At 53.8% G+C, this 531284-nt stretch overlaps 187 protein-coding genes across 191 annotated transcripts in view; 98 read left to right on the top strand and 89 right to left on the bottom strand.

Moving 5' to 3' along the window:
* KRP23_8518 (Retrovirus-related Pol polyprotein from transposon 297) overlaps nt 1-550 on the top strand; it is a gene marked incomplete at both ends in the record, with an annotated part of 4074 nt that extends 3524 nt beyond the window's left edge. Inside the window, one exon of the mRNA XM_067893967.1 lies at nt 1-550. This exon is cut by the window's left edge and continues 2529 nt beyond it. Coding sequence (XP_067743447.1) covers nt 1-550 — 550 coding nt within the window.
* A 197-nt stretch (nt 551-747) lies between these two features.
* Nucleotides 748-1254, bottom strand: KRP23_8517 (uncharacterized protein; the record flags this gene model as incomplete). Its single annotated transcript, XM_067893966.1, has 1 exon — nt 748-1254. The coding sequence occupies one exon, from the start codon at nt 1252-1254 to the stop codon at nt 748-750; it is 507 nt and encodes a 168-aa protein (XP_067743446.1).
* A 1688-nt stretch (nt 1255-2942) lies between these two features.
* KRP23_8516 (uncharacterized protein) lies at nt 2943-3350 on the bottom strand (the record flags this gene model as incomplete). The annotated part of the gene is made up of 1 exon (XM_067893965.1): nt 2943-3350. The coding sequence occupies one exon, from the start codon at nt 3348-3350 to the stop codon at nt 2943-2945; it is 408 nt and encodes a 135-aa protein (XP_067743445.1).
* Nucleotides 3351-9371: 6021 nt separating this feature from the next.
* KRP23_8515 (uncharacterized protein) lies at nt 9372-10598 on the bottom strand (the record flags this gene model as incomplete). Its single annotated transcript, XM_067893964.1, has 1 exon — nt 9372-10598. The coding sequence occupies one exon, from the start codon at nt 10596-10598 to the stop codon at nt 9372-9374; it is 1227 nt and encodes a 408-aa protein (XP_067743444.1).
* A 133-nt stretch (nt 10599-10731) lies between these two features.
* KRP23_8514 (Dual specificity protein kinase shkA) lies at nt 10732-13572 on the top strand (the record flags this gene model as incomplete). Its single annotated transcript, XM_067893963.1, has 2 exons — nt 10732-11839; nt 12563-13572. 2 exons carry the CDS (start codon nt 10732-10734, stop codon nt 13570-13572), a joined length of 2118 nt encoding a protein of 705 aa, XP_067743443.1.
* Nucleotides 13573-15210: 1638 nt separating this feature from the next.
* Nucleotides 15211-17176, top strand: KRP23_8513 (uncharacterized protein; the record flags this gene model as incomplete). The annotated part of the gene is made up of 7 exons (XM_067893962.1): nt 15211-15233; nt 15323-15394; nt 15477-15575; nt 15649-15717; nt 15799-15983; nt 16050-16303; nt 16844-17176. 7 exons carry the CDS (start codon nt 15211-15213, stop codon nt 17174-17176), a joined length of 1035 nt encoding a protein of 344 aa, XP_067743442.1.
* Nucleotides 17177-18212: 1036 nt separating this feature from the next.
* Nucleotides 18213-20619, top strand: KRP23_8512 (uncharacterized protein; the record flags this gene model as incomplete). Its single annotated transcript, XM_067893961.1, has 5 exons — nt 18213-18808; nt 18879-18953; nt 19016-19087; nt 19158-19737; nt 20335-20619. The coding sequence occupies 5 exons, from the start codon at nt 18213-18215 to the stop codon at nt 20617-20619; spliced, it is 1608 nt and encodes a 535-aa protein (XP_067743441.1).
* Nucleotides 20620-20809: 190 nt separating this feature from the next.
* On the bottom strand, nt 20810-22957 carry KRP23_8511 (UPF0652 protein C22H10.08; the record flags this gene model as incomplete). Its single annotated transcript, XM_067893959.1, has 3 exons — nt 20810-22272; nt 22372-22432; nt 22553-22957. The coding sequence occupies 3 exons, from the start codon at nt 22955-22957 to the stop codon at nt 20810-20812; spliced, it is 1929 nt and encodes a 642-aa protein (XP_067743440.1).
* Nucleotides 22958-23089: 132 nt separating this feature from the next.
* KRP23_8510 (Centrosomal protein 20) lies at nt 23090-24135 on the top strand (the record flags this gene model as incomplete). Its single annotated transcript, XM_067893958.1, has 8 exons — nt 23090-23144; nt 23203-23291; nt 23363-23471; nt 23539-23598; nt 23681-23752; nt 23832-23917; nt 23979-24018; nt 24095-24135. 8 exons carry the CDS (start codon nt 23090-23092, stop codon nt 24133-24135), a joined length of 552 nt encoding a protein of 183 aa, XP_067743439.1.
* Nucleotides 24136-24250: 115 nt separating this feature from the next.
* On the bottom strand, nt 24251-25980 carry KRP23_8509 (WD40 repeat-containing protein SMU1; the record flags this gene model as incomplete). The annotated part of the gene is made up of 3 exons (XM_067893957.1): nt 24251-25039; nt 25110-25358; nt 25426-25980. The coding sequence occupies 3 exons, from the start codon at nt 25978-25980 to the stop codon at nt 24251-24253; spliced, it is 1593 nt and encodes a 530-aa protein (XP_067743438.1).
* Nucleotides 25981-29372: 3392 nt separating this feature from the next.
* Nucleotides 29373-29744, bottom strand: KRP23_8508 (uncharacterized protein; the record flags this gene model as incomplete). Its single annotated transcript, XM_067893956.1, has 1 exon — nt 29373-29744. The coding sequence occupies one exon, from the start codon at nt 29742-29744 to the stop codon at nt 29373-29375; it is 372 nt and encodes a 123-aa protein (XP_067743437.1).
* A 1254-nt stretch (nt 29745-30998) lies between these two features.
* KRP23_8507 (uncharacterized protein) lies at nt 30999-31244 on the top strand (the record flags this gene model as incomplete). The annotated part of the gene is made up of 1 exon (XM_067893955.1): nt 30999-31244. The coding sequence occupies one exon, from the start codon at nt 30999-31001 to the stop codon at nt 31242-31244; it is 246 nt and encodes an 81-aa protein (XP_067743436.1).
* A 306-nt stretch (nt 31245-31550) lies between these two features.
* Nucleotides 31551-31793, bottom strand: KRP23_8506 (uncharacterized protein; the record flags this gene model as incomplete). Its single annotated transcript, XM_067893954.1, has 1 exon — nt 31551-31793. One exon carries the CDS (start codon nt 31791-31793, stop codon nt 31551-31553), a length of 243 nt encoding a protein of 80 aa, XP_067743435.1.
* A 24525-nt stretch (nt 31794-56318) lies between these two features.
* Nucleotides 56319-59290, top strand: KRP23_8505 (Centromere/kinetochore protein zw10-like protein; the record flags this gene model as incomplete). Its single annotated transcript, XM_067893953.1, has 10 exons — nt 56319-56344; nt 56415-57510; nt 57584-57672; nt 57740-58231; nt 58300-58435; nt 58509-58700; nt 58787-58843; nt 58919-59002; nt 59075-59160; nt 59230-59290. 10 exons carry the CDS (start codon nt 56319-56321, stop codon nt 59288-59290), a joined length of 2319 nt encoding a protein of 772 aa, XP_067743434.1.
* Nucleotides 59291-59522: 232 nt separating this feature from the next.
* On the bottom strand, nt 59523-61250 carry KRP23_8504 (Cobalt/magnesium transport protein CorA; the record flags this gene model as incomplete). The annotated part of the gene is made up of 1 exon (XM_067893952.1): nt 59523-61250. The coding sequence occupies one exon, from the start codon at nt 61248-61250 to the stop codon at nt 59523-59525; it is 1728 nt and encodes a 575-aa protein (XP_067743433.1).
* A 196-nt stretch (nt 61251-61446) lies between these two features.
* Nucleotides 61447-62345, bottom strand: KRP23_8503 (uncharacterized protein; the record flags this gene model as incomplete). Its single annotated transcript, XM_067893951.1, has 2 exons — nt 61447-62254; nt 62317-62345. 2 exons carry the CDS (start codon nt 62343-62345, stop codon nt 61447-61449), a joined length of 837 nt encoding a protein of 278 aa, XP_067743432.1.
* A 410-nt stretch (nt 62346-62755) lies between these two features.
* Nucleotides 62756-64724, top strand: KRP23_8502 (Protein DNA-DAMAGE INDUCIBLE 1; the record flags this gene model as incomplete). The annotated part of the gene is made up of 11 exons (XM_067893950.1): nt 62756-62857; nt 62932-62997; nt 63069-63209; nt 63277-63339; nt 63407-63460; nt 63529-63816; nt 63893-63949; nt 64013-64162; nt 64237-64317; nt 64388-64576; nt 64653-64724. The coding sequence occupies 11 exons, from the start codon at nt 62756-62758 to the stop codon at nt 64722-64724; spliced, it is 1263 nt and encodes a 420-aa protein (XP_067743431.1).
* An 84-nt stretch (nt 64725-64808) lies between these two features.
* KRP23_8501 (DnaJ-like protein subfamily C member 17) lies at nt 64809-65865 on the top strand (the record flags this gene model as incomplete). Its single annotated transcript, XM_067893948.1, has 3 exons — nt 64809-64941; nt 65016-65174; nt 65255-65865. 3 exons carry the CDS (start codon nt 64809-64811, stop codon nt 65863-65865), a joined length of 903 nt encoding a protein of 300 aa, XP_067743430.1.
* A 63-nt stretch (nt 65866-65928) lies between these two features.
* On the bottom strand, nt 65929-66380 carry KRP23_8500 (uncharacterized protein; the record flags this gene model as incomplete). Its single annotated transcript, XM_067893947.1, has 4 exons — nt 65929-66009; nt 66078-66143; nt 66224-66271; nt 66339-66380. The coding sequence occupies 4 exons, from the start codon at nt 66378-66380 to the stop codon at nt 65929-65931; spliced, it is 237 nt and encodes a 78-aa protein (XP_067743429.1).
* Nucleotides 66381-66553: 173 nt separating this feature from the next.
* On the top strand, nt 66554-67186 carry KRP23_8499 (Transmembrane emp24 domain-containing protein 10; the record flags this gene model as incomplete). The annotated part of the gene is made up of 1 exon (XM_067893946.1): nt 66554-67186. The coding sequence occupies one exon, from the start codon at nt 66554-66556 to the stop codon at nt 67184-67186; it is 633 nt and encodes a 210-aa protein (XP_067743428.1).
* A 359-nt stretch (nt 67187-67545) lies between these two features.
* On the top strand, nt 67546-68448 carry KRP23_8498 (uncharacterized protein; the record flags this gene model as incomplete). The annotated part of the gene is made up of 1 exon (XM_067893945.1): nt 67546-68448. One exon carries the CDS (start codon nt 67546-67548, stop codon nt 68446-68448), a length of 903 nt encoding a protein of 300 aa, XP_067743427.1.
* Nucleotides 68449-68685: 237 nt separating this feature from the next.
* KRP23_8497 (uncharacterized protein) lies at nt 68686-72087 on the top strand (the record flags this gene model as incomplete). Its single annotated transcript, XM_067893944.1, has 1 exon — nt 68686-72087. The coding sequence occupies one exon, from the start codon at nt 68686-68688 to the stop codon at nt 72085-72087; it is 3402 nt and encodes a 1133-aa protein (XP_067743426.1).
* Nucleotides 72088-72256: 169 nt separating this feature from the next.
* On the bottom strand, nt 72257-73499 carry KRP23_8496 (Protein mss51; the record flags this gene model as incomplete). Its single annotated transcript, XM_067893943.1, has 3 exons — nt 72257-73026; nt 73083-73197; nt 73263-73499. 3 exons carry the CDS (start codon nt 73497-73499, stop codon nt 72257-72259), a joined length of 1122 nt encoding a protein of 373 aa, XP_067743425.1.
* A 1272-nt stretch (nt 73500-74771) lies between these two features.
* Nucleotides 74772-76783, bottom strand: KRP23_8495 (VPS9 domain-containing protein 1; the record flags this gene model as incomplete). The annotated part of the gene is made up of 2 exons (XM_067893942.1): nt 74772-76370; nt 76451-76783. 2 exons carry the CDS (start codon nt 76781-76783, stop codon nt 74772-74774), a joined length of 1932 nt encoding a protein of 643 aa, XP_067743424.1.
* Nucleotides 76784-78112: 1329 nt separating this feature from the next.
* Nucleotides 78113-83911, top strand: KRP23_8494 (Cilia- and flagella-associated protein 65; the record flags this gene model as incomplete). Its single annotated transcript, XM_067893941.1, has 3 exons — nt 78113-78760; nt 78833-79204; nt 80165-83911. 3 exons carry the CDS (start codon nt 78113-78115, stop codon nt 83909-83911), a joined length of 4767 nt encoding a protein of 1588 aa, XP_067743423.1.
* A 141-nt stretch (nt 83912-84052) lies between these two features.
* KRP23_8493 (putative deoxyhypusine synthase) lies at nt 84053-85195 on the bottom strand (the record flags this gene model as incomplete). Its single annotated transcript, XM_067893940.1, has 1 exon — nt 84053-85195. One exon carries the CDS (start codon nt 85193-85195, stop codon nt 84053-84055), a length of 1143 nt encoding a protein of 380 aa, XP_067743422.1.
* Nucleotides 85196-85340: 145 nt separating this feature from the next.
* Nucleotides 85341-89411, top strand: KRP23_8492 (uncharacterized protein; the record flags this gene model as incomplete). Its single annotated transcript, XM_067893939.1, has 1 exon — nt 85341-89411. The coding sequence occupies one exon, from the start codon at nt 85341-85343 to the stop codon at nt 89409-89411; it is 4071 nt and encodes a 1356-aa protein (XP_067743421.1).
* A 140-nt stretch (nt 89412-89551) lies between these two features.
* KRP23_8491 (AdoMet-dependent rRNA methyltransferase spb1) lies at nt 89552-93463 on the bottom strand (the record flags this gene model as incomplete). Its single annotated transcript, XM_067893937.1, has 5 exons — nt 89552-90625; nt 90884-91315; nt 91782-92015; nt 92288-92472; nt 92746-93463. The coding sequence occupies 5 exons, from the start codon at nt 93461-93463 to the stop codon at nt 89552-89554; spliced, it is 2643 nt and encodes an 880-aa protein (XP_067743420.1).
* Nucleotides 93464-93768: 305 nt separating this feature from the next.
* Nucleotides 93769-97510, bottom strand: KRP23_8490 (uncharacterized protein; the record flags this gene model as incomplete). The annotated part of the gene is made up of 9 exons (XM_067893936.1): nt 93769-94000; nt 94066-94378; nt 94455-94911; nt 94992-95064; nt 95149-96633; nt 96707-96904; nt 96996-97123; nt 97197-97397; nt 97475-97510. The coding sequence occupies 9 exons, from the start codon at nt 97508-97510 to the stop codon at nt 93769-93771; spliced, it is 3123 nt and encodes a 1040-aa protein (XP_067743419.1).
* A 197-nt stretch (nt 97511-97707) lies between these two features.
* KRP23_8489 (Vesicle transport v-SNARE 13) lies at nt 97708-98785 on the top strand (the record flags this gene model as incomplete). The annotated part of the gene is made up of 7 exons (XM_067893935.1): nt 97708-97807; nt 97886-97947; nt 98013-98078; nt 98158-98259; nt 98320-98366; nt 98428-98545; nt 98618-98785. 7 exons carry the CDS (start codon nt 97708-97710, stop codon nt 98783-98785), a joined length of 663 nt encoding a protein of 220 aa, XP_067743418.1.
* Nucleotides 98786-98942: 157 nt separating this feature from the next.
* Nucleotides 98943-102318, top strand: KRP23_8488 (Kinesin-like protein KIN-14R; the record flags this gene model as incomplete). The annotated part of the gene is made up of 2 exons (XM_067893934.1): nt 98943-100937; nt 101026-102318. 2 exons carry the CDS (start codon nt 98943-98945, stop codon nt 102316-102318), a joined length of 3288 nt encoding a protein of 1095 aa, XP_067743417.1.
* Nucleotides 102319-102430: 112 nt separating this feature from the next.
* On the bottom strand, nt 102431-103552 carry KRP23_8487 (uncharacterized protein; the record flags this gene model as incomplete). The annotated part of the gene is made up of 1 exon (XM_067893933.1): nt 102431-103552. One exon carries the CDS (start codon nt 103550-103552, stop codon nt 102431-102433), a length of 1122 nt encoding a protein of 373 aa, XP_067743416.1.
* A 3665-nt stretch (nt 103553-107217) lies between these two features.
* On the top strand, nt 107218-107805 carry KRP23_8486 (uncharacterized protein; the record flags this gene model as incomplete). The annotated part of the gene is made up of 2 exons (XM_067893932.1): nt 107218-107230; nt 107297-107805. The coding sequence occupies 2 exons, from the start codon at nt 107218-107220 to the stop codon at nt 107803-107805; spliced, it is 522 nt and encodes a 173-aa protein (XP_067743415.1).
* A 778-nt stretch (nt 107806-108583) lies between these two features.
* KRP23_8485 (uncharacterized protein) lies at nt 108584-109577 on the top strand (the record flags this gene model as incomplete). Its single annotated transcript, XM_067893931.1, has 2 exons — nt 108584-109390; nt 109470-109577. The coding sequence occupies 2 exons, from the start codon at nt 108584-108586 to the stop codon at nt 109575-109577; spliced, it is 915 nt and encodes a 304-aa protein (XP_067743414.1).
* Nucleotides 109578-109978: 401 nt separating this feature from the next.
* Nucleotides 109979-110815, bottom strand: KRP23_8484 (uncharacterized protein; the record flags this gene model as incomplete). Its single annotated transcript, XM_067893930.1, has 1 exon — nt 109979-110815. One exon carries the CDS (start codon nt 110813-110815, stop codon nt 109979-109981), a length of 837 nt encoding a protein of 278 aa, XP_067743413.1.
* A 659-nt stretch (nt 110816-111474) lies between these two features.
* On the top strand, nt 111475-113706 carry KRP23_8483 (uncharacterized protein; the record flags this gene model as incomplete). The annotated part of the gene is made up of 1 exon (XM_067893929.1): nt 111475-113706. The coding sequence occupies one exon, from the start codon at nt 111475-111477 to the stop codon at nt 113704-113706; it is 2232 nt and encodes a 743-aa protein (XP_067743412.1).
* Nucleotides 113707-114193: 487 nt separating this feature from the next.
* KRP23_8482 (Carbonic anhydrase) lies at nt 114194-115171 on the top strand (the record flags this gene model as incomplete). The annotated part of the gene is made up of 1 exon (XM_067893928.1): nt 114194-115171. One exon carries the CDS (start codon nt 114194-114196, stop codon nt 115169-115171), a length of 978 nt encoding a protein of 325 aa, XP_067743411.1.
* Nucleotides 115172-115542: 371 nt separating this feature from the next.
* KRP23_8481 (Carbonic anhydrase) lies at nt 115543-116508 on the top strand (the record flags this gene model as incomplete). Its single annotated transcript, XM_067893926.1, has 1 exon — nt 115543-116508. One exon carries the CDS (start codon nt 115543-115545, stop codon nt 116506-116508), a length of 966 nt encoding a protein of 321 aa, XP_067743410.1.
* Nucleotides 116509-116620: 112 nt separating this feature from the next.
* Nucleotides 116621-120073, bottom strand: KRP23_8480 (Exocyst complex component 8; the record flags this gene model as incomplete). The annotated part of the gene is made up of 8 exons (XM_067893925.1): nt 116621-117244; nt 117324-117564; nt 117636-118166; nt 118235-118518; nt 118594-118796; nt 118875-119049; nt 119120-119902; nt 120014-120073. 8 exons carry the CDS (start codon nt 120071-120073, stop codon nt 116621-116623), a joined length of 2901 nt encoding a protein of 966 aa, XP_067743409.1.
* A 149-nt stretch (nt 120074-120222) lies between these two features.
* KRP23_8479 (Epidermal growth factor receptor substrate 15-like protein) lies at nt 120223-124097 on the bottom strand (the record flags this gene model as incomplete). Its single annotated transcript, XM_067893924.1, has 3 exons — nt 120223-123234; nt 123305-123739; nt 123825-124097. 3 exons carry the CDS (start codon nt 124095-124097, stop codon nt 120223-120225), a joined length of 3720 nt encoding a protein of 1239 aa, XP_067743408.1.
* A 192-nt stretch (nt 124098-124289) lies between these two features.
* KRP23_8478 (Ultraviolet-B receptor UVR8) lies at nt 124290-126693 on the bottom strand (the record flags this gene model as incomplete). Its single annotated transcript, XM_067893923.1, has 11 exons — nt 124290-124387; nt 124453-124855; nt 124929-125020; nt 125101-125138; nt 125216-125316; nt 125381-125565; nt 125660-125832; nt 125907-125950; nt 126011-126220; nt 126328-126386; nt 126468-126693. 11 exons carry the CDS (start codon nt 126691-126693, stop codon nt 124290-124292), a joined length of 1629 nt encoding a protein of 542 aa, XP_067743407.1.
* A 346-nt stretch (nt 126694-127039) lies between these two features.
* Nucleotides 127040-129654, bottom strand: KRP23_8477 (uncharacterized protein; the record flags this gene model as incomplete). Its single annotated transcript, XM_067893922.1, has 5 exons — nt 127040-127343; nt 127436-127530; nt 127604-128214; nt 129166-129390; nt 129486-129654. The coding sequence occupies 5 exons, from the start codon at nt 129652-129654 to the stop codon at nt 127040-127042; spliced, it is 1404 nt and encodes a 467-aa protein (XP_067743406.1).
* Nucleotides 129655-129974: 320 nt separating this feature from the next.
* KRP23_8476 (GTP-binding protein ypt1) lies at nt 129975-131087 on the top strand (the record flags this gene model as incomplete). Its single annotated transcript, XM_067893921.1, has 7 exons — nt 129975-129988; nt 130064-130136; nt 130221-130268; nt 130360-130407; nt 130485-130580; nt 130664-130942; nt 131034-131087. 7 exons carry the CDS (start codon nt 129975-129977, stop codon nt 131085-131087), a joined length of 612 nt encoding a protein of 203 aa, XP_067743405.1.
* Nucleotides 131088-131382: 295 nt separating this feature from the next.
* KRP23_8475 (Carbonic anhydrase) lies at nt 131383-132431 on the bottom strand (the record flags this gene model as incomplete). The annotated part of the gene is made up of 2 exons (XM_067893920.1): nt 131383-131882; nt 131957-132431. 2 exons carry the CDS (start codon nt 132429-132431, stop codon nt 131383-131385), a joined length of 975 nt encoding a protein of 324 aa, XP_067743404.1.
* Nucleotides 132432-133545: 1114 nt separating this feature from the next.
* KRP23_8474 (uncharacterized protein) lies at nt 133546-136281 on the top strand (the record flags this gene model as incomplete). Its single annotated transcript, XM_067893919.1, has 1 exon — nt 133546-136281. The coding sequence occupies one exon, from the start codon at nt 133546-133548 to the stop codon at nt 136279-136281; it is 2736 nt and encodes a 911-aa protein (XP_067743403.1).
* A 108-nt stretch (nt 136282-136389) lies between these two features.
* Nucleotides 136390-136989, bottom strand: KRP23_8473 (Transcription initiation factor TFIID subunit 12; the record flags this gene model as incomplete). Its single annotated transcript, XM_067893918.1, has 1 exon — nt 136390-136989. The coding sequence occupies one exon, from the start codon at nt 136987-136989 to the stop codon at nt 136390-136392; it is 600 nt and encodes a 199-aa protein (XP_067743402.1).
* Nucleotides 136990-137118: 129 nt separating this feature from the next.
* Nucleotides 137119-137871, top strand: KRP23_8472 (Bifunctional adenosine 5'-phosphosulfate phosphorylase/adenylylsulfatase HINT4; the record flags this gene model as incomplete). The annotated part of the gene is made up of 4 exons (XM_067893917.1): nt 137119-137187; nt 137315-137432; nt 137515-137584; nt 137673-137871. 4 exons carry the CDS (start codon nt 137119-137121, stop codon nt 137869-137871), a joined length of 456 nt encoding a protein of 151 aa, XP_067743401.1.
* A 66-nt stretch (nt 137872-137937) lies between these two features.
* Nucleotides 137938-138542, bottom strand: KRP23_8471 (putative mediator of RNA polymerase II transcription subunit 8; the record flags this gene model as incomplete). Its single annotated transcript, XM_067893915.1, has 2 exons — nt 137938-138334; nt 138415-138542. 2 exons carry the CDS (start codon nt 138540-138542, stop codon nt 137938-137940), a joined length of 525 nt encoding a protein of 174 aa, XP_067743400.1.
* A 97-nt stretch (nt 138543-138639) lies between these two features.
* KRP23_8470 (Tyrosyl-DNA phosphodiesterase 1) lies at nt 138640-140568 on the top strand (the record flags this gene model as incomplete). The annotated part of the gene is made up of 7 exons (XM_067893914.1): nt 138640-138796; nt 138859-139012; nt 139082-139491; nt 139553-139586; nt 139663-139714; nt 139788-139928; nt 140026-140568. The coding sequence occupies 7 exons, from the start codon at nt 138640-138642 to the stop codon at nt 140566-140568; spliced, it is 1491 nt and encodes a 496-aa protein (XP_067743399.1).
* Nucleotides 140569-143227: 2659 nt separating this feature from the next.
* KRP23_8469 (uncharacterized protein) lies at nt 143228-144058 on the bottom strand (the record flags this gene model as incomplete). Its single annotated transcript, XM_067893913.1, has 1 exon — nt 143228-144058. One exon carries the CDS (start codon nt 144056-144058, stop codon nt 143228-143230), a length of 831 nt encoding a protein of 276 aa, XP_067743398.1.
* A 1276-nt stretch (nt 144059-145334) lies between these two features.
* KRP23_8468 (putative ankyrin repeat protein R840) lies at nt 145335-146435 on the bottom strand (the record flags this gene model as incomplete). The annotated part of the gene is made up of 1 exon (XM_067893912.1): nt 145335-146435. The coding sequence occupies one exon, from the start codon at nt 146433-146435 to the stop codon at nt 145335-145337; it is 1101 nt and encodes a 366-aa protein (XP_067743397.1).
* An 846-nt stretch (nt 146436-147281) lies between these two features.
* On the bottom strand, nt 147282-148951 carry KRP23_8467 (uncharacterized protein; the record flags this gene model as incomplete). Its single annotated transcript, XM_067893911.1, has 2 exons — nt 147282-148861; nt 148939-148951. The coding sequence occupies 2 exons, from the start codon at nt 148949-148951 to the stop codon at nt 147282-147284; spliced, it is 1593 nt and encodes a 530-aa protein (XP_067743396.1).
* A 251-nt stretch (nt 148952-149202) lies between these two features.
* On the bottom strand, nt 149203-150962 carry KRP23_8466 (Cytochrome c oxidase assembly protein COX15; the record flags this gene model as incomplete). The annotated part of the gene is made up of 5 exons (XM_067893910.1): nt 149203-149844; nt 149925-150203; nt 150292-150543; nt 150652-150801; nt 150900-150962. The coding sequence occupies 5 exons, from the start codon at nt 150960-150962 to the stop codon at nt 149203-149205; spliced, it is 1386 nt and encodes a 461-aa protein (XP_067743395.1).
* Nucleotides 150963-152183: 1221 nt separating this feature from the next.
* On the bottom strand, nt 152184-153236 carry KRP23_8465 (Solute carrier family 25 member 40; the record flags this gene model as incomplete). Its single annotated transcript, XM_067893909.1, has 1 exon — nt 152184-153236. The coding sequence occupies one exon, from the start codon at nt 153234-153236 to the stop codon at nt 152184-152186; it is 1053 nt and encodes a 350-aa protein (XP_067743394.1).
* A 413-nt stretch (nt 153237-153649) lies between these two features.
* KRP23_8464 (uncharacterized protein) lies at nt 153650-155007 on the bottom strand (the record flags this gene model as incomplete). 2 transcript variants are annotated; one of them, XM_067893907.1, is made up of 7 exons in its annotated part: nt 153650-153884; nt 153950-154164; nt 154247-154315; nt 154380-154514; nt 154577-154681; nt 154749-154895; nt 154963-155007. In XM_067893907.1, 7 exons carry the CDS (start codon nt 155005-155007, stop codon nt 153650-153652), a joined length of 951 nt encoding a protein of 316 aa, XP_067743392.1. The 2 variants fall into 2 exon arrangements, with proteins under 2 accessions (XP_067743392.1, XP_067743393.1); XM_067893908.1 differs by having other exon boundaries at nt 154247-154312.
* Nucleotides 155008-155432: 425 nt separating this feature from the next.
* KRP23_8463 (Bacillopeptidase F) lies at nt 155433-156782 on the top strand (the record flags this gene model as incomplete). The annotated part of the gene is made up of 1 exon (XM_067893906.1): nt 155433-156782. The coding sequence occupies one exon, from the start codon at nt 155433-155435 to the stop codon at nt 156780-156782; it is 1350 nt and encodes a 449-aa protein (XP_067743391.1).
* A 3642-nt stretch (nt 156783-160424) lies between these two features.
* KRP23_8462 (putative 12-oxophytodienoate reductase 2) lies at nt 160425-162150 on the bottom strand (the record flags this gene model as incomplete). Its single annotated transcript, XM_067893905.1, has 2 exons — nt 160425-160428; nt 161387-162150. 2 exons carry the CDS (start codon nt 162148-162150, stop codon nt 160425-160427), a joined length of 768 nt encoding a protein of 255 aa, XP_067743390.1.
* A 400-nt stretch (nt 162151-162550) lies between these two features.
* KRP23_8461 (putative 12-oxophytodienoate reductase 2) lies at nt 162551-163696 on the top strand (the record flags this gene model as incomplete). The annotated part of the gene is made up of 1 exon (XM_067893903.1): nt 162551-163696. One exon carries the CDS (start codon nt 162551-162553, stop codon nt 163694-163696), a length of 1146 nt encoding a protein of 381 aa, XP_067743389.1.
* A 1092-nt stretch (nt 163697-164788) lies between these two features.
* KRP23_8460 (putative proton ATPase 1B) lies at nt 164789-167683 on the top strand (the record flags this gene model as incomplete). Its single annotated transcript, XM_067893902.1, has 1 exon — nt 164789-167683. The coding sequence occupies one exon, from the start codon at nt 164789-164791 to the stop codon at nt 167681-167683; it is 2895 nt and encodes a 964-aa protein (XP_067743388.1).
* A 261-nt stretch (nt 167684-167944) lies between these two features.
* KRP23_8459 (uncharacterized protein) lies at nt 167945-170572 on the bottom strand (the record flags this gene model as incomplete). The annotated part of the gene is made up of 1 exon (XM_067893901.1): nt 167945-170572. One exon carries the CDS (start codon nt 170570-170572, stop codon nt 167945-167947), a length of 2628 nt encoding a protein of 875 aa, XP_067743387.1.
* Nucleotides 170573-171846: 1274 nt separating this feature from the next.
* On the top strand, nt 171847-175158 carry KRP23_8458 (Importin-9; the record flags this gene model as incomplete). The annotated part of the gene is made up of 3 exons (XM_067893900.1): nt 171847-174787; nt 174851-174966; nt 175036-175158. The coding sequence occupies 3 exons, from the start codon at nt 171847-171849 to the stop codon at nt 175156-175158; spliced, it is 3180 nt and encodes a 1059-aa protein (XP_067743386.1).
* An 82-nt stretch (nt 175159-175240) lies between these two features.
* KRP23_8457 (uncharacterized protein) lies at nt 175241-176864 on the bottom strand (the record flags this gene model as incomplete). The annotated part of the gene is made up of 3 exons (XM_067893899.1): nt 175241-175734; nt 175809-176693; nt 176771-176864. The coding sequence occupies 3 exons, from the start codon at nt 176862-176864 to the stop codon at nt 175241-175243; spliced, it is 1473 nt and encodes a 490-aa protein (XP_067743385.1).
* A 307-nt stretch (nt 176865-177171) lies between these two features.
* KRP23_8456 (uncharacterized protein) lies at nt 177172-177633 on the bottom strand (the record flags this gene model as incomplete). The annotated part of the gene is made up of 1 exon (XM_067893898.1): nt 177172-177633. One exon carries the CDS (start codon nt 177631-177633, stop codon nt 177172-177174), a length of 462 nt encoding a protein of 153 aa, XP_067743384.1.
* Nucleotides 177634-178794: 1161 nt separating this feature from the next.
* Nucleotides 178795-179490, top strand: KRP23_8455 (uncharacterized protein; the record flags this gene model as incomplete). Its single annotated transcript, XM_067893897.1, has 1 exon — nt 178795-179490. One exon carries the CDS (start codon nt 178795-178797, stop codon nt 179488-179490), a length of 696 nt encoding a protein of 231 aa, XP_067743383.1.
* A 1365-nt stretch (nt 179491-180855) lies between these two features.
* On the top strand, nt 180856-181694 carry KRP23_8454 (Dynactin subunit 5; the record flags this gene model as incomplete). Its single annotated transcript, XM_067893896.1, has 5 exons — nt 180856-180984; nt 181052-181167; nt 181237-181351; nt 181424-181526; nt 181600-181694. 5 exons carry the CDS (start codon nt 180856-180858, stop codon nt 181692-181694), a joined length of 558 nt encoding a protein of 185 aa, XP_067743382.1.
* A 1766-nt stretch (nt 181695-183460) lies between these two features.
* KRP23_8453 (Manganese-dependent ADP-ribose/CDP-alcohol diphosphatase) lies at nt 183461-184486 on the top strand (the record flags this gene model as incomplete). The annotated part of the gene is made up of 1 exon (XM_067893895.1): nt 183461-184486. One exon carries the CDS (start codon nt 183461-183463, stop codon nt 184484-184486), a length of 1026 nt encoding a protein of 341 aa, XP_067743381.1.
* A 426-nt stretch (nt 184487-184912) lies between these two features.
* On the bottom strand, nt 184913-185312 carry KRP23_8452 (uncharacterized protein; the record flags this gene model as incomplete). The annotated part of the gene is made up of 2 exons (XM_067893894.1): nt 184913-184950; nt 185027-185312. The coding sequence occupies 2 exons, from the start codon at nt 185310-185312 to the stop codon at nt 184913-184915; spliced, it is 324 nt and encodes a 107-aa protein (XP_067743380.1).
* Nucleotides 185313-185444: 132 nt separating this feature from the next.
* On the top strand, nt 185445-186900 carry KRP23_8451 (uncharacterized protein; the record flags this gene model as incomplete). Its single annotated transcript, XM_067893892.1, has 2 exons — nt 185445-185861; nt 186826-186900. 2 exons carry the CDS (start codon nt 185445-185447, stop codon nt 186898-186900), a joined length of 492 nt encoding a protein of 163 aa, XP_067743379.1.
* A 1813-nt stretch (nt 186901-188713) lies between these two features.
* On the top strand, nt 188714-189992 carry KRP23_8450 (putative E3 ubiquitin-protein ligase UBR7; the record flags this gene model as incomplete). The annotated part of the gene is made up of 2 exons (XM_067893891.1): nt 188714-189092; nt 189166-189992. The coding sequence occupies 2 exons, from the start codon at nt 188714-188716 to the stop codon at nt 189990-189992; spliced, it is 1206 nt and encodes a 401-aa protein (XP_067743378.1).
* Nucleotides 189993-190126: 134 nt separating this feature from the next.
* Nucleotides 190127-192429, bottom strand: KRP23_8449 (2,4-dienoyl-CoA reductase [(2E)-enoyl-CoA-producing]; the record flags this gene model as incomplete). Its single annotated transcript, XM_067893890.1, has 4 exons — nt 190127-191121; nt 191184-191384; nt 191450-192225; nt 192290-192429. 4 exons carry the CDS (start codon nt 192427-192429, stop codon nt 190127-190129), a joined length of 2112 nt encoding a protein of 703 aa, XP_067743377.1.
* Nucleotides 192430-192683: 254 nt separating this feature from the next.
* KRP23_8448 (uncharacterized protein) lies at nt 192684-193433 on the top strand (the record flags this gene model as incomplete). The annotated part of the gene is made up of 1 exon (XM_067893889.1): nt 192684-193433. The coding sequence occupies one exon, from the start codon at nt 192684-192686 to the stop codon at nt 193431-193433; it is 750 nt and encodes a 249-aa protein (XP_067743376.1).
* Nucleotides 193434-193587: 154 nt separating this feature from the next.
* On the bottom strand, nt 193588-194919 carry KRP23_8447 (uncharacterized protein; the record flags this gene model as incomplete). The annotated part of the gene is made up of 1 exon (XM_067893888.1): nt 193588-194919. The coding sequence occupies one exon, from the start codon at nt 194917-194919 to the stop codon at nt 193588-193590; it is 1332 nt and encodes a 443-aa protein (XP_067743375.1).
* A 181-nt stretch (nt 194920-195100) lies between these two features.
* KRP23_8446 (GDSL esterase/lipase) lies at nt 195101-195935 on the top strand (the record flags this gene model as incomplete). Its single annotated transcript, XM_067893887.1, has 2 exons — nt 195101-195291; nt 195383-195935. The coding sequence occupies 2 exons, from the start codon at nt 195101-195103 to the stop codon at nt 195933-195935; spliced, it is 744 nt and encodes a 247-aa protein (XP_067743374.1).
* Nucleotides 195936-196134: 199 nt separating this feature from the next.
* On the top strand, nt 196135-197018 carry KRP23_8445 (GDSL esterase/lipase; the record flags this gene model as incomplete). Its single annotated transcript, XM_067893886.1, has 2 exons — nt 196135-196409; nt 196472-197018. 2 exons carry the CDS (start codon nt 196135-196137, stop codon nt 197016-197018), a joined length of 822 nt encoding a protein of 273 aa, XP_067743373.1.
* Nucleotides 197019-197473: 455 nt separating this feature from the next.
* KRP23_8444 (GDSL esterase/lipase) lies at nt 197474-198412 on the top strand (the record flags this gene model as incomplete). The annotated part of the gene is made up of 1 exon (XM_067893885.1): nt 197474-198412. The coding sequence occupies one exon, from the start codon at nt 197474-197476 to the stop codon at nt 198410-198412; it is 939 nt and encodes a 312-aa protein (XP_067743372.1).
* A 267-nt stretch (nt 198413-198679) lies between these two features.
* KRP23_8443 (GDSL esterase/lipase) lies at nt 198680-199649 on the top strand (the record flags this gene model as incomplete). The annotated part of the gene is made up of 2 exons (XM_067893884.1): nt 198680-198957; nt 199025-199649. The coding sequence occupies 2 exons, from the start codon at nt 198680-198682 to the stop codon at nt 199647-199649; spliced, it is 903 nt and encodes a 300-aa protein (XP_067743371.1).
* A 286-nt stretch (nt 199650-199935) lies between these two features.
* Nucleotides 199936-200727, top strand: KRP23_8442 (GDSL esterase/lipase; the record flags this gene model as incomplete). The annotated part of the gene is made up of 1 exon (XM_067893883.1): nt 199936-200727. One exon carries the CDS (start codon nt 199936-199938, stop codon nt 200725-200727), a length of 792 nt encoding a protein of 263 aa, XP_067743370.1.
* A 47-nt stretch (nt 200728-200774) lies between these two features.
* KRP23_8441 (uncharacterized protein) lies at nt 200775-202934 on the bottom strand (the record flags this gene model as incomplete). Its single annotated transcript, XM_067893881.1, has 2 exons — nt 200775-202565; nt 202641-202934. 2 exons carry the CDS (start codon nt 202932-202934, stop codon nt 200775-200777), a joined length of 2085 nt encoding a protein of 694 aa, XP_067743369.1.
* Nucleotides 202935-203283: 349 nt separating this feature from the next.
* Nucleotides 203284-204081, top strand: KRP23_8440 (Thioredoxin; the record flags this gene model as incomplete). Its single annotated transcript, XM_067893880.1, has 1 exon — nt 203284-204081. One exon carries the CDS (start codon nt 203284-203286, stop codon nt 204079-204081), a length of 798 nt encoding a protein of 265 aa, XP_067743368.1.
* Nucleotides 204082-204284: 203 nt separating this feature from the next.
* KRP23_8439 (Secreted RxLR effector protein RXLR-C04) lies at nt 204285-204635 on the bottom strand (the record flags this gene model as incomplete). Its single annotated transcript, XM_067893879.1, has 1 exon — nt 204285-204635. One exon carries the CDS (start codon nt 204633-204635, stop codon nt 204285-204287), a length of 351 nt encoding a protein of 116 aa, XP_067743367.1.
* A 947-nt stretch (nt 204636-205582) lies between these two features.
* On the bottom strand, nt 205583-206417 carry KRP23_8438 (GDSL esterase/lipase; the record flags this gene model as incomplete). Its single annotated transcript, XM_067893878.1, has 2 exons — nt 205583-206135; nt 206227-206417. 2 exons carry the CDS (start codon nt 206415-206417, stop codon nt 205583-205585), a joined length of 744 nt encoding a protein of 247 aa, XP_067743366.1.
* Nucleotides 206418-206598: 181 nt separating this feature from the next.
* On the top strand, nt 206599-206958 carry KRP23_8437 (uncharacterized protein; the record flags this gene model as incomplete). Its single annotated transcript, XM_067893877.1, has 1 exon — nt 206599-206958. The coding sequence occupies one exon, from the start codon at nt 206599-206601 to the stop codon at nt 206956-206958; it is 360 nt and encodes a 119-aa protein (XP_067743365.1).
* A 1014-nt stretch (nt 206959-207972) lies between these two features.
* On the bottom strand, nt 207973-209789 carry KRP23_8436 (putative transporter svop-1; the record flags this gene model as incomplete). The annotated part of the gene is made up of 6 exons (XM_067893876.1): nt 207973-208977; nt 209054-209157; nt 209236-209424; nt 209480-209589; nt 209646-209692; nt 209757-209789. The coding sequence occupies 6 exons, from the start codon at nt 209787-209789 to the stop codon at nt 207973-207975; spliced, it is 1488 nt and encodes a 495-aa protein (XP_067743364.1).
* An 87-nt stretch (nt 209790-209876) lies between these two features.
* On the top strand, nt 209877-211058 carry KRP23_8435 (Ankyrin-1; the record flags this gene model as incomplete). The annotated part of the gene is made up of 1 exon (XM_067893875.1): nt 209877-211058. One exon carries the CDS (start codon nt 209877-209879, stop codon nt 211056-211058), a length of 1182 nt encoding a protein of 393 aa, XP_067743363.1.
* A 654-nt stretch (nt 211059-211712) lies between these two features.
* Nucleotides 211713-212030, top strand: KRP23_8434 (Thioredoxin-1; the record flags this gene model as incomplete). The annotated part of the gene is made up of 1 exon (XM_067893874.1): nt 211713-212030. The coding sequence occupies one exon, from the start codon at nt 211713-211715 to the stop codon at nt 212028-212030; it is 318 nt and encodes a 105-aa protein (XP_067743362.1).
* Nucleotides 212031-213180: 1150 nt separating this feature from the next.
* Nucleotides 213181-213498, bottom strand: KRP23_8433 (Thioredoxin-1; the record flags this gene model as incomplete). The annotated part of the gene is made up of 1 exon (XM_067893873.1): nt 213181-213498. One exon carries the CDS (start codon nt 213496-213498, stop codon nt 213181-213183), a length of 318 nt encoding a protein of 105 aa, XP_067743361.1.
* A 791-nt stretch (nt 213499-214289) lies between these two features.
* Nucleotides 214290-220945, top strand: KRP23_8432 (Myosin-I heavy chain; the record flags this gene model as incomplete). Its single annotated transcript, XM_067893872.1, has 2 exons — nt 214290-214664; nt 214724-220945. 2 exons carry the CDS (start codon nt 214290-214292, stop codon nt 220943-220945), a joined length of 6597 nt encoding a protein of 2198 aa, XP_067743360.1.
* Nucleotides 220946-221118: 173 nt separating this feature from the next.
* Nucleotides 221119-222261, bottom strand: KRP23_8431 (NAD-dependent protein deacetylase SRT1; the record flags this gene model as incomplete). The annotated part of the gene is made up of 1 exon (XM_067893870.1): nt 221119-222261. The coding sequence occupies one exon, from the start codon at nt 222259-222261 to the stop codon at nt 221119-221121; it is 1143 nt and encodes a 380-aa protein (XP_067743359.1).
* Nucleotides 222262-222803: 542 nt separating this feature from the next.
* Nucleotides 222804-224786, bottom strand: KRP23_8430 (Acetyl-coenzyme A synthetase; the record flags this gene model as incomplete). Of its 2 annotated transcripts, XM_067893868.1 has the most annotated exons (2): nt 222949-222956; nt 223007-224786. In XM_067893868.1, 2 exons carry the CDS (start codon nt 224784-224786, stop codon nt 222949-222951), a joined length of 1788 nt encoding a protein of 595 aa, XP_067743357.1. The 2 variants fall into 2 exon arrangements, with proteins under 2 accessions (XP_067743358.1, XP_067743357.1); XM_067893869.1 differs by having other exon boundaries at nt 222804-224786.
* A 1403-nt stretch (nt 224787-226189) lies between these two features.
* Nucleotides 226190-228172, top strand: KRP23_8429 (Acetyl-coenzyme A synthetase; the record flags this gene model as incomplete). The annotated part of the gene is made up of 1 exon (XM_067893867.1): nt 226190-228172. One exon carries the CDS (start codon nt 226190-226192, stop codon nt 228170-228172), a length of 1983 nt encoding a protein of 660 aa, XP_067743356.1.
* A 982-nt stretch (nt 228173-229154) lies between these two features.
* On the top strand, nt 229155-231137 carry KRP23_8428 (Acetyl-coenzyme A synthetase; the record flags this gene model as incomplete). The annotated part of the gene is made up of 1 exon (XM_067893866.1): nt 229155-231137. The coding sequence occupies one exon, from the start codon at nt 229155-229157 to the stop codon at nt 231135-231137; it is 1983 nt and encodes a 660-aa protein (XP_067743355.1).
* Nucleotides 231138-232193: 1056 nt separating this feature from the next.
* Nucleotides 232194-234063, top strand: KRP23_8427 (uncharacterized protein; the record flags this gene model as incomplete). The annotated part of the gene is made up of 2 exons (XM_067893865.1): nt 232194-233823; nt 233942-234063. 2 exons carry the CDS (start codon nt 232194-232196, stop codon nt 234061-234063), a joined length of 1752 nt encoding a protein of 583 aa, XP_067743354.1.
* A 1643-nt stretch (nt 234064-235706) lies between these two features.
* On the top strand, nt 235707-237230 carry KRP23_8426 (uncharacterized protein; the record flags this gene model as incomplete). The annotated part of the gene is made up of 2 exons (XM_067893864.1): nt 235707-237140; nt 237201-237230. 2 exons carry the CDS (start codon nt 235707-235709, stop codon nt 237228-237230), a joined length of 1464 nt encoding a protein of 487 aa, XP_067743353.1.
* A 449-nt stretch (nt 237231-237679) lies between these two features.
* On the top strand, nt 237680-238119 carry KRP23_8425 (uncharacterized protein; the record flags this gene model as incomplete). The annotated part of the gene is made up of 3 exons (XM_067893863.1): nt 237680-237835; nt 237895-237978; nt 238051-238119. The coding sequence occupies 3 exons, from the start codon at nt 237680-237682 to the stop codon at nt 238117-238119; spliced, it is 309 nt and encodes a 102-aa protein (XP_067743352.1).
* A 442-nt stretch (nt 238120-238561) lies between these two features.
* Nucleotides 238562-242594, top strand: KRP23_8424 (N-acetylglucosamine-1-phosphotransferase subunits alpha/beta; the record flags this gene model as incomplete). The annotated part of the gene is made up of 2 exons (XM_067893862.1): nt 238562-239930; nt 240064-242594. 2 exons carry the CDS (start codon nt 238562-238564, stop codon nt 242592-242594), a joined length of 3900 nt encoding a protein of 1299 aa, XP_067743351.1.
* A 489-nt stretch (nt 242595-243083) lies between these two features.
* Nucleotides 243084-243718, bottom strand: KRP23_8423 (uncharacterized protein; the record flags this gene model as incomplete). The annotated part of the gene is made up of 2 exons (XM_067893861.1): nt 243084-243601; nt 243694-243718. 2 exons carry the CDS (start codon nt 243716-243718, stop codon nt 243084-243086), a joined length of 543 nt encoding a protein of 180 aa, XP_067743350.1.
* A 353-nt stretch (nt 243719-244071) lies between these two features.
* KRP23_8422 (Protein argonaute-2) lies at nt 244072-247226 on the bottom strand (the record flags this gene model as incomplete). The annotated part of the gene is made up of 2 exons (XM_067893860.1): nt 244072-246733; nt 246874-247226. The coding sequence occupies 2 exons, from the start codon at nt 247224-247226 to the stop codon at nt 244072-244074; spliced, it is 3015 nt and encodes a 1004-aa protein (XP_067743349.1).
* An 856-nt stretch (nt 247227-248082) lies between these two features.
* KRP23_8421 (putative folate-biopterin transporter 4) lies at nt 248083-249786 on the top strand (the record flags this gene model as incomplete). The annotated part of the gene is made up of 1 exon (XM_067893857.1): nt 248083-249786. The coding sequence occupies one exon, from the start codon at nt 248083-248085 to the stop codon at nt 249784-249786; it is 1704 nt and encodes a 567-aa protein (XP_067743348.1).
* A 294-nt stretch (nt 249787-250080) lies between these two features.
* Nucleotides 250081-254249, bottom strand: KRP23_8420 (Phosphatidylinositol 4-kinase; the record flags this gene model as incomplete). The annotated part of the gene is made up of 3 exons (XM_067893856.1): nt 250081-250651; nt 250725-250835; nt 250903-254249. 3 exons carry the CDS (start codon nt 254247-254249, stop codon nt 250081-250083), a joined length of 4029 nt encoding a protein of 1342 aa, XP_067743347.1.
* Nucleotides 254250-255193: 944 nt separating this feature from the next.
* On the top strand, nt 255194-256300 carry KRP23_8419 (Signal peptide peptidase; the record flags this gene model as incomplete). The annotated part of the gene is made up of 1 exon (XM_067893855.1): nt 255194-256300. One exon carries the CDS (start codon nt 255194-255196, stop codon nt 256298-256300), a length of 1107 nt encoding a protein of 368 aa, XP_067743346.1.
* Nucleotides 256301-256785: 485 nt separating this feature from the next.
* KRP23_8418 (uncharacterized protein) lies at nt 256786-258715 on the top strand (the record flags this gene model as incomplete). Its single annotated transcript, XM_067893854.1, has 2 exons — nt 256786-256802; nt 256861-258715. 2 exons carry the CDS (start codon nt 256786-256788, stop codon nt 258713-258715), a joined length of 1872 nt encoding a protein of 623 aa, XP_067743345.1.
* Nucleotides 258716-258921: 206 nt separating this feature from the next.
* On the bottom strand, nt 258922-260436 carry KRP23_8417 (DUF21 domain-containing protein; the record flags this gene model as incomplete). Its single annotated transcript, XM_067893853.1, has 1 exon — nt 258922-260436. The coding sequence occupies one exon, from the start codon at nt 260434-260436 to the stop codon at nt 258922-258924; it is 1515 nt and encodes a 504-aa protein (XP_067743344.1).
* Nucleotides 260437-260858: 422 nt separating this feature from the next.
* Nucleotides 260859-261665, bottom strand: KRP23_8416 (Secreted RxLR effector protein; the record flags this gene model as incomplete). The annotated part of the gene is made up of 1 exon (XM_067893852.1): nt 260859-261665. One exon carries the CDS (start codon nt 261663-261665, stop codon nt 260859-260861), a length of 807 nt encoding a protein of 268 aa, XP_067743343.1.
* A 1188-nt stretch (nt 261666-262853) lies between these two features.
* KRP23_8415 (Pectinesterase) lies at nt 262854-263885 on the bottom strand (the record flags this gene model as incomplete). The annotated part of the gene is made up of 1 exon (XM_067893851.1): nt 262854-263885. The coding sequence occupies one exon, from the start codon at nt 263883-263885 to the stop codon at nt 262854-262856; it is 1032 nt and encodes a 343-aa protein (XP_067743342.1).
* Nucleotides 263886-265966: 2081 nt separating this feature from the next.
* KRP23_8414 (DUF21 domain-containing protein) lies at nt 265967-267448 on the bottom strand (the record flags this gene model as incomplete). The annotated part of the gene is made up of 1 exon (XM_067893850.1): nt 265967-267448. One exon carries the CDS (start codon nt 267446-267448, stop codon nt 265967-265969), a length of 1482 nt encoding a protein of 493 aa, XP_067743341.1.
* A 389-nt stretch (nt 267449-267837) lies between these two features.
* KRP23_8413 (Charged multivesicular body protein 6) lies at nt 267838-268892 on the bottom strand (the record flags this gene model as incomplete). Its single annotated transcript, XM_067893849.1, has 5 exons — nt 267838-267935; nt 268012-268153; nt 268247-268312; nt 268410-268586; nt 268668-268892. The coding sequence occupies 5 exons, from the start codon at nt 268890-268892 to the stop codon at nt 267838-267840; spliced, it is 708 nt and encodes a 235-aa protein (XP_067743340.1).
* Nucleotides 268893-269058: 166 nt separating this feature from the next.
* Nucleotides 269059-270394, bottom strand: KRP23_8412 (Hydroxymethylglutaryl-CoA lyase, mitochondrial; the record flags this gene model as incomplete). The annotated part of the gene is made up of 6 exons (XM_067893848.1): nt 269059-269310; nt 269393-269508; nt 269578-269714; nt 269774-269937; nt 270013-270093; nt 270155-270394. 6 exons carry the CDS (start codon nt 270392-270394, stop codon nt 269059-269061), a joined length of 990 nt encoding a protein of 329 aa, XP_067743339.1.
* A 276-nt stretch (nt 270395-270670) lies between these two features.
* On the top strand, nt 270671-276952 carry KRP23_8411 (HEAT repeat-containing protein 1; the record flags this gene model as incomplete). Its single annotated transcript, XM_067893844.1, has 1 exon — nt 270671-276952. One exon carries the CDS (start codon nt 270671-270673, stop codon nt 276950-276952), a length of 6282 nt encoding a protein of 2093 aa, XP_067743338.1.
* An 895-nt stretch (nt 276953-277847) lies between these two features.
* On the top strand, nt 277848-278947 carry KRP23_8410 (uncharacterized protein; the record flags this gene model as incomplete). The annotated part of the gene is made up of 2 exons (XM_067893843.1): nt 277848-278494; nt 278626-278947. 2 exons carry the CDS (start codon nt 277848-277850, stop codon nt 278945-278947), a joined length of 969 nt encoding a protein of 322 aa, XP_067743337.1.
* An 836-nt stretch (nt 278948-279783) lies between these two features.
* Nucleotides 279784-280758, bottom strand: KRP23_8409 (Zinc transporter ZupT; the record flags this gene model as incomplete). Its single annotated transcript, XM_067893842.1, has 1 exon — nt 279784-280758. The coding sequence occupies one exon, from the start codon at nt 280756-280758 to the stop codon at nt 279784-279786; it is 975 nt and encodes a 324-aa protein (XP_067743336.1).
* Nucleotides 280759-283415: 2657 nt separating this feature from the next.
* Nucleotides 283416-284720, top strand: KRP23_8408 (uncharacterized protein; the record flags this gene model as incomplete). The annotated part of the gene is made up of 1 exon (XM_067893841.1): nt 283416-284720. One exon carries the CDS (start codon nt 283416-283418, stop codon nt 284718-284720), a length of 1305 nt encoding a protein of 434 aa, XP_067743335.1.
* Nucleotides 284721-307142: 22422 nt separating this feature from the next.
* KRP23_8407 (uncharacterized protein) lies at nt 307143-308444 on the top strand (the record flags this gene model as incomplete). The annotated part of the gene is made up of 1 exon (XM_067893840.1): nt 307143-308444. One exon carries the CDS (start codon nt 307143-307145, stop codon nt 308442-308444), a length of 1302 nt encoding a protein of 433 aa, XP_067743334.1.
* A 2504-nt stretch (nt 308445-310948) lies between these two features.
* KRP23_8406 (uncharacterized protein) lies at nt 310949-311514 on the bottom strand (the record flags this gene model as incomplete). The annotated part of the gene is made up of 3 exons (XM_067893839.1): nt 310949-311255; nt 311334-311425; nt 311500-311514. 3 exons carry the CDS (start codon nt 311512-311514, stop codon nt 310949-310951), a joined length of 414 nt encoding a protein of 137 aa, XP_067743333.1.
* A 337-nt stretch (nt 311515-311851) lies between these two features.
* KRP23_8405 (Glutathione hydrolase-like YwrD proenzyme) lies at nt 311852-313522 on the top strand (the record flags this gene model as incomplete). Its single annotated transcript, XM_067893838.1, has 1 exon — nt 311852-313522. The coding sequence occupies one exon, from the start codon at nt 311852-311854 to the stop codon at nt 313520-313522; it is 1671 nt and encodes a 556-aa protein (XP_067743332.1).
* A 1655-nt stretch (nt 313523-315177) lies between these two features.
* On the top strand, nt 315178-316493 carry KRP23_8404 (uncharacterized protein; the record flags this gene model as incomplete). The annotated part of the gene is made up of 2 exons (XM_067893837.1): nt 315178-316299; nt 316362-316493. The coding sequence occupies 2 exons, from the start codon at nt 315178-315180 to the stop codon at nt 316491-316493; spliced, it is 1254 nt and encodes a 417-aa protein (XP_067743331.1).
* Nucleotides 316494-316989: 496 nt separating this feature from the next.
* Nucleotides 316990-317646, top strand: KRP23_8403 (uncharacterized protein; the record flags this gene model as incomplete). Its single annotated transcript, XM_067895886.1, has 1 exon — nt 316990-317646. One exon carries the CDS (start codon nt 316990-316992, stop codon nt 317644-317646), a length of 657 nt encoding a protein of 218 aa, XP_067743330.1.
* Nucleotides 317647-318236: 590 nt separating this feature from the next.
* Nucleotides 318237-320018, top strand: KRP23_8402 (Crinkler effector protein 8; the record flags this gene model as incomplete). The annotated part of the gene is made up of 1 exon (XM_067895786.1): nt 318237-320018. The coding sequence occupies one exon, from the start codon at nt 318237-318239 to the stop codon at nt 320016-320018; it is 1782 nt and encodes a 593-aa protein (XP_067743329.1).
* Nucleotides 320019-354824: 34806 nt separating this feature from the next.
* Nucleotides 354825-356075, bottom strand: KRP23_8401 (uncharacterized protein; the record flags this gene model as incomplete). Its single annotated transcript, XM_067893836.1, has 1 exon — nt 354825-356075. One exon carries the CDS (start codon nt 356073-356075, stop codon nt 354825-354827), a length of 1251 nt encoding a protein of 416 aa, XP_067743328.1.
* A 229-nt stretch (nt 356076-356304) lies between these two features.
* On the bottom strand, nt 356305-357057 carry KRP23_8400 (uncharacterized protein; the record flags this gene model as incomplete). The annotated part of the gene is made up of 1 exon (XM_067893834.1): nt 356305-357057. One exon carries the CDS (start codon nt 357055-357057, stop codon nt 356305-356307), a length of 753 nt encoding a protein of 250 aa, XP_067743327.1.
* A 5786-nt stretch (nt 357058-362843) lies between these two features.
* Nucleotides 362844-364340, top strand: KRP23_8399 (Carboxypeptidase B2; the record flags this gene model as incomplete). Its single annotated transcript, XM_067893833.1, has 1 exon — nt 362844-364340. The coding sequence occupies one exon, from the start codon at nt 362844-362846 to the stop codon at nt 364338-364340; it is 1497 nt and encodes a 498-aa protein (XP_067743326.1).
* A 2195-nt stretch (nt 364341-366535) lies between these two features.
* On the top strand, nt 366536-367177 carry KRP23_8398 (putative prefoldin subunit 4; the record flags this gene model as incomplete). Its single annotated transcript, XM_067893832.1, has 5 exons — nt 366536-366568; nt 366628-366782; nt 366852-366924; nt 366986-367048; nt 367118-367177. 5 exons carry the CDS (start codon nt 366536-366538, stop codon nt 367175-367177), a joined length of 384 nt encoding a protein of 127 aa, XP_067743325.1.
* A 130-nt stretch (nt 367178-367307) lies between these two features.
* Nucleotides 367308-368750, bottom strand: KRP23_8397 (Protein root UVB sensitive 1, chloroplastic; the record flags this gene model as incomplete). The annotated part of the gene is made up of 1 exon (XM_067893831.1): nt 367308-368750. One exon carries the CDS (start codon nt 368748-368750, stop codon nt 367308-367310), a length of 1443 nt encoding a protein of 480 aa, XP_067743324.1.
* Nucleotides 368751-369525: 775 nt separating this feature from the next.
* KRP23_8396 (CBL-interacting serine/threonine-protein kinase 11) lies at nt 369526-370533 on the top strand (the record flags this gene model as incomplete). The annotated part of the gene is made up of 1 exon (XM_067893830.1): nt 369526-370533. One exon carries the CDS (start codon nt 369526-369528, stop codon nt 370531-370533), a length of 1008 nt encoding a protein of 335 aa, XP_067743323.1.
* Nucleotides 370534-370921: 388 nt separating this feature from the next.
* Nucleotides 370922-371560, bottom strand: KRP23_8395 (uncharacterized protein; the record flags this gene model as incomplete). The annotated part of the gene is made up of 2 exons (XM_067893829.1): nt 370922-371446; nt 371507-371560. The coding sequence occupies 2 exons, from the start codon at nt 371558-371560 to the stop codon at nt 370922-370924; spliced, it is 579 nt and encodes a 192-aa protein (XP_067743322.1).
* Nucleotides 371561-372149: 589 nt separating this feature from the next.
* Nucleotides 372150-373227, top strand: KRP23_8394 (uncharacterized protein; the record flags this gene model as incomplete). The annotated part of the gene is made up of 6 exons (XM_067893828.1): nt 372150-372520; nt 372586-372687; nt 372753-372816; nt 372887-372918; nt 372988-373076; nt 373154-373227. 6 exons carry the CDS (start codon nt 372150-372152, stop codon nt 373225-373227), a joined length of 732 nt encoding a protein of 243 aa, XP_067743321.1.
* A 420-nt stretch (nt 373228-373647) lies between these two features.
* Nucleotides 373648-375862, bottom strand: KRP23_8393 (putative V-type proton ATPase subunit H; the record flags this gene model as incomplete). The annotated part of the gene is made up of 11 exons (XM_067893827.1): nt 373648-373876; nt 373961-374083; nt 374172-374335; nt 374436-374579; nt 374677-374728; nt 374799-374993; nt 375067-375208; nt 375291-375395; nt 375462-375489; nt 375556-375646; nt 375744-375862. The coding sequence occupies 11 exons, from the start codon at nt 375860-375862 to the stop codon at nt 373648-373650; spliced, it is 1392 nt and encodes a 463-aa protein (XP_067743320.1).
* A 148-nt stretch (nt 375863-376010) lies between these two features.
* Nucleotides 376011-376682, top strand: KRP23_8392 (UMP-CMP kinase; the record flags this gene model as incomplete). Its single annotated transcript, XM_067893826.1, has 2 exons — nt 376011-376121; nt 376197-376682. 2 exons carry the CDS (start codon nt 376011-376013, stop codon nt 376680-376682), a joined length of 597 nt encoding a protein of 198 aa, XP_067743319.1.
* A 253-nt stretch (nt 376683-376935) lies between these two features.
* Nucleotides 376936-379031, top strand: KRP23_8391 (Conserved oligomeric Golgi complex subunit 4; the record flags this gene model as incomplete). Its single annotated transcript, XM_067893825.1, has 2 exons — nt 376936-377909; nt 377981-379031. 2 exons carry the CDS (start codon nt 376936-376938, stop codon nt 379029-379031), a joined length of 2025 nt encoding a protein of 674 aa, XP_067743318.1.
* A 1780-nt stretch (nt 379032-380811) lies between these two features.
* On the top strand, nt 380812-382492 carry KRP23_8390 (putative hexose phosphate transport protein; the record flags this gene model as incomplete). The annotated part of the gene is made up of 3 exons (XM_067893823.1): nt 380812-380924; nt 380983-381117; nt 381187-382492. The coding sequence occupies 3 exons, from the start codon at nt 380812-380814 to the stop codon at nt 382490-382492; spliced, it is 1554 nt and encodes a 517-aa protein (XP_067743317.1).
* Nucleotides 382493-382675: 183 nt separating this feature from the next.
* KRP23_8389 (Serine/threonine-protein kinase TNNI3K) lies at nt 382676-386041 on the bottom strand (the record flags this gene model as incomplete). Its single annotated transcript, XM_067893822.1, has 1 exon — nt 382676-386041. One exon carries the CDS (start codon nt 386039-386041, stop codon nt 382676-382678), a length of 3366 nt encoding a protein of 1121 aa, XP_067743316.1.
* Nucleotides 386042-386685: 644 nt separating this feature from the next.
* On the top strand, nt 386686-388392 carry KRP23_8388 (putative hexose phosphate transport protein; the record flags this gene model as incomplete). Its single annotated transcript, XM_067893821.1, has 3 exons — nt 386686-386798; nt 386867-387001; nt 387066-388392. The coding sequence occupies 3 exons, from the start codon at nt 386686-386688 to the stop codon at nt 388390-388392; spliced, it is 1575 nt and encodes a 524-aa protein (XP_067743315.1).
* Nucleotides 388393-388868: 476 nt separating this feature from the next.
* On the top strand, nt 388869-389577 carry KRP23_8387 (uncharacterized protein; the record flags this gene model as incomplete). Its single annotated transcript, XM_067893820.1, has 3 exons — nt 388869-388931; nt 389008-389135; nt 389220-389577. 3 exons carry the CDS (start codon nt 388869-388871, stop codon nt 389575-389577), a joined length of 549 nt encoding a protein of 182 aa, XP_067743314.1.
* A 235-nt stretch (nt 389578-389812) lies between these two features.
* Nucleotides 389813-390484, top strand: KRP23_8386 (uncharacterized protein; the record flags this gene model as incomplete). Its single annotated transcript, XM_067893819.1, has 1 exon — nt 389813-390484. One exon carries the CDS (start codon nt 389813-389815, stop codon nt 390482-390484), a length of 672 nt encoding a protein of 223 aa, XP_067743313.1.
* Nucleotides 390485-390618: 134 nt separating this feature from the next.
* KRP23_8385 (Rieske domain-containing protein) lies at nt 390619-391286 on the top strand (the record flags this gene model as incomplete). The annotated part of the gene is made up of 3 exons (XM_067893818.1): nt 390619-390772; nt 390839-391102; nt 391186-391286. The coding sequence occupies 3 exons, from the start codon at nt 390619-390621 to the stop codon at nt 391284-391286; spliced, it is 519 nt and encodes a 172-aa protein (XP_067743312.1).
* Nucleotides 391287-391394: 108 nt separating this feature from the next.
* KRP23_8384 (uncharacterized protein) lies at nt 391395-394410 on the bottom strand (the record flags this gene model as incomplete). Its single annotated transcript, XM_067893817.1, has 5 exons — nt 391395-392618; nt 392680-393738; nt 393806-393919; nt 393995-394266; nt 394344-394410. 5 exons carry the CDS (start codon nt 394408-394410, stop codon nt 391395-391397), a joined length of 2736 nt encoding a protein of 911 aa, XP_067743311.1.
* Nucleotides 394411-395035: 625 nt separating this feature from the next.
* On the bottom strand, nt 395036-395800 carry KRP23_8383 (uncharacterized protein; the record flags this gene model as incomplete). The annotated part of the gene is made up of 1 exon (XM_067893816.1): nt 395036-395800. The coding sequence occupies one exon, from the start codon at nt 395798-395800 to the stop codon at nt 395036-395038; it is 765 nt and encodes a 254-aa protein (XP_067743310.1).
* Nucleotides 395801-398155: 2355 nt separating this feature from the next.
* On the bottom strand, nt 398156-398950 carry KRP23_8382 (uncharacterized protein; the record flags this gene model as incomplete). Its single annotated transcript, XM_067893815.1, has 1 exon — nt 398156-398950. One exon carries the CDS (start codon nt 398948-398950, stop codon nt 398156-398158), a length of 795 nt encoding a protein of 264 aa, XP_067743309.1.
* Nucleotides 398951-399364: 414 nt separating this feature from the next.
* On the bottom strand, nt 399365-400084 carry KRP23_8381 (uncharacterized protein; the record flags this gene model as incomplete). Its single annotated transcript, XM_067893814.1, has 1 exon — nt 399365-400084. One exon carries the CDS (start codon nt 400082-400084, stop codon nt 399365-399367), a length of 720 nt encoding a protein of 239 aa, XP_067743308.1.
* Nucleotides 400085-401505: 1421 nt separating this feature from the next.
* Nucleotides 401506-402777, top strand: KRP23_8380 (putative protein phosphatase 2C 71; the record flags this gene model as incomplete). The annotated part of the gene is made up of 1 exon (XM_067893812.1): nt 401506-402777. One exon carries the CDS (start codon nt 401506-401508, stop codon nt 402775-402777), a length of 1272 nt encoding a protein of 423 aa, XP_067743307.1.
* A 31-nt stretch (nt 402778-402808) lies between these two features.
* Nucleotides 402809-403685, bottom strand: KRP23_8379 (Peptidyl-prolyl cis-trans isomerase-like 3; the record flags this gene model as incomplete). The annotated part of the gene is made up of 6 exons (XM_067893811.1): nt 402809-402935; nt 403034-403152; nt 403217-403325; nt 403396-403448; nt 403534-403608; nt 403683-403685. The coding sequence occupies 6 exons, from the start codon at nt 403683-403685 to the stop codon at nt 402809-402811; spliced, it is 486 nt and encodes a 161-aa protein (XP_067743306.1).
* A 135-nt stretch (nt 403686-403820) lies between these two features.
* Nucleotides 403821-404323, bottom strand: KRP23_8378 (uncharacterized protein; the record flags this gene model as incomplete). Its single annotated transcript, XM_067893810.1, has 3 exons — nt 403821-403924; nt 403992-404246; nt 404305-404323. 3 exons carry the CDS (start codon nt 404321-404323, stop codon nt 403821-403823), a joined length of 378 nt encoding a protein of 125 aa, XP_067743305.1.
* A 2572-nt stretch (nt 404324-406895) lies between these two features.
* KRP23_8377 (RING finger protein B) lies at nt 406896-409936 on the bottom strand (the record flags this gene model as incomplete). Its single annotated transcript, XM_067893809.1, has 2 exons — nt 406896-409570; nt 409654-409936. 2 exons carry the CDS (start codon nt 409934-409936, stop codon nt 406896-406898), a joined length of 2958 nt encoding a protein of 985 aa, XP_067743304.1.
* Nucleotides 409937-410266: 330 nt separating this feature from the next.
* Nucleotides 410267-414402, top strand: KRP23_8376 (Exportin-1; the record flags this gene model as incomplete). Of its 2 annotated transcripts, none has more annotated exons than XM_067893808.1 (10): nt 410267-410289; nt 410349-410391; nt 410471-410479; nt 410539-410546; nt 410738-410981; nt 411049-411141; nt 411219-411503; nt 411613-413679; nt 413761-414021; nt 414097-414402. In XM_067893808.1, 10 exons carry the CDS (start codon nt 410267-410269, stop codon nt 414400-414402), a joined length of 3339 nt encoding a protein of 1112 aa, XP_067743303.1. The 2 variants fall into 2 exon arrangements, with proteins under 2 accessions (XP_067743303.1, XP_067743302.1); XM_067893807.1 differs by having other exon boundaries at nt 410735-410981.
* A 190-nt stretch (nt 414403-414592) lies between these two features.
* On the top strand, nt 414593-418013 carry KRP23_8375 (uncharacterized protein; the record flags this gene model as incomplete). The annotated part of the gene is made up of 2 exons (XM_067893806.1): nt 414593-417578; nt 417658-418013. The coding sequence occupies 2 exons, from the start codon at nt 414593-414595 to the stop codon at nt 418011-418013; spliced, it is 3342 nt and encodes a 1113-aa protein (XP_067743301.1).
* A 519-nt stretch (nt 418014-418532) lies between these two features.
* On the bottom strand, nt 418533-418913 carry KRP23_8374 (uncharacterized protein; the record flags this gene model as incomplete). The annotated part of the gene is made up of 1 exon (XM_067893805.1): nt 418533-418913. The coding sequence occupies one exon, from the start codon at nt 418911-418913 to the stop codon at nt 418533-418535; it is 381 nt and encodes a 126-aa protein (XP_067743300.1).
* Nucleotides 418914-420928: 2015 nt separating this feature from the next.
* KRP23_8373 (Cilia- and flagella-associated protein 52) lies at nt 420929-423123 on the bottom strand (the record flags this gene model as incomplete). Its single annotated transcript, XM_067893804.1, has 2 exons — nt 420929-423012; nt 423075-423123. The coding sequence occupies 2 exons, from the start codon at nt 423121-423123 to the stop codon at nt 420929-420931; spliced, it is 2133 nt and encodes a 710-aa protein (XP_067743299.1).
* A 148-nt stretch (nt 423124-423271) lies between these two features.
* KRP23_8372 (DEAD-box ATP-dependent RNA helicase 22) lies at nt 423272-424894 on the bottom strand (the record flags this gene model as incomplete). Its single annotated transcript, XM_067893803.1, has 3 exons — nt 423272-423892; nt 423960-424019; nt 424115-424894. 3 exons carry the CDS (start codon nt 424892-424894, stop codon nt 423272-423274), a joined length of 1461 nt encoding a protein of 486 aa, XP_067743298.1.
* A 2578-nt stretch (nt 424895-427472) lies between these two features.
* KRP23_8371 (uncharacterized protein) lies at nt 427473-427922 on the top strand (the record flags this gene model as incomplete). The annotated part of the gene is made up of 1 exon (XM_067893802.1): nt 427473-427922. One exon carries the CDS (start codon nt 427473-427475, stop codon nt 427920-427922), a length of 450 nt encoding a protein of 149 aa, XP_067743297.1.
* Nucleotides 427923-429863: 1941 nt separating this feature from the next.
* On the top strand, nt 429864-430244 carry KRP23_8370 (uncharacterized protein; the record flags this gene model as incomplete). Its single annotated transcript, XM_067893800.1, has 1 exon — nt 429864-430244. One exon carries the CDS (start codon nt 429864-429866, stop codon nt 430242-430244), a length of 381 nt encoding a protein of 126 aa, XP_067743296.1.
* Nucleotides 430245-431571: 1327 nt separating this feature from the next.
* KRP23_8369 (uncharacterized protein) lies at nt 431572-432081 on the top strand (the record flags this gene model as incomplete). Its single annotated transcript, XM_067893799.1, has 1 exon — nt 431572-432081. The coding sequence occupies one exon, from the start codon at nt 431572-431574 to the stop codon at nt 432079-432081; it is 510 nt and encodes a 169-aa protein (XP_067743295.1).
* A 2016-nt stretch (nt 432082-434097) lies between these two features.
* On the top strand, nt 434098-434661 carry KRP23_8368 (uncharacterized protein; the record flags this gene model as incomplete). Its single annotated transcript, XM_067893798.1, has 1 exon — nt 434098-434661. The coding sequence occupies one exon, from the start codon at nt 434098-434100 to the stop codon at nt 434659-434661; it is 564 nt and encodes a 187-aa protein (XP_067743294.1).
* A 1010-nt stretch (nt 434662-435671) lies between these two features.
* Nucleotides 435672-437362, top strand: KRP23_8367 (uncharacterized protein; the record flags this gene model as incomplete). The annotated part of the gene is made up of 8 exons (XM_067893797.1): nt 435672-435704; nt 435768-435901; nt 435964-436162; nt 436239-436668; nt 436735-436814; nt 436886-436963; nt 437030-437170; nt 437234-437362. The coding sequence occupies 8 exons, from the start codon at nt 435672-435674 to the stop codon at nt 437360-437362; spliced, it is 1224 nt and encodes a 407-aa protein (XP_067743293.1).
* A 682-nt stretch (nt 437363-438044) lies between these two features.
* KRP23_8366 (Dynein assembly factor with WDR repeat domains 1) lies at nt 438045-439857 on the bottom strand (the record flags this gene model as incomplete). The annotated part of the gene is made up of 7 exons (XM_067893796.1): nt 438045-438082; nt 438145-438917; nt 438987-439109; nt 439191-439302; nt 439377-439468; nt 439542-439722; nt 439815-439857. The coding sequence occupies 7 exons, from the start codon at nt 439855-439857 to the stop codon at nt 438045-438047; spliced, it is 1362 nt and encodes a 453-aa protein (XP_067743292.1).
* A 431-nt stretch (nt 439858-440288) lies between these two features.
* On the bottom strand, nt 440289-441596 carry KRP23_8365 (uncharacterized protein; the record flags this gene model as incomplete). The annotated part of the gene is made up of 1 exon (XM_067893795.1): nt 440289-441596. The coding sequence occupies one exon, from the start codon at nt 441594-441596 to the stop codon at nt 440289-440291; it is 1308 nt and encodes a 435-aa protein (XP_067743291.1).
* Nucleotides 441597-443735: 2139 nt separating this feature from the next.
* Nucleotides 443736-444716, top strand: KRP23_8364 (Zinc transporter ZupT; the record flags this gene model as incomplete). Its single annotated transcript, XM_067893794.1, has 1 exon — nt 443736-444716. The coding sequence occupies one exon, from the start codon at nt 443736-443738 to the stop codon at nt 444714-444716; it is 981 nt and encodes a 326-aa protein (XP_067743290.1).
* Nucleotides 444717-453645: 8929 nt separating this feature from the next.
* On the top strand, nt 453646-453942 carry KRP23_8363 (uncharacterized protein; the record flags this gene model as incomplete). Its single annotated transcript, XM_067893793.1, has 1 exon — nt 453646-453942. The coding sequence occupies one exon, from the start codon at nt 453646-453648 to the stop codon at nt 453940-453942; it is 297 nt and encodes a 98-aa protein (XP_067743289.1).
* A 1447-nt stretch (nt 453943-455389) lies between these two features.
* Nucleotides 455390-456370, bottom strand: KRP23_8362 (Zinc transporter ZupT; the record flags this gene model as incomplete). The annotated part of the gene is made up of 1 exon (XM_067893792.1): nt 455390-456370. One exon carries the CDS (start codon nt 456368-456370, stop codon nt 455390-455392), a length of 981 nt encoding a protein of 326 aa, XP_067743288.1.
* Nucleotides 456371-458509: 2139 nt separating this feature from the next.
* Nucleotides 458510-459817, top strand: KRP23_8361 (uncharacterized protein; the record flags this gene model as incomplete). The annotated part of the gene is made up of 1 exon (XM_067893791.1): nt 458510-459817. One exon carries the CDS (start codon nt 458510-458512, stop codon nt 459815-459817), a length of 1308 nt encoding a protein of 435 aa, XP_067743287.1.
* Nucleotides 459818-461887: 2070 nt separating this feature from the next.
* KRP23_8360 (uncharacterized protein) lies at nt 461888-463335 on the bottom strand (the record flags this gene model as incomplete). The annotated part of the gene is made up of 3 exons (XM_067893789.1): nt 461888-462310; nt 462375-462680; nt 462754-463335. The coding sequence occupies 3 exons, from the start codon at nt 463333-463335 to the stop codon at nt 461888-461890; spliced, it is 1311 nt and encodes a 436-aa protein (XP_067743286.1).
* Nucleotides 463336-463711: 376 nt separating this feature from the next.
* On the bottom strand, nt 463712-464272 carry KRP23_8359 (uncharacterized protein; the record flags this gene model as incomplete). The annotated part of the gene is made up of 1 exon (XM_067893788.1): nt 463712-464272. One exon carries the CDS (start codon nt 464270-464272, stop codon nt 463712-463714), a length of 561 nt encoding a protein of 186 aa, XP_067743285.1.
* A 350-nt stretch (nt 464273-464622) lies between these two features.
* Nucleotides 464623-466300, top strand: KRP23_8358 (T-complex protein 1 subunit delta; the record flags this gene model as incomplete). The annotated part of the gene is made up of 2 exons (XM_067893787.1): nt 464623-464722; nt 464799-466300. 2 exons carry the CDS (start codon nt 464623-464625, stop codon nt 466298-466300), a joined length of 1602 nt encoding a protein of 533 aa, XP_067743284.1.
* Nucleotides 466301-466504: 204 nt separating this feature from the next.
* Nucleotides 466505-468595, bottom strand: KRP23_8357 (Cellobiose dehydrogenase; the record flags this gene model as incomplete). Its single annotated transcript, XM_067893786.1, has 1 exon — nt 466505-468595. The coding sequence occupies one exon, from the start codon at nt 468593-468595 to the stop codon at nt 466505-466507; it is 2091 nt and encodes a 696-aa protein (XP_067743283.1).
* A 626-nt stretch (nt 468596-469221) lies between these two features.
* On the bottom strand, nt 469222-470042 carry KRP23_8356 (putative phosphatase PhoE; the record flags this gene model as incomplete). The annotated part of the gene is made up of 2 exons (XM_067893785.1): nt 469222-469820; nt 469895-470042. 2 exons carry the CDS (start codon nt 470040-470042, stop codon nt 469222-469224), a joined length of 747 nt encoding a protein of 248 aa, XP_067743282.1.
* Nucleotides 470043-470627: 585 nt separating this feature from the next.
* Nucleotides 470628-471233, bottom strand: KRP23_8355 (uncharacterized protein; the record flags this gene model as incomplete). The annotated part of the gene is made up of 1 exon (XM_067893784.1): nt 470628-471233. One exon carries the CDS (start codon nt 471231-471233, stop codon nt 470628-470630), a length of 606 nt encoding a protein of 201 aa, XP_067743281.1.
* Nucleotides 471234-471427: 194 nt separating this feature from the next.
* On the top strand, nt 471428-472146 carry KRP23_8354 (uncharacterized protein; the record flags this gene model as incomplete). The annotated part of the gene is made up of 3 exons (XM_067893783.1): nt 471428-471891; nt 471989-472030; nt 472095-472146. The coding sequence occupies 3 exons, from the start codon at nt 471428-471430 to the stop codon at nt 472144-472146; spliced, it is 558 nt and encodes a 185-aa protein (XP_067743280.1).
* A 901-nt stretch (nt 472147-473047) lies between these two features.
* Nucleotides 473048-474177, top strand: KRP23_8353 (uncharacterized protein; the record flags this gene model as incomplete). The annotated part of the gene is made up of 4 exons (XM_067893782.1): nt 473048-473674; nt 473750-473759; nt 474086-474094; nt 474170-474177. The coding sequence occupies 4 exons, from the start codon at nt 473048-473050 to the stop codon at nt 474175-474177; spliced, it is 654 nt and encodes a 217-aa protein (XP_067743279.1).
* Nucleotides 474178-478271: 4094 nt separating this feature from the next.
* KRP23_8352 (uncharacterized protein) lies at nt 478272-479960 on the bottom strand (the record flags this gene model as incomplete). The annotated part of the gene is made up of 3 exons (XM_067893781.1): nt 478272-478284; nt 479255-479262; nt 479322-479960. 3 exons carry the CDS (start codon nt 479958-479960, stop codon nt 478272-478274), a joined length of 660 nt encoding a protein of 219 aa, XP_067743278.1.
* A 364-nt stretch (nt 479961-480324) lies between these two features.
* KRP23_8351 (uncharacterized protein) lies at nt 480325-480849 on the bottom strand (the record flags this gene model as incomplete). Its single annotated transcript, XM_067893780.1, has 1 exon — nt 480325-480849. One exon carries the CDS (start codon nt 480847-480849, stop codon nt 480325-480327), a length of 525 nt encoding a protein of 174 aa, XP_067743277.1.
* A 254-nt stretch (nt 480850-481103) lies between these two features.
* On the bottom strand, nt 481104-483731 carry KRP23_8350 (uncharacterized protein; the record flags this gene model as incomplete). Of its 2 annotated transcripts, XM_067893777.1 has the most annotated exons (5): nt 481104-481172; nt 482163-482225; nt 482323-483490; nt 483556-483590; nt 483684-483731. In XM_067893777.1, 5 exons carry the CDS (start codon nt 483729-483731, stop codon nt 481104-481106), a joined length of 1383 nt encoding a protein of 460 aa, XP_067743275.1. The 2 variants fall into 2 exon arrangements, with proteins under 2 accessions (XP_067743275.1, XP_067743276.1); XM_067893778.1 differs by lacking the exon at nt 483684-483731 and having other exon boundaries at nt 482323-483494; nt 483556-483589.
* Nucleotides 483732-483941: 210 nt separating this feature from the next.
* Nucleotides 483942-486554, top strand: KRP23_8349 (Serine/threonine-protein phosphatase 4 regulatory subunit 1; the record flags this gene model as incomplete). Its single annotated transcript, XM_067893776.1, has 3 exons — nt 483942-483956; nt 484078-485562; nt 485649-486554. 3 exons carry the CDS (start codon nt 483942-483944, stop codon nt 486552-486554), a joined length of 2406 nt encoding a protein of 801 aa, XP_067743274.1.
* Nucleotides 486555-486904: 350 nt separating this feature from the next.
* On the bottom strand, nt 486905-487507 carry KRP23_8348 (Protein UPS2, mitochondrial; the record flags this gene model as incomplete). Its single annotated transcript, XM_067893775.1, has 1 exon — nt 486905-487507. The coding sequence occupies one exon, from the start codon at nt 487505-487507 to the stop codon at nt 486905-486907; it is 603 nt and encodes a 200-aa protein (XP_067743273.1).
* Nucleotides 487508-487893: 386 nt separating this feature from the next.
* On the bottom strand, nt 487894-492797 carry KRP23_8347 (CLIP-associated protein; the record flags this gene model as incomplete). Its single annotated transcript, XM_067893774.1, has 12 exons — nt 487894-488289; nt 488359-488571; nt 488640-488681; nt 488802-490577; nt 490662-490770; nt 490853-490954; nt 491024-491718; nt 491794-491925; nt 491996-492091; nt 492147-492221; nt 492289-492659; nt 492764-492797. The coding sequence occupies 12 exons, from the start codon at nt 492795-492797 to the stop codon at nt 487894-487896; spliced, it is 4041 nt and encodes a 1346-aa protein (XP_067743272.1).
* Nucleotides 492798-492950: 153 nt separating this feature from the next.
* On the top strand, nt 492951-494323 carry KRP23_8346 (ELMO domain-containing protein 2; the record flags this gene model as incomplete). The annotated part of the gene is made up of 8 exons (XM_067893773.1): nt 492951-493038; nt 493105-493265; nt 493324-493382; nt 493445-493559; nt 493621-493714; nt 493789-493882; nt 493940-494124; nt 494190-494323. The coding sequence occupies 8 exons, from the start codon at nt 492951-492953 to the stop codon at nt 494321-494323; spliced, it is 930 nt and encodes a 309-aa protein (XP_067743271.1).
* A 135-nt stretch (nt 494324-494458) lies between these two features.
* KRP23_8345 (Zinc finger protein 593-like protein) lies at nt 494459-494917 on the top strand (the record flags this gene model as incomplete). The annotated part of the gene is made up of 2 exons (XM_067893772.1): nt 494459-494637; nt 494704-494917. The coding sequence occupies 2 exons, from the start codon at nt 494459-494461 to the stop codon at nt 494915-494917; spliced, it is 393 nt and encodes a 130-aa protein (XP_067743270.1).
* A 620-nt stretch (nt 494918-495537) lies between these two features.
* On the top strand, nt 495538-496380 carry KRP23_8344 (uncharacterized protein; the record flags this gene model as incomplete). Its single annotated transcript, XM_067893771.1, has 3 exons — nt 495538-495690; nt 495759-495851; nt 495916-496380. 3 exons carry the CDS (start codon nt 495538-495540, stop codon nt 496378-496380), a joined length of 711 nt encoding a protein of 236 aa, XP_067743269.1.
* A 651-nt stretch (nt 496381-497031) lies between these two features.
* On the bottom strand, nt 497032-498360 carry KRP23_8343 (Casein kinase I; the record flags this gene model as incomplete). Its single annotated transcript, XM_067893770.1, has 2 exons — nt 497032-498029; nt 498150-498360. The coding sequence occupies 2 exons, from the start codon at nt 498358-498360 to the stop codon at nt 497032-497034; spliced, it is 1209 nt and encodes a 402-aa protein (XP_067743268.1).
* Nucleotides 498361-499291: 931 nt separating this feature from the next.
* Nucleotides 499292-500276, top strand: KRP23_8342 (uncharacterized protein; the record flags this gene model as incomplete). The annotated part of the gene is made up of 4 exons (XM_067893769.1): nt 499292-499382; nt 499447-499622; nt 499691-499883; nt 499942-500276. 4 exons carry the CDS (start codon nt 499292-499294, stop codon nt 500274-500276), a joined length of 795 nt encoding a protein of 264 aa, XP_067743267.1.
* A 683-nt stretch (nt 500277-500959) lies between these two features.
* On the bottom strand, nt 500960-501829 carry KRP23_8341 (Cyclin-U4-1; the record flags this gene model as incomplete). Its single annotated transcript, XM_067893768.1, has 1 exon — nt 500960-501829. The coding sequence occupies one exon, from the start codon at nt 501827-501829 to the stop codon at nt 500960-500962; it is 870 nt and encodes a 289-aa protein (XP_067743266.1).
* Nucleotides 501830-503146: 1317 nt separating this feature from the next.
* Nucleotides 503147-505204, top strand: KRP23_8340 (Protein kri1; the record flags this gene model as incomplete). The annotated part of the gene is made up of 1 exon (XM_067893766.1): nt 503147-505204. The coding sequence occupies one exon, from the start codon at nt 503147-503149 to the stop codon at nt 505202-505204; it is 2058 nt and encodes a 685-aa protein (XP_067743265.1).
* Nucleotides 505205-505402: 198 nt separating this feature from the next.
* Nucleotides 505403-505877, top strand: KRP23_8339 (uncharacterized protein; the record flags this gene model as incomplete). The annotated part of the gene is made up of 2 exons (XM_067893765.1): nt 505403-505731; nt 505787-505877. The coding sequence occupies 2 exons, from the start codon at nt 505403-505405 to the stop codon at nt 505875-505877; spliced, it is 420 nt and encodes a 139-aa protein (XP_067743264.1).
* An 88-nt stretch (nt 505878-505965) lies between these two features.
* Nucleotides 505966-508189, top strand: KRP23_8338 (cGMP-dependent protein kinase; the record flags this gene model as incomplete). The annotated part of the gene is made up of 9 exons (XM_067893764.1): nt 505966-506070; nt 506139-506246; nt 506330-506527; nt 506598-506664; nt 506726-506775; nt 506846-506952; nt 507014-507173; nt 507255-507776; nt 507851-508189. 9 exons carry the CDS (start codon nt 505966-505968, stop codon nt 508187-508189), a joined length of 1656 nt encoding a protein of 551 aa, XP_067743263.1.
* Nucleotides 508190-508535: 346 nt separating this feature from the next.
* Nucleotides 508536-510530, bottom strand: KRP23_8337 (Protein FREE1; the record flags this gene model as incomplete). The annotated part of the gene is made up of 1 exon (XM_067893763.1): nt 508536-510530. The coding sequence occupies one exon, from the start codon at nt 510528-510530 to the stop codon at nt 508536-508538; it is 1995 nt and encodes a 664-aa protein (XP_067743262.1).
* Nucleotides 510531-512668: 2138 nt separating this feature from the next.
* Nucleotides 512669-514180, top strand: KRP23_8336 (4-aminobutyrate aminotransferase, mitochondrial; the record flags this gene model as incomplete). Its single annotated transcript, XM_067893762.1, has 1 exon — nt 512669-514180. The coding sequence occupies one exon, from the start codon at nt 512669-512671 to the stop codon at nt 514178-514180; it is 1512 nt and encodes a 503-aa protein (XP_067743261.1).
* A 257-nt stretch (nt 514181-514437) lies between these two features.
* KRP23_8335 (Kinesin-like protein) lies at nt 514438-518105 on the top strand (the record flags this gene model as incomplete). The annotated part of the gene is made up of 5 exons (XM_067893761.1): nt 514438-514785; nt 514852-514908; nt 514995-517659; nt 517740-517854; nt 517919-518105. 5 exons carry the CDS (start codon nt 514438-514440, stop codon nt 518103-518105), a joined length of 3372 nt encoding a protein of 1123 aa, XP_067743260.1.
* Nucleotides 518106-518289: 184 nt separating this feature from the next.
* On the top strand, nt 518290-520793 carry KRP23_8334 (Phosphatidylinositol 3,4,5-trisphosphate 5-phosphatase 2B; the record flags this gene model as incomplete). The annotated part of the gene is made up of 7 exons (XM_067893760.1): nt 518290-518394; nt 518465-519325; nt 519407-519514; nt 519575-519889; nt 519960-520315; nt 520385-520506; nt 520588-520793. The coding sequence occupies 7 exons, from the start codon at nt 518290-518292 to the stop codon at nt 520791-520793; spliced, it is 2073 nt and encodes a 690-aa protein (XP_067743259.1).
* Nucleotides 520794-520940: 147 nt separating this feature from the next.
* On the bottom strand, nt 520941-521822 carry KRP23_8333 (Mitochondrial aspartate-glutamate transporter AGC1; the record flags this gene model as incomplete). The annotated part of the gene is made up of 1 exon (XM_067893759.1): nt 520941-521822. The coding sequence occupies one exon, from the start codon at nt 521820-521822 to the stop codon at nt 520941-520943; it is 882 nt and encodes a 293-aa protein (XP_067743258.1).
* A 206-nt stretch (nt 521823-522028) lies between these two features.
* Nucleotides 522029-522886, bottom strand: KRP23_8332 (Tricarboxylate transport protein A, mitochondrial; the record flags this gene model as incomplete). Its single annotated transcript, XM_067893758.1, has 1 exon — nt 522029-522886. The coding sequence occupies one exon, from the start codon at nt 522884-522886 to the stop codon at nt 522029-522031; it is 858 nt and encodes a 285-aa protein (XP_067743257.1).
* Between the last annotated feature and the right edge of the window lie 8398 nt (nt 522887-531284).

Raw genomic sequence — 531284 nt, 5'->3', positions numbered from 1 at the left:
ACTTTCCGACAGACTGAAGTCCGGGTTCGAAGTGGGTGACTTGGTGTGGTTGTACATTCCGAAGGTCCAACCTGGACTGAGCAGAAAGTTGGCCCACATGTGGCATGGCCCCTTCCGAATTGAGGAAGTGCATGATGACTTCAGGGTGAAGCTCAAGATCGAGGACACCGGATATCGTGTCAACCCTTGGGTGCACATCAGTCGTTTGAAGCCCCGGGCTCTATTTCCAAAACGCCCGAATATGGAGTTGAACGTGAACGAAGATGACGACTTTGATGCTGCACTACTTCCAGAAGACAGTTGGGAACCGGATGCTGGAAGGGACGAGTACGAAGTTGAAAAGATTTTGGACTTACGCTGGTCCAAACGTACTCGTACTTCCAGGCGGCGCCGAGAGTACCTCATCAAGTGGAAAGGCTATGATGAACCCGAGTGGTTACCAGTGACACAACTGAGCTGTGGTGCCTTACTGTATGAATTCAACCAAGGTACACGTGCGAGAGCTCGCTTCCAAACTATGCAAGCAAGTGATGACCATCCAAGAGTTTAGGCCTTCGAGATATCATCCTTTTGGATGGATCAGACGAACGGACTTTTGGAAATGTGTGATTATATTGCTGTGAAATTGGAGTGAGTATCGAGTGTGTATTGTAAGTGGCGAATTTCGAGAAGTGGATACTATGGGAAGTTGTGATTGGGAACATTTGGAAAGTGAAGTGAGTATATTTCGGACGATTAACTTTGAGACTACTGGAAGAGAAAAACGTGCAGATGTGTGACGACGTCCGGATGGATTGCCAATGGAAGACTAAGAGTCCCATCGTTGTGGTTTTCGGTCGCTGGAACCCCAACGAGACGGACCTGTCTACCAGAATTGTGCTCCGGAGGGACTTCGTAACGCGCCGGCGCCGGCAACTGACGGTCGTGCGGGATGTCACGTCCAGAAGGAAGTGTGCTCTCGCCTTGGAGAGCAAGTGCTCGATCCAAAAGCAGTAACCGAGAGGGAGTCTGAGCCGACGATCGTCCCGAAGGTGCATCCATCGACTCATCCGCCGCGTCATCGGGAGCTTCCTCTTCTTCCGGAAGTTCCTCTTCCACCTCTTCCTCCTCGTCATCGACGGGCGGCGGAGTTGGGGAGGGGACGCTTGGAGACTCGCCAGCGACATCACCCCCACTGGGGCAACCGTCGCCAGGAGACGCCGAAGGCGTCTGCGCGGAGCTTGCAGGAGGACCTGAAGTGCCAGTGGGAGCCATGCTGTTGCTCACCAGGCGGGAGATTGCGATTTGATCGCGCTTCGACGACGTTGATTTCCGACCGCCAAGAAGTGATGTGATTGGACGATCCGGGACAGGGCGAAGAAAGGAAGCGACCTCCGCCAGTTGAAGGACCAATCCGCCGTCCGGATGTGATTTCCGACCGGATACCCTGGTCAATTTGGGCACGTGTGATCTCATCACAACCTGTCAGCTCGGGGGGAAAGCAAATTCCTCTATGAAAGCTTATGACGAGAGGGACGGTTGACACGTGGCGACTGGACGTAAAATGTCCGAGCGTCGTTTCCCATTTCCCATGGAAGCACTCGCAGTGATGATTGGTCCAGAAGTGCGCGCGACAGGGAAGAACGAGGACGAACGGAGAACTGGTACAAGTTCCCACAGCATACTGAGACCAAGTGACTTCCAGAAGTCCCCCCAATGTCGAGTTACTTCCGGAAGTCATGTGTGCCTTCCGAAAGTTCCTTCCTGATGTGACTCGCAGATGACCCAGACGTTGTGGGTGCGGAGGCTGACCAGACGCTCCTGATTTGTACCCACCAAGACCTTTCCAATTTTCCAGTATACAAAGCCCAAGATATTAGCGACCGACCAAGACGACCAGCCGGATATGTTATGCACGAAGAGCCGGCTTGCGACCAGGATGTGTCAGCCTCCCGGATGCTGATTACGCCAAAGGAACCCTATAGTGAAACCAAGACAAATGTGCATGTGGAAGACTTCCAGCAGAGACCTTGACAGAAGACTTCTAGCAGAGACTAAAAATAACAGAGAGTTCGTTTTGCCACCAAGGGCGCAAGTGTTTTCCAGGGCCCTTATCAGTTGGCCTGGAAGCACGCTGGGATAACGCCGGACAAGCCGCCGTGTAATTCCGGGGACCCGGGTTCACCCAGCCTGCGTTTGGACGCGTCGTAATCGCGAAGACCGCCGTGGAACTCTCCGAAAGGCTCAAGACCAAATTAGGCGGTGACCGAGTGACGCGCATTCGTACGTGATCTGTCCTATTTCATATTTCAGTTGGGAGTGTGTCCTCTAGACCCCCCATTTCATAGTAATTGCCGTTTCAGGAGGTTGTTAGTAGTCACCCCCCGGAATTTGATCGAATAGACTGCTGTGTGATAGGACTGTATATTGAGTGATCCGGAAGTGGTTTTCCTTTTGGATATATCTGAAAGTTATCTTCTGGAAGGAGTTATAAATCCTCCTTACTGGAAGTGGTGCGCAACAAGGGTGCATCTGGAAGTGACCAGTCTTCCAGGTGAAACACAAGTAGACTGGTGTACGGACCCACTGCTCAAGGGTCCAAAAGAATAAGTAGCAGCTGTATATTGTGTATAACTCTCTGTATTATTTGGTCATCTGGGAAGGCTTTGCTAGTGGTCTAACCCCAGCTGTACTAATTGCGTCGAGAAGTGAACGTACGCACTCTGTATTCTTGTATTCATTTTGATTGTGTAGGAACAACTCATCAGGTGGAGTCCGGTCTTCCGAAGACAAACGACACCTATAGGGATTACACAAGGTCACACGCCAAGCTACTTCCGGAAGTCCCGTACTTTTGGAGGTAGTCTGACCCCATTGGGCTTTCCGAAAGGCGAAGTTTAAGCTTCCTGATCGGCCGAGTCTTCTGGCGCGCGTGCGCTATACACCCTGGACGATAAAGGCGTTCACCCGCCTCGCCTCATATCGTCATGATCAATGTCCTCGATGTTGTTTGCAGGAGCTGGGGTGTTCACGCTGACAGGTGCGCGAAACGGCGCGCACAACTTGTAGCTGAGTAACCTAAGAGCAGCGAGGAGTTCGTTGATGTTCACCTGCAATGGGACTGGCACGTCCCGAATCTTGACGCGCACGAGGTATAACTCATCGCACACTTCTTGCTGCACAGCTTCCATGGCTTGTTCCATCGCAGCTTGTTGAGCGTCCACACATTGATGCTGGTGGAATGTCGTTTTGTCGGGAACGTCCAGTGGAGAAGCCCCAGGAAGCCGCGCCTGTGTGACTGTCATGTACCTCTGAGCTGCACGTTCTGCTGCAATTCCTTGCTCGCGAAGCAGTGTAGCAACTCGGAGCATCTGCTCTTGAATCCGTGCTGCGCTGACGCGTCAAAGCATAGTCAGCTACTCGGCTGGCTTCGGCACATAGAAAAACAGCAGACACTCGAAATCGGTATGTCCGTTCCTTCTTAGGCTCGCCTTGTGCCACGCCCTCTCAAGCTGCGGTAGCAGCGCATCGCTTGTCTTGGCAGATAACCTGGAATTCGTTTGAGGCGCATTGTTGCTTGGCTTCAAATAGATTTTGAATTCGGCGCACCTTCGCCCAGGCAGCTTGCTCTCAAAGCGCTCTTCCACCTTCGCACACAGTACCCGATAGCTATCGTCTCCACATAATACAAACGCAGGTGTAGGCGGCACACCGTTCCTGGTATTCAAACGGCACGTTGCATACTCAGGTAGTGGGATGATAATCTCCATCGTGGAAACGACATTGAACCGCATAAACAAATGCTTACAAATCCTCGTTCGATCCTCCTCGTATAATAAGCTCCCTGCCGCTGATTCCTCGTCTGCTTGCTGCTGCAACGATATCTTCTGCCGTCGCTGCTCACTTGAATCTCCACGGCCACTAGCTCCCCAATACTGCGTCGAACAGCCGCTTCAGCTCATTCCACACATGCCAACCAAGTAAAATGCCTGCAGAGGGAATGGAACGGAACTCCCATCTTCCGCGTGCGGAGTTTTCCCATTAAGCTATACGGGCGTGGTGTGTGCAGCGCGGAGCATGAGCCGTCGCCGTCTGAGACGCTTGATCTCATGCTGACTTGATTCTGAATGAGGGCGGACGGGAGAGAACGCGTGGCCTTCTCTCTTTGTCCAATGAAGTACAATAGCCAATCCGACCTGATCAATGGGTAGGGTTTTGAATTGTTTTTTAGTATGACAATGCTGCTGATTAGCAAATCCGATTTGGCTCCGCAAGCCCTGTGCAGGGCTTGATACCCGCCGGCAAAACGCCAGAAAGACACAATACATAGGACTAATATAAGCAGAATAAATCGCTACAAGTGCGACAGCTGCACTGTAACCTAGTGATGCAGGGCCATGTATACCGCAGGCTCACCTAGATACTGAAGGCTAGAGCGAACATTGCAAGTGTGGCAAGTAAGGTTAACTAGGAATCAGTTATGACAATGCTTAGCCCAGTCAGAATTGCCCTACGGCACACCGGTGATCCTTGGCCCTCATTGGAGTGGGAGCCTTGAGAGCGCATCAGCCATAATATTCTCGTGACCTCAAATGTATATCATTTCTGGCTCAAATTCTTCGATCTCGAGGCGCCAACGAAGTGTTTGTGGGTTGTTGAAGATTGCTTGAATCGAGTTCTTGTGATCAGTGAACAATCTAGTTCGACGACCTCAAAAATCGAGTAAAAAACATGCAGCATCTCAAGTACACTTAGCAGTTCTTTCTTGTTCATCGTTGTTGACTATCATCCTGATTAACCATGACCTTGCAGTATCGTAGATCCGCTCCCGTAGAAGAAGTGAGCAGTCAGCTCGAGATTCGCCAACGAATGCACAGTCCTTTCTTTCTCACCTCGGTCTACCGCTGGCCTCTGGCGTGGAGTTACAACAATCGTATAATGCTGCTGTGTTTTTGTGCATTTTCGGGATCAGAATATCATTGGTTTTCTGTTCTGCATGATAACTCCTACCAGCTGGCGTTCAGAAGCGTCTGTGCACGAATCGAAAACTTCGTTGAAATCGGGATATGTAAGCAACGCCTGTCGCGTTATCATCCTTTTTGCCGCCGCGAAGGCTCCTTGTACCACAGCTTTACACCAAAATGGCTGTTTAATTGATGTTAACGCCGTGACTGAGGCGAGCGCCTCAGAGCGATCGTTTTACATGTTTCAGTACTAGTCGATCATCCCAATAAAGAGGCGGAGGTCGTGGATGTTCCTGGGTCGCTCCAGTTGTAGGCTTGCTTCGATCTTTCGTTGGATGAGCTTCTTTCCCTCTATACTCAGCCGGAACCCCTAGTACTCCACTTTTTTCATGCATAATCTGCTCTTCTTGGAATTAATCACCAATCCAGCGTCCTCCACTCTCTGTAAATGCTCGAGATGCTGCTCAAATGTCTCCGACAAAAGCAACATGTCATCCAGATAGACTCTAACGAAAGGAAGATCACCCAGGATAAGTTGCATCACTGCCTCAAATTCGTCCGGTGCTGTGTTTATACCTATCGATAGTCAACAATAGCGATATGCTCCGCATGACAACAACACCGCCGTAAATGGACCGCTTTCTCCCGCCAGCTCTCGACTATAGTAACACATCGTAAGGCTCAGTGCCGTGATGAACGCGGGTCGTGGCAGTTATGTTCGACATGAGGGTTCACGGAGCATCGATGGAGTTTTCAGCTGCAACAGCGCCTTCAACCTGGATGGAAGCCATAGGTATTCAAATGATATTCTACCCGGTAGGAAGAGGAACTTGCAGCGAGCGTATCAGATGCTGTCCTCGGGGTTGCCAGGTTTGCCTCAAGATGGATCGTCCGCCATAAGATGCTCTTATATATTCAACTGCTTAGAATCTATATACAAACTCAAAATTCGATCAATTTCTCTGTATGAAGTTGCAGTCATTAAAGAGGTACCCTAGCAACATTCGTTGCACTGCAGTTAGATAACGGGAAGTGCCAAATCAGTGCACGCCATTGAATGAACTGGGAAAGCGGCTCGTGCGCGACAACCACAAATAATTAGCAGCTCGTGTTTATTGCAGAAGAACAAGCAATCTAAATACTATTGCCGTTCCGGCTAGTTACGCACTGGTACAGTAGATACGAACAGTTACATACAAGCCAATAGTATAAAAAAAAATGCAAGTGATCAATTGAGTGCACGCTGCTATATTTATTCACGATGAACACTGAGAAACATCGTCATTGCCTACCAACACTCCGACAAAATCTTCATTAATTCTAGTTTTCCTGTCCATATTGTCCGCAGCAGGTGGAAGCGTCAGTATCTCACTTCGTGACTCCAACCGGACCTCCTCACGCTTTCGCTTCAGACAATAGTCTGTACCAATCTCGCCCTCTGCTCCACTGTCGGTATACAGCTTCAGTCGCTTCGTCATGTTGGCGATCGATGGAGGAAACAACCCGGTGCAGGAAAACCCGCTGATGGCGTTGCTGGGTCGCTCAAAAATTGAAGTAACATACGCAATCTGAATGAAGGCTTCTTTAGACAGCACCATGTCAGCTGTATTGTGCAGCTTCGGCTGCAGTGCGTCCGTAAGTGCATTCTTGAAAGGTTTGAATACGACGACGTCTAGCGGCTGGTACATATAGGTAGCATTTGGTGGCAACGCGAGCAGCAACATTCCTTCGTCGTGCGCTGCGCCAATTGACTCCTAAATAAAATACCCGTCCAAACCGATAACCAAAATTAATATCAGTTTGAGCGTATTTTGGTAAGTGCAGCACGTATCGATGTCGAGACGAGTCGAGCTGTTGTCCAGCACTAATACGATATGGAATTCAACGCCAAGTCTTGTAATTTCATCCACAAACATTGACAACCACAGACGAAAGATGTTTCCGTTGCTGAACCCCTTCGGTGCACCTGTCGCCCGTGCACCCTTTATGGAAATTCTAGCTTTCTCGGTCTTGTAAATGCGTTTGCCTGGTAGAGCAATAAGGGGAGGAATCGCAGATCCCGCAGCGTTTACCGCAGACACCACTGTCATGTGGAAGTTGGGGCGCGTCTCCTTACTCCATACGTTGGGGAAGCCCTTGAGCGCAATCACCTTGGTCGACGTGCCCTTAGGCATAAATGAAGTCTCGTCCATGTTAAAAACACGTTCTCCCGTTAAGCGCAACTCGATCACGTGCTTGGCGATGGCGTGAAATAGAGCACGAACGGCGTCATAGTCCACCGTGTTCCGCACGTGGGCTATCATCTGCGCCGTGCGTGATGCAAGCTCAGTGTGGTGGGTTTTAAACCACCGGTACTATCCTTTGGTGAGCGGATTAAACGGCGTTCAAGCACATGCAATCCAGGTGACGAGGCCGTTTCTTACTCTGGCGACAACGCTGGCTTGGACCCTCGACGCTTTTCCATGATAGCCCCAGTAGTTTGGTGTTCCTTGGACTTCTTGAAGAGCGTGCGAAGGGGCGCTGACGACGTTCGTGTCACAGCCGCAAACGTCTCCCCCTCGTACGCCCTATTCAAGGCTTCTTCGACGTCCATCTTCTTGTAACGTCCCTGACGCACCACCATACTGCCGCTTGGGCTCCACGTTTTGTGGTGCCACCAGGAAACTCGGTAAAGGCAACGTAGTGCTAGCCACCACCCAAACAGAATAACTGTGATAGTTTAAACGCTCCTGCAAAAACGTATATAACGTACACTAAGGTGATGCTGGGATATCTAGCCAATCAGGGGGCACCACTATAAAAAGCGAGCGGTGATTGGACAAGGACTTGCATCGTGCACTTAAATGATTCCAGGCACTGAATTAGCACTTTCCGTTACGGGGACTAATACATATACTTCACCTTTATTATTATTAGATTTGTTTTACACGAGAAAGCTCTGTTGGGCTCTTAACACTAGGGTAAATAGTAGACACAAGAACGCTGTGGTGTATGCCTTGAAGCTAGGGCGCCATATTTTTCTTTTCGGGGTGCGGCTAGGACAGCATTTGCGACGGCAATGGTCAGTTTCCTCCAGCCAAGATGCCGAAGGTAACGCCAGCTCAGGAGGAGGCCGTTGTTTTCTGGTCGCAGAAGTGGGAAGTAACAGCTAGGTAGAAATTGCTTAGAGAGCAGAGGTCTGCACGGCAGAGCTCATTCTTCATTTCTCCCCGATCTCGACCCACCACTCCACACCCCGAGTATGCGTTGAAATGAAAATCATTTACCGCACCACGCTAGCGAGCATTTGAAAACACGTTTGTACTTTGTCGTTTTGCAATAGGTACTTTTTGCGTCAAATACTTTTTTTTACATTTGGTAACTTTTGTGTCTTGGTCGGATTTTTGTGTGTAAACTTTTTTTGTATGATTAGACAGGATGAAACCTTTATCCTGTCGAGTTGGTCGACAACCAATGTAAATTGAGCAGCGTGGCGTTCGTGATCGACACGAGTGACTGCGTCGGTCCACAGGTGAAGCGCCTTGAGTTCGCCAAAAACTGACGAGTGCTGGGGCCTTCCCCACCAAATGAAGTAAAGCGTTTCGTACGCCCTGAGCCCCTCGCGGTTTCAGCTTCCATTGATGGCTGTCCCTTGCGTGCCTGTCAGCGCTTTGTCGGTCGTGTCTGCGTGGCCTTTCCGGTCTCTATGCTCCCCACTGAAGGACGAAAATCCGACAGCCTGCTATACTAACATGTGCATGCTTGCCGTGCACTTGGAGGTACGACTTGAACTGCTGCCCATATGTAATTGCAGTTACTCGCTTCAACTGCGCTGCCCTCGTAAAGAGGAGCTGACTGAGAAGCGGCTGTGTGCTACCATTTCGGAGCTCCGAAACCGCAATAATTCCCCACTCACGCAAAACGTAAACCATCGTGCTCGTCGGTTACTAATTGCATAGAATATATCACTTGATCTGTTGGACAGGAAGGCGCTCCGTGTCCGGATTCCAAGTGCCCACTGCCGCCGCACCAAGATGAGCCCGACGAGCTAACGCTATGAAAACGTATTGCGGTGGGTACGATTCCAGCGTCACTTCCTGCTGGACACGAGCCCCGGAAGCCGGTCCATTGGCTGAACACTTCTTCGGCCGAGCCCCGACGAAACGCTATAGTGCCTCAAGTCGAGCATGGCACTCACTCGTGCGAGCCGCCTCCAAATGTGTCAAAAGTACAGCGGCGTGTTGCAGTAATCGGTGTTACTTTCGGCTCGGGGTGCCTTCGCCACGAAAATGCACCGCCCCTATAGTGTTCGGCCAGACGCAGGATGCTCCACCACAGAGGCGAAAGCTGTCGCTCTTTCGGCTTTTCTTCAGTCTGACAGACGCTGCTCGAGGGCTGTCCGAGACACAGCGAGGCCGGCACAACTGCATTTCACGTCTAACGGCGTAGTCAACCCGCCCGAATCCGTCTCGCACCACAGTCTGTTGAGATGGTGTCGCTGCGGGACTTCCAATCTACCTCCTCTGTAATGGATACCGGAAGCTCGACTGGAACAAGAACGACCACCACTTCCGCCCTCACGTCGGCGACGGAGAGTACAGCATCAACAGGAACTATCACCACCTTGGCTGCCACGACAGCGCCATCAGTGAGATCCAGGTCGGTGACGACTAGGAAGGAAACAACTTCGTCGGGAGAGTTAATTACCACAGTCACGACCACAACAGTGAGCACAAGCACGTCGAAAGCAAGTAGCAGAACCAAATCATCGACCACTAACACAGCAGCTTCCAGTGGCGCGACCAGCGAGCGCAACACTGCCACCGAAGGAAACGCAGGCAGTGTCTCAACCACGACTATTACCACCACGGAAGCTGAAAACGGGTCATCGCCCGTGACGACGGTAACCTCGGACAATGGTGTGAATACGACCAGCACTTCCACCACCAAAGATGCGGTCACGGGTATCACGACTGTAACAACTACTACCAAGTCGGACACGGACATGAATGGATCTGCCAGCAGCTCTACCACTTGGGTCACCACTTCTAGCGGATCATCCGGAGTGGTGAATACAACGGAAAGCACCACCACTGGAATTTTAAATGCGGCGGGTTCTTCGGTGTCTACCAGTACAACTGCAGCATTGTTAGGAGCAACAATGGAAGGAGCTTCTTCTTCAACGACAAGTACGAGCACCACCACAACCACAGAAGGAAACTCGGCTTCTCCAAGATTTGAGACGAGCACTGGTAGCACTACCGGCACCACAACTGCAACGGGTGGAAGCTTGGTCAACACGACGACGACGAACGGGGCGCTCGGTGGCGCCACTTCAGCTACTGCAATCGCTTCTTCTACCACTGGCGCGAGCTCGGCTATCACGAGTACAACAGAAACAAGTGCGAGTTCTTCTATGGGATCAGCTACCAGTGCAACTACATATTCTGGTGCTGCAAACTCTACTACTACTAGCGCAACGACATCGCGTTCGGCAAACGGTGCTGCTACCGCCACAGCTTCGTCTGAGGAAAGATCGACGACGACAACCACTACCTCGTCAACCGGATCCGAGGGCTCTACCACCGTCCTAACCGATGGCAACACCAGCGTCGCCACTGAAAATTCGGCCACCTCCACAGCTACGTTCTCTGAGGGGTCCGCTACGACCTCCATGACTGGCTCCAGATCAACAGCGACCTCATCTGTCAGTTCGTCTAACTCCTCTTCGACTTCGTCTTCATCATCGCTGGCAAGTTGGTTCACCAGCAATTTCCACGACGAGGAGACGCAGCTTGTCTCAAGCGCTATGAGCTCAACTACTACGGCGAGTGCGTCTCACCAGGTGTGCGATGGACTCCCGGCACTGGTGACTCGTTCCAGCACCGAGACGCCAAACGGTGGTTGCCCGGGTGAACTTACTGCTCTCAACGCGTCTTGCACATGCCTTACGGGCTACAGTGAGACCGCAATCTCGTGGACTTTTCACATCACAGCCGAGTCCTGGAACTCAACCACTAGCACGACCACGCGTTCGCTCACGCAATCGTCTTCAGACGAACTGGCAATCAACACCATTCGTCCGATTTGGGTGTCCTCCAGTCTGGAGACGTTGGTGATTGAGGGTGCTGGAGAAGCTCCGGCTGAAATTGAGTTCACCGACGAAAACCGTGTTGCTTCGGGCTCTTCACTGGCCCTCGTGCGGTCGGTGAGCAATTCTACCAACATTTCAACGCTCTCCCTGTACAACCTGGATTTGAACTCTGTGGCGGAAACAAACTCGGACTTCGTGCCTGCTACAGTCACGAATCTGACGTTGCGAAACTGCAACATCTCGACGCTAAGTACCACCTTCACGCGTGACTGGAGCTGGCTCCAGTACCTCGATTTGTCGTCGAACAACATCGACACCGCGTACATCGGCGGCGTCGACCTCAAGGAGCTGAACCTGTCTCACAACGCACTCGCGGTGTTCCCAGCGGAAAGTCTTAACTCCAGCGGTCTGCAAGCGCTCTACATTCAAGGCAATGACATCACGGACTTCAACGTCAGCCAGGAACAGTTCGAGAAGATCCAGGGGCTCACAGCGTTCACGGCTGACCAGCCAGAGTCCTCTTCTACTTGCCAAGATGGCGCATGGCAGTCGGTGCACGGCATCACTTTCTGCGTGCTTGGCGCGTCTACCGCTGCAGTCCCCGATTCGTCGCAATCATCGGCGTCGAGTAGCGACAACGACAACGGCGGGCTTGGCTTACTTGGTTACTGGTTGATCGCGGGTGCTATCATCGTGTTTTTCCTGCTTCTGCTGGTGATTTGGCAGCGTCGTCGCCACAGCCGCGAACGAGAAAGCAGTCCGATGGTGTCGCCCGAGGCCGTGGAGCCGACAACGCCAAAGTACAACGGAGACGATGCCTTTGGTGATGCACTAAACCGTGACGCCGAAGCAGTTGCCCCTGCTGCTGTTGGTGCTGCCGCTGGGGCTGGTGCTGCTGGAGTTTACGTAGGCTACGGCCGTTCCCACGGCAACAGCATCGATAGCGAGGACACATCACGCGGTGTGGATCTAGCTAGCAACTCCGTCTTGGCTTCGTGTCGACTGGATTACGACGAAGTGGCTCTGGGTCGCTGTATCAGTCGTGGTGGATTTGGGCTCGTGTTCGTGGGCAGCTACCGAGGGCAACAAGTTGCAGTGAAGAAGATCCGCAACGAGCGTGGCGTTGGGCGAGAGCAAGTCGAACAGTTCGTGCGCGAGATTTCGCTCATTTCCGGGCTGAACCACCCTCGTATCGTAGAGTTTGTCGGCGCGTGTTGGACCACGCCCGCTGAGCTGTCAGCGGTGACAGAGTTGATGGAGCGCGGTGACCTGCGTGACGTCACTCGGCGATTCAAGCGCCGCAGCTACCGTCTCACATGGGAGGCGCACAAGGCAGCCATCGCCTTGCACATCGCTGAAGCTGTGACGTACTTGCACGGACTGAGTCCAACGGTGATTCACCGCGACCTGAAGGCCAAGAATGTGCTGCTGAACGCCGATATGGAGGCCAAGCTCAGCGACTTCGGTATCGCACGCGAGCGTAGCTTGTACGATGGCAGCGAGCACATGACGGTGGGCATCGGCACGTCGTTCTGGATCGCCCCAGAGGTTCTGCTTGGTCACGACTACGATGAGCGTGCGGACATCTACTCGTTCGGTGTCGTACTCTCCGAAATTGACACGGACGATTACCCGTACTGGAACGCGCAGCACCCGCCGCAGGGCAAGGTGCAGGAGAACGAGATTCTTCGCCTCGTGGCCCGGGGTGCCAAGCGCCCGGCCTTCTCGGATGACTGTCCGCCAGCAATATTGGAGCTGGCTGCACGCTGCCTTCGCGCCGACCCCAAAGAGCGCCCCAGCGCCTCCGAGATCGTGGAGTACTTGCAGGAGCTTGTGCAGGACCGCAACTCCAGCGCGAGTTTTTCGGCAATTACGCGGCCTGGCAACTCGTTTGACTTCAATACTCACAGTACCAACAGCAGTTCACCCACACGCACGGCACCGGCCAACGCCATAATGAATCTGCGTCCTTCAGGCCAGCAGATCCAGCAAAAGCAAGCTATGGCAGAACCCGCGTCGGCGGCTGCAGCTTATGCCGCTGGAAAGCGCACGACGACGACGACGACTACCACAACAACAAAGGTGGCTTCTTCGAGCATTGGCGCGGGGGTATCGATTTCTCGCCCCACCGCTGCGGAAGCCCTTGCCCCTGCACACGAAGTGGTGGTGTCTTCTCCCCAAGTGACCCACCAAGTGGTGCGTACAAAGCTTCCTCTCAAGGGTAAGCGGACCACGACTACGACAACAACTACAGCGCGGCGTGCCGAGCAGGGTAGTACGGGAGGGATTACCAGCGGACACGTCCCTACCGGGATGGTAGTAAGAAGTTCCAATGGAGATAACAGGGGGCGGGGCTTTGGCAGCGAGAGCGTTCAATCAAACCAGAGCCACGCCAGAGCCACGTCACCAGCCAGCTTTCGAGCAAACTACCAGGATAATTTAAGCCAGCAGCGACAGCCGAGCTCATCGAGTGGAGAGGAAGAGAAGAAACACGAGATCGGCATCGATCACCAACGGCAAACGTGGGTCGTGTACGATGATATCAAGGAGCTGTAGGTATGTTTACTTCATGTTCAGGTTTTGAATAATGGATTCGTTTTCACGAAGTTGCAGGACATTGGAGGCATAACTTATGCTCACAAGACTCTTATGAAAAGAGCATGCAGCAAATGGATGAATATCGCCATCATTAAGAATGCAAAAACCGTTGCTTAAGAGCTGCATTGGTGCAGTTCTCGCCCTCACACCCCAGCTGCGATCCCAGTGTGTGAAAAGTGGAGCAAGGCGATGTCACCGACAATCCGCCAAGGTGGAAGGAGACGAACGCAGCAATAAGTATCTCGCTACACACCGTCCAGCAATGCCTTCAGCGTTCCATCGGTTCATTTTCACGACTACATGTATCGCAGTCCGATGTCGGTATGGCTCGAGCTAGGACCAAGCACAAGTGACGCAATGGTCTTTCCAGGGGCACTCGTGTTACTCACGACTCATTTGCTGTTTCAATTTCTTAAGTACCCTCAGAGCTGAGAGGGGCAATACCAACTAATGTTAGCATGAGCCCCGTTATCAACCGTACAACGTGTTGGTGACCTGCAACAGACGCGAAATCGCATCAAGGCGACCGAGTTGAAAGTAGCAGCGCTCTATGCTGCTCGCGTCTGCGAATTGAAACGCGATCACAAAAACGTACTTCGAAGTAATAGGGAGCACTTGACTGATCGGTGCCCAGCTCAACTGCACTGGCCAGCAGGAGCCCCACCCCACGATTAACGTGGCTACAACGGATCCCCGCGTCAGCCTGACGGTCAGGCGGACTCGTATTCTTCTTTATACCCGGCAACCGCCACTCTGACCCATTTAGGACGCGCGGCTTTCAACGACTGGCACGACGCTGAATTTTCGACTCCATTCCCTATTTATACTGCTACTCGGTTGGCGCCTACTCCCGTGCTCGTGCTGGATGAGTGCAACGTCGGCGTCGGGGATATCGGACGTGCAGGTTGAAAATGTGCAAAGTTGGTTTGTTGACAATTTTCTCGATGGCGAGACACAGCTCTTCGGTGGCCCAAACACAGCACTGAAGGCATTGGATTCGAGCCTTCAGGTATGCGGTGGGTTACCATCACTTGTGACAAGGTCATCGACAGTGAAACCCAACGGTGCCTGTCCCGAGGTGTTTATAGCCGTGAACGCATCCTGCACCTGCTTGAGCGGATTCGACAAGAACGATGATGCTTGGGAATTCCATGTACAGCCAAAAGGTAGCGACAATAGCACGACAGTATACCCCGTGGCGCTGAAGTCGACAGACATATTAGAGATCGACGCCATCCAGACTCTCTTCGTACCCGAAGCGCTTCAAAAATTGTGAGAGATTCAACTCAAGATCATAATAATGGTGGGATAACGTTTTGGATGACCGCAGAAGTATTATAGGTATTGGCGACTCGCCACTCCCACTCACATTTCTGCCGGAATATCGGAATCAAGGCAGCGATGCGCTTCCCATCGCTCGTACACTCGATTCAACGTCGAATTTAACGACCATGTACGTTGTCTAACTAAAAAATGTTCTCTCAAAATTCGTTGTGGTAACAGTAAATGATGGACTGCTTTTGGTTGGAATTTTTGCGCACCAGTGAGTTGGTGAATATCGATATGTTCACGATTGCAACAAGTGTATCCGCATTTATGCCATCTTCGACAACCCGTGTGTGAGTGGCTGCAGCAAAATATTCCCGGGCCTTTTGGCTTCGCATTGATTTTTCTAACTGGGGCACGGTCCTTTGCCTGCTGTTCGTAGAACTCTGCGGAGTTGTAACATCACCTCATTTGGTTTTGAGTTTACCCTGGGTCTGAACAATCTTACACAGTTGTAAGCATAGATCGCGCCATGGAAAGATGGAATATGTTTTCGTTAATGGTCTGGTTGTGCTGGCGATGAATTTTAAACACAGAGATCTATCTTCCAACAATTTGGTCGCCGCTTACGCAGGAACCGGAAACCAGCTTTTGGCGGACCGATGTTCTCTAACGTTCTGCGAATTGGAGGAATAGTACGTGTCTCGATGTTCTTTGGTTAAATCCATGCGCTATTGAAACTTATCATGTGTTTGTACCTGTACGTAGTAACCTGTCCTACAACAAGCTCACGGAGTTCCCCACGACACCGCTGAACGTGAAATCACTACAGAAATTGTACGCCCTCGCAGTTGGCCATCTTCGGGCTTCCCACAATTCAAATCCTAAATAATTAATTCTGTGTTTTGTGCTTGACAGCTACATTCAGGGGAACGATATCAGCAACTTCACCGTAAATTCCACTACGTTCAAACTAATCAAGCGCTTGGCGGACTTCAACGCAGATTCACCCGACAATTCCGCCGTGTGCAACGCGGGACAATGGAAACTTGCACACGGCACGAATTTTTGTGTTACAGATAGTGGCTCGCCTTCGACGTCAGGTTCGTGTTAATATGTGGGCTTATTCTTTTTAATCGGTCGCTAACAATCAACATGCCCCCCCACAGACAATTCGTTCAGTCGCACGAACCCAATTATGTTTGTACTTATTGCTGGTGTCGTCGTGGTGATCTTGCTGATGTACGTACTGGCGTGGCAATGGATCACCTACCGGAAAGATCGACCATCGGAAACACTTTCGCGTGCATCCAGCCACGATTTCTATTCAATATTTAACCGCGACTTCGAGGACCATGAAACGATGCGTGTGCGATTGGCCGCCGACCCGATCATCGTGACAAACAGGCTCGCCTACGATGAGGTGAAGCTCGGGCGATGCATCAGCAGGGGCGGCTTTGGGTTGGTATTCACTGGCACGTATCGGAGTCGCCCAGTCGCCATCAAGAAGATTCGTGTGAATAAGGACGCCGAGGCAGACCAGATTGAGCAGTTTATCCGAGAGATCGCGCTCATGGCCATACTTCGGCATCCACGGATCGTCGAGTTTATAGGCGTGGCATGGGAAGCTGTCGTGGACTTATCGGCAGTGACAGAGCTGATGACGCGCGGCGATTTAAGCACCGTGCTGCGTGCAAATCAACTGACTTGGGGTGACCATAAAGCCACGATCGCGCTTCATATCGTCGAGGCCTTGGCTTACCTGCACTCATTGAACCCAAAGGTGATCCACCGGGACCTGAAGTCCAATAACGTGTTGCTGAATGAGGAGATGGAAGCCAAACTCATTGACTTCGGTATCTCGCGCGAGCGCCATGGCACGGAGACACACATGACTGCTGGCATGGGCACCTCGTTCTGGATCGCACCCGAGGTGTTGAGAGGCCAAGACTACAACGAGAAGGCCGACGTGTTTTCCTTCGGCGTGGTGCTCTCCGAGTTGGACACGAACGACTACCCGTACTGGAATGCGACCAACCCACCAGGCGGCAAGCTACAAGAGGGCGAGATCCTGCTGCTCGTGGCCGCCGGCCAGATGCGGCCGTCGTTCTCAACCGAGTGCCCTGCCCCCATCTTGGGGGTGGCCAGTCACTGCTTGCAAGTGCGGCCTGAGGACCGCCCTAGTGCCGCGGAGCTGTTGCAGGTGTTCCAGGAGTTGTTGCTCGTGCAGAGTATGTCCTCCAACACTAGAGTGTCCTCCTTGAGTATGGACAGGATTGGCAACGGAAAAGAGTAGCTGGGCTGACTCATCCTGCAGCAAGAAGCAATACATGTACCGAAAGCGAAATATTGGTACACAGACGAACCGAGTGCAACCGGCGGTAACGGGCAGAGTCTTGACTGCGCGAGTGTCGTTTGATGTGCATAATGCGCTGTATCCACCAACCTTCCACATGGTCTCCGATGCAGCCTTGCAGGCCACAGACTCCCAGCGGCTGGCCCGTTGAGGGCAGTTCCGGCTTCAAAGCGACTTGCCCATAGAGCGTTGCCGACGCAGTGGGACGAGTTGCGGCGCTCAAAGCTCAAGAACGCGTCGACCTTTGTGCAGAGACTGAGCCCCGCTTCAACACCGCGACAAGATGCCGACCAGCAAGATGCATGCTGTCTTCCTGAAGCGCACTAGAAGGGTAGATGTACATTGACTCAGTGCCATTGAGACTCGATTCACTTGACGGGTTCTGCTTGGATAAGATTTCTCGTCAGCATTGCACATTGCGCGCTTCTGTCGTAGATTTATGCCCGCGTTGGCGGAGCTGTCCTCGACCTGGGGCGTTCAGCGCAGCAAGCACCAGACTGCAGCGACGAAAATCAGTTGCAGCTGTCCTGCAGGCTCAGAAAGCGCCGTGCAAATGCCCAACCTGTGCGCGACTAGCGATTGCAATGGTCTGTTGACCGCGCGAGTCGCGCGTTGCCTTTGTGGACGCACAGTGGGCACCCATTTCTGTTTTGCATTGTGAGGCGCGCCAGGAGCACTCGCGCGTAGCTCACACTTCACGACCCGCATACATATGCCCATTGTATCAGGCGCTGAAGACCGTGCGTGCAGACTACTTTCCGACCACTTTTTCCCGACTACGTCGCCCCTCCCCACCATATAGCACATACTCTCTACCATTCGAAGGGGTCTGCCCTCCCGAGCAAATAAACTCACAAAAGCCATCACCGAAAAAGCAGCATGGAGCAGAGAGCGCAACCTGCTGTCACTCGCTCTTCGGTCTCGTAACGCTCGGAGCTGTCGAAGTCCATAAATCCAAGTAAAATAATAGGATAAAATGCTGCGGATACTGGCGACGCTGGCGATGACGACGGCGGTCGCGGCCTCGGCGTCCTCGAGCGGCAGCGGCGAGGAGATCGACGACCAGGTGAAGGCGTGGCTCGAGAACTACATGGAGGACGGCGAGACACGCCTCTTCCCGAACGACATCAAGAGCGTGTGGGGCAGCACCATCGGCAGCAGCCTCACGGCCAACTGGAAGGCGCTGCCCGTCGTGTGCGACGGCAAGCCGTCCGTTCAGACCAAGTCGAGCTCGCTCACGCCCAACGGAGGCTGCCCCGACGTGTACACGAATGCGAGCGTGAGCTGCACTTGTCTCGAGGGATACGACGACGTGACCGAGTGGGAGTTCTACATTGAGCCCAGACAGGAGCTCGCGACCCAGCCACTCACGCTCGAGTTCGGCGCCACGCTGGGCCTCACGTCGCTCGTGACGATCGTCGCGCCTGATACGCTGACGTCCATTAAGATCGTCGGCGTTGGAGAAAACGTGGTGACGCTCAATGTCACGGCTGAAGCCACGGGGTGGGACGACTACGACACGTCCAACCCGTCGCTCATGGAGGTGGGCACGGACTCCAAGCTCGAGAAGATGTGAGTGCTGGCTTTGCGTGTGTGGGTGAATGAGGATGTGGGTTGACGGATCTTTTTGGTGGTTGATTAGTACATTAGAGAATGTGGACTTATTCACTGCGCTGGACGCCTCGACGGACTACATCCCGCTCGCGATTGAGAACTTGTACGTTTGGCCTCGAAGGTTGAGTGGCGAGACAAGTAAACTGACAGTTGGAATATTTGTAGGACACTGCGCTACACGAACATCAGCCAGGTGACGTCCACTTTCCTGCAAGGCTTTGCCAGCCTCGAGTACCTGTAAGTGTGGATTTTTCGGCAGGGTTTTATCGGTTAGCTCACGGTCTCTTTGTTCTTTTTGTTGCTGCAGTGACCTCTCGCACAACAAGCTGCACGGCACGTACTCCCGCATTTCGTCGCAAATGTGCACGGCCAACCCATGCCCGATGAAGTCCATCAACGTCAGTAACAACGCGCTGACGCAGATCCCGTACCGCATGTTCTACCTCAACCAGCTCAACAGTCTCTACCTTGAAAACAACGCCATCGAAAATTGGACCGTCTCGAGTGACCTGTACGAAAACATCGCCGGGCTCACGAACTTTAACATGGACCCACCCAACGACACGTACGCTTGTGACAATGGCACGTGGATGACCGCCCACGGCATCGATTTCTGCGTGTTAAACAGCACAACAGCGTCAACGGAGTCGGATACGGTGTCCAGCAGCAACAGCTACCTTATCTACGTGATCGTTGCAGCCTGTGTCGTCGTGTGCGCACTGATTTTCGTGTTCATCCGGCAGCGTCGTGCGAACAACCGCCGGAAGGAGCGAGACGAGTCGGTGTTTGATCACACACTGTCGTTCGACTCTCACTTCTCGGCCAACACCAACATCATCAATGATCCGCTCATCATTGCTCACCGCATTCCGTTCAAGGACGTGAAGGTAGCCAACTGCATCAACAAGGGTGGCTTTGGTCTTGTGTACAGTGGTGTATACAACCGCCGTCGTGTGGCCATCAAGCGCATTCGAACAGATTTGTGCCAGGACATGAAGCACGTGGAGGCGTTCATGAAGGAAATCTGCCTTATTTCAACGCTGGAGCACCCGCGGGTTGTTGAATTTATTGGCGTGGCGTGGGATACGCTGCGTAACCTGAGCGCCGTGACCGAGTATATGGAGCGTGGAGACTTGCGCGAAGTGCTGCACAGCTTCAAGTTGCGCAACACTCCTCTGACGTGGGAGGCGCACAAGTATCGTATCACGCAGCACATCGGTGAGGCTTTGACGTATCTGCACTCGCTGGACCCGAAGTTGATCCACCGTGACCTCAAGTCTAAGAACGTCCTGCTGAACACGGAAATGGAAGCTAAGCTTAGCGACTTCGGTGTGTCGCGCGAGCGTCACGCCATGGAAACTCACATGACGGCGGGTATCGGGACGTCTTTCTGGATTGCTCCCGAGGTACTGCTAGGCAAGGACTACGACGAGCGAGCCGACATTTTCTCGCTGGGTGTGGTTATCTCGGAAATTGACACGGAGGACTACCCCTACTGGAACGCCAAGAATCCGCCTCAGGGTGGCAAGGTGGAGGAAACCGCCATTCTGCGCATGGTGGCGGCGGGTGAGCTCATTCCAGACTTTACAGAGGACTGCCCCAAGGCGATTTTGCAGCTGGCAAAGGCTTGCTTGGCCGTAAACCCGGATGATCGCCCGTCAGCTACAGAAGTAGTTTACGCGATTCAGCAGATCATGACCCGTTCGTCGGTCAGCTACTACGGCGGAGCGTCGTCATCGTCGACCTCTTCCCGTCCAATGTCACTGTAGCTAGAACGGATAGTTTTTGGAGAAAAAGTTAGCGTCCGTACAGACGCGTGGATAGCGTTAGAAGTATCAACAAGGCAACCTGTTCTCGTGTTGAAGCGCTTGGCGCGTGATATCTTGTCATGTTCTCTAGCCACTTCCTCAAAAGAGATGCGTCACCGCACTTCGTTTGGGTTTGCTTCTATCCATTTACCTATCCAAACTTGCCGTCAAAGCCGACGAATCCCGTGATCTTGAAAATGGGAAAGAAATTCTTCTTATGCAGGTTGGAGCACCAGTTCCAGGCACTCGTGAGACGGCCATCAATGCAAGATCCAGCCTCGAAAAAGTTGTCAGCACCGCTGCCGTCAAAGGCCTCACGGAAAAAGTCGGCCAGGATTGTGCGCTTGAGCTTGCGAGCTCCACCGAAAGTTGTGTCCACGTATCCTTGGATAGCATTCGACGACTCGCACATCGACTCGATACTATCGATGGCTTTCACGATCGGGCGCAGAATGTGCCCCACCTGCGTATACTTATCGATGAACATGAGAGCGTTTGGCACATTCTTGTCACCCAAATGGATGACACTGGATCCCACCCACGAGTCTAGGCTCCGCTGTGTTGAGTGCAGGATAACGTGCATCGCACGCGACACTCGAGGGGCAGGCTGGATGCGGTGCAGACCTTGACCAGTATCCGTCAGTTCATAACGCGTGCCGTCGGCCAGCAAATCCTCATCGGTCAGACACCATAAGCGGAACATGTCATGTGCAATCTCGCGCCAGAGCGTCAGCGACTGGAGCACGTAGTTGTACTGCCGACCGTGTGAATGGGACAGCCGCGCTCCGTCGCTTCCGCTAATGATGGCCAGCGTGCTGTCTTCCTGCTCGTCGTCTGGGTTGAAATGCGTCGTTAGCAGTTTAATCATGCGATCGATCGGGTCACGCTCGAAGTAGAGGTGATAATTGTTATCAGCGATCGAATAGAGACACTGCTGAAGAGAGTCGCGGGTGAGACGTCGACTTTCGTACTTGTCGCTCAAAGCTCGAATGGCCTGCTCCTTCAGCTTGATTTGCCGCTGGATCTGAAGGCGGGTCTTGCCCTCTGGGGCGACCACCATCGTAGCAGTCTCAATTCGAGAATCGCGCAGCATGTCGAGGGCTCCACCCGCTTCCAGCACATCGTACACAGTGCGGATTTTGTGAAGGCACGAGAATCCCAGCAGTTCCTGAAGCTCCGGGCTCACGGCATCCTGCAGCAAGTACATGAGCTTGCCGTATTCACCGCGCATTTTCTCCGGGTTCATGATCTTGTATCGTCTGCCCAGCTCGAAGATCTCTTGAAAGAACTCGGTGCTCTCGGCAAAGTTCTTTTCGTCCAGGACTTCCTGCCCAGCCTTGTAATCCGACGCCACGGCCAGTGCCGATAGAAATCCGCACACATCTTGCAGTTGGGCACGTACACGCTTAGCCGCCGGCAGGAACTTGGGCGTGTCCAGTTTGTCCGTGTAGCTGCTCACACACAGTGCCGCCTCCAGCGCTCGTAGCAGCTTGCGTTCTTCGTAGGTGAGTCTCACTGGGATGTACTTGGCTCGCTCCAGCATCTCAGCGGCAGCTTCAGCACCTCCAGCGTTGCCGTTGGTAAGTCGCGCAGGGCCGAGAGTCGACGGGTAACCTAACAGATAATGACCCATCAAGTTACAAATGTTACGGCGAGGTGCAGGTTCATCAGAGTCGGAATCATCTGATCCGCGGTCGACAGCGCCATGCATACCGCGATCAAGGTCTTCTTCCTCGCTGCTACTCGTGTCTCCATCCAGCTCGTCCTCGTCGCTCTACAAAACGTCGCAAAAAGCAGCACCAACAGCACACAAATCACAAAACATCCTCGTTGCCCTCAGTCTCCTCCGCCCCTTAAAAAAACTGTCGAGTAGCCCGCAAAGACACCGTCGTACATCGTAGTCCACTGCGTCTCTCGTTATCTCCATCTCCACATCCGCCGCCGCCGGAGCCGCCGCCTTGGATGCCGGGAACCGCGGCTGAAACGTGTGCTTCCGTCTGTTGCCCTTGCGGTGCTGGCCGCCGCAGCACAGCTCGCAGAAGTAGTCGTGACACTGCTCGCAGAAGAGCTCGGCCTCGTGCGCCTGGCACTCGACGCACAGGAACTCGTTGCGCCGTGTCTGCTCCAGTTGCGCCGCGTCCTCCCCGTCCTTAGCTGCGGCGGCAGCCACATGCGCGAACAGCTCGCGGCACTCTTGCGGCAGCTGGTCGTCGTCGTCCAGGTCGTCGTCCAACAGCGCTGACAGCGTGCGCATGCGGCTCACGCGCGCGAGGCGCTCGCCAGCGTCGGGGCTGGACATGCTTGCAAAGGGAAATGCCACAAACCCATCAGTAACGGATATTGGTGTGGCGTACGTAATACACGAATACAAAAAACAAGTCAAGACGTTCCGCGCCGCTTCGTGCGCATTGTTCAAGGTCTGGACAGGTCGATGAGCATGAACGCTGTAGACGGAGGGCAGACGACGTTGTCGGACTTGAAGGAAGGTATGAAGAGAACGGGAGAGCGATGGCTTGGTGTGTAGAGCTGATGATTTCGTGGTAGTATTGAAGGACACGCTGGCGGCTCGAGGGTCGCTAGACCAGATCAAAGCTCGGATTCGAGCAGAGATCTTCGCGGCGCTCGACGACCAGGTGGACGATTGGAGCTGGAAGGGATGAGTGAGAGTAATGTGGCTGATTTGACTCGAGTTGTGTGTGTGCAGGACGTGCCGAAACCAAAGTTGTCGAACGAGAACTTGATCATCAACGAGCTCATTCGCGAGTACTTTGAGTACAATGGGTATCGCCACGCGCTGTCAGTTTTCCTGCCAGGTATGAAGGGGTTGTGTTTGTTACGAATTGGTGGGGCTGAGATCGTGTGTTGGAAACGCACTTCTAGAGTCGGGGCAGCCAGCTGAAAAGCCTTTCGACCGCCAGTTCTTGTCGAGCGAACTGAACGGTGCGTGAGCTTGGGAGGATTGGATCGAAAGCTTTTCAAACTGATTGAAGAGTGTTTCTGTGTGATTTGGTGTATTGCTTAGTGACTGAGGATCCACGTTTTACACACGTGCCGCTGCTGTATAGCATGGTTGCGAGTATGCAGCAAAGTCGTAGTATGACGCATTCTAATAATCGGCTTTTAGGGTCTTGCACTAACTGACACACCACTTATCTCTCATGCTTACTCAACAGACGAGGAACAGCAACAGGAGAGGAATCTTGATGTTGAACACCAGTTTAATCAGTTTGCGGCTGTACCATCTCAAGCCAATCGCGAGGTAAGTCCCAACCTTCTTCCAAAATGAAACGCGATAGAGTTTCATGAACATTGCACCGCAGGAGCGACGTGTCGAAGAGGATCCACGTCAAGGCATTACCGGTGAGAGCACAATACATAGCTATCGTTCTGAACCAGGGAACCTTTACTGAGAGATTTTTACGATTTTTTTTTCTAGACGGCGTCCAGGAACCATCGCCTGTAATGTTCAAGAAGTAGATGGGGAACTCTTCAACCAACACCATATTTTGCTGACTGACTACCTGTAGACAGTGTAGAATTACTCAGCGCTGGCAGCTCTATTTGATTGATACTACAGCTCATCTGATCCATATCACGCTTTCCACAGCCTGACGTATCGGTCGCTTCCGTATGTAGCAACGATGTTGCGATGCGGGTGGTGAGCGATGCCAAACGCGTCGGCGTTGCAAATTTGAATGGATGTTTCGAGCTCGCCAGTCGCTGCCGTGAAACTCGCAATGAAGCCCTTGTCTGTCACGCCATACAGCCATTTGCCGCGCATCGACAGTGTACAGGCAACGAAGTTGCCAACCTTCTTGTCGTTCAGCGGATCTCCCTTGTAAGTGAGCAAGACTTCTCCTCTCATCGACACACGAAGCATCTCGTTCGTACGAGTGCATATGATAATATCTTCCTCCGTTCCAGCAGAGTTCGGCGCAAGCAGAGCGCTTACGACATCCACTTCAGCAGTGTAAGACTCATTGGGTGGTTGCACAGTCTGCAGACACTCCGTCGTTTTGGCGTTCCAGATCTTCAGCGTTCCGTCGCTAGAAGTTGAAATTACCTTGCTACCGTCCGATGAAAAGAAGGCTGTGTTGACGTAGCTCTGATGACCGCGAAATTCTTTCAGCGTCTGACCCGATTTGAGGCCGTGGATGCGGACAAGGTGATCGAACGATGCCGTCACGAGCTGCGTGCCGTCTCGTGAGAACATGATGCTTTGGATACCCTGACTATGAGCGTTGTCAAAGCGCCGCAGACATAACCCGGTAGCAACCTTCCACACCTTGATCTTGCCGTCTTCACTGCCTGTTGCCAGCAGTTCTCCGTCCCGACTAAACGCTTCAGCTGTCACGCTGGTGTCGTGCATCATGAACTCGTCCTAATGATCATACTCTTATGTCAGTGCCACCACCAAATGATCATATCGTGCGTGCAGCTATTACTCGTACCTTGGCCTGGTAGTCCAAATCCTTCCGCAGCTTACACTTCTCAAAGTCCCAGACCTCCACGAATCCGTCTTTCGCACCCGTTACGAGCATGCGTCCATCGCGACTAAACTGTGCGCATTGCGGCATCGAAGTCTTACTAAACTTGATTTTGCCTGCCGACTTGCGCACCACTTTCTCCGAGCGGTCCACTTTTTTCTCCTTCGCTCCACCTCTGAACAAATCAAAGTCTTCTCCTGCCGCCACCAGGCCCTGAAACAACAAATTCATCCTCATAAGGTCACATTTCCATCAGTACTCTCACACTTTCCCCCCTCACCTGAAACTGTTGCCACTTGAGTGCCTGACCCAGGAGAACCAGCAATCTGGACGGCGCCACCGTTGACACCTCATCACGGAACATTTGAGCAACATCGTCCCGTCGTTTCTGCTTGGTAGAGCCTGTGTATCCTTCTGCAGGGTCAAAAATGGCTCGCTGGGCCAGCTTCTCCAGGCGCAGGTAGCGCTCCGGCTGCGTCTGCTTCATCGCGGTCATCGCCGGCGTGTTGCGCAGCAGCTGCAGGGCCACGTCTCTCTCCTGTGACTCCATCATGTCCAGCGCCACCAGCTCGTACAGGTCCATCATGGCGGCGGCGCTGCACTCGAGCGCCTTCGTCTGCTGAAGCACGCGGTCCCAGCGGCCATTCGAGATGTCGCTGGCCAGCGCGTCCACCGAGTCCACGGCGTTGAGACTCACCTGGGACTCCTCTTGGAGCGCTCGCATGGCGCCGAACAAGCGGTTCTCACGCAGGAACTGCAGGATCAAGCGGACGGCATCGTTGGAGTCCACCTCTAGCTCGCGCGCGAGCTCGGCGTCACGAGCTACGGGTTCCATTTCGAACTTGAAAGTGAAATACTACGGTTGTGACTGTGAAATTCAAGGAATGCTCAGGATTTCGCGTGAAATTAAAACTCTGCAAAATGCCTGATTTTAGCAATATTAGCAAATCAAAATGACTAAAACGGGCTTTTAACCCATTATATGTTTTCTTACACAAAACCAAGCAATATGTATATTTTATTTACAATAATTGCCATCTAAGATACCCTCGCTAGGTGATTCGGGCGATGTGAACACACCACGAGCAGGCCTCCGAAAATACCATAGTCAATATACACAGGCAACGCACTCACCAGTAATACAGAGTGCAATATCACGACGATCAATAATCCGCAATGCCGCAATTTTCAATATATTGTTGCGACCAGCCTAAACTATAAGATCACGACACAAGCGTTGACGCGTTCCAGAGATCCCGGTTAGCCTATAGAAACATCAATCTCTCGAAGTTTGCTGAGCGCATGGGAACACGGTGCGACTCAAGCACGTACTTACACTCCGAGAATAACCGCTCGCATCGGTTACTGGTTGGGGGATGGCACCAAGTAGTGGGACGTAGTCGACGGCGCGCCTCTGCGAGGTGCGGGGCTTCTTAGCACGACGAAGAATCTCGCTCGCGAAGTCAGGAGCTGGTTCATCTCCACTCTGTTCAGAGCCTTCTGGGCGTCGAAACGGCTCAAGCGTCTTGGCCTCGGCACTGGAAACAGGACGAGAGCTCGTGACCTTGATAGCAGCAGCTTCAAAAGTGGGCGAGAGAACAATCTTGGCAGTAGGCTTGAGATACTCTTCCATGACAGGGTACTTAGCCATACAAGCGTCAAAGAGAGCACGTACTTCACCGAGCGTTCGCTTGTGCTCCTGCAGCTTCTCGCACACACTCTGCAGCTCCTTCATCTTGTTGTGCAGCACCAGAATCCGACGGTGGTGACTCAGACAGGGGAGCGGCTCCTCGACCGCAGGAACATGCTTCACAGCATCGCGAATTCGGATGTACTTGTGCACCATCTTCCACACGAAAGACCAGCGCGTCACATTCGATGTCTCTGGGAGGAGTTGCGTGTGGAGCGCTAGCTGGGCGGCATTGTTTGGTTGGCGAAGGCTCATCATCAGACGCTAAATCATATTTATCAGATCCTCAGAATCAGACAAAAATCGGACCATTGCCAAATTGAACCGGTGACTGGTACAGCCAATCAGTGGGATATCCAGCTTTGCTGCCATGCTCCGATTGATGGAGCAGTTGTCAGCGACAAGAAACTTGATCATCTAAAAGTCCTTGTCGTAGCCAGCCAGGATAGACTCGGTGAACGCGATAGCGGTTTGCCCATCCACCATTGGAGATAGACCGACCAGCCTTTCGCACAGACAAGCAGCACCGTGGTACACCACGAACACCGCAACGAAGCGACGTGTGCCCGATCTCCACCCGTCAAACATGATACCGAAGAACTCGCCCATCTCCTTGGCGATGGTGTTGCCCCCACGATCAACTACCGTAAAAATCGGATTCAGTAAGACAGTGGTAAAAAGTTTGATCCTAACACAAAATTCATAAAAAGGCTACATTATTTACGAGAAGTGAAAAGTCTAAATCGCGCAGCACCATTCACTCAGCGCTGGCAGCTCCATGCCATCCAACCTCACTTCTCGATGAAGAGCCAAAAAACAAGAATAAAGTGAAGCTGAAAGCACTTCAGCGCGGGGTGATGACTGTGAAAGCTGCAGCAGCAGCTGTCGGCGTTCATCGCTCGACAAGGTACCGCTGGAAAAGTCAAGAGGCAGTTATTAAAACAGGCGCCCAAGATGCACCAAGTAAGTACTACGCTACTCGCAGTAGATCGATGTACATCAAGAACCCAGACCTGGAGAAAAAGTAAGTACAAAGTATTTTATCCAATATTCACACGTTAACACTCACATTGTATTTGTTAGACTTTTAGATTGGATAATCGAAATGAGAAAGAATCACTTTCTCTGCGTGTCCGTGGAGTGCCTGTTCCTCATGTTGACGCGGTACGACCCGGATCACGTTAAAACCCGTAGCCGTGGTGGAAACATCTCGTTTCTACGGCGCTTTCTGAAGCGTAATCTCCTGTCAATTCGCCGGATCTCACACAAGGCACCCGAACATGGAGATAGTTGCCTAAATTGCTGCTTTATCTTTATTTTATTTATCTATTTTCGTTTTTTTGAGGTAAATAGCTTGTTGTAAACGTATTTTCGCAGTCAATTCAGCATGTTATCGAGGAAGATGGCATCCTATTGGAAGAGCGCGGCGATGCCAAGCTTGTGCCGTGTTCAACATGGATCAAACGGCCGTCTACATCGATATGGCCGGCAAGACAACCATTGATTTCACGGGAAACCCACCTGTGGACGTGATGCAAGGTACATTTTATTATATTTGTACGGTTTAAGCGGAATTTTTGCCTAATTTTACGTACATTTGACTCTACAGGTAGTGAAGTAAACGGCTTTAGAGCTTCAGTGTTTCTCACAGCATCAAAAAGCTACAGGCATTAAATTGCCCCCGCTGATCGTTTTTGCGGGTGTTCCAGGGGGACCCGTATCCCAGGAGGTTTGAAACCCTGCATTTGGGTCTCCAGAAGCTGAACATACCGTTCAGAATAAGGCATTTTGCTACGAGGCAGTCATGATGGAGTGGAGTGAACGAGTAAGTTTTCGCAGTTTTATTTGGAACTTTGTTTCTCCAATCTAAATTTGTGGTTATGGATAAGGTTTGGAAACCTAGCGTTGAAGGATGCAGATTCCTACTATTAGATAGCCTCAAAGTTCACAAAATGGCAACGGTGAGGGAATCACTGGAGCAGGGCTGCACGCAAGTGCAGTTCGTGCCGCCAGGTATCACAGGCCTGTACCAGCCGACGGACGTGGCAGTGATGTAGCCATTCAAGGACGCATTTCGGTACTTTTATATATTTTTACGATGTAATTTATGTTCGTAATAGTGATGGCCAAAAATGTACTGGACGGCATTGCAGACAAAGTGATGAGAAGCAGTATGTATTGGAGTTCTCCGTCAGCATCCAGTAAGAACTGCAATGCCGGTCGCAGCAGAAATATTTACTGCAATAATATGAGGAAATCTACGGTTTCGCCGTAGAAGCCGCTTTCATCGCCTGAGCCACCATGTCTGCGTTCCAAAAGTGGCGGTTGTGCTTGAGCATGAGTAATTTCTCAAAGTTGACTGGCGTCAACCGCTTCCTGGTTGCTCTAAGCACGTTCTTGGCACTGCTAAAGAGTCGCTCAGCTGATGCTGATCTCCCTGAAATGAAGCGAAGATCGACGTACTCCTCGCCTAGCATCAATCCCTGTCGTTTGCGAAGGCGCAGTTGGCAAACATAGCTCCTCGTGTTGTCGGCTTCCTAGGTTTCTGACATCTCCGAGGGCTCACACACGAGAAAGCAGCTCACACGTGCCTTCTCCCGGTCAGTGAGACTATCCTGTTCACCATTTATGATCTTCACGGTCGCTGCCTCAAACTCCGGGCTGTGTGAGATAGCTGCATCAGCTGCAACGTAGTCTTTCAGTTCAGGATAATCTTCAGTCATCATCTTGAAGGCCTCATGCACTGTGCCAATGTGTCGACCCTGCTTCTGCAAGTCGGTCATGATACTCTTGAAGTTCTTGAGAGAAGGCATAACGGTCTTGATACGCTCCGCATCCGCACGGCGAATTGTGTCAACATCGTCGAGTTGTCTTGCCTGGACGTCGAGACGCAAAAAGCGGCGGATCATTTTGTAAGTAGACGACCACCTGGTAACGTTGTGTTTAATTGGGGTGAGCGACGTTAACTCTCGAAGAGCTTCAGCAACCTTGAGGTCCCGCAACTGTGAGACGACTTTATCCACTCGCTCAATAGTCTTCTCGACTGCAGGCCGCCGGGCAAGATAGGCCTTGACGTCAAGGTTGAGCTTATGACAATCGCACCCGATGAGCGGTACCTCATCAAATCAGCCAGGGCCTTGTTCGTCGCACTGTTGTCACCAATGATGACAGACGGTGAAGTGATCGGCTTGCCGAAAATGCTGAGCACTGTTTCCAACAGCGCATAGTGCTGTGTACGACTTTTCGCTGAGTGGGGGAGAGCAGCCGAGAAGCACCTCGTAATACACGCCGGTCTCCATGAACGTGGCGATGATTCCGATGTAGTGCGTAGAGACGTCAGTCTACCCGTCGAACATTATTCCGAAGAAGAGGGGCGGTATGTCTGCAATCTTGGCCTCGACCAAAGGGACCAGATACGTGATGTACATCATGAAGCTATTGCTGCAAACAGGGTCGAGCTGGGACATTGCCCGGGTCAAGGGGTTATCCAACTCCGAGGGAGGCATGTCTCTCATGATAATCCACTCAATCCACCGAAAAACAGAGAGCTCTCGAGACGATATGAATTTCTCTCTCTCAAAGCCCAACGGGTTTGCTTGATCTTTTTTGGCTCGAGCAAACTTCTCCATGTAGTCTTGCCCATCACAACTGATGAGGTGCTTACTCAGGTTGGCGTACCCGGTTTTCCACACCTGATTGGGCTTGGATGGGCATGTACGCCACTGATAAACCACCGCTACCGCCGCGACACCAACATCGAAGAAAAACAGCACATCCGCGGGGATGCCGCTGGTAGAAACAGAGTTCTGAGCGCCATGGTTGATGATACTAGGGTAGTCCTGTGTGGTGGTCACTTGCACACGAAGTTACAGGAGGCAGAATGAAAATTTGAACGATGTAGCGGCGCCCGAGTACGCCAGCATACTCTGGAGACCCCTTGGCTGCGTCAAGCTTTAGACGGCTAGGCTTCGGGTCCGCTACAGGCTCACTGAATTTGCTGAGACCGGTTTGGCATAAGGAACAGTAAGAACTGCAATGCCGATGGGCGCTCCAGTATGTACTGCAATGCCCGTCGAGCTTGCAATACGGCATTGCGAGTAGTATTGATCAATGTCAATACCTGCGATACATTTTTGGCCATCACTGGTTCGTAACCTTTTCGTATGATTTTATTCTGTAGGAAGCTTTATCTGGAGCATCACTTTGACAACCCGTTCCCGACTTCGACGTCGGAGAAGCAGGCGCTCATCTCGCGCTTCGTTGTTAAGGCGTGGGAAGCTGTCAAGCCTGACACGATCCTGACGGGCTTCGCCCGAGCAGGCGTGGTCCCAACAGGACCTCGTGACCGCGATGGCCGTTTCCGAGTGGCTGCAATTGACGCCGATGCACCGCTAGTGCAAGACGGATAGACCTTTAAAATTCATGCAATACATGTTCATTTGCATTTTCTACTAAATTTGTTTGTTATTGTGCGTGTGGTCATTTGGCTGGACGGGGTGACACCCTCATGGAAAGTTACCTTTTTTGCATTCACCGTGGTGTTTATACGACTGTCGCATTCAATCCGTTTGTCTTACAGAATCCGATTTTTACGGTACTCGATGTATGTAGATCTTCAGTGTCTCCGCCGACGTCGGTTTTATGCGCACTAACTGCCTCGTTAGCTGGTTTTCCACTTCGCCGAGAGGGAGGTTTCGCTCGGCGATCAGGCGCAGTCAGTCGTACATGTCGGTCGTCACCTCGTCCACGAAGCCGGACACCTCAAGAGAGGTCAGGTTTCGGCACTGGAACTCGGCGTACTCGTCGCCGTGAGTGGGATGCTTGGAGTTCAGGCGCGATATCAGGTATGTGTAGCCTGTACGCTGAGCTTGCTTGCGTAGCTGCTCGCAGATGTTGCATCTATAAAGCCCAGGCTCCACAACAGTGTAGAAGAAAGCGGCGAATTGCTGGAACGACATGGAGAAATTGAAGAATGAGCTTTTCTTTCATGGTTGCGGAGCTACTCGAGCTCCCAGTGGATGGATGGCAGCGGGGAATGACTGGCTGGTAACATCTGCAGGATATATTTGTATATTTTCGTCAGTATTACACTATATTATTTCTCGAAAAAAAAACAATAATCCGTAGTATAATATAAAATAGGTAGTAATTACGGTAGTGATATTATTTTCTCGGAGGCCTGACCACGAGCGTCTAGAGGTCCTGTAGCGATGAGTCCAGCTTTTAAGAAGCCGTTTCTGATACCATCCTCGCTAATCCCTTCCCAAGCCTGCACTACCATTTCTACAGTCTTTCTACGCTTCTGACTTGGTGTTGTAAAGACCCGTCCTTGTATCACGAACTTCAGGTACTTGTCTCGACAGCGATCTTTGAACGACTTCATCACAGCGACGTCCATCGGCTGTGCCAAGCTTGTCACCCCTGGATGTATGTAAATAACGTGAGCGTGGCCATCGGTCTCGAGTCGGTCCTTGATACTCTTCATTTTATGCGTTTTAAGGCTATCAAGAAGGACCAAACTAGGCCCCCGCATATCAGGTCACCACACCTCGTCGATCCACTCTTTTATCACTCTCTCGTGGCAGTACGCTTTGGCTTGCACTGTAAAGTGTCCTTGCTCCAATCAAAGGCGGGGTCTGCTCGGAGCTCATCGTGAACATCGGCCCGCAGAAACGACAAGCGGTCGCTTTTTCTTGTCAGTCGCCGAGGCGCCAGAAAATAGATGCTCTAAACCAGTCAGGAGTTGTTGCTATAAATACACATACACACAATCTTGTTTAGTTCTAAATAAAATTTGCACCTCGATAAATATTCTTACATTGTACGACATCAACTGTACGGGAACCGACAAATTCGATAGTACTGTGCAGATTCACGTCCACACAAACGGAGGTTTGACCCATGTTAAAAAGATAAGTGTACCGATCGTGCATTCCGATGGGGAAGAATGCATTGCTTTTTCTAAAAGATGAAATGTTGCCTCTGCAAAACGATCCGCAACAAGCTACAAATCACGCAAAACGCCAAATTTATTAGCATAAATAAAAGCCTTAATATACGCAAAAGATTGTAAAATACCTGTATTCCAGGCCGCGTGACTCGCCTTCGGTGCGTGATCCGTCGATAAGTCAGACAGTTTCGGCACAGGAATAAAAAATGTACATTTTGACTGCGTCACGACTGCGTGTTGACGTGTAATCAGGATAGAAAAACGCAAGAGCGTATCGAATACACTTAGTGGAGTTGCACAAGTATTTTGTTATTCGCATGTGCTTCACACACGCAAGAAGTCTACATAAAAACACAATAGCAAACTCCTAACGAATTGAAGAATTACAATAATACTTAACAGCTGTAGAAATACAGTACCTGAGAATGTCATGAGAGACAGCTGTGACCTGAATTTTCTCGCCGGTGTACGCACAGAATGACTGGGCTGCTTGTATACAGGCAGCCACCTCCATATTGTAGTGCGGTCGACGTGAGATGATGCCGCAACATCGTTGACTTTCTCGCCGTTTGACACGTTCGATCGCCTTCGGCTTTTGTGCGTTGGTGGTGCTGACTTGTCTCCTTCCCACCATAATGGCGAATTCGCGTTTGGTAGCGTTTTGCACCGGGGTCGCATGGGTGGTCGTGTTTTTTTTTTACGCGCGCGAATCGTTTTTACGTATACACTTAGTTTTTACTTTTTACAATGTTCATATCCACCGTGATTTACGGTTTGCTGATTCAGGTATAGTTTTTGGACAGGTCTTAAAATCCGTAAGACACGTATGATAGACTTAAGTCTTTTAACACTCAAATAGCACATCGCTTAATGGATAATAGCTATCGAACAGTTGGCTCCCTCTTGTTGGAAAAAGGCGTGATCTTGTATAACGTTGAAGTTGCAGTAATGACTATGACGTAATCGTTCTTGAGTATTTCCTTGACCCAAGTTTTGCTGAACTTGTCCATTTGAGAGTAGCCAGCTTGAACCTGAAGCGGGTCGACCTGCTGGGTAGTCTTCTTGTTGATGTCTGGTTCGATGCGAAAGTCAACGATGCTGAGGCACTAGTGCAAGCTCTTGATGTTGTTTGAGACGACGACGACCCTCTTGTTGTCACTAAGCGCTTCTTGCATGTCGGATGTCGCTCGCCGGTGCCTGTACCAAAGACGACATGTCTAGCACAACAACATCTTGATGCAACGAAGCGACGACATGTAGAGCGGCTGTTAGATTTGGGATCCACCTGTTGTTCACTTGGTGTATTTGGAACTGCCTGCATCCTAGTCTACCTAGCTTCTCTCCTAGACCTGAATGGACGAACACACACATAAGTTCATATACCGCAGGAACAAGCAGCAATGGATTCGTCCACCATCTTGATCATGTACTTACCAACGCAACCCCGGCAATAGGAGCTGTAGCTTGTTCTCCCGACTGGGCAACTGAAGCTAACAGCGACGGTAAAATTTCCAGAACTCAACTACTTTGTCCTCTTAGTTCATGTAGTTGGTTGAACTCACTCACCGCTTGCTATTACGCACAGAATAGAAATACTTAGTCCCTATAGGAGGTAGATATAACATCATAGTTTACTTGTTTGTCCACTTTAAGTAATTTCAAAAGTGGAGTGGTCTTGATAGCCTTCAGTAATGCTTTCGCTAAGGTCGGGCTGGTTTTCTGAGCGCAATTCTTGATCCAGTCTCAGCATTTGTCCACGGCGGTGAGACGTGTGAAGCGTTCGTGAAAAGTAAACGTGGTCAATATGAAACGATTGTCATATCGGCCATAACATTTTATCTCCACCATAAACTCACCTTTTTCGGTTGGTGACCAATTTGTAGGACTATTTTACGAACCACTTAGGAAAGACACCAGACGTGTCCCGCTCGATCAAAAAATACTACTTATAAATGTTTACTCACTGCGCCACAAACGATGCTACCCTCACTGAGGTTTCCCTGACAAAAAATGTCAATTACAAAATAAAGCAAACTAAAATGGAAAATCGACACGGTAGTAGTAAATAATATATACTGCCTCTGGGCAAAAATGATGAAACAGTTGTTTTGGCACACACAATCAGTGCGATAGTACCTCCGCTTTGTGAAGTGAGCATGCAGGCAAACCAGCGAAATGTTAGCAGACTGTGTGTGGTTAGGGGCGAAGCACCAGCATGCGGCAGCCGGCTCATCCGTGTAGCAGTGCGATATTGACTTTTAGTATGACGTTAACTCTTCATTCATTTTTCAAGTATATTTATGGATGCACGGATGTTGGTGCATTTTCGCTAGTACTCCGGGGGGGGGGGGGGGGGGGCGGATGCTATCGACTAAATGCAGGAGGTGTTGTCGACTTCTAAATCTTCAAAACCCTCATGCGCCTTTCCTCGTCAACCGTTGCATTGCTTGTAGCTTCGCGTGGATTTTCTCGAAGGTGGTGATAGCAGATAACCGGAACCGAGCAACCCTGTGGCGATGCTGTGACAGCGGAATGGAATGTTTTTGCGCGTATTCCAGAAAAATGTTTTGACCACGTTATTGCCCAACATATATTATACACATTATAGGTTGAAACCCGTCCACGCTTGTTATCATGATAAAATTTGATCCGCCAGTTGACCCGAGAAAAGACCTTGACTGAATTCCCAAAAAATTCGCTCCTGTCAGGCCCGTGTTGTAGATATCTTGATCACATTTCAGCACCCACGGCAGCTCACCACTCCTTCGTATCTTCTCCTTTCCCATGTGTGGGAGTGAGTATTGATTCCCACCTCTGTCACGTAGGATGCATAGTATGCAGTTTTGAAGTGTCAAGAAGATGCCATCTAGAGTATCAGCGCGCAGACTGTCGAATTCATCTCTCACCGCAGCTATGAGACTGTCAATCCCGTGAATAGACACTCGATATTGGTCCGTTTGAATCGAGTGAAAAATGCCTAAATCTAAAACGTTCGGATCAGGAGAGTGAGGAGGTTGAAACAATAGTCGAATACACCACCCGCCTCCCGTTCCCGCAGCGATGACGTCAGGATCACACGGAGCGACATGAGGTCTGATATTATCCTGTTGAATCAGGATGGGACGGCGCCGATCGCCTTTCGGACAAGCAACGCGATGTAAATGGTGTTGCCTGTTAGTGCAAAACATAACTCGGCTGAGGTGATCAGGAAATTGATCTTACGACTCAACGTCCAGTTCAAGCGCGCTGGGTACCCAGTGCGGAGACTGCATTCGGATCTACGTGGCGAATTCTGGAACGATGACCTGCGTCAATTCTGCTCAAGCAATGGTACCATATAATACTTCTTTGATCCGACAACTTCTTATATCCGACATCGTCCAGCAGCCAATTAAATCACAGCGAATTGCACTAGTGAAAACTACTTCTTTTACCCGACTGTACCACTAGTGTACCAATATTGCGGCTGTCACCACCATTCACTGCTCTCTTGCAAGTGCAATAGCCAGCACAACTCCCTCAGAACGTGGACAGCGACGCTGTACTGGGGACAAAGGAGTACTGATATGATAGATACGCAAGTAGGCCAAGTCTCAGATAGACAAGATGTGATCTCGTCGCTGCTTGGCACTAACTACATATATATAGCCACTCGTTTTCGCTTGACGCTATTTACATGGGAACGCGTGTATCCATGTTCGTATGCACGCGTGCAAGCCCCTGTGCGTGGGTACTAACCATTTTTCATTTTAACGAGTTTTTCATCAAAGCAAACATATGGTACGAAGATTGCAATTTTGCCAACGTCCACTTGCCCTACACCTATCCGAAGATTTAGTGTCGGATCAAAGAAGTATTATACGGTATCGATACGCAGTACACAACTGCATACTCGGTTGAAGAGATGAGCATTCTGGAGCGGGCGAATGGGACAGTTCTCCCTCGTTTTCGTGCTGTTCTGCATGCAACAAATATGACGACACCGCCGACTACTGTTGAACACATACCTGTATGGTATGTATGATCTCTCCGATGAAATACCTGTGGTGCCTATCGTCTCCATATTGGAAACAAAGCTATTTCCTGAGGCTGGCGAGGCATCAGTCTTACCTGCAGTGGTGAGACCAACCAACCTTCACGCTGAGAAGGATTTGGATGAAGTAGCTGATTGAGTGGGAGCAAGTGCACCAACTCCGAGTGTGATGCTGAAGTCTGTGGCTGTCAAACATGTGGAGAAGAAGCAACGAAAACGTCAGTGACGTTAGAGTATTAGGGATGACTCCAGCGATGACTGCAAGGCCCCAAGTGAGCAAACATCTCCAGTGCCAGCACGTACTGCGACTCCACGCAGGAAGAGGAATCTGCGTGCGCACCTGCGTGAGTACGTGGTTGGCTCCGTATTGAACACATCAGTGGAGATACCAATTTCGAACACGTACAAACAATCGAAGACAAGTGAACATTAGCTTGAATGGAAAGCAGCAATGGAAGATGAATGAGCCACACTGCGTGAGCGTGGTACTTGGAAGCTCGTGGCACGAGTGAAGGCCAAGCACCAAGCCATTATCACAAACCAATGGGTGTTTGTCATCAAGTGGGATGCACAAGATGGAATCAAGCGGGTCAAAACTCGCTTTGTGATACATGGCTTCGAACAGAAGTATGGTGTCGACTACGTGGAGACTTTTGCCCCGGTCATCCGCTTCGAGGCCATTCGTGCTGTCATTCTGTACGTTATGAAGCGTTGATAGCTGGTACTATAGTATGGCGTTAAGACTGCGTTCTTATACGGTATACTTGAAGCGTGCGTTTTCATGGAGTAACCTGTGGGTTTAGGAGAAAGGTGGGCAGCACGTCTGCCTGTTGCTCAAGTCGCTGTACGGTTTGAAGCAAGCACCTGCGGTGTGGAACAAAACGTTCCACGAACATCTGGCTAAAATTGGATTTACTCGCTTGAACATTCTCTGCGCAATCTACGGTGCTGATGGAGAAGTGCGCATGCTGCTTACTGTCTATGTCGATGACCTGCTGCTGATGAGACCTCCTGATTTATGCTCAAAGGCAGCCTCTCAACTCAAGATCGTGTTCACTCTCACTAGCATGGGGGAGGTGAAGTTCTTACTTGAAATTGAAATCACCATCGACAGAACCCACAACAAGATTGTTTACTGCCAGCGCGCACATATTGACAAAATCCTCAAAACTTACGACATACAAAATTCATATGGTTGTTAGACACCTCAATCGACCAGCGAGGCGAAGACCAAGGTCAATCCCCTTGCGCCTGGTATCAAGCTGCCGTATCGAGAACTGTTGGCTCCCTCCAGTACTAGGTGTCTGGCTCGCGACCAGACATCGTACATGTTGTGCGCCACCTTGGCAAGTACCTGTCGTGCTTTGAGAACAAGCATTTTCGTGAAGCTCAGCGTGTCCTACGTTATCTAAAGCAGACACGTGATCATGCACTGCACATGGATAACGTACAAGGTGAAGATGTCGAAATTACAGTCTACACTGACAGTGACTACGCGAACGACCCTGATAATGCTAAATCGATCTCTGGCTGCATTACATTTCTTGATGGTAATGTCATATCGTACAGGTTGCAAAAGCAGGGAATCAACACATAATCAAGCACAGAAGCAGAATATATTGCTATGAATGAAGGCGTAAAAAAGATATCATGTGGATGGATGGTATACTAAAGGAGCTGCATTGGCCTGCAGCCACCCCACTGCTGCGTGGGGACAATATTGCAGCTCTCTACCTAACGGCAAAACCTGGAAGCATACAGCAACAAAACATCTGGAACAAGTATCATCTGATTCGTCACCTTGATGGAGAAGGACAGTTGCGCACGCTGCACGTACCAATTGATGACAAACACTACGGACATTATGACCAAATCGCTCCCAAATGGCAAGTTCACAAATTATGGGGTGTGAAGTACCAGTGGATACTCATGACTTTGGCTCCCACATGACCTACATGCAGCAGCGTGTGGAAGACGAGTGGTTACAGCGAACCCACTCATAACGTATCCGGCGTGAGAAGCAGATAACCCCTCGAGAGGTTTCTAGGAACGGTGGTTGCAAACCGCCGTAGCCAATCGCCAGTCTAGACAGTAAGACAACACAAAGTCAGTAACCAACCTAGATAGAGCATGGGTTCCGAGGCGGCCGTGCTACGCTGCCGCGCAGCGTAGCCCTCACTTCCAAATTCACCTTCCAATGAGCACGACAACCCAGCCGCCTCGGTCGTTCCCCCCTTGGCATTACGCCAGGCAACGCATCAGTCCTCCGTTGACTCTGCGTCTTGTCTTGTCCTGCTCTTCCTCCGCCCACATCTGACGAGTGTCGTGGCCAACAGCAGGCAAACACACGGCATTCAAACTCTCACCCCTCCCCCTCCCTGAGGTTGTGGATACTGCATATTCGATGTGAGTGTGAGTGTTTTGGGTACTTGGACTTTGGAGCGAATTCCTGTTTATTGTGTAAACTCGCTTAGCCTCTTTAGCCGTATGCTAGGGAAATACGGTACAGTCAAACCTACTGTTTATATGATCTTCCCTATTTGAGCCCCACCGTTTATAAGATGCAAAATCTTGTAGAACCAAGCATTTGACTTGAATTTAGTATGGCTGCTGCTACATCCGTAATCTACGACGGCAACATTCTCTCTATGCAACTAATGGAGGCAAAAGCAGAAGTGTTTGTCGGGTTACTGTTGCTTATTCTGGCGCTCGTTATCGTCCCTACTGACACACGGCGTCTGTGTCTTCAGCGTTAGCGACTCGACTGGGTGAGTCACGCTCAGCGGCTGGAGGATGAGGGCGAGTTTCAAAAATGCTACAAAATGTCAAGAGAATCATTCATGGCGCTTGCTGCCAAGCTCAAACCATATTTGTCGGTTAACGAGCGGCAATCCCGTAACCGTACTGGGTTGGAGCCGATACCACATATCAACAAACTACACATGTTGCTCCAGTGGCATAGTGGTGGTTCTTACCACGACATTCGCTCACGAAGTGGAGTTAGTGTATCGGCATTTTACGACTGCATTCACGAAGCTGTAGAAGCGATTATCGCCCATCCAGACCTTCGACAACAATTTCCAATCACGGTGGCTGCGCAACGTCATGCTGCAAGAAAATTCGAGCACCTCAGCCGCTCCTACGCGACGAAGCGGTACGCGATCAAGCCGGGCTTGAACGCGTGCGCCGGCGGGTAAAACCCGCCGGCGAATACAAGGAACAACTGTCCTCGGCCGGGCCTGGACAAGAAGAAACTCGCGGAGCCGGGCTCCGCACGGAAGTGAACGGCGCAAGCGAGAAAAGCTGCGCAAGTCTCGGTCAGGGACCGAGACGCTACAAGCAGTGTCTGCCGGGCAGACACAGGAGTTGGAGACGACCGCCGAGACACTGAGTGTCTTGACGCGTACGAGTATTGGTCTCCAATACAAGAAGATGAGGCTGGAGAATCCTCCGGCGTTAGCGTCGGAGTTGATGTCGTTCCCAGTCACAAGCTGGAAGCGTTTCGCTCGCGTCCTGCGTCCTCTCGGACGTCGAGAGGGTGGCGTGTGAAGCAGAAGAGCTGAAGCAGCTCATCTCTGAGGGCGTCCGCGCCCTCAGCGCGAAGTCGAAGAAGGAACGCTTCGACGAGCAAGGCTGGGACTCGCTCAAAGCGAGCCCCTTTTACAAGGTCTTGCGTGAGTACAAGGATGTACTCCCGGACGACATTCCTGCGGAGTTACCACAGGACAAGGGTGTTCAGCACGAGATTGATCTCGTGCCGGGAACGAAGTACTGCGTCACGCGACAGTGTCCACTGCCGCGTGAGCAAGTCAAGGCAATCGACGACTTCTTTGAAAGTCGTCGCAAAGCAGGACAAGTGCAGGAATCGAAGTCCCCGCACAGCGCGCCTACGTTCTGTGTGAAGAAACCACAGGGCGGGTGGCGCATCGTTCATGCGTACAACAAACTGAACGACGCGACGGTACCGGCGCAGACGCCGATACCTCGAAAAGATGTGATCATCGATTCGATGACCTCGAGTACTATCTTCAGTACTCTGGATCTGAGAGACGGGTTCTATCAGATCCTCATGCGTGAGAGTGATATCCCTCTCACAGCGGTAAGCACTCCGAGCGGCATGCTCTGGGAGTGGCTCGTGATGCCGCAGGGTCTGAAGAACGCCCCAGCGACGTTCAACAGGTGCGTCACGCACTTGTTGCGCTCGGTGCGCGATTTCGCACCGAGCTATTTCGACGACGTGTTCATTCACAGCCGGGCTGTGAATGGGAGACCGGATGTGGAGATACATACAGAGCATCTCCGCAAGTTGCTCGAGCTCATGCGAAAACACAAGCTCTATGCAAACCTGAAGAAGTGTATCTTCGGGGCGACCGAGATACCCGTACTTGGGTGTCTCGTGGGGAAGAACGGCGTACGCCCTGATCCAGGAAAGGTCAGAGTGATCAATAAATGGCCTACGCCTTCAAACGTAAAGGAACTGCGGCAGTTCCTTGGACTCGTCACGTACTTGTGCAAGTACGTGAGCAACTACGCGGGCAAGATTCGCCCGCTGTCGCAGCTCTTGAAGAAAGAGGCTGCATGGGAATGGACTGCTGATTGTCAGCAGGCCTTCGAAGCAGTCAAGCAGGGCTTGACTGAGGCGCCGATCTTGGCGGTGGCCGACCAAGATCGCCCATTCCACGTTGTGTGCGATGCATCCGATTTCGCGATCGGATGTGCACTGATGCAACTCGATCACGAAGGTCGTGATCGTGTGGTTTACTACCAATCGCGTCAGCTGAAGCCAGCTGAGCGCAATTACCCGGTACATGACAAGGAACTCCTTGCCATGAAGTATGCACTCGCAAAGTTTCGAGTGTATCTACTTGGGAGTAGACCATTCGTGGTCTACACTGACCACGCATCGTTGCGTACGGCGATCAAGTCGCCGCACATATCACAAAGAATGGCACGGTGGCTGTCATTCTTTGCTGAATACAACTTCCAGGTTGAGTACAAACCTGGAAGGTTGAATGTCGTGGCCGACGCACTTTCGCGTCGACCGGATTATGCGGTGCAAGGAGGCCGACTACACCCTCGTCGTCCTTATAGGACGACGTGAAGGCCGCATACGCGCATGACGCTGACGCGAAGCAGTTGTTGGAGTACTTCTCCACACCTTCTGACAAGTCTCGTCAGAAGCTGGCCAAACACTTTCGTGCTCGTGTACACCGTTATCGTGTACACAATGGTCTGCTGCTTTACAGCGCAGTCGACGACAACGCAGATCGCATTGTCGTGCCGGATGATCATGAGCTGAAGCTCAAGATCACGTATGAGTACCACGATGCCCCGACATCGGAACATCCTGGCCGTGAGAAGACATACTTGCTTCTCACGCGTGACTTCTACTGGAGTCACCAGTACAAATGGGTACGCAAGTACGTTCGTGCTTGCGAGGTATGCCAGCGTGTGAAGCCTGCGCCCAACTCGCAGGCTCCGCTTCAATCACTGCCGACTCCGTCGGAGTGCTGGCAGTCCATTTCAATGGACTTTGGTTTTGGTCTTCCGCAAGACAACAAACGGAGGACTGGTATAGTGGTCTTTATTGACCGCTTCAGCAAGATGGTGCATCTTGCTGCAGTACCAGCCGAGGTGACAGCCAAACAGACGGCATGTCTGTTTGTCGACATGGTGTTTAGACACCATGATATGCCACTCGACATCGTGTCGGATCGGGATCCGCGCTTTATAGCGCGATTCTGGCAAGAAGTGTTTACACTTCTTGGGACGCAGTTGTCCATGTCGACTGCGGATCACCCGCAGACCGACGGACAAACAGAGCGTGTCAACCGCGTGTTGGTTGACACCATGAAGAGCTACGCGCACTCGTTCCATCAATGGAGCGGCTGCTTGCCAATGGGGGAGTGCGCCATCAATAACTCGGTGCATGTCTCGACAGGACACACACCGTTCTACGTGAATGCCATGAGGCATCCACTCGTACCGAGCGTACTCGGTGCGGTAGCTCCTTCCTTAAGTGGGGGAGGATATCCGGTTAATTCAAAACAACCGGATAAGCACGCTGATACATGCAATGAATCAGCTGTGACGACTCGCGCACGCACTGCGCGCAGTCATGGCGACGACAAGACAGTGTCTACGACGGGCGTAGACACTTTAAACGACAACGAACATCACGCGCAGGCCGGGCCTGCTGCGAACAAGGAGCACGAACTGAACCAGGGGTTCAGCTCGGATGCAATGGACTTTGTCCAGCGCCGACAAGCCGTAATTCGGTTTGTCCAAGATGCAATAGCAGCTTCTGTCAGTCGACAGAAGCTGAGCGCCGATAACACCGGCAGGGGAAACACAAATGAATTTAAAGTTGGTTCATTAGTTCTGTTAGCTACTCAGAACCAAGCTAAACATGTCGTTTCTGATTTCGGAGCAAGCAAGCTTGCTCCGCGCTTCATTGGGCCGTTCACCGTGTTGTCGAAGCATGGCAACGCGTACACACTGGACATACCGTCCAGTATGCACCTGCACCCAACGTTTTACGTTGGGCGACTGAAGCCGTACGTGCAGCACGAGTCACCTACGTCTGGTGACTCACCAAAGCGCTCTCGAGCGCGGCGACGCGCTTCAAGGCGCCAGAGAGTCTCATCCCGACCTCGACCTTTACGTTCGAGGTCGTCTGCGCAACCTCCGCGAGCTGAGCCTTCAACAAGCTCAGCTCCTGACGCAGAGCAGCGAACTGTGACGCTTGGAGGCGTTCAACAGCCTCCAGGCGAGACTCAAGATTACGTGGCAGGAGTCCGTGGCCACGCACAGATGCCACTGGACCCCGCACACTTGCTGGAGGGTATGGAGGCGAGCAGTATCTTCGAGATGGTCCACAATGGTGCTACGAAGGCCAACGAAGCGGGCATCTTTTGCCCTCCAGACCAGTGCTGTAATGGGTCTGCTTAGACCCACTACTTAAGCTTACACGTGTGCGCACGTGTAGGAGGAAGCGTAGGAGTAATTTACTTAAGTTCTGTATACTTGTATCCACAAGTATACTTAAACCTAGATAAAAGAACCAAACGGAAGCTTTGGTGGTAAATGAGAACTGTATTGATTGTAAATGGGGTTTCCTCCTAAAACTGATATTTCTAATGAGAGGTTCTGCCATTGGATGGCTGGCAGAACCCCTATCTATTGAATGACTCTCATTGGTAGAAAGGTGTTACTTTCTACCAGTCATATGCCTTTTGCTATGAATGTGGACCACCCTGTGGTGGTCACCTGAATGTGTCCCTTAGTGCATGTTGCACTAAGGTAGGAGGTGAACCGAATGTGTAGCCCCGCTACACCATCCCCCCGTTAGGATTTGACGTGCCGGTCTCGACACGTCAATCCGTATTTTCTTCGGGAGAACACGTGCTCATTCCCAATGAGCACGCCAACGACGTCTTCGTCCAAGACGCCGGCCGCTTCGGCAACAACAAGTGCTGTCGTCGCCTCCAAGGCGACGACGGCCGCTGCCTCAGCCACGACCGCTACTGGCATCGCCTCGACGGCGATGCCGACAAGCGCGGCAACAGAGAGTCGCCTCTCTGTTGCTGGATACCACTCGAGATGGCATGAGAAACATGCCATCCGAAACAAGACAGGCAAGATCATTGCTGTCGAAACCGGAGTGGGCATCTACTCTCCGGGTGGAGAGGGAGTTCCCCTCGACTACGGAAGCGAAGTCGAGGAGGGGGAACTCGAAGGAGACAAGGACATCTTGTCTCCGGGCCATACTGACCCCAATGTGGGTCTGCGTCGTCCACGCGAGGACGACCCGAACGCTTCGAGCTCGAAGCGTTCGCGCAGCGGCAGTGGAACACCGCTCGGTGCCGCTGGAGCCTTATCGACTCCGCGGGATGGAGATGACTCTGCTCCATCCGCTGTTGTTGCGGCCTCGCACACTGAGCCAGTGCGCGAGCCGTGGATGCCGTCTCAGTCTGAGATCGGCAGCCGATTCGGTGCGACCGCGCCACCGAATCTGTACGCGCTGTATTCGTGCAACGCCATCGTTGACGATGACGTCGCGAAGCGAGTACACTTTGATCCGTTAACGAATCAAAGGCGCGACTACTACATCGGGCTCTTCCATGAGCTCCGATGGTTTGCGAGCAAGAAGACTTCTCGCAGAAGCAAAGTGCCCGAGTGGCAGGCACTTTGTCAAAGTTGGAGTGCCTTTGTTGAAAACTTCAACAAGAACCCCGCTGGCTATCGCGACCGGATTAGCCAGGCGCGGGAGCGCTACGAGAAATTCTCGAAGCGTGGTAAACTTGAACGACTGCACCATGGTGCAGTCGGTATTGGACTTCCTTGCGCAGTGCCTTATGACACTGCTTGTGAGTACTGCTACCCCGGAGCAGTACGCATCACCGAGCGGGACGTCAACGGGTACACGTCCATGTGTGTACCTGACGACCTCAAGACCCTGCGCGCCAGTTTTCAGGCGCAGGCGTCTTCTAGTGCTGCGGATAATCGCAGCACTTATCCGAGTGCTGTAGGCGACTACAGCGCTCGCCCAAGTTTTACGCCCTTCGGCGGAGGTGGCGGTGGCGGCCTTCGTACGCCGTCACCATTTCCGGAATGTCCTCCATCAGGACATTCCGTGATTCCCACGTATCGTGTTGGGGAGGAAATCCTCTCCAACGAATACGAAAATGAACCGGACCTCGGGTCTGGTTCCGATGACCAACAATTCGCTGGACGATCCAGCGAGTTGCCCCGCGTGCGTCTCGCAACGGGGGTGGGGGGGGCGGGTAGACGCCCCGGGTTTGGTCAACCAAACCTTGAGTCTCGCTTGGAGGCTGTTGAGCGTCTCCAAGCGTCGCAGTTCGCTGCTCTGCGTCAGGAGCTGAGCTTGTTGAAGGCTCAGCTCGCGGAGGTTGCGCAGACGACCTCGAACGTAAAGGTCGAGGTCGGGACGAGACTCTCTGGCGTCTCGAAGCGCGTCGCCGCGCTCGAGAGCGCTTTGGCGAGTCACCAGACGTAGGTGACTCGTGCTGCACGTACGGCTTCAGTCGCCCAACGTAAAACGTTGGGTGCAGGCGCATACTGGACGGTATGTCCAGTGTGTACGCGTTGCCGTGCTTCGCCAACACGGTAAATGGCCCAATGAAGCGCGGAGCAAGCTTGCTTGCTCCGAAATCGGAAACTGCATGTTTAGCTAGGTTCTGAGTAGCTAACAGAACTAATGAACCAACTTTGAATTCATTTGTGTTTCCCCTGCCGGTGTTATCGGCATTCAGCTTCTGTCGATCGACAGAAGCTGCTATTGCATCTTGGACAAACCGAATTACGGCTTGTCGACGCTGGACAAAGTCCATTGCATCCGAGCTGAACCCCTGGTTCAGTTCGTGCTCCTTGTTCGCAGCAGGCCCGGCCTGCGCGTGATGTTCGTTGTCGTTTAAAGTGTCTACGCCCGTCGTAGACACTGTCTTGTTGTCGTCATGACTGCGCGCAGTACGTGCGCGAGTCGTCACAGCTGATTCATTGCATGTATCAGCGTGCTTATCCGGTTGTTTTGAATTAACCGGATATCCTCCCCCACTTAAGGAAGGAGCTACCGCACCGAGTACGCTCGGTACGCGTGGGTGCCTCATGGCATTCACGTAGAACGGTGTGTGTCCTGTCGAGACATGCACCGAGTTGTTGATGGCGAACTCCGCCATCGGCAAGCAGTCGCTCCATTGATGGAACGAGTGCGCGTAGCTCTTCATGGTGTCAACCAGCACGCGGTTGACACGCTCTGTTTGTCCGTCGGTCTGCGGGTGATCCGCAGTCGACATGGACAACTGCGTCCCAAGAAGTGTAAACACTTCTTGCCAGAATCGCGCTGTAAAGCGCGGATCCCGATCCGACACGATGTCGAGTGGCATACCATGGTGTCTAAACACCAGGTCAACAAACAGACATGCCGTCTGTTTGGCTGTCACCTCGGCTGGTACTGCAGCAAGATGCACCATCTTGCTGAAGCGGTCAACAAAGACCACAATACCAGTCCTCCGCTTGTTGTCTTGCGGAAGACCAAAAACAAAGTCCATTGAAATGGACTGCCAGCACTCCGACGGAGTCGGTAGTGATTGAAGCGGAGCCTGCGAGTTGGGCGCAGGCTTCACGCGCTGGCATACCTCGCAAGCACGAACGTACTTGCGTACCCACTTGTACTGGTGACTCCAATAGAAGTCACGCGTGAGAAGCAAATATGTCTTCTCACGGCCAGGATGTCCCGATGTCGGGGCATCGTGGTACTCGTACGTGATCTTGAGCTTCAGCTCATGATCATCCGGCACGACAATGCGATCTGCGTTGTCGTCGACTGCGCTGTAAAGCAGCAGACCGTTGTGTACACGATAACGGTGTACACGGGCACGAAAGTGTTTGGCCAGCTTCTGACGAGACTTGTCAGAAGGTGTGGAGAAATACTCCACCAATTGCTTCGCATCCGCATCATGTGCGTATGCGGCCTTCACTGCGTCCAGCAAGGACGACGAGGGTGTAGTCGTCCTGACGACGCCAACTGCGTTGGCGTCGGCCTCTTGCACCGCATAATCTGGTCGACGCGAAAGCGCGTCGGCCACGACATTCAACCTTCCAGGTTTGTACTCAACCTGGAAGTTGTATTCAGCAAAGAATGACAGCCACCGTGCCATTCTTTGTGATATGTGCGGCGACTTGATCGCCGTACGCAACGATGCGTGGTCGGTGTAGACCACGAATGGTCTACTCCCAAGTAGATACACTCGAAACTTTGCGAGTGCATACTTCATGGCAAGGAGTTCCTTGTCATGTACCGGGTAATTGCGCTCAGCTGGCTTCAGCTGACGCGATTGGTAGTAAACCACACGATCACGACCTTCGTGATCGAGTTGCATCAGTGCGCATCCGATCGCGAAATCGGATGCATCGCACACCACGTGGAATGGGCGATCTTGGTCGGCCACCGCCAAGATCGGCGCCTCAGTCAAGCCCTGCTTGACTGCTTTGAAGGCCTGCTGACAATCAGCAGTCCATTCCCATGCAGCCTCTTTCTTTAAGAGCTGCGACAGCGGGCGAATCTTGCCCGCGTAGTTGCTCACGTACTTGCACAAGTACGTGGCGAGTCCAAGGAACTGCCGCAGTTCCTTTACGTTTGAAGGCGTAGGCCATTCATTGATCACTCTGACCTTTCCTGGGTCAGGGCGTACGCCGTTCTTCCCCACGAGACACCCAAGTACGGGTATCTCGGTCGCCCCGAAGATACACTTCTTCAGGTTCGCGTAGAGCTTGTGCTTTCGCATGAGCTCAAGCAACTTGCGGAGATGCTCTGTATGCATCTCCACATCCGATTTACCATTCACAGCCCGGCTGTGAATGAACACGTCGTCGAAATAGCTCGGTGCGAAGTCGCGCACCGAGCGCAACAAGTGCGTGACGCACCTGTTGAACGTCGCTGGGGCGTTCTTCAGACCCTGCGGCATCACGAGCCACTCCCAGAGCATGCCGCTCGGAGTGCTTACCGCCGTGAGAGGGATATCACTCTCACGCATGAGGATCTGATAGAACCCGTCTCTCAGATCCAGAGTACTGAAGATAGTACTCGAGGTCATCGAATCGATGATCACATCTTTTCGAGGTATCGGCGTCTGTGCCGGTACCGTCGCATCGTTCAGCTTGTTGTACGCATGAACGATGCGCCACCCGCCCTGTGGTTTCTTCACACAGAACGTAGGCGCGCTGTGCGGGGACTTTGATTCCCGCACTTGTCCTGCATTGCGACGACTTTCAAAGAAGTCGTCGATTGCCTTGACTTGCTCACGCGGCAGTGGCCACTGCCGCGTGACGCAGTACTTCGTTCCCGGCACGAGATCAATCTCGTGCTGAACACCCTTGTCCTGCGGTAACTCCGCAGGAATGTCGTCCGGGAGTACATCCTTGTACTCACGCAAGACCTTGTAAAAGGGGCTCGCCTTGAGCGAGTCCCAGCCTTGCTCGTCGAAGCGTTCCTTCTTCGACTTCGCGCTGAGGGCGTCCGCGCCCTCAGAGATGAGCTGATTCAGCTCTTCTGCTTCACACGCCATCCTCTCGACGTCCGAGAGGACGCAGATCTGCTCGATGCGTCCATCGTGCAGTTCGCGAGCGAAACGCTTCCAGCTTGTGACTGGGAGCGACATCAACTCCGACGCTAACGTCGGAGGATTATTCAGCCTCATCTTCTTGTATTGGAGACCAATACTCGTACGCGTCAAGACACTCAATGTCTCGACGGTCGTCTCCAACTCCTGTGTCTGCCCGGCAGACACTGCTTGTAGCGTCTCGGTCCCTGACCGAGACTTGCGCAGCTTTTCTCGCTTGCGCCGTTCACTTCTCGTGCGGAGCCCGGCTCCGCGAGTTTCTTCTTGTCCAGGCCCGGCCGTGGACAGTTGTTCCTTGTATTCGCCGGCGGGTTTTACCCGCGGGCGCGCGCGTTCAAGCCCGGCTTGATCGCGCACCGCTTCGTCGTGCAGCCCGGCTGCACGCGAGCTCGCAAGCATCTCCGGTGCAGGACGTTTGCAACCGTCCGCACTGCTTGCAGCGTCGGCTCCCAGAGCCGACGCGTCTTCTTTACCTCTACGCCTAACGGCGGAGTGTCTTTCGACCAATTGTGTGTCGACATTACCTGTCGACACTACCGCGTCGCTCCGGACGCTTCGAGACCCTCTCGAATCGGATTGAACCAGGCCCTGCTGATTCGGTTCACATCTTCTCCCAACGACTCTCGCAGTCGTTGGCGTTCGCTTGGGGTGACCGGAGACAGCCGCGTTCCGCGCTGTCTCTAGTGGAGGGCCGCATGCACCACGTGGTGCATGTGCTGCGCCGACAGGGCCATCGCTCTCTGTCGCGCTGCTGCTGCTCCCGAAGCGCATGATCGTGCGCTTCGTCCAGTCGATCACCGGATCATGCCGTGCAAGCCACGGCATGCCCAACACCATATCGAACTTATCGTCCAGTTCGAGGACGATAAGCTCGTCGACGAACTCCTTCTCTTGGTAAGAGAAGCGTACGCGTACGATACGCTTCTCGGTTCTAACAACGACACCCGTTGCTAGCCTCACTTCCAATAGACTTCGAGGTGTTTCCACCTCCTCGAAGTCAAGCCTTGGAAGGCTCTGCAGTCGAACAAAGTTGTTCGACGCACCACAGTCCACTAGAGCACGAAGAGACTTCTCTCTCTTCGAGCTTACTTTCAGGATGACAAGGTTCGGCTTGTCATCTTGCTTCTTGCAGTGAGATTGACTCTCACTGGGGGCAGCGATCTTCATTGCAGCGTGTCCGATGTCGACACGCTCGATCGCATCACCAGCAGGGCGCCCCGCGCCTGCTGGTCCCTTTAGTTTTTTGATTGCCCGTGGCGATACCCAGTATCGCCACGACGGCTCCTCGCCGCGTGCACAGGTGCTGTGCACTCGCGGGCGTAGTGACCGATGTTTCCGCAGCGGAAACAACGCACATTCGTTGATCCACGACGCTGCTGGGAACCAGCAGCGGTCGCACTCGAGAGGTCCATTGGTTCGGGACCTCCCGACGGCCTTGCCACCGGTCGTGGCATCAGCCGTGGGGCGTTCACATGCAGTTTAGCCTGCCGCAGGCTAAACTCTTCTTGCATTGCAAGCGCAATTGCAGCCTCGAGAGTATTTGGATACTCTCGGAAGAGATAGGTCTTCACAGGCCCATCTCTAAGGCCCTTCATGAACGTGACGACCTTTGTCGCCTCGTCAATCGGGTTGGTCACGATGTTCGAGACCAAGTACCGTGCTCTTTGGGCGTAAGCATGCACGTCATGCTTGCCCTGTTGCAGATCGAGGAACTCCGCCCTCGATCGGAACTCGTTTTGCGGGGGCTCAAACGCTAGTTTGAGCTCCTCCTTGAACTCTTCGTACGTGCTAAAGCACGTAGGATCTGTGAGTCGGCGTCCGTACGCCCAACTCCTTGCTCGTCCGCCAAGACATGACATGGCGAACGCAACCTTCGACAACGGGTCGACGATACGTCGAGCCGCAATGGCAGTGTCGACCTCGACAAGCCAACGGAGGAGAGGTTCGCCCTCTCTTCCAACGTAGCTGCTTACGTGGAGTTTCAATGACTCCACGCGCGGTGTGGCCGATGGCGACACCGAAGTTCGAGCAGCGGTTTCACGCTGTTCCTTCACGATGAAACCCAGAGCAACACCGTGTTGCTCCGTCGGTGATAGCGTTCGCAACATCGTTGCTACCGCCGCTTCCCCAATGACTGTTGACAGTCGTTGGAGGGCCTCCCACTCTGGTTCCGACAGGTGGGGGCAGTCTGCACGCGCAACATGCGTTGCAGACGTGTTTGGGCTACCCACGGACATGTTACTGTCCGAGGGCAGGTTCTCAGCCCCGCGTTCGTATTCCATACGAACGTGTTAGTCGGTCGTTGGACGGACTACAAAGTGCTACCAGGTGTAATGGGTCTGCTTAGACCCACTACTTAAGCTTACACGTGTGCGCACGTGTAGGAGGAAGCGTAGGAGTAATTTACTTAAGTTCTGTATACTTGTATCCACAAGTATACTTAAACCTAGATAAAAGAACCAAACGGAAGCTTTGGTGGTAAATGAGAACTGTATTGATTGTAAATGGGGTTTCCTCCTAAAACTGATATTTCTAATGAGAGGTTCTGCCATTGGATGGCTGGCAGAACCCCTATCTATTGAATGACTCTCATTGGTAGAAAGGTGTTACTTTCTACCAGTCATATGCCTTTTGCTATGAATGTGGACCACCCTGTGGTGGTCACCTGAATGTGTCCCTTAGTGCATGTTGCACTAAGGTAGGAGGTGAACCGAATGTGTAGCCCCGCTACAGCATCAGCGCACCAACAGCTTCGCGAAACGGAGCGTTCACCTTGGTCGCCGCGTCGCTTGGAACCAGTCGAGTGCTCATGTCCACCGGACTCACCACAGCCTTGCACTCGTCCATGGCGAAGCGTTTCAGGATGTCGTCCACGTACCGACGCTGGCACATGGTCACGCTGCCGTCCGGGCCGTCCACCAGCTCTGTAGCGGGGCTACACATTCGGTTCACCTCCTACCTTAGTGCAACATGCACTAAGGGATACATTCAGGTGACCACCACAGGGTGGTCCACATTCATAGCAAAAGGCATATGACTGGTAGAAAGTAACACCTTTCTACCAATGAGAGTCATTCAATAGATAGGGGTTCTGCCAGCCATCCGATGACAGAACCCCTCATTAGAAATATCAGGTTTTGGAGGAAACCCCATTACAATCAATACAGTTCTCATTTGGCACCAAAGCTATCGTTCGGTTCCTTTATCTAGGTTCAAGTATACTTGCGGATACAAGTATACTGAACTTAAGTAAATTACTCCTACGCTTCCTCATATACGTGCGCACACGTGTAAGCTTAAGTAGTGGGTCTAAGCAGACCCATTACAAGCTCGATTCCAAGAACAAACGCGCTTTTGCCGCTGTCGGTCATCTCGAAGCGCGTCTTCAAGTCCGTCTTCGTGCGTGCGATCAGCTCGAGCGAACTCCCGGTAATCAGCACGTCGTCCACGTACATCAGCACGAGCGCGCACTGACCGTCCACCACCTTGATGTAGAGGCACGGATCGAAGGCCGACACTTGGAAGTCGATAGAGCACATGAACTGGTCGAAGGTCTCGTTCCACACGCGCGAAGCTTGCTTGAGGCCGTAGATGGCCTTCACCAATTCCAGGCAGTCGAAGCCACCATCCAGTTCGACGCCTTCGGGAACCACGCAGAACACCACCTCCTTCATGACCCCGTACAGGAACGCTGTCACGACGTCTAGTTGGTCGAGAGGCCAGCCGAAGTACTTGGCGATCGCGATGATCATGCGCAACGTCACGTACTTGACCACGGGCGAGAACGTCTCCGTGTAGTCGATGCCGTACTTCTGCTTGAAGCCCTTGGCCACGAGGCGCGCCTTGTACTTCTCGATCGAGCCGTCCGCTTTGCGCTTGATCTTGAACACCCACTCGGTCGCTGGCCGCTGGGCAACTTGGCAGCTCGAAACACATCACGCAGTCGCATCGACTTGAGCTCCGCGCGGATCGCCTTGCGCCAGTGCACTTGATCCGGACCGTTCACAGCCTCTTGGAACGTCGTCGGCTCCGATAGATCGGCTGCTTCTTCCACAGCGTTGGCACTGGCACGCCAAAACACTGGAGGCGTCGAGTCGTCGTCTTCATCTTGGTCCCCAGATTTTTCTTCTTCGTCGGGTTCAGCTCGGCGCGAGGAGGATACGTCCGGCGCACTTGCTTCTTCTAAGCCAGCTCGGTGGCGAACGGGGCGCGATCTTCTGGCAGTGTCGTCGTCGCCACTCGGTCGGTACTTGCGCTTCCCCGCCTGCTTGAAGCTCGTTTGGTGCGGTCCATCGTTGTCGTCCAGGTCGAGCGCATCCAGGTCCAGCGCAGCATCATCGACGTCTTCATCCGAAGTATGCGTCGAAAGTCCAAAGGCCAACTCATCGAAGTTGACATCGCGACTGACAACCACCTGCCCCGCCTCGATGTCATAAAGTCGATACGCCTTGGACACTTCTTCGTAGCCGAGGAACAGCCCGGCGCGAGCCTTGGGGTCCCACTTGCGCCGCTTTTCCTTCGGCGTCAGGATGTACGTCTGGCATCCAAACACACACACTTGGCTTGGACTTGTACACAATCTCGAATGGAGTCTTGTGCTCCACCTTGGGTGACGGCAGGCGGTTCTTCACGTAGATGGCCGTCATGGCCGCCTCAGCCCAGAAACACTTGTCCAACTTGGCGTGATGCAGCATGCTGCGGCCGATCGTGACGATGGTCCGGATGGCGCGTTCTGCCGTGCCGTTGGCCTGGTGCGCGTACGGAACCGTGGTTTGCTGCTCGATGCCTTCGACTTCGTAGGAGGCCTTGAGCGAGTTGGTCGCGAACTCACGAGCTCCGTCGTGCCGCACAAACTTGACCTTCTTGCCGAACTGCGTCTGCACCTTCGTGACGTACGTCTTGATGCAGTCTTCGCTCTCCGACTTGGTACGCAGACAGAACCTCTTCATGCATCCGCTGGCTTCGTCCACGATCAGCAGCAGATACTTGCTGCCACCCAGAGACTCTTCTTCCATGTGGTCGCAGATGTCGAAGTGGAGCAGCTCGAACGTGTCGTGGCGACGCTTGTTACGGTTGCTTGGGAACGGCTTTTGGACCATTTTCCCTTGCTGGCAGCCGCGACACACGCTTGGTCCACTCGACTTGGAAGGTGCCTTCGCGTCCTTGATCATGTCGTTGTCGACCATCTTGCGAAGCACCTCCACCCATACGCGCGTGCAGGTCGACCGTCTTCCCACTGGTCGCTGCATTCGCCGATCGCTGAGGCGTCTGGAGCCAGTAGAGGCCATCCACGAGATTCGCCGCCGCCACCACTTGTTTGGAGGCCTTGTGTGCAACGCGCATCTGGGTGCCGTCGAACACGACTTGGAACAGACCACTCTTGTTGATCTGTGGCACCGAGAGCAGATTCTTGCTCATGCTCGGCACGTACAGCGCGTTCTTGATCTCGATGTCGCGCTCGTCGCCGTTGGGCAGAACCACTCGTTCCACGATGGTCCCACACCATGATGGCCGCCTTGTTGCCGTCGGCCACCGAAAGTTCGCCCTCGTTTCGCTCAATCAAATGGGCGAACTTGGCCTTGTCGTTGCAGATGTGGTGCGTTGCGCCGCTGTCGACCGCCCACATGCCGATCATATCCTTGCCCGTCGAAATGCCACACTCCAGTGAGACCGCGAACGCCACTCGATCATAGCCGTAGCCGTAGTCGTAGCTGGCGTCGTCGTTCCTCCACTGGGCATTGTTGGCCCCGCGTCCACGACCATTGCCATTGCCGCCGCGTCTTGGGCTCCGATTCTCGTCCTTCTGCTTGGTCCAGCACTTGTCGATCGTGTGCCCCAATTTCCCGCAGTACGTGCACTGGCGAGACTCTCGGTCGGTGTTGAACGCCTTGGCCGCGTCCTCCGTCTTCACCGTCGCCGTCTTCTCGCCTTGCCGCTTGATGTGCTCATTCGTCAGCACCTTCACGACGTCTTGCGATCGGAGCTCAGCGCTACTCATCTCCAAGTTCAGCACGGCGTTCTCGTAGCTCTTGGGGAGACTGCGCAACAGGCAGATCGCCACGTCCTCGTCCTCCATCTTGGCGCCGATGCTGCTGAGCTTGGCGCTGATGTTGAGGACCTCGTTGCAGTGATGCAACACGTTCCCGCCTTCCGACATCTCCATGCTGAAGAGTTGGCGCTTCAGGTAGATGCGACCAGCCTTCTGCGAACCACCGTACAGCGTCTTCAAGCGCGTCCACGCAACCCACGCTTCCTCGCAGTCGTCGACCACATGGTGGTAGTCCGCGTCCATGTGGAGCAACATCAGTCCGAACGCGATGTTGCTCGACTTGACGTACTCGTCCTTGGGCCGCGGGTCCGTGAAGCTCGGCGTCGTCTCTCGGTTCACGACATGCCACACCGACTTGGTCAGGAACACGCCACGTATGTAGCGGTTTCACGTCGCGTAGTTGTCTCCGTTGAACTTGTCGATGGAGACCTTGGTGGAGGCATCGTGGGCAGAGGACATGGTGCTTGGGCTCATAACCTGATGGAAGGTATGGATCTTGACACCGAAGCTTGACGGAGCGGAGGGAGGGCAGCACTCTCGGCGAGACTGGAGCGGAGACTGAAAACCACTTGAGGGGTAGAACGAAGATTCGAAAGTGATTGATTGAGGTCTTTAGCTTGCTAGCCTTCTCGCTACTCTAGACCTACTGGATACACACTACTTGATTCTTTACTGGATATTGAGTTACTTCAGCCAATGAGAGAGCGCCACGTCGAAGCCCATCTTGTACCTACAATCTTGTACCCACAGGTGGCGTAATCGACAGTGGCGTAATCGTCGGTGGCGGAATCGGCGTGGGTTCGGATTGGACCGGTTCGGGTTAACCGGTTCACGGTCAACAACCGATACCAAACCGGTAACCCTCCATACCCTCAATAAAGTTGCCCGACTTTTTGTTTTCCGAGCCAAACAAACAGCAGGAAAAAAAATATTTGGGCAGTTATCACCACGCACTCATCGCCTAGCCCTAATGTGTTCGCTTGCCGTATTTTATCAGAACGTTCGTTTTTTTAATGGAGAAGTCCGTTTTTTATTGAATAAGATCGCTCCTGTGAGACTTGATACAATCAAAAATAGTTTGCCAAACCTGTCAAAAATATATTCAATGGCATTTTTTTTGCCAAAACCTCTGAAAAAATATGTCACAAAAACATACCTTTTTACAGGTTTGTCAAACCTTTTTTATTTTATCAAGTTTTATAGGTGAGAATTTATCTATACAAAACGGACTTATCCATAAAAGACGTACTTAAAATTGAAATGCTGGTTATCCAATTTTCCTATTGTCATTTTTCAGCGCAAGAACAGAAAATGCTGTCGCAGTCCGAGTTGACCACGTAGGTTGTCTCGATCTGTGCGTCTCCTCCGTATCCCCGCACCAACTCTCTCTCTCTCTCGCCTCCACAGGAAACTCGAAGAAACGCATGGCGAAATCGTAAAGGTTCGGGGCGACGTGGTCGAGGCGCTGCGCTCGTTTTACGCGTCGTCCTCCGCCATGTCGGCCGACGAGGCGATCAAGATTGCGGCCCAATGGGGCGCGGTGCACTCATTCCCCGTGGCGGGGGACGACGCTGACGCCTCCGACCTGCAGGAGAAGATGCGGCGCCTCAACGTGGCGCTGCTGGACGCCGTGGACCGCCTGCAGCTGGATGAGCGCGACGAGATGGCGCCTGAAGCTCAGCTGCTGTTGTCCTTGACGCAGCGCGAGCAGCTCAAGAGGCAGGTACAGGAGTCCAAGGCCATGTTGGCTCTGATCGAGCAGCTCATGGAGATGGACAGGCTGCTGGGAGACGTGGACGAAGCTATGGGCCAACAACACTTTGTGGCGGCGGCCGAGGGCGTTACGGAAGTTGACAGACTCTTGCAGGACCTGGTGGTGGCAGAGGGAGGAAATGTTGGCGAAAAGAAGATTGTTCGAGTGGTGAAGCTGCAGTCGATGAGCAAGAAAAATCGCTTGTTGAGTCAGCTCACAAAGTATTTCGCCTGCACTGCGGTGTGGAAGGACGGCATGCTCAAGGTGGCGCCGGGTTTCTCGGAGAATGAGTTTGATACGGCGGGTTTGTCGGCGGAAGAGCGGCGTAGTGCTTTTTGGAGGGCGTGTGAAGTGCTGGATATGCTCACTCCGAAGTTGAAGGAGATCGCCAAGTCCATCTCGCAACATCTCATCAAGCCGCTGCTGCTGCTGCCACGAGCGACAGTAAAGCAGACACGGGATGACAACGGTGCTGTATTAAAGATTGAGGCGCAAAATGCGAATGGTAATGCTTTGTCTGCTAACAGCGAGGTCATCGAGGTGCAAGGCAAATGCGCCAATGTTGTGAGCGTGCTCCAGTTCATCCACTCGGAATTGTTCGCGGGCAATGCCGAGCTGATGAACCAACTTGGAGATTTCATGTGGAAGATCCCAGGCAACCTTGAAGCTCAACTCATGAATTTGCTACAGGACAAGATCCCACAGGATGTTGCTGCCCTCGACACATATCGCGATGCTCTCATGACTACCGTAAGTCTGATCATGCGAGTGTTATGTTTGGTAGAGCTAACAAGAGACGAGTACATTTTGATTGAACGCTTAGGTTGCGAGCTTGGAAAACACGTTGGTGGCGATCGGGTTCTCAGCCTGCAGTAACAGCCAACTGCGAGGATTTGTTGACCAGCTCAACCAGTACGTTACTGTGAATTCGCCTAAGGTGTCGACATCATTAACGCGATGTTGCATGCGTTGGCTTCAGGTTCCATTCGAAGAAACGCCGCCAGGTCATCCTAAGCAGCGGGCGCGACTTGATGCGTCTAGGGTACCACGATTCTGTCAAGATCAAGGGTGCCACCGAGAAGTGCAGTCTCAATTCGTCCGTCGATTCTGGCAAGAAAGGCAAAGGCGGAGCTAAGGGTGGCGCTGGATTGGGTGCTTCGCCCATCAGCTCGAGCACTGATGAGGTCGAAAGTAGCTGCTTTCAGGTACCTGACTATCGCGTGACTGCCTGCGCTCACGAAGTAGTGGGTCTGGTGCATCAGGCGCTGCTTGAGGCGTGCACTGCAGGTGCGGCGAGTGCCAAATTACTATTTCAGACAGCTCGCGACCTCTTCTTGCTGTTCCGCACAATCGTGCCAACGCTTTATGAAGACAACATTGCGAACGACCCGCGGGCTTGCATGCTCTATCATAATGATTGCCTCTACATCACGTATCACATGCTTGTTGTCGGGCATTTGTACAAGCACCGGTGAGTACAAGGCATATTGTCTATAAGTACGATATCGTCCACTAATACTAGCTCCTGTGCTGCTGTAGACTTCCAGCACCACTGAATCAAACTGCAACAATGGTCGATATGGTCCCCTCATTTAGGGATGCCGGTGAACGGGCATTGACTTCATATGTCGCTGCACAAATCGATGAGGTTACAACTGGAATGAAGGCTCTGCCGGTACAACTGCTGCCATCACCTGTGAAAGTTTCCGAACACGAGCTAACCTGTTTGCATTTTATATGCTGGATAGTCGCTTGGAGCTCTTGATTCAGAGTACGACATGGAGCGCGTGGAAAGTTTCTTAAAGCGTGCGCTCTACAAGATAAATGGGATGAGCTCATCGTGGCAAGAAGGATTGCCTCTAGCAGTGTACAACAAAGTCATGTCGCGGGTGCTCGAGCCGCTTGCGAAGAACTTCGTGGATGGTGTTTTGACCCAATCGGTATGTGCCCCACTATCACTATTCTCTGGAGGCAAGCTACATGTAACCGCATCGTGATTCTCCCCTGTCTTTTTCTCCTCATGCAGAAAATTTCGGAAAATACTGGAGCTCACCTTCACCACCTGCTGTCGCTTCTCATTGAGGTAATACCTTTGCATCTAACCCTTCCGAGCTCAATCGTTTGCTTGTTCTCATTGGAAACTTTGTTTACTGTTCAGGTTGAGGCGTTGTTTGCTTCGCCAGCTCAGGCAGCTAAGCATCTTCCCAGTATCGGAAGATTATCAAAGCTCACAACGCTTCTGGTACGCTTTCTGTAACTATTCCTTTGCAGTGGTGCGAAGATACTAAGGGTCATTGTATTGCGTGCATGTCAGATGGACCCGCTAACGACAATTCGGGACAAGTTCAACACTGGCAGCTTAGACATGTTCTCTGCAAAGGAGATTGCTGTGCTCGTCAGGTATGTTCTGCATGTATTCCTTGGATCGATTTGCTGGGCGGCTTGCTTATCGTCTATCTTTAATTGCAGATCTCTCTTCCGCGATTCTTTAGAGAAGAAGGATTTCTTGCAGGTGTTGCTTGCAGCTTAAATCGCCGCGCGTGAACTCGTTGCAAGTCGCATTAAACCGGTGACAATCTGTGGTCTCATGTGGCGTCAGTGTCAACTCGAAAGACAAGCAAGTTGTGTTCCTGCGTAATTTTGCTAGTCCAATCAATCGCCTACATTTTCAAAAAGATGAATGGCATGTGATTTTCGCCGGAGGATTAAGCCTTCTACAGCCATTTACATTCTTCACTACACACAGCTACATGTGCAACAGCTTAGATCCATTGCTTGTAGCGGAAGTACAGCTGTAGTGCTGCGGCGATGGCGATTGCCAAGACCCAAAACAGCGCGTAGCCATAACGCTCATGGAGTTCAGGCATGTCGTCGAAGTTCATACCGTAAACACCCGTGAGGAATTGTCCAGGGAGGAAGACGGTCGTGACTACTGTGAGGGTGTAGATGACGTAGTTCATCTGATTAGCCTTGGCGTCACGGTATTCTTCAGTGAGCTGGCGGCACATCTGCAGCTGCTGTTCAATATCGTCCAGCACTTGAACCACGTGATCGTGAACATCGCGGACGTAGTCAGTCACGGTTGCGTCAAAATCCTTGCTGTCGATGATATTCTTGAGCACCTCGCGAGCTGGTTTGAGCAAACGTGGAAGCCTGAACAGCTCGTTCTTCAAAAACCTCAATGAGCGCAACTCGAATCGGTGGCGCTCCACGTCAAGCTGGCCCTCCAGCTCAATGAGGCATTCCGTGATAGAATCCACGACGTTGGTCACTTGGTCCACGATCACATCTAGCACCGTGTACACAAGAAACTTGGCGTCATTATGCCGCAGCTTGGAGTATGGCACGGCTAGCCGGCGGTTCAGCTCGTTCCAGATATCACTGTCGCCGCCGTCTTTGACTGTAATCACCGTGTCGTTGTCCACGACGAAGATAAATACGTGCTCGATCCAGAGCTTTAGTGGGTCTTCGTCTTCGTTCTCGGTGTCGTCCGTGATGACACTCATACTGCGGTGAAGGGGGCCTCTCCTCTCCTTGACGAATGTCGGCAAGGGTGTTCCCTTTGCCTCTGAGAACAGTCGATTGCGTTTGCGCTGCAACGGGAGTCCTTTGTCGGCCACTTGCATCCTCAGCACCGGAAACACGAGGAACAAATGTCCATCGTAGCGGTCGAACTTTGGTCGCTCGTGCCCTTCAATCGTGTCCTCAATAGCCAGTGGGTGCAGACGGTACTTGATAGCAAGTCGCTTGAGGTTCACACTATCTCTCCCGTCCAGATTGATCCATCGCACACTCACCCATTCAGGTCGATGTGCGGTGAAAAACTCATGCAAATTTTCCTGTTTCAACACGAAGCTCTGCAACCTTGTGCTCGAAAAGTCTGAAACTGACAGCGCTGCTTGCTGATACCCCACCGTCTTCATCTCCTGCACCGTTCCCTCTTCAAACATATGCATGAGCTTCAGCCGATGCACCGCAGCATCAAACTGCGCCAACGTGATGCGTTCGCTCTTCAGCCTGTCGATGCTCCCCACCAGCTTGAGGAACACCGAGTCGTCCGAGCAGCGAATGCCCAGCGTCTCCAACGCAGCCCGGAACCCTTCATAGGACAGTTCTCCGTCTCCTTCGGGTCCTGCACCTTCAAAAGCCACTCGAAGCCTCGACGCAGTCACGTCGAAGTAGGGGTCCAGCATGTTGAGCTCGTCGTCGTCCTGGAGCGCTCCGTTGAGCGGCACGTCGGCGAAACTCTTGTAGTTGCTGGGACTTCCATAGCCAGGACGTGCCGTGGGGCTGAAGAGGAAGCTGATCTTGTCCACGCTCAGCTCCAGCTCCGTCGTCTGTAGACTGCGACGCGTCGAGCCGCCGCTGTTGACGTGTGGCGGATACGAACTGAGCTCCGAGTCGCTGCGCGGGGACGCGTCGGGCGCCACCAGGTCTCGCAGCAGCGGAGTGTCCTCGTCCACCGCGTAGAAATCCATGGGCCCGGGCATCTAGAGGTGACGCATGGAAGGCGGAAGAATTGAGACTAATCACCTCAAGTTGGTGGCAGTTACCAAATACCGTCGAAGATGGAGTATGATTGGAGAAAAATAAAATTCACTTGGTTTGACTATAGCACATGTCGAATCTACCACTTCAACGTACGCGGACCGCAACAACGGGCATGGATGAGTGTGTGGACGGCGATCATTCCTTCCGCCTGATGTGTTCTCGGTGGACGATTTCTCCGCCAAGCCACGCGAAGTATTCGCCAATGGTGAATTTGCTAGTTTCGGGGCCAGGGTTCGAGATCAACTGCAGTCGGAGGCGAGTTGCGAACGGGTGCGCAATCGCCTTGCTATCGACCTCATTGCTGCTGTCGGAAGATAATACCTTGGTTCGCGATACCTCGCTTTCGCGATTAACCGAGTCGTACTCACTCTCGGTCGAAGGGATCCGGTCGAGCTCCGACTCGGTGCCATCGTCTCTACTTGAGCTCTTCGGAGTTGGAGGATCGATGAAATCCTCGAAGCTGCCAGTCATTGGGTTCTGCATTGCTTGTGCGCGTTTATGTCGGAATTCGCTCAGCTTGCTCTCGTCGCTCGTGGTCTCGCCGTCGCTGAAGCCAAACTCCTCCGAGATGTAGCCCTCTTCCAGTGCTGACAAGCTCGGCGATGTGCCTGGATACGGCCACGTAGGGAACGTTGGGCGCTCCGTCGCTGCCTTCTCGACGGCCAACTCCAGCACCATTTCCCAACTGTCGTAGGTCGCCAAGTCGGGCGCCCGGAAGCGAACGCGCTTGCGTTTGGGCCCATACACGAGCCCGAAGCGCAGATTGCGGACGTCTTTACCTGAAACAGGGAGCATTCTCACCGGGTGGACACTCCCGCCGAGGTCAATTTCCAAGTCACCGCCAAACAGCGAGTGTCGCTTGACGTGAAGCACCGGCACTTCGCGACTGGGCGCACAGTCTGCCAGCTCGCGCTTGAGTACGATGCTGAGTGTGGAATTGTGCCTGTTTGAGCGAGACAAGAATGGTTAGTAATGACAATGAGGACGTCTTAACTGCAGACGCACCAGAACAAGTGGCAGGACTGCATCTGCATGGAGGTCTCTAGCGTTGTACAGTGAAATGTTGTAGTCATCGTCGCAAGCGACGTCTTCGTCCTCTGCCTGTCGAAAGAGGAATGGAAATACGCCGCGACTGGTCGTAAGCTGGAGCTGGCCTCCTCCATGTTTGGAACTTCGGGGCCTCATCCATTCGATGGCGAATGGATGGATGGACATTAAATCGCGTACATCCGGTGAAGTGCTCGCAAGTGGCTTGGCATCAGTCACTTGCGAACACTTCACCGGATGTACGTCTCGAGTGTAGCCAAACAACTAGGAACAGTCAACTGCATTCTTTGCAGCAACGTAAGGTTCGCAAAAAATGGGCAACTTGATTTACTTATGTTGCCTATACGGCAGCAAGCCAGTAGTATCAAAGAGAGCACCTTCTCGGAAGTTGAGAGTGATGCAAGTGACGGTGACATCCACAGACGGCGGCCAGGTAGCGCAAATCAGTGCCGAGCCTACGCAGCAGCTCAGCTCTGTGGCCCCGCAGCTGCAGCAGCAGGTAAATCCCGCGCTGTGCGCAGCTTCACCGCGTTTGATCTCTTTTGACGCCTATCAATGTATCTTTTGCTTCAGTTTGGCATCCCTGCAGCGTCTCAAGTGCTGATGCTGGACGGAAATCCTCTGCGTCTCGACCAGACGGTAATGGATGGGGTAAAGCTGAATGCTCTGGTTCAATTTCTGACGGATTGGGTGGATACTTTTTTGTGCAGTTCGAGCAGGCGGGCGTGAAGGAGGACGACTTGCTGGTGGTTATGAGCAACCCGTCGGCTACGTCAGCTGCTGCAAGGCCTGCTGTACCCAGTGCAGCCGGGTTTACGGCTCGTCCGGGCATGAAGCTACACGAAATTCCGGTGGGAACCCTGTTTCGCGAGGTTTTCGAGAGGTATTCGTGGGAGGACTAACTGTGCTCTGCAATAGGGAAATGCATCCCCAGAAATTCTTCTCGACATCATGGAGAAGAACCCCCACCTTCTCACGGAGGTGAGTGGAGCTGGTTTTTTTTTGTGGGAAACAGGATGACTAATTGCCTCCATCAACTGTGCTACAGCTGGAGCAAGGTAACGCAAAATTGGCGACGGCGCTGAAATCCAAGAGTGTGTCGGTGCGTGGAGTGAACTATTCATTGACAAGGAAGAGCGTGGAGACTGACTTTGGCGATATCTGATGTAGGAAGTGCGCATGGCACTCATGCAGATGCACATGGAGGCTGCGTCGCGGAAATTTGAGGAGCAGCAGGAGATTGAAGCCTTGGATCGGAACCCGTTCGATGCCGATGCGCAGGCCAAAATTGCGGAGCGTATTCGTCTGTCGAATGTTCAGAAGAACATGGAAATCGCTATCGAAGAGATGCCCGAAGCATTTGCTCGCGTTACGATGCTTTACATTCCCTGCGAGGTAAACGGCACCCAGGTGAAGGCGTTTGTGGACTCCGGAGCGCAGTCGACCATCATGTCGTCGGTAAGTTCTATCATATTTTTCGAGGCTTATGTACATGTACAAGTCGAAACTGACATATCGGCATGTATGTTCTCAGAGTTGCGCGGAGCGTTGCGGTATCATGCGGCTGGTTGACAAGCGGTTTGCTGGCCAGGTAAAGATACTTATCGTACCTACGAATCCAACTGTATTTTCAAGTCTGACGACTGTCTTGCAGGCTGTTGGAGTGGGCACGGCAACAATCATCGGCAAAGTGCACATGGCCCCACTGAAGATCGGCAACGAGTTCTACAACTGCAGCTTCACGATTTTGGATCAGCAGGGTGTGGATTTCCTGTTCGGCCTGGACATGCTCAAGCGGCATCAGGTACGCAATCACTGTCTTAACGCTCAAGCATTGACAAACTTCGATTTGCATCTACTAACTTCCCGTTGCTACAGTGCTGCATTGATCTGGGCAAAAACGTCCTTCGTCTCACGGAAGGCGATCGCTTCCACGACGTCCCTTTCTTGCCGGAGCATGTACGTGTCTTGCATTGACATGCGTTGTCAGATGCGGTATACTCACTCAACCTCCTTCTTCGAATTGCAGGAGATTCCGTCGTCGGAGAACCGTGCGGATTCCGCGGCCCCACCAGCCACTATTGGCGGCGTCCCCGTTCCAGTTTCAACTCCAGGCTCGACCCCAACTTCCGCCCCAGCAGCTCCTGTGTCGGCTTCAGGGTCAAGCGACCAGGAGAAGATTGCTCAACTGGTGACGCTGGGTTTCCCTCAGGAGCGGGTAAGTCCTGACTGCATTGGCATCGACCACACCTTCGCTGACATGTGTGACGTGTGTTATCTTGCTTTCACTAAAGGCTACCCAGGCGCTGCAAACGTGCAACGGTGACGTCGACATGGCTGCGGGACTCCTCTTCGAGAGCATGTAGCAAGTTTAAGCCAATCAAATTTCCGGCCGGCATTTTTTTGTCGAATCACAGTTCGTTCTCTTCAATTCTCAATAAGCAAGTACGATGGCCGACGACGACAAGTTCCGCGCGGACCTGTATGAGATCCTGGGGCTGGAGCCCGCGGCCGACGAGCGCCAAGTGGCCCGCGCCTACAAGAAGAAGTCTATCGTGCACCACCCCGACCGCGGTGGAGACGGTACGAAGCCGTGCTTTGGTGCTAGTAAAAAGTAAAGAACATACTTTCTAACTGGAAACTTGCTGGTGTTGCAGTGCAAAAATTCCTGGAGTTGACCCATGCGCGCGACATTCTGCTGGACCCCAAGAAGAAAGAGGCCTACGACAGGAAGCTGTCGCGCGAGCTGATGGCCAAGAAGAAGCAGCGCGAGCGAGAGGCGGAGCTCGATGGCAAACGCAAACAGATGCGAGACGGTTCGTGGCTCAAAAGACGCTCTGTTCTTTTGTCTTGAGACTGAAGTTATGGTCTGTTTTGTTATTGTGTCAATGTGCAGAACTGTTGAAGAAAGAGCAGAGCTATGAGCGCGGTCGGAAGACGAGTACGAAGCAGCAGAAAGCGGAACTGTCGAAGCTCCGTGAGAAGGCACTGGCTCGGCAGCAGGAACTTCAAGATCGCCTTGCTCGAGATGCAAAGCGGCGAACGGATCAGAGGAAATGTGAGGATGCGCGTGGAGCACCCAAGTCGCAGCGCACTGTTACGTTCAAATGGGATAAGCGGCAGCACTCGCACTCGGATGATACGCTCAGTCGAGAACTGCGGTCGTACGGCGAGATCGAGACTATCAAGATGAAGACATCCTCTGCGAAGGTGGTATTTGTGGATGTTGTAGCGGCTGCGAACGCGGTCCGCATTGAGGCGCACAAGGGTTGCTGGCGAGAAGTCTCGATCCAAGGCCACATCGTAGAGACAGATGGGTTCACATCCGCCGAAGACAAGACAACGACTGCACCAGCACCCAGGCGCAATGTTCCGACGCTCCCTGGAGGACCCATTTCACTGAAAGAGCACTTGGCATTTGAGAAGGTCGTTCTCACCGCGCTGCGAGAAAAGGTGAAGCAGCAGCAAGAGCACCAACACCAGCAGACACCCGTGCAATCACACTGATAGCAGATTCGACTGGCTCATATTCTTATGGGCAGCTTGGTTGAAGACTAACTACTCGGCTGCCTATCGTGCTTTCTCGCTGGATGCGGTCGTCTGACGCAGAAACTCCACCCAAACAGCTGAAATGGCTACAACCTCTTGGCCCTGCAGTAGCGACAACAAACACGTTCAATATAATGGAAAACCCCAGCACCACCAGATTAGCGACGCACCACATCGTTGAGGTGCTCCATGTTCTGGTTCAAAATATGCACGTTCGACACAGCCTCTTGCATCCCCTACAGCAGCAACCAATACATCGCACAGTTAAACAGCATCAGCATTCAATCCACCATTACCAGCTCTTCCTTCCACGGACCTCGCGAATTTCATCCTCGAGGCGCTTCTTCTCCTTCTGGAACCACTCCTACATCACATACAACATCAGTATACGCCAACATCTTAAACCTCCGTCCTCATTGTCACAGACGCACCCGGTCGGGGCCTCCGCGCGAGTCTCTTCGCGACTCGTTCATCGTGGTTTTCAATAATATTGTGTCCATATTATGGTATTGTGGTGTACACCACATTATTAAACCTATCATCAAGCATATATCCCCGCTGACGTCGTCCTATCGCTGACAAAGCTACACAATCCTAATTCACGGGGGGACACTACCACTCGAGGAGCTACGCGCGACTTAGAGAGATGATGGGGACCAAGTCTTCGCTGCTGACGCTGCTACTGCTGGCCGTGAGCGCCGCGTCCTTGAACGCCGTGCAGTTCGACATCCGGCGCCGCGCTGAGAAGTGTCTGAGCGACGAGGTGGCCCAGGGCAGCCTCGTGGTGGTGCACTACAACGTGATCGGCGGCGTGCGCGGTCAATCGGGCGTGTCGCTGGCCATCACGGACCCGCTGCGCAAGTTCCTCAAGCAGGACGCCAACATCGACACGTCGTCCGACGACATCCACAAGTTTTCCTTCACGGCGGACGCCGGAGGCAACTACGCCGTGTGCTTCGTCAACAGCAACGACAAGCCCGTGCGCGTCATGCTGGACTTCAAGCACGGTGTGGAAGCCAAGGACTACACGGAGGTGGCCAAGCGGGAGCACCTCATGCCCGTGGAGAAGGAGCTCCGCAAGATGGAGGACACGGTGGACGAGATCCACCGAGAGATGCTCTACATGCGTGAGCGCGAGGCCACGATGCGCAACACGAACGAGTCCACCAACTCGCGCGTGCTGTGGTTCAGCTTTTTCTCCATCCTCATTCTGCTCGGCATGGGCGTGTGGCAGGTCATGTACCTCAAGAAGTTCTTCAAGAGCAAAAAGCTCATCTAAGCATGGCACGAAGCACCAAAGCAGCTGGGGGACCAACTTGTAGATGGTGGTTTGGACGCCTGGAATGCCCACTTTAGCCATCGGTGCAGGTAGCACAGTAAAAGCCTCGGCTTTTTAAAATACTAAGGCCTTGCTGGGTGCCATTATCCCACCGACGTGCTTGGAAGTGCTGTATTTATAGTTGAAGTTGCAGGTGGCTACATTTGTGCGCACGTGCAAAGCAGCCGTTTGCGTTCCCGAAATGGAGCATTAGCATCTCCACCTCATTGCATTGGCGCTGCCCGTGCTGAAGCCGCCGCCAGACTATTTACAACTTGGTTTGGCCCCACTTGACTCGTTCGGCATTGCGTGCTCGTGTCATGGCGGACTTCCGCGACGCGACCTCGAGCGATGATGAGCAGCAGGGAGGCGCTGCGTGGGAGACTGCCCCGGACAACGACGATGAACAAGAAGGCAGTGACGAGGACAACGGCTTCTCGGATCGCAACTACCAAGGCGATGCCAGCGACGGAGACTTTGAAGATGCCTGGTTGGATGACTACCTGCCGGATGCCTCAGACGTCCCCATCCCGTTGCCAAGCAAGCACACCGGCGAGTCAGCAGGATCATCGGAGGACGAGAGAGCTTCGTTACAGCATTTAAGGGCAATAGACAGTCAAGAGAAGAGCGATACTGCAACGGTGCCTCGGAGATCGAGTCTCGCCCTGGAAATGGACACGGCACCGTCCCTCATGGTAGTCGGCGCTGTTGGCGAAGAAGCTGTGAGTGTGCCCTCACCCCGACTTGCAGGATTTGCGGCTCTCAAGGGACACAATACGTTTGCGGAAGGAGGTCGGCGCTATAGTGCGTCGCTCAGCTCGGAGCCCTCTTCGCCAGCGCTGATCCACCCCATCCCGGATTTCATACCGCTAGATAAAAGCGGCCGACGAGATTCCTCTCCTATAACCCCATTGACACCGTTATCACCATCGACATCTCCTTACAAGCGTGCCAACAGTCTTGTCGCGGGTCCTCCGTCGACCGCAACGACGAAGATACTGCTGGCTCAACAATCAAATCGGGATGACGTCCGTCCTGCTTTGTCGCGACCCAGGTCGTACTCGCAGGTTTGGGACGCGACCGAAACCACGAAGAGAACTTCATCACGTCTCCTCGACGAGTGGAAGCGCAAGGAGATGTGGCAAGACTTGAAGCGTGCCGAGGAGAACGTTGTTGCACCGGGTAGCACCAGCAAGCGAGAGAAAACTTCTCCATCACTTTAGCCTAGATACAAACGTGCAGCTTCAGATGCTCGATTGGACACGCTGTTGCAAACTCTTCAGGCGGAGGTAGCGATACCATCACGTCGCGAGGACTCCGCAGTGAAACCGAGAAAAGAGTCACGTCGAAATCCTCTCCGACGACGTAACTCCACCCAAGTCGCATCTGCTGTCATCAGCCAGGTCGATGAAAGCGAAAAAGATTCTGGGTCCCCCTCGCCTCGACGAGCTCGAGCATCAATGACGTCCTCCACTTCCAGCAGTTTTCCGTCGTCCCCCTTGACATTGACTACAATCCCAGTCGCCACGCCACCATCGTCAGTTCCTTCCACCCCCTCTGTCCCGCTATCAGAGTTCGAGCTACTACAGCAGGAGAAGCATTTTCTTGTGCAAGAGAAGCAGGCATTACAACTTGAAAAGCAGTCTCTTCAGCACGAAAAGCAAACTTTGCGCGCTGAGGTAGAAAAGGCTCGGGGTGATTCCGCCGCAGACCAGGAAAGACTTCGGCACCTCAACGAGAAACTACACCAGTTGAATGAGAAGTTGGCTCAGCTCAGTGAAAAGCAGCTCCAACTCGATGCTGTCGAGCGAGACAACCGCACTTTGAAAGAGGAGACGCAGAAGTATGAAATGCAGGCACTGAGCTCGAACGAGTTGGTGAAGACGCTGCGTGACCAACTCACACTCACCACCAAGAGTGAGGAACAGCTGAAGCTCCAAACCAAACAACTCATGGAGCAAAACCAATCACTGCAGGCAGACCTCCTGGAAAAAATCGCCTCCGAGACGACAAAGTTTCAAAAGATGGCAAAGCTGTCAGCGGAGAACGAGTCCCTTATGGAGGAGCTTGAGCGAAAGGAAAACGCCATGAGTGAACGGGAGCTTGAAGCGCGGATGCGGATGCGCGGTTTAGTCATTCACAGTTTGTTGCGCTCAAAAGGCCGAGATATGCTGCACTCTGCGTTGTTTCAGTGGTCAGGAGCTGCACAGAATGTGACATCAGCTCGAACTCGAGCGTTCGTGTTGCTGTTGAGCGTTGGCCGCAGCGTCGCCCTGAGGCTGAAAGCTGCAGCCCTCAGCAAAATCAAGCAGTTTGCAATTGTAGATCGCCATGTTGAGACTGCGACGAAGCTCCAGGTAAGTCTCAAGGCGGTGAAGCAAGAGGCCAAAGAACGCCGCATTTTGCTTGGCGTGATGCATCTTGACCGTCTCATGGACCACTGGGAGCACCGCCAGGCAGCAAAAACCTTCAGCACTTGGAGGACAATCCAGCGCGAGCATGCAGTCCTGACACGATCGCTGGGATTGGGGGTCTCAAAGTTGCAGCTTGTTCTGCTTGCTCGAGATAAAACAGCAACCCGTAAGGCCTTGTCGAAATGGCAGTTTGCTACAACACGGGACAACAATCGTGGGAACTTGGAGCGCGTGCAGCAGCTAGAAGCCAGCTTGGCTGAGGCAAAAGAGTGCGTATTCTCGCTCTCTCGTGCGAAGACGAAGTTGGAGGAGAAGCTTCAAGCCTCTAGAGACGAGGCCCAACGCCTCACTGGTGAGTTGACAGAATGTGGGTCGGAGCTTCAGCTTGTAAAGCACGGGTTCGTGACTACTGTTATTCGTGATGCTGAACGTGCGTGGTTGCGCATGCTGCTTGTGCAGTGGCGGATTCAGACGCATGTATCTGCTGTCACGAAAGAACTTCGGCTGCAGGTTGAAATCGCTGAGCTTAAGGCAGCCGAGCGGGACAAGTACTCCAAATCGCTGGATGACTACAGCCGTGTGCTACGTAGCGACCTGGAGCGCTTTCAGTTCTTCTCGCTGGATAAACGTATCACCGTGGATGTACTCTCCAAGAAGTTGTTGCGCGAGGAAGAGCGTTACCGCCACATGGAAGAGCGCCACGTTGCTCTCGAGGAGAGGGCCCACGCGTTGAAGACGCAATTGTCTTCGTTCGTCGAATGGGACGGGCTAGCTCTACCTTTCTCCGTGCTCACGTTATGTAAGGATGTCGCGGTGAGCAACCTACGCGAACTCTTCCAGTTGCATGCAGCGGCCGACAGCGCAGTTGTTGGCGAGGGGGTCGGCACAAGAGGGGTAGACGCTAATACCCCGTCACCTCGGCTTGCCATGTCCTCCCTTGTGCGCATACTTGAATATTCGACTTTGCTCGAGGAGAACGTTATCGAAAGGGATGTACTCGCTGAACGCCTGGCACGCCACCTTCCTCCTTACGCAGTGGAGCGCGGTCTTCTCTTTGCAGATTTCGTGACAGGTTTGAACCAGTTCCTGACCGACGTTTTCGCAGCAAGCAACACCAAGCTCGAACAATTAAAACGTTTCTGGGCAAGCTTGCTTTCCCTTCTAGGAGCATCGCAAGGTCGAGGTGGTGTGGCATCTGGGGGAGCCACATCTAGCAATGGCCGAAATGCCAGTGGTGCTGGTGAAAAGGGCACTGGTTTACTGTTGTGTCCGTCACGTGCTTCGTGGGCAGGTCATCTCAGCGACGACATTCTTCAAAACCAGGAGAAGCTGCTTGCTGTGTTGGAGCACGAGACAGCAGTCGTAGAGCGTGCCGTCATGGAGAAGGCTTCTCTTAAGCACACATATCCTGCATCGGATCACCCGCCGAACGATAGTGTCACCCGCAGAGGAAGCGCAACGTTCTTCGAATACCAGTGCGATCCGCTTCTTCCGCCAGAGCCGGCCAACAGAGTTACTGCGTCACCTCCACATTCAGTCGCGTCTGCATCCACCAGTATCAGCTTGAGTAGCCCGACTTCATGCAGCGCAGCAAATGCGCCACCAACTGGGGATTTGTCGATGGAGGTGTACGCAAATTGGCACCTCACGCCGCAAGTGCGAGATCTCTTCCTGGCCTTCCACTCACCCTTACTCAAACTCCTCGTTCAGTACTCCGGTGGGCAGCGTACTCCTGCTCTTGGAAACCAATACTGCCTCACTGCCGCAGCGATCTTCCGTATGCTCACTGATCTCAAGTTACACCCGACGTTCTTGTCTCGAGACGTGATTCAAACGTTATTTGATCGTTTTCGCGAGACGGGGGATGCTGGAGGTGGTTTGATGGCACCACAGGGCTTCACTCTCTTGCTTGGTTCTTGTGCTCTAGAATTGTACTCGAGGTCGCTTGGGAGCAGTCAAACCAAGCCCGAATTTCTTCTCTCGGCTCGTGAAGTACTGCTGTCATTCTTCGGAGATCTTGGTCTCCTTACTGAAAGCGAAATACCCCCAGTACTACATCTGTGCTTCGTCGGCATGGAGGTCGAAACCATACTCTGGCCGCTCTTCGAGTATTACGCAACGTCAGGTGACGCAGCAGATAGTGCTGGAGGAAATTCCAGCACTGGTGATGACACCAGAGTCAGGATGACAGCCCCCACGTTTGAGCGGTTTATGATGGATATCGCTGGCAAAGCAGCGGGTGACTCACGCACCATTTTTCTTCGAGTAATGCAGGACCTGCACAGCAATCAAGCCCTGGGTGGGGCAAAGGAGGCCGACCAACATTGGCGAATGCGCCTGGACGAGTTCTACATTGCAATTTCGTACGTACAGGCCGAGCGCAGTCCAGGAACAGCATACGCGACACCTGGCGAAGCTGTACGGCAGTGGCTACAGCAAACGCAATAGGACGCAGCGCGTAGATTAACATGATGAGTGAGCGAGCAAATAATATTAGCAGAACCGAGCCATTAGCAATGAAGTAGATAGCTACCCACAACTTGAGCCGTCATCCATGCTAATTCTGGTCGCTGGATCAACTCAGACGTCGTATCATTAACTACGATATCGAAGTGGTCTACTCGCTGATCGCGGCCAACTGCACAACCATTACGCGGTTGTTGGTCTGAATAGGCGTTCCGACATTTGAAGGATCCACCTGGTACTTCAGGCTGCGGAACGAATTTTGCTTCGCCCGACAGCGGAATCGAAGTTCAAATCGCTTCAGTGCGGGGCTGGTTGCGACCAGCTCTTGTAATGCGGCTATATCGCGTTGCTGGTCCTCCACGCTGAAAGACGTGATCAGCACAGGCTTGCACGAGGCCAGCACAGTCTGGATGGTGGGCTGCCAGCTTTCACGCAGGCGCGGGTGACCCACCCCAGGATTAAACAGCACGAACGCATCTGGGATTCCCAGCCTGTTCGTTTCAAGTGTGTGGTACAGTCCGTGGATCAGCTCCAACTGGATAAACTCGTTTTCGTTCGCCCTGGTCGTCGGCGTCTTCTTCCGCGCCGTCATCACCGGCACATGGTCGCCAATCAGTTTGATGCCAAACTGGCAGCCAGGGTGGAAGAACGACAGCTCGTCCCACAAATACCTAGGCATCATGGCTTCCGCCCGTGCCCCAATCACATGCAGCTCGAGTGTACCCTTGTCCGTCTCCACCAGCTCCGATAAGAACCTGCTGAGCGTCATGACGTAGGAGTAGGCCGACGACAGCAGTCTCAACGCCGTCAAGTCCTCCAGCAACTTTTCACCAGGACTGTAGAGCTTCAAGTAGTCCGTCCACGACGTCAAGTGGCGATCTTCTCCCCACTTGCTGCTCTCACGTCGACTAGGCTGCAGCACTTCGTCCCAAAAAATTAACCACCTGATCATACAAATGTTGTCAATAACCGCTCACCTTCAGCAAACAGCTGTGAGGCCTCGGGCGTCGCCGCGTACTCGACGTCTTGTACCATGCTGTCGTACAGCATCAAGACGTCGGAATTGGTCGCCTCCAGCGTGTCAGCGCATTCCTAGCAGCATACAGATACCGTCAATGATAAGACATCAATGCCTAAGCACTCTGATAGGCCGCCACCTGGGAGCAGGCGAGCGGAAGCCGCGTCTTGCCGCAGTCCACGCGCTCGGCCAGGACGTCGCCCATGTCGGCGGAGCGCGAGAGCGACAACGCCGTCTGTCGGCCGCACTGTAGGCACGGCAGGCGAGCTACAGCCCCCACGAGCGATTGCGCGCCGGGAACACGCAGCTGGCGCGACGAGATGCGGCGCGCGGCGCCCAGCAGCAGCGCCCGCGGACGCAGGAGCTGCGCGAACATGGCGATCTTGCTGACTGCTGTGGCCTCGAGCTGGGATTGGACGATATTGGGTTGAGATATACCGTATCGCTCATGTCCTAACCGAACTTTTGTCATAAGCGAACGTGAATATTCGCCAATCACAATCAACAAAATTTGCATATGGCGTTGCTTCCTGCCCGCACTAAAATGCTATACCAGACAACTAAAACGTAGTTCACTTCATTTCCAATTTCGACAATGGGACGGCAGTGCACCACCGGAGCAGGACGAAAGTCGAAGCACTACAAGCGCATTTCAATTGACTACACACATAAGCTACAAGTTCTTCAATTTTTAGATAGAGGCAACGATACAGGAAACGTAATAGCAAAGTTCTACCCCTCAATTAACAATTCAGTTGAGCGAACTAAGAAGATCAAGCAGATCTCATCATGGCGACGTCAACGTGAGCGCATCGAGCTGATGTGCAATCAAGGAAAAGGACATCACAAAAATCTGCGCAGAATCGGCGAGGCTATCGTCTTGCCCCATGACGCAGAAGAGTACATCGTGCTCTGGATTAACTCAATGAGACGAGAAGGTTGTCCTGTATCCGCTCAAATGCTGCAGGCTTTTCAAAGGTCAATATTCTGGGTGACATGCGGGTTCCGCATCATGGGCTTGATCAAGAACAGTGGCAAGCTACGACCGACGAATTGATTGAGAAGCTGAAACATTTGGGTGCTCTAGAGGAATCTGTTGATTCCGATGATGATTTAGAAGGCAGCTCAGATGAGGAAGGCGATGTGTACATTATTTCTCTTTAATATACATAGATTTTACTTCTAAGGAATGCAAAGGTAACCAAGCGAGCTTGGACACGTAGCTCAAGTGGCAAGAGCACCGCGTTTTGTGCGGATGGACACGGGTTCGATTCCCGTCGTGTCCATATTTTTTAGTTTAAAATATAGCATTTTAATGCTAATTATAACCTGCTGCAGCAGTGCACTACCCTATTCATTGTACACTGCCGTTCGCTTAGGACATGAGCGATACGGTATGGTACCGTGTATTATATCACGCAACTGAGTGTAACTCGATGTGCATGAGTATGGTACGTACGTCTCATTTGGGTGTTTACGCTTAACGTGCAGAGCTTGACTCCTGTTGACTCGTGCGGTCTCCGTGTCGAATCCCCTATTATACTTGTTCACTTACTGGGCTTGGGATAAAATGCTCCCCAGGCGCTGCTATTCGCGCCCGCGGTCGCTCAAAATTGGTTCCGTCTGACTTGGCTCAGCTTGGCTTGATTTACATGTCGGCAATGTACTTGAGCGCGACCTCGAACATGGTGAGGAAGTAGCCCACCTCGCCCAGCATCAGAGACGGGTGGATCATGGCGCCCAGGAGCTCCTTGGTCGCTAGCGGTCGCTTCAGCCCGCTCTTGATCACAACAAAAATGTGGATGGGGAGGTAATCGTCAGCAGTGAGAGCCGAGTTTTCACGCCACTCCAGGTTCTTCTCGCCACAGCTCTTAAAAATTTCCAGCGCCGCACGCAGCAGCTCCTGGATCTTGTCCATGGGCAGAGTTCGCTCGTCAATCATGCTCAGATGGTGGCATGACAGGCCCCAGTCATCGTCCGACTGTAGGTGCTCAGGGATGCCGCTCTCGGTCTGAGACCTAGACTTCAGGCGCTCAATGTTACGCACCAGTCGCTGTTCGGCATCCTTATCTACCGTCGAGCCCACGAGGAAGTTCACCTGCTTCTCTAGTGGTACCAAAATGGTGTCCTCCACCGCATGGAATACACAGTCATCCAGCACAGACGTCACATTGACGCTCAAGTCCAGCAGCGACAGCGTATCAGCGTACTGCGGGTCCAGGTTCTCTGAAATGTACTTTTCGATGCTCGTCACCGTGGTACGCAGATCCTTGACTGCCGCCGCTGCGAGGGCCGCGCCTTCAAACTTGTTGCATCCCGGACACAACGCGGATTCAATAGTAGTCATACGGTTGCGGAACGCATGGAGGAACTGGTAGCACGTACTGCCCTCTACAGCACCTTCGCAGTTCAGACGGCGAAACAGATCGTAGCTCAGCCACTTGGGCTCAATTGGTTCGCCCGTCGTGTCGATCTTCTCCAGCGATGACACGAACTCGGCAGAGCACATCTCGAGCTGCAGCTCCATCAAAATGCTGCGTTGTAGCCTCGACTGCGGCTCTAACGAAGCCAGGTTCCTCAAAAACACCTCAATCTCAACCATACCGCGGCTGATCGACGCGGCGCTTGCGGGTCGGAATCGTCGTCGAGGGAAAGGCAGATCCGTGAGGAACCGTAAATAATCCCTCTCGTCGTCATCAGCTTCCGGTACACGTCGGATAATTCCTCGGATTTTACGTCGAAGAAAATAAAAATCACTGAAGCGCTTCTTGGTGATCCAGAACACGCGGGTGTGCAAGTCCACGACGTGCAGCACGTACTCCGTCACGGCAGGCATGGAACTCACCGTCTCGCAGCGCACCACCCTCACCGACAGCCCCGGGCGCAGACCGGCGTATTTCCACGTAGTGTACTGCTCGAGCGTCATGCTGCGCGCTCGCTTCTGTGTCTTTCCCTTGGTGGGTGAAAACACCAGTGGCGGCATTGGTGGCAAAATGCCGGCACCTGTAGCTGAGGAGCCCGAGGCGGCGCCCGCCGCAGCGGCAGCAGAAGCAGGTCGCCCTGTCTCGGGACAAGCCGCGGCGTCCGGATCCATAGGTTGTGCACTTCTCAGGTAGCTCGCGGCGTCCTCTATCCTTCGGAGTCCGGGGATAGAGCTCCTCACCGTCTTCTTGGGCTTGGTCTGTGTATCAGACTCTCTGCTGCCTGGGTCGCTCTCAAGCAGGAAACTCGGCCTCCGCTCTCCGTGCTGAAATCATAGCGTCATGGTCCACCCATCAGTCATTCAATAGAAAACGGTAGTCTGTACAGTTACAAATAGAGCCGCACCTTGTGAGCTCCTCGAGTCAGAATGGAGCGGGAAATGTGCTGCAACAGGCGACTCTCGTAGTGCGACGACATGCGCATCGCCAGCTTCCACATGACGTGGCCCGCGAGCGTCGGGGGCACGAGCTGCTCGTCGCCCTCCGCCTTCTTCTGCGCCAGGTCGTCCAGCGCGAACGTGGGGGCCACGGGGGCCAGCGTCGGCTGCGGCGGGAGCTTCAGCAGCCGCCGCCAGCCGACGCCCGCCTCCTCCTCCTCGGCGCTGGGCTGCAGCTCGTCGCACTCGATCTCCGTCTCGCTGCTCGCGCGCTCGTCACGCCGCCCGGCGACGCCGCTCATGCTGCCGCTGCTGCTGCTTCCTAACTAAGGAAGGGGGCCAGTATGCGCAGCGGTGGTGGTGTGGTTGTCAGCGGAAGCCTGTCCTGCCTGTCCTGCTGGCGATTACGAGTGCCGATGCTTTGTGCCTGGTTCGCCCAGCGACGCCGCTACCGTCTGGACTGTATAATGACCGTCGACCGTAGCATGCTGTCAAATAGGTTCATGCCGACGCCCGGTTCTGGATATACAGGTATTTGTATCAACGCATGGTTTGTGGAGGGCGTCAGATGATGCTGATATGACAGATGATAGGATACAGAGGGAGAGGCCGACTGGACACTATGTGTGGTCCACGCGAGTCAGCTGGGTCTCACGTCGCAGAAACGAGGGCACGAAGCAGAATCCACTCGGATTGGAAGAAAAGGGCGGACCATGCCCGCGCGCCAGAAAAGAAGGTGCCGAGCTCGCGCTGACAGTCTGTACATTAGCTTCTCCTCATGCTGGACTTCATGCGCTGCACTCGCTGCCGACACTCAAGGGCGGAAGAGCAGGGCGGTTTCCTCTTCGACACTTCAGCCGAAGGATTACGCCGTATACTGAAGTCAAGTGAATACCCCCGTGGCGCAATCGTCCCACTCCCGCGGCGGTCCGATTTGCTAGAAATAAGGCCTTATTTCGACCAATCCAAGCCCGAAAATCGAGTTGCACTCAACTTCAGCCTGCTTCGTGATGAGCGCAACAGCAACACGCGGTGTCTCTTTCCTGCGGGATTTGGTGGTCCTGCTGCCGCAAAGAGGTTGAAGCCGGAGGCGGCGCGCGATTGGTTTTCGTCGATCAAATGCATTCGTGCGGCGACGGACGCGCGACGGAGAGCGGGTCTGAGTTCTTGGCGGTTGAAGCCACGGTTCCCACCATTTACTTGACCCGCAGCTTCCACTCTACTTCGAGACATGTGTAGCGGGAAGTCCGGCTCAAAGGCCGATCGTTGCCGAATCGTGGAAGGATCTTCTCCAGCTCGTCCGGTCGTTGGCAACGACTCGTTGCAGTCGCGGCAGCCTGTCAAAGTGTCAGCGCCGCTGCTGGGATCTGCTGTTAATAAGTCGGTGAGTTCATCACCCCCGACGGGGCTATCCAGGTGACCTAAAGACGGCGCTATGAGCCTGAGCATAGGTGCAAGCACTGAACCTCAAAACTATTGTTGCAGCAAGAAACCGCAGGGCGCACTCCCAATCTCGCTAGCTGGACGCACTTCAACATCATCCACCAATCATCGTAAAGTGTATCCATATTTCTTTTCGACGAATCCTCGTTCGCGATCCTACGGATCATGAGCAGTCGCAGAAACGAGCGATGGAGCAGACAGAGGCGAGGCCCGTGCTCGACCGCGTGGAGCAGCGCCGACGCTATGGGCTCGATTGCGGCAACCCCATCCGTTTCGAGGCCGGCGCGTGGGCTCCGGGCGGCGAGCACGCGCGGCAATTGACCGTGCGCAATGTGTCGCAGCGCACCATCAAGTTCAAGTACGAACTGCCGCGCACCAAGTACTTTAGCATGAACTTCCCCACCGTCATGACGCTCAGCCCGGGGATGCTCACGATGCTGGATGTGGCTTTTCGACCAGTAAAGCTCGAGGAGTACGACGACTTCGTGGGCTTCCACGTGCACGTGATCGAGGGCGGCGTCGCCGCTGTCTCCGGTCGCTTCCGAGTGCCTGTGGTGGCTCGCATCGCTGCCTTGAAGGTGGAGATCCCGCACGGCGTGGATTTTGGCTTCTGTCCGACCAAGGAGACGACGCTGCAGAGCTTCACGCTGTACAATTGCGGACAAATCGATGCCTTGTTCGACTGGACGGTGCCAGCGGCGGGGGAGCATGGAAGTCCTTTTGCAGTTCGACCAGAGTCTGGACGGGTTAAGGCTGGTGCCAGTATTGAGCTCACGGCGAGTTTCTTTCCTACAAGTGCTTCTGTATACGTTACGACCACGGCCTGCAGTGTCAAGGTAAAAAGTAGTGGAGCCTCGATGTAGAATTGTGGACACTTTTTGACGAGCAATTTGTGTTGCTTGCTGCAGCCAGATACCAAGGAGTCGTTTGCGCCTGCTCAAGCACTTGTGGAGACGATGAAGATCAGTGGTATCAGTAAATTCACGCACTTGTCCGCCTCCGAGAGAGAGCTGAATTTTGGCGAGGTACTGGTTGGAGCTCCTAATACGAGTCGTGCCCCAACGGAGAAGGAGTTCATCTTGCGTAACCGGTCACTTGTGCGTGCCAGCTTCTGCATTGAAAATGTCGAGAGTGATCACGACCCACGCTTCTTTTTCTCGCCTCTGACTGGGGTGGTGGAAGCTGAGTCTACTGTTGTTATCAAGGTGCGCTACACTCCACTGAGTGCCGGCACATTTACGTCCGATCACTTTGATATATTGACGCCTGGTGGTAATCGAGTGCGTATCACGTGCAAAGGACGAGCAATTGGCCCCATACTCAGTATCTGGAGGAAGAATCTCGAGTCAAATTTCGTGCCTACCCGCTCGGTAAACTTTCAGGACGTACCTGTAGGTGGAGAAGTCGTCTCGCGGGCCATTACACTGCGAAATGAATCGCCTATGGAGATTTTCTTTCATTTTGACGCTCAGGCACAGGGTGTGTTCTGCTTTGACCGAGTCACTGGAAAAATACCGCCGTTTTTGGACCTGAGTGTCACCATTTCGTTCTCACCGCCGCACTCCGGAAATTTCTACCGCCGATTTTTCCTGCTAGTACACAATCAAAGTACGCAGTTTGTGGACGTACTAGGCACGGGGTATGATGAGAAAGCGCGTCCATCGCCATTCCAACAAGCCCATGTTGACGCATATCGTCTTCGTTCTGCTGCTGGCCTCGGTCGCCTTTCACCAGATCAATTGGAAACGTATCACGAAGAAAATGGAGACGCACTGTTTCTTAAAGGTGCATTGCAGCTTGTAAAGACTGAAGACACCTCCAGCAGTACTGAATCCTCTGTCTCTCAGCTTTCTCCCAGCCGAATTCTCACGCGAAGTGGAGAAGGTTCGCTGGCCGACGTCGAGGTCTGCAGTGAATACTTCATCAGTATCGAGGATAAGTCAAATCCGGTTGTAGTTCTCGATTCACTGCTAAACTTTGGGAGCTGTGGTATCGTGCAATTCCCTTCCAAAAAGCTTCTACTTGTATCCAACAACACCCATAGCAAGGTGACTTGTTCGTGGCGAGTGGCGGTCGCACCTGGGCCCTCACAGGCGAGCGACGACCAGTCTGTGTTTCGTGTATTTCCCTCCACTGCTGATATCGCTGCAGGTGCTACAGCAGAATTTCGCGTGGCATTTCAGCCTTCCCGAGTCAACACTTACTATTTTGCTGAGTTGGAAGCGTTTGCATCATTTAAGTCCAATCGAACATTCAGACTCGTGAATGTGGATACATTCACGCCACCGTGGTGTATGGTGGCCAAGACGTGTGGCAACACGTTCGCCTCCCCTACGGAGCAGTTTCTCCCAAAGATCAGTTTTCGATTGATGAAGAATAAGGTGCAGTTTCCTCCATGCTACCTCGGCGACAGTGTCTTCCAGACAATCATGATAGAAAATGCCAGCGACACGCCCGCTCTCTTTACATTCGTCGAGGACCCAGCTGAAGTATTTTCGTGTAAACCGACGTGCGGCTACGTCGAGGCGAAGTCTTTCCATTTGGTGGCAATTCGATTCACTCCACGTAACGTGCGAAAATACTCGCATTTCTTGCAATGCGTCGTGAACAATGCACGTGCCAAGCCGGAGGTCTTAGAACTTACGGCCATTTGCGCTCTACCGCAACTGAGTTTTCAGGATATTGAGGCTGGTCAACTTCTACCCTCCGAGGCCAAAGTGTATGTAAAGCCCACTGCTGTTGGTCTCGAGTCCCTGAGGCAAATTGAGCTGATAAACACTTCTCGTGTTCCTCTGGTGTATCGGTGGGAGCTTCCTCCGAAATACCAACGCGTTTTCCGGGTCAAGCCCAAGCTTGGTCGACTCAACGGCAGGGAGACGGCATCAATCGAGTGTTCATTTACGCCAAGCGAGATCCGTGAGTACGCCGGCCGCTTTCTAGTGGCCGTGAAATCAATCAGTATCCCGTTAGACCAAGGAAAAAGTATGAAGGCGAAGATTCCAGTTCTGCAGGAGCTAACTGTTCGGGTGCAAACTAAGGGTACCACTGGCGCAATTCTATTCCAACCGGAGACCCTAAAATTCGAGACAATCCTCGTCAACTCCAGCTCCAAGCAAGCTTTCTTTATACAGAATACAGCTGACTGCGACCTTATGTACTCGCTGCAGCAGTCTATGGTCTCTAAGACTCGAAGAGTCCGACAAAACGGGGAAAATGATGTCGACACTGATGAGGATGAAGTCGACGCCACCACTCCGGTTGGCAATTTGGTGTTTTCACAAGCTGAGGGACGCATTCCGGCCCAGTCACGGAAGAAGATCACGGCAACATTCCTTCCGACCTCGGCAGGGATTTTCACGTTCGAAGTGTCGTGCGTTGTTGGTGATCAGACAAATTCATCTCCTTACGATACATGGGGCTTTCACGAGCTCAAACAGCCTACTTGCATTATTCAGGCGGAGGCTTCGTTCCCTACTATCGAAATTGAGGATTTGCGGGTGCCTGGAGTGGCAACACAGCTCGCATGGCACCAATTTCAGTGCAACAAGGTCAATGAATACCTTGCAGCACCTCTGACAAAAGAGGAAGAGAAGACAGGTCGAAGTACAGCAACTACTGCGGGGAATAATGATTCAGGTTCTCCTGAATCGGGTGACCTCGACGACGAGTTCTCTCTCAAGCGTTTTGCGATACCATTCTCACCAGCTCCCTTGGGCAGTCGAACGGAGAGGGTATTCCTGAAGCTACGCAACCCTGGGAGCCTTGTTGTACAGTATTATCTACGCTACCCGAAAGAGGGGAATGTTGAGATCGAGCATTGGGCCGAAACGAGTGCGCCATCCCCCGAAGAATTGCGTTTGAACGCCATCATTGATAGCAAAGTGTTTGGTATTTCTCCTCGCAGAGCAACGTTGTTACCGCAACAGAGTATTCTCTTGACTTTGTCGTACTCGTACACGTCAGAAGCCTACGATGGCGAGCACGACCTTCCGCTGTACTTAGAAGTTGACAAAGGTAAAAAGGTCGTGTTGGAATTGCAGGGCAGGACTCTTGCCCACAAAGACCCCAAGTTATTCCTTCCGACCCAAGTATTCCATCTCTCACCAGTGACAATCGGCGAGTTTCGGCAAGACTTCCAGCCTCCTCGAGCTTTGGCTCGACGGACAGCATCGAGCGAGGAAAACGATGACTACGAACGAAGCGAATACCCAGCCCATTTGCGTACAGGTAGACCACCAGTGCAGCAAGTGGAAGTTTTTAATCGCGGGGACAGTGCATTGCGCTTGGAAGTCGGCAGTGTGTCGTTCAAGCAAGTGAATGCTGCAAACTACGGCTATCGAGTGCTGAGGTGTGTTAACAGCTCCGAGATTATTCCCGCGAAGAGCTCGATTTTCCTCGATATCGAGTTCAATCCTATCAAGCTTGGCACTATCGAGGTGCCGCTGTTGCTCAAAGCGCATGGGCTCATGGGTAAAGGGTACAAGGAGATGGTGGAGATTACGATTGTGGCCACTGGGTATCACCCCAAACAGTGGACACTGCAACAGATGAAGGATGAACTATGGGCATTGACGTCACCGCCGAAGAAGCAGGCTTTAAGTATCCCAGATCTCCCAGCATGCTTTGTTTCAGACTGCATTGACTTTGGCCACGTGTCGATGCACTCCGAAGCAAACCATTTGCTTGTCCTACAAAATGTGAGCAGCCCTTCATCATCTGGACGCTCCGACATAGCTCCACGCAGTTTTATCTTCGAGTGGGATACAATGCATCCTCTCGTCGCGAATGGGACGATTGTATTGTCGCCTAGGCGCGGTGAGCTTGGGCCAGGAGAGAAAACACTCATTCGCGTTAGTGTTCACACGGGAGGTGATGCATTTGTGGTCAATCACGACGTGGCATGCTTGGTTACCTATAGTAATGAGGACAAGGATGGCAAAAGCAACAATGCAGCTACAACGAGCCCGACACGATCCAAGGTGCGGTCGAGTGGGACCTCATCAAGCAAAACGCGAACGTCAGTCATCAACCGCTCGATCGCAACGCAGGAGGCAGTACCTGACAAGCGTATCAGCTCAGTGTCGAAATTGGTGGCACCGGGTAGTAGCGACGCTCCTGAGACGCAGTCGGCTCAGCGTAGTAGCCATGGCAGCTCCAGGAAAACGTTATTGAAGTCAACTCGACGAGGTTCGCCCGAGATGAGTGGAGTGGTGTCAAGTAGCGACAGTCGCCACCTCGACACATTCGCAGAGCAGTCCTCGACGCCTCTCTTCGTGCGGATCTATGCGCATGTGCTACCGGTGGACGTGATGGAACGGATCTATCCGCGTGGAGAGCTGAAAAAGTTGCCACTTCAGTCCACAAAGCAGATCCCCCGCGTACTTCCAGTGTCTTCACCGACCGTCAGAGACGTCAAGGCGCCTTCGTTGCCAACCACCAGAGATACAAGCACCCCGACAAGGACAGGACGAGGGATTGCTTCGCTGACGACGCTGTCCGCCAGCAAAGACCGCATTGGTAGTGGCAAGCTGTCGGCTAGCAAACCTGGTACTGGATCACGAGACTCCGTTATGGAGAACGAGTCGACAGCGGCAAAATGCCGTGACGTTTTGTACGATGTCATGGAGACACTCGTTATGGACGTGTTGACATCTAGCGCAATTCAAGAAGCTTTTCAAGAGCAGCTCGAGCCGCTTCCGCGCTCGGATCGCGCCATTCACCACGCTGAAAACTCGGAAGCAGCAAAAGCTGTTCAACCTCGCGAGGCGCTGTGCTACAAAGCCCGTCAAAACGACGACTGCCAGGCCATCATTTCAGGTGTGATGGAAAACACGGTGTTCAACGTCCTCCAGGAACTCTTCTACGGTGACCTGGAACAGGAGCTGCTTTGTGTGCCTCGAAAGACGGTGTTTCCCAATGTACTCGCTGGGTCCAGTCCTGCTGCTTCTCATCAACCTATAATCGACACTACACTCCTCAAGACGTAAGAAGTTCATTCAAAAAATCTGAATGGGAATACTAGGGACTCTATCCGAAGTTGTTCTGGTAGATAAAGAGTACAACGTGGTGGTGCTCGAGGCGCCCTTCACTATCAGGTCAGCAGCTCGCTTTCCTCAGTTTGTTTTTACTTACGAGCTCTTGGCAGCTTCCTCCTCTTTCTTCTTCTCGGCGTGGAAATCCTTGGCGAACGTCTCAGCCATGATGAGAGGGAAGACCACCGTCGCGTCGGCGTACAACTTGACGGGTTTGGAGTCGAGACGCAGCTTGCCCCACGAGACAGCCTCGTCGGGACGCGCACCAGCATCACTGCCGTCGAACTCTTGGCCCGTGTTGACGAACACAGCGTAGTCGGCGCCGTTACGCATGAGGTTGGCATTTAAGATGTGGTGCTTGACCATGCCGCCGCCGAGGATGATGACACCCGTCTTACCCGGCGCACGGATCGTGTGGTCGTTCATGCGACGGATATCACTGGCAATGTCCACCACGAGGCCTCCATTGCGGTACGAGTGGAAGTAGATCATATCACCAATGGACCCGTCTGTGAGGGATGGACAGAAGACGGGGATGTTGTTCTTGTAGGCCCAGTAGTAGACCGAGTCCTCATTGTCGATCTCCTTGCCCAGACGGTGGATCATGGTCGACGGGGACCAGACCGTGCCCTGCGTCTTCTGCTCCTCCAGCATCGTGTCCAGAATGGGGTCCATCCAGTCCTCAAACTTGCAGTAGTTGTCATTGGGCACCAGCAAGTTGCCAATGCGGTTGAGGCCACGACGCCGGAGGTTCTCGCCCTTGAGGGCAAAGTCTCCAATGTACGTGGGGGCCAGACACTTGATAAAGTCCTCCTCGATACCTCCGGCGGACGATACGATGACGTCCACCATCTTGTGCTGCGCCAGGAAGCGTAGCGACTCGCGCAGGCCGCTCGATATGAGGTTGGACGTGTAGCCCAGGAAGATCTTGGTCTTGACCGTGGCGCGATACGCCGGGTCCTTCCGTTCTTCGTCGTGCTCGTCCGGGGAGATGGGATCGTCGTTCAGGCGCCACTTGCGCATGCGCTTGATCTCCTCGATGGCCTCGCCCAAGTTCGTGCCCTGGTAGCCCATGTGCACGTAGGACGCCAGGAGCTTCTCGTAGTCCACGCCTTCGTTGAAGTCGTAGCCGCGCACGTGGGCACTCTTTCCCTCCAGGTCCTCAGAACGCACCAGCACAGCGTCCTGCGCCACCTGCGGCACGGCCGCGTCTTGAGCCTGCGCCGATGGGGTACTCATAGCAAAGGCACGAGAAAATGGATAATGGATAAAGCGACGACTGGCCGGAGTGTGACGTCAGTGTACCGATTTGATTGCTCCTATAGCCTGTATAACTTAGTATTCGTTTTCAAAGTTCGTGGGAAAGTATCATTTTTGAAGTACCATGCAGGACGGCAGCAACCTGTTCCAGATCCGGCGCATCTTCGGCTTCCCGCCGTCTTCTCCGGGGCTGCATATCGCGTCCATGGCCGTGCACACGCTGGAGAAGAAACAGTTGCTGGCACTGGCCGTGTGCGAGGAGTTCCCCGAGCCCGTGGCGGGTCCTGACGGCTACACGGGCCCCGCAAATGCCAGAACCAACTTCTTACTGCTGCGCACCATCGAGGAGGACCAGCGCACCCGCTTGTGGCGGTTCCCCGTGTGCTCCACGTCCAAACAGCAGAAAGCTGGTAAGGCGGAGCGGCTCTCGGCGCTCGAGTTCAGCCCCGAAGGAGATTGGATCGCCGCCCTATCGCCCCGCAAGAACCGCCTGCACCTCGTGCCCGTGCTCACGCTCGTGGCCAATCAACGGCGCGCCATGCTGGACGCATCGTACCAGCCCACGTCGCACCACCGGGAGCTCCTGAACGTGCACCAGGCGGCCATGACGACGCAGATGGCTTCGTACCTAAGAGCTACCAACGAGTACGGAGGCCTCAATGGCGCCCGGTACCACTCTCAAGTGGCGGGTGATGACGAGCAGATGAGCACATTGGAATTCGCTCCAGGTATTGGCAGCGTCACGTGCGTCCGGTGGTGGCGTTCTCTCAACGGCAAGAATTATTGTCTTGTAGGGGGCACGGAGAGCCTCATTTCTATTGTCAATGTTGAGGAGAACGCAGAGGAATGTCGGTGCGAACTGGTGGATGCTGGCACTATCGTGAGCATTGACTTGCTGCAGGAGAATTTTAGGAAGGAGAGGAGGACGTCCATGTTGGTGAAGACCACGACGGACGAGATCGAGGAGAAGGAAACGAGCGGGACGGGGGTCAGGTACTATCGCGTGGTGCTGGAAAAGAAGTTCCAGTTGAGACCCAAGGTGTCGCCACGTAAAGGAGCAAAGCAGGATGACAAGGAGGCGGCGAACGCGACGTCGACGCTCAAGATTGAGACGACGACGGGCGGGTCGTCGTCTTCCAGCGAGACGAACTTTACGACAACAAATACTGGAGGTGGGTCGAGCCCGTTCAGCTTCTCGAAGGCACCGAAGTTTGTCGTCAAGACGTTCCCGCAGCACTTCCTGGAAGATATGGACTTTCGTCCGCAGCGGATTAAGAAGAATTCGCCGCACGTGTGTCTGTATCCCATCAACGGCGTGTTGAGCTCGGAGTCCTCGCTGGCGTTATACGACTGCAAGAAGCGCAAAGCCAACCTCTATTCCAACTTTCATTGGAGACTCAAAGGCGAGTACGAGGTCCCTGACCTTCTTCCCTTGTCTTTCGCCGACAGGCGAGACGAAGCTGAAAGTGAAAACAGCGGAAACAGTGACCTGCCGGAGGAGGGAGAAACGGAAGGCTCTGATTCTGCTAAGGAGAAGGACGAAGTCGTAGACGTGGACTTGACGTACTGCTCAACAGATCTAATGCTGCTTCAGGGACGCACATCGAAGTCTAACGAGACAATTTCAACATGGGTGTCACTCCCATCGAACCAAGGCATGGATGACGACGTTGCCAAGGCACACATTGTACACTACCTTTCGTTACATGGCAATGAGAAGATTGAGCGTGTCGTGCAGAGTACAGCGCAAAGTCGTGGAAGTTCGGGCCGTGCAAGTAGCAGTGTGGGTGGTGGTCAGTCAGGCGAAGCCGAGATTATCTACATCCTGCAGACTGAGCACCACGTGTATGAATGTCGCCCGCAATGGTCTCGCTTGGCGCTGTTCAAGGCGCTGTGTGCGCGCACCATTGCCCTCCGTGATGCCTTGTCCATCGGCTATGCTCTTGGTATTGACATGGCGTCGTTGTGCCAAGTTGTGGCAAACACCTTATACACCGGTGTAATGGACAGCGGTGTAGCAGCAGATGCCCAGCTTGTGCAGTGGGTGCGCGATCTGTTCGAAGTATCGCGAGTTATACCGTCCAGTGCAGTGCAGCAGCTGACTGCCATGGGAGGTGTGCAGATTGCAATTGACTATGCTCAACACGTGCTGTCCAAACCGTTACGAGATTCAGCTTACGATGGATCAGAGAGAAGGCGTGTTTCTCTTTTGTTGGTGGACCTCGTACTTCAGCAGCAGCTCCAAAGCAGTACGTCGCTAGATACTGAGGAAGGACAAGTTTTATCCGCGCAAGAGAAGCAGGATGAAGAACGGGAGGCATGGCTCGTGGATTTCTTGGAGACTAATCGCGACTACATGACCACCGATATCGTCGACTTGTGTCTTGCTCAACAGCACGTGGACAAGGCCATTCTCGTAGCGACACGACGGGAAGAAGTGCCTCAAGTTCTTGAAAAGATTGTTCGCGAAGGTCTAGCATCGTCGGTATCCGAGAAAATATTGCGCTCGCTGCTTAAATCTGGTCACGCATCTGCGCTTACGTCTCCGTCCAGTCGCTTGATTCTGCGGTCTTTCCCAATCGAAGTTCAAGCTGAAGTTTTGTTGGCATATCCACCAGCAATTCTTCAGCATCGAGACTGGCTCGAGCATAATTTAGCAGCCATTTCACCAGCTCTTTGTCGTGAGCTTGCTGCCAATATCGATCCTACCCAACAAGAAGGCGATGAGTGCGTACCCTTTGCTGTAGCAGAGACGTGCTCATCAGCCAGGGCAGGGATTCACTCTGATGTTTCGACGTCGGAATTCATGAGGGTGGCCCCAGAAGAGCAGGTCGAGCTTTTCCTCACCTTCCTTATCCGGTTAAACAGCGATGGTCATTGCCCAAGTGGCGACGAATACTCGCAAGCAAAGCTAGAGACGCTATTGAGGGACTTGGTAGCGCAGTATCGGCCACCTATCATGGTGTCACGATGTGTGGATTACGAGAATTGGACTGCGGCAGCGTGTATCTACGAAGCTCACGGAGAACTGGTGGAAGCTCTTGAGTGTCGGTTGCATTCGCACAACACACACTCACTGCCTACTCCGCTACTAAGCTCCGCGGAAGTGCCCACACCTTCTGACAGCACCGTCAACCGCCGTCGTCAGCATTCGGACGACTCGGTTGGCAGCGCTGCATCTGAAGAGTCCGACTTCCAAGAGCGAATGCGTGAGGAACTACTAGAGTTGCTGAACTCGCTTGTTGTTCAGAGCCATAGTTCTAAAATCATCTCCGAGCAAGTTCGCGCGGCTATCCTTGCGCGCATACTGGTGAAGTGGTTCGACTACGGTTTGAAGCACACTGTGCTGGAGGTCTTTCTCATCGATCCCAACGTGTTCACGCACGTGTCCTCCTTGCTGGCTCAGATCTTCTTCTCCGAGGTCGTGGAATCGATACTTGGTGCTGAGTCGGTGGGATCAGCGATTTCCAAAACGAACGGAGGCAGTCGTGGATTCGATGACCGTGACAAGGAATGGGTACTCAAGTGCCAGCAACTACCATTCTCGGGGCAGTTCCTCTTCCGCGTGTGTGTTTCTTTCTTGGAGAAGGATCAGGAAAGCTCAGAGGTGTCGGCCTCGCAGTCGCCCACGCTGAAGCTACTGGAGCTTGTGAAAAATAACGTCGTGGAGAACGATCTATCGCATGGGGTTGTCCCCATCGCCCCTCATTCGGCGCAAGCACTCGGCAAGACCGACCCGCTGGAGACTCACGTGAAGGCGTTTACATGTGGACACCTATTTCCGAAACGCGTGTTCGAAGAAGAGGTGGTGCCAGAGTTCGAGAAGCGTATGAACGCTTTGCCCATGCCGTTATTTGCGACGAAGTTGGCTTTTACGCGCGAGTTCAAGCGTGGTGCTAGCGAGACGCCTTGTCCAGTGTGCAGCTTTAACCAGATCAGCGAGCTCGTATTCCAGCAGTACAAGACGAGGCAAGCTATTCGGCAAAGAGAGCGCGTCAACGGAGGTGTGCGGTCTCAGATGCCGGGTGGATTACCTCGCCAAGCGACATATCGCCCGCAGCAGCAAAAAGCTACGATGCCGTACTACTTCCTGCATCGTGAAGCTAGCGACCGTCTTGGGTTTTCAGGGGCAATCCAAAGCGCCAGAATCCAAACGCACGAAGCATGGGAATGGCAAGAACAACGTGCTCCGTGAAGACAAGCGAACCTGATGAGCTAAATAGTTCATGGTACAAACTGTTGTGCTTTTATTCTGACGTCGATAAGTTAATGGGCGTCTGTGCATGTACACAGCAAAACTGGAGAGCTGACGCAGCAATATCACGCTAAGACCGCTTATCTTTTGCGCTTCTTGCCTCGCTTCGCACGGATGTCGGCGTTGCGCTTGTCGTTCTTCATACGAGGGTCCACCAGCTTCACCTTGCCCTTGCCAGCCTTCTTGCCACCTGCAGTTTTGGTTCCACCACGCGTAGACACGACGTACACCTTGCTCTCCTTTTTAACGTTGGCGCCTCTCATAGCACGGTCGATGGCCTTCAGCTTCTCGCGCGTCGACATGTCAGGCAAGTTAGCAATGTCCGTCGCCTGCTTCTTAGCAGACTTGAGCTTCTTCATCTGCAAGCGGTGCTTGCGACCCCGAGCCTCGGCGACCTTCTTGACGGGTTTGGTAGCCATCTCCATGAAGCGTTCTTTCATCTGGGCAAGCACGTTCTTCGGAATCGGAATCTGCGGGCGGTAGTGCTTCTCCTCATCGTCAGCAAACCAATCCGGGATAGCTTCCGAATCGTTCCAAGCGTAGCGGTTGTAGCTTGCATCAATCAGATCCTTGGCCTTCGACTTCTGCACCATCATACTTGCCAGAGCAAGAGTCTTGGCTCGGTCCTCAGCATCGTAGTCCTCGTGGTCCGAGTCGTATTTGCGGTCATCCATGGCAGGCAGAGCATTCTCATCCGGCTCATCACCAGCAGCGACGACTTCGTACTTGTCCGACGTACTTTGATCGCTCTTTAGTGCCGCTCCCATGCCAGATCGAATCAGAGCCTTCTTCTCAGCAGAGGTTTCATCGTCACTTTCTTCAGCAGCCTCCGCAGCCATGGCGGCTTCGTCATCCGAGTCAGCCGGCGCAGCCACATCAAACTCCGTACCGAACTCAAGCTCGTACTCCTTCTCCTCCTTCTTGAGTTTCTTCTTGGCACGACGCTCTTTACGCTCCAAGGCCGCAACGCGCTTTTCGTGACGAATCTCCTTGTCTGTCTTCGGCATCTCAGGCAGCGAAATGTCTTCCTTCTCGTCAATACCGTCGAACAACTTGTTGTCTGAAAACCATCGAGACATAGCAGCACTGGACTTCTCAGGCACCTTAAGAGAGACGTTGAGGTCGTCGTCATCGTCGGAGCTGTCGTCGGAGCTCTGTAATAACAAGCCAAAAACAGTTAGCGATAAGGCTACAAATAATTCAGAAGATACGCATTGCGGGCTTTCGGATGCACAAAGGACTACGTCTCCGTTGAACTCCGAAGAGCCTAGAGACGCGGTCAGACATGATGGCAATCCATGTTGCTTTCCCCCATGTTTGACAACTGAGCGAAGGTACTGAACGACCCAGAACAGATAACACGGATGGGGGAGCCACGCACATGCACACAGCATACAAACAGCACCACATACCTCGTCGGGGTTGATCATCTTCTGGTACTTCTGCATGTCACCGTCGAACATCTCGCTGTCCTGCACGAGAGCTTCACCAGCAAGGGCGCGCTTGGCAATCTTGGTGCGCTTCACAGCCTTCCTCGTCTTGACGTCATCACCACGACGAGTCAAGAACTGCTCGTACGCCTTCTCCATGGAAGCCTCAAGAAGCTCGTCGTACTCAGCGTCGCTGTCCTCCAGACCAGCATCTTCGTCCTCGTCATCAGTTTCGAACTGCAGCTCTTCATCAGACGACGAGTCGGCTCCAGCGTTTTCAAGAACATCCACTTTCTCCTTCGACAGCTTCAGCTCCTTCAAACTGAAAGCAGACTCAACTTCAGTGACGTCGATGCCTTCAGCGTTCATGCCGAGAGCTGCACGGATACGAAGTTTCTGCTTGCGTTCACGCTCCTGTTGATATAACAGTCACACGTTAGCAAGTTGATCGTGACGGTTGCGTCTTGATACATGCAAATATGCAGTAGCCTTAGAGATGTCTGAGCACAAGAACGGTTAAGAGCTTTATGGTTCGGAAAGCCCTAACAGCTGAAGGCTGCAGGTTAATCTAGGCGGCTTCAATAGCCGGTCTGTTCAAGGACCAATCCGACCAAATGGAATTGGAAGGGGCTTTGGATTCCCGCCAAATAAATAAAAGTACATACAAGCCCAATCGGAGATGTCCAGCCCAAATCGACCGTCATTCGCACTGGGTAGCGAAGATAGGATTGGGGGCTGGAAGTTGGTTTGGGCGCGTAACGGGAGTCGGGAGGGTTAGTCCGCAACATGTCAAACGAGCAGGTATGACAAGGACTACTGGGATGCGCCCCACATGCACCAGACATACAACATACATACTCAACATAGCACACAAGCTTACCTTCTTCTTTTCACGCTTCTTCTTCGCTTGAACGTTGGCACGCAGCTGAGACAGCTCTTCACGCACCAACGCATCCTTTTCCTTCTCGGTCAGATCCCGTTCAGGTTCCTTCTCTGCCGGCTTCTCCTTCTCATCTTCTTCTTCAGGATTTTCCGCCTTGAGAAGCTCCTCCTTGTACTTCTGCATACGAGTACGCCACTTTAGCAAGCTCTTGAAGTCGCCCTTGCCAAGCACCTGAAACATAAGTACAGTATACGTTTAGTCGCTTGATCATCATATACAACAGCATGGTGGTTCGAACGGTGTCGGTTGAGAGAAGGATCAGACTGCACAAGGGCAGTTGACAGCAACGCCACACACTGGCTTCCGGTGGGTTTTCCCGAAATTAATCGGGCGCCGGAACAACAGTGGGGCTCAGACATTATTCAGCTTTGAAATCTTCATCTCCATCTCAACAATCGAGCACCGTTTGAACACCACCACCATAGTAACACATGAGTACATACCTTGAGATCATTCAGACAGGTCACGATCTCATCCGTCGTGTCCTTGTGGTCTCGGAACACATCGTCCTCAGGCATGAACTTGATGCTGGTCGTGTCGGTCAGGAGTCGGATCGGGTCGTGTTCATCGATGAACTGCGACACGCTACACTCGTTGGTCAACATCACACCCAGCGCCTCATCGTAACCTGTAAGCAAAACATCACAACAATCGTGAATACTCTTGCACATCATCTTCATACAGAATACAGTAATGGGAATGTCATAGATCATCGCCCCAAATTGCAAGCAAAGAGCAGCTTCCCCCTCCCGAAAGAAGGTTGACAGCATGTGCAGGCACTGGGAACGCTTGATATCGCTCTTGGCTACAAGTAGCGCTAGTGGCCAATGGGGACAGGCCACTAGAGACTCTAGAGAATGCAGCCGACACACAAACACGCAATCCAAAAAGCTCAACATACCTTCTCGGTGGCGCTTGCGGTCGCCGAACTTGGGGTGGAAGATGGTAATCGTCTTTTCCTGCGCGTCCACTTGGTCAAACACGTACTTGGGGTCGAACAGCTTGGGGTCGATGGAGTGCGGGGCCAGGAACTGCTCGCACACAACGAAGATCTCGGCCGACTCATTACGCGATGACAGAGGCTTGGTGGCGCTCACCTTCTTGAAAAGCTGCTTAAAAACCCACAGGAGTGCGTTGTAGTCCTGCGAGCGGAAGACCTTGGACACGAACGTGCCTCCGCGGCCCATCACGTCCACAGCCAGTTTGAGCGCCACCAGCGCCAGTTCGTTCTGCACATACGCGTCCTTGGAGTACTCGGCACCGACGTTGGGTGCGCCGTCGCAGAGCACCACATCGGCCTGCCAGCTCTGCATCTCCTGCTTGATGATCTGCCGACAGCGCACGGTCGTGATGTCGCACTGGAACGTCTTGACGCCGCGGATGGGACGGATGGGTAGCAGATCGATGCCCAGGATGATGCTCGACGCCGGCATGTACTTGGCCGCCACTTGGCACCATCCGCCGGGGGCCGCACACAGGTCGATGCACACCTTGGCCGTGGACAGGAAGTCGTACTTCTTGTTCAGCTGGATGAGCTTGAAGGCCGAGCGCGCGCGGTAGCCCTGCTGGCGCGCCAGGTTGTAGTACTTGTCCTTGTCATGCTTCTTGCGCTTCACCATGGCTCCAGAGTGTCCGAGTGACCACCAATTCGCGAATGCCTTGGGCTTGACCAGGCCGGTTCGTGACGAAGCCCTGCTGCCAACCAACACAAACCCTTTCAAACCGAATAACGCATTTGCCCCTTCGAATGCAGTCCATAGTGGATCCAAGAGGTTTTATCGCTTGGGCGCTTTCGAAACACCTCTTGGTGTTTGTAAGGAACACGCCACTCTTGCGTTTTGTAACAAACCCAAAATGTGAGCTTTGGACGCAAAAGATTGGAAAACATGTAGCCATGTCGGATCTCGAGTTGAAGCATTATAGGCTAGTGCGATGCAGCTGGCTTGCGCACCAGCACGCGGTCGATCAGATGCACGTTGGAGCGGTCCGTCGTGTTGAATTTGCCATCCAGCGACGGGTTCTCGAAGTCCAGACGCAGCAGGTTGTCCACCTTGGTCACCAGCGGCTTCCAGTAGCTCGGCCGCGTCCACTTGAACGACGGCAGCTTGCGCTCCAGCGCCGCCCGCGGCCCGATGCCGCCACTCCACTTCGGGTCCCTGTCCAGCAACAACAACAATTGTTAGGCCAATGGCTGCGATATTTGCAGCCGATAAAGTCGCACCTGCACCAACGCCGCGGCATCTTGTCCACCCCGAACGCAAACACCTCGAGTCGGCCTTCCTTGTCGAAGTGCAGGCGCAGAAAGTTCTTGTAGCTGGCGATGCGCAGAGACGAGAAGGCCTCGTTGTAGTGGCACCCGAATATGTTGAGCGACAGATACAAGTACGTGCCGAAGACGAAGCTCACTACGGGCGTGGCGAGGACCCAAAAGTACGGGAACACGCTCGCGTAGTACGTCCACAGCTCCATCCGGCCCAGGCTCTCGAACCCGGACGCGCAGATCTTGTTGCGGTGCAGCGCTATCACCTCAGGCACTGCGGTCGATCGGCGTACACAGACAAATTCATAAGTATCACCGCTCTTTACCTTGATACCGTCAAAACTGCTTACCGTCAAAAATGGTCATGCAGAGCTGCATGAAGTCCCCGTACAGCGAAGCCAGGCCAAAGATGTCGTACTTCCGAATAGACGAAAAGTCTGGCAGCGTGCTGCTGAAGAATAGGTAGAGCGAGTGCTCGCCCTCACTTCCAAGCGAGCCGCGAACAGAGGCCACTTCAAGAAGGCACTCGTAAACGAGCAGGATGGTGAAGGCCGCCACGAAGTGAAAGCACGACACGGCCAGACCCATCGCGCATCGCTTCGGCAGCGTCGTGCAGTCCGCAAAACAGATCATCCCCACGAGCATACCAATGGAGCACAGCAACGACACGTACGAAGTCGTTACCATGTCACACAGCAACTGAACAAGCTCCAGGTAAAACTGTGCTGCCGCCTCCCACCACGTCGCCGCAGCGTAAATGGACCCTACAGAGCAACGTGGAAACATGGAGAACACTAGCGCAAAGTACTGTCGTAAACGGGATGGAAACATACAGCGCCAGTGAGTGCAAGTACACTTAAGTCGCGGATCGTGCTCGTTTAACGTACCCCAACTCCGCCGATAGCATCAAACCGCCAGTTAATACGACGAAACCCAAACACATTCAGAACTGCGTAGCGTCTGCAACATGAAAAGGAATCCAAAACAGCGGGCGCCAACGTCAGTAGCGTAGCGCTTATAAACAGGGTCGCAACGATATCTTACCTGGATATGTGTGCGGGTGGATAACACGTTTTGTGCTCGTAATTTCCGCCGTTCGAGACCAACGTCGGACTCGGTATATGTGTGGGGTGCAAGAACGCACCTCCACCCCCAGAGATAATCAAATGCTCAGCAGAACGCTCACGTTCTGCGGGAGCATCAGATGGAAGGTTTGCATCCGTAGTTATTCGTCCATCGTTGGTGCTTACCTCATGCCAGTTCATGTGCGGGAAGTGCTTGTGAACAGGTGATGAAAATGAGTGTCTTCGGGGAAGATCGGCGATCGAGATTTTCGGTCGTGGCGTATCGAATTGCATGGAGGCTGGACGCTTCAGCACGTGGGTCTCCTCCACCAGGGAATGCCGCGAGTAATTGTGGACATCTCCTGCAAGCCGCACAGCAACCCGGCCTTTCAGCACGTTCTCGATTAGGTAGGATAGCTTTGTGTCAACGTTTGACCGATCTTCATACACGTCGAGAAGCCACCGCGGCTCGTGTGTTAGTACAATCACCGCGTCGTCGGGACCCATTTGTGACTGCACCACTCGCTCAAAAAAGCCAAACTGTTCTGTGTCCACGTCATTTTCCAGTGCCAGATCCACACCGAATAGCCACCAGCCATGGGGAAGCTTAAGACTGAAGTAGCTCGTCTTCTGCGGAAGCAGCCATCCGCCCAGCCAGTCTCGCTGGCAAATGTACCTCGTGAATGTGTTGAGACCATCAAACCAGTCATGATTGCCGGGGATCGCAAACACGCTGGGACCTTCGTATTCGCGCAGCGATGAGCAGCCAGTTGGAGGCTTCTTCTGAGTAGAAATGGCCGATGGGTGATATGAAGGTGGCGGCTTCATTGCATACTCGAAGCAGCGGAACAGCCGTGTCTCGTACGTTTTACTGTCTGGGTGCGGATACGCAAGGTCTCCACCGATTACGAGAGCGTCACCGCGCGGGAACACACGCTTGATAGTTTTCGTCTTTTTGGTCTTCGTTTCATCATGGCCAGATGCATCTTCGTCGCTCAACTTTTCGTCATTTACTTCGCAGTCCACTTCAAGCTGCGGCTGAGCGAGCAAGCGTGCAATCTGATAGCTGCTATTGAACCCGTCACCACAGTCGGCCATGAAGTCGAGCCACACCTCCTCCTTCTCCGCAAGGTGGTCAAAGCAGTAGTCTTCGTCGTTAGGATGTAGCGCCCGCTGCATCGTGCGCATATCAAAGCGGCCGAGAAAGACCTTGAGCGAGATAAGTAGTTCAAACACAGTGTCGAACAGGAGCATCGAGTACCAAGGCACCATGGGTAAGTTTTGCTCAGGAGGCAGGCGCTCCTGGCCGTTCTCCTCCGCCAATTCGCCACTTTCAACATCTTCAATATGGTTGGAAAACCAGCCGAACGATGCTATCATGCGGATTCCACTCATGCGCTCCAAGAAGAAGTTCGTGATGGCCAACAACATACCCATACACCAAATCATAACCGCGCCACCGTAGCTACACAGCCATGCAAGAACGAGTTAAGTGAGTCCGCATCCAACACAGAAATCAAGCGGCAAGTACAATGCACCTGCCCGGCACCATCGTGTCCTCATCTTCGGATTGAACAAAAGAGAAAATCTGCGCGCAGGCGTGGCTGTTGTACGTCCTTGGTTCGTCGGGCGACGCAGCGCAGTCATACGTAGCATCGCAGTGCACAATAAGCGCCACACACGCAACGCTGATAGCAGCGCTATTGCGCAGCACGTTCATGAACGAGCGTGCGAGGCTACAAGAACACAACAACAGAGAACAGTTGCAGCGTATCAACTCGTTAGAAAAATCGCAAGCCACTCAACTGTCCTGCGCCAACAACTCACGAAACATGCGCCACGGTCCATGACAGACCAAGCCGCCGGGTGATTCGCGACAGGAAAAGTACCATGAGCACCTCCAGCGCGATGAGAAACACGAAACTGGCTGAGAAGAAAGGGAACAACAGCGAGATCTACCCAAAAGCAACAGTAAACAGTAAGCGTCCACTTCCCGTCACTAGGGCCTGCCAGCAGAGAATTGTCCACCGGTTGTTTGATAGTGGAGTCCAGCAAGCCCAGGGCATGCACGGGTGTGTGCAACGCAGCGGCGGAGAATAGCCACGCGTAGAGCGCCATGGACACGTAGACGTAGGGCGTCCACGAGTTGAGCAGCTCCCGGTTCCCGACGAAAGGGCTCGTGAAGAAGTAGAAGGCCAAGTAGATCACCAGGTATAGCGTGAACCAGACCTGCATGCACCAGAACACGACAGCCATTAGCAGAGCAGGGCAGCATGGTGCAGTAGCCAAACACTGGCGGAACTCACCAGCTGGTCCTCCGCCTGGGTGGTCTCAACCTCCATGGCTTGCACCGCTGGATCGGAGAGGATACGTTGAACACAATTATACGTAATTTCAATTAACCTCCAGTCAGTCGCAATTATTAATTGTTAGGAAATCTCAAATAAATTGAATTTGTTCACAATTAATGATAAATCCAGTTATGTGTATTGACATTGTCAGTATTTGCAATTACGCAGAAGCTGATCCCTAGCGCAAGATGACCGAGTTCCCGGCGGAGTTCCTATCGCTGGAGGCGGACTTCGTGGACGGCAAGATGGCTATCAACAACAGCATCAGCGAGATGCTGCGTGGAGGAGGTGGGTGCGCTGACGGCGTCGCTTCCTGCAGCAAGGATTGACACGGCGACGCTTTGCAACTCTTCGTGCTGTGTGCAGCCAACGCGGTCTCGAACGCCTCGCAGATCGCCCAGGCACGTGTGGTGGAAGCTCAGCGCTGTGTGAGTGGCCGCAGCGGATGAGAGGCAGCAGTGGACTTGTGACTGACCATTGTGACGACCGCCAGATGAAGCTCATGACGGTGGAAGTGCGAGGCAGACAGCCGAGTCTGCGGAAAGCAATGCAGACCAAGGTGCTGCTGGTCCCTATAGATGAAGGGGCTGTAGCCTTGAAGCACTGACAGAGCGGTGGGTTTTGCTTCTTGTTGGCAGATCAACCTGTACCGAGACGAGCTGCAGGGCCTTATCCGGGACTTGGAGCGCGCGCAGCTCATGGCTCGAGAGGGCAAAACGACGTCTGCCGCTGCGAATCAGGTAGCTGAGGGGTCGGAACACTTTGTGATTGTTTTTGTGTCTGACGTGTGAACTGTGTAGACTTCGCAGTACGAACGCTTGATCAAGAGCAACGATCGACTGACCAAGTAAGGATCTTGCTGGTAGTAGTAATAGTGGCGTCACGGTTGAGCTAATTGTGTTGTGCAGGTCTTCGAAGAAGCTTGAAGACACACACCGGATCGTCGCAGAGACGGAAGAGGTCGGTATTACGGTGCTGGACACGCTGGCGCAGCAGCGCGAGAGTCTCCTTGGCGCCCACGAGAAGGTAGGCACTCCATCCTGCTACCTTTGTATGGTGACGAGATCTGCCAGGTGGCTGACGACTGTCACTGCATAGGTCCGTGAGACGGGTGCCATGACAACCGAGGCGCGGCGTATCTTGCAGCGCATGACGCGCCGGATCATCACCAATACGATCGTGCTGTACACGACCATCTTCGTGCTCATAGCCGCCATCTGCTACGTGCTCTACGCCGACTTCATCCGAGCCACCCGCCTCTTTTAAGGAACCGTCATGTCATCACCGTCGAGTGTGGCAACACCTTCGTAAATATTTTGAATTCATTCAACTTACCCCATTTTGTTTTGAATTCACCAACTTACCCATTTTGGTTTCCAACTGTGAAGCGGCGCACTTCAACTGCGCCCCTCCAGTATCGTAAATGGCGGAGGAGCACCGAGCGCAGTCGTCGCCGCGTGGGGGCGCCTCGACCCGCTCGTCCGTCGTCTACTCCGGGCGGCAGGTGCCTCTCATCGACTTGGCCTTCCAAGGGGACATCAGTGAGCTCCGACGTGAAGACGGGTACGTGGCTCCGAGCACCAGTCGAGTGGCCAATGGAGACGTCATGGCAGCTGCTGCATTGGCCAGAACTGCAGCCTCTTGGCACGCAGGCAACGGCAGTGCTGCAGGTTACGAGTCGTCGCCTCAGACGGACGAGTCCGCGATCATGGAAGCGTCAGACCCCGCACTTTTCCAAGCTGCAGTGGAGGAGCACGCACGTCGACTTGGGATGGATCCTGTAGCTGATGCAGAGTTGCTGTGGGTGGCAAGGGAGTCACTGGTGGCTCCCTTGCCGGATGGCTGGTACCATGTTACAGCTACGGAAACAGGGCAGCCGTATTACTACAACGAGCTCTCGGGCGAGAGTCGATGGGACCATCCGAGTGACGACCAATTCCGACATGTTTTCAGAGAGCTCAAGCAGAAACAATTGATGCAGGCCAAAGCACACGCGGCGCTCCGAGATCCCCATCCAGCGGGGTATTATGACACAGGAACTGGGTATCAGAGTGGCGTGGCATGGCAGGAGAAGGAACAGAGCCATCAGATGCAGTACGCGGCGCAAACGCAGGCTGGATGGGATAACCGACGGCAACCGGGGACTTATTATCAAGGATATGAGACGCAGTACAAAGCTCCACCCGTACAAGTGTACTCGCCGCGAGAAGAAGGGAATATGCATTACCCTGCTGCAGATTCAGAGAGCGCACTCGTTTCGTTAAGTAGACAGCAAAATGGAGGCGAAAGCCAACTTGTTCGGAAGCTACAGGAGATGGAAGAGCAAAAGACGAAGGATAACGAGGTGATCACGGGAATGCGGACAGAAGTGATGGATCTCAAGCGCCAGCTTGCAAGTCGTGATGAAGCATTAGATGCTGTGAAGAGCGAGGTGAGTCAGCTTCAGGGAAAGCTCAGTGCGTTTAGACAGCAAATGGGGGAAAGCTCGAAAGAGAGCGAGGAAATATTAGTGGCGAACCAAACTCTCAAGAGAGAGCTTTCACTAGCACGATCAGGGATGGAAGGAAGCACAAAGGCGCACGAAGAGCTTCTGGAAATACACCAAGCACTTACAAAGGAGCTGGCACTAGCAAAGGGGAAGCTGAAGGAAGTGCAATTGAAGCAACACGGTGAAGCTGAAGATGTTGAGAGCCTGCAAAGTCAACTGACGAATCAGCAGAGTGTAAGAGCCCAACTGGAGCAGCAATTAGAACAAGCTACGAAGCAGCAGTCGGGGATGACAAGGAAGTTTGACGCTGCACAGGCAACCATCCGGCGATTGCAAGAAGATCTCTCGAGAAAGCGTGAAACGGAGCAGAAGGAAGGTGAGGAAGCAGTAGCTACTGCTGCTGAAGCGGCCGCAACGGCTGCTACAACGATCAAGGCAATTGGTGATCAGCTTGCCGACAAAGAAAAAGAGCTGGAAACGGAGCGAGCCCGTGTGTTCTCCTTAGAACAAGAAATCGCCGAGCTTCAGGCAAGTCAAGCAACGACAAAGGAGACGCTTGAACAGGATCTTCAGAAGCAGTTAGGTGCTTCGGTTGCTGAAGCGAATGCACATCGGAAGGAGTTTGAGGCCGTGAAGCTTAGTCTAACCGCTGCAATGGCAGAAAAGGTTGCTTCGGGAAAGCAGCTCGAGGAGCACAAGATGACTAGCGCCGCACAAGTTAGCGAGCTGGAAGACCAGCAGCGCACGCTGAAACGGGAGTTCCGAGCTATGGAGCGTGAGTTCAAGACACAGCAAGGCTTGTCAAAGGAGCGGGAAGACGAGTTGGCAGGACTGAAGCTGGCACTGCAGAGCGCAGAGACAAAACTCTCTTCGGTAGCGCAGACCATTCAGAAGGAACGCATGGAGGCATTTGCTGAGGCTCAACATGCAGTAAGTTGGCGTCTTTGCTGCTCTATCGTGACGATACCATTTCAGAAGTGTGCTAACACTCGTTTCCTGACACCTTGTGATTCTCTAGAGCGCTGAAATCGTCCGCCAGGCCAACGAGGAGAAGTCTCGTATGGCTGAGCTCTACACGCAAGAAATGCTGGCCCGACGGAAGCTGCATAATCGACTCATGGAGCTGCAGGGCAACATTCGTGTATTTTGCCGAGTGCGTCCAATTCAACCAGTGGAGCTCAAAAGTGAGCAGTCTGCCTTGGCTGTCTTCTTCCGCGATAGCGATCACGAAAGCCTCGATCTCTTCGTTGGTAGCGAGGCTGGCGACAAGGCCAACCAGATTGGGCAGAAACACGCCTTTGAGTTTGACCATGTCTTCCAGCCGGATAGCACGCAGGAACAAGTGTTCGAGCAGACTCGTGCTCTCGTGGTGAGTGCTCTGGACGGTTTCAACGTCTGCATTTTTGCGTACGGTCAAACTGGATCCGGCAAGACGCACACGATGGAAGGACCGGAGAGCGATCGCGGCGTCAACTTTCGTGCGCTGCGTGAACTCTTTTCCATTCGTGACGACCGCATGGCTGCAGGGAACTTCGTGTGTTCCATGAAGCTCAGCATCTTGGAAGTGTACAATGAGAGCATCGTGGACCTGCTTGAAGGCGGTGGGCGTGCTGCAGGTGCAGCATCACCTGCTGTCGTCAAAGGATTGGATGTGCGGGTGGGCAAGACCGGCGTGTACGTCGATAACCTGATTGAGGTCGAGGTGTTCAACGAAGGCGACGTGCTGGATCTGATGCGGTTGGGCCATTCACATCGCAGTGTGGGTGCGCACGATTTCAATGAGCACTCAAGTCGCTCGCATCTCGTGCTGTCCATTACGATTGAGACGGGTATGAAGGCCGATGCTCGAAAGAGGCTATCGAAGCTGCACCTTATCGACTTGGCCGGCTCAGAGCGCGTGAGCAAGACAGCAGCTAGTGGCCAAAGGCTGAAGGAAGCGCAAAACATTAATCGCTCGCTGTCTGCGCTGGGTGACGTGATCGCCGCGCTTGGCGCGAACAGCAAGCACGTGCCGTACCGAAACTCGAAGCTCACGTTCCTGCTACAAGATTCCCTGAGTGGGAACTCCAAGGTGCTCATGTTCGTGAACGTGAGCCCCGTGCAGTGGAATGCATGGGAAACTTTGTGCTCCCTCAATTTTGCGTCGCGATGCCGCAGCGTGGCACTAGGCCAGGCGAAGGCAGCAACCACGGGAGCGGCATCCCAGAGCAACGGAATGCAAGCCACCATGAGCATGAGTGCAATGATTCCCAGCAGCAACGGTGGTGGACGACCAGTGGCACCCGGCACAAGGGCTGTGCCGAGTCGGTGACCTACTTACTACCAGTCAATAACGCGAAACAAGCAAACGTTTTGATGAGAGGATACAAAACAGTGCATTTTGCTAATTAGAAGCTGGAGGCCAGGGCTCAAGGGGCTTATCTTTACATGTTGGTGAGCTCCACCATAACAGCCTCCACGTCACCGTTGTACTGGTTCAACAAGTCGCAGCACACCTCCTCATCAATGTGAACAAGAATCCCCCGGAGCACATCAAGCTCATGGGCCCATTCACCATCCGCCTCAGCAATGGCTTCTTCAGCAATAGCAGCAGCTCCCGAATTGTCCACGATGTCCCACTCACGGTCGTCGTCGTCATCGCACAACGTGTCGGTGTCCGACTCGTAGACCGCCTCCTGCACCTGCGGCTCGTCGGCATCTGCCGGAACAAGTGCTGGAGGTTCGTCGTCGCTGTCTTCAGCATTAGTCTGCACTAATGGCGTCTCGGACGTCACGGATGATACCGACTGCCGCAGGTCCACCGTCACTGCCACTTCCGATGATGGAGAGGACAGGGACACTGCAGTTGGCGGAGGTTTCACAAACTCTGTGGGGTCGAACCCGTTGACTTGGTCGTAACTGGCTCCACTGGACGATCGTCGGCGCTCGATGCCAGTAGCAACGGCCGAGCCGGCTCGTCGCAGCCGGGTGCTCACCCCACTGCGCGCTGACAAAAGCAGCGTTCGCGTGTGCGCCGCCGAGCTGCCGAGCGACTCGCGTCCTCTGCCCAGCATCTCGCTGTTGCGGATCTGGTTGAGGGCCACGCCAGCTTGGCTCACCGCTCCGCCGGCGAGCCGCACGAGCGAGTCGCGGCCTTTGCCCAGCATCTCGCTGTGACGCACGTGGTTCGAGGCCTGGCGCGCCAGCCGGGCGAGCTCCAGGAGCTTCTGCAGCACAGGTGCCACCAGCTTTTCGCGCAGCGAGACGCACGACACGACGCAGAAGTGGAGGGTGCGCGGCTCGTTGGGCACGCTGAGGCCGAGTAGCACGTGGCAGGCCTCGTCCAGCTCGAGCGCGTGCGAGAGCGTGACCACGTCGCCCTCGTCGTCGCGGTACACGAGCGTCCAGCGGCCCGAGAGCTGCGGGAAGGCCTCGCGCACCTTGAAGAGCAGCAGCTCGTATGTCAGCACTTGGTCGTCGTCCTTCAGGCTCTCTGCGGGCAGCGCCACGGTCGCGCGGTGGGTCTCGCCCCGGTAGGTCAGCTTCAGCACGACTTTCTCGGCCATGGTTGTGTGGGTGGGCAGCAAGCAGAGGTGAATGTGCTCGCTCCAGCGTCTTTTCAAAAGTGAGCGGAGACCAGGTCGATCGACTCGGATCGGGGTTGGGTGGGACGATGATGTGCCGGAGCGGCTTCGACGAAATTGACCTGTGCAAATGCGATATTCCGTATATCGGTATCGACAGGGTATTTGTTATAAACAGGATTTGTGGCAAGGTATTTGTATCTTCGAGAGACTTCGGAGAAGCATGCGATGTCAAAGACGTTTATGAGCTGGTTTTGTTCCAGGATGGGACCAAACTTGTGGCTTCAAGGTGGACGTCATCGCTAAGTACGACAAATCACCGAAAGGTCGTGAGAGGCTTTTTTTAGCAACTGAGATGAAGCGCATAGTGAAACCGTGTCAAAACGAATAAGGTTGCTGCTTCAGGGGAATACAGTGGACCACACCACGACAATCTTTGAGAGGCGCAGCTGCGACGGCTCATTTGGAACCAATAGCATGCGTGCAACTCACGCCTGGGCAGCCCATTGGGTACAAATGAGCCTTACACAGCGTGGCGCAGGTGTTACTGGTATTACATGCAGTAAATTACTACGTCAAGACCGGATGCCTGCAGAAAACGAGCAGCGCGCGCTGCAGATTGAGGCACTTGGTCCTCACCGCGAGCTGCACGCGATTCACAGCGACGGCAGCCATGGTTGCACTGCGGTGCAACTCTACCGCGCCGCTTCATCTTCAGGTAAATGGACATCACGGTCGTTACAAGATCGTCAGCTGAAAATGAGCAAACCATTGGTTCGCAAGTTGCCCCCAGGCCTGGTTTGCGGAGATCAGGGTTTGGTCGGGATCTATTCGACCGAGAAGATCTCCAGCTTTGGATTGCCGACCTTCCTTGCAAAAACCAGGTGCCATTGGCGACTCGTAGAGCTGCAAAATCTTGCCGTGCTCGCACTAAGATCTCGCCACGTTGACCTAGTTTCAGTTTCACTCAATCTTAGCCATTTCTTAGTCGCTGCTGTGTTAACAACAAGATCTCAGCATCAAACGCTGGTTGGTATCTGCTATGCCATCTTATGAGCACCTTTCACTCGTGTGCAGCTCCGCAGCGAGTCGGGGTGGACCTTTTGGCAGCACGAGAGCCATTTCGTTTTCGCGTTGCAGCGGGTGTAACTTACACCGTGTATCAGCTTAACACGCAGGTCAAATCCCGGGCACCTACATGTATTAGCCAGAACAGCACCGCTCTCTTCTACCGTAGAAGTTCTGCAACTCGGCGCTAATCGTGCTGTGTGTGTGTGTCGCTGGTGAACAATTTTGCCACGTGAACAATGCCAGCGATGGGGTCGCTGTAATGCAGCAACGGGCGGCTCACTGGGACTGGAGCAACTCCATGTCTTCACACTGCCCATAAGCAAGGGGAGCAGATGGCATTGATTTCGATGCCGAGCAGTAATCGCCACGGACGATGCCGCTGCGGTGGTGCAATAGCTGTTCGGATCCTTGCCTGACCTCCAGGCTGAAGATCAGCACTACGTTGCAGCTGCATCCGATCACATACCAACCAGCACCAGCACAACGCGAATCGAGTCCAGAGGACGGTGCAGACACCTCGCAGCTGCACTGCAGACGTTAAGTGACAGTCATTGCCGTGTGTGTGGTCGGTCGACCGAGCTCACTTCGCGCGCGACCACCTAACTCTTGCCATCTTGTACCCGCCACTCAGGTCAGGCGTAGCGACACAGCCATCCCTCGAAAAGTGTCGTCAATGCAGCTGCAAACTGGACTGGTACAGTCATCCGCATCCGACGGCGCTCGCCTCAGACCGAGGCCCAGTATTCGTCCAGAACGCTGATGGCACACCTGTCCTTCAAATCACAGACCCCCTCTTCACTTCGTCGGCCGTACACCGTCGACCGAACTCCGCGAGGTCAAGCAAACGTCACGCATCGAATGGCATCGCCACGTGATCGCTCTTGCCACGGGACTCGGCTGGCATGTTGTCGCGAAGCGTGCAGGGAGGAATAGGCGTCGGAGAACTGCCCACAGCGAGGTGTCCCAACCTGGGGTGTCAACGCAAGCGCAGTAGACAGTCCTGGAAACTGGCAGTCCATCGACAAAGCCTACAGCGCTGTAGAGCTCTACGGAGGGGGAAAAAATACATACTGTACCACGATTTGCATGCAAACGGTCGTTACAGGAAAGGTCTCGACAATCCATCTTCAACATCCATCTATTATTTGTATCAATAGCATCGAGCTTTCTGCGGTGGAGCCCCGCTGGAGTTGACACCGCGAGAATAAGACAAGCGCGTCGGGCATGATGGCGACGGCGGACTCAACAGCAAGTTGCTACACAGCGAAAACTTGTAACCGCGACAACACAACGCGGGGTTCAACCTGCTCGTGGACGCTGGCTGATAAGTCCAGCGACCGCAGCACTTATCCAGCAACTTTGACCCTCATCAATTTGGTGCGGGGCAACTCCATGCCGAGATTGATGATCTGTGCCATCAGTTGGCATTGCTCCACCGGTGTCTATTACCGGTACTGTACTCGGCTTCACCCAGCAGATCAACGTTTGTGCCATTGAATTCAACCGGCCCACAATTCCTGAAGATACTTTTTTGACTTGGATCGAGCTCGCAACGCTGGACTCGTTGGCAACGCGAGCCAACAACATCAGCTCTCGTTGGTTTCTTGGTTGGTGGTTGCCTGCCGTCTCGACCACATCAAATATCCTGTGAGGCACGTGGCGGCTGAGCGCGCGTGCCTTACCGCGTTGTTGCCTCTCCACACACGGGACTGGCGGCGATCATTGGGGAAATGAGTGCCATGGCGCCGGAGTCCATGGCCCGAGGACGGATAGACATCCCACGCTTACAACTGTCGCGCGACGCGACGACGGCGGCATCGACCACCTCCTGTTTCAATCAAGGTGGCTACATGTACGCACGGGGCATCTCGGTGTTCCTCTTGCCTTTGGTCAGAGGAAGCACCTGGCTGAGACCGAGCCTAATGGACCTGGCCGTCCCCGAGTCAGCACTTCAGCGGCGCGGCCTTTTTGCATGGAAGTCCCGACGGGAAGCGCTCCCTGCGCCGCGTCGCCAAGACGAGCACCGTGCGTCCAGCGGAGCGCTGTCCATTTCCTCAACCAGCACTGACCAGAACGCCGCGCAGCAGTGACCGGAGCGGGTATCACCGCCCATACAAACGACAGGCACACGCGCTTGTCAAACGAGTCCCGCTGGGCGTTGACATAAAGCTGACAGCCCGCTCCATTGGCCTTCCCTACCGAGGCGTGGAGACGTTGGTCCGCCCAACCGGCCACTTCTTGCAGCATCAAGCCCAGGCTCATTTTTCTGGAAGACACACTACACAACATCGGGCGCGTCACTGCCAAGCCCACGCCGTTTTTGTGCAGTTGGCGCGCCGCCCAGCTCGAAACACCGGATTGTTGCTGAACCCTCCAGCGGCATGCTGAATCGTGTGACGTGTGCTCCGGTCCTCCTCTCCGAAACCTCACCCCCGGCGGCGCGCCCGCCACCTTCTGCATCATTCTCCGATCCGCGCCGTGCCGTCCAAAGCTCCGAGCTCATTCGCGCTTTTCGGACGAGAGACCAATCGCCCAGATCTCCTCGCCAGCCGACTAAAAACCACAGAAGAGCCGCCATGCAGCCCAACGGTACGCGCTCACGACGCTGGTGGCTGCAGACCGTCGCTAATGCGCTGTGCTCGTTATTGCTCACAGGAAACGGAAGCCCTTCTGGCCCCGACTACATTGAGAACTTCTCTATGCCCGACGTGGAGCTGGCGTCCAAGATCGAAGCCTACCTGGCCGGCATCACGGTAACGGATCACAACCCGGCCATCCTCTTCAGCTGGGACAGCGAAGCACTCGAGGAGTTCGTGCAGGCCGCGAACGCGGAACCCGACGGCCACCCGCAATGGTTCTCCCAGCCGCGAGGCAGCGTGTCGCCCAAGTCCGTCATGAGCGACATCATCAGCTATCTAGCGCAGCTGGGCGGCGGCCGCTGCGACCACGTGCTGCTGGCGCCCAACTCGCTCATCCAGTACGGCCACCTGCAAGAGCGGCTCCAGTACATGCAATACGACGAGTTCATGCAGAAGTGCATGGCCAACGTGACGCCCGGGAGGACACTGGCGCGTACGTTCGCGCTGACTGTTCCGTCCATCGACCGCGCCGTGCCGACGCAATGTCTCCCGCCACCGCCTCCCGTCCGGCAGCTCTTTGAGTAATTGACAGCCCCTCCATCCCATCCCCGGCCGTGGTTAGTTAGAATTTTGTCTTCGTTTTGGCTTTTGCATGTTTCTTTTTTCACAACACCCCAAACTTCCAGCGCGTCGGACACACACAACGACTCGATGGAGTACGGTGCAAGGAGGAAGAAGACCGTGGGGTGCGCGGCGGTGCCATGGTCGCGATCGGGGTACAAGCATCAAGTTTTGGACCGTGGATCCACAGCGACGACTCGGATCGACTGCAAATAGCGTCCAAGGCAAGTCAGCCAAGCGAACCACGCCACATCGAGTCCAACCATCGCCGCGTGCTCCCTTCCCCCCGCACCCAACCAAAGTAAACTAATGCAACAAGTGCTAATAAATATGCCGCCACTATGGACTTGTTGCCTTCAGCTGTTATTGCAGCACACCATAGGTAAGGGAGGATGGCGGTGGATTCCTACATGAGCTCGACCACGTACGTGGCACTGACAGCGACTCCCACTGTGCATCTTATTCCCTACCGTACGACCGATGGCTTCAGCAGTTTCATTAAGCAAGCACCACAAGCTGCCAACTCTGCTAATTTACCATTTCGTTCACGTGACACGCTAGTACCCGTAGCGTATTAATAGTATAGACTCCGCATTGAAACAACGCCATCGTCTTCAATATGCCGACTTGGACGCATCTTGCGGTCTGACTTGAATGAAGTCAGAGAAAGGTTCAGATGAGTCAGATAGGTGTGCACCACATCATAAACATCGTACCGTGAGCAGCCAAATCTACGGCAATCATGCTGGTGCTGCGGGTGCGCTGCGTGGACGACGGCCGTGAGATGCTCCTAGAGCGCCACGGCGCCGACGCGCACCATGTCCAAGTAGCAGAGCTCAAGTTCTTGATCCTGCAGCAACGGCGGTCCTTTTCTCGCCCTGGGGACGTCACTATTCAATCGGATCCACAGCCTTCTGACCTGGAAGAGTGTTTCGTGCTGCTTGGAGGCCAAATTCTGGCGGATCCAGACGTCGTGGACCTGAACGCATTGAGGTCATCGGATTTCTTTGTATTTGCACCAGATGTACCGCAGTCCGCAGTCAGCTCTAGCTCTAGCAACGAAATTCAACGCAGTGACGCGGATCCCGCGATGCTCCAGGTGCTACGATCTCAGCTCGTGGATATGGGCTTTCTGAAGAAGTTAGCAACTCAGGCATTGCGTCAGAGTGGCAACAACCTCTCAGATGCGGTGGCGCTGCTGGCAGAAGGAAAAGTGGACGGGTTGCCGAGTGACAATGAGTCGATGGACAGCGAAGAGAAGGAGTCCGGTTTGGCAATGCCGCACCCTTCCATTGCACCGCTGGGGAGTTTGGTACATGACACCAATGTCTTGAAACTGCGAGAATTAGCGGCGAGAGACTCGTTCCAAGCGCTCTTGCTGTTGAGGGAGCAGTTTTCGTCGGATGTGTTGAATCAGCTCAATGAAAACCCGGTGGCGACGTTGAGGCTGTTGTCGCTGCCAGCTCCGGAGGTGGAAGGCGTCATTGATGTTGACAGTGATAACTATCCAGTAGAAACTAGCGGAGACTCGGATACCGCAATTGATCGGGTGCGTGCTACATGCATTGCTGGCTCAATGTTCTGCTGTGGTGCGAACGCTGATGCTTTTACCGTTGCTTGTGTTGTAGCTTGTGTCTCTAGGATTTGCTCGAGACCTTGTGAAAATCATGTACGAATCCTGCGGTGGGGATGAACAACGTACAGCCAACGCGCTGCTGCAGACTTTGGAGTCGTGAAAGACCGAAGTCCTGGAGCTACTGCATTCTTGTCTGATCTAACGATGAGTTGAGCGAAATATTTCAAGAACGCTTTTGGCTTTGCTAATGCCGACCGCATCTTGGTGAACGAGGCGCTACGAAGCAAATTTACACACGATAGCAAACAATTCTGGTCCATGCAGGACGTGGACTTCGTCGAGCTGAATGACATTTACATTAGCCGTCGCTGCTAGATGTAGTAGGTGTAGATACCTGCAATCAGGCTTGTTGCTTGCATTACACCAGTAGCAACAAACACTAGCAATTTACGTTCTTGGACGAACGCAACACAAAGTTGAGTAATAGCATATAGTCGCGTGGTCGGGTTGTTTTGGGCGGTCAGTTTGGTTGGGATCACTTTTCATGGAGAGTAAAACCAGTTAGAGCATTGATCGACCAACGTTCACCTCGTTATATGCACGTTTGTCGTCATCATCAGTACGTGGCAGGGCTTCGAGCGCTCGGGCATTCGCTCCAAGCAGAACGTACTGCCGATTCGCCATCAACACCGCAGTTTTCTTCACATTCCGAAGTTCTCCAGCCAGCTGCTGCTTTTCACGGTTGCTCGCCGCCAGCTCCGGTAGTAGTTGCTGGTACTGCGTCGTCCAGCGCAGAACATCTCCTTCAGCTTCATTGAGCTTACTAGCGTACACGGCACATCGTTGTTGCAGGACGTCGAGCTTTTGCTCCATCCTGTCGCGTAACGATCGTTCGTCCTGGAAAACTTGTTCGTTTCTTTCATTCCGCGAGTCTTCATCCGACGAATCTTGCCTACCACCGACTTTTTCCTCTGACGCTGCCACTGTGGCCTCCAGGTCTTCCAATTTCATGAGCAAACACTCGATACCTTCGACTGACCCACCCACTCGCGTCAGTTGCTTCGCAAGCGCTGCTTCACGCCTGAATGCATTAACGAGCCTGCTCTTGGTGTAGTCATGCGCTCGCTTCTCTCTATGATAAGCCCGCCACGCTCGATACGACGCACCAAGCGAAGTAAGGACGTCTTCGTCTCCGCTTCCTGGTCCGCCGTCATCTTCATCACCGCAATCACCAGCAAAAACATCCCAGCCAAGCTCTGCCACACTGTCCCGCGTTGATCCTCTGCAGACCTTGATTTTGTCTCGGGTTTTCGAGCTGAAGCAACACGCTGTCGAAAGTGCATCCACCACTTTGCGTGCCACTAGAACCAAGCGAGCACACACGCCCACTTGCGCCATGTAGTCTTAGTTCCTTGGCGCGAAGGTCTCTCTAGGCTGACTGCCGCCTCCTATCGCTAAGACCAAACTGCCCCTTTCTAGCGCTGAGAACGGAAAGAGCGAAAATCATTAGCTGAGAGACGTTCTCAGCAAAGTGCCGTATTAGATGTATGATGCACTTGATACTCAGGCGACGAACGAGTCGTTCGGAACGACGCCCCACTCACGCACTCGAACGTCAATCAACTCAATATCGTCAACAAACGCAGAGCTGAGAGACTTGCATTGTCGAACCATAAATCTAAACGGCACGTGAACGCAAAACCAAAGCATCAACGTGTCCCCGATTTGTTGACGAGCTCTAACCGAGAGTTCTGCCGCGCCTGCATGGGACGTTGCATGAGCGACGGACAAGATGGTGGAGGTCCTATGATGATCAGAAGAGGTAGTTACGAAATGAAGGTAGGAGCCTCGACATCCGATCACGTATCTGAAATAGCGCAGAGCCTGCTCGCCAACGTTGCTGGCCAACTCTGAGTCAAGTCGTTATGAATGACTCGACCCTGCAGCCCAAAACTCCTTACAAGTGCTCTATAACCATAGTTCACACCGACCAGGCAGTTCATTTCGAGTTCGACAAGAAAGCTGGCAAGTGTCACTCCACGTCCCCCACGCGAGTCATGGGGAGTGACTTCAAGGGGCTTCCTTTGCGGAAAGCCCTCGTGCTGGCTGTCAACATCGCGTCCACAGTTCTCACCTTGATGGCGGGGCTTCGCGAAAACCCTTTGATCGTGTTAGTCACCGGTCGGTACGATGAAATGCGAGCGCGGTTGGTCGAAAGGCGGATCAATTACGACCTCGTCCGAGACGACTTCCTCGATATCGACACGCTCACCAACCTGACCAGAGTGGGCGAAAGCTTCCGGTTCTTCACGGCCCCCACTCGTAGTCCGGACAATCTCGGAGAGGACAGAAGCACGTGCCTGCGCGTCAATTCCATCAACGTGACCCACGCAGAAGTTTACTTTGATGACTTTTGGGGCAAGGGAGCTCGCCGCTCGCAGTACTTCTTCCACAGCATTTCAGCTCCGAGATGCGATATCATCAATTTCCTCCCGCAATGGTTCGAAGAGGACTGCTACATGAAGCACGGCAACTCCACGGACGATTGCTACCGCTACATACTCGACAACTTTGAACAGCTCAAGGAGATTCGTGTGATTCAAAACGCCATTCCCGGAGACTTTGGCAGGCCTGGGATGCCGTTCCTGCGCTGCAAAGGCCGGCCAGCAAGCTCCTTCATGTACATCACGGACTTAATGGTACACCAGTCATTTTGGGCGGGCGGGAGCTACCACATCCAGTTCGAGAGCAGCAAGTGTCTTGCTGTCCCAAGACTTCTCAACCCCGACATGAATTACGGCCTCTTTCAGACAGAACCGGTGGACCAGCAAGCCGAAGTCAAAGTTGCCATTGACAACACTGGCTGGTTCACATTGATCGTGACCTACGCGTATGGTATTGTCACACTGCTCCTTGTTGCGCGAGGTGTTTTCAACACACTTGCCAAGATTCGCATCGTGAACTACATGCCCTACCAGTTGCGCTTTGCCGGAGTTCGTCGCTATCTCCGGTATATCGTCCCGTTCATGAATCTGTCAGTCTGGACAGCGGATGACGACAACGCCATCATCCGATTCAAGGGCAAAGTCGTCATGGCGTCCGATGTGTGGATCAACCATTGGCTCTACATGCTGCTCAGCATTTTGGACGCGCTTGTAAGCGTACGCGTCACCTACAGCGTATACGAGATTGGGCAATGGATGCTTTCGATGCATATCACCATGGACAATTTCATCTTCATGGCATCGGCCCTCACGCGGCTTACGTGGCTCATGTGCTTTGCTCACACGGTGGTCAGGCTGCTGCTCAAGTTGGGGGCTCGCTCACTGAAAGCGATGAAGATGATTCGTGCGCACCACCAACACACCATCGAGTGGTACGTTGACTCGAGCACGCTGTTTGTGAGCTACAAAGTGTACAGCTTGATGCTTTGCTTCCTGATGTACGTGCTTCTTAAGGTGCGCGGTGGAACATCCTTCATGGTGAACGCTCCTAACTCCAGCCGTGGGATATTTGGTGGGGCTCCGTCACTTGAAAACTTTTGGAACAGCGAAATCATGATCGATTTCGTTGTGCTCCTCTCCCTCATGATGCTTGGCGGTGGCTTCTTCGGTTTAGTCATGTTAATGACCCCGTATAAGCGCGTGGCCAACAACAAACTGCTGCACATTATCCAGAAGCGATATGTGTTTGTCGGATGGGACCTTGGCGCGGTCATGGACTCACTTGGCATTGATCCATTTAATGAGAAACTCGTTCAAGATGATTTCGCGTCGACCTCCTGCCCATTCGGGTGTGTTCTACAGCAACTTTACCAGTCCGGACCGAGCGGCCATGTCACGTTGGTGGCAGATTATCTTTTTAACGGCAATGGATTCTCTTCGCCTCTCGTCGAGTTCCATTTCCCAATACGGAAAGCGATGGCAATGGGATTATTGGGCGGCGAAAAGTCATCGGGGGCCACGAAAGGGAAGGTCAGCGCAAGCACAAAGTACGCGCCGGCCTCCGATGCAACAGCCAACTTCAGCCTTACATCAGGTGCGGTGGATCCCGACAGCGGCGACGAGATGCCGAACGCGGAAAACAAGAGCCTGTTTGAGAAACGCCTCCGTCTTTTTACCGAGACAACGTATGGCCGCGTGATCTTGATCGATGAAAACAAGCCAGGCAAGTGCGGCAAGAACTCTGCTGGGATGATGCAATACTCCACCACAGACGCGCTCGCTTCGATGAGCATTCTGGATATCAAGCATCTGCTGAACGGCACCAAAAATCTAACCATTGGGTAGGAATCACGACACAAACGCGCTGAAAGCGGACACGCCCCAGCAGCAGCAACGCATATACGCTAGACACTAACTTACAATGTACTACCAGTGGTTTCAATTGCAATTTTTTGGAAAGGTCATACAACACGGTATGAACGAGCTCCCGTTTGGAAAGGTTACATTCGGGTAAAGTTAGGTATCTATCCACTCCCAACTTTGCTGCGGAGACCAGAACCTGGGATAGTGAGTCACCCGTTACTAGGTTACAACAGTGCAGCTTGTGGAACACAACGGGGGTGAACATTGTCAGTTCGCCTCTGTACGCGAAATTGCACCTTATCCGTTATCTTTAGTCGACGAGTTTCCACCTAGTCAACGGCTAGACCCAAAGAAATGTTGATGCTCTTGTGGGTAAGTTGTGCTGCTTGACCCGATCATTCTCAATTCGAAGTCTTCCCCCGCAAGCAAAAAATTGCACGCAAGCAACCAAGAACCCGCCGCAAAACTGATGAATTCCAGCGCAGCGCCAGCACTCACGTGCTTGGGAGACTGTAAGGGACTATCGTCAGACTGTTTCCACTCGTCGAAGTCGATCCAGCACCTGCTAGATAATAACAAGAAGTGGCGCGAGGATTTAACGAAACGTGATGCATCGCTTTTCGACCGCCTGTCGGAAGGCCAGCACCCTCCTTACCTGTGGATCGGGTGCTCGGATTCGCGTGTCCCTGCTGAGGAAATTACGGGACTCGACCCTGGCGAGATGTTCTGCCACCGCAACGTCGCCAACCTCGTGGTGACTAACGACATCAACGTGCTGTCCGTCGTGCAGTACGCTGTCGAGTCCCTCATGGTCAAGGACATCGTCGTCTGTGGACACTACGGATGTGGCGGTGTAAAGGCCGCAATGGAAAACAAGCACATTGGTATCCTGGACACTTGGCTGCGCACCGTTCGCGACGTCCATCGCAAATACAAGGAAGAGCTCGATGCCCTGCCAACAGAAGAGGCTCGCTACCGTCGCACGGTCGAGCTCAATGTGAAGCAGCAGTGCCTCAACATTTTCAAGATGAATGTGGTGCAACACCGCCTCGGACGTGCCGATCAACCGAACATCCACGGCCTCGTTTACGATATCAAGACTGGCGGGCTGAAGGAGCTCAAGGTCGACTACTGCGGATACTACGCCAAACTGATTGGCGAGGACAGACTTCACGCTTTCCCGGACGGCGAGGCTACGATGGGACTAGCTCACCGACGTCGCAATGCGATCCTGGATCTGGCAGACGGCCTTGAAAAAGAGCCTGGAGTGGTCCGCATCCGCTACATGGCGCGCATGCTGCAGAGGGAGACAGACCTGTTCACGCCCGAAGAAGTGGACGAAGCGATCGAGGCTATCAAAGGCCAGATGGAAGACCCCAAGAGCTCCTTCATGAAAATCAAGGACCTAATCGCGTACTTTGCGCCCATGAAGCCGAAGGACACGTAGCAACATATCGGACTGCAAGCTGCCTTTTACACCCAGCATCTCCACGCACAGATATCCTAGTATTAACTATTTTCCAAGTTTTTTTCCAACTAGCATGCACACCGCATTACCCCAGTTTGATCTCACCTTTGGTATTCGTGCCGAGGAAAGTAGTTGAGATGCGTGCTGGAATAACGGATGCGATCAGGAAGTCGCCATTTTTGGTGAAGCAGTAGGGTCCGTTTCCTCAAAGTGCATGGCGCACGCCACCCTTCGGGCCGTTGGCGGAGATTCAAAGTCATTCACCAGTCACATCAGCTCATTCTCGCTTTGGCCGGCTTCCGAGCACCTCGCCAAACAAGTTCAGGACTACTACACGATCCAGAGAAGCAATGGGTGATTGCAGAGGAGCACTGAAACACGGCCACAGCAGTAGCTGTATCGACCACGACCCGAACTCGATCCAGCATTTGTTCGAGAACAACCGCAAGTGGCGCGACCGCGTGCTTGAGCGAGACCCGGCCTTCTTCGAGAGGACTGCAAAGGCCCAATACCCTCGGTACCTATGGGTTGGATGCTCGGACTCCCGTGTACCTGCAGAGGAGATCACTGGCCTCAACCCCGGCGAGATGTTCGTGCACCGCAACGTCGCCAACCTCGTGGTAAGCAACGACATCAACTCTTTATCCGTGGTGCAGTTTGCCGTGGAGAAGCTGAAGGTTAAGGACATCATTGTCTGCGGCCACTATGGCTGCGGCGGTGTGACTGCAGCGTTGAAGAATGCTCAGATCGGACTGCTGGATAACTGGCTGCGTAACATTCGAGATGTGTGCCGCACGCACAAGGACGAGCTTGCGCAGTATGCCACCGATGAAGAGCGTGAGCGCCGCCTGGTTGAGCTCAACATCCAGGAGCAGTGCCTCAACATCTTCAAGATCAACATGGTGCAGCGCCGCATGGGCCTCTATGGCTCTCCACGGATTCACGGCATGGTGTACGACATCCGCTCGGGTATTCTCAAGGAGCTCGAGGTGGACTACCATGATTTCATTGCCAAGAATATGGGCGTCTTCCGTCTGCACAACTTCCGCGATGGCAAGCTCCCGACCACCAAGCCGGAGTTCCAGCGCAACATGATCCTGAACCTGGTTGAGGACCACGAAGAGGAGCCTGGCACAGTGAGCATTCGTTATATCTCACGCATGCTCAAGAGGGAGAACGAACTGTTCACCGAAGAGGAAGTGGATTCGGCCATCAAGGCTATCCAAGGACAATCGAAGAACCGTAAGAACGCGTTCGTGAAGGTGAGCTCGTTGGTCTCTTACTTCGCGGGCGACGCGGACGATACTAAGGCGTAGTTGAATTCCTACAAAATAGCGCCCAGATAGCTGTATTAGCTCCTCCAAACTAATCGAGAACTCCTCTCCACCTTTACCGTTCCATTACATAGTTGAAACTCGGTCTTTGCAACTATCGTGTAGAAGTTGGTGCTGGTCCGATGCATCGTTTGGCGTAAGCTTGAGCCCAATCTGTTGGTGCACGCACGTCCTTCTTTCCGGGATGAAGCTGTTGGTAAATCGCCAGCATTTTGGTATCCACTTCAACAAGAAGTTCCTCCACGCCTTTTGCTGGCGACACAACGTCGCGCAGAAAAGAAACCTCTGCAAGAAATTTGTTCACCCCCCCGCAACCGAGTCGTTTTCGTGCTACTCCACCTTTGCCACTGATGCCTTGCCACCATGGTTCGTCATCTAACATCTCGCGAAGCAATGCACCGACAACCAAAGCAGCAAATGATGCTTTTTCACTTCCTTTTCCAGTGTCCTCGCCGTTGGGAACGGTAGGCATTATAGCAGCTGGACTGCAGGCCTGTACCGCTTTGTTGAGCTGGCTGTTTGTCAGTGTATCCGCGAGCTCCTTGACTACGACGCCAGCAAACAATGAGCTGGTGGTGACAGCTTCGGGCGGACCGGATACGTCAGGAAGTGCTTCGTCGGATAGATCGATATCTTGCCAGTTGAAAGACATTTTCATCAGAGATTGCGCGCACCGCTTCACGCCTATCGCAACAAGTTTATCCCAAAGAGAAGAACTCTACGCACACGTACAATTATTACCACAGTTAGTAAAGCTTCAAAGGCGAACATTGCGGGAAGGCACACATGTAGCTTACCTGAGCCTCAAACTCTCTGTTTTGAAGTGCAGCTTTGGGCAAATACTCCTGGAGAATGTTCGTAGACCGAGCCGCACAATCGTCCTGGATATACGCTGCGTTTGTGAGAATGCCGACGATATGTTTTGGGCGCAGTGAAGACGATAGCTTCGGTGATTCTAGGTATTGAAGCTCTTCAAAACTGTAGCGAGCCAGCAGTTCGTCAGCCTCCCACACGATGACTTCATGAACCTCTCCTAGACTGCCAGATGGTGACCACAAAAGTTAGATACGCTGTATAATAGACGAAAGTCGACGATATAAACGACTTACTGGGAGGTAGCACACGAAGGATTCATAACGCGCTGCACGTCCCGGAGAAATTGTTGGACCAGAGTGTAAAATGACCGCGCACTTTGTGTCAGGATAATTTCGCGTTCCAACTTGTTTTCCGGGTCCCTAATCGTCCGCGACGTCATCTCCCACCGCTCGCGCTTAATCTCCTCTCTTATTGTATTTTTGATGGCTATGCAATAGCTTGTGAAGAAAGACACCAGTCCTCGAGCCAGGTGCGGAGCTAGGTAATGTGCTGTTGGTAGACCTGCCAGCTCCAGCTGCCGCGACCCATAAAACACATAGCGCAACGCACTTGACACGTATTTAGCCACACTCTTGAATTCCGAGACATCGATCGCTACGCAACTTGACGAAGACATGCCCGTCACTGCCGATGAACCTCGAGATGAAGAAGCACTCGGATCATCTGGAAATATATGGAACGTGACTTCGCTTGCAAAGTGCTCCAACTGAGCAGATATCCACACAGTCAACGATATGAAATGAGAGCTCTTCTGTCCACGAAAGCTGCAAATGGTGAACGGTTAGCATCAGCCTTTAGCCTTTATTCAAAATATTCAGACAAAAAATCTTACCTGTGCTCATAATCTTCATAACACACCAATAGCGAGGTGAAAAAGGTCCGCGAAAAATTGATAACGTAATTGAGGGCATTTCCGTACGACGGAACGTGCCGTAGTTGGAGCGCGATTCGGACAGAGTAATTCTGTAAGCACATCTTCGTTGCCAGCTGAGTCTCTCCAAGCCGAATCAACAATTCCAGGTGATTCTCTTTCTTGTGCATGCGCTCGGATGTCTGCAATGAGGCATTGAACTCATCGACCATTTTTTCGACGAGCAAGTGTCGGAGCTCGTCGATCTGTCAAGGGAAGACGACATATTAGACCACTTATGCTAAGACATACAACCTTGATCCGACATGATCTCAGCTTACTTTTGCTTGCTGTGTCTCGGTGGCGGACTCAATTCCTTGTGTCTCCTTTTGCTTGTACTCGATCATATAATGAGTGAACTGCTCGTAGTTTCGCTCGTAGAGATATACCTCAAGGTTGCGAATGAACTCATCCAATGCCATACTCTGTTTTCGCTCTTCTGCTTTCTTGTCTACGGCTTTGAAATCAGTTTGCATTATTTTTTCTAAGCACATCACAAGAAATACATCAAAGTTAGAATCAGAGCTTCCTGCACAATCTCGCACTATGCGCTGCCTTTTACCTGGCGGGGCTTCTAACACTACACCCTTTAGGGTGTGCATAGTTCGCCTACACTCCAATACTAACGCTTTCAGCTGCGATACGCTGTTCTCCATAGTTTTAATTTCATCCGCAGCTCGGATGAAAGACGTGTAGTTTGCACTGATTTCCTCTTTCAACTCCTCGATTGTGTTTTCCTACAGCAGGAAGTGCAAAGCTCTTGTAAGCGTAAATATGTATATCTGTCAATAGGATGAGTGAACGTACCTTTTGAGCGACAAGCTTTTTGCAGTGAGAATCAATTTTCTGAGGAGTGTGCTTGCGGAGAAAATCTTCTGCATACTTTCGTGCGTTAAACTGATCGTTCCCCATGAGATTCGCAATAGATGGCCCACGCATGTTCAGATGGTTCTTGGGCTGTTTCGGCGCCGCCGCTTCCACAAACTTAAACCTGCCCGGGTCTGTCACGTCGAACACGTGCGACTTCAAAGGGATAATGAGCTTTAAGTCAATGAATCCTTGTCCGACTTCCTGAATCTGTGCCGCCATCAAATGGGGCAGCGTCTTCTTCACAAACTCCGCCACATCTTTCGACGAGAACGATTTGCTGATCTGGATCTGCCACGAGAACGACTTCTTCATCTGCTCACACAGCGCTCGTAGATCCACGTCCTTGATATCCTGGACGTTATTGCTGCTTTCTCTGTCTCCTTTGCTCTCTTTTTCCAGGACAACAGGATCGTCCTGTGTCACGAGACTCTCCTTCTTCTCAGGAGGAGCGAGCCCCGTACCCTTCATCCCGGACACCGACTCCAGAGCTTCCATCCACGCGTCCCTCTCCTCAGTGTTCTTGGCTCGATACTGCTTCTTCTTGGTGAACAGCACGAGCGTGAACGCTCTTTGCTGGGGGTCACTGGAGCTCTTCTGGACGGCCAGAATCTCCATAGTAGCCAGGGAATTGGACGGCTCTCGGGCCTCTAGGGACTCGAAGTACATTAAGTGTGTCGGAGTCAGCACGAATTGTCGCTTGGTCCAGTACCCTGCACGTCGCTAATATTTAAGAAAATAGTAAAATAAGCAAAGATGACCGTATTTTAGCGATAACTTGGGTTTTACAAGACTGCGGAGTGTCACGTGGATGAAAGGAAGCGTTCTACGCACCTTCCGCTCCAGTATACCATCGCGAATAGCGTTGCGTAGCGCTTCGGGGGCGCTCACCATACCGTCGTATCCACGCCCAGGCTCTTCCGGAGTGCGCACGACGCTTCGCTTCAACAACGAAATGGCAAGTTGTGGTTAGCTAAAAAGATGGAAAAAAAATACTTTTCGGTAAAAAGTGCTTTTTAGATATGAAAAAAGTGGTCTAAGTCCTACTTGAAGTCACCAAAGCCATCGGACGCTGGAGCAGCACTGAAGTCTCCGAAAGCCGCGAAGCCATCGTCCAAGGACTCTTTGGTTGTTTCTGGCTTGGTACTGTCCGTTGGAGCTGCATTGAAATCGCCGAAGGCTTCAAACTCGCCATTGTCGACAGCCACAGGTGAGAAGGGCGAGTTACCAGAAGTCTCGGCCGGCTTTGTCGTCTCAGATGAAGCAGCATTGAAGTCACCAAAACCAACGAATCCGCTGTTATCGGCCGCTACGGCCGAAAACGTCGAGCTTCCATTGGCATCGGCCGTTTGTGCGGGCTCAAAAGGAGTTGCAGCGCTGTCCGTCGAAGCGTTGAAATCTCCAAACGCTTCAAAGCCGGAGTCCTTCGCAATCGGGGAGAACGGCGAGTTACCAAAAGAGGCCGCTGACTTCTCCGGCGCAGTCGACGTAGCAGTGCTGTCAGCCGGAGCCGCGTTGAAATCACCAAAACTGTTCAAGTCGCTGCTGTCCGCGGCGGTAGGCGAGAATGGCGAGTTCCCTGTCGCCTTCTCTGCCGACGCGGCGCTACCAATAGAAGCGGGAGGAGCGTCCAAATCGCCAAACCCGTTAAACTCACTCTTATCTGTTGCGGCAGCTGGAGAAGGCAGCAGGCTCCCAGTTGACTCCTGGTTTGCCACCGACTCGGATGATGCGGCTGCACTATCAGTGGAGACTGGAGCAGCGCTGAAAGCGCCAAACCCGCTGAATTCACTGCTATCTGTTGCGGCAGCCGGAGAAGGCAGCAACTTCCCAGTTGACTCCTGGTTTGCCGCCACCTCGGATGATGCCGCTGCACTATCGGTGGAGATTGAGGCAGCACTAAAACCACCGAACGTGTCCGATCCGCTCTTGTCCGCTGCAATCGGAGAGAACGGCGAATTCCCGCTGGTGCCCGACACACTTGCTGGTGTTGCAGCATCATCACTGGAAAGTGGTGCAGTGGCAAAGGCATCAAATGCAGGGGTTTCCGTCACGGCGGACGACGGGGCTGGCGACAGTAGAGAACTCTCAGAGGCGTCAATGTTAGCCACAGGCGAGGGTGTTGGAACCGCGAAGTCAGTCGAAACTGAAGCTGAGCCAACATCACTGTTGGTGCTGGTTACTGCAGCCGGCGAAAACGAGGAGTTTCCGGGAACTTCAGCACTTGCTGCAGATGAAGACGTTGGCGCAGTGTTAAAATCACTGAAACCATTGAAACCATTGTCATCGGTCGCTGCAGGCGACGGCGATGGAGAAAACGGTGAAAATGGCGAGCTTGCAGGTGCCTCAACTGTTGTTGCTGCAGGAGAGGATGACAGGGCAGCACCAAACGCGTCGAACTCAGCAGGTTTGTCGGTCGCAGCAGGCGAAGGGGTCGGAGAAAACGGTGACTTTCCTGGGACTTCACTAGCATCAGCTAATAGCGAGGGTGTTGCATCAGTGGAGGGTGGGGCGGCAAAATCACCGAAAGTGCTGAAGCTATCGTTTGCGCTGGCGCTTTGGGACGGAGAAGGGGTCGGCGAGAACGGAGAACCTGACGGGACTGCATTTGCTGGGGACAGCGTTGCGCTTGCAATAGATCGTGGTGCCGAGTCAAAATTGCTAAATGCATTGAATCCGCTGCTGTCGGTCGCATCTGGTGACGGGGACGGCGAGAACGCAGAGATAGAAGGAGCACTGGGGGCTGCCATTGGAGACAGCAGTGCGTTTGATCCATCAAGAGAGAGAGGAGCGCCAGTGAAGGCGTTCGTACCGCTACCCACAGCTCCTGAATCGTGACTCGATAGGGGCGGCGACGCTGCGTTGATCAACGGGGATCGTGACTCTAATGACAGCTTTTGCTGCAACTTCGCACTCAACACGGCCTCTTCCAGTTCACCTTCGTGGCTTGAGACATCGCACTGCAACTGGTGGATCAGCTGTTTCTGATTTTCAACCAGACCCCGAAGACTTTGCTCTACAGCGCGTCTTGTAAGCTCCTCCACCGAGTTGCCAGCCACTCCAGTGGCACTAGCCGACGCAGACCGCAGGTCCTCTCGCTTCATAATTAAAGTCACCAGCTCATGACGAAGCTCGTCTAAATCGCGCAGTTTCTCAGAAATCATCTCGATTGCGGTTTGCTTGCGCTCTACACTCACGAGAGACTGCATAACCTCCTCATTCAGCTGGTCTAGCTGGCGCACGACATTCTTTTCCTCCTCATCACCCATAAACGGTCTTTCCGGTGCAACCGCCGCTTGGGGTGTACCGAAACTTGCAGCACCGAAGTTAGGGTAGGCCTGTGGGGGTGCCTGGAAGCCTGGGTGTTCACCTTGCGGCATCTGAATTCGCTCGTTGCTGCCAAAATTGCGAGGGGGAAGCTGCTGGGTCGGTTGTTGGGGTGGAAGTGACGCCAAACCACTGAAGCTAGACATCGAATTAAGTGACGAAGCCGAGTTTGTGCGGTCTCTGCCCGCACCACTTGTGAAGCTTGGCGTTCGTGAGGCTGAAAAGTTGTTAAAGTCCGACTGCCCTGTTGGGGCTGGAAATCCTCCTTGAAAACTCGCAGTTGGGGTGGGAGCTGACGGCTCACCGAAACCTCCTGCAAGGTTATGGGCTGTGTTGGCATCGGCGTGGTTAAATGATTCTGCTTGCGACGAACGCGGCGTCGACGAGTCCAAAGTTGGTAGTGGTGTATCATCGACGGATGAAAGAGAATCAAAAGCGGACATACCCTCAAGCTTGGGGGCCGATGTGCTCTCTTGCGGCTGTACTGGGAATCCGTTTTGTGACGAAGGGCCGGACACCTGAGAGCCAAATCCATCGTGCCCGGGCATTCCTTGAGCAGCCCCGCCTACGCCAAACGCCGTCTCACCAAGCTCCCGCGGTAACGTCGGCGGCATTGGTAATCCGCGCTTGCTCAAACACACGATCAGATGCATTGCCACGTAAAACTCTTGGACGCTGAGTTTGCTATCCTGCGTCACATCTGCCATCGTCCAAATATCTCGCAGCACCTATCAATTCATTAACATAATTAGACAAAGCCCCAAGCCCAGCAACATAATAAATTCGACAGTAACGTACATTGCGATCAAGGCCGGACATCTGAAACAGCGCCACCGCCTCAGGCCCCATCAGGAATCCATCGTGATCAGTGTCATACTGCTGAAACACAATATCATACTTGCTCTTCTCGTCCGTAGTAAGGACGTACGCAGCTCCGTTGCTCGCCGGCGGTGGCTGCTGCTGAACAGATCCGAAATCTTGTTGCTGGGTCTGAACTTGAGTCTGGTGCGGTGGCTGTTGCTGCATTCCATTTCCTGCAGGCGGGTGCATCCCCTGAGGAGGTGGCGGTACCCCTTCCATCACGGGAAGTGGAAATTGCATCGCCGCTAACTGGAGGAATCTCTGCACAGACACCTGTTCTCCACGCTGCGCCATGCTGATGAGTCTCATGGCCACGTAGAACTCGTTGCGTGACAATTCACTCCTCCGTTGAACATCTGCAATGCTCCACACCTAAAAGTTTACAACCACAACAAGTCAGTCTCCTAAGTAGTCGTTCTACCCCACTATCAATTGCTCGAACAGCATTCCATTCTACCTCACGTAGAATGGTCTTGTCCACGTGCGACCGCGTGAAGAACGCGACGGCCTGTTGCCCGCCAATGGCGTTGCGTCGTTGGTCGTCCACGTGAGAGAACAGCACATCGTAGTACTGCTGCTCCTGCGGCGAGGGCGGCACCCACGCGTGAAGCGGCGGCGCGTTCAGGCCACTCTGCGTGGCGTAGGCGCCCAGGTTGCCCGAGTTGGCGCGCGCATAGAACTGCTGTTGCTGGGGGTTGTACGTGGCGTAGTGCTGCTGCTGAGGGTTCATCACGCGCCGGGAGCTCCGCGATCAAGGGGCGGCTAAGAGGGGGGCGAGCAATAGACAACGTTACGCGAATGAATCTGAGTGAGCTTTTTGGGAACCGAAACGTACACTTTGCGTTAAGTGCGAAATGTATGCTTCAACTGGAATGTTAGTTGCTATTGTTTGGTGCTCTTCCCCCTACTGGTTTTTATGCCACTACTTTTTAGCTTTCTTGGCCTTGGTGTCCGGTTGGGACGCACCGCGCTTTCCTCCTTTCTTGGCACCAGCGCGGACGATCGGAGGAGGTAGCGTCACTGAAAGGTAGAAAAATGAAGTTAGTTAGAATTCGGTGATACATCTCAGCGTTGGGCACACGTACCGTCGGTGAACTCGATGGCAAAGACCTGGTTGAGACCGACTGACAGCTTTTGAATGACCGGGAGGTCCGGCACCTTCGTGGGCGTGTCCAAGGGACCAGTCTGGGATTCGCCCAAACCCAGTTGGCCGATCTGGCCACGGCCCCAGGAGTACACGTCGCCTGTGGTCGTGAGCGCCACAGAGAAGTCGTCTCCACAACAGATTTGTTTGATGCTCTTGTCGGATCCGAAAGCGGTGACGTGCACGGGCTCATCAACACAGTTCTCCTCCGACGAGGCACCACGCTTTACACCAAGCTGGCCGAACTCGTTGTCGCCCATAGCAAACAGACGTCCGTCCTGTAGCAGCACGAACGTGTGCTGACCACCGCACGCGACATACTTGACCACATCGTTCTTGAAGGCCTGCAACATGGAGAGTGGGGAGTTTGTTAGCAGCAATATTCACGACCTCAGTGATCTCCATGGGAAAACTAACCTGGATAAACCGAGGACGAGGAACGCGGAATTGCGAGCGGAAGAACTTCGACTGCCCCGGAGGAGGAGGCGGCTTCGAGTGGCCGACCTGGCCTACGATTTTAGAAAGAAGACCCCACACTTCGTTAGCACTCACTCTTTAGAATTGAACTTGCACATTTTAGTGAGCATACCGCGCTCGCCGTAACCCCATGTCCACAACCCCTTGGTTCTGTGAACGTGAAACGCATTTACAAATTGGTTAGCTTTGCATTCGTGTATCAAACTATCAGACAGAAAGAAATTTACCCGGCAACAACGGCAGCTGCATGCGCTCTACCGGCTGCGAGCTGGGTGATGTCACGACCAAGCAAGAACTCCGTGGGCTCTTTGATGTCTAGATTCTCAACCTATTTCACATCCAACAACATGTTAGGTTCGCTCTTAACTAAAATCGGGTCATCATATACATACGCTGGTGATGTCCGGGGCGTCATTATTGAGGAGCTGTGGAACCCACTGGTTCTTTGCGGATCCATCAGCCAACTGAGCTTGCGTGTTAGACCCCATACTCATGAAAACACCCGGCTGCTGGGTGTTGAACTGATCGTCACCGCTGTCTTTCGTCGTCATGATAACAAAGTCGCTACCACACGCGGCTGAGCAAAAGGACCAAACATGCATCGTGCACCCGTCGTGTCAGTCTCATCGTGCAATCTTCACCCCCAAGTATCATCGCAATGGCATGCATACCCAGTTCAACAGGCACTTCGAGTTCCCTCAACGCGGAAATCTTCTTAGGCACTTTCTTATTCTTGTTGTCCTGGTGGCCTAGTTGTCCGACCTCGCCGTTTCCCCACGTGTAGGCATGTCCCTCGGTTGTGACTACCAGCCCAAAGTTGGTTCCAGCGTGGATCTGCGAGAATCTGTAGCAATAGCGACCATGGCATCGACTGAGTGATTGTACATACAACCGACACACTATCGAAGTACTTCGTACCTTCCTTCGCCCTTGGAGCGCTTGTCCTCCGTCATGGATTCCATCTGCACAGCATTCGTTAGCAATCCCCGCCATGACGATCCCACCAGCGATCATCAACTCACCAGGCGGAAGTGAACCAGCTTCTCGTGCACGATGTCCTGGTGTCCCAGCTGACCGCACGGACCCGTTCCAGCCGAGTACAAGTTCGCATCGTTGCAGAGCACGTACGTGAACGTCTCGCCGCAAGCGATGCCCAGGACACCGATGCCGTCCAGCTCGTGCACTTTGGTCGGCTTCCAGATCGCCTTCGCCTCCGAGTCCGGCAGCGCGCACTACGAACCACACAGCGCAGCATCCAACATTAACCAACACCCAAAACGCAAACGCTCGACGACGTCACTGTAGCCATCTCGACTTCAACACCGGAACGATGACGCACCTGCCCATCCTCGTTGTCTCCCCAGACGAAAACCGAGGACACGGGCGCCTTGCCTTCCTCTGTCCACCACACAGAGAACCCACATCACAGTTAGAGCACCATCCAGCAGCTTAAGACACAGATGCACAAAGTTGAAGCACCGAGAGGAGGGATGCGGCCGGCGCAGAACTTGCAGAACCAGTCGCCCTCGGGAACTGCCGGCTTGCGCGAAAAATTGTTTCGTGGCTTGAGGTTACAGCACGTGCAGCCTTGCACGCACGCTGTGTGAAAGGGGCGATCACAGCCGTCGCACAGGACAAGGAATTCCTCGTCGTCCTCCTTCCCACACACGCGGCAAGCGTCGTCGCTCAACGGCTTGGGCGCCATCGTTTTCGATTGCAAAGTGGGCGTTATGAAAACTTCAGCTCCTGTGGTGTGGTTCACAGCGGCAGTTGCAAAGATGGGCATCGGCACTTGAAGTTTTTCAAGATCTGTCGCTCTTCTGGAAGCAAATACGCGACGCAAATGCTGTGGGTATTTACGCCTCGTTAGCGGGCAGCTACATACTTCAGACGAGCACTACAACATGGACGAGGGTGCAAGAGAAGACAAAATGAGACAACGTTGACAAGACGCTTCCAGAGTCAGGTCGGTCGGTCTTCCTTCAGTCGCGCGTCTTGTCGAGCAGCGCTGGTAGCTCGGGTACACTGCACACGTTGCGTGAGCCGCACATTCAGTGAGAGCGCAGGACGGCGATCATGTGCTCCGCCTTGTAACCGAGCTGCCGCGCCGCTTGGCCGGGAGGCAGAATAAAAATTTTGATCCCCTGGGACTCCATCTCCGAGGCTGCCCCCGCGCGAGCGTGGCCACCGCGGCCCTGGATAAGGTAGTCGATGAACTCCCGGTAGCCGTTTGCGTCCGCCATCGTTTCCGGCTTCAGTTCGTACACGGACCGCTTTACGTTTGGTCGCTCGAGCTGCAAGAACTCGGGCGACCTGCTCAGGTGTGGCAACCCCATCACGTTCAGATACAACGGCCTATCAACGACACATGACACAAAAATGAGCTTTTCCGATTCAAGCAATCCAGGACCCCCCCCCCCCCACCCCACATGCAACTTATGACGTACAATGGACCGTTAAAGCCAACCGACATCGACGTAGCTCTGCATCGGCACTTGACCTTGCCACTGCGCTTCAATTCAAAGTTCCATTCACTAGGAGCCTGCAAAATCAAAAGCACAAATCACGAGTTAGAGTCTCAACGCTTGTACACAGACATACACTCTAGCACTTACATCAAATGGACGCGGTTCCATCATACGAGGACTGTCGGGCAGAGGCCCGTTGAACGGGCGCCTCATCATGTCTGGTGGCGGACCACCACGCTCCCAGCTTCGGTCTCGCTTGCGTATCATATCGGCCGAGGGTGGTCGGTTCGGGCTGCGGCCTTGAGGAGGAAACATATTCGGTGGGCCAGGTGGGCCACGGTCATCAAAACGTGGACCAAAACCACCACCGCGGGGAGGGTTCATGGGTGACGGACCCCTGTTTCGATCGTCAAAAGGAGGCGGACCACTAGGGCCACGACCACCAAAACCACCACGTGGCGGGCTTCTCGGTCCTCCACCCATTCCCATTCTGCCGGGGCTTCCAGAGCCTGGCCGACGATCAGGCGGGAAACCATTACCGTCACGTGGAGGTCCGCGAGGTGGGCTGCGACTGCGGCTACGACGAGGGCCACCAGGACCACGGCCGCCCATCATGCCACCACGCGGAGGGCTGCGTCCTGGCCCCGGACCATCACGAAAATCTCTTGGCGGACCACGTCCCGGGCTCATTGGTGGTCCGCGACGGAAGTCATCACGTCGGTCCATCGGCGGTGGGGAGCGTCCGCGAGGGCCATTTCCTGGACCCCCGTTGAACCCATCGCGTCGAGGGCTACCGCGTCCACCACCAAAACCACCGCGCGGTGGACTGCCAGGTCTTCCGTTAAAATTCCCACGCGGTGGACTGCGAGGTCTGCCGTTAAAGTCACCACGAGGTGGGCTACCTGGTCTCCCACCAAAGCCATTACGAGGAGGACTGCAAGGTCTGCCGCCAGGGCCATTTCCCCCCGGACCCCCGTTGAACCCATCGCGTCGAGGGCTACCGCGTCCACCACCAAAACCACCGCGCGGTGGACTGCGAGGTCTTCCGTTAAAGTCACCACGAGGTGGGCTACCTGGTCTCCCACCAAAGCCATTGCGAGGTGGACTACCAGATCTACCACCAAATCTGTTGTGTGGAGGGCTACCTGGCCTGCCGCCAAACCCACCTCTTGGAGGGCTGCCAGGTCTGCCACAAAAGCCGCCTCGTGGGCTGCGTGATCCTCCTGGCGGGCCGTTAAAGTTTCCATTCGGAGGAGGGCCATCAAAGTGTCCATTTCCAGGCGATGGTCCCCGAGGGGGTGATCTTGGTCGGCCTCCTCCATTCATGTCACCTGGCATACCGTTGCCGTTGCGCCCCCGGCTTCTGCTGCGACTGCGTCCTCGGGGAGGTCCCCCGGCTCCTCCTATCATCCTCGGTGACATGGGGCCACCGGGTCCTCCCATTCCAGGTCCTCCAGGCCGACCCCTTCTTGGCGAAGTCATATCGTGTCCATTGTTGATCATCCTAACCGGTGCACCTACACGCATCGCTGCATACTGTTCGTTCAACGGCGAATGCGACGGTGATGGAGAGTTCGAGAGCGCAGGAGCACGAGCACGTTCAAACGCAGCAGCGGACGGCGACGGCGGAGCAGCAGGCACACCAGTAGTAGAGGCAGAAGCATCAGCAGAAGCACAAGAAGTGCCGACAGCCGTTAGTTGGATGTTACTTCCAGCAGCAGGGGCAGAAGCAGCAGACGCCTCGGGCGGCGGCGTGTCAGACGCTGCCTGCTGAGGCTTAGGCTGTGTCTGGGGCGGCTCCTCCATCTCGGGCTCGCTCATGCCGCCATCAGTAGGAGCAGCAACAGACACGCCAGGGCCCGAGGATCCGTTGGCACACGCAGCGTCATTCTCTTCAGTACTGACCACTTCTCCAGCTTCGAGCTCCTGTTCGTCTGGAGAATGTATCCAACAACCAATGAAAGCCGTTAGTAAATTAAGATTAGTTCGTTAGATGTTGTGCAAAATGACAAGAGTTGATGTGCTGTACCCGTGGAGTTGGAGATCTCCAGGGGCTTGTTGGTAGGATCCGCCGGTCCGTCCACCTCCACCAGCGTGTTCTTCTTGATGTTCAGGTACTTCTCGTAGATGGCGGCACCACTGCCACGCCGCGCCTTGGGCGGGGGCCCGACCACGGCACTCAAGTCTCCGCCCTCCATTTCTTCCCTTAGCTTTTCGAAAACTACCTTTGGATCCTGTGATGGGCGATGTGGTGCACATCGGATAGTGTGTGTAACACCAACGGCTGGCTGACACCTTTTCACTTGAGTTTTGTATGGCCTGATATGCACCCCCCCTAATGCTGATTCCTTCAAGGTGGCTATTTTTAGAGGGAAGCTGAAAAAGACGAAGCGGCACACACTCGCCTCCCTGCCCTCGCTGTGCGTCCTAGAGCAGCTACGCAAAGCAGCATCTACGCTTCTCTTCTTCACGTCGACCCGCGTGAGATCTTTCCACCCTCCAAGCAGCCAGGACGACCATGTCGAGGGACTAGTGAGTAGATTCTTCCGCAGCTCTTCTCCACTGGGTTAAGCAGTTTTCTCTAACGCTGGTGGTTGGATATAACAGCGACCACTTGTTCAAACTCGTGCTGATTGGCGACTCCGGAGTGGGCAAGTCCTGTCTCCTTCTGCGTTTTGCGGTGCGTCTACATATGCATTGGCTTTTGGGACAGGGAGGCAGACTGTTCGATAGACTGACGGAATATGTCGCGGATGCATCACAGGATGACGCCTTCACAGAGAGCTACATTACCACGATCGGCGTGGACTTTGTACGTTTTGATTTTGATTTTGAGAAGAGTTTGAGCGGAAGACGCATACTGGTAGACGACTTGCAACTTACAATGCTGATGTGTGCTACAGAGGTTTCGTACCGTGAAGATTGACAACAAGACCGTCAAGCTTCAGATTGTGAGTATACTCAACCAATGCTTTTGAACCTGTGTGATGTGCTGTTAATTCAAGAGCTGACTCTGTTTTCGATGCAGTGGGATACTGCCGGGCAGGAGCGTTTCCGCACGATCACAAGTGCTTATTACCGTGGAGCGGACGGCATTATCATGGTTTACGACGTTACCAGCCAGGTAATGAGACCATTGCAGCAACGTGCTAAGTGCAATTCTGGTGCATACCCGATGATTCTCCTCACCTTTGATTGTGTGTGCAGGAATCATTCGATCATGTAAACGACTGGCTGAATGAAGTGAACCGATACGCAAGCGAAGGCACCTGCAAGCTTCTTGTCGGCAACAAGAGCGACATTAGCGACAATAAGGCGGTGTCCTACGAGACGGCCAAAGCCTTTGCAGACAGCTTGTCGATTCCGTTCCTGGAGACGAGTGCCAAGAACGCGCAGAACGTGGAGGAGGCCTTCCTCACGATGGCCTCGGAGTTGATCACAATTCGCGAAATGGTCGGAGACTCCAACCGGCCTGCAGGCACGAAGGTGAGCTCGCCATATTCGATTCAGCGTGAACCCAGCTTGCGAGCGTGCTATGACCGGATTTATCTGACGTACTCTGCTTTGGTGATTGAAGTTGACCGAGAACTCAAAAAGCGGCGGCAACTCCAACGGATGCTCTTGCAACTAACTGTAGCCGTGCTCGTGTGCTCTCCACCGTCTTGATTGAACATTCCTTGACGCAACAATGGAGGGATGCAAGTTTCTGTAGCTAGCTAAGTTAGTGCATTATCCACCCAGCTCAGGCGTTGGGGTATCCTTAAATGCTGAGGTAAGCTTAGCATTGTGCTGCACTCATGATCGCCTCCGGAAGCCACTAAGATAAAAAAGCGCTCTCAGAGCTCATTCGTCTCCCTATATTTGTTGAATATGATGCATACAAGCGCAGCAGTCTGCCCTCTACAGTTAAGGCCACGTCGAGATGCTTAGTGGTCGAAGTATCGGGCGAGCTTCTCGACGTCGACCGTGCTGTTGTTCGTCTCACCTTCCTGCGCCCGGGCGACAGCGCTGTTGATCTCCGTATCGCTGAAGAGGATGGGCTCCCGGGACATGGCGCGCTTGATGAACTTGGTGCTCACGCGGCCCGGCTCCTCATCGTGTCCCTCGACCAGAGTTCTTATCATGTTGCCTTGCAGTTGCGATCGGCGCAGAGGGGCCTCCGCGGGGAAAGAGTGCAATTTGTAAATGGATCGGTACTTACGGACGTACGATTGGAAGTCAATGTCCATCTCGTTCAGCTCGCCATTCTTGATGTCGTACACGAGGCCGTGGATGCGCGGGAAGCCGTACTTGACTTGGTGGCGCTGCACCAGGCCGATCTTGAACACGTTGATACACTGCTCGATCGTGTTCAGCTCCACCATGCGGCGCATGCGCTGCTCGTGGTTGTCGATCTCCGCCAGCTCGTCCTGGTGAAGGCGCACCACTGCAAGCACAACGCAATCAAAGATATCATTAGTCACAAACACGGGGAAGAAAGGTACTGTTATCCAAACGCACCGTCACGGATGTTGCGCAACCAATTGTCCAGGAGACCCATGTGCTTGTTCTCCACAGCTGCATGCACGCCGCCGCAACCGTAGTGGCCGCACACGATTATGTCCTTGACCTTAAGGTGCTCCACGGCGTACTGCACGACCGAGAGCGAGCTGATGTCATTGCTCACCACGAGGTTTGCCACGTTGCGGTGTACGAACATCTCGCCGGGCGCGAGGCCCGTGATCTCTTCAGCCGGGACGCGCGAGTCCGAGCAGCCGATCCATAGGTACTGCGGGTGCTGGCCCTGCGACGTCTTGTCAAAGTAGTCTGGGTCCAGCAACTTCTTGCCCTCGCGCCACTTTCTGTTGTTTTCAAAGAGGCGCTCGAGCGACGTGGGTAGCGCCATGGTCGACTCGGCGCGCGCCAAGGAGCGGGGCACAGCCGCTGACGCGCGGGGCAGCAGCAGCGAGGAGGTCTTGAGCGCGCGGTGGAACATCGTCGAGGTGTCTTGGGTGGCGGCTTGCGTCCGAGGCGTCGAAGTTGAAAGTGGCGGGTGGTGTGCGAAGGTCGGCCCACAGTGAAGCGGTGCGTCATTGGCAAGATACTGCGTGTTGTGCCTGCTCTCTAGGTATCGATAATTAGAGACATCATTGTATGTTATAACTTGTAATAGTGAAAAATAGAACCCTCTAATTATTTAAGAAGTCAGGTTCAGGATGGTATGATGCCAACAGAGTCTGTGAAAACGATATTGAGCGACGTCACCGCTTCTTTTCGACCAATCGCCGCACCGAAAAATCATTTTCAGCAAATCACAGCGCGCTTGAAGAAGTGGTGTGGCGCACAAAAGTGGGGCTTATGCGACAAAAACGTTAAACGGGCATAGATGCGGCGTGCGGCCGTTTTTCAGCACGAGGTTGCCGCGACGGAGGCCTTCTTGCCTGCTCGCTCCTGTTCGCTCTCCGGGCGTCGACACTATTCCCCACCATGCGCTTCAGGCAGCTCGACCACCGCGGCCCCAGTCTATATCCGCCGATCGACACCGAACGAGTGCACGATCCAGCATTCTGAGCCACCCACCGGGCCTTGGCATGCGGCGTCGCAGCTCGTCGAAACATCGCGTGGATGAGGTACGTCGCATGAGGCAGGACCACTACCGCAGCAGTGCACAATTCGCAAGCGTACGGCGCATGATCTCCGTTGGCTGCAGCGACGGTCGGTACAAAAGGCATCTTGGCGCCCCTCGTCGACCAAGTAACACGATAGTGACGCAGCACTTTCCGTTTTCTTGCGTCCTGTATCGTCTTGTCTTACCCAGTGCCCGGATCAGCTATCAGCAGTACCCTCCTGGCTCATTGATGCCTACCAGCAACTTGCTGGCAGCAGGACCTCAGAGGTTCATGCGACGTGAATGGCCACGAGTGGTTTATGCAGTGTAGCAACTACGGCCTGCTGCAGTCTGCTGCAACAGCAACGCTGACCGGTCATAACGAGAAAAACACTCTTTTTTTGTGCAGCACGCCTGCATTGTCGAAGCAAGTTGAAGTCGGTCACTCAAACGAGACGTCAATAGCCCTCGGTTTAGTGTCCAACCACATTTTTTTTTCTCAATGGGCGGTCCACAGCTTTTGCAAAACTCATCGCTGATGTCCACTGATAATCCGCCTACGCTGCGCAAGGAGGAGCGCTATGTGAACATCACGGACGCCATGGCCGTGGTCCAGACCTTCGCGGAGCAGACGCAGCAGCGCCGCGTGCGCATTCAGCACTCCAAGCCAAGCAGCAAAGGGCCAGCGCCTCTCAGCTTCTCCCCAAACGTCCTCGAGGACGATGTCTCCGCTTCCGTCACGATATCCCCAACCGCCAACTTCTACATTCTGGAGTGCGAGAACGCACCGGCCTGCAAGTGGTTCGTGCGCTTGTCCTACGTCAAGGGTGACAAGCGGTGGAAAATCTCGAGCATGAACGTGGAGCACCACAAGACCCACTGCCTCGAGAGCAAGCGAGCTATTGACACTAGCAGCGACACGAACAGCTCACTGGGTTTCGCCTCATCAATCACAACAGAGCAATTGTTGGTCAGTGCCAATGCCAGTGCTGCAGAGGCGCTGGCTGCCGCTAGTTCTGAGGCCGTGAACGCTTCGGTGTATGCTGGGATGGTGTTCATGAATTGGAAGGAAGCGATCGGCGCTATTCGAGCACTAGCACATCAGATGGGACGGCGAGCGATGGCTGAAAAGGCGACGCAGATGCCGTGGCGAGGCAAGAATGTCATGGCACGTCGAGTGGTGTGCCAGAACCACCGCAATTCTAATTGTGCGTGGATGGTGGTGCTGGACGAGTCGACGGATGAGTCGGATCGATACACAGTACTTTCCATGAACTTGCTGCATTCGAAAGAGTGCCTGGAAACGTGCAATTTCAGCGCGCGTAAGAAGGAGACGCCAGCTATCACAGAAGTGGGCACGAAAACGGATACCTTAGGGCTAACGACTGCAGGTGCGCCGATGCTGGTGGACGATATCTCGAAATATCATTTGACGCATGAGATGCGTTGGAGCACGGGCAAAGAGGCTACCAAGGCCATCAGCGATTTTGCCCTGGTGATTCAGCGCAAGCGCTCGAAGTTGTGCAAGCGTAGTAATGGTGGCAGCAACAAAAAATACGTGTGCTCGGACGAGCAGTGTCTCTGGTTTGTACAGCTCGTGAAAGGGTGGAAGTCGAAGAACTGGAAGATATCGGCCATGAACTTGAAACACTCGGATACATGCACAGGTGTGGCGAAGCCCACAACCAGGCAGCTTGCAGAGATGCGCTTCTTCCGACAGGCCGTGATCACGCACTCAAAGTCTTCGGGCAAGTTGTTGACAGATACTTTCCTATTGAACTCCGAATCGGGCATTCAGATCCCGAGGGGCATGGCTTACCGTGCCCAAAGGATGGTAGTTGCCACGTCAACGGACGACCTCACCGAGAGTTACAAGTTCATTCCGAGCTTGATGGAGTCGCTCGCCAAGAAGAACCCCGGATCGACTGTTAACTACGAGAAAAGTCCCCAAGGTCATTTCATTCGTGCATTTATCATGCCACATACGTCTACAGTTGTAGTGGCAAGCCACCAGCAAACCTTTGGCGTTCACGTGATACACTACGATACCGTGAGTTACCGAGGATGTATGACGCTGCTCGTTGCGCGTGACGGCAACTTTGAATATCAAGTTCTGGCCTTCGCGTTACTACCAACAAGTGAGATGGACCACATGAAGTGGTTTCTTGCGCTGGCGAAACGTGGCGGCGCTCGCTTTGATGGGATTCCCGTGTTCTGCTCGCACAGTGAGCACGGTCTCCTTCGAGCACTGGCACATGAAGCACACCAGGCGAAGGTTATGTTCTGCGTACGCAGTCTATTGGAAGAAATGGCGCGCGACAAGAACATTCCAGCGCTCGGGTCGCTGGAAGAGAAAGTGTGGGAACTGCAGCGACAGGAATCCGAGGAGGCTTTTTCAAAGACACTGGGAGATCTTGAGGCGCTTAATGCTGCAGCGGCTGCATTTTTGCGTGCTGTGCACCCGAAGAACTGGGCGTACTATGCAAACCGCGCTGTAAAACTTTACCGCTGGGCAAGCACAGGTGCCGATGAGGCTGTGGTAGGCTCTGACATTCAGCGGAGTGATGAGGCTCCTTTTGACCTCCTGTACACATTCTTGGCGTTCCTCATGGATGGCGTCTTCAAGAGAAGTCAGATGGCGTCCAAGTTGTTGGCTGTAGAAGGCCAAACACCGTCCATACTTACGGCGGGTGCCGACGCGATATACCGACAGGAACTGCAGGCTGCCGCAGGTTACACTGTGCGTAGGTGCGACGAGCAAGTTGCATTCGCATGGCTGACCGGTGCGCGTCCGAAAATCACCTACCGCATGGACTTGGCGCTGCGTTCTTGCACGTGCGGATTGCTATTCCAGTTGGGCTTGCCATGCCGCCATTATATTGCTGCGTCGATGCACTTTGGTAACGAGGCGGCGCTGCTGGACAGCTTCGACCTAATCTACAAGGCCACCGCTTACGCCGAGGCACACCGCAATCTGAGGATTGAGATTCCTGCTGCCGGGGATCTGCACAAGGATCAATCACTCCGTCCAGCCCTCTCGGCACGCAATACGAAGCACAAGAAACGCCCACGCAGTGCTGGGAGTACGAGCAGTGTTACCTCATCTATTATGGAAACATCCACTGTCATGAACGCTGTTTCATCCGCCATGTCGATCAGTCAAGAGGATACCTCAGCACCTCTTGCCAAAATGCCACGGCTGGAATTTGACGTCAATAGCCTCAGCGAAATAGTGTGAAGGCTTGTCGGTTCCAACATGTAGCATCAACAAACAAACGATCAAGTGAAGATAAACAAAAGCTTGTAGAGCCATTCCGCAGCAAAGTCATCGTCAAATCTGACGCTGCTACTTGCCGACGCTGGCCTTGCGTACGACCTTGCGCGCGCCCTCGGTCGTCTTCACTGCGTGCGCGTTCTTGAGCTTCGTCTTGGTGTGCAGCTGCGACTTGCGCTTCAGTGCCATCCGGTGCATGTGCAGCGAGTTCTTCGCTGGCCGCGCGCGCACCAGAAGATCCTGACCTAGCGGTCGCAGCATCGAGCCTGCCATGGCTCCTCCAGACGCAACAGGAAGCACCCCAGCCAGCGAGATGCCATAGTTTTTGGCCAGGCAGAACTGCAAGTCGCGCGGCTCCAGCGTCGTAGAGCGTCTGTGCTTGGCCAGTTTGCCGGAGAAGTCCACCACGTCCTGCACAAAGTCCGACGCCATATCCAGCAGGAGCTCCTCCACCGCCGGGTGGAAGCAGCACTTGGGGTCGATGGAGCGCAGCAGTTCGCCTAGCTGCCGGTTGGGCGTCAGCGCCCTGTTGGTCGTGCTGGCGCTCGTGAACGAATTCAAAGGCGGCGCCATGGGCTCCAGATGCGGGCTGCGGGCCACGGACTGGAGCGAGTTGCTGAGCAGCGCCGATGCCACGCGCGGACTCGCGCTCGAAGGCGACCTCTTCGCCATTTTCGCGACTGAGCTTACAACCCGAACACGTAAATAACACATTCACAGGAAATACGTAAATAACGTGCAGTCTTTTTAAGCCAATGGGAGGGAAGTGTGAGTCACACTGCTGCATTTTCGCGACGGTCGATGTGGGGCGCACGGGCGTGCACGTTCTGCTGCGAGACGCTCCGAGCAAGAAACCACATCGTGTATGAGGTAGGTGGAGCGTTGAGGAAGGAGTTTTTCTTATAGCTCTTGGCTGGCTGGCTGGCTGGCTGGAGTGTGTAGTCGTTTGCGTCAATGGAACTGTACGGTGTTGACATTCTGGTGTTGGGTGTTGCAGGATGCCAGAGTTATTGCGATGCTAGACCATAACCCGCGCGCGACGAAGCACGTGCTGGTAATACCACACGAGCACATCCCGTCCGTGGACGACCTCACACCGGCACACTACGATCTGTGTACGTGGAGATAATAGAGGATGGCCAATTCAACTTACTACGACCTTTATTAACGATGCTGGTTATCGTGGCGATGCTGCAGTGGAGCACATGTTGACGACAGGGAAGGAAGTTCTGGCAAGAGATGGGTTCGTTGACAAGGAGAACTGTCGGTACGTCGAACAGAGCGTTCGTATTGCTACTGGAAGTTGTATGTCACTATCATACTGCTATCGTTCACAGCTAATGTTGTGGACGTAGGTTCGGCTTTCACCGTTCGCCTTTTGCCTCCGTGCCTCACTTGCACATGCATTGTCTGGGCATGCCGTTCCTCCCGGTATGGAACCGCTTGCGCTTCACCGAATCCATGCTGCCATCGTACATCAGTGCTGAGGGCGCCCTCGCTGCTCTGCGCATCAAGTGCGATACACCAGACATCACCAGCTCCTCCGAGGACTGACCAAAAACATAGCGAGCCGGTACATAGAATATAACTAACATTAACGCTCGTCGACCTCGTCTGCGTCTACGCGTACGTGCCAGACTCAATGTACTTAAACTGCTGGCTCTGTGTGCTCTGCGGCTTGGACTTGACCACGTACTTGTTCACTCGGATAGCCTTGAGCAGGCCGTCCGACATGTCGTTGAAAGTCTCCTCCAGGCTCTCCACCGCGTCATTGTGTGCCACCACGAGCTTCTGCAGCGCCTCGGTGTTCTTCTCACGGGGTTTATCAGCCATGAGCTGCCGGTCCTCGTCCTCCATCTCCGGGTCTTCGCGAGTCCTCAGCAGCAGCGGAATGTCTGCCGGGTTGGGCGTCGACATCCTCGGCACGCAAGCAAAGTGCTGTACCAGGTCGGGGATCTCCTCGTTCATGTTTTCCAGCTGCTTGGAGATGACCATGTACTGGCTTAGCAGCTCCGGCCTGCGTAATATTAAAAAAAAAATACCACCAAATCCGTCAATTCCCCAGCGCTATACATCGCTACAAAACGCGCGCTTTACCAGGTGCTGGCCGGATTCCAAGCCAAGTTGTGCTCCAAGCGCGCGACCGTGTGGCGCAGGTGGTCGGCGCGCGCGCGGATGCTGCTCAACGCGCGGTCGACGTCGCCTCCTGCTCCTCCCGACTGCATGATTGCAAAATGAACCTCTCAGCACTTCCGATTCGTCGAAAATATAGTTTACTGAATAAATAACCGCCAGTTATTATAATACTGACAGTTGAAGTCGATGGCGGACGCTGTACCCGCGCCCAAGCGGCAGAAGCGCGAGGCTGACGCTCCTGCCGCCGTAAAGCAATCAGCTGCTACACCACGAGCAGCTACAGATGCACGAGAATGCAGATTCTACTTGACGCGGCTGAAAAACGCTCCGGCAGCGCACAATTGTGCGTTAAAAGCCCCATTTGTCGGTCATTTTGCATGTATTTACGTATGTTTGCCCATGTAGTGCACTGCAAGAGCTTACATGACCTGCTGGAGGGAGAATTCACTCGCTGCTTACTCACCAACTACATGTACGACCTCCCGTGGCTGTTCTCCGAGTGTCCGAGGCTGAGACAAGTGCCGGTGTTGTTGGTACATGGCGAGAGGGATCGACAGGGGTACGCAGCAGCTCCAGACTGCTTTCCAGTATATTTTGATTTTGTGTTAATGTGTGTCTGTGTGTGTAGGATGACGAAGAAGTGCCGAGAGTATGCAAACGTGACGCCGGTGGCACCACCGCTGCCGATTCCATTCGGCACACACCACACGAAGATGCTGGTCGCGCTGTACCCGGACAAAGTGCGGGTGGCGATTTTTACGGCCAATTTCTTGTCGGGTGACTGGAACACCAAGACGCAAGGTGTTTGGTTCCAGGACTTTAGTCTTAAAATTCTGGATGACAGTGAGGAGGAAGAGGAAAAGGAAGCGGTCACGGCGAGCTCTCGTGGTGGAAATGATTTTGAGGAGGACCTTGTTCATTATCTGTCGTCACTCGGAGCACAAGCTAAGTTGTTCTGCGGAGAGCTCAAGCGCTTTGACTTTTCACGTGCGCATGTTGCACTGATCCCTTCCGTCCCCGGGGTTCACAAAGGCAAAGGTAAGAAAGAAATTATTGTCGGAAGCAAATTATGATGCTTAGACTTGTGCTGGTTTGGCAGATATGGAGAGATATGGGCATCTTCGAGTGCGAAAGTGAGTTCTGTACTGTATTGTTTCGGAGTGCGCATTTCGTTCATTTCCCAGTTGCGTATTGCTTCTTGTTGAACAGGCTTTTACAGACATTCAATGTACCACAGACGGACAACCCGTTGATCTGCCAGGTACGTTCATCGAAATTCAAGTTCGCTTTCTATCGTGTGCGTCCTTTTCACTGTAGTTGGAATGGTCTATCAGTTTTCAAGCCTCGGGTCTCTCGACGAGAAGTGGCTCTTCGGTGAGTTTGCCGAGAGCTTCTTGCCGGGGAAGAAGAACATCTCAGCATCATCCATGCCAGTTCAAGCATTGCATATTATTTGGCCATCGGTCGAGGATGTAGTAAGTTTACCTGTCTGATCAACATGGCATTTACTGGCTCAGCAAAGCTGCAGTTTGTTGTAATAGGCTACTAACCCTTGTTGGTTGATTGACTTAGCGGAACTCACTCGAAGGATGGAACTCTGGGCGGTCGATTCCCTGCCCACTCAAGAACATGAAGCCTTTCTTGCACAAATACCTCCGCAAGTGGACACCTCCGTCAGTGCTTCATCGACAAAACGCAATGCCGCACATCAAGTCATACGCTCGCTTTGACCCGAGCGATGAGGCAGCGGGTGCGCTGGACTGGGCTATTGTGACCAGCTCCAACTTGAGCAAGGCTGCCTGGGGGACGCTTCAGAAAAAGAAGACGCAGTTCATGGTCCGGTCCTATGAACTCGGTGTCATGTTCCTGCCACCGCTTTTGGCGCATCAAAATGGTGGAACTTCACCGCATCTTGTGACGATTGGAAGTAAAGCAGCGGCTGGGCATTCCGGCGTGGAAGACTTTGAGAGCTCAGAAAAACAGCCAAAAGAGCTACTGCCGCTGCCGTACGGATTCCCATTGACCACCTACAATCCAAAACAGGACGAACCGTGGGTATGGGACCTCGTCCGAGATAGCCCCGACATCTTCGGCAATGCCTACATGCCTCACTAGCAAGAAATCCAATAAGAACATGCTTTGTTTAGCCGTTCGGGTGGCTGTGCCTCTTCGCGACATTAACCGAGACGCTCGGCGGTAGCGGCTTTTGGTCGATGAAACGGAATACGCAGCGCCCTGAGCAAGATTTGGAGGTGCGAATAACACGGTGGAAGGATGAAGGCGACTACGTGTGTGAGGTGGGGACTACCAAGAGGAGAGGGCTGTGTGCTTGGACTACGCTGGATTAACACGAACCTCTGTGGCTTTGTATCAGGGTGGTTCTTCCGACGGACGAACTGGTTCGAGTGGAGTGTGCGGCGACGATGAGTGTAGCAGATCTAATGAGTAGTCTGAAAAAGCACTGCAATTTTCAGACAAGCAACGGAATCGAGAGAAATGGAGGCAGCGGTACCAATCCTTTTGACGATAACAACGGTGACGCCGACCCGGCTAATGAAGCGAGTTTGGTATGGCGCTCAAAAGTTTCTCTCTCCAAGCTTGGACAAGGAAAGCTGAAGCTCGTTCGCCAGGAATCAGGTACAGTGCACAATGCAAAAAGGTATTTCTGCTTTCGTATGTGTCTTTCTCACTTACTGAGTCACCATCATTTTGGCTACACAGAGCTGAAGTCTGGATCCTTGGTAGTAGATGAGGTGGAAGAACTTGATATCCTGGAGTTTCAGCTCGTCGATTCAAATGCTTCAGGGAGAATGCCTGAAACGATGTGCCAGATTTCTCGCAACGAAACAGCTCGTATCCTTAGACCTGCTCCCCAAAAGGTAGTAGAACAAGTTCAGCCACTCTCCACAATAAGTCCACTGTGGCAGGAAAACCAGGATTGTAAGCCTCAAGAGGAACGATCAGCACGTCAAAACCTCACTAGAGAAACAGAGTCACGTACGCTGGAATCAGTCAAGGGACACCCGGAAGTACGGATGGCGGAATTAGTGCAGAGGTCGAGAGTTAAATGGTCTACACTCCGGAGGCGAGGGGCGCGAAAATACCCTACTTCACGGAAAACGCGAAGGCACTTGCTGTTTACCAGGCAATGCACCAAAGTACGAAAGAATGCGGAGCGTATTCTTCTTCAAGCGAGCATGCAATTGATCGAGCGGGTACAATTTCTTCAGAACGACGTCCGAGGGCTGGTGTTTCTTCTTCGCGATGCAATACTGGGAAATTCTAGCGTGAACGTCGGCGAATTGTTGTCGTTATTGAGAGCCATGGTGAAGACTTTGACGTACACACGACCTGATGAAAGCCCAATTACCACTTCCGCTTTAGTAGACACGAACGAAAACCTGGTCCGACGGTTGTCATGGGATATCGCTGGCAAGGATGGAGGTGTCACCATTCTTATCGAGGGGTGGGTTGTCACTGCGGAGTGGGGTACGTTTTGGAGAACACAGCGCAAAGAGTATGCTTGCCTATGCGACAACCACATGATGTACTTCTTCACTAGCCGAACACACTGTGCGGATTTCGTGTTCGAATTGGGTCGTGAACGGGATGGTAATGCATCGGACACAAGCAAGCGAATCTTGAAAGACAACAGACCCTTGGACCAGATTGACTTGTCAGACACGAATTGGTCCGTACGAAAAAGCAGTCTTCTTGAAGAAGATTCTCACCACCACCATCGCAACGCCTTCGCGTTTTTCGATTCAAATGGCAGCATGAGATTGGTCCTGGATGTAAATACTGCCGCAGAAGCTACAACGTGGGTAAGATTGATTGCAGCTGAAATCAGCCGAAATAAACTATTTGTACGAATGCGGGAGTTGAACGAACCACCTGCGGTTGCTACTGCTGAGGAAGACACGAGCAATATGAATCCGCTGAATACTTGGACGGAGATAATGGAACAGTCGTCTGCAACGATCGGCAGGCAGCCGTCGTTATTGCTTCCACTGCGTGCGCTGTACTCGCAGATCGATCGCCTCAACGGAGCAGCGCGGGTAGAACGGTGCAAATCGTGGACACTCAGCCAAGCGTTAAAAGATCTGCAACGGGACCGCGTCAAAATCAACGGCGTACTGCTAACTGGTGCCTCCTTGGAAACGAATATTCTTACGTTGGCACTAGAGATTTTAAGATGCACGGAAACAGACGACGAAAACGCTTCTGCAAGGGCAAGGCAAGGAGAAACTACCCCTTCGGTACCCGCGGCAGCTAAAGAAATGATGGCACTACGCTTCGCGCGGCAGGTGATCATTTGCAGCTCACGTACGCATGGGGGAGGGGACATCCTCGATACTTTGCACCTCTTGTTTGGCAACGAAAGATTTTGTATGTGCCCCGATGCACGGTCAATGGAGCCGATTGAGATCGATATTTCCAAGACCGAGGGTGCCTCAGCAGCTCTTTGCGCACGAATTACGATGAAGATGACCTATCGTGTGATCCCAACGAACTCAATTGGGCCCATGAATGATCTCAGCTTTGCAAGCGTAAATTGTGGTGGTGATGCCTCCAGTTCAAATTGTACCGAGAGTACCTCCTCGGTGCAAAATGAAGACGGGGAACAGTATATGGCAAACGAGTTCAAGGTCTTGGGAACATACACGCAGACGCTGGCTTGCCACTTAATAGAGACCAACGACATCAACGGAAGCGTTCAACTGCAAGTCGCTGACGATTACTCTTCAGCAGAAGCGATGAATCAACAGTTTATCTAACGTCTTAAAGAGTACGAGGAAATCCTTCTGGGTCCTCCAAATGGAACCACCCACCACGGATTTGGCGGCTGCGCGGATGAGTCAGAGGGCTTCACAACGCCTGCGGATTGAACGGGTGGGGTAATTTTGTTCGTCTTGGGCGGAGTAAGGGGGCTAGCAGCCGTAGCAGGCTCCAGTGCAGCATTCATCGAGGTTGCACTGTGTTCGGGTGCCCGCAGCTCAACTGGTCTCAAGAAACGGTTTGCAGCGTTGACAGCGCGTAAAGCGTCGGTAATTTCATCTTTGGCCAGCTTGAGCGCTTCAGCGTCAAGAAGGTCTTCACTTGACCCAAAGACGAAACGATTCCAGTTCAAAAGCTTGACGGACCATTTCTTGACCAGGTCTTTGCTGGCCGTGAAGAACACGACGTGATAGTTCCCGCTTATCACTCCTGGAGAGATCGAGGAAAGCGGGATTTGGGGCGTATCCGTTGTGGCCGATGTCACTCGCTTGCTCTCATTATCGCTGTCGTCGCCGCTACTGCTGTCGGAACTCGAGTCTTCTATGAATTGTCGCGATGGTGGCAGATTGGCCATTCGAGCTTTCAGCTCGAAAATGTTGAGCGAGTACATGGCGTTGACCTCGATGTGGTGGCTGGTTAGCTGGAACGACTCCACCGGCTCATCGACGGCATCCGGTGACTCATAGCCGCGCATATAACCTTCCTCAACGACGTAGTATAGCAAACGCGAGCGCACAGGTGTGCTGACATCAAACTTCTGCCTCCATGTAGGGCGAGGCTCCGGGAAGCAGGCTTGAACTGGTACGCGTATCAAGTAGCCTTCCATCGTAAAGAAATTGCGAAGAGATCACTGTTTGTCGATTAAGTTTGTCCTTTTCAAGACACACGCGGGGTTCTCAGAGAGCGAAGTGCGTGGATTTCGAGGCAGATCGGATAATGAACGAGGCAAATACCCAGCTACATATTTCATTTGTCACGTCCTCGGCTAAATCTAGCAAACAACCCTCGATCTGGTGAACGTTTCGTGACGGATATCACGTGAGTTCGCGCGAAAACGGTCAGTGGAAGACGACAAAATTTCCAGCTGCTATACCTCGCAGAGCTATGCTGAAAGCTTGTATTCTATGGAGTAGCTATTTGGCTCTAAACGCCCATCCATTCAGAAATCGAGTTGAGACTGATCGTCGTCACGTGATGGTCTTCTGCGTCCCAATTTCCTGGACTCGTTTGGGTGCTCCTCAAAACATATACCAACGAAGTGCTTTGAGGGCCGCCTACACCATTTTCGGACGTTACCGTGGAAATTGGTGTCGCACACGCTTCAGTTCTGACAGTGCCGGCTTTCAATCCTGATGTTGCAGGGTTGAATAACTCAATTCTCCAACATGATTCATTTCGTTTTTTCAGATGCTGTAGGTTACTGGTGTGCACAGTTTTCACTTTTTTTTCTTGATAGAGTCGTATGGAAATGCTGTATTCACAAGGTACTTTGATTTGTAGCGCGTGCGATCGCACCAGGTGAATTGTTCGTGTCGCTAACAGCATGTCATCCCGCGATATCTCGTAGGTTTTAGCGAGCAACAATTTACCTTGTCGATGGACTACTCGGATGGATAACATGTTATAGCGGGCAAGTGGATGTCACCGGCTCACTACTGTAATCCTCGCGCAGTAGCACTGAGGCGCATGTCTTCGCGAGTTTGTATGCTCCACTCCATGCGTTGACAGGATAGCCGTGCCCTCCCAGACTCGATCCGCGCTAGTACATGGTCACTCTGCATCGGCATCAAGTGTCCGTACACTTTGATCGTTGGTGTGCCATACCCGTACACCTCGGATACTCTCAACGACTCCGCTTACGTACCGTCCGTGGTGCCTTTTGCTATCTTCTACCTATTAAAGTTGGTGCGTTGGTGCCGGAGTTGTCAGACAAGTCGACTGCAGAGATCCAGGCCCGGCCCGTGCTAAGTCATAGTTCACGTATAACACGTGCCACATAAAACGCGAGAAACTTCACAACGTTTGATTTTTCTTGGGCGATATCTTATCTCTGGGATAGTACGTTAGCACATGGGCTTGAAGAAATTCAGACATTCACCGGCCTACAGCCATTGTACGTCGTTGACAAGGTCACCAGCTTTGATTTTCTTGAGGCCACCATCGTGGTAGTGTGAATCGCTTTTCTTCCTCGGTAGCAACTTCAGGATGCTGGGGCATGCCCTTGATCCGGTTGTCTTGATTGCTTCACGGATGGAACTCGAGTCAATTGGCTGTACAAGACAGTCGCCCGCACCATGAAACTCCTCAGCGACTTCGCTGCTGTACGACTCGTATTTCAACAGCACCTGCAACACAACCTCTGTGTGGCCAAACATCACCGCCTTGAGCAACGAGGACCTCATGGCATCAAGTCCGCTACAATCTGGTGGATTGTACGAGAAATCCTGGGTAGGTGTCTCGAGTAGAGTCGCCACCACCTCACTGCAGCCATTCTCCGAAGCTACTGCCAATGCATGATAGATATGCCATTTGCCACATGCACCAGTCTCAAGCAGTACTTTCACGACCTGTGCAAAGCCACAAACCGTGGCTTGAATCATCGCTCGTTCTACACTAGCCGAAGAAGCCTTCCTGACAAAAATGTTCACTAGATCTGCACGGTTCTCCTTGGCTGCATTTGACAATGCCTCGCCGAAGTAGATGCTCATCAGTCCATCATCGCTTGACGCGTCGAAGCCCGATGCCCCACATGCCATCACCAGTAGCTCCACCGCATCCGTTTGGCCCGTCCGGGATGACTTGACCAAAGCACAGAATAGCGTTGTTCGATCCGCCCTTTCAATAAGTAGCCTCACTGTGTCCAATCGACCCGTGAGCACAGCATAAGTCAGTGTGTGCACTAACAACCAGCCCTTTTCGTCAGCGGAATCGAGAACATACTGGACAAGCCGGTGATGACCACCACATATCGCCTTCTCCAACACGGTAGCAGCATTCACGTCTCTTATGAGTGTACTTCGCTCAAAGAAGAACGCCACCACATCAACGTGCCCGTTCGATGCAGCCTCACGGATTGCCTTGCCACTTCCAACCCCGAAGTCGTCAGCGGGGAGTAGCCTCACAACTGATAAATGACCATTGGCGGCTGCGGCGACCAGGGCCAATGCCTTCATCACGATTGAACATTTGTCGATCAGGAACATAACAACTTCCTCGTGGCCGTTAGTCGCTGCAGATACCAGAGCCTCTCCTGGATGACATCGAGTCGAGTACGAATCCCACAACAGCCTCGCGATATCGATATGCCCATTCATTGCCGCACCAGTCAGCGCTGCTGCCGAACATCCCTCCGTTCGGTTGTCAAGCAACCATCGCACGATATCGATTCGACCTCGTAATGCTGCACCGTCCATCGCTCGTACGGTCAGGCGGCGAGTGGCCCCATAGACTTGGATTACACGCGGAAGATCGTAGAACACGGCACTGTCATAAGTCACTGGCTTGAGAAAGTCGTTGACCACCTCGTAGATGTGCCGAATCGCCCGCAGCTCGGCAGGAAGCGCGAAGGTGACGCTCAACAGCGACGACTCCATCTTTACACGCAGTAAAAGGGAAAGTGTACAAGAAGAAAGCCTGCACCAGTTGAGAATTGAGCGACGGGGAGTCTCCCAGGCAGGTATGTACTTTCCGGTCATATGCAGTAGTTCTTCTTGCAGATACATCTGCGCAAGCTGTTGCGACCCATGCATTCTTCAGCGTACATCAAAAGTCGGTCGTGTTGTTAACGCAGCACAGGTAAATTCCACATCGGATCAAAGTATCTCCCCACTAAAGCGCAGTGATTCTACGCCGTTACAACAATGGTGCAAGCTCAAACTGAGAATAATATCCACAGCGGAAAAACGTCGTCAAGGCTCGCGAACTTGAGAAATACTTGGTCCCTGCTCACCATTTTCTTCACATGTCTCATGAGCTCCGTGGCGTACATCGTATTCCCACCGTTAGCCCTCTACAAACCGTGTACCATCTTCTTCAGCCTCGTGCACCAGCTACTTCGCAGACTTGTCCGAGTCAAGCTCGTCCTCTTCATCACTGGGATGGTCAATGCTCAACCGGCGAGCCACTTCCGCATCTGAGAGGATACTTGACGTGACGTTTCTCATCGATGGAAGAAGAGTCGATGAATCTGCTGCTGCTGTATCTTCGTCCATATACTTTTCTGCAGGCTTTGCATCACCTTCGCTGCGGCGGCGACCTTTAGGTGTGGGTGAATGTCTTTCAGTTGACGCTACACTCGCTTCAGAAGTGTCCAACGGCGCTGGCTCACTACCAGCAGAGCTCGATTCTGCTTTACTGACCAATGGAGTATCCGTCTCGTCGTCTTCTGATGTTGTCGCCACAGCGGGTTGTCTATCGTCGGCAGCCTGCTTGCTGGACCGCCGATAGCGTGCGTAAAGCTTGAGCACAAGGTCCACCATTTCCTTCTTCTCAATGCACGTAACATCGCTGTATCCAGCACGATCGATGCACTGCTTCAGCTCCTTGATAGACATTTTGTGCACGGCTTCAATCGAAACACCAGCCTCGAGAGGGTTCTTGTACACCCTGGACGGCTTCTTGCGTTTCGGAGACAACTTTTTGTTTCGCTTTCCAGTCTGTACTTGCTGGCGCTGCGTTGGCGAGAGGTCGAAAGTGGACAGATCATCCGGCAGCGGCATGAGCCCCACCATAACCCGCAAAAACTGCAGCGCCTGGATGAAGAAGTTGAACGGCCGAGGGCTGTTATGCCCGCCAGGGAACTTGAACAGTTGATTGGGGCCATTATGGAGCTTATACAGCGCCTCCACATGGTGCGGCCCCACCAACTCGTCCTGCAACCCCACCACAAAGAACGCCGGCACCGCGCACTTGTGCACTTTGGCGATCGGCTTCAGCTTGAACATGTCGAACTTGGCTCGCTTCTTAATATCCCGTCGGATAAGTCTCATCACGAGCTTCACCGCGATCTTGGGGACGCCCAGCTTGCCATCCTCCACCAACTCCGTCGCGAGTTTCGGCAAGCTCGAGAACGGCGAGTCCAGCACCATGGCGTTCACGGACGAATCCGACTCTGCGTACAGCAGTGCCGCCACGGCGCCCATGCTGCGTCCCCAGAGACACAAATTCGACGTTTCACCCGTCTTCCTCACGTACTTGACGGCTGTAGCAATGTCCGCCTGCTCGTGGTAGCCCAAGGACACGTATTTGCCCTCCGAGAGCCCGGAGCCGCAGAAATCCAGGGCAAACACCGTAAACCCCGCCGGGAGCGCGTACATGACGATCTCCAGAGCCCCCAACCTGCAGGAACTGTTACCGTGCAGAACCACGATGCACGGACGCTTGTCCTTCTCCTGCACTTGTCCGTTCTTGGGTGTACGCGGCTTCCACCAGCTGCACTCGAGCGTGTAACCCGCCGGGTTCTTGAGCTTGAGGTCCACGCGTTGCACCGAAACGTCCCCGATCTGCGCGCGCTTTGGTCCGAGCTCCGAGGGCGCGTACTGCGCTCGTAACGGGCGGATCACGGTACTCACAAGGCCTTCGTAACCCTCTTTGATCATGGACCACATGCCCCTACGATCGCCGGCGGTGGCTGTGACAGAGACAAGAGACACAGCGCTACAAGGTCAGATATATTGCATAGCGGCAGAGGGGGCTGGGGGCGCGTACCGGAGTCGTCCATGGCGGCGACGTTCCGTTACTATCGAAATGCAGCGCTGGGTGCTGTATCAGGTGGTAATGGTGATCGGATTTGAAGGGGAGTACAGACTGTACTGCGCAATACGTGCGTACACGGCGTTTACTTTTGTGGATATGTATTTTTTGTGATTTGTGTTTTAGTCTAAGCGAGTTGGTGATGACTCACTCGCTTCAAGGTGCACGCACCTGATACTGCAACAAGTCCTTGCTACTGGGTGGACAATTGCTGGTGGTTTACAGCGTCTTGGGGGCGGCCTTGATGACGGCCTGAGCTGCCTTCTTGAGTGGCTTGGCGAAGTTGAGCGTGTGCTGCGACCAGAGCGTAGCCGTTAGGAGCACGATGGCGCCGCACTGGTGCGAGATGGCGAGCGGAATGGGCACGCAGTTGATCAGCGTGGTGATGCCCAGCAGCACCTGGCCGCCAGCGGCAGCCAGCGCCATGTTCAATGCGTTGCGCGACTGCTGCGGCAGTTGGTTCCAAATCTGCGGGCGTCGAGCCATTGTGTACACGCCACCGAAACCAGCCAGCGTGCTGAGCGCGAGGACGCGGTGGTCCAACTGCACGAGCGGCACGTTCTCGAAGAAGTTTTTGTACTTGGGCTCAATCGCGAACAGGTCGTCCGGGATCCACTGCTCGTCCATCTTGGGGAACGTGTTGTAGGCCATGCCGGCATCGATACCTGCCACGAACGCACCCGAGAGAATCGTGTAGCCGAGCGCGGTCGAGACGTGGCCCAGGATCTTCCGAATACGAGTCACCTTCTTCAGCACATCCGGCGAAATCATATCACGTGTGATCGCCGCACGCGACGGAGGCGCAACCAGGTTGAAGCCGGTCCAGAGGAGAACACCAAGCGTCGTGAAAGCGAAGCCAAGCTGCCAGTAGTAGTAAAAGCAGAATGAACAAGATAATCGTCAGCACCAAGCCAACACCATACCACGAAGTGTGTACTTACGTGAGTGGCAAGGCGGTACGGACTGACGCGCACTTCGTTGCGCTTCTGCAGCTGCTCGTGACCATGCTCCTCCAGACCACTGCGCACCATCCACCAGCCCACACCTCCTTGCGCCGCACCCAGACCGAAAAGCACTCCAAAGCGCTTGTACAGCTCCACAGGCAATTTCTTGCGCAGCATGAAGTAAACCAGAGGTGCCGTGTATACCAAACCAACCGTGCGGCCGAGCATTCGGTGGCCATACTCCCACCAGAAGATGCCCTTGAAGTCCTCCACCGTCTAGACACCACCAGCACAAGTTCCGAGTAAACTAACATTGCAACAAACATCCTTGCCTCAATACGTAACCTTTGGAGCAGACCCGTACCATGTTTTTGCGCTGCTGATACTCAGGGAACTGCTTGTAGATCTCGAACTGGGCTTCCCACTCCTCCGGGGTCATGGGCGGCAGGCTTCCCTGCGGCTTCCACGACACCATGGACAGACCCGACCTCGTGAGACGGGTAGCACCACCGATGGCAATCATACCGCCGACCATGGCCGCCGTACCGAAGATCCAGTACGCGACCGGGCGGTTGGCCGCCACGTTCTCAATCGTGGCCGTCGAAGCCGCGAACTTCTGCAGAATCACACACCACACAGAGTCAGCAATGCCGAACACCCTCCACTACAGATTTTACCTCTATAACGACGCTGACAGCATTGCAATCACTCTCTACACACAAACCCGAGCTTTGGTGGAGTAGACCAGCGGCTGCTTGGTCGTCTTGGTCGTTTGTAGGCCCAGACGCGTCCACATGGACGCCGACTTGGTAGGAGCGGCTATTGTCGGCTTCACCATCGTCTGGTAGCAGCTGCTAGCTAGTCCGAAGCCTCTCTGCACCACCAGCACGGACAAAAGATCAGGATTCGGGTGGTACAACCGTTTACCTACGGGGCGCAATATCGCGCCATTTCCCATGCCAAACGACGTACAGTGGCAGCAAAGCTGTGGGTGGCGCCGAAGTGCGCGCTGCGTCGAGCTGCCTGCGTCAGCATCGTCGTCGAGGGCCTCAATCTAATGTGTTTGGGGACTTGGTCTTGGTCGCGTTTCTCGATTTGGCCGATTTCCAACCAGTAAGTGACCGGCTTCAAAGCCATGCACGAGGCGTACCCTGGGTTACACGATTGTGCGGTGTGAAAGGCACCGAGAGCGTACCCCATAATGGATCCCAGTCAACAGAATAGCTTGGTTTCAACAAGCAGGAAGTTGAAGTGGCCTCTTGACAGCTGGAGCGACACTCAATCAGTTCATAGGATGTAGCGAGAAATATATGTTTGTTTGGAGCAATCAAGTAGCCAAATACGCTTTGCGAGTGTTTGTCAATTTTAGATTTGCGCGTCGAGAAGAAGTAAAGCCGTCGGCAAGATGAATTCTTCAAAGTTGTCCGACCACAACGGGCGTAGCTTCATCAGTACGGTGAATTCTATGGTACGAATCATGTCCTACATAGAACGCATTCACAGCATGAACATTATCCACCGAGGGCGCTTCAGCGATGTAATCGGAATTTGGTACCATCCAGAATGCGTCAGTATTGTGGTAGGTGACGTTGCAGGTCCTGCGAAGTATGGTGGCGAAGGTCAACGTGTTGCTCCTTGATAAATTGTCAGACAAGTATTTCGAAGTAAAAATTGCACCACTCATCACCAATTTCCACGTTTTTCAGGTGAATGACGCAGTTCCCCGAAAGGCATTGGCTGCACTGGTTCGGTTGCTCTTGCCTACAAGCATTCTCCCAACTACATGGAGCTTCAAGGGAAATGCAGGATCCACGATGATGAAGTGAAATGGTCATTCCCAATGGTGCCGAAATCGGTTGGGGACATCGAGAAGCAAGCTAAAGAGGAGGCAGTCAAGAATGAAAAGAGCAATTGAAAGTCGGCTGTATTCGTGGGCAACGCGCGATACTAGGTGCTGGTGGCTAGCTCCCAGGGAAAGAAGCAGGTGCAAAATATCACTCGAAAAGACAACGTATGAGTCATGCCGGCCTGCTTACCACCACGATCTCATCATTCAACGTGGCAACTTCAACATTCACCATGGTCACAACTTTGAAGAAAAAGAGTCCGCAACTCGCATTATAATTAAATATCGGACCCTGTATTTTCCATCACATCAGAACGTCAATCATCCAGCTGATTCAGCCCTGCTCTCCGCTTCGACGAGTGACCTCCGTCACCACAACTCGACGTCCTTGTAGCTCGTCCGCCCTCCTCTCATGCAATCCCGAGCTTCTCCTTGCCGAGCTCGTAGCAGGAAATCATGATCGCGCAGGACGGCGCCACGCGTGCCAGACGTGCGCTGAGTCCCGTGAAAGCTCCGCTCACCCCCCTGCTGGCCACCACCTGCCTCAGCACCACCATCCCAGACGGCTGCGATCCTTGCGCCGTCATGGACACCTGCTGCAATGTCTTGACCACATCAAAGGGGGTCGTCACGGTAGCAGCAATGGCTCCCGACACAGCGCCGCATGCGAACGCCCTCTGAGTCCGCGTGAGTTCGCCGTGCATCGAATTCAACCGCCGCTGAAGGTTCTCGTAGGACGTCCAATAGATGGCCGAGAACGGCACGTCACGAGCCAACGTGGCGCCCAATCCATTCGTCAAGGACGCGTATCCTCCGCGTCGCACGGCCTGTTGGAACGTGGCCAAAATCGAGGCCCCGACCTTCTCACCTTGCATCCTCGTGCGGATGAGCTCAATAGGCGACGTAATGGACGCCGCGACGATCCTCGCCGTCGTGCCGGCCAGCAACGGCATCAGTCCCTCCATCTCCGGGAACCTCTGGCGTCCCTCGTGTAACAAGAGGTCGTAAGACATGTAGTAGAGCACCGTGGACGGCACGGCGATGACCATAGCGGGGGACAGACCCGCGAAGAGACCCTGCAATCCCTCCGTCTGGAAAATGTGGCGAAGCGCGTGCGACGTGCCCTGCAGCTGAGGCGGCGCCACCGCCCGCGAGCAGGACATGCGCATAGCCGGTAGCGCCTTGCCACCGCGTCGTGAGGCCTGCAGCTTCTCCACGGGACGCGTCACGCAGCGGTTGCACACGCAGCGCGTGCGGCACCGGCACAGCTCGGCGACGGAGCCGACGGTCGAGTGGGTCACGCGCAGGTCCGAGAGCGCCTTGACTGGCGCCATGGCCGTCTGGATCTGAGACTGGATGCGCACTTTGGCCACGTCCAGCGGCGTCACGAACAGCGACGTGAGCAGCGCGCCAGAGGACGCCGCCGCGGCCTTCTTGAGGGTGTCCTCGCCCTTCACCTCCATCCTCTCGCCTTGACTTTGAGTATATCTGGGCTGTTTGGCAAGTGGACGGAGGACTGACGACTGTTGCCCACGGCGGGTATTGCACCAATCACAGCGCGGCCACGCGCTCAGAGCCAATGAGAGCTGCAACAATGCAAACATCGTGATTGGACGGCTGGCACAGATGCCTCGTATTAGTGGCTGTCTCTGTTACGGACGCTGTAGATATAATGTCTTCAAGTGTGATATGTATATGTATCTACATGTTCCGGTGGTCCACATTGACTGGTCATGAGGTCGTCAAACCCGGGTGGTGCAGTCATTTCGAGGCGTTTCGAGGTGTTTCATTTAACACGTCGGACAAGAATGATGGCGGTCAGGTTGAAGTGATTATTTGACCCGCACTGGAGCGCATTGCTTGACCAGCACTGGCCCTAGAGCTCGTCATTGGCCTGCAGACGCCTCGTCTGAACGGTTTGATGCATCTCATGAGCCAGAGACTGCAAGAAGCGCAGCGGCATCCCGCGTGCGATGAAGCCCCGGTACACGACCTGCTCCTCGTCCACCAAACCCTGCTGACTTCTGAGCTCCGTGACGGCGTCGGTCAAGACCTGTTCATCTTGCAGGTCGATATCTTCGTCCAGCGGGTTTAGAGTCTTCAGCAGGAACCTGGCCCCACCACGGGTGCTGTTAGTTGCGGCATCACAATAAAATTAAGCTTGTGGAGGACGTACTGATAGAGGTCCTCCACGTGAATGTAGTTGTCGCGGAAGCGCGACAAGGCTGCGACCTGGTCGTAGGACCAATCGATGATTTTTTCGAGCACTTCTGCGTTCGCATATTCGGCGTTGAACGCTATCAGTTCGACGTCGGTCAGACCGGGGATGACCGGGAGAGCTTCTGCCTCCTCCTCTTCGTCGCCATCTCCAGTCTGGTCGGCGCTCTCCTCCTGAAATCAGAGCCAGGGCCGCAAATTGCATTAGTTGGGTGTATACAAAGTAACCGAAGTGTGGTCGGCTTCATGCACGAACCAGCCTTCGTTTTCTCTCAAGATACGCAGCAAGGGTCTCGTCGTCGTCCTCCTCCTGATCGGCTGTCTGCTTCATACAAGAACGATATCATCGTAGGTAGCGCATCGTGAACAAGGCAAGCAGTTCCATGTACCTGCTCGTACTGTTCTTCAGGGTAACTCGAGCGCTCCCATGCGTCAGCTTCTACCTCCTCGGGCGTCTCCTCACCAGAATTTAGTTCGTGTAAGGTTGCCTCACGCTCGCGCTCTGCCAGTTCCTCCATACCACGCTTGTTCAAAACCCATGAGTCGTCGCACGAGTGTGAAAGTTAATTCACTGGCAAACACGCACCTGCCAGCGCTCTTCTTCTTCGATCATCATTCGTTCTCTCGGAGATAGTTTCCTCTCATACGGTTCATCTGGGGTCTCTGGAACCTCTTCGGGTTCTGCTTCCTCCTGAATAGGAACCATGCTCGTTAAATCCTGGACATTTCACCTGCGATCGGCATTAACATCGCACCACCTCTGTATCAGTAGACACTTCCTCAACGGCGTCCTCTGTCTTGGCTTCATCGCTCCATGCCGACGAATCCTGAACCTGATCCGCATTGTCTGCTACAGTGTTGTCCTCGACGGCTTCGTCGCTGCTAGAGAGCTCAGCTATTGTCAGCTACATCACAAGTATGTCAGACGCACAGTACACACTATAGAGTTAACCGACAACAAGTTCCTGTTACCTGCAGCAGCAGAACTAACACGATAACCCAGCGAAGAAGTCTCATCCTAGCTGCCGAGTACTCGGCACGATGCTAGTCAAAGATATGGCTACAGCCCCCGAAAGGACGCCGACAGATCGACCCTAACTTTAGGATGCGCTTTAGTCTGCGCTGCAGGTCTGAGAATGATTTCGGATTGTCAACAAGGTGTTCAAATAGCTGGGAACACCACCTTTTACGTCCTGGTCATGAGCTTAGATGCCGAAGCAGCAGGCAGCATACAGTCAAATTGGCGGGGCGAAGCAGCAACCACCTGGACCTGCACGAGCACTAAGCGCTTACAAATGACGAAATTCCTGAATGGTTTCTGCTGGATCATGACGTGTGCCGCGGTACGAAGTGTTATAAGCGCTGTTCCAGTCCATGCTACTCGACCCCACGTACATCAAGATGTATACCGCGTACTCCAAGAAAGCCCTTCTGTCAATCTGATGGTGACCATGCGTGGCGGAACTGCTGCGGCCCTGGAAGAAGCCGAAACTCTATCGTCACCGTCATCGTCTGAGGCCAATGTGACATTGCGGGGAGATCGAATCACCCGGCTCGTCAAGTCCCTCAAGACGTCTGCTACGCTGGCACAGAGATCCGTCATAAAGCTTCTCGATCAAAAGGCCGCAACTTTCGCGTCCTCGACAACGCTCTGGATCTCCAATCAACTGTTCATCGCCAATGCGTCCATGGAGCTTATCCAGAGGCTAGCCCTGGAGTCGTCGATCGTGGAAATCCACGAGGAGCAAAGCCTATCGATGGGGAACAGCTTCAAGGAGGAACACTTTGAACTCTTTGAACTGATGTCCGGTTTGGACCTTCCGCTGAGAACGAACACCCAGGCGTGGGGTGTCGGAAAGATTGGCGCAGAGGCTGTGTGGGCTCAGGGGGTCATAGGCGAGAACGTCACGGTTGGCACAATCGACACTGGTGTGCGAGCCACTCACGAAGCACTACGAGACAACTTTCGTGGTGACTATGGATGGTTCGATCCGGAAACCAAACGTGCAGAGCCTTACGACACGTCAGGACACGGAACACACGTTGTGGGCTCTATTGTCGGAGTAAACGGTATTGGGGTTGCCCCAGGAGCGAAATGGATGACATGTAGAGGCTGCCGAAGCACAACTTCGTGCCTCGAGTCAAGTTTGCTGGCATGCGCGCAATTTGTACTGTGCCCCACGGATCCAGAGGGGGAGAATTATGACTGCCGCAAAGCACCACGCATCGTAAACAATAGCTGGGGTACTGCTCGCGGAGCAGCAAACTTTAGTGCAGTTATTGCGGCCTGGCGAGCTGCTGAGATCATCCCCATTTTCGCTATCGGCAATTCGGGGTCGTCTAAAACGTGCAGCACAGTAGAATCACCGGGTGAAGCGAGCAACGTAATTGGTGTTGGTGCGACCAGCTCCGAAGACGTGTTGCTGCCACAGAGTTCAACTGGGCCTTCCATTGATGGCCGCGTCAAGCCTGACATTACCGCACCAGGAGTGAGAATTTATTCAGCATGGTGGACTAGAGACAACGTGTACACTATCACGTCCGGGACTAGCATGGCTGCTCCACACGTCGCGGGGGCAGTCGCACTGCTACTCAGCGCAAAACCAGAGCTAACGTTTGAGCAAGTTTGGACCGCATTGACCAGCGCTGCGGTGAGGGACGGAAACCTCGTCAAGAACGCCGCTTTTCATTCATTATGCGGCAACATCTCAGCCTCCACGTTCCCAAACAACATTTTCGGCTACGGGAGAGTAGACGTCCAGCGAGCAGTTGCCGCAGTGGCAGGCGATTAAAAGATGGACACAGTTGAGGATGTTCAACTGAACGGTGAGCAGACAATGTTTTTCGAGTTAGTGCTCGTGCCTTTTCCATTGGTATGCTTGGCCTTAGGGCTTGAAATTGCATAAGGTGGTGTACCCTTCGTCGCCCTTGCTAGGGTCCCAGAAGAACTTGTAATCCAGCATCGGGTTGAGCGGCCAATCGTGCTGGAAGCGGTCCACAAGGTCCGGGTTTGCCATGAACATCCGTGCAAAGCCCACCAGATCAGCCGAGCCGCTTCGGAGGATGCCTTCAGCAGTGTCTCTCGGGGGCGGTTTTTTTTCATGCTTTCATCGGCTATTTTTTATTGCGTGCATTTTCGGTTTCTTTTTATTCCCCGCCAGCTATTTTCCATGCGGAGGGTGATATTGTATGCCACCGGTGTTATTGTATGCCACCGGCAAAATTGTATGTCAGATTTTAACACAAGATTTTTTTGGAGAGGTGGGTGGAACAACTCCTTTTTTCTAGTGTTTTCTGTTTTATCTTCTTTTTCTGAGTTTTTTGCTTTGAATGAAATGCAGGCATACAAATGTAGACGCGGTAGTGCACACACTACTTACCGATCAGCTTCGAACAATGATGTGCCCCATCCGAAACGAGTAGTTGATCATAGTGGCAAGCTCTTCAGCCTCATATTCTTCCTCTTTCTCAATTTCGTGAAAATCCACATCCCAGTGACGTTTACCACCGCGCAAAAACGGTGGCTTGATTGTTCCGACGAAGTCCCGACTGATTTCAACACCATCGTCACCTGTGTTGGTCCAGGTTCCCAGAACACTCCAGTTGATAACACTCGCGGGCTTATCGACTAATCTCTTGATCAGTGCGGTCATACTATATTGTGACCTCCTGAGACCGTCGCGTTCCAGACACTTAGCTTTCTTTCGAGGACGCCCAGGCGGTCTACGAGTTGGCAAACCCCGGAGCATTGCGCTCAAATCCACTGCGTCCACTAGCTTTAAACAAGCTAGTACGTGTGCGCACAGCCATCCAGATTGGTAAAACGACTTGCAGTCGCATTTGAACTTTTGGCGAATTGTCTTGATTTCATCCACACACCAAGACGGAGAATCCCAGTTATGCTCAAACGACACTCGCTCGAGAATTGTCACGCGGTGGAGAGATAGATATCGAAGCTGAACGTTTTCGATCTTCTCGTGTGCTCTCATAATTCCGCCGAGAGAACGCTTATACAGCTTTGTTCGTGCTGTATCGACGTTAAGACCGTGCACGTTGTCATCTTGAACCACGTAGTAATCAGCGTTGAAGTAGTACTCGCCGATGCAAAGGATTGCTCGTTTCGATTTTCCTCGGTGCTTCGGAAAGTGGTTCTCATGAGCACAAAGGTTCATTGCAGCTTGGAGTATCTCTGCTCCGACCGGGCCACTTGCGTAGTGACATATGATTTCCGAGCCAAAGTCCATGGCGCATTGCGTTAGAATTCTTGGCAACGTCCCGGCTAATACATGGCCAGTAGCAGCGCGAAGGTGCATGACACTACTTGCTTTGATGGCGTGATGATGGGACTCTATTGGGTTTTGGTTGGGCACGATCCCAGGCTCGTCACTGGCTGTGTAGAACCACAGATCCCACGGATCAACGAGGTATTGGTCCTCTAACCAATGAGCGTATTCCGTTTCCCCTAGAGCAGCCCAATTCGATGTTACCAGGTTAGATAGTGCTTCGAATTGGTCGAACGACCGCGACAGACTCAGATAGTCGAGCTGCGGCTTGATGATGTTCTCGTAGCGGTCAGAGTCTGTTAGAAGGCTCTTCTTTCGTCGAGCATTTCGATCCAAATGTGGCCAACAGTTCAACAGCTTAATGTCCGGCCACACCTGGCGGAATGCATTTGCAATCTCCGAAGAATGATCCATTGATCCAAACTGTACGTCCAGGATTCCCCCGAAAAATTCCTTGGTGCGATCCTTGACGACTGTAAAAAGTCGAACGTATGCGTACGCGGTCTCAGTCCGAACGAACATGAACGCAGCCGGGTAAAACTTTTGCTGATATTGGTGTGTTGCAGTATATCTCACTCCATATGTTCCGAAGGAGACAAGGGTCCAACCACCAAAATGAAGCTTGTACGTTCCATCGGTGGCCATGAGTACTTCTTTCCGTTGGCCCAACAACATGCGAGTAACCGTTCGAAATAATCGCCTCGATGTGAAGATAATCCCCACGGAAGTCTGTCCAATCTCCAATGCGTCCGTAAAGATGTCTAAAACGAGCAGTTCGTTCTGGTATTGCAAGGGCTGGTGGCTAACCCGGAGCGCGTCATCCTCCACAAAGTACCTCATATCCTTGAAAAATGTGGTCTTGGTAAAGCACATTCTTGGCGATGCCCACTCCATGATGTCTGCATATGTCGTAATGTCAAAATCACCTCGCTTTCGGAGTTTATGCGCTCGGTTTTTCAGTTGTGTAACTGAAGGCAGCAAAGTCAATGTATCTTCATTGTCGATGTACTTTGTTTGCAGTGTGATCAAGCACTGACGCGGGCCCTGACCACCAAGAAGTAGGTTGTCAATCTCCGAAAGGAACGGCTTGTGGATGCCAGTGCGCTGCGCCATCACAGCCACTTTTGCGGTAGTGTGAATCCCACTTCGAAAAAGGCGGAACTGTCCGTTGCGCTCTTTCTTAATTCGAGCTTCTGCAGTGCAATCAACATGAGTTGTACACGACAATCGCGTGGAGAAGCGACTGTTGCCGGTTACAGAAAATCGAGCGTTCTCCAACCCGTCGAGCTGCGCCCGGGCTTCGGCCTTCGTTATGAATGTGACTGGGTGAACAAACTCTTCTCGACTGTGAGGTATGCTGGATCCGGATTCCATGCTCGCTACGAGAGATACACCTTCGTGTTCTTCGCCACCACTCGCGTACGAATAATTGCTGTCACTAGCCGATAGTTCAGCAGCACTTGCGCTTGTATGGCTCTGCAACAGTTCATTGCCGCTGCCACTGCTTCCAATTGATGCAGGTGGTTGTCGTCGCGGGGTTACTTCACATGCAAAGTCCTCGCTTTCGCTGGATGACGAAGCTATCACAGGTTGGCTAGTCGGAGTCGGTGTACTACTACCTTCACGCGCACTTTGGAGCAATGGCGAGGGCACCGTGGTAGCGGGTTGAGTCGTGGGAATGTCGCTGCTGCTTGACGACAGTGACCGCCGTGAACTACTTTGAGCATCACTGACACGGGGCGGTGATTGCGAGGGTACGGCCGTCGCCGGTTGAGTGTTGGGGACGTCGCTGCTGATAGCTGACACCAACCGGCGGGAATGCCTTCTTTGAGCTCTACGCGAGCGCATGGAGCCTAGGGGGTCACAACAAGCGGAGCAACTTGACAGCAAGGGAAGATGCGGAAAGCTGATGTGGTGGGAGGCTTCTGTTGTGGCTGGATCGGTTGGAACTTGAGCGGTTAGTCTATAGGCAGACTGCTTTGAGGCTAATTTGAAAGTGAGCAAGACTCCAACGAGAGAACACAAACGCATGTCAGCGAGCGTGAGCAGCCAACGGAGACGTCAGCTGCAAAGGCGCTCTATATTGGAAGGATAGCGCACGAACGTCATTTGTTTTCAGTTATTGAGCTTCAGAAAATTCTTTGTGGTATATTATCTGGATTTAGTAGAAACCGCATTGTAAGCAGCACAGATAATTTTTTAACTCCAGAAAGAAATTTGACTTAAACGTTACTACCCTATAATGTACTGAAACGAACAAAATGAAATTTGCAATGAATGAAATTTTCTGGCTACAACCCAATCAGAATCAATCGCTATCCTCAGATTCGTCGTCGCTTGATTGGCTATAATAGCCTGCAAGATTTGGGCTTGGTGTGGTGGAGTTGAAGTTGTCGACGAATTCCGGTGTCCTTGGTCGGCGCGGCGATGGAAAGCCCCACATCTCTTCGTCCTCCGTGTCCGAAGCGGATTCAGAGACCAGCTCGCGGCCCTGTCTGATCCGGCGCAGCGAGGTCGTTAGCATATCGATCTCGCGCGCTTGGCGTCGGATCGTCTCTTCAGCATCGCGAAGTTGTTGTCGAAGGTGCCGGATGCCGTCGTAGGCATCGTTGACGGCGGAGCGAATGTGCCTGAGAGCGCGCATGGCAAATGCGAAGTGAACATCGCCTCCGCTCCGCCGAGCAGACATTTCATAGAGAACATATCGTCAGATAAAGTATGATATTATAAGTAATTTCTATGTAAAATTCCAATCAGTTTCCAAAACGTGCACTTCTTGCCCTTTCGTCTCTGTGCACCCTCATTTGAACGCTACATCAATTTCGTACAGCTACGAAATCAATAATAGCCATCGAAATACAATGTAACTGCACTCATGGAAAAAAGCCACCGGTAATAGAAAGTAGCCGGTGGCGACATGAAAAGAAGCTTTTCCCGTGTCTCTCGAGTAGCCTTTGTTGGCCATCACAGTGCCCTTGAAAGCCGTCTTAGCGTCGAAGGTGATCAGCGGGCGGCACTTATCATGGTAGCCTGAGCCAGAACCGACGCCCTCCCACCCGTCGAGAATGGCCAAGTACGCCAATCCATGCTCCGAGAGACGTCCATACACGTACATGAACATCTCAGCATTATCGACGCTACCCATACCACCATACGGGCTGTTTGGAGCCGTGCGCACACCAATGCGATCAGCTGGGAACACAGTCTTCACCGCCTCGATGACCTCGTGCAAAAAGCGGTAGCGATTCTCGAATGAGCCACCGTATTTGTCAGTGCGCTGGTTTGTGCAGGATTGAAGGAACTGGTCGACCAAGTAGCCTCCCGCCGCATGCACCTCGATGCCGTCGAATCCCGCTGCTTTCGCTCGTTCGGCGCACTTGCGCCACTGTTCTACGACGTCAGGGATCTCGTCGAGTGTCAGTGCACGGGCTCGCTCGTAGCCCACGTGCTCACCGTTGGCGTTGCGCGTTTTGCCAGTCTCATACAGCGTGGCAGAGGACGATACCACCTCGGTGTTCCCATGAAACGAGGGGTGCGACTGGCGTCCCATGTGCCAGAGCTGCACGAAGATTTTGCCTCCCTTCTTGTGCACACGGTTGACAACCTCTTTCCAGCCTTCAACATGCTCGTCGGTATACAACGCCGGTGATCCGTACCAGCCAAAAGCCTGCTCGGAAATGGCACACGCCTCTGTGATAATGAGGCCAGCCGCAGCGCGCTGCTCGTAGTAGACAGCATTGCGCTCCGTAGGCACGTGGGTGTCGAGGTCACTGCGAGCACGGGTAGCAGGACCGTGCACAATGCGGTTCTTGAGCTCAAGTTCGTCTCCGAGACGCAGCGGCGTGAAAAGCTTGTAACTGGCTGTCTTGGAGACCATAGTTTTGAAACAGTCGAGTGAAGTTGGTTGTTCAGAAGCCTGGCAATGGCAAAGTGAGTGTTTGGCAGGCAATGGAGTTTCCGACTGACAAGACCTGACCTAAGCATATCGTTTACGTCAGACATGTTCGCATTTTACCTGAGCCATGTAAGTAAAGAGCGCCGGCCTTGCCTATCGTCATGGCCTGAAGAAGTTCTGACCTAAACAAGCTGCTTGCGTCAGACCAAGTGCGTAAAATGTAGCCATCTCTGATGATTACTGGTGAAAATACAGCCGCAATCGCGATTTCGGCTCGAATGCGAGCCATAATCGACCTAAAGTGCACTCCTCTCAGACTTTCACTTTGCAATTCGCTTTCTACAACACCTCAGCTACCCAACAACAGTGTCGACCGAACGTCATGTCTCCACCCGAGAACTACAAGCTCTTCACGCCGCTCGAGATGGGCAACGACCTGGTGCTCAAGAACCGCGTCGTGTTTGGTCCCGCCACTCGCGCTCGTATCAACCCGGTCAGCCACGCCCCGAGCGAGATGAACGCCATATACTACGAGCAGCGCGCTGGGGCCGGATTGATCATTTCGGAGGGATGCGCCATCTCCGAGCAGGGCTTCGGTTGGTACGGATCCCCAGGACTCTACACGGATGAGCAGGCCGCCGGTTGGAAGGAAGTCATCGACCGCGTGCACAAAAGAGGAAGCAAGATTTTTGTGCAGCTCTGGCACATGGGGCGCCAGTCGCATCCTTCATTTCATGGTAACAACGAGGTAGTCTCGGCCTCGGCGACACAGCTGGAAGGCGGCGCCACGCGCAATGCGGACGGCGATCGTACGGGTTTCGAACGAGCTCGCGCGTTGTCACTCAGCGAGATCCCCAGTGTGGTGGAGCAGTACCGCAAATGTGCCGAGCTTGCCAAGCAGGTGGGCTTCGATGGCGCCGAGGTGCACGCAGGAAGCGGATACTTGATCGACCAGTTCCTACAGTCGTGCACTAACGAGCGCACGGACCAGTACGGCGGCTCATTCCAGAACCGCTACCGCATCCTTGACGAGATCGTGGAAGCAGTGAAGACCGTTTACCCTGCCGATCACATCGGTGTGCGAGTCTCTCCGTCGAGCAAATATGGCGGCATGGGCAGTGCCGACAACACGGAGCTGTTCTCGTACGTGCTCCAGCGCTTGTCGGAGCATGACTTGGGGTACTTGGCGATCTTAGACGGCTTCGGCTTTGGGTACTCGGACAAGAGCCGTGTAATGACAGCGCTCGATGCCAAAATGCACTTCAAGGGGACTGTGATGGCCAACTGCAGCTACACGCGTGACACCGCAGAGGGCGTCCTTCGCAGTGGGGCAGCGGACATGGTGAGCTTTGTCCGCGGATACATGTCGAACCCGGACCTGGCGGAGCGGTTCGAGAACGACTGGACGCTCAACGACGAGCTCGCGTATGAGTTTTACTGGGACCCGGCGAAGGGCAAGGAGGGGTACATTACTCCTCCAGCGTACAAGCGGCCCTGTCCGCTGAAGAAACTCATGCCCAGCTTCTAAACGCGCAACTGATGCTGCAAACGCTGAGTCCAGTTGAGCCAGCGTCGCCGAAAACTAGCAAGTAGCCGATGCAAGCATTGGCATGTATTGAGCTTTCTACCTAGAAACAAATGGATTTTAGCGGAGCCACCACGACTTCCAATATATTGGTACACGTAGCGCGATTCATGCTGCGTGGTGAGTAAGTAGCAGAGTTGCGTTTGCCAACTGTGACCCAGATGCCAGGCCTGTGTGGACGGGTAGCCGCCGCTTGCCACCACCGGCTGGAAGTGCCTTGTGATGCTTCAGGAATGGTATTAATACCCACATTTACGCTGAAAAAAATGATGAATTGTTGGTACGGCGGTATTACATGCACACTGCGCAAACCGAGCGCGGACCACCGGACGCTGATTCGTGCGCAGGTCGTGACAAGCAGCATTGCCCGTCCTGCAGCGGAGGTATGGCCATTCTTGAGGCGAGAGCGCTTGACATTTAGTTTCAGCGGCAACGGGCTTCGCAGCTCGGCGAATAATTTGCCAAGCAAACATCGACACTGCAGCGCAAGACGATGTGCGGATACCTGGCTCCAAGTGCGGAGCTGTCCGTGGCGAGGCTGTCCACGGGAAAATCGAGCGTTTACACGTCGAGCGGATCCTCCGCTTTGCCGTTCCGCCCCGCACACAACTCGTACAGTATGCGATACCCGTCGAGGCAAAATTCACCACAGCTCGAAATCACCGCCAGCTGTGGCAGGGAACCCGCCACCTAATTATTTCCCCAGCTGCAGTGCTGTACTGAGTGCAGGCCACGGCAGAGCTCCAGCAAGCTCTGCCGTCGTGGGGCTCGGCGGTGTCCGCAGTCTCTGGTCGTCACAAGCTTGGTGTCAAAAGCACAGAGCCCGGGCGCTGGAGATGCGGCGCCCATCGAGCGCGTCAGTGATTGGACAAAACAAATCGAGCGCGTCGCTGATTGGGCAATCCCAAAACGGATCTTTTGGCCCTGGCGAGGGAGAGAGCCTGATACTGAAGCCGCGCGCGCCACTGGATCGCTCACTTCTCTTTTCCCCTCGTAGCGCGCAAGCGGATCTTCTTGCAGAGCAGAGAGACCAACATGTCGGAGCACAGCCCGCTGCTCGCGAACGGCGACGAGCACTCGTACAGCGGCGTGAGCAACGACGACCGCTTCTACATGGGCGTGGACAAGCGCTCGCTGCTGGACACGGGCGAGGCCGGCCTGAGCACCGTGGAGGCGTCGCGCCGACTCAAGATCTTCGGCCCCAACGAGCTCGAGAGCAAGGAGAAGAGCCCGTGGCTCAAGCTGGCCGAGCAGTTCTGGGGGCCTATGCCCATCATGATCTGGCTCGCTATCCTCGTGGAGGCCATCACCAAGGACGTGCCCGACTTCTTCGTGCTGCTCTTCTTGCAGCTGCTCAACGGCACCGTGGGCTGGTACGAAGAGCTCAAGGCAGGCAACGCCGTGGCCGCGCTCAAGGCCAGCCTCAAGCCCGAGGCTCAGGTCATCCGCGACGGCGTGCACCAGACTATCAACGCCGCGCTGCTCGTGCCAGGCGACCGTGTGACACTGTCGGCCGGCTCGGCCGTGCCCGCCGACTGCGACCTGTGCGAGGGCAACCCCGTGCAGATCGACCAGGCCGCGCTCACGGGTGAGTCCTTCCCGGTCACGATGGCCACGGGGGACAACGCCAAGATGGGCTCCACCGTCGTGCGCGGCGAAGTGGAGGCTGTGGTCTCGGCTACAGGTGGCCAGACGTTCTTCGGCAAGACGGCGAGCCTCATCTCGTCCGTGGACGAAGTGAGCCACTTCCAGAAGATCCTGATCCGCATCACCATGTTCCTCATGGCCATTTCCTTTGTGCTCGTGGGATTCTGCCTCGGCTACCTCATCTACAACGGCGAGGACTTCCTCGAGGCCATCGCCTTCTGCGTCGTGCTGCTCGTGGCCTCCATCCCCATTGCCATGCAGGTCGTGTGCACGTCCACGATGGCGCTTGGATCGCGCAAGCTCGCCGAGGAGAAGGTCATTGTGACGCAGCTTCAGTCGATTGAGACTCTCTCAGGCATGAACATGCTGTGCTCGGACAAGACCGGCACGCTCACCCGTAACAAGATGGAGCTGCAGGACGACCTCCCGATCTTCCACCCGACGGCGACCCGTGAAGAGGTGCTCGTCACCGCTGCGCTCTCTGCCAAGTGGAAGGAGCCCCCTAAGGACGCTCTGGACACGCTGGTTCTGAATGCCATCGACTTGCGCCCGCTCGACCAGTACACAATGATGGACCACCTGCCGTTTGACCCGTCGGTGAAGCGTACCGAGTCCAAGATCCGCGGACCGGACGGCAAAGTCTTCAAGGTGACCAAGGGCGCCCCGCAGATCATTCTTGCACTCGCCCACAACGTGACGGAGATCCAAGAGGAGGTGGAGGCCAAGGTTTTGGACCTGGCCAGGCGTGGTATCCGTTCGCTGGCTGTTGGCCGCACTTCGGACGAGGAGGCTGACGGTGGCTGGGTGTTCCTGGGCATCATGACGTTCCTGGACCCCCCGCGTCACGACACCAAGCGCACGATTGAGCTCGCTCACCAGAATGGCATTGGCGTGAAGATGATTACCGGAGACCAGGCTGCTATTGCTGTGGAGACTTGCCGTATGCTTGGAATGGGCACGACCATCCTCGGCACGGATGTTCTACCGACGGCTAATGTGCAGGACGGCCTCTCGACGACGCTGGGTGCCGACTACGGTGCCATCGTTGAGAGCGCTGACGGCTTTGCTCAGGTGTTCCCGGAGCACAAGTTCCTGATTGTTGAGGTGCTGCGTCAGCGCGGATGGGTGTGTGGTATGACCGGCGACGGTGTGAACGATGCCCCAGCTCTCAAGAAGGCCGATGTCGGTATTGCTGTCGAAGGCTCCACCGATGCTGCCCGCGCTGCTGCCGATATTGTGCTCACGCAGCCCGGTCTGTCGGTTATTATCAACGCTATCACGCTCTCGCGCAAGATCTTCCAGCGCATGCGCAACTACGTGACTTACCGTATTGCCTGCACGATTCAGCTGCTCATGTTCTTCTTCATCTCGGTGCTGCTGTTCCACCCGGACAGCTGCCGCTTCCAGCACTTCATCCCCCGCGTTGGCGAATGCCCGTACAACAACAACGAGAGCACGGAGGCTGTGGACCCGTACTTCAAGTTGCCGGTCATTGCCCTCGTGCTGATCACGATCCTGAACGACGGCACGATCATCTCTATTGCTTACGACAACGTGGTGCCCTCCAAGCGCCCGGAGACCTGGAACCTGCCGCGTATCTACTGGGTGTCCACCACGCTCGGTCTGATCGCTGTTGCCAGCTCTCTGCTGCTGCTCTTCTGGGGACTTGACTCGTGGAACGAGACTGGTGTGCTCGCGTACTTTGGCGTGGGTGAGCTCCCGTACGACCAAGTCATGATGATGATGTACCTGAAGATCTCTCTGTCCGACTTCATGACGGTGTTCACTGCGCGTACGGAAGGTCTGTTCTTCACGCGTGCCCCTGGCCGCCTGCTCGCGGTTGCTGCATGCTTTGCTACGGTTGTGTCCACGCTTCTGGCTGTCTTCTGGCCGTTCACGGAGATGGAGGCTATCTCATTCAAGCTTGCTGGCTTCGTCTGGGTCTACTGCCTCATCTGGTTCTTCATCCAGGACCTGGGCAAGGTTCTCCTCGTCTTCCTGCTTGAGCACATCGACCACATGAACGTCTTTGAACGCAAGGTTAGCAGCAAGAAGTACGTGAAGCATGAGGCCCAGCGCCAGAACCGTATCCGCATGGGTTCGACTCTGTTGAACAACGACTCGTTCATGCGTGGCTCGTTTGTGGCTGGCCGTGCGGTGGGCGGCTCCTTCGTGGAGCGCAGCGTGACGCTGGAGCAGGCAATGGACCGCCTCGTGCGCCTTGAGGCTGAGATGAAGGCGATCCGCGCCGTCATCCAGAACGCTTCGGGTACCAAGGCATAAAGTGACACGCTGTTAAAGCCACACATGAAAGAAGGCGCCGACAGTTTGAGCTATGCTAAGTCGGTCTGTTCATAGTGAGTGACTACCCGTTTGCATTTACCTAGTCCAGCCAGGAAGAGATGCAACGATAGAAGAGTTGTGCGTCAATGAAGCTTACTACCCTTGTCTTCTGCTTTGTTGTTTTTCCTTTCGTGGTCGAGGAAGGTGTTTGCCTGAGTGGAGCTGTTGATGTAGTACGTACATTTTGATTATAGGATTAGCTTAGATTGGCAGACACTTGGTTTCCCAAATACGATTGCCTACATACTGCAACCGATAGGATGTGTAGCGTAGTGAAATGCCCTGGAACAGGAACGCCAGGTGACAATCCTTTTCCAGCATCTCTGCGAAGCTCGCGCGATTCAGCACGTACACCACACTGCGCTTCGTCGCAACAAGGGACGTCTTACGCTTCTCCCCTGTCAGGAAGCACATCTCGCCCACGACTGATCCCACCGACACTACTTCAGTCGTACCAGCTTCCTCCTCGACCACAGCGGTAAGCGATCCATCGACTAGCAGCAACGCACGGTCTGGCGTATCGCCTTGCCTCCATACTACTTCGTCCTTCTCGATTTCTTGGATGTGGAAATAGTCGAGCAAGCGCTGCTGCACGGAAAGTGGTTGATCTGGCATGAACCTCCGCAGGTTGCGCAAATGCGTAAACTCGTCTTCGTCTGCAGCGCATGTGCTCGCAGGAGAACCATCCTTCTCGACGCCGTTCTTCCCTAGGATGTCATTCTCGCACCACTCGAGCGCGCTATCCAAATCCGAGGCAATGTGCAGCATGCGGTTGTCTCCGAAAAGCTCGATGAGGTGCTCGGTAAATTTTTCGTATGCAGGCGGCACGGCGGCGAACACAATCTTGCAGTTGTGTGCATCGCACGCATACTTGATCTTGGTGAGGCGATCCGCTGCAGAGGAGTCCAAACCCACCACCAACGTAAAGTCAAGCACAAGCCAGTGAATATCGGGTCTTGGTCGAATATCGTCACTGAGCACACTCTCGAGTGGGGACTCCACCCCACTACTAGTGCAACTAGAACCATCTTCGAAGAGCTCGCGCACGTAGTCGCTAAGCTGGTTGATGTTGCCGAAGAAAAGGTGCCCCTTTAACTGCACGACGTGAATGTTACGGCACTCACGGTCGAGCATATCCAACTCGTCCGTCGTCCGCCACGTGTGACTGCGTAGCGTGGCTGCACTCATGCTTCCTCGGATCGGAGCATTGGTCGGCGTGCGCGCGCTCTGCATCACGAACGTCATGCACGCAAGCAAGGCGCCGACAGCTAGACCTTGGTTCATGCCCCAGAATGTCATGGTTCCAGCGATGGCCCACACGGTGCCGAGCTCCAAAGCATCCAACTGGTCGTACGTATCAATGAGGGCTTCTTTGAGCAGATCCCAACCAAGATGCATCATGACGCAGCCTGCCATACAGCGCGGGATGTAGGAAACTGCGTTGGGTCCCACGAAGAAGAAGAACATCATAATGAGACCGATGACGAAGCCGCTCTTGCGACCACCCCCACCGCACTTGTAGTACAGGGCCGACGTCGAGTAGCAGAGATAGTTCTGCACCGTGCCGCAGAAACCACTCAGAGTGTTGGAGATGCCGTGTGCGACGAGCTCGTCGTTGATATCCACCTCCTTGTCGGTAGTGAGACTCAACGACGGGATATTAATCGGCACGTGCATGAGCGAGAAGAACGTGAGTCCGATGATCGTGCCGAGTTGCTTGGGAATGACATGCCAGGCTACGAGCGAGAAGTCATACTGCTCCCACATGGAGTAGAAAGGTACATGTGGCGCGCGGTCAAAGAACCACCCGTGCTCACGGGCCGTTTCCGATGAAATGCCAAGCAGCAGCAACAGCACGTAGAACAACGGCGGGATGGATACGAAGAAAAGTGGGGGGAACAGTGGCGTCGTGATGTGGCGCGTCAGCACAAATAGTGTGAGCGCCAGAAGTGCCGAGCTCACCCACAGCCACACGATCTGCTCGTCGAAAAGCTGCTTCACGCCGTCCCACGTCCACACGAAAGCTTGACCTGTTGCGTTTTCAATACCGCTCTGAAGCACGAAGGCGCCAATGCCACCCACCGCCCCCACGATAATATGCTTGGGGAAAAGGTAGACAATATTGCCGAGCTTCCAGTGTCCCAGCACGAAGAACAACGCGCCGCACACGACCGACGAGAAGGCGTATGCTACCATGATCGTGGGCAGCACGCTCGGGTTCGCAGGCCCGAGCTCCTGGATAATGGCCATAGAGATCGTGTGCATGAACGGCACGTTCTCCACCATCATCTGGCAAATGGCTCCGTCAAAGTTGCTGAGCGCCACGAACGTGAACTGGCAGATCGTGGACGACAGCAGGAACATCTGAATGCCCAGCGCGCGCGGCACGGGGATGTCGTCCCACTCGACGGGGAAGAAGGACAGGCCAAAGGGTACGCAGATCATCAAGTTGACGAGCACAGCGATGGCGACGCAGGGCGTGGCCTGCAGCACGTCCGTTACGCCTCGCTCCCAGCCGTTGAGCGGATCGCCGACGTCCGCGTGGGAGCCCCACGACTCCATGGACACCCGCGTGGCTCCGTACGGTGAGTAGCAGCGTGGGGACGAGGCGTTGGGCGCCGTGATCGGCAGCGTCTCATTGGCTGGGGACTGCATGGCGGCCGGCTGCTTGGTGAAGTGCAGCGAGTTGCCGCCGGCGTCGCGGCGTAGCGGCGGCGGCTCGAAGACCATGTGGGACGGCGCGTGGGTGGGCGTGGGCGCGCTGCGACGCGGCGAGCGCAGGCGCGGGGACAGCAGCAGTTGGCGCTCGTCGTCATGCAGTGGCTCCATTGTGTGACGATGCACGTCGCTTGGGGGCTTGATGTCTAGCGAGCAGGTTGGCGAGTGAGCAGCGGCGGGTGATGTGCATTTTGTTGTGACGTACGTGACGACCCATTTTCAGCGAATGAGAGTGCGCGATGGGGGCATTGACCAATCGTTTGCGAGCGGAGCTATGTTTAGGCTTTGCTTCAGAAGGACTCGGAAGGCGATGCCCATCACCCTGTACCTCCGTTGCAGGCATTTCGATGCCTCGACTTGGCTCGAGTTTACCTTCCCGCCGTTCGGCGACTCAAGAATGCAAGCAATGACCAAGGAGGTCATCCCGCCGCTGCACCGCTAGCATTTTCATTGCCGATTGCTTGGCTTTAATTTCACCACTTGAGGCGACGTCCCTTGCGTTGAAGTTTCGAACGTCCTCAGGTCTCCAATGATCAAGCAATGACAAGCAATGACAACCGCGGCGTCAGTTTGGCGATATCATGAGCCATCTCGACAAGCCGCATTGCGATAGGCATTTACTTCAAGTAACTCAGAGACGATTACAACAATAATTAATGCACATGCACTGGGCGAATATTGGTTGCATTACAGACAGCGGTGGTTGGGCGTCCCAGCCTCGGGAAAACCGAGCAGGCTGGGCGAAATCTGCGGTGGATTATTTAAGAGGAAGCCGCCGCCCGCCAATTGCCTTCGCTGCAGTTGCCAACGTGGAGGTCATGTTGCAGCGGCACAAGAAACGAACCTCGCACCGGCAAGAAACGCGTCGACAATCGATCTGGTGGCGGCGGCGGCGAGATCGCGATCATCGTCGACGGACAGCCGTTTGTCACGTCACATTTTGCCGCCAGTTTGACTGTAGACGTAGAAGATCCCCGGACCAGCTTGCTGTGCCAGCGCTCTTTTTCACGAGAGGGCCCCGCGGGACGCTAGAGTCTGGACACCAGATCACTGGTGGACATTCGCAGTTCGCTCGAGCTTTCCAACGCTGCCAGCCGCGCTCCAAAGATACTTCAGCTGCTGGAGTTAATCATCAACATAACAGTAGAAATCTAAACGCAGTTATTGTGCTTGTGCTCGCTACTACGTGTACATGCATATGGATAGAAGCACGATACCCTGGCTAGCTTCGATCGCCCCACATTGGCCCTTGCTTGTCAAATTGACACTGAGTATGTGTGCACGTTGACTCGCTTCCACTATACCTTCCCACATGGATACACTTTCCCCTCTGACCATCACTCCATTCGTCAAACGCGCGGAGACTCAAAGACACTCAGGGACGAATGGAGCTGGTGCAGCTACTGGAGGGCAGCCTGTCAGCGGCCTCGGACGTGCGCGCGCAGAGCGAGGCTCAGCTTACGGAGCTGCTGCGCACGCCGGGTTTCGCGCTGCAGCTGGGCGAGTTCCTCTTCTCGGCGGAGGCATCTGAGGCGCAGCGGCAGCTGTCGGCGTTGCTGCTCAAGAAGCTCGTGACGTCCCACTGGGCGCCCAGCGAGCAGGAGCAGCAGCCAGCGTACGCTGTACCCGAGCAGGAGAAGACGCAGGTGAAGCAGGCACTAGTGTTGGCGCTGCAGCAGCGACTGGAGCTCTTCGCGGGCAGCAAGCTGCAGACGGCGCTGTGCCTCATCCTCACGGCCATCTTCGAGCGCGACTGGCCCGACCAATGGGTCGAGATCTTGCCCGCCGTCATGGCCATGATCTCGGGCCAGGACAAGCTGCGCATCGACTTTGCCGTGCGCTTCCTGTCGCTCGCGGGCGGCCACTTCTCGAGCGATAACTGCTGCGAGCTCGTGGCGTCCGTGTTCCCGCACTTGCGCCGCGTATTCGTGCTGTCCAGCGAGTTTCCGGCCGGCACACGGTCCAGGATCGTGCGCATCGTGCAGAGCAGCCTGCTTATGGTGGGGATGGAGGCGCAGGTCGGCAACGGCGCGGCGGCGCAACTGCTGCATGAGAACACGACGCAGTGGATCTCACTGTTCCTGGAGCAGCTCGCGTTGCCCGTGCAGAGCGTCAAGGACTACGCGGTCAAGATCCAGATCTTGACGACGCTCGCGAGCTTCGTGCGCGAGTGGCCCAAGGAAATGACGGACCTGATGCCGCAGATCATGCCTCAGGTGTACGGCCTCATGGTGAATGATGCCGAGGGGTACGAGCGCGAGGTGGTGCTCAGTGCCTCGGAGGAGGAGGAGGGCTACGATAGTGACGGAGAGGGCGCGTTGATCGGCCGAAGTGCCATGATCGTCGCGGCCTTTGAGTTCGTGCGCGGAGCCATCCAGGCCCCGACCAAGACGACCCGCCAGCTCATTGTCGGCGGACTGGCCGACTTTGTGTTCGTCATGATCGGATACATGCAAATTACGGTGAGTCAGATGGAGTCGTGGCAGGAGGACCCCAACAAGTACGTGGCGGACGAGGACGACGAGAGCCTCGCGTTTAGCGTGCGTAATGCTGCAACGGACCTCCTCACGGAGTTGGAGGCGGTGCTCGGACGAAAGGCTGTGGTGGCTACTCTTGATGCGGCCCAGCGGCGCCTGAAGGCAGATAACCCAAACAATTGGCGTCTCCAGGAAGCGGCGTTGCTGGTCGTAGGATCTGTGGCTGCATCGACACTCGATGCCATCAGCAAAAATGCTGCCGACATTTCCCAGTTGCTGGACCTTTCGGCGTTCTTGCAGACTTTGTTCAAGGTGATGAATGCAGGTAGCCAGGAGATTTATCTGCGTGCGAGAGCGTTGTGGTGTGCGAGTCGTCTTGCCAAGGGAATGAACCAAGAGATGCTGGACGCCTTTCTCCAGGTGGCGATTTCGGGCCTTGAGCAGGGACAGGTTTTGCCTGTGCGCTTGTACGCTTGCCGCGCTATCGGTGCTATTATCCGCAACGACGCAGGCAAGGCACGGCTTCAGGAGGCGGGTGTCGTCATAGTCGATCGGCTGACTAGCCTGGCGGAGCAATCTACGCAGGAAACACTTCATATCGCTCTTGAGACTTTGGTCGTGGTTCTTCAGGAATCGGAAGGTATTTCGCTTGAATCGGCCCAGCGCGTGGTTGTTTGCTTCTTGCACCACTGGAGCCAGAATCTGAACGACCCGCTGATTTCCGAATTGATTGATGGTGCTTTTGGGGCGCTACTTCAGCTTGACAGCGCTGCTATCACGGCAAAGGTGCACGAGCAAGTTTTGCCTGTTATTCGCTCGATGCTCGTCCAGAGTGTGTCTGACCTGGAAGGCGCTGGAAACGGTATTTACACCGCCGGCAGCGCACTTACGATTCTGAAGACGTTGCTCCGTCACTCTTTTGCGTCAAGCGGCACCTTGTCAAGTGGCGGAGGTGACCCGGCTACCCAGCAGCTTGGAGCTCAAGTTGTCCAGCAGACGTTTGAGCCACTCGTGGCGGTTCTCAGTGCTGTGGAAGATGAGAAGGTGCTCAACGCCGGCTCCGAATGCTTGAAGTGGTTTGTGATGTTTGCTGTTGACCCTTTGGCGGCGTACACTACCGCCGCCGGCAACAATGGCATTGACACGACTCTGTCAGTCTCCGCGAAGCTGTTGTCGCCTGCCGTCTCCGATGCAAGTGCCACGTGCGTCGGCGGGTTGATCACTCAGATCTTGTTGAAGCTTGGCCCGAGTCTGCCGACTGCTACCGTGCAATCTATCCTCAGTGCAGTCTGCGCCCGTCTCGCTGCGACAGAGCTCCCGTCGCTCGTGCAGTCGCTGTGCATGGTGTTTGCCCGCCTTGTTCACTCTCACGGCCCTGAAATCCTGAATGTGTTGGAGCAACTGCCACCCCCGGCTGCACCGACAGGCCAGGCCCAGGCTCCGAACATGCTGACTTTTGTCTTCCGCACTTGGATCGAAAAGCAGCAGGACTTTTACGGACTCTACTGCATCAAGGTGACAGTGAGTGCTCTGCTGAAGGTCGTCGAGTGGAATGACCCTCGAATCAATTCCATCACGGTGACCGGAAGCGCAGTGGACTCGGAAACTGCGGATGCCACCGGCATCCAGACCCGATCGAAGGCCCGAAACACTCCTGCGAGCGGCAAAACGCAGTACACTGCAGTGCACTTTTTGACGAAGTTCGTTGTTATTCTTGCGAAGACGATGTCGAACTTGGCGGAGGACGAAGAGGAGTGGGAATCATCGGACGACGACTCATCTGATGGTGAGGGCGGTGACGAAGGCATATCGGGTGCTGGTGCCTCGTCGTCTGTGTTTGCTCCTGCTGGTAAGTTTTATGGTTGATTCGGTGGATGTGCCTTAGCGCAGCTAACGTTAATCGTGCGTACAGATAACTATCTTTCGGACCTTTTGGATGCCGAAGGTGGTGTTGAGGTCCATGACGGCGAAGAACCTGAGGAGGAATTCGAGGCGTACTTTGATCCCCTGAACGAGGTGGACCTGAAGGTAAGCTCCTTGTTTGGTAGCGTTTGTGTTGTCATTTTTAACTCGTCGCATTGTATTTCCTTTTTCCAGGGCGCAATTCCGCAGGCGCTGCAGAATGTCACGGCCCAAGCCAACCTTCTCCAAGCAATCATGCCGGAATTGACGGCTGCGGACAAGGAGGCCCTGGCTACTGTGTCGGCGCTTTCGTCGTAGACTTCAGAGATCCGTGATCTCTTGTGCTGTGGTGTGCGACACCGTTAAAGAAAATCGCACGCTGTTTCTGAATCGTTAACCTCTATGCTTTTGCTTTTTGCTTTGTTTTCTCAGGCGAAGGAGCCCCAACCTGATCCCACCGGATTAGCCGCAGCCTTCGAGTAAGGATGAGCACTGCACCAAGCTCCTTGCCGTCAGGGTCCAGACGTATCTCTTCTAACAAGTATTTCAACCTGTGCAGCTTCATCATGGATACGTTGAAGTCGAGGGTTGCCAGCAAATCAAGCGCCCATAGTGCTTGCTGTCCAATTTCCGTGGGCGTGAATTCGACAACAGCAAGTGAAGCGAGGGATGTAGCTTGTCCTGATGCATCAATAGGTGGCGGTGGTGGTGCCTTCCTGGTTTCCAGAAGTCCCAGCCACTGAGCCGATTCTGGTGCTTTAGCGATCCGCACCAGTCGATCTGCTTCGGCTTTTTCGTCAGCCTTCTTCTCACGGCGCATTTCTCTCGCTTTGAACAGCAATCGGATCGAGCCTTCGATGCCCCCGGTTTGCCCGACCAATTTTGCATTTCGTTCTTGATTTCGAGCAGAAACAGAAGCAATGAAGGTAAGGATGGGGCTTGCAGGCGGACTGTTTTGAAGCACTTACCTTCGATAGCTACGAAGGAAATGAAGCGGCACACGTGGACGTACAAGCTCAAGTACTTGTCGACATCAAAGCGATTGAGCGTATCCGTAACCAAGGTGGCGACAGCGAACGTGTCAAGCTCTCGGAACAGAACCAGTCGTTCATGGTCAACTGGATCTACTGGATCAACGGGCTTACTGCTTGCCTGCTCGTCTGGTTGATTACTTGGACTTGTTGGCTGAGCTGTACGAGTGGGGGATTGAGACGGTGAGTATTGGCGGGCCTGCACGTCTGCAAGTAGCGAGCATATCCGCCGAACACCTGCAAGTTGAACGATGGCGCTGTCATGGCTTTCCTTCATCATCTCAACTACGATAGGAACATTGCTGATGGCGATACGCCGCACCGCATTGTCACCACCATAAACCGCCGAGAAGATGGCTTTGACGTCATTTTTCACGAAGTCATCTAGCGGATTTTCGAGCACTGCCTGGTTGAGCACAGCGGGGCCGCCGGATTCCTCGAGTTGCCTCTTACCGTCTTGGCAAAACATCATCAGACGAAGACAACGAATGCTTGTTCGCAGCACCGCAGTCCGGAAGCGCGGGACTTCATTCGGCGGGACAACGGCAAACTTCGGGAAGGGTGCGTTTTTGCGCCATGGAGGGTCATACCACCGCTTGAAGGTGTCAACGTCGGGGGAGAGTTCTAACTGCCGATAGCTGCGCACAGCGTGCAGCAAGGCCTCAGTCACGGCTGGGCTTTCTGAAAGCAGCTCCACCTCGGTAGACACTTCTTCAAACACTCGTTTATCCGTGATGACAACGTCCATGGAGAGCTCTTCAAGTGGATTGTCGCGGTTGGTACCTTCACCGAGCTCAGCCGCATGAAGGAAATACTGCACCGCTACCAAGTCGAAGGCACCGTGTGAGTTTTAACCCTGTAAAGTACAGCTTCTCTCTATTGCCATCACGTGCACGTACCTGCCAGTACCGGCTCGAGGAACAGTGGATAGTGCTGCACAATCAGGACGTGTGTGTGGATCTCGCCACGCAGCTCGGACACAGCGCCGCCCATATCTTCTCGAGCAACAAAAGCCCCACGACGTAGTGCGACTGCTGGCAGACAAAGGGGCGCTTCCTATCTCGAGCCGCATCAAAGTGACGCAGACAGCAAACTGGACAACAAACACTCGATGCGTCGCAACTTCAGTATTCTTGCATTTTATTCTCCATTCTCCACCTGCTACTGCAGGACGAGCGAGGTCTTTTTCTATGCTTTTCAAATTGTATCACAAGCCGAGCTACAACAGCAGACAACCCGACGTGGCCGAGCCACGTTTCTCGGCTTGTAAGGAAAGAAAAAAGAGGTCGAGGCATCCAGCTTAGGCCTCATCCTTGTGGGCGTACTGCTTCTTGCCGCGTAGTTGCATCTCTCCGATTATCTCGAGGTTCTTCTGCACGGCGTCGGCTGCCCGTTTCTGGAACTTCCACTGGCCGTCGCGCTTGACCACGACGTCCGTCCACGTGACGACCATGACGGGCGCGCACTTCCAGAAGACCGTCGTGTGGCTTGAGACCGAGGCGTTCTCGGCATCCAAGAGCTCCACCACGTGGCCGCTAGGCAGGTGGCGCGTGTCGGCCAGGAACTTGAGCTGCACGAGCTCCTGCAGCGCCGCCTCTATCTCGCTCTTGCCCGTGCAGTTGCCGCCCACGAGCTCCTCAAAGAAGCTCGCGTCCTCCGTGAAGAGCGACAGCAGCGTCTTGACCGACTTGTCGCCGTCCTCGAGCGAGTACGACAGCGCGAACTTGTTCACGAGGTTGATGATCGCCGCCACGTCAGCCATTTTGTGTTTCTGCTTTGGTCTCTTTAGCTTCAATTCCGAAATGAGGGGGATACTGTATGTCGTATCGCATTTTTGCAATTGAACAACCACGTGGGGTCCTATCCCGAATTACAGGTAAGAATTAGAAAACGGAGCGATGTCGTCTACAGCGCTGACAACCGAACGATGCCATCGCCCTACGCCGATGCATGTACATGTACCGACAGCGAGCTGCTTGCTCGGTGCATTTGGCGGAGCGCTGTCTCTGGTGTGTGTGAAAGCTTCACTGCAATGGAGCCCGGACTGAGGGCTTTAAAAATGTCACGAAGACTCGTCTGTAGGCAAGGTGTTCGTGGTGGTGGCGAGAAGCCTGAGTCTTAGCCTCTGCTGGACGCACACTGGCTTTTGTGAAGCACAGCACCTGACTTTCATCGATCCTGCGTCTGCAAGAATGAAAGGTGTGCGGTAGGGAAGTACCTTCGTTGAGCAAGATCTTCATGTGGATCAGGTTTTCAGTCGTGCTGAGTCCAAAGACAATTGACCACAGAGATTGGCGCACGCCTGCACAACCGCTGCTTTCCGTGCAGCATCCGTTGTGTGCACGCTGTAATGCGTTTCCCTTCGAGTTCTCTCCGCGACTGGAGCTGCTCGACGACGGCCTCGCCCCTGGAGTTGGCTTGAAACCCCTGGGAAAACTTCCGCCCCATCACCGCACCGCGCTTTCCTTCAGCCTGTCGAGGCCACGCCTTCAACGGCCAGCCGCACTGTCCATATATGGCTCCGACTCAAGTCCTTGTCAACGTCGGCGTTTTGTTTGAAAAAGGCAAGTCGCTCGAGTTGAAGCGCATGCCGCTAATTCGAGGGCTAAATCGTCGCCATTTTTAGCGGCCCGCGTTCTAAAAAGGAGGCACCTTCCAGCGTGCGACCTCTTGAGCTTCTTCGTGCACTGGGCATTCCCTCATCCTCCTCGGAGCCGCCTCCATCTCCTCCCCACCATCTAACGCGAATTCGGAGTCTCGGTCTGATATCTGAAAAGCCTGAGCTGAGCTTGGAAAGCCGCACTTTGAGTTGCGTGCCGGACACGACGCACCCACTCAGGTATTCTTCCAAATCCGCCTGAATACAAAGATTTTCATTTCTCTAATCCCCGTGCTGTTGATGCCCCCCGCAGCTATCCGCACCATGGCAGCCAAGTCGCACGACGAGAAGCTCATGGAGCTCTGCGCCAACGAGTCCGTCGTGAACGCGCCCCCTCCGACGACCAGCTCGACGTGGAACTTCGTGCAGATGAACATGACGCTGCTCCCCATTGCGCGGCCGCTGCCGGTCAGCGTCACCCACAGGTTCCAGGAAGGAGCGGCTCTTGTGGGGGTCAAACCCTGCACGCCGACCCAGAAACTGCACCGCCGCCTACGTCAGAACACCAGCAACATCAGTCCGAGACGACATGACGTCGATTGCAACAGTGTGCGGGCAGCTACGACCACGTCGCCAACCAGCAGTCGAGGCCTCCCACCGACGCCCAGATCGGCGTGTGGGGCCAAACGGAAGCATTCGGAGACGTGGCACGTCCCTGCCATTGACACATCGATGCCACCGCCGTCGGTTAGTGCCTCCTGGAGGATGCGCAGCCTCAGTGAAGACCTGTACCCCCCAGCTCCACGAAGTGACAGTGGATATTCCAGTGACCCGGCCAGACAAACCCCGTCCGGCTACAGTCCACTACACCGAAGTGCAAGTTTGTCCTCGGGTTGTGCGGCGAAGGGGCGGTACAAGGGCAAGCGGATCCTGGAGCTACAGGACGAAGATCGCCGACTCCACCCGGACGATCGCATCACGGCACCGTCGCCGTCCAAGCGGAGCAAACACGAGCCCTAGTCTACCGGCTGAACTCGCTGACTTTGGCGTGGTGCTGCTATCGCTACATTACATCGCACTGCAAATAGTTTCATGCATCTCCTACTTTATTAACTTGGAACAAGGCCATTATCTATTTTTTTCGTAGACTCTGTGGAGAATGCTTGAGCACAATACGTTTCATGGACGTCGTAGTGCTTGTAACTTCGGTCTTGCTGCTGAAGTATTCTCCACGGACCTCGGTTCTAGCTTTCGATTAGTGATCACCCCCGATTCGGCCTCCGTTGTTTGCCGTTGGCGTGCACAAAGATTTCTTAGAAGCAATGTGAAGAACGTTTCTGACGAGAGCCATCTCTCGTTCGATTACAGGCAAGCTTAGATCGGTTATCGATAGCTTCCCCTACATGTATATCCCCGTGGAGACGCTCCGCGGTCGAAAGTTTCAATTGGCATCGTTGTGACTCAAATCCATGCCGATTTATGATAGGTTCCTGAGAAACTCAAGCTACGAAATACCGTGATATGATGTTCGCAAGAACGGTGCGGTAGTACGAGTAGTGGTCCTTTACAGGTGAGCATCAATAGGAGGATCCCTTGGGTAGACGGATCGAGCGGAAAGTATTGTGGATTCGTCACTACTTGCACAATGTGATTGCTTACATTTGCACGGCTTATTGAGAGTTGTTTACTGTAGATCACGCCACTGAACAATGGACTCTCTTACATGTTTTACAAAAGATTACGAGCAGCTGAAATGTCATTATCTTCTCTACCGAGGTATGGATCGACTTATGAGATAAAAAAGGATAACGAAGAAAAGTAAACGCTCGTGGGAAGCATCGCGTCCAACCTACAAACTTGTTCGGAACAATTGATGGTGTTCTCTCTCTCATGACGTGGCCTGAGATCTCTATACAGGCAATAAAACAAAACTCCTTGGGCTTTACTTGGCAACTTTGTGCCAACAGTTCCAGCTTCCAACAAACCATTTATTCCGTTCGGTACCACTTTTAAAACTGTTGAAAACCAGAAAGGAGTCTCTGTTTAGCACAGCAAGCTTACGACAACAGTCACCCAAATGGAATAGCGTGGGAGCAATGCAGACCAAACCTTTCATTGAGCGCAACCATGTTGAAGCTAAGTTTCGTTTGCAACGATTTGGTATCTGAAATATCTGAAAACGAGCGGGTGCTGGCCCAATTTCCGTTTGACATGCGGCGTTTCTCGGCCACTAGAGATGTTGGCCACGGACAACTAGCAAAGGTGGAGAGAAGGCACCGGATTGCCCACAGCAGCACCGCTTGCTTTTAACTCTACATATTCTGGTCCACACAAAATTTAGTCCTTCTCAATTTTTAGTCGTTGATCTCTTAGCATCGGTAAGAGATGAATCCGTACGTGGAGGCGCCAGAGACGCAGTTCGATCCGGAGACGTACATCCACACGTCCACGGGCAACAAGATCAGCCGCAAGTGCACCCTCTGCGGCGCCCACAACATCCATCTGCGCGGCAAGGTGCGTCAAAGTGCAGCTTAAACCTAGGCTTGTCGCTCTCCTCACATTTTATATTTGATGCCTGCAGACAATTGTGGATTCGGGTGCAATTGTGCGCGCTGACTTGGCCAAAGTGTCGCTCGGGAAGCAGTGCATTATCCGTGAGAAATGCGTCGTGAAACCTCCGACGAGAGTCGTCTCCACGTACGACGCCAAGGTATTCGCGAAGGTTAGGATCTCATAATTAATTATTGTTATTGTTGTGGTATGTAGTGGACTGGCCTTCATCCCAGTGAAAGTGGGGGACTATGTGTACATCGGAGAGGACACAGTGGTGGAAGCTGCGATGATTGGGTCCTACGTGCAGATCGGCAAGAATTGTGTCATTGTGAGTCGGTGTTTTCAAGTTGCATAGTGTTGTGGGCTGTTGTCGCTGATTTTGTGTCACGTGTTTGTGTAGGGCAAGCGTGCTATCGTTCGAGACTGCTGCCGGATTGAAGACAACACCGTTGTGCCTGCTGATGCCGTCATCCCGCCGTTCTCTAGAATTGGCGGCATTCCAGGTATGGAAGAACGATTTGTGATGTTGGAATTCAGTTGTGAAGTTCATTTGCTGATTCGGTTTTGGCTGTACAGGTAAGCTTATTGAAGACATGCCTGAGGCTACACAGGAGCTGTGCACCGGACAGATCAGCCGATACTTTGACAACTTCACTCCGCGAGAAACCTGAGATTCAAGTGTGAAGTGGCAAACTTCCAGATTGGTTTGAATGGTTTGTGCTCTAGCCACCAACTATGTTTCTCCAGTGCTTTCAATGCTACAGCTGGTGCAGTGATTGTTTCACAACCACTTCTTGTTTGCATTGAGTAGGTGAGATCGTTTGTCTGGGCTCGTAGGATGATAGAACGCTGGTCCGGGTACAGTTCCCTTCGGTGCCTTCCCAACTATTCCCTCGGCTCTTGACGTCTTGGACTTGAACACACTAGCAGACCCCTGCTTCTCTGAAAGCTTACCAACCAGCGTTGGGACTTCGTACGTTCCTGGTCCTGTGGTGTATCGATATGTTGACAAGTTACTACCTGAATCGAAACTCTAATATGTTTGACTGATGATGCCTTACCGAGCTCTCCGTCTGTGACGATCTTTCCGGGGAGATGGCCGAAGCGATCAGTGTTTCCTGCATGGAATGATGCACTCGTGTGGGCTTTTGCGACCCAGTCGTACCGAAGCGCGCTTTCTGCGTCTTCGGCATTGTAAGCCCCTGGCCCAGGAGTAAAAGTTGCGTCTGACCCAAGGCGCTTTACTGATGATTTGAATGTCGAGTGGGGAGACCGACTGCCTCGAAGTGATTGACCAAGCTGAATGGGGTTTTCATACTGCCCAGGCGCAGGGACCTCAGTAGAAATATTCCACCCTCTGGATGTCTTCGACGAAAACACAGACTTGGATACGTTATGTGCGTACGCTGACGATGGTTGAGCAGCGTTATATTCTCCAGGTCCTGGTGCAGCGTTTGGACTTTGGTTGTTGCTCCGTTTGGGCTGGAAGCAATGCACGAAATCAGCCGACAAATATTTATTTGTGGTATGCATGACTCTACAGCGCGGTAATACCGACGTACAGTGCTCACAAAGCTGCTCATGCCGTGCTTCCTGTTTTGTGTATTGCGCTCGATTCTTGGTCAACAGATAACGAGATGAGCAGATGAAGAGCGATAAGAGTGGTCCAACGCGAGTGTGAAAGTACCTGTTTGGCTGGTATTGCCCAGGACCTGGAACCACTAATTTGACCTGCACATCGAATCGCTTCGCCTTTGAAACAAACCCCGTACTGTAGCCCAAGCGAGACACCGATCCTGAATCAACTGTCGAGCGCACGAGGCTTGGCGGCTTGTAGTATTGTCCAGGCCCAGGCAGCTCGTTCTGTAACAAAGCCAATCATTGTCACAACTGCATCAACAATTGTTAAACCCACGGCTAGCGCCTTACCTCGCAGTCGCCAAAACGGAGCGTTCTATTGCCGAAGCCATTGCGCTCGTTAGGATCTCGATGTAGAACTGTCTCGTACTTGGATGGAATTGAAGACACTTTCTGCTTGACGAATAGCTCAGATGTAAGCACTTTCCCCCCAATAAATCCACACGTGACAACCATCATACCAGTGTAGTGTCTGGTGGTGGTTGCTTGAGCGCAGCAGCCCCTCGCATGACCGATCCAGTCGTTTTCGTCCCCACTTGTCGAAAGTTTGGCTTCGTTTGCATGTCCTCAGCCGGATACACCGAAGCAGGAAGCTTCATTTTACCAAGTTACCGACCTCAATCACCACTTCTCGACTGCAGGCGAGATCACTCTTTAGCATCTATCGCTCGCTATATATACGCAGATAAATCTCGCTATCCGAATTAGATTGTAGCATTTCCTCCATTGTTGTTTTTCCTCGAGCCAATCAGATAGTGTACCATAGTGAAATAAAGATAAGATTGAGTCGTGGGTTGGAATGGCGTCAGCGCAAGAGACTCCGCTAGTGTCGTTCGGCTTGGTGGCCGATGTGCAGTACGCGGACGTGGAGGACGGGTGGGACTTCCACCACACGTCACAGCGATTCTATCGCAACGCACTCCCGCAATTGCAAGCCACTGTCGCCGAGTGGCTGCGCGTGGCCAAGAGCGAAAGTTCCTCGTCAAAACTGCGCTTTGCTGTGAATTTGGGAGACCTCATCGATGGCAAGAACCGACCTGCTTCCACGTCACGACAAGCGCTGGAGAGCACCAAAGCAGCGTGGGTCCCATTTGAAGATGCCGTGGGGCCAGTGCATCACTTGGTTGGTAACCACGAGCTCTACAACTTCCCTGCAGCGGTCATCAAAAAGGAACTTCTCTACCAACCGCCAACGACGACGGAGGATGCATCGCTGCGTAGCTACTACGACTTCCAAGTACCAGAAGCACCAAAGTTCCGATTCGTAATGCTGGACTGCTACGGGTTGTCGATCCTCGGCCGGGACAAGACGGACTCTGTGTACCAGGAAGCGCTTGCACTGCTGCGCCGCGTGAACCCAAACGAGAACTTCAACTCTCCGACGGGTCTCGTTGGAGAGCAGCGAAGGTTCGTCGCCTTTAATGGAGCAGTGGATCGAAAGCAGATGGGTTGGCTGGAGGAGACGCTCGGCAAGGCTACAACGGCCGAAGAGCATGTGGTGATTTTCACGCACGTTCCGATTCATCCCAGCACGACGCCAGCACCTTCCAGTTTGCTGTGGAACTACCCGGAAATGCTCGAGTTGATTCAACGCTTTGCTTGCGTCCGTGTCGTCTTCTCGGGTCACTCTCATGCCGACGGGTACGTGCACAGCAGAGGCGTGCACTTTGTCGTGAGCGACGCTATTTTGGAATGTGCTCCGTCCGAGACTGCTCATGCTTTGGTGCACGTGTACGATGACAAACTGGTCGTGAAGGGCTACGGCAAGATCCCAACCCGTGAACTGCGCTTCCCCAAAGCAGAAACAGAATCATCTCAAGTGTGAACACCCCCTTGCAAAACGTTAAAACAGCAAGAGAGGCCGGCGCAGATCCGTTTAACCTAGAGAGGCAGCTGAAGTGAGTCTTGTCTGCACTGCTAGAGTTTTGAGAGATAGAGGAACCAGTCAAGAATGACACAACACAGCCACAGCACTTGCGGTCGCGCTCTCATGTTTTGGATTTTGCCTCAGGCGTGGGGGTTCTTATTTACGCGCCGCATCATTTTTCACTCACGAGTTGTGGCTAGCTCGCTAGGCTTCGCTGGCTCCATCTCATCACGCCTCCCTGCTCAGTAAGTTGCCTTCCCGTGACGTCCCTCCCGTCCTTTAAGAAGAAGAAAAGCAGCCGTCCTCCGTCGCCTTTTGTTAAAAAAACTCGGATCTTTGAGTCAGCATCACAAGACGCAGGTGCTAGAAGACCAGAGTGTCCACTTAGTGGTGCTCTTCCTTCTTCTCAGCGAACGCGTGTCCTTCAAAGTAATAACAAAATTAAAGATATCTCGTCAGTCCACAACCAATCTGTCAAACTTGATAAAAGCAACGTACGGTGGTGGCACCAGTACTCGACGGCGACGCCAGCGGCGCCCACGATGAGCATCATGTGCGCGAGTGGCTTGATGCTGCCGTTGTAGATGAAGCGGTTGCCGTAGCCCTGCGCCCAGGCGTTGAACTTGTTGGTGGGCGGGTTGGCCGAGCGCGCGGCGATGCCGGCACGGGCGCGGTCCACGAGGTTGGCGGTGGCGGCGCGCGAGGCCTGGTACTCCTGCGCCAGCTTCTCCGGGTTGGTGTCGGCCAGGCGGCGAATCTCGTCCAGCGTGTACTCTTTGGTCATGGTGGCGGAAGGGGCTTCTCGACTGGTTCTGGCCGTTCAAAGAGACTGAATCGTGCGGCGGGGGAGCCGCCCGCGAATTTCCGTGCCGCGAAATGTTCGTTCGGTGGCGTTAATTTTCCTGCCACCGACTGAATGGCTTCGGACATCAATATGGTGTACCGATTGAGTAACCTCGGCGATCTAGTAAAGGCATCGATGACACCTGACGAAAACTCGACGGCTACCCGGGTGTATGGAGTACTGCTAGGGATCGTACAAGACTTCGTGGTGGTAACGTTCCTCGTGTCGGTGCTCTGTGGTTTCGACGCAGCCATCAATTGCTCGGCATTCTGCAACGATACAGCACCAAACGGATGTCTCGACTGCTTCACGCGAGGCATCCCGTTTCGGTTGAGAGCCAAGCTCGTGGCCAAGCGCATCTTGAGAGCGACTGTGATTTACGTGGTGTGTTTACTGTCCGTGGCGGTGTTTTCAATAGACGTGGTGACTGTGCGCGCGTACCATCATCGGTATAAGTTCGACTGGGTCTATGACAGTGAAGACTTTGCGGTGAGTAAGGCAGCAAAGACCACGATCATTACCCATACGCTGGTTGTCGTGCTGGTCACGCAGGGATTTATAGCTGTGGTTACCACAGTATGGTTCGACGTTGCTCGATGGACCCCGTTGAGATGTGCTACAAGATGGAAAGGCATGAGTTGCCACGGATTGCCGACGGTGACCTCCCGACCCGTTGCCAACTATCTCGTTATGGATTCCGATGACTTCTTCGACTCGAGGGATAACGAAACTCTTAGCGAGTTTTTCGACTCCAATAATCGTCCAATACGTGGTACCCAGCCGCCGCAGCCACGCGCAATTCTCTCAGACGACAGACGCGATCTACCGACCCCGAACTGGAAGCTTGCAGTTTCGGACTTGCCCTCGCGGTTGCAATTTTCCTTATCGTCCCGCTCCTCGTACTGCTGATTACAAGTTGTTGCTCTGCAGCTGTGGCCAGCATTGCGCTCAACGCCAGTCTAAACGAGCCGATTCGCGGTATTACTACGCTCTCGCTCATACCCAGCTGATAGTGCGCTTCTAATCAGTTGGGCCGCCTCTGTCTTGTGTACACTAGAATATTTAAGCGCGTAGGCAATGAACAGCACGTTATCTTTCATCGGGAGCGATAGGGTGGTGCCGTCCATTGCTGATGTCCCTCATGAGATACGGTGCTGGCGTCGAACATGTACACTGTCCCTCCCTCGGTCGCGTGCCCTTAATTAATGCCTGAAGTCGCTGCCTATTTTAATCAGGCTCCTCCACCTGCCCAACATCCGAGGCGATGTGAATACACGCAACACTCTAGGTTAGGAGGGTAACACATGGTCATCTATAGTAGATGCATACTCTGCATCATTACAGAGAGTACCGCCGTCGCATCGCGCTCCTATCATGAGATTATCTTGGGCTCTGAAGGACCACCATTGTCCTTAGTCAGAAAATGAGTTTATGGACCTGGGTGCTCCAGCAGAAGGAAGGCGTTGCCGACCAGAACCCATACTGCATGCTTCACCTCATCCAGGAAATCGTCGTAGTCCGGCTCTGAGCGCTCCGTGCGGGCTGCTGCAAGCTGCGCCAGCAAAACCTCGTCCTTGAGCAATGCTCAATGAGCATTGCCGTCTTTAATCTCGCCCATCTTCCGAGATACAGTGTTCAGAAGAGTCTTGGCCTTTCGTTCGGGCATGCAACATCGACGCTCATGTGCGTGAGCGCAGCCACAAACGACTCGCAGGCGCGCGACACGCTGGCGAAGATCTCCTCCACCAATTGCGACGCGTTCACTTGGTTCTTGATGAAGAAGCACGTGCACCCACCACGGTCAAACACGTCACGTTCAACCACATCATACACATTAACAACGTTCTCGTCCTGCTCTCCCGGGGGGTTCATTTTCGTTTCTTCCTCGTCGTCGTCCTCCTCTCCCGGGTGATACATCGTTTCGTCTAGGGTTTCCCCAAAGTACACGAAGCTAGCAGAATTCTTCGAGGCCCATGGAAGCACCCGTCCTTCTTCCCAGAGCAGCTCGAACTCACGCTTGATAGGGATCAAGATGCGCCTGACCCGTGCGCCTCTCAAAGATCTCTCTGCGTGGCGGGCTCCATCGATCGCGACCGTGCTGTAGTTGCCCGTGCCTTGTAAAATAAACTGCCGGTCCGGAAAACACGCTGCTTCGCTTGACGCTACAGATGAAAATTACCGCGGCTCTATCTATCTCAACTTTCCAGTTGTTTTGCACGGCAAAAGACCACATGTGTTCGTCAAACTCAACGGCGTGTGCTCCAACAATAGGACCACGCAATACAACAGTATGTTCCCAATTCAACGTCATTCCCCCCACACTCCAATTGCAGCTTCCCATCGTCAACACGGTTCCATCGATAATCGCTACCTTCCAGTGCATGAGTTTGGGGCCTGCGTGATATACGTTGACCCCGTTTTCAACCAGTTTTTTTTATCATTGCTGAGCTTTTCTCGGTGACTTTTGTGCCCGATCAACGAGAACACGAACCGTGACACGCTGGGAGGCACGGATGATAGCGTCGGTCAGTTCCGGATGCGACAAGATGAACATAGCGATATCTACGGAGGTCTCTGCGCCGTCGAGCAAATCAATGAGCTTCTGAGGTGCAGCTTCGTCGCGAGAAAACCAGTAGTCTACAACTGCAGTTTGTGACTTCTCTGCTGGGGTTAGTCGCGGACGGCGTTTCTTGGGGCAGCGGGCTTTGCGTCCTGTTGGGATTCGGCACGACGCGTCGCGAAGCAGTGTACATTTGACGTGCTAGGAAAAACGGAAGTGGAACGTGTTATTTTATATATTAACTGTACGAGAACCACAGCCTCTCCATAGCTTATAATAAAGGAAAAAAACAAATGTGAAATAATAATGGCTCGGAAAGGCCGATCCTCGACGCAGCTGTTTAAATGGCTCGGAATGTCGCAAAGTGGGCAACTGATCCTCGAGTCGAGGATAAGTTGCCCACTTTCGAATTCCCGAGCCAATTAATACAGCAAAATCCGAAAAGTGGGCAAAATTTCGACGCGTCTACCGCCACCACCTGGAGGGTGGCAATAGTTACTGTACCTGGGTACTATGGCCGCCCGGGGCAAAAAATTTACATCGTCTACCGCCACCACCTGGACGGTGTGGCGCACGTAAAACAAATACACCACGTTGATGCCTGGACCACACAAATGTAGGTGTTTTATTCACTTTTTCAGATTTAAAATCTGGATCACTCTAAATTTAGATTAGAATTCATTCATACTTTAGCCCACAAACCATTCTAATTTTAGAATATCCCGTCTAATTTTGGACACGCTTTTTTTAGAGCAGCTTGACTTTCACTTTTTGATCCATCATGGACGCTACGACGCCTGCGACGGAAGCTGCGCAAATGACGGGGGTGAAACGAGACCGCGAAGAAGAACAGCAGAATGGAGAGGAGGAGGAGGTGGTGACGCTCTCGGAGGTGCTCAAACACAATGAGCAGATGACGGAGACGGCGGACGCGGTGCTGGGCGACGCCAGTGACACGCACTGCAGCTACCCGATGGGCTCCCTGCGCCAGGCAGTCTACGCCTGCATAACGTGCACTCCGGACGCCTTGGAGAAGCCCGAGGCCCGGGCGGGCGTATGTCTCGCCTGCACGTACAACTGCCATCAGGACCACGAGCTCATGGAGCTCTACACCAAGCGCGGGTTCCGCTGCGACTGCGGCAATGCAAAGTTCCCAACAAGTGGGTGGTTGACAAGTGTGCTGCGTGAAATTGTCATGTTACTAAATGTGCTTTGGGTTATTTGTTGCTGTAGCGAACCCATGCAAACTGGAAGCAGACAAGGCGCCGACCAACCCACGCAACACGTACTCGCAGAACTATGGAGGACTGTACTGCAATTGCCACCGCCCGTACCCGGACCCGGAGCGGACGACGTCGGAGGTCATGGTGCAGTGTGTCATCTGTGAGGACTGGCTGCACGAGGAGCACATTTCCAGTGGTGTGGAAGAGAAATGTGCAAGCAGCGAGGCTGCTGGTGAGGGGCCAGTTGAGACGGAGCAGTCTGCGGAGGATGACTTGGGAAACACAGTCTCGCCTGAAAGCTTCGACGAACTCATCTGTCTCGAGTGCATGAACAAGCACCCGTTCCTCTTGGCGTACACTGTGGAGAGTCCGGACGCGGAGGAAGGAGATGCCTCCGAGAAAGAGCAGACAGACACAGTTGAGTGTGTGCTTAAGGCCAAGCAGAAGCAACTGGAGACGGACGGTACAACAGCTCTGCGGCCTACTTTCTGGTCAAGTGAATGGCGCAATGAGCTGTGTCATTGCTCATCGTGCGTCGCACTGTTCGAAAAGCATGGCATCGCGTTCCTCTTGGACCCCGAGGACTCCTTGCACGTATACGAAGCCAGCGCAAGAGAGAAGAAAACTGCTTCTGACGAGGAAGTTGCCCAACGTGCGTTTGCTAACAAACTTACGCACGAGCAGCAAGTTGAAGTTGCCATGGGCTACAGCCTCATGAAAAACAATCTGCAGCAGTATCTCGCAGGGTTCGCAGCTGCAGGCAAGACGGTGCGCAAAGAGGACATCCAGCATTTCTTTGACGAGCTGAGCCAAGCCAAACGGCAAAAAACCGAGTGAAGTGGGCCGCCAGCCAAAGAGGAGCAGATAAAGGCTTCATGCAGCTGTCGCCATACTTTCCTTTGAACGTGATTCATAATAACGACTACCTCGAAGTACTATAAAATCCACGACCCAGCTCCTAGGCGTGTTGTTTACTTTTGGAACTTGCCCAGGAACTCGAAAACCTTCGCCGACAGAGTAGGCTCCGCTTCCAGTGGGTCTCCAGGTTTGGCAGTCTCAATCTTAGCGGCCAGACGGGCACCCTGGTCAATTGCACGCTTTGCATCCAGCTCGCCAGCCTCGTCAGCGCCGCCGATACGGAAGACCGTGACGCCCTTCTCCTGAAGCGGCTTCTCGAGCTCGCGTAGTGGCACTTGACCAGCGCAAACAATCACATTATCCACATCCAGCACGTGCTTCTTGCCCTTCTTATCAGTGTAGTGCAGTCCTGCACCGTCAACCTTGTCGTACGACACGCCACCGATCATCTTCACATCGCGGTGCTTCAGTGATAACCTGTGGATCCAACCCGTTGTCTTTCCCAGATCCTTGCCGTGCTTTGTGGACTTTCGCTGCATCAGGTAGACCTCACGCGGTGGTGGTGGGATACTGGATTTGATGCCAGCAACGCCTCCGCGCACCGAATTGGTGGTGTCGATGCCCCACTCACGAGCAAAGGCATCCACGCTCGAGCTCGTAGACTCGCCCACGTGAGTGATAAACTCGGCCACGTCAAATCCGATGCCGCCGGCACCGATGATCGCCACCTTCTTTCCAACGGGAGCTTTTTTCTTGAGAACGTCAATGTAGCTCAGCACCTTTGGGTGGTCCGCACCAGGGATCTTGAGTGCGCGCGGCAGTACGCCCGTTGAGATGACCACCTTGTCAAACGCCCCCGACGCCAAATCCGCAACTCCCACACGCTGTCCAAGTTTCACGTTTACGCCCTTCAGCTTTAGCTGCTTTTCAAAGTAGCGGAGCGTCTCGTAGAACTCCTCCTTGCCCGGAATGGTCTTCGCCATATTAAACTGGCCACCAATAGCCTCTGCCTGGTCGAACAAGGTCACCTCGTGGCCTCGCATTGCTGCTGCAGTTGAAAATGACAAGCCGGCTGGTCCAGCGCCCACCACCGCCACACGCTGTACATCTGCACAGTGAAGAGTAAATTAGAAATGACTTGTAGCAAGATCCGATGAGTAAATGACGCACCATCCGTTGGCGTGTAGTTCAACAAGGTTTCGTAGCCCGAGCGGGGGTTCACAAGGCAACTGGCCGTGATGCCCTTGAACGTGTGATCCAGACACGCCTGGTTGCAGCCAATGCACGTGTTGATTTCGTCCACTCGCCCTTCTTCCGTCTTCAGCACAAACTCTGGGTCGGCAAGGAAGGGTCGTGCCATCGATACCATGTCTGTAGACCAGCATTAGGCACGTTAGACTTTCAACTACCAACAAGTCCTTTCAAGATCAACTTACCTGCGCGTCCTTCGGCGATAATTTGCTCGGCCACATCGGGCATGTTGATCCGGTTCGTCGTAATAAGCGGGATGGAGATCTCACCCTTCATCTTCTGGGTAACCCACGAAAACCCGCCGCGCGGTACGCTCGTCGCGATCGTCGGGATGCGGGCCTCATGCCAGCCAATACCCGTGTTGATGATCGTCGCGCCCGCAGCCTCGATCTGCTTGGCGAGCAGGACAATCTCATCCCACGTGCTTCCCTTCTCGACCAGATCCAGCATCGACAAACGGAAGATGATGATGAAGTCTTTGCCTACTGCTGCACGCACCGCCTTGACAATTTCCACGGGGAAGCGAATGCGGTTCTCGTACGGCCCACCCCACTGGTCCTTACGTTTGTTGGTGTGCTCCACAATGAACTGGTTGATCAGGTAGCCCTCAGACCCCATGATCTCCACTCCATCATAACCTGCTTCACGTGCACGTGCCGCGCAACTGGCATAGTCCCGAATCGTGCTCTCCACTGCAGAGCTCGACAGTTCGCGTGGAGTGAACCAGCCGATGGGTGCCTTGATAGGGGACGGTGCCACATTGAACGGGTGGTAGCCGTAACGTCCGCTGTGCAAGATCTGCATGGCAATCTTGCCGTCGTTGTCGTGCACGGCCTTTGTCACTTCCTTGTGCGCGTTCACCTCGCCCTGCGTGGTCAGTTTGGCTGCCAACGGACTCACTCGTCCAGCTCGATTGGGTGCTATGCCTCCGGTCACAATAAGACCCACATTGCCCTTCGCTCTGCACAATTTGCATTAAAATGGTTAGATATGCCGGCTCGCAACGAGGGTATGACACATCGGACCTTTCGGCGAAAAAGGCGGCGAGACGCGTGAGCGACTTGCCCTCCTCCAGCCCCGTGTGCATGGAGCCCATGAGCACGCGGTTCTTGAGCTGTGTGAAGCCCAGGTCCAGCGGCTGCAGCAGGTGCGCGTACTTGCTCATGATCAATGAGCGGTTTGTCGAGTGGTTTCTGAAGTCGATTCCGATGGTCCAGCCCACGTCAGAACCTGACGTGAGGTTGAAGTGGTCACTAACCGAGCACGTCACTCAACTGGAACATTTTAATACACAATATAAGCCAATCACGGGGATCGGAATGTATTACAGTACTGGAAAATAATACGGTAAGAAGTGCGCGCCAATCGCGTTGACTGGCGACGCTTGAAAGGCACTAGACGACTTGACACACAGACAGGATGGTGTTCTTTGTGTGCGAGGGCTGCAATGAGACGCTCAAGAAGAACAAGGTGGACGCGCACGCCGGGCGCTGCCGCAACTGCTGGGCCGTGAGCTGCGTGGACTGCAGCGTCGTGTTCGAGGGCAACGACTACGCGGCGCACACGAGCTGCATCTCGGAGGCCGAGAAGTACGAGAAGAGTCTGTTCCAGGGCGACAAGAGCAAGAGCAAGAGCGGCAAGAAGCAGACGCCGCAGGAGCGCTGGATGGACGTCGTGCAGTCTGCCACGTGCCCCGAGGACCGCAAGGTGCAGGACGTGCTCACGCGCGTCGCTGGCTACGACAACGTGCCCCGCAAAAAGAACAAGTTCGTCAACTTCGTCACTAACAGCCTCGCGCTGCGCGACGCGACGCTTGTTGAACGCGCCTGGACCATCTACGAGACGGCCTTCAAGGCCTCAGCTCCGGCTGAGAACGAGGAGAATGCGAGCAAGAAGCGGCCAGTGGAGACGGAGACGGACGAGGTTGCTACTGCTAGTAAGAAGACCAAGACAGAGGACAAGCCGATCAAGTGGAGTAAACTGATCAAGTCGGCGCTGAAGAGCGCTGGAAAGGAGCTGGAGATGGGCACGCTGCGTGAGCAGGTCCTCAAACAGATTCAGGAGAAGCAACTGTCCTCCAAGAGCGAGAAAGTGCTCAAGAAAGAGTTCAAGGCTGCGATCGATGAGAGCGACAAGTTTGCCGTTGTTGAAATCGTTCGTCTGCAGTAAATAACATAGAGAGTTTTGGGCTAAAGCACTGCACACTGGCGCAATTGTCAACTGATACATTCTTCACTGCATTGGAGGCACTGGATTGTACCACCACATATTGCTCGGTCCGATCATTCAACAACAAATGTGCAACAAAGAGAATTGTAGTGGTTTAGAAGGCAAAGTTGGAGAGGTCTAGCTCCCAATTCACGGGTGTGGGGCTCTTTGGAACTTGTGCCGAATCTTCGGACTCAGGCGATACTTCAGCTGGAAGAATGTTGTCACGCTCGATTTCACCGACCGAAGCAAGTTGTCCGTCCTTTGGCTTCGTTTCTTGAATCGACAAGTCCCTTTCTGCGCGAATTTCTTGGGTTTGACCTTCATAGCTGCTACTGTTTCTACTGATAGATGACATGCTGTTTCCGCTTCTTTTGCTATTGCGAGTGCTGCTACTGCCGTTGGTGCAGTGGCTGATACTGCTCCTAGGACTTCGTCTGCTACTGGTCGATGGCCGGGAAGACCGAATCGAGTCACCAGCTACTGAAGAGCGTGAAGAGGACGACGAAGCACTCCATGGGGACTCAGACGCAGAAAATGACTGAGAAGTGTGGCTTCTTCCGCTTCTGCGACGACTATTGGCAAGGTCCGCAAGTGTAGGGCCGACAGCAACTGACTCGAGTCGCGTTCTTGACGCCCACACGTATTCGTCGTAAATGCTCTGCGGCGGAGAATGTAGCGGTGAATTGAACTCGGCAACTGCAAACGAAGTGTCAAACCTCGAATAGGATGGGTGGTTCGCTGTTTCCGTTGCTTGATCTCTCACGCGCGCCGTTGTCTGTTGCTGCTGGTTCACGGCGAAATGGCGGCTCTCAACACATTCTTGAGGTTCTTCCTCCTTGTGTATAACGCCAACGACAGCATTTGTAGCTTTAAGAGAGTAAAAGTGTCTCTCTTTCTTCTCCAGCATCTCCTGAAACATCGTCAACACTGATTCCTCCCTTTGAGATGACCCCTTGGACGCCTCCTTCTGCCAATGGCGAGAGCGAGGTCGCTGGTGGCGCTCACGAGAGCGATCCACTACATCTTCAGCAATATCGGACCGGGACTGTCTTACGGGAGGATCTACAGCGACTGATTTAGCTGGACGATGGTATTCGATTGCAGCATTCACCGCCACGGCGAGCTCTTCAAGAGTCATGCCACCGGCACTTCGTTTGTCACGCCCGTCGCACGATGAAACTTCGGACCCCCACTCTGAATCCCAGTCAAAATCATCACCACTCTCGTCACTTTCGTCCTCACAATCATGATACAACGTCTCTAGGTCCTCAAGAACGCGTCTAGCCACCTCCCGCTCGTGCTCGGCCGAAAGAGGCTCAGCAAACGTTTGGCCACGTTTCCCCATCACTCCTCCATTCTTGAGATCTTGCCCGGGGTCCCATGAGCCTCCGTAACTTGAACTCGAAGATCCTGACGACGAATCCCACCGCGTAGTGGAGACCATGCTACTGCGCAGCCTTGCCTCGAACAGGGAGTGACCCTTTGCTGACGACCTTGAAGTTGTCCTGTAACGGACAAGCGATCGGATTGGACGATTTAAACCTCGTTCGCTGCAGCGATTGGCGGAAAACAAAGAGCAAGTCTCAGATGACGCTGTCAATTTCACTGTCGATTGCGTCGTCGTCATGAGTTCCTCTGACGCTTCTAGCAACGCAGCTTCGCCATCGACCCCGCGACCTGTAATTTACCTCACGGGTGACTCGCTGACCCAGCGCGGGACGGACCTGGACAATGCCGGTTGGGCGACATTGATGCAGCATCGCTACAACCGCTCGGCCGATATCGTTTCTCGAGGACTGTCGGGCTACAACACCAAGTGCGTCTTGCTGCTTCCCGGACGCGATGCCATCTAATCTGCGCACTAACTAACTGGTGTTGTGGCCTCGACACCCTTTTTCCGACTGTAGGTGGTTCATTGAGTCTGCGTTGCCAGTGATCGAGCGCGAACTCTCCACTGAAGGACGCTCGCCGTCGCTGATCACTTTGTGGCTGGGCGCGAACGACGCTGCTCTCCCCGACAGCTACGCTGCTCGCCAGCATGTCCCTCTCGCGACGTACAAGAAGAACTTGGCCAAGATCGTCCGCACGTACCAGACTATTGCCCCCCAAGCCCAGATCCTGCTGATCACACCGCCTCACGTCGACGACGCCGTCCGGAAGTCACGCTCGTCCGATGGACGCGCTGAGCGCACGAACGCGACGGCAGGAGAATACGCGCAAGCGTGTGTGGAGGTTGCCGGTCAACTGAACGTGAACGTGCTGGACTTGCACTCGTTTTTCAACGCCATGCCGGAGAGCGAGCGTGCTGCGTGTTTGGACGACGGACTGCACTTCACCGCGAAGGGCAACCGCTTGGTGGACGAGCAGCTACAAGCGAAGATTCGTGACGCGTTCCCTGGCCTCGTCAAGCAGCTCGAAACGTGGCAACTCCCCGACTTTCACGTGTGGATGGATGCGTAGACCATTCAGGTCAACACCGTCCAACCTTCTTCCTCTGAGAGCATGGCATCGTTTTAGCCACCCCAGCGAATGCTATCCTATAAGATGTTAACCGTTCTACAGCGGAATTGTGCACGCCGCGCGTGTGATTCTCTCCTTTGCTTTGACGCGCTCCCCCCACCGGTTCCCTACCGGTTTCCCATTTTCATTCCTGCGTCTGATGGCATCTACGCGTGTCACGCTGCGCCGCCTCGTGCCGGTTGCTGTCACCGTAGCTGCCGTCTGCTTGGCGTCATACCTTGGGGCTTGGGATCAGGCTCTCCGTGTGATCCGCGGCGGCCCCGCTCAGACCCGGCCGGTGCTGCTGCTGATAGGCGACTCCCTCACGGAGCACGGCGTCAATCCGGACAAGTCTGGATGGGTGACACTGCTGCAGAATCGCTACCAGCGCTCGGCGGACATCTTGCCTCGTGGGCTTTCAGGCTATAACACCAGGTAGACTTGAAACGATTGATCATTGCGAAGGTATCCGATAACTTTGAGAACTTCGTTGACAGGTGGTTCATCGAGTACGCGCTGCCCGTCATCAAGCGCGAGTTGTCGAGTGACCGCATTTCCCCGTCCCTCATCACGCTGTGGCTGGGAGCAAACGACGCTGCTCTTGCAGACGGACCGTCAGCGCGGCAACACGTCCCAGTGGATATTTACGCCACCAACCTCGAGGCGATTATCAACATTTTAAGGGCGAGCGCTCCGGGTGCCGGCATCCTCGTAATCACACCTCCACACGTAGACGACGCAGCTCGGCGGCAGCGTTCCAAGACCGGGCGTCTCGATCGATCGACCGCCATGGCGGGCGTGTACGCGCGGGTGTGCGTGGAGACGGCCAAAAAGCTGGACCTGCCCGTGTTGGATTTGTACAGCCTGTTTAGCTCTATGCCAGCGCGCGAGCGCACGAGGTGTCTCGAGGACGGGCTGCACTTGTCGGCGTGGGGCAATCAATTGATGGCGGGGCTGCTGCGCGCGAAGGTTGAAGCCGCGTTTCCAGCGCTGGCGTCTCGCCTGAAGGTCTGGGAGATCCCCAATTGGGATCGACTCCCATGACCGTCGAATGGCTACGATAGTTGACGCGACGTGAGTCCTTGAACCGAATCACGCGAAGCCATGAGCAACCCGAGCCGTATCCGGTGTAAATCCAGTTTTCTTCGAGGAACTCCTGGCAGGCACGGAAAGCAGTGCAAGAATGTAACGCACGTAGGTACACCTTGTTGAGATAGGTCGGAAAGGCTTGAAGTGGAGCGGTCTGCAAAATGGCCACCACTCGACTGCAAAAAAGGCAACAACATGGAAACGATTCCTGCTGCATCGAAAGTGTCACACCAAGCCGACCCCCAACATCGTGAAACTGGAGTGTAAATCCGACAATCACCCCGAATAGCAACCATGTCACCCTGATTAAAACTCCTGATGATTATCTTGTCCAGTCCATCCGCGGCTCCCGAGGCATCATTCCAAGACTCCGACGGTTCGATGGCGCCTCTCACTGCCGAAATCCCGCCATGATCCGCGCGCCCATCAAGCCCAAGCCTTCCGCCTCCATCTCCGTCGCGCCGCTGTCCCTCAAGACCAAGCGCGCGCTGCTGGCCTGCTTCGCTTTGGCCGCGTACGTCGCGTGGTCGCTGGGCGCGTGGGAGGAGCTCCTGATCGAGAGCGGTTTGCGTCCGCGGCTGCGTCCCGTGCTGCTGCTGGCCGGCGACTCGCTCACTGAGAAGGGCACGAACCCCAAGGCCAATGGCTGGGTCACCCTCCTGCAGAACGAGTACACGCGCTCGGCCAACGTGGTGCCCCGCGGCCTCTCGGGCTACAACACGCGCTGGTACCTCAAGTACGCCATGCCCGTGCTGCGCGGCGAGATCCTCAGCGGCTCGTACACTCCCGCTCTCATCACGTTATGGCTCGGAGCCAATGACGCCGCCTTACCTGCGGGCAGCAGCCCAGAGCAACATGTGCCCCTTGACCGGTACCAGCAGAATCTGGTCGAGATCGTCCGGGAGTTCCAGAATCTGGCCCCAGATGCCAGAATTGTGCTAATTACTCCACCCCACGTGGACGACAATGCGAGGCACCGCCGTGCCAGACAGCACAAGGGCAATATGAAGGGGGTGATCGACCGCACCAACGAAATGGCGGGGAAGTATGCGGCGGCTTGTGTGCAAACGGCGCGCAAATTGGGACTCCCCGTGGTTGACCTGTACACATACTTTAACGACATGCCGCGGTGGAAACGCAACAACTTGCTGGAGGACGGACTGCACCTGAACACGAGAGGCAACAAGCTCATGTACGACCAGCTCCTGGACAAGGTCAAGGCCGAGTTCCCCGACGTGGTGCGCAAACTCGAGCGCTGGCAGCTCCCAAACTTTAACAGGCTGGTCGAGAGCGACCCGTGGGTGCCCGACGATACCAGCAACAACACGCGCAGTCTCCGAGACCACTGATCGTACAGTTAACTTATATTACCATAGAACACGTATTGACCACAGATTTCTCCTGTCCTCACGACCGCTCACTGACGTGGCGTAAATGCGAGATCGTTGATTGACGAGGCCACCTGCTTGTGTTTGCGGCCCGATGACAATCCCGAACCTCTCTAGTGATGGTGAACCAGTGCCGTTCACTGCTGAAATTCCCTCAGTCCGAGACGCTCTGATTTAATAGTCATGATCGCTTCTCCGGTAACACCGAAGGCTCCGTCGCCAGCGCCAATGCCACCCGTCCATAGTGTGTCCTTCAAGACCAAGCGCGGCCTGCTGATGTTTTTTGCGCTGGCGGCATACACCGCGTGGTCGTTCGGGGCGTGGGAGGCCATTCTGATGAGAACCAGCACCCGTCCTCGACTTCGCCCCGTGTTCTTGCTCGTGGGAGACTCCCTGACCGAGAAGGGCACGATCCCCAAGACGAATGGCTGGGTCGCCTTGCTACAGAACGACTACAGGCGATCTGTTAACGTCGTGCCCCGCGGGCTGTCAGGCTACAACACCAGGTTTGGAATTGATGCTGGTATACTGGAGCTTTGGGTATCGGATGACCATCTCGTGTTGTCTGCTTAGATGGTACCTGAAGTACTCTGTGCCGATGATCCAGGGTGAAATTGCCAGCGGCATCTACATGCCAGCTTTCATCACGATTTGGCTGGGTGCCAACGACGCTGCATTGCCAAACGGAAGCAGTCCAGCACAGCACGTCCCCATTGACGCGTACAAGGAAAACCTCGTCAAGCTGGTGGATGCTTTCCGGGGAATGGCACCCGATGCCAGCATCTTGCTCATTACCCCGCCGTGCGTTGACGACCACGTTCAAGAAAGAAATGCCAGGAGATACAAGGGCGCCAAGAAAGGTTTGGTCGCCCACTCCAACGAAATGGCTGGCAACTACGCGCGGGCCTGCGTGGACACAGCGAGCAGCTTGGGACTCCCCGTGCTCGACTTGCACACTTACTTTAACAATATGACCGAGTGGGACCGCAAGAACATCCTCGAGGACGGCCTGCACCTCAACATGAGAGGCAACAACTTCATGTACCAGCAGCTCCTCCAGAAGATTGACGCCGACTTCCCAAACATCTCGCACAAGCTCGAGCGGTGGCAGATTCCAAGTTACGAAAAGTGGCTCGAGCTGGACCCCTGGACGCCAGACAATGCGAACAGCACCAAGTCGGAGCTCAGAAGGGCATGAAAACATCTTGTACTCTAGAATACGCGTTGACAGAAGCTCTTCTTGTGGTTTTGTCTGCTGTTTGAAGACTCCTGTCGTGGCTGATTGCAGTCAAGCACCAACAAGGTGGTGCACGACCAAATTCGCAAGATAACTGACCGGAAATCTCGTGCAAACCGATTCCCATTGAGTAGACGCGACAGCGTATTCTCCAGCACTAGGAATTTCATGAACAATCCAAGACTTGATCCGGGTGTCCTGCTTATTCCCGCCTCGCGACAAATCCTCCTTAGCCGCAGATCTCGCCATGCTGATGCGCCGCGGTCTCCTCTCGTCGGTGTTGGGTCGTCGTGTGTCCTCCATTTCGCCACGAATGTCCTCACGACCGAGGTTGCTGCTGTTTGGGGACTCGCTAACCGAAGAAGGCACAGACCCGAGGCTGGGAGGCTGGGTGTGCCAATTGCAGCACCGCTACACTCGATCTGCCGATGTTGTGGTGCGTGGCCTCTACGGCTATAACACGGAGGTTTTTGTCCAGCATGCTCTCCCGAGTATCAAGAGAGACCTGGCCGCGTGGTCGGAGCCTCCAGCGCTCATGACGTTGTGGCTTGGTGGCAACGACTCGGCACTGCTATCGGGATTCGAAGCTGCACTGCACGTGCCAATTGCACAGTATCGAGTCAATCTTCGCAGAATTGTGCAGGCCGTTCAAGAAGAAGCCCCAGAAGCTGCCATCTTGCTGATCACCCCACCTGCAGTGAACGATTTGGTACGACTGGAGCTATCGGCTGATGGAAAGTTGGACTTCTCCAATGCTGGAACTGCTGAATATGCCCACGCTTGCCTTGAGGAAGCGCAGCAGTTGGGGGTATCGGTGCTAGATCTTCATGGTGCCATGCACAAATTGGCCGAGGAGCAGCGCCTTGTCTGTCAATACGATGGCCTGCATTTCAATGCCAAGGGGAATGCTTTCGTCTTTGAAAAGGTTCTTGCCGCTATTGAGCTTCACTTTCCAGCGCTGGCTAAGCGTTTCGACACCTGGGAACACCCGGACTACCTCACGCTGACAGCCAGAAACCCAGAATTGGGAAACAATTAATGCTCGTCGATCGGTGCACAAAAAGCTCTCACATTACTCGCTTTAAATTATTCAGTCTTGGCTTTCGTCGATGACGAAGGGCCCAGCTCGTCATCTGCCGCGTCCTTCATGTACTTGAGTAGCAGGTACCAATCCATGATAAACAGCACTAGCACAATCACCACTGCAGGAGCCGAGCGCACCGACAAAAGCGCCACGTTCAGCACGGCTGCAAGTCCGAGCTTCCATTCCAGTGGGAGATTTTGCAGATCTGGTAGGCTTCCATTGGCCGTAGGTTGAATGTCTATCAGTTCTCGGGTTGGCATAACTCCTGGCACCTCCTCGATGTCATCGTCTTCGTGTAATTCATCGTCCGAGTCCGATTCAGACTCATCGTCATCATCGTCGTCCGAGTCGCCATCCTCTTTAGTGTCAAAATCGTCGTCGTCGTCCGACTCCTCAATGGGGCTGAGTGGCCTGTTTGGATCGAGGGTCGAATTCATGGTCGCCATGGCACTTCCGTTGGTGTCCAAGTCGGCGTCTGCTTTGGAGCTCTCGTCGCCAGATTCACTGGAATGTGAGTCCTTTCGCACTGCTGCTGATCGTGCAGCCTTCAGCATGGCCTTCTTGCTGTTCCGACCACGGCGCGAAAGCTGCGCCGTCAGAATAGCTGTAGATATGGCATTCTCCCACTCGTTGTACTCGCTTTGGGACGGAGCACAGATTTTCCAGCAATGCTTCTTAGTGCGAATGAGAAACGTGTAGGGCGTGGGAGCTGCATCCAAGCTCAGACTGCTGGTGATAGCCAGTGAGGCGTGCTTGTTTTTCAGGTTCAGCTTGGCCAACGACAATCCTCGGCGAGCAGCAGCCTCGGAATCGTAGTAGCGCAACATGCACTTCCGCGGATCTAGCACGAACCACTTGCGGTACCAGTTTCTTCCGCGAAACTTCACACTACGCTGAATAATGAGTGACCCAACTTTGCCTGGAGCCATACCTCGGTTCCGGGCTTGTCTCTCACTTGGAGGTGCGGACGATCTTCGAGGTATCAGGTGTCGATTCTTTCCGGATGTAGATCCATCTTCGTTACCCCCATTCCCATGCGCAAACGGCTTTGAAAGGAGTGAGATCGACGAGTTCACGAGACGTCGAGGGTGCATCGCGTTGCTCCGGGTATGCTCAATAAAGCCCATCCGGCGATTGTCCACATCTATGCCGTCAGACGCTCCACTGCCTGTAATCCCAGATTCATCAGCAGACGCAACTCCATCTTGAGATGCCACAGAAGCACTTCCATTCATCTGCGGCGTCCCATTTTGTGACTCCACCTCGGCCCAGTAGATCAGCACCTTCGCTTTGCTCCACGTGTACGTGTTATCCCACGTAAGCGTGCATGTACCTGGGGCAGTGCAGCGATAAAAACCCTTGATAGGTTTCACATCTGCACCTTCACGCGAGTACGCGCGGATCATCTCGTCCTCAAACGTGGCACTGAATCCAATGTTGTGCTTTTTGGTTGTGAACTGCCACGACGCCACGTCTCCCGCGGCACTCAGTGGTAACGTCACGGAGAACGACTGCCCCGCTCTCACCGTCACAATGGTCCCGGGCAGTCCCTCCAACATCCTCGAGGGCACCAAAAGTCCGTCTTCGTCGTCACTGCTATCGGAAACAGCCGTCGATGCCTCGAGAAAGTCTCGCAGCACATTGGATGCCTTCACCTCCGGGATCAGCATCAGCTGCGCTAGATACGCCGTGAGCTCGTTGCGCTTCTCCTCAATGTACTCGTTATCGTATCTCTTCTTGCGCATTGTAGGCAAATCCCGCGGCAAATTGGACTTGGGGTACGTCTTCGACAGCTACAAACAGTCGTCACACAATACCCAAGTCAGTTGCCACAGAAAACGTCACTAAACCCTCCTCCGTCTCCGTACTCTCGAGTGCAGTGTACTGAATTGTTTGTAGCTCCGTTGCACGACATGGCGTCGTTCCGTGGGGTCATCGCCGTCGCTGTCCGCTTCAAAGTACGCGGCGATAGTGAAGAGCGCGTAGAAGCTGCCGCCGTCCGGCAGGTAGCGCAGCGGGTCCAGCGCCTTCTTCTTGGGCGAGAGTCTCTTCTGGATCTTGTGGGCTTCAATGCGGCAGACCACGAGCTGCTTCTTGCCGCATTTGGGCTGCGCGTCGGCGTCGGGAGGTGTGGCGCGCACGGGGTCAGCGTCGACGTCCATGCTGCGTGGAGGGCGCCAACAGCGAGCGTTTCCTCGTCACCCACGTACAATGCGGCAACCGCTCGGCTCAGGCTGTACACTCTACCGGTAATTAGGCTGTACCTTTTTGTATGTAGCTATCTATAGCTATTCATAGAAAGGATATAGGTTGACCTAAAATGGTGTATTCGTGGTGTGGTCCGATCTTTCCCGCCAAAAGCCGTTGAAGGGCATCGTTGCCTGTCGACGAAAAACAAACTCGGAGTTTGTATGCCCGTCAGCTGACAAGTTTCCGCACTCGTCAAGTCTGGCCTCATTCTCCATCCTGCCGCGTGCCGCTCAAGTCCAAGAAGTTCCGAGCCAGTTGAAGATGATCGCGATCGCGTCAGCCGAAGAGTTCCACGCCGCCGTGGCCAAGACGGAGCTGCCAGTGGTGGCCTGCTTCTCGGCGCCCTGGTGCGGCGGCTGCAAAATGGTGGCGCCCAAGGTGGCGGCGCTGGCTGGCGAACTGCAGACGCGCGCGCAGTTCGTCCAAGTGAGCGCCGAACAGCTCGAGACGCTGTGCGAGGAGGTGGAGGTGGACAGCTTCCCGCACTTCCGAGTGTACAACGCGGGCGCGGTCCTGGGTGACATCACGAGCTCCAAGATCGACAAGGTGGAGGCCTTCATCCGTGCATTGGTGGCGCCCGACACGGCGAACAGGCAGGAGGGGACGCCCGAGGAGGACGACGCGGTGGTGGAGGAAGCGACGAATGGAGCTGTGGACAAGGCAGCTGCAGAGAATGAGGGAGTGGTTGAGGCGGAGGTCGATGACGGCTCCAAGAAGCGTCAGGAGCGGGAGGAAATGGAGGAAAATGACGAACACGTTGCCAAGAAGGCCAAGACGGAGGAGTTGGAAGCAGAAAAAACGAAGGAGGAGGTTGATGCGTCAACGAATGAAGAGGCGGGGGTGGTGCCAACAGAGAAGACGGAGATCGTGGTGGAAGCTGAGCAAGAGAAGACGGAAGCGGAGAAGCCAGGTGTGGTTGAAGTGGCTGCTGATGTGATGGAGAAGGAGGGAGCTGCTGACGAGTCTGCGAAGGAGAAGGAGGCTGCGCCAGCGGACAAGCTCGAGGCGATTGAAGCGACTGAGGTGAACGGTGCCCAGATCGATACCCCTGCCGCTTAAATCTGCTGTTGTCCGCTCTTCACGCGACAAGTTTTATATGCTGGAGTTGCTTGCAGATGAGGTTACATCGACCCACTCGTTCATGCTGCACGTATGTCGTAGCTTTCTAATCAAACTAAAAAAGTATTATTTGGGGAATCGAACGTGCATATTATGCAAGATTAGGGCAATGGTAAGCTCACAAACGACGCTATTACAGCAGTCTACTTGACTCCGAGGACCGCCAGGTACTCACCGTACTGCTTGACGACGGTGCTGTACTTGTCCAGGAGGCCTTGGCGCTGCAGCAGCGTCTCAATATCCTCCTTGTTCTGTCCATTCTGCAACCAGTTGCGGAAGGTCTGCTTAGCGTACGCGTGGTCGCTAAGCATTTTGTCGAGGATCTGCACTTCGATGTCCCTCTCTTCACCGGCAGCGTTATCGATAGCTGCAGGCGCCGTGTGGCTGCGTAGAATTCTGGACTTCAACAGGGTTGTCTCGGGAGTCGCGGACGTAAATTCGGTGCTCGCGACGAGAACAGCCGCGGCCAGCAGGAAGACGTTGACGACGCGCATGGTTGGCTCAGAAAAGAATGTGGCGCTGTCGAACTCGGGGTACAAATTCTAGACTGAATCTCTGATCAGGGCTGTCGAACAGCAAAGCCTGGGATCACTTTCCGCGCATCGGTCCGATTTATCCACGCGAACGGGGGTCTGCAAGTTACCCACGCAGACAGCAAGGCTTGCTGCAAACTGCTGGTCGAGTGGTCTCCACTGCATGTCTTGTGGCGCTTGGAGGTGGCCGTAATGCACATGCAGCCCTGCTGCATGTCGTCTGCCGGCACTTTCATGATTATGCAATTCTCGTGGTAACCGGAAGGATTAATCGAGTAATTACTACGTACTACTGTAGTACTAATTAGAGAGACTTCTGCGAGACGTGGTTCCGATCTGCAGAGCATTAATAGTTGTCGTTGCCGTGAAGGACAATCCACGCTGCTTGAAGCACACTCAAAGCAGAGACTGTCTTTGTAGAGCAAAACAAGATGCTCCTTGGGCGAGCGTTGACAATCCGCAGACGAGAGCAACACGCGAGTCTTTTGAAGTTCATGACCCTAAAAACTCAAACCTGCGACAGGTGAATCACAATTTCGTGGATCTGCGTATGCGCCTGCTCCTGCGGTTCACAAACCGTGACTTCATCGCCACGTTAGCACCAGAGATGTTCGCTGGCCCGCAGTTTCTGTGTATCAGCGCAAATGGTTTCAAGGTTACACAGGGAAATGCTATCAGTTCGATAATTTGGTGACTAACGTTAGTGTTTGCCACACGCTCAATAGTCAAGTGCTTATGGAGGTCAAGAACACGGGAGTGCCGGTGGCACCACATTCGGCTGTATGGCTATTATGATAGCATCTAAGGACGGAAGTCTTCACGCCATCGCTGAGAGAGAACGACAAAGGGGACTAAAGCGATGTCATGCTCTCAGAGGAAGAAGGTTGGACGGTGTTGACCTGAATGGGCTACGCATCCATCCACACGCGAAAGTCGGGAAGTTGCCACGTTTCGAGCTGCTTGGCGAGGCCAGGGAACGCGTCACGAATCTTCGCTTGTAGCTGCTCGTCCACCAAGCGGTTGCCCTTCGCGGTGAAGTGCAGTCCATCGTCCAAACACGCAGCACGCTCGCTCTCCGGCATGGCGTTGAAAAACGAGTGCAAGTCCAGCACGTTCACGGTCAGTTGACCGGCAACCTCCACACACGCTTGCGCGTATTCTCCTGCCGTCGCGTTCGTGCGCTCAGCGCGTCCATCGGACGAGCGTGACTTCCGGACGGCGTCGTCGACGTGAGGCGGTGTGATCAGCAGGATCTGGGCTTGGGGGGCAATAGTCTGGTACGTGCGGACGATCTTGGCCAAGTTCTTCTTGTACGTCGCGAGAGGGACATGCTGGCGAGCAGCGTAGCTGTCGGGGAGAGCAGCGTCGTTCGCGCCCAGCCACAAAGTGATCAGCGCCGGCGAACGTCCTTCGGTGGAGAGTTCGCGCTCGATCACTGGCAACGCAGACTCAATGAACCACCTACAGTCGGAAAAAGGGTGTCGAGGCCACAACACCAGTTAGTTAGTGCGCAGATTAGATGGCATCGCGTCCGGGAAGCAGCAAGACGCACTTGGTGTTGTAGCCCGACAGTCCTCGAGAAACGATATCGGCCGAGCGGTTGTAGCGATGCTGCATCAATGTCGCCCAACCGGCATTGTCCAGGTCCGTCCCGCGCTGGGTCAGCGAGTCACCCGTGAGGTAAATTACAGGTCGCGGGGTCGATGGCGAAGCTGCGTTGCTAGAAGCGTCAGAGGAACTCATGACGACGACGCAATCGACAGTGAAATTGACAGCGTCATCTGAGACTTGCTCTTTGTTTTCCGCCAATCGCTGCAGCGAACGAGGTTTAAATCGTCCAATCCGATCGCTTGTCCGTTACAGGACAACTTCAAGGTCGTCAGCAAAGGGTCACTCCCTGTTCGAGGCAAGGCTGCGCAGTAGCATGGTCTCCACTACGCGGTGGGATTCGTCGTCAGGATCTTCGAGTTCAAGTTACGGAGGCTCATGGGACCCCGGGCAAGATCTCAAGAATGGAGGAGTGATGGGGAAACGTGGCCAAACGTTTGCTGAGCCTCTTTCGGCCGAGCACGAGCGGGAGGTGGCTAGACGCGTTCTTGAGGACCTAGAGACGTTGTATCATGATTGTGAGGACGAAAGTGACGAGAGTGGTGATGATTTTGACTGGGATTCAGAGTGGGGGTCCGAAGTTTCATCGTGCGACGGGCGTGACAAACGAAGTGCCGGTGGCATGACTCTTGAAGAGCTCGCCGTGGCGGTGAATGCTATACCATCGTCCAGCTAAATCAGTCGCTGTAGATCCTCCCGTAAGACAGTCCCGGTCCGATATTGCTGAAGATGTAGTGGATCGCTCTCGTGAGCGCCACCAGCGACCTCGCTCTCGCCATTGGCAGAAGGAGGGGTCATCTCAAAGGGAGGAATCAGTGTTGACGATGTTTCAGGAGATGCTGGAGAAGAAAGAGAGACACTTTTACTCTCTTAAAGCTACAAATGCTGTCGTTGGCGTTATACACAAGGAGGAAGAACCTCAAGAATGTGTTGAGAGCCGCCATTTCGCCGTGAACCAGCAGCAACAGACAACGGCGCGCGTGAGAGATCAAGCGACGGAAACAGCGAACCACCCATCTTATTCGAGGTTTGACACTTCGTTTGCAGTTGCCGAGTTCAATTCACCGCTACATTCTCCGCCGCAGAGCATTTACGACGAATACGTGTGGGCGTCAAGAACGCGACTCGAGTCAGTTGCTGTCGGCCCTACACTTGCGGACCTTGCCAATAGTCGTCGCAGAAGCGGAAGAAGCCACACTTCTCAGTCATTTTCTGCGTCTGAGTCCTCATGGAGTGCTTCGTCGTCCTCTTCACGTTCTTCAGTAGCTGGTGACTCGATTCGGTCTTCCAGGCCATCGACCAGTAGCAGACGAAGTCCTAGGAGCAGTATCAGCCACTGCACCAACGGCAGTAGCAGCACTCGCAATAGCAAAAGAAGCGGAAACAGCATGTCATCTATCAGTAGAAACAGTAGCAGCTATGAAGGTCAAACCCAAGAAATTCGCGCAGAAAGGGACTTGTCGATTCAAGAAACGAAGCCAAAGGACGGACAACTTGCTTCGGTCGGTGAAATCGAGCGTGATAACATTCTTCCAACTGAAGTATCGCCTGAGTCCGAAGATTCGGCACAAGTTCCAAAGAGCCCCACACCCGTACATTGGGAGCTAGACCTCTCCAACTTTGCCTTTTAGGTGAATGTAGCATCTGCACAAACTAGAATCTCGATTTACTCAGGTATTCCTGCGCGTAGCTACACTTCATTTTCTTTTTTGGACGCATGCATTCGCATATCTTCCATAGACTCCGGTAGCGTTTTGTTGCTGTAGTCGCGCACCATGACTGAACTAATACTGCCAAGAAGCATCATACTGGCAGTGATAATCAGCAACAGCGTCACGTGAACAGGTGGTCCAATGAGGTAGCCGTTGACAAACTGTGCGGCCACGGATCCCGCTCTCCCTGCGGCCGACAGCGTACCCATGCCAGTCGTGCGCACGTCCGTCGGAAATGACTCGGCAGACATCAAATCAATTGCGTTCCAACCAGCTGTACTGAATGCGTTGAAACCACTTGCCAGGAGTACGATGGCTGCTGCGCCCGATGCAGAGGAGTTCGCATACGCAAAACCTATTGCACACCCAGCCGAAAGCAGCATTGAGATAGCAAGAATCCGACGGCCACCGAGCCGATCCATGAGCAATCCGGTCATGATATTGCCCGGAAGATTCGCGGCGGCATAAATGAAAGCGTTTGAAAACGGGTTTTCGAGACCGATACGCTTAAACAGCAAAGTAATCCAAGTAGCAAGACCGTACGATCCGAAGCTCAAGCAGAACCACGACATTAGCAACGATACTGTCGTGCCACGCAGTATCGGGTCGAACAGCATTCCAAATGCTGATAAAGTGTTAAGCTTCGTTTGAATTCCAACGTTTGACAGTTCAGCGACAGCGGTATATTCATCCACTTGGTTGAAATTGCCATTGGCGCCGCGTTCCAACAACAAACCTGTGGACTCCGTGACTTGCACATCGCCTCCATCATTGATAGTCATAATGGTATCGACCACCATTTCTGCAGCCGTCAGCAGCCGACGTCGCGCAAAGAATTGAGCGCTTTCTGGCACGTATCGGTACGTGAGCACCCAGCAAGCGAAAGTTGGCATCGAGACAATGGCTGCAAATGCACGCCAGGAGTACGCCGACTCAGGGCGACCTAACATAAACCAAGCTAGCCCCGCCGTAAATACAGCACCCTGTGGAGTTCACATGACAAGACAAAACGTGAATGAATGTTGGCAGCCACAGGATAAAAACCGATGCTTCACGTACCACCATCCAGTAGGCAGCTACTATTGTGACGTAGTAGCCTCGACGGTTCGCAGGTACATGTTCCGAGCACAGTGTGAACATGGCAGGCACAGTGCCTCCGACACCTACAACAAACAATCCAGCACGTCAAGAGCCTTTTCCCAAATCATATACACCCCATTCAGTAAAACTAAAGTACAAACCGATGCCAGCACACGTCCGGAAGACGATGAGAGCGTACACATTCGGTGAAAGTGCCGACATGAGCCCAAATACACCATTCAGCAACAGCGAATACAGCAAACTCTTGCGTCGGCCAATGTGATCGCTGAGCGAGCCAAACAACAGCCCACCGGTGAACATCCCGGCAAAGATGGCCGCCGCCAACAAACCTGCACAAATTAGTCGTCACCGCATCGCTTCCATCCATAAAATACCGCCACTTACTCTGCTGGGCTCGCGTCAGCTCGACGCCTTCCTTGTCTTCGTAGACTGCCAAAATGTACCCGATCGCCAAGATCTCAATCGCATCTGCAGCGTTGCCCAGCCCTAAAATACTGCATCATCCGTCAAAAACCACTCGATCTCGGATAAATACACAGCCTCCACGTACAGCACAGTGCGCAGCTGGAAGAATCCGTCGCTGATGTTTGCAATGGCCTACAGTCCACATTAGGATGACGCTCTCCTGCACAAAGGCCAATTGCCAAGCAGCATCTCGTACATGTTGGAGACGCAGAAGCCTCGCACGATCCATCGTGCCCTCCAATTGAAAAGTGAGTTTTGACAGGACGATACCCGATTACCCAATCACGCGAGGAGCTCACTTATCTGGTTGGCACGTATGGGACGGCGTCGCTCCAAGTGGAAGGACAAGCGCGTGGACCGCGGCAGCCAATTGCTGCAGCTCGCTAAGGCTGGGGATTGCGAGGCGCTAGTGGGTTTTCTGAGCGAAACGGAAGCATCCGAACAGGAACGCAGCGAGTTTTTGCAGCTCACGCAGGATCACAATGGCTCGACGGCGCTGCACCTCGCGGCCAGCGAAGGCCACTGCGAAATGGTGCAGTTGCTGCTGCAATGGGGCGCTGGAGAGGTCCATTTGGCCGGCGGACGCAGGAAATATGCGCGCACGCCACTACACGAGGCGGCCATCAACGGCCACTTGGAGGTCTGCCGCCTGCTAGTGGACTTCGGACTGCTGGTGGACTGCCACACCACGAGAGGACGCACACCGCTCATGTATGCAGTGAAGGGCAACTTCGTGCAGCTAGCGCGCTTCTTGGTTAAAGAGGCAGGTGCAAACGTAGACGAGCAGAACGAGATGGGCGTCACAGCCGTGTACAGTGCCTGCCAGGACGGACAGTTGGAGATGGTCAAGTTCTTGGTGCAAGAAGCGCAAGCGGATGTGAATCTGAGCAATCGAACTAACCACGCGCCGCTCCACGAAGCAGTTGCGGGTGGATTCACGGAAGTGGTGGACCTTATGCTGCGAAACGGAGCGGACAAGTACGTCGTGGACAAGATGGGCGTGACGGTGTGGCATGAAGCTGCCGGAAACGGGTCTGTGGACATGCTGGAGCTGCTAGTGCAGCATGACGTGTCGCTACTTCGAAATGGACAGGAGCAAGTAGATAAGGTTATGGCACGACACCCGTTCCATTACGCAGCGGTGGAGGGCAAGGCCAGCTTCATGCAAGCGCTGTTGGAGAAGAAACTCGTGAACGTCAACTTTGTGGACATTGACGGCTGCACCGCGCTGTACTATGCTGCGGCGAATGGTCATGTCGACGTGATGAGAGTGTTGCTGCGTTTTGGTGGAGATCCTAACATCGTCTCTATCCGTCGATCACCACTGCATTGCGCAGTGGAATGGCATCGTGTTGAGTGCGTGAAGCTACTGCTCGAGCACGGTGCTGCGCGTGATGCAACAGACAAAAACGACCTCGTGCCAGCGAAGGTGGCAGCGCAGAAAGGATTCCCAGACTTGGTGGCGCTCCTGGAAGACGGCAGTGCGGCCGCATTGTGAAGCAAGTTTTCCGTGACGAAGAAAATAGCTTGATATGCGTAGTCGCAGTATCTGCGACGATCCAGTCCTCACGGAAGCCGAAGCAGAGTGAGCTCAAACTCGCTGTCAGATTGCGAGTGACGTCTGCTGCAGTACACTTGACTCGACACAAGACACCAAAGTGCAGGCCACACTACCGCCTCTACCTATTCTACTGCATACAGCAGTATTGCACTGTTGCCCACGCACCTTGTGTTCCCTCTTTTTTGCCGTCGTAGTGGCGGTCCTCTTACGACATCCAGCGTCCACTTGAAGCGAGGTTGCACATGGGCCGACGCTGCGATACGTGCTGGTCATCTTGGCGATTACGCAAATGAGTTGACTTGGTGATCGTATACCGACATTTCAGCCAGTGCGCGCGTCGGAACGAAGATCTCCGCTGGTGATTCGCGAGAAATGGTTCTCTTTTTCGACCAATGTGCAGCCGTCAAAAGGTGTGGCCGCAGCCAATCAGAGGGTTCCGTCGACGCGTCTTCGGCGCTGTCCTACCCTGGCCCATGTCTGACGTCGCAGGTCAAAAGCTGAAGCTCGCCACGTACTTCAGAATTGCATTTGCAGTCAAGCGCCCAAGCCCCGCAACACCAACAAGACACTACCCCACCACTACCAGCCATCATGCCTGTGGAGATCAACACCGCCGAGGAGTTCAACGCCGCCATCGGCGAGAAGCAGCTGACGGTCGTGCAGTTCTCTGCACCGTGGTGCGGCGGCTGCAAGATGGTGGCCCCCAAGGTGAACAAGCTGATGGAGAGCGACTTCTCCGGCGTCAAGTTCCTCAAGGTGAGCGCGGAGGAGCTGGAGGACTTTTGTGAGGAGATCGACGTGGACAGCTTCCCGACGTTCCGCGTGTACAAGAACGGCGAGGTGGCCGCGTCGTACGTGAGCTCCAAGTTCGAGAAGGTGGAGGCGTTCATCCGCGAGAACGCGCAGTAAGTGCGGCGCGTCATCATGTTCGCACCGTTGCTGCTGCTGCACTTGTTAGCGAGCTGAGAAGACTGCGATAGTATCGGTCGGGTTCTCTCGCGCGCTTGTCTGATCGAGATGGTTGGTCTGCGCGCGAGTCTGGCTGGAGCATGTCCGAGGCACCTATTGGCGATGGAGGGCAGAGGCGAGAACGCCTACTAATGTATTGAAATATAAAGCCTTGCACCTTGCGATGATCTTTTGTTCTAGAACTGTGCGTAGCGGTTGTTTTTTCTCACTGTAGATGAACGGAACAATGACTTCAGAATAATGAACTCTGTTGTAAAGAGCGATCTTGCACTTCGTTCAGGAAACCAGTGGTGCTCTTTATTCAAGAACGTTTCCTTTAGAGATTTTTGAACGGCACCAGCGATAAAGATTTTGCTAGTGGCGGCGCTGTAGGGATTGATGAATTTGATGGACCAACTGGCGGCTTGTGAAATTTGCTATTGCCGCTGAATAATTTTGTAAGTGATTTTCAATGAAGGGAACCTACAGGTATCTTGTGCCGTAGAAAACGTATCCGGGATATTTGACCATTGCATTGATGCCGCAGCTAATTCTTAAACAATTCCGAATTGCTGTGCCCGGGGTTCAAATGAACTCGTACTGACTCCCAGCTCGAGTTCGTAGACCAGCAGAATCAAATTTCACAAGCCGCCGGTTGGTCCATCAAATTCATCAATCCCTACAGCGCCGCCACTAGCAAAATCTTTATCGCTGGTGCCGTTCAAAAATCTCTAAAGGAAACGTTCTTGAATAAAGAGCACCACTGGTTTCCTGAACGAAGTGCAAGATCGCTCTTTACAACAGAGTTCATTATTCTGAAGTCATTGTTCCGTTCATCTACAGTGAGAAAAAACAACCGCTACGCACAGTTCTAGAACAAAAGATCATCGCAAGGTGCAAGGCTTTATATTTCAATACATTAGTAGGCGTTCTCGCCTCTGCCCTCCATCGCCAATAGGTGCCTCGGACATGCTCCAGCCAGACTCGCGCGCAGACCAACCATCTCGATCAGACAAGCGCGCGAGAGAACCCGACCGATACTATCGCAGTCTTCTCAGCTCGCTAACAAGTGCAGCAGCAGCAACGGTGCGAACATGATGACGCGCCGCACTTACTGCGCGTTCTCGCGGATGAACGCCTCCACCTTCTCGAACTTGGAGCTCACGTACGACGCGGCCACCTCGCCGTTCTTGTACACGCGGAACGTCGGGAAGCTGTCCACGTCGATCTCCTCACAAAAGTCCTCCAGCTCCTCCGCGCTCACCTTGAGGAACTTGACGCCGGAGAAGTCGCTCTCCATCAGCTTGTTCACCTTGGGGGCCACCATCTTGCAGCCGCCGCACCACGGTGCAGAGAACTGCACGACCGTCAGCTGCTTCTCGCCGATGGCGGCGTTGAACTCCTCGGCGGTGTTGATCTCCACAGGCATGATGGCTGGTAGTGGTGGGGTAGTGTCTTGTTGGTGTTGCGGGGCTTGGGCGCTTGACTGCAAATGCAATTCTGAAGTACGTGGCGAGCTTCAGCTTTTGACCTGCGACGTCAGACATGGGCCAGGGTAGGACAGCGCCGAAGACGCGTCGACGGAACCCTCTGATTGGCTGCGGCCACACCTTTTGACGGCTGCACATTGGTCGAAAAAGAGAACCATTTCTCGCGAATCACCAGCGGAGATCTTCGTTCCGACGCGCGCACTGGCTGAAATGTCGGTATACGATCACCAAGTCAACTCATTTGCGTAATCGCCAAGATGACCAGCACGTATCGCAGCGTCGGCCCATGTGCAACCTCGCTTCAAGTGGACGCTGGATGTCGTAAGAGGACCGCCACTACGACGGCAAAAAAGAGGGAACACAAGGTGCGTGGGCAACAGTGCAATACTGCTGTATGCAGTAGAATAGGTAGAGGCGGTAGTGTGGCCTGCACTTTGGTGTCTTGTGTCGAGTCAAGTGTACTGCAGCAGACGTCACTCGCAATCTGACAGCGAGTTTGAGCTCACTCTGCTTCGTGCCTTCCTTTACTGACAATGCTCCTTCACAGTGTCTGGTTGAAGCCATTTAGAAACTACAGCACATGTTAGAAACTACAACAAACTCTATATTATTAATAATAGCCGTTCTCAGAAAGGTTTTAGGCCAATCGCATGCTTCGGCTATCCACATACAAAGCGCGAGAGAGCAGTAAAAAGTGCCCGCCACCTCGGCCGTAAGGGGAGACTTTGCGATGAGCGCGGATGCCGGCGGCCCTCGCCGCAGCCAGCGCACCAACGGCAGCTTCCGCATCAGCAGCGACGAGTACGCACAGCAGCAGCCGCGCGCGAGCGTCGCCACCAAGAAACAGCCCATCGAGGAGGGGGATTTCGTTTGGGTGAGCGACGAGAGCGGCGTGTGCACATCTGCCGTGGTGGTGCGCACTGGGTTCCTATTCGACGAGGAGTCGGAGCAGGAGCAGCACGTGACGGTCGTCCACACAGAGGACGGAGAGGAGCGCGCCCTCCGCGACCAACCATTGGTGAAATTGCCGGCCTGCCATCACCCCAAGCAACTGCTGCCGCTGGAGCTGCACGACCTCAGCAATGTGCCGCTCATGGCTACAAACGTACGGACAGAAAAAATGTTTTGTTTTTGTTGTTTTGGATACTTATTTTATGTTTGTAGGGAGATGCAGGACGCACCGAGACTTTCACGTCCGAGCAATTGGAGAATGTGGCGCTGTATACTTTACGAGCGAGATACCGCATGGAGCAAGTGTATACGTGGGTGGATCGAGTCCTCGTGGGGGTGAACCCCGTCACGCCGCTACCCATCTACACGCCCGACCACATGCAGGCGTACAACAAGAGCAGAGAACAGACTCCCCTCTATGAGAAGGACACGGTGAATGACGCGCCGCCCCATGTCTTCGCGCTCGCGCAGAATGCGCTGAGGTGCATGCAGGATGCTGGAGAGGACCAGGCCGTGATTTTACTCGGTGGAATGGGCTCGGGCAAATCCGAGGCGGCCAAGCTCATTGTGCAGTACTTGTGCGAAATCGGAGACAGCGCTATCCCGCGCGATTCGGAGGCCGATTCAGGTGTGCTACACCCCATTGGCCAGCAGATTCTGCACGCGTTTTCGATATTGGAAGCCTTTGGAAATGCCGCCACCCCGCAGAATCCGAACTCTTCGCGCTTTGCCAAGATGATTTCAGTCGAGTTCAGCAAGCATGGCTACGTGATCGGAGGTGGGTTTACGACGCACTATTTCGAGAAGGCACGCATCATTGACTGCCGCAGCCATGAGCGCAACTTCCACGTGTTTTATCAGGTGCTTGCCGGTGTGCAACATGACCCTACGCTTCGTGATTCACTCGAGTTGAACAAGGGGATGGAGGAGTTTGATTTACTGAAGCAGGCAGACCCGGAGCTCACGAATTTTGCTCTCGATGCTCGTGACTACCGTGACCTTATGTCTAGCTTTTCAGCTTTACGCATCCGCAAGAACCAGCGCGTGGAGATCGTGCGCATTGTAGCAGCCTTATTGCACCTAGGAAATGTGGATTTCGTGCTTGACCCCGAAGGTGGCAAACCTGTCACCGGTGCTAATTCGACAACAGTAAGTGATGCGCAGTCGTGTGCGCTGAAGGACCCTGCACAGATTCTGCTGGCGGCGAAACTACTTGAGGTAGAGCCTGTTGTCCTGGACAACTATTTCCGCACGCGCCAGTTCTTCTCTAAGGATGGCGCCAAGACAGTGTCTTCCTTGAAGGTGGTCACTATCCATCAAGCTCGCAAGGCTCGAGACACCTTTATCCGAAGTTTGTACGAGTGTCTCTTTAATTTCCTTGTGGAGACGCTCAACGGCATTTTGGGTGGAATTTTTGACCGGTACGAGAAATCAAACATTGTGATCAATTCGCAAGGCGTCCACGTGCTGGACATGGTAGGCTTCGAGAACCTGGAGCCGTCGCAGAACAGTTTCGATCAACTCTGCTTCAACTACTGGAGTGAAAAGGTACATAACTTTTACGTGCAAAACACTTTAGCTATCAATTTCTCGGACTTGGAGGACGAGTCGCAGCAAGTTGAGAACCGGCTGACTGTCCATTCTAACGTGGATATCACAAGCGATCAAGAGAAGTGCCTGCAGTTGTTTGAGGATAAACCCTTCGGTATTTTTGATCTGTTGGCAGAGAATGGGAAGGTGCGGGCGCCAAATGACGAGGATTTCGTGAACAAGCTCTTCTCAGGCAATGAAGCCGTGGGCGGACTGTCGCGGCCCAACATGGGGGCTGCTGCGACGAATGAGTACTTGGCACCTTCGAAGGATTGGCGGCTACTGTTCATCGTTCAGCACCACTGCGGCAAGGTGACGTACAACGGCAAGGGACTTTCGGCAAAGAACGCGCTCAGCATCTCTTCGACATGTGCGGCAATTATGCAGTCGTCCAAGAATGCCGTATTGCATGCTGTTGGAGCAGCCCAGATGGCTGCTGCATCCAGTGAAAAGGCTGCAAAGCAGGCCGTTCGAGGAAGCACCTCATCGAAGTTCCGGAACTCCATAAGCTCGGCAAAGGACTCAAAGCAAGCGGGTGAAAGTGCAGCAACTGATGTGTACAACCAGGCGAGCGCCCTGTTGCAAGCACTCAACCACACGGGCAAGAACTTCCTCGTATGTATTAAGCCAAATGAGGAGCTTGAAGAAGGCGTGTTTGACTCAAGTTACGTGATGAAGCAAATCCGAGACAATCACCTCGTGGAGCTGATGCAAGCAAGTCGATCTATCTTCACCGTTCACTTGTCTTACGGTCACTTTTTCCGACGCTACAAAAATGTATGTGGTCATCGCGGTACCTTGGAGTCGCTATTGCGCTCGTTATCTGCTATTGGCGTTTTGGAAGAAGAAAAGTTTGTCGTGGGAAAGACGAAAGTGTACTTGACAAGTCACCAGTGGAAGAAGTTGGAGAAGGCACGCTTCTTGTACCTCAACGCGTGTGCAACAATGATCCAGCGCAATATGCTACGTGGCGGTTTCCGCAAAAAATCTGCGCGCTTGCTGTATGTCATGCGCGGTTTACGTGAGGCGATGGCACAGCGGGATCAGAACGATGTTATCCAGCATCTTGCAAACTGTACACAAATTTTAGGAAAGCGTGCGTCGGAGGACATTCGCGTACTAAATGAGGGTCGGCAGCTGATTACACGCCTCGATGAGGAAGAATACGTGAACTCGATCATTGCTGATGCCACAAGGATTGGACACCCTGCTTTGATTGAGTACGCAGTACGTGTCGCTGAAAAGAGTTCTCCGTGGCTAGCCGTGGATCATTTGCGGAGGAAAAGCAAGAGCATCGTAGCACTTCAGAAGCAGAAAACGGAGAAAATTGCGGCGGTCAACAAGAAACTCCGTGCTTCCATGGTTGCCAACGACCCAGAAGCACTGATGGGTTCTTTGGCAACGCTGGAAGAGCCTTCCGTAGAGTCCTTGGAAAGGAAACTGGCTACAATGATGATCATTCGTGCTCTAGAGGAGAAAAGCGCTGTTGAGTCTGTGACTCATGCGCTTTCAACAATCGGAGAAGAAGATGATGATACTGCAATACTGAAAAAGTTGCTGGGGCCTGCTATCAAAGCGATTAGCTTGGGCGTTGAGGCCAAGTTACCAACACTCGTGGATACACTCGGCATGATTCCTACCAACACTGATGTCACTCCTGATGGTGACGACGAAGACGAGGAGGAGCACCACCATGAGGAAGAGCTACAGGAGGAAGAAGAGAAGGTCGCTCCAAGCGCAGTTGTATCTGTTGATACTGCAAACCTAGTTGCTGCTCTTCAAAAGGCTTTGGATGACGAGAATTTTATTGCTGTGGAGAGGGTATTGGCACGGCTAAAGACTCTTGGTATTCCTGATGGAGATTCTCGAACGGTAGATGCTGAACGCGCGTTGGAATCGCAAACAATTCCTGCGAGTACACATTCTGAGCGTAAGCAAATGGTGAAGTTCCTGGCTGTGGCAAAGATGTCTCAGGACATCGAGTTACTGAACGAAGCGATTGAGGCTGCCGTCGGAGTTGGCCTAGCGAAATGGGATTTTAACTTAAAGAATGCAGAGCGAGAGCGTGATAAATTACTCGACGCTGCTGCCTCTGGAGATAGCCCGGTTCCGGCTCCGGCTGCAGTTGCTAAACCAACACCTCCACGCACTCCTGTGAAGAAGGAAAAGAAAATGTCGGAACCAGCACCAATTGGCCTATTCTTGCAGATTTGGGAAGCTCGTCAAGCCCGTGATCTGGATTTATTGCAATCTTCTATTCCATCCTTGTTAAAAGCTGCATTCGAAACCAAGTTAGCTCGGCTGCAGCAGGTGGCTAGCGTCGAAGATGCTTTAAGCAGGGCACTTGACACCAACGACCCGAAGGTTGTGGAGCACGAACTCGGTCAGTCTATCAGTATTGGATTTTGCTCACCGCTGTTTGCTGCGCTGTTCGACCACTACTCGACGCTACGAAGTCGATCAAGCGGCGAGGATGCGTTTGATGCGACAGCCGTTATGGATGGACTGCATGCAGCTATTCATTTCTTGACTCATCGAGTAGAAGCAAATGCCGAGATACGTGAAGATGCTGTGCAACTACTATCCACCGAGATTGAAGAGTTCTCTGTGCCATCAAGTGGCGAAAACGAATTTCAATATGACGAGGTGGAACGTGAACGAGTACTTCTTACAGCGGGCAACTTACGACGGAGTCTAGAAGCTCGCATCGCGGCTGCGACTCGCTTGGAATCAACTCTTGCGCTCCCCACTGATGCATCGTCGGTAGGTGCGTTAGAGCTAAGCATTCAGGCAGCGAGAGATGCAGGTGTACACGAACGACTTTTGATGAAAGCGGATGATAAAATGGTGGCGGCACGAAGGCGGTCCGTAGTTACAGGCGACCGACTGCGTTCAAATGGCCCTGCCACTCTTACTCGCAACGATAGTGACAGCAGCAGCCTGCCAAGTCTTCACGGCGAATCTGAGCGCCCGCGGTGCGATACAACCGAGTGGCCAGGCGTTTCTGGCGAGGATGAAGGAGCAGACAACTCGAGCGACAGAAAGTCAAAGCTGGGTTCAGAGAAGGATGCCTTGGCATTCAACCACTTCGAGAACTTGCGCGGGTATAATGCACAGTCGGAGCGTGCGCTTGCCAAGAAGCTGTGTTGGGAAAGTCGAGCCATCTCGCAGAGTCTCTCCGTTCTGGATGACAATCCTGACGAAGTGCCATCTCACGCTACGTCTGCATCGGCAGGACAAATGGCGCTCTCTATCAACCGCTGCATTTTGGGATACATGCGAGACCGTATTGTATTTTACCGGGAGATGCTGGCGCAGTACATTCTTCAGATTGGACTGATGAAGCCATCGCTAGTCGACGAAATCTACCTGCAGCTCATGAAGCAGCTCACCAAGAACCCGAAGAGAGATAGCAGCATTCGCGGTTGGTCTCTCTTTGCGATGTGTGCCACCTCCTTCCCACCTTCCCTAGCGCTCCAGAAGTATGTGATCATGTTCCTGAAGGCGCAAGTTGTTGAGTCCAACAGCTTCTGGCGTTTGGTGCGCAACTTCGCGGCCTACTCACTGAAGAAGTTGGAGAATCTGGTGGAAAATGGTGCAACTGGTTTTATCCCCAGTATTGACGAAATCCGCGGCTACGAAGCGCGGCCGCCATTCTTGGCAACGATTGAGTTGCTGGACGGCACTCCGTTGGCAGATGCGTTCCCGATTACTCCCGAGCTCACTGTGTCGCAGCTCATAGAAATTTGTTCGCATTTCCTTGGGCTGGAGGATCACGTCGTCAACTTCTTGGGTCTCACGACAATATCCGAGCGCGTGATTCTCGGCAAGGGCAACTTAGGATCTGCAGCTACGTCGACCACCAGTTCGTTCGTATCAGCGAGCAATGAAAGCAACGACCCATCTGCTGATGGCAATGAGGCCGTCGGAAAAGAAATACCGCCGCCACCAACTCTCACTATCAGCACGTCCACCTCATCAACGACTTCATCGTCATCCCCGTCCAGTTACTTCCACAAGTTTATCGCAGCTCCCTCCTTCTTGAACGCCGATGTATATCTCGGCGATATTTTCGAGAAGGAGCTGATCCGTGGACGCGAAGTCCGGTTCGTGTTCAAGATCCGCCTAAACCCAGTGTACATGTTGCAGTACACGGATGAAATGTACGACCGCCTCGTATACATCCAGATCCAGGACGAAATTGTGAAGGGAAACCTGCCTGTTATGGAAGAGGAAGCTCTACTCCGGCTTTCTGCTTTGGCGGTTGCCGTGGACTGCGAAGAGGTTCCGCCTAATTCCGTGGAGGAAATTATCGAGATGGGTGTTCAGGACTACCTTCCGCACGAGTGGCGACCCGCGCACGACGAAGAGGAATGGGCTGAACTTGTGCTGGATACGATCACGGACAACCTGTTGGACGATCAAGACGCGCTCTTCCCGGTGAGCGAGCTTCAGCGCATTTATATCGAAGAAGTAACGCGCCACCGGTTGTACGGCGCTTGCTTCTTCCCGTCCAAATTGGTAAACCGTGGCTCTAAGCGCGATGGCTCTGGCAACGGACTCAACTACTGCTTAGGCATTGAGCTGCCAAACTACTTCGTGATCGCTGTGAATGGCTACGGCATGCACATTTTAGGCCGTGACGGGTCCATGCTCGCTTTCTGCGAATACACGGACATTGCGTTCTGCAGTGGCGCGTACCCGCAGTATAAGATTTGCTTGAAGAAGGCGTCCGATTTGTCCGCCCCGATGGAGGATATCATCGTGACCACCAAGTTCTCCGAAGAGCTGGACGCTCTTATCGCCGACTACAAGGAAATTACGGCGCTCATGAACGAGGCGTAGAGCTCATGCAACTGTTTAACGCATAGAATGTCGATATATTCATTTCTCCTTCACAAATGCCCTTCCATATACAAGCAGGAGAAACCCTCAAGATATAAATTAACAGCCTTCAGTGGCCTCAGGTTTCACCTTCATAGAGGGGAAAGAACCCCAGCCACTAGCGCACACGGCCGTCAGGAGAGAACACGACCAGCGAGGACGTTCACGAGATTCGAGCTCTCGTGCTCAGGAACAAACACCGAAGTCGGGTGTTCACCAGTCCACTTGGGGACGCGGTATGCGGGGTCCTTCATGAGAAACTGCATCATCTTCTCCATCACCACGTCCGTCTTCTCAAACAAGCGCACACCAGTTTCCTCCGCGCGACGGTCGAGCTTCGTCGTAGTTGGCTGCAAGTTCACAATACACAGCGATCCCGCATAGTCGCCAGCCATCTCCGAGAACGGCTCGACACGCAGCGACGTCCCCAGCACGAGCGCCACATCGGCAGCTTCACACTCGTCAATGGCCGAGTCGATGTCCCCCAGCGGTTCATCAAACCCGACCACGTTCCGTTTCAACCTCCCGTTGCCGTGTCGTGTCCGCGCCCTGAGCCTCTGCTCCACCGACCTCTTGGTGCTCACGCACTCGGGGTCGTCACACAGCCCGGTCCACGGGAAGTCCTTGGTGTAAATCTTCTCACAGGTCTCACACTTGGCCTGCGTCGCGTTGCCGTGCACCTCCGTCAACGCACGAGCGGGCACTCCGCTCTTCAGGTGCAAGTTGTCCACATTTTGGGACACCACGTGCTTCAAAAACCCGAGGCGGTGCAGCTCCGACAGCGCCATGTGGGTCGTCGACGGCACCAAACTGTTAAATTCTGGGATTTCCACCTGCTGCGCCTCCTTCGTAGTGTCCTCCTCGTCCTCCTCGCTGTCCGCGTCCTCTTCCCCGTCCACCTTCCGCCTCTTTTTGCTCTTTAACTTGGACCTGTCAAAGTTTTTCGTGCGAATGCCATGCTCTCCTCGGTAGTCGGGGATCCCGACGGAAGTGCTGATGCCGGCGCCCGTGAAGGCCACCAGGTGCCTGGAATTGGCGATGAGTTCGGCCAGCTTTTTGCACTTGGCGTCCAGCTCCTGGACGTTATTTTGCGCTGGTTTTAGCGCCAATTCCTCGTCTTCCGACTGGATGGGCGACGTCTCCTGCAGACTCTGGAGGTAGAAATCGCGCCGCGCGGACCGCAGCAGCGCCTTCATGGGCGCTAGCTGGTAGTTGTGCGCGGCTGGAAGGTAGTCGTCGCCGTCGCTGGGCGTGCGGCACCGCTTGGAGGCCAACATGGTGAGAGATAAAGTGAGTGGGGCCGTGGAAACGACGCACAGTCCGATGTGCGGGACATTAAGTGGTGTGTAGAACATATTTCGATGGTCGAAAGTTGAAGCGAAAGAGGACTTTCTGTTGATTTGGTGGACGCAAGGTTGGACTTGGTGCTCCGGGTTTTCATTACGAAACTACCGACCGAAATCATCGAGATGCAGGTTGAGCTGCTCCCTATCCATCGAATTATCAACTACAGTCGATCTTCTTCAAGTGTCAGCTCTTCGATAGAGGGCAAACGAACAGCACTTCGACACAGGTTCTAGCGTTAGTTGTGATTGTCAACAAAACGTATCGAAAGATGTGATTTGACGCTCGGGTAACGAGCACTAACACACAGCTTCCAGACATGTTGTTTTCATTAGAAGTGCTGGTAAGCGGTTACGCAGGCCAACACGTTTAAGTATGCTACACGCAACTACTACAAGCAATACGACATGCACGTACGCAGATCGTGAAAGCCGTCGCCAATTAAAGGCAACAAACCTCCGTACCGAGGTTCAACCTAGAACGTCTTGCCGACGAGCGCCGCCTTCGTGTTCGTGATCAGGACTGGCACCACCGACGGATCCGCCAAAGTCGACACATCGCCCAGCGAGTCCTCCTCGCCGTGAGAGATCTTGCGCAGCACGCGACGCATGATCTTGCCGCTACGCGTCTTCGGTAGATCCGGCACCAGCACGATCAGATCGGGCGCCGCGAACGCACCAATGTGTGCGCGCACTTGGATCACGAGCTCCTTCTGCACCTCCGGCGACGGCTTCACGCCGTCCACCAGAGTCACGAAGCAGCAGATACCCTCGCCCTTGATGCGGTGCGGGATGCCGATCACTGCTGCCTCCGCGACTAAGTTATGCGCCACCAGCGCGCTCTCGATCTCCGCCGTGCCAATCCGGTGGCCAGACGTGCACAGCACGTCGTCAATGCGACCCGTGATGAAGTAGTAGCCGTCCTTGTCGCGGCGGCAGCCGTCACCCGTGAAGTACAGACCCTTGTGCGTTGACATGTACACCTGCAAGTAGCGGTTGTGGTCGCCGTACACGGTGCGAGCCATGCCGGGCCACGGAGACCGAATACACAGCTGACCCTCGATGTCGTTGCCTTTGATCTCGTTGCCGTTCTCGTCCGTCACCACGAAGTCGATGCCGAAGAATGGCTTCGTGCACGATCCAGGCTTCATCGGAGTAGCTCCAGGTAGACCAACGCCAATGTGGCCTCCGGTCTCCGTCTGCCAGTACGTGTCGGCGATGTAGCACTGACGATTGCCCACCACCTCGTAGTACCATTTCCACGCCTCCGGGTTGATCGGTTCGCCAACACTGCCCAGAATCTTCAGAGTGGACAAGTCGTATTCCTTGATTTTGTCGTTGCCGCGGGCCATCAACGCGCGGATGGCGGTCGGAGCAGTGTAGAACTTGGTTACCTTGTGACGCTGGATCAAGTCCCAGTAGCGACCGTGGTCCGGGTACATGGGCGTGCTCTCGAACATAACCGTAGTGACACCATTGGCCAGCGGGCCGTAGATAATGTAGCTGTGGCCCGTGATCCAGCCCGCGTCCGCCACGCACGCGAAGATATCATCGTCGTGAATGTCGAATGTGTACTTGGCCGTCAGCATAGTGTACAGCAAGTACCCAGCCGTGGTGTGCGCGATACCCTTGGGTGTGCCAGTGGAGCCCGATGTGTACAGGATGAACATGAGGTCTTCCGAGTTCATGAACTCGGCTGGGCAGTACGGGCGGTGGCGCAGCAGCTCCTCATCCATGTCCACATCGATGCCCGGGTTCATCTTCACCTCCGGGTTGTGCGTGCGCTTGAACACGAACACCTTGCGCACGAAGTCAAGCCCGTTCACGGCGTGGTCCACGATCTGCTTGAGCGGAAGTGTGCGGCCGCCGCGCTTGCCCTCGTCGGCAGTGAAGACCCACTGGGACCGGGCATCCACAACGCGGTCACGTAGCGAGTCGGCCGAGAAGCCAGCGAACACGACGCTGTGCACTGCTCCGATACGCGTACAGGCCAGCATCACGAATGCGATCTCCGGGATCATGGGCATGTAGATGGCCACAGTGTCGCCGCGCTTGACGCCCGCATGTTTCATGGCGTTGGCGATGCGACACGTCTCTTCCAGCAGCTCCGTGTACGTGATGTTACGCCCCTGTCCGATCTCGTCGGCTTCCCAGATGATGGCCGTCTTGTTCGGGTGCTTCTTGACATGACGGTCGATGCAGTTGACGCTCACGTTCGTCTCTCCGTTGAGGAACCAAGCCGTGTCGCCCTTGTTCACAGTACCCACGACGGCCTGGTCGAAGTCGCGGAACCAGTCCAGGTGCTGGCGGCCCAGCTCGCCCCAAAAGTTCTCCGGGTCCTCGAGCGAGCGCTTGTACATGGCCTCATACTGCTGCATGCTCTGCACATGCGCCGTCTTGGCGAACCCGTCAGGCACCGGGTACACCCCGTTAAAGCTCACGCCGGCGCTGTCTCCCATCTTGTTGCGACTTGAAAGCGACTTGGGCAGGTCCGAGCGAATTCCGAAATGACCAGCACATGTGGAGGCCGTTGGCCGTGGTTTAGTTCAACGTGCGACGAGAGAGGGGCAGACAGATGGATGCACAGTCTGTGGACACTGCATGTCTGGTCTCTCGTCAGTGCTTCAGATGTCCGCACAGATCGCTTGTTAAAACTGCGAAATCAACTTCAACGAGCGCCTGGGAGAGTCATCACGTGAAACGCTGGCCGCTCCAGCATCGACTCGAGTTGGTTGCCGCGCACGTGATGGCGATCGGGCCGTGGAGAAACCTCGACGAGAGAGTCTCGGTCGTTGCCGCGGCGGTTAGTCTTGCTGGTTAAACATGCATTTCACGTGAATACCTTGCTCGGCGTCAGTGGGCTTTAAGTTAAAGTTTAACGGCAAGGATCCCGTCCAGCGCGGCCACATGGTAATCACCAGCGCGGGCAGATGGTCGGCAGCAGTGATGGCAAGGCTGGGAGGATGGATGATAAGAACTTCAAGGCGGCTACCCTCGCTTGGAGAGGCGACAGCCTGCAGCGAGTTCAGCCTCGACCACAAAAGTAAATCGCTGAACCAGCGGCCGATGCTGTTCTGATGACGACCACCGATGGACGGTCAATTGGAGAGGCGCAGTTGGTTGGCTCAGCCGTGAGCAAGAGCGGCCGAGCGATCGAGAGCTGCTGCTGCAACCGAGAAGGAATGCCTGTCGGACAGGTTGTCTTCAACTTGCTGTTTCGGCGGTCTCTCAGCGCTTTTCATCGGCGACGCAAGGCCCATTGCGTGTCAGGCGAATGCTGAGCAACGGCGGAGTCGCACTTAGCGTGGCCCTTACTGAGACCAAGCCTTTTAGTTAAAACTGCGGCTATGAAACGCAAGTTTCGGCGGTGGCGTTGCATTTTTAACGAGGTAAGTTTAAATCGAGGGTAAAAGTTAAATTATATTATTAATGTCCTTATTTCTGATGTTCGTATTGAGTTGCCAAGATGGGTTCACAACACGAAGTTCAACATGGGGCTCCTGCTTCTTATCGACAGCCGTCGGTTCAAGCCCCGCAAATACCTGTCTCATCCTATATTTATTTATTTTATCTGGCAGCACCACTATCATCTATTACAGACACGATCAACCCCACAACAGTCTAAAACAACTCTTGATATATTCAGCTTCTATGACAACTATCACCAGGTTAAACGAGGGTAACAAAACACAATCATCAGCCACCCCAGTCGCACGTGAACGGCAACAACAACTTGTTCAGGTCGCTGCTCAAGATCTGAAGAAGAGCAACCGCCTGCTCCGCTGCTAGCTCACCGCATAACCCAATTTACCTCGCCTAGCGCACCACCCTCCCCACACAACACATCACCCGCCAGCCAACCATGGGCGACAGCGCCGGCGTCAGCGTCAACGGAGAGTACCCTCCGTTCCAGGAGTTGGCCAAGACGGCCCACATCAAGAACTTGGCGCAGTACGAGGCCATGTACAAGCGCTCGCTCGAGGACCCGGAGAACTTCTGGGGCGAGTTGGCGCGTGAGAATCTCGACTGGTTCCGCGACTTCGACCAGAGCGTCGTGGGCACCGTGAACAAGGGCGACGTGGCCTGGTTCCTTAACGGCCAGCTCAACGTGAGCGTCAACTGCATCGACCGCCACGTCAAGCAGCACGCCGACAAGGTGGCCATCATCTGGGAGGCCGACGAGATCGGCCAGGGGCGTGAGATCACGTACACGGAGCTGCTGGAGGAGACGTGTCGGGTGGCCAACGCCATGAAGCACGCGGGAGTCAAGAAGGGCGACACGGTGGCCATCTACATGCCTATGATCCCGGAGATCGCTTTCGTGATGCTGGCTTGCACCCGCATCGGCGCCGTGCACAGTGTCGTGTTCGCCGGCTTCTCGGCCGACGCTCTGCGCGACCGCCTCATTGACGCCAACACCCAGTGGGTCTTCACCTCGGACGAGGGCAAGCGCGGCGGCCGCACGCTGCCGCTCAAGCAGATCGTGGACGTCGCGGTCGACGGCCTCGACTTCGTGCGTAACGTATTCGTGTTCAAGCGTACGCACAACCCGGAGGTGAAAATGAACCCCAAGATCGACATTGACATGGACGACGAGATGAAGCGGCACCGTCCGTACTGCGCTGCAGAGTTCATGAACGCAGAAGACTTGATGTTCATCCTGTACACGTCCGGGTCAACGGGTGCCCCAAAGGGTATCGCCCACACTACGGCCGGTTATCTGCTCTACGCCATGATCACCTGCAAGTACACGTTCGACTTGCAGCACGACGATGTGTACGCGTGCGTGGCGGACGCGGGCTGGATCACGGGCCACAGCTACATTATCTACGGCCCGCTGGCCAATGGTGTCACTACGGTTATGTTCGAGAGCACGCCCATGTACCCGGACCACGGTCGCTACTGGGACTTGATCCAGCGTCACAAGGTAACCAAGTTCTACACTGCTCCGACCGCCATCCGCGCGTTGATGGCCCGCGGCAACGACAAAATCAAGGAATACGACTTGTCCACTCTGAAGATTCTGGGCAGTGTTGGCGAACCGATCAACCCGGAGGCGTGGAAATGGTACTATGAAGTTGTTGGCAATCGTCAGTGCTACATTGCCGACACGTACTGGCAGACGGAGACCGGAGGCCACATTGGCGTTGGTCTGCCTGGAGCTACTCCGATGAAGCCTGGATCGTGCACGAAGCCATTCTTCGGCATCGACTTCGTGGTGACGGACGAGAACGGCAACGAGATCAAAGGCAACGACATCGAGGGTCAGCTCTGCATCCGGAAACCTTGGCCCGGTATGGCTCGTACCGTGTACGGTAACCACAACCGGTACCTGCTCACGTACATGGCGACGCACAAGGGTCTGTACTTTACCGGAGACGGTTGCCGCCGCGACAAGGACGGCTACTATTTTATCACGGGTCGTATCGACGATGTCCTCTGCACGTCCGGCCACCGGATTGGCACGGCCGAAGTGGAGAACAGCTTGGTGGCACACAGTGTTGTGGCGGAGGCAGCAGTGATCGGCATCCCGCACCGCATCAAGGGCGAGGGTATCTGCTGCTTCGTGACTCTGGTGGACGGCGTGAAGCCGTCGAAGGAGGTCGAGAAGGAGCTGGTCCAACAGGTTCGCGCTCACATTGGTGCGTTCGCGTCTCCTGACCTGATCGTGCTGGTTCCCGGTCTACCGAAGACGCGCAGCGGCAAGATCATGCGTCGCGTGCTGCGCAAGATCTCTCACGGCGAGGAGGACTCGCTGGGCGATGTGTCGACTTTGGCGGATCCGTCGGTGGTGCCAGTCCTGATCACGAACACGAAGGCGGCGCTCGTCGGCAAGTCGTTCTGAGTGGGCCCGCCTCATTTAAGCTCCCGCTCTTCTGTGTATTGGTAGTCGTCGCTAACGCACCGCACCGCTCGTTTGAGGCGGTGCACGTTCGCTAATGAATTGGTCGTTTCTTATTCGAGTGCCTCGTCATCTTGCGCTGGCTTGCTCAGCGTTCTGCGGGTCCAGGCCGAGGGCGGAAGTTCGCGATTGCAGTCCAGGCCGCGCGAAAAAAGGCAACTGGAAGTTGCCTTTTGGATCGCGTCGAGCAATGCACCGGCTGTGGGAAGATACGCGTCATGGCGTGTCGCACAAGTTCAGAAACACGTCATTTGACGCGTCCAAGCAGCATTGCCGCCTCTTGGCGGGCAAAGTCTCCTCGGTTGTGCTCCGTGACGGCCGGGCATCGAGCGGCGAGCTTGCAGACGCTTTCGGCATGGACGCGCGTTGCGTCTTGCACTGCGACTTGGGGCATTACTGCTGCTGCTGCTGGTGCGGATTGCTGCGGGCGGCTGGGCCTTGCGCGTCAAACCTGCGGCCTGTCGTGCGCGCGCGAGACACTTCCCTCGCCGGACAAGGCCGCGGCGAGCTCGTTTGAGATGGCTCCAGTTTCGAGGGGCCGCTCCTGGTTCGCTGAAGCGTTTAACAGCTTCTGGTGGTCGAGATCGCTCCAGGTTCCAGATCTGGCGGGCGTTCAGCGCATGCAGCGAGGCCACCAGCAGCAGCTTGAAACGCAACGCCCGTAGCCTCCCGTGAGCCCTGGCTGCGATGTCAAGCACTGCGACCGATTTCACGTCATAAATGCTGGCGCCGCAGCGATCGAGCTCGCGTTCTGGGGCTGGGAGGCGCCGACTCAAACGCTGGGATGACGCAGTTGATATAGACAGGAGGCCTGCGATGCGGGCTTTGTATCTGCAGGTCCCGAATAAAGCCGGGCGTTGGCTGGCTGTCGACTCGCGCGCCGCCCCCGCCGGAGCTCTCTGGCCGCCACAAACGGAAGTGCACCATGGGTGACATCGCAGGCATCAGTTTCAACGGCGTGTACCCGGTCAACGACGAACTCGCCAAGGCCGCGCACATTGGTAGCCTCGAGCAGTATGAGACCATGCACAAGCGCTCGCTCGAGGACCCGGAGAACTTCTGGGGCGAGCTGGCGCGCGAGAACCTCGACTGGTTCCGCGACTTCGACCAGACTGTTGTCGGCACGGTGGCCAAGGGCGACGTGGCCTGGTTCCTCAACGGCCAGCTCAATGTGAGCGTCAACTGTATTGACCGTCATGTCAAGAAGCACCCGAACAAGACGGCCATCATCTGGGAGGCTGACGAGATCGGTGAGGGGCGTAACATCACGTACACGGAGCTGCTGGAGGAGACGTGCCGCATCGCCAACGCCATGAAGCACGCGGGTGTCAAGAAGGGCGACACTGTTGCACTCTACATGCCCATGATTCCGGAGACCATCTTCACGATGTTGGCCTGTACGCGTATCGGTGCTGCGCACAGCATGGTCTTCGCGGGTCTCTCCTCGGATGCCCTTCGTGACCGTGTGATGGACGCCAATACCAAGTGGGTCTTCACCGCCGACGAGGGCAAGCGCGGTGGTCGCACGCTGCCCCTGAAGAAGACAGTGGATGTCGCTCTGGAGGGCCTCGACTTCGTGCGCAAGGTGTTCGTGTTCAAGCGTACGCACAACCCGGAGGTGAAGATGAACCCGGGCATCGATGTGGACATGGATAAGGAGCTGCTACTTCACCGCCCGTACTGCCCGGCTGAGTTCATGAATGCGGAAGACCTCATGTTCATCCTGTACACGTCCGGGTCAACGGGCACGCCCAAGGGTATTGCTCACACCACGGCCGGTTACCTGCTCTACGCCATGGTGACGGCCAAGTACGCGTTCGACATCCACGACGATGATGTCTTCGCGTGTGTTGCTGATTGCGGTTGGATCACGGGCCACAGCTACATTGTGTACGGCCCGCTGGCCAATGGTGTCACTACGGTTATGTTCGAGAGCACGCCCATGTACCCGGACCACGGCCGCTACTGGGACTTGATTCAGCGCCACAAGGTGACCAAGTTCTACACTGCTCCGACGGCCATCCGCGCGTTGATGGCCCGCGGCAACGACAAGATCCGCGAGTACGACCTGTCGAGCCTGAAGGTGCTTGGCAGCGTCGGTGAGCCGATCAACCCGGAGGCGTGGAAATGGTACTACGAGATGGTGGGCAACCGCCAGTGCTACATTGTGGACACGTACTGGCAGACGGAGACCGGCGGTCACATTGGTGTCGGCTTGCCGGGTGCCATCGCAATGAAACCCGGTTCGTGCTCGAAGCCATTCTTCGGCATCGACTTCGTGGTGACGGACGAGAACGGAAACGAGATTGAAGGCAACGGAATCGAGGGCCAGCTCTGTATTCGTTCACCGTGGCCCGGTATGGCTCGCACTGTGTACGGCGACCACAACCGCTACTTGCAGGTGTACACCGCGTCTCACAAGGGTCTGTACTTCACGGGTGACGGCTGCCGCCGCGACAAGGACGGCTACTACTTCATCACGGGTCGCATTGACGACGTGCTTTGCACGTCTGGTCACCGCATTGGCACGGCTGAGCTTGAGAGCACGCTTGTGGGTCACAGTGCTGTTGCTGAAGCTGCTGTGATCGGCATTCCTCACCGCATCAAGGGCGAGGGTATCTGCTGCTACGTCACGCTGGTGGATGGTGTGGAGGCTTCTGTTGACATTCAGAAACAGCTCGTGCTCGAAGTCCGCTCAAAGATCGGTGCGTTCGCTGCGCCGGACATCATTGTTATGGTTCCGGAGCTGCCCAAAACGCGCAGTGGCAAGATCGTGCGCCGTGTGCTGCGCAAGATCTCGCACGGCGAGGAGGACTCTCTGGGTGACATGTCGACTCTGGCCGAGCCGGAGGTTGTGCCTGTGCTGATCAGCGCTATGCGTTCGGCTCTGGTTGGGAAAGCGCTGTAAGGCTCTTGTGGCAGTTGTGTTTATTGACCCCCAGGGTGAGGAGTACGCAGATAGGTAGGCATCCAGTCGTGGGATGAAGTCGAGAGCGACGTAAGTATGTGTATTCGACGACGGGCGCAGCGTGTCGCCAACGAAAGCTACATGTAACAATATACGCCAAGGTCGGCAGTATTCATGAAGTTGTTGAACTCTTAGGGTAAGTTTACAGTTAACCCGTATTTCCTACGATCACAGTTTGACCCTTCCCCTTTCTCAAAAAGATGTATCCCCGCGAAGAAGAGGACGTGCGATCGAGTGCAAGCAGCTACATGTTGTTCGGATGATCGCCAAAACGACCAGTACAAAACAATGATTGAGTGGGCAGCCGAGAATGGACATCTTGAAGTGCTGGAAATTGTACTCGCCAACGATAGAAGCGCCGCCGGTGACCTGGGATGCCTTCATGGTGCTAGTGGTGGGGCTGCTCATCGTGGGTATTTTGACGTCGTAAAGTTTTTAAAGTATGGCAGCGCGCGCTCCACGAGTACGATAACCCCTTTGAAAGCCCACTTATTTTGGCAATCAAAGGGCATCAATTCGAAATCGCCGAGTACCTATACGCCAATAATGTATACGATGCCTCATTGATGGAGCACACGTTGTTAATAGTCACAGCTACTTCCGGACCAATGGAATTTGTTAAGCTTCACTGCGATGACTACTTCCATAACACTTCCTTTATTTACAGTTTAATCAGACACTCCACAATGTAGATATCATTTTCGTCATCTGCATCAATCACGGACAGAGTGAAGCAATTTTTGACGCAAAACAAAAGGCGCAGCAGTATTCTCGAAGTCACTACGACTCATAGTCTATAACGCTGGATCGGAATGGTCCCACGACGTGAACGCTAATATACAAAAGTTTGGAAGTCGTGTGTTCTTAAAATTATTTTAATAATATAATTTTAAGAACACACAGGAAGACAGATCTGGTATTTTTAAAAATCTAGAACGAATTGTTCCTATTTAAAAAACAAAAGCGAGAGTCAATTCCCAACCGTCACTTTCCACGATGGCGGCGCGCGGCCGACGTCGGCGCGACGCCAATCTGGGGCAGATCCCTCTGAGCTCGGGCGAGATCGAGCTCTACTCGCGTCAGGATGAGGCGGCGCGACGACGGCGGCGTCTGCTGGCCGTACGGGACCAGGAGCGGCGTTTGGCGCAGCAGGTGACGCAGCGCTACCGCCAGAACCTGCAGCGGCTGCAGCACGGGAAGAGCCAGAAGATGCACACGCAGCTAAACACTGAGCAGCGCGCACAGCTGACGGAGCTGCACCGACGCTACCAGAACTCGCTGCAGAGCATGGGCACGGCGCAGCGCAACGCGCGCGCGAAGCTGCTGGAGCTCATGGAGCAGGCGCAGCACGAGCAGGAGAAATGGAATTACAACCGCCAAGTTACAGGGAAAGAACGTGAAATAGAGGCACAAGAAAATCGAGAGGAGGAGGAGGCAGCGAGGAACGCAAGACGACGACAGGTGGAGCAGAATATGCAGAGACTCAAGCTCTTAAGCGGCCAGCAGAGACGACAGGCCAGTGATCGGGCCAGACAGGAACAGGAGCTGGCCATGCAACGGTCCAAGGACAGAGAGCAGTTGGAGCAAATGATACAAAGGCAGAGCCCCGAAGAGGTGTTTGTCACCCCTCGGCCACACAGGAAGGACGTCGTGTCGTACCAGTTTACGAGGACGCATTGTGTTGCACCTGCTGTGTCGACTGGCAAGGAGAGGCCGGCGGTGACGGTGATTAAACATAATAGGAAGCACCCGACTGCGAGGCGTGGAGAAGACGAGGCGAACAAGTACAGGGACGAAGTGGACCAGAAGCGAGAGCGTGATAGACTGATAGCGGAGGAGCAGAAAGAAACGGCCGCCGAGCGCGGCAAAGTTGCGGTGGACGATGTGACTTCGAGACAACAGGGACAACAAGCGTTGGAGTGGTTGGCGCTGGTCGATAAGATGGAACGGCGAGGAAGAGGACAGGAATTGGGCGGTGGAGATGAGTATCTTTTGGATGTTGGTGAGGTAGATGGAGTTGACGACCCGCAGCTAATGGCTGAACGGGCATTTGCGCAGATGCTTGGCTTAGAGGAAGACTCGATGGAGCTATCCGCTTTCTCGATCGAGACAGATGACGATGAGTCAGAAGGTTTGGCAGATATAGACCGTGAACTTTCAGACAACGTCGAGCCTGTGAAGGCAAATGCAGAATACAGAGTGAAACTTAAGGCGGGCAAGGGCAGTGGTTCGCTTGATTCGCTTGAAGAAATCGAGTCTGGCCGGGTCGGGACAAAAGACAGAGACGGACGAGCTGAAGCCATGTACGACAACACTGAGAAGCCTTTAAAGGCGACTTCTTTCGGAGACGATGAGCGCCAGGAGCTTAAGAAACTCAAGAAAGCAAAATACATCCAGAAAGATAGTTCGCCATCGAAGGGTGTACTTATGGAGACCCGTAGTGGAGTGACCGTCGGGGAGTACGAAGATAATTCTGGGAAGACGGGGGAGAGACCATTTACAAACGGTGGTGACGATGCTCTGCCGGAGGCATCGGCTGTACAGTGGAACACACATCGATATAGCAAGGCTGCTGCGGAGGGCCGACGCCGAAACAGCTACGGTAGTATCGAAGAACGCCCTGAAGGTACCGATGGCGAAGATGACGAAAGGCATCCTCCTTCCCACCGCCCGGAGCGAGAAAACGGATCTATCGAGCGATTAGAAAATCGGCTACAAGAAGTTTTGGATTTTCGCATGCCCAGACCACGACGTGATCAACTGCCAACTACACGTCAGCCTGCAGACGATCAAGAATCGTTATTCTCTGGCTCTGAATCGAGTCACCGTGCTAGCCAACTCGATGAACATGATGCAGGCTTACTAAGAAGGAGTGGGGCATCTGCATCCCCGTGCAATGGTTCCAATGCTGCAGGGAATACTAGAGCTGTATCTTTGCCTGCGAATGCGGGAGAAAGAGGCTCACCTCCCTTATCTTTTTCTGCAACTTCTGAAGCCGTGATGCCTGGTGAGCACCGTCATATGTCAACGGATGATGAAGAATCTGTGGCGAGTGAGGGCTTTCCCCAGACAGGGTTTCTTAATTACAGCAGCTCGAGTGGTATCAGTGAACAGCATGATGATAGACGTGTTTCAAAGGATGATTTCTTGCATCCTCGGGAACGAGGGCCTGGTGACCACCAGGAATTGCGTGTCGGTGGTGGTGATGCATTCGGAACCACGCCAAGAATTAATGGAGAAGCGGATATTGCTGGTGATAGCCGACTGGGCTACTCGCCTGCATCTTCGAGATCAAGTTATCAATCTGGACGTTATGATGTGGATTATCATGGACATGAAGCGATTGAAACTCACCCCGAAAACGTAAGTGGTGTTGGCCCGCCAGAGTTACAAAGAAATGAAATCGAGAAAACTGCTCGTAACAAGGAGGTTGATGGAAAGGCAGGGCAGGATCATAGTGCAGTTGGCCTGTGGAGCTCATCGGCTCAAGAAAGGGCTATCAAACCGCGGGATTCAAGAAATCTCTCGGCCACTGGACGTTCGGAGGAAATGCTAGCTGAGCATGATGAAAATTTATCAAGTTCAGTGTCGGCTGCTTCTAATGATGAGTTTCGTCAGGAGCCAACCACTCTAGGCGACAAAATCTTTCGCGTAGTTGCTGTTGAGGAAGACTCAGTATCCGAGTCATCCTTCGCTCCCAGCCAGAAGTCTATCGCACGTCTTGATCAAGTGGCCAAGAACAGAGAGAGGTCGCTTGGACAGCGATTCGTCGATCAACATGTGCTCTCTTTTTCTTCATCAGAGGGGCTAAGTGACGATGAAAGGGGGGCTGAAGGCAATTTATCTCGTCCACCCAATGGCACTGGCGATGCGCACCCGTCCGTGAATATCAATCCACATGATCCATACCGTCTGCAGATTGACCACCAAGCCCGGAGAAGCAGCACGTCAGCTATCTCTGTCGCCCAGTACTCACTTCCGCCGTCGGATACGCAAACCTCGTTTGATGACAGTTTGGATCAGCTACACCCTGGCTACGGTGAAGACAGTTTTGTGAACGAATTGGTACCAATGTTCCCTAAACGTGCATTGCCGCATCCCTTCGAAGAAGACAGTCAAGCAGTGGAGGAGTACGAAGTTCAGCTGGTGGCTCCAAATATGAGCAGAATGCTAACGTCAGATAGACGTACTTCTTTTGGTCGTAGTAGGCAGCGCTTGGTGCATCAAGACCACGAGGCAGATGCTGCAATCGACCATACACACCGTCAACCCGCAGCAAGACGTGAAGAGGTTGGTGATGGCGATCGGGTACCCCAAATTGATCAGACGGAGTTTTCGTCACTTAATAGAAGAAGTCCCGCGGGGTCTTCGAACGATGAAATGGACGTAGAAAGTGTCGAAACCTCGATGGACGAACCGCAACAGCAACAACAGCCAGGTATCAAACATACTCGACGAGCATCAACGCGCCCTAGCACGGCTGGTAGTCACCAGAGCAGGCCAGCTGGCATGATTGATAGCAACGCAGTGGACAATCTATCGGAGATCTCAGACAGCGACTCCGGTGTTTCCAGTCTTGGTTTTGCTGTCCAGTTGAACCTTGTAGCTGGTACTACCCGGAGACGAAAGGGTGGCGATGGCCGACGAGAAGCCCCTGTGCGTGCTGCAAGTCAACAAACCAAGTGCGCCGATGCAACCACCTCTGCTGATGATTTGGACAACGAGGACAACGTTTCTGACAGAAGTTTCGCGTCCAGTTCTAGCATGTCGATGGATGCTCACTTCAACTACCTCTCCAGCATGACGTCGGCAGTGGGGAAGTCTTTGCCTTTGCATCTTCGATTGCCCGCGGTGATTTTTGGCAAGAAGGATATGACCAAACCACCGGTACCAATAGCTTGGTCAGCGTCGTCTGAGTCTTCAATTGCAAGTGCAAGCGAGTTAGATCCCATCGAAGCTGTCGAGAGGGGTTTCGCTTTCGATAGGAGTAAAACTTCTCGTTCAAACTCGAGTAGGAGTGAATCTCTCCTTGAGGAGCAACAAGGTCAGCGTAAGATGAACTGGCAAGTGCGTGGCAGTGACTCTTCCGCTGGCAGTCACCAGAGTAAGGCGCTTGACGAAAGCAGCTACAGTGAAAGCACGGATGAGTCTGAGAAGGCTGAGCGTGTGACATTCAAGGACATCAAGGAAAAGGTTGCGATGTTGCCGCCACCTCCACTAGGCTCACTTGATATGACGCAGCCACCAGCACCTCTGAAGAACCTCGAGCACTCCTTTGCTGGCTCTCTCTCGTCGTCAGAACAGAGCTCCGAAGGCTTCCAGTCGTCTGAGAGGCGTCAAACACGTGACCATGACCGCCGTCCTTACGAAGATGAAGATGAGAGAAAGTCAGGCGGTTCTAGCAGCGGCAGCGATGAATCCTCGCGTAGCAACGATTCTTCAAGCAGCTCTTTTGCAAGCTCAAGACGTCAAAGCATGAAAAAGGCTGAGAAGATTGTTATCCCCGTGAAGAAGACACGGAGTAACAATGACGGAGATAGTGACGGAGATGAAGCTGGGAAAGAGATGTCTCTAGCAGAAGCGTTTAAGCGACGCCATCCAAGCTTCGGACATCGTGTTGAAAGTCACCACGACAAGCTGAAACGCCATCGAGACCAACAGCAGCAACAGCGACAGCAAGAGCCTGAACAAAAGACTCCTGCAACGCGTGATACGAAGAAAAGTGAAGCTGCTGCGCCAGCTGCCGACCCACTCCCTCCTGAACAGCAGGAGCTGCTCGACCGATTGGCTACGGGCAGTCGGGCCAAGATTTCAAGCCGCGAGATGAAGGAGCGCAGTCGCCGGCTGTACCACCAACTCCCTGAAGTCGTCGAGCGCAAGCGCCAAGAAGAGGTCATGCGTCGACGTCGAGAGCGACTCAACGAGCTGCGCGAGCAGGAAAAGGTGCGTCACTGAACCCCCGTACTCGACAGCATGCACTAACCTTTTCATTTCACTCGTCAGGAGCGGCGTCTTCAGCAGAAACAGCGTTGACAGCAACAACAGGACCGCTAAACAGCACTCGACCATCGGTAAATTACTATTTAGAAACTCCGTCGACGACCCCATCTCTTATCTTGGTAGTTAGCAGCATCCACGCTACTGATTGTTGGGTTTCTTGGCATTGTCGGTGTCGCTGAGGTCCGGAATGGTCTGGAGCACAAGGGGTCAGCCCCAATTGCAATACACAACCAGCCAATCGACCATCTCATACGCACCAGATCGGGTTTGAGCACCGCGTGCATGGCGCTGGAGCCCGCGAACAGCGAGCCCAGCGTCGCGCTGAAGAGGACCAAGTACTGCTTGGCCGTCACTCTCGCCATTGCCGTTCGTTCACAAATGCAAATTTTTGGTGATTTAGATCTGATTGGACGATAGAACTGTCGTAGAGCCTTCTGATTGAGCGTAAATCTGAGGTTCATGATCATTTCTATTTGTCTGCAATGCTGCGTGGTGCAGTGCGCCGCTCCAGTGCGGCGGCCAAGCAGGTGCCGCCCACTGCGCGTCCCAAGAAGCACCACAAGAAGAAAAATCACTTCGCGACGTCCGGACTCCCGCTCGTTCTCTTCATCGTGGGTGGATACGTGGCCCTAACGCAGGTAAATAGGGAGTTGCAATGTGGTTGGAGACCGCAATCGCTGATATTTGGTGCTTGCAGTTTGTTGAGGGCAAGTTCGAGGCGAGAGACCACCTGGTCAAGAGCCAATCGGAGCACATGTTCAACTTGGAGGAGGAGCACAAGGTCCGGATGCTGCCTCAGGCCATAATTGCAAGGCAAAAGGAGACTCACTTGCTGCTATTGTGGTGACTGTAGAGAATGACCAAGAAGTTGACACTTGACGAGTTTGAGATCAAGCCTGTGCCCAAGCCCAAAGATGATTAGACGGAGTACAGCCTGGTAGAGGTACACAGATCGACCTGCGCTTTAACTTTCGCCGAGTACTTGCAAACACTTGACTGAGAAGAATTTGTCAACTGCACATCATCATGTTTTACAGCGCAATAGTGATAGTCGTCGCGCAAGTCATGCGTACCCAGATTGGAGATGCAGACTGCAGTTCGCAACGACCTGGCTGTCTGCAGGGTCACACTGAGAGAGAGAGAGAGAGAGAGAGAGATGCACTCTCCATTCATTTCTGTTTGAGCAAATTCACCTTGAACTAGCAAGAATAAAGCAATTTGACGCCATACTTCTCTGTTGGTTTGCTGCAAACTTGTCGCTTGAACTTTGCATCGCTCTGGTCAACCGCTTCAACCAGTTGTGTACACTTTACGTCCCACCTTCCCCCTCTTAATTCCGACATCACTTCCAAATCGGACACGTAATGGCGTCGTCGCGTTCCCGACGCGTCTTGGAGGATGCGTCCGTCCCCGTAGCGCGGCGCTCGAGCGCTCTGTCCGCTCTGCTCTTCTGTGCGGGCGTCTTGGCTACCTGCTGCGCGTTTTTTCTGCTCGATTCCGCGCCTGCGTCGCACAGCAACATCGGCGGCGTGCAGGCCTCGGACTTCCTGAATTATGGGCCAATCGACGTCGTGTACACGTGGGTGAACGGCACAGACCCGCGTTGGAAGGCGGAGAAGGAATTCTGGCACAAACATTGGATCGCATCGCTCACCGGCCAGCCGCTGCCCGTGTGGGGCCAAGAGGCCGAAGTCAAGGGCAAAGACGATTCGAACTCGGACAACCGCTTCCGGGACAACGAGGAGCTGCGGTACTCACTGCGGTCGCTGGAGAAATACGCGCCTTGGGTGCGCCACATCTTCGTGGTCACGGACGGCCAGATCCCGTCGTGGCTCGACATCGAGTCGCCCAAGCTGAGCATCATCAAGCACCGCGACATTTTCTCCAACGAGAGCCACTTGCCGGTCTTTTCGTCACCTGCAATCGAGTGGAATCTGGACAATGTGCCCGGACTGAGTGACATGTTCTTATATTTTAACGACGACGTGTTCCTGGGCTCGCCCGTGAGACCTGAAGACTTTGTGAGCCAAGCGGGCGTGCAGAAGGCCTACTTTGCCTGGGAGATCCCGCTCTGCTCAAACCGGTGCTGGGAGACGAGCTTGGCCAATGGACGCTGTGATAAGGAGTGCAACGTCACGGCGTGCGATTTTGATATGGGCGATTGTGGCTGTGACGTGAACCCGCTGGACGGATCCGTGACGTGTGATGCAGACAAGATTGCCAGCATTTTGGAACACTCGCCCAAACCCCCGAAGATTGGCAACCATTTATGTCAGGGAACGTGTCATTATCAGTGGCTGGGCAATGGGGTTTGTGACCGCACGTGCAACGTGAGCTCGTGTGCATTCGATGGAGGTGATTGCCGTGTCCAAAAGTCGTACGACCGACATCGGCCCCATGTTCATGACGTAGAGGAAGAAGGATTATCGCCGCTGGTGATGGACCTGTTTTCGGCAGAGGTTGAACGGAACCACACGCTCGTGCAGGTACCACTGGATGTGAATGCTACGTATTTCAACCTTACGGACGCATTTGGAGTTAACGGCAGTATCTCGAGTGCTGCCCATGACAACGAGGAGCTGATTCGCTTTGCTTCGGTCTATGAGACCGAAATGGTTCTACTGCTCGTGTTTGGCCGCGATTCAGATGCGCATCCAATGACGAGCAGCGCCCAGATCACAGTTGCTGGTGAGGATGCTGAGGGAACTCCTATTCCAACTCGACTTTTCGTTGGTGAGAGGAAAGAACCAGATCGAGCTGCTTTCTAGCTCCGACAACACTGAAGAAATTTCTGCTGGTGTGTCTACATTCCAAAACACAAGTGTCCGGCCACATCATATTCGGCTACCTTTCGGTTTCCGCCAAGCCACTTTCCGCAACGTTTTCCCTGCTATCGGCGAGGAAACGGATGTAGCGCACAGCACGGAGAGGACGGAGACACTAGAGGCTGAGAAGACCCCATCGGACTTGTTCGTTGATGACCAGATTGCTGTTGTTGCCAACAAGCTGGCTAGCAAGGTGCCACTAGTGGAGATTTTTCTGCCCTTCAACGTCACTGGAAAGAAACTAAGTGACGGAGATGTTCTGAACCTCGGATGGCACATGGATCTACGCCTTCACAACGATGAAAAGGATATTGACTGGAGTGATCACGACGTCTGCCAACTTCAGGTTCCGAAGAAAAAACCTGTCGCGCCTCCTGCTGAGACTGCTACAAGGGAAGCTAAGGAGAATACGGTCACCGATGGCAGCAAGCACGATACCTCAGAAGAGAAGGAATCGGCTGAGGACGAAGTTGTACCTGGTATTGCTGATTCAACGGGGGAGACGAACGACGACAAGACCCTTGAACAAAGTGACAACCAGCAGGATGCTGTGCAGGACGAACTCAAGCACGACGAAAACACTGAAGAAGAAGGTTCTGACGAGACCAGCAGAATTGCTGGGTGCCGCCTTGCAGAAGACAACCGCGGCATTATCGTCACCGTGCGCGTGCTGACGAACCATGCACATGCTGTATTCACAGCTGCGGGCGCGTTTGATGACGAAGACAGCGACGCAGATACTTCTCAAACTCCGGAGGCAAGCACACCTGCAAGCGACGCAGATGCTCCTCAAAATCCAAAGCCAAGTACACGTTCAAGCGGCGCTGACGGTGGTGGTGTAGACAACAGTGCAGTATACAAGCTGATGGAGGAGTGGAAGACGAGTCCGCAGGTGACTGACGGCCAAATCTGCTTTTACGACACGGACCGCGCTGACCCATCGCGTTACCGCTACTGCTTTGCTCTAGCCATGGGGCACTATCACTCGGAAGAAGTGGAGGTGGTGCACAAGCCTACGCTGTGGGCCTTGCTTCACCCACCCAAGCCGAAGGTAATTTACACGCCGTACATGGGAGATAACCCGGCTCTGCTTGAGCTGCTTGACCGCTGCATTGACACCTCTAAACGTCAAATCGGAATTCGGCCTCGAATTTGCAACCCGAACGAAGTACCCGTCCCACGCCCACCCGTCAAGGACGAAGCCAAGGTAGACCCGCAGGTGCAGAAGGAAGAGGAAGGCCGTCAACTAGCTTGCGAAGCCCAGAAACGGCGAATGGCACAGCGCAAGGAGCGCGAAAAGGAAGAGCGTGAAGCTCAAGCCAGCGGCGGCATCTTGGGTAAGCTGGATCGCCTCATTGGAAGCATCAAATCAGCAGTGGGGCTTGGACATGTCGTGCCTGCAGATGAAAGTCTGGAAGATATTGAGTATGCGGACGTGTGCAGCCCAGCATCGTCGAAGAAAACAAAGCCTGAGGTGACGCTGAAGAGCGCCCAGGCCCACTTATCCAGGGACACGTTTGGAGATTCGCTGCGCTTTGTAAACAAGCTGTATAACCGCGCGTTTGGCAAGCCCAAGACATCGGATCGACGTCGTGTGCCGTCCCACATGCCGTTCTTGCTGCAGAAGTCAATCATTAGCGAAATTAAGGATTACTGGACCAAGGAGGTGCAAGATACATCGGCTCACCGCTTCCGCCACCCGGAGGACATGCAGTTCAGCTTCTCGTACTTCCACTACTTGATCAACCGCGTGAAGATCCATCCTCACACGCTTGAAGAGATCTGGCTCGAGTACCTGGACGCAAACCGCAACGGAATCTTGGATGAGAATGAGGTATTGACCGCTGCGAGTCTTGCGCACGGAGACGCACCGCCTGAAGATTTTGTGAACGAAGTCCGCGAGTGTGTGCAGCCTGAAAAGCGTGAGAAGGTGCGTGAGATCCCCACGGCAGAAGGCACTCTGCGACTCAGCGAGACGTTGACGCCATACATTACGTTGGAGAATCTGGAGCGATGCCCGTCAGTGCGTGACGCTCTGATCAAAAACGTAAGGTACGAGACGAAGGTGGAGCTGATGCCGGAGACTGAGGTGACGTTCCACATGCTGAGCGACAACTACAAGTTTGCCTGGAAGCAAATGATGGGCACACGTGCGCGGCGCACCAAGTTCGTCTGCATCAACGACGACATGAAGAACCCGTCGACGGCGGTTAGTCAGATCCTGCACGAACTCTTCCTGTCGATCTGGCCGAAGCGGTCGCAGTTTGAGCTGCCGTATCACCTCAAGAACCGCTACGCGCACATCGACGAGTACCATGCCGCCCAGGAGCGTCGCCAGATTGCAGCCGCGATCGCAGCCTTCATCCTGCTGCTTATCGCCTTTGTCTTCCGTGCCGAGCTTCGCGCAATGTTCGGGTTCCAGGACATCGCACGGGCTCGCGCTGCCTCGGCCTCGCAGCTCACACACGACTTCCAGCAAACGCAGGACGAGGAAGAGAACGTTGACGCTAAACTGGAGGCGCCTGCGAGTCCGACCTCGCCAAAGAACAAAACGAAGATGGCGTCGGCCTAGAGAGAAGTAGAAGAATGCGATGGAAACTGCATGGTGTTGGCATACGACGATGTTTTTGGAGTTTATGCTGGTGATGCGAAATAATGTAAGGAAGTCCTCAGGACTCGTTGCTGTCCTGCGTTGGGTCGTAGCTCGGTCAGTAGTTGGAGAAGATGCACTAAGTGGTCACGGTATCAGACCGGCAACACGGAGCGTAGAATGCTTTCCAATGGCCTTCCACGTCAGTCCTTACTGCATCCATCTCCAGTCAGCAACACCCCGGGAAATGAACTCGCCCGACGATGCGGACGGGCACACACAACACGCAGTCGCCAAAGTACGTCGGAACAGCAGCCTTGTTTTCCCTGGCAGCTCTCGACTTCCGACGCGGGCCCATAGAATAATGAATTAGTAGTAGAACTGGAGGAGAGCTGCCTGGTTGTCTATAGAAGGCCCGGCCAAGTGGCGGCCACTGGCTGGCCCAACCGGCTTAGTAGCGGCCCGGCCGGCCTAGTACACATCAGGCGGCTGGTAGTGGTGGCCGTTGCCCGCGCTGGTGCTGGTCTGCAGGTGGACCCTGAGCGTGTAGTTGGCCTGCTCGAGGCGCTTCATGTGCTCGGCGGCCTGCGTGGCCAGCTGTTTGAGCGCGCTGTTCTCGTGCTGAACCTCCTCCTTTTGCTGGTTTTGGATGGCCACTGCACGTTTCAGCAGCTTGTTCTCGCCATGGAGACGGGCCACATCGCTGGCCTGGGCGGCCACGCGCTCCTGTGTGTGCTGCAGCTGCTGGCCGAGCCGCTGGAACTCGGCGTCCTTCTTCATGATGAACTGCTCGTACTCGGCCCTTATTCGGGCGATCTCGGCCTGCTTCACCTGCTCAAAGTACTCGACGTGGCGCTGGCTGTACTTGGCCACGTCGGTCTCATCGACGGCCTCGTCCTGGCCATTGCTGGCTTGGCGCTGGCGCTTCTTCCTCGACAAATCGTACGACTCGGTCAGTCGCGAGCGCTTCTTGAGCCCGTTCGGGTAGACTGCAAGGGGGGAGCGGGCCATAAAGAGAGACACAAGAGAGTGAGGTGGCCGACGGTGGAGGGGGAAGGAGAGAGGGGGGGGGAGACTGTACCTGGCGACGCGGCGATGGAGGCCATGGCAACGGAGAAACGCTACGGAGCTGGGGAGTTTTACTGTGGTGGTTGCTTTCCACCCTTTGAACGGGAGCCAGCGGGGAGGCTTCTCTTCCGTCAAGTTTGGTATCGTTTATGACGTTAGAGAGGTTGGATTATGTAATCAGGCGTTCATTATCGGAAAATAAAATGGCTACAATCCAAGTCGGAATCAAAAACTTCAATCTTACCTTATCTTCTTCGTCCTCATGAAAACTACTTCGAAGTATTTCGCTGCCATCGAAATGAAGAGCAACCCCGCCCACCAAAAAGCTCAAGCCAACAGAAGAATCAATTTCCCGCATTGCCTGCAACAGTCTTGCTTCATCTTTCCATCCTCAAATGAAGAACATGCGGTTAAGAACGTTTGGGTGGACTTTTGCAAAGCTGAAGGTTGTTTGGCTTGTGCCGTCGGTAGATTCCCCACTTGGCTCCTCCCGTAAAAAGTGACGAGCATGCGCAGCAGCTTCATTCGCATAGTAGACGGGAGTGACGACCGACACGGAGTGGGTCGATCGCGAAAACGTGTATCCGAGATGATACGTCAGTTGCTGCACGTCCCCCGCCGACATATTATTCTCATCGTGCAAGACCGTGTACCGGCACGGCTTGCTGGTACCCTGTAAACTCGTGTGCCCCCATAGAAAAAACTCGGACCGATGAGGGTCAACAACTCCAGCGTCGACCACAGTGCCTGGCTTCACATTTCCCTTCCTGTCGCCGTCACGGGGACTCACCGGAAACGCACGTGTGTGGTGGCGTTTGTTTGCCACGATAAACGTAACCAGCGGGCTGTAGTTTTCAGAAATCATTTTGAACGCCATACGCAGGGCACGCAACTCCGCCTGAAGAATGTCCACCATTTCACCCTTGCCCACTCCACCTCGATAATACATGACATGCTCTGGTCTGCGCTTCGTGTTCTCAAAGTAAGCAAGAAATAGTTCCCGCAACATGTGCGGCAGCCTTTGAATTTCGCTGCTCGACTTTTGAGCAGCCACCCGTGCTGCGTACTGGGCCGAATACGCGTCCATTGACGCCACGACAGCAGCAATTGCTGGCTGATAGTCCGAACTTGGCCGCGGGTACTCAACGTCGGCGCCAACTAGGATCGTGGGTGCAGTGCTTATCAGCGGGAGGGGCCCACGCAGAACCGCATTCTTGCCATTCAGCCGCATGTTAATCTTTAAGCACACGTTCGCGCAAAAGGCGGCGTTCGCCTTGCGCAGGTTCTTTGATGCAATGCATTGGCTGGCAATGCCCAAAACAGTGTCCGACGTCCTCTTAACATCTCCATAAAGAAAGGAACTTGTGTCTGGCAGGATTACGAGCAATAGCTGCGGAGGCCCTGCACGGCGTTCGGCTTGACACTTCTCAAGCTGTCGAAAACATTTGGTCATCAATTCGTCGACGCCCACTCCACGGTTTTCGCTCTGGTGAATGAACTCGGGGCGTGTGTTCTCGAAGGGCAATCCGTGTCCATTCCCGACCTCACACAACGTCTGCAGAAACTTTCGCACCTCATTATTCCATACGTCGGCAAGAACGATCACACCCCAGTTGCGGACACGGACACCTTTGACAAACGTTTTGTCATTGAGGCTCCATTGCCCGTCTGAGCGATGCACTGATACGTTCTGGTACTGAACGTGCGGACCGTCCATTACGCGAGCCTCAATTCGCTGCAAACGTTGCTCCACTTTCATGCCAAAGGCCTCCAAGAATGGGTCATGTTCGAATCGTGCTTGTCGTACGTGCTCCAGGATATTTGCTTGGCGTGTCTGGGGAGGCTGGCTAGTCAAACGGGTGATCTCTGGTGCATCCACATCTTCAGAGCTGGCGCAATGTTGGCCCGGTGCTACGGTACAAAGCTCAATTGGTAACCAGGTCTCCTTTCCCGGGCGTTTGCTGCCAACGTTAACAAGTGGCAGACTCGGGTATTCGAGCTGCTTGCCGTACCGCTCGCTGAAGTAGCCAGCGATGGATATCTCCTTACCCTTAGCGTTCATAAATATCTGGTGGGGAGACAAGGCGCTTACGCCGCAGATGGCACGTTTGCAGTCCTTGCGGTGTGTTGGTATCACCTCCACGTCTCGCAATGCACGCGCTAGCTCCTTTAGCTGGCGGTCCGACAATCTCTGGACTTCGCGAGGGCTACGTACGCGCAACGCAGCTGTAACCAGGCGCATGAGAGGGCCTGGGGAGTAGAAGACCCCCGTCGCTTGGTCAACATTCACGAGCAGTTTGCGCTCTGCGGCGTGGATCGCTTGATGGTACCCCCAGCACAGCTCTTTGCCGGCATTGAGTGTGTGGGTTTTCTTCAAGCTGTAAAACTCGGACCCTACCGCGACCAAGCGTTGCGCTGCGAGATGGCGGACAACAACATCCAGAGCTTGCAGCACGGGCATGACATTCACCATTGCATCGGAGTAGAAGTCCTCCAAAGTCGAAAGAGAGATTGTTTCCACAAGGTTCACCTTTACAACAAATGTTCGCGGGCCTCTACGACGAGATGCACTGACGGCACCTTCACTGGACGTCACGAACGAGTTGACGCCAACGCCGCCCAAATCGACATCAGCAAACTCCTTTGAGCTCCACGGCAGAATGACAGGCGAGTAGAGAGCCGACATGCCGTCATGAACCACACGTACACCAGCAAACTCCTCGCCGAACTTTTGAAGGGCGGCATTGATAACGTCTCGGACCAATGAACGCTGCAGCGGTCGTGTTGGTCGTTGTTCTTGTGTCGTAATTTCTGACGCGCCAGTACTATCGCGAGCACCACTTGCAACATCATTTTGGTGGTCTTGTCTCGTAGTCTCTGACGCTCCAGTATCTTCACCAACAGCACTTGGAGCCCCATCCTGGTGGTCGCCACTTGAAGCACCATATCTCAAGCTCGACGCTGTACGCTCCACAGTAACATGATACTTGAATATCTCTCGAAGCGCCGAGTCGATTGAGACGTTAAAGTAGTTGATGTTGAGCAGCACAGTCCTCCCTCTCTCAGCAACATGGGGCCGATGACAAACCGCCACATCTTGCTGAAGTTCGGCGTCGTCAGCGCGTACATGTCGAGCACCGGCGCGGCCACTCCATTCGTCTACTTCGAGTAAGTTGGAAAGGGGATTACCAACCTCCTCGTATCCAGACCCAGCAACGAAACCTGCACCAGCGCCACCTTCATCTCGAGGACCACGGCGGCCTCCTCCATCACCACGGCGGAACGTATCGTGATTGCGCGCTCTATCGCCAAAACGCCCGCTTCTTTCTCCTTCATCGTGACGACCTCCATTTGTACGGAAGGAACTCGGACGTTGTCGGTCATGTCTTTCATAACCACGTGAGTTATCGTCATAGTCGCCGTAGTTGCCAGCATCACGGCCTCGAGCGTAGTATGGAGATCTATCGTCGTCAGGGTTGTCGGCACGAAATGGCCATGTGCCATGACCTCCGTAAGGAATGCTACGAGCGCTGTAACGTCGATCATCGTGCCGTCGAGAGTCATAACTCCTACTACCGTAGCTGCCCGATCCGTAACGACCGTTATCTGAATCACGTTGACTGCCACTGTTTCCACGACCATCATTGCCAGCACTTGGTTCGTAAGATCTTGAGTCTCTGCTCTCCGAAATGCTGCTCGGCCTTCCGTAGCCTCCCCCTTCGTTATATTCGGAAGTCCATCGTCCGCTGCTATAGCTCGTGTTGTAGCAATCGAACTGGTCGCACGACATTGCCCTCTGCAGTCACTTTGCAAATGAACAGGTCTCCTCTGCTGCAGCTCGAGACTGCGACGCAACGCCGTTGGAATAGACCACCACCTTGGCCATCGGCTCGTTAGCACTTGCGCACGCCAACGGCGGCGTACATCGTCGCTCGCGCCCCTTCCCGAAGCAGTGGATCATGCAACGGGGTGACAGGATGTGACTTGCCCACCCACAACGGATTTCAAACAAGTCGAAGGCTCGAAGGAGAGCGTACACCGCGTATCTGGGGCGACTATTGCCGCACACACTACAAGAAGGTGGGGGTCTGCAGCCCTCGCGGTTCCCGGCTTCATGAACTGGAATCCGGAGTCAAGCGAATGCAGCAGAACCGGCACAGCCTCGCGTACCAGTGCGTCAGTGTGTTAGTGAACAAACACTGATTTGCTTATGGGGCCGTTACCGTTAGGTGCTGCCAAAGCAGAATTCCGGTAGTCTTAACCTGTCGATGTGTACATGACCGAAATGGCAATTTTTGCAGACTGAGTTTTGCGTCTGTCGTCCTATCCTGCTTATTATCTTCGGCCGCCATATGTCGCCATTCAGGCAACAGCAGCCCCGCTCAGTCTGCAGTCTTTTACCATGGCGGTCGAGACGGCCGAGGTCGAGTCCCCGCGCGAGCTCCTTCCGCGGCTGAATCTGGACCACGACAACAGCTCCACATCCAATGGCGAGGAGCTCTCCATCGCAACGTCACCAGCGTCCACCGGTACTTCGGACGTCTCGGACAAAGTAAAGCTGAACAAGGCTAAGACCCAGTCCTCCCCGACAGCAATAGACAAGCAGAACCATGCCCAGGACGAAGACAGCGAGTCCAAGTTGTCCAAAGCGCAACAGTTTTTCGACTGGGTGCAGCGTCTGCGTCAGACGTTCGGCACGTCGTTCTTGGTGCTCATCTGTGTGGTAAACGCAGTGCAAGGCTTCTCCAGCTTCAGCACATTGGCCGTCAACTATTTCTTTAAGGACAACTTGCAGCTACAACCGGCTCAGTCGCAGCTGCTGCAGACGATCATGAAAGCGCCGTGGAGAGTCAAGCCGCTGTATGGAATCTTATCGGACAGCCTACCGTTGTTCGGCTATCACCGCAAGTCCTACATGATGCTATGCAGTGTCTTGGGGATGGCTGCTACGCTCACGCTTGCAGTACCTGACCTCGTCACGACGCCGTCCATGGCAGTACTGCTGCTCATGCTGCAAAGCTTGTCGATTGCGTTCACGGACGTGGTGATCGATGCAAGGACTGTGGAGATGTCGAGACTGGACCCGAAGCATGGCGCGAGCGATCTCCAGTCTGTGTCATGGATAACATTGTCGGTGGGAGGCATGCTTGGCTCCTTCCTGTCCGGCCCAGCGACGCACAATTTGGGTGTTCGTGGAGTCTTTTGCCTTGCGGCTGTGGGTCCTTTCACGAATTTGGTGTTCTCCATGTTCATGGAGGAAGCGAAGTCTACGCTGAGCAAGCGCCAATTTGTGTCTTCTGCAAAGAAACAGGTCCGGCAGCTCAAGGACGCTGTTTGCACGCCGGTGATTTGGATGTGTGCGCTGTGGGTTTTCCTCTCACACGCAATCAGCCCCGCGTACACGCAGATCCTCTTCTACTTCTCCACGGACGTGCTGCACTTTACACCCGAGTTTCTGGGAACCGTTTCCGCTATCGGCTTTATTTTCCTCATGCTGGGCACCATGCTGTACAATATGTGCTTTACGGAGATGTCATTCCGCCGCATCTTCCTCTTCGCGCAGCTTAGCCTGGCGGTGGTGTCGCTGTTTGACGTCGTATTAGTGACGCGCGCCAATTTGGAAGTTGGTATTCCGGACAAAGCTTTCGTGTTGGGTGATCACGTGGTCGCAGATGTCATCGGCCGCCTCAAAACAATGCCTATCATGGTCCTCTGCGCCAAGTTGTGTCCCAAGGGTATCGAGGGCACGCTGTTTGCGTTGCTCATGTCCATCTCCAACCTGTCGTACAGCGTTAGTGAATTTTGGGGAGCGTTTGTGTGCACGTGGATGGGTATTGGCAAGGACGAGTACGACAACCTGTGGCTGGCTGTCGTATTACGCAGCGTGCTGAAAGTGGTGCCGATTTTCTTCCTGTTCTTGATCCCGTCGTCGGATCCTCAAGAAATTATCGACGAGATAGACTTCAGCGCGTCAGCTCATACCAACCAAGAGGCCGGAGGGGATGTCGAAGAACACGCCGGCACGATTCGAGAGGACCATACTGTGGCAACCTCCACACCAAAAGATGAGGTGAAGCTGAAAGATACTGTCGCAAGTGTTGTTTGACGTCCTTGCTCCGTGTCGGCCGACCTTATGAGCTGCCCTGCAGTTGGGTTTCTTCCTTGGCTTGTATAACATGACGGTGCACCGAAGGATTTCAGTGTCCTCGGCGACATTAATGAATAATAGATGGACAAAATGTACACGAGCACGAGGCTAATGGTTTTGTGCTCCTGTCTGAGCGTTGTGAAAGCAATAAAGCTGTTCATGGACCTCCGTAGCCATTTCGTTTATAAATCAACCATTCCTACGCTATAGCTACCTAAAAATCAAAAACGGAGGCTTCAAACGTCACACCACTTACAGAATTCCGAGACAAGCTCGTTGATACTTGTCGTACCAGCGTGTCCGCCAGTTGTTGATGGATTCGTCAATCAGCTTGTTCACGAACACTTGGCATGTACTCGTGCGAGCGCCTGGTTTGAGTCGTGCGCGAAGACCCTCGATCACCGCCTTCTTTCCGCCAGCAAAGCACGGCAAGTCCGAGTTCCCAACAAGCATCATCTCCACAAGCAGCACGATCTGGTCCATGTTACGACGCAAAGCCAGATACGCGCGAATGCAGAGAGACCGGAAGTAACGGAACGCCGAGCTTCGCGGCCCGCCCATAAGCTCTACGAACTCGTCCGTGAGCTTGAACGGAGCGCGCTCGAAGTTCCAGTTGCTGCCGGGGCTGTTGGTGAGCAGGAAACCGAAGTCAATGTGGATCACATGACCATCAGTGTCCACCAGAATATTGCCGTTGTGGCGATCCTTGATCTGGAAGACGTAGCACACAATCGAGTAGGCTGCAAGGCTCTCCACGAAATTCCGCTGCGCTCGAGTGAATCCAGTGGTTTCCTTGTCGCCGTGAAGTCTAGTATAGAAGTCACTGAATAAAGCACAAAACATAGTGAGCACACTGCTGACACCTGACCACAAAATCACAAGCTAACTAGACTCACAGGAGAGTAGTATAGCCAGGGTCGTTGCGCTTCAGCGAATCAAGCGACACGGTGTCAGGAACCGCCTCAATGAGTCCGGTCTTCGCTGATGTAGCGATCACGTTGTACGGCCTAAAACATTGAAGTGGTCAAATACGGACATCTGTAGATGATAAGATCATGACCCACAAGAACGTACCTCAGCGAAAGAGGCAGCGAGTACTCGCGGAAGATTCGGTCACACTGGGCGATCAACTGCGCCGCAAACTGCTCCTGACGGAGATCGTCGTTGCTCTTTACGATGACGGAGAGAAGTCGCCAGCCAGGGTGATCACCGAATGGGGATTCACGGCGAATACGTGCTTCCTTTTCACTCCAGCGTTCGCGGAACACGATCATAGGCTTCTCATCATCATCATTATCATCACCAGACACCTCGTGGTACCCCTCGGCATCCTCCTCCACTGCATCAGCATCAGCGGTTTCTGCATCTGGCTCATCGTCAGTGAGACCATCTTCGAGGTCGAATTTTTCTTTCCAAGCTGTTGGGTCAGCAAAGTCGAGACTCACACTCAAGTCGCGCCGTCTTGTGTTCGGACGATCCTCGTCATGAGGAATATTTTCGTCTACAAGACCTGGTCGTTCCAAAGTGCCATTCTCTTGAATTTCTGAAGAAATAGCCTGGCCATCGATGATAGCACTCACTTCGTCGGCAGCAGCAAGTTCAGTGGAATTTTCACCCCCAGCAGAGACTTCCTCCACAAGCCCGGTCGCAGGCTTTCGAGAGAACCATGACGCAAACGTTGCCGGCTTGTCTGCAGGCTTCTCAACAGGAGAAGGCTCGGGCTCGCACGGAACGCTCTCACGGTCCGAGAAAAGACCACCATTTGAATCGGTATCTTCGCCATCCGCATCCTCCGCATCAACGTCGTCCGTAACACCTTCACTAGACTCCAGGGAAGACGCATCTGTAGCATCAGCAGGGTCATTGTCAGAAGGAAGCGCTTCCCTCGACTCTGACTCTTCTCCGTCAGCATCTTCAGCATCAACGTCGTCCGAAGCGCCCTCTTCGCTGGGCTCAAGCGAAGACACTGACGCCTCGGTGCCATCAGCTACGGCAGTGGATTCGGTATTTCCTTGAGGCTTCTTCGTAAAGAGGGATGCAAAAATGCCTACTGGCTCAACAGACTTAGCTTCGCCACTTGCTACTGCTGCGTCGCACTCTTCACTGCTGGATCCAGTTGTCTCTCCAGGTTTAACTTCATCCTTGATTAAAGGCTCGGCAGATACATCCTTGGGTTTGATCGCAAACAAGGATGAAAAGAGACCTGGTGTCTGAACTGGAGTTACTGGGGCAACAGGTTCCTTCGATGCCACAGTATTTTGAGGTTCGATTTCGGCTGAGTCACAGCTTGTACGCACTTCGTGAGTGTGTTCAGGCTGAGCATCGATGTCAGGCTTCGGCTTTCTGGTAAATAGAGACGAAAAGATGCCGCCATTTGCAGTAGCCGCACCAACCGGTTCAGTTCCCTGACATGCTGCCTCTGTAGCTTTATCAGTTTTCGAGCTTTCTGTGAACTCTTCCAAAATATTGACTACATTGGTCTGTTCCACTTCATCATCGCCGATCCTACACCCAGTAGATCCAGCTGAGAGTGATTCTTCAACGACGACCACCCCACTTTCTTCAGACCCTTCCAAAGGCTTGGCATCCTCTGACACACCAATAGAAAACTCGTCGCTTTCGACCTCGGTGGAATTCTGCGCAAGGTCTCCCGCTGACGTACTCTGGAATACTTCCTCGTCGTCTAGCTGTGCCTTCTTTGAAAACCACGACGAGTAAAAACTGTCAAATTGTCCGCCTGATCGAGCTGATGCACTGGAAGAGTAATCTTTGATGCTGTGGCGGCGAGGTCTTGGCAAGTTCCATTGACCCATTCGCTCCTGCTGTTCCTCGGCTGCTCTCTGAAGATCCTCGTCTTCCAAGAAGCTCTTTCGGGCCTTCCGCTCAACAACTTCCTTTTCGTCATCACCGTCTTCACCATCCAGCGGATCGTCAGTTGGCGCAGCGTCAGCATCTTGCAATGGCGTTGATGATTCTGAAGATACTGGGCCCTTTTCCTCTTCAATTTCAGGCAGAGGGGAAGCAATACTCGGGGAGGGTACAAAGCTCAGTTCGCTTTCAGCCGACGTACTACTTGACATCGGAGAGTCATCCACAGCCATCACCTGGTCCACTTCAGTCTTCGTGAAAGGCAACTTGAGCGAGAAGACTCGCGACTGGTTGCGACTAGCCTTTGATCTCCTTCTCTTTCGCTGCTTCTTGGAAGCTGCAATGGAGGAAGCAACCGAGTAGTCCAGCACCTCCACACAGAGGAAGTACGGTACTCGCTCCTTTGTGGAAAACGTGAAGCACTCATCCACCTGAATTCCCTTCACGCGGTGGTACGAGTTGCCAACCGGCAGGTAAATCACATCCGAGGGCAACATTTCGTCCCGAATCTCAGTCAGCCCCTTGCGTAGTTCTGTATTCCGCTGAGAACGCGGCGTCGGAATCAGTTTCTCCGCCAGATCTGTGAGCGCTTCAACGAACTTGGGCGACTGCCTGTACAACGAAATCTGCTGTGAATTCCCTTCATCCATCCGCGCTTCGTCCTCAATCGAGTTCCGTTTGCTGAGCAAATGGCCCGCAAACGACTCATCTGTGTCCAGTGTCTCGGAATCCAGCTCGTGATCCGTCGGGAAGATGGTCGACCTTCTCTGCTGCAAGTTGGCCGGCTTGGTCGCGGACACTTCCTCGACGCACAGTCCACTGTTCATGAGCAGTGCCGGCACTCCTGCACGCCTCCCAATGGCTGTAAGTAGGTCTGAGTTCTCCTGATCCTGTGACGCTGTAACGCTCAAATATTCTGACTGATACTCCTTAGCGTCGTCACAGAACGAGCGCAAGAACCACGTCAACCTGTGTGCAAAGGGAAGCGACTCTCCGCTCCTGGACATTAAGAAGCACTCGAGCTGGTGCTGTTTGGCGTAGTTGCCATGGATCAAGAAGGTACACAGCTGCGGGATGTAGAACTCGAACTCGGTCGCGTTCCTCTCGTAGCTGCTGTAGAGCTGCGCCACCACGTCCTGATGGGCGTAAAGCTTGAGCAGCAGGTGGAACACGTCCTCCTGGTGGTCCTCACTCTTGGGTCTGGTGCCTGCGAGCCTCTCCATTGTGCTGCGGAGCTTCTCGTCCCAGAAGACGCGGAACTTCTCTACGTTCTCGCATTCAAGTTGCTGTGTCGCGTTTCTGGGCGTGGAGGCCGCGGACGACGTCCTGGTGGTGTCTGCAGTGCTGGATCTGTCCTTGGTCTTCCTCTGGGGCTTCGGGGCCCGGCGGAAGACCGAGTTCCGCACCTTGGACGGCAGCGCCACGAGCGAGAAGCGCGAGGCCGTGGACAGCCGCGGGTCCGACGAGCTGCTCGTGCGCCAGTCGCTCTCCCAGTCCTCGCGCTGGTTGTCGTCGCTGCTCTCCTCGTTCACGTGGAGCGGCGTGGACTCCATCTTCGTCACCCGCATGAAGGGGGTGTCTTCAGCAGAGAATATTGGGCTTTGTATGTGGTTGGGCTGGCATTAACATGGGTCAGTTTTTGATCGAGAGTGGCACCTAGAGGGATCCGCATGCGTTTCTGTACGTTGGCTGCGCCTTTCGAAGCATACTTGGATGCAGTGTAGGCCTCCGCTTTTGGCGATGCGGTATTTGAAGTACGCACACACCAGGAAACGGCTGGGCGGTACGTCGAATTTTGGCCTGGCCCGACGTTTTGTATCGGCCTGTGTGGGGCGGAACATGCAGCCTTCGGTTTGGATCCACAAGCACCGGATGGCCGACCAGGTCGCCGTCGGGTCTTTTCGTTTGCTATAGTAGCGGCTATTATAGCCCCAGCTGCAACAGTGGCTGCGCGCACGTTATTAACAGACTGCACGCACGCCCAAAACTGCAGTTTGCCATGGAGTCAGCGTCGTCGTCGTCGTCGTCGTCGTCGAGCACAGCGCTGAATTCTATTAGACGAAGCAGCAGTGCTCAAAGCCGAGAGATCGATTTTCTCACGCTGCCGATCCTGCAGCGAGCTCCGTGGCAACGAACGACGCGAGCGCCCGTCTCGCAGCAGTAATCAAGCTCTGGTTGAGATTCCGCTGCGTTGCCTCGACGACGGGCGCCAATATCGCAAGGCTGTTGCAGTCGCCATGGAAAATGTCGCGGTCTCCGCGTTAGTTACTGGCGCCAAGGTCGCGCTAACGCCGAGAAAAGTGCATTGCGGACGCCATCGGCCAAAAAGGCACTTTTCTTCAACGGCAACTTGCCGCTTTTCAACCAACCACCGCCTCCCTCGTTCACAATTGGTCAAAAACGTGTTTTCCGTTAGAGTGACATATAGTGACATAAGCCACGTGTCCGACTTTTCCGCAGTATTTCTGACGACTCCATTTCCATTTAGCTTCGAGTCATGATCGACTCGGTGCAGAGTGGCTGCTATGTGGCGCTCATCTCGCTCATGCTGGCCTCCAACTTCGTGCTGATCCCCGTGCCCGTGCAGCTCATTACGTCGGCCTCCGCCATCGTGTACATCGGCTCGACGCTGTCGCTCAAGCTCAAGCACGAGCGCGCGGCCAGCGGCGAGAAGAACGAGGAGGTCATGAAGGCCGAGGACGCCTACATGTTCCCGCTGCTGGGCTCGGGCGTGCTGCTGGGGCTCTACGTGCTCTTCAAGGTTTTCGACAAGGACCTGGTGAATTTGCTGCTCACGTCGTACTCCGCGCTCATTGGCGCCTACAGCCTCACGGAGGCCTTCAGCCCACTGCTGACCAAACTGGTCTTTAAGGGCAGCTCCAAGCTCTACACGCACCACGTAAAGGTGCCGTTCTACGGCGTGTACAAGCTGGAGTTGTCACAGGCCTGGATGCTCACGTTCGTGTTCGCTGCGGCCTTTGCCGCCGCCTGGTTCCAGACCAAGCACTACCTGCTCAACAACATCTTCGGCATCTCGCTGTCCATCAAGGGCATCGAGTCACTGTCGCTCGGCAGCTTCAAGGTGGGTGCCATCCTGCTGTGCGGCCTCTTCTTCTATGACATCTTCTGGGTCTTTGGCACGGACGTGATGGTGACGGTGGCCACGTCCTTTGACGCCCCCATCAAGCTCATCTTCCCGCGCGAGTTCGCCACCGACACGGAGAAGCAGAAGAACTCGATCCTGGGGCTCGGCGACATTGTCATCCCCGGCATCTTCGTGGCTCTGCTGCTGCGCTACGATGCGCACCGCGCCAACGTGACGAGCAGCGCGCAGGCTTTCGCCAAGCCCTTCTTCCACGTGAACCTGCTCTTCTACGTGCTGGGCCTCGTGGCCACGGTGGCCGTCATGTTCATCTTCAACGCCGCACAGCCGGCGCTGTTGTATCTAGTGCCGGCGTGTCTGGGCTCGGCGCTCGTCACGGCGTTCGTTCGCGGCGAGTTCAAGGAGCTTCTCGCGTACTCGGAGGAGGAAGAGGAGGAAGAGGACAGCGACAAGGACGACAAGAAGAAGGAGGACGACGCCGAGGCCAAGAAGTCAAAGTGATCACTTCCAACGCTGCCGTAGAATCATAACCCGACAATGGTAGAGCTATCGTAACGTGGTCGTTGGCATTATGCAGTCGTGGCATGCGGCAACTTGCATCACGGCATGTATGGCGTGTTCGGTAAGAACATTTCTCATTGTGCAACCAGCAATCTGTCATCCCCCCCCCCGTGACTCGATCCGTAGACGAATACGTTGAACACGCCCTCAAATAGCAATCGCAGCAACACCTCGATCCCTCCAAAAGCGGCATCTAATGCCCTCAGCCTCAACTAAGCTTTGAGCGGAGGTGTGCTGCGGTTGGACTCTTACCATGGAGGGCTCCAGATCGTCCTCGTAACCCAAAATATCTTTTTGAAATCCTCCCCCATACTTAGTTCAAGTCATGCATTCAGTCGCCAAGCCCTTTTCTTTTTCTTCCCGAGCTGTTACGCTCACACTCAGATTTGCGTCGTCGGGCAAAAGTCGCTTTCCGTCCATCAGCGATGGCCCCTCACTTCGGGTATTGTTTCGCTGTTCCCCGCGTCATTTATAGCGCCTCTAACTCTGAGGCTGTGCAGACAGGAAGCGGGCTCCACAGTCATGAAGCGCGCGGGCGAGACGACGGAGCTGCACATGCAGGCCAAAAACGCGCCGCTGCTGCTGCACGTAGACACGGCCGACCCCGGCGCGGAGCTGGCTGTGCGCTCGGCCGAACGCTACGTCGTGGACCACCCGGACAAGCCCGCGGCCGCCGCGCAGGCTGTGGCTGTGGCCCCGTCCCCCGCGCGCCGCCGTAAGCGCGACGTGCTGCGGCAGGTGTCGATGCGGCTCTATCTCAAGGGCAAACACGTGGCCGATGACGTGCTGCGTAACGTGGCGCCCTCGCGGCTGGCCGACGCCGAGTTGGTGTGCGGTGACGCCCAGTCGAGTCTCGAGCACGAGATCCGGAACTCGCGGAAGACAAGGAAGCACCTGTGGTTGCCCACGACGCAGGACGACTCGGTGCTGCTCGGGTCCTCAAGTCCGCATAACAAGGACGGCCATAACAAGAACCAGTCGGCCGTCGAGGACTTCTTTGTGTCTCGTGTTTTGGACCCGACCTCGTACTTCTTTCGCTTCCATTATGACGACCACCAGCACTTGGCTCCCCAGAAGGCCGAGGTGCAGCTGGTGGACGTGCAGTGGCTCAAACCCCACGAGCAGATTGTGAGCTGGGAGCGCGTGAATGGACTCAGGAAGGCCACATTGTCGTGGGACGCGTTCACGGAGCCGCTGCTAGTGGACATCAAGACGGGAGCGATCTTGGACGGTCACCACCGCTACAATGTGGCGCTGCAGCTGCGGCTGAAGCAGGTGCCGGCTGTGCTAGTGGACTACTTGGGGGACAGGACGATTCAAGTGGACGTGTGGCCGGGTTGTGGACGGTCTCAACTTACCAAGGAGGAGGTGATTGCAATGTCACTCTCTCCGGACGTGTTTCCGCCCAAGACGAGCCGCCACAGATTTACAGAGAGTCTGCCGCCGATTTCCATCCCCTTGTCAGTGCTGCGTCAGCCACCGCTTCCTATTGAAGAGATTACAAAACAGGCCACGCTATCAGCGGTATCCAGCGAAGAGATGCAGTTGACAACAGTGCCATTGCTGCAGCGCAAGCCCAGCTTGCAACAAGTGTCGATCCGCTTGATCTGTGGCGCTCAGAACTTGGCTACATCGGTGACCAAGAGCCTGTTCCGTGGCCGACTGCGCTCTTTTGATCGTATCCGGGAGTCGACACAGATGGACCTGATCAGACGACCATCTTACGACACGAAGGACTTCTTCAACGCGATCCGTGAGAATGACCCAACCTCGAGCTTTTGCAGACAAAAGGCTGCGACGCTGGAAGACCTTCTGTCGGATGACAAGGAGCGTCGCCAGAAATTCTTCCTGACGCGTATCGCCGACCCCACGTCGTACTTTTTCAAGTATCACTTTGACGCTCACCGGCAGCGTCAACCAAAGAAGCTTAGTGTGCATCTGGCATCGATAAGCTGGTTGAAGGCACACGAGCACGTGGTGAGCTGGGACCGCGTCGATGGCCTGCGCCGCGCAACTGTGCGTTGGAACGCTTACCTGGAGCCGCTACTTGTGGACAGAGCTACTGGTGCTATTCTGGATGGCCACCACCGCTACAACGTGGGGGTCCAACTTGAATTGCAGTGCGTGCCCGTGGTTTTGGTGGATTATCTGGAGGACGATTCGATCACGGTGGATGTCTGGCCCAAGTGCGGGCGTGACTCGCTCACGAAGCAAGAGGTGATCGATATGTCTCTCTCGGATGAGCTCTTCCCCCCTAAAACGAGCCGCCATTCGTTTTCGGATGATCTGCCGCCCATTTCGGTGCCGCTGGAGCGTTTGAGGCAAGCACTGGATGGCAACTACGTCTCGACGTGATCGTATTGACGGAAGAAAGGAGGAAGGTGGGCGAAATGAATATCTACATTGATCGATCCATGAGAAGGGTATTTTTTAGATCTTACTGCAAGCAACAAGATTTTACAACCCCACTAGCAATATGCACCTCCTGATGCTTTTCAACTTGCGGGCGATAGAGATGCGAAGGATGGAACTATCACCGAATGGTAGCTCCACACGGAATCTTAGTTCACATGACCTACCGATGCAGCACTGGAAACAACCGTGATTTGGATTGGGGTGGGGGGACGAGCGGCAGCTGCTTGGTGACGACTCCTGACGCGTTCACGCGCGCGCTCCGCGAGCAGCTTGAGCTTCTTGGCGATGACGGTCTTGGCTGCTACAGCTTGCAGACGCGACTGCTGTGCCTTGGTATTCCAGACATCGACGATGTCGTGGACATATTTGTCACTCTCGTCCTCGATCTCTTCTTGGATGAGTTCCTCAATCACATCTTCGATGGTCACGATGCCCTCGAAGACGACGTGAGGCGGGATGGCCTGCTGACTGCGCCACGAAGACGCCACAAGCTCCGTTTCCTTCGTGACCAGAGCAATATGCGAGCGACCCTCTTGAAACTCGTTCAGCATTGAGTAACAAGAGCCGCTGGGCGACACGAGAATGGGTTTACGAAGCACCAGGTCGCGAATCGGACGAGCATCGTCCGGGTCCAACACGATCAGCTTCTTGACAAACAGCAAGCCGACAATGTTGGACTTGCGGGTCTCGTACACGGGGATACGGCTGTGCCCCGAGGCCAGAATATCCGCCAAGGCGTTGTGATCCAGCCTGGTGTCGATCTCCAGCATGTAGATCTCGCTCATGGGCAGCATGACCTCCGCCACCGTCTTGGACGAGAGATCCAAAGCACCATGGATGATCGTAACCTCGTCCACGTTAAGACGTGTGCCACTTGCCAACGCTTGTTGACGACGACGCTTGCGTTGGTTCGGGGTCTCTATATCAATTTCCACGTCACCCTCCGCCTCAGGCTCGGGCTTGAGCAACGGTTGTTGACGCAGCGTGTTGGGCGACATGAGTACGTTGCTGTGCGCACTGCTGGTGCTGCTGCTGCGTACGGAGCTGCGTTCATAGTCGCACAGGCGTGACTCGACGAAACTTTGGCGCATAACTTCGCTCTCTCGCTGGAGAGCCACGAGAGCCTTGAGCTCGTTGCGTTTGTACTGAGCAGCGTCGTGGTCGGCTCCGATCCACCAGTCCAGGACCTTGCTGATCGGGTAGGCGATGGGGGACACGATGACCATAAGCACCTTGACCCCGGGGGTCAAAGCCGCAGCGATGCGGAGCTGGTTCGGACCCGTAAAGATGGCGGACGGGATGATCTCGCCGAACATGAGCACGCACGTGACCGAGAGGATGATGGACACGCCCTCGGGCACGAGCTTGTCCAGGAAAATGGGCAGCGCCTCGTTAGCGCTGGCGTTCACGACGAGCAGCGTGACGAGCAGCAAGTGGTGGCGCTCCAGCACGGGGCGCACTTTGCGCGCGCACTGCTTCTCCAGCTCGGATCCTTCCATCTCGAGGATGCGCACGTTGAGCATGTCGAGCGACACGAGGCCCATGGTGAGACCGGCCATCAGGCCTGCCGCGCAGATGAGCAGCAGGCACATGCAGAGGTACATCCAGAAGGACGTGGGGTCACATGATGGCGAGAGGTACTCGCATTCTTCGCCTGCCATAAGCGGGGGGAGCGGGCGGCGGGTTGCGACGGAAAGAGAGCGAGGGTGCCGACGCTGGAGACGCGAGAATCCACTTGCGCACGAGGCCGCAAATTGAGAAATGGTACTGTGCGCCTATCTCAACATATTACTTCGTACTTAATCGAGGCATTTACAGTTCTGGCAACACACGAGACATTACGGTAGTCATCCCGTCGAGTCTACATACACAGCGTGCCGATCAATTTCTGATTCAAGGCATGCATGTCCGTGAGCAGGTGTATGAGCTGGCATTGTATTGCTGGCGAGAGTTTTACTGAATCTGGGCAAGTTGATGAGTGTACGATACCTAATGGTCACGATGACTCATTTGACCACTGTCGCCGGACTTTCAAGCTTCGCTGCTCAGTAGGGTAGTGCTTGGCGCAATGTTAGTTGCCTACCTAGTTCGTCTTCCCCGCAGCCGCTATGGCGGCCTCCTTCCTCGCAGCTGCTTTAGCGGCAATCTTCGCAACGGCCTTCTGAAACACATCGAAGTAATCATAGTCGTCATGGCTCTTGAGTGCTTCTCCTTTTAGAGTAACCATCGGCTTTCCGGGCACAGTCATCCCCAGTGCTATCTTCGCATACTCTTCGGACCTCTTTGATTGAGCCATAATTTGCACTCGTGCTGTCACCTCCGCTTCCGAAGCACCCCTGGCGACCATCACCACAGGAGGGTTGTAACCGGCCTTCCACGACCTCAAAACGGCATCGTCAAACAAATTCACGTAACGCTTGTAGATTCTGAAGCTGTCGCTCTTCTTGATCCGATTGAGCTGCTCGACCGTGCGGACTTCTTGCATGCCCAACTTCGTCCAGGCTTGATACGTGGAGAATTGTTTCGTGTAATACCACGTGGTTAGCTTCATTCTCTCGGCCTTGTCCACATATTTCAGCAAGTACTTGTAGTTCTTGTGCTTGGTGAGGGCACTTCCAGATAAGCCCTTCAGCTTCAGTGCTTCCATCACGTAAGCCTCGTTTTTCCCGATCTCAAGCCACCACGTCACTAGTAAATTCTTGCCAATCTTTGACAACAAGTTAGCTCTCTCTTCAGCAGCATTTGTATGGACCCGCAGAGATCTCCCACTGCTGGCACCGTTGCGATCTGTCATGAGCACACCGCCCCACTTTGCCTGTCCAGCTACATTAGTGCTAGCAATAGCAAGAAGAGTGACCACCACTGCCGACAGGACATGGAGTAGCCGCATAATTGAGCAGCACCCACACTTATTTCCAGCGAATTGCGAAATGGCAGGCTGCCACGGATATTTAACTGTCGAGACAATGATTAAAGTCGTCGAAATCACGCCATCCATGATTGCACCGAAGCCCAAGAATCTGACTTTACATTTTTTGGGAAAGGACTCGATTTGAAAATCACTGCGAAAGGCGACTCACTACGGTACGTTTTTCGTAAACTTGCATACTTGTTTTTAGTTTGGTGCAGTTTACAGCTAGCAAGTATGACTCCCCCAAGGGCACTCATCCATCTCATTATACATGACGCTAAGCAATATATTCCACGAGCGGGGATACTCATACACACGCACCCCCACAGGTTCGACGGGAATGACTGCAAGCGCTTACCGGAGCAAATGCGGTTTCACGGCCATCACAGCCACAACAATCAGCAACCAGCGAACTGTATTTCGCAGTAATTTTCAAATCGAGTCACTTTTTGGGCTTTTCCCTTACATTTTTGTACTGGATTCGTTTTGATCTAGGCTTTGAATGGAACACTGGACCGATTCCCGGGTAAATTCCATGTTAAATGGACAGAAAAACAGCCACTTATATACACTTTATCTTTTGCTTGGGCCAACTCGACAATACGCGAATCTGTCGGCCCATATAACGTGAGTTCACTATGGTGCCAGCAACATTAGCCACCGAGCCCGAATTTATACACGCACAAACAACGGGTTGTACACGATCTGTACAGGCGAGGTTTGACGGAATATCGCTCTGAAAAATGCCGCGGTAAAATAGGTAATGAGAGGGGTTTTCGGCGAATAAGGACTCCATTTATATTTATTGTGGCACTCAGGCGAGCACTGTGTCAAACCGCTTATCGAATCGAATAATGACAGGGATGTCGAAGCCCTTAGACACAATACTCGAAACCTCAGCGTGAATGGATGCAATTCCTTTGACAGCATCGCACAAATCACAGCAGCTTGGCCCCATTACATGTGCAAGAGACTTGCTACGAGATTTCCAAGCAAAGTCTAATAAAAGCTACGGCCATTGAAGCACTTTCGTTTGTACGAACAGGATTGCAACAAGTGAAAGTTGTAGTAAAGATAAACGGTATACATCTATTGTTGTTGTTGAAATCTAGTGTTGCAAATTTGCGTTTTAAGCTTGTGACGAAGCTGCAGTCAAGTTTGGCAAGCTCACAAGAACTTGGTGTCCACCCACCACTGAGACTCGTAGCCTTCGCCGAGAATCTCCGTGATCGGCACTGAGGCATTTAGCAGACCGCTAAAGGCCACTCTCTTGTCGAGAGCGGCGCCGGCACCGGTGTTGTTGAACTCCTTGAAATACACGTTAGCCGTGTTGTTGTCATTGTTCCAGCGCTGCCAACCCTCCGGGTTGATGATGTCGCTAAACTCGCTGTTTTGCCAGACCACACGAGCGAACGTACGCCATGGTCGACCAAGGTAGGCCGTGCCGTTGCCGCTGGTGCCGAACACACGAGCCTTGTTGAACACGTAGTAGGACGGGTTGGTCTCGTTGGTACGGCCGTTGGCAGTGATGCAGCCCTTTCCAATAGTCTCAAAATCGCAGGACTCGAACCACGCCTGCGCCTTCGAGCCAAATACATAGTCGACAGCTCCACTAATGTATGACTTGGCAAATAGCTCGCGACCCTTGTTCGCGTATAGGGTGTCTTGGTAACTTGTGAGGTTGCACGCGTAGAAACCGTAGTCAGAACCCTCGACGATAGTGGCCACCGCCTGGCCCACGTTACCGGCCGTGTTCGCGACGTTGAGGTTGTATACCTTCACCTTGTTCGTCTTGAGGCGCAGCGTGCTCGTGAGGTCATTACGGCCGCTGGTAATCTCGGGAGGAATGTCCTTCTGAGCCTTCGCCTGGGTGATAGTCACCTGGTTGTCAACGTACGACGTCGTGTTGCACGTGTATCCCTGCAGCACGAGCGGACCCCTCAGCTTCGAGACGAGCACCTGCTCATGGTAGACACCCGGGAAGAAGAAGAGTGTGTGCTCATCTGTCGTGTTGGGGATGTTTGCCACAGCCTCCGAGATGTTGTGGAAGCTTCCGTTGTACGCGCCCGTGGGATCGACGACGATAGCACCAGTGGGGGGCACGGTTCGCGCGTCCGTTCCGTTGCACACGACGTCGGCTGTGGATACAGTGGCAGCAAGACCGGCAAGCGCCAGGAGTGGCAGTGCAAAAGTCTGCATGGTCCGTTTAGTTGGTTTGAGTGACGAAGTGAAAAATCCAAAGTGTGGTTCCATCAGTAGGGCCCTCTGCCTGCAGAGTCTGCAGGCTGCAGTGCAGCGCCTAGAATGTCATGCTCATGCTTGTGTGGCCACTGGCCAAAACTAAAACCGTACGTTTATCTCGGGATCGGACTTGTTGGAATCCTTGCATCGCGTATCGGTGTCACTCTGTTTACACGTTGAATAGATGGGTGACTACATGTATTCACCGCCACGCAACACCTTCGACCAACAAGTACACAACATTGCCAGGAACACCTGTGATTGGAATCCAATCATTGGATACGTACATTTCGTTGAGACAGGTCTCGACAGTCTCGCCGTCGTTTGCTTGTCGAAAGTACTCCGAGTTTGTCCATTTCTCTATCCCCTGTCAAGTGTGCAATTAGAGGCCTCCTGCGGGAGCAAACAAGCATGCCTCCAACAGAACAGGTAAGTGGATCGAAATGAGGTACCTGTATAATTCTAAAAGAGAGACATCCCGATGGTCGATAGCTTCAGAAGACTTCGGCTGGTGTCTGCTTTGATGTTATTATTGACTAATAATCTTCAAGAAATGCAAGCTTGATCAGCCCGGTTGCACATGTACGTGTATTCAATACATGCACCGCCACCTGGACACACTCACTATTATAGCATCATCGTTTTAAAAGAAAACACTTGGATTCTTAGCAATGTTCCGGGGAGTCGTGATGCTATGTTATTAGTATTAAAATACCTCGGCCTCTTGGCAGAACGTTCGGTAGTTCGATACAGAACCAAGACTTAGCTAACGAGCCTTCTACCAGCATATTATAACTTTTGGTACAGACACCCCCAACCGATAAAAGAGCGGCAATCAGCTCGCCAGCCGGATCACGCAGGTGTTTTCACGTAAACTGGGTGCCGAGCCAGAACGCAAAACAAGAGGCACTTCAATCATTAGACCATACTAGTACTACTGTACCTAGCAGTTGGTGGACTGTATGGACGATCACCATCATACACGTAACGCTACAGCCAGGGATGTTAATTAAGCCTTCTTTTTTCCTGCTATCTCCTTATAATGCAAAAGAAGATCGGTCAAATCGGCCGAAATTCTTCTTTATAATGAGAAGTCCAGCGTTTGCTAAGAGCTCGTGGCGACGGTATATCCCGGATATCTCGGCCAAATACTGAGGCACTGCTGTGTCATTTTCTGTTGGAAATGGGCGTGAACGACAAGAACGTACATGTACTTCGCCACACAGCTCCTCATGTCAAAGCTATTAATACGTGATAGCGGAAGATGAATGACGTAAACTTCAGATATTAATTAAGGTCAAGAAAAGATTTCTTTTTTAACATTCTGGCAATCTGATAGACATAAGAAGATTTTGTCTTTTCAGGAGGCTTTCTTTTAACATCCCTGGCTACAGTTGAAGTGAACATTGCCTGATAACAGCAATGCTTGGCAACAATGCATGCGAGCCAAAACTCTACGCATTAAACTTTAAATCTGCAAAAGTGCTTGTTGCGTTACTACGTAGTATAATTTATCTCTTAAAGAACTTCATCGCTGACCCGAGTTCATATCTTAGGGCAGAGTAGACGTGCTTTGCTGTACTGTCTCGATTGTGCTGCAGGCTGCAACACACACGAGTGCATTGATGATTTTAGGGAAACTAATGTTTTTACTGTCCGGAGAATTTTCGTCCTGCGTCGCGCGCGATATATGTGCAAACGCTAGATGCTGGGTACTAGAAACTAATCTTAACCCTTACTTCGGGTTTAGTTTTTCAGTGAGGTACATTGACCTCACTTAGCTATGCTAACGACTTCCTATGTTCAATTTTACCTCGGGTTATTAGCCAGTTCTAGCGTAGCATAAGACTAATGCTACTAAATGTAGCATTACTCATTTTCACGTGAATACTAGCTGCAGGGGCTAATCTTTACTGGTGACTTGCGATACATGCACAGCTTTCGATTCATATATACACGTTTGATTGAGAGTAACGAGCTACTTCAAGTAAAAACAGCCTTCCTGGTATTGAAGTCTTCCAGCGTCGTCAAACCTGTTCTTACTGATTCGGGATCAGCGGAGTTTTCTCGGTGACCACCTTAATCTCTATAGGAGCCTCAAGCTGCGGTATGCCAGGAGATCTCATGGAGCTAGCAGTTGCAGATTCGGCGGCCTGTTTCGAACGACGGCTTTTGACGCGACGGCGGGCGCGGTCAGCCAGAAGACGGAGGCGCTTTTTTACAAATGCCGATCCAGTGCCCTTTACGACCCTGCGGAAACGAGCTTGCCAGTAGTCCACGATATCATGCACATACACGTCGCTTTCGTCCTCAATTTCCTCCTGGATGAGCTCCTCGATCACGTCTTCGATGGTTACGATGCCCTCGAACACGACCGTTTTAGGGATTTCTTCCTCTGACCGCCAACATCTCAACACCAAGTCAACATCCTCAGAGACCAGAGCAATGTGTGAGCGGCCCTTCTGAAACTCATTTAAGATGGAGTAGCACGACTCCTTGGGACCCACCAGAATGGGCTTGCGGAGTATCAGATCCCTGATCGGACGACGGTCATCCGGGTCCAACACAATAAGCTTCTTGACGAGAAGCAGTCCCACGATGTTTGACTTGTGCTTCTCATACACCGGAATACGGCTGTGTCCGGAGGCTAGAACGCTAGCCAGCATGTCCGGAGACAGCTCCGTATCGAGTTCCAGCATGTACACGTCCTGCATGGGAATCATCACTTCTGCGACCGTCTTGGAAGCCAAGTCCAGAGCACCGTGGATGATAGTCACTTCATCAACATGGAGTCGGGTACCTTGAGCAGAGTCCTCGTACAACGAGTGCGGCGTCAGCAGTGGCTGCTTGTCTCCAATAGCAGTCATAGTCGTAACTGTGTGCGAGTGAGTCGGCGTGTCCGCAATCTGTTGCGACTGGCGCATGTGGTCAATAAAAGACCTTCGCGCCGCGTCGTTCTCGCGCTGCAGCGTGACCAGCGCCTTGATCTCCTTGCGTTTGTACTGCGCCGGATCGTGATCATCTCCGAGCCACATGTCGAGTACACGGCTAATCGGATAGCCGATCGGGCACGTGATGGCCATTAGAACCCTCACAAAAGGGCACAACATAGCAGCGATCTTCAATTGATTAGGACCCGTAAAGACTGCTGACGGGATGATCTCTCCAAACAGCAGCACGCAGGTCACCGAAAGCAAGATGGAAATTGCTTCCGGTACCAACTTGTTGAGGAAAATGGGGAGTGCTTCGTTGGCGCTTGCATTGACAATGAGCAGCGTCACCAGTAGCAAATGGTGCTTGGTGAGCACCGGCAGCACCTGCTTGGCGTATCGCTTCTCCTCTTCCGAGCCTTCCATTTCGAGGATGCGCATGTTGAGCATATCCAGCGACAGCAGGCCCATGGTCAGACCCGCCATCATTCCGGCCGCGCAGATGAGCACCAGCGACATCACCAGGTACAGGTAGAAGGACGCGGGGTCGCACCATGGCGTGAAGAACTCGCAGTCGTGCGTCGCGGCCATGGCGACGGTGGGGGTCGTGGACAGCATGAACAGTCAGGTCGGAGGGGACTGGGGATCCGTCGGTCAGCGCACTGTCGACCCGTGGGGGGGGGAGAACGGTTGTGCGTCGGAAGTGGGGGCGGCTTGGGGTCCTTCTTGGGAGAGGAATGGGTTTGCACTCGACCAGCAGCTTGGTGGTCTCCAAGACGTCGGAATAGGCAGCGTAATCGTGGGTAACGTTTTATGGACCAATTTAATGTGGATTTTGTATGGAGCACAATTGTGTCGCAGATACATGTACAAAACCCGATGCAGAAGATACAGTCCGTGATAGGTAAATGCCCGGTACCGCCAGTTGCACCTGATACACTGCGCACGGCTACAAAATCTCCATTTGCAGCGGTGCTGCGTCACCCTAAAATTGCTACGGCCTCCTTCTTGACGGCGAGATTCTTGGGTTTGACGTCTTCCTCTGTTGCTGCAGGTGTGACTTCCACTGAAATGTCCGCTGCAGAAATGGAGGACAGAACATGGTTAGCCTTCAGTTGAGCGATACATCCAGCATGGCAGAGCTCGGTCCGCACCTGTTTCGAGCGCAGTGGCAGGGGCCTCGGGCATGGCTGCAGCAAGTGCGTCCGCTTCCATCTTCTCGATTTCGGCCAGCTCACTGAGCACGGCGTCTTCATCCTCGACGGTCAAGCTGCCACCGATGACCCTGCTGATTTCCTGTTGTCCCAACAACATTCACGCAAACAACACACAATATCATGAGACCAGATAGCACTTGACAACCAACAGCTACAGTATTGCGTAACGCACATTTGCCGTCGCTTGTGCTTCCTCCGTCTCCATCATCAGCTCCTCGACAGCTTCAACGGTCATTTCCTGAGCAAGATTCAGGCCCCCATGATTATCAGTACACACCCATCGTACTAAACACCAAACTCTCCAGAGCAACAGCATCCTGCATCGATGCACGTACCTTGTGGATCGCGTTCAGAATGGAGTTACCCGCCTTCAGCCCCTCAAACACCTGCAGCTGCTGCGTCTCCCACTCAACCGTGTCCAGCATGCCCAGCACCTGGATCAAGTGCTCGTCCGCCTGGTGCATCTGCTGCTCCTTGTACTTCTTGAGTTTCAACGCCAGCTTCGCGCGGTCCTAAAGTGTGTCAATCAGCACACAGATAAGACCAATAAAACAAAAGCAATCCCTCATCGATCACATAGTCAGCCAACACACCCTCTTGCCAGCCTGCAGCAGCCTCTTGGCACTGTCGTGCAGTTGGTTGGCCTCGATGTCCAGTCGAGCCTGGTACTTCTTGAGTCGGTCGCGGGCGTTCTTGAGGTCCAGGATGGCCTTGTCCTTGGACGTGATCTGTGCCCGCACGCCACTAGCTCCCGCGCCGCCGTCAGCGCCAGTGCTTGAGGACGACTGCTGTTTGTTCTTGGAGTTGGAGCTGCCCATGCTGCGGCAGGAGGTGGTGAGACCTACGCTCGTCTAGTAGGCAGGAAGCGTATTTGAGAAAATGCCACTGATTGGTAGAAACGCAGATTTAACGGATTATTACTGGCTGAAATGAGGCACATTACCGCGGTGGCTTGATTGATGTGCTTACACTCTTGCGAGTTGGTTAGAGACGGCTGGAAGTATCCAAGAACTTTGGCCCCAGGGCAAGCGCCACTTTCGAGTGAGTTTGATGACCCAACAAATTCGTGATGAACTCACCCGCTGCCATCACTTTCTGGAGGTTAACGCCGGTTTGGATGCCCAAGCCGTGCACCATGTACAAGACGTCCTCCGTGGCCACGTTCCCGGAAGCTCCGCTGGCGTACGGACAACCACCAAGACCAGCGACGGAGCTGTCTACGACAGCGACACCCTCCTGCACACGGCACGTAGAGTTGTATGAGATGAAAACGCGGGCGAAAAATAGGGTAGGATATGACGTTTAGTCGTGATCTTACCTGCAGCGCAATCAGGATGTTGGACAGCGCTTGGCCATATGTGTTGTGGAAGTGCACGGCGAGGCGCTTTACAGGGACAACCTGCTTCGTGGCCTGCAGCATAGCCAACGTAGATGCTAGGTACCGATAACAGCAGGAGCGTGTTAGTTGTCAACCAACCTGTTTGCACAGCTTCTGAAGCTTACCTGGATTGCCGACACCAATGGTGTCGCCCAAAGATACTTCATAGCAGCCCATCTCGAGCATCTTTAGAGCTACTGTGGCGACGGTAGACGGCTCCACAGGACCCTGATACGGGCAGCCTAGTACGCACGATACATACCTACAGGGCGAAGAAACGTTACAAGACCACTTCAAACGACAGTGCGGCCTCCTACTTACCCACGAACACGGATACCAAGACTGCTCGCTTTCTCACACACGGGACGAAAGCGGTTCAGACTCTCCTCAATCGAGCAGTTGATGTTCTTCTGGCTGAAAGCTTCCGACGCAGCTCCGAAGATGGCCACCTCCTTTGCTCCCGCGGCAACAGCACTGTTAAACCCCTGCACGAGCAGTTCACAACCGCGTTAATTCATTAGCTCAACACTACGAGGCAGTTACTCAACACGCTTCCCCACCTTGATATTCGGCGTCAGAACCGGGTACGAAACGCGCTCCTTGCGCGTGATCGACTGGAGAACGTCGGTGTTGTCTGCCATCTGCCGTTTTCCAGCGTCATGTCAGTTCTACCCCCCCCCCCCCCAACCTTTGGTTTCTCACCTGCGGGACCCACTTGGGAGACACGAAAGACGTGGCCTCGATCGCCGACAGCCCCGTGTCCGACAGCAGATTGATGAACTTCACCTTGTCCGGCGTCGACACGAGCGTCTTCTCGTTCTGCAGTCCGTCGCGCGGCCCCACCTCCACGATTTTCACGAAGCGCGGGTATATCGCCTCTGCAGTCGCAGTTGTTGCCGACCCCATCGCCCGCGTCGCCAGCATATTGCCCACCGCCGCCATCACTCGCCGTCCGCGCGTTGCTGGTGCCTTCATCCCCAGTGCCAACGGTACTTCAACGATCACTAGGGGTAGGGACGTTAAAGATAGCTTAGCCCAAAATACGTTCTCAGTAGCGCCCAAATCACGTCATATTGGGTTCAACACTAACTAAATTGGGTTCCTTCGTTGGCGCCAGTCATTCGGCCGTACAGAGCGATTGCCATACCGAGGACAAGTGGTTTGGGGCAGTATCAAAACAGGAACGGTTGGCTTCGGAACGACATTCACTCCGACACCATGGCCAGCGCCTTAGCGAGTCAGCTGCAGCAGCTCCGCGAGGCTGGCGCCGGCAGCAAGCGCCGTACCGACACGTTCCTGTACGACCAGCGCGAGGCGGCGCGTCTGGACGACGAGACGGTCTACAACTTGGCGTGGAATGGCCTGCTTGAGCTCAAGCAGTTGGACGCGCGCTTCGAGGAGCTGCTCGGGGACGCCGGTGTGGCCGCTCTCTTCAGCCGCCAGCGTATCCACTTCCGCCGCGCGCAGATCCTCAAGCAGGACGAGCTGGCGCTCAACGCGGCGCTTCAGAAGCTGCTGGACGCGCTCAGCGCGTACTTTTTGCTGGGCGCCGCGCACAAGGTGCTCGAGTTTCTCGTGCGCCGCTACGAGGTGCACCGCTACAATGTGGACGCCGTGATGGCCACCATCGTGGCTTTCCATGAGAGCTCCTGGTTCGTGCGCATGGCGCGCATCCTGCACATCCACAACACCCGGTGGGAGTTCCTGCTGGCTGTCAAGACCAACGGCACGCCGCTGCTGCGCTCGGCGCTCGTGCAGCGCGCCTCCGACGAGTCGTCAGTCATCGAATTCTTGTTTACGACCGCCACGCGCATCGGTACCAGCAACCCGAAGCTTACGTCGCTCTACACGCTCGTGGTGCTGCAAATGCTCGAGCAGGGCAAGGTGACGGAGCACATGCTGCGATGGCTAGTGCCGCACCTGCTCACGGCGCTCAAGAGCACAAGCTTCCCGGAGCTGCAGTCGTCCGCGTACATGATTGTCACAAAATTGGCGTCCAAGGCCACACTTACAGACAAGGTGGTGGACGCGCTCGTCAAGTCGCTGGTTAAGCACGCACAGTCTGGAGCACAGATGAACGCATTGCTGTGTGTCATTTTTTTGGCGCAGACCCAGCCGTCGTTCAAGTTGTCGAGCGGTGCGGGCACGTACTTGGTGCACATGGAGAACGCGGCGGACTTCCTGCGCGACGCTACTTCCAGCTACGAGTCGGCCAAGTTTGTGCAGCTGCTGACAGTCTTTTTGACGCAACACATGAAGTCCACGGATGATGACTACCTGCGTCTGCTGACGACGCTGATTGAGAGCGTTTCGGTGGTCGACGAGTTCACAGAAGAGCTGGTGGAGACGTTAGTTGAACAGGCTGAGGAACAGGATTTCTCGATGGACAGCGAGCGCGTGCAGGCTATTTCACATGTTCTGGTTGCGTTAAGCAGGAAGAACGCGTCTAAGGTGGACACGGTTGTGAACGGTCTACTTTCCCAGCAGAGTGGCAAGGCCGAGGAGGATGAGAAGCTGAACATGTTCCTCACCAAGACGTTTGAAAATGTCGCCAACTCGGCACACTTTGTGCCCTCTCACACAGACGCGAACACATCGCTCGCCTTGGCGTTGGACCACCCAACTGAACACATTCGATACCAGGCGTTGGTATCGCTAGCCAAGTTGAACGATACGAATCCAGAGGGTGCCGACAAGAACCAGGTGCTTACAAGCGGGGATGTACTTCTACGTCGCGTGTTGGATGATAGCAAGCGCATTGCCAAGTTCATGGTTACTAGTTCACTGGGTGATCTCTTGTTGAGCCTGAGCACCAAAAAGCGAATGCTCGATGCGATTGTTCAGGCGCTTCGCAAATGGTCAAGTCGCGGAGAACCATCGGTCGCGGAGGCTATTGCTGATTTTGCACTGAAGAATTTCAGAAAGACAGCGTCCTCGGACGTTGACGAGAAGCTGCTGACTGTGTTTGTTTCGCTTATTACGGATGGAAACGTGAACAAGAAGACTACAATTTCTGTTGACACAGCTTGGACGTGGATCTCTACGCTTGACCACCCCTTCGGCGCTAATGTTGCTAAGGCATCAAAGAAATCCAGCAAGACGATCAATGATATTGCGGAAAATTTCGGACACGCTCTCGCTGCTGATGTCCCGGGATTGCTGCCGTACTGCTTGGGCTGGTCACAGAAATCTGAGCTTATCGAGGAGCCTCTTACAGCTTTTCTAATTGAGGTTCTTTCGGCTGCTCGTGCTCAACTAGCATCTAAGAAGTCAAGATCGAAGAAGACGAAAGAGCAACAGGTGTCGCTGGACCAATCTTTCCGCTTTGTTCTGAAAAAGGAGTTTGCATCGGTGTGTGAGAAAAATGTTACTGATGTGCAAATTGAGCATGCCGTGCACGTTGCCTCGAAGCTGTCTGAGGTTTCATACGACGTGTTCGCTGTTTCTCGTGATGAGTTCGATGCATGCGTTTCGACGCTACTGCAGTCTCCGACCCCCATATTTATTCGTGTACAAGAGTGCCTGCTGAATCTGTTCTATGCGGGTCTGGAGACGGAACTTTTGCCAACAATGGCTCGATTGGTCACAGTGGCTGCTCCCACAAACAGCGTATTGAAGGTTCTGGCCAAGACGCGTGCGTTGGACATCATTTCTGCTGTTCTGGAGGGTTTCTCATATTCTGAATCCGACAAGGAGCTCAAGCCGCTTGTTCACGTTATTCCGGTCGTCATGGTGGCGCTCTCGGATCCCAGCAAGGCAGTGCGTCAATCAGCGATTTCCTGTCTGGACCGATGGTTCGTGTCGTGTGATGGCGCTGTACGTTCATCGAAGTCAGCGAACTTGAAGGTTCTTCTGAAGGCGACTGCGTTCTTTTTGAAGGCAAAGCAGGATATGCTCATGGATTCAAACTCGGTGATTGCTCTTTGCGGCACTTACAGTGGTCAAGGAGAAAGCTCTGTGTTCCACCAGTTGCTGATAAATTTTGTGTCGTCTGCAAGCAGTGATGAAGTGGGCATCGCGGTAAAGCTTATGGAGTTGCTGACTCCAGTGAAGGAAACCCAGCTCTGGTTGCAGTCTGTGGACTTCTTTCTGCAGGCGCTTGATGGTTGCTCAACATCTGGTGCTAACTACGCCACGACAAAGCTGCTGATCGATTTTATTGGTCATTATTTGGACCCGGATGTTGCAGTTATGACCACGAAGAAAGGAAAAACTGCGGTTTCTAAGGAATTCCTGGACGCTTTGCTGGCCGTCCTGTGCTCGGAAAAGAGCGCGGTTGCGCACCTGCGCAAGCTGCAAGTATTTGCGTTGACAAATCTGTCTCCCACATTCTACGAGGCTCTTGACGATGTGTCCCGCCACGTACTCGTTGATAAACTGCTTCGTTTGCTGATGGTTGCTGACGAAACTGTTGCCTCGAGACTAATCCAGTGCCTCAACACCTTGCCCATCAGCTTCAGCATTTTTGTGCGATTGTTGGAGGATACGCTTGCATCTACGGTGGAATTTTCGGCCCTGAGCTGCATTCTCGAGGTACTTGTTGTCAAGGTTGACAGCGCTTCAAGTACTGAGGAGGCCGATGCTGATATCAGGAAACTACTTACAAGCCTGGCGAACGTGTTGGCCTTGTTTTGCGACCCAAAGCACGAGAGTGTGGTTTCAGAGTACATTTTGCAGGTGCTGTTCAGTTGTTTGCGTCGCGTTTGTGAAGTCAGCTCATCATCGACCATCCAAACTAATGGACGGCCAGTGAAGACTGTGAAGCACGTGGTTGCGGACGTGAAGCCCGAACTTCTCGTTAAGCACACTCTTACGTGCTTGGGACGTACTTCATCCCCCCAGACGCGCAACGAGGCTGTGCTGTTTATCAGTTCGTTGGTGAATTTACACCCGGCTAGTGTCCTTACGTCGCTGGACAAAATCCTTGATTTCGTCAGTTCCGGATCGATTCGCAACGAGGACGAGTATTCTTTCTATGTGCTGGAGACGATTATCAAGGCGGTGGTGCCGCACATCATCGCAACGAAGAATCAGAAGGCAGGACCATTGATTACCCCGCAGCGATTTATTGGTCTTTTCGTGGGTGCGTTTACCCAGATTCCTAAGGGCAAGCGTGAAGCTTTGTTTGAGGTGGTTGTGAGATCTCTTGGAAGTGAGTTGCTGCCTTACTGCGCTGTTGCGCTGCTGCAGCACGCTGCTGTCGTGAAGGATATCGATGTTCAACGAGAGCGGATTCAGTTCGCTCACAACTTGTGCTTCACTTTTGATTGCTCTGAGCAAGTGTCGTCCCTCGTGATGGTCCTTCGTATGGCACGTGATTTGCTGCCTCATGTGGTTGAAGATGCAGATACTGATACGGACGAGATGGATGAAGACGAGGACGATGTGGAGTACGAGCGCTTCGTACTGGACGAACGGCTGGCAACTTCCAACACGCTGTCGCGTCAATTCAACAAGCTTTTGGTCAAGTTTGTCACCGCGCATTTGCGCGCGCGTGAGTTGCATCACAAGATCTTGAGCTACGAGAGTGAACGCGATCAGGCAGTCGAAGAAGAAGGTGATATGCTGCAGCACCAATACCTGATGCTGGCACAGCTCGATTTGTTGTACTTCCGTCGTGTTGCGCGAGAACAGTCACTGCACGACGATGAAAGTGGTTTCTGGACAACGTTGGCCGCTGAGTCGATTGAAATTCTAGGCGCTCTTCAGCAGCTCTTATCCACACCAGGTTTCGTAGCGGTCATCAGTGAGCTGCTGCACCACGACAACAGCCTGGTGCGCAAGAAGGCGATGCAGCTTTTCAACGAGCGTCTTCAAGAAGAGCGTGACTCGCTTTCGTCGGGTGAAGCTTTACTTTTTATTGACATGCTGGACGAGCTGGATTCCATCCTTCAGAATGCCGATAGCTCCGAAAACAGTGTCAACATCCAGACTGCGCTGCTTAGTGTCGACATTCTAGCACGCAACTTCGCTTCGGATCACACCAAGCGTTTCCAGCAGATCCTACCGACTGTTGTGAAGTACGTGGACCAAGACGTTGTGAATGCGCCTCCCATGACGCTGCACTTGTTCGGATGTGCTTTCGTGTGCCTTTCTTCTGTCTGCCGCGCGATCGGGCCGGTTGTTTTCCCCCTTCTGCCGAAGTTCTTCCCGCGACTGCTGAGTGGAATTGAATACTGCTCGTCGACCAGTGCGGTTAGTGGCTCGAAGGCGGTTCTCCAGTGCCTGTTGGCGTCTTTGGAGGTGTTTACCAGCAAGATCCCGCAGTTCCTGGGGCCATACCTGCCTTCTGTCATCCGTGCTCTCCTCACACCGGCGGTTCTGTCAACTGCGCCTTCGAACGCGGAAGTATTGTTGTCTGTGGACTGCTGCTTCCTGAACTTGTGCAACCACGTGGAGTTGCGCCAACTTCTCCCTAACCTGGTTGGCGCGTACGAGCATGTGCTGACTCTGCAGAGCGATACCAGTGTGATGCGGTTGTTCTCGGTTGTGGGTACGGTCGTAAATGATCTGGATTTGCCGGCGATTCGGAAGCACTTGCCTTCGTTTGCGCGCTTTTTCGTGACGGCTCTGGATGCTCGTCGCGTGCACGCATCGAAGCTTCAAAACCTGGATGCAGTCGAGGATGAAGTCTTGGACTGCCTTGTTCAATTCATCCTCAAGTTGAGCGAGAAACAGCTGAAGCCTTTGTTCCTGAAGCTGGCTGAGTGGGCACAAACTCGTGTGGCTTCGTCCGGGAAGACTGGTGATATTTCGCGCAGGATTGCTTTCTTCAAGCTGGTTGTTAAGCTTTCGGAACGCCTGCGTGGCATCTTCGTCCCTTACTACGCGCACGTGCTGGAATTCTTGACGTCGGCGCTTCGTGAGAGCCGCAAGGTGCTGATGCAGAAGCCGCCGCGGTCCTCTGAAGACAGCGAGAGCGAGGACGATGACGATTTCTTCGCTAATGAAGATGAGCCGCCAGCTAAGAAGGCGAAGTTGGGAGCTTCGGCCACGGTCGATGTGAAGACCGAGCGTGAGCGCAACACCCTGCTGCTAACTACCGTGGTGCGCGCGTTGGACGGCTGTTTCGTGCATGACAATGATGGCTTTATCGAGAAGGACCGCTTCGACGTTGTGCTGACGCCGTTGGTGGATGTGCTGGACGTTCTGCAGTACGACACCTCGATGCGCGAGTTCGTGCTTGAGACCGTGGCGCCGTGCCTCGCAAACCTGGCATGGGCCGCTAAGAGCGACCTTCTGTGGAAGCCACTGCATTATGCGGTGCTCATGAAGTCTCGTGGAGATTGCGCCCCGGTGCGTCTTGCGGCTCTAGTGACAGTGGAGAAGTGCTACCAGGTGATTGGTGACGAGTTCCTGGCCATGCTGCCCGAGAGTATTCCGTTCCTGGCGGAGCTGATGGAGGACACGAACGGCGAGGTGGAGAAGACGTGCCACCGCGTGATCAAACAGATTGAAGACATCTCGGGCGAGTCCTTGGACCAGTACCTCACAAATTAAGCTGCCAAGCACAGGTAATAGATAGGATAGCCACACTATGTAGAGAGACTCAAGCTTTCAGGCGGCGCAAACCTCAGCGTCAGCTGTGCTTCACTGACTCATCTTACGGTCCGACCGCCAACGCAAGACCGTTTTTGCATTTCATAACGCGTAATAAGATGTAGATGATACACTTCCATCAGATAAGTTGCCAGGCTTGTTGTCGTTTTCGGCACGCGCGTGTTGGATCCGGTGAAAAATCAATGACCAACTCGGACGGTTTTCCTTGAATCGGCATGTTGCTGCTGCGCCGAGGCTCCTAGGTTTCTCCAAAATGACCGAGGTGGTGGAGTCCCTGTACAACTGCGAATGTAGTCTGTAGAAGCGTTCGCCTACTAGTGGGGCCCAAGTTTCAGCTTGGGCTCGGTAGGTGAGGATGCAGTGTAGCGCGACTCGAGCGTAGTCACCATAACTGCTACAAATACAGCGTTGCAAGTTGCAGAGTACCTTTGTATCATACCAGGAAAGAACATAAGGTGTCTGTTGCGAGTGGGCGTGGACATACATATCGACAGGGTGGAACTCCTGGACGTCAAGGAGAGCATGCCGTAGGTGTGAATGCCGCAACAGACACCGCAGCTGGCAGGTTAAACTTCTTGAACGAGAAGAGATGTGATTCTGCCGAGCTTGTCCGTCAGTTTCTTCCTGAAGAATCGTGCTGGAGTTCATCAACGCTGTAGCATTTCTGGACCATCGTCGAAGACGTCGTCCTAGATGCTATCGAGATCGGCGACGGTGTCAGTTCGTATTCGATACTTTATCGAGTAGGCATCTTTAGAAACTGAAAGATAATCTTTAGTTTCCCAAACGTACTTAGTCGTGGTTCTAGGAATAAAACCATTTTTGCGTCAGAATAATGAAGCATGCTCGTTGCAACGAGCCCCGCGACTATGACTCCCGTCAGCAGAAGCGTCTGAAGGAGGCGACGTTTCCACACTCGATCCAAGCCCTCCCTCATATTCTGAAACACATCGACATGTTCGCCATGACTGTCGAAGAAGCAGCCGTGGAAGCCGCTGCCACCAACGACATCGAGTGGCTGGAGAGACTCCTGGCCCGAATTGACATTGACGATGACAGAGATGAAATTGGGTGCAAGGCCACTGATATCGCAGCTGCTCACGGCTACAACGACGTGATCAAAACTATAGATAGATGGTGGGTTGGTGCAGGTTATGAGCCTACTTTCCTATGCCAGCGGGCTCTGTTCAACGCAGTGGCAGGGGGCCACCAGGAGACGGTCAGAGTCCTGCTTTCGGATTGGTACGTGATGGAGCTGTACGAGGCGCACTTTGAAGGGGATGATCCAGAACAAACGTACGATTTTGACATGGTGGAGGCGTTGGAGCTCGCGGTGAACAACAAGGACGATAAGATTATTTGGGTGTTGTGCGAGCTGAACGACTGTCCAGGAAAAATATTCAAGTGGGCAGCAGAGCATGACGATTTCCAGGTGTTCCACGGAGTATTTCATTTCCACTACCTCGACGATATGGATAATCTGTACGCAGCGTTGCTGATTGCGGCTTCTCGGACATCGTCAAGCTCGTGATCGATCGGGGCGGGGCGGAGATGCTTGACTTTGCTGACGACTATGCCACTTTGGCTTGTCCGCTTGTTACTGCAATTGAAAGTGGGAGACGGGAAATGATCGACTTCTTGTACGCGCACGACTGTGGACACAAGGATGAATCCTTTGGCTCGGCGTTCTGCGCTGCCGCTGCTTCTGGACCAATGGAGGTGCTCAAACTATTTTACGACAAGGAACATTTCGATGCTTCAACCCTTGAGGGTGCATTTGCATCTGCGGCGCGGACGAGCCAACTCGAGATCATGAAGTTCCTGCAGTCAAAACAGGACTTCAGTAGTAGCGCCATCAACAAGGCGTTTGTGGCAGCGGCGTGCTTCGGCCAAACGGAGGCAGCGAAGTACCTATGTAGCATTGAAGGGCATTAAACTTCTCCATCTTCTCTCGATAAAGCGTTCGAAGGTGCAGCTAGTGGTTGCCATATCAATATGCTGCAATACGTCGATGGCAAAGGGAACTTTTCGCGTAAAGTGGTGAGCAAGGCTTTTGAGCGCGCAATCACAGATGTAGGACTTCTGAGTGAAACTCGCAATGATCAAGCTCGTGTCTTGAAGTTTTTGCACAGCAAGGGCAGCGTATACCCCGAGGTGATCAGCGAGTTTTTCCCAGAAGCCGCGCGCTCCTGTGACGTCGATGTCGTAAAGTTGGTGTACTCGATGGGATCGATCTCATCGGAATCTGTTCAAAGCGCATTTCAGAATGCTGCTAAAGGGAATTGCGTCGAAGTCGTGGAGTTTCTCTACACAACTGGTAGCGTACCTCAGAAGGCAGGCGAGGACATGTTTCTCGACGCTGTGGATCGTCACGATCTCTACACCATGGAGTGTTTGTTCAGTTGCGGTTGTACTACCCAGGTCATACTCGAGGCGGCTTTGCAGAAGCATTTCTCGAGTAGCACTCTTCCTCATCGAGTGCTACTGTTTTTGAAGCAAAAGCAGCAAACACGGAGGGATTAACGCGCTCAATCTGCCGATGGAAAGCTCTATGCAAGAACTTCTTTGTGCATCACGGTAATGGCCACCCTGAGATGGAGCTTGACGACAAAGAACACGGCTATACGCGTACCAACAGAGGAATGCATTAGACAATGGGTTTAGAAGTTACATGTAATATGCATTGCTCTTTCTTTCGCTAGTGTAAGTCTAGCACGACTGTATATCTTCACTCTACACAGCCTCACAGCCTGCGTATAAAGTGTTCCTTCTTACACGCCGGCGTAGCCGAACAACGTCAGGCTGGAAACCATAATGAACATGCCAGCGAACATGCCCAACGAAACAAGGTACGTCTTCTCCTTAGCGAACTTGTACGACGTGGGGATCAGCTCCTTCACACAAATGCACACCATGATGCCACACACAATGCCGAACAGGACGCCCTCCGAGACCGGGTCCATACCGTCACCAATCGCCAGCCATGCAATAAGTCCGCCGATCGGCTCAGCACCCGCAGAAATCGCGCACCACATGATTCCACGCCAACGGGAACCGGTTGCGAAGTAAATGGGGGCAGCGACGGCGATACCTTCCGGGATGTTGTGAAGGCCGATACCGACAGCGAGCGAGACTCCAACAGAGGAGTTTTCGATGGCACCAACGTACGTGGCGATTCCCTCAGGCAAGTTGTGGATTCCAATAGCAAGCGCGCTAAGCACACCCATGCGCTGCAAGGCACGCTTGGCATTCTCGTCAATTTTCTTCTGATAAGTGGTTAGCTGAGGGGTTTGAGACTCCAGATACTCAGCCGGGGTGCTGCCATTCTTCATGCTGCTTTCGAAATGGCGGATCGATTCGCGGACGTCTTCCAAATTGGAGATATCCGTCACCTCGTGCTCAGGTGCGATCTCGTGCACAATCATATCGATGAAGTAGATGAGTGCGATACCAATTGCGAAACACGCCGTAGCCGAAAGCCAGCCGTGTCCAGTTGCCGTCTCCTCTGTCATGTCGTCGGTTTTAAGGCCCTCCGTCAGCAGATGCACCGACTCGCCGAAGATTTCCACCAGCGAAATGAACAGCATCACTCCGGACGAGATGCTAAGAGCGACAGCCAAACTCACCGGGTTGGCCAGGTATACGAGGCGCTCACTGAAGACGACCATTCCACCCAGAATGGTGGCAGCTCCAGCAGCGATATTAAGCGCGAACGCGACAGCGACGGCGTGTCCTGTTTGAACCATGGCTGTGAAGAGATGGCACTCGGCACTTGGAGGAGATTTTGTAAATGACAGTCTCAGCCGTGCCGCCGAAAGACCATTTCAACAATTTGCAAACTGTGTACATGTCCATGTATCTCGAACGGGAAAATGAACATGAATGAATTGGCACCTCAGTGTCGGTAAAGAGTCTGCAGATCTGGTGGGGGCAGAGTCATCAAATTACAACGTCGAGTGGAGATTAATTAATACGAGAAGCACCGCGATCCTCGGGCACAAAATGGCCAAGGAGCAACATAGAATCTGCTCGTGATCTGGCTACACATGTACCGATACTAGCCGGACTGGCACTGGCTGCCAGCCAGTGCCAGTCCGGGCCAGTGGCTTGTGTACTGCCGATCCCAGGCGCTCTCATTGGAGCAAGGCACCCCGCCTCGAGCATAGAATGGTGTCATTGGCCCTCGAGTTTCCTTTTGCACGCGCCAATTGAAATCGGCTGGACGAGACTTTATACTGAGTTCAGGCAGAAAAATGCAACAAGATCAGTCGGGTGCTGTGATTTCTTCTAAAGCACATGTGTACATGTACCTCCCGCCGCCACCGGAGTGTGCAGTCTGACCGGTACATGTACGGTGAAAGGCCTGGCCCAGACTAAATACCCAGGCATTGGAGTTCGGGGTCAAATGTTGGCACAGTATCGACATGTAATACATGCATTGTGTATTATTATAACCGCTCTATCACAAACAACGCTGTGATCCGAATATCGTCGTCGGTTTGGATTTATTATGATTTTTTGATTAGCTATGCAACTGCACTCTATCATATTGCCACTTTCAAACAATCTTCGTACGGTATTTGCCAATCCCATGCCATGCCATGCCATGCCGGGCATGGCATGATTAAGAAAGTAGCTTGCGTGCCACGGTGCCACAATTCCCCCCCCCGGAAAGATGTAAAAACGAGATAAGTTTGGACAAAATGCACCGTGGGCAGCACTTTCTTGACAGCTAATCTGGCAGAGTGGGGGATGCGCGCAAGATTAAAGTACAACTTGAATCTACGCAAAATTTCCGTGTGAGAGTGATCAATCGCATTTCGGTAAGGCAGTGAACCCCAAAGTACTTGGCTGTACTATTGTCGAACGTAGCCCGAGTGAGATGCATTAATACTTAGCATGTACCCAAAAGCATTGGGGAATTGACTTGGGTGACTTCGTCGAGCAATAAATATAAGCACAATTTACTGTTTCCTGCTCATTTATGCACAACCTATCCGAATCGCTTCACTACATGTATCAGTACATGATGTACTGGTACATGCAGTGAAGCGATTCGGGTGTTCTACATCGGTATGAATCCAGATTATGAACGCATGACACTTTTCATTTGTACATGTAGTTGCAGCACGGCAACAACCGTCTCTCAACGCTTCACTCAATCGATAGGTCGACTCAATCGGCACCCTGGGGTAGATTTCGAGCTAAGCTTACCAGTTACCTCGGGAAAAAATCCTCTCTTTGGAGACCTTACCAGGCTAGCATTAGAGAAGGACGTCTATGACTAATTAGAACCGTTCGTGCTGGTGCCACTACGTTGTGTACCAGATTATAGTGCTGCGTCCATGCATGATTTTTTGACCAAGCCGCGCTCCGCACTTATAATAGCTACTGTCACCAATTGATGGTGGCAAAGTATGTACTTTTGTATGGTCCGCTGACATTTATTATCTCTAGCGGCTGAAAGGACCATCATGAGCGTTTCCGGTGCCAAAAGCAAATCAAACCAGTGGCGGCCTCATGAAGCCCCCGACATCGATCGGGTCCTGCATCGACAAGTCTCGCATTGGGGTTAACAGGTCGCCACGTGAATCGCCCAACTTGTCTACAGTAACTTTTCCGACGGCGAACGGCAAAGCACTCCAACGATCATCCAGCATTTTTCTGTTCGATTTTTGCGGGCAAGAATGCGCTCCTGTGACAGAAGCTCTGTTGGGACGAACACCGTACACATGCAAATGGGGTGAAACCTGGACAAGAGCGCAATCTTGCGTGGTGCCTTGCTCCAATGAGAATACATGTCTGTACTGTGTACATGTACCGGGAATGCGGCTGCGTTAGTGTAATAAAGCCGGCATTGCGAGCCTGTCCGTCGACCAGATCTACCCGTGTCACTGACAGTGTCACTGGGCGTCAGTGACAGAGCAGATAGCCATGACTTCCTGTCTGTGTTAGTGACAGTGCCAGTGTACATGCACGATTTGAGCCGGGTACTATTTTCTTGGCAGACGGAACTCCGCCATCCTCTGCAAGCTTTCGTTGATGTCTTGTCAAACTAGTGAACGACACGCGCTGTCCAGCTAATTGTACATGTAACTACATGTAGGTTTCTGAAGCAGACCGTTTATTTTTTTAAAAATATGAGTTTCAGAGTGTGGTTGGGGGAATAACTTTCACACATCCCATCTCACGATCAGGGGCGCGTGCCTTCGGCTCACGGGTGCGCCGTTGAAAAATGAATTGGTTGTAGATGAACTGTACATGTAGATGAACTTGGAACCCAGTGCTTTTCTAGTCTGATCTGATTGCGGGGGACGTCCAATGCAGGAGCTTCAGTGGCGCTCCACGGGCCGTTGGGCCCTGTTTCATTTCACCGCACTACACTTTTCGCCTTCTCGGTCTCATGTGGCACTCCACTTTGCTCCTCATCCTCTTTGCGTGCGTCTGCGCGGCGCAGACTTCCACGGAGTCTGTACGAGTCTTGAGAGGTACTGTTCTAGACTCGTCGTCGAGTGACAGCGACCTGGATTCGGCCAGCGGCAGCGACTTGGATTCGACAAGCGACAGCGATGCGGACTCTTCTAGCGGCAGCACAAGCGATATCTACAACGTCTGCCCAGTTGTCGTCAATTTCTCGGAAGAGCAAGATGATCTCTCCGATGAAGAACTCAAGGCCAACGCCGCTGACGCAGCCATGTCTGCCTACCTCCTCAGTCACCCCAACAATACCCTGTGGGACTACTTCAAGATCGAGAGGAAGCAGAAGAGGGATATGAACAGCAAGCTGCCGTGGAAGGATCGGTTGAAGAATGCGATCAAGGACGTCGTCGACTTCACGGCTGACACGCTCATCACTATCGCGAAGACCATCGCCAGTGCGGTCGAATGGATCCTCAACACCATCCGCGACCCGCTCGTTGGTATCAAGCAGATCACTAGTTTCTTCAAGGAGTTCGGCAAGAACATCAAGTCACTCTGGGGGCTGATGAAGGAAGACCCGAAAGAGACGGCCGAGAATATGGCCGGTGGTTTGCTGCTGCACATTACCCACCACCCCGCCGAGTTCACTGGCGAGACCGTGCTCATGATCAGTGCCGGTTTCGGGGTGATCGGTGGCCTAATGGCTGGTGTGGAGGCCGTCTTCGGTACGATGAGCAATGCCATCTCCAACGTGTTGCTGTCCGTGCTGATGTTCATCCACGCCATCGATGACCCGATCTACATCGTCACTCCTCTCGTCACGTCCATTGTCAACACGGCCGACACCATTGCGAACGGCAACAGCACCACTAATGTCACCACACTTACACAGGATGCGATCAAACCGTTGAAAGCGTGTAAGATTCCCAAAGAGTACCGCCCGGTCTTCTCATCGCGTGATCTGTGTCTGAGCACGCCATCGGAAGTTCGTCAACTCCTCTTCGGGAGCACCAAGCGTTCGATCAAGATGACCAAGGAGGAGCGGGTTGGTGCCTACAACCGTTTCCACGACTTCGTGTGCTGCTACCTGCAGGACCAGTCGTTTGAGGTGAACGCTCCGAAGGTTGACGCGACAGCTTTCGAGTCCGAGCTCGTTGCAACGCCCGTGAAGATGACCAACTGCTCGCAACGTCTCGGTAACTACAGCGAAGCCACCGTGTGGACGTCGTCTGTTAGCCTCGAGGGATCCACGAGCCTTGTCGACGACAGCGCAAGCGATGAGGAATAGACAAACCATAGACCACCGCAGTGCACAGTAGCGTTTGCGCTTTATAGACCACTGCTGAATTTATCGTGAACAGTATTTTTGCTTGCAGCACTTCTTTTGAGTTATTCGGATGGCATTACCGCAACCATAAGTGACTGGAAATATACATGTAGCAACTTTAAGCTTAACCCATTATTCCCGAAGGGCATCCTATATGGTACGTAGCCTACAAAGTCCGAAAGGGTTAATGCCTGATCCGGCTATCACCATGCAACCCTCCCCACCTCCAGATAAGCACACGCCGACACTAGTAAACTTTTCTGCTTACGTCTTCTCTTGAAGCAAACTTGGACGGTGCGCAGTCTCGTCATGCAGGTCGCGTGACGTGACATCCGTTGAGCAGCTCTCGAGTCGACGCAGCATTCTCCTCAAGTCTTACGCCCGCACAGAGAGGTCCGCCAAGTATAGCATTTTTGGATGTGGCGGGGAGCTCCTCAGCAGCGAACAACGGGCTGTCGGGACTCCTCCAGCGACCTTCTTCTTCCCCCTCCTCCTCCTGGCCCCCGCGGAGGACGGCGCTTGTGCGCTGGAGCTTTAGAGACGGGACGAGTGCGCTTGATACAGCGAAATGAAAAGTGAGAGTTTGCTGAAGCAGTGAAGACCCAGCAACAGCACCTTCGAGAACACCGTCTAATTGGATGCAAACGCTGGGTTCATGAGAGCAATGTTGAAGTGCGCACAGCGATGCGTGCGGCCAGCAATGGCTAGACAGCAATGATTAGACTAGGAGAGTTGCACGGACTGACCGTCCCATGTCTGGACCGGAGCAGGACCAGCTCCCCTCGTTAGTGGTTTACACTTCCGTACACTGTGAAATATACGAAAGTTCATCAAACAATAGCCGACATTTACGGTCACCTCTGGATTTCAGACTTGTCGTACCCGGGGTTAAAGTAACCCTTCCAGCAAACTTAACCGAGTTAAAGCAACCCTAACAGTAGCAATTTTATACTTTGTGAACCCTACCCCCTGTTGGAGGACGGGTGTCATGGCGCTCAGCATTTTGAGACTCAGGCCTAGCGCAGAGGAAACAGTGCTACTACGTGAATACTTAAACCTGCAATTAGGCTCACTGGGTAGCCTTACATAGACTGTTCCAGTCTATGAGACGTAAAGCGAGTGTACAGTATAACGTGTACGAAACCATAATCATGAACTATGGCTTGCCACTGTGATTTAGTTGACCTACTCCCCCTCCGTAGAGTTAAAGTTGCGGTAACGATCTCCGAGTTATTCTTTGAAATTTATAAGCATACCTGGGCGGGTGCGTTCCTCGGGGAACGTACTACTACAATAGTTATTACGATGAAGATGATGAAAACACTGGCTTGCGTTGTCTCTAAGCTCATAAGAACATGTTTTGGCTCCTACTGCTTCGGTTTATTTTTGTTTCAGCTTGATGTGGTAGACACAGCCTTGTGTACTAGTGGTCGCAGTTCATACTATATCAATGATATGATATGGATGAATAACAACGTCTCTCCGACCAAACTTCATTTTAGTATGGTGCATATTAGCCAATGAGACTGTTCTTGAATTCGTTTTGGCAAATCAAAACCATATCTATAGTTTTTGGCGAATCAAATCACGTTACCGATTAAATTTTATCCAATAAAAACACGATTGTACGTTGCAGTCGGAAGCTGAGCGATTCCGACATATCTGGTCGGAGCTGACGCCCAGATATGTGTATCGTGATACAAGCGAGAGGTGTACCACGTATTACTCGCATATTTGCCAACTCTCCGACCAAGAATAATGAGCCTGGACAACTTGAAGCCCGCAAACACCAAGTGCGCCCGCACGACGGCCATAAAGGCGTTCAATCGCTTCCTCTCCGCCGAGAGCACGAGCATAGAGCATGTCAAGGCTTTGATCGTTGCCGACCCAAGCCGCGCTAGGGGGGGGGGGGCATCCTAATGACTCTGATGGACAAGTTTGGTGTGTATCTGGCATTCCATGCAGGAGCAAGGGGGTTGCACTTGTCGCGCCACTCCGTCGCGCAATATTTCCGCCAAGCGAAGTACTGGCTCCTCGGCAAGTACCCTGTTCAAGGTGGAGCTGTGGCCCAGCAGCTGCTCAGCTTGGGGCGTACCCTTCAACAGCACTGCATCAAACGCGAGAGCGGTGGGTTCGCCAAGAAAGCGGCTGCATGCACGAACGATGATCTCAAGAAGATGACAAGATATCTGTATTCAACGGCCTGTTGTGCATCGGACTACCAAGATGCAGCACTGCTGTGTCTCTTGTGGTATCTCTTCGGGCGCCCTTCGGACCTGACCTTCGCCCGGAAGCAGCAGCTCACCATCGGTGCTGGTGGCATGTTCTTTGTCCGCTTCATCCGCATGAAGACGTCAGATGAGCAGACGCTGTCGCTCTTTCCTGACGAAGACTTCATGACTTGCCCGCTGCTGGCGCTCGCTCTGGCCTTGATCACGCAGGAGTCGCCGTGCGCAGCGCTGCTCAATACCTTGCCAGTGCAGTCGAAGGACGTCCCTGTTGAGCTCACCGACTCGATCCCATTGCTGGACCTGCTTGAAGACAGCGGCGCCCTAGATTCTTCTCAGACGTCGAAGAGAAGCACCACCGTTTACACGACACCGACAGTCGGGGTTCACGCTCTTGTCAACCGCTTGCTCGATCGCGTTGTTGGCCCAGCTGGAGTCGAAGAGCCGCTGACCTCTCATTCGTTCCGACGTGGCGGTGCGCAGCATACGAACGCGAGCTCAGAGTTGACGGCGCAGTGGATATTCGACCGCGGAGCCTGACGACCAACAAAGCCTTCGCATACGTCTTCAATACTCCAAAATAAGATCATCAAGTGGCCAAGGTGCTGAGCGGGATGGAACCAAAGCAAGCCTCTGTTCTTCCGTCGCTGGGTGTCTTCGACTCGGCTACACAAGAGGATATTCGAGACATTAGCCGCAAGCTCTTCAATGCAAGTCATTCACTGGGTAACAAGGCCTTCAATGTCTGCGCTGCTGTAAGAGCTGTGCTGACAGCAACTATCTTCCTTCACTACCCGTCGTTGATGAATCCCAACGCGCAGGCTCCTGCAACGAAGACGATCCAGCGCTGTGCTGTAGCCTCTGGTGTGACGACGACGAGCCAGCGCTGTGCTGTAGCCTCTGGTGTGACGACGACGAGCCTGCTTGCCTGGTCACAGCAACTCACGAGGTCGATAGCTCAAGCCAACACCACCTCAGAAGAAGCTGCAAGCACCAAAACTGAAGCAAAAACATCAATACATGATGATCAAGCCAAGCGACCAAGAGATAAAGATGAAAGCGTACCTGTGAAGCGCCGACGCTGCTCGAAGACGATACCACTTATAGACACCTGGTTCGCATGATACACTGCCGTTCCGCGCGGATGGCTAAGCACGAACAAGCACAAGAAATCAGACGCCAAGCAGATTGTTGCCTTCATGAAGCTCTTCATCGAAGACGGATACACGCTCGACGAGTCATCGCCCAGCTACAAGGATAACGTTCGCCATCTCGGAGAGTTAGCGCCAAGCAAAGTCACTGCGTACCTAGGCGCGCGAGGCGTCCTGTCAAAGGGATCCAACGCTGTACTCAAGGCGCTTCGGCGGCTGCATCGCGAGGGAAGTCTTAACGACCTCATCAACCCCTATCATCAGCGTCTTGTCATCGACAGAATTGTAGACCCTGCACCTATTCATCGACAAGGCACACTCAAGCTGCTCCCGTAACGCAATACGATCCCCTTTCCCGCGTCCTTGCAGTTGGTGCTTGCATTGATGTTAGGTCTGCAGCAGTCATTCGAGCATAGAACATTTACCGATGGGTGGAATCGAACCACCTTCTTCCCTTTCGGGAGCTCTTCCATTGAGCAACATCGGTGGAGGTTAAACAACAACATCGCTGAAGTACTCGTCTGAAGTACTCGACGGGGAATTAACGGTGATCCACAGTTCTTCGTGGCCGCGACAACCCTCTAAGGTGACCGATGCTCGGTTCACCTCCCTCAATTCTCAATCAAACACTGAGCTCGCATGGCAAAATGGCGCAGCAAAATGGCACGTACGCCACTCATTTACGAGGCGTAATTATATCTGCCACCTATCAATGAGCCAATCATTTGAGAGGATGTTTTTACGAAACCTCCACAACCCGGTGCGATATAAAGTTTTGCAATACGCCGGATGCTGGTCGGAGTTGTACTAACGGTCGGAGTCGTGACGATATGGAGGATGAGAGCAAGTTGGAAGCGCTGGTTTCCAAATCGGAACAGAAGGAGGCGGAGCTGACTAACCGCGCTCGAGAACTGTAACAGGAACGTTTGAATTTGAATCGACTAGGTGAAGATCAAAGGCAGAAACACCATCGCTTGGATGCGCAATGATACATGGTGTATGGTGAAGAAAATCACCGCCGCGAGACATTGATCAAGGACTAACAAGAGCGTAACGCCTGGATTGATATGTATCAAACAAAATTAACGAACAGACTGATACTCTTGTACAGTATCCATCCCTGTTTCAGATTGGATTCAAAAGTCGGCACAAGCAGAAAGCGACACAGCAACCACAACGTTCGCTTACAATCAAATCAAGGTAGATGTAGCATCCCTTCGCCACGAAATCAAGGCTGAGCATCACAAGATGGAGCAGTTGCAACAGGAAAAAGCGCTTATGTGATTGCAACTGAACTCGCTCAAATCATGCTGTAACACCAAGCACAAAATCGATGACTTTGTGGCAAGGTGCCTACAGAAATCTTGAATCACCTCTAATTCGGATCACTCGACTCCTAGAATGAGGGTCAGGCATGTGTGCACCCTCCTGTGATCCCTTGGCTTGGGTTCTCCCTAAGGCTACGCTGTGGGGCTCAGACAGATGTCGGCCACGCCAGCTGCCTCTGATCCCAGTGAATTCCAGATACAGCAGGAGTTGAAGCTTGACCTTGATCGGCTTGATCCTTGACAGCACATACCGTATCTTCACCTCAAATACCCCGGGGTTTTCTTCGTATACAAACACTCCACTTTCACGCAAACTCTGTCCTCTTCTTTCCCGACTTTGGACCTGGTCTTGACGGTTTCTCCTTTTCCTCGTACGGTTCCGGCATAAAACCGGGATACTCCACTTTCACTTCTTCTCTTCACGACCTGGAGTATGGGATGGCTTGACGAGTTCTTGGTCTGGGATATACCTGTTGTAATTCAGTGCACTCGCGTCACGCTAGGACTTCCGCGCGGCACGCCTTGTTCAGGCGAGAAAGATAAGACTGAGAACCACTATCCCGGGAACTGGCACCATGAATACAGCAACCCCGAAAACCACTATTCCGTGATATTGCTCTGCTGAAACTTCAGGGAAAATTGCCTTTCTCCCGAAATCGAAAGCGCCGCCAGGAGGACCGCTGAAACAGAAGACCCGCGTGTTAGAATACGATATAACGAAGTTGTCCACACTTGGACACACCACTTTGCTAACTGGAGTTGAATTTATTGGGTTGATCACCTTTCACCCGCTTACCATCTGCTCCACAAGTGAAACAGTGTTTCTCGAGGTTGATCAAGTCTAGCTGGCGGTCTACGTGGCAATTTGAATTCTGATTGAAAGTGACCCACGCAAATGCAAAAACCTACTGAGCTAAGGGGCAAGCTTCCACTGTCTCGGGCTACATCTTGACTTTGGGTGAGCGATGGATGCGAATAGGCTGACTTGAATAAAATGGTGACCTATAATTGGCCAGAATTGGGTTGAATCTCCGGGGCCTTCCAGCGTGTACGGATCCGGGTAGTTATTGGCTAAATGGCTCCGAAGGGTTATACTCAGTCAGCGTGCCACGACTAATTTGTACCCAGGCCGAACTTCGGAGGCGTCATTTCAAGATTTTAGCGACCCTTCACGGTGGCGGCTACCGGATATCCATGAAAAGATTTTACTCAAAGCTAGGTTCCGGGATACTCCCGTAACTGGGATTTAAACCTGGGATCCAAGCACACGATCTGGGATCCAAAACGTCAGTGATGTAATATTTGATTATTTTGTCAGATACAACTATTGCAAGACTAGCAAAGGATGCCTTTATAGTCAAGGAGGTGAGCATGATCGACGGCAACGACGGGATCTGGCGATAGAAAGCTTTCACAGCATTTGCGCGCACTCGAAACCGGATCTGCCACGATGGAAAATTGCTTATTGTGAATCACCCAGCGTTCGTGCGAGTTTGAGATTGTGGATGTATATTCCTGTTGGAAGTGAGTCTGCGGCGACGACCAACACGTCCACTGACACCGCCATAATTAAGGACATTTGCTGACTCGACTGTGGCTATGGTAGTACAAGACGTAAACTAGCACATTCGTAAAAACCCTTCGCGTTGTCGTTGAGTGTGTTTTCTTTTTTGGCTCCAGGCACAACCGAATCCGATGTGCCCGCCTGATCAGGCGCTGTAACTCTTCTTCGTTGCCGTTGTCTACTGACCAGTGGTGTCTGCAAGCTTCTTCCATAACAACTCGATAATCGCCTTTCGCTGCAGAGAAAATAACTCCATTGGTTCGTCGCACTGCGGGTCCTATATGAATATCGTTGACTGCAATTTCTGATCCATCACGTTTGCCTTTTTCTCCTCCGCTGCGACGAAGCGGAGATGAGCTTCACCGCCAGCTCCACAACTCTCACGAGATTGTTGCTGAGTCGATTTTGCCGTTTTACATCCGCCCAGGCTGGTCAAATCAGCCTCTACTCTAGCATTGTGCTTGGCTCTGGCGCTTACGTCATTAGTGATTTGCTAGTTCACTTGGGCATATCCTTCACCTCTTTACATGCTGCAAGTAGCTCAAACTCGTGTTTGTTTCGCTCCACCCAGAGCGCTCCCTGCTTACCACTTTGCCGTACACCCGGCGGAATTTCGTCACGTCCGGCTGCATCTTTTTCCATCCGGCGTTTACGGTAATTTCCAAGAGATCTTCCATATCCTCGTCACTCTCGTTCTTCAGTCAGTGTTGATACAATCAGGTCACGAAAGACTCGTTCTTCTGCCCATCCCCGACTACAGCCGCGACCGACAAAGCTGGATAGTTTCGCTGTCGCTCCACCCTCATCTTTTTCTCGTGGTTGAAGAGTGCAGGTGACGTTTCCTCTGCGCAATACTGAAATCAAGTCACAATGCTTGGGATTCGAGTTTTATTTCAACCCAATTGGAGTAGACCCGTCTTAAAAGTCAGCATTGTGCAGGGTTTAGCAAAATCAAGATAGAACGTGAATTTTTCTACCAAGATAAATACAGAGATTGTTGTAAACCTACCAGGTTTTGCTTCAAGAAAAGACGACCTGAAGCTCAGCTTACAGAATTTTGATCCAACAAATTAATGAGTGAAGCGAAATTTGACAATACAAGTGACCAATTGACCTGACATTTGATATAATTGTTGTAGTTTACAGCACACGTGAAAACTACGGCTTTGAAAGAGTGGACGCCAGAGCGGCGGTGATAGTTTTAACGGGCATACAAATATATATATACCCCGACCTTGAATAGCGCTTGCGTGGTACAACAGAATGCTCCATGACCGACTTTAGCGACAGTCAAGACGCCTTATTAGCCCGGATAGTTATTCTGTACCTACAGAACCAGCGATCCATTGAGTTGGACAGCGTGGCAAAACGCATGAAGGACAAGTTCAAACTGGCACTTCGAGAGCGACTCAAACGCTCAAGAAAACACACAGCAAAAACCTTGACCGGTTCCCATCTGCTAATTTTCGTACACACCAAGCTTCACAATATATGCTGCGATGTGGTACGTAGTCTAGACCTACCTCCGCAACTCGTCAGTCCACGTGTCCCTCAAGTGAAGCTCAGATGATATCCGATCAAGTTTTTCTCAGTATATCCTTGCATCAACTTGCAGAGAAACGCACCTAAGTGCTAGCGAGATTGCCGCTGGAGGGTCATTGCATTACTGAGAGTTTTGAAAGTTCCGTGGCACGATTGGTGATATCTGTTGTGGCATTGATAATGTGCTGGTTCAAGCTGCGCTTGAACCAGAAACAAAAACGTGCATCCGTATTGAAGTGAGAAAGGAGCTGTTTGTCGCTGCTCATAACGCCCTTTTTAGACATTGCTGAATACCCGAAACTGCTTACAGTATCAATATTTCATTCCGATATCGGCGCAAGGAACTATACTGCACGTTATTGGTTTACTCGATCTTCGTAGAGAACAACGTTGTTTTCACCAAGGAAGCTCAGGAGGCACTTGAACAGTTCTTCTGTATGTATGCAGGGGCAAGGCAAGTCGTTTTAGGAAGAAGGATGTGCCCGTGGCATCACAGCTTGTACACCCGTTTTTTTTGCATGCTATGGACTTAGAACGGTTCTGTTCAGCTTGACGTGAATTGGTCCAGCAACTTCCACGAGTTCTATATACATGAGGGTGCACCGCTCCCACCACTTTGATCAAAAGGATAAATAAATGCGAACAGGTAAGTCGGAAATGTTCTTCTCTTGCTTGTATATGAAACGCTATGTACCGTTTTAGGGGCTTGCCGACTCGAATGTAGACAGTAGAGCACTCTGACGGAACCTGCAGCGACGTGGTCAATCTGATGGCAATGTCTTTGCTGGTGTTGTACAGGTTTGGCGATCTTTTAATCCGTCCGCTCAGGTTGAACAAACCTGCTGGAAGGTAGTGCTCGTGATATTTCTTCCAGAAGACTCCTGGAATGCAACGCTCTTCATCGGATGGCTGGGATATGGGTTCATTACCGCTTTTTGTTGAACTTCCATTGTTGTTACTTGCTCCACCTCACCGACAACCTCCGGAATGGTTTCACTACGGTCGTACCGAGCGGAGCCCTCCCCGACTTCTTCAAATGTGTCCCTCAAGCTCCCGGTCACCACTTCTTTGTGATAGGGGCGATGTAGTACACCCCAGGTCTTTCATCTTGTTGCCATTCAACACATTGTGTAGCACAATTCCTTCAAGGGCTTTGCTGCGAGGAATTTCATGAACATGTCTCGTTATTTGAAACTGCGTTGTCGTTCATCGAAATTCGACCAAGGGGTTGGTTCTTGACGGTCGCTTCTTGCCCTTCTCTCCGTACTCACGACAAATGGTACCCGTGAGACAAGCAGAACCAACGTAACCCGAGTCTACATTTTGCATCCAATCTTCTTCTCTTGGTAAAAAGAGGACATGTGCGCCAATAGTAGTGCCCTCATTGAAACCAAGAAACCTGGTTGGACTTGCTTGAGAAGGTTGAGTTCTTCCACCTGTGTTTTGTGATCCTCTCCTTCACTGCAGGTTGGTCTATTTTCGATTGTCTGATTGGCTTGCCTTTGAACTGCAGCAAGGCGATGGACGAAATGTTTCACCATTTGTGGCTTCAAATAACATTCAGGTTCCCACGTGTTGTCATCCGACTCATATCCAGTCCACTTGACAAAAACTTGATACTTACTCTCCTCGATGATGTACTCAACTTCATAAATGCCATCACCACTCGTACTGCGAAATTCAGCGTCACTTGTAGCTGACATCCATTTTCTAGCGCTACGCCACGTCTTGGCACGGGGGGGTTCTTGCTCTGGGAGACGGTTTACAGCTTGCTGGTTTGCTTGATCTTCGCGTTTATAAAAGAGCTGAGCGCTCTTCCGCCGCGCATAAGGCGTGTTTCAGCATGCGTTTCGCTCGACGCGGGGCCATCGCTGCCGTTCGTCGCCGAAGTGATGATCATTATGGGGATCACTAGACTGTTTGCGCTGGCGTCGGGACTGTGCCTCAATGAGGGTAAAACACTGGTGATAGTGCTCAATCCGAAAGCGGTAGCCACGATGGCGGCGCTACCGGAACCGTTGCGCGTGCAGCCGGTTACGAAATTGTCCAGATATCTGGGCATACCGGTCGGCAGCGTACCTGACGAACTGTACACTTGGCAGCTGGCGAGAACGCAGCTAGACACGAGACTGGCGCTAAAGTCGAGGAAGACGATGACTGCGGACCACAGAAGCGTGGTGGTTATGGCGGCTGTTATCCCGAAGCTGCTTTTCATTGGCAGACACCAATGGCCAGAGTCCACCACGGTCCGCGCCTTTCAAAAGATGATCCACAACTTTGTGTAGCATGCCAGTGTGGCGTTGGGTTTTAGAGCCGAACTGTCAAGGTCCGACGGACGTTGCACCTTTCAGTGAAGGGCGACAGGGTGTCTTGATTGGCTGGTCTCATTTCCCGCGTTATAATGACCTAGAAACTATAGTGACCGAAGCCTCGGCTGGGTCTAATAAAACCCCGGCCGAGGTTAAAAGCCTCGTTTGTACCCATCTGATGTCGTACCCTCGGCTGTGTAGAGCCGGCTATACGATTTCCCACAGAGATCTGTTTACACTTGATATTTGTATATACCGTATAACCTGTGTAGTATCCGATAGAATGTTATATCCGACAAGCCATATTAGTCAATCGGATGACTGCAATTTGGACACCACTGGTTCGTTGTCATTTCCGACAGCTCCAAAAATTGGTGGCCATGGCTCGATAAAAGTTAGGCCCCAGACCACTAAAACGCAGTCGTTTCCCAACTCTTCATGGGCCGCGCACGAGCAAGTGAAGGTGGAGGCCGCCGCACTCAGCAGTACAAGCGCTCTACGCCGACGTATGAGTTTCGACTCCATGTCATTCACCATTCTGATTCTCACGGAGTGCCCTCTGCGCTCGCCAAGTTCTACCCTGAGGCCACTGGTTCCTCGCTCAAAACCAAGCGCAAGAACACCTACCTGCAGCGGAAACACCGCGATACCATCGAGAAGGTCTGGAAGAGCAGCTCGTCCAGTGTGCTGCGCAAGCTCAGACCTGCAGGAAGTACCAGCAGAGCGTCCAATGCAAGTATTGGACTTTGTTCGAATCGTTCCCCGCGCTGGGAGGGTTCTCTGGGTAATCCCCCTCCTGAATCTAATGGCAGCATTCGCGAGTGCTAATTCGGTGGTTTTTAGCAAAGCGTCTAGGGATTGTGAATTATCATTTTTAAGGGGGCTGAACCCAAAAGTCAGCAGGGTGTCGGATACTACACAGGTTATACGGTATATAGGACTAGCTAAATGATGACCTACAGAGCCCCCCCAGAGCTGTAGGATAAGAGAAATAAATCAGCAGTCTTCCCCCCAAGCCACCAAGGGTCACGTCCGTCTTCGGTAAGTCTATCTAGCTTGTCTTAGGGTCTGGATACGCTCGGCTGCGTGGGATGCCTGCCAGCGAGCTTGAGGTACATTGAACCGAGAGTTTGTTGCTGGTCAGTCCAAGAGATAGGAGTGGCCGAGAGTTAGGGACGACGGAGAGTGTCGGTACCTATATATTGGAGGAACCCGAGTGTTCTCAAGTGTATTTCACTACCCGCCGAGGTTACCCTCGGCAAACCCGTATTAGGCGTGACTGCCGGTACCCTTCCTTCTGAGGGACTGCGGGGGTTCGCGCGAAAGCGCAATATTGCATTCTAGCCCTCGCTCGTGGCTAGTAGTGCAGGTTTTAAGTTTGACCGAACTTAACCTTGGTATACAGAGGCGCTTACAACCAACCCGGTGTAAGGGATCGTTCCTGGACTTCAGGTGTTGATCCAACGTTCGCTGACCTTTCGCAAGGAAAGCGTGTGGACTCATACCGTTCGGTAGTGAGATTTTCTGCGTGTTCCTACACGACACCAGATTCACGGACGAACCCGTAACTGGCCGAGCATCGTTGAACTGCCATGTGGCGGCTCTGCCACGGAAAGAAGAAGGCATCGCCATTCCTGATCTCAAGCTGGAACTGCTCGCCCACGCGGCGGTGACAGTGAACGCGTGGGTACTGGAAGCGGATATGTGCACACAGATTGTGGGCGATATCATCGTGGGAGGACAGTCGATGGAGCAGACAACCGCGCTCTACGTGTCCCCGAGACGCTCGGAGCCGACGAAGCATGGCAAACGAATGCAGGATACACTCTGGAAGACAGGAGTAGCACTCTGCACCACGTATTGAGGAGCAGAATGGATGCCAAGCAAGGCGGAAATGGTGGTGGCGCTCCACAGCGTCACTTACTTTCGTGAACAGTTGGGGCTTTACTGGCGGGGGCGGCGGCTTCACATCGACACGTCCTCCCTAAAAGGGCGACTTTGCGATCGATACGTCGCTGTAGAACCCACGTCAACGGTGTATTCTGTACGGAGTGGCTACCATACTTGATACTCTCTGACTTGAGACTGTACTCGGAAAAAGGGACCGTGATCAACCCCAACACGCGCTTCAGAAAACTCTGCGCCCGCGGACGACAATTGAATGAGGTGGCCCACTGGACGTGGAAGAAGGCGGGAGGCTTGCTTGTTATTGCCCTCCTCGCCAAGGTTACCTCTGGGGTCCAACGCCAGGTCGAGTACCTCATGCAGCTGATGGTTCTGAATTATCCACAGCTCATCCATCCGGGGAACCATAGCGGTAAGATTAGATACCAGACCAAGACCGAGGGACATGTGCCAGTCAGGAGGCAGCTTACCCCAGATAGACGGCTCATTCAGAGGTCGCGGGAAGGACAGGAGCACCACGGGGCGGTGGAGGTACACTCTCACACGGAGCTGGTCACGGCCATGCACCATGAGTGGGGTCCCAAGGCGTTGATTAGCAGTGCCCATCCACACCCAAGGCTGGCTCGGATGGTATGCCTTTGGGTGGGCCGTCGGCGATGGACAACACCGAGGAGGACTTACAAGTCTCTCATTGGGGCGGCGAAAGTGACCACAGGACGCCAGCTTCGTGACACACGCCAGGGGCGATGGACGTTGCTGAGCGATGAAGTGGCTAAAGGGCTCGAGGCGCTGGCATGGAGAAGAATCAGAAGAGTGGTGGCGCTGAACCCTTGGGGCGAGCAGCTGCTCTTGAGGGTCAAACTCCATGCAGTCTCGGTCTACAACCCAGTCACGACGGGACTAGACTGCCCACACGCAGGGTGTGAACGAGTTGGAAATATCGACCTGTACCATGTTTTTTGGGAATGCCCAGCGGCAAAGACGCTAAGGCAGATACTGGTGGCCAGATGGGAATCTGCAGGGCTGAAACAGGAGACGTATGAGAAGGCCATCATTGGGCAGGAACTCCCCATGCTTCCACGAGGCTTAGCGGCGGCAACAGGGGCGATCATCGTGGACCTGCATGATGAGCTGGTGGAGTTGATTTACGCCACAGTGGAGTGGATGGCGGCCAATTGCTGGAGTCTGGGGGCAGCATTGTACTTGCTGGCGGTATGGAGGTGGAGGATTGCGCACTTTGACAATCATAACGATATCTCAGACGCGCATCACACAGCAGACCTGACGACTAGGCTCATAGGCACGTGACAAGAGATTTCGAAACCGCGATGCCGCTGCCCATAAGTATCAAGATAAGTAAGGCTATCTGCGAGGTGCTTGGGGCCGACTGGAACGGACAAGACGGCCGCAGGGCCACTGCTTCCTCGTAGCGACAGCGGGGATCACGGGCGACGATGCCAAAAGATGCTGCAGTGGTACGCTGGTGGTGAAGGTGTACCCGGCCACGGGCGCCTACGTACTCCAGTACGTGAGCAGCGCCACGTATGGAGGCGGGCGAATGACGTCCTTCCGAATGGCCCAACTGGGGCTCTTACGCGGACTACGCAGATGCATCGCTTACAAGCGGGCACCGATCCATATCATGGGGGACAACGCCGATGTCCTGCGCCAGCAGACCCCCGAGGGCCACACATCTCAAGGGCGACTACTGGAAGACTAGGCGAGCGGCAGACGCTGCGGAGGTCCTCAGTTGGTCAACCCAATTACGCGATCAGAACCGAACAGCCCAAGAGCTGGCACGAATGGCAAAGGCGACTGACCAAGAATTGGAGTGGCACGCAGCGGAAATGCCAGGGGCAGGAACACGCTGAGCGGGTATTACCGGTCTCATTCAGGAGGACGTGAGGCAATGGCTTCAGACTTATGAAAAATCGGACACCTTGGTGACCGTAGAGGGAACGGTGTAACCTTAGGGGGTCGCCCCTTGCTGCAGGCAAATGGACGGCGGTGGATGATGCCGACTCGCGGATAGCACTATTGGAATCGGCTGAGAATGGGCATTAGGTGGCGTTAGCTCTAGTTAGTTAATTGACATTAATGTACCGCACTTCAAATTCATCGCTGCCGTTCGAAGTGTGAACACTGCCTCGCATGTTTTAGGATTATGTCGGGGGGAAGGAGGCTTGTGCCACCCCCAGGTGGGAGCGGTTGTGGTTTGTTATCGGTGGCATGCGTCTGAGGATGTTCTCGCCGGCAACCGAATATGGGTCTTGGACAGCGTGATCATCGGTGGCATTTAGCTAACCGCGAAGGACAGTGCTGACATCGGAAAATCTGCGGGGATACGACACGATCTTGGTGGCATACGGTGGGGCTGAGGACCCGCCGTTCTTTCCGGCATGCGGGTTGTGACAGGGGTGGGCTAACATGGGTGATGCGATGGAGCTCCGTTTGGACATCGATAACGGTGATAGCGAGACACAGTTACGTACCTGCTCAAGAATCGGGTGGTCACCGTGGATAGCCTGGGCCGTATTTGAGATAACAGGATTCAAGGATATCAGTCCACTGTGACTCAGGGCGAAGCAATATGTATTGCTATTGTTACTGAGCTCAACTTTCCGAAGCGCCGGTGGTCCAGCGGTGCCTCGGACCCATCATTGGCGTCAGATGCAGGGTCTGCGGAGATTGGCAAAGTGATTAGGGATAAACGCGGCTGGCACGGCAGGCTGTCCACTAACCCACACATATGTCCGGTCGCGAGACGCGCACCAATCGAGCGATCCGCCATCGCACATGCTGCCCCCGAAAACCCTCAATCATGGCTCCAGTGCGTCTGCGTTCCTCGGGATGAGGCACCTGATCTACATAAGAATACCACCGGAGCGCTCGTAATTAGTGTGACCGCCTTATACGCGGGCGGGCGCCGGAGCCTGTTGCAGGGACAGTGGTGGTGACGTTAGTTTGACTTGGTTCAATTCATATGGTGACATCGCCCAGGAGACCGAGAGGAGTTCGATGCGCGAAACTGCCTCCAAAAGTCCGATTAATCAGTATGGGGAGTCAGAAGCCAGCGGTGCGAAATCGGGCGCGAGGAATTGGTTACCTCATGGAGTGTCCACTCGATTTGTTGTGGTAAGTTGGCCGGGTCATCGTCCGTGTTTGTAGTCACGAATTTATTAACTCAGGCGAGCTACTTGAAATGTGTGTTCGTGACACAGAAGCAGAATTGTTTTGCAGCACCCGACTCATCACTACTCAAGCGCGCGCGTGTTGGATACTTGAAGCGACTGCGTGTAGCACGCGCGAAAATAACAAGACTTCAGCAGCCCAATGAGGGAAACAAGAGAAATGCTATCATCAATTCGAACATCAAAGAACTCTTTGAAGGAATGGTTCAACTGACGTCTCGCTTGGGAGAAGATCGCGTTCAGCCCCAGGCATCGGAAGGAATAGCTGCTGAAGCCCCAAACGCTAGTTGGTAAAAACAAAAAGAAGAAGAAAAGCGTAAGCGCCGAAACTCACCTGACATCTAGTCATGGACCATTTAGATATAACCAACGAGCAAACCAAAATGCATCGTCTTCATTTGGGGTTGGCATTTGTATTCTACGCTAACGATAGCGCGTGTCCAACTAAAGCATGCATCCCTTTGTTATTGCAACGGCGGTTTGCAAACCGTTTCCTTTGTAGTTTTTCACCAAGAACATCCCCCCAAAAACGCACAGAGCAGCTAATACATGTACGCAAATCCCGTACTTGTACCAAGATCGACAGGAGCAGCGCATATCGTCTACATTGACCCGCCATCCTCTGACTGGCTGATGTAACAGCTCCATACTGTGCTTGTCCGGCTGGACAACACTGAGTCTGCCATAATTTTGTAGATCGATCTTGTTGTTCTCAGTTTGATTTGGACTCCAGAGAAAATGGCACGATACCGCTACGACACATGAACGTCAGCTGCTCAGCTAGAGCTACCAACTTCGAAAGTGTTCTTACTGAATAATTACTCTTGCTAGCGTTGTTGAAGTGCTCCACTGGATTATTGAATCCCGTTGCCAAGTGGTAGCTGGACCAGTTATCAAATTGCGAGTCAATCCACTGCTTCTTCAAGTATTCAGCACAGCGTTTGAGTACTGTAAGCGCTGCCTCAGTCTGGACCTGAAATCCCGCGGCATCGAGAGAATGCATCAGATAAAGATTCTTGAATACCAGCGACTCCACCTACATCTGAAAGTTAGCCACGTTTTTTACCACGTAAAAACCCACATGAGAAACAAAAACGTAGTCGCCGTCGCTGCGTTTGAAGACGCAAATTTTTATCGCTGCGATCTACTGAGCCTTGTCTGTGTCATCCATGCAGCAACGAAGATTTAGGCAATCACCTGAAATATTCTTGTTCACCTCAAACACTCTGTGAAGCGCTGAACCAAAACATTACCCTGTCAGCTGAGACGTCGCAACCACTGCCACTGGATGAGTCAAACGCGATTGATCGGAGATACTTACGACGAGAACAGGGTACCCAGATTGATCGAGTTTGCAGGTGGTGTCGATGTGGAAAATATAGTTTGCAGTAAATCGCAGCATTTTCACCATGTAAGGAGTTAAAATTCCAATAATTGTCGTGTCTTCATCAATATCTTCTCCAATCACAGGAATGCAATCGACACTAATGTCATATCCAATTGTAAAATGCCTCACCATCCTGTGAATTGCGTCTTTTTCACGATGTTCACCGTACTGTCTACAAAGTTGGTACCATTGAGCACAGTCCGCGTGTAATACCCAACAAAGGTTTGAAGCTGGTTCAGCGCAGGCGACTCCCAACTATTTGACCGAAGTGGTCCAGAACGTTGTTGTAGATACAGTTGGACTTCACTCGCATTGAAATCAGCGGCTCCACGAACGTCTCCATCTCTCACGCCAGCGTTGGTTGACGTGGTACCGCGATATCAACTATGTGCCTTCCATCCTGAATAACGTCCGTTGTGTGTGTGTGGTCTCACATGTTAAGAGCTTCTGCAGCCACTCGCACTTTTGTCCGGGGGAATGCGTCGCAAGTAGAGGACGCACATTCGATCGAACGGTACCGCATCTTGTGACTGTCGTAGATGATATTGGACATTTGGTATCACACGGGATGGCTGGTGGGCGACCGAAATGTGCGGGGTCGATCATACCAGCGGTCAACCTCGGCCGTATGCTGTTGGATTGCCAGGCTAGTTGCCACAAGATCGACTGCAGCATACGCTAATTTGCTGCAGCAACCAAGGTTCAGGTTGAACGTGCAAATTACTGACGGCTTGAACACGGCAGCTGTGATCCGAGGTGAGCTGTGCCAGTTAGTTCAAGTGCAAGTTGAACACGCACATTCAAAGCTGCAGGTCGATTACTACATATGTATGTTATATTGAAATCAAGAAGAGTAGATGAACGAGTAGTGTAGAGCAGTTTTGCGAAGCACATTAAAATCAATCAAATCTCATTTTACCTGCTAACAAGCAACCCAGCTGATCGAGTACTGCGAGGGCATCTTGCCTGAGACCTTCAGCTACCAACCTCTGCTCAAGTGCTACCATATACATAGCGTAACGACGTTATTGTGACACTAGTGCTGACTTATGGAGGGATTCGCGGTGATGGTGGGGGGATGCACTGTGAACGAGTGTGGTCTCCACTTGTCACCAGATTCGTGAAAAAAACATCAAGATGAATCAGTCTGCATAAGAACGGACGATAAGAACTATTCATATTTGTATATCTGGTAAGCTAGAGCGTTGGTTTCGAAACCAATCTTCTCCTGGGAGCACGATTTCTCGCCTCACTCTCTTAATATCTACAACAAGCGGAGCAACCCCACTGAGCCATTTTGTTAGAGCTTCTAATCTATCCAACCTAGCTTCCTCGACCAAACAGCATAAGGAGCCTGACTACGAGAAGAAAGTCAGCTCTAGGAGAAAGTGGCACCATATTGCAGCACCACTCAACTATTTATCGAGTTTTACCTATTGTTGCTCTTAAAAATGAGCACAAAACGCTGAAGGTAATTATTAGACCGTCTATGACACTTGGACTCCGTGTCCTTTTGTCCGATTTAACCCTTTTACTACCAGACATTTTTTGTAGGCCCGCAGCGGCCCTGTAATTCCGCCAATCAGCTGACGTAAAATCCAAAATTCCACCAATGACTGTGCAGCGTGTTTTCTCTCCCTGCTTGGTACGGTACTACCAAATTTGAAATTCAAGCTCAGACCCACGGCCGCCAGCAAGACGACGCCGCCGACGTGCAGCTGCTGCGGCGATGATCCGTGTGAGTGAGCCCTGTACGGCGAGGCCATCATCGGCAGCAGGCTCCAGATGCTGACGCAGGAGCGGCGTAGACGGTGGCTATCATCCCGCCACGTGCAGAGGGCGCTGTGGTAGCTCTATTACTACAAGAAGCACGGTCGTCTCTGCAGGACGAGGCGCGTCGACTTCCCGCTCTGCGTGGACAAGGAGATCGCTCGACTCAACGCCATTGTCAGGTATCATTTGTTTACTCCCTTCGAAGAGCGAGCCTTCGTCCGCACGGTGTTCTCGTCTAAACTAACAGCACCAACTGGAACAGCAATTGTGGCAAACTTCTCCTGAATCTGGGCCATCAGTCGCCGGCTGTGCCACATCGGATCCAGTTCACGCCTCTCGACGGGGACGCTCTCTGGCGCATAAACTTGGAAGCGAGCGCGAAAGCTCTCAAACCGGTTTCTTGCCATTGTCAAGGAGAAGTCCGATTGGCCCATGAAGACCTTCTGCGACCACAGCTCTTTGATCTCCGTAACGGGGTTGAAGCTCATAGCGATCTCTAAGCCAATATAAGCATCACTTCCAAACTCCGTAGCCTCGAGCCTCCCCTTGGTTTTGAGCATTTCGTTGGTCCACGTCTGTAACGACGTCCGGAACTCCCGGGTGAAGAACAGCGAGAAGAGCCCCAACTCGCCGCGGTCTTTGTAAGCAGTGCGGACCTCTCTCTCACGGACAATATGCAGTCCGCTAGCCTGGATGAGGTGATCGACGTACGCGTTGCCGGTCCGACGTTGTGCCGACGGACTTGTAGAAACTGGCGGCGCTTCCTCGCCATCGGACTCGGCAGCAGCGCCCTCCTCGTCATCTGCTGCATCCTCTGCGCTCTCGTCTGCCTCTTCTGCTTCTGACGCCTCGAACTCCCAGTCCGCGCCGTCGCTGTCGTTGTTCAGGAGCTGTGAGATGTCCATCGTCGAGCTGCTGCCGGACAAGTGCAATGTTTGCAATATAAAATAGTCGAGTGGTTACGAAGGCAGCATCAAACTGTTGTGACCGCTACGGTACTACAAATCGTAGGGGACTGTTGCGGTCCTTTTATGCTTGTGCAGTGCAGCCTGCGCCTGCAACCTCAGAATTTTAGCCTATCAAACGGCGGCCACCTACTCATTACGGGACCACAGTGGACCTGTAAACCTTGTCAAATCAACCGGTAGTGAAAGGGTTAATAGTGCTGTGCGTAGCCCATGTAAAATTTGTGTGCTGTGTGTCAATAAATAATGGAGCGATTCCCGCAGTCATTTGAATCCAAGATTTGCCCTACCCGATACAAAGAAAAACCATTTTATTCTTCAAGTGTTTAAAGGCACTCAAAATCTGAAAGAGCCCCCTCCCCCCCCCCCCCCCCCCCCCCTCTTTCAGATCATGGATCTGGGTTTTGGCGGAATAAACCTGCGAACATGAATAAAATGACCTCAATTAAGCGCCCTACCTGTCAATCTTGATAACTTCAACAAACAAGCCACACTCTTTTTCCGCATCAAAGTCTGTCCCGCATCAAGCTCAAGACTCCAGACTGCCCACCACGGACGCGGAGGTGGACACAGAGGCCGGGCGACAGCAGCGGAGCGAGCAGGAACTGGGAATTCTCAACTTAGAGGCGCGTAGACGAACCTATTCAAGCCTTTGAGCTGTTGTCACCAACCGCAAGCATCATGACAAGGCGCGGGAGGGTCGCAGGTGTCGAGAATGACAGCCCCCAGGATGTGGACGTCCTCCAGGAATTCATTAGTGACGTTCCGTCGACGGGTGCGAATGAATAGGAGTCAGTGCGGCACAACTATGAAGACTATGCGGTCGAAACCAACCGCGCAGAGTGCGAACTGATGTCGCTCAAGAAGCAATTCCAAGCGTTGGTAAACGTCAAGAAGCCAATGGGGGGATCCAAGGTGCCCTGAAAATGCCCGGGTGGCCCGTCAGATCCAGTGCCGGATCGAAGAAAAGGTGTCTATGGAGAACGACGTTGGCGAAGAAAGAGCTTTGAGCAATGAAGAGGACAGCCACTCGACAGCATCCCACACTCCTTTAGCGTTAGGTGAAAATGAAGGTGTCAACTCATGTCATTGCCTATTTGCACCCTACCTGAGTTCATAGTGCGAAAGCAAGTAGTGGAAGCAGCTAACATCAAATCCGGTCGTAGTGATAAACGCTCTGTTATTTCCAGCGCCGTACATCGCCTCCCATGCCGTTCCATATCGTGGCTCGGGGTGGAGGTCGGCTCTCGTGAGGTAGTGTTGGCCGCGCTGACGATCATGCCTCTCTCTGACCTTCGGCGGTGAGTGTAAGCATCAGAATGAGCACTCGCCGTTGCCCTCGTAGTTCATATCATAGTAGATGCGGAACAGAGTGCTGCGGGTGGGCACGTACGTTTCTAAATCTGTGCGCATCAGCTAAACCTATGTTTTGGCGTCCCAGAATGCGGGAATCGCTCCAGTATTGACATATTATGTGTCCACTCTTACTGATAGTCAGGTATTGTGCGCTCCAGTCGTTAATGGTCCGACATTTGCAAATTTGCCGGGAATGTATACAGAGGAATACTTCTGCACGCTCTGTACTTTTGGATCATCTCGTTTTTGCTCAAAAGAAGCTATACAGTCAATCGAGGAACTAAAGTTCTCTAATGTGCTGTGTGGTGTTCCCGCAGCGTAGCGACACCAATCAACCCATAGTTTGAATCCCTGGCTGCACAGAGTTCCCCGACAAACTGTATAGCACCAATGCCCGTGACCCCACATCTGTTTTTCTACCCTGATTCAGCCCAGGTGTTACTATTTTAATAGTAATATTTCAAAATGGAAATCAAGGCAGCAGCAAAGCAATCTTGTACTTTCGATGTCGCCGAGACGCTCTACAAACAACCGGCTGGATCCGAGCCTCGAACTCCGTGGGAAGTGTCCAAGGTGCGTTGCTGTTCCAGGTAGTACAGTACCAGATGTACCTCCGCCGTCGGAACCCTCTCTGCAGCCGTAGTTTGCTGCAACAAGCCGGTTTCTGGGCGGCTTCTTAATATGACCAACACCAGGCCACACTCGCTTACGACTCGTACGTTACGAGACGATCAGCACTTTATTTTTGAAGCGTATCTGCTTCGTCCACATATAGTCACAGACTGGGCTTTGAGTTTCAGTTCCAACCTCGGCAATCTCGATTTTGTGTTGATATGCAGTTGGTCAAAGTTACCACGAAGAAGCGTGCTAATATTTCTGTAACCAACAGGCTCACCTAAAAATACATGATTGTTATCTTGCATCACGGAAACAATTGTGGCAACAACAAAAAAGTGCTATCTTTTTCATGCCCACCTTTCGGAGATATACTAGTACAAGACTACGGAAAGCTTGGCCCTCGGAAGCTATCCTGCTATGGACACGCGGCAAAGCGCTTAAAAAAATGGTCCGTGCCGACACATTCGCATGTGTTTTTTTATGGCTAATTAGCCAGTTTGTGCCGACGGCGACGATATTGCATCAAGGAGCAAATCTTTTCATCAAGCATTTTTCTGTTCGACTTTACCGGCGGGGTAAATGACGACGCAAGATCGCAATCACACGCATGCTGCATGTATTAATACATGGTATATTATAATAGTGCTTCTCTCTCCCTCTGCATGTATTGAGAATGTGTCAATCTTGCCCGTTCATGTAGCCGAAACAATGTAAAAGCATATAGCTCATACTTGTATCTACTTTAATGCACGGCCACCGTTGCCCTTATTTTTAATCGCCACTGCAGTATTTTCAATCTGTGGACCATCAAAACTCCGACGACTTATGTGCCGACGGCGGTCATCGGAAAACGCAGTGATGAATGGACACGGTGTCCATCATACCGAGTTCCGCTGTGACAGACACGATTCTACAAGCAGATTTGCTTGTCTGATCTTTCGCCGGAGGAGTCCTCCTCCGGGAGGACCTATGATGAAAGCTCCATTGAATGGATACCACTTCGCACGGGTCGTTGTGCGCTGTTTCATTTCATTCACCTCACAACTCTTTTCGCCTTCTCGGTCTCATGTGGCACTCCACTTTGCTCCTCATCCTCTTTGCGTGCGTCTGCGCGGCGCAGACTTCCACGGAGTCTGCCAGACTCTTGAGAGGTACTGTTCTAGACTCGTCGTCGAGTGACAGCGACCTGGATTCGGCCAGCGGTAGTGACTTGGATTCGACAAGCGACAGCGATGTGGACTCTTACAGCGGCAGCACAAGCGACATCATCAACGTCTGCCCAGTTGTCGTCAATTTCTCGGAAGAGCAAGATGATCTCTCCGATGAAGAACTCAAGGCCAACGCCGCTGACGCAGCCATGTCTGCCTACCTCCTCAGTCACCCCAACAATACCCTGTGGGACTACTTCAAGATCGAGAGGAAGCAGAAGAGGGATATGAACAGCAAGCTGCCGTGGAAGGATCGGTTGAAGAATGCGATCAAGGACGTCGTCGACTTCACGGCTGACACGCTCATCGGCATCGCGAAGACCATCGCCAGTGCGATCGAATGGATCATCAACACCATCCGCGACCCGCTCGTTGGTATCAAGCAGATCACTAGTTTCTTCAAGGAGTTCGGCAAGAACATCAAGTCACTCTGGGGGCTGATGAAGGAAGACCCGAAAGAGACGGCCGAGAATATGGGCGGCGGTTTGCTGCTGCACATTACCCACCACCCCGCCGAGTTCACTGCCGAGACCGTGCTTATGGTCGGTGCCGGGTTTGCAGCGATCCACGGTCTCATGCACGGCGTGGAGGCCGTCTTCGGTACGATGAGCAACGTCATCTCCAAGGTGCTGCTGTCCGTGTTGATGTTCATCCACGCTATCGATGACCCGATCTACATCGTCACTCCCCTCGTCACCTCCATTGTCAACACGGCCGACACTATTGCTGATGGTGGTAACAACTCCACTACTGATGCCATCACACTCACGCCGGATGCAATTCAGCCGCTGGAGGCTTGTATGATTCCTGAGGAGTACCGCCCTGTCTTCTCGTCGCGCGATCTGTGTCTGAGCAGGACAACGGAAATTCGTCAGCTTCTCTTCGGAACCACCAAGCGCTCGATCAAGATGACGCAACAAGAGCAGGTCGCTGCCTACAACCGTTTCCACGACTTCGTGTGCTGCTACCTGCAGGACCAGTCATTTGAGGTGAACGCTCCGAAGGTTGACTCGACCGCCTTCGAGGCTGACCTCGTCGCCACGCCCGTGAAGATGACAAACTGCTCGCAACTTCTAGGTGAATACAGCGAAGCCACCGTGTGGACGTCGTCTGCTAGTCTCGCAGGCTCCGCGAGCCTTGTCGACAACACCGAGGCATAATAAGTTTCCTTGCTCGCCACCTTTATCCATCACAATAAAATGGTGATTAAAAAAACATTTGTAATTCCTGTCAATCGTAGAAAATATTGTGTTATGAAGAAACCTCGAAACGAGAACGATCTGGGCGCTCGTCTAAAGCGGCTGCCACTTCCTCCCAGCCTCGAGCACCACCCCAATGTCGTGCAACTAGTCGCAGAATTCGCCATGTTGCCCGAAGAAGCGATGAAGGAGGCCGCCAGGACCAACCAGATCGAATGGCTAACAAGTATTTTAACTCGAATTTTCGGATAAAATGGACAAAACGGCCATAATACTCACTGAAATTGGCGCCATTTTCCAACGCTAAAATATGGGCACGACCACAACCCACTCTGCTGCAATGACCTTGGAATGGGCATTTGACGCTTTTGTGGGTGGCATATGAGTGATCGGTTCGGGGTGGCTCTGGACAACGGACAACACCCGGTTGTTGATACAATTTGCAAGAATTTGCCGTATTCGAAAACATTGCGTGTGTGTGGGGGGGGGGGGGCGGAATTCGACAAATTGGATGTGGTCGATCTCGACCAGACTTTGATGTTCGCAAGTCGAGAAAAGGTTTGTATGAGGCAACGTTGATCGCGGCGCACCACGGACATTTAGGGATTGTGAAGTTCTTAAACGAGAAGTGTGAAGAGGAACTATTTGGAGACGAAGATAAAGGCAGTGAGATGGAAGAAGATGATGACGATGATGACGATGATGACGATGATGACGATGATGTTTTTCCCGATAATGAATGCCCGCTTGCCACTGCAATTAAGCAAGGTCGGCTTGACGTCGCCAAATATTTGTATACTAACCACGGGTACAAACCCTCGTCGCTGGAGATGGCACGGCCAGCAGTGGTCCGTTGGAATTCGTCAAAACAAGTTATGACGACGGCAGATATGACGAGATTGGCCCCAGCGCGTTTGAGTTTGCTGCTGGCGGTGGCCAACTTGAGGTTATGAAGTTTTTCCAGTCAAAGGAAGTTTTTGAGGCTTCTTCTCTCGGCGACGCGCTTGTGATAGCTGCGGTATTCAACAAAATGGAAGCCACCAATTTCTTGTACGCGAGTGAAGAAGTCACACTTCTCCCTCTGCGCTTGATAACGCGGTGAAAGAAGCAGCCAGTTCAGGTTGCCTGGAAGTGCTGAAGTATTTGAATAACAAAGAAAACTAACTCTCAAGCTGACCAAGGAGGCATTTGCCAGGATTGTTACAAGCACAGGGTGAAGCATTAGATTTTATGATTGAGCGTTTATGCGAAAATTTGACTATGAAACGTCAGTTTACTGGGCAGCAGAGCACGGCAAGCGAAGCTGATTTATTTCTATCATCACGAAAACGCTGGTTTGTGGGATTTCTATCTTATAGCTACTTCGCATGGATATGTCGACATCGTCAAGTTTCTGAATGAGCAATTGGTAACTATATCGATTAGGTGGTGTGACAGAGGGATGTCCACTCACAAATGCGATTGAAGGTGGCATGATGGAAATCGACAAGTACCTGTATCACAACAATGGATACAAGGTGACTTCGTTTAGATTTGCATTTTCAGCTGCGGCTTCGTGCAGTCGACTAGACCTCGTCGAGCTATTTTGCGCTGATGCAAGGTGCAGCGCTACTTTGATTAACAAGGGGTTTAAACTTGCGGCGGGCTGGCCATCATGAAGCTGTTTCAGTCCAAAGAAGGCTTCGTTCCGTCTGAGCTCGACAAGGCATTCATAAAGGCAGCTAGAAGTAGTCAAGTGGATATTCTCGAGCAGTTTTACAGCAATGAAGGATATCAACCTTCGGCATCATTATTTGATGAAGAAACCATGATTGCCGCGGGAGGTAGCGGCCATCTCAAAGTGGTACAGTTTCTGGATAGCAAGGGGATACTATCTGACGACCCAGCGGTTGAAGTCTTCACGAGCGCAGCTGAAGACGAGGGGCTGAAGGATGGGGAAATCGATGACCAAGCTGGTGGTTTGGCCTTCTTGTACTCCAAACGATGCATCAGTTCGGACATGATTATTCAAATCTTCCCTGAATCGGCTGGCTGCTACTGCGTCGAAGGTTTGGCATTCCTGTTCTCCACAGGTTCGATTCCTTCTGATGTGATAAATGAAGCGTTTCAAGATGCGGCGTCGGGTAACTGCGCCGCTGTTTTTTCCTTTACAAAACCGGAGAGGTATCTCCGAAAATGGTCGACGAGGTTTTTCTTGATGTTGCACAACAAGAGGACATCTCTAGGTTGTGGAGTGCCTGTACAATAGCGAATGTACTTCACAGAAACTACTGAGTAAGGCGTTACGTGTACCCCCCCCCCACCCAGCCTGGTTATTTCGTAGTCGTAAGAAGACTCCTGCTGAATGAAGCAGCCGAGTTGGTTGGGAGAATGCAGATATAGTTTCGATACCCACGCTAATAAACCTTTCAATCGGTTTGTGGATTGCATACTACGTAGTGGTTGCAGTGGCAAATACTGTCAAGTCACCAGCTAGAGCGAATGACCGCCAGCATCATGTCTCCCCTGTATCCGAGAGCCTTCGCCTCTTGGCCAGGGGGCAAAATGAACACTTTGTACCCTTGGGATTCCATTTCCAAGGCCACTCCAGCACGCGACTGGTTCTGGCGGCCTCTAATGAGGTATTCGTGAAAGCGTCCATACTCGGTGGCATCTTCCATGGTGGCCGGGATCAGCTCAACCACGGCACGCTTGATGCTGGGTCGGTCAAATTTCAAGAACTCGTGGAACGTGTGCAATCGAGCCAGTTGCACCACGTTCATGGCCGGTGGTCTACACAAGTTTGTTGTTCCAAGACACAACCACGTCAACCTTTGATGTTATGTAGGGGCTACAGCACGCACAACGTACAGTATGGTCTGTAAGGTCGTGAGGGGAGCAGCTTGGCAGTAACACTTGTGCACTCCACTTCTCCTTAGTTGGATCACCTGGTGCTTTCTTGGCTAGCAAAGCAAAACACACAAAAGTCCATACAACATAACGAAATAAACACTTGGCATTATCGACTGCCGCTTACCACCCTTGCTGCCATGCCTCTCGCCGTCAACAGCTTCAAGGACTGCTGGAGTCGCTAGAATCACTTGAAGGAAGCCAAGTCGGCAGATTCAAAACTGAGTCGTCCTCTCTTCTTCACTCTCCAACCATTTCCTTTTCAACGCATCTGCGGTACCTTCCGGGAAGCCCGCGAGCGTTGACCCCAGACGTCAATCAAGCCACGTTGAAGTGACTCTGGAATAAATGTGTGTGGGCCACATTTGGTATGCCTATCAAAAACTGAGCAGTACACACATCACTTCAAGTCGCATTAATCACCACGTCTCCACCCTCATTCCTCAATCCTCTCTCTCGGTAACAAGCAATTTCCAGTCATGGTTTCTATCGGCACTCGCTCCCCAGTCTACGGTCGTCATGGGATGGTGGCGTCTTCGCAGCCTCTGGCCTCCGAAATCGGATTGCGGGTTCTCAAACAGGGCGGGAACGCCGTGGACGCGGCCATTGCAATTGCGGCCGCGCTCAACGTCACGGAGCCGTGCTCTACCGGTGTGGGGGGCGACTGCTTCCTGCTCTTCTTCGACGCCAAGACTCAGCAGGTGCGCGGTCTCAATGGCAGCGGCCGCAGTCCTGCAGGTCTCACGGCGGACCAGGCCATCCAGGATCTAGGACAGGACGCCAAAGTGATCCCCAGTGGCCACGGCCATGCGGTGACGGTACCCGGTACCGTGGCAGGATGGGTGGACGCTATTGATGCTTGGGGGGCGTTGGGTATGGGGCAGGTGCTGGCCCCCGCCATTGACTTGGCACGTGAAGGGTTCCCCGTGAGTCCCTTGACGGCTGCGAGCTGGGAGCGAGGAAAGACCCAATTGCTGCGTGGTCCTAATGCTGCAGAGCTGCTGAATGCACACGGAGAAGCTCCGAAAGCGGGGGAGATTTTCAAGAATGAGAATTTGGCGAGATGTCTTGAAGAGGTCGTGGAGAAGGGCAAGAAGGCGTTTTACGAGGACGGACGCATCGCTCAGGCGATCGTGGACATGGTGAAGGAGAAGGGGGGCGTGATGACAGTTGAGGATCTGAAGAGCCACAAGTCGACGTTTGTGACGCCGATCAGCACGAGGTTCCAAGGAGTGGACGTCCATGAGATCCCGCCCAATGGACAGGGTATCACTGCGCTGCTGGCGCTGAATGTGCTTTCGCAGCTGACGAAGGACGGAGACTTGCCGCCACAGGGAAGTGCTGAGGAGGTGCATTTGCAGATTGAAGCGCTCCGACTTGCGTTCGCAGACGCCAAGTGGTTCGTGAGCGATATGGAGCACAACACGTCGCTGCCTGTCGAGGAGCTGCTGAGCGACAGTTATGCGAAGAAGCGGGCGGCGCTGGTGGACCGGACGAAGGCGGCGATCGACCCGAAGCACGGCAGTCCCGAGCTCAGTTGTGACACCGTGAGCTTCCAGGTTGTTGATGGCCAAGGCAACGCTGTCTCGATGGTCAACAGCAACTACGAAGGATTCGGCACGGGCCTCGTACCCAAAAACTGCGGCTTTACGCTGCAGAACCGCGGCTGCAACTTCGAGCTGCACGGCGCTGAGGTGGGGCACCCCAACGCGCTGGCTCCGAGCAAGCGACCGTACCACACGATCATTCCTGGGCTCTCGACCTTCGCCGACTCTGGCGAGTTGCACTCGAGCTTCACTGTCATGGGCGGCTTCATGCAGCCCCAAGGCCACGTCCAGATCCTGAGTCACCTGCTTCTGCACGGAATGAGCCCCCAGGAGGCTCTGGACGCTCCACGTTTTAGCATCGATGTGGACCGCCCGACCAAGCCTGGAAGGAGTGATGGCGGCAGCTCAGTCCTGGTGGAGACGGATTTGGGCGCCGGTGTGATCGCAGCGCTTCGCGACCAGTTTGGCCACAGCATTCAAGAAGTGGAGGGGCTGAAGCGATCGACCTTCGGTCGCGGGCAAATTATCCTGCGGGACCCGAAGACTGGAGTGCTCTGTGCTGGCTCGGATGGCCGCGCTGATGGTTGTGCTATGGGCTGGTAAGCTGATGAGATTGTGGGAAGTGCCTTCAACAACGCACGCTAAAGAAAGACAATGGCATTTATTCGTGCATGAACGCGATGGAACTCTTTTCATTCGCTCCGAGTAGTTATTTGTGCACAAGCTGAAGGGCTCGCATGCTTCTTGGTCGAGGCTCGCCGTCTTCAGCAGGATAAATCGCTCAAATGATAGTTGCGAGACTGCTGGACGGGTACGACGCAGCCGCAAGCAAAGGAGCAGATGACGACGAAGTTGTACAGTCTTCGAAAGCCTCAACCACAGCGAATTCTTCGTCCACTGAGTCAGCGACAGCAGCACCGCGACCACCATTGCCTCGAGTTTCTCCGAGTTCGTACACGTCGCATGCAATGATGCTGCAACTGCAAGAATACCGCTCTCGGGTTCGCCATGCGTTCGAGTCAACATATCGTCACCCACTTGCCGTCGCTGCAGCTACCCCTGGATCTCCTCCTAAACGTGGCGCTCATAGCGGAAATTACTGTCGAACGCGCGTCCTCGAGTCCTCCAGGCAGCTTTTTGCGCCTCAAGCTCGTAGTGGGGCACCTCCAATTCCAATGTCGCCGTGTTCTCCTTCACGCACAGCAGTCAAAGGTGGCGGTGTGGCATTCCACCGCTCGACAACTTCGCCCCGAACAGCAGTACAGTCACCTCTCTTCGCACTTGGACCAGGACAATACGACGTCGTGCCTCGGCGACCTGCCACTACTGGTAGCGTCAAATTCAGTCCGGCTGACCGCTTTCGAGAGCACGCAGGTGGTGGCAACAGTGATCCCCACGCACCAGGACCAGGCCAATACCTTCCTGATGATCGAGTTACTACCAGAAGATCAGCTCGAGTCGTATTTTCCCAGCTTCCTAGGCAGACAGAGACAACGGAGCCACCTCGAGCTTCCATCACAGCACCTCCAGCTACAGCGGACGTTGTATCTAGCTATTACTACGTCCCATCCAGCGGCTTCGCAGCACCCGGGGATAGTGCCGCTAAGACTGGAGGTGGAATTCCTAACTGGAGTCGGACTGCTAGATTTCCAGGACAGAGGCGTGAGATTTTTCACCAAAGCGGTACCCAACCATCCCCTGCAATCGATTACATTGCACGCAACAAGGCGAGGATTGAGAGTATGTCTGCGGAGCAGCGCCAGCGGCGGCGGAACCAACAACCTGCGACCAAGACACAGCACAAGCCTAAAGACACAGGAAAAGACACTCGACAGCGTTTCTCGGTAAGACGCCGCAATTCGCTTTTCTTCCACGATCCAGCTCGAAGTCGGAGGCGACGAAGTTCCACTGGCTCAATGAAGTGCGACGTAAAGGAACTCGAGGCGAGGGAGACTGTCTCACAAGCGTGGGGTACACTGGTTGTGCTTTCCGTCGCTCAAACCAAATTTGCGAGGCTACTCGTGGTAGCTGCCGTACTACATCGGCTTCGTCGTGCCCAGGAAATGAGCTACAAACGTATTACTTTCGAGTCTTGGACCCATGTGCGAGATCGAGATGCAATGCGCTCTCTAGCGGCAGCGCTGATTGCACGCAGTACATTTCGCTTTCGATTACACCGGCGAGTGGAGCGCAAGACTCATGCTGCAAACCTGCTGCGCATCTTTCTATCTGGGCTCTCATTTGACGTTCGATTCGCAATGGCCGTCCGTCGCGTTCAACGCCGCATTATTCTGCTCCAGCGTTGGTGGCGTCGATCTCGACTCGTCGTTCGTGCTCGCGAGCAATGTTTGGCCTACAAATGGCTAGTGGTCGAGAAGCGACTGCGCACGGAACACATAGCGCAAATGCCGCACTTGCAACGCGTTTTCCAGCCTCCAGCGGCCTCTGTCACTCCTAGTTCCTCGAATTCCTCGACGAAACGAAGAGCTTCGATCGTCGCTGGAGCACAAGCCGTGGCTGTGGAGGCTCAATTGCCGCTGCACAAGCTGCTGAATTTACCCGAGCAAAAGCGCTGGTTCACGGCACGATTTGTCCTTAGTCCCGATGGAATTTTACGTGGTTATTCAACCCCCGGCACGGATGCCGAGTCGGGCGCCAAGGCTGAAGATGTTCTCGAGAGTGCTTTTGGAGAGCGCATAGTGGTCGAAGTGAAGCACTTTCGGTGTCATGCGCATGGCTTTGCAAATGTGCCATTGGGCTCGACACACGGAGGTGGTGGAGACGATGAGGGAGGAAGCGACCGTCGGCCATACTTGATGGTGTTCAAGCCTGGCGCTAGTCGGTTCATTCTGATCACGGATATGAGGAGCCTTATCTTAGCGCCGCTGCTCGACTGGAAAGAGAAACTCGAGCGCGTTGCTGGATACCCCAATGGATCACCATTCCCAAGTGGTGGGTCCCAACGTGATATCGCAGACATACTCGCGCAACCGGACGCCTCAACTGTAGATGATACCATTGATGAAGCTCCAGTGCCAATCACTAGCTCACGCAGAGGGAGTGTGTCAGGATGCGTGAATGGTGAACGAGCCCCCTTGACCTCAGGTCGTAGACGTAGCAGTCGTCAACAGTTACGTCGAAGTAACGTGTTCCAGCCTATTGCCGAGGGTGAGATGTCGTACTACGTAGTGGATCTACTACGAGACTGTCCGCGGATCCCAGCACCAATCGTTTGGTCGGTACTGCGCGACAAACTGCGAGAAGAGCGCAAAACGTTCCGATCCGATATCTACCGCTTCAACTTGGAGATCGCTCGCTTTCAACAGCACGAGCGTGAACGACGTCAACTTGTCGTACTTGACAAGTTCAAGGAGTTTTTCGTACGTCTGCAGCTTTTGTTTTGCTTTTCTCTCGTCGCTAACCGAAAGGATATGTTGAACAGACAATGGAGCGTCCTCACCATCCTCACTTCCGAAGTCTCATTTCGAATCGCAAGATGGAAACTCTCGTGCGTCAGACCATCGAAATGATGAAAACAACGCAGCCATCCAACCCAAAATTCATGCTGCCGTGATATTTGTACATTTGTCGGTTTGATTCGCCAAAATCTAAAAAGAACCATTCCACAGAGAGACGGACACTAAAAAAAAAAATGGTGTCAAGGATAGCTGCGTTGCACACTTCGAAGTATTTTATGATGGAAGCGCCACATCTGCCAGGTAGATAGTAATACATGTAAGCCTTGTACGAGCAGAGCAACGTTTTATTACGAATGCGTGCAAGGATACACGCCTACACGTACGAACCACGGCAGAAGAAGCTTTTTTTTAATGCGAGCCGATCACTGGCTTTGGCGCTGAGGATACGGTTGATTACGAATTGGATAGGGTGGAGTCCATCGACCCGGTTAGGAGTGATCATAAAGTAGGTACAGGGCTGAATACACGATTGCTATTGTCAACGATGCCTTAGCTGCGCATCATCTGTCGTCAATCCTTGACTGACTTTTCAATCACTTTGCAATTTGATTTCAGTGGCCCAAGTTCCAAGATCGTGCAAGAAGGCCAGCAATGCGCCGTTACTTCATTTTGCTGATAAGCTTATTAGTTGTTGCGTCTCTCCTATCAACTATCGGTGCTACGTCAGAGACTACATCTCTTGTGGCGCGTTCCGTCACTGGTGACCAAGTCGACGCCGTTGCCAAGAGGCTTTTGAGAGGAGAGGCTGCAGTAGACGAGGGAGATGATATCGAAAGGGGCGAAGAGAGAGGACTTGTGCTTCCCGGCGTCGTCCAGAAACTCAAGTCGATTTTCCAGAACGCTAAGGCCAAGGTGTGGCAATTACGTGTGGAAATCAAGTTCCGGTCGCTACAGCTTGAAAAGGGCTCTTTGTCCAGCTCGGAGATGAAGATGTGGGTTGACTCCGTGACCAATCTCTACAAAAATGACCCCGAGAAGTCTACGAAAGCAATGCTGACTACTTTGACAAGACATTACGACGAAATTACTCTGATGAGGTGGGCCCACACGGCTATGGACTCGTCAGACATGGGAATCCTTGGTCACAAGCTGCAGTCAGCGCAGTTTACTAAATTGATGTACAGAGGATACGATGCGCTTGGCCTCGCGAAAAGGCTGAGAACAACTGCTGGGGGTGATAACCAGCAAGACAAGCTGATTGTGCAGGCGTTCGCTGCCTTCGTTAAGCAACGTAGGCAATCGGCTTGATGAACACGACTTCTGCAGTGCTTATACTAGGTTAGATGCACACTTCTCAAGTACGAAGCTTGCAACGCACGCGTAGTGTAGGCTTTGTTACTGTGAGTATTGGTCACGGTATCGAATTTTGTTTCTTGATGCCGTCGTCTTACGCGCGTGAACACATGTAATCTTCCCATATTAATTCACTGCATTACGCGTGTTGCACTGACGTTTGCCTCGGCACACGGAGTTGGCGGAACGATGAGCGACTGTCGCCCTAACTTGATGGTGCTCAAGTCTGGTGCTAGTCGATATGACGTAGCTCCACTACTCGACTGGAAAGAGAAACTACAACGTGTTGCTGGATACCCCAACGTAAGTATTAACCCTTTCGTGAACAAGCGTCTTGATAATAGTAATACTTAGACCATTACGCCGGCAATTTTTTTCCTTACCGTAATTTACCACCGAGAACATTCCTGAAACCTTCCTTCGGGGACAGCAGCGATTTCAACGTTTCATCATTTGTTGGAAGTCTATGTGACACGCCTTCTTTTCCGCTTAAGTACGCCGGAAATTCCTCTTCCTCATTCCAGAATCCGCTGCTTCGAGGAAAGATGAAGCTCTTCTGTGCGATCGTTGGTGTGGCGGGAAGCGCCTTCTCCGTGCGTGTGGACGAGAGTGACTCGGTGGATGACTTGAAGAAGGCGATCAAGGGCGAGAAGCCGAACGACTTGAAGGACATCGACGCAGACAAGCTGCAGCTCTTCCTGGCGAAGACGGAGGGCGGCGCGTGGCTGACGGAAGAAGAAGCGATGAGCGGTGTGGATAACACCACTGGTCTGAAGCTGCTGGGAGCGGCGCGAGCGAGGCTACGGCGTGTGGGATTGTCGGATAAAGATGTCGGCGGAGTGGATGAAGAAGAAGAAACAGAAGGGAGAGGACCTGTGAACGTGCTGGTGATGGTTCCGGAGGGTGTTTCGGCACCTGAGAACAAAAGGAAGAGGAAAAGAATGGAAGACGAAGACGCACCAGACGCCTGGATAAAGGCTATCAAGGATGAGCAGGTTACAGAGCTACCGTCGACTTGTGAAGATTTGAGAGAGCACCTGCATCGCCCGCTTTACGTCAAGGTTCCCGTCAATGACAGATTATTCCTGATTGTGACCACGAAGAACACGACAGGAGAGTTATCTAGCATTTTGGACAAAGTGTTTGAGCCCGATCCGCGTGAAACACTTTCAGATATTACTGCGGGTATATTGGGGAGTGTAATCGATCCCCTCGGGTCTGGCTCCGAGTTCGCTACTGAAGACACGTATCACCACTTGTGGGATTCCCTCATTGCGATGCTGCTGAGACGTGTGTCGAACGGGAAGTTTCGTCGCAACACGAACGCGTCTACATCTACTGGCCTCTATCGCCCAGATTTGTGCTTTTACTACAAGAACAGCAATGTGTGCGTGGTGCGCGGGGAAGAAAAAGCAAGTGGCGAGTTGCAAGTGCCGGTTAGAGAATTGCATGAGAAGCTAACATGGAGATATGACGCTGCGCCATACGTGTTCGGCTACGCTGCTGTTGGACTGCAGGTGTGCTTGGTAGCTATTCGGAAAGACGAGATGACGGAACGTGGTGCAAAAGTGGAAATCATTGAAACGTACGACTTGGGTGATCTCAATGGCCGGCTGTCGTTCTTTCTCGCCTTGCTCAATCTTTCGACTCTTTTCCGACCCGTTGTGGATCTTATCCAGCCGCTGGATATACTCGAGTACGGCACTATCGAAAGAGACAATGGTGTGCAGATTACGTTCGCAGAAGATTGTGTGGTGAAGACGTATCCCCAGAACATGCCAAGTGACGACATAATCCGCAATCTGCGGGAATTGCATCGTCAAATGAAGAAACATTCAGTCCCGAACGTTGTGGATCTAAAGAAGACAAACATGACCAAGAAATACGTAAAGCTGGCACCTGTTGGTCGACTTTCCCCGCCTGTAAACGCCCACCAGCTCCTGACCGCCTTGCGCGATATTCTCCAAGCGCTAGTGGCACTGCACGCAATTAATCTGATGCATCGGGACTTGAGGTGGGAAAATGTGCTGAAGTACCCAGGCGAAGGCGACAAGTGGTTTCTTATTGATTTTGACGAAGGAGCATCATCGCCGGCTGCGAAAGTAAAGCATTTGAAGGCGGAATCGCATGCTCCAGAGATATCATCTTCGTCCCACACGGTCAAGGTTGACATTTGGAGCGTGGGCTTCCTTTTGATGACATCACCCTATCAAGATCTCCCGCCTGAACTGGAAAGTGTTAAAGCGCAGTGTTTGCAGAAAAATCCATCAAGCAGACCCACGGCTGAGTCACTCCTCAAGGTCGTCGAATCGCTAATAGAAAGTTGATCCCTTCGCCATGCAGGAGTGGAAGTTGTATGGGTCTTTAGGATTGTACGTTTTGCCTGAGCAATACCAAGCTAGCAAGGAACGTATCAAAGCAGCGCAGAAGCGCTTTTTTTTTTACCACCCCGTGAAACTCGACTGTCGTATCAAAAGAGCTACGACGATAAGAATAGAGAGCAGATCCGTGCTCGCCAGCGTTAGCCCAAAACCGAACTTATTGAAGACAAACCCGAACCTAACAACGAAACCGAACTTAAATAATACTAAGTACGCAAGGAATACTTCAGAGTATGGTGAAGCTCTTCTGTGCGATCGTTGGTGTGGCGGGAAGCGCCTTCTCGGTGCGTGTGGACGAGAGTGACTCGGTGGATGACTTGAAGAAGGCGATCAAGGGCGAGAAGCCGAACGACTATCACGTGTGACGCCAAAGACCTGCAGGTCTTCCTGGCGAAGACGGACGGCGCGTGGCTGTCGAGCCTCACAGAAGATGTGAAGAAGCTGAAGAAGGGCGAGAAGACTGCTCTCGTCGAAGCGGTAACGCACAAAGACAATGAGCTGCAGGGAGAGGATCCGATTTCTGAGTACCTGGAAGGCATCGACGCTCCGAAAGTGAAACAGATTCACGTGCTGGTGGTGGTTCCGGTGCGTGTCGTGGAGGATGGCGCATGGAGCGCGAAGGACTTGTCTACCGTGGATCCTCAAGTTCAATCGAAAATGTGGAAGTCAGTTGTCAGAGTTTCCTCAGAAGATGTATGCTCAGGAACAGCAGTGGTTGTGGATCTAACGTCGACGCACTTGTATCTGCTGACGAACTTGCACCTGTGGGTCGACGACACATTCACTGATCACTTGAGTGCTGACTTCACGAAGGAAATCAAACGGTATCTGAGACGCCACCCCCGGATGAAAACAAGTGGAAGGAAAAGGAAGGACACCAATGTTAAGGACGCCGATGTTGCAAAGCAACCACGTCGTAAATTTCCACGGTTGGCAGCGATGAAATCATCAGCTGGATTAGACTAGCCTCAAGTTGTGGTGGAGCAGCTCCTTCCCGATAGGACGAAGCCGGAAGAAGTCCACCGATTCAGTCTCGACAGTGACACATGCTGGCGTAGTTCGGCTGCGTTCGACTTCGCAATCTTCGAAGTTGCTTTGCCACGAGATAACGAGCTCGTCCGATGTACAATATCCCTCAAGGTGAATGACACGATGAGTGTTGACGTGTTCGGATTCCCTGGCGCTCTTGAAGATCAAGCTTTTGATCACACTTACGCCAATCATTCCAGCAAAAATCACCGGTTGGAGCGGAAACCAAATGGCTCTCTCATCTTTGTCAGCTCCTGGTCTATCTGGAAGCGCGATTGTGTGCACCAAAAGGGGAGTACCAGTGGGATATCTTGGTGGTGGACTTGATGGCTCAGCGAAGAACGAGCAGTATCAATTCTATGGCTACACATTTCATGGAGTACTCCCCGAATTACCGTCTTCGTTGCCGCCAGATACCGAAGTTGAAACAAAGGATGAGCTATAGTCTGTATACAGTGCCATGTAGTGAATGCATCTACGAGTATCTTTCAATATCTGTGATGAGCTCATTGGTCGCGATTGTTTTGCATGTGATTGTGGTTGAAAGGTAGTGAATTTCCATTTGAGTGAGTCGCCAATTAATTAATGTTTTTTTCTGATAAATATAAAGTTAATAATATACTACTGATGACGTACTCACCTGAGCAATACCTCGTCAACAAAGAGCGCATTAAGGCAGCACAGAAGCACTACTACCAGCGCACACGCGACGCTCGCTTGTCATACCAAAAGAGCTACGACGATAAGAATATAGAGCAGATCCGTGCTCGCAAGCGCAAGCCCAAAACCGAACTTAGCGAATCTGAAAGCGAACTTAATAATGAAACCGAACTTAATTAATTAATTAATTTTTTTCTCAAATAAAAAGTCAATCCCAATATAGTCAATGACAATGGCTTAAAGCCTCCAAAAAGGTATAAGCCAAATATTTGAATTAATTAATTTCCGAATATTTTGTAAATGACTAAGATATAAAGTCGATCCTGATACAAGGTCCATAAATTATAAAGTCATATCTACGGGGAATAATATAACCAAGAATAAAATATAGGCAACATGTTTGCATACGAGCTCGCTGGATTAAAGGGATTAAATATCCAAGCTGTTAAATGGGGTAGCAGCTACCGTGTTAAGGTGCGTGGTAGAACGGGCAAGATGGTTTATGTTAGCAGCGTTTCGCGTCTAATCAACAAGAGATTAGTAGCTAAGCAGTACAATGTTTCGATTGAAACCCTTGAGAAACACTTGTCGCCCGACTACAAGGCTGATCCTAAGTACCGTTTTTACACTAGGTAATCACATGGAATCACACCTATATGAGGGTATCGAGGCTACTGGTTTCTATGATAAACTCGAGAACGTTCTTTCAACTCAGACAAGTGCTTTTAAGGTAGATATTGCTCTCGGGTACGAGCTTGTGAGCAAGACTGATCCTGATGACACTCGCTACTTCTACCCGAATCTCGCCAACACTTATGTATTCAATAAGCCCGTCGCAATCAACAAAGCAAGGCGGATATTCGAAAGAAGGTGATTTCGGAAATCCGGTCTATGGAGTTGGCTGACAAGCTGAACTATCCCAGCTCGGGATATAAGCTTAAGGCGATCACTGCATTCAATTTTTTTGTCTACCATCGCGACCATGCTCTTGGGGATAGCGACGCTGTTATTCCTAAGATTATCCGCGAAAACAAGCATGTAATCAACTTCCCTAAGACCAACAACAAGTGCGTCTTCCACTGTATCGCCTGGCATACATTCCAGAGCCCTAAGAAGGGTCCTCGCAGAATTCAGGCTCAGGTGAAGGAGGCATTCAAGCGCTACTGCTCTTTCAAGGGGGGTGAAGTATACGTTGAGTCTATTTAGAAGCTTCAAGCCTATTGACCTACTACAGCTCGATGAGGTTGAGGACTGCTTCCAACTCGGTATTAACGTATACATCATGGATGTAGCTACCGAAAATGTAAAATGCATTCGTAGGTCGGACAAGGGATATGAAACGATGGATATTCTATCACACGAGAATCACGCTCTCTACATCAAAAAAGAGCATCGATATGCTTCAGTCTACGTATCATTGCCCCAAGTGTGAAATAATTTTCGTGAGCGGTGAAAGACTTAAAAATCACAAGAAAAATCAGTGCGAGCTTGTGAATATTGAGAGCTTCCCTGCTGATCCAACTATCTACAAGCCAGCTCCTAACGCGATTCGATCACTGCTTGCAAAGTATTCCATTAAGGATGCTAACCAGTACATCGACCACTTCATTGTCTATGACTTTGAGACAATCCTTAAGCCTACCGCTACTCAACACGGGGAAAGTACTGTCTTCACGAACGAACACATTCATGTGTCTGTATCCGTAGCTGATAGCTTAACCGAGGAGGTGCGCTGCTTTGTGAATGACGATCCGAAGATGCTGCTGACGGATATGTTCAAATACATCGGTGATGTATCGCTGAAGATCCAACAGTACAATGTCGATAAGTATAAGTCGCTTCTGCAAAAAATCATCAACGCCCACGGTCTGACAGGTTTGGAAATTTCAGGCGTCAATCTGGGTAAGAAGTACAAGATGTCTGATGTGGAGGGTTGGATTAAGGAAGGGAAGTATGATAGCTTCTTCCACTTTCATAGCAGTCTTGGCTTTGGTAAGCAGAGGTCCGACTACGGGCGTCTTAAACAGCAGATTGATCAGGTTCCAGTGTTCGGCTTCAATTCGGGTCGATACGATATCAACTTGATTAAGCGCGACTTGTTCGCCATCATTGGTACTGACAACATCAAATCTGTTATCAAGAACCCCAGCTACATGTGCATTGCTACATCGAACATGAAAATGCTCGATGTTAGCAGCTATGTACCGGCTGGTACCAGCTACGATAAGTATCTTACGACATATCTCGGTGGCTGCAAATGTGATGACAAAATTAGATGTGTCTGTGGTCTTGGCAAGGGTCTTTTCCCATATGAGTACATCTCCGCGTTCAATGTACTCAACCAGACTACTATTCCGCCTAAGTCAGCTTTTGACATCAAGCTCCGTGGAACAAGCATCAGCGATGATGAATACGAGCGAGTGAAGTTCGTGTGGAAGTACTATGAGATGAAATCCATCAAGGACCTACTGGTCTGGTACAACAATCTGGATGTAGTTCCTTTCATCAAAGCTATCAAAGCCCAGCGCGAGCTATTCATGCGTTTCGATTTGGATATGTTCGCGAATGGAGTGTCGCTACCTGGACTTTCGGAGAAGGTTATGTATCAGACCTGCTTCAACAATCTCCGATATCCGGATAAGACACCTGCTAACCCATTCCAATTTCCACCCCAGCGTACGGGTGGCTACAAGAGTCAGGATGCTAAGGCAAAGCGAAAATTCGGTATGACACTTGCGCACTTGAATACATTGCTGCAAAAGCAAAAGTATCTGTGTGGTTTATGCTACTGCCCGCTGACCGCCGATACTTCTTCAGCAGACCGTATCAACAACAAGCTTGGACACATCGATGGCAACGTATTCGTTAGCTGTATCAAGTGCAACACCGCCCGTAAGGACATGTCGCTCAAGGGATTCCGTTATAAGAAGTTGCTTGAGTCCAACTCGGACAGATTGGTGTATAGCATTGATAAGGAGGAAAAGGACATCTACGCTAAGATGAAGGCCAACATTGCTGGAGGTCCATCTATTATCTTTAATCGCTACGCTAAGCGCAACGAGACGAAGATTCGCGGAGGAAAGGTTTGTAAGAAATTATCGGCTACGATGCCAACGCTCTATACCTATGGGCACTTGGTAATGAGATGCCATGCGGACGATTGACTACGATCGAGGCTTATGACGGCATTGTCGAGGACATCGTTGCTGATAAGATTTTCGGATTCCTCGAGTGTGATATTGAAACACCAGAGCACTTGAAAGAGTATTTCAGTGAGATGACCCCAATTTTCAAAAACACGCTAATCGATTGTGCTGATGAGGTCATCACATGTACACGTACAACGAGGCACGTACGCGAAGCCGAGCAAAACCAGCTCATAAGCTTATAGGTAGCTACTTTGGTGAAACGATTCTTATATACGCACCTTTGCTCAAGTGGTATCTTTCCCACGGTTTGGAGATTACCAAAACTTACTGCTTTATTAAGGCCAGCTCTCACAAGGCTTTTGATCCGTTTATGGAGGCTGTATCAAACGCTCGACGAGAGGGTGGTGTTGATAACTCGAAGGCGATGATTGCTGAGATGATGAAACTTGTAGGCAGCAGTGCTTTCGGTCGATCTGGAATGGATATGAGCAAGAACAAAGTGGTCAAGTATGAGTCGAACGACAAAGCTATTAAGAGCAAGATCGAACACTTTACGTTCCACGGGTTGGAGGAGCTTAATGATTCTTGTGAGATTACGATGAAAAAGCGTCGCCTCAACAACAAGAACCCGATCCATTTATCGATTGCTATCTATCAGCTCGCTAGCCTACGCATGCTTCAGTTTTACTATGACTGCATCGACTTTTACTTTGATCGTTCAGACTTTCAATATCAAGAGATGGACACGGATAGTGGCTATATTGCGTTCAGCTGCGAGAACCCGCATCAAGCCTGAACTACGTGATCACTTCGACGAGCATAAGTATGAGTGGTTCCCGCGAGACTACAATGCCGAGATAGCCAAGTTCGATCGCCGCACGCCTGGGCTATTCAAGGAAGAGTGGCGAGGTCTCTTTACCCTCTAACAACTATATCTGCTACCTACCAGACGAAGAGCACAAGGTCAAAGTCAGTGCTAAGGGTATCCAACAGGGGCGTGGCCGCAATGTTGATGTACTTAACCCAGGCGGTTTTGAGACAGTTGTACGGGATCGTATCACACTTCGGGGTACTAACAAGGGTTTCAGACTATCGAAAGAAAACAAATCGATCATTACCTATACTCAAACCAAATCAGCGCTCAATTACTACTATGATAAGCGCCAGGTAATGTCGGATGGTATTTCAACGATTTCGCTGAGTGTCTAATGGTATATATCGAGCTGATGCTTATTTTTTTCCTTCTAAATATAGGATCATGTCTTCTCAAGATCTACTACAAAACCTCTACTATGATCCCAAAACCGGTTTTATCGGCACTCAAGCTCTGTATCAGAAGGCAAAGGAGTTAGACCCTACGATTAATATCAAAATCGTAAAGGACTGGTATGCTAACCAGCCCGATATTCAGCGATTTCAGGATCAGAAGAAGCGATTTGACGGCTTCAAAATAGCTTCATACAACCCCAATTCGTGGCAAATGGATCTTGCGTTTTGGGAGAAACGACCAATTTTGGCTGCTATCAACATCAACTCAAGGTTGGGGTACGCAAAGCTCTTATCAAATAAGACGGCAGCAACTGTGTTAGCAGCGCTTAAAGCATTTGTACTCCTTCACACAGTTGATATCCTAACAAGCGATAATGGAAGCGAGTTCATGAACTCACAGGTTCAAGAATTCTTCCAAAGTAAGAACTTTGAGCACTACAACAACGAACCAGGTGATCACGGAACCATGGGTAAAACCGAACGATTCAACATGGCCTTGAAGCAGAGACTAATTAAAATGTCCCCCAAGAGGATTACGCAAAAGCTTATTAGCGACGTTATCGAAAACTATAATAGCACGTTCCATCGCTCTATAAAAATGACCCCAAACAAGGCCAAAGGTAAAGTCATTGGATCGGAGCTGGAACATAATCAAGGCGAAGCAGAGAGAGTTGAGAATGAGTTCGAAGTCGGAGCAAATGTGCTATATCGACTTAAGAAGCAGACGTTTGATAAAGAAGCTGCTCGATGGAGCAAAGCCGTCTATACAATTGTTGGAATTGATGGATACCGAGTCCAAATCCGCTCAAAAAAATGGACATACCCTCTACAAGGCACGAAACGATCTCAAGATGGTTAAATCGGAGACTACGAATGCTACTATTAATCGAGGTGATATTCTTGAGGGGGAGAAGATCTTAGATCACAAAAAGATGCGAACCGGAAAGTACAAATATCTGGTGAAATGGCTTGGTAATGAACCTGATTCCTGGGAACCGCAAGATAATCTCCGCTTGATCAACAAAAATAAGAGATCTACCCTTGATAAAGGAGTATTGGAATTAAAAAAAGAGTCATAATTGGCTTGTAAATAAATTTTATAGAGACATCCTCTGTAAGCTTTTGACTCAAGTATATTGTTCGATCTATTTTTGCAACAACAACAAAAATGGAATTATGTGACTTAATATATATATACCAAGAAGATAATAATGTGTTCCAGATGTTTAGAAAAGGACCGTGAGCTTGCTAAGCTACGACGAAAGTTATGGATCAGCCAGGAGGTAAGCCGAATCAAGAACGAACTAATGAACCTTAATGCAGCAGCCAATTTCCGGGAAACGGTTGCAAATCCTAAATATCGCAATGAGTTAGAAGCAATATTTGGCGTTCTATTTCACTGCATCAAGGATCGTTATCTAAGCCTTCTAAATGAGCGAAACCATATTTGTCATTCATACTCTCAATTTCGTCATGACTCGGTTATGCCAAGCTATTGGTAAGAGTATTTAAGACTTATCATTTTTTTTTATGATTTCCAAGATATAGACACAATGTTTCCAAATTTCACATCCCTCGCTCAGAGAGAGCAAAAACGACAGGAGCTTCTTGAAAGAGCACAACGACGTGTTCGACAAGTTAATGCTAAGCGTGATATGTACGAAGGCGCATCATGGGCGACTGATGTCAGCCATGGTATCACTACTGTAGCAAAGAAATCAACTGAATCAACCCAGACTGATATGAGTGTTGGTCCCGATGGGCCTGTTCCGACAGAAGTTAAGTAAACTTTGAATGATATTATTGATCAGGTTGTGGCTCAGTCAGACTTTAAAAAAAGACTGAGTGATGAATCCTCCCAAACAAACCCTGAGGTATCAACCGATGCTGAAGTAAATGTTCGTCCCATTATGATGGATGCTGAAGTACAGGTACGCCCCGATACAACTGATAGAGGATTTCAAGCACGTCCTGATAGAGTTGAAAAGGGATTTCAAGTACGTCCCCCGATACAACTGATCGAAACGTTCAGGCCCGCCCAACGACATCAGATGCTGGGGTTGGTGAGGATAAGGCAACAGTCGATGATACAGATGATATTTTGCTCAGTGATGATGGCAATGATGAAATAGATGAGCAGAAGCGATCAAAACAAGCAGTTGCAGAAATATTTGAGGTTTATCCTATTCTTGCAGATTTGGGTATTCATCCCGTCGCTGCTAATGAAGTATTATGTAATGGGTCTGCTTAGACCCATTACTTAAGCTTACACGTGTGCGCACGTGTATGAGGAAGCGTAGGAGTAATTTACTCAAGTTCAGTATACTTGTATCCACAAGTATACTTAAACCTAGATAAACGAACCAAACGAAAGCTTTGGTGGTAAATGAGAACTGTATTGATTGTAAATGGGGTTTCCTCCTAAAACTGATATTTCTAATGAGAGGTTCTGCCATTGGATGGCTGGCAGAACCCCTATCTATTGAATGACTCTCATTGGTAGAAAGGTGTTACTTTCTACCAGTCATATGCTTTGGGCTATGAATGTGGACCACCTTGTGGAGTGGTCAACCTGAATGTATCCCTTAGTGTATGTTGCACTAAGGTAGGAGGTGAACCGACTGTGTAGCCCCGCTACACCACCCCCCCGTTAGGATTTGACGTGCCGGTCTCGACACGTCAATCCGTATTTTCTTCGGGAGAACACGTGCTCATTCCCAATGAGCACGCCATCGACGTCTTCGTCCAAGACGCCGGCCGCTTCGGCAACAGCAAGTGCTGTCGTCGCCTCCAAGGCGACGACGGCCGCTGCCTCAGCCACGACCGCTACTGGCATCGCCTCGACGGCGATGCCGACCAGCGCGGCAACAGAGAGTCGCCTCTCTGTTGCTGGATACCACTCGAGATGGCATGAAAAACATGCCATCCGAAACAAGACAGGCAAGATCATTGCTGTCGAAACCGGAGTGGGTATCTACTCTCCGGGTGGAGAGGGAGTTCCCCTCGACTACGGAAGCGAAGTCGAGGAGGGGGAACTCGAAGGAGACAAGGACATCTTGTCTCCGGGCCACACTGACCCCAATGTGGGTCTGCGTCGTCCACGCGAGGACGACCCGAACGCTTCGAGCTCGAAGCGTTCGCGCAGCGGCAGTGGAACACCGCTCGCTGCCGCTGGAGCCTCGACGACTCCGCGGGATGGAGATGACTCTGCTCCATCCGCTGTTGTTGCGGCCTCGCACACTGAGCCAGTGCGCGAGCCGTGGATGCCGTCTCAGTCTGAGATCGGCAGCCGATTCGGTGCGACCGCGCCACCGAATCTGTACGCGCTGTACTCGTGCAACGCCATCGTTGACGATGACGTCGCGAAGCGAGTACACTTTGATCCGTTAACGAATCAAAGGCGCGACTACTACATCGGGCTCTTCCATGAGCTCCGATGGTTTGCGAGCAAGAAGACTTCTCGCAGAAGCAAAGTGCCCGAGTGGCAGGCACTTTGTCAAAGTTGGAGTGCCTTTGTTGAAAACTTCAACAAGAACCCCGCTGGCTATCGCGATCGGATTAGCCAGGCGCGGGAGCGCTACGAGAAGTTCTCGGAGCGTGGTAAACTTGAACGACTGCACCATGGTGCAGTCGGTATCGGACTTCCTTGCGCAGTGCCTTATGACACTGCTTGTGAGTACTGCTACCACGCATCACCGAGCGGGACGTCAACGGGTACACGTCCATGTGTGTACCTGACGACCTCAAGACCCTGCGCGCCAGTTTTCAGGCGCAGGCGTCTTCTAGTGCTGCGGATAATCGCAGCACTTATTCGAGTGCTGTAGGCGACTACAGCGCTCGCCCAAGTTTTACGCCCTTCGGCGGAGGTGGCGGCCTTTGTACGCCATCACCATTTCCGGAATGTCCTCCATCAGGACATTCCGTGATTCCCACGTATCGTGTTGGGGAGGAAATCCTCTCCAACGAATTTGAAAATGAACCGGACCTCGGGTCTGGTTCCGATGACCAACAATTCGCTGGACGATCCAGCGAGTTGCCCCGCGTGCGTCTCGCAACGGGGGGGGGAGACGCCCCGGATTTGGTCAACCAAACCTTGAGTCTCGCTTGGAGGATGTTGAGCGTCTCGAAGCGTCGCAGTTCGCTGCTCTGCGTCAGGAGCTGAGCTTGTTGAAGGCTCAGCTCGCGGAGGTTGCGCAGACGACCTCGAACGTAAAGGTCGAGGTCGGGACGAGGATCTATGGCGCCTTGAAGCGCGTCGCCGCGCTCGAGAGCGCTTTGGCGAGTCACTAGACGTAGGTGACTCGTGCTGCACGTACGGCTTCAGTCGCCCAACGTAAAACGTTGGGTGCAAGCGCATGCTGGACGGTATGTCCAGTGTGTACGCGTTGCCATGCTCCGCCAACACGGTGAATGGCCCAATGAAGCGCGGAGCAAGCAAGCTTGCTCCGAAATCGGAAACTGCATGTTTAGCTAGGTTCTGCGTAGCTAACAGAACTAATGAACCAACTTTGAATTCATTTGTGTTTCCCCTGCCGGTGTTATCGGCATTCAGCTTCTGTCGATCGACAGAAGCTGCTATTGCATCTTGGACAAACCGAATTACGGCTTGTCGACGCTGGACAAAGTCCATTGCATCCGAGCTGAACCCCTGGTTCAGTTCGTGCTCCTTGTTCGCAGCAGGCCCGGCCTGTGCGTGATGTTCGTTGTCGTTTAAAGTGTCTACGCCCGTCGTAGACACTGTCTTGTCGTCGCCATGACTGCGCGCAGTACGTGCGCGAGTCGTCACAGCTGATATATTGCTTGTATCAGCGTGCTTATCCGGTTGTTTTGAATTAACCGGATATCCTCCCCCACTTAAGGAAGGAGCTACCGCACCGAGTACGCTCGGTACGCGTGGGTGCCTCATGGCATTCACGTAGAACGGTGTGTGTCCTGTCGAGACATGCACCGAGTTGTTGATGGCGAACTCCGCCATCGGCAAGCAGTCGCTCCAGTGATGGAACGAGTGCGCGTAGCTCTTCATGGTGTCAACCAGCACGCGGTTGACACGCTTTGTTTGTCCGTCGGTCTGCGGGTGATCCGCAGTCGACATGGACAATTGCGTCCCATGAAGTGTAAACACTTCTTGCCAGAATCGCGCTGTAAAGCGCGGATCCCGATCCGACACGATGTCGAGTGGCATACCATGGTGTCTAAACACCAGGTCAACAAACAGACATGCCGTCTGTTTGGCTGTCACCTCGGCTGGTACTGCAGCAAGATGCACCATCTTGCTGAAGCGGTCAACAAAGACCACAATACCAGTCCTCCGCTTTTTGTCTTGCGGAAGACCAAAAACAAAGTCCATTGAAATGGACTGCCAGCACTCCGACGGAGTCGGTAGTGATTGAAGCGGAGCCTGCGAGTTGGGCGCAGGCTTCACACGCTGGCATACCTCGCAAGCACGAACGTACTTGCGTACCCACTTGTACTGGTGACTCCAATAGAAGTCACGCGTGAGAAGCAAATATGTCTTCTCACGGCCAGGATGTCCCGATATCGGGGCATCGTGGTACTCGTACGTGATCTTGAGCTTCAGCTCATGATCATCTGGCACGACAATGCGATCTGCGTTGTCGTCGACTGCGCTGTAAAGCAGCAGACCATTGTGTACACGATAACGGTGTACACGGGCACGAAGGTGTTTGGCCAGCTTCTGACGAGACTTGTCAGAAGGTGTGGAGAAGTACTCCAACAATTGCTTCGCATCCGCATCATGTGCGTATGCGGCCTTCACTTCATCCAGCAAGGACGACGAGGGTGTAGTCGTCCTGACGACGCCAACTGTGTAATGGACCCACTACTTAAGCTTACACGTGTGCGCACGTGTAGGAGGAAGCGTAGGAGTAATTTACTCAAGTTCAGTATACTTGTATCCACAAGTATACTTAAACCTAGATAAACGAACCAAACGAAAGCTTTGGTGGTAAATGAGAACTGTATTGATTGTAAATGGGGTTTCCTCCTAAAACTGATATTTCTAATGAGAGGTTCTGCCATTGGATGGCTGGCAGAACCCCTATCTATTGAATGACTCTCATTGGTAGAAAGGTGTTACTTTCTACCAGTCATATGCCTTTTGCTATGAATGTGGACCACCTTGTGGAGTGGTCAACCTGAATGTATCCCTTAGTGTATGTTGCACTAAGGTAGGAGGTGAACCGACTGTGTAGCCCCGCTACACCATCCCCCCGTTAGGATTTGACGTGCCGGTCTCGACACGTCAATCCGTATTTTCTTCGGGAGAACACGTGCTCATTCCCAATGAGCACGCCATCGACGTCTTCGTCCAAGACGCCGGCCGCTTCGGCAACAGCAAGTGCTGTCGTCGCCTCCAAGGCGACGACGGCCGCTGCCTCAGCCACGACCGCTACTGGCATCGCCTCGACGGCGATGCCGACCAGCGCGGCAACAGAGAGTCGCCTCTCTGTTGCTGGATACCACTCGAGATGGCATGAAAAACATGCCATCCGAAACAAGACAGGCAAGATCATTGCTGTCGAAACCGGAGTGGGTATCTACTCTCCGGGTGGAGAGGGAGTTCCCCTCGACTACGGAAGCGAAGTCGAGGAGGGGGAACTCGAAGGAGACAAGGACATCTTGTCTCCGGGCCACACTGACCCCAATGTGGGTCTGCGTCGTCCACGCGAGGACGACCCGAACGCTTCGAGCTCGAAGCGTTCGCGCAGCGGCAGTGGAACACCGCTCGCTGCCGCTGGAGCCTCGACGACTCCGCGGGATGGAGATGACTCTGCTCCATCCGCTGTTGTTGCGGCCTCGCACACTGAGCCAGTGCGCGAGCCGTGGATGCCGTCTCAGTCTGAGATCGGCAGCCGATTCGGTGCGACCGCGCCACCGAATCTGTACGCGCTGTACTCGTGCAACGCCATCGTTGACGATGACGTCGCGAAGCGAGTACACTTTGATCCGTTAACGAATCAAAGGCGCGACTACTACATCGGGCTCTTCCATGAGCTCCGATGGTTTGCGAGCAAGAAGACTTCTCGCAGAAGCAAAGTGCCCGAGTGGCAGGCACTTTGTCAAAGTTGGAGTGCCTTTGTTGAAAACTTCAACAAGAACCCCGCTGGCTATCGCGATCGGATTAGCCAGGCGCGGGAGCGCTACGAGAAGTTCTCGGAGCGTGGTAAACTTGAACGACTGCACCATGGTGCAGTCGGTATCGGACTTCCTTGCGCAGTGCCTTATGACACTGCTTGTGAGTACTGCTACCACGCATCACCGAGCGGGACGTCAACGGGTACACGTCCATGTGTGTACCTGACGACCTCAAGACCCTGCGCGCCAGTTTTCAGGCGCAGGCGTCTTCTAGTGCTGCGGATAATCGCAGCACTTATTCGAGTGCTGTAGGCGACTACAGCGCTCGCCCAAGTTTTACGCCCTTCGGCGGAGGTGGCGGCCTTTGTACGCCATCACCATTTCCGGAATGTCCTCCATCAGGACATTCCGTGATTCCCACGTATCGTGTTGGGGAGGAAATCCTCTCCAACGAATTTGAAAATGAACCGGACCTCGGGTCTGGTTCCGATGACCAACAATTCGCTGGACGATCCAGCGAGTTGCCCCGCGTGCGTCTCGCAACGGGGGGGGGAGACGCCCCGGATTTGGTCAACCAAACCTTGAGTCTCGCTTGGAGGATGTTGAGCGTCTCGAAGCGTCGCAGTTCGCTGCTCTGCGTCAGGAGCTGAGCTTGTTGAAGGCTCAGCTCGCGGAGGTTGCGCAGACGACCTCGAACGTAAAGGTCGAGGTCGGGACGAGGATCTATGGCGCCTTGAAGCGCGTCGCCGCGCTCGAGAGCGCTTTGGCGAGTCACTAGACGTAGGTGACTCGTGCTGCACGTACGGCTTCAGTCGCCCAACGTAAAACGTTGGGTGCAAGCGCATGCTGGACGGTATGTCCAGTGTGTACGCGTTGCCATGCTCCGCCAACACGGTGAATGGCCCAATGAAGCGCGGAGCAAGCAAGCTTGCTCCGAAATCGGAAACTGCATGTTTAGCTAGGTTCTGCGTAGCTAACAGAACTAATGAACCAACTTTGAATTCATTTGTGTTTCCCCTGCCGGTGTTATCGGCATTCAGCTTCTGTCGATCGACAGAAGCTGCTATTGCATCTTGGACAAACCGAATTACGGCTTGTCGACGCTGGACAAAGTCCATTGCATCCGAGCTGAACCCCTGGTTCAGTTCGTGCTCCTTGTTCGCAGCAGGCCCGGCCTGTGCGTGATGTTCGTTGTCGTTTAAAGTGTCTACGCCCGTCGTAGACACTGTCTTGTCGTCGCCACGACTGCGCGCAGTACGTGCGCGAGTCGTCACAGCTGATATATTGCTTGTATCAGCGTGCTTATCCGGTTGTTTTGAATTAACCGGATATCCTCCCCCACTTAAGGAAGGAGCTACCGCACCGAGTACGCTCGGTACGCGTGGGTGCCTCATGGCATTCACGTAGAACGGTGTGTGTCCTGTCGAGACATGCACCGAGTTGTTGATGGCGAACTCCGCCATCGGCAAGCAGTCGCTCCAGTGATGGAACGAGTGCGCGTAGCTCTTCATGGTGTCAACCAGCACGCGGTTGACACGCTTTGTTTGTCCGTCGGTCTGCGGGTGATCCGCAGTCGACATGGACAATTGCGTCCCATGAAGTGTAAACACTTCTTGCCAGAATCGCGCTGTAAAGCGCGGATCCCGATCCGACACGATGTCGAGTGGCATACCATGGTGTCTAAACACCAGGTCAACAAACAGACATGCCGTCTGTTTGGCTGTCACCTCGGCTGGTACTGCAGCAAGATGCACCATCTTGCTGAAGCGGTCAACAAAGACCACAATACCAGTCCTCCGCTTTTTGTCTTGCGGAAGACCAAAAACAAAGTCCATTGAAATGGACTGCCAGCACTCCGACGGAGTCGGTAGTGATTGAAGCGGAGCCTGCGAGTTGGGCGCAGGCTTCACACGCTGGCATACCTCGCAAGCACGAACGTACTTGCGTACCCACTTGTACTGGTGACTCCAATAGAAGTCACGCGTGAGAAGCAAATATGTCTTCTCACGGCCAGGATGTCCCGATATCGGGGCATCGTGGTACTCGTACGTGATCTTGAGCTTCAGCTCATGATCATCTGGCACGACAATGCGATCTGCGTTGTCGTCGACTGCGCTGTAAAGCAGCAGACCATTGTGTACACGATAACGGTGTACACGGGCACGAAGGTGTTTGGCCAGCTTCTGACGAGACTTGTCAGAAGGTGTGGAGAAGTACTCCAACAATTGCTTCGCATCCGCATCATGTGCGTATGCGGCCTTCACTTCATCCAGCAAGGACGACGAGGGTGTAGTCGTCCTGACGACGCCAACTGCGTTGGCGTCGGCCTCTTGCACCGCATAATCTGGTCGACGCGAAAGCGCGTCGGCCACGACATTCAACCTTCCAGGTTTGTACTCAACCTGGAAGTTGTATTCAGCAAAGAATGACAGCCACCGTGCCATTCTTTGTGATATGTGCGGCGACTTGATCGCCGTACGCAACGATGCGTGGTCGGTGTAGACCACGAATGGTCTACTCCCAAGTAGATACACTCGAAACTTTGCGAGTGCATACTTCATGGCAAGGAGTTCCTTGTCATGTACCGGGTAATTGCGCTCAGCTGGCTTCAGCTGACGCGATTGGTAGTAAACCACACGATCACGACCTTCGTGATCGAGTTGCATCAGTGCGCATCCGATCGCGAAGTCGGATGCATCACACACAACGTGGAATGGGCGATCTTGGTCGGCCACCGCCAAGATCGGCGCCTCAGTCAAGCCCTGCTTGACTGCTTCGAAGGCCTGCTGACAATCAGCAGTCCATTCCCATGCAGCCTCTTTCTTTAAGAGCTGCGACAGCGGGCGAATCTTGCCCGCGTAGTTGCTCACGTACTTGCACAAGTACGTGGCGAGTCCAAGGAACTGCCGCAGTTCCTTTACGTTTGAAGGCGTAGGCCATTCATTGATCACTCTGACCTTTCCTGGGTCAGGGCGTACGCCGTTCTTCCCCACGAGACACCCAAGTACGGGTATCTCGGTCGCCCCGAAGATACACTTCTTCAGGTTCGCGTAGAGCTTGTGCGTTCGCATGAGCTCAAGCAACTTGCGGAGATGCTCTGTATGCATCTCCACATCCGATTTCCCATTCACAGCCCGGCTGTGAATGAACACGTCGTCGAAATAGCTCGGTGCGAAGTCGCGCACCGAGCGCAACAAGTGCGTGGCGCACCTGTTGAACGTCGCTGGGGCGTTCTTCAGCCCCTGCGGCATCACGAGCCACTCCCAGAGCATGCCGCTCGGGGTGCTTACCGCTGTGAGAGGGATATCACTCTCACGCATGAGGATCTGATAGAACCCGTCTCTCAGATCCAGAGTACTGAAGATAGTACTCGAGGTCATCGAGTCGATGATCACATCTTTTCGAGGTATCGGCGTCTGCGCCGGTACCGTCGCATCGTTCAGCTTGTTGTACGCATGAACGATGCGCCACCCGCCCTGTGGTTTCTTCACACAGAACGTAGGCGCGCTGTGCGGGGACTTCGATTCCCGCACTTGTCCTGCATTGCGACGACTTTCAAAGAAGTCGTCGATTGCCTTGACTTGCTCACGCGGCAGTGGCCACTGTCGCGTGACGCAGTACTTCGTTCCCGGCACGAGATCAATCTCGTGCTGAACACCCTTGTCCTGCGGTAACTCCGCAGGAATGTCGTCCGGGAGTACATCCTTGTACTCACGCAAGACCTTGTAAAAGGGGCTCGCCTTGAGCGAGTCCCAGCCTTGCTCGTCGAAGCGTTCCTTCTTCGACTTCGCGCTGAGGGCGTCCGCGCCCTCAGAGATGAGCTGATTCAGCTCTTCTGCTTCACACGTCATCCTCTCGATGTCCGAGAGGATACAGATCTGCTCGATGCGTCCATCGTGCAGGTCGCGAGCGAAACGCTTCCAGCTTGTGACTGGGAGCGACATCAACTCCGACGCTAACGTCGGAGGATTATCCAGCCTCATCTTCTTCTATTGGAGACCAATACTCGTACGCGTCAAGACTCTCAGTGTCTCGACGGTTGTCTCCAACTCCTGTGTCTGCCCGGCAGACACTGCTTGTAGCGTCTCGGTCCCTGACCGAGACTTGCGCAACTTTTCTCGCTTGCGCCGATCACTTCTCGTGCGGAGCCCGGCTCAGCGAGTTTCTTCTCGTCCAGGCCCGGCCGTGGACAGTTGTTCCTTGTATTCGCCGGCGGGTTTTACCCGCGGGCGCACGCGTTCAAGCCCGGCTTGATCGCGCACCGCTTCGTCGTGCAGCCCGACTGCACGCGAGCTCGCAAGCATTTCCGGTGCGGGACGTTTGCAACCGTCCGCACGGCTTGCAGCGTCGGCTCCCAGAGCCGACGCGCCTTCTTTACCTCTACGACTAACGGCGGAGTGTCTTTCAACAAATTGTGTGTCGACATTATCTGTCGACACGACCGCGTCGCTCCGGACGCTTCGAGACCCTCTCGAATCGGATCGAACCAGGCCCTGCTGATTCGGTTCACATCTTCTTCCAACGACTCTCGCAGTCGTTGGCGTTCGCTTGGGGTGATCGGAGACAGCCGCATTCCGCGCTGTCTCTGGTGGAGGGACGCATGCACCACGTGGTGCATGTGCTGCGCCGACAGGGCCATCGCTCTCTGTCGCGCTGCTGCTGCTCCCGAAGCGCACGATCGTGCGCTTCATCCAGTCGATCACCGGATCATGCCGTGCAAGCCACGGCATGCCCAACACCATATCGAACTTATCGTCCAGTTCCAGGACGATAAGCTCGTCGACGAACTCCTTCTCTTGATAAGAGAAGCGTACGCGTACGATACGCTTCTCGGTTCTAACAACGACACCCGTTGCTAGTCTCACTTCCAATAGACTTCGAGGTGTTTTCACCTCCTCGAAGTCAAGCCTTGGAAGGCTCTGCAGTCGAACAAAGTTGTTCGACGCTCCACAGTCCACTAGAGCACGAAGAGACTTCTCTCTCTTCGAGCTTACCTTCAGGATGACAAGGTTCGGCTTGTCATCTTGCTTCTTGCAGTGAGATTGACTCTCACTGGGGGCAGCGATCTTCAATGCAGCGTGTCCGATGTCGACACGCTCGACCGCATCACCAGCAGGGCGATGGTCCCTCTAGTTTTTTTATTGCCCGTGACGATACCCAGTATCGCCACGACGGCTCTTCGCCGCGTGCACAGGTGCTGTGCACTCGCGGGCATAGTGACCGATGTTTCCGCAGCGGAAACAACGCACATTCGTTGATCCACGACGCTGCTGGGAACCAGCAGCTGTCGCACTCGAGAGGTCCATTGGTTCGGGACCTCCCGACGGCCTTACCACCGGTCGTGGCATTAGCCGTGGGGCGTTCACATGCAGTTTAGCCTGCCGCAGGCTAAACTCTTCTTGCATTGCGAGCGCAATTGCAGCCTCGAGAGTATTTGGATACTCTCGGAAGAGATAGGTCTTCACAGGCCCATCTCTAAGGCCCTTCATGAACGTGACGACCTTTGTCGCCTCGTCAATCGGGTTGGTCACGATGTTCGAGACCAAGTACCGTGCTCTTTGGGCGTAAGCATGCACGTCATGCTTGCCCTGTTGCAGATCGAGGAACTCCGCCCTCGATCGGAACTCGTTCTGCGGGGGCTCAAACGCTTGTTTGAGCTCCTCCTTGAAATCCTCGTACGTGCTAAAGCACGTAGGGTCTGTGAGTCGGCGTCCGTACGCCCAACTCCTTGCTCGTCCGCCAAGACATGACATGGCGAACGCAACCTTCGACAACGGGTCGACGATACGTCGAGCCGCAATGGCAGTGTCGACCTCGACAAGCCAACGGAGGAGAGGTTCGCCCTCTCTTCCAACGTAGCTGCTTATGTGGATTTTCAATGACTCCACGCGCGGTGTGGCCGATGGCGACACCGAAGCTCGAGCAGTGGTTCACGCTGTTCCTTCACGATGAAACCCAGAGCAACACCGTGTTGCTCCGTCGGCGATAGCGTTCGCGACATTGTTGCTACCGCCGCTTCCCCAATGACTGTTGACAGTCGTTGGAGGGCCTCCCACTCTGGTTCCGACAGGTGGGGGCAGTCTGCATGCGCAACATGCGTTGCAGACGTGTTTGGGCTACCCACGGACATGTTACTGTCCGAGAGCAGGTTCTCAGCCCCGTGTTCGTATTCCATACGGACGTGTTAGTCGGTCGTCGGACGGACTACAAAGTGCTACCAGGTGTAATGGGTCTGCTTAGACCCACTACTTAAGCTTACACGTGTGCGCACGTGTATGAGGAAGCGTAGGAGTAATTTACTCAAGTTCAGTATACTTGTATCCACAAGTATACTTAAACCTAGATAAAGGAACCGAACGATAGCTTTGGTGCCAAATGAGAACTGTATTGATTGTAAATGGGGTTTCCTCCTAAAACTGATATTTCTAATGAGAGGTTCTGCCATTGGATGAATGGCAGAACCCCTATCTATTGAATGACTCTCATTGGTAGAAAGGTGTTACTTTCTACCAGTCATATGCCTTTTGCTATGAATGTGGACCACCCTGTGGTGGTCACCTGAATGTATGCCTTAGTGCATGTTGCACTAAGGTAGGAGGTGAACCGAATGTGTAGCCCCGCTACAAACTGCGTTGGCGTCGGCCTCGTGCGCCGCATAATCTGGTCGACGCGAAAGCGCGTCGGCCACGACATTCAACCTTCCAGGTTTGTACTCAACCTGGAAGTTGTATTCAGCAAAGAATGACAGCCACCGTGCCATTCTTTGTGATATGCGCGGCGACTTGATCGCCGTACGCAACGATGCGTGGTCGGTGTAGACCACGAATGGTCTACTCCCAAGTAGATACACTCAAAACTTTGCGAGTGCATACTTCATGGCAAGGAGTTCCTTGTCATGTACCGGGTAATTGCGCTCAGCTGGCTTCAGCTGACGCGATTGGTAGTAAACCACACGATCACGACCTTCGTGATCGAGTTGCATCAGTGCGCATCCGATCGCGAAGTCGGATGCATCACACACAACGTGGAATGGGCGATCTTGGTCGGCCACCGCCAAGATCGGCGCCTCAGTCAAGCCCTGCTTGACTGCTTCGAAGGCCTGCTGACAATCAGCAGTCCATTCCCATGCAGCCTCTTTCTTTAAGAGCTGCGACAGCGGGCGAATCTTGCCCGCGTAGTTGCTCACGTACTTGCACAAGTACGTGGCGAGTCCAAGGAACTGCCGCAGTTCCTTTACGTTTGAAGGCGTAGGCCATTCATTGATCACTCTGACCTTTCCTGGGTCAGGGCGTACGCCGTTCTTCCCCACGAGACACCCAAGTACGGGTATCTCGGTCGCCCCGAAGATACACTTCTTCAGGTTCGCGTAGAGCTTGTGCGTTCGCATGAGCTCAAGCAACTTGCGGAGATGCTCTGTATGCATCTCCACATCCGATTTCCCATTCACAGCCCGGCTGTGAATGAACACGTCGTCGAAATAGCTCGGTGCGAAGTCGCGCACCGAGCGCAACAAGTGCGTGGCGCACCTGTTGAACGTCGCTGGGGCGTTCTTCAGCCCCTGCGGCATCACGAGCCACTCCCAGAGCATGCCGCTCGGGGTGCTTACCGCTGTGAGAGGGATATCACTCTCACGCATGAGGATCTGATAGAACCCGTCTCTCAGATCCAGAGTACTGAAGATAGTACTCGAGGTCATCGAGTCGATGATCACATCTTTTCGAGGTATCGGCGTCTGCGCCGGTACCGTCGCATCGTTCAGCTTGTTGTACGCATGAACGATGCGCCACCCGCCCTGTGGTTTCTTCACACAGAACGTAGGCGCGCTGTGCGGGGACTTCGATTCCCGCACTTGTCCTGCATTGCGACGACTTTCAAAGAAGTCGTCGATTGCCTTGACTTGCTCACGCGGCAGTGGCCACTGTCGCGTGACGCAGTACTTCGTTCCCGGCACGAGATCAATCTCGTGCTGAACACCCTTGTCCTGCGGTAACTCCGCAGGAATGTCGTCCGGGAGTACATCCTTGTACTCACGCAAGACCTTGTAAAAGGGGCTCGCCTTGAGCGAGTCCCAGCCTTGCTCGTCGAAGCGTTCCTTCTTCGACTTCGCGCTGAGGGCGTCCGCGCCCTCAGAGATGAGCTGATTCAGCTCTTCTGCTTCACACGTCATCCTCTCGATGTCCGAGAGGATACAGATCTGCTCGATGCGTCCATCGTGCAGGTCGCGAGCGAAACGCTTCCAGCTTGTGACTGGGAGCGACATCAACTCCGACGCTAACGTCGGAGGATTATCCAGCCTCATCTTCTTCTATTGGAGACCAATACTCGTACGCGTCAAGACTCTCAGTGTCTCGACGGTTGTCTCCAACTCCTGTGTCTGCCCGGCAGACACTGCTTGTAGCGTCTCGGTCCCTGACCGAGACTTGCGCAACTTTTCTCGCTTGCGCCGATCACTTCTCGTGCGGAGCCCGGCTCAGCGAGTTTCTTCTTGTCCAGGCCCGGCCGTGGACAGTTGTTCCTTGTATTCGCCGGCGGGTTTTACCCGCGGGCGCACGCGTTCAAGCCCGGCTTGATCGCGCACCGCTTCGTCGTGCAGCCCGACTGCACGCGAGCTCGCAAGCATTTCCGGTGCGGGACGTTTGCAACCGTCCGCACGGCTTGCAGCGTCGGCTCCCAGAGCCGACGCGCCTTCTTTACCTCTACGACTAACGGCGGAGTGTCTTTCAACAAATTGTGTGTCGACATTATCTGTCGACACGACCGCGTCGCTCCGGACGCTTCGAGACCCTCTCGAATCGGATCGAACCAGGCCCTGCTGATTCGGTTCACATCTTCTTCCAACGACTCTCGCAGTCGTTGGCGTTCGCTTGGGGTGATCGGAGACAGCCGCATTCCGCGCTGTCTCTGGTGGAGGGACGCATGCACCACGTGGTGCATGTGCTGCGCCGACAGGGCCATCGCTCTCTGTCGCGCTGCTGCTGCTCCCGAAGCGCACGATCGTGCGCTTCATCCAGTCGATCACCGGATCATGCCGTGCAAGCCACGGCATGCCCAACACCATATCGAACTTATCGTCCAGTTCCAGGACGATAAGCTCGTCGACGAACTCCTTCTCTTGATAAGAGAAGCGTACGCGTACGATACGCTTCTCGGTTCTAACAACGACACCCGTTGCTAGTCTCACTTCCAATAGACTTCGAGGTGTTTTCACCTCCTCGAAGTCAAGCCTTGGAAGGCTCTGCAGTCGAACAAAGTTGTTCGACGCTCCACAGTCCACTAGAGCACGAAGAGACTTCTCTCTCTTCGAGCTTACCTTCAGGATGACAAGGTTCGGCTTGTCATCTTGCTTCTTGCAGTGAGATTGACTCTCTGACACGAGACTGAGTGCAATTTCTCGGTTGGAATCAATGGGTGACTAGTGACGTGGATATATGCTGATATTTGATTGGCTACTGAAATTTTTGAGTACTGGTTATGCGCATTGCGCATGTTGAATGTGGAATTCGGCTGTGTTCCGCGGAGCGGATGCGCTCAGGCTTTAAGATGGGCCCCCCAGATTTGGAAGGTCAGATTAGGCTCCAAACAGCCTGAAACTGGATCTATGTCTGAATCAACCCCGTCCTTAAGCGGGTTAACCCAATGGAGTTGAAAATGCCTATGTGAATGTATCACATATGGTGTCCCGCCTTGCCTAAAGCCTGAGCGTGTGAATGTCCGTGTACCCGGAGTGCACCGTAAGTCACCAGACGCCAGACAAACAAAAAGCCCGTTGAAGAAATGCCGTGTGGACACTCACAATGAAGTATGATTTTGGTCATGAGACCTTGATCACATCAGATGTCTGAACGCGGATGTCTGAACGCAGATGTCTGAACGCAGATGTCTGAACGCGGATGTCTGAACGCATGTATTATACGTGCTCAAGACTATCCTGTACTGTGAGGTCGTACACACTGGTTTCAGCTAAATGTCCAAGTTGAAGAACCCTGAGCGTGAGTCTGAAGTATCTACGTTCAAGAAATTGGAACCTGAAAATGATGTTCAAGGTCAAGTAACTTGAAAGTAGGTTTGAAGAACCCACGTTCAGACAACCCAGAACCCAATGCGAGGATTTGACTCCTTGAAGATGGAAAGTGAACCCACGAAGTGACAGCCAGTATACTCAAGTCAAGTCAAAGTCAGAAGGTCGTCAGGAAGAACACATAAGAACACGGAAGAACACAGAAGAACACAGAAGAACACAGAAGAACACAGAAGAACACAGAAGAACGAAGACAGACAGATACCCTTTACGAAGAAGCTAGCGATGGCTAGCAAAGATAACAATCAGAGTTCGTTTAACCCCCTACTACGCAAGTCGCTCAAAGTAAGTGAGCTTCTGACAAGCAGGACACGGGTCCGCCGTTCAGTTAAGGGCAGTTCGGTGCGGGGCTCTCTACAAGATTCAAGCCCAGTTGCGAGGGGATCATTCACGTAAGTATTTGACGTGATCCTTGCATTCCCTATATTAGTTGGACCCGCTGCGCGTACGGTAAGGGCGGGGTTTTCATTTCATATTAACAAGGCCTTCTTGGGTGATAGTAGCAGTCATCCCCAGGAATATTTGATAGACTGCGTTTGAGATAGGATTGTATTGGTGTGTATTATTTCCCTCATCTGAGGGTGGTGCGCGTGTGAAGAAAAGGCTTCAGGATTGACCAGTATCCTGGATTCAGCCTTAGTTGACTGGTGTTCAGACCCACCGTTCAAGGGTCTATAAGAATAAGTGACGGCTGCGTGTTGTATATAACTCTGTATTTGTATTGGGTATCTGAAAGTGGTGTTTGTTCCGAGTTCTCGATACCGGTTCCAGACATTGGAGAAGTGCGTTCAGGAAGTGGACGTTACGCTCAGCATTTTCAAGGCCTATTTGTATTTGACAACTCATTGTGGTGATATATCCGGGCTTCCCCCGAAGCAATCGACGCCGATAGGGATTACACAAGGTGCCACGCCACTCTGAATCACGGTTTCAAGGAACCGCGTTCAGGGTTTACACCCCCCAGGCTTAAGTTTCAGGACTAAGTCTAGGCTACCGCTATACACTTGGGCGAGAAAGTTTCATCGACTTCGTCACAACTGGTGCGCGTGCCCGGATTTGGGGTCTTAGGATTTCACCGGAGTTGTTTATATTAGTAGGAATTGATTAGTTGGGTCTCGTTAACTTCTAACTACTCTCTAATGGCGGGAGGACGAGGCAAACTGAAAGGAGGACGTGGAAACGGCGGACAAGCTACACGTGTGTCGCGCCGAGCGCAAGGACTGCCTGCAGAAGAGCATAAGGACTTGGACACAATCGCCCGAGAACGACGTGCGCGAATGAAGGCAGAGCGAGAGGCAAAGAAGGCTGAAACTGAAGACCAAGCAGTTATCGAACCGGAAGCTGCGGAAGACGTAATGTCGACTGCGGAAGCTGGTACTGGTAACCAGCGGTCAGAGGTCAAGCCTCAACGCATCTCGGTGGAGCAGTCTCAGGCAATGGAGACTGCACAGGCGTCTGTGGGAGGCGCCAACGAGGTTGAGACCCCGGCAGTGGATCGAGTTTCGGACACTCTGCTGCCGGTTGAAGAAGAAGAAGAGCTTGCTGAGGAAAGTCATGCCAAGGAAGAGTCACCTGTGGAGCGATTGATTGCTGAAGATGTCAGGGACGCATTGCGTCCAGTACCAGCGTCTCAAGATCCCTCGTCGCACGACCTAGCACCCATGCCTGAAACGGCACCGACACGCACACTGAGTGAAGGATCTGCGCACCAGAACCTGAACGCGGATCCGCGTTCAAGCTTGAATGTGGAAAGTAACTCAGAGTTGGTGGCCAGAGAGCCTGATTCAGCATGGGGCGAGGACACGTCGAAGGAGTTCATCGCGCGACAAGTACATCGCTGGGAACAAGTGCGCTCAGGGTTGGTCACTCCTCCGAATGTGGTGTACGAGTGGCCAACACCTGCACTGGACTTCTCGGTATGGTTGGAAACGGCGATGAGGACGTCTGACTACCTGCGGCACCGTATGGCTCTCCCAAACCTGGATGCTGCCTGGATCGTCGAGCTGAACCCTGAGCGGAGGACGTTTGGGATTGCTGAAGACCTGACTGCGGTCACGGTTTCTCCAAGTTGGATGACTCCACGTGAATGTGCTGCTCTCGTGCAAACTCTCTTCTTCGAAGCTGGATTTGAGTTCATCAACGTGGTCCCAGATTGGTATCGCACTAGGGCCTCTCAGATTGAGGTTGGATACGTTCGCTCGGTGATTGAGGAAGTTCAGCAGCTGATCACGATCGAGCTCTTGGAGTGGAAACAATTCACTGTTGGCTTGCCGTTCAAGATTGTTCCGAACGCGGATGTTCTCAACCCGTCTGAAGTTTTGAATGCGATCAAGTACGAACCCATTTTGAAGCTGAACGCGGAAGGTGAAAGTGAAGATCGATTGATGTCGGATTACGAAGTAGAGCTGCTGGGGAATTCGTTTGCTTCATTATGTCGACTCGCGGGTATCACAGTGCTCAGAAGTCCTCGGGGTCCCCCTGAAAGTGAACCTGAAGCGAAGCGCCCTCAGCGTAGACCTCCTCGTCCGCTCAGCATCTCGACACCTTCAGATCATTCATTGCGTCCAGCCGGAGATGTTGGATTTGACACTGAGGATCAAGTGATGACCAGCCACAGTTCAGGAACTCTGAACGCGTCGAGCAGGATTTCCGATTCTGTCCCAAGTGTGATTGGTCCTTCAGGCACCTCAAGTGGAACCGCATACGACACGTCACCAGGAACGCAGACATCCAGAGACAGCTCGTCCAGCTCATCCATGTTGTCGTTGGGGCACCCAGCCTCAGCGCATATGTCTCACTCAGGATCAGTCCCAGTGATGATGGCAATCCAGTCTCAGGGGTACCCGGGTGCAGGATATGATGGTGGAGCGTTGGTGACGCGTACGGTGATCCCAGCTCGACCTGCCTCGGTGGATCAAGATGATGTCAACATGGCTGATTCAGAGAGTGCTGGCGGTCAGGATGCTGAAACCGCTTCTCAACCGAGACACTCTCAAGCGCGATCGACGGTCAAGTACGGAGGCTCAGGCTCGGCACCAAGCGAATCAAGTTTGAGTGCTAGGGCACCTGCACGTTCAATGCGGACAAAGTCCAGTTGCACAAGCAGATCACGTCGGTCAGGTTCACACTCTTCAGCATCATCCGGAGCGGCACAAGTCGCCCTGAACATCATGCGTCAGCACCAGGAAGCAGTTGCCCAACTCAAGGAGCAGCAAGAAGCGTTCCACGATCGGCAGTATAAAGCCCAGCTGGAAATGCAGCGCAACATGGATCGACAGCTTCAGGGTGCTGCGTTTGAGATTCGTTCGCTGAATGAACGCACAACTCGCGCCGAGGAAGCAAGACATGCCGCTGAACAAGCTTTGCTGAAGATCGAAGAAGCTCGGATGGAGGCTGAACGTCGCGCTCAAGCAGCTGAAGAATCGTTAGCACGACCCACTCCCAAGACGGAAGAAGCTGCGCCTGAATCTCATGAAGAAGGGGCTGCCCGGCTGGAGGAAACCATTCGTCTTGAGCGCCAACGTTTGCAGGCTGAAAATGCTGAAAAGCTGAGGCGTGAACGGGAGCTGGTTCAACACAACTTGGAGCAGACTTGGCAACAACGTCTTACCGAAGTGAATGCTGAACGTGTTCACATGGAGAATGAGCGAGCTGAGCGTGGCAAGGAATTGAATGAAAGTCTGAATGCGCGCTTGGAACGCGTACAGCAAGCCATGGAACGTTTGAACCTGGAGCGAGAGCAAGAACGTGAGTCCGCACTGAATCGCCAGAAATTTTTGGCCGACCAGAATCGCGATCTCCGAACTGTCCTCTCCCAGATTCAAGCTGGTAAGCTGACCACATCCCCTGAAGTGACAACCCCGGTAATGGAGAAACCCTCAGCTGAACCCCATTCGGCAACCAAGAGTTCAGTGGTCAGTGGCGTAATCAAGGATGGCGTGCGTCCTGATACAGAGTCGGTACCGTCAAAGAAGAAAGGGACGAGGGCTCAACTGACCACAACCACTTCAGTCGTCAAAGCGGAAGGTTCCAGCAAGGGATCCAAGTCATCTGTGCCTAAGAAGACTTCATCCAAGAAATCAGCGGTCAAGAAAAGTGCAGTCAAGAAAACGAGTTTCAAGAAATCTCCGCTGAAGGAAAAGAAAGGTGCAGATCCTCCATCTTCAGATCCAGATGAATCTGATTCAGACTTGTCGAGCTCAGATGATGATGATTCAAGCTCAAGTGATTCAGACAGTAGCTCCAGTGATGAGGCGGGTCCAAACCTTACCACTATGTCTACGACGGGAAAAGATGGTCAAACGATTTGGACCTATCGACCGTATATTAACTACAATGCGGTTGAGAAGTTTGATGAAGATGCATCTCTCGAAGACCGCGTTGGATGGTGGGAGCGTTTCACTGATATGGCGGATCAAGGTTTGTGGCCAGACAAGATGAAGATCAGACAGCTAAGAGGAAGAATGTCATCAGCTCTCAGAGATTGGTATGCCCAGCTGCCTAACCATGTTCGTCATGACTGGAAGAAGTTGACACATCGTTTCAAGACCTTGTATTGCCGCACAACTGGTTCTTACTCGGAGCGCTACTACACTATGAAGATGCGTTCAGGAGAATCCGCGCTCAAGTTTTTCTATCGGCTCAACGCTGCTGCGGTCAAGGCTGAGGTGGAGTTTCAGAAGACCACCAAGTCTCGCGAGAGGCACATTCGTCGCTTCATTAAGAAGTTGAAGGACACTCAGCTGAAGACCGCGTTGCAAGGTCAGACATTCAAGAGCATGAGTGAGATGGAATATGCGTTGAGACGTAGCGAGGACATTTGGCGAGAAGAAGGATATGACACGCCACCGGCCAAGCAGCAATATCATAACAACGCTCAATCACCGCGATACAAGTCTCGGAAGATGGGCAGATCGTATGTTGCCAAGACTGAGCCTGAATCAGAATCGGAGGCATCTCCCCATGTCCAGTTTGAAGAATCTGAAACGGAGGAGAAAATGTCGGTTCCTGCTGCACAGGTAGTGCTTGCCAAGGGACATGGTATTCGGCAAAATGAACTTGTCAACTCTGAACCACAACCCATGCTTAGCCTGGAAGATGTCTCAAACGTCGTTTATCGAGCTATGGAGAATGGCGGATGGAGACCTGGGTACAATCAGCAAAATGTGCGTTCAGACAATGCACGCTCAGGATATTCGCCACATTTTCCACCCTGTGAGAGTTGCGGTCGCCATGGACATTCGAAGGAGTACTGCTGGGCAGAAGTCATTTGTGATAAGTGCCATGAAGTTGGTCATCCTGCGAAGAACTGCCGAGTAACGCCGTGTTCTGACTGTGGCCAGTTTCACCGTGGAATCCTGTGTGAAGAATGGAAGGCGTTTCAAGCTGTGAAAGCACATGCTCGTCAAGGCACGCTCAAGGAGTTGCCAGACCAAGTTCAAGACCAGCTACGTGAAGACACATATACGTCTGGGAAGAAGCCGTTAAACCTTTAAGCCCGCTGGATGGGGATCCAGTACGTGTCGGGCTCAAGAAAACCCCAGATGTGTGTGTATTAGCGTATGTTGGCCCAAGATCGAAAAAGAATCAAGATAACCAACACTGTATGACTGCAGTTCAAGATTCAACCTTCAACCCTGTGCGTTCAGACCTAGCTGACGTCGAAGTTCCTGTGGAATATCAGCTGAAGCCTGGAGAACGCTATGGTTGGTGGGAGAATCATGAACCTGAAGACACGCATGAGATTGCAACGGTTCATGGAGCCGTGAATGACTGTCGGACTAGTATCCTCCTGGATACCGGTGCATCTGTGAGCATGCTGAGTTTTGACTTTGCACGTAAGCTCAAGCTCAGGCTCTGGACGCACAAACGGATGAAGGTCTTAGGCCTGGGAGGTGTTCCGACGTATATTTCAGCTCATGCTGAGGTCAAGATTACTCTTGGTCCCAGGTTGGTTTATGTTTTTCGAATTTGGGTGGCGAATATTGGTGAAGGAGTGGATGTGTTGCTGGGCATGAATTTCATGTTCAGCGCTGGTGTGAGGCTGTCGATCCGAGAAGGACTGTTACAACTTCCAGATGAAGAGACGGTGCTGATGTATGGTAATTCTCCCAAGGATTATATAGGCGCGGATTTGCCGGTGTGTCCAAAGGAGAATCTGTATCTACGCCCAGGTGAAAGTGCAGTGGTTCGTGTTGACTATGGTCGATTGAACCCTCAGCGTGGACTTGTGTGGGCTGGGCGTGGTGATCGGTGGGTGACTCAGGTCATTTACGCGGCTAGGTCTTGGGTCACTGCGGTTAAGGTGGTGAATATCTCGGACAAGATGCTCTGGATCGATAATTGTACACCGATTGCAAGAGTGGTTGAACATGGTTTTTTCCCACGCTCAGGAAGGTTTGTGCGACCTGGAAAGAGGCAGTATCAGGAGTGGCAACAATTGATTTATGAAACCACTTTATCTGCCCAAGCTCAGATGCGTGCTCGACGTCTTGAACAGTTGGTGACTGGAAAGCAGAACCCCAGCACTCAGGTCCCTGAGTATCCGTGGCCATCCAAGATTATGATGAGGTCGACCCCTGAGACAGCTGTGGTGAACATGGTTCGCACGAATCCCAGGCCGAAAAATCTTCGAGTGACGTTTGCTGAAGAAAATTCACGAGCATATTGTCCAGCCAAGCGTGAATCCAGGACCAGGGACGCTGAAACGCAGACTGAATCAGCGGTAAAAGAAGTTGATGTCCAAAGCCCTGAACCAGACGGTCAAGAGTGTGATGATTCCGAACGAGTGTTGGTAATGGAGGAAGACACTAGACAACCCTCACTTTCTGGAAATACACTCTCTGAAGGTATCACTCAAAATGAGAGCCTGAGAGAGTATCAGTCTGAAGATGAGTTTCAAGATTTCTCAGCTCAAGGATTTGCGAGTACGCCTGTGCAGAAACTAGAAGAGGAGTATGCGAGGTGTATGCGTGTGTCAGCTGAAGAATTGGATCTGGAACCACCTGTCTATATCCGGGAAGGTAGTGAGGCTATGGCTCAGCTACGTGAACATTTGATTATGTTACCTGAAGTCCAAGATTTGAGCCCTGAGTGCAGGATCGAAGATGCGGATGTTGGCGTCTTAGGAGTCACGACTCCAGAGATGGAAATGAAGATGAGGGAAATCCTGAAACGACATCGGAAGATCTTTCTGGGAGACGGAAATGCAGCTCCAGCTCCAGCGCGAGGTGTTGTGTGTGATCTGGATGTAGGAGATGCACGCCCAGTGCCTCAACGTGCACGTCAAGTTGCGCCACATCTGTCGATCAAGGTGTACGAGTTGCTCAAGAAACTCCTTGAAACGGGTCTGATTGAGCATTCCGAGTCAGAATGGGCTTCGCCGATCGTGATTGTTCTCAAGAAAAATGGAGTGGACATCAGGATGTGTATTGATTATCGCCTGGTGAACGAATTCATCAAGCTGTCGCGATACCCTCTGCCACTGATCGATGATTTGTTGATTGGTTTTGAATCTGCAATGTGGTTTATGAGTCTCGACATGGCTAGTGGTTTCTGGGCTGTACTCATGACTGAGCGCGCGAAATTGATCTCAGCGTTCATTTGTCCTTTTGGACACTTTCAATGGATACGAATGCCCTTCGGACTCAAGAATGCACCTCTAGTGTACCAAGCTGTGATTAACAATTGCTTGTGGGGTTTTGTGCGCCTGCCTCCAGAAGAGGAAGCTTTGGTTGACCAAGAAGTGTTGCAGTTTTTGAACCTGAACGTTCCAAGTGCTGAACGGGACAAGATTCAGGATCCTGAACGCACATGTGCTGAAGGTCCTGAACTTGACAAGGTTGAACTACCAATTCTTACGGAGCAGATGACTGTGTTCAAACGTAACATACCGGCTCCTCCTCAGATGGGTCCAGTGCTTGGGCGTAGCTCATATATCGATGACATCGCACATGGTGCTCCAACCTGGAATGTATTGTGTGATGACTTGAACGCGCTTTTGTTCAGATTGCGGTATTGGAACATCTCAGTGAGCCTTCTGAAAAGTGAGTTTGGCAAGTTGAGCATCCCGTACCTGTCACATGAAATCAGCGCTGAAGGAATCCGAGCTACACCCAAGATTGTGAAGTCTGTTCAGGAGTTGCCGTTTCCGTCTACGTTGAAGGGGGTTCAGTATTTCCTAGGAAGCTTGAACTATTACCACAAGTTCATTGAAGACTTGCCTGTGGTGGCTGCTGTGCTGTATGAGTTGAACGAAGAACAAGTGAGAGCGGGTCGCAACCTTGAACGTGCAAAAGCAGCGTTTGAGATCCTGAAACGTAAAATTGTGTCGACACCTATGCTACGACATCCAGATCGGACCAAGCCGTTTATCATCATTCCTCATGCGAATCCCTGGGCGGCATGTGCTGTACTAGGCCAAATGCACGACGGCAAGATCCAACCTGTGCGCTTCACTGGGAGAATACTGAACGAGTCTGAAATACGGTATCAGCTTCCTGAAAAGGAGGTGTTAGCGATTCTCAGAGTGCTACAGTTGTTCCGACCACTCATATTTGGGACGGGTTTTCCACTGAAGATTTATACACGGTACTCGGTCCTGAAATGGTTGTTAGCTTCAAGCTCAACTGAAGGAAACACCTGAAGTGGGGGTTGGAGTTATCGCGATGGTCGCTTGAAATACACAAGGTTCAGCGAGATGAAGATGGTTTAGCTGCTATTCTGAGTGCGAGTATCACGCCGAGAGAACAGTTGGATGCTGTGGTAGAAGAATTGATACCGGCCAAAGGACATGTTAAACAACAACCTGCGGTTAGTGTGGAAATGCTTGATGCTGAGTATGAAGGTATTGTGCTGAGCTTCGATGGTGCGGCTAAGACGTCAACACGTCAAGGCAGCTGTGGATGCGTTTTGTGGCAGCTGCCCGGCTGGGAAGTAGTGGATGCGCAAGGATTTATCTTGGAGGATGTCACTGTGAATGATGCTGAGTATCATGGCTAATAAATGGCCTGAAACTGGCATTGTCTCGCAACGTTGAGAACCTGGTTGCAGTTGGTGATTCAAGAATTGTGATTCAGCAAGCTCAGGGCCTGATAAATTGTAATACTCCGAACCTTCAGCGCCGACTTGCCGAATACGAAGCTCTCAAAGCCAAGTTCAAGTCAGTTCAACTGGTACACGTCAAGCGCTTCTACAATCAAGCAGCAGATTATCTGACGTCTAAAACATTGATGTTGGGTGAGTCTTGGCGAGTTGAGGACGAATGAACGACTCCATCTGCAATTGGTATCAAAGATCCCTGAGCAAGTCATGAAACCGACTGAGACTCTGACTGGAGATAAAGATTTGAAGTTTGAATCTGAATCAAGTCCTCTTCCTCCTGCGGCCAAGGTTCTAGCAGCGTTTACGCGATCTCAGGTCGAGCGATCAGATCAGCTGAACCTTTGGAACCACTGCAGTATCAGGCAGAACGTTGGCGCCGAATCAAGGCTCATCAAGATGGTGACGCTTTCTTCAAGCGGATAAAAAGCTATCTGAAAGGCGAGTTGGATGAATTTTCCCGATCTGAGGTCAAGAAACTTGCCAAGTATGCGGATTGCTACGTTCTGGACTCACGAGAAGTGCTGTACCGCTTGGCTGCAGAAACTAAGGGACGCCCTCGTAACAGAGAGTCTGAGCTGAGATTAGTTGTTCCTGAAAGCTTGCGTCCAGACATGTTGCACTATGTGCACGAGGATTTTCAAGGTGGGCATCAAGGCATAACTCGCACGTATCAACGATTATGTGCAGAGTTTTTTGGCCAGGTATGTTCGCTGATGTGGAGATTTTTGTCAAAGAGTGCACTGATTGTGCGTCGGCCAAGGGACGACCTCCTAATTCTGGACCTTCACCTGGAAATATCGAACCTCAGCGCCCGTTTGAGCTAGTGTCAATGGACTTTGTCACCCATATGCCCAAATCTGAACGCGGGAATACTTTTCTGCTCCTGTTTCAGGATTCATTTTCAGGCTACGTGATGTGCAAGCCCATGAGTTCGACCACTGCCCAAGAAGTTGCTGAGGCTTACGAGGAATGTGTGTTCAGGCGTTTCGGAGCAAGTTCAATGCTGAGGCATGACCAGGATCCAAGGTTCATGAGTGAAGTTTTTACCCGATTCCGGGAAATGCTGGGTAGCAGGCAACGAGCAACCCTAGCATATCGACCTCAAGCTAACGGCCAGCAAGAGCGGTCGGTCCAAACGGTAATGCGAAGTGTCCGTGCTTACGTGGCTGAATCAGATCAAAGCGACTGGGACGATCACGCTGAACGTTTGATGTTTGCCCTGAACATCTTTTGACGCCACCCGGTTAGATACACCATTTACTTGGTGCATGGTTGGGATGCTCAAGGGACGGTGTCAGCAATGCTTGGACCCAAACCTTCAGGCGTTGTTGAACGTACCGCTTACGAATGGCGTCGGAAGTTACAACGTGACTATAGCTACGCCCAGGCCTGTGCCAAAGACCTTCAGATAAAGGCGAAACGACAGCGCTCAGAAGCTCAGACGGAGAAATGGAAGGAGTTGTCAGAGCGTCTCAAAGCCGGTTTCAAGGTTGGCGATGCTGTATGGCTATACATCCCCAAGGTGCAGACTGGTTTGAGCAGGAAGTTGGCTCATATGTGGCATGGTCCGTTCATAGATGAGATGCATGATGATTTCAGAGTCAAGCTGAGAGTCACCAACACTGGATATCGGGTCAACCCTTGGGTGCATGTGAGTCGCCTGAAACCGAGAGCTTTGTTCCCGAAACGTCCAGTTGAAGCAATCGAGTTGGACGAGGATGATGATTTTGACACCGCTTTGTTACCCGAGGACAGCTGGGAGGCAGACAATCTGAACGACGAGTTTGAAGTTGAGAAAATTCTGGATCTGCGTTGGAATAAACGCACTCGAACTGCACGACGCACACGAGAGTATCTCGTGAAATGGAAGGGCTATGAGAACCAGAATGGTTACCAGTTTCGCAACTGAGTTGTGGTGCTCTCCTGTATGAATTCAATCAAGGAGCTAGAGCGAGAGCTCGCTTCAGGACCATGCAGGCAGGAGATGATCATCCCAGAGCATAAAGTGCCCCGAGCACTTGTGCCTGGATGTAGACCGCTGACTTTGTGAAACGATTGAACCTGAAACGGATTTTCATATATGTACCCTGAAGTGATGAACATGCTGAACGTGAAAGTGAGAGAAACCTGAAACCGGAATTGAAGAACGGATGACTCTGGGGCAGTTGTGACTCAGACGCGATTTTTGAAGAGAGTGACTTAAAAGAAATGGAGTCCAGAATTAACAATGCTGAAAAGCAGGTTGGAGCGACAAGTTCTGAAACGAGAAAGATGTATTCCTGGACGTTAAGAGTACGACACTACTACATGCAAATTAAGTAGAGCGGAAACAGCGTCCAGAATTTGCCGACTTGAATCGGGGCTCAGACTTCAGATTTCCGTAGTTTCCGTCTCTTCGTCATCATCCACGATCTCGTTGTCAGGATGTCCTGGTACGATCCAGTTGGACGCACGACGCGGAAGCGGGATAGTTCGAGCACGTATTTTCGCGGGGATATGCTTGGTTCGCTGAATCTCATTCGCCGCTGAAGCCCAAAGTGTACGCTCAGGCTCCCGTTCGTCCACCTCCATCAACTGCTGGCGGAGAGGCTTACGTTTGCCGTTTTTACCGACTGAGCGAGGGTCTTCCCAGATCCAGTGACAGACACGAAACGGCACGGGCCAGATTCCAGGTTCATGAAGCAGAGTTTCGGGGAAGCCTTGAATCTTCATCAGACGCTTGACCTCAGTACGATGCTTCCGCATCAACGAATCTGTTCTTGAGCGGCGTCCGTCATACAAGACCTGAGACTCTTCATCTTGGTCCGGGTCAATGGTGATCCAGTGAAGCAACTCCCACCAAGCCTGGCTGTGGTCTTCCATGAAGGACACAAATTTCTTCAGACCGGCCATGATTGCAGGGCTCAGCTTGGAGGCTTGGTGATAGTAGAAGACCTTGGTGCGTTCAGCAAACATGTGTCTCCACGGGAGCTGTTTCTTGATCCAGGATCCGTTCTTTCTTTTCGGCAAGAGGCTGTCGTACAAGTCGTAGTTCCAGCGTTCTTGAGCGTACCGAATCTCAGTCTTCTGTGGAGCGTAGTTGGGGAAACCTTGAAGCTGGGCCTTGCTCTTCTTACCGAAGAAGTACATCTTGATCCCGAAGTACCTGAACGACGACGTGATGTCTGGATCAACAATCTCGATCTTGCGAAGCTGCTCCAGGCTCAGATCTTGAAACGGGATATCAGCCAGAGGAGTTGAATCTCGACTGCTGAAAAGGTAATTGGTCTTGGAGTTCAAACGCGCTTTCTTGCGCGCAGATCCCGAGTGAGAATTGGAGTCCTTGGAGCGCTTATTCTGTGAAGAACGCTGAGGAGTCGAGCGAGGCGCTGAATCTTCTGAATCAGAGCTGGACAAGACGGTTAGAGACTTGGGCTTCTCCTCGAGAACGTCGGCCTTGAGGTACTCCACTTCAGCTTCGCCTTCAGCATCGTCGACCTCTTCTTCCTTGTCAACAGTCTCAGGGTCAAACGGAGAGTCGCCGTCGCTGCTACTCTGGTCCGAATTTTCAGGAATTAACTGGTCACACACCACTTCGACGAGAGGATGCCAAGGCTCAGGCTGAAGGTTTCGTGCAAACATGTGCTCCAATCGAGTTTCGGCGCGAAGGAAGTACATCTCAGGGACGTACTGCGTCCAAGGAGTTGAGTCCAGTTTTTCGAAATAAATCATGCTCACAAGCATGTTACGAGAGGCTCCTGATGGAAGACGGGGTGAACTACCTTGTCCCCGCTCACAAACTCAACTGAGGTCTCGTAAGAACACCCGGTGAGCATAGTGTAGCGAACATCCAATCTGAGGTCGTTCCAAACTACACCTCCCGGGAGATTCCCGCGTGCAACTTCCTCCGTCCACTCCAATTCCTCAGTTCCAGAACGAGCATACTCCAAACACGGCAAGCGAGAACTGGGACGTAACGGGAATGAGCCCTTGAAACTGATCCAAGACTCTTTCGCTGCAGACTTGCGAGTCTTCTTCGGTCGTCGAGATTCAGGAGTCTGAATTGGATTTTAGAACCCTTGGACTTGGGACCAGAGCGAGACAAATCTAAGGTCTTGGGCGGAGTTTTCTGCGGAGAGTCTTCATCATCGTCATCTCCAGCTTTCTTGCGCTCAACCATGTAGTCCCCAGGGACGCACCTTGGATCGTCGACAGCGAGGACGTTGATGTTTGAGATCCACGATGAAGGAGGCTTGGTCCGTTTGACGAAGTGCTCGAAGAGGCCTTGAAGTCGTTGCCAATTGGATGTGATTGAGACGTTTGGATCTTGGTTCAAGAAATCGGTGAAAGACCACGAGCTCAACTTCTTCTCCATCATGTCTCGACGCAGAATTTCACACCGAGCCTCAGATGTGTTCAGTTGATCTTGGAGCTCAGTGATCTTGTCATCACGCTTGTTTAGCTCCAGCTGGTGCTCTTCGGACATGGATCGGATCGAGGCTTCGAACCGCATCTCAGCATCATCCTTCTGAGCGGACATGTGTTCCAACTCGGATTTCCAGTATGCTTGCATGGCGGTCCACTCGCGTTCAACAGCGTCGACCCTGGAACGCAACTGGAGCATATCTTGAGTTGGTTTGTTGTTTTGCTGGAGAAATTGAGTACGAAGATGACGATATTGCGAGAGAAGTCGTTTCAAGAACGAGACCATGTTGAAAGTTCGTTCAGCCAAGCGATCGGGTCCGAACACCCCCAAGAGCGAAGCCATTTCTCTCTGCACTGTGAGGGCACTCAACATGCTAACGAGGTTGGAGATTGAAGGAGGCCTAGAGACCACTTTCAGAGTGTTCTGAGCCGACCCAGGACCCAAAAGCGGTTCCAAGTCATGCATGTCAGCGTCGCTGAGGGTCTCAAGCACTTGAACAGCCTCCAAACCTCCATATCCATCACGAAGATGGACACCATGACGAATGGAATCCTCAGTGGCAGGAACCCCGACGAGACGCATGGGGACATCCGCATCACAATCAGGCGGAACCACCCAGTTTGTTGGACGCTTCACCTCGAAGTCTATGTAGTCAAAGCTGGACGACGGCACGAGCTTGGAGAGCGAAAAGCGGGCGTACTCACCGCGAGTTAGCTGGCGTGGAACCTTGTTGGCGAAAGAAATTAATGCGCCAGACCGCCGATCACCGGTGCTCAGAGAGAGCGGAGTTGAATCAGAGCTCCGCCCCTTGTCATCATCCGCACCAGCGCTTGCCTCCGCTTTGCGCTTGGACGCGGCCTTGTCTGATGCGTCGCCAAGGTTGTCTGAAGCTGCGTTGTCGATCTCCGCCGTCCGCTTCAGCTGAGTGTCTGCCGATTCCTCCATAACGACGTCTCCATCATGCGAAAGGTTGTCGGGAGCACCATCCGCTTCTTGCGATGCACTGGGTGGCTGAAGACATGAGCGCTGTGGCGTGACGCGGCCCAAGACGAAGGTTGCTCGATGCACGAGAAGATGTGTTGCCGATCAAGTGGAAAGTTGGAATGTGAGAATGGCTGTGGCAAAAGGTTGGCCGCAAAAATGAGTTTGAAGGTTTTGGACCCGGAGCGAAAGGGTGAGAAAGGTGCTGAGCCCGCGCAAGTTGCCGAGCAACGGTAAAACCACGTTCAGGCTCAAGCCTGCTCCTATCAGTTCCAGACATGGTGCCTCTCCTCGGAAAGTTCCTCTTTGACAGACCATGACCGGAAGGGACGGTTGACACGAGACTGAGTGCAATTTCTCGGTTGGAATCAATGGGTGACTAGTGACGTGGATATATGCTGATATTTGATTGGCTACTGAAATTTTTGAGTACTGGTTATGCGCATTGCGCATGTTGAATGTGGAATTCGGCTGTGTTCCGCGGAGCGGATGCGCTCAGGCTTTAAGATGGGCCCCCCAGATTTGGAAGGTCAGATTAGGCTCCAAACAGCCTGAAACTGGATCTATGTCTGAATCAACCCCGTCCTTAAGCGGGTTAACCCAATGGAGTTGAAAATGCCTATGTGAATGTATCACATATGGTGTCCCGCCTTGCCTAAAGCCTGAGCGTGTGAATGTCCGTGTACCCGGAGTGCACCGTAAGTCACCAGACGCCAGACAAACAAAAAGCCCGTTGAAGAAATGCCGTGTGGACACTCACAATGAAGTATGATTTTGGTCATGAGACCTTGATCACATCAGATGTCTGAACGCGGATGTCTGAACGCAGATGTCTGAACGCAGATGTCTGAACGCGGATGTCTGAACGCATGTATTATACGTGCTCAAGACTATCCTGTACTGTGAGGTCGTACACACTGGTTTCAGCTAAATGTCCAAGTTGAAGAACCCTGAGCGTGAGTCTGAAGTATCTACGTTCAAGAAATTGGAACCTGAAAATGATGTTCAAGGTCAAGTAACTTGAAAGTAGGTTTGAAGAACCCACGTTCAGACAACCCAGAACCCAATGCGAGGATTTGACTCCTTGAAGATGGAAAGTGAACCCACGAAGTGACAGCCAGTATACTCAAGTCAAGTCAAAGTCAGAAGGTCGTCAGGAAGAACACATAAGAACACGGAAGAACACGGAAGAACACAGAAGAACACAGAAGAACACAGAAGAACACAGAAGAACGAAGACAGACAGATACCCTTTACGAAGAAGCTAGCGATGGCTAGCAAAGATAACAATCAGAGTTCGTTTAACCCCCTACTACGCAAGTCGCTCAAAGTAAGTGAGCTTCTGACAAGCAGGACACGGGTCCGCCGTTCAGTTAAGGGCAGTTCGGTGCGGGGCTCTCTACAAGATTCAAGCCCAGTTGCGAGGGGATCATTCACGTAAGTATTTGACGTGATCCTTGCATTCCCTATATTAGTTGGACCCGCTGCGCGTACGGTAAGGGCGGGGTTTTCATTTCATATTAACAAGGCCTTCTTGGGTGATAGTAGCAGTCATCCCCAGGAATATTTGATAGACTGCGTTTGAGATAGGATTGTATTGGTGTGTATTATTTCCCTCATCTGAGGGTGGTGCGCGTGTGAAGAAAAGGCTTCAGGATTGACCAGTATCCTGGATTCAGCCTTAGTTGACTGGTGTTCAGACCCACCGTTCAAGGGTCTATAAGAATAAGTGACGGCTGCGTGTTGTATATAACTCTGTATTTGTATTGGGTATCTGAAAGTGGTGTTTGTTCCGAGTTCTCGATACCGGTTCCAGACATTGGAGAAGTGCGTTCAGGAAAGTGGACGTTACGCTCAGCATTTTCAAGGCCTATTTGTATTTGACAACTCATTGTGGTGATATATCCGGGCTTCCCCCGAAGCAATCGACGCCGATAGGGATTACACAAGGTGCCACGCCACTCTGAATCACGGTTTCAAGGAACCGCGTTCAGGGTTTACACCCCCCAGGCTTAAGTTTCAGGACTAAGTCTAGGCTACCGCTATACACTTGGGCGAGAAAGTTTCATCGACTTCGTCACATCTCACCGGGGGCAGCGATCTTCAATGCAGCGTGTCCGATGTCGACACGCTCGACCGCATCACCAGCAGGGCGCTGGTCCCTCTAGTTTTTTTATTGTCCGTGACGATACCCAGTATCGCCACGACGGCTCTTCGCCGCGTGCACATGGTGCTGTGCACTCGCGGGCGTAGTGACCGATGTTTCCGCAGCGGAAACAACGCACATTCGTTGATCCACGACGCTGCTGGGGACCAGCAGCTGTCGCACTCGAGAGGTCCATTGGTTCGGGACCTCCCGACGGCCTTACCACCGGTCGTGGCATCAGCCGTGGGGCGTTCACTATGCAGTTTAGCCTGCCGCAGGCTAAACTCTTCTTGCATTGCGAGCGCAATTGCAGCCTCGAGAGTATTTGGATACTCTCGGAAGAGATAGGTCTTCACAGGCCCATCTCTAAGGCCCTTCATGAACGTGACGACCTTTGTCGCCTCGTCAATCGGGTTGGTCACGATGTTCGAGACCAAGTACCGTGCTCTTTGGGCGTAAGCATGCACGTCATGCTTGCCCTGTTGCAGATCGAGGAACTCCGCCCTCGATCGGAACTCGTTCTGCGGGGGCTCAAACGCTAGTTTGAGCTCCTCCTTGAAATCCTCGTACGTGCTAAAGCACGTAGGATCTGTGAGTCGGCTGTCGTACGCCCAACTCCTTGCTCGTCCGCCAAGACATGACATGGCGAACGCAACCTTCGACAACGGGTCGACGATACGTCGAGCCGCAATGGCAGTGTCGACCTCGACAAGCCAACGGAGGAGAGGTTCGCCCTCTCTTCCAACGTAGTTGCTTATGTGGATTTTCAATGACTCCACGCGCGGTGTGGCCGATGGCGACACCGAAGCTCGAGCAGTGGTTCACGCTGTTCCTTCATGATGAAACCCAGAGCAACACCGTGTTGCTCCGTCGGCGATAGCGTTCGCAACATTGTTGCTACCGCCGCTTCCCCAATGACTGTTGACAGTCGTTGGAGGGCCTCCCACTCTGGTTCCGACAGGTGGGGGCAGTCTGCATGCGCAACATGCGTTGCAGACGTGTTTGGGCTACCCACGGACATGTTACTGTCCGAGAGCATGTTCTCAGCCCCGTGTTCGTATTCCATACGACGTGTTAGTCGGTCGTTGGACGGACTACAAAGTGCTACCAGGTGTAATGGGTCTGCTTAGACCCACTACTTAAGCTTACACGTGTGCGCACGTGTATGAGGAAGCGTAGGAGTAATTTACTCAAGTTCAGTATACTTGTATCCACAAGTATACTTAAACCTAGATAAAGGAACCGAACGATAGCTTTGGTGCCAAATGAGAACTGTATTGATTGTAAATGGGGTTTCCTCCTAAAACTGATATTTCTAATGAGAGGTTCTGCCATTGGATGAATGGCAGAACCCCTATCTATTGAATGACTCTCATTGATAGAAAGGTGTTACTTTCTACCAGTCATATGCTTTGGGCTATGAATGTGGACCACCTTGTGGAGTGGTCAACCTGAATGTATCCCTTAGTGTATGTTGCACTAAGGTAGGAGGTGAACCGAATGTGTAGCCCCGCTACAGTCTCAGTATACCTGAGCTTATTGGACGCTTCCTCACCGCTACGTGTAAGCTTGTGACGGGCACTCACCTGGCCCGTTACATGGTGGCTGAAGGAGCTCTGACGAGGGTCTCTGCTCGTATTAAACCAACGTTGACTCCTGAGAACAGGCTGGCTCGGGTTGAACATGTACTTAGCTTCGTTGACGAGTCGACACGCGAGCTCGAAGCAATGGACAACGTCGTCCACGTCGACGAGAAATGGTTCTACGAGGATCATGACAAGCGCAGCTACTTGCTGTTTCCAGAGAAGAACCCCCTCATCGAACCCGGAAAAGCAAGCGCTTTATTCCCAAGACCATGTTCTTAGCGGCTGTTGCAAGGCCAAGGTAAAACTCTAATATGTTATATAGTGTGAACTTTAATGAACACTGAATGTTATATTCCAGATACGACCATCATCGCAACTGCAGATGGGACGGAAAGATCGGGATGTGGCCTCTGACCGAGGAGCATGTGGCGCAACGCGGCAGCCGGAACCGGCCTAAAGGCACTGTATGCAATCGCAACATAGAGGTTGTTGATCGCGTTGTCTACAGGGACTACGTTGTTCGGCTAGTTATTCCTGCTATAAAGAAGAAGTGGCCTCGTGGAGATCGTCACCGACCCATACTGATCCAGCAGGACAACGCAAGGCCCCACATCGCAGTCACGGATCCGGAGGTCGTTGCGGCAGGACACGATGGTGGATGGTGCATCGCCATGATGTGCCAGCCCCCCCCCCCCCCCCAACTCGCCCGACCTGAACATCTTGGACTTGGGCCTGTTCAACGCCATACAATGAATCCAGCACCAGGTGCCAATTCATGGCATTGAGAACCTTATTTCCGCTGTGAAAGCATCTTATGACGCCATGAACGCAGATACTCTGGACAATATTTTTTTGACGTTGCAGAGCTGCATGCTGTGCTTTCTTCGTCTAGATGGCGGGAACCAATACAAGCTGCCCCATCTAGGGAAGGACTACTTGCGGAGAAGAGGGATGCTACCTAGAGTACTCGAGGTCGATCGTCATTTGTATGATAAGGCGAAGGCCATGCTTGAAGCAGTCGATCGACCAGGTCTGGTTTTCTTCAGTGACGAGTAGTTAATACCTGTCCAACTTGACACTATCGGATTCACCGGGATAGACCTATCATACAGAATACTATCTATCATTTCCGACTAAAGAGGTAGTACTTTGCAAAAATATCAGATCAATTTCAACCTACGGATATCCGTTACGGAAACCTGCTTCGGTTTTGCTGGGCGAGCTCCATTTTGTGTCATTCCGACATCGCAGAGTAGTGCACCACCTCAAGCATGAAGGTCTGGGGTCTCCTATGCGCGTTTGCAGTGCTGAATCTGCCCTTTTCGGCAATTGCCGCTCCATCCAGGCACCACCATGCATCGCGTCACCGCTACACCATCGAAGGCACCAAGGCGGCCATGGACGCAGCGTTGAAGACGTCTCATTCCCGTCTCGATATCCGCAGTATCAAGGCAATTACAGACGCCGACCGGCCTGTAACTGCCGACACCAGAGTGAGGGCGGACGTGGTGGGCTCCAATAAGGACGTGGAACTCTTCGCGGCAGCTGGAGCTCTGCACTCGACCACTGAAATCCATGCGGGCAACCGCATTCGGGGCAAAGTCACTAGGACCTCGTCACCCATGAAGGTTCTCAAGCACAAGGAGTATAATGAGGCCCAAGTGGTTGCCAAGGACCGGGGCGAGGTGACCGCGTGTCTTGAACGCACTGAAGGGTATTTGGATGAACTGAAACGGACGACGGACGATGATGACGTTGTGTACACTGAAAGCCCGTTCTTCGAGTGTTTCCGACCGTCACACGAGGTATTTGACTTCTTGGACACGCTGGTGGAGCAGAACCCGGAGTTTATCACCAAGTACGAGAACGTCTCGGTGACGTACGAGGGGCGGTCGATCCCAGCGTTCAAGATCTCGACCACGACTAATAGAAACGGTGATAGTGACAAGAAGACGTTGTACACGCAGGCACTCATCCACGCCCGTGAATGGCAGGCTGGCGCTGCCACATTCTTCACGATGGCGTCGATGCTCGATGATCTTCGAGCTGGAGATGACGCTGCAAGTCGTCTTTTCGACAAGTTTGACTGGTATTTCGTGCCAATCGTGAATATTGATGGCTACCAGTACACGTGGGAGGTCGATCGGATGTGGCGAACAAACCGTCATCTTGTTGAGGTAAACGGTGTGAAAGCTGGTGTGGATTTGAATCGGAATTGGCCACCCGAGGAGTTTTTCAACCTTGATCCGAGCGATGTGGATGAAGAAACGTATCCAGGTGAATACCCCCTCAGCGAGCCGTCGACGGCTGGGTTGTTCGACTTCATCACGAGCCTGGAAGCGCTCAGCGGCCTTGTGGATATGCATACGTTTGGCGGTCAAGTGTTACGTCCGTTTAGCAACCAGCCAGGAAGTGGTGCCGAGCCGTTTGGTTCGAGAATGCGTGTATTGGGGGATAGTGTGCGCAACGCACTATCAACTAAGCCCGACGTACAGTACCAAAGCGAGACGGGGGCGTATCTTTACAAAGCGTACGGGTGCTTCGATGACGGCATGTTCCTCCAGTTCAACCTCACGGTACCGGCGCTTACTATTGAGGTTGAGGGCGGCGACTTTGTTTCACCGCAGAGCACCATTCGCCCTGTAGGTGAAAACATTTACTTGGGCCTACGTCAGTTCGCGCACGAAGCGCTGGAGTACAGCAAATTTGTGGAAGAAGTGTATGCCGATGCTGATAGTTGCAGCGATAGCGACAGCGATGATGAGTAGTTTGTCGTCATTTCGGATAACTGAAAATGCCTTATTGTAGCTCTCCACACTTCGATTAAGTTTTCATACACCGGGTGCATCGCTACCGACACATTATCGCTGCAATTGTCTTCACTTCCATTGTCGTCATGTCCCGCTTGGGCGGTGTCGCTCTGGGGCGGGTGAAATCTAGCATTCCGTAGGACCGATGTTCCAATGTCCGGCTACGACTGGTTCAGATCTCGGGTCATTTGCGAAGTAGGTGCGTGTACGGAGAATGTCGAAATGGTTGAGGATCTCCTGAGCTATCGAATTGATATCGCTACCACCACAGGAACACACACTCCGTTTTGCAACAGATAATGGCAATAGAGAGATCAGCCTCCTGAAATACAAAGTAATCTATTCCATTTGTTCGAATACAACGACAGTGATTTTGAAGCCACAGAATGCATTCTCCAGGTACGGGAATGGATTGAACAATGTCGTGGACCGCAATATCACTCATAGTTTAGGCTCGCGATGTCTTTGCCAGCGCACGACCAGATCCTCAACAAGCGGTGGCCAAAAATACCATCTACTTGTTGTTGTCTGCACCAATTAAAACTTCGACGTTCCAAGCCACCGATGAAGGTGAAAGTGCATGTCGGTGCGGCCGAGGCATGGATTGCAGCTCTCCCAGAGAGCCTTAAACATGAGTTCTCGCTGGAAGAACTCGAGCAGATGAAGCAGCAGGTAACCAGGGTGCCCGGTTAGGACGTCGAGCCGATCTCACATTTGGGTTACAGTTCTCGGATTTTGATACAAGTGGCGATGGAAGCATTGCGGCATCAGAGCTCACCGTTTTGATGGAGTCTATGGGGATTACGACGACGCTAGACGAAGTAGGCTTTAAAACTTGCTCTTCTCTTTTCTGTGGTATCTAAATGGGCTGCATGACGTACAGGTCCAGGAACTAATTGACAAGGTTGACGATAACCGATCTGGCGAATTGGAATATCCCGAGTTTGTGCGAGTAAGCAACTTCACCTCCTTATGAAATTACTTTCAGTAAGTTTTTTTAACCCGGAGAACCAGCTTGTGAGCGATATTCGGCGAGGGAACGGAGACAAACTTGCCCTCTTCCTGCAGCACTCGAATCATGTTATGGCTATTCGCCGCGAGTTGCTCGACTTGAATGCTCACCCTACCACGCACGCTCAGGTCTTCAATGTAAAAGGTTCGTTCTCAAGCTTCCCTACGATTCTACTTGTTTGCGCATTGACACTGTCAGTAATTCTCGCCACAGAGAGCGCTTGGGAGTGGAAAGTTCTAGTTCGTGGTCCGACAGATTCCCCTTATGAGGGTGGAGTCTTGAATTTCCACGTTCGGTACGGTCAAGCGCTTTGAAAAGGAATTAAACGTATCGTATCTTGAGGCGACTTTTGCTACTTTGTAAATGCACCTTACTTGCAGGTTTAGTCACGAGTACCCGTTCGAGCCCCCGGTGCTCAGCTGCCTCACGCGTATCTACCACCCCAACTTCGTCCCGGTACGCCCCCAACCCCTTCATTTGTGCTCAACAAGAGTCTAACCCGCTCTCGAAACAACCAACACCAAAAGCTCCTGAACGGCTCCATGTCGCTGTACGGGTTGCTCCGTCGTTGGGACCCCGAGTGGCGTATGCGGCGTCTACTGAAAGAAGTTGAGCAATTACTATCCACGCCAGACGATGATCTCATCGCCGAGTTCGAGGCTGAAACAGCGCAGATGCTGCACTGGTGGAGGAGGAGTGGACACCTCAACTGCCATTTCTGCAATCATCGCCAACTCCAAATCCAAAGCTGCTCGTCATCCTCGAATCATTGCTCTCGAGTGCATCGCTGCCTACCGCAACAACCGAGAAGCCTTCAACCGCGATGCTCAACGCCTCACTCACCAATGCGCCAGTGCGACAAGCGTAGCCATATAGTCGGCAGTGTTCTTACTACAGAGAGACTGTACTTACACAGACATCCGCATGAATAATATCCGTATGGTATCAATCCGATTAGACAGGTATAACATAATATAGGGATCGTACAAGCTTAAACTATTAGTAACCCTTAATACTGATACATCGTTTAATAAAGGTTATTTATTTGTAACTGTTTCATTCATACGTAGGTCACTGTACAGAAGTGCCAATCGACTGGGTCCCCATTCGCAATCGGAGCTCTTTGCAAAGTGGTTATAAAATGCTGGCTCAGCAACAGGAAGTCGAGGCGGATGTACGTGCCTGCAACTAGAGGGTGATATTGCCAATGCAGCTGAGAGTGTTGCGCTCCAGGTCCGTCAGGAAGACCAGCTGCGCATCAACGAGTTCGGCCGCAACAACGCGTCGCTGTTCGAGATCCGCGAGCGGAAGAAAGCGCTCAAGGACAAGCTCGACACGCTGGACGACGCCAACACGGACCTCATGATGGGCGAGGGCGACAACGTCCAGTGCGTCATCATTACAGACTCCTACAGTTAAATACGTCATTGACATTGTGGTTGCTACGTGTACTGCAGGCTATTTATTGGGGAGAGCTTCGTCGAGTCTTCGGAGGACTTTGCCCAGGAGTACATTGAGAAGCGTGTGGAGGTACGTGCAATTTTATAATTTTGTAGAGGTTGGTGAGGTGCTGACGGCGGTTCTTATGTAGGAAGCCAACGTGGAGCTCCGTAAGCTGCAGGCAGAGGAGTCCAAGCTCGAGACCCGACAGGAGGTGAGTTGCTGGGGTTGAGGTGGAGTGGAGGGATGGGGAGCTGATGGTGGTTGGTTGTGTGTTTTGTAGGCTCTGAAGAAGGTGCTGTACAGCCGCTTTGGCCAGAGCATCAACCTGGAGGACAAGTAGGTGGGCCAAGGACTAGGAGGACAAGCGGCTTGAGATGCATGCGTGCAGACTGTTATCTGGAAACAAGGTTCATTTCGACATGCTGTTGTGGTGCTGCGCGTCGTGGAATATTGTCTATTCGGCCGTCCTGCTACACTAACCATTTGTAGCGTGAGTTCTGCTCTTCTACGAGGAGGTTGTCGGTGTGCCACATGGATTGCTCCAACTTTGCGACGAACTCGTCGCTCAATGCTAAGGCTTCGTGGTGCTTCTCACCCACAAGCTCCCATGCGTGTGGTGGCGATACAGGGGCTTCTTCAAGCGCTAGCTGGATCAAAACGGCGTGCAAGTGGGCACGAAGCACGTCCCGTGTCGTTGCGTGCTCTTCCAGCGCCATGTCAATACGATGCGGCCCTTGCCCCACCAGTCTCAGGTTGAGGAGATATTTCTCCGACGCATAAAAGTCTTTCAGGCGGCCAAGCATTTGGGGACTGCCATGCGAAAGCTGCTCAAGCGTGGCGTCTTCATGGATCTCAGACTTTCTGTGCAGCGTCCGATACCCAGTCATCATTGTGGGGATGAACACTTCTCGTTCGCTCACCGATCTCAGACTTGGGATCTCCCGGGCTTCATGGGGCGAGCGTAGGAACTGCGTGGCCACGATATGGAGTCGCTGGCAATTCAGTGTACGCAGCTGCACACAGTCCACGGACTTGTACGTGCTGATCATGTGCACCGTCGAGAGCACCGTGAAGGCGGCGACCACATTCAACGTCGAAGCTCCCGTCCACTGCGAGATTAGAATGCCCAGTCCAGTGCCGAAGATCGACGATGCAATAGCTTGCGACCCGGCCTTCGCCGTCACATCCGCCAGGTTCTCTCTGATAGCAAAGGAGTTATGAAACCCGGCACGCGTCGCGCTCGCACTGAGCCACGCAACGTTCTTGGCTACGTTGGCGAGTGACGCCATGGCCAGAAAGCTGCCTGGCGCCAACGGCGTCAAAATCTCCCCCAGCACCGCCACATCCAGAGCCACAGAGGACGCCACCCGCCAGCGCTTGGGGTCTGCGTCGTAGCGGTTATTGACGATGCTGGCAAAGAGCACGCCTCCGAACTGGCCAAGTCCGTCTTTCAGCACCCAATTGACTGCCGCCGCCGTAGGGATCGCCCCAGCCCCCAGTCCAATTGCGTACAGCAAGGACTGCATCGACAGCACGCTAGCTGCACAGGAAGCCACTGAACCAGCAAAACTCCACTTGGCGTATGGGAAATAGTCCTTGGTGAGCGACGCATGGGCGTCTTTGGGAAGGAACAAGTCCCATAACACCTCGTAAATCCATGAGCCGGTGCGGAGACTCGTGGGCGTCTGCTGGAGTCCGTCCGCCTTGTGGCTCCATGGACCCAGTGCTCCTCCGGTCTTTTCCACGTGAAATTTCTGTTCGGAGACGTGGTAGATGGTGCGCCCTCGAGCGAATCCGTTGTCCTGCGACGCGATGGCAGAGGAGGAGGACGTCGAGTAGATGGCGACCAGAGAGCGGAAGGATGGAGCTCGGCCGTGCAGCGCAAGCGGGTGGCTCAGTGTCAACCGCAGCATCTTGCAGAGCTTCGGCGACGCTTCAAGTGATGACGAGCAGCATGGGATTGGCTGAAAAGAGGATCTGATACCTCGCCACTGGGTTGAAGTGAATGGGCAGCAACAATTCGTGGGAATATCTAGGGCAGTAGGCTTCATGATGACAATGAATACCGGCTCGAGCTTCGACATCGAGTAGATTCTGCTGGGCCCGTTGATGCCACCCCGAATCAGTTCGGTGCACTCACCAGGAATTGCATCGCTGCTATCCCACGGATAACGTCCTGCTGCCGAGGACTGTTTACTGCGGCTGGCTCAAGTTAATACCACGCTTATCAATAACCGTGGAGGAATTCAAGCCATGTCATGAAGCCATCTCACCTGCTTCACGAGGCGACACAAGCACATGCGCTGATGTGGCCCCCACACACAGCAAGTGCAGGCTCCCGCGTTGCCATGCATACCCCTTTCATTCACAGCAGTGGAGTTGCTTGCTATCAATGCCCACAGGTGCGTATCCAAGTGCGACCGCCAGAATGATTGATTGATTTTAGTTGCTAGCAGCCGCTAGGCACTTTTTGTTTGGGAAAACCCCATAGTAAAATAAAAAAGACGTGACATTTTTGCGATAAGAGCGCGTGGAAATGTACCCCATAGTGAGCGCCAGTCACGAGGGTTTCCGAATCTCAAGTATCCCGTGAGATACCTCCTCATGACCTTCAGCGCTCTGATGATGCATCAATAGCTCCACGACGTATGCCATTCCCCAATTGACTACCAAGACCAGAACCGCAGCATGATGGCGTGTGTGGCTCCACAGCCCCTAGCGCCCAGGCCGCTGCAATTGGACGGGCAGCTCCGCAAAGGCCCGTACACGATCTCCAAGGAGCTCGGCTCGGGGCTCCACGGGCGCGTCTTGCTGGCCTTCGACGACCGACTGCAGCGCGACGTGGCCGTGAAGCTCCCGGCGGCGCTGACCGTCGACTCGCTCGCCAACGAGAGCGTGGACGTCCGCGCGCTGGAGCTGCAGGTGACGTCCATCGTGCACGAGTGCAACGCCATGAGCCGCGTGCGGCACCCGAACGTGCTGCAGATCGACCGCCTCGTGTCCGGCACCAAGCGCAACTGTGACTACGTGGCTTTGGTCACCGAGTTCGCGCCCAACGGAGACCTGTTCGACCTCCTGGAGGCCGGAGGAGCCCTCCCGGAGCCGCTGGTCAAGGTGTACGCGTGCCAATTGCTGCGTGCTCTGGAGGCGTGCCATGCCAATGGCGTCGTGCACCGAGACGTAAAGCCCGAGAATTTGCTGCTGGATGTCAACTACCAGCTCAAACTGGCCGACTTTGGCGTCGCGGCGTTGGCGCCGTTGGGTGCTGATGCATCCGACCTGTTTTCAAGAGATGAGAGCGGGACGGCAATGTACATGGCACCGGAAGTTCGGTCGAAGGTGCTGTACCGAGGCGCGCCGGTGGACATTTGGTCTGCAGGTGTGGTACTGTTCATCCTGCTCACGGGCTTGCCGCCGTTCAATGAGGCGCGCAAGGGAGACGCATGGTACGACGACCTTCTCGATGGCGACCTGGAGCACTTCTGGGGGACTCAGCCTGACGAGGTGCTGCAAGCCATGACTCCTGGCGCCCAGGACCTGATTTCGGCGATGCTGGTGGAGCCCGACCATCGCATTTCAGTGGCCGAGGCGTTGGAGCACTCGTGGCTGCGAAATGCAGACTGCGTGGATTCAGCATTAATTCACGATGCTGTCTCGACACACCTAGAGGCGGCTCTCGCAGCGAGCAAGCTGTAGACTAGAATATTAGTTTTATTTATCCTTTTGCACAAGAAATGTAACCTAGAACTTGGCTTTCCTGTGTCGTGGTAGTGTCGGTGGCTTGATCACCTTCACGAGCGGGTGCTCAGTTAACTGCAGCTCCGCGTTTCAGAGATCGCGATTAATGTTCAATGAGTAATGCTAGTCGACTTCAAGTACACATACATACACACCGTGAGACGATCTCGACAAAACGCAGGGGACTCGAGCTCACTTGATAATAGTTGCTCTGTATTGATACACACAAAATTGACCGTCACACTAAAACGAGGCTCAGTCGATGAGACTGTGGAGGCGGGGCGGGATGGCCACTGTCGGCCGGTCGCATGGGTCTAGCCATGCATAATAAACAACGCCCAGCGCTCTATGCGGTGCTGGTGCAGGCTGCGGAGCCCGTGTGCATGATCATCTGACGCAGCTTCTTGATCGTCGGCGAGGGCTGTCCGTGCATGATGTTCACGAAGGGCTTCCGGAAGCTGGGGCCGGAGATGGCGCGGCCGCGCACCGTCTTGAGCGTGTGCATTTGCAGCTGCAGCGTCTCGTACTCTTCCGCCTGCGAGAGCTCGCTCGAGGCGTCAAAGAACTTGACATTCTCCTTCCAGTTCATGCGGCGCCACAGGTGCAGCGAGTTGGCCCACTCCTTCATCAGGTCGTTGGTGGGCGCGGCGAACTCGGTCACGCGCGGCTCGCCGAGCTTCATGCGGCGGCCTTCCACACGCACCACCTCGGCGGCGGACACGGTGAAGCGGTGCGGGAACTTTCCGGCCGTCATCTTCTCCACGCGCACTTTGGTCACGTGGCCCGCCATCTCCAGCTCGCCCACGACCAGGCCGCCCTTGTCCGAGAAGTATTTGACCACGCCGTCCTCGAACACGCAGAAGAGCAGTTGCTGCGCAGACAAATGTCAGCATTGGGACCAAAAAGGCTCGACACTTGACCAACGACGTACCGGTGGGTCGTACGCATTGCGTCCGCACTTGACGAGGTATCCCTCTCTGTACATTATTGGTCTACTACGTCTATCTTGTTGTGGGCGACTTGGAGTGTGTCGCCAACTGGCCACCGGTAGTGCGTTTCAATCAGCCGTTGCCCTGGAAGAGCTCGTTGTGGCGTACCGAGAGGCCTGTCCGAGGTATGTCTCTGGCTGTTATCGGAGCTCTCACCCAACGGACGCAAATCGCGCTTTGTAACCGAGACTTCTTCGCTGGCGCCGTCGCCTTTGTCGACTCCTATTTTACTTGTACAGCCGGTCGATCACCCCCGATAGCTAACAGATGCGCCCCACATACATTTCTTCAGTGTCTGCGAGGGTCAACATCCTGCAGGTCTTGCAATTCGCACCTTATCGGAGACACTGACGCACGACCAGCGATAAAGACCATGCGACCGTTTCCGCTTTTCAGTCTGCTGCAAGAAAGCCAGTGCTCGTACCTAGCTAAGAGGATACTGTCGTATCCTCTATAACGCGATATACTGCAGCCATATCGCGTTTGACTCCGATGCGTCAAACTGCTGGTTGAAGCAGGCGTCGCGTCCTGAGCAGTACATATACGCAATACCTAGCGCAGTAGTAGATCGTCTGCGCAGCCACAATGACGGACAAGAGCCTTGTGCCAGCGCTGCTGGACGTGGACAAGTTCGCGCGCTTCAGCAGCGCCACGTTCCGCGCCGACAAGCTGTACAAGACCATCGGCTACGGCCTGGGCGCCTCGGGCCACTTGCTGGCGCGCGCTGCGCAGCAGGAGACCGAGACGTCCACGGGCCTGCGTGCTCTCGCGTCCAACATTTCCATGGCGCGCTACGTCATTCGCTTCACGGGCGGCTTGGATTCCTACGCGGCCTGGAAGAACGGCTCGTGGTGCTACGGGGACGACGACGACCACGTGCGCCGCATCGTCAGTCTGCAGGCGCTGTCCATGGTCCTGTACTACCCGCTGGAGCACGTCTCCTACGTGGGCTTTGTGTGAGTAGTTGGCTGCAGTTGCAGGAGTGGGCGGGTGCTGATCTTGTTGTGGATGTGCTGGACAGCGCGCCCAAGCTGCTGGACATTGACGCCATGAAGTTCTCGCGTCAATCGTGTCAGGTGTGGGGCGTGTACATCCTTCTAGACGTGTACGCAAATGCGCTGAGGTACGTTGCGCTCGCGATGTTGGTAGAAGGGGATTGGTGGTTGATTGGTGTGTGGTTGTGGACAGGATCCGAGCGTTGACGGCGAAGGAGAAGCAGATCAAGGAGCAGGGAGAGCTCACGGACGAGGAGGTACGACTGCTGATTGGATTTGTGCAGGACGTGCAACTGATTTCGTATACACTTGACCTTCTACTGGTAGCGTGCGACCCAACTTGCCGCCATTCAAGCTCGGTACGTTAGTTTTCTGCTGCAAACTTTAGGATTGTAGGGGTGGCTTAGCTGTGTCGGCTGTTATTACAGGCGTCGTGAGCTGTATTACGTGCAGCTTCGCAACTTTTTCTACTTCGGACCTTGCCTACACTGGTCTCGCAAGAACGGCTTCCTACCAGGTATGCTGTGCTGCCGTACACACACCATCGTTTGCTAACGTTTGTCATTTTTTAATGTGCGGTTGCGGCGTTGTCAGAACCTCTTGTGAGTATCTTTTGCGCGGCGGAAGCTGCCGTTGGCCTGTGGCGCTCGTGGGTGAACACGAAATGATTGCCGAGCGAAACAACAGTTCTCTCACATTTCAGCCACCCGATGGTCCCATGAGCACCACTGCGAGAATGTAATGGGGACTGCAAATCTAATTGCCCAACCGTTCGCCCTGGTTGTTAATGAAGTGATTCTTCACATGGAAGCCAATTGATGCGTACGGTCTAGGTAGTCCTTGACATCCGCTTAAGTCGATATTCATCTTCCCCTCTCATTGTCGTTCTTTTAGTTTTATGCATCGATTGCATGGGAATAACTCTCGATAAAAAGCACTGCGCTAAATGCTTTACAAGCTGCTGTAACAATCACGAGCCCTTCTTGTCAATGTTAAAACTGTTTTGCCGCGTCCCCTGCGATCACAACGCGCCGCGGAGACCCGGTGGGTCTGTCGGTGCCCACGGCGCGCACCAAACGGAGGCCCCCTTACTTGACAAACTCCCACTTGTTGACCATCATCTTCGAGATGCACTGCAGGGCTTGCTTTTGCACCTCCGCGTTCTCATGCGTCATGAGCTTCATTGCCACCTTCTTCGCACCAAGTCTCTTCGCGATGTGCTTGCCATTCGGATAGAAGCGCACGAACTCGCCCAAATCAAACAGAGCCACGGCCACCGTCTTCGAGTCATCGGATTCCAACAGGTCGATCAACAAACTGCAGCACGAAAGTCGCGATGAGTCCCACCAATCAAGACGTTTTGCATGTGCTACAACACAACGAACCCAAGTAACCACTTACCGGATCAACTCAAAATCCTTGTTCTCGAACGTCATGAAGTTGTCCTTCCAAAATTTGTCAGTGTGCAGCAAGCCCCAGTTCAGCGTACCCGTTCGAAGCTCCTTTTCGTAGCGCTCCATCGTACTGTATACGAGCAACATGAAATATCGGAGGATCAGACATACATTTGATGAAGCAGCACAGGTGAGAAGCAAAAACCGAGCTGGCGTACTTCAGTTCCTTGTATTCGCGAATGAGCACGTCACGGACAGCCTGGATGCCCTTTGAAATGTCCTCATCCGCCCACTTTCGCTCGCGCATGTTGTTCAGCGTTTTTAGGAGTCCACTGTCAATCATTCGCTCGTTGAAGAAACCGCTGAGCTTACCAAGCAAGTTCTGTGCGAGGGTAGAATCACAACATACACCGTAGCAGCACGTTATTTTCTTGCAAGGAGTTCACTCCGTCTAGTTCCAACTGTCCGACAAGGCAACTCACCTGAAGAGCTTCTAAAGCGACACGCACGACCTTCTCACGAGGAGCTGCTGCCACCTGAAGCACGATTGCATCCAAAGCCTTGGCAGCCACAAACTTCTCCATAGCTTCGTTGCAAAATGCCAAAGTCCACAGGATGAATGTGAGCTACAGAATAGGAGCAGGATAGAATACAGATATTAGTGTTCTGTAGCAGTACTTATCATTGCAGCAACAAAGCTCGTCCATCGAGCATTTCGCATACCTCGTAAGCAAGTTGTGCACGGTTCTGCGAGTTTTCCAGCAAGTCCACCACACTATCTCACCCCAACAGCATTTTCATGATAAGCAAACGTGCGGCCAAACAAACCGGAAAAGAGTACTTACGGAGGCACACCGCCCTGCTTGACGAAAACCACGCGCAGCTTTTCATTGCGCAGAAGCACCATCAACGACGAAACCGCAGCACGCGTTACGTTTGCGCGAGCCGCGTCGTTCGTCGACGTCGGCAGAGCACCCGTCTTCAGTGACTGAATCAGCCACTGACCCAGCGCTTCCGCATCCTCCTGGCGCGGACGAATCCTAACGTCAACACATTGCACACAACTAAATCAAAATGTCTGAAACAAGTTTCGACCTCATACAATTCATGTACGTGAGGAAAAGAGCAAGCAAGTGGCTCGCGGCGTATTGCATGTAGCCCGTGTCGTTACGGATCATCCTCAAGAACGGCGCAGCATCCACGGTACTGCCTTCCGGCACAAAGTACACCATCCGCTTGTGCAGACGAAGGCCGTCTGCAACCAGCAAAAATAAAAACCCGTCCGTTAATTTCTTGCAGACTGCCACGACAATCTCCAAACATCATTAACATTCTACCCGGTAGCAGCTCCTCCATGCGTGCCAAACAGTATTTGAGCACAGTGGGCTCCGTCACATTCTTCACGAGCTTTAGCAGTGCACCACCCACCAAAGGCCCGGCATCTAATCCAACAACAAAACACAGAATTAGTCCACAACACATTAAAAACTTCAATATACCACACCCACCACTCATGAACTCGTCCACCGCCTTGACCTACAACACTCCAAAATAACCCATAAATATAATAAACTATAACATTATTTTCAATTGCATCCTCACATTTGTGGCGTCGTCGGCGCCAGGCTTGATGACTCCTTCCAAGTCCTTCAACGCGGTGATCTCCGTCTTCTCCAGTGAGAACCCGCCCACACTGGTAGCCGACCATTACGACGCAATCATCCGAAAATAGCTAAGTAAATTCGGGTCGCTGCAAACTACAATCTGATAAATAGAGAATTGGGGCGCACCGCGTGTAGGTGGCCCAGTTGATGTCGCGGAAGCGGTGCAGCGCCTCCTCTCGCGCTAACGCCACATCCAGCGAGCCGTTGCCGGACATGTTGATGGCCACGTGGCTCTTGGTCTCCATCGACGCTTGAAGCGATCCTTCCTTCCCGTCTTTGGAAGCGGATCTCAATCAAGATCGAACCGGTCCAAAACACTAATTTCGGACCTATCACGTTAGGTACGATAGGCCTTACACTGTCCCCTCGTCGGCAGTTGCAAATTCGACCAAGATGAGCGCGGCGCTGACCAAGAAGATCCTGTTCGTGCTGGGCGGCCCCGGCGCCGGCAAGGGCACGCAGTGCACCAAGCTCGTGGAAAAGTTCGGCTTCGTGCATTTGTCGGTGCGGAAAGATACCGTCAAGTTTGGAGTGTATCACAAACTCTAAATGTGTCACTTGTATTGTCATTTTTTGTAGGCCGGTGACCTGCTGCGCGAGGAGCGCCAGTCGGGCTCAGCCAATGGCGAGCTCATCGACCGCATGATCAAGGAAGGACAGATTGTGCCCGTGAAGATCACGCTGAGCCTGCTGCAGCAAGCCATGGTCAAGAGCGGCCGCGACCTGTTCCTCATTGACGGCTTCCCGCGCAACTTCGACAACCTGCAGGGCTGGCAGGAGGAGATGTCTGCGGACGAGTTCCAGGTGCAGGGCGTGCTCTTCTACGACTGCCCCGAGAGCGTCATGGAGCAGCGTCTGCTGGAGCGCGGCAAGACCAGCGGCCGCTCCGACGACAACGCCGAGGCCATCCGCAAGCGCTTCCGCACGTATCTCGACTCGACCATGCCCGTCATCCTGCACTACGAGAAGCAAGACAAGGTCTTCAAGGTGGACGCCACCCCCGGCCCCGACGAGGTTTTCGACGCCACCAGCGCGCTCATCGGACCCCTCGTCGCCGACAAGTAAAGAGCTCCCAGCCAACTCGACGTGCAATTCGCAGCCTCTCAATTGCAACTTGTCGTCGAGCAGGAACAGTGCTGTTTAGATGAGATTACTCCACCCGGAATCAGTGCTTCAAATAGGGAAACAAACAAATCCCTTCACCTTGAACACCGCAAGATACAAAAATGAATTTCCAAACCTGTGACGTGGTACAGCTTTTTTGTGCGTACTTAGCGCAATCTCCCTCACGGCGTCAATCACTACAGAAGACTTCGCCATGAGCTTCGAGGAGAGCGTGACGTCCTTCTACGTGGCGCTGGCGGAGCAGCAGCTGGAGCAGGTGTGCCAGGCCCTGGGCGATATGCGCGTGAGTGCCGCGCATTGTGCGGGTCAAGACGCGGCCGTGCGCGACGAGATGCTGCGCAGCTGCGAGGCCAAAGCCGAAAGCCTGCAGGACGCGGCGCTCTCCAAGCTGCAACAGGCCTGCGCGGGCTCCGACGTGGACGCCGCACTGACTGCGTTCGCACGCTGCGCAGCTCTGGGCGCCGCGCACGCCGCCGCGGAGCCCTTTTCAAGCTGTTTAAGGGGCATATTCGCTACGCAGGCGCGCGCCGCGCTGGACCGCGTGCGTGACAGCAAACAGGCCGCCAAAGTGAACGAGCACGGATACATTGATCGCGCCTTCTACGTGGAGGCACTTAGTGAGCTGCTGACAGGAGCTACGGACATCATGAACGCCGTAGCTGACGTTACGGGGGACGCACAGGTACTACGGCTAGTGTTAGGACCTGTCCACGCATCGTGCGCGGATATCGCACTACAAATGGTGCAAATGTACGCACTAGATGCGAGGATGGTGGCGTGGGAACGACGCGCCAATGCACAGGCGCAAAAAGACCCGAGACAGGCGCTGGAGGCGGACGACGTGGAGGCGGACGAGAGTCTCCAGATGATGGACTTGTTCCTGGACGAGCTGGCATTTATTATCCGCGTGCTTGTGAGCTACACGGCGTTTCTGACGACGGTTTGTGAAGGACTAGGACAGCAGGATGGGAACGCAGGCTTTCAGACGAAAGTGCAGGAGCTTAGTGGGGTGTACTTGGTGCTGGAGAGGTTCTACGTGTTCCAGTCCGTGCACAAGGCGACGGCGATTGCCGAGCCCCAGGAACTGGAGCATGGCGTCTACGTGTCAAGTGTGGTGGAGGATGTGTCGTTTGTGTTGAACAAGGCCTTCTTCAGGGCCTCCCAGTGGTAAGTTGACGGCGGGTTGACTATCCATGACGAGTGTGTTTACTGATCTTGCTGGGTTATGCTTGATGCAGCATGAACTATCATACGGCTCTTTCCATCGTGATTGCACTTGTGGACGCCTTAGAGTCGCAGTATCTGCCAGCTATCCTGGCACTTCCGAGTCGACCGTGCGTAATCCCGCTGAGCCCCAGTGATGCAGCTTCTGCCGGAGCCAACGGCAAAAATGACGGCTCTGTTGGGCTGGACGAAGACGCCGAAGGTGGTCAAACTGAAGTTTCCTTCTCGGATATGCTGCTCCAGGCAGTGGATGAAGATCTCGAGCGGACACTGCAGGAGGAAGCCAGACTCATCATGACTATCAACTCTGCCTACATGAGCGGCGAGTTTGTGCGTGCCCTGCAGGACAAGATCGACGAGTATTCTCGCGCCGGTTTCCCTAGTGATGCATCCATCCTCGAGTGCCTGCCCACTCCCATCAACGACATGACTGAGGCATTCCACTCCATTGTTTCCAATGAAGTGCAGGAGGTGTTGTCCCGGTCGCTGCGTAAGCGGCTGTTGCAGGTGATTCAGCTACAGATGGACGAGCAGTTGAGATACGTGCTCACATCAGCCGAATATGATGCGTTCGGCTCGCGGGGCTCGCCCTTGTTGCGGCTAGTAGAGCAAGAGGTCATGAAGAACCGTGAGCTACAGCGCTATGAGCGTGCGCTATGCAGTACCCCGTTCGAGGATCTGGTTGAAGCGGTTACGCAAGATTTGACTTTGTGTTTGGAGCGTGCGCTGCTCACGTCCAAGAAGTCTTGCAACGATTTGGGCGCCCTGCAGCTTGAGCGCGAGGTGACTGATATACTAGCTCGTGTGTCGACGCTCGTGCCCCAGAAGAGTCTGCGTGCGGCGTTCACGCGTCTTTTCCAGGTCGTGTTCATGTTGAACCTCATGCAGCCCTCGCACGTGCTGGATTATCTTGCCAGTGTGCGAGAGGAACTATCTCTGGAGACTATTGCGACGCTCTTGCGCATGCGTGTCGACTTCAAACCACAGGACGTCGCGCGCGCAATCGACCAGATGGCAAAGGCAGAGGCAAAGACTAACGCAGCAAAGTCTAGTGGCTCGTCGTAGCCGTATCCTACCACACAAGTGAGTGTACGATCCCTGTTGCCGCAGGTTTGAAATTGTTGACTGATGGTTTGGACGACGATAGAGATAAATGAAAGTTTCTTTCATTCCAACACAAAGTGTCCACATCGTCGATACATGGCAGCAATGGCGAGGACGTCGAAGCTACCTCAGTATCACCTGAGCAGTCCTTGCAGTTGAAAACGCAACAACAGGCAGGTATTTTTTTGGTAGCACCAACCGCGAAACCGGTACTGCTACCAAGCCTCGGGTGCTGAGTCCTCATGCAAACAATATAAAGGCTCCCACTTTGCGATGTAGAGCTTCGACAGCAATGCTCACATCCTACAACTCGTAGCTTCATGAGGGTACCTTCCAAAATATAGATGGTGGGCTGTAGTAGTTCATCATTGAGAACACTGGTGGTAGCAGAATGTGATTACTACCACGGTAGTTCTAAGCAATGACGCCAGGAAAAGCGCTGAAAAAGGAGAAAGGTACACTGCCACCAATTGTGATACTTACCGGAAGGGTTGACTCATGCCCGCTTTGCTTATTTTGCGTCTACCTGTTGTTAGACAATCCAGGTTCTTACTCAATATGAGTGTTGTGGGGTTGATACACCAACTACATGTAACGTTCTCCCAGACCAGCGATATGAAAGTGTGGTGCGTTTCAGTGGCAACGCTCTACAACTCCGAGAAAAGATACCCCGTGTAACTCATCTTGCACTTGCACCCTTTACGACGCATTGACGTGGTGGCTTACCGTGGTTGTCACGCTTACAACCAACACGTTGTGACTATCCATGGCTACCATTGGATGTGACTGCATTGGACGAGTTCAACCAGGAATGAAAGGCTCATCTGACTGAGAAGTTTTGCCTGTCCTCACGATGAACGACGGCAACCAACCGCTGAATGAGGGGCGAACATGTCGGTGCCGTCGAATTCTCGCTGCTCAACGCCGCCGAGTTCCGTTTGGGTTATGCAATACTGTGTCTACTCCCTCAACCACCTTGGAGAAGACACCTTGGAGAGAAATTCACACGCCTTACGCGCCCTCCAGCTATTCACGGCCAAATAGAATGCCGTCCAACGGCATTCAGGATTAACGCTACATTCGAGCGCAGCACTGCGATGACGTGCGAGGTACTTGTCGCACAGAAGGTCTGCTCCGCGGCTGAGTTGTCGTCCACTCATCGTCTACGGGCTCAGTCGTGCAGCACAAGCCTCGTGGTTTCAGCGGACAAGTTTCTGCAGTCGTGTGTCAACGAGATGGTTGACCAAGAGGTAGATCGCATTCGACGTCACTCCAAAGCAATCGCTGTCTAGGCTTAAGCCTCGGGTTTAAATGCAGCATCCAGGCGGCGTACAAGAATGGACGTCGTCGTCGATGTAGGATTCAGGGCAGATAACCGTCACGATGTTGAAGTCGAGTAGCGAAACCTTAGCGCGCTTCCCATTGGCTAACAAGCGGGTTCCGAATTGGAAAACTAAGCTGATTGGCCAGCGCTGGGTTCCGAATTTTCCGTGGTAACCGCTAGGCGCTTCAATACAATGTACATGTCTAGGGCGAAGCAGCAACAGCAGCACTCAGTGACTGGAGCTTAGGTAGTGAGCTCAGAAAGAGGCGACAGCGACGCGCACGTGCGAAGAGTCGTGCCAAATTGCTGCATCGCATGACGAGGGCACTCTAGCGCTCAAGACCAGACGTTTGGAGCTGTCTAGACTCTCTCATTCTCCAAGTTTCCAAGTGCTGAGCAGCTCAAACTACTTTCAGAATGGATGCCCAGATAGTGATTTCGCTGCTGATCCTCGCGTTCCTGACCTGTGGCGTCATTTATGACGTCGAGCTGAGTCCCCAAGGACGGAAGCTGCATTCACGCAGCTACCGGTAAGACCACTCTCAAACTTTACTCTTTGTACTTAGCTGACTTTTTTTGATATTTTAGATGGCGACGACTACAGAACTGGTTCCCTATGGGCGTGGCCTACGCCGCCTTCTATATGGCCAGGTACAACGTAGCTGCCGGCAACGTTCCGTCTGTACGCAGCCGACTTGGTTTCTCCTCCGTGTACATGGGCTGGTACGTTTCATCCGCTAGTCTTTCGGTGTTGAATCGGTGGGCTTCGTCTTGATGCATGCTATTTTCCAGGGTCCTATCTGCAGGTTCATGGGCGTACGCTATCAGTGCCCCCTTCACTGGGCAGATCACCGACCGCATCGGAGGCAGGAACGGCATGATCGTCGCGTGTGTTGGGGCAGCACTTTGCAACTTGGCACTCGGCATAGTCTTTCTCAGCAATGGGTCGCTTCTGGTGAAAGAAGTCCTCTTCGTTGTGTTGTACGCAGCAAACGTGCTGATGCAAGGCTTTGGCACCAGCGCCGTCGTGAAGATCAACGCGGCGTGGTATGTGGCGAGTGAGCGCGGGGTGTTCGCTGGAGTGTTCAACACCATGTTGACGAGTGGCTACTACTTGTCACTGGGCACCGGCAGCAGTATCATTGAAGCATTGGGCTGGGCGTACGTCTTCATCCTTCCTGGCGGAGCGCTCCTTGTCATGTCGGTCGTTATTCTCTCGTTCGTGAAAAGTTCCCCGGCCGATACGAACCACTTTTCAGCGGACCAGCTACCGACGTGCACGACGCAGCTTGAGCTAGACCCTCAGTGCATGTCATGCGGAGAAGACGCAGTCGAAGAAGTGCTCACGCCCAAGCAGCAGATGCAGCAGCTTCTGAGAAATCGGACATTCCTCGGATACCTCGCTGCCTTGTTCTTCTTGTGCTGGGCGCGTGACGGATTCCTCAATTGGTTCCTCTCCTTCTTCGACGATGTGCGTGCGGAGTCCCTCACGTCCAGCGATACGGCCATCATTGGCGGTGCCTGGACAATTGGAGGTTTTGTTGGAGGCATTCTCTGCGGCTGGATCAGCGACGCCGTCTTCCATTCCGACCGAGTGATGCCGATCTTCATCTTTTCCCTGCTACAAGCCGTCGTCCTCGCGGTCATCTACTTCGTCAGCTCTACATGCAGCGTGGCGGCTCTCGGAGCTCTGACGTTCCTTTCGAGCGTCTTCATTTTGGGCAACTACACGCTGCTGAGCTACACGGTTCCGACGGATTTGCCGCAAGACATCGCGGCTGGGGCGACCGGCATCATGCATGCTGTCGGGTACTTCTCGACAGGCCTCTCCAGCGCCATCATGGGCAACGTCATTGGTGGTGCAGGCTACCTCGTATGGGCGCTGTCCCTGGTCGTGGCATCCGTCTTGTCGGGCGTGTTCGTCAAGCTGGGGTCGCACTTCTCCCAGGGCCGTACAGCCAAGTCGAGGCACCAGCCAGCGGCAATCACACCCACGACCGAGGCCTCCCAGGAGTTGTCGAACTGCTCCGTGTCATTCGACGTCGACTTCATCACGGTCGAGTCGCCCACGCCTGCGAAGGCCACACCATCTTTTTGAACTTTACTACTGGCTATGGAGTTGTGTGGCATGTAGTCGTGCTTGTAGTGGTAAGGCTTTCGTTGATATCTATCATGGACTCCGTATACGAACGGTACTTTTAGCTGCCAGACTAAGCATCAAACATTGAAACCATCAGAAGCTATCCATATTTGGCCTAATTGTACCAAAAAGTTGCACAACCTAAATTCCGAATTGGTTCCCAAAAGTAAAATCTTGGACAAGAAAGTAGGCGTCGCACAACTTGGCCAAAGTTCGATTCAACGCATAGCACCGCATCGTCGTCTCAGCCAACGCGACGAGGTTTCCCTTCGTGTCTTCCAACTCCGTCGTGGATACATCAGCGTCAGCAACCAGTGAACAGAAGGCAGCACGACACTCAGCATCGGAGCTGCCATCGATCTGTCTGTGCACCTGCTCAAGGCGATCCCACAAGCAGGCGTACAGCGAAAGCACTGCATCACGTTGTCCTGGGACGTCTCGCAGTCGGACCACTAGTCTCCGGGCCTTAGCAATCGTTTCGGGTACACATTTCAAATTCACCGAGTTCGTCGGAGTGTTGTCGGCGCGGTCAGCATGTTGGTTGTTGGTTGTTGCCAGCTTTGCTAGCTCGTCCACCACAGTCGATATCTTGATCCGGTCCTTTGGGTTAAAGGCACACATTCGCTTGACTAGCTCCCACTGATTGTCCTTGCAGGCCTTAGGCTGTGCTGGCAACCTGCCCTTTGTTGCGTGCGACTTCACCACGAAGTTACCTTGATTCCCCCATGGCAGGCACGGTTGCGTAGTATTCCCTGAGTTGACTGCCTCCACAACTCGCAGAGCTTCCACAATGCACATACCCAGAGAGTAAATGTCCGACGCAGAGGTGGGTCGCGTGCTAGCACCGAAGCACTCTGGGGCCACCCAATGCAACGCAGCTGATACCAGGGGTGTAGCCTCATCGCTCGCGACAGAACTCAAGCCAAAGTCCGTCACCTTCGCTTTCATGTCGGTACCGATCACGATGTTGTTGCCTTTCAGATCGCCATGCACCACATTGCGAGCGTGAAGATACTGCACACCCAGCGCTGCCTCCAGCAACTTCGTCCACAATTCGTCCGGATATTTTCGCAGATATCTGACTAAGGTCCCGTTCGTAGCGTACTCACAGACGAAGAATGGCCTCCCGACATGACAGGCGCCAAATAGCCGAACGACGTGGGGATGGCTAAGTCCGAACCAAATGTCGACTTCGCGGCGGAACATCGCCAGAGCTTCTGCTCTCTTGGCACTGTCCAGTTGAGCTTGCGAAGCTGTGGGGTCCATTGATGCCGACAAACTCGAGTACGAGTCGTAGGAGAAAGGGCCATCGCTGTCGTGCGAGCCAGCCACGGCCACTTGTTTCACTACCACATCCGAGTCCAGCCACTTTGCTAGGTACACGCTTCCGAAGCCACCTGCACCCAGACAATTCCACTCGTCGACGATCAACTCGTACCAGGGAATGAACCATTCTGGTGTGAGTTCTGGCAAACCTTCAGTCTCCAACTTGCTGCCAATGTCCTCGCACGTCTTCTTCATGGCGTTCAGCTGATCAAGGGAATATTTACCAAGAGGATTCTTCATCTCTGCCTTCAACGTTCTCAAAACTGTCGACCGTTCTTCCGCCGACTTCAAATCGCTCAACAGGAGGAAAGTGTCCGACACGCCGGACACGAACCACTCAATTTGGTCGCTGCGCTGTTGCTGCCATCGCGCTTGTCTCTCTTTCGCTGCATCCGCCCCCTCACCCAATGATGCCAAGAGCGCGTTGATGCGCCAATGCAGCGCGTACAAACTGGTGGTGGTGGCACGCGTTGATGACAGCCGCATAAGTTGAGCTTGTTCAGGCGACAACTTGATCGTCTGGTAAAACTCGGCGACCAGGGCATCAAATCGCGCGAGTACTGTCGGGTGATGCGCTGTAGCTCGCAGACGTTCGTGCACGACCTTAATGTCCTCAAATGTTTGGCGATATTGCACGTTGTCGCACTTCTGCATCTTGGATTGAACCTTCAGCCACAGTTCTTTCAGCCTGCCCAACTCGTAATCATCAACGGAGGTTGCAGGCTCTTGGTCTGGCTGGACGGTGCTAGAGCTCTCTTGAATAGCCAGACGCTCGAGCTCGTAGACAATAGACGTCAAACTGGAGCGTTTGCGGGGATCTTGGCAGCACATGCGCCAAACTACCTCCCGCGCATCGCCAACAAGGCAATCGGGGGTGCTCGGAGCGTCAACGTTCGTCTCGGGAGACCAATAGGCTTTAGCGGACCTTGCTGAATATTCGGTTAAGTTTGCCCACGGCAATTTTCCGGTCGCAGCTTCCAGAATGCACATTCCTAGAGAATAGACATCCGACTCGCACGATGGCTGCTTCCCTTCCAGCACCTCGGGCGCTTGCCAGCGCATCGACCCAACAACGCTTGAAGAAGCAAGATTGGGTCTCTTGCTCGAGCCACTTAACCCAAAATTCGCCAGCTTCGTCAGACCATCACTGCCGATCAAAACGGTACTGCAGCGAAGATCGCCATGCACGATACCCCGTTCGTGCAGATACTCGAGACCTAGCGCCGCCTCGTGCAGATACTTCCAAATAATCGGCTTCTCCTCCGAAGACAAGTTAATATGCTCGAGAAGTGACCCATTGCTGGCATACTCACACACGAAAAGCTTCAGATGCGGGCCAGCGTCGCACGCGCCGTACATTTTGGTCACGTTGGGATGCCGCAATTGCTGCCACAGACGCACTTCATCCTCGAAGGCGACGTGGGAGGCCTCTGGAACGAACAGCTTCACCACCGCGTCGGCATCGAGCCACTTGACACGAAAATCACCTCCAATATTACCGTTGAGCGAGTACCGGACCAGCTCGATTTCGAATGGAGAGATGGAGTAGCTTGACAAGACTTCGGTCGGCAGATTGACACAATCGGCGGCTGCTGTCGTATCTCGTTGAGCGGCAGGCAGGAGAAATGGCGTGAGTATGCGCTGAATGTCACGGTACCCACGGTCCGCTGCAATTCGGAGAGCAGTTTTTCCGTCTCTCGCCTGCGTATTCACATCGGCTCCACATTCTTCAGCAAGATACCGGACGAGGTCAATGTTTTTGTTGAAAGCCGCGAGCATCAAGGCTGAATATCCATCGTTGTTCGTGATATTCACGTTAGCGCGGCACTTTTCAGCGAGGAATCGCGCGAGCTCAATGCGATTGTCCTGAGCGGCCCACAGGAGCGCCGAGTACCCGTCTTTCTGCTGGATATCGACCTGAGCGCCGCATTCTTGAGCGAGATACTGGACAAGCTCAATGTCGTCGTTCAGAGCGGCCCACATGAGCGCCGTGTACCCGTCACTGAAAATGGCATTCACATCGACGCCACAATGCTCGGCGAGGAACCGCACCACCTCCAATTGGCTTTCTTCTGCAGCCTCCCTCAAAGCGTCTTGAGTATCGACGTCTGCGCCTTGCTGCACCAACTGCCTCATCCTCGCGACGTCTCCCACCCCCGCAGCTTGAGTGAAGTCGTCCATCTTGTCGAAATGGAGACTGCGCCTGATTCAGGACCACGGGAAGGAACGTGTGGTCCTGAATCACCCGCAGAGGTAAACGAGGCACCTTGTGAAGAAGAAGGCGTTGGCGTGAATCCGAGTCAACATCTTGACTGTGGTTGACGCGGTTGGCGAATATCGACACCAACCGCCTCGTCAACAATCCTCCGATGGACTCGGTGCGTTCCAAGTACTGTCGTCTAGCTGAACTAGTCGTCGTAGAGATCAAGCTCTCTGGCACGACCACGCGTATGGTGTACTAGTACAGTACTGCCCCAACGCGACGGTGTATCTTTTGGTGAGTCAGCCGCAACTGATTGGCAGCCCAAGAGGTTCCGAATTCCGTTCGTCTCCATGTGACGTCACTGCCACGTGATGGGCTCTCGTCCGTTACGACTACATGTACTAGCCTCCATTTGCACTCCTCTCCAATGCTTCACCATGAGTCAATGCAGGCGTCAATGTGCGGGCAGGAGGTACACGAATGCTCCTGACGAATGCTCCTGACGAATGCTCATGACGCAGCTCGACGCGACCACTTGTCCCGCCTGCACATCTCCATCAGCGACACGGAGGGACGCACTTGCTCAGTCTCCGATCCGCCTCAAGCCAATCAACTGAGCGTCATGAACGTGGAGACCGCCACCTCGCTGCTGATCCTCGTGTTCGTCGTCTGCGGCGCCTACTACGACGTGGAGCTGAGTCCCGAGGGACGAGCGCTGCACTCGCGCGGCTACCGGTAGTCCAGGCAAACAAGCACTAGAGTACGCGCAATCTGTCGACCATTGACGCTCTCTTGTGCCTTAGATGGCGACGACTGCAGAACTGGTTCCCCATGGGCGTCGCCTACGCTGCCTTCTACATGGCCAGATACAACGTGGCAGCGGGCAACGTCTCGGCTGTCCGTGACTCGCTCGGCTTCTCGTCTGCCTACATGGGCTGGTAAACTACAGAAGCTGCTCAATTCCTTGTGGCTGATACACTGACATTGCCTACTGTGTGCCAGGGTCCTCTCTGCTGGCTCGTGGGCTTATGCCATTACTGGGCCTTTCACGGGGCAGATGACGGACCGCATCGGAGGCAAGCACGGCATGCTCGTCGCGTGTCTGGGGGCGGCGCTGTGCAACCTGTCGCTGGGCGTGCTCTTCCTCTGCAGCGCGCCTTTCGCCGTGGAGCAGGCGCTTTTCGTCGTGCTGTACGCTTCAAATGTGCTCGTGCAGGGCTTTGGGACGAGCGCCGTAGTCAAGATCAACGCGGCGTGGTATGCTCCGAGTGAGCGTGGCATCTTCGCCGGCGTCTTCAACATCATGCTGACGAGCGGCTACTACTTGTCGCTGGGCACGGGGAGCAGCATTATCGGGACGCTGGGCTGGGCGTACGTGTTTGCGATCCCAGGCGCGGTGCTGTTCGTCATGGCGCTCGTCATTTCCTGCTACGTGAAAAATTCTCCAGCCGATACGCACAATTTTTTTGACGAGGTGCTGCCTACCACTCAGCGGACACCGGATAACGAGGAAACCGAGTTTAATCTGACACCGAAGCAGCAAATGCAGCAGCTCCTGCGCAACTACACCTTCCTCGGGTATCTCGGCGCCGTCTTCTTCCTCTGCTGGGCTCGCGATGGATTTCTCAACTGGTTCCTCTCCTTCTTCGACGCTGTGCGCGAGAGCCCACTCACCTCCAGCGACACGGCGATCATCGGCGGTGCGTGGACCATGGGAGGTTTTGTCGGGGGCATCCTGTGCGGCTGGCTGAGCGACGTGATCTTCCGGTCGGACCGGGTGATGCCCATTTTCATCTTCTCACTGCTGCAAGCTGTCGTCCTGGGCGTGATTTATCTCGTGAGCGCGACTTGCAGCGTGGGGGTACTGGGAGCTCTCATTTTCCTGTCCAGTGTCTTCTTGCTGGGAAACTACACGCTGCTAAGCTATACGGTGCCGTCAGATCTATCGCAGGACATCGCTGCTGGTGCCGCGGGCGTCATGACGGCTGTGGGCTACTTCTCGACGGGGTTGTCGGGTGCTTTTATGGGCAACGTCGTTGGCAATGGAGGCTATGGGGTGTGGGCGGGTTCTCTCATGGTGGCGTCGGTGCTGGCAGGCGTCTTTACGATGCTGGGGTCGTACTTCTCGGAAGGAGGCATGATGATGTCCAAGGAGCAAGCGGCAGGCACGCCACTGCCAGGAGAGTTTGAAGAGACGACACCGCTTTCGCTCGTCAGTCTGGGCAGCCGCCGCGCTTCAATCGTTCAGCTCAACGGCGACTTCATCATGTCGCCCATGCCGCTTCGTCGCAAGTCTCTACTTCAGCAGGGCGAAGCAGCATCTTTTTAACTCGAGTTGTACGGGCAATTCAGGCAACAGAACTCGACAACCGCTAAAAGTTACAAGCCGCTGGCCGTCGAAATGAGGCACTAAAATGCAGCAGCGCTACCAACTGCAGCTCGACATGTATCTCTTTGTGGTTCTGTTTCAACCGTTCACTGAAATTCCGGTGTGCGATGAAAACTTCAACTGCGACCAAGAATATCGCCACGCTTCTCGGTGTGCGAGCCTAGTCCCAGGCCCGGGGATTGGTTCCCGTGCAGGGTGGGAAAGCTTTGTCGAATCCAACGGTCTTACTGCGTATCTGTGGTAGTAGTGAGTCCTACTGAAAATAGTCCTTATGACGCCTAACTTTTCATTCCAGCTCGACGCTCATTCTCGAATCACTCGTGTTCTTCATCAGCTGAGAAACACACCAGGAATGAGCGCTCAGGTGGTCACACCGTTGCTGATCGTCGCATTTGCCGCCTGTGGTGTCCTCTACGATGTCCAGCTGGGTCCTCAAGGGAAATCACGGCACTCGCGCGCCTACCGGTAAGCACTACTATGTCAGGGAACGTTTTCTGTGATTTCAACACGAAGTGTTGTTGATCTTGGTTGGTGTTTGGCTTGGCGTGGTTTTAGGTACTGCAGAACTGGTTCCCAATGGGTATCGCGTACGCAGCATTCTACACGGCTAGATACAATGTTGCTGCTGGTAACGTCTCAGCTGTGCGAGATCAACCAGGCTTCTCTTCGGCGTACATGGGCTGGTACGTCGCATTCCCTGTCGGTGGTAGTATTTTCCGAGTCGATCCGAACGAATAACGTGTATCTCCTCGCTGCTTCTTGCGCAGGGCCTTGGCCGCTGGATCTTGGGCTTATGCCATTACTGGGCCCTTTACAGGTCAGATCACCGATCGCAAGAAAGACATGGTTGCTGCGTGTCTAGGGGCGGCAATTTGCAACCTTTTACTCGGCGTGCTTTTCCTCGGTCGTGCACCGCTGGCGGCTCAACAAGTGCTGTTCATCGTGCTGCACGCATCCAACATGTTAGTACAAGGCTTCGGCACTAGCGCCGTCGTCAAGATGAACGCAGCGTGGTATGCTCCGAGTGAGCGTGGCTTGTTCGCAGGCCTCTTCAAGATCATGTTGACGAGTGGGTACTACTTGACGCTGGGCACCGGTAGCAGTATTATTGGGTCACTTGGTTGAGCGTACATGTTTTTTTTATCCCTGGTGCGGTGATTTTCGATATGGCGCTCGTCATTTCACGCTACGTCAAACCTCGCCTGGCGGTGCGCACAACTTCACTGCCAAGCAACTGGTTTTGACTTCTCCACAGCGAAAGCTAGAAGATACAACAAACGTGACGAAAGACGCTACTTCGTCGCCGTCAGATGACCAAGTAGACGAGGAAACCGAGTTTAATCTGACACCGAAGCAGCAAATGCAGCAGCTCCTGCGCAACTACACCTTCCTCGGGTATCTCGGCGCCGTCTTCTTCCTCTGCTGGGCTCGCGATGGATTTCTCAACTGGTTCCTCTCCTTCTTCGACGCTGTGCGCGAGAGCCCACTCACCTCCAGCGACACGGCGATCATCGGCGGTGCGTGGACCATGGGAGGTTTTGTCGGGGGCATCCTGTGCGGCTGGCTGAGCGACGTGATCTTCCGGTCGGACCGGGTGATGCCCATTTTCATCTTCTCACTGCTGCAAGCTGTCGTCCTGGGCGTGATTTATCTCGTGAGCGCGACTTGCAGCGTGGGGGTACTGGGAGCTCTCATTTTCCTGTCCAGTGTCTTCTTGCTGGGAAACTACACGCTTCTGAGCTACACCGTTCCCTCTGATCTTCCTCGCGATATCGCAGCAGGAGCTGCAGGTATCATGACGGCAGTAGGCTACTTTTTAACAGGACTGTCAGGTGCCATGATGGGAAGTATCATCGACGGAGCGGTATGGGCGGCGTCGCTGATGGTCGCGTCCGTGCTAGCCGGCGTGTTGACCAAGCTAGGATCGTACTTCTCGACCAAGAAGCCACAGCACTATGTCGTCATAGCCCCACTGCCACCCAAAGAAGAAGAACGCATGCCACTAGCTCCCTGCAGCTCAGTAGCTCAATAGCTCAATACATGTAGCCCAAAAGTAAACTTCAACTGGGACTAATCACCAATCGGGCGTAATCCTACGTACAGTATCTCTCCTTTTAATTACTTCTCTAGATTTGAGGGTTCTGATAGCAAAACGAGGGGCTGGCGATGTCTGCGGAGCTGCTGACGTACGAGTTTGTGTGCACGCTTTCGGAGCTGCCGTCCGGATCCAAGCGATGCATGGAGCTGCCGACTTCGCATCGCAGCGTCATGCTGCTCAACATCCGAGGACAAGTTTTCTGCATGGACCAAGCCTGCTACCGTGCGTCTAAACGAAAGGGGGGTATCCGCGTTCTGGTGGTGGTGCTCATTATCGTTTTGTCTGCAGATCACGGTGGGCCTTTGGTGAATGGGGACATTGAGGAAATGGGCGGCAAGACGACTATAAAGTGTCCGTGGCACGCCTACCACATCGCAGTGGAGACGGGTGAGGGGCTCTACAAAGGCGTGGATATGGCCATGACCCCATCCGGGAAACTGCAGCCATCCTCGCCCAGACTCAAGTCGAAGGGCGTAAAACAACGCACACACTTTGTGGAGATACGCAACGATGGCCAGGACGTCTACGTCGCCGACTCCTCTGTCATACCAGGTACAAATATCCAAGAAATGGCAAGAATCAATCGGCTAATCGTTAACCATTTTTTCCAAAATGTCGTGCTGCCTATTCTTTAGGTGCTGCCATGATCGAGTCCGATGTGTACGCGTTCCGCACCGCCAACATCCCGGAGGCCGCGAAGAAGGGCGAGGTGCGGATCCACTCGCGCTTCGAATAGCCAGCAATCAAAGACCATCCGCTGCCAAGTGCCAGCAGGGTGCTTTTTAATTTATTGCCTTTTTCTCTGCTCGTCCGTGAATTTGCGCGCTTCGAGGTCGTTCGTTGCTCAGAGGAGCGACTTGGTTACGATGCGTGCGGCCTCGGCACGTACGAACAGCTTCGGGCGAATGTACGGCTTCTGGCTGAGCAGCCAGTAGTTGGCGTCCTCCATGGTCACTTGGTTGTCGATGTCGCGCGGGGCGAACTTGGCTGAGATGCTCTCGTTGACGCGACCGTCCACTTTCAGCACGCCTCCTTTGTCCTGTTGCAGCAGACGCTCCTTCAAGTCCTTCACCGCCAGCTCCTCGACGTCCATCTCCGCCTCGTCCCGCTCGTCCTGGTTCAACTTGCTGCGGTCGACCTTCTTGCGCTTCTTCGCGCGCTCCTTCTCGATCTGTTCCTCGCGCTTCGCATCTTCCAACAGCTGAGCGCGCAGCGATAGGTCCTCCTGCCGTAACTTCGTGAACGAGTCTTCGCAACTCACGCGCAAGATATCTGTCGCTGTGAGCTCCATGTGGCTTCCTGGCCGTCCGTCCATTCTGGCTCCTACCCTGTGAGCCTTTTGCAACGCCTCGAGCGACTTGGCTTGCGAGTCGCCGCGCTGTTTGGAGACCTCCACCATTTCCTCGATCGCTTGCTTCAAGTACTCGTGGAGAGCGTAAGCCATCACCTCGCTTGTATGTCCTCCCAGCTCAACTCCGGATCGTCGCCCGACCTCGCGCATTTGGGTGCGTAGTGTCTCGGAATTAAATAAGTCTTTCTCCACCCACTCTTCTTTCTGGCACGGCAGCTGTTCCGCCATGCGCACACGCCGGACACCTCCCTCCATCATGATCCGCCGCTCCGAGCCCAGCTCAATGTTAGTGTGCGTGAGCACATCGGCCTCTCTCCGAATATCCGCCACGCTTGCTTGAGCAAGTTCTTGGCTAACCAGGTCCGACGCAGCAGCGCTTAGAGCTGCAACCTCAGCCGTCGACCTGCCTCGGCTGGTAGAATTAGTGCGTGGCTTCTTCAAAGGAGAACGCGGCGTAGGCGATACGGCACTGCTTCCGCGCTTGTTGAACCCTCCAGAAGGTGACGAGGACACAGCCGAACCTAGGGTCGTAGTGTTTACAGAGGGTGCGATTGCTGTCTTCACGGAATGAGGGGATGGCGTTGGAGTAGCACCTGTCGGTGCCGTCGTCAGGATAGGGAGTAATCCAATCTTGCACATGGGGCAATTGCCTGTGTTGTTTTTCGCTACGCACGTCTTGTAGTGTCCATACACTTGTTTGTACGTATTGGCACGCGCCTATCATTACGTGAATATCGTTAGAGCTACAAGCATCTCGTATAGCAAACAAACTACGTACCGGTGGGTTCGATGAGTTCATCTGCTGCATGATAGTCTTCGACTCTGCGCATTCTTCGCCAACAGGACAAGCGCTGGTGGTACACTTCTCCACGTGAAGAATCAACTGCAGCAGACGGCCATACTCCTGTGTCATGTTGGCAGTAACATTCTTCTGTGGTGCAACTGGTGCGGAAGCTGCTGTGGTGGTCGATACCATCGAAGGACCAGGGGATGAAGAACTATTTGTCCTGGAAAGCGAACCTTTTCGCTTCGGGAGTTGGATAGGAGCCCCTCGACCAGCAGCGCTCTTGGGAGACTTCGCTTTCGCAAGTTTTTTTGCTTTGTTCACAGCGGAAGAAAGAGGTGTGTTGTCATCGTCGTCATCACTGCCCATGCCGCCCAGTTTTCTGCCAGCTGCTTTCGCCTTCGCTGCTAAAGATGCTTGGTTCTGAGCGTACGTACGTCTCAAGCCATCACAAAACGGGATGGAGCAGTGTTCTGTAATCCCAACAGCGCACTCCTTCGCGTGGTACTTCACCAGTCCTTTCAACTGTTCGCAGTGCGAGCACCCGTTTGCGCCTCCGCACGACAAACTGTGTTTGAATACGCGGCGGACATCGTCGCACTTCTTCACTTGGCACATACCGTGGGCCAGCGAGCACGTGGCCGCATGAGACAGCAGCCGCTTTGCGAACATGATCTTCTCCAGAGCCTCATTTCTCGACTGAGCAACAGCTGACGACGAGTTTGGCGATGAAGCAGTCGTCGCTGCGCCACTTGTGGTCGCCAATGGCTCCGATTTCACTCCAGGCATTGCAACCTTCGCTGGTGACGTGCTAACAATTCCAGGCGGCGGCAAGATCGGTGGTGGTAGTGCTGCTGCAATCGACGCAGGCATCGCTACCGGGGTCGCAACTGCAAGCGTAGGCGGTGCAGCAGCAATCGGTCGCGTGTTGGGTGCAATAGCCGTTGGCTTAGGCGACGCAGTGGTCGTCGAAAGTGGTCTCCCCATCCCTCCAGGCGACGTGGATGTCAGCCCAACTACTCCGGGCTCCGGCTTTACTCCACTAAAAGCTCCCTAGACATTAACAAAAAGTCAGCTCCAAGAGTGCCATAATCCCTATCTTCACAAGTAGACGCCTCACCGGCGTATTGGCCGTGGGGAAGGTCCTGGTCAAGTCCATCTTCTGGATGACACTGGAGAAGATCGCGTCGCCCGCAATCCGCTTGATAATGTCCACAATAGACTTGATGTCATTCTACCCACCACAAAAACCCTGTCAGTATCTACATCTTGTCTTCTACAGCCCTCAGACGCTCAAAAAAAGACTCACTCCATTGCCCTTCCTCATTTCCGAGTGCAGCGTCGCGTACTGCTCCACGGGCAGCATCTGCTTCAGCAGGGCGAACATTTGCTGGAACATTTGCTGCCCCGAGCCAGGCGTCTGCTTCCCGGGCGTCGGCAGCTTCGGCTGCGGCTGCGGGCGAATGGGAGACGGTGTGGGCAGTTTGGCCACCGGGGGCACAATTGCTGCGGGCGCTAATAGACCCCCCGGGGGAGTTACGGCCGCGGACAGCGGGAACGAGCGCATGGGCGCGGTGGAAGCTGCGTAGCGAGCCGTACAGACGTCGGTTAGCGGCGGGGGAGGTATGGGTAGATAGAGGAGGCGCAGGCTCACGTACTGGGCAGTTCATCTTCATCCCCGGAGTCGTCGCCGCCGTACAGCAGGTCGTCGATGGGCGCGCTCATTAATGCGGAGGCCTTCGCTCGTTCTCGTTCTTGGCAAAAGGAAAAGTGGGGGATGAAAAGAGCGGGGGTCGGGAAGTTGAGGTACCACACATAAAATTGTATATCCGGGTTTTAGTATCCGGATGGCTACCTTTTGAATTGACTTCAACTTGAAGGTTGGTCAGCTTTGACGCTCGTGTCGATGTCGGGAAGCACTCAAGTGGAGCAGCCACTGGCAGTAGCAAGGATTGTTTGTTCAGTGGCGTTCGGGCTGTTCGTCCACACGACATGATCACGTCGTTGCTATTATAGGAAGTACCGATACCACGAGTCGGTAGTGCTGTAGGCGAAACATCTTAAGTTAAATGTTTGTTAGTGTAGTGACTAGTTTAGCTGTAGATTTGGGGGTGGCCCAGGGACTACTCAAATGGGCGTAACTTTGCAGACATCCGTCTACGAGGACTGTGCAAACAATAAACCCATGCTAGATGACCAAATGTGGAACCAGACAGACAGGCTGAGCGACGCTGTGCTCTGGTTTAGGGTAAATACCAGGTAAAAAGCAGCGGCAAACACTAAATAGGAGAATGAATCTAAAGGTGTGTCGGTATTTTTCGAATAGGAAAACGCCTTGTCATCGCGGCCCTCACTCAGTAATAGTACTGGGGCGACTTTGTTTCCGTATGGCTGCTATTTCAGCGTTTTCAAACTTTTTGAAGTTGCCCGTCAGGTACAAATTCCACTGCGACGTAATCCACTTGCCATCGTCGCCCTTCGCAGCAATTTTCTTAAGAACAGCGCTCTTAAGCACAGGGTCCACGGCCATAGTGTTGAACAGAGCCTTCTGCTTAGCGTACCGCACGGCCTTATCATCCCTATTCCGCAGTGTCTTCATACTGAACAGGTCGTCAAGATTGAACAGGGATTGTTTCCGCATGGCTGCTATTTCAGCCTTATCAAACTTTTTGAAGTTGCCCGCCATGTACAAATTCCACTGCGACGTAATCCACGTGCCCTCGTCGCCCTTCGCAGCAATTTGCTTAAGAACAGCGCTCTTAACGTTAGGGTCCGCGGCCATTCTGCTGAACAGAGTCTGCTGCTTAGCTTCCCGCGTGGCCTTATGAATCATGTTCCGCAGTGTCTTCGTACTGAACACGTCGTCAAGCTTGAACACGTCGTCAAGCTTGAGCAGGTTCGTGCTTACACCTCTTTCCTCCTCCTCATCGCCTTCGGTCTCAAGCTCTTGCCCCCTCAAGCGCCTTTGACTCGCGCCATTCGTTTGGTCCGCACTGATCGAGTTTACTCCTAGGAAAGTTAGCTTGGACGTCTTCGTGTGGTCTGAGGTTGTGGTAGCTTCGCTGCTGGCGAGCATGGTGGCCGCAGCCACGAGCAGGATGTAGCAAATGCGCATCGTTGGGTTGGTTGGCAGACGAGAAGCAAATTGCGGACTGAAGAGGTCTCGAATGGGGCGGAGTTCCTATCTCCGCGGACAGCAAACTGGTCGAACCTGCCTGCCACCCACGAGAGTCTTGGAGAGGCCGTAAACGCCTGCGGTGGTTAGATAGTGCAAGTGCGTCATCAAAACTTGAGCAGTTGGTATCCGATACTTCCGTAAGTAAAGCCGGCGCCAGAGCACATCACAAGCTAAAAAGCGGAAGCATTTTTTGAACAGGCACTTCGCGACATTACACGTAGGGATCTTTGGGATCATTTACATTGTATCTCTCAAGTTCTCAAAAATCATCCGTTCATTTGACGTCAGGGAAGCTCCAGTGCCTATGCGAGGTGGCAGTCAATAGCGACGTCGCATGTGGACTCACCAAGAAATAGAGGGGGGGGGGGGGGGGGGGGGTTATGCTCAAGCAGTGAGCCATACTATAATACATGCGCTCCTCTGGTCATGCTCCGATGTCTAGAACGACACGATTACCTTTTCACATCTTCCTTCGGAGGTAAAATCCTCCTTACCATCGCTCGAGAGCGAACACATCTGCATTGGACTAGGAATCGGGTTCTAGACATAAGATCAGAATGACCGTCTTCGGCACTGACTTGTTCGCTGAATCTGCCGTCAACTTTTTTTTCTTGGCATTATAGCGCGTAGTGAAGTGGCACAAACTGGAGAGGAAACGCACTGAAGTTTGTAGTCACCGTTCCGAGTTCTACGACGCGTCGCGCCTTGATGTTCAACGGCGGACGCTCCTAGCGACGACGTTCTTCGTACTCGAGTTGAATCTCCGCACTCGTCTTGCCCGACGTCTCCGGCACCAAACTGAGTGCCATGCAGTAAAAGACCGCCAGCAGCGCCACGAACGGCAAATAGCTCAAGTCCTGCAGCGCGTCGGCCAGGTACGGGTACGACACCCCCACTACGAGGTTGCAAAGCCAGTTGATGCCGATACAGAGCGAAGACGCGTGCGCGCGAATCGCGTCTGGGAACATGTCGGCAGTCATCACCCACACGAGCGGACCCAGCGTCACGCCAAAGATGACCACGTACAAGGCCGTGAAGAGTACCGAGAGCGCAGCCACGTCCACGAGAAACGCCACCGTCATACCAACGGCCATGAGCAACATGCCTGCTAGTCCCCACAGGATCATGACGCGATTCCCAAATCGAACAGCTAAACAGCCCGTGAAGAATGCCGGCCAAATGTTGATAAAGTCGATGATAAGTGTGCCAACGCGAGGATCCGAGATGCCAGCATCCGCGAAAATACTACTCGAGTAGTAGAACACAGCATTGATACCCGAGAGTTGCTGCGAGCACGACAGCAAGATGGCTCCAGCTAACTGTCGGCGATACTTTGGGTCGAGCAGCGATTCCTCCACTTGCTTCGCGGTGATCAGGCCTTCCTCGTTGTCCTTGGGCGGTTCGAGCCACGCCAGCACGGAATCAACGTTTCCCTCGCCATAGAGTCGAGCGATCACGCGCTCAGCTTCTGCGCGCCGGTTCTTCATCAACAGCCAAGCAGGACTCTCTACACAAAGTGACGGAGCCAGCCCCAGAAACAACCCCGCCAGTACCAGCGGGAATCCAGCCAGGAACCGCCAGCCGGAGCTTGAGTTGGCGAAGAAGAAGGCAACGGCCGGCATCATGATGCCGAACGTCACGGAAATTTGCAGCCCCAGGCCCAAGACGTTGCGCAAGTGCGGAGGCGACAGCTCGCTCACATAGGCGCCGATTGTCCCCGTGGCGACACCCGAAGCGATGCCCGAGATGAGTCGGCCCGCTGCAAACGGCCAAATGGTCGAGACGCTCATTTGGACCACAGCCCCGACCGCGATGAAGCCGCAGTTGGCAATCAGCAGCTTCTTGCGGCCCCACAAATCGCTGCATCCCCCGCAAAGCAAACTCCCGAGCATGGCGCCGAAGATCCACGCGTTCACGGCGAAAGTCCATGCCAGCTTCGAGTGGCCGGGGAACATGAGGCACGTGCCGTCCGCAACGGGGCGAGCTTCGCACTCGGTGGCGTCGTTGAACTGGGCCAGATTGAGCTGCGACGTGGACCAGCCGCTCTGGAAAGGTTGGAGCAGGGACACGAGAACGCTCAAGTAGACGGCGGTCTTGGGCTTGACCGGACGAGTGGCTTGGGACATATTGGCGTGCTGGTTCGATCAAAACTGAGCGAGGTCCGAGACTTGGAGCTGGGACGTGGCGACACCATTCTCCTGTAGGTTACCCAACTCAAAGGCTTGCAGGTCTCATTAAGCAAACGTATTATGGAAATGCAGTGTGCCAACCACCGATCAACTACGCAGATGCCTACACCGATGAGAGGGAGTTGCGCGGACTTGACAGTTCTCCAGCGATTGGCGCTTCCTCGGGAGTGACTCGTCGTTTCTTGCTTCTTTTGTTGAGTTGAGAGAGTCGGTACTGGCCGACGCCATTGCACAAGATGATCGGCGGAAGCAGCCCAGGCAACACGAATCCAGGGCGTGAAGATGCGTCGTAGCCCCACATGTACCCAGTCATCACGAACTGGAGAAAGCAGCCGCAGCTCAAGAGGAGGAAAGTGGATCGCAAGTGCTTGGCGTCGTTGCGAAGGAAGACGATGTTTCCAAAGCAACCGACCACTTGTTTCTTGGCTTGTGAGTCCACATACACGGTGGGGTCGCAACGTCCCTCCTCAAAGGTGTCGCCATTATTCACGACGGTGGTCCTTGTATCGATGAATGTAAGCGGAAATTTGTCGTTCAAGTAGCGTGCGGCGCAAATACTCGACCACAATCTCTCGTTGCAAAAGTCACGACTCGTTTTCAGCACGCGCGACGTCCTGGTAACTCCGCAGATGTGGGCGGGTAAGGCGGTGATAGAGACCCACGTGAATACGCCGGTGATGACCTGCGAAGACACCTCACTCCAGTCGTCCTGGGCATCGCCGTCACCCACGTTTACGACGCCTGCTTTCACCACGAGTAAAAGCACAAGCGCGACGACGACCACAGCAACTAGCACTGCGTTGTATACTTGAGCCGCCAGCTTCCACTGCCCACGGTCGTACGTATCGCCGAGAATCGCTGCATCCGGCTCAGGTGCTCGATCGGGCTGGGTGGACATCACGGGGTCTTCGAATTCGCTGCCTTGGCGAAGGTAGCGTGCGCTTGAGCCAGCTTTTCTGGGAGTGAAGACATGCTGTTCGTGCACGCAGGAAATACCCAGAAGACCCGCCGTTGCAGAGTAACTTAAGTACCAGCCCTGGCTGTTCAACACCGCCAAAGCTGTTTGATTACCAGACCCCCACGCCAACAGAAACGTCCGAGCCATCATCACACTTTCCTGGGTCGTATGGATGGCTGCATCAACTGCAGGTGGCACACGCCTGTCGGGCGCCTTCTGGTCCCTTGCTCTGCAGTATCTGCTCTTACAGTCCTGCACGGCTGTTAGTGACGAGTACAGCGACACAAACTACGCATGACAAGAGTGCTGAGCTTTACAAGGTTGTCTTTGACGTCTGATAGGAGAATGCATACGCTAGTTGGTCGCGGTCGGGTCGCTGGAAGCCGAAGCGGACCCTCCGACAGCGCGGCGCGTCTTGATGTCCTTGTGGAGCTTGAAGATTCGGTACTGGCCGCCAAAGTTGCACAGGAACGAGAGCGGCAGGAAGACGCCAATGACGAAGCCCGGGCGCGAGTCGGCGGTGTAGGCCCACATGACGGCCGTGATCGGGTACTGGAAGAGGCAGTTCCAGTTGAGCATCACGAACGTGTTGCGCAGGTTCTCAGCGTCTCCGCGGACGTACGCGACGTCGTCGACGGCCTCCACGTCCTCCTTGTCCGCCAGTAAGTATACCTCTCCGTCATCCTGCGCCTCAGTGGTCGTAACTTTGTGGTCAATGGCAACTTTAGTGTCTACGAACACCAATGGGAAGTGGTGACTCAGATAACGAGCTGCATGACCTCGTTGGTCACTTGTAGCCGCCCAATTCCATCGTCGGATGCCCAGCACTCGCAGCGTCATGACGAGGCGGTAGAGGAAGAACGGGTGGTTGGTCAGGGCCATCCACGTGAAGACTCCGTTGAGGATCTGAGAGTTGACTTCGATCCAGTCGTCCTTGACGTCCTTGTCGCCCACGGAGACCATACCCACCATGACCATGAAGAGGATGGCACCCGAGACCACGATGACCCCATAGAGGACGACGTTGTAGGCGATCCACAGGATCAGTCGACGCTTGGCGCCCTCAGTAGCCATGTCGGTCTACTATTCGTACTGCTGGGGAATCAGGGAGTGACGAAGGGAGCGACTCGACTCGAACAGCCAAGAGTGGACCACGGCCAAGGGGTAATCGTGCTCTACCCATGCGTCAACAGCCCCTCCGTAGTGATTCTCGAACCTCAACAGGAATATGAAAAAGTACCAACTCAGGAAATATTCCCTGAAAAAAAGTGTTTAACTGGGAACTGTATAGGAGAAGTATATTACTACTACTACATGTAAAAAGTAGTGCTACGATGTGGGTCAAGCCTCTCGACGAGAGGATCAGTGGAGAGGATCAGTGGAGAGGATCCCACCGACGAGAACTTTTGCGGGGCAAGCAACCCACAACTGGTTGCAGGTGGTGGCTCAAATGCGCTAGAAAAGAATGAGGAAGAGCTTCAGCCTGAAGCCACCAAGGAGCATCTGAATGGTTGCCAATGCGGCATTGGAATACTGTATTTGACCCCTATACAGGAATAAAAATGGTCTACCACTACTCAGGAGATTGTCTGTACCACAAGCGGCGCATAATCCTATCTGTCGTGATGGGGCAGTTGGCAAGGCCGCTGTTTATCGATTCGCTGTGGCCTTCACTGGAGCGTTGCTTCGCTTTACGGCACGAAGCTATTGCCATGTGGATAAGGGCGAGCTTGTTAGTGCTGTAATTAAGAGCAGTTAGGATTGAGACGTCCTAACTTCAGACGTCTCAGAATGAACGGTCCAGAGGAAACTCGATTCTTTCTTGACAGCAGCTTGAGTCAAGCCTCGGCGGCTCAGTGCATCTTAAACTATCTAGACTTGCCGTGTCAAAGCGAATGCGTCGAAGTAGGAAGCGACGCAGAGCCACGAGCGTCGGAGCAGGTGGCGATTATCGCACTATCACGTGCAAAGTTTTCGCACGCGCACATGGCGCGTTGGTAATCCGTAGTAGCTCGGCCAAAAAAGCCGTGGCACGGCCAATTTCTACAGAGACAATTCTAAGCTTCCGGTGACTATAATGTACATATATACGTAACACTCCAAGGGACCGCGCCTCCTTTTGCAGGCAACGGGGACTTTGGCAGCTCAAAGCTCCGACGTCTCCTTTTGCATCAAGGGTCGAGTCAGCGCCGCATAGAGCTCGGTTGCAGTGGCACCTCGTGCAAAAAGCCGGCGGAAGGTCCGATCCCATCGCTAAATCTCTGCAATTTTGCGCCACCGATAGAAAATCCGCTTCGGCGACCCGAACTTGAGCTTGCTGCCGAAGACATCCTGGCCAGATCCGTAAACAGTCCGCCCAATAATAATTCCCAGCTGCCGTTTGAGCCGCCGCCACCAATTCGACCCCTAATTCGCGCCGGTTTGCTAAGTTCCCACTCTACGTTTAGCGCCTTCGCAGACAAGTCGCAAAAAACTTTTGCGCAACAGCCAAGCTCATGCCCCCGATGCCCCTGCAAATGCTGGCGCAGCCGCCCAAGCTCGAGGAGGAGCACCCGGTGTGGCTCACGGCGCCAGTGGCGCCAGTTGCGTCGCGGTTTGCGCGCTACAAGCGCCGCGCCTCGTCTCTCGGAGACCACTTCCCGCAAACGTCGCCTTCGCCCGCAAAAGCGCTCGCGAACGCGCTCCAGTCCATGTCAAGCAAGACCCAGTCGAAATTCGCGAAGTTTCGGTCGCAGTCGGACAATTTCATGAAGAGGTCGCGCGCAAAAGCCAACACCAGCAGGTTCAGGTGGCGCGAAGAGGATGCGCTGCAACACGCAGACGCAGCGTTCGAGTTTCACGGAGAAGACGCAGGTGCAAATTCGAGCTACTTTCACATTGTGGCGGATGGGGTCTCATCCCCCTTCGGCCGCCAATCTTTAGCCGAATATGACGGAGCTCCAGTGTCTTCGGCCATTTTAGCGGCCGAAGTTGCGCGATGTGTGCAAATTGCGCTAGAGGAGGTCACAAACCGCAACAGTGAACCGCTAACCCGCGAAACTTTCGAATTTGCAGTGGTGGATGCCGTCAAGACGGCGAGGATCAACTGCTTCAAGCACCGAAAGTCGCGACTGGCGACGACTCTCGCCGTCTCGTACTTTAACCGGTGGACGGGGAGGCTTTTGACCTTCTCGCTGGGGGATTCCAAGTGTTTGGTTGTGCGAAACGGTGCGGTCGTGTACGAAACTTTGGCGGTGTTGCGAGAATTTAACGTGCCGACAGTCGTGAATTTGCGCGAACAAGTGGTGCCAAAAGACTATGTGGTGCAAAGTTTCGCGTTGAAAAAGGGGGACGTGTGTCTCACGTTTTCGGACGGCCTCGGGGACAATTTGTACAAGGACGAAATTACCACGACACTAACGGAAAATTCGGAGTTGCAAACTGTGTGCGACCAACTCGTGAAAATGTCCAAAGTGCACGACAAAATTTCATCAAATGAACGAGTTTTGTACCCGTTCGCGACGGCGGCGACTCAAGAGTATCGTGAGCGCACACTGGAAGAAATGAAACGTGGGGATGGGCCACTGGACGCCAGTAATGTTGATCACGTGGCCGTATCACTTGAGCTCATGGAGAGACACAAAGACAAACAGACGCTGGACCGGCACTTGCTCCTCCGCAGGCCGTCGCGCAAACACCACTACTCGCTCATGCAGCTGAAACTCATTGCCGAGATGCAGACCAAGAAGCCAGACGACATTACGCTGTTCATGACGAGGTTCGTGTAAATGGGGTATTGCTGGCTGGCTATGAGGCTGCTCACATGTCGGCGATGGGGTTGGCGTGGATGGTCACGGACTTGAGCTCGATCTCCTTGAGCGGTCGGTTCTTGGCGTCCACGGGCGACTTCTCCATGGCATCCAGAGTGTCCATGCCGTCGATGACCCTGCGGATGGTTCGTATTTATTAGTCAAGTTAGTTTACCATTACGAGACACTAAGAGTACAGTACACAACACAAAAGTATTTTCCTATCGTCACGTACTTTCCAAACATCGTGTAGACGTTGTTCAGATGCGGCTGCTTGGCGTACGTGATGAAGAACTGCTGCTTGTTAGTGTTGGGACCGCTGTTGGCCATGGACACGATGCCTCGGCAGTTGTGCTGCATCACCAAATCAGTGAGATAAAAAGTCTCCATAAAAACAAAAATAAATGAAATGCCGCACTCTGTTCTGCGGGTGGAACTCATCGTCGAAGGCTCCGCCCCAGATGCTCTGGCCACCTTTTCCAGTACCCGTCGGGTCGCCTCCTTGCACCATGAAGCCCTTCATATTGCTGCAGTACCAATACGCAAAAAGAAGGTTAGAATCTACCAGCAGCTTTGACCAGAATATTCACAACTTGCCGATGAAATTTTGTGCCATCGTACGCGCCACTTGCACAAAGTGCCAAGAAGTTCTGTGAATTATAAAAAGGAATGGAAATATTAAGAATAACGTTAGAAACGTCCGAAACAGTAGCAACAAGTGTGGGTTGCGCGTACTTCGGCCGAACGAGGTGACGTATCGCAGCAAACTTCGATCTTGATGTCGCCTAACGTCGTGTGCAGTGTCACGGACTGGAAAAAGCCGAGGAATAAGGCGTTAGGAGCTCGTAGGAAGAGCATGTAGAGAGCACTGGAGCAGCAGATACCATGGTCGCTGGCTGAAATAACAATAATGTAATCAGCCAATCAGAGGTTTTAATTTGCTGATAAACCAATCAATGGCGGATTTGCTGTTAAATATAAGAAAGGGAAATTACACTGATGGACATGGCTTCACTCGGCAACTACTTCAACGTGCGAAACATGTCGAAAATGCGCTTGGGCCTTTTTGGAGGAGGTTGGGCACTGGGCTCAGGAACGTCTAATGGCTGTGCTGTTGCGGTGGAATCTACAGACCACAAAGCAAATGTTGGTTAGTTGAAACATCATGGCATGAACTGTCCAGCCACCTGTACCAGCTCTTGGTGCTTTCTTGGCTGCCACTTTTGTCTCTTCGGTGCTGTTCCGATTGGCCTCTTCGGCTAACTGACACTGCCGACAACCTGCGCTCTCAGGCTTGCGCATGCGGATAACCTCGCACATGTTGCAAGACTTGTTCGTGGTTGTCGCGCTATTCAGGATGGGCGCTGCTGGCTCATTTGCCATGTGGAGTTCTTCATCTTCAGTGTCCGAGTCGTCAATTTGACTGGTGGGGTCTCTTGCAGTGACAACTGCATAGTGCACAACAATGTTAGCTGAAGGAAGAGGAGACGCCAATATATTGCGTACCATTCTCGTCCTGGGGCATGGCTGCTGAGCCGGCTGTGCTGACGTCTGTCGCTGAATCCGGACTGTCATCACTGACTGTGATCGCAGCAACTGCAGCAACAGACTCGCTATTCACGTTTCGAGCGTACAGAAACTCACACTCGTCGCTGGATTCCGACGAGAAGGAGTCTCGTCGATACGGACGCCACCGCCGGTCGTTTTGGCCATCATCCAGTCGAAGCAAAAAGTCTGCGGCGCTGGTTGTGGCCAAGCGAAAAGCCTCACGTTTTTCCTCGTGACTTCCGCTACCGATCTCGACTTTTCCAACCACAAACTTCCAGTGGTGGAGACGACTCCCACAAAAGTAGGTTGACTGTCGTGGTAGGGATAGAGCGCTTGGACGAGACTTTAAATGGTCCCACGCCCGAAGAAATACGCTGCTCATATCGACATCGTCGCCTGGTCGGTTTCTATATAGCTCCAAACACTCTTCAACCTCAGATTTCAGTAGGCGCCACGAAATTGCCTCAGCTCTCATAGTCTTGATGGTGCGTTGGAGTAGCAGTATCGTAGATGGGCCTTTCAGCTCCAACCAGACACGATTGTGTACCAGAACCACGATTTGCGTGCTCTGCAAGTGAATAACCATGTAAGGCTTGCATGCGCGCTCAATTTTCTTGGTGAACTCGACATACCACTTCACCTTCCTGGGCCTTTTCGTTACGTTCATCACGGGCCCCAGTTGGCTGGGTAACTTCTGGATAAACAGTGACAGCAAAGGCCGAACGAATGCATCGTGGAACGAGAAAGTGGGCTCGCAGTCCACACTCGACTCGCTTGCGTCGACACTATGAGGAACCCGAGCAGGCTTGCGCGAGGCGACAACTGGTTGATCTGCCGATACTCTGGCAGATCGATTGTCTGGCCAGTTTTGAGACCAGTCCTCCGTCGACAACGATAGACCAGCTCTTTCATCAGTTCCAGTGTGGTCCTCACCTCGAACGACTCGGGTTTCGCTAGGAAACAACTGGAAAGCACGCGAATACTCTGACGCAGGGTTGCGCTCCTCTTCTTGTCCACGCTCTCGGTGAAGTTCCCAGTTGCTATCAACTGCAGCGCCTCTATCGCAGTTGTTTCTCAACGCTCTGCAATTATCTTCACCACGCAGTGCACTTTTACCACAAAAATACTCTCCGTTTTCGGTGAAGGGACCAAAGCTCCCTCTTCGCCAAGAGTTCGTAAAAGTTGAAGCTCGACGGCCAGAATACCGATCCACACCTGATGTTGGCGAGACTGGTACGGCAACGACGTCGCGAGCGTGTCCATACCCAACTCGTGAATCCTCGTCGCTAGGCCTCGGAAATCCAGCTTGGGCCAATGGTTGGAGCGACGGCCTGCATTCTCTGGTATGGCCTCCACGAGTTGAATGTGGGCTTGCTCTCGGGAAGGAATGGTCTTGAGTATGATGAGGCAACGAAGACTCGCTTTGTGCCACACTACACATTGTTGCGGTCTGTCTAGAAGGTAAATCACGCTGCGCCGCTGATATTGCAGTTCCAGAAGCATTGCTGCGAGCGCTATGTGGTGCTGCTGATACGCGCGAGCACGACTCGGGTCTGTAAGCTGGGCGCGGGATGAGACCGGGACCACGCACAACATTCAACGATGGGCGATTGCCAGATTGCACGTATCGCCCGCCTCGACCATAGTTCTCTGGTTGCAGTGCGATGCCAGGGGGCCTTGGCGCCACACTGCTTTTTCGTGCCGTTTTAGCCGTTCCAAGTCTTCGTCGAGACGTTTCCTGTATGCTGTTGGCGCGCGTTGGAGAAGATGCTGAAGCAGGTTCAGCGGTTGCAGTCCGCGGTTCAAAATGCGCTAGCACCTCATTAAAGTGCATTCGGTGTCCGAGGCGTGGCCTCTTCTGCTGGTTCGTGTCTGGGGGGGTATCCCCGTTGGCTGCATTACCTGCATCGCTCGTTTTCCGGATTGTCTTTTCACGAGGTGGAGCCGGGCGATACTCGCTGCCGGTACCAGGACATTTCCGTCGCGGGATGACAAATGGCACGTTTGCCTCTGCTTCCTCCTTCTCTTCACATTTGCTTCTCACGCGCTGCTCGGCTTGCACCGTCAGAAACGAATCACTCCGCCCAAGTGCCTTGGCGTCTTGAATTGCTGCACTCTCTCCGTTCATTCGGCATTGCAGCCTGAGTGCACGATATCGCTGGCACATCGACCGCCCCTCGCAGTAACCCTCGAAGGAATTACATAACTCCGATCGACAGAACGGGTTTTGGCACCTGCTGGTCGCTTGTTTGTCCTTCGCCTCATTTCCAACTGCTTGCTGGATCGCGTCTGCTTCTGCTAGAGCTGCCTCCACATCTTCCGCTCGGTAACACCTCGATGGCAGCATTAAGATCGGATGTCCATGCGTTTCTCCTCTCAGGAGACTTGATTGATGGTTTGCGATAAGAGATGATGGCGACCCGGTCACTTTCCATCTCGTAGAGAAGCGAAAGACACAGTTAGTACTACAAAATCCCGCTTACCTTATCGCAGCAAGTTCTCAAAACCCTATTCAAATATGCCTCAGTCGTGGATTGACACCTTCGAAGTTAGGAGTACACAGCTAGCATCTCCTCAATTTCTAGGCGGCAAATGGGGCACTTGGTGACTTCTTGACGGGAGGAGCAGGTCTTGCACAAGCACAAGTGCCGGCACGGCAAACACAAAATGCTCTTTTCGTTCGACAGGCAGATAACGCAGAGCTTGAGCTCGTTTTGCTCCTCGACCTGGCGATCCAGCTTCTTTTGCATTTCCAGTGCCTTTTCCTCCTTGACTGAGCGCACATGGCTCAACGTACTTTCCAGCAGTTGCTCCCACTCCTTGAGCTCCTCCATCTTACAGTTCGCAAGCGTTGACGCTGAAAGATGGGAAAGTGCCGATCGAACACCATGAAGTAAACTTGAGGGGTTTAAGAGACTTGCACTTACGTAAGCAGCCTGCAAGTGGTGATGCTGATCCAGGCTCCTTGAATCGATCGAGTGTTCCTTCTGATTTAGGCGCTTGCGCAGCATAACCAGCTCCTTCATCATTGAGACTTGATCTTGCTCGTGATCCTCGTATCCGTGCAGTTGCGTCTGCAGCAAGTCGTTCTCAAATAGCAACCCATCGCGATCCCGTTCCACCCGATCGATCAGCAAGTGCAACTTCTGGTTGTTGTGGCTCAGTTGGGCAATGCGGCGACGTGCAAATGCGACTTGATCTTGCATTTCTCGATTGCGGACAATCAGTTCCTCACAATATCGACGCCAGGGCTTTTCCGCACCATTTTCGACTTCATGCGATGCATCCCAGGGCTGCTCTACCATACCACAATCAGCTAGTGTTTCACGTGCAACTGCAGATGCAGTTGGTGCCACGGTCGATGATTCTGCTTGTGTTTCGCCTGACGAGAACGATACTCGAGTTGGCGAGCACCTCGAGTCGCTATACCTGCATTCTCGAACGAGCTCATCAAAAAGCGACGGGTCCATCACTTTCTCTTCATCGGGGGCCTGAAGCTCGAGCGCACTATTGCTGTCAAAGCTTTCGTCGTACTCGATGCCATCTTCTTCCTCGCTTGATAAATGGACAGCATATCCTCTACCCAACGCTTCATCGTCCCAGTCAACTTGCTGTGCGACTCCGTCATGATGACCAGGCGCGTACTGCTCTCTGATATCCACACTGCCAGAAGACAAATCTAGCAGCGGCGACGAGTTAAACGGTGCATACTCGAGCGGGCGACCAACAACCCACTCACCCCCGTCACTGCTATCCTCATCGCTCTCACAAAACAAATTTTGTTGTTGGGATATGCCATTTTGCTCCATGCCAGGCCGAAATCGATTGGATAATCCACTTCCATGACGCTCATAGGCTGGAGTAGGCCCCCCCGGAAAGGATCCGGACACTGGGGCGCCTGAAAACGAACGGCGAAACGATGCCTCATCGACCATTGCAGGTGCACGCCGCTGTTCCTCCGCTGGAGACTTTACCTGATACTGCCGGAACAAATTGCCTCTGATTCTGCCGAAAGGCCCCCTACCCCAAGTCAACCCATCTACTGCTGCAGCGCAGCTCTTAGCCATGTCTGGTTCGTCAAATTCAAGAAAGGCATGTCCTTTTGTACGTCCAGTGGAACTTGCCGATGGAATAACCACTTGAATAGGGTCGCCAATCATGCAAAACAAATTGCAAGACAGAACTTCCATCAGCTCTTCCGTGCGGTCCATTGACACTTTCGGCAGATTTGTCAGCACACAAACACTGTTGAAGCATGTTCCGGGGCGTGCATTTCCAAACTCAAATTGCGCCATGTCAAAGACTGGCCACTTGAAAGGGAGAAAAGAGCGCTGCTCCAAACTATAGGTAGTACTCGCATTCAAGCTGCCGGCTATATCATGATCGTCGGAAGGTCTTCCTGGTGATACCCAACTTTGGTCGGCATCATCACTCTCATTCACGACTTCGACATGGGCGTCACACACCATTTTCACTAACGACATGAAGATGTCAACATATGCCAGCTCGCAGTCAGAGTCGTAGTGATCAATCTCAAGAACGCCAGCCTCGAGTGCTGCACGAGTGATACTGTCGCGAAAACCAAGCCGGATCAAGTTTCCCAGCATCGCATTTTTGATGGCACGAGCTTTCGACGCGTTGATGGCTCGGTTCGAAGCGTCCATGAGCTCGCCTTGCAAGTCTCCAGTTGTATGCTCCATTTCATATCCTTCCTCCTCCGATCCCTCGTTTTCATGACCACCGTCGCTATTCGTACTATCAAGCTCTCCTTGCTCTAACCTTCTGAGTTCAACCATACGACCAGGGGAACGCACAGGAATGCCACGACTATGTCTCAATGGAGCTACAAACAGTTCGTCATCGGTAGCGTATCCTCCATCGTGGTTCATGTGCTGAAGAGGCATCTCGCCGACGCTCTCTGTCTCCGTGTCGTCGTCCTCTTCTGCATACTCCTCCTCGCTACCCAGGGTACTGTCCTCATTCTCTGCACACAAATACTGCGCAGGCAACGAAGCCCTCCGCGTCTGCAACGCAGAAGCCGAAAAGCTCCGCGATGCTTGCAGCTGCAGCGGCTGCGCAACGTCCTCAGCGCGTTCTGCCCGGTCCACAGCCGACCAAAGCTGCGTCGTGCGAGCAATCAGCGTCCTGATCTCCGCAGCTTCACTCTCGATCTCCTCTGCAAAATCGTCTCCACTTGCAGCGACCACTGCACTGCCTCCATTGGCTTCCGTTCACAAAAGTACAAAAAGTAACAGCAATTGTAAGCCACCACAAGGACTCGACACAACTCTCAACTTTAAATCTCACCGTCTAATTGCTGGAGCTGCAGACTGGAGCGTCTGATCCTGTTCCTCGTCCTCTGTAGCAGTTGCTGGCGGCTCTCCGTCCCCCACGGCCGCTTCTCTCTGGCCTCAGCTGGTCCATGGGTACGGGCCGGCGACCTTTGGTCCTGCTGCTCTTCCTCCTCTTCGTCGCTCTCCGTCTTCTCCAGAGAGAAGAACAGGCCACTAGTGGGTACAGCCGTTTGTTGTTCGTCCTGGTTTGTGGCGTCGGAGCGCGGAGCAGCGCGCGATTCGCTGTGTATTGGCATTCTGGCGTCTGATTCAGGACTTTAACGGGACGTATTGCAACGAATACTTCGCGTTTCGAGGCGGTTTTCGCGGTTGAAGATAGATTGGCGTGCTGCGCACACGTGGAGAGGGTTGGTGTAGCGCTGCGGTGCGTGTGAGCTCTGCTGCAGCCGTCGCAAGAGGCCGCCGAGGTCGTCCTGAGTGCGCGCGTCCATGAAAGGAAACGAACGCGCCCTTTTCGTCCAAGATTGCGGAACGATCTGATTTGACGGGGCTGGGTAGAATACATAACATAGGGTGATGTACACTATTTAGCGGCTACCAACAGATCGTCGGCTGAATTTCAACCAATGTCAACTCGAATGAGATCGCAGTTTTGACCAATAGTGGCACTTCCACGACGTCGTGGATTCCGGCTCGCTGTGTTTCCAGAAGTTCAAAGGCACAAAACAAAGCGCAAGCCGGAGGAGCTTCGGTGCGTGCTACTTTCTTCCCCCGTTCGCTCTGCACGTCTGTTTGTGTGTCTAGCCGCTGGTTAACCCCTCGATCTCTAGTGTCTGCGTGTGTGTGTGAAACAGCGGCGTCCAGATCTTCCCACAAGGAGATTTAACGTCGGATATAGTGGAAAAGGTGCGAAAACGAGAAAAAACACCCGGCTAAAAGGCGCTCAGAGCGGCGTTTAAACAGCTTTCTAGCAGCTATACAAGCTGCAGCAGCTCGCCCTGCATCATGCAGCGTGGTCGCGTGGCGCTGTATGACCTAAATGATGACCTCGTCACTGATTTTATGACATTTGTGTCGGTTTTACTCGGTTTTAGCAGTTTCTACAGGGTAAACAAGAACAAGATGGAGGCTATCGGCCAGAAGCTGCTGGATTTCTCGCAGCCCTTCGATGTGGCGGCGCTGGACCAGGTGGTGCTATGCATGAACGACCCCAAGAGCCCCCACCAGCGGGTGGCCAACCAGATCATGGTGGCGCTGCAGGAACACCAGGACTCGTGGACGCGCGCCTCTGACATCCTGGAGCAGTCCAGTAGCATCCAGACCAAGTTCTTCGGTCTGCAGGTGCGGTGATAATTGTTGCAGTTGTGACACAATTTGGAGACTCTGACATGCATTTGATGGGCATCAGATCTTGGAGGACGCGATCCGCTACCGCTGGAAGATCTTGCCCAAGGACCAGCGCGAGGGAATCAAGAGCTACATTGTTGGAAAGCTGCTATCGGTGCGTTGGCGTTGGTTTATTTTTTATGGCGATTGATAGAGGTGCTGATTCGGGTGGGGTGTATTGGTTGTGTGCAGCTATCGTCCGATGAGTCGACGCTGCACGGTCAGCGCATGTTTGTGAACAAGATGGACCTCGTGCTGGTGCAGGTGCTGAAGCACGAGTGGCCGCAGAACTGGCCGTCGTTCATCACGGACATCGTCAACTCGAGCAAAACGTCGGAGATCTTGTGCGAAAACAATATGACGATTCTGAAGCTGCTGAGTGAGGAGGTGTTCGACTTCTCGAAGGACCAGCTGACGGAACAGAAGACCAAGTCGCTCAAGGAAAGCCTCAACCACGAATTCACGCAGATCTTTCAGGTACGATTGAACGCACGGAGAAAGCGCGGTTCGTGTGGCCACAATCGTCTTCGATCTCAACAACGCTAACGTTATGTTTTTATTCTTGCTGTCGATCCTGCTACCGTAGCTGTGCGAATTTGTGCTGAACAAGTCGACACACGTTCCGCTGCTTCAGATTACGCTGCAGACACTGCTTCGTTTCCTGAGTTGGATCCCGCTCGGTTTCATCTTTGAGACGGACCTCATCAAAATCCTTGTCACAAAATTCCTGGCGACGGGCGTGTTCCGCAACGAAACCATCAGCTGCTTGAGTGAGATCGCGCAGCTGCGCGACGTCCCTGAGCAGTACAACAACGTGTACGTACAGCTGTACATGGGCGTGCTTAACGAGGTTGGAAAGATCCTGCCGCCTGGAAACTCGTTCACTCCGTTCTGGGAGCAGGACGAGGTGTTTGTTCAGCGTTTGAGTATTTTCTTCACGAGTTTCTTCCGTTACCACATCCAAGTTATTGAGCGCCCGATTGCCGCTCCGGGTGATGAAGCCCACCAGGCGCTGCTGGCGGGATTCACGTACCTTGTGTGCATTGCCGAGGTGGACGACGACAGCATTTTCAAGATCTGCTTGGACTACTGGCATTTCTTTACGCGTGATCTGTACACGGTGGACCAGAACCAAATGAACCCGCTTGCAGGATTCCAGAACCAAGCTCGTAGTCGCCGTGAGCTTGTATCGCCCGTGATGAACCGCGTGCGTCACGTAATGATCTCCAAGATGGTAAAGCCGTCAGAAGTGCTGATTGTGGAGGATGAGAATGGCGAGATCGTACGCGAGACGACCAAGGACACGGAGGCGCTGTCGCAGTACAAGACGATGCACGAGACGCTCGTGTACCTGACGCACTTGAACTACGACGACACGGAGACGATTATGTTGGAGAAGCTCACGGCTCAGGTCGAAGGCACGGAATGGTCGTGGAACAACTTGAACACGCTGTGCTGGGCTATCGGGTCGATCTCTGGCGCCATGAGCGAGGAGAACGAGAAGCGTTTCTTGGTGACTGTGATTAAGGACTTGCTTGGGCTGTGCGAGATGAAGCGCGGCAAAGACAACAAGGCTGTGGTCGCATCGAACATCATGTACGTCGTTGGTCAGTACCCGCGCTTCCTGCGTGCCCACTGGAAGTTCTTGCGCACTGTCGTAAACAAGCTCTTCGAGTTCATGCACGAACTTCACCCTGGTGTGCAAGATATGGCGTGTGATACCTTCCTCAAGATCTCGCAGAAGTGCCGGCGCAAATTTGTGGTTCTGCAGAGCGGTGAGACGCGGCCATTCGTGGAAGAGCTGCTGGAGGAGCTGCCTCGCATCGTGTCGGATCTGGAAACTCACCAGGTGCACACGTTCTACGAAGCTGTGGCGGCCATGCTTGCTGCTGACAACGATGCTGGCCGAAAGGAAGTGCTCCTTGGTCGCTTGATGAACCTCCCGAACGAGGCGTGGAAGTCCATTATGTCCCAGGCTGCGCAGGACGTGAACATCCTGTACGACAGCCGGGGTATCAAGGAAATTGTGAAGATTATCCGGACAAACGTGAGAGTGTGCAAGGCTATTGGGCCGAATGGCTTCAACTCGCAAATGGGCTACGTTTTCCAGGACATGCTGAATGTTTACGTGGCGTACACGCAGCGCATTGCTGGAATGGTTGAACAGGGCGGAGAAATTGCTGTGAAGACGTCGGAAGTGCGATCACTGCGTAGCGCCAAGAAGGAGAGCTTGCGCCTCATGGATGCATTTGTGGAGCACACAGCGGCTGACGACTCGTCGCGCCAGTTCGTGGCTACCCATTTCCTGCCCAAGCTGTTGGAGACGATCCTGTCGGACTACCAGAACACAACGCCTGCCGCCAAGGAGTCCGAGGTGCTCAGCTTGCTGGCGACTAGCATCAACAAGCTGAAGAACATTATCGCACCTACAGTGCCCATGATCCTTGAGGCCGTGTTTGAGTGCACACTACAGATGATTACCAAGAACTTCGAGGACTACCCGGAGCACCGCGTGAACTTTTTCAAGTTGCTGCAGGCCGTCAACGACTTCTGCTTCGAGGCGCTGTTCAGCATCCCGCAGGAACACCAGAAGCTGGTCGTGGACTCGATCATCTGGGCCTTCAAGCACACGGAGCGCAATGTGGCCGACACGGTACGGATCACTCGCTGTTTTTGTTCTGGCGTGCTCAGCCGAAGTGCAAACTAATGATTTCTTCTGCTTTGTTCTGGATAGGGTCTCGCCACGCTGTTTGCTCTGCTGCTGAACATCCAAGAGAACCCGCAGATCGCCGCCGGCTTCTACCGTTCGTTCTACCTGCTACTGCTCCAGGACATTCTGGCTGTGCTCACCGACCGCCTGCACAAGTTTGGCTTCAAGCTGCACGCGGCAATCTTGCGTCACATGTTCTCTATCGTGGAGAACAACCACGTGGCGGTGCCTCTGTGGGAATCTGTGCCTAATGCTGGAGCCATGCCCCCCGGACAGACGAACTCGGTACGTCCTTTGTGTCCAGCCTCTTGGTCTGGATTGCAACCATCCTAACTTCGCACACTGCTTTGCTTCCACTAGGCGTTCCTCAAGGACTACGTCGCCAACCTGATCGGCTCGTCGTTCCCGAACCTGTCGCGCGCGCAGGTGGTGGAGTTCGTGGTGGGCTGCTTCGACATGTCCAAGGACCTGCCGACGTTCAAGAAGCACCTGCGCGACTTCCTCGTCAACATCAAGGAGTTCGCCGGCGAGGACAACGCCGAGCTGTTCCTGGAGGAGAACCTGGCGCGGACGCAGCTGCAGGAGAAGCAGGATTTGGACGCCAAGCTGGCGGTGCCCGGCCTCGTGAACCCAAACGAGCGTCCGGACGAGATGGCCGATCTGTAGGCCTCGTTTAAGAACATCGGAGACCAAGAAGACCAACATGCAGAGAGATGCAGGCGATGTTTGCGTTGCAAATTCAACATGTTTTCAACTTTTCGAATTCCCATAAATGCTCCAAATTACGCTAATTCGTAGATAAAAGACCGTGCACTGAAACCGCCAATCCAAAGGGCAACCAACACTCATGGCCGACATGGACTCGCGCCGGCGCTCGCTCTTCCCCATGTCGGCGCGCAAGTCTGCGCCCGTCCGATCCGGCGGCGTGAACGCGCGGCGTCTGGCGCTGGCCCAGGCGATGCGCGAGGAGAAGAAGCCACCAGAAGTAGAAGAAGACGAAGACGAAGAAGAGAAAGCGCGTAGCAATCAATGCGGAAACCCTTTTTGTGAGACCATTTTGACCAACCGCTACGCGCGCTTCTGCGAGGACAAGGCCATGTGCCAATGCTACCGCGCGCTCAAGCTGCAATGTCTGGCCAACGCGCAGGCAAAAGAGGACGAGGAGGACACGCGGCCTCTAGCGCTCGTGATTAAGAAGAAGAAGAAGAAGGAGAAAGGACAGGAGAGAGAGAGCTTCGCAATCCCCAGGAAAAAAGTGGAAAAGAGGAGACTGGAAGTCGATGTTAGTGAAGAGAAGAGGAGCAGCTCGAGCAGTCCTCGACAAAAGGAGAAAGTCGTCAAGAAACATAAGAAAAAGGAAGAAGAGAAGAAGAAGAAAGAGAAAAGAGCTCGAGATACAGTGGAGAATGGAGAATCGTCTTCTGCTGCTTCTGGGCCCCCGGCGACGTCTGCGGCGGAGTTTATCTCGCAGCTGGATAAAATGAAGAAACGCGTTAAAGACCCCAGAGCAAGGCAACCGCCGGAGATGAGCAATGACTTGGAAAATGGAGCGTCGTGGACGAAGAAGCGCCGCTTGAGTCGACGGGTGAGTGCAGACGACGCACAGTCCAAGTCGGCGTCGTCGTCTCCTGTTAGAGCTCCTGCATCGGATGCAAACTGGACGATACCTCGGGCGAAGCCTGTGCGAGCGAAGACGGCGGCTCAAGCCATCAGAAGAAGTATGAACGTGGAGCCTGTCCCTCTCGGAGTTGCTAACCAAGCCAATTTCACTGGTGGAGGGCGGTACGTGCAAAACGGAAATCGATCGGCGGCGCAGTCGTTAAGGCCTTCTGACCCGCGCACCAGACCGAGTATGACCAAGTTCGTATCATCCTCAGTCCCAATGTCATCCGTTGCAGCTGCAGCTAGAGCGCCTTTTGCACCATCACTGATCACGCCCTCCAGACCTACGCAGACAACACAACCTACGGTGCCAACACCTCCGCTGTCTCAGGCCCAACCATCACTTCCGCCACTGCCTCCACATGCTCCATCGTCGGCACCATCGGTGCCTCGGTCGAGTGAACATGTTAGAGCTGTAACGCCCTCGTCATCGCCTGTGAAAGCTCCCGTAGTAGCTGCTCAAACTAAGTCGTCTGCAGCCGCAGCTGGAGTGACGAGAACGCGGATCTCACCATCAGACTACCTCAAGAATCGGAAAGGGGATCAAGAACGGCACCCAAGGGAGCAGCAACCGTCCAGGTCGTCGTCGCTGGAGCGTTCAAGCAATCTCACCAACGATCGATCTTCAGGATACCCGCCCACATCTTCAGTTATGAGCTATCCCCCTCGACCTCCAGACTACCATCGCAGTGATAGCGCGCCTTCTTCCTCAGAATTCAGACCGAGGGACACTCGCATGCCAATCGATCCACGGCGGCAGTATCCCGAAGCCGAGGCACAACTTCGGCACCAGCGACTCAACGATAACGCCGGGATCAGAGTGGAATATCGAGATAGACCAGAGGGCCGCGGTGAGCCCATGGGTAGCGATGCGTATGCCAGTGGGCAGCGGGAAAGTCGCAGCTTTCCACCGCCTCGGGACCGCTATCCTCCGCGACAACAGGACTCAGCTTCGTTTGGTACCAGTAATAATGGTAGCTACGATTACGGAGCTGACACACACTTCAGCCCAGAATCATCTCCAGCGGAGCCTTACTGGAGAGAAATCTCGCGGGAGAAACCCCCACCACCGCAGCGTGCACCAAGTCCTCGACGAAATGAGGTTGAGCGCGTGAATATCGACCAGAGAAAGTCCGATTATCCCGACCCGGACGAGGATACGCCGACGTTTTCGTATCACGAATCTTTTCTTCCGCGATTGCTGTCAATATTTATTCGCAAGCTTCCGCAGTCTCTAGAAGCTGTGTTCAACGTGACCAAGAAGCCGCGAAAGATGAACTGGTACATTAAGTACGTTGAGCGAATTGAGCGACTGTGTCAACCGTGTGACCTCCGCGTCACATTTGACGGCTTGAAAGCAGTGGTGACTGTGCATGACCGCGAATGGCTTACGCTTCAGGGTCAATCCACCTTAACCTTGCACAAGGATGTCATTAAAAGCTTGAGGGCTGAGGCCATGACGTGGCTACAATTTCATGAGGAGGCGAAGAATGCTCTTGCGCATTACCGCAGCATATATGGCAGCGACGCAAACGAAAGCTACACGTTTCTCCGCGCATGGAACGAGTTGAAGACCCAGGGAAACAATATCTCGCTTTCAAGACAGGCAAACTACTTCTGTGGTGCACGACTTCATCACTGGAATTTTGTGGTCGGGAAGGTGGAGATCGGAAGTGGCAGTCACGAAGAGAAGCGAGAAGCATTCCGCTTGGCAACAGTTAGCGCACTCGACTTTTTGTTGAGCATCGGCGAAGGTGAACGACGTCCAGGAGTCAATGTCAAACGTGAGCGGGTCTCGGAGGGAGATCGGCTTAGCACAAGAGGAGGGCGTCGGAGTTCAAGCCGTGATTCATCTGCAAACAGAGTGCGCCTATCTCCAGCTAACGACCAGGCAGATGGAGCTTCAGGCGAAGTATCGTCTTCTGCTGGAGCAACGTCTTCTGGTGGGCCGCTATCGTCTGCCGGGCAACCTACCGCTATCGAACCAGCTCCTCCTACTGATCCGCGGTCCTCAACCAGCGAGCCACAGTCTTCTGCCGAACCATCGTCTTCTCCCGTCCCTGTGGATCGTACGGAGACGCTTGCGGTAGCGGTCATACCGACTACTGATTCCAACAGCAGCAAGGAGGCGACAGAAGCTGCGGATCAAAGTGACCCGGGCGAGGAAATGAGCATCAGCGGTACGAGTTAGTTTTGCATTGCTCATCTCTGTGGCTTGTGCTGGTAACTAACGTGTCTACTATCTGTCCCCTGTCTTAGATGCCAGCGAAGCAGGTTCGCCCCGCTCGACAGGTGTACCTCCCACGACCTCTCCCGTATCTGCTGGGGCATCCGCAGCTTCCACTGCGTCAGCTTCAAACGCCACCACTTTGTTTACAGAGGAGCCTTCACTAGGAAAAGCTCCGTCCAAGCCTGCAACGACAGCTGTGGCTAGTGCTCTGCCTTCTGCAACCGCTGGAGACTCTGCCACGACGAAGCACACACCCCCAACTCCGAAAGCAGCAGCCCCTCCGCGTCGGTGCATGATGTGCGAGATGATTCGCATGCGAAAGCCGGATGGAGAACGGTGTTTGCGCTGTCAGCAAAAAGGTGCGCCAGTGCTTGGCACCTCTTAAGTTTTACGTCAGTCGCGCAAGTACTACCCACCTATAGAGCGCCAACGCCGTAGTTATTTATTAAGCAAAACGCGTCAACATTTGCGGAACGTTGTAGAGCGCCAAATTGCTTCATCACAAGCTCGCAGAAGTGCCGTGACGAAGTCATTTTCCCTAGATGTGAGTGAAGGAACGAAAGACTTTGAGAAGACAACTTGACAATTCAGTGACACACCTCGGTGAAAAACGGAGGAATACCCAGAACACGATTCCGTGTACTCGGCGTGCCTACTCCTTCACGTTCGGAATACACGAGGACATGCCGCGCTGCTGCCTCACACAACCGGAACCGAAGACAGCTGAGGCTCGGGTGTGTGCACTCGACAGTTGAACATCTTCCTTACACCTTCTTCTCAGATGAATGGGACGACTAACGGACTGCGTTTGAATCGCTGTTGATTATAGTGTTTGCAATACACTTTCGATAACTAAATTATAATGCTACAGAGCCTTGTGTGGCGGCATGATATCTGGACTCGCTCACTGCCGCATCGCCAAGAACTGGCGGGGCAAGCGCGCGCTGAACTTGGCCACGTTCTTGCGTTTGCGCAGGCCGATGAGGCGGCGCGAGACCTGCGCCACGCGCCCGCGCAGGGTCTTCTCGTCGAGGTAGCTCTCGCGCGAGACTGCGGACTCGAAGATGAGGCGCTCCACCTTGAGCGCGAGTGTGAAGGTCTTGGCGTACCAGTTGGTGTTCTGCTCCACGTGCGTGAGCACCTCGTGCGGGCGGTGGTTGCGCAGCATGCGGTCGATGTTGACCACGTTCTTCCAGCGCTGCGTGCGCAGGTCCTGGCCGATCTGCAGCCACGTGCTGTCGAAGTAGCGCACGTCGTTGTGTGGGGTGTCCACTGTGACGCTCATGGTGTCGCGCTGTGAGTGTGTGAATGAGGCTTGCGCGCGGAGGTCTCCGGTAACGGCGGCACCGTTGCCGACAGCAAGTGGGCGGAGGAGGCGAATTGAGGAGTGCACTGCCCACCCGCCTGCTTCCTCCTTCCCAGACATTCTTGTCAAAGGAGCCGCATGCTGTCGCTTGAGCTATTCGTGCCGTGCGTCGCTCTGCGCCGAAATCGTAGCGTTTCTGGCCTACGCGGGCCGTTTCCGCTGAAGCGATGCGTGTCTACAGATACGAAGCTGAAAACTGACTCGGGGGATGGCGTGTTAAAAGCGAGCGGCGAGGTGCTCGGCAATGTCCCATTCGGGCTCTGCTTCGCGCTGCCGCACAACTTGCCGTTTACATGTACGTCGCGTTTAGCAAATCGCCCTCATTGTCGCAGCCAAACCAGCTCGAGCTCTGGTCTTCGTTGCTGTTGCTGCTGCGGCAGCGTCTCTGCAGATTAGCAGCACGACGCAGTCCTACCCGTAGCTTATATGGCACGGATCGGGGCCGCATTTCTTACACTCGCGGTGCACTGCTGCAGCTTGCAGCCGCGCCCATGGCTGGCGAATGATCCTCTCTCCCTGGTGCAGCAAAGACCCGGGCGTCCATCGCCGTTGCCGCCGCTTTGGACGAAGCGCGTTACCGTCGGGGAGAACTCATCCAGCCGTGGCGACGGTGGCGCAAGCATCAGTTTTTTTTTCTCGAGCGCGCGCGCCTGTGCTGTCTGCTATTGCCCACAATGTCAACCAAGTCAGCCATTCTCTAAAAAAGCAACTACCAATTTCAGTCCGGAAACGGCGATCCCGAATTTTCGTCCGAAATAACCAAGATACACAACAACAACAAAAAGATTACGCAGAATGAGACTTTGGTCATAGGTTTGAACGATCGGGTTTCCATGCCGCGGAGGCTTTCGTACTGCGAATCGCAGCGCTACAAGTCGACGATCTGGTCTGGCAATACATGCATGCGACAGAACAACAAATGTGAGAGAGGCAGGTTGATCTATTTAGTTGTTAGTACTTCTAGATGCCTGATTGATCCTTAGCCTGGTTAGCAACGCCGGTTCCTCATTCGAGTGCGGTGGTTGTACGGGGCTTGTCCTTCTTGTAGACTGCTCTCGTGGTGGTTCTTCAAAAGCTGCACAGCATAGAAGCAACCAGGTCCCTTCTAATATCATGTCTGGGCGTCGGCGTTCCCGCTTAGCCAATGCTTTCACTTGTCGAAGCCCTGTTGCCCAGAATTCTTGTGTGCTCTGCTCCAGTTTGATCTCTTCGTGCTGAAAGATGACTCGGTTCCTCTGCATCCATAGCATGGTGATGCAGACGCTGCTCATGATGCGCCATAGCCGCTTCCATTGTGTGACAGAACAACAAATGTGAGCAGGGATGATAGCGTAATGCATGTATGCACTCACTCTGCTGCGACGCCCGAGCTGTGATGCCAGTTAGTGCCAAATGTCGATTAAATGGAGCGCTGCACCGTGTAACACGGTACGTGTAATCGCCCGAGAACAGCTTTGAGCGCCGCCGCCGTAGACTCATTTGCACCGTTCGAGAATCCAGAATTCTCGATCCGGCAGATCCGCCAAAGACACGCACGATGCGCCTCTCTTGAGCCCCGATCTCGAGGCTGGAACCTTCGTCGCCATCCAGCTGGATGAAAGAGCTTCGCCCATTTTAGCGCCTTTCCTGCTGCTGGTTGTGGCGACAGCGCCCGGCGGAAACCGGTCATGTGGTCCGAGCAGATTTCGTTGCCATTTGCAAGAGGCTCCTTGATTCCATCCGGGTTTAACTCTGCAGGTGTCGACCACCGAAATGATAGGCACATGTTGTTGTTGCAGTTCCTCATTTGGAGAAGCTGTTAATCATAGGCGATAGAGACTGTTGATCCTACCACTACTAATGACGCTCGAGTCGCGCGAAGTGAAAATCAAGGCGTTTGGAAATGCTTGTTTTGCTTTAGAGTAGTACAATAGTCGAGCAATCGGGAGGTGAGCTCAGCCACGAGCTTGCTCAAGCAGGTTACCCATTTCCCAGATCATGACTGCGCCTTCAGACCCGACGGTGACGATCTCTTTGCGGTCCGGCGAGATCTTGACCGCGGTAATAGCCTCGCTGTGGCCACGACCAATCGCGACGGTCTCCCCGTTGTCGTAGTGCCACAGCTTCAGCATCCCGTCGCGGCCGCCCGTGGCAAAAAGCGTCCCGCTGTTCTCAATGTCCATGGCTAGCATCTCATGCTCAGCCGCTTCTTCCAGGAAACGGATGGCCTCGCCATCGTAGGCGTCGAAGTAGGTGATGCGTCGGTCGGAGCCGCAAGTGAGCAGTTGACTCTCGTCCGGGTGGTACAGCACCCGGCGAAACACAGTGGAGGCGAACATGGCCTGGGTGCGTACGAAAGTCTCGAGGTTCCACACGATACAAGACCCGTCCGAAGACGCGCTCACACAGGCGGTGCAGTCCTGTACCACGCGGATGGCATTCACCGGGCCGCGGTGCTCCTTGAGAGACGCCTCCATGGTCTGTCGGGACGGAGTAATGCGCCACACGCGTACACGGCCATCCTTGCCACCGGTGAGTAGTCTCCACTCGGCTCCCGAAGACGACGACGAGGACGCGGACGAGAAGGACGAGGGCGTACACACTGCTATGGCGGTCACAGATTCGTTGTGGGCATCCTGGATAACGAACTTGAGCTTGCCGCTCTCCGGGTAAAACGCCCGCACTTTGCCGTCGTCCCAACCGCTCACCACCAGGCCTCCATCGCGGGTAAGCTCAATGCAGTTGCACACAAGGTTGGGCACCTGCACGCGCAGGATTTCCTGGCAGCGGCGGGCATTCCAGATACGAATGTCGGTTTTGGCACACGTGAGGAACAGGTGCGAGTTGTCGGCAGGACTGCGCGTGGCCGAGCTGGGAAAGACGACGTCGTTGATACTGCCGTAGTGACAGGTCGAGCGCAGCACCACGTGAAGACCCGTGCCGTTGCTGCCAGCACTAGCAGGTCGGTTGGCTGCGTTGTTCGAGTGCGCGCCGCTACCATTGGCGCTGGGGTCGTCAGTGAGCTGGAATTGGTACATGTTGGAATGGTTCGTTCCTGCGTAGAAGTCGCCGTGCTTCCCTTCGCTCAGCGCAGTGATGCCACCCATGAGCTTCTCCATGCAAGCCGTCGCGATGGGCTTGGTCTTCGTGCCGTCCGAGGCGGCACTCGCAGGGCCAAGTTTCAGTACGGCGAGGTTGCCGTCCCCCGCTCCTAGCAGCACAAAGCGGCGGTTCTCCTCATTATCGTGAATCACCAGCGTCACCACGCCCTGACTAAAACGCTCCTTGGTTGTGCGGCTGTATCGCGGCTTGTGCGTGCCCACGGGCGGGAAGAGGCAGTTGGGCTTGGTCAAGTCGCAGTCCAGCAAGATCTCCACCAAGTCACCCGTCTTGGTGCCGCAGTACGCTACCTTGTCGTCCGGAGACACCCCGATGCACGTGATGATGCGTTTGAGATTGCCCAAGTTGGCGCGCAGCGCATGGAACTTGCGGTGCTTGAGCTCCACGCGCCAAACGGTGATGGTGTAGTTGCCGCCGGTCACAATCAGTTCGTCGTTGGCCTCGCGGTTGAAGGCGGCCACCACAAGTGTTGAGTCGTCCCCGGACGGTATCCCGCAGATGGGCTCCCCATTCGCTATGTTCCAGCAGACAAGTGCGTTGTCATCCTGGCCGCCCACCGTGTACAGGAAGCTGTCCTTAGCTGAGAACGCCAAGGCCTGCACCTTGCCCATGTGAAGCACGAGACGGAAAGTTACGAAGTTGTCGCCGCCGTCACCATCCGCCGATGAAGATAGCCGCTTGGTGGCCTCAGCTAGGTCCCACACAATCACGGGGGCTTTGTTGCCGCGGCTCTTGCTTTGCTGTCCCGACGCGAGCTTCGAGCCGTCGTTAGAGATGGCCAAGCACGTGATCACGTCAGTGTGGCCGCGCAAGAAACACTGGGTGTTGCGCTTGATGTCCTTCACGATCACAGCGAGTCCGAGCGAGTAGATGAGGTACTTGCCGTCGGTCGTGTAGATCAGCGTGTCGGGGAATGTGCCTACAAGCACCACGTCACGTCACCGCGATACCCAGCAAACGGCGTAGTGGCCAAGCACGTACCATTGTATCCGATAACACGGCGCAGTTTAAGTTCTCTGGTGTCCGCCATAGCAGCGAGGAAGCAGCTCGTGCCGTAGAATCTTGGAGTTGCGTTGAGTTCTGCTGCAAAAGGCGGCAAGACAGGGGTTTCACAGCGAGGGGACGCACGCAGTTCATGGAGATGCAGCGATATACATACTCTATTCAGGGCTAGCAGCCTAATAGTCGTCGTTGCCGGGGCGCAGGGCCTTCTTGAACTTCTTGCGGAGGCTGCGCTTTCGACTGAATGCGTTCTGCAGCGTGGACGACCCGGCCTCGCGGATCTTGGTGAGCACGAGACTGTTCTCGGACGACTCGATGCTCGTCACGGTTCCAGAAGTGCCTGCCCGACCCGTGCGGCCGATGCGATGCAGGTAGCTCACGACGTCACCGGCGAACTCAAATTGAACCACGTGGCTCACCTTGGTAGTATCCAGGCCTCGCGCGGCGATGTCCGTGCAGATAACGACGAGGTCCTTGTCGGCGTCGGCTTCACTGTCGAGTCGTTGCAAGAGCTTCTGACGCTGCGGTCGGTCCACCTCCTTGTGGTACAGCGCGCAGTTCGCCACGCCCTTGTCGTTCTCCAAGAAGTCAAAGAGCGCGTCGGCGCTGGCAATGGAGTTGGTGAAAACGAGCGTCTTTTCGCCAGCTGAAGCGTCTGCACTGCGTCCAGAGGAAGTCAAGATCTGGTACAGCAGTTCGCAGCGAGCATGCTGCTCGTCCATGAAGTCGCCATTTGCCACGAACTCTTGCAAGTTGTGCGCGTTCAGTGTCAGCTGGGGGAGGGTGCGGTGGAATCCCTACAAATTCAACCAACGAAAAGGTAATGAGCTTACCAATTTCTAACGCTCGAAAGTGAGTGTGTACCTCGGTAATAGCGAAGACAGCGGACGGGAACTTGTAGTCGATGTAGTGACGCACAGATCGCTTGCCATAGTCCGGAATCGTCGCGTAAAAATCCACAAAACAAACACACACACCATCCCACAACGCAGTTAAGGAAAACCTCGCATACCACACACAACACCGTCGCCCCCATCAAATCGTAAAAAGGATATTGCACTGAAGATGGTCTGCGTGCGTTCGGCGGAGAAGTCGGCGTCGGCGAATTCTCTGTCCTTGGGCTCAGTTTCCGTGCAGCGGTTGAGTTCCGAGCGCAGTAAGGGCTGATTGCGGATGGTCGCGAGGATCTGCTTGGTCTCCTTCTCGAAGCCTCCACTGAGCAGCATGTCGGCCTCATCGACGACCACCATCTGCGTGAAGGCGAAGTCCCGCGGCTTGGTGGCGCGCAGCAGCGCTCCGGGTGTGGCGAGCACCACCGGACACGCGCGACTACCGTGCTGGCCCAAAGTCTGCCTCGACGAGGATAAGCTCACAGCGAGACGCGCGAGCTCCGGGTCCACCTGATGCAGCACCGCAGCTAGCTGCCGCACGAGTTCCTGCGACGTGGTGAGCACGAGCGCGGCCGGAAGGCGCATCTCGCTGGGCGGCAACGGATTGCGTCGCAGCTGCTCCACCAATGGCAGCAAGAAGGACAGCGTCTTGCCACCGCCCGTCTCGGCGGCCACCACCACGTCTTCGCCCGCCAGAATGGACGGAATGGCCTTGCACTGGGCGGTCGTGGGGGTCGCGAGTCCCATTTGCGCCAATCGATCGGTGAGGGAGGCGTTGAGCCCCAGCGACTGAAACGAGCGGGTACTTGACGTTACAATAGGCCCAACATGCTGTGGTATAAGGCTGGAGCCTGCACGGGCAGCGTGGGCGGCGCACGCCCCATGGACGGAACGACGCAGCGCCAGCATGATTGATACTTTAGTCAAGCCAATTGACTGGCGGGGCGGATTGGCACTGGATTGGTGGAAAAGGGAGTGATCGGATTGGTTAATAATTGTGTTTCAAGCGGTGGACGACTGTGTCGCTAACGTTTAGCTCGATTTAACAGATCAATAAAAAAAGCAGCCATGAGTGATGAATAACTCATGCATACGGATGAGGCGATTGGCGTGACATGCTAGCGGAAGCCTCAGTTGGCAGCTCTGACGACCAGGAGCCTGTCGAGCAGCAAAGGTGGCGTATCCCCGGCTTGAATCAAGCGCAGTTAGCGTTGCAGTATGCATGCTTGCTGCTCGTTGAGCGAGGGTTTGACTACGTGTACTGCTCCAGCAGTCGCTTAGATCCAACTTCAACGAGTAATGCTGGCTCGCTCGCAGCGCCGATTGCTATACCAGCCCTCGCAGCTCTTCGACAGCTGCATGATCCGGTCGTTCGCGACAGCGTTTCTCACGAGCCGCGTCCTGCTTGAAACTGCAGCCATTTACCTGCTGCGCGTGAGCCTTCGCACTGCGTTTATAGCAAGGCTTGAGACACTGTGCGCAGCTACTATTTAAACGAAGCGCCTGCGCGTCTTTTTCACTCTGTTGGACGCGGATCGCGGTTTTGTTGGACGCTCGAACGCGGTTTTTGCCGTCGCCGCACGACTCGAGGAGCCGTCTCGAACGCCCGAATGCAGGGCTGCTCAGCCGCATGAACATGGAAGGCCAGCACGATGGCCGGTCGAAGCAAAGGCGGCGCGAGGTGATTGCCTTCTGGCTGACGCCGATCTTTGCGGGGCGTGTACGTCCTCGGAAGTTGAAGCGGGCGAGGCAAAGCCACGAAAGCCCCAAACGGTGTCTGCCACAATATCTGGTGCGGGTTCTATGCCGAAACCGCATTCTTTGCTGCCGCGCAGTTCGCTGCAGTTCGTCAGGCTGGCGACACACAACCAGCTGCTCCGAGCCACCGAACGGATCCAATCACTCGCGCACGCCGCGGCACAAAACAGCACTTGGTCACAGCGTCCAGCTAACATGACAAAACAAGCTGGCCACCAAGCAAGATCCACCGCTTGCAGTTGAAGGCAACCTAACCAGCAGACGTTGAAGTTGTCCTCTCCTCCTCGCTCGCTCACCGCCATCCTGCAGCAAAGTGCCTCTGTGCATGCACCGTAGTCACATCGGCCCAGACACGCGCGACTCCAAATACGTATCGAAGCAGCCGGTACCGCTCTTTGTTGCGCACAGAAGCCCACCAATTCAGTGCCGCTCATATGGGCGATCTTCGAACCTTGGAGAGCTCCGCTCGATGCTTCAGCAGTGCAGCAGCGCTCTAAAATTGCTGTCGAGCCGTCGCACAGAGAGAAGTTAACAGACGATGGCCAGGCAGTAGCTGGTGGTTTTGTGCGCTCGCCGCGTTTTGCAGTAAATCTTGGCAAAATGTGCGGAGATTTGTGGGCGCGGAATTCGAGGCATTGGGGTTTCGAGCCATAGGAAAGCCACTGCGGTTGCCAGGGCCAAACACGGCAATGAATATTCCACAAGTAGGTTTGCCGGTGCTGCAAGAAGTGCCAATTAACTCGTCGCATTTTACATGCGCGAGGTAAATTTTACAGCGTGGACACCGCTCGAAATATCATATTCCACCGCGAATTAGGGTCGTCAGCCGAAATTCGGGCCGAATGCCTCGAGCCTCGTGGATAGTACAGCAAGTCTCCCCAACATCGCAGTCGGCCAGCAGCTGGTAGGCTGCTCGGGAAGCGCTCCGACGTCAAGGTCGGACGCTCGCTGGTGTGTCTGGAGGGCGGCACCAGGCCTCGAACTTGAGGTTGCCGCGCTCCGACGCAGCAAAATCTCCTCCAGCACGGTTGACCTTCATAGTGCAGCGCAGGGATTGCCCTTTATTAATAGTAGCGGTTGGCGCCGTCGACTCGAGGTACCCAGGCCCTGCCAATGGCAGGCTGCCGCACCGAGACAGCGGTCGTCTGTTCCTGAAGATGGCGAGCGAAGATTTGCGAGCTTCCACTCGCTTCGGCAGCCCGCGTGCCTGTGTGCCAGCAATTCTCGACAACAACGTTCGCAAATGAAGTGGACAATCTAACCGGGTTGGCATCACATCGCGAGGCAATGATTCGGCCGAGGTTTCCTCACTTCCTGATCTGGAGACAAACCAAGCCTCAGTGGTGTTAAACCGCGCTGTAATTCCTAGCTAATTTGGGGACCAACTTGTCGCGCGTTTTTAGCCCGACCCCGCGTTAAATGGTGCTTTGGCCAATGGGGAAGCGCCGGTGCGAGAAACACGAAGTGCGCCTCGTCTGCCCGAGCGACGCCGGTCGGTTTTTTGCGTCGAGCAAACTTCAAAAACACGTTAATATGAGCCGCACTATGGTCCGCATTTCTAGACCAAAAGGGTCAGAGCGCTGTGCACTTAGCGACTCGAGGTGTTGCAGGAAGAGCCCATTCTCGCATTTGCCAGCCTCCGACCGAACCGGATTTGCTTTTCGAGTCACTTTTGGATTCGACCACCCACCACCAAGCACCCCACTAAGTAACCACGTCATCCACCAACATGATCAACCGTCCGGGCCTCCCGGGTTTCCAGCGCTTCCCGCTGAACAGCGACGCACCCGTTATCATACCCCGCAACAGCGCGGTGGTGCCGACACCCACCGTGTCCTCGGCCTGCGCCCCCGCGAACGCAAGCGGAGACTGGCGCCTCAGCGGCAACGACGAGATGCGCCACCTGCGCTCGGGGACCGTCGTGCTCATCGAGCGCATGCTGCGCAACCACCAGCCGCACGATGTGCTGAACCACGTCCCGGAGAACACTGACTGGCGCTCCAAGACCTTCCAGCTCGCGCTCAAGATCGAGCGCCTCATGTTCAAAGCCGCCAAGTCGCGCGCCGACTACCTGGACGAGCACACACTGCACCGCCGCGTCAAAATCTTGTGCCGCTACCTCGTACGCATCCGCATGCGCAAGAACGCGGCGGTGGAAGGCATCGCCAAGCATTGCTAGACCCTCTCCAGGTGGTCGCTTGACTGGAGGTTCCGTTTCAGGTTTCTTATTTGGGCGACAATGGCTGTTTGTCGTTGGGGCAGTCGCAAGTCCACCGCCCAGCAGTTGCAGCGCTCGTCATTCTCGGCCGGCCTTCTATACAAGGCATGGCAGTGAATCGTGACGATACATTCTCAGACACGAACGACCCAGCCCCGACGCGGAAGCAGCAAGCACGAACTTTAGCCTGCTGGTATTTACGCTATACAATAACAATAATTAAAAGAAGTTTAATTTATAGCCATCCTGTTGTATTATAGTTCACGTGTCTTCGTGGTGCTTGGGCAGCATGGCACAGCGATTGACGAGGGAGGAGATGGCGAAGGAGGATGGCGCCGTTAAACGGTCATCGTCAGTCATGCAGTCCGAAGATCCACTCTTGCAACGCAGCCTGTACAGGTACTATATCTGCACCTGGATCGGATGAGGGAGCTCTTCCTGCAACGAAAGCTCGTCGGTGCCGCCCGCTCGAATGACCCGCATGCCGCTAAGCCAGGCTACGCCATCGGTTTCGCCGTCGCTGCAACCGGCAGCAGGAAAGGCTGACCCTTTTCCATCAAGGGTGAAGTCTTTTTCACCCTGTTGGAAGCCAACTTGGATGACGACGAAGGTTCTAGACTTCCAGATCGAGAACTCAGCGCTCGAGGCTCGAGAGAGACGCGCCGTGCGTGTCTTTAGCGGATCTACCGGAAGCCCGAGTCGAGAATTCTGGATTCTCGAACGGTGCGGTTGCGGCGGCGCCTGCGTCTGTGGTGCAGAACTCCATTTGATCTGCACTTGGCACTGGCATCCACACCGTTGATAGCAGCTTGTGCTGGGCCATCGAAGCAGGCTGCAAGTCGAGTGCAGGCACGCTATCACCCCTGTTTACGTTTGTTGCTGGGCGACTTCTGTGCCGGAGGTCGCATACCATTTCCATACCAGACCGCGGCAGCTCTACAACGCGTCGACGTGCAGCGCTGCGAAAGCCTCCGGCGGCAGCGCGGAATGGAGACAGCCTCACACCAACACCACATCCGATCGCTCCATGAGCTCAGTCTCATTTTGCGTAATATGTTTGGCGGGAGAGGTTGTTTCGACTCGAAACGGACGAAAATCCGTTTCAAGACTGAAGCTCGCGCTAATAGAAAAAGTAGTTGCCCTTTTGGACTTTGGTTGTAGGCAACACACAAGCGGCAGCGCAGAAAGAAACTCGATAAGCCTGATTCTTGCGCCACCACAGCTGGATGAGTTCTCCCCAACGGTAACGCGCTTCGTCCAAAGCGGCGGCAATGGCGATGGACGCCCGGGTCTTTGCTGCACCAGGGAGAGAGGATCATTCGCCAGCCATGGGCGCGGCTGCAAGCTGCAGCAGTGCACCGCGAGTGTAAGAAATGCGGCCTCGATCCGTGCCATATAAGCTACGGGTAGGACTGCGTCGTGCTGCTAATTTGCACAGACGCTGCCGCAGCAGCAACAGCAACGAAGACCAGAGCTCGAGCTGGTTTGGCTGCGACAATGAGGGCGATTTGCTAAACGCGACGTACATGTAAACGGCAAGTTGTGCGGCAGCGCGAAGCAGAGCCCGAATGGGACATTGCCGAGCACCTCGCCGCTCGCTTTTAACACGCCATCCCCCGAGTCAGTTTTCAGCTTCGTATCTGTAGACACGCATCGCTTCAGCGGAAACGGCCCGCGCAGGCCAGAAACGCTACGATTTCGGCACAGAGCGACGCACGGCACGAATAGCTCAAGCGACAGCATGCGGCTCCTTTGACAAGAATGTCTGGGAAGGAGGAAGCAGGCGGGTGGGCAGTGCACTCCTCAATTCGCCTCCTCCGCCCACTTGCTGTCGGCAACGGTGCCGCCGTTACCGGAGACCTCCGCGCGCAAGCCTCATTCACACACTCACAGCGCGACACCATGAGCGTCACAGTGGACACCCCACACAACGACGTGCGCTACTTCGACAGCACGTGGCTGCAGATCGGCCAGGACCTGCGCACGCAGCGCTGGAAGAACGTGGTTAACATCGACCGCATGCTGCGCAACCACCGCCCGCACGAGGTGCTCACGCACGTGGAGCAGAACACCAACTGGTACGCCAAGACCTTCACACTCGCGCTCAAGGTGGAGCGCCTCATCTTCGAGTCCGCAGTCTCGCGCGAGAGCTACCTCGACGAGAAGACCCTGCGCGGGCGCGTGGCGCAGGTCTCGCGTCGCCTCATCGGCCTGCGCAAACGCAAGAACGTGGCCAAGTTCAGCGCGCGCTTGCCCCGCCAGTTCTTGGCGATGCGGCAGTGAGCGAGTCCAGATATCATGCCGCCACACAAGGCTCTGTAGCATTATAAGTTAGTTATCGAAAGTGTATTGCAAAAAGTACAATCAACAGTGATTCAAACGCAGTCCGTTAGTCGTCCCACGTCGAGTTGCATGCTGATTGGTTTTTGGTCTTGTTCTCGCCCCGCTTGCAGGGCATGGTGATTGCTGACGCGGAGGCAGCACGCTGTGTAACCAAGGTGGTTGACGTCGTCGTCGCGACTCCAGTTCATACCGTGATCCTGTCTTGAACGCCTCACGGTGTATATGCACACTGTTAATTATTAAGCTGGCGATGCCGGAGTGTGTTCATCCTACAACCCACCGACACACACAAGAACGGTTTAACACTCGCCTTGCGTCGAGCGCGAGCGGGGCGAGCTGCAACTTGACTCATGCATTGCTTGGAGCACATATAGAATGGCTGCACAGCCCGACCAAGTGCCGAGCTCGACATGCACATGACTCATAAAGCGAGATTTTGGTCGGCTCGGAGCTCTTGAGCCGAGGCCACGGTGGGGAATAGTTAGGAGGATGGGACGGAATAGCTCAATTCGCAGTGGATAGTGGTAGCTTTTGCGATAATTCCGTCCACTTTTACGTCGACCAATCGTGAATTAACTTCAATCCGGCCCCTACCCTTGTCTATTTCGCGTTGAAGCCAGCGATCGGCGACCAGCGAAGGCCCAAGATTTCGTCCGAGCCAATATGCCTTCTTGGATTTTCCAGAGCCCGCGTCCATGCGGCCACGGAGTCGCTTTTATCGAACTGCAAGCGAGATTTAGAGCTAGGCAAGAAAATCGCGGGGAAAAGTGTAGAAATCCGGTCGCGCGCTCTCGAGCGCCCATGAGAGGCACAGATTCCATGGCATGAACAGCGATACAGTTAGTAGCGGAGTTAAGCCCATTGCAGCGCTTAATAGTGTCGGCATTGCGCGCGTCCCAGCCTCGTCTCTGGAGATTCGATCACCGCAAAATGCCGCGCCAGCGACGATTTGTAAAGAGAATGGCGACAAATTAGCTCATGGGAGTGTTTAACGCAGCTCTTCAGCGACCAATCGGCGGTCGCGCAGTAAAGACAAGAAAAACGCGACGCAGGGACATGCGTCGTAAAGTATCGGGGTAATGGAAACGCTCCATGGGCTTTCCCAGCGCTTGGCGCTGGGAATCCCCCCTTTGCCTGCTTCTCTTCGTTTACTCTGAATTTGGCCGCCAAGGCGACGCCACCGCGGCTGTCAGCTCCACGTTGTTGGCGTTCTTCGTCACTTTGCACTTTGCTCCGTCTGGTATCAACGCCAAAGTCTCTCGACAAAATGACCACGGGACCCCCGAGGTTCCCCGGTATCCGCACCGCCGACACAGCGCAGCATCAGATAAAGCAGGAGGCCTATTTCTTCGGCGTGAACCCCACGGAGCCGGCTGGTCCGTTCCAGGGGCCCCCAAATCTTAACATGTACGGCGCCCCCTTCGACCCCAACACGTTTTCGTCGAGTAGCAACTACAGCCCCAACTGGCGCGAGAACGACGCGGTGGTGCAGGGCCTCCGCACGCGCAACGTAGTCCTGATCGAGCAGATGCTGACCAATCACGCGCCGCACGACGTGCTCACCCAGGTGCCTGAGAACGTGGACTGGCACTCCAAGACGTTCCAGCTGGCCGTCAAGATCGAGCGCCTCATGTTCAACACGGCCACCTCGCGCGAAGACTACCTGAACGAGAGCACGCTGCGCACGCGTGTGCAAAACTTGTCCCGCAACCTGATCCAACTGCGGAAGCGCAAGAACATGATCTCGGAGAACTTCGCGGCGCTGTCGATGGACTAGACTGCTATGGTGCTCGTAGGGGCCAGCGACTGGATCGCACGACGGGACGGGAGTCGGTACGAACAGATCCAAAGCGGGAAATTGTCGATGCTGTCGTCTCAAAAGATGGAGAAGCGTGGAGGGTATTTATCGGAGAGGCTTGCCTAGCGAGCCGGGGAAAGGAGACTGTATTATTGTTAATGTAAATTTTTCCTTATCGTGAAATTTGCGCATCAGTGATTGGTCTATTTTTGCGTTCGAATGCTAGTTTTTGGCGATCTTCAGCGTTAATGTGAAGCTTGAGCTTCTGCCGGTCCAAATGCTCACCACGTCGATGGAGCGTGCTGCATGCTCGGAGATGACTGCAGACGTTGCTGCGGCAACCAGTGCGTTGCCTTAACGGCTAGTACTTTCCTGTTACGGCCGTTGCGGTATTGCGGAATGTAGCGAAAGCCAGCCATGCCTGCTAGAAGGCCCTGGAGCGCGAGGCAACGCCAACAAAGCACAAGCATGGGATCACTCCATTGCGGCAGCAACACTTCTATTCAATAGCTTCTATGCCTTGATGTGTCCGCAGCGAGTCGCTGCGAGGCTCGCAACGCGAGCGACCACCACGGTGGCGACCACCATTCCAATCCGCCGAACTGGTCAGAATCGGAGAAGTCGCGGAGACACGCGCGCTGGAAGCCGCCTTGCAGTTCTTTGCTGCCGTGAAGCTATTCGCGATTTGTGCGGCTGCAATCGTTTGAATTTTTGGATTCAGAGACCACGATTTCGACGGTCGTGCTATGAAAATGTGGAAGTTGAGTTTTTCCTGAAGAAATTGTTATTTTCCCGCTCGACAGCTGAAAAGTGACAGGCTGTCACTGACAGCTACTTCATAACGATTATTATACCAGTTCAAGGCAGGCATGGTGATGCCTGTGTTGTGACCAGTGTCGCGCTGCCAGCTGTAGCCACAAGAGCTCGTTAAATAATACCGACACTGGTCGTCTGCCTGAAAACATACTACGATCCCATTTACGAGGGTAAGTTGAGCTGCGTTTTTAGAACTATTAGAGCAACACTACTTGAAAAAAATGCAGTGTTGGTCGCGGTTCAGCAAAACTACAACATGTACTGTATTAATGAAAGTACAACATTGAAGAAAAACACATATTGTCTATTATATTGCCCCTGACGACGATGTGCGCCGTAGTTCCCATGCGAAGAGGGACCTTTGGAACCCTGCCGAAGGAAGTCGAGTCCGCTGCCCAGCACAACACAACGGGCTCGAAGTGTTCGAGCGTCGGGCAAGATTTGCAAACACACTCGGCAAGCAGCACATCTGCTGGCGGCGGTAGCGCCAACTGCTTCTGTCAGCAGTAGTGGCAGCAGGGCAGCATCGGTCGACAGTTTCCAGCAAGTTCTGGGTTTTCGCGGAATTTGTGCGCTTTACGGTGGCGGTCGTTTTGAAGCTTTTTTACTAACACAAAACTTTGTTTTCTACCGCCGAAGTTCTGCGAAATGTTACCATAAAAAAAATGTGCACTGCGGCTCATCCCACGACTAGGGTTCGTTCAGCCAATGGGATTCGCGGGGCTACATGGATACGAAGTGACTTGACGTGTTTATGGGTCGGCCCGGCAGACTTGGTTTTTGTATGGGTTTTGCCGACAACCGCGCGTGGTAAAGTATTTCACGCGTTGCAGTCCAGCCTGCTTAGCCTGACAATAGGCTGGCTTCCATCTGCACCTCGATTGCCTGCAAGTCTGGCTGCGGTGCGTTGTGGAGTCGACCCCCCTTCTCGAGCTGGCGAAAAATAGCGGTTGGGAGCTTTCAGTCCGGGCTTCACTTCTTTTTTCCTGCCGGTCCCGCCGGAAGAAACATCGCCCAAACTCTTGGAGATAAGTCGATCACGAGCAGCAGTCCTCGCCTGTGCCACAGGCGGCCCGCGCGTTTGTAGTCGTCCCAAGAGAGAGAGAGAGAACCCCAACGCAAAAAAAAAGCTGCCACTTTCAGTTTCGGTGGTCGCCGATTGGAACCTCCACGCGGCCAATGCCCAACCTTCCTATGAACGGGTCCCGATTTCCTGCAGCCGTGCGGGACTTTGACAGCTCGGGAGTTCCCGCGTACGTGTCTGGTGGAGCCCGGAGCAACGCCACCAGGATGGCGACTCCAGTAGTGGCGGCTACAGGTCTTCAGAACACTCTCCCGGTGCTCTCCGGAACCCCCAGCGCCGGGTGCGCCGCCACCCCGACAATACCCAGCGTTGTCGGTGTTGTCGGTGTTGTCGAAGTCCCGACGGGCGGCACTTGGCGGCAGGCGGGTGACGAGATGCGGCGGCTCCGGTCGCGGCACGTGATCCTCGTTGAGCGCATGCTGCGCAACCACCAGCCGCACGACGTGCTCACGCAGGTGCCCGAGAACTACGACTGGCACTCCAAGACCTTCACGCTGGCCATCAAGATCGAGCGCCTCATGTTCACCACCGCCACGTCCCGCGAGAACTACCTAGACGAGAACACGCTGCGCTCCCGTGTGCAGCTCCTGTCGCGCCACCTGGTACGGCTACGGAAGCGCAAGAACGCCATGGCCGCGTCCCACGAAACCCGCGTGTAAACAGACAGCGACGGATGACGAGTGATGTACATGGACATTTCAGGTTTAGTTAGACACCGACGGTGGTGGAGATGGAGGCGCCCTCTTGTGGACGAGGTCGCTAGAAAGAAGGCAGCTTAGAGCTGCACGTATTTAAAGTAAGGTAGTATACAGATGTGTTGCCAAACTTGCTTGCAACCTGGTTCCGTTCCGTCCAAATACAAGCGTTTGCCACCGTGATTCAGTTGATGACTCATAGCTCGTGTGTACTTGTAGTCGTCGCCGGCCCGGCGGAATGCGGCCGCGCGGCTTCCACACACATGACGTGAGAGTGATAGCAGCGTCCTGTACCAGCACCAACAAGTGTTGTTGGTGCTGTTCTTCCGCTAAAGACGGCTGTCTTCCGCCGAGCCGTTTTAGCGTCCAGAACGGCGTCGTCTCTGGCTATTTGCCTCGCACCGGCAAAGAGAGCGGCTTTGGGGCTGCGCGCGTGGCGCCTGCCAATCTTCCGAGATGGAGCGCGGCGTCCTGCGGCGTACACCTCGTAACGTGATATTTCAAGCCTTGGATTGTGGGGTAAATTTCAAGTTTGCGAGACTCAAGTATGTGCAGGATTGATTCGAGGCAGCATGGCATGGCACATTGTGTGTCTATTGACCACGAGGAATTCGTTGACCTGGAGGCTGCAATGCGTTTCGCCCGTCGATCGGCAGTCTGCAATGCGTCAAGCAATGGAACTTCAACTTGTCAACTGGAGCGGTGTTCAGCCAGGTTTGCCACCTTTCGCCCATGCCAGACCAACCGGTAGAGTCAACTTGTCAAGTACAAAGTGAGATCGGCAGCGCATCAGCAAGTGAAGACGCCTGGGAAGCTGCTACAATGGTGTCGATAAAAATAGTGAATGGCGAGATATGGGCTTGAAGCGCTGATAGGATGGCGTGGGCTATTATGGAGGACTTTCGTGTCTGATGCTGCTGAGGACGACGCCGAAGCGGTGGCACTTGGTGTGACGATACCTCTCGGTCTCGATAATGGCCCATGAGTCTGCGAACGCGTTTAGTGGGGTGCGTTCTTGTTGCGTGGCGGGCTGTGTGTGCGATGGCGGCTAACAGTGTCGCTGTACCCAGGCTTCCAACGCTTCCGGCAGAGCAATGTGGAAAAGACAAGTTGCAAATGAGCAGTCCAGGGAGAGATCTGGAAGTGGGGGTGACGCTGCGATGGCTCGGATATCTCTGCCCTCAGGTGAACAGATCCACGACATGTGCGTTGACAGTGTAGTATCCCTACATGGCAGTCCTCCCAACATGGTCATTGTGTGTACAGAAGCAAGCTGTACCAGAAGCACTGCATCAAGGACGAGCAGCGCCCAGCTCAGCGTATCAGCCAGGAGAAAGCGCGTTCAGCTCGCGAGATGCGATCGACAGGAAACGGGCGGCAGCCTCTAGACCCCGAGCACCTCCTTGCTCGAAAGCTCACTGGGGTGCCTGACGCTGTTTACAATACAGACTGCGGCTCGAAGATGGTGCGTGACCCAGTGATTTGAGCTGTGCGTGTTGGAGCTTGTTTAACCCTCGACGCGTTCGATGGACGTGTTACAGACTCTCCAACGAAATGTTGAATCCGGATCCAATACATGCCGAGGAGCATTCAGTTCTACAAAAGACCGGTTTGCCAGCACAGCGGCGTATCGTTCGTCTACATTTGCTAGCGTGGTGAAGGAGCCCTACGCAGACCCACAGGCAGTGGGGCCTGGCACGTATCGAGCTCCTCGGCGTGCAATTCATGTGAAGAAGAAGCACGTGCCAACTCCGACGTACATCAGCAAGGCTGCGCGGTTTGAAGAAGCCAACGCACAAGTGACTGCTGTTCTGGCTCTTGCGAGCCCTACAGCCAGCTCGCCGGATGAAAGGGACTACAATCTCGATAGCAGTCCCCGCGGTGCTGGGGGTGGTGGCCGCTTGTCTCCTGATAAAGTCCGGGGTCCTGCGCTGTCCACCACGCCTCGCTTCAAATCGGACCAGTTCCCAGGTACAGTCTTACAGCTTTCTACAAAACGCTGGAACTGGACAGAACTAACGTGAACGATGAGAGCAGAGCGATACGTATCCTCGAAGCAGCATCGCATCCAGGATGACGCCCCCGACCGCTTCTACGACGTCAGCCCGTCGTGCAAGGTCCGTATCTTGAGCCAAATTGTCTTGCTGTAGCTTCTCGTCACGAATGTTTAACTATTTCCCCCGCGCAGTTCTCAGTGAGTGCAGCCGTCACCAGCTCCAGCTTCAAGTGCTCAGCCATGCAGTCCCGCGCAAGTCGACTATCATCGGTGCGTGTATTTCACGAAAACCGCGGATCGCCGCATGCCCTAATCTGTTGAGTTTCTGCATCCCAGGAAGCCGCAATGGTCCACAACACGCCGAACTTTCCGATCTTGACCAGCGCCACTCAAGAAACTGTCGGTCCAGGCGCATACAGCCCCAAATCCAAGCTCAGACCACCCGAGGACGTCAACTTCATCATGATGCCGCACCACGTACGTTGCAGCTCGTAGTTTGGGATTGATTTGCGTGACCAACTAACATTTGTCCCAATGCAGATGGACCGCTTCGGCCTACCCAGCGCCAAGGTGGGCTTCATCGAAGCTCGCTTCCGCCGATTCGCCGTAGACCCGGAGCCGCCAACAACACCGCACCGTCCTATGCCCAGGTCGCCGCTTGCAAAATAACAGCTCGAAGTTCATTGTGCAAGCCTTTCAAGATGGCAATTTCCTAAAGTTGAAGTTGTCAAAGTTGAAGTTATTAATTTTAGCCAATGAACGCACTACTCTATTTTTCATCATTATCCACCAATGCCATGTCTCCATCTCTCGTTCGCTCCCATTGGCAGAAACGATTCAGTGGCACACAATTCGAGACATCATGGCGGGGAACAAGCTCTGGAAGACGGCCCCCACGGCGGTGTTCAAGACCATCAAGCCCATCGTGCACTGGGGATTCGTGCCGCTCGTCGTGTACATCGCGCTCAAGCAGGAGCCAGGCCTCACGTGCGTCCCAAATCCCCTCCATTTTGAGCTAAAACCACCTTAAAATGTGTAAATCGCTAACGCGTGGCTGGAATTCCTACAGTCTGTTGCAGATTATCAACCCGTTCGCGGCACCCGCGGAGCCTCCGATGATGTAGAGTGACTCAAGGCGCCCTCAGAGTCCAGGTGCCGGCTGTTAGAAGCCTGGAACACGAGTTACACGGAAAGAGGAGCGGCAAAGATGCATTTTAGGGGCTGACGGAGCTGTGCCGGTCGTGTCCAATCTCTTTTTGTTCTCTTAACTTTCTTGTCTCTTTCTTGTGGTTTGCTCTCTTCGTCTCTGACTTGTTTAAAGGCAGGAGAGTGGTGACACACGTGGAGGAGCTTAGCACTTCCAGATCCGGCACGTGTTGTCCTTGGAGCCTGCGTTGAGTGGAATACAGAGTGAGGTTTTGTGGGGTGGACGGATAGAGTTGTGTACGTACCTGTGATGATGGTGTCGCCTTCGTAGTTGAAGGCGCAACTGAAGATCTCGTCCGTGTGGCCCTCGAGCATCTGCAGACAGTCGCCGGTCTCGACCTCCCAGAGCCGCGCCACCTTGTCGCTGCTGGCTGTAAGCACCTTGGATCCCTGCGGGTTGAAGCAAACCTTGGATATTTCGGCCTCGTGGCCGATCAGGATGGCTTGGCACGCGCCTGTCATGGTATTGTAGATGCGCGACGTGCCGTCCGCCGATGCTGTCACGAGTTTGGAGCCCGTAGCATTGAAGCTCACGTCCAAGATTTCGTCGTTGTGGCCTCGCAGCGTCTGCACATTCTGTCCGGAGGCGACGTCCCAGATTTTGCAGGTGCGGTCGATGGAGCCGCTGATGCACAGCTCGCCCGTGTAGTTGAACTGCGTGCTCGAGATCTCTCCGTGGTGGCCCGCAAGCGTGTGGATGCAGCGACCACTTCGCACATCCCATACTTTTACCGTGTGGTCAAACGAACCCGTGATGATACGGTCGCCTTGAGTGTCAAAATTCAGACTCACGATTTCAGCGGTGTGGCCGAACAGTGTATGCAGCTCCTGTCCAGTCTCCACGTCCCAGAGCTTAGCCGTGTTATCCATCGATCCCGTGCCAATGACCGTTCCCTGTGGGTTAAATGCCAAGCAGACAATCTCCGTCGAGTGTCCGCGGAAGGTGTGATAGAGCTGACCCGTCTCGGCGCTCCAGAGCTTGCACGTCTTGTCAAACGACCCCGTAATGATCTTGTCCCTATAAGTCGTGAACAGTAGCCACACCCATCAGCAAAAGAACGCGAATACGGCATCTGACAGCACTCACCCGTAGGGATTGTTGAACGCGATAGCGTACACGACATTCTTGTGTCCTTCCAGCGTCAGCAACTCGTCACCCGTTTGGGTATCCCACACCTTACAAGTGCGATCATAACTGCCGGTAATGAATCTAGGAAGCACAAGAAGAAAAGCACGGTACCATCAGCACCAGAGGCCAGCAAACACCAACGCTACCATCCGTTTAACTTACTTGTCACCAGATTTGTTAAAGGCGCAGTTGGTCAAGGGTAGGATATGAGCCCGCAGGATCTTGAACAAGTAGAAGTCATTGCTGTCGTTCACCTCCAGCTTCTCAATAAGCTCTACCACATTCCACATGAACCGTTATCAACTCCATTGGCACCTCTATTCACCAGAAAGTGACATTTGGGCTCACTGTAAATGAGGCGTCGAAGCTGCGGTTTGCGGGACTCGGAGATCAGTGGCTCTTCGAACACAATTTGGTTCACTAACACCTCAATGTCTGACCTGCAGCGTCAAACTACCGGGTTAGTATCAGAAACGTTTGGAGTTTTCGTTCAAAAGGGTAATTGTGTCATACTCGGCCGTGAGGTGCAGCAAGTCGATCTCCTTCATCTCGCGCGTGCCGTCTCGCAGTTCATACTCGAGGATGATCCCCGGCGGGTAATAACGCAGCAGGAATCGCTTGAGCTTCATGACGGCGACTGGTGGGTAGTGGTCGATAATAAGGATCCGCTCGCGATCCTTAGCTTTTGGCGACCCTTGAAGTCGTCGTGTTCAATACATTAGATAGGGAAAACATGGCTACACTGCATTTGCTTCAACGGCCGGGACACTCCTGTATCTATCTTACTGGTGCCGCGAGCGCACCGCGCGACGCCGCTTACTCGCCGCATCGACACCACCACCCTACAACGATACGTGTGGTTTAATCCGTGCGGGTACAAAACGCACTAAAGCCGTATCCTCACCGCTCTATTGCCTGCATTGATATTCGATTCAGAAACTTAGTCCTAGATCCAAGCGTAATGCCTCACATGCACAAGTTTGGCAACAGCACCGCACCACGAACGGGGTGACTAGATGCTAGCCCCGATACACATTTGCACTAGCGCTGACAGCACAAGGAGGGGAAACAAGGTGCCGGACCTCGTATCAACCATCGAAGCATGGTGAACACGTACAGAAAGGAGGTCAAAACTTTGTTCTTGATAGTTATAAATGTACCAACGAGCCAAATAGCCGAAATATTGGTGTTGCTAGCGTGCGGTTGCTACAGCATAGGATAGCCCTGCTCTTGTGGTAAGGAGTGCAATTTATAAGCCCATCAGCGCGACGACGGCAGACTCGCGGACCCGTCGTAGCTTGCAGAAGACTTCCACACGGTGTCGGCGCTGTAGTTCGCGAGGAGCTGCGAGCAGTTGCTCATCTGCACGGGTGTGGACACGAGCTCAGCCTCGAACGCCGTGGCGTCCATCTTCGGAGCGTTCACCTCGAACGACTGGTCTTGCAGGTAGCAGCACACGAAGTCGTGGAAGTGGTTGTAGGCAGCAATCCGCTCCTCCTGGCTCATCTTGGCGGTGCGCTCGGTCGTTCCGAAGATCAACTGGCGAACTTCGGTAGGGGAGCTGAGGCACAGGTCGCGCGAGGAGAACACCGGGCGGTACTCTTCCGGAATCACGCACGCATCCAGAGGCTTAATCGCGTCCGGTGTAACAGTGACGCCTTCACTGGAGCTGTTGCCGCCGGCAGCAATGGTGCCGGCCGTGTTGACGATGGACGTGACGAGAGGAGTGACGATGTAGATGGGGTCGTCGATGGCGTGGATGAACATCAGCACGGACAGCAGCACGTTGGAGATGACGTTGCTCATCGTGCCGAAGACGGCCTCCACGCCGGCCATGAGGCCGCCGATCACCGCGAAACCGGTCCCGACCATCAGCACGGTCTCGGCAGTGAACTCAGATGGGTGGTGCGTAATGTGCAGCAGCAGACCGCCGGCCATGTTCTCTCCGGTCTCCTTCGGGTCTTCCTTGATAAGCGTCCACAGCGACTTGATGTTCTCGCCGAACTCCTTGAAAAAGCTGAAGACCTGCTTGGCTCCGACGAGAGGGTTGCGGATAGTGTTGATGATCCACTCAATGGCGTCGGCGACAGTCTGCGCGAAAGAGACGAGGGTGTCCGCCGTGAAGTCGACGACGTCCTTGACTGCATTCTTCATCCGATCCTTCCACGGCAGGTTCTGGTTCATCTCCCTCTTCTGCTTCCGCTCGATCTTGAAGTAGTCCCACAGCGTGTTGTTGGGGTGGCTGAGCAGGTACGCAGACATGGCTGCGTCGGCGGCGTTGGCCTTGAGCTCTTCGTCGGAGAAATCCTCTTGCTCTTCGGTGAACTGGACGACAACGGGGCAAACGTTGTAGACATCGCTCGTGGTGCCGTTGGCAGATACGACGGCGGTGGCGTTGGCAGAGGCGACGGCGGTGGCGTTCGATGAGTCGATGGTGCTGGAGTTCAAAGACACCTTCGGGCTTGGGGTCCATGCGGCCACGACGCTGCCTCGCAGAGTAGGGTCCGAGGCGGCCTGCACCGCACCGACGCAGGCGAAGAGTGCGAGGAGAAGAGTGGAGTGCCACATGAGACCGAAGAAGCAAAAGTAGGTGTGAGACGGAATGAAGCAGAGATGGACGATCACAGCTTCATTCAATTGAGCATGACTGGTGGGCCCACTGACCAAACGCCGGGAGTACTGAAGTATCAGAAGACAATCCCACTTGGTGGTGGAGGACACTGCACGTACTGTAAGACAAAAGCGCACAGCAAAAATCTGATCGTAAATCGTCTGTCACGGCGGAACTCGACGCAACCACCAGTGCTACTTTTTAGACACCGTGTCTAAAAAGTAGCAAGGTTGTTGACCTGTGCCGAGGTGACCTTAATTTAAAAAGCAGTACATGATCAGCTAATTTGGCAGGTTTGCACGTTGGTCCAGACAGCAACGATCCTTGAAGGTCAAACCAACCTGATGACCAACGGTAAATGTCTATCATGATTGTACATGTACTGTACACCACGATCTTGGTGCTCGAGAGCAACCATAAAATACACAAGCGGTCCGGCTCTTAGTACAGGTCGGAATGGCTGCGGCATGCCGATCCCAACCTGGGATTCCCAAGCATTCTCATTGGAGCGAAGCACCACGCCTCGAGCGCACGAGCGAACACGATCGTGGTCATCTTGTGCCATTGGGCCGCATATTCACGTGCCGACCAGAGGGGAAATTCAGGCTTGGCGCGCAGTAGTCCAAACAGAAAAGTGTTGCCCGACCAACTTGAAAGAGGTGAAAGCTCGATCGCCACTGGCGAGTCGTCACAGCCGTCGCAGCTTGCCGTGGGTCATGAGCTGGTCGTAAACCGTCTCTAGGTGACCGGCGCTGCTATAATACGCAACGTTGATCGGCGAGTGGCCAACAGGTTAATGAAATGCGAGGCTGCTCGGATTATTAGCGCAGTATTATGGTACAGCTTTCAATCGAGCTTGGCCACTGTACGGCTGCGTTCAATTATAGTACAGTGCTGTGCGCACGTCCTTGGTCGATACTACATACATGCACTACATAAATGTACCGCAGTGCGAAGAGCTGACAAGGTGAGGGTCACACTCATGGGAACCGCGATGGGTAGGTTGGACTCCAACTTGGAGGGTCTCCATTGTAGTTTGCAATGGAGACGCTTACCCAGACTGGGCCCAGTCGCTTGCACGACTCATACAGTTCGTGCTGTCCGTGCAACTGCCCCCGGCGGCACACGTGCTGTACCTCAGAAACTGCTCGACATCCAGCGTTGGTTTGCGGAAGGGAAATACGGTCCCACCACCAAATTCTAATCGACGCGCGCACACGAAGCTGTACAGCTATTGATTGACCCGTCGGTCATGCCTGTACATGCGGTCAGGGCGTGGTGCTTCGTTCCAATGAGAACGCGCGGGATCCGTATGCCCGTATATTACATGTATAATACAGAGTTCCCCGGCAAAGGGAGAATTGCGTGCAGCAATTTACCTTGCACAGATAGTACGTATCTGCAGAAGATTTGCTCTTGCTGCCGCAATGCTATACTGATCTAAGTTACATTTACTAGTCTTGCGGGAAGCATGGTTGCATGCAGGTTGCACACATGCTTTGCTACCAGTCGTGTAGTTCGGAATAATGCAGTGCAATTGGCTCTAGATGAATTCCTGTGCTAATCTTGTAACCTTGCAGTCTTTATTGGTCCCACCTTTCTCCCTTTGCCGGGGAACTCTGTACAGGTATTAGCCGGATAGCGAGCAACATAAAACGCAGTTGTGGACTTTTGCGCACGACGAACAGGCATTCACATTAATCTGCGATCTTCACGATCAATCCGACGCAATCTTCAACACCAATATTTACTAACTTAGGGATACTGTATGAACGAGCAACATACAGTAGTGGGTGAATCGCTCCGAGACCGCGGCCGACTCTCGGCCGGCCCAGCGGTGACCAGCCATTCCCGTTCACTTGTGCGTTTTTCCCTGCTGTGTTTTCTGTTGCTTTCCACGAAGCATCTTTGCGGCATGCTCTTCGTCCCTCTCAACTGTATCTAAGGCTCACCAGTTGTTTGGTGTAGTGTAGTGAGTCCTTCTCATCGAAAGCTCCTGAGCGAGACGATTTCGTATCGGATAGTGCCATGTCTACGGCTACCATTTACAAACCCACCTCCAACTACAGACCCCCTCGTCTCACTTCCTCGCAGCGATGGTTCAAACGGGTCACGATGTCGGTGTCGCATTCGCGCTGAATATCGCCGCCGGAGCCGCCACAATTCTGGGCGGCATGGTCGTGTTCAGCAAGCGCCTCGTGTACCTGGCCAACCCGCTGAGTTTGGCGGTCGCGTTGAGCATCTCGTCCGGGGTGATGCTGTTCATCTCGCTGGTGGAGATCTTCGGTGAGTCGGTGCATCTGCTGACGGAGGGCCTTAAAACCGATGACATGACAGAGGAGACGGCCACCGGTCACGGCTGGCTCGCGGCCACGGCGTGCTTTGCAGTCGGCATCGTACTCATCTACCTCATCGACATGATCGTGCACAAGATCTCGCCCGAGCACGAGATGACGGAGATCGAGAACCTGGAGGACGTCCGCGAATCGATGGCGCAGTTCGAGAGCAACAAGATGAATGCCAAGACGTCGACGCCGTGCTTGGAGGCTCAAACTGAAACCCCTCAGGCAACCGCGTATTACGTCAAGATGGACGAGCAGGCCAAGCGTGCGTTGCAGCGCATGGGTGTGCTTAGCGCGCTTGCCATCGGAATCCACAACCTGCCGGAGGGTATCGCCACCTACGTCGGCGCGATCCAGAACTCTTCTGTGGGATTTTCCCTCGCTGTTGGTATCGGTCTGCACAACATTCCCGAGGGTATCGCTGTGGCTGCACCGATCTACTTTGCCACCGGGTCCCGCTGGCGTGGAATCATGTGGTGCGCGATTTCTGCGGGTGCCGAGCCGGTCGGTGGGCTTATTGCCTGGTTGGCGATTGGTGACGGCATGGACCCGGTGTCGGAGGGCATTCTGTTCGGAATTGTGTGTGGCATCATGGTGTGCATTTGCGTGAAAGAGCTGATCCCCACGTCGTACAAGTTCGCCAAGGATAAGACGTATATTGTCGCGGTGGGCATGTTCGCTGGCATGTTCATCATGGTTTCCAGTCTGACCCTTTTCGGCTACGCCGGCGTGTAAGGGAGATAGAGCGTCGACGCGTTTTAGTCTTCGTCGGTGGCTACACCGCAATGGACTCAAACTTATACGTTTACAGATGATCTATTAGCTAGCTAGTAGCTAGCGCACTTTCGTCAATCTGGCACTTTTGCGTGATAAAGACAATATGAATTTACTTAACCATTTCAAGTATGAGTGACAAGATCAAATACCGTCCTTCACTCAGCAAAAGTTCCGAAAGCAGTCAGTACGCACAAAATTAGGCCTGAACTGCAGTTCCGCTGTTTCAATCCGTCGGAAATTACCTTCCAGCGGATGAATCCCATTCTGCGGATTGACTGATCCGCTGTCTGCGGGGCAAGTCGGGAATCTACCAATCCTCTATCCCCAGAATTTCATCGTGAAATTTAGTAATATCACGCATATTTAGAATTTGGCGCGTATTCGTTGAAGAAGCTCACATTGCTCTACGCCTTTGTGCATCCAAACTCGTAGTAAGCGGCAATCAAAGTCGGAAGTGTGACACTTGCTATTGACAAATTTATGCTATGAGCCACTAATCGGGAATCAAAGTTGGAAAAACGGCAATCAAAGTTGGAAAAACGGCAATCAAAGTCGAAGACGTCACATTCCGTAGACCATATTTTTGCCGGCGGCGTCGTTCACAGCCTTCCCACAGTGTAACTCCATACGGGAGACAAGCACCGGCGTGATACACTCCATGGTAGCGTGAGCGGTGCACTCTAACATGCGCATCTGCCTCTCCGCGATGCCCAGCACGTTCCCGTTTTCGTTGAGCCGTCATGCGCGGTCGCAGATATCGTCTCTATCGCGAGCACACCGCAGACTTTTGGCGCGACCGCACCACAGCCTATCCAGCCATTCATACCACCCACAAAACGTGTCTTACCAGCACCAAATTCACTGGTGAGGAAGAGAAGAGCTCCTCGCGCATTTTAAGCTCTCGCCCATGCCTCGGTGAGCCATTTTATGAAAGTTAGAGCTGTAATGGGTCTGCTTAGACCCACTACTTAAGCTTACACGTGTGCGCACGTGTAGGAGGAAGCGTAGGAGTAATTTACTTAAGTTCGGTATACTTGTATCCACAAGTATACTTAAACCTAGATAAAAGAACCAAACGGAAACTTTGGTGGTAAATGAGAACTGTATTGATTGTAAATGGGGTTTCCTCCTAAAACTGGTATTTCTAATGAGAGGTTCTGCCATTGGATGGCTGGCAGAACCCCTATCTATTGAATGACTCTCATTGGTAGAAAGGTGTTACTTTCTACCAGTCATATGCCTTTTGCTATGAATGTGGACCACCCTGTGGTGGTCACCTGAATATATGCCTTAGTGCATGTTGCACTAAGGTGGGAGGTGAACCGAATGTGTAGCCCCGCTACACCATCCCCCCGTTTGGATTTGACGTGCCGGTCTCGACACGTCAATCCGTATTTTCTTCGGGAGAACACGTGCTCATTCCCAATGAGCACGCCAACGACGTCTTCGTCTAAGACGCCGGCCGCTCCGGCAACAGCAAGTGCTGTCGTCGCCTCCAAGGCGACGCCGGCCGCTGCCTCAGCCACGACCGCTACTGGCATCGCCTCGACGGCGATGTCGACAAGCGCGGCAACAGAGAGTCGTCTCTCTGTTGCTGGATACTACTCGAGATGGCATGAGAAACATGCCATCCGTAACAAGACAGGCAAGATCATTGCTGTCGAAACCGGAGTGAGTATCTACTCTCCGGGTGGAGAGGGAGTTCCCCTCGACTACGGAAGCGAAGTCGAGGAGGGGGAACTCGAAGGAGACAAGGACACCTTGTCTCCGGGCCACACTGACCCCAATGTGGGTCTGCGTCGTCCACGCGAGGACGACTCGAACGCTTCGGGCTCGAAGCGTTCGCGCAGCGGCAGTGGAACACCGCTCGCTGCCGCTGGAGCCTTGACGACTCCGCGGGATGGAGATGACTCCACTCCATCCGCTGTTGTTGCGGCCTCGCGCACTGAGCCAGTGCGCGAGCCGTGGATGCCGTCTCAGTTTGAGATCGGCAGCCGATTCGGTGCGACCGCGCCACCGAATCTGTACGCGCTGTATTCGTTCAACTCCATCGTTGACGATGACGTCGCGAAGCGATTGCACTTTGATCCGCTGACGAATCAAAGGCGCGACTACTACATCGGGCTCTTCCATGAGCTCCGTTGGTTTGCGAGCAAGAAGACTTCTCGCAGAAGCAAAGTGCCCGAGTGGCAGGCACTTTGTCAAAGTTGGAGTGCCTTTGTTGAAAACTTCAACAAGAACCCCGCTGGCTATCGCGACCGGATTAGCCAGGCGCGGGAGCGCTACGAGAAATTCTCGAAGCGTGGTAAACTTGAACGACTGCACCATGGTGCAGTCGGTATTGGACTTCCTTGCGCAGTGCCTTATGACACTGCTTGTGAGTACTGCTACCCTGGGGCAGTACGCATCACCGAGCGGGACGTCAACGGGTACACGTCCATGTGTGTACCTGACGACCTCAAGACCCTGCGCGCCAGTTTTCAGGTGCAGGCGTCTTCTAGTGCTGCGGATATTCGCAGCACTTATTCGAGTGGTGTAGGCGACTACAGCGCTCGTCCAAGTTTTACGCCCTTCGGCGGAGGTGGCGGTGGCGGCCTTCGTACGCCGTCACCATTTCCGGAATGTCCTCCATCAGGACATTCCGTGATTCCCACGTATCGTGTTGGGGAGGAAATCCTCTCCAACGAATACGAAAATAAACCGGACCTCGGGTCTGGTTCCGATGTCCAACAATTCGCTGGATGATCCAGCGAGTTGCCCCGCGTGCGTCTCGCAACGGGGGGGGTAGACGCCCCGGGTTTGGTCAACCAACCAAACCTTGAGTCTCGCTTGGAGGCTGTTGAGCGTCTCCAAGCGTCGCAGTTCGCTGCTCTGCGTCAGGAGCTGAGCTTGTTGAAGGCTCAGCTCGCGGAGATTGCACAGACGACCTCGAACGTAAAGGTCGAGGTCGGGACGAGGCTCTCTGGCGCCTTGAAGCGCGTCGCCGCGCTCGAGAGCGCTTTGGCGAGTCACCAGACGTAGGTGACTCGTGCTGCACGTACGGCTTCAGTCGCCCAACGTAAAACGTTGGGTGCAAGCGCATGCTGGACGGTATGTCCAGTGTGTACGCGTTGCCATGCTTCGCCAACACGGTGAATGGCCCAATGAAGCGCGGAGCAAGCTTGCTTGCTCCGAAATCGGAAACTTCATGTTTAGCTAGGTTCTGCGTAGCTAACAGAACTAATGAACCAACTTTGAATTCATTTGTGTTTCCCCTGCCGGTGTTATCGGCGTTCAGCTTCTGTCGATCGACAGAAGCTGCTATCGCGTCCTGGACAAACGGAATTACGGCTTGTCGGCGCTGGACAAAGTCTATTGCATCCGAGCTGAACCCCTGGTTCAGTTCGTGCTCCTTGTTCGCAGCAGGCTCGGCCTGCGCGTGATGTTCGTTGTCGTTTGAAGTGTCTACGCCCGTCGTAGACACTGTCTTGTCGTCGCTATGACTGCGCGCAGTACGTGCGCGAGTCGTCACAGCTGATACATTGCTTGTATCAGCGTGCTTATCCGGTTGTTTTGAATTAACCGGATATCCTCCCCCACTTAAGGAAGGAGCTACCGCACCGAGTACGCTCGGTACGCGTGGGTGCCTCATGGCATTCACGTAGAACGGTGTGTGTCCTGTCGAGACATGCACCGAGTTGTTGATGGCGAACTCCGCCATCGGCAAGCAGTCGCTCCATTGATGGAACGAGTGCGCGTAGCTCTTCATGGTGTCAACCAGCACGCGGTTGACACGCTCTGTTTGTCCATCGGTCTGCGGATGATCCGCAGTCGACATGGACAGCTGCGTCCCAAGAAGTGTAAACACTTCTTGCCAGAATCGCGCTGTAAAGCGCGGATCCCGATCCGACACGATGTCGAGGGTGTCTAAACACCATGTCGACAAACAGACATGCCGTATGTTTGGCTGTCACCTCGGCTGGTACTGCAGCAAGATGCACCATCTTGCTGAAGCGGTCAACAAAGACCACAATACCAGTCCTCCGCTTGTTGGCTTGCGGAAGACCAAAACCAAAGTCCATTGAAATGGACTGCCAGCACTCCGACGGAGTCGGTAGTGATTGAAGCGGAGCCTGCGAGTTGGGCGCAGGCTTCACACGCTGGCATACCTCGCAAGCACGAACGTACTTGCGTACCCACTTGTACTGGTGACTCCAGTAGAAGTCACGCGTGAGAAGCAAGTATGTCTTCTCACGGCCAGGATGTCCCGATGTCGGGGCATCGTGGTACTCGTACGTGATCTTGAGCTTCAGCTCATGATCATCCGGCACGACAATGCGATCTGCGTTGTCGTCGATTGCGCTGTAAAGCAGCAGACCATTGTGTACACGATAACGGTGTACACGGGCACGAAGGTGTTTGGCCAGCTTCTGACGAGACTTGTCAGAAGGTGTGGAGAAGTACTCCAACAACTGCTTCGCATCCGCATCATGTGCGTATGCGGCCTTCACGTCGTCCAACAAGGACGACGAGGGTGTAGTCGTCCTGACGACGCCAACTGCGTTGGCGTCGGCCTCGTTCGCCGCATAATCTGATCGACGCGAAAGCGCGTCGGCCACGACATTCAACCTTCCAGGTTTGTACTCAACCTGGAAGTTGTAATCTGCAAAGAATGACAGCCACCGTGCCATTCTTTGTGATATGTGCGGCGACTTAATCGCCGTACGCAACGATGCGTGGTCGGTGTAGACCACGAATGGTCTACTCCCAAGTAGATACACTCGAAACGTTGCGAGTGCATACTTCATGGCAAGGAGTGCCTTGTCATGTACCGGGTAATTGCGCTCAGCTGACGCGATTGGTAGTAAACCACACGATCACGACCTTCGTGATCGAGTTGCATCAGTGCGCATCCGATCGCGAAATCGGATGCATCGCACACAACGTGGAATGGGCGATCTTGGTCGGCCACCGCCAAGATCGGCGCCTCAGTCAAGCCCTGCTTGACTGCTTCAAAGGTCTGCTGGCAATTAGCAGTCCATTCCCATGCAGCCTCTTTCTTTAAGAGCTGCGACAGCGGGCGAATCTTGCCCGCGTAGTTGCTCACGTACTTGCACAAGTACGTGGCGAGTCCAAGGAACTGCCGCAGTTCCTTTACATTTGAAGGCGTAGGCCATTCATTGATCACTCTGACCTTTCCTGGGTCAGGGCGTACGCCGTTCTTCCCCACGAGACACCCAAGTACGGGTATCTCGGTCGCCCCGAAGATACACTTCTTCAGGTTCGCGTAGAGCTTGTGCTTTCGCATGAGCTCAAGCAACTTGCGGAGATGCTCTGTATGCATCTCCACATCCGATTTCCCATTCACAGCCCGGCTGTGAATGAACACGTCGTCGAAATAGCTCGGTGTGAAGTCGCGCACCGAGCGCAACAAGTGCGTGACGCACCTGTTGAACGTCGCTGGGGCGTTCTTCAGCCCCTGCGGCATCACGAGCCACTCCCAGAGCATGCCGCTCGGAGTGCTTACCGCCGTGAGAGGGATATCACTCTCACGCATGAGGATCTGATAGAACCCGTCTCTCAGATCCAGAGTACTGAAGATAGTACTCGAGGTCATCGAATCGATGATCACATCTTTTCGTGGTATCGGCGTCTGTGCCAGTACCGTCGCATCGTTCAGCTTGTTGTAAGCATGAACGATGCGCCACCCGCCCTGTGGTTTCTTCACACAGAACGTAGGCGCGCTGTGCGGGGACTTCGATTCCCGCACTTGTCCTGCATTGCGACGACTTTCAAAGAAGTCGTCGATTGCCTTGACTTGCTCACGCGGCAGTGGCCACTGTCGCGTGACGCAGTACTTCGTTCCCGGCACGAGATCAATCTCGTGCTGAACACTCTTGTCCTGCGGTAGCTCCGCAGGAATGTCGTCCGGGAGTACATCCTTGTACTCACGCAAGACCTTGTAAAAGGGGCTCGCCTTGAGCGAGTCCCAGCCTTGCTCGTCGAAGCGTTGCTTCTTCGACTTCGCGCTGAGGGCGTCCGCGCCCTCAGAGATGAGCTGATTCAGCTCTTCTGCTTCACACGTCATCCTCTCGACGTCCGAGAGGATGCAGATCTGCTCGATGCGTCCATCGTGCAGTTCGCGAGCGAAACGCTTCCAGCTTGTGACTGGGAGCGACATCAACTCCGACGCTAACGTCGGAGGATTATTCAGCCTCATCTTCTTGTATTGGAGACCAATACTCGTACGCGTCAAGACACTCAATGTCTCGACGGTCGTCTCCAACTCCTGTGTCTGCCCGGCAGACACTGCTTGTAGCGTCTCGGTCCCTGACCGAGACTTGCGCAGCTTTTCTCGCTTGCGCCGTTCACTTCTCGTGCGGAGCCCCGCTCCGCGAGTTTCTTCTTGTCCAGGCCCGGCCGTGGACAGTTGTTCCTTGTATTCGCCGGCGGGTTTTACCCGCGGGCGCACGCGTTCAAGCCCGGCTTGATCGCGCACCGCTTCGTCGTGCAGCCCGGCTGCACGCGAGCTCGCAAGCATCTCCGGTGCAGGACGTTTGCAACCGTCCGCACTGCTTGCAGCGTCGGCTCCCAGAGCGGACGCGTCTTCTTTACCTCTACGCCTAACGGCGGAGTGTCTTTCGACAAATTGTGTGTCGACATTATCTGTCGACACGACCGCGTCGCCCCGGACGCTTCGAGACCCTCTCGAATCCGATTGAATCAGGCCCTGCTGATTCGTTTCACATCTTCTTCCAACGACTATCGCAGTCGTTGGCGTTCGCTTGGGGTGATCCGAGACAGCCGCATTCCGCGCTGTCTCTGGTGGAGGGCCGCATGCACCACGCGGTGCATGTGCTGGCCATCACTCTCTGTCGCACTGCTGCTGCTTCCGAAGCGCACGATCGTGCGCTTCATCCAGTCGATCACCGGATCATGCCGTGCAAGACACAGCATGCCCAACACCATATCGAACTTATCGTCCAGTTCCAGGACGATAAGCTCGTCCAGTTCCAGGACGATAAGCTCGTCGACGAACTCCTTCTCGTGATAAGAGAAGCGTACGCGTACGATACGCTTCTCGGTTCTAACAACGACACCCGTTGCTAGTCTCACTTCCAATAGACTTCGAGGTGTTTTCACCTCCTCGAAGTCAAGCCTTGGAAGGCTCTGCAGTCGAACAAAGTTGTTCGACGCACCACAGTCCACTAGAGCACGAAGAGACTTCTCTCTCTTCGAGCTTACCTTCAGGATGACAAGGTTCGGCTTGTCATCTTGCTTCTTGCAGTGAGATTGTCTCTCACTGGGGGCAGCGATCTTCATTGCAGCGTGTCCGATGTCGACACGCTCGATCGCATCACCAGCAGGGCGCCCCGCGCCTGCTGGTCCCTTTAGTTTTTTTATTGCCCGTGACGATACCCAGTATCGCCACGACGGCTCTTCGCCGCGTGCACAGGTGCTGTGCACTCACGGGCATAGTGACCGATGTTTCCGCATCGGAAACAACGCACATTCGTTGATCCACGACGCTGCTGGGAACCAGCAGCGGTCGCCCTCGAGAGGTCCATTGGTTCGGGACCTCCCGACGGCCTTGCCACCGGTCGTGGCATTAGCCGTGGGGCGTTCACATGCAGTTTAGCCTGCCGCAGGCTAAACGCTTCTTGCATTGCAAGCGCAATGGCAGCCTCGAGAGTATTTGGATACTCTCGGAAGAGATAAGTCTTCACAGGCCCATCTCTAAGGCCCTTCATGAACGTGACGACCTTTGTCGCCTCGTCAATCGGGTTGGTCACGATGTTCGAGACCAAGTACCGTGCTCTTTGGGCGTAAGCATGCACGTCATGCTTGCCCTGTTGCAGATCGAGGAACTCGTTCTGCGGGGGCTCAAACGCTTGTTTGAGCTCCTCCTTGAACTCTTCGTACGTGCTGAAGCACGTAGGGCCCGTGAGTCGGCGTCCATACGCCCAACTCCTCGCTCGTCCGCCAAGACATGACATGGCGAACGCAACCTTCGACAACGGGTCGACGATACGTCGAGCCGCAATGGCAGTGTCGACCTCGACAAGCCAACAGAGGAGAGGCTCCCCCTCTCTTCCAACGTAGCTGCTTACGTGGAGTTTCAATGACTCCACGCGCGGTGTGGCCGATGGTGACACCGAAGTTCGAGCAGCGGTTTCACGCTGTTCCTTCACGATGAAACCCAGAGCAACACCGTGTTGCTCCGTCGGTGATAGCGTTCGCAACATCGTTGCTACCGCCGCTTCCCCAATGACTGCCGACAGTCGTTGGAGGGCCTCCCACTCTGGTTCCGACAGGTGGGGGCAGTCTGCACGCGCAACATGCGTTGCAGACGTGTTTGGGCTACCCACGGACATGTTACTGTCCGAGGGCAGGTTCTCAGCCCCGCGTTCGTATTCCATACGAACGTGTTAGTCGGTCGTTGGACGGACTACAAAGTGCTACCAGGTGTAATGGGTCTGCTTAGACCCACTACTTAAGCTTACACGTGTGCGCACGTGTAGGAGGAAGCGTAGGAGTAATTTACTTAAGTTCGGTATACTTGTATCCACAAGTATACTTAAACCTAGATAAAAGAACCAAACGGAAACTTTGGTGGTAAATGAGAACTGTATTGATTGTAAATGGGGTTTCCTCCTAAAACTGATATTTCTAATGAGAGGTTCTGCCATTGGATGGCTGGCAGAACCCCTTTCTATTGAATGACTCTCATTGGTAGAAAGGTGTTACTTTCTACCAGTCATATGTCTCTTGCTATGAATGTGGACCACCCTGTGGAGTGGTCACCTGAATGTATCCCTTAGTGCATGTTGCACTAAGGTAGGAGGTGAACCGAATGTATAGCCCCGCTACAAGAGCCCCTTAAGACATTCGCCATCCTCCGACCAAAATGCTGCAGCTCTTCTACCATGATAACTCCGAAGTGCCCATGACTGAGCGCTCCCAGCATGCTATCGACGCCGTTGATGCTGGCATGTACATTCGCGAAGCATCCGAGCGTTTTGGAGTGACGCGCGAGTCGCTTCGTCTTCGAATTCGCGGCGTTATGCCGATCTTCTGCAGACGTGGCCCCCAGCTAGTGTACATCTCGGACGAAGCGGAAGCCGGGCTGCTCGAAGCCATTGAGTACCGCACGGTGAGAGGTTTGTGGATTGGGACTGCGCAGTTTCGCGATCTCGTGCGCTAAGCAGCGCTGACAACGTCGCTGAAGCCCGTTCCGGACAACTTCCCTGGCATCAAGTGTGAAGCGGGGCTACACAGTCGATTCACCTCCTACCTTAGTGCGATATGAATATAATGGATACATTCATGTTGACCACTCCACAGGGTGGTCCACATTCATAGCAAAAGGCATATGACTGGTAGAAAGTAACACCTTTCTACCAATGAGAGTCATTCAATAGATAGGGGTTCTGCCAGCCATCCAATGGCAGAACCTCTCATTAGAAATACCAGTTTTAGGAGGAAACCCCATTTACAATCAATACAGTTCTCATTTACCACCAAAGTTTCCGTTTGGTTCTTTTATCTAGGTTTAAGTATACTTGTGGATACAAGTATACCGAACTTAAGTAAATTACTCCTACGCTTCCTCCTACACGTGCGCACACGTGTAAGCTTAAGTAGTGGGTCTAAGCAGACCCATTACAGCTCTAACTTTCATAAAATGGCTCACCGAGGCATGGGCGAGAGCTTAAAATGCGCGAGGAGCTCTTATCTTCCTCACCAGTGAATTTGGTGCTGGTAAGACACGTTTTGTGGGTGGTATGAATGGCTGGATAGGCTGTGGTGCGGTCGCGCCAAAAGTCTGCGGTGTGCTCGCGATAGAGACGATATCTGCGACCGCGCATGACGGCTCAACGAAAACGGGAACGTGCTGGGCATCGCGGAGAGGCAGATGCGCATGTTAGAGTGCACCGCTCACGCTACCATGGAGTGTATCACGCCGGTGCTTGTCTCCCGTATGGAGTTACACTGTGGGAAGGCTGTGAACGACGCCGCCGGCAAAAATATGGTCTACGGAATGTGACGTCTTCGACTTTGATTGCCGTTTTTTCCAACTTTGATTGCCGTTTTTCCAACTTTGATTCCCGATTAGTGGCTCATAGCATAAATTTGTCAATAGCAAGTGTCACACTTCCGACTTTGATTGCCGCTTACTACGAGTTTGGATGCACAAAGGCGTAGAGCAATGTGAGCTTCTTCAACGAATACGCGCCAAATTCTAAATATGCGTGATATTACTAAATTTCACGATGAAATTCTGGGGATAGAGGATTGGTAGATTCCCGACTTGCCCCGCAGACAGCGGATCAGTCAATCCGCAGAATGGGATTCATCCGCTGGAAGGTAATTTCCGACGGATTGAAACAGCGGAACTGCAGTTCAGGCCTAATTTTGTGCGTACTGACTGCTTTCGGAACTTTTGCTGAGTGAAGGACGGTATTTGATCTTGTCACTCATACTTGAAATGGTTAAGTAAATTCATATTGTCTTTATCACGCAAAAGTGCCAGATTGACGAAAGTGCGCTAGCTACTAGCTAGCTAATAGATCATCTGTAAACGTATAAGTTTGAGTCCATTGCGGTGTAGCCACCGACGAAGACTAAAACGCGTCGACGCTCTATCTCCCTTACACGCCGGCGTAGCCGAAAAGGGTCAGACTGGAAACCATGATGAACATGCCAGCGAACATGCCCACCGCGACAATATACGTCTTATCCTTGGCGAACTTGTACGACGTGGGGATCAGCTCTTTCACGCAAATGCACACCATGATGCCACACACAATTCCGAACAGAATGCCCTCCGACACCGGGTCCATGCCGTCACCAATCGCCAACCAGGCAATAAGCCCACCGACCGGCTCGGCACCCGCAGAAATCGCGCACCACATGATTCCACGCCAGCGGGACCCGGTGGCAAAGTAGATCGGTGCAGCCACAGCGATACCCTCGGGAATGTTGTGCAGACCGATACCAACAGCGAGGGAAAATCCCACAGAAGAGTTCTGGATCGCGCCGACGTAGGTGGCGATACCCTCCGGCAGGTTGTGGATTCCGATGGCAAGCGCGCTAAGCACACCCATGCGCTGCAACGCACGCTTGGCCTGCTCGTCCATCTTGACGTAATACGCGGTTGCCTGAGGGGTTTCAGTTTGAGCCTCCAAGCACGGCGTCGACGTCTTGGCATTCATCTTGTTGCTCTCGAACTGCGCCATCGATTCGCGGACGTCCTCCAGGTTCTCGATCTCCGTCATCTCGTGCTCGGGCGAGATCTTGTGCACGATCATGTCGATGAGGTAGATGAGTACGATGCCGACTGCAAAGCACGCCGTGGCCGCGAGCCAGCCGTGACCGGTGGCCGTCTCCTCTGTCATGTCATCGGTTTTAAGGCCCTCCGTCAGCAGATGCACCGACTCACCGAAGATCTCCACCAGCGAGATGAACAGCATCACCCCGGACGAGATGCTCAACGCGACCGCCAAACTCAGCGGGTTGGCCAGGTACACGAGGCGCTTGCTGAACACGACCATGCCGCCCAGAATTGTGGCGGCTCCGGCGGCGATATTCAGCGCGAATGCGACACCGACATCGTGACCCGTTTGAACCATCGCTGCGAGGAAGTGAGACGAGGGGGTCTGTAGTTGGAGGTGGGTTTGTAAATGGTAGCCGTAGACATGGCACTATCCGATACGAAATCGTCTCGCTCAGGAGCTTTCGATGAGAAGGACTCACTACACTACACCAAACAACTGGTGAGCCTTAGATACAGTTGAGAGGGACGAAGAGCATGCCGCAAAGATGCTTCGTGGAAAGCAACAGAAAACACAGCAGGGAAAAACGCACAAGTGAACGGGAATGGCTGGTCACCGCTGGGCCGGCCGAGAGTCGGCCGCGGTCTCGGAGCGATTCACCCACTACTGTATGTTGCTCGTTCATACAGTATCCCTAAGTTAGTAAATATTGGTGTTGAAGATTGCGTCGGATTGATCGTGAAGATCGCAGATTAATGTGAATGCCTGTTCGTCGTGCGCAAAAGTCCACAACTGCGTTTTATGTTGCTCGCTATCCGGCTAATACCTGTACAGAGTTCCCCGGCAAAGGGAGAAAGGTGGGACCAATAAAGACTGCAAGGTTACAAGATTAGCACAGGAATTCATCTAGAGCCAATTGCACTGCATTATTCCGAACTACACGACTGGTAGCAAAGCATGTGTGCAACCTGCATGCAACCATGCTTCCCGCAAGACTAGTAAATGTAACTTAGATCAGTATAGCATTGCGGCAGCAAGAGCAAATCTTCTGCAGATACGTACTATCTGTGCAAGGTAAATTGCTGCACGCAATTCTCCCTTTGCCGGGGAACTCTGTATTATACATGTAATATACGGGCATACGGATCCCGCGCGTTCTCATTGGAACGAAGCACCACGCCCTGACCGCATGTACAGGCATGACCGACGGGTCAATCAATAGCTGTACAGCTTCGTGTGCGCGCGTCGATTAGAATTTGGTGGTGGGACCGTATTTCCCTTCCGCAAACCAACGCTGGATGTCGAGCAGTTTCTGAGGTACAGCACGTGTGCCGCCGGGGGCAGTTGCACGGACAGCACGAACTGTATGAGTCGTGCAAGCGACTGGGCCCAGTCTGGGTAAGCGTCTCCATTGCAAACTACAATGGAGACCCTCCAAGTTGGAGTCCAACCTACCCATCGCGGTTCCCATGAGTGTGACCCTCACCTTGTCAGCTCTTCGCACTGCGGTACATTTATGTAGTGCATGTATGTAGTATCGACCAAGGACGTGCGCACAGCACTGTACTATAATTGAACGCAGCCGTACAGTGGCCAAGCTCGATTGAAAGCTGTACCATAATACTGCGCTAATAATCCGAGCAGCCTCGCATTTCATTAACCTGTTGGCCACTCGCCGATCAACGTTGCGTATTATAGCAGCGCCGGTCACCTAGAGACGGTTTACGACCAGCTCATGACCCACGGCAAGCTGCGACGGCTGTGACGACTCGCCAGTGGCGATCGAGCTTTCACCTCTTTCAAGTTGGTCGGGCAACACTTTTCTGTTTGGACTACTGCGCGCCAAGCCTGAATTTCCCCTCTGGTCGGCACGTGAATATGCGGCCCAATGGCACAAGATGACCACGATCGTGTTCGCTCGTGCGCTCGAGGCGTGGTGCTTCGCTCCAATGAGAATGCTTGGGAATCCCAGGTTGGGATCGGCATGCCGCAGCCATTCCGACCTGTACTAAGAGCCGGACCGCTTGTGTATTTTATGGTTGCTCTCGAGCACCAAGATCGTGGTGTACAGTACATGTACAATCATGATAGACATTTACCGTTGGTCATCAGGTTGGTTTGACCTTCAAGGATCGTTGCTGTCTGGACCAACGTGCAAACCTGCCAAATTAGCTGATCATGTACTGCTTTTTAAATTAAGGTCACCTCGGCACAGGTCAACAACCTTGCTACTTTTTAGACACGGTGTCTAAAAAGTAGCACTGGTGGTTGCGTCGAGTTCCGCCGTGACAGACGATTTACGATCAGATTTTTGCTGTGCGCTTTTGTCTTACAGTACGTGCAGTGTCCTCCACCACCAAGTGGGATTGTCTTCTGATACTTCAGTACTCCCGGCGTTTGGTCAGTGGGCCCACCAGTCATGCTCAATTGAATGAAGCTGTGATCGTCCATCTCTGCTTCATTCCGTCTCACACCTACTTTTGCTTCTTCGGTCTCATGTGGCACTCCACTCTTCTCCTCGCACTCTTCGCCTGCGTCGGTGCGGTGCAGGCCGCCTCGGACCCTACTCTGCGAGGCAGCGTCGTGGCCGCATGGACCCCAAGCCCGAAGGTGTCTTTGAACTCCAGCACCATCGACTCATCGAACGCCACCGCCGTCGCCTCTGCCAACGCCACCGCCGTCGTATCTGCCAACGGCACCACGAGCGATGTCTACAACGTTTGCCCCGTTGTCGTCCAGTTCACCGAAGAGCAAGAGGATTTCTCCGACGAAGAGCTCAAGGCCAACGCCGCCGACGCAGCCATGTCTGCGTACCTGCTCAGCCACCCCAACAACACGCTGTGGGACTACTTCAAGATCGAGCGGAAGCAGAAGAGGGAGATGAACCAGAACCTGCCGTGGAAGGATCGGATGAAGAATGCAGTCAAGGACGTCGTCGACTTCACGGCGGACACCCTCGTCTCTTTCGCGCAGACTGTCGCCGACGCCATTGAGTGGATCATCAACACTATCCGCAACCCTCTCGTCGGAGCCAAGCAGGTCTTCAGCTTTTTCAAGGAGTTCGGCGAGAACATCAAGTCGCTGTGGACGCTTATCAAGGAAGACCCGAAGGAGACCGGAGAGAACATGGCCGGCGGTCTGCTGCTGCACATTACGCACCACCCATCTGAGTTCACTGCCGAGACCGTGCTGATGGTCGGGACCGGTTTCGCGGTGATCGGCGGCCTCATGGCCGGCGTGGAGGCCGTCTTCGGCACGATGAGCAACGTCATCTCCAACGTGCTGCTGTCCGTGCTGATGTTCATCCACGCCATCGACGACCCCATCTACATCGTCACTCCTCTCGTCACGTCCATCGTCAACACGGCCGGCACCATTGCTGCCGGCGGCAACAGCTCCAGTGAAGGCGTCACTGTTACACCGGACGCGATTAAGCCTCTGGATGCGTGCGTGATTCCGGAAGAGTACCGCCCGGTGTTCTCCTCGCGCGACCTGTGCCTCAGCTCCCCTACCGAAGTTCGCCAGTTGATCTTCGGAACGACCAAGCGCACCGCCAAGATGAGCCAGGAGGAGCGGATTGCTGCCTACAACCACTTCCACGACTTCGTGTGCTGCTACCTGCAAGACCAGTCGTTCGAGGTGAACGCTCCGAAGATGGACGCCACGGCGTTCGAGGCTGAGCTCGTGTCCACACCCGTGCAGATGAGCAACTGCTCGCAGCTCCTCGCGAACTACAGCGCCGACACCGTGTGGAAGTCTTCTGCAAGCTACGACGGGTCCGCGAGTCTGCCGTCGTCGCGCTGATGGGCTTATAAATTGCACTCCTTACCACACGAGCAGGGCTATCCTATGCTGTAGCAACCGCACGCTAGCAGCACCAATATTTCGGCTATATGGCTCGTTGGTACATTTATAACTATCAAGAACAAAGTTTTGACCTCCTTTCTGTACGTGTTCATCATGCTTCGATGGTTGATACGAGGTCCGGCACCTTGTTTTCCCTCCTTGTGCTGTCAGTGCTAGTGCAAATGTGTATCGGGGCTAGCGTCTAGTCACCCCGTTCGTGGTGCGGTGCTGTTGTCAAACTTGTGTATGTGAGGCATTACGCTTGGATCTAGGTTGATGAGCTAATTTTTCTCCCTTCTGCTTCCTGCTCTGCTGTTGGTATCGTTCTGCACATTCGTCTCTCTATTCTGCAACACCGATTCGACCTGACCGCTCTGGTTTGCCGGGTCTTTGATGGTGTAGATTCAGAAACCTTCGAAGTCCACCGAACCGACGAATGCAAGGACCTCTTCGAGAGTGTTAGACCTGCCTTCGACAAAGAAATCCATCTTTGTCACGTTCTGCACCGATTAATTAATGTTATGGGGGAGATACAAATCGTCTGGCACAGTTTGCAGTATAAAGCTATCTCACAACGCCACTACGAGCAGTTGGTAGGTAATGCCACATATACAAACATGTTGCGTTATTGAGCACTTGCTACCGACTAAAGTTCATGCAAAATGAGATGGAACTCTTCAAATTTGCTTTCAGTGTTACTGTAGCGTTGGCTCCGCCAGGGACCAGTGGATGAGATATTGCACGTTTACCATGTAACATCCTAGGCGTGCATACCCTGAGTATCACTGGTATCACTGGATGACCTTCAGCGGTGCAATTGAGGTACGGGTAACATTCAAACTGTCTGTGATATGGTGCCGATACAGCAGGAAGCATCGCTCTCATTCGACGCAGCACACTATAAAAACAGAACATATCTTTCATTGTATGAAATCACCGTGCGCTGCTAAAGCAAATCACAGCCTACGTCACTTCGAAGTACAACCTAAAATGATAATGGTACGGGTGAATAAAGCTTTACGAATATGTTTTCATTAAATCGCACAAAACATACAGCGATGGTATTGAGACCAGTATTTGATGAATCGATGGCAAACACTAAGTTAGTGATTTCGATCCCAGAATCGTTGCTTGGAGCTCAGCTAAGCCTGAGCGTACACTCGTCTTTCTCCTGAATTGAGCCTTGCATCTGAAGAATATGACGTAGCGTATCACTCACTTGTACATGACTGGCCATGCTAGCTTTTAGAGTGCGATTGGTTTCTTCTGACGCAAGTCTTGCTTGATAATGAGCATTAGCAATTGCCATCCACCTTGAGACCTTCGAGCATTCAACGTCGCTTGCCTCCTTGCGGGGAAGAAGAAGATTTCGCTGTCGTTGCGTCTTGAGTTGCGTGATGTCCGCACCCAACTCCTGCGCACGACGTCGCAGATACAGGATCTCGGCCTTCTTGCGCTGTTGTAGTCTCGTGGACGAGCTAAGGTTGCTCCTTTTTCTTTTCTTCTTCTTGGGAGTGTTGCAGTACCGCGACACACCATTCCTAAGCGAGACTTGATCATCTGAACGTGGAGGATTATCGCCGCCGCTGCAACTGGAAGAACATTCACCGGTCTCCAGATCTAAACAGTCGATGAATGCGAGGGCCTCCTCTAGTGTCATCGCGCAGTCGCTGCTGTTAGTCATCAAAGATGCCGCACGTGAGAGCAGAAGACAAAAACACCTGAAGTGATCAGCGTTGAACACTGAGCGTTGTCAGTCACATTGCTCACGTAGCGTTGGACACCAATTTGGACCGCTCACAAAGCTACATCAAGTAATCATAAAACTGCATAATCATGGACGCATCATTATCCAGTACAGTACGTATTAATATTTTAATATGCTTCAGCCTTTCCTCAGTATACACGTAGTGGTAAGGTCATTTACCCCCAACACACACACACTAACAGGCATTTCCGTCATGGTACGCTTTTTCTTCACTACATGTAATTGCATTTGCAAATATAGTAACTTCAACTCTCGTTACACTATACTGTGTTGATCCTAGCTCGTAGACGCTCCGTTTCTTCGACCAACCAGTTTTGAACGTATTGCATGTGCAGGCGAAATCTGTTCCCAATATCGGTGAGCACCAAGTCTTGAATTTCTCCCACATCTTCTGCACAGGGGAAAATGCCTTCCATGCAATGCACGCTTAGCTGCGTGCGCACGTGGACGACTGACGAATTCAGCGGATCGCTCGCTGACGGAGTAACCACTATCCAAGAATGGATGTTGAACTGCAGACTCGTTGTGGTAAGGACCATAATGTCCGCTAAAGTGAACACAGTGCGGTTAGGCTCGTCGAATCTGCATCCAAACTGCATCCCACTGAGTTTCCTGGTTTCCGCTTGCTTTCGAAGAAAAATGACGTATTTCTTTTCCATGAAGTTTGACTGTTTTCCTTGCGCCTGATACACACCGACGAGGTTATGAAGGGCTACCATAGCTCGTGGATATGTCACAATGACTTACCGTCTCATACCACTTGTCTGGATATTGGCGGGTGTTGTGAAGCTCCTTCCATATCAAATTGCTGACGGTGTTCATGGAACAGGAGACCGGTGTGGTCATGACAATTTCCACCGTCTTCTTGCGGTTGTTGTCGTCGAGGCTGATGCGCATAGAGTTACTGAATAACGGCAGACTTTCAGATCTGAACATGCAGCCCGAATCCAGATACAATCTTGATGCCTTCTGCTGCAGATCTTTCATCGTGAAGCTCTGATTGCCGACAGCAACAAAGTCACTGCGAAACCTCGGTGGCGTAAAGTTCATTCCCTGCTTACACGCGAATACACCGGTAAATTAACTCGTATTATACCGCCAAACACAAACATATCGCCGAACGCACCTCAAATACTCCTTGGTTCTTTAGGATCTCCTTCAATGACTCGCTCAAGTTCATCTGGCTGGACAAGATAACTTTCAGCCTTCGGTTCGTCTCTTCAGATTGAAGTCTCGCCTGGTATTGAACTTTTGCCAACTCCATCAACGTGGACGCCGACACATTCGTAGATTCTGCATCAGCTCCAAGGAGAAGAGTGCGTGAACTGCGCTTTGAAGATTTCAGTTGTTCCATCAATTCCTCCAATTCTTGGGCACGCCGTCGCAAATACAACAGTTCCGCCTTCTTGCGTTGCTGCAATCGCGTTGATGAGCTCAACGTGCATCTCTTCCTCTTGGATTGTGTTTTCGTCGGCTGCTGCTGCTTCGCGTCGTCCAGAGACACATTACCGACGTTTGTTGAGCGAACGGGAGAGAAACAGCTATCGTCGCTACTCGATATCTCGTGCTCTTGGGAAACGGAGATCGAACTAGACCTGGAGTCTGAGAAGAAGCTGGAGCTGTCGCCTTCCCACTGTAACGAGTCCATGAACGCTAACGTTTCTTCTAGCGTCGCCATACCGCCCTGATCCGAATCCAAGAAACTCATTCCCGCTTACGCTTCGACGAAAATGTGAAATGCAGGATACTTGGTATCCATAAGGATAAGGGTGGACGCGACGATAACGAGACACGCCAAGGCGAGATGTGTACACGTTAGACACTAAGCTTGCGCTGACAACCTTTACCGGTACCGGTATCCACGAACATTGTCGGCTCCGTAATCAAACGACGGCATGATCGACTGCCTGGACAGCAAATCGACAGCCCAAGCAGTAGCAAACGCGTCGTGATACGCCATGATTGTATTTGCTACGACGAACAAAATTGCCCGGACTTCTGATCGTCACGGGCTGGCTGACAGCTACGTGTACTCCACTTCGAGTCACACTACTAGGGCCTGTAACGGCAACAAACGCCACATCCTACACAATAGTTGAGCCCGTCATCGGAGGGGTCAGTTGTCGGTTCACGTGGAAGAAGCCGGGCTTTTTCACTTGGACTTGGAAATAGATCGCCTTGTCCACAGGTGTGTGCGGGCTCGGGACGCGCTTCTCTGCCCTCTTCGTGACAATAGCAATGGCTCCGACCACCACGACACAAGCAGCCACCATTGCGAAAAGCAGCGGCGTTGTCGTGGTGGTGTCACCTTCGCCCGACGACTCTCCTGCTGTCGTCGCTGCAGTTAACGTCGTAGAGGAGTAGCTGCCGGCAGTGACCACATCTCCGACGACGCTGTCTTCGTCAGCAGCCAACAGCGCCGTGTTGTGGAAATCCTCTTCAGGTGCCGTCGTCTCCGCCACTTGTTCGTTCACGAACTCGCCAACGCTAAACCCGCTACCTGGTTGCACCCCAGCAGTGGTCGTTGCAGCGTCTTCACTGCCAGGCCTCACATACGACGTCGGTTGAGCAATGGCGATGGGAGAAGTTATTGCGACTGCGATGGTCGTTGCCAGTACCCAACAAATGCGTCGAGAGCTCCTCATTTAGGTTGGTAGAGGACCCTTTTCAGGTTGTTCGGGGAAGGAGACAAAATGCAGAATGGGAAAGACGAGCTGTGTGGTAGAAAGCAGAGGATCCCTAAGGACAAGCTTGCGTAGAGGACATCGCTGTCTGGTCTCAACCTAGCATTGCACTTGACCAGGATGTCACTGCATCTGGCCCGATCCAGTAAAGGTGCTGCTTATCCGTATCCAACCTGTTATCCGTACTTAGCAGATTGTATACTTGTGTGTACCACTCTTATTCATGTGCGCCACACGATTCCCAAAACTCGGGCTATCGCCAACAGCCAAAGATTCCAGCAGCCGCATCCCCCGCCCGATCCCCTACAAGAATGGCCGCCCCCGCGACGATCGCGCGCCCCTCGGGCGAGACCCTGCGCGGCAAGCAGAAAGAGAAGGACGTGCGCATGTCCAACATCATCGCCGCCAAAGGTACAACCACCAAACCCCACACATTTGTTTCTTTGCACGACGACACTAACTTTTGTGCGTGCTCTATTTGTTGTAGCCATCGCGAACGCGATCCGGACGAGTCTGGGCCCGCGCGGCATGGACAAGATGATCCAGCAGGGCAATGGAGAAGTGATCATCTCGAACGACGGCGCCACGATCCTGAGCCAGATGCAGGTGTACCACCCCACGGCCAAGATGCTCGTGGACCTGTCCAAGTCGCAGGACATTGAGGCCGGAGACGGCACCACGAGCGTGTGCGTCATCGCCGGCGCGCTGCTCAGTGCATGTGAGGACCTGCTGCTCAAGGGCATCCACCCGACCAACATCTCGGAGGCCTTCGGCCTGGCGGCCGTCAAGGCCGAGGAGCTGCTCACGGACATGGCCAAGCCCGTGCAGCTCGCCGACCGCGAGGAGCTCATCAACTGCGTCAACACGTCGCTGTCGTCCAAGGTCATCTCCGAGTACTCCGACCGCTTGTCGCCCATCGCTGTGGACGCCGTGCTCAAGGTCATTGACATTGAGACAGCCACCAACGTGGACCTGAACACGGTGCGCGTCGTCAAGCAGCTCGGCGGCACGATCGACGACTCACAACTCGTGGAAGGACTGGTGTTCAGCAAGGGCTTCAACAAGACCGCGAGCGGCGCCGGCCCCTCTGTCATCGAGAACGCCAAGGTGGCGCTCATCCAGTTCTGCCTCTCGGCCCCCAAGGCCGACATGGAGAGCAACGTGGTGATCAACGACTACGCGGCCATGGACAGGATCCTGCGCGAGGAGCGCAAGTACATCCTCAACCTGTGCAAGAAGGTCAAGAAGTCGGGCGCCAACGTGCTGCTGATCCAGAAGAGCATTTTGAGGGACGCCACGAACGACTTATCGCTCCACTTCCTGGCCAAGATGGGCATCCGCGTCATCACGGACATTGAGCGCAACGACATTGAGCACATTGCTACGACGCTGGGCTGTCTGCCCGTGGCCAACATTGAGTACCTGACCCCGGAGAAGCTCGGCACGGCCGGTCTCGTGCAGGAGGAGACGGTGGGCGGCCACAAGGTTGTCAAGATCACGGAGATCGTGAACCCCGGCAAGACGGTGTCGATCCTGGTGCGCGGGTCCAACAAGCTCGTGCTCGAGGAGGCCGAGCGCTCGCTCCACGACGCCCTGTGCGTGGTCCGCTCGCTGGTCAAGAAGCGTTTCTTGATCTGCGGTGGCGGTGCGCCCGAGATTCAGGTGGCCCAGAAGCTGGCTGCGTACGGCCGTACGCTCGAAGGCACAGCTAGTTACTGCCTGCAGTCCTTCGCGGATGCCATGGAGGTGGTGCCGTACACGCTCGCGGAGAACGCTGGTCTGCACCCGATCGGCATCGTCACGGAGCTGCGCGCAAAGCACGCGCAGGGACACACGAGCATGGGCATCAACGTGCGTAAGGGCGCCATTAGTGATATGTATGAGCTCAACGTGCTGCAGCCGCTCCTGGTTAACACGAGTGAGATCGCGCTGGCCACCGAGTGCGTGCGCATGATCCTCAAGATTGACGACATCGTGATGGTCCGGTAAATAGTTAGCTGATCAACGAGCGGTCTCCCTTCAGCTTACATCGCGTGGGAGGGCTGCTCTTGATCGAGGGGTGAGTTGTTGTGACTGCAACAGCAAGTGATGAAAAGCAATCAGCGGCTGGCTTCCACACACGCACCACCAAGGCACTTCTTAACAGGTACTATTGTGATTGGCATTCATGTGTTTATCTACACGCTGCGTATTTTACTCTTCGTTCTCCTTGCCACCCTTCAGCCAGCATGTGCCGTCCTTCCACGTGAAGGCCTTGCACCCACCTGTGGCCTTGCAGACCGAGCAGCACTTGTCGGAAGAGTTTGCGGCGAACGTGACACCGTGCGGCTCTGCAACGTTGTCTTCGAGAGCGGGGCAGCTCGTCGCAATCTTGAGAACTCCTGACACCGCACCGCTCTTGGTCTTGATGGCTCCTTTGCCACTCTTGAGCCAGCATGAGCCGCCGTTGTTGTCTGTCCAGGTGAATGCAGTGCAACCAGTAGTGTCGGAGCACCTCGCACAGCATCCGTCGGCCGATTTGCTTGGCGTGCTTCCGATGTCGCTACCCTGGAAATCGACATCGTTTTCGAGAACCGAGCAAGTCTCGTCGACATTACTACCAGCGTTCGAATCAATGTAGCTCTTCGCTTGGTCGGCGGCCTCGCGTCCAGTGTACATCACGAAGCCGTACGGATTCACGGTGCTTTCCTTCATTGCGCTGGCATCGGCGACGAAAACGTTTTTCAGCCCCACGACACGAAGCTGCTCGTCTGCACAACGCTCCGTATCGCTGGCATCGCTCGACGCGTAGCAGGTTCCACCGAAGAAGTACGAGATGTAGCTGTCGGTGGAAGCCACGTAGTCTGCCACCGCAGCCGGGTCCGATCCGGACTCGGAGATGAACGTTGCTCCGTTCTCTTCCATGGCACGCACCATTTTTTGAACGTACGACTGCATCGCTGCAAGATCTCGAGGCGTCCCGAAGTACGCGTCCCCTTCGTTGAAAGCGCGCCAGTCCCCGTTGCTGTCAAAACCGGAGTGTGCTCGCGACTCGGGGTTGGTCACGTACATGGCGATCGTGAAGGCGTCTTCTTGGTCGCCAAGCCCGCCGAAGCCGTGGGTGTGTACGTTTGACTGGAACTCGTAAGTGCGGCCTTGGACATCGTAACTTTCGAAGCTGATGAGCGTCGGTCCGGCACCAGCCCAAGGCCCCGTGTGATTCTTGTTCATGTACTGGTCGACTGCCTCCTTTGGTCGATTGTCAAAAACGAACGACTTCATGTCTGGGTGGGAGAAGAACACGTACATGAGGTTCGCGTCGAAGAGGTTGCGCCCCACGTTGGGGTTTATCACTCGATCAGCATCCTGGGTAACACCGTGATAGCCGCCGATTTTCTCGAGTAGGTCGAGCTGAGCACTGGGGCCGACCCCACTTTGAATCAGCACCTTGGGCGTGCCCAATGCTCCGGCTGCCATCAACACTGCACCTCGATCGCTTACAAACACCTGGGACCCTCCGTTGTAAGCCACTGCGGTGGCTTTTCCAGCCGAGTCGCGCACGAAGAAGTCAACCTTTGCCTCCGTCAAGAGCTGAACGTTGTCTCGGGTACTCATGGGCCCCCAAAAGGAGGCAGCAGGGGAGTCACGCTTGCCGTCTTTGATAGTGAACGGGGTGTGGCCGAATGTCTTGTGCTTGCTGTTGCGCGCCACTGGGTCGTTTAGAGCGCGTTCATCGTAACCCAGAGACTTCAGTGCTTTCGACACGATGGAGTACCCCTCTTGCGTGTACCATTTTCCGTCGGGAGAAGGCACGTCCGTGAGGCCGTGCATCTTCTCGTTCTCGTCCATCTTGGCATTCATTTGAGACGCTGGGAATGGCCATTGGGACTGGTTCGTGTAGCTGTCAGGCGGTCGAAAGTATGTCGCGGAGTTGATGGACGAGCACCCGCCTACCGTCTTGCCGAGCCACATGTAGGCATCCGTGACCCAGTCCACGCGATATTGCTCGTTCTCCGGGTTGTACATGATGAGGTCGTACTCTGCTGGGATGTCAAACTTGGTGAGTCCGCTGCCTTTAGCGTAGTCGGGTGCGTCTGTACCGCCGGTTGCTGCCATAGACTTGGGGCCGGCTTCGAGGATCAATACTGACACGTTCGGGTCGCGTGATAAATACTCGGCCGCCACTAAGCCCCCGGGTCCACTGCCAACGACGATGACATCGAAAGTTTGGGCACTGGTGACCGTGTTGAGTGCACAGTAGGCTAGCGACGCCCACACCAATAGACAACGATCGACTGCATACATGGCTCTGGTGGAAGGGGTTTGGTTGAGGAATACCGACGACTTGAGTCGACACGGTAGAATTGGAAGTGCATATCAAGATCGTGGCCATCGCACTGCGTCACAACAGCCCGTGGTAAAGAACCTATTCGCCAGCTGCAACTGGTTGAGTGTCTCCCGCGTAGCATGGTTCGAACTTGTGGCCAAACGAACAGCAGCAGCATCTGGGGTGGATGTTCCTACAAGTAGCCGATAAGAAAACGGTCACCTAACTGCTACCGGTACGTTTTGAAGCTTCTCAAGCTCACCGTTAATGCACATGTGCGTGGAGCCCACAACTTGTTTTGGACTGGGATTGCCACCACAAAAGCAACTTCAACAAGAGCTTGAAGCTCTTCTCTTGGAGTGATAACCAGTTAAGAGGTCACTAGGCAGCAACTTCAGACATCGAAGGAAGTACAACCTACAGAAAAAGAGTGATAACACATTTGCTGTGCTTATATTACGGAGTGTGCCGTGAGAACTGATACTTTATAATACACTCACTTCTCGCCACGCCTCGCTCTCGCTAGCAACAAGGATCTGTATCTTGGTTCCTCGCGCACTGATCCAATGCGTAAAGTTTCACCTACAAAACTACATGTCGGCGATTATACCGACGGCGGTGCAGGCAAGTGGTCAATATTGTTGAGCGCCATGGCGTGGAACGTCTGCGTGGCGTGGTCGAAGTCGATGACGTTCACGCACGTGTTGTCTTGGTGGATGTCGGTCATTTGAGTGAGATCCCCGTGCAGCATCTGGGCCAGCACAATCTTGTTGAAGCGGCCGTGCGTGACCATGAGCACCTGCTCTTTCGGCGGCGTGCTGCTGATGACGTCGTTGATCTTCTTCACTCCGCGCGCCACGACCTCCCGAGGGCTCTCACCGCCAGGCCAAGCGGCATCAAACTCTCCACCTTCCCACCGTTTGAACATGAGGTTGATCTGGGTCTCATGTACTTCCATGGGGTGGCCCTCGAGCTGGCCGAAGTTCATCTCCTCGACCTCCGTGAACGGCTGCACCTCGAGCTTCGGGTGGAGCTGTGCGACAGTGTCAGCAGTTTGGAAGGCTCGTTTCAATGCGCTGCTGTAGATGGCGGTCAGTGGCACGTCCTTCATGGCCTTAGCAAGACACTTGGCCTGGTCCAGACCTTCAGCATTCAATGGCATGTTGACTCCGCGGCCTTGGAGCTTGCGCTGCATGTTGAAGTCTACAACAATTGAACAATAGACACGTCAGTGGTGAACCATCACAACGGGGTCAATAATTCTCCGCTTTGCTCACCTGTCTGGCCGTGGCGACACAGGTACAGTCGAGAACATCCTTCGGCTACAGGCGGAAGTTGCTGCGAAATGGTGAGGCTCTTGGCCTCGCCGTTCTCGACGAGGTTGAGCTGCAGTTGGAAGTCGGAGTGCTGGCGGTGCGGGGGCATTTTGGCGGACAAGTGGCGACTGCGCGACGGGCGGAGCAGGTGGAGGCGCAGAGCAGACAGCGATATGGTGACCAAGTGTCGGGCACGAAGGGAAAGTCCTAATGCGCATTGCAATCAAGGCGATTGCATCAGGCTCGAGGATGAACGGCGGAGAGACGGACGCCCAGTATGTGACACCGAGGCGCGACTTGCTTGCTGTGCGGCCCTTCCGCTGGCAGGACGGATGGCAGGCTCTGTACTTGAGGTTGTGGACCAATTAGCGAGCGTTATAATCACCTGTAGACCAATCAGAAACCGCCATGACCAACTTTCGTAGGGGTGCCCCCGCTGATCCCGCCCTCGAGATCCGAGCGGCAAGTGCTTCAATTGAACGACCACAAGAATTTTGGAGCACTGCGTTTAGCAAAAGGAAGTCTCAGTGCGTTTTTGCCTGGCGAGGACTCGAATGCAGGAGCCGCTACGTGCGCTGCTACTGGCTTCGCAACGTGGCGACGGTGGTAAGCGTGGAGAACTGAAGAATGAAACGATGCGAACGTTAGTTGCCTTTATTACAAACTGCCAACACCAATACATGGTACACTACATTTACAATGTCATAATGCCCGAGCCGCTGGACGAGAGCATTCTGTCGGGACGTGCGCGGTTTCTTCTCTTCTTGACGAACATGAGACCAACTATCGCCAGCATGCAGCAAGCCACTCCGACGATGACGTTGAGCGCTGCGCTCGGCGCGTGATCCTTTGTCTCCAGTTTGTCTTCGGACGCAGCCTTCGAATATTCTGTAGACGCCGATAGAGCCGCAGCCGGTAGCGGCACTAGCGACACCACTGGCGCGCGCGTTGCTCCGGAAGGAACCTCTGTCGCATTACCCGCATCTTTGCTCTTGGTCGCACTACCGTCGCTGACTGGATAAACGCACTCCCAGTCGCCGGCAGCACTAAGCACGCAATGCGCATCCACAGGTGCAATGCAACCAGTAGCGAAGCTGAGGGACGACACCAGACAGTGTCCAATAGCGCCGTCACCCTTGGAGGGACAAGCGCCCTTCACTTGCTTCGATCCATACGCTGTCACTCCGCATACAGGTCCTTTGATGCAGTAAGTCGCGTCGCCCCTGACGCTGATGCGGGAGCATGGAGCTTTCACGTCCGGTTCGTCTGCAAACGTGAGCAATTCACGCGTTGAGGTCATGGTCGATTAAGTCGCAACTTGTCCTCAAGTGGCGGAATGAACTTCACCATGCGACTACTTTTGGTCGCCACAGTTTTAGTACTCACCCTCTTCCGGATCAGAACCACCACACGGGTCCACAGACTGCTAACGTCAAGCTTGACTCGTGGTACAAGCCAAGCAAAACTAGGAAATTACTGGCGTAAGCAAACATCATGTCGGATCAGCTGGATGCGAACGCCTTCGACGCCACGCTGAGCTTTGTGGACGACTACGTCGCCGAGCTCTTCGCCCCCACTGACGGTCCTGGCCTCACTCCAAGCTTCTCGTTATCGGATGCTACGTCTTCGCAGCTGCTGCCAATTGGTGGCGGGCCAGTGAATGGTCCATCTTTCTCCAGTTCGGAGACTTTGGCGTTGCCCATTGCAGGTCAGCAACCTGCACTCGTTCAGAAGCCCCAATTGACAGCTACAAAGCGGACAGCTGCAGAGCCGAAGAAGCCTCAAGCGAATCCGAATCGCGCTCGCAATCAGCTTCGATTCGAGTTGGCTTTCCTTCGAGAGAAGGCTGTGCAACTGGAGCAGGAGCTGGCTTCGCTGAAGCAGAAGTCGCCGCTAAATTCTTCGTCTCTTGTTGCCCAGCAGAAGCCTTCGACGGTGCTGATTGTTCCTCAGCAGGGGTTCGAGGCCTGGAGAGGCATTGCTGCTCGACAGGCTAAACGACGTGAAGGTGCAGAGCGAGAAAACTCGCGCCTGAGGATGATTGTGGAAAGACAGAGGAAGATCGCCGTGGACTTGGGAGAGTTGCTACGCAAACGAGTACGTGAGGACTCCACTTTTGCTACTATCACTTTAGTTTAATGTTGATTTGGATGTTTTGCAGGCTGCCGAGTGCTCGCATTTCAAGAATCCACTCGCCGAAGAACGTCGCCTGAGTCGTGTGCTAGATTTTAACACGGATATCAGCGAGTTTCACGGGCTTTTTCAGCATTTAGAAGCGGCATACAACGAGGTCGACGCTGTGCTCGCAGCTAATGGTCTGGCGACTTTGGAGACCCCGACGAATGCTGTTCATATCCGTGAAGGAGTCGATGGCAAATATCTCGAGTTCTTCGCGAACAAAGTGCTGCCTTTCGGGCTGTACGAGACGGCAGAAGCTGCGTGGGATCACTTCAGCGGAGTGGAGAAGCACTGCGGAAACGGTGGGCTGTACGAGAAGGCAGCCAAGGTAGGTTTGCACCGAGCATCCCTTTGTCTTTACGGCTCGCTAACGTGTTGTGACAGAATCTCGACCAGCCCTACACGATACTCGAAGACTTTACGAAGGAGCTCCACTCCAACAACTCTCGAGCTGACATGAAGGCCAAGCAGATCGTTCGACGTCACGTAGAGAGCAACCGCGACATCGTTGTGTTTGTAGCCCGCGCTTCCCCCGTCGAGATCAAGCACAAGGCAATCCCAGGGTTGATCTATCACCTGCGAGGCTACGTCGTCACCAAGCCGTCTCTAGCCACGACTCCAGGGCGCAATTTGACTCTGCTGCAGTTCTGCTCTCGCATATCCATCGACAACGAGCCCGGCGTGATCTACGACCCCGAACGCTCTCGCGCAGCCACTCGCTTCATAATCGGCAATAGCGTCGGCAATATCCGATGTTATCAGGAGCGAATCGAGAACGCTCTGGTCGATCGAGCTCTAAACCACCAGCAAAAGTAAGCTGCAAGTCACAATGACGTGAGGTTCCTACCAGTCCTTCAGTAAAGTCGGACGTTGCAACTGATTACCACACGTTCGTTCAAATCGACGGTACCAGCTCAATATTCGAACCAAGCGACCATGGACTTCCTGGAGGATGAGGACGACATGCGCGCCTTCGAGGCGACGCTCAACTTCGTGGAGGAATACGCTGATGACTCGGTGAACCCGCCGGGTCTACCTGCTCTGGCCGACAGCTCGGACGCCTCCAGTTCCTTGGCCTTTCGACTGTCCGACGCACTTCCAGTGGAGCCCCTGGGAGCTGCAACCTCGGCGACCATGCCATTAATTGTGGCGGAGCAGCTCTCGGGACCGTCAGAAGCTGGTTTCCACATGGGAATGTCGACGTCGCAAGCTTCCAAGCAGCGCAAGTCGATCCGACCCAGAAACCCCCAAGCGAACCCGAATAGGGTCCGAAATGAGCTCCGGTTTGAGCTGGCATACCTCCGTGAAAAGGTGACGCAGCTAGAGCATGAGCTGAGAATATTGCAGCTTAATCCGGCGCTGTGTGAGAGAGGAGAGATGCAGGAAAAGGTGCCCAGTACGCAGCTCTCGAGCTCGCCACAGGTGATTTGTGCTTGGAAAGGAGTGGCGACTCGACAGAGGCAGAGGAGGGAGGACGCAGAGAGGGAGAATGCAAAATTGAGGCTCATTGTAGACCGTCAGCGGAAAGTGGTGACTGATTTGAGCGATTTACTGAGAAAGAGGGTGCGTGAGCAAAGGCGCTTGCTGTCTTGTGAGCGAGGAATAATGGTTGGATGAATTCTTGTGTTGTTGCTGTAGATGGCAGAATGTATGCATGTCAGCAGTCCTTATGCCTCTGAGAGTCGCTTGTGTCGCGTGATTGCTTTCCAAGGAGATGTTGGCGAGTTCCGAGAGCTGTTCCAGCACCTTGAAGATGCTTATCACGAAGTGGACGACGTGCTGCGAGCCAACGGCCTCGCGACCATGGATGTGTCGACGCATGATGTTCACATCCGCGAAGGTGTCGGTGGCAAGTATCTCGAGTTCTTTGCGAACAAGGCGCTGCCGTTTGGCCAGCAGGAGACTTCTGAGGCTGCATGGGATCACTTCAAAGGAGTGGATAAACATTGGGGCAATGGCGGGCTGTACGAGAAGGCTACGAAGGTTCGCTTAGCTGTACCCGGCCAGTTTATCCAGACAAGCCTTTTCTCACTTTGCTGTGATTGATCTACCCCACAGAACCTTGACCAGCCGTACACTGTTCTTGAGGACTTTACCAAGGAGATGTTTTCCAACAACGCCCGAGCTGACATGCAAATGAAGCAGATCGTGCGGCAGTACGTTGAGGCTGAGCGCGACATGATTGTGTTCGTTTCCAGAGTTTCGCCTATCGAGATCAAGAACAAGGCAATCGCAGGACTAACGTACCACCTCCGAGGCTACGTAGTCACCAAGAACTCCCCAGTCTCCGCGCCTGGGCACGATCTGTCGCTGCTACAGTTTTGCTCTCGCATATCCATCGACAAGGAGCCTGGCGTGACGTACAATCCCAACCACGTCCGTGCACTGACCCGTTTCTTGATTGGCAACACTGTAGGCAATATCCGATGCTACCAGGAGCGAATCGAGAATGCTCTGGTCGATCGAGCGCTCAAGCAGTGAGTTGATGGTGTCCTGAACGACAGCTCTGTAAAATTAAGCTACCCGTTCAAAAAGTAGTAGAACCAGTCAATGTACGCCCAAATTCCTCGATACATGCAACTCTCCAGCTCTCCAGCTCTGCGATCTCCACGTGGTGTGCTCCATTCTCGTCTACACGCAGCTCCTTTTACGTTCTTGACCTGCTGCTCGGTCAAATCCCGAGGTTATGTGCACAATTCACAATTCAGTCCTCTGCACTATTATAAAACGAGTGGAATGGAGCTCTTCGACGAGAATGACGACGACATGCGCGCCTTTGCGGCGACGCTGAGCTTCGTGGAGGAATATGCCAGCGACTCAGTCGGTTCGTCGGAGCTTCCTTCGCTCACCGTGAGCTCGGACATGTCGAATTCGTTTTCGTTTCGGCTGGCGGACGAGCTGCTCCCAATTGGTGTCGTGGCGTCGCCTTCGCCCTCGCACGACGCCCCCGTTGCATCCGTTGCTGCCAACGAACCTCCGACAATCGACACAATTTGTGCGTCATCAACGCCAAGCTCGCCAAGACATCTCGACACTTTGTCGGCCTCCACGAAACCGAGAAAGTCAGCAACTAGGAAAAGAAAACCTCAAGCCAACCCGAACCGAGCGCGCAACGAGCTGCGCTTCGAGCTGGCATTCCTTCGTGAGAAGGTGACGCAGCTGCAACAAGAATTGCAAACGCTGCAGCCAGATTCGCAGCCGAAAATGCTGTGTCAGGACGGGTCTGTGGAGGAGACGGCGATTGCGACCGTGACTAGAGCTCGGCCGTCGTCACAAGTGCTTTGCGCTTGGAAAGGAGTCGCTGACCGGCAAAGACGACGCAGAGAGGACGCTGAGCGAGAAAATGCGCGGCTGAGGCTCAATGTGGAACGCCAACGGAAGGTGGCGGTCGATTTGAGTAATTTGCTGCGAAAGCGAGTAAGTGTCGGCTCTGCTTGTCCCGGTTGCACAGTTTGTTTGTTTATAGTTTTGTGTTTTGTTGTAGATGGCGGAATGTGCTGATGCACAGGATCCGAGTGCCAAAGAGCATCGATTTACGCGCGTGTTGGACTTCCACGGCGACATGGGAGACTTTCAAGAGCTCTTCCAGCACCTGGAAGACGCGTACCACGACTTGGACTCGGTGTTTCAGGATAATGGCCTCGCAACCATGGACATTCCGACCGAGGACGTCCACATCCGCGAAGGAGTTGGAGGCAAATACCTCGAGTTCTTTGCGAACAAGGTGCTGCCCTTCAGTTTAGATGACACGACTGAGGCTGCGTGGGATCACTTCAAGGGCGTGGAGAAGCACTGTGGCAATGGCGAGCTGTACGAGAAGGCAGCAATGGTACGTGTTTCGCAGCGTTACAGCCTCCTGAAACTCAATGTTTCCTGCTCGTAACCTTGCGCCTCGCTGCTCCGTGCAACAGAACCTTGACCAGCCTTACACAATCATCGAGGACTTCACAAAGGAAGTGTACTCGAACAGCTCTCGCGCAGATATGCAAATGAAGCAGATCGTGCGGCGCTTTGTAGAACCGGACCGGGACGTCGTGATCTTCGTGTGTCGAGTGAATCCCATTGAGATCAAGCACAAGGCCATCGCCGGCCTCACGTACCATCTTCGGGGCTACGTGGTCACCAAGCGAGCTCCAGCGTCCACTCCAGAGCACGAGCTATCGCTGCTGCAGTTTTGCTCGCGCATCTCCATCGACAAGGAGCCTGGAGTGGCTTACGATCCCGGCCATGTCCGTGCACTCACGAGGTTTTTGATCGGCAACACTGCGGGGAACATTAGATGCTACCAGGAGAGAATCGAGAATGCCCTAGTTGATCAAGCATTGAGGCGACAATGCACGGGAGCCGCAGCGTAGAAGATGGTGCCAACCATAGAATAGTGTTGTTAAGGCACCTGCATTGTTGTAAAGTTGTTCGTTGTTTAGTATTTGCTTCAAGACGAGCAAACATGTTAGGCTACGATACAGTGACGGCCACGAGAATAAGCTGCGTTGGCAGATATAATAAATCTAACGTCGACTATTCTCGTGGTCCTGGTAAATCCCCGTACATATTACCACCATGCGGTCTCACGTTTACGGCCATCCCCAGTCTCCCAACACAATCCCAAAGCTCAAATCATCGACATGGCGTTCCTGGAGGACGAAGACGACCTTCGTGTGTTGGAGGCAGCGTTGGGCTTCGTCGATGAGTGTTCGGCTGAGATCGCACTACCCAGCGCCACCCAAAGTTTTCCTGTAGCTTTGTCAGGATCGGAGCTGCTGCCACGCAGCAATGTATCAGGGGCTTCGACCTCAAGCGAGGCACCATCGTTTATGGTCGACTGTCAAGAGATGTCCATGATGGTGCCGGTCAAAATGACTAAGACTCTACACATCAACGCTGAGTCGGCAGGTTTTCAGCTGCGCTCGCCCAGTGCAATCACGCAAAAAACGAAGAAGGCGAACCCGAATCGAGCACGTGACGAAGCCCAGTTCGAGTTGGTGTATATGCGTGAGAAAGTCAGCGAACTGGAGAAGAAGCTGCGTTCGCTCCAATTGAACGGATGGACGATGAGGCACACTACAGTGCCGCCTGCTTCACAAGATACTTTAAGTCGGATGCCACGAGTTTGGGAGGAGATGGCGAAGCGCCAGAAGCGCCGTCGCGACCAAGCAGAATACAAGAATGCTCACTTCAAAGTTCTATTTGAACGCCAGCAAAAGATGACGCTCACTTTGCGGGAAGCGCTGCGGAAGCGACTAAATCAACAGGTACCAAAATGCATATCCGTTCCGCAGACTTGAACGGTGGTAACCTTGACTTTTGACATGCAGAACACCGAATGCTTGCGTATTTCCAAACACACCACAGCAGGGTGCCAATCCATTCAAGTACAGGATTTCCATGGAGATATCGGAGACTTTCAAGACCTGTTCCAGCGCCTTGAGGCTGCTTACGAAGATCTGGATTCTGTGTTTGCAGCTAATGGGCTGTCGAATGTTCAGATTCCCACGACAAATATTCACGTGCGCAAAGGTGACGATGACAAGCACGTCGAGATTTTCTCGAGTAAACTGCTGCCGTTTAGCCTGCAGGACACGGGAGAAGCTGCGTGGGACCATTTCAAGGGTATCGAGAAACATCTCGGCAATGGCGGGCTTTATGGAAAGTCGGTGAAGGTGGGCTTGATTGTCTACGGGCTCTCACCTTTCTCGTGCTAACTCCTATCGCTGCTGCTATTCAACAGAACCTCGAACAGCCCTTCACGATCTTTGAAGACTTCACGAAAGAAGTGTTTTCTAACAATTCACGCGCGGATGTGCAGGCGAAGCAGATTGTACGGCGCTGCGTGGAACCGGACCGCGACTTGATACTTTTCGTGTCTACCTTGACCCCCGTCGAGATCAAGCACAAGGCAATCGACGGACTAGTTTATAGTGCTCGAGAATACGCTCTAACCAAGCGCATGCCAGGCTCTACAGCCGGAGACGAATTGTCGCTGCTGCAGCTTTGCACCTGCATTTCATTCGAGTGTGAGCCTGGCGTCACATTTGATAACCAGTACATTCGCTCGGTCGCTCAATTTTGGATCGGCAACATCGTAGGCAACGTGCGGTGCTACCAAGAACGTATAGAAAATGCGTTAGTGGACCGAGTGCTGGGGCGACACACTCACTGATCAAAAGCTAGGACTACAACGAATCCAATTAGCTGTAATCGATCAGTTATCTGTTGCTCGTGTATTTTGTCAGGTGTCAGCCGGAATTTCAAGAAGAAGTGGAGATAGTTTGCATTTTATTAATAATGGTTTTAGTTTTAGTATGTGAGCTTATTGCTGGCTTAGTGCTTGGTCAATCAGAGTATTTTCAATACGTTCTTGGTAACAGCGAAGACTGCCCGCAACGTTGCCAATGACAAACTGGGCGACCGAACGAACGTGACGAGAGTCGTAGACAACGCCGGGATCATAATCGAAAGACACGCGCACGTATAGCTGCAGGAGCGAGATTTCGTGCTCGGGAGTGGAATCGGAAAAGTGCTTGGTTAGAGCATACTCTCGCGCATGGTATACCAGACCATCGATGGCCTTGTGTTTGATCTCGACGGGGATCACGCTCGAAACGAAGAGTATCATATCTCGATCGGGTCCCACACAACGCTGTACAATCTGCTTCGCCTTCACATCCGCGCGTGAATTGTTGGAAAACATCTCTTTTGTGAAGTCCTCAATGATTGTGTAGGGCTGATCGAGATTCTGTTGTGCAGCAGTACAATATGGTCAGGCCAACGTTCCTGTAGTCATCGAGACTTGTCCATCGTTTGCTTACCTTAGCTGTCTTCTCATACAGGCCGCCGTTGCCAAAGTGCTTTTCAACTCCCTTGAAATGGTCCCATGCAGCTTCACCAGTGTCTCGAAGGCTGAAAGGAAGCAACTTGTTCGTGAAAACCTCGATGTATTTGCCATCGACACCTTCGCGCACGTGAACATCACTGGTCGGGATATCCATCGCTGCCAATCCGCTAGCAGCGAAGATAGCGTCCACTTCAAGGTGAGCCGCTTGAAGGTGCTGAAACAAATCTTGGAAGTCTCCGATATCGCCTTGAAAGTCCAGCACGCATGTATCACGGTCTGGGATGTATAAATTGTTGTCGCGTGCGCACTCGGCTCCCTGCAGTAACAAATAGTGAGAATCAAACACAATAAACTCCTTCGTGCGGACACACTAACCTGCTGAGTAAGTCGTTTACGAAGTAGCGCACTCAACCCTGTGGCCATTTTGCGCTTGCGTTCCACGATCAGCCTCAATCGAACATTCTCCCGCTGTGCTTCGTCTCGCCTCCGTCTTTGCCGAATCGCCATGTCTTTCCAAACGCGCGGCACCTGACCCAACGAGCTCGGCACAGTCGGCACGAAAGTACCATCCCCAATCGGTCCATTCAACTGCAGCGATTGCAATTGTTGTCCCAGCTCCGCTACCTTCTCACGAAGGAATGCTAGCTCGTATTGAGCCTCGTCGCGAACCCGGTTCGGATTGGATTGAGCTTTCTTGGGCTTTGTCGACTTTTGCCGAGCCAAAGGTTCACAATTTGGTGACAAACTCAGCGAAAGCCCCGCAGCGTGTTGGCATGTCATGATAAGTGGAACCATCCCCGAAGTGGCTCTGCAGGCGATGGTAAAGCTTGGGGCCGGTCTCGGAACGGACGGACATGGCGTTCTGTGTGACTCGTCGGCGGAATCCGCCGCCAACGCTGCGAACGTCGTCGCAGTTTCGCTGGGGAGTGAAGTACTCGCTGAGTATTCGTCCACGAAACTCAAAGCTGCCTCGAACACACGAATGTCGTCCTCGTCCTTGAGGAACGACGCCATGCCAGTGATTTGCGATGTGAGATTTGACACACAGAGACTGAGACGTCCCGTAAACAGGTGATACCGAGAGCAGTTGGTTAGGAACCACTAGAAAGCTCTTGAGGCGAAGAGTTTTGGCTCAGCGAAACGAAAGCAGAGCCATTGTGTTTTGAGGACAGTTCACAGCGAATTCAAAGCGTTGGTGTACGGCAAGCAAAACTCTTTGTTAGGACGTTAACTACGCTAAACCACTTGGAGTTCTTCCCTCGAACTCATTCACGCAATTACACTAAACAGCTAGATACGTCGAAACAGATAACGAAGGCCGACAGTAGCTACGGCATGAAGTTCGATCCTCCATCGTCCATATCTCGCGAAAAACGGCTTACACGGCAGGCGAGTAAATGGCGTTCGAGTAGTCCGTCGTTTCAACTTCTGGCTCGGTGACCTTGCGCTTCTTCATGACAACAACGGCAGCCACTGCACCGAGCACTCCGACCAAGCAGCCAACCACGACAATGGGCACCGTGTAGTCGTTACTTTCAGAGTCACTGCTTTCGTTCTGAGCTTCAAACTCTGCGCGGGTGGTGGTGTACGCCTTGCCGACGGCGCCCGTGCTCGTGTACGCGACGCCGACAGCACCAGCACTGGAATTGGTCGTCTGAGATACATTCGCGCTGTTTGAAGGGGTCGTGGGTGCAGGCGTGACGACCAAGTCCGCACTTTCAGTCGGGGCAGCCGTCGGCGCGAGTGTTGGGAGGTCATTGAGCGTCGTTGGTGCAGGTGTAGCAAGGACGACATCCAGTTGGTCATCCTGCGATGTAGCAACTTGTGCTGGGTTCTGTGAGCCATCAGCGTTGGCGGCACTGGCGATGGCCAGGAATGTTGCGATGAAGAGAGTGACGTTCATGGCCCTTGATCAGTTCTTGTGAATTGCGCTTGTCGAGGTCAAATGCAAAGTGAGAGAGCGTCGAGATGGAGCATCTCAAAACGCCGCTGTAGTATCTTACTGCAGAGCTTTGCACGGTAGAAGTCTCCCTCCGAAAGTCTGCGCGCTCGACGCCGTATCTATCGGCTGACGAGGCTGGATAAGAAACCTTTACTACTGGGAGTATAGCCAACAAGCATGCACATTCAAATGCCAGGCGGTTGGTGGTGTCATGTCTACCCTCGCCAGACATTGGCATCGTAGAGATCCGGCGTACGCGAGCTCCAGACGGAGAGCTCACCCAGCTGTAGTCAACTCTCCGTCAACTCCCTGTCAACTGTTTTCGTTGATGTTGATACCCAGCCTCTGCAGGGAAAATATTCACATACCTGCGACCAAAGTGATGGTAGAGGCTCAGCATCAAGAGCAAGCAGACGACACCTTGCAGGCCAAGGTCCTGTATGGCAATACTGAGTCAGCACGTGGTATTGCCTTGGTGATATTGCCGCACGAAGAAGCGTGTGCTACAGCATGGAAAGGTGACCGGAGAGGTCGTGAGAGAACTGGGTGTGCTATTTGTCTCTCCTCCCCGCAAGTTCCAACTATGGCTGAAAAATGCTGTCAGCATGAAAATATCATTGATACTCAATGGGTCCCAAACGGAGAGGAAGTGCAGCGACTGGCATCTTCCGCTGGAAGGAGGCAGCAATTGAAGGAATGGAATCGATCACAGCACCCTTTCTATTCGTACACTTGCACGACAAAATGAAGAACCACAAGAGCAACCTCGCTTGGGGCAGAATCAAAAGTTAACTGCAGTTGTTTGCTTGAGGGAAATGGAATAGATCTCCATCACCAGTGTCGGCTACGCGTCGGAAAAGGCTCGGAGGTACACTTTTATGCCTGGCTTTCGGTTCATCCTGCCGTACCGATACTGGTGTTGCCATCCGTACTTCTTGTTCACCCTCGCACGGGTTCTCTTCATGGAAACTAGCGTTATTGTCGCTATTGGACAACATAGTTAAGTTCGCGAGAACTTGTGGAGCCACCCCCGCTGTTTGGGCTCTCCACGGGATTGACGGAGATCTATTTGTGCGAACAGCCCCAGCAGACCGACGAACGCCCAGAGGAGAGACACCATTAGGAGTACTACACGCCCGAACTCGCGCACTTGAAGTATGCGGGCGAGCCGATTTTGTACCAAGCAGCATTTGCTGCTTTTGTTTGCGACTTGTTGAGCCACTCGAATCGGTGGAAGAAGACGATGACGGTCGAGATGGCAACGGTACAAACACCTGCGAGCTCTTTTCTCTCTGGAGCAGGCCCTGGTAGTCCAGAATGATATTTCGCGTGCCGTTCTGCAAGACATTAACCACAAGAGTTACCACGATAGACAACATCGGTTAGTTGCTCTGTAGCTCCACTGCGTAAGGGGGTCTTTCGTATTGCTCGTACCTGACTGCGCTCGATTTCCTGTAGTATAGCAACATTCTCCTCGTGCAAGTTTGTAGCAAGTGTTGCTAGCGGCCCTTTAACGTTGTTGAGCTCCCCTTGCGTGTCCTTCAGAAGCCCTGCCATCTTGCGCATACACGCATCAAGTTGTGCGAGGTGGTCTTTGTGATGCAGCAGAAGATCATTAGTCTTCGTCACGCGCTGACTGACTTGTTGAGCATGCTGGCGATGCATTGTAGTGGCCTCATTCAGCTGGCTGCGCAGTTTATCATTGTTGATCTTCAGCTTCGTATCGATGGAGTCAACAAGTCCTGCGTGGGCAAACTGTTCGAGCTCGTTCAGTGTTTGGGAGAGATGCTGGTGGTGTTCCTCCAACTGTTTAACATTATGAGCAAGTCGAGCTTGTCTCGCATCTTGAGCACTCTTATCTGTCTGTGTCTGCGCTTGCAGTCCACTCAGCGTCTCTGTCAGAGATTGGAGGTTGGCCATGGCCTGAGTCGTTTGCTCGTCCAAGCCACGAAGCTGTGCCGTCGCAATCTGTTCGGCGCTCTCAAGCTGCACAATCGAGTTCCGAGTCGCTGCCTGCTTGCGCGTAAGATCCAGCATGCTGACGTTCAGCTCGGCCACTTGTCGCTGACGCTGTCGGTCTCCATTCATGTAGCTGCTCACCGACTCTAGTTGGTCCGTCATTTTCGCGACGCGCAGCGCTGCAGCCTCCAGGGACGCCTTTTGCCCTGTGGCTTCGGGGTTGAAGACTCTGTTGAAGTCCTCGATAGCCAACTTGGAGCTTACCTGCTGCTCCACGAGTCCTGCAAATGTCGCGAACAGGTCGCGCACGTGCTGCTCCATGGCAACGCGCAGCTTGTGCAGATCCCAGGCATTGGCATCGAACACGGACACGTCCAACTTGGTGCTCTGCAGAAGGGCGACCAGCGACAGATCGGCTTTCTGTTCGAGATTGCGGGCCACCTCGGATCGCATAGTGTCCATTTGAGCGTCCACATGAGCAAGCGAGACCTTCGTGGACAGAGCAGCGTCCAACTGAGCTCTCGTCACGAACGCCGCCAGAAGCTCCGCTGTGCGCGCTCTCTCTTCTTGGGCGATTCGACTAGAAGCTCGTAGTTCCTGCACCTGTGACTTGAGCCGCTCCACTTCGGTCCACAGGTAGCGACTGTCTACATGGACAATTGGTTGATACACTACAATGAACCTTCCTCAACTCAGTTTGAAGCGCACCTGCGATGGCCATATGCGGCTGCACCACCTCCATCCTTTCACGTCCAGGTCGTCAAATACACAGAGCAACAGATACTGGTCCATGAAGTAGCAGCGTATTATTAGCACTACTAAAAAAAGAGTATCACCTTTTTTTGGTCCGCCAGATCAGAAATTGTGATGTCGGTGGTATGCATGGTGTGTGGTACACTATAATGTGTACAGCACACCGAATCCTGGCCAGGGGGGAACAACAACAAGCGAACGATCGCGCGGTAGCGTTGCGACTCGGTCGCTTCCCCTTCTAAGGCCGCCACCCGCGCCTGTGTCGCCAGAGCCTCCATCCTCCATCCTCCGCCGCATCCTCCACCGCATCCCTGCTTGCTCGCCCTTGTCACCGCGTGCTGATGGACTATGAATTGGTACGCCGCAAGTCAATTTCGAATCGCATTCTGCGTGCGGAATGGATTGCGATTTTTAGTCCACCAATTCATTGTTCTAATTTGCTCTTATTTGATCTCCATTTTGGTCACTTCAACGTAGGGCGACGGCGAGCTCATGGGCAACGAGTCCGAGCTGGCGAACGGCCCAACCTTCGAGGACCTGGCCATCGACGACAGCCTGAGCGACCTGCAGCGCGTCACCAAGTACGTGTGCAGCAACATCGCGCTGCAGCGCGTGATCCACGTCAAGATGCTGCACGACACGGCGCGCTCCGTGGGCTACCAAGCCACGTGCGACCAGCTGCTGCCGCTGCTAGAGCCGCTGGTGTGCGACGTCGAGTACGTCGTGCGCCAGCACGTGGCGCTGCAGTTCCCGCTACTGTGCCAATTTTTGGTAGAAACGAAGCCCGAGACGGGATATCGCGTGCTGTTGGACAAACTCATCCCGCTCGTGACCAAGCTCGTGTCGGACGACCAGCACGAAGTGCGTTCTGCTGCCAGTGAGAGCCTCGTGGAGATGGCGGCACTTGTGAAGCCTGAAGACCAGGGCCAGCACGTGCTGACGATTGTGCTGCCGTTGGCTCACGACGATGACAACGAGCAGTTCCGGATCTCGGCCGTCACGCTCTACAACGGACTGGCAGAGCACTTTGGACCGGAATTATGTCAGCAATTCTGCGTGCCGGAACTCATTTCGCTGTCCGAAGACCCGGTGTTTCGAGTGCGCAAGTCCACGGCGCTCAGCTTCCCTAATGTTTGCAAAACTGCAGGGGTGGAGCTCAGTCGGGAAAGACTGATTCCTGCGTTCCAGCGGCTTGCGAAGGATGATATTTGGGGCGTGCGTAAAGCGTGCGCAGAGTGCTTGGTTAATGTTGCGCTGGCGCTGGCGCCAGCTGATCGTGGACCGAGGTTGATACCGTTGTTTGAAAGCTTTATCGGTGACTCGTCGAGGTGGGTACGCATGGCAGCGTACCAGAGTTTGGGGCCGTTCCTGGCGGCGTTGGAAAAAGATCAGGTTACGGATGAGCTTGTGGCGCATTTCACGAGCATGGCTACGACAGCAGCATCACAGCTGGGTGGCAGCGGTGAAGTGGACATTAAGTTTCACTGCGCGTTCAATTTTCCGGCGGTGGTGAGTATCCTGGGTGCCGCAGACTGGCTAAAACTCTCGCCGACTTTTGAGCTGCTTCACAGTGATACTTTTTGGAAGATCCGGCGGTCATTTGCGTACTCATTGCACGAGCTGGCACGAATTCTCGGCCAGGGTATCACAGAAACGCAGCTAGCCACAGCGTTCGATAGCTATCTTCATGACGTGCAGGATGTACGGCTAGGCGTGATGCTGCATTTTGCTGACTTCTTGGAGAACGTATCGCCCTCGTTTCGAGAGAGCTATCTTCCGGTGCTTGCAGAGTTCGACTCGTTCGATAACACTACTAAATGGCGTTTCCGCGAAGTCCTGAGTGGCCAACTGGCCCAACTTTGCCGAACTTTTACGCCGGAAGCGACTTTCTCGGTGATTAATCCGTTAGTGTTCAAGCTTGTTACTGACCCTGTTGCTGTTGTGCGAGAACAGAGCTATCATGTACGTGCCGCACCTGTTCTGTGATGCGTTATTATCCGAATCCGCTGCTGACGTTTTGTCAATGTTGTTACGTGCGTCATCTACAGGCATGTCCACTGTTAGTGGCGCGGCTTAGCCCAAATCCAGAGTGGTTGATTGCCGTGGTCGACAAATTTGTGACCCTAGCAAAGTCCTCACATTATCAGGACAGGCAATGCTTCTTAAAGATTTGTGCATCCTTCCTGTCAAGTACGCCACGAAACGAACAGTCGGAGGATGATGAAGTCCAGGAGGACACAAAACTGGCCGACGCCGCTCGTGACTTTTTTTCGTCCAAACTTGCGGCCGTATTTTTCACGTTGGCGCTGGATCCTGTCTCGAACGTCCGAGTAGTATTCGCTGAGACAGCGATCAAGCACCAGGAATTGTGCCGAGAACACCCTGAATGCCCGGACGTTTTGCGAGAGCTTATGACTACAGAGTCCTCCACCGCTGATGAACTTGCTTCTGTTTTGTCTGAGCGTGTAAAAGAGCGCTTTGAAACGCAGGCAACGTTAGACGCGGAAGCCAAGAGCAAAGAGGCAGAGAAGTCTCCTACTACCAGCGTAGATGCTGAGAAGGAAAGCGAAAGCAGCTCCGACGCAAAATCCGAGTATCAAGATACGGCATCGGAGACTTCCCAGGCTGTATCTGTTGATGTGGAAGCGACATCTGAAGCGCCAGTATCCGATGAAGGAACAACAGCCGAGGCAGCTCCACCCCCGGCACCAGTAGAAGCAGGAAACACTACGGAGCCTGCACCATTATTACAAGCAGGGGGGTCGGAGACCGCACCTTCAGGCGAGAGTGCGGAGACTGCTCTTGACCAAGTATTGCCGACCGACGAGTCATCGAGCGCGTCCTCTGCAGCGTCGTCCGAAGAGGCTCGATCTCCTGAAGCAAATGGGTCCAGTTCTGCAAATGCAGACGCAGCAGATGAAGTAGCGAAAGCGTCTGAGGACCCCGCTGCGTAACTGCGTCGAGGCGTAGCAGGATTGACGAATGGATAGATGAATCTAAACAGTTAGAAGCAGCGGGTAACTCGACAAACAAGACGCTGCATGACGATGCCCACCGTAATGTCAAGCCAGGCGGCGACAACGCGAAGCAGCACATCTTCAAGCAACGAGGAAATATCGTCAGTGGCAACTTCTCCCTCCAGCATTGACAACACCCCTACAACGAGCGGGGACTCAACCAGCAAAACCTACTTGTGTTAATAAAAAGTGACGCGTTTTCGACATTATGAGGCAGGAACTTGACGTCTTCTCGTTCCCCTGCGATGGCTTTGAACAGAATAAAAAACACGGTATATGAATCCACCTCACTGCTTCTCTGGACATTTGGCCGCCGTTAAATCCCTGGTCACCTGCATCGCAAGCGAGTCCTCAGCTGGCTCGCAGAAAGCTGGCTGGAACGTGCCTTGGAACATGTCGTTACAGATCTCCTCCACTGCGCGAATGCCCTTGGCCGCCGTGTCGGCCCCCCGGCTGACCGAGAACTTCTCGAGCTTCTGTGACAGCAGTGGCACGAAGGCCGTGACCTTGGCCTGGGCCTCATACAGCGTCTTGTGGGCGTCGTCCGGGTGCACCGAGTACACGCACGTCTCTTCGACTGTGGCCACGGAGCGCAGCGACAGGTTGGTGCTCTTGAGCACGAGCGTCTTGTGCTTGGGGTCGCACGTCGTTTCCTCAAAGACGTACGTGGAGTCCCCCAGGGTCGAGCGCACCCAGCCAGGCACGTTCCTCTGCGTCACTTTGGCCAGGCGCGAGGTCACGAGGCGGCCCTGCGCGTCCAGACGCCGGTCCAGAACGTCCACACGCTCCACATGCGCCAGACGCTCGTTCGGGTATTTGTTCCAGAAGGCGCGCGTGACGACGTCCCAATGGAAAGGGTACACGTGGCGAGTCTCGTTGGTCAGCACCATGGCAAGATGAGATGAGAATAGGATAGCTCCTCGTACTTGAGCTTCTGCTGGAGACTTTTGGAGACTGCCGCACACTTGGTGGGTAAAACACCGACTACCGGTGGTTTGGAACTGAGGTACACGGTACCATTATGGTGTGTCACACATGTGTCTCATCTATTATGGTCCGAGGTCATGTAAGTGACAGTCCGCTGCGGCCCGCAATAACTGCACACAGCCTGCTGGGACGCGGCATTTCTCACGTTAAAGGGCAAGCGCTGCATTGGATTTCTTGACGATCAGGTTAAGAGGAAGGTGGTGGTTTTCTTGTTTTAGTCAAAAGATCTGATAAATTCGAGAGGCTACTTCCCGTCAAAAAAGCGGTGAAAAGGAAAACACTGAAACTCTCATCGCTCCATCTTGGCGCGGTCGATGAAGATCTCCACGAGTCGTCGCTGGATGCCGTCGAGCTCGGAGGCGAGGAACTTGGGCACGATCGAAGTCTCTTCCTTCGTGGCGAAGTAGAAGGTCACAAAGCACTGCACCGTGTTCTTGCGGACGTTCGAGCTCGCGTGGTCAAGACGCCGCTTCAGCACACGCATAAGGTCGCCTGCCACGTCGGGCTTGCGCAGGAACGCACTCTGCTCGCACGAAACCAAGCAGACCATGACGAGATGCAGTACCACTAGTAGCGCCGGAGGTTCTGTTCTTGAAATCTGCTGCGTTAGCGTCAAGAGCATCTGTTGGTGGTCACTCGTGGAGCGCACCAAGTCGTGCAGGATGCGCTCCATCAAATGCTGAGCCTGTTCGGCACATACAGTTTGTTAGACTACTACCAGTGGCGGTGACGTCGTAAACGAGATAAAACGTACCACTTCGACTTGATCGCCGATTGCATCAGTCAGACGCTGCAAAAGCAACTCGAAAAACAGTTGTGCTCGGGAGAGCTGCGCTTCCACCAGTGTCTGGAGCACCTTCAACGCGTACACATTCTTCTCAGTGGCATGATCTAGCAGTAACAGAAGCAATCGACCAAAGCAACGATCCCACGTATCGGGAGATCCGGTCTCGATACATTTCATAGTCTGTTCCCCAAATGTCACGTTAGTCTCTACCCCTCGTAACAGGGATCTTTCAAAAGTAAGCAGCGTACCTTGACAAGCGCGCCCTTCATCTCCGCCATCGGTAAATTGTTCTGTTCCAGGAGGAGAAGAATATCGTCAAGTTGGACGCCAGGTTTGTCCACACTTGACCCAGCGGACGAGAACAGAGTGGTGGAGAACGCTGCATTCCCGGAAGGTGTGGCCTTGCTTACCACTTCTTGAGCTCGTTTGACGCCTGCAACGTTTCTTGTCCGATCATCAGCTCTCTGATCCTTGACAACAACACTCTGGGCCACCGTGTTTATCCTCTTCTGACTGCTCTGTCGAACAGGACTGGAGGAAGTATCGCTTGGCGACTCGGGTCGTTTGCGGCTTCGCTCAGGCATAGCCTGGTTTTCATCGTCTCCGTCGCGCGATCGTGCCGAGTGCGGTGCTGTCGATGACAAAGAAAACGGTGGTCTCGGCGGGTTGCTGAAGTTGAGGACAATTTTCTTGGACTTGAGCACCTTGGACACGACCAAACGCTTGGATGGAGGAAGCAATCCCAGCGCAACCTCCATTTCAGGACCATAAAGTTGCGCAGCGACCGAGACTAGCTCGCCACACGCTGCGGAAACAGACACCGGAACGTCTGCATCCATGAGGAGCGCGATCTTGAGCAAAAAGGACCTCATGTGGCTGTTATTGGTACCGTTCTTCATGTATCCGTCAGCACCCGGTAACAACTCGCGCAGGTAGTGACACATGGCGGCTTTTACTTTCATGTTGCTTCCATCCCCCAGCATCGATATCACTAAAGCAGCCACGGTCGAGCTATCGACTGTCGATGCGACATACTCCAGGTTCTCTTTGGCAACCACCCGAATGGATTCCTTTGTGTCGATAAACTTTTGGAATAGCTTCGGCAAAACTGTCTTCAAGTGAGGAAGAAAGCGTTGGCTGTCATTCGAAAGCTTCAGTAGCGGCAGAAAGTTTTTCAGCACTCCCTGGGAGACGCGATAGTGCGCATCGCTTAGGTGCTTAATGAACGTGATCAAAATACGACCATCCACCTTGTGGTCTCCACTTGCGCCATTAGCAATCTGGTCCACGCGCTTCTGAAGGACGTTCCCGATATACTCTGCAGCCTCCAACCTGGTAGACCAGGACCTGCTTTCCATATTCCGAAGAGCTTCCTCCAATTGATTTACCATCGGCAAGTGCGCATCCTCCTTCGCTGGCACACTCCGCGTGGCCTTTGACTTTATGTCGCCCAACGACGAGTTATTTGTCCGGGAACTCGAGGCGTTCGACTCAGTCGGCGACGGCATTGATACCAGTGGTAGTCTTTTCGGTCCAGTTGGTTCACTCTCTTCGATCTCTATCGGAATTGGTTCTTCTGCAACTAGTTGAACTCGTCGCGCTTTGGAGGATGGGTGCTGAGAACTTGTGTGAAAGCTAGCTATTGATGGTTCCTGTCGTGAAGTGTAGAGGCTTTCCGCTGTTGTATTTGATGATGTCTGCGATGATTTCGGAGTATTCAATACTCGGAGAGGGCCTGCAACAGCTTTCTTTTTCCACTCGTTCACCAAGGAGGAACCATCCTTTGACGCCGAAGGTTTCGCTACCCCGACACGCAAAGGACCTTGCGATAGCATTCGAGAAGATGGCATGTTGTCTTCGGTTGCATCGACTCCAGTTGAGCTTGAACTTCCCTCAAGTACCCGCCTCGGCAATTTACCAACAGTCGGCTCTCCTGAACTGTAAACAGTGGGCTGCTCGTCACTGAATGTCACCGAGTTTAATGCAGCAGGAGCGCTGATAGGAGGCTGAGCTTCACTTGCCATTTGAAGCGCTGACCGCACAACCTCCGCACCCTGGGACAATGGAGCACCCATCGAGCTGTAATCTGTTTGGCGTGCATTTCCTGCAGTGAACTTTGAGGGATCATCTTTCAAGTTCTTTTGCGTTGATCCATCCAAACGAGCGAAGATGCCCTTAGCCTCATCCTGTATTGATCAAGGCAATACAGCATCATTTCGTATGTTAGTTAAGAGCTGGTAAAGATTTGTGAACATGCCACAAGCACTTACCGGGAAGAGCTGCTGATAAGACCAATAGCATTTTCTTGATTGAGCGCGCACATCACCCAGCGCGTCTTGCAGCAGTGCTGGTAAAATAGGCACAAACAGATCTGAATGCCTACAACAACAAACATCAGTAAAAATCAACTAATTGCACTCGGCGAAGTTACAAAAAGGCGCAGAAAATTTAAGTCACGCACTTGCTTAGGAAGCTGGAGCTCCAACGCTGCAGTGTCAGCGTCAAGTAGCATACTGCATTGCACCGTAGCACCTGGTTGCGTGATTTGGCACACTCGATCAGCCTAAACATAAAAACGAGAGAGCTGTTAGCAATTTGCAGGTTTAGTAGAAATGAAATTGCAGCAACATACTTGGGAATCACGCGCGAATAACCATTACTGGTGCTCTCAATCATGCTTCGAATTGTCGAGTCCGCTGCGGTCGAAATTACTTGGATAGTCACGTAAGTTGCCTTCAACAAATTACCAAGACAAATTTCTGCATGCGCGTTGAATTCGTCACGGAGAGCATTGGCGAGCATCTGGATTGTTTCGCATGCTTCTCGAGACACGGAGGATCGCAAGTCACTCACTTGCTGACATAGGCGATCGCGAATCGAACGTAGGGCCTGCGATAAGAACGGGAGCACGGTCTCGCTGTTTGACGCCTTTCTGCACCGGTCGGCCAGCTTCTGAAGCATCTTCAATGCATCGACACGCTTGTCCCAATTATTGACGAGCTGAAGCTTGTCAAAGATCGCGCCTAGCTGCTTTTGAATCTCCCTCTCTGAAATATTACTGCCGCCCGATCCAAGCGAAGCTGTGGAGCTGATGTCTTGTACAGCTTTACTGCTTGCAGAGGATGCTTGCGACGGAGACTGATCACCATCTCCTGAGGCAGCAGCCGCTGCTTTCGCTTCATTTAGTGTTCGGCTTCGAACAGAAGCCAAATACCGTGCCATCGAAGATGAAGATGATGAAATTTGCAGGTCGTACGACGACATGATCGACGACAGCTCATCTGGAAGAGCGATATTAGACGTAGGCACGTCGCTGTGAGCCTGAGTCTGCAACACAACATTAAAACATAGTGAGCGTTAGCTTTCGTGTCCCCTCATCATTTTTGTCTGGGTCCAACGCACCGATCTAGCATCATGCGATGGTGCCGCTCCAGCACCCACAGAAGCTGACTGAGTGTGTGCAGGTATCCGCTCGAATCTGTCTGTCAAAGTCTTCATGTGTGCAGTCCGAATGTTCTTGCACTCCAAATCAGTCTACAGCAGCACTCACAAATCAATTCATCACAACATCCTCACCACCACCCAACTCCAAAAACCACCGTACCAGCAGCGAAGGACCAATATACGTGTAAAACTTTTCCAACGCAGTAATCGCTGCATCGCGCACATCCTTGGACGAGTCCTCGAGCAGTTTCAGCACCTGCACACCCAAAATCAGCCTCCACTCGTCTCGCTCAGCCTCCACCCCAACGCACCTCATTCAGCAGTTCCTCCTGCTTCTCACTGAACAGCTCGTGCCGCTCCAGCACCCGCCAAACAGCGTGGAGACTCTACAACGTAATCCATTACAGCACCATGAGTCTCCTTCTCCTCCTCAGTCATCTCAAGCTGCTCTACCTGCTCTCTTGTGCGCCAGTTCTTGTGTTTCATGCATCCTTTAAGCCTCTCCAACACTATAGACACGTCCAGCACCACGGAGATCTGCACCACAACGTCCACGGCCTTCTCCCGCACCTGCAGCTTGCTGTCCCCCAGTCTCTCCACCAAGCTCAGCCAAAGCAGCTTGAAGTACGAGCGCAATGTCTCCTCCGCCACGCGCGAGACCAACAGCTCCAAAATCTCCAGCGCCCCCAACGCGATCTTGGAGTTATGGTCGCGGAGACAGGGCAGCACGCTCGGGATGAGCGTGGCCGAGACTTCGGGTGCCGCGTCCTCCCGCCGCAGCTGCTGCAAGAGCCCGTTGACGCCTGCCAAGCGCTGCTTGATGGCTTGGAACCGTGATTTTGACGCCGGTAGGGAGAGTTACAGCACAAACGTTAGTGCGTTAGATGCGCAAAGGAATGGATAAGTTAATGTACGTCTGTGCGATTACCTGAAGAGCCTAGAAGCGCCGCGGTGTCGTCCATGAGCCGAGCTTCGCGCCTTTTCAGAATATTTTCTAGGAATTTCGTTTTGAAATTCTAGCGGCTCGTGATTGGACAAAACCAGGGACATTTCTAAAACGGTTATTAACCTTCTCAATGCATAACTGGAACATTCGTATCATTCTTCATCTGATCATGTCGGCGGGTCCTCGTGTGCGTCGCGCCGCGGTGGCCAACGAGACGGTCGTGGTGCGCATTTGGCGCTGGGTCAAGATCACCATCTGTGTGTGGTGATTTTCTCTCTCTCTGGCTAAAATTTCGCGCCCTAACGGTTAAGTGGCAACTGCAGGGCACGTTTTCTACGGCCAGAACGAGTGGCAGCGTCTGTGCTGCCCCACGGGCGCGGGCGTGGACGAGGAGAAGCGCATCGTGCGCTTCCGGACGGAGCTGGCGCTTTCTGCGCAGATGGTGCAAACCTGCAACGTGGTGTTTGATAACGAGCCGTTTCCGGTGCGTGGGGGCGTGTTGCGAGGGATTCCAAGGTCTGTGCTGACGGTTAGTTTATTAGGTGGACGCAACACTGCATGACGTGGCGACGAGAGCGAAGCTGGACGAGAAGGATGCAACGTGGGTTTGATATTGGGTTGGGTTGGGAGTGGGGTCATTGATAAGGTTTGTCGTGTTGTTAGGTTGATGACCAACGTGCGCTCATGTCTACAGCGCTGCGATTTTGTGAACAAAGTGTATGCGCGTGTGCATGCACTCAAGAACGTAGGGTACAGCTCGTCGAACCAGAAGCATGAGGTCGGTTTTGTATTAGTGCATAAAGTTGTTGGTGTGTTTAACAGTCTTGTGTGCGTTGTAGGAGATGCTGGAGCAACTGTGGATGAACTTGAAGCCCAATGTACGCCGTGAAGGTGGACGTATCACGAAGGAATGGGGCGAGATCGGCTTCCAAGGTAATAATTGCCGGCTGCAGGGTTTAAGGTGTCGCTTTGCTTAAGCAGTGGTTGTTTCCCTTGCTTGTCAATAGGAACCGACCCCATGTCGGACTTCAGAGGTATGGGCCTCTTCTCGCTGGTCCAGCTCAACCACTTCACGAAAGACTATGAAGTCGAGGCTCAACGGTGAGACAAGCTTCCTTGTTACCATATCCATAGTCGTGCTGAGTTTATTGTTTCCAGGGCCTTGGAGGAGTCGAACCATCCGACGCGCTGGTACCCGTTCGCTGTGACGGGCATCAACGTCACGGCGTTCATGGTTGAGTTGATTGACGAGCGTCTGTTGGACATCAAGCTTTACCGTCTTGCTGGAAGTGGTGAGGATGATGATGTGAACTCTGGCCTGAAGCAGCTCCACGACGTCTATGGTGCGTTTACAAGACCTACTGTTCTTTATGTTGAGCCACTAACCTTTGATCTCCTATATCTCCAGCTACGATCTTCACTCGCTTCAACAAGTTGTGGGTGGACACGAACCCTCGCGACGTGATGGCATTCCCGTCCATCTTCCAATCGCTCAAGGACGACGTCCGCCTCGAATTGACGCACAAGTCGTTCCTCTACTGAGCCAAAATCTGCGACGTGTGCAGACCCTAACTGTTAACACGCTATGCATCAGTTAGTAACCTTGTTGCTCCCATCCAATCGCTCGTCTCTAAATCCCCATACAAACCACTGCACCACTCGCGACCAAGGACAAACATGGGCACCGGACGATCGGGAGCAGGCAGAGCGCGCGCGCACGCCAAGAAGAAGCAGTACAAGCGCGGTCACGCCACCAAGAACCGCTCGCGCGACATCGACCAGATCCAGGATGACCTGTCTGTGGAGAAAATGACGGGCAAGAACATGGCGTTCGAGGAGGACGAGGACCTACCTGGGTACGTGACAATTGCTGCAATTGTGTTATTTGTCAATTACTAACAGTTGCAATTTCTATTATGTAGTCTGGGTCAGTTCTATTGCACGCCGTGCGGTCGCCACTTTATCGACGCTAAGACGCGGGACGTGCATCTCAAGACCAAGGTGCACAAGCGGAGACTGAAAGACGTGGCGCAGAAGCAGTACACACAAAATGAAGCCATGCAGGGCGCTGGCAAGGCCGTTGAGGCGTACACGCCGGCACACCCGAAGCCCAGCGTCAACATGGACGACCTGTAGACTGTCGACGCACAGATGTGGAATCGACGTTAGAGCTGCAGCGTGATGCACATCGGGTAGCTTTGTTGTATACTTTAAATCTACATTGCTTTGAACACAGCGTGAGGAGCAAGGCGTAACAGTTTGGTGGTTTGCTGGGTTTGCCGACTTTGTGAGTTGAAGATGCTTTCGTCTTGCCTCAAATTTTGTCTTGAAGGATCTCCACCTTGGCGTGGATCTCCTTGTAAAAATAGGTGCTTGCTTAGATATCTCGGATATATATTTACCGATGGAAGAGCTTGTCTGGGTCTGTGGGTGGAAGCTGGAGCTATTAGCTTTCGTAGATCACGTGGCGTCGGAAATGACAGGTCGGCCAAGTTCGCGCCGGCATTCGTCGAGTCGAGAAAGCGAAGGTGTTGACGATGCGCAACTTGACGTGGGTTCTGAGGCCATGCTGATGCGTCTACTGATGAGCTTGCTAAGCGCATACTGTTGCTCATGTTGTGCTTCACCAGTATTTTCGATCGACTGCAGTCAGTCCATGGAACGCGACAACGCCGGTGACGACGCCTATGGAGATTCACCGCCCCAGACAACAACGTGATCAGAAGAACCAACAACCCCATCGCCCAGCTCCTCCGATGGCACCGCCGAAGATCTCCATCGGTCCTATTCGTCCTGTGAAAGTGCCGTGGCTTGTGCGTGACCGTGACTCGTTCAAGCCTAGCATTCCGATCCTTCCAAAGTCCCCGCCAAGGCCCCAACAGATTGCTGCTCCGAAGCATGCACTGAAGGTAAAATTCACAGCACCATACGTAGCAAACTGCGATTGTTGCTAAACCAGTAACTCGTTCTGGAGCAGATAGCCAAAGGAGGTTGGAGTCGTGCGGACAGACTCAATGCTAAGCCCGTCGTCCGAGCCTATCAAGACTTATTGGAACAAACTGCAGCGATGGTACGTTGTCCGAGAAATGATGATCAGCAGGATTCAGTTGCTCAGCTTTCCTTGTGCTGTGCAGAATCTCGAGTCGACTGAAAACGCTGAAAAGCGGCAATTGGATGACGCTGCCTATCGGATGGGGCTAGCAAACATCTCCGATGAAATGGTCCGCAAGCAGAAGGACCTCATTCGCTTCCACACCTTCAAGAACGAGGTGGACATCTTCCAGCAGCATTTGGTTCCGTTCATCTTCGATATCCGCTCTGAGCGCGAGCGGCAGGTCAATTCGAGCGTTTACCGCCACTTCAATCGCATGAGAACTATCCAGGACATGGGCATCCCGATCTACAGTCTCGGCGACTACCTGTTCGAAGAAACTGACCGCATCATCACCGCTCGTACGAAGAACACGTTATATCGCCGCGTGCGTCGTCGCAGTGCCGCCCATTTCATCGACACCGACCTGATTCCTCGCCCAGAACGGAGACGCAGTTCCGTTGTCCTCAATCCGAGCTTCACTAGTGACCACGAACACGAACACTAGCAGGCGTTACTGGTGGTAAATTTATTCTTATCAGACACAAATGAAATGAAAAATCAAGTCCAAAGTTGCCAAGGGCTACGTTGAGCGCACACGTTAGGCCAAGCCTCGCGTCATTGCGTGTCACCCGACCGCAACCGTCAAAGACCAACCGCAGCTATCTTCGCCGCGATCGTGGAGGGCCTGGCATCATCCTGCTTCCACCTCAAGCGGACTAAATGGGCGCTTCGTGGCCGCAGCCATTTCATCCTCTTGCTTTCTCTTCTCTCTTCTTCTTCCTCCTCACTACAACTACAAAGTCCTCAGGTCGTCCGACGTTGCCGTCTGATCCTTCATCTTCCATTCCCGTGAGCGGCCGTCAGGTCTCTTCGTTTGTCCTCCTCTCCTTCGTCATTTTTTTCTTGGGGTATGTTCGTGCTTCCTCGGGTCGCTCGCTCATCATCGTCATCACTCCTCGTCGTGTTCTTCAGCAGTTTCCAGTTCGTTTTTGTTCGCATTATCGTTCAGTTCGCGGTCTTCTATGGTAAAAGTCAACAGTCTTGCAACCAAAAGACAATTCACGGAAGACACATCAGACGTGGAGCGGCGTTGTGGCAGTCACCGCCAAGAACTCAGCGGCGACAACACAACATGCTCCTCGACAGATCGCTACATTCAGTAGCGCTGTCGGCTCATCGGCTTGGCCTCGCCAATGGCGTCACGGCTGGCGCCGGTTGCCACGCGAGGGGCGGGGTAGCCCGCGTCCATGGCCACTTGCCGGTCGTCACGGTAGCCCGCCGAGCGGTACGACTGCTGCGCCTGCAGTTGAGCATCGCCCTCCTTCGCCTCGTCACGAACGTACACGCGACCCTGCGACGCGATCTGGCGGCCATCGCGGGCAGCCTCCTGGCGCGGGTCGGCACGAGCGCTGCGCTCGCCCTCGCCGCTGGTGCCACGCTCCCGGCGGCCGCTGCGCAAGTTGAGCACCGTCCAGTCGAACATGGCGTCGAACTGGAAACCCTTGCGGAAAAAGAGTTCCTTGAACAGGCGCTTGAGGTAGGCGTAGTCGGGCTTGTCATCGAAGCGCAGCGCACGGCAGTACTCGAAGTAGGCACGGAACTCAGCCGGGTAGCCCTTGCAAAGCACCTCGATGGGGGTGTTCATCTTCTTCTCCATAATCTTCTCGTACTTCTGCTTCTTCGTGTTGGCCTTGAGGCCCTGCCACGGCAGGCTGCCGCGGATGAAGTACATGTAGACGTAGCCCAGAGACTCAAGGTCATCACGGCGACTCTGCTCAATGCCCACGTGGGTGTTGATGGAGGCGTACCGAGCCGTGCCCGTGAGGTTCTTGTTCTCACGGTAGGGAATGTGCTGGTGCGTCTTGGGATCGCGGTACTTCTTGGCCAGCCCAAAGTCGATGACGTGCACGATCTGGGCGCGCTTGCCCAGGCCAATGAGGAAGTTGTCGGGCTTGACATCACGGTGGATGAAGTTCTTTGAGTGGCAGTACTCTAGACGGCACAGCAGCTGGTCAGCGATCATGAGCACCGTTTTGAGCTGGAAGCGGCGGCCGCAGTAGTTGAACAGGTCCTCGAGCGACGGACCCAACAGATCGATCACCATGACATTGTACTCGCCTTCGACGCCGAACCACCGCAGGCTCGGGACGCCCACTGCAGCAACACAACAGAAAAAAGAAGCAACATAACAGAAAAAATGTCAGTGACCATCACTCCCGTTTCATAGTCAACCCAGGTATAAAACGAGGGAGGAAGGAGGCTACATGCACGTACGTCCGCCGTTGAGGATCTTGTAGATCTTGGACTCGTAGAGCAGCTGTGGGTGCTTGCTCTTGACAGACTCGAGTTTGATGCCGACCTCCTCGCCCGACGTCATGTTGGTGCCCAGGTAGATGTCACCGAAAGAGCCACTGCCGATCTTGCGGCCCAGGCGGAACTTCTTGCCGACTCGCAGCTCCAGCGCGCTCTCACGGGGGTGGGACATCCTTCAGTCGGGGTGGGAAGGCGAAAACTGGGGAAAAAGAGGCTGCACGCGGTAATAGGACGGGGAAAAGTTAGTGAAGCTCCGAGAGGGGCGCGTTGGGTGCGGCAGGGCGGCCAGCGTGGAGGGCAGGCACAGACGCAGATGCAGACGCAGACGCAGAGCTGTAGCGCGGTGCGTGGGGCGCCCTGTAGCCGCACCGAGAGAGGAATCCGCGCGGTACTTACGAGCTCGGAGGAGAGGCGCGCACTAACTTATGCTGGCTGGGAAGAAAGAAACAGGGGGGCGACGGCTCGCAGGCCAAGGAGAGACAGCGCGATTTAGAGCCGAAATAGGTAATTTTCGGCTGGACAAATCTCTCATTATCGATATTTCTTGTTTGGAAGGGAATATTTTCTCATCGCTATAGAGAGATCGATAGCAGATGATATATATGTGCGCAAGTTAAGGGTAAAACGTACATAAAAGCAGATAGACAGGGTTTCAGTTTCTGGGAATCAATAATGACAGGGGTGTGGACTTGTAATTACGTGCGTAAAAATAAACGGGAGAAGGTATACTGAATCCAAGTCAAGTCCACAATCGAACGCTGGGCAATTCCTTGCGACAGCCGATACCGTCACGGTCTTCGTCGCCCGTGCGTATTCCGCCTGCTTGGGGCGCCGCGGGTCTTTGGCATCGTGGTGTCGCCCCCCCCCCCCCCCCCCCCCCGTCGCCAATGTTCCGCCTGGCATTTTCGGCAGGCGATACGCCGACGGATTGCCACCAAGGTTCAACTCGAGAAATCCATGCGCCACTCGCACTTAAGCGGGGTCTCACCGCAGAACGCCGGTTAATTCCGATTACGTGGCTTCAACTCTAAATACGGGATCGATAAACCAAATCGCGGCATTGACCTGTCGGTATCCGCTTGCCACAACCCGATCTGACAGCCATGGCCCCCGTTGTCCGCAGCACCACCGCCAGCGGCTCGGCCATCTACGAGTCTGAGCGCGCCGTGCAGGAATATCTACAGTTCCACTACGGTGCGCACTGCCTCTGTATCCTTATATCCTTTTAGGGTCTGCTGAAAGTGTGTCCTTCCACCAGGCGAGCCGTCCGCCGTTCTGCCCTACAGCTTCGCGCCCATGGACGCACTCGAGTTCCTGCCGCGCACCGTGGAGCGCTGTGCCAAATTGACGCCCGTCAGTCAGCACGGACGCGCAATGGACATTGGCTGCGCGGTTGGCCGCGCTACCTTCGAGCTGAGCAAGTACTACGACGAAGTACGGCAGGTCTAACGTTAGTGCTGGACTGTAGGTGACGCTGACGGATGCAATTGGTTTCTTTGCAGGCGGTGGGCATCGATTTCTCGCAGCACTTTGTGAATGCGGCCAAGCAAATGAAGGAGCGTGGCGAGATGCAGTACGAGGCGCACATCCAGGGGGACGTCCATGAGGTGCGTCGTGCCAAGCTGCCTGAAGGTGCCAAGCCGGCCAACGTCGTGTTCCAGCAGGGAGATGCCTGCAACCTCTCCCCCTCACTAGGTATGTACTCGCTGAGAATGGGCAGCATTGAGATGCTGAAAGCCTTTGATCGCTGCAGGAAAGTTCGATGCGGTGTTCGCCACCAACCTGTTGTGCCGCCTGCCGGAGCCTAAGAAGTTTTTGACTGAGATTGGCGGGTTCATTAACTCGGGTGGCATCCTCGCGCTCGTGAGCCCGTACTCGTGGCTGGAGGAGTACACCACCAAGGACAAGTGGATTGGCGGCGTGCGTGACGCTAATGGCAAGCCCGTGGACAGCTTCAGCGTGATCGAGAAGCTTCTGTCGCAGGACTTCGAGCTGCTCGAGCGCCAGGATTACCCGTTCATGATTCGCGAGCACGAACGCAAGTTCCAGTGGGGGGTGTCTGACGGCACGTACTGGAAGCGCAAGTAAAATAGCTGCGAGCGGGATGTGGTGGAGCTGCTCCGGAACTCAATAGATCTTCATCACATTGCAGCATTGCAGCATCGTACATCAGTATAAATGGTAGGCAGTTCCTTCGCTTTTCATCCTGCTACGAGCATGCAGAGTAGAGTGTGCTAACGTTATTGCCATTGTGAACAATGTTTTTCAAAGAACCCGAGTCTAGATTACAAAGATGCTCGCACCGCACCCAGAGAGGGTGACGAAAAACGCGCAAGCGAAAGCAACCTGGGTGACTTTGACTAGCAGCTAATACTATCGGGAGACTATTGACTGACCTACAGCCAGGACTATATTAAACGAGGGGCGAATGGGGACGGAGGCGAGCAGGAAGTGCAAGCTAAAGCGTACGGGGAGCTGACGAACGACCAATCCGCGCAGAGGCGCGCGCGGCCCACCTGCTACCTTTGGACTAGGGGTACCGCCTCTCAGCGCGCCTAACGGATTGCTGCAACGATCGGCCGTCCACTTGATGCTCCGAGATTGTGGTGTTCCTTCTCCAGGCCTTGCCGACTGTCCAGCTCTCAGCCCGCTCGCATCGCGTCAAAATTATGGTGTTTTTGTGTGTTGGTGGTGTCGCTCCTGGGGTGTCTCCGCCTCTCTTACAACCAAGCAGCAGCCAGGATCTCGGCGCTGCGGCTTGGACTGGTATGTTACGCGTTCACCCCGAGCGCGACGGCGCTCCTCCTCTTCTGCCCAGACGCCCGACTCGATTTTGTGCAGGCGATGCCGGTGCCGTTGCTGGGCACCGTTGCGGCGCCTGCAGCCGTGGCCATGACACCGTTCTCGCCGTCTTCTACTGTTCGGCGGTGATGGTGCATGGGCGCAATTTGCTGAGGCTGGTGGGTATGGTGCAGCGGCAGCGGGTGGCTGCTTCGATTCTCCTGCGGCGCGGGAGCCTTGGGGTAACTCTCGGTCACGTACACGAGCTGTCCTTCGTGTTGCGGGTCGGCGGCCACGAAGTGGCGTAGCTGGTAGTACGGCGAGTGGGGCAGCGAGGAGCTGCGCACGCGCGTGTACATGTAATGGTTGGCCAGCTCGTTGTAGTAGCGCGCGTACGTGTCGCTGCTCACGTGGAGGCTGAAGTTGATGAGCAGGAGGTACTCGACCTCGAGCTCGTTCATCTCGGGGCAGGGCACACCGCCCACTTTGGCGTAGTAGGCGTTGTTGAAATAGTGGTCGTCGAAAAACTTGGCGGCCAGCACGACGCTTGTGATGACAACGCGGTGCACGTTGAGCTCCGTGAGCACGAAGCCTTGCATCTGATGCAGCCGGTCCATGTACACGAGCGCGAGCACGAAGCACTCCGGGCTGCAGCTCGCGTACTTGTGGATGCGCGTGAGGTAGTCGCGCACTGATATGCCCGGCGCGCGGAAGGCCTCGAACTTGGTCTTGTGGTAGTAGCCCAGCGGCATGCGGTCGCTCGCGTGCACCATGGACTCGACGACGACCGCCAGCGTCTGCACGATGGCGCGCCCGCGCTCGTCGTTCGACTCGGCCGTGTCGTCCAGCATCATGGGCATCTATCTACCTAGGCGGACCGGGGGATCACGGTCGTTGCTGCTGCTGCTGTCCTGCTGCTTTCTTGGTGGTGCTGTGATGATGGCTGGAGGGGTATCTGCGGCTGGTCCCTCGCAAAAAGTGACTGGCCGGGCGGTTCCGCTTCTCCCTGGTGTCGTCTGAGAAAAGAACAGAGCAAGTCGGACTTTGCAGGCCTTCTCCTTGGCCCTTTTTGGCCTTGACATAAAGGGGCTACGAACACAAGAGAGAAGGCCGCGTTGGTTGGTGTTGGCGCACTTGGCCGAAAAAGCGTACAGTGCTATCTCTTGTTATGTGTACGACATTACACGAAGCGATTTCAAAGGGATTAAGAATTGCACAAGGAGATATCAATATATTATGATCTCCCCTTTGAGTATCTCTGAGCGGATATGACGGGGTATTTGAATAAGGGCGTGCATTTGCCCTACGCGTTTTTTTTTTGCGTCAAATCCAGTCGCATGGGACACCGCCGCGGCTGGGCTGGCAAAAGCTGGCAGTGAACATGTCCAAGCGGCCAGGTGTGTCCCTTTAGGATCCATGTGAACGGACTCGCTCGGCAGACTGTTGCTATCAGGATACTGTGGCTTGGCATCAGCATCGGAGACTTTGCTAGATGAGTCCTCACCTTCCTGGTTTCTCGGGCTATCTGCGAAGGCAAAACTCGGCGTTAGCCTCTGCAAGCGTCCTCCACCACCAGTTTGCGTCGCGCCGAAAAGTAACAAAGCGTGTAACAAAGCGGATTGGCTTGCCCAAAAAATTTAGACTATTTTCGCAGGGCCGTGTTTCAAGACCCTCACTTAGCCGCGCTTCATGTTGAAGTGGCTTCTGCTGCCGCTGGCAATCTGCAGTGCGCACCTGCAATTGCCGCCGCTCCGAGACTACCGTATCCAGCTACATGTATTAATACGGTGGCGCATTGCAGATACAAGCTGCAGCCAACCTGCAGAGATCATGCACCAATCGCCTCGGAGACGATTCGATCGCAGCTTGCTTGCTGAACGATCCATTGAGCAGACTCGGGATCCACACTCCACACGCCCATCCCTCTTCTGCAACCGAAGACTGCAAACGTGTATGTCTTAGCATCATCCAACGCTCTTTTGCTTCCACCCCTAAAAGCGTCCAACAGCGTCCATCTTCACCGAAATCCTGGCCAAACTCCACAATCGTACTTAATGGGTACTGTACTCCAAACGAAAGGTCGCCCAATCAATCGTACTTACGTCGCTATCCACAGTACCTCCTCATCGGACGTCCATCCATCCGTCATCACTTACTGTGTCAATCGCCGCGGCACCATGGGCTCTCGCAAGGGCTCCAAGGCGTCCAAGTCAGTGCCTGCATCTGCATCCAACCACCACCACGATGAAGAGTTGCTCGTGACCAAAGGATCCTCGAAATCTGAGCGCTCTGCGTCTCCCAGCAGTCCCGAGGTGCAGCTGAAGGTGAACCACAAGTTCGCTCAGGCCTTCGAGGAGCGCAAGCGCAAGGAGGAGCTCACGGCGCTCGAACGGCGCGGCGCCAATTGGGACGACGACGATGACGAAGAGTCGGACTCGGAGACGGAGGACGAGGACGGCGAGGAACTCACGCGAGAGCTGGACTCGGATATTACCAAGACGCTCAAGCTCATCCGCAAGAAGGACCCGGCCATCTATGACTCGTCCATTGCCTTCTTCAAGGAGGTGGAGAGTGAGGATGAAGGCAGCAAGAAGGGCAAGAAGAAGGGCTCAACACCGCTGTACTACAAGGACCTGGTGCGGCAGCAGGTGATCGCGGGCGACGTTAGTGGCAGCGAGGACGAAGAGGACAGCGAACCTGTGCAGACTTATGCCCAGGAGCAGGAGCAGATTAAGAAGGACTTTTTGGCGTCGCTGAAGGAGAAGGACGGAGCCAGTGACGAGCAAGAGGGTGAGCAGGGAGAGGACTTGGATGGAGGACTGTTCTCCGTGAGGAAGAAGACGGAAGGAGAGCAGAAAGAGGAGGAGGAGGATTATGCGGCGTTTACGAATAAGTACGGAACCAAGCTCAAGAAGGGCGAGGTGAACCCGGAGAAGTTTTTGGAGCATTATTTGAGCAGTGAAGGCTGGAAGGACAAGACGGACGTCGTCCCTCATTATGATGAGATTGTGAAGGAGGACGAGGAGGATGCCGAAGAGCTGGAGAAGGCCGAGGACTTTGAGCACACGTACAACTTCCGCTTCGAGGAGCAGGGTGGTAGTGTTATCCAGACGCATGCGCGTCGTATTGAAGACACGGTACGTCGCGAGGACGACTCCCGTAAGCGCAAACGTGCCGAGCGTAAGGAGCGCAAGGCCTTGGAGCGTCAGAAGAAGGAAGAAGAACTCCGTCGTCTGAAGAACCTCAAGCAGGCGGAGATTCAGCACAAGCTGAAGAAGGTGGCTCGCCTCATGGGTGAGGATGAAAACACGGTTGGTCTGAAGCCGGAGGATTTAGAGGGCGATTTCGACCCTGAGGAGTACGACAAGCGTATGCAGGCCGTCTTCGACGAGCAGTATTACGATGAGGACGATGACGATATGGAGAAGCCCACGTGGGATGAAGAAGAAGACAAGGAGCTGTTTGCTGGACTGCCTGTCGACCCAGAAGAGGAGGAGGAGAAGTCGCCAGAGAATACATCTAAGATGATCGAGGAAGCTGAGGAACAGGAGGACGACGAGGAGGAGCAGGATGGAGAGGAAGGGGAAGAAGCTCCGTCTAAGAAGATGACGAAGGAGGAGATGCAGCGCGAGAAGCAGAAATACCTGGATGAGCTATACGGTCTCGACTACGAGGACCTCATTGGCGATATTAAGTGTCGCTTCAAGTACCGTCAGGTCCTCAACAACGATTTCGGTCTCACTGTAGACGAGATTATGGCGGCCGACGACAAGGATCTCAAACAGCTTGTGTCTCTCAAGCGCATGGCGCCGTACACGGACATGGAGTACAATGTGGACCGCCAGCGACTTAAGAACTTCAAGAAGAGTGTGCGCGAAGCCCGGGAGGAGAACCGTAGGCGCAAGCACACGACGGAAGCTGCAGAAACTAGTGAAGCACAGAATGGCGAAGCTGAGCAATCGAAGAAGAAACGAAAACGCAACAAAAAGAAGAAGGCCGTCGAGGGGGAGGAAGCGAAGCCAGAAGAGGACGAGGCGGAATCCAAGCCTAATAGCAAGAAGGTCAAGAAGGAAAATGCCGAATCTGCCGAGGAGAAGATCTCTCCCGAGTCCGAGAAGAAGAAGAAACGTCGCAGTAAGAAGAAGAGTGGTGCTGAGAAGAATTCATACGCAGCCACTGGCCTGCCGACCTCTCGACTCGAGTCGTACAAGTTGGTCAAGGCTAGCAAAAAGTAGAGAAACGATGGAGCTTCATAATCACTTGATGTACTCCGTGCAATAGGCTTATCTCTTGTCGTGCTTCTTGGCTTTTGTAGCACCTTTTTCATCTACAGGTTTATCAAAAAAAATCAACGTACGCTTCCGAGAATAGTACTTCGTTGCATTGTGCATGCGTTTGCACGTCCCTGTTGAGCTGTTGACTTCGCATTTGCAATGGCTGCGTTGCCATCCGGAGCGCCAGTCTCGTCGAATCCGGCCTTAGACTCTAACTCCAATGCAACTCTCGCAAGTGCATCCGGGCGAGGGTCGAGGTTGTCTCGGATAGCTCGCCGAGGTGGAGGAGTAGCCAGCCTCGCGCCTGGAACATCGACGGCATGGACTGGAAACAATGAGAAGGCGCCGTCGTCGCCGGAGAAAGAAGGAGGGCAGACGGTGCCGCAGGTTTCACTCGCGAAAGCAGGCAAATGGAGTGCGTTGCGTCGCGAGATCATCCCAAGCCCGGCGCTTATGACTATTACGGCCAAGGTCCAGCACATCATTGAGTAAGTTGTAATAGGTGCCGTTGTGAGTGTTGGCCGCTCATTTCTTCGTTTACAGCATGCTGAAGAAGCCGCCTGAAGACCGCTCCGAAAATGATATCCTTTCCTCATACTCCATCAATTGCTTGTTTTCCACATTATACTGCTAGAGATTCCTTGACCGCGCCTTGTGTACACGTGAAAATGCTATATCAGTGGCTCATGAGCCAGGAAAAACTCAGCTCACTCTTCACAACAATGTCCGAAGTGTCGGCGAAAAAGCTGTGCAAGGAAATGGAGTTTTTGCATCTCAACAGTGGCCAGGTCGTCGTTAACCAGGGCGAGAAGGGCAGCACATGCTTCGTACGTTCCGTCGTACTCACACACAAAGGCCTATGCATCCGGTCTCTTCTTACAAGTATCGTGTGCAGATTCTCATGAGTGGCCTAGTGTCAGTATATGTGCGCGGTCCAGACGAGCAAGTTAAACACCAGCGGCTCATGCGTTCAAGCTCTATTTCCTCCAGCATGCGTCGTCTCGTAAGCGTTGAGTTTCACAGTGGCTTGTATTCGCTCTTCAGCGAATTACCCCTGGTAGCTCACGGATCATTTACTTGTCGTAGTCAGCAAACGCGCCGATCAACTACGGCAACAGAGTAGTAACACTAACGCCTGGGGCAACTTTCGGAGAGCTCTGCCTGATCGAGCCTGACTCCAAGCGTAGCGCAACAGTCATCGTCGATCAGCAGGCACAAATGGCAAATTTTATAGTGCTCACGGCTGCATCGTACATGCGCATGACGCGTAGCCAAACCATCGAGGTATAACGCGGAAATTCCACTGCTCATATACAACTTGTCCTAACTATTTGACGTTTCCGTATTATGACAGGGTACCATCACCGACAACATCGCATTCTTTCAGCATTTGCTCATTTTCAAAAATTGGACCAAGATGCGTACGTTGTCATGTAGCGTTGGATGCCTAAGTTTTTACCTTAGCTTTTTCATGATGTGCAGAACTCATGCACATCGTGAATTCCATGAAACTTGTCAACGTGTCCGCCGGGGTTCGTTGAGCAAACATCAGAATATTGTAGCCTACCTTCTCAACTCATTTATGACCGTCGATGCATACAGCAATATTTGACGCGCAAAGGTGCCGATGCAGACTCCTTCTTTGTCTTTTTGCGAGGCGAGGCGGTGGAAAGCGTGAATCTCACCGTAAATGAGAGCTCGGAGATGAGGTATACCCAAATCGCTTCTACTGCTTGATCTTGCAAAGGCTCACGTAAGTACTTCTTGTAGCATGGGTGAGGTGCGAGGCGTGCAGCGTAGCATCACGGCCGAGCTGACATTTTTGGGCAAGTTCGACGTGGCTGGCGAATATCTCGCTGCTGAGAAGAAAATATCATTGTGTCCCGTGGATATCCGCGCCACTACAGATGTAGATTGTCTTGTTCTCACGGTACCATGCCATTTCAGCTTGATGGTTATGTACTCGTTACGCTTTGGCTCACTCTTTTTGTCACTCACTTGGACTCGACAGAGAAAACTGTTCCTGCTGCATTTTGGTGGGAAGGAGTTAAAATCTCACATTGTTTCGACTCGAAGACGGCTCCGAACCATCGCTGAAGCTCGTGAGGCTTGGCGCGAGACTCGCATCTTGCAAGCTTTACAATACCCGAATTTGCGTGTCCCCATTACACGCAAACTCATGCGACTGAGTGGGAACTGCTGCTTGATATGTGGCAGACGCACACATGTTGCGGGCGACCAGCTTTGCATGGAACTTCCATCGTACTACATGCTTGACGAGAAACAGAAGAAGCGCGAGCAGAAGGAACGAGGCCGCACCGCAAGTAAACATCGAATCAGTGTCATTCAGCCTTCAGGAAGTCCAGACAGCGCCGCCCAAAAGACTTCGAGTCCTAGCAAAACGGACCTCCCGTCGCTGCGTGAGCATGATCACGACGGCCAGAGCCCTAGACGTCTTGGTAAACAGCTCGTGACTCGCCAGTGGCAGGAAGCCGAGAAAAATCGAGCTGCTAGGCTCCCGCAGCGACCCATGGTAAGCATTTGTAGGCATCCAGTAAGTCAATTGCTTGTCCGATGAACTGACTGGTTCTGTTTGTTGTCTTGCAGACGACTCCATCAGGAAAGCGGCCAGTGCCGCTGTTGTCAGCAGCGACTTCCATCACGCGTTCGTCCCATATATCACGTCGGCAAGAGGAGGAGCAGCAGCAACACCGACAGCAGTCGAGCAAAGACAGCAACACCAAAACTCGAAGCATTCAGGAAGAGATCCAACATATTCGCGATACTTGGCCGTACTGTTGGAATGAAGATTACTCACAACAGGATTCAGCGAGGGGGGCCTCCACGCGTTTACATTCCCAGTCGCGATCACCTCCCAAGTCACCTGAGAGTAGAAGGCTTCAACCTGAACGACATGGAGGCGGCAGCTTGTCAGCCCGAACTTAACTTAGCTACACAAGACCACACAGACACGAGCAAGGAGAACACGCCTGACGCGCCACAGGTAGGAAGGAAACCAGCAAAACTAGGCAAAACTGGAAAATATTTAATCACTTGGGGGCAACTCTGAATCCGCAAGACCATCCAATCGGACAGCTACCAACGAATCTAAAGCTCATCTTGACAATTTTCACGTACCCCGCTCAAGCGGCAGACAAGGTGGCAGGAGGTTGGTACGCATACAACCGTATCCTCCTGCCCGGCAGGCTCACATATACACTGCAAGTGGTAGCGCCTGCCAACCACCGACACAGAGTGTCCACGTTTCCCAGTTTCACCCCGCCGCTATACCTTAAAACGCAACTTCCTTGGCGCTTGGTGCCGGAGCGCCAACATCTTCGTCTGCCTGAGATGTGGGCGCAGAGCCACTTGTAGGGGGTCTGCGAGCCAAGTGTGCAGCCTTGAACTCCATTAGGTCCTCCTGGTACTCGTCCGATTGCATATACTGCGTCGCTGTCTCACCTAGCACGTTGAGCACCTCAACCTGCTTGTGGTCAATATTGTCACGGGCGTAGCGATCCGCCACGCATAAGTCGCCTACCACTTCACCGTTAACCAGCAGCGGAATACCCACGAAAAACTGTAGCTTGGCTGTGAAGCGCTTGTCGCCTGAAATACGTTTGTCCGAGCTCACGTCCAGCACGATGCAGGGTTTACCGCGAGTTGCCAGTCGTCGGAAGGTCGGCAGACTTCGCGGTAGGCCCGGCGCCGGCTTACCGTCATAGTACCTCACGAGCTCGAAATCTTCGGTGCGAATGCCTGCCATGGGGCACGTGAGCGTCTCCATGGCCAGCATGCAGATCTCCTCTAGATCCTCGTTGAAGTAATGGATACGGCGCTCCGAGCTCTTCTTCCTGCTAGTGGCAATACTCGCATTGGACGCGGTTCTACCCATGGAACCGATCGGCCTACCCTCGTAACCCGTTCCTCTACCTTGACTTGAAGTTGTTGACGTTTGCTTATGCAAGGGCGGCGGACTGCTACCTCCGTCGTCGCTCATTTGATCAAAGTCGTTTAGCGATAAAGCTGATCCCTTGTTGTAGGGCGTCCCCGACGGGGGAGTCGCGGAAGCCGGATTTTCATTGGGCGGGCTGTGTGATTCATCCGACGTGAGCGAACTTGTGCTGCCAATACTGGTGCCCACTCCCAACCCATTCGGGACGGAGCCTCCGTTCATCTCTAGCTCCGTGCCATTGCTACTGACGATCCGCGCGCCTGCTGTCGGGTTGGAGAATCCGCCGATCATGGTGCTTCCGAAATTCGCGTTGCCTGCATTCGCGTTCGCGCTGCCGTTCTTCGCTAGACACGCTTTGCAGACGCGCACCTTTGCGGCCACGTCTTGGTCGCCCTTGACCAGTTTAAACACCGTGCACGCCGAGCACACGACTTCGCCGCACACGCGGCAGTGGTGGCGCCTCTTCAACATACCGAATGACTGCACGCAAAGCGAGCAGTTGGTGCGCTGCGCGTCGTTGACCCATTCCTGTCGCTGCGCAAGCGCCGCCGGTGCGAAAAGCGCTTGTTGCACGGCCTTTTGCATACCCGACAGGTCTCCAGCGAGACGCAGCGACGTAAGCCGCACGCCGGCGGAAATGCTCTCGCCGCCTCTCGCTTTGCGCATGGCAAATGTGAGCGTGACGGTGACCATGTTAGGGTCCTCGGGCGTCTGCTGCACCACGTACGAGCTCGGCTCGAAGACTGTCAAGCTGTAAGCGTCGGGCTTGCCACGGATGCCGTAGCGCGCCGCCGCGCCGTCGTATGACTCGAACTTGAGCACGCCCACGTTGCCGTGCACCGGGTGGTTGGGCAGCAGCGCGCAGTACTCGCGGATGCAAAACTCCTTGGAGCGGCCGAGCGTCTTGGGCGACGAGTAGACGACCCACTTGAGCGTCATGGACTCGGCGTCCGCGACGTGCGCGTGCAGCACCTGCCCGTCGAGGAAGTTGCGCGGGTGCAGGAGCTTCTGGAAGTTGCGCACACTCGCGTTGTCCGCGGCGCGCAGACACTCGAGCACGTCCGGCACGGAGCCCGCGACTTTGGTCACGGCACGCACCGAGTACGACAGGCGCTCGCTGTTCTTGGTGTGCAGGTACACGAGCGCGTTGTCCTTGCGCGCCTCGACGGCCCACACGCTCATGTCGGCGGCGCTGCGCACAAGCTCATCCACCTCGGCACGCTCCGACAGGTACAGCGCGTCCAGGTCCACGTCAGCGGGCCACTGCGAGGCCTGCGTGGGGGCGCGCGGGTACTCGGGAGACCCGGGCCCAAGAGGAACGTCGACGCTCATTTCTGTGGGTTTTGAGAGAGTGGCGCCAGTTTGCGAGTCCCGCAGTCTTCAGTCGCTTTTTGCGACCTTCCCCCCTCCGCGGCTATGCATCGCGCCAAGAGGCACGCGAATGGGGAAAATGTGGCTTTGGCGAGAGACGATTTTAACCAATCAGAGAGGGGACAGACGCCTTTTCGCCAATAGCGAGGCGCGAGTCACGGCGGTTGCTTTTCAATGCGGCGTCAGTGCTGTGCTGACCGACCGACTTGGTGCTTGCCGCTACACGTATTGTGGAGGGCTGTACTCCTTTTGAGGAGGAAGATATGCGCTCGATTGGAAGAAGCCAGGCGAGGTGACCGCCGCATCCGTATCTCTGGCTGTGGGGCAAGAAACAGCCGCGCAGGTGACGGACGAACGCGAGCCTCTGAAAGAAAAGATCATCGCACAGTTCGGTGTGCTATACCTGCCAAGTGGGAATGCGGCGTCCAGCTGGCGCAATAACGCCAAAATTGACAAGCTGACCGACCGATTTCGGGGTGCTACTATTATAGCTGCTGGTTGCTGCGCTCCGACGCAACGAGACGTCGCCGCTCGCTTGCAAGATGGCGAGGGCGGACAAATGCTAAACGTGCTGGTCACTTGCGTGCGCTACGCTACGACAGACGACACAAAAGAAAACTTAGAGGCCGCTCACTAACTTCGCGCTACCATAATCAATTCGAGTGTATCGGCTTCTATGGTATAATTTGTGAGTATAACTGAAGCGTTCGATTGTGGGACCAACTGTCGTTGCATTGCTACAGATTTTCGTTCGGAATTCATCTTTTTGGTGCTGACAAGCAAGTTGAAGCGCCTCGGCGGCTCCGCGGTTCCCTACTGTTCATCAGCTCGGGCTGCGGGTGGAGCAGTTCTGGCATTTGGCCGTTGTGCAGAGTTGATACCATCGCAGCCATTCTGCCCAACTCGACTACAGGAATCGAGAAGGAGCATACCGGTGGTGCGAGAAACTCTCCTCTTTTTCAGCAGGCTCTGCTGCAGTCAAAAGGCCCATTGATCACGCTTTTGACACGATGCCACATACGTGCCACGCCCATGTTGTAAGTTCCGTGATAATGAACTGGGTTGACAAGTCTAGAGCATATCAAGGATAACTCCCAATATTGAAGGATAGATGCAACACGTGCTGTGCAGTGCTGCGAATGCATCATCGATATAGCTGTATAGTTATTCACTGATGCATTCGCGAGTCCTGCACACGTTGCATCTGCTGCTTGTGGTGTTGACTCACTCCGCTAGTCGTGAAAAACGCGTTGCGCACGCGGACGATGGCAAGTCGATAGTGCATGACAGTCGACAGCTGCAGACGTAGCAGATTTCACGGCCATGTTCAATGCACGAGAATGGCATCACCGTTGTTCCTGTCGAGGTCATTCGTCGACATCGCGACCAATTCGTTGTGATTTCGTTAATTTGTCGACTGGGCTTACTTACAGCAATATTTTTCTCGCCTGACAAACTTGAGCAACCGCCAGCTCCGCGGTGTGACGACCGCTTCGAGCTCCGCACGGTAAAGGAAAACAGGTTCAGTTTCGGTGTGTGGTTTTGCTCTTAGCCTGCTGCGATGGACGAGAAAAAGGTGGTGTAGCTCCAACATGAGCAGGTGACGGCCTCATCAGCGCGTTGTCCAGCGTCTGCGGCGGATAACCCAGCGACGTCGTGCTCCTCGGAATTATCAAACGCGCTCGTGGTCGCCGTGGGTCCCGATGAACATGCAGGCCGGCCGATGCACACGCCCCGTTCAACATGTTGTCGAGCATCACGTTGGGGTTGACATGGTCGCTCAACTCACTCACCTGCCCGCACCACCAGAAAACTCTGCCCATGCCAGCAGAAAGCTCAAATCGCAAGTGCAATCAGCAGTCGACCTGAATATGTTACGCCGCACAACTTCCTCTCCGCATAAGCGACAATCTCCTGCATCAAGGTGACGCGCTTGGACGTGGACTCCAGCTGGTCATCAGGTCCCGCGCAGCAAATCTACCATCACTCCTGCTTCTTTACAAACATCAAGTCAAATCCCAACTTGAAGTCTCACGTAGCTTCACCGGATCCGCGTCATTCCGCAATCTGCACCATCGGAAGCAAGTGTCCAGTCCTCCATGTCGCTGTGTGTGCGCGCCTTCACGCCGCGCCGCTCCCCGTGGCTCCGCTCACTGAGCATCAGCAGCCGCCGCTTCCCTCCCAGTCCGTCGCCCGCCTTCCCGGACGAGTATCCACACGCAGAGGTCGTGACGGACGTGCCCGGCCCTAAGTCGCAGCAGCAGCTCAAGCGCCTTGCGGCACTGCAGAACACGGGCGCAATCAACTTCTTCGCGGACTACACGGCCAGTCGCGGCAACTACCTGGTGGATGTGGACGGCAACCGCTTCCTGGACGTCTACGGTCAGATCGCGTCGCTGCCGATTGGCTACAACCACCCCAAGATCCTCGAGGCCATGGGCAACAAGGACAACCTGGCCATGCTGGCCCAACGTCCGTGTCTGGGCGTGTTCCCGCCCGCTGATTGGGTCGACCGTGTCGATGACACACTGCTGAAGGTGGCACCGAATGGGCTGGAGGACGTCAACACGCTCATGTGCGGCTCATGCTCCAATGAGAACGCCTACAAAGCCGTGTTCATGTGGTTCCAGACCAAGTTAAGAGGTGGCCGACCGCCGTCCGAGCACGATCTTGAGACGAGCATGACGCACCAATTGCCGGGCACGCCCAACCTGAGTATCTTGTCCTTCCAGGGAGGCTTCCACGGTCGGCTCTTTGGCTGTTTGTCCACAACGCACTCCAAGGCGATCCACAAGGTGGACGTGCCGGCGTTCGACTGGCCTGTTGCGCCCTTCCCCAAGCTGAGGTACCCGCTGGAGACCCACCAAGCTGCTAACGCAGCGGAAGAAGCGCGATGCTTGGACGAAGTCGAGAGACTGCTGAAGCACAGTGCGGAGGGCACGAAACCCGAGGACTCGCGCATTGCAGGTATGATTATCGAGCCCATCCAAGCGGAGGGAGGAGACAACCACGCGAGTCCCGCGTTCTTCCGTAAACTGCGAGCGCTGTCTGCAAAGTTTGGTGTGGCATTCATCGTGGACGAGGTGCAAACGGGAGGCGGCAGCACTGGCAAGTTCTGGGCGCACGAGCACTGGCAGCTGGAAAACCCGCCCGACATTGTCACGTTCAGCAAGAAGATGCAGACGGGAGGGTACTTTGCGAAGGAGCAGTTCCGTCTCAAGGAGGGCTACCGCATCTTCAACACGTGGATGGGAGACCCCACGAAGATGATCACGCTCAAGGCGGTGCTCGATGTGGTCGAGAGCGATAGCTTGCTGGAGAACGTCAATGTCACGGGCGACTACCTGAAGGCCGGACTGAATGACATCGCGGCTGAATTCCCGGCGCTCGTGTCGAATGTGCGTGGTCAGGGCACGTACTTGGCCATGGACTTCCCCACGGAAGGTGTGCGCAACGAATTCGTGGGTCTGATGAAGTCGCAGGGCGTCGCCTCTGGAGGCTGTGGAGTCAACTCTGTGCGCTTCCGACCGGCACTTGTCTTTCAGCCGAAGCACGCGGCTGAATACTTGGACAAGATGCACGGAGCCTGCAAGACTCTCAGTGAGGCATAGAGATAGGCAGTTCACACGATCTCGTAGGTCGAGCTTAGATACAATTCGCCGAAGGAATGAATTACTCGACACTAAGTGTGCGGTGCAGACAGCTGACAATTCTCAACTCGAATATCGTGTGCCAAACTGTCAAGAGGCGATGCTGTGGGTATCTTGAAACGCTGCCGTTGCCATGAACACCACCGACTTTTCAGGCAAGGGACACAAACCTCGGAAGACGCGATTATTAGACCCCGAGCCATTCTATCGGAGTCGCCATGAGCGTGAGCATCAAGGTGTCGATCCGATGCAGACCGTTCACGTGCGATGACAAGTTGGGTGTCGTGATGACGCAGAATGGCGAGGAGGAGGGCGACGTGGAGCTCATTAATTCCACGTACTCCACCACACGATTTCCGTTCAGCTATGCATGGTGGAGTGCCTACGGCTACAAGCGACACATTCAGGGCGACCCGCTCCAAGCCGACAATATGACACTCGTGGACCAGCAAATGGCCTACGCCAGTGTCGGAAAGAAGATCAAGGCGGACCTGATGGGAGGCAACGCCGTCGTGCTCTTCGCCTACGGTCTTTCGGGGTCAGGCAAGACCTTCACCGTGTTTGGGGTGAGTCTGCCAGCCCCCATCATTTTGTTTTTGAGAGTTCTGCTCTGCTAACATTTTTCGTGATAGCCGGATGCTGTGGATATTCCTGAGGCGTGGTTCAAGTATGAAGAGCCCCATCCACTGGTATGAAGACAAGAGTATAATGCTAGTATGGTCTCGTGTGTGTTGCCCACTTTGATGCTTTCATTTTTCATTCATGCTACATGTAGTGGGGGATTTTTCCGCGTCTAGCGTACGAGTTGTTCAAGGAGAAACAGGATGGCTGGAAGATTTCCATGAAGTACTTCCAGAATGTCGTGGACACGGTGCGCGATCTCATGTCTCCCGTAGCGCAGGAGCAGCAATATAAGTCAGGTATGCGCAAGGACCCGGACGGATTCACAGATATCGAGTGGTGCCAGTCAGTTGTGCTCAAGGACTGGAATGACTTGCGCAGAACCTTCATGGCTGCTAATGCCAAGAAAGCTATCGCACCGACACAGTTCAATCACCAGTCCACGCGTGGCCACTGCATCATGACACTTGAAGTGGAAAAGCCTGATCCCGATCGCGAGGGAATGAAACAGAGAGGTCGAGTATATGTGTGTGATCTGGCTGGTACGGAACCTGCGGGTGATATCGTGTACGCTGAGTACAAGAAAGTTGTCTACGAGGACGGTGAAATTGAACACAAGTTCCTGGGACCCCACCCAGATGCGTCCAAGTCTAAGGAGTTGCAGGACCAAGGTAAGAAAATCAATCTGTCGCTCACGGAGATGGCTCAATTCTTCATGAAAATGGCCGAAGCTGTCAAGGCCAACAAGCTGAAGCCAGGCATGTCCATTCCGGGTTGCAACTCGTATTTCCTGTGCAAGTATCTCAAGGACACGATGCTCCAAGCACGAACATACCTCTTTTGCGCTATTCGGCCGGAGGTCAAGTTCCACGGCTACACGTTCTCGACACTTGGTTTCGCCAAGAACGCATCGGTCATCAAGCTTCAGCCCAAGAAGGCGTCAACCGCTGCAAGTCCAGCCGAGAGAAAGCTCATGGCTGAGCTGGAGCAGATGAAAAGCCTCGTGAACCAGTTGAAGGAAGAGAACGAACGTATTGCCAAGATGCGCAGCGCCTCCGGGGCTCCTTCCGGTGCTGCAGAAGATGATGCTCCTGACGGTGGCGAACCTACTACCGGTAGTGGTGATGATGCAGCAAGTGCACAGGTCGCACAATTGGCTGAGCTGCTCAACCAGAAGCAGAAGGAGCTCGAAAATGTGTTGAATGGAGGAAGTGGAGGTGCCAGTGGTGGCATGAGTGTGCAAGATGAAATGATGCAGCGACAGCGCGAGGAGTACGGCAAGCGCGGTATCCACTTGTATCACTTCGAGGCTGATACTACGTCGCCCTACCTCATTAACCTGGATGTCGATGCATATCGCTCGAAGCGATTCATGTTTCTACTGGACAAGCCTCACCTAACGGTTGGTCCACAAGGTGACATCCAGCCCATGTCGCTCAGCATCATCAATGACCACTGCTCGTTTGAAAACAATGGCTCGGACATCTTTCTGTGTGCCGGCGCTGGAGAAGTCATGCGGAACGGGACAAAGATCGAGAAGGGTGCGCGTCTGCAGCTTGCGCCTTATGACCGCGTCGTGATTGGAAACGAGCTCATGCTCTTCGTATACCCCGGCCGTGAGCCCGATGGAGAACCTCCTTCAGCTGATACTGCTGCAGCCGAGTACAAGGAAGCCTTGCAGACCGTGGACAACTCTGCGATGAACGAATTACAAGAGCAGATGAAAAAGTTTGAGGAAGAGAAAGCGAGGTGGGAAAAGGAGCGACTGGAACGTGAAGCTGCTGCGGCTGAAGCGGCAGCGGCTGCCGCTGCTGCTGCTAGCGTGAATAATGTTGCGCACTCGGCGGCCGCTGAAGCTGCTGCAGCAGAAGCCGCGGCAGCTGCAGCAAAAGCTGAGGAAGAAGCTCGTTTGGCTGCGGAGAAGCAGCGTGAACTCCTCGCGCGTCAGGTTAACGACCAAGAACTTCGCGAAGTCCTCCCAAAGATTGCTGAGCTCACGCAGATTGTCAAGTTCCTGAACCGCGATGTTCTAAGCTTTGAAACCGCACTTCAGAGCTCATCGATGGAAGACAAAGATGGCAATGGTACCAGCGGAATCCCGAAGGTCAAAGTCAAAGTATACAACAAGGCCACGGACGAAACTATTTTCCTCGATGTATTCGAGTTTGTGAAAGCGCACGCATTACTGAAAGATGAAGTTGCCTTCCTTCGAAACGCACTCATGAACGACCGCGAGTATGAGTCACCTTCAGGTCATGACCCCATTACGTTACTCTTCGACAACTCATTCCACATTGGCAGTGCCACCACGTTCCTCGAGTACTTGTTGTACAATTTGGAGACGGAGCCAGACGAGTCTCAGCTCAGCATTAAGCTGGCTGTCCCGCCTTTCAACACCATCGGAAAACTACAGGTAATTTGGATTCCGTTGTCGTCTCCAGATCCCGAGAAGCACAATGAGGACGATCTAATGGACGTTGAGAGCCCAAGTGATCTCCTCGGTAAGCCGTGGACGTTCAAGATTCGTATTGTTGGGGCAACCGGTCTTCCGATCATCACAGACCTGGCATACTGCCAATACGAGTTCCTCGGTGAACTCTTTACGACTGAGAGTGTGGAGCAGAACACGCGGAGCCCCGTGTTCAACTACGAGTTCATTCATCACGTCGACTGTGTCACAGACCAATTCATCGAGTATCTCCAAAGCGCTCGCCTTGAGTTCCAGGTGTTCGTGAACCCGTACATTCTTGACCCGCCGAAGGACAAGATATCAACCAAGAACCCCGCCATCGCTGCACAACTTGGAGAGGGGCATGCAGGTTTGTACATCAACTTGCGTGATTTTCACGAAACTATCCGCCTCCTTACCCGATGACATTGTGTACTTTGATATCCACAGCCAAACCTACTTACGATGATTTGCAAGCAAAATGTGCAGACCTAGAAAAGAACTTGTCAAACGTGACAGAAGATCTGAATTTCTTACGAGAGCAGTACCGGATCGCAGTCGGGAGGTAAGGTCGCCATTTCCTCTTCTGATCACCTTGAACATTATCTCAAATTCCTGTTGTTGTGTAGTGACCCACCCACGCGTTCTCTACCAAGTCTTGCGGGGTTTGAAGACGGTGCCGAAAGCCCATCTCATTCAGCCCCGTGTACTCCAAGAAAGAGGATCGCGTCTGCGAAAGCGAACGATAGCCGTCTGAACAGCCCGACGAAGGAGGCGAGTGGCTCGGCAACACAACCCCCCACAGCAACGGAGTAGGGACCCGCCACAGAATCTTGTCGGGGTAATCAAGTTGCACCTGCTTTGAGTACATTCGATTTAGCTGTCAGCCATTGTTCAGTCAGGTCGTGCTGCGTGCTATTCATATTTATAGGCGAAATTTGCTCGACGACTGTTTTGCGCCGACGTTTGATCACAGCAAAAAGCAGCGAGTCGAGTCGCCATGGAGGGAAAACAAGAGGTTGACAGTGTTCCGGACCCTGGACTCGGTGCTGCCTCGCGGTCGAAATCAATGCCTCTAGTCCAGGTCGAAGATATTCAACTCGAGGTAGAGACCGGATTTATGTTTCGAATTGGTGACTTCTCGGTCTCTGAGTGTCTTGAGTGTCTCCGTTCAGGTTGATCATGACCCTCCGACGCGGAGGCAAACGGTTCGCACCGCTCCATTTTCAAGTCCGATAGGAGGTCGGAAGGCCTCCGTCAATATCACGAGTATGGGCACTCCACTGAAAATCCTCGTTGCGTCCTGGAACGTTGGGAACACAATGCCTCCTAAAGACTCCAAATTGCTGGACGATTGGATCCCTGAAGGTGGCGGCGACTTTGATGTGATTGCTGTTGGGCTGCAAGAAAGCACCTACAAGAGCGAAAAAGTTTCGGAGAATTTGGTGAGAACAGATAGCTGGCACACGTCGAGTTCTAAAGCCGATGACCAGGACGACGAACACGACGCCACAGATGCTCCTACGCTGGAAAGTGTCATTGATGGGAATGAGTTTGACGACGTCGACGAAGAAGAGGAATACGAAGAAGATGAAAACGAGTCAAAAGATTATGATTCTGGGGATAAAACATCGATCAAGAGACCTGGAAGTGTATCGAACACTGAAGAGAACAACAGCCCCAGTAGTGAGGCGATCCGAGCTGGTCGTGCTGGCAGCTCTACATCGGAACCGAGTAGCTCTGCGATTGGCACGAACAAGTCCTCCGATGTGATTGTAAAGCGATCGCGCACCAAGAAGTCCATGCGTAAAATGACCAGAATGGTGCGCCAACTCAGCAGCAATCTGATGGGAGATGCACTTGACTACCCATTCAGCAAGCAGATTTACTTGCACCTCGGTGAGAGTTATGTGCTGGCGGGGAAGGTCGAGCTGATGGAAATGCGGTTGTATGTGTACGTCCACGAACGAAACAACGTCTGTGAAGTGGATAAGCTCGCAGTCCCAACAGGCTTGGGTAGTGTGCTCGGTAACAAGGTACTCTACCACTTAAGCCGAGCTAGAAGGGTTTTACGGTGACTCACTTATTGTTACTGTACCACTTGTCTTATGAATTAGGGTGGTCTGCTCTTCAAGTGTGTCGTTGAAAACACTTCGCTGTGCTTTGCTAGTTGTCACCTGGCCGCGCATCAAGATCAAAAGTTCCTCGACAAGCGCAACAGTGATGTATGTTCTTTTCATCTATTGCAAATACCTGGGTCTGACAGTTTTCCACCTATGTTTTAGTGCGCCACCATCCTTGGCACGCAGTTTGGCCAGAAGAACGTGTCGATCGATCATCAGTTTGACCACTGCTTCTGGTTCGGCGATCTAAACTACCGCTTAGACCTAAACTACACGGCTCCACACCAACGCAATCACGAAAAACACTGTGCTGAGGTTATGGCACTTGTGCGAGCCAAGAAATGGGTGACGTTGAACCAGAATGACCAACTCAAGCACCAGGTCGAAGGCAAAAAGACGCTTACGGGGTGGGAATTACCTCCGGCGCTTTTCCCACCAACGTTTAAGCGAGTGCGACATAGTCTTGACGAATACTTGGTACACAAGGGAATTGCTAGGACTGCATGGCTATTCATTGGTCTCACCTGTACCTTTGTTCTGCTTGTAGCTGGAACGTGTGCCATCCTACTGCGATCGTGTGCTGTACAAGTCGCTGCCGGGACTGCGTACGAATATCAAGCTGCAGCGATTCTCATGCTTCGAAGCAATTGCTACCAGCGACCACAAGCCTGTCGCGGCTGCATTTCATGTGGCTCGAGCGCCGTCCATTAGTTCTGGCACAGCGGAGAAGCCTACACTCGTCGAAATGGTAGATCTCGCAGGTAAAGACCTCCTAGGTCTTGACTTGGCGGGGCTCAGTGACCCGTACGTCAAATTTTACTCGGCTCCGAGTAATGCAGTGCAGGTTGATGCCAATGGAAGCCACCCCAGCACGACTACAATCTCGAACACGTGCTCCCCCAAGTAAGTATTCGCACTTCGATCAGAAAGCTCAAATCCATGAGACTAACCTGCCGTTGACTGCTGATAAAGGTGGAGGGATGATCAAGTACCAAAGCTGCATGTATTGTGTGACCAGGAGCGTGACGTGAAGCGTGTCCACTTGACTCTGGTTGTCATGGACTATGACGCCACCTCGAAAGACGACCTGATGGGTAAGCTTGCAACTTGAGTAGTCATAACGTTTACGTTGCGGCGACTAACGAGGTGTGCTTGCATCTCTACGTTTCTTTCAGGTGTGGCATCGCTGTCTTTGGACAAGTTCTGTCAAGGTCGACCGCGCTTCATGCCATTCGAGGTGCCAGTCGTACTGCACGGAAAAGCTGCAGGCACGATCACCGGCAAAATTCGTGTCACACTTCCGCACCAGGCCACACCGCCAGCAGAGGAATCAGGGCAACAAATGATTCGCGTGGCAGGATGCCATTGCACGCTCTCGTAAGCCGCAAGAAACACGAAAACAGACTAGGCACATGACACTCAATAGCAAACCACTGTTGTTGCGAAATGCTTTCTGGCACGCAGCAAGAAGCGAGTTGCCATAGGATACGACTGACTCCTTGGTGCGTGTTCTCTTTCATTCCGTCACTCACGGCTCATAGTTGGCGCCAACGTCGAACCTCAGCAGATCGTGGTCTTCGAAGAGCTCCTCGAGCCGCATGCGAGCTTGTCCGAGAATGAACACGGCCCCAACGAGGCGACTTCCACGCGCCACAATGCCGCGGTAGAATCGCCGAGCTCCTCCTTCCCTGTAAATGCGCTTGGCCGTGGCGAGCACACCAGGTCCTCGACCCGATGGCAGTTTCATGGCCTCTCCCTGCATCACTGTCTTAATCGTATCCACTGGCTGCGTGAGAGGCACCACCACGAGTCCAGCAGCCAAACATCCTGCGATGGAGGCCGAAGCTTTCTGCGACGTCGTAGCTGTGTCATAGTGGCCGAACGTCTGAGGTCTCAGGCCGTGCACCTCGCGCGTGAACAGCGGCCCCAGAGCCAAGTAGCCGGCGCACCAGACGGCGTCGCGTAGAGCTGTGGCCGGGTAGCCCCGCACGAGTCTCGAGGCTCCGTGGGTCTCCACCACCGCTTTCACGGTCGCGCCGAAGCTCCTCCCGTTGTTCTGCTGCAGTGTCATGACGAGCTCCGCCGGGCCCGTGATCACCGCGGCCGTTGCGCCGGAGACTGTGCTACACAGTACCTTGACCTGGTCCGTCGGTGCCGAGTCGGTCCCGCTCAGGACGCGCAGCAGTCGCCCGTTGATGGCGAAGCGGATGGCGCTCACGGGCGCAATGGACGACAGGGACACCCCCAGGCCCCGGTAGAGCGCCGGAACCGATCGGGGCACGGCGCGACCTTGCTGCACAGCGTTCTTGACGCCCACCCACGGCTGCTGGATCGTCATCTCGATCATCCCGGCGAGGGACCCCACGGCCCCGTTCTGCAGTGCCGTGAGTCTCTGCGCCCGCTCCGTCATCTTGGCCGCGAATCTGCAAGTGACCTCAAAGTGAAGTTCCTGCAGCTGTTTGTGCACTTGTCCAATCGCTGCATCAAGATAACCACGTCACTTGCTGTTCGACTACTGACACCACATCAATGGAGAACTGGCGCCGCTGGTTGGAATCGTGTTGTGCTCGTTGGATTATCATCTACCCGAGCGCTTTATGGTGCGCCTACGTGCTTTTAGAACTTGAGCAGCTCGTGCTCCTCGAAGACCTCTTCGAGCCGGATGCGCGCCTGGCCCAGGATAAACACGGCACCGACCAAGCGACATCCTCTCGGCACGATGCCGCTGTAGAACCGCGCCAAGCCTCCTTCGCGGTAGATGCGAGCGGCGGTGGCGAGAGAGCTGGGTGCGCGACCCGCAGGTAGTGCCATGGCCTCGCCCTGCATGACCGTCTTGACCGTGTCCACGGGCTGCGTGGCCACCACGGTGATCAGTCCGGCGGTGACGCAGCCGGCGATCGAGGCCGAGGCCTTCTGCGACTTGGTGGCGGTGTCCACGTGTCCGAAGGTGGCGGGGCTCAGCGTGTGCATCTCGCGCGTGAACACGGGACCCAGAGCCAAGTACCCGGCGCACCACACGGCGTCTCGCACAGCCGTGACCGTGAAGCCGCGCAATAGCCGCGTCACGCCGTGCTGCCCGGCCACCTCCTTGACGGTGGCGCCGAAACTCTTGCCGTTGTTCTGCTGCAGCGTCATGACGAGCTCCGCGGAGGCGCTCAGCACCGCCGACGCGACACCCGACAGCGTGCCACACAGGACCTTCGTCTGGTCTGATGGCGCCGCGCCCGGGGCTGTGAGGCCGCGCAGCAACCGGCCGTTGACTGCGAACTGGATGGCGCTCACGGGCGCAATGGATGCCAGCGAGACGCCCACGCCGCGGTAGAGCGCCGGCGCGGACCACGCGATGGGGCGGCCCTGCTGTACCGCGTTCTTGATGGCCACAGTAGGCTGCTGCAGAATCACTTCGATCATGCCGGCGATGGAGCCCACGACGCCATTCTGCAGGCCCGAGAGTCGCTCCGCTCTCTCCGACATCTGCTTGAAACTGTTTGGCAGGAACGAGGCGTCTGATTGGTTTGTGATTATTAAGGAAGGTACCCGTGCGGGCGACTAGCGAGCGATGCAGGGGTTGACTTTCTTACATTCGGGCTGACTGCATAGGAATGTGTAGTTTGATAGCGTACGGGGTTTTGGAACAGCACTTTCGAGCTGCAACGAGGAAGGAGCTGCGGTGCATCGTTTGGCAGCACTTTAGCCCAGCTACCGAAAATGTAGACTATAATCGCAATTTTAATTTCTTAGAAGGCTAGAATCACTCTTAAAAAAACCGGTAGGAGGATAGGTATGCTATTTTACCATATATTAGAGAATAATAATATACTTAAACAAACACATGCTCGTGAGGGTATTAAACTACTATAAGGAGAAAGCTCTATCTAGAACGATAATCATACCTTCTCGGCCTTTTGGCTAAGATCAAGTGTAGTATCTGTTCTAATCAGTGTGAAAACTGGTTTCCGACGTTTTTCGTTGGTCTTTTTCACATTCATTTTTGGGACTCTTGGTGGGCGCTTGCTTGCAAGTGTCCTCCGAGACGGTTTCCGGGGGCTTTCACCTCTCCCCCGCGAGGCCAACTACATTTGCATCTTTTCTACCTACCTTTCCTCCTCGGCTGTCCACCTCGGTCCGCGTTGCGTCCTCCATTGTTCCTTTACCCTTTTTGACCAATAGGATCGCAGCGATGCGGTTCTTTTGGCCAATCAGGGAGCGCGCTACGTCCACCGACAGCGAGTGCTCCACAGCCAGCCAATCCAGTCTCGCCAGCGACGCGTCTTTCTACAGCGCGGTCGGTGACGAGAGTGGGCTGGTCGGTGGCGCAGTGGACGGGTGGGCGGATCCACTAGGGGTGCGGTTACACACTGTGGATCCGCTCGCCCCCGTTTTGGCCCTTTCCGGGCCCGAAATGGGGCCCGAAGAGCCTCCACGCGCGGTGCCGCTGCTCGGCACCGGCGACGCTTCAGCGGCTGCAACTTCGGGCACGGGTCCGGGACCCGCAGCGCCCATTGCACCGCGACCCCTCACGCGCCTCGAGGCCGCTGCCGGCCAAGAGACGCCCCGCCCCGCCTCCACGACCTCGCGTCGTTTCGGGGATCCACGGGTGGATCCACCGTCCGCTGGCGACAGTGGACGGTCCGCTGGTGCGGGCGGGAGGTCGGCGCACCCCTCCCCACTCGGCCCCACTATCGGCCGAATGCTGGCCTCTCAGGCCGTACGGGCGACGCTTCAACAAACGGAGCCTTCTCAGCCCGTACGGCCGGCCGCCGAAGAAGCGCCGCCGAGCGCCGGCCGCCACGACGCCCCCAGACGTCCGCCGCCCCCCCACGCGCGCCCGTTGGCTGGCCAAGGTCCCTCGCCCGCCTCTCCGCCCGTCGCCCGCGCCCAGCTCCCCCCCTGTGATGTGGCACGACCCGGCAGGGCGAGCGGCATGCTGCCCGAGCCGGTCGTGCCAGGGGAAGCGCTTGCAGCCGCCACGGCTCGCGCCCTTGCGGCCGCGTACGGCCCCAGCGAGCTGGAGGACGACGACAGCGACGACGAGGACGCGCCGGACGACCGCGCCGCCGCCGCCAGCCGCCGCCACGACCCCCCACGCGATGATGGCCCACCCGGCAGGGCGGCATGCATGCTGCCCGCCGGTGGGTCACCCTGGACGCCCGCAGCAGCCGCTGCTGCCGCGGCGCCGGCCCCCCGCAACTCCGCCGCGCGCGCGCACGGGCCGCCGGCCCCCAAACCTCCCGCGTATGCTGCCGCCCCACCCGCAAGGGCGGGCGGCATGCTCGCCGATCAAGCCCCGCCGCCAAGCCCAGCTGCGGCTGTTGCCGCCCCTCCAGCAGCAGCAGTCGCAGCTGAACCTACAGCCCCTCCTGCTGATCGCGCCGCCGTGGAGCCCCGCGCGCGCGCCGAGCCGCCCCAAGAACAAGCACCCCCAGCTAGCGCGCGCGTGGAGCCCATGTCGGGCGACGTGGTCAGCAGCGACGGCAGCAGCAGGACGACGGACGTGAGCGGCGACGGCGACGACGGCGACGACGGCGCAGGCAGCAGCGATGCAGCAGGCGATGTCGGCGTCGTCGCCATGGATGTTGACCAAGGTGCCCGCCGACAGCAGCCGCCATGGCAGCGCGTCGGCGGCAAGCGTCGACGTCTCAACGACGTCGACGACGAAGACACCCGCGAGCTGGCCGAGCTCCTGCTCGAGGAGGAGGACGAGGCTGGGGACCACGCTCCAGCGCCTAGGCTATCCGCGGCCAGCGCTCGCCCGGCCTCCGTCCTCTCCGTGTACGTGCACAATGCGCAGCGCTTCCAGTGCACGCTGTGCACGTACACGGCCGCCAGCTTCGCGTCGCTCAAGCGACACCGGGACTCCCGGCACCGCCGCACCGCCTTCCTCGACCGGTTCTCGGCGGGATGTGCGTGCGGCGTGCCCTTCGCGTCGAGGCTGGCTGCTGCGAACCACGCACACGCGTGCGCCAGCCTCAACAGCACATCATCGGCAGCGGCTACGCCGGCAGCAGGGGAATTGAGCCCCACTGCTGGTGCAGCCAACGCCACTGTCAAGGCGGCCACTGTCACGCCCGACTCCCCCCGCCAAGACCCCCCGAAGCTCGCAGCGACCCCCCCGCTAGCGAGCTCCGCTCTTGTCGTCGACCCGGACCACGCCGAGCAACAAGCCCGCGAGCGCTGGGGCCCGCCCCTACCCAGGACGCTGGTGGCAGGCCGTGTTGCAGCCCGCCTCAGCGAGGTTCCAGCTCCCCGCTGGGGACCCCCACTGCCACGCGTCGTGGTTGCGTCCAGGATCGCCGAACGCTTAGCTCCGCCCGAACTGGCAGCTGACGACGAGACCAAGGACGGCGAGGAAGACCAGAACGGCGACCGCCAGGACTACCCGGCGGCCGCGATGGACGTGGACAGCGGCATGAGCGGCGAGTGGCTGCTGCGCTTCGACGGCGCCTGCCGCGCCAACCCTGGCCCAGGCGGCGCCGGCGCAGCGCTGTCCCAGCCCGACGGCTCCGTTGTATGGACTTGCTCCCACTACATGCCGAGCAGCAGCGAAACCAACAACACCGCCGAATACACGGCGCTGCTGCTCGGTACGCGAGCCGCCGCCGACCACGGAGCCACGACCCTGCGAGTGGAGGGCGACAGCACCTTGGTGATCCAGCAGGTGCGTGGCATCTTCGCCACGCGGAGCGTCACTCTCCGCCACCTCCGCGACCAAGTCAAGCTGGAACTCGCCCGGGTGGGGAGATTTTCGCTCCACCACATTGATCGCCAAGCCAATGCCCACGCCGACCGCCTCGCCAACCGAGCCCTCGACCTCCGGCGGACAGTGTCGGAGTGCGGTGTCCACCCCGACGGGAACGGCTGCACGCCCACGACCAGCGCCGACCGACCCCTAGCGCCGACTCAGCAGCCACCTGACGCCCCGCCACCGCCGCCCGCCGCCGACATTGAGATGGAGGACCCGGACGACGAGGACCTCGCCGACATCGACGACGGCGAGGTCTACGCGGCCATGCGCGTTGGCCCGAATGCCACTCCGCAGCGACGACCCCGCCTCCGCCTCCGCAAGCTCTCCGATGACGACGAGGACACCGCACGCGCGATGGTTGAGCGGCTCGGAGCGTCGCTGGCGGGCAAGATCACCGACGCCAGTGACTGGGAGACGGCGGAGGGCTACATCACGGCCCTCCCGCACTTGCTGTACGACAAACTGCAGCTGTACACCCAGGCCCCGCGCCGCCCCGAGCCCTGTGGCCAGCAGCAGCAGCAACAGCAACCACGTCAGCAGCGCAACCGTCAACAGCAGGGCCGCCACCAGGACCGGTCGCCGGAGCAGCGGCAGGCACAGCGGCCGGACGAACATGCAGGCGCCCAGACACGGCGACGGCGGCGACGACGCCGTGGACGCTCAGGCACCGCGAAGAAGCACCGCCGCCAGCGCCCACCCCGGGTGACCCGACACCACCGCGAACACCGCCTCGACGAGGCACTCGATGACCTCCATGCAGTGGAGCGCTCCGCCCCCAGCGACCGCACCGCCGTCCGCCGGGCACGACGCCGCGTTGGACGCGTCAATTCGGCCATCGAACAGCAGCGCCTCCGCCACCGCTTCGACACGGACGAGAAGGCATGTGTCACCGACATCCTGGCGAAGGCGTGCGCGACGCGAGAGGCAGCGAGGACCACGGCCTCCGGCGGTGATCCACCTGCAGGCACGGCGACGCCAGCGGCAGGCAGCGCAGACGACGGCACCTGCCCCATCTTGGGAGAAGAACTCTGGCGGTTTTTCGACAGCGTCAACACGCCGCGCCAAGAATTCGCCCCGGACGCCCCGGTGGGTGCCGCCTTCCGCTCGGCGTTGGCACGCCTACCGGCCGCGACCAGTTGCAAGGAGCTGCTGAATGCGGCGCCGTCGGCCGGCGAAGTGGAAGACCAGCTACAGCATGTCCGTGGCGCCTCCAGCCCTGGACTCGACGGCGTCGGGTACGACGTGTACCAGCACTTCGCGGCGCAGCTCCTGCCGGCACTGACCGCGGCATTCAAGGCATGCTGGACGGCGAAGAGAGTGCCTCAGAGCTGGAAGCTCGGGGTGGTGCGGCTGCTCCACAAGAAGGGCGCGCGCGAGGACCCGGCAAACTGGAGGCCGATCTGCCTCCAGCAAGCCATTTACAAGCTCTACACGGGACTCCTCGCGCGGCGGCTGGTGCGTTGGCTAGACGCCAACGACCGCCACGCTCCAGGCCAGAAGGGCTTCCGAGCGGTGAACGGCTGCGGGGAGCACAACTTCCTCGCAGCCACGCTCGTCGACCAAGCCCGCCGCAAGCGCCGCACCCTCTTCGAAGTCTGGTACGATTTTCGCAACGCGTTCGGCAGCGTGCCATTCGCGCTGCTGTGGGACGCGCTGGCGCGGCTCGGCGTGCCCGACGACTACGTTACCATGTGCAAGGGGCTCTACGAGAGCGCGGCGTTTGTCGTCGGGAACGCTATCGACGGCACGACGGACCCAATTGCGCTGCGGGTGGGCGTCTTCCAAGGGTGCCCACTGAGCCCCCAACTCTTCAACGCTGCCATTAGCCCGCTGCTCTTCGCGTTGCAGCGGCTGCCGGCCACGGGCGTGCAGCTGTCGGGCGATGACTGCCCCGGTGCCTCGGCTTATGCCGACGACCTCAAGATTTTCAGTGGCACCGAGGACGGCATCAAGCGACAGCACGCGCTCGTGGCCGACTTCTTGCGCTGGACCGGCATGGCGGCGAACCCCAACAAGTGCTGCACCATGTCGGTCCAACGCGACGGACGCGGCGTGCTCAAGACTAACGACCTCCAGCTAGACCTGGCTGGCACGCCGATCCCCGCGCTGTCCATGAGCGCTTCGTACACCTACCTGGGGATCGGCGATGGATTCGATCACGTGCGCCGCCGCGTCGAGCTCGCTCCAGCACTCAAGCAGCTTAAGGACGACGCGACGACGCTGCTGCAGTCGGGCCTCGCCCCGTGGCAGGTGGTGAAGGCGGTGAAGACGTACCTCTACCCCCGGGTGGAGTACGCTCTCCGCCACCTTCGCCCCTTCCAACAGCAGCTTGAGGGCTTCGACCGGCACCTCGCGCGCGGCCTCCGCCACCTCCTGCGACTGCCGGGCAACGCCACGGCGGAGTGCTTCTACGCTCCGGTGTCGCGCGGCGGGCTGGGCCTGCTGCCACTGACGGAGATGCACGCGGCGCTCCAAGTCGCGCACGGATGGCAGCTGCTGAATTCGAAGGACCCTGCCATCCGGCGCATCGCGCGCGTGCAGCTCCGGCAGATCGCCGACGCGCGCCACCGTATCGACAGCCGCGCATGGGAGGGGCGCGACGAGGAGCTGTGTGAGCTGCTGCTCAACTCGCAGCTCGGGACGTCGCCCGACGCGCCACCGAAGCGTCGGAACGGCGACATCGGTTCTCTTTGGGTCGACGTCCAGCGCCACCTCCGCACGCTCGGCCTCAAGTTCGCGACCGCGCCGGCCTGCGCGGACGCCGGCTCTGCGGCGACCACGTTGCAGCTCCGCGTGCCGCACCACGATAAGTGGTTGGACCATCGCACGGTCCTGCGGCACGTGAAACTGCACGTGAAGCACCGGCACTGGTCCAAGTGGGCGGCCATGCGCGACCAAGGCAAGACGGCCCGCGCCCATGGCGGCGCGGGGAGCGGCTTCCTCACCCGGCCACGAGGCATGTGGGAAGCCGACTACCGCTTCGCGGTGGCCGCCCGCCTGAACCAGCTCGACACGCACAGCGTGCTGAAGCGCCGGCGTCTCCGAGCCCACGACCACTGCAGGCAGCCGGGCTGCTCCAGGGCGGAGACGCTGGCGCACGTGCTCAACCACTGCGCCGGCACCATGGACGCGGTCCGCGGCCGCCACGACGACGCCCTCAAGCACATCGAGCGCGCGCTGCACGCGTCGTCGCCGGGCGGCCAGGACCGCGTCGAGCTCCGGGTGAACCAGACGGTGCCGTCGCTCGCCGGCCCCGCGCTACGGCCCGACCTCCAGCTCTTCAACCACACCAAGAAGACGGTGGCGGTGGTCGACCTGGCCGTGGCGTTCGAGGAGCAGGCGAGCGACGACCCGGAGAGCTCGGCGCTGGCACGCATCGCCGCACACAAGCGCGCGAAGTATGCCGGCGTCAAGCGACACCTCGAGCGCCAAGGGTGGAAGGTCCACCTCTCGGCGCTCGTGTACGGCTCGCTCGGCGCGGTGCCGGCCGGCAACCACAAGGTGCTTACTGAGCACCTTGGGCTGCTCAAGCGTGATGCGAAGCGGCTGGACCGGCAGCTGTCGGTGGCGTGCATCCAGTCCAGCCGCCGCATCTGGAACCTGCACTGCAGCCAGCACCGCGCGCGCCAGCACCAAGCACCAGGGGGAAGTCGGGCGGCGGAGACCGGGGGGACTCCGCCGCGCACCGGCCGCCGCTAGACGGCACACAGGCCCACAGCGGCCGACAGGGCCACACCCAGGTAGGGAACCGCCCTCAAACCCCGCCGGTACATTATGGTCCGACACCTATGAGGTGCAACCGGTACACAAGTTACACACCACATAGCGACTACCAGGTATTTACTACCTGGAAGCCAAGGATTAACCGGTAGGTAATACACATAACTTTTCTGTTCTAATCAGTGTGAAAACTGGTTTCCGACGTTTTTCGTTGGTCTTTTTCACATTCATTTTTGGAACTTCCGAGAATGCTAGCTTGCTAGGTTTTCTTGGAACGGTCTCCGGGGGCTTTCACTATCTCCCCCGCGAGGCCAACCACCACACTTCTTTTTCTTTGTTCATATATTTCAAATTATACTTCGCCACTTGGTGCCTCCACTTTATTAGGTATATACAAGGCTCTTGTAAACCAAGCATTTTGCTTAGTTTTGTGAAATTCGATCGCAAATGTCATATTTTAGATTGCGTTTGCCAATAATAAGAATTGCGGTCAAATGATGAATAGTCACAATAGAATGTTACGTTAAACATGTATTTTTGAAATAATCACGCTGTGGGTAGCAGACTAGAGCCATGTATATCTGCATGTGTTACACTTTTGTATCGAACGTACACAATTCAACGTATAATACCTTCTCGGCCTTTTGGCTAAGATCAAGTGTAGTATCTGTTCTAATCAGTGTGAAAACTGGTTTCCGACGTTTTTCGTTGGTCTTTTTCACATTCATTTTTGGGACTCTTGGTGGGCGCTTGCTTGCAAGTGTCCTCCGAGACGGTTTCCGGGGGCTTTCACCTTTCCCCCGCGAGGCCAACTACATTTGCATCTTTTCTATCTACCTTTCCTCCTCGGCTGTCCACCTCGGTCCGCGTTGCGTCCTCTGTTGTCCCTTTACCCTTTTTGACCAATAGGATCGCAGCGATGCGGTTCTTTTGGCCAATCAGGGAGCGCGCTACGTCCACCGACAGCGAGTGCTCCACAGCCAGCCAATCCAGTCTCGCCAGCGACGCGTCTTTTTACAGCGCGGTCGGTGACGAGAGTGGGCTGGTCGGTGGCGCAGTGGACGGGTGGGCGGATCCACTAGGGGTGCGGTTACACACTGTGGATCCGCTCGCCCCCGTTTTGGCCCTTTCCGGGCCCGAAATGGGGCCCGAAGAGCCTCCACGCGCGGTGCCGCTGCTCGGCACCGGCGACGCTTCAGCGGCTGCAACTTCGGGCACGGGTCCGGGACCCGCAGCGCCCATTGCACCGCGACCCCTCACGCGCCTCGAGGCCGCTGCCGGCCAAGAGACGCCCCGCCCCGCCTCCACGACCTCGCGTCGTTTCGGGGATCCACGGGTGGATCCACCGTCCGCTGGCGACAGTGGACGGTCCGCTGGTGCGGGCGGGAGGTCGGCGCACCCCTCCCC

Source organism: Phytophthora ramorum, assembly GCF_020800215.1.
Source record: "Phytophthora ramorum isolate Pr-102 chromosome Unknown Phyram_PR-102_s0007, whole genome shotgun sequence".
Lineage (NCBI taxonomy): Eukaryota > Oomycota > Peronosporomycetes > Peronosporales > Peronosporaceae > Phytophthora > Phytophthora ramorum.
Note: the sequence above shows the minus strand (reverse complement) of the source record. Positions and strands in the feature narration are given on the sequence as shown.